Below are 576,716 nucleotides of genomic sequence, written 5' to 3' on the forward strand. Positions count from 1 at the left end.
TGGTGGAAAAATGAGAAGTTTCAGTTGCATTCTCATTCAACAGAAAAAGAAGACATTAAAAAAACTCTTCTTGGGAGGCATTAATGGCAATGCTCCATTCATTTCTCTACAGCTGTGTCAAAAAAACAAAAACACAGCACAAAGCAATAACTACCACTGCTCCAGCTTCTGGATGTCAGGTAAAGGCTGCAGAGACATAACATCTCACAAAGGACCGGGAACATGGCAGAAAGAACAGGATCTGTTGCATTGCAGATGGTGTGAGACCAAGGCCTCCAAATAGGTCAGAGGAGTTTGGACACGGACAAGGATGACCCTGTAAAAGGCATCACCATTACACGCCATTATCCAATCCCACTCTCCTACCTTGGAAGAGCCTTGATAGCATAAAGCATGATGAACTTTGCAGATTTGTTGGCTGTAAACCAAACATACAGAAAATCCAGCTCTCTCTCACTCCCTGCTCTTGTTTCTTTCAAATTACTTCTGTAACGCATGTTAAACCTGTAGTTAAAAATGTACATGTTCCAGCCTTCAGTTCCACCTTCTCCTAAGTGTCAATCCATCTCAGTCCCTGCCAATACAGGTTCTTCAGGGTCATGGTCCTACAGTTTTTATAGGTCTCTTTAAATCATCAAGTGCTTAGCAAATATGACTAAAGGTAAAACAATGCAGTCAGGTAAGTAATGGACCATTTATGCTCTTCAGACCACAGACCACCCAGCCAGCAGATGTAGCAGCAGCAGCAGGAGACCCATCTCATTTGCAGCTGTTCAATTCCAAACAAGGGGACGGACCTCCAAGTTCTGATCTTCAGCTCCACTTGGAAGGTCTTCAGAGAATACAGTGCCCTTTAAATGAAATGAGAGCAGATGAAGATCAGTTGTTTGTGCTTCCTCATTATTTTGCCTCTAAAAATAATAATTTGCCATTTTTATGAGTCCTTCAGGGGAAAAGTCCCTTGTCACCTGCGGCCTTCTCCACAGGGAGGCCAACAGGTCAACATCAGCCCCAGAGCAGCACCCCAGGGAATGATAGTGTTTGAATTTCTTGCTCAAGGACACTGCAGCAGGCTGGAGGGCAGCCAGTGCGGGGCTGGAAGGATCGCTAATATCTTGGCCACTCAGTGGACACATTTAGAGCTGCTACATGTTGCTTTGTGTGCATACGTGTGTCTGCATCGGCATCAGTCTGCATATCTCCTGCCCTTGAGTACAGCACAGTGCATCACCTACAAAGAGTTCTCCACTGAGGGAGTTGAGAGTTGCTCTTTGACCCTCCTCAGAAGAACCCTGGCCAATCGCTGTGGAGGTATAAGAAGAACACGAGAAATGCAGTGGAGATATGGCAGTCTAGTTCATGTGAAATGTGCTCAGGAAGCACCGAGTATCCAAACCACAAATTGGTGTTGGAAACATTTAAACCATGATGGGAATTAATTGCACTGCCCAAAGACTAGCTTCTTGTCATATTTCCCTGGAATGCACTCACTGGCCACTTTATTAGATACACTTGTTCATCTTTTGGCCAATGGCATGGCATCAACTCAGCGCATGACCTGCTGAACTTCAGACCTAGCATCAGAACGTGGAAGAAAGATGATAGAAGTGATTTTTAATGTAGCATGGATTAGCAAACATCTCCAGGATTTACAGTGAATGGTCTGAAGAAAAACAAATATCCACGGAGCAGCAGTTCTCTGAAAATACCTTGTCGATGTCAGATGTGCCGGTAACCATCTTTGAAGATATTCTGTTGAGATAAAATCTCATGAGGGGCTCTAACAGTGTTTTAGATGTAAGCAATTGTCCTAATTCTACCTCTTTGAGCATCACAAAGATTCATTTAATAGCAGTGAAACCACATCACACAGATATAATGATCATATGCCATATTCGCCATGTGAGACCTGTTTTTATGATGCTGACTTTTAGAGAGTGGAAGACCCAGTGGAATCAAAACTCACCGTCGAATGTCCAGTCAGGCCAGAATCAGCCAGTTTCGCATGACCTCCCTAATCACAGACTACATTCCCAGCTTTCATCTCCCGGTGGATTTTCCTCATAAAATTCAGATAGCACAGAATCTTCAAGGTTGATTTGAGGATGTAGACTATCTCATCCTCATGGCGCTGTGTAATGAAAACATACAAGGTTTATTTTTTCAGTGAATAAGATACTCCAAAATATCAGATGCTGAGAGGCTCCTCATGGAATAAAAAAGCAATTGGTTCAGTGCAATTTGGTTTGCAGTTATAGAGCAGCAGGTGCTGTCACTGGTGATCTGTCTTAATTTGAGAAGTTGTAAAACATGTGGAAGCAAGCAGTCATGTTTAAAAATCATTTCATCCATCACAGCCTGTTTTATTTTCAGAATTCAGAGATTGAGTTTGGAAAATGAAATGGCAGACTGTCTGCAGCCCCAGTGTCAGTACCTGAAAGTCCCTTCTTGAACGTGTCAGTGCAAATGATGGCTATTTTCTTAACTTAATCCGACTTGTTGTATGTTGACCACATATACACAGATTTGGTCCTTTTTTCCCCTCATAGTTCACTGCTCAGTGTCAGTCAACGTCTCAGCCTCCGAGCCTTTAACCAATTTTAAGCCACCTACTCCTACAATATGTCAGGCAGCCAGTTGCCCAGACTGTCAGCCAACCAGTTCAACAGTGGCAAACAAGTGCAAGGACATTTATGAATCAAACGTCCCCTGGCTGATGGTTCGGTGTTCAGGACATGAGTCACTCACACCAGAGTGGCAATGGCAGAGAGCAAGGCAAGTAGAGATGCATGGAAGAAGGGGAAATTCCCATTAAGGGGTGGCCAAGGAGCTGAACTCAGCCAAGCGCTCCAGCAGAATGTGCACTTCATTAGTGGGAAAGTGCCGGGGAGAACCAGCCTGGGCCAAGTTCTTTGAGGCACGGGAAAGGCTAATAAAAGTCCAAGCCAAGGAACCATACAACTTGAACCAGGAGACGGAGTAGTGCAGCAGGACAGCAGAGGTCTCATCAGAAAAATGACCAGAGAGGCATAAATGCTTGCCTTAATATTCCAGTGGTCTGTTTTGTCCGTGTACGTGACATCAGTTGTTGGATTTAACAGAAAGTCGGGGTTTGAGGGCAATGGGAAAATGTAACATACAAGCAGTTTTAAAGTTGTGATTCTCAGCAGAATAAGGAAAGTTCTGACGAAAGGGGTCCTGAGAGTCTACATTATCTGAAAGTCCAGATTTTGTTCATTGTTTTCTTGAACTGGACTAAAATTTCTGAGCTCGCCTTACACCACTTTACAGCTGGACCCCCGGTACTGCAGGTTAACACAGCTCCAGCAACCACCCAGCTGTCTGAGCCAGGAGAGCTCACATAAAACACAAGCTGTTTCATTGCCTTTACACAGAGAGCTACACTTACACCACCCAGAGCTGCTTTGAGAGAACTTATCAAACATTTATTTAAGAGAATTTCTGTTGCAGTATCACAAAAACCTTAAGATACAGACAAATGTCAACAAGCGGAAGAAACAATAAGAAGAAGCCATAAGAATGGACATCGTCCTCTGGCTGTAAAATGAACTATTGTTGTGAAGGCTCAAGATATTGAAGAAGAACTGAAACTGACACCATTAACTCCTCAAGGAAATGTTTACTGAGGTTATAATAAATCAAGTCAGAAGTAGGTGTAATTTTCTCATAGACTTCCAAACAAAGTTCTTTTTGCAGCCATAGACTGTGTATGATAAGTGGACATACAGTAGTCGACTTGTTCTCCCTAGGACACCAATGCAGAAATATAAAAATATACTGAGTTAGTACCATGGTTGCAAAAATAACTTTGTTTCAATGGGTAGGTCATCCTCAGTAAAACATGATGCCAATTATGTCAATTATAATCCCATTTACTGTAGACACACATAGACAATACAGTCCAATAGGTGCCTGGTTGCACGTCTGACAACTGCCAGTTGCAAAATCCCAACATAGCACTGGCCAGATAGCAATTCTAGTGGCTTTAAAAGTGCTTTTGAAGAGAGGATCAATGATGAAGGTGTGATCTCAGGTTAAAAACCTTGAAAACCCCGTACAAAAAAAGGCACCACCACTGAGTATTTATAGCAGTGAGAAGGCCTTGGCCAACATCCCAACAGTCCTCTTCAAATGCTTGGACTTACCATGCACCACTGGAGCCTGTTTCTCCCACACACACTCCAGCCACAGAGGAGTCCTCCACTTGCATCTCTCTGCATGCACTTAGTCCATGTTTATCCTCTGAAATAGTAACAAAAGGACGGGGCCGTCTTTTTTACAACGTGGTGACATCACTTGTAAAAGCAGCGAGGTAAACACATGAAGCTCAGACTCCCAGTGTTTCAGCTTTACAGTTCCCTGCCTGTCCATCCAATGGGGCCCAGTGTGGCCCCCTGTGACCCCCACGCTGCTGTCTGACTCCTGACTTGGGTCAGCAACACTGCTCACATTGCTTTCACGGCCGAATTAAATCACCTCAGTGGACACACTTGCACTGGACTATTATGCAGTCAGTAAGGAGGTGTTTTTTTAGTATACAGGGTGAGTGAAACTATAATTGAACAAATGAATAATATAATCAGCCAATTTAACATAATGAAAACAGGATGCAGCTGGAAACCTGAAGTAAGGGAAAACAAACTGTTTTTCTCCTTTAATGAACTGGATATGTTTATAAACGTGTTATTTGTGTTAGTGTATAATGCGTTTAGATGTATAAGGCTCCAAGGTATACACTGATCATATCGCTATGATTCAAAGACAAGTCATTTCTTTGACATATAGACTGTCTAGGCCAGTTGAGTCTGAACTTGCAGTTACAGAACCACTACTATGTCATTTAAATGGGATTTTTTGATATCTGATCATAAAGATCTGTTGAGGGGATTTCTGGTTACCCACACTTGGCCTGAACTTGTCTGTTATGCACCTCATGTGGTTGTATTTAGTTCATTTTCTTCATTTTCCTCCATCTCTTTATGTTTTTCAGATGAACAGTGTTACTGGACTGTGTCCAGGCAATGTGGGATTCGACTGACAATGAAATTTGACCGCTTCAGATGTGGTGTTGTTGTTTTTTTCACTGTTGGTGCGTTCACTGCTAAATTAAAAGAGCCCAGGACTGTCAGTCAGAAGACTCTGGCATGACTGGACAGTAACAGAATGTTTCAAAGCGTTCAGAGGAGGAAGAAAGTATAAGTCCACAGATAGGTTGAATTTAATTCGACTCTTTCTTGTGCTGGTGCGACATGGCTGCCACGGTGTGTTCATTTTCGTCTGGAGCGAAGACAAAGTGAATAGGACTTGACTGTAAGTCAAGCCAGTGAATATCAGCTGATCCCCAGCTGTTGAGTCATAGACATGGAGCTGGTTTCTGCTGGTTACTGGGCCACTGAGTTGCAGTCAGCACTATAATGAAGAGCATTTGTCTCTGCTTCCTCCCTGCGGTCACTTTTACAGCATCTGTTGACTGTTGCTGCATCCCCTCAGTCCATACCACTTCGACCCCCATCAACCAAAAGACCCAGATACACAACAGCTAAATAAAAACACACAAATTAGCCATGTGGACCACGGTAAACATTTCCAGCTCCTCGTTCCAAACCAGCTGCAGCTAGCTAAAGTTACATGTGCTGTACTCTGACTCCACAGCAAAAGCCCATTTTACGAGCTGTGTTCGTCTGAAAGGGGAATTATAGCATATAGTCTATCATGGATGAGCAACACAAAGATGGTTTCTTTCCAAGTTATTTCCATTCGTACAAGTTCTCTGTGTGGTTTTTCAAACCTGCGCTGGATGATTCATGTTTTTGTTGTGTTTGTTTTGGGGGGTTTTTGCAACCCGAGGGCAGCAGAAACAGGTTGCGCATAAACATTTCATTGGACTCACATTTCTGGTGATTTCTGGTGAACCTGTCTGCTGCAGCTGAAAACTAGAGAAATGAGATCATGTAGAAAGAAAAGAATGAAGAAAAAACAACAGAGAGACGCGAAAATGCCCCCTCAGAGTTGAGACGAAACGTCAGAGGACTGGTTATAGTATTTATGGATTTGTCACTGTGAGCTACAACTTTCACATTGACTGCAGCCTCTTACAAGCAAGGGCCTGTAAGTCTGGAAGACGAGCAATAGCAGCAACAAATTCCATCAGCCTTCTTGTCAAAGCTCTGCCCCAAAACACTGGAAGTCATTGTCTGGGTGTTGAACTGAGAATTTTGGCTGCACTTTCATTTTTCAATGACTCACTTGTTCATTTCTATCATCTCTGCTTCAGTAGTGTGTCTCTTTGGCTTGTTGTGAAGACTCCAGGGTGCACACAGGTAGGCACATCAGTTTGGGACAAACAGGTATGTTCGCTAATCATTCATGTGGTCGTATTAAATGATTGCTCAAGATTATTACAGTATTGTGAGGGGTACATACTCAGGCTTTTTTCCCACCAGATAACTTTATTTACTGAAGGAAAACCAGGCGTGTTTAACAAAAAAGCTATTTTTAAAAAAGTGTTTTACAGACCCCAGCTTTAAAGTCACCACTCGGTAGTAAACTAGTGAACAAGAAATGGCACGGACATCAGACATGAACTTAAAAGCCTTTAGAATGATTTTAATATCTCCACTGCACGAGTATTACGGTTCAATAAAACCGAGCACCAGCCATCTCGCAATCTTTTACAAACTGACCTTTACATGTCACTGTGTTCTACCCAATCCAGTGTGCCAGGATCTAATAAAAAATATGTTGCCTTTATGGGCTTATTTATAATTACCAAGTGCACTGTTACCAAGTGAGCGGCAATGAATTTCTATGTTTAAACCGCTAATATATCCACTGTGAGCATTAGCAGAGATTTACAAATCGAAAAAGTCTGAATAATTGTGGCTAAGGAACTTTTTATAGCATTTTTAACAGCTCCCAGAGCTTTGCGACCAGCTCCCGGACCCTTCGAGCCTCCAGCAAGCTCTCCATGAACATCCTAAGAACTACATTCCCCTTCCTCCTCTCCTGCATGAGCCCTTGTTGTTCTACTGCACGTGTGAAATCAATACCACATCTTTGTTGCCAATTCTCACTCGTACCATCAAAATCTGGAACATTTTGCCAACAATTATTAACAGTCTTCTTTAAAAGTAGGGTGGGAGATTATTTTCTGGAGCATTTTTTACTGTATTGCTTAATTCAGTCAACTGTGGAGCGGTCAGGTCTGTAAGAACACCATCCAATCATAGTTAATTAATTGGATCATGATGCATCAAACAACCTAAAATAAAACTTACTGCAAGAAATGAATGGGGGGGAATTTAGAAAGTGGACAACAAGTGGACAATATAATAGCTCATTTAAATGAAGACATTGATTCCTCTTTTTAAATAGTGTCAATGAATAATCCTGCAGTCACTTCTGCATGATTAGAAATAAATAGAAGCATTTCATTTCATGCCCAAATAGCAAAGCTGTGTGATGAGAGCCACCAGCGAGTGTTAATGTGGATGTGCAAGGTCATCCACCAGCTCTAGACCCTCTCTTAGGTGTTTAATAATAAAGTCTTGGTCTATTCACTCCCAGCACTTTGACTGAGATTATGTGCTTCACAGACCGACCCCAGGGCCCTTTAACTTTCATAAAACATAATCCTGGAACACACTTCCACCATACATCACTGTGACGCACACTGCACATGCGGAGGCACGTTTTTCATTACAGTGACATGTAAAATTCAAGGTCTTTAGTAAATATTAAATCTGCCGAAACTACATTCCACACAGACGGTTTTCTTCACCTGCGTCGTTCAGGACAGCGCTGTGAATGTTTTCACTGCACCAGCCGTTGGACTGGTACGGAGCGGGGAATGCCAGAGCCAGTGTTTGAACCTCGGCAGAGGTGAGAAAAATGTGATTTGTGAGTAGTTTCAACACTACATTACACCTCTCTCTGCGAGCCCCTTAACGTCCAATTACAGCGTTCAAACTCCAGTGACAGGAGTGTTTCCATCCAAAAGAGTAAGAAGGGGAATGTGGTTTTCTCTCCTCAGTGGCATTAAGAGTATTTTACCAGAACCTGGGCACCAATTTAAACTCTACATACAGACAGAGAGCCTGTTTTCCTTTTGCATTTCCACTCTGAACCGACACAGCAGCGCACAAAAACTCACATGGTCTTATTCGAGACGATTTTTTTTCCCCCAATTCACTTCAAAAGAATAGTGCAGTTGTGACTCGACTTCCCTTTGGTTTTATGACAAAGCACCAGTGTTGGTGTAAAACAGGTCACTGGGACCTCCCTATAGGACCAGTTTGGTGGTGGTGGTATGCAACCTGCCAACATCAACAGCAGCCCCGAGAGCCCCCCCCCCGACCAATAAGTCCACTCTCACTCATACGTCGTAAACAGCTTAAACCCAATTGAAAGCGCAAATAATTTCAGAGACTAAGTAGATGTTTATAAAACTATATTTCCTGTCTGTATGGAAGCAGAAGCTCTAATGTGTTCCTAGTGGTGGTCAAACCTTTCCCAGGCTACAAGCTGTGAACATGCATCCTTTAAAGGCATTAGTAAAAGACTGTGATTTACTGGGCTGGAGGCAAAGTGATTACAAGTGACTGATGAGAGAGTAAACGCGAACCCCCTAAAGACTGCACCTGTGCACATTAACGCTGACTTACTGTGCGTGAGCGCGTCTGTGCTCCATGTAATAATGTCTGAAGCCCCCCCCCCCCCCCTTTATTTTTTCTTTTTCTTTGCGTGTTTTTGTGTATGCATGCATAGGTCGACACATTAAATGCAACCACGCAGGCAACCGGAGCATTAATTCAGACCACATTTGAGGACAAATCCATCAATGACACAAGAGTCCATTAAAAAAAGATGTTATTTTGGTTCAAAGAGTGGGAGTAAAATGAGAGCGAGAGGAGCAACAAGGCTGGACTCTGGCCAGCAGCAATATTTTTAGCACTGTGAAAAACAATTGCCTTCTCAGCCCCTTATGCTTGTAATATCTCATTGGCAGAATAATGATAACACACTGAAGAAATATTTCTCTTTGTGGGCACATTTAATTACAGCGTCCTATAAATGCTCTTATGAGAATCCAAGACAAGTGCCTGTCTACAGAGTAGCTGTCCCAAAGGCCCTTCACAGCCAAAGGTCCTTCTTGTAATAGCATCAAGATCTGCTCTGTTTTTTTTTTTTTCTAAGTAGAAAGCCATTTCCTGACTCTTTGTAATGTGCATATGTCTGGCACATCACAAAGGGAGAGAAAGGCAGGGGAATAAAGAAATTATATGAAATCACACAGGATGAACATTATTGTTGTTGCTGTTGATGTGGGAAAATGACTGGGTCGACTGCATTATTCATTCCTCATTTGACAGAAATGTTTTCAAGAAGGCCTGGGCTGCACTAGATCATGACTCGCTGTCTGAATCAACAACTTTCTATAGCAGTTTGAACATCTCTCCATCTCACAGTTCAACCTTTTCTACCACCTATCTCGCTCTGTTTTTCCACCGCTTCTACATTTGTTGTTTGCCACTCCTCGCAGTGTGCCACTTTTCCTTTTATTGGTGGAGAACGGTCTTGGGGAATTGATTTCTCTCCTTTTCTGTAAGAATCTGAAGGTTTTTTTTTCAACCCTTATGTCCTCCCTTGGCATTTTTCTCCATTATTTTGGATTTGTTGGTCGTTTTGGCTTCCTTTACTCTTACATATCGTTAATACTCTAGTGATGCATTTATCCCCCTCTGGAAAAAATGTACACATACAAAAAGAACTGCTATTAAAATCATCATACAACAATATTCTATTTGGCTTTTTAAATCACTTAAATAACTTCAAAACTACCAAACATTGAAAAATGTTCAGGATTTTAATGCTTCAAATTTCAGTTTAATTATTTGAATTATGAATCACTTATTACAAATTTTTAATGTAAATATCCCAAACTTGAATCACTAATTAAAAATCAATTTTTTTGTAATAAACGATTAATATTTCAAATAATTAAACTGGCATTCAAAGGGTTAAAATTCTGAAAATGATCAAATATTTGATCATTTTGATCAGGGCTGAAGTTGATGACGTGATTTATGGAAAGAAAAGCCAAAACAAACATTGATGTATGATGATTTAATAGCAGTTTTTTTGTGCGTGTACATTTTTGCCATGAAGGTGCCTTGAGGGTAGTAAATTTGAGGAGGGCACAAGGGTTAAAAAACATCATATATATATATATATAGATGCTCTGACGTCTATACATATTTACTTTGTATTTGGATATTTGTGATTTTTTTTCCAGCTGTTGGACATGATCTGTCATGTGAACTGGACTGTCTGCAGTGACCATGTGACTGCCATTCTGATCACATGACCACTAGGTATAAGTGGTACAAGAACGGTCATTTTGCCCTAATGACGACCTTCATGTTTGACACATGTTGCCATGTGATATGATGCAATAACGATGACATTTTAATGGGTTTTTTTTTTTAACTCCCCACCCTCTTGATAGCCTCCGATTTGAAAGTTGTCCTTTTATTTATCTTTCAATCCATCCGTCCAAGCACTGTTCAATCTCTCCACTCTTTCTTTCCATCCTTCCATTCTCACCCCCAGCTACAGGGCAGATGCAGCAGTCGCTAGGACCTTTTAAAAACATCACTTCTGACAAACGGGATGAGACGCTCTATGCTCCGTTGCTTTATCCTTCCAGTGTGCTGTAGTAACTTTTTTAATGTCTCTCATCAGCCTATTAACAACACTCAAGCGTGGCCAGGAAACAGGTGTTGGAGAGTTGTGCTGTCCGTCAACTCACCGGCGGGAGCCCGATCTGCCACAGGAAGTGAGCAGCTCAGTCGTACCTTTAGCTCCAACAAAGTGAGCTCCAATGCACTGAGACAACGTATAAAAAAAAGGAGAATCTGGGAATGTAATGATTCAGACTGAGACAGACACAGCTGTTAGTGGACATTATCGGAAAATGTTACATTTAGCACAAATGCTCTCGTCTGTGTCTTTGTGCTGTATGTTTCTCACCGTCCTTATCTCCATTTGTCTCCATGTTTCTTCTAAAATATTGCAATCTATCTTTTACCGCAGACTGGGTCAGGAGGACACAGAGATATCAGGCCCCTGGATTCTTCTTTTTTTTTTTAAATAATTTTTTTTTTTTCTCGTACATGCAAAAATGAATGTTGTGACTCATTTTTATCACACACAGATGTCTTAGAAATAGCTTGGATTATCAATTTAAAATCATATTAGGGAATTACAGAAATGCCAGTGGAAATAGTCAGAAACCTTGCACAATATGTTCTTGTCAAGATTCAAGATTCAGGGTTAGAGTTAGGGTTAGTCACTCTAAGACTATATACAAGAATATAAACCGGAAAAAGGGGACTATATATTAAGAAACTATATTGAATACTCTAGTATGTACAGATTATACATATGTAAGTTTATATATACATATATATATATATACATGCTAAGTAATGAAAATCCAAGTCTAAACTTGGATACTTATTCAATTGACAATGTGATGATGAAAAACAACAAGTTCTCCTAAAATGTTCACAAAGACATAAAGTTAAACCTACCAGTCCAGTAGAAACAGAGCCACCATGTCATCACTTTGCAGCACTTCCTGGGCTTTCAGTTGTCGCCACCGTTCAAATGCAGCACTGATGTTCACTCTGGTCTTGGATCGCTCTGCATCAGCCTTTTTCTTGGAGGTAGTTTTCCAAAACAAACGTCTTTCGTTTGTGACCAACACCTGTTGTTGGCAACTTTTCTGCCATAATGTTGCTGCAACTGTCTCGTTACAGTTAGAGCATATAGGCTCTGGGGGCAGATGGCAGTTTGATTGATGCATCATCTTCCAATTAATTTATTCGGGCCGTTCAATATGATTGGGGGGTGTTTTTTACAGGCCTGTAAACGCGGGATTAGGGATTTCAGAAACACTGATTCAACTGCACCCCTCTTTCTTTTGCTTCCATTGTTTCACTCTGCTCATCTCCATTTAATTTCATGTACCTCACAGGCATAGAAAACTATTTGGCTTCTTTCTTCTACCTACAGATTCCCCCTGCATTTAACAGAATAAACCTCACGTGAAGCAGGTTAATTAAAAGCTATATTAACTAGACAGATGTGCATATGTAGATAAACACTGACGTGGTGTTGATCTTGAGGCCAACTGTCAGTTAAACAAGCTGCTGATTTAATGAGCATCAGATGTCTGATCAGGCATTTTTTGAGCCACACTTATGATCATACACAGATCCCTGTTTTCGCTCCGTCTCTTCTCCCCTGCTCGCCATCACGCCAGACAACAAATAACTGAAGATGTCATGCTAATGGCAGGGAGCTCTAGAGAAGTGCCTGGCCAGCACAGACAACTGAGAGGAAGCTATTTGCTGACAAATGGGATTTGGTGCCGGGCTTGAGCAGCATTAACTGGTGGGTTTTATTGGTTGAAGGAGCACGAGATGATCGTGGAGGGTTTTGCTTCTCGTTTGTGTCTCTCTGGCAACGTGGATGACGTCGCAGGGAGTGGAGGCATGTGGTCACGCAAAGGTGCTGAGCACTGTTAAACACATGGCAGGAGACCAGTGAAGAAAGTGGCAGCAGATGGAGAAGAAATCATGCAGGAGAGCAGAGGGATGCAGTGGATACTCTATATACAGTACACTGTATATCACATCACATCCTTGATCATCACACGCTCACACTAGATACAGTTCAGTGTAAGGAGTGAGATTTATGCATATACATAAAACTGTGCCCTCTCATTAATGAGTAAATGAGAACTGAATTACATTTTATTTCATATAGATCTCATAAATAGCCATAATATAGCCAAATAGCCATAAATGGCTATATATGTGCACAGTGTTCATGGAAACTGATGTTTTCATCAATAACCGTTAATTCCTCCCCTTTCTGACCTCTCATTTTGTGTTTGAACTCATCAATAATACATTCATCACTTCATAAAAACAGCTTGTGATCATGCGTCACACAGCACGTTGCAGCAAATCAGTTTGATTTTAGAACAACAGGGGGCAGTGTTGTACAGTGAAGCAGCTGCTGAGTTACAGCAGCGTGTGCTGCACTGACTGTCCTGGAGAGGAAGGTTCTGCAAAAACGACATCTAGTTCATCACTGCAGACAAAGACAATGAGACAGATTTTAATTTCATGGGTCACTTATTTTATTACTTCCTTGCTTTGTTGTTGTTTTTTTAAAACTCTCATACGTTATCTTCTTTAATCGGATTCAGACAAACAATGAGCCTCATGTCTCCACCAGTATCTCTCAGTAACAGTGCTTTAATTTCAAAACTAATATTTTCCTATATGAAACAATTTTATAACTGTTTTAAAATGTAGATATTTAAGCCCCCCCTACATAAATCCATTAACACAGAAAAATTGTCAAACAGAAATATTGCTGTTGTTATAGAACAGGCCCAAGATAAGTATTTAATCATCTATATTTGTATTTCTTTTCCCTCTCTAATGTTAAATTATTATCAGTCACTGTTGTGTTTGGCATAATATAACTGTAGGTTAAAAAAAGAGGCACTTGCACAAACAGCCTCTGAAGTGAGTGAGGTCCCCACACACACACACACACACACACACACACACCCTACGTTTTCTGAAAGTGCACTGTTTCGGGTAAAAGGAGTGTGATGTTGAGGAAAATATGACTAGAGAGGGTCTCTGAATAAAGAAAACCCATCCTGAGAGCTGCTGCATGCTGCCGGGACAGGATGAGAGAGATTGTGGGTGGGTATGTGGGGGCTTTGAAACCACAGCAGGTATAGGTACACACATGTCACACAGGTTTATTCAAACATCCCCCCTTCTCTGCTCTTACAGTATGGACCTGACATCCTGTCTGACAACATGCACAGAGACACAGCACAAAACCCAACAGCCAACAGAACAAGGTGAACTGACTGCTCCACACAAGGACCCTTCATGTGAGTACAGCAGGTGTAACGAGTAACATTTATATATTTCTTTTGAAATCAATATTATTGTATTATAATACCAGAGTGGCAAGATCAGCTCATAAGCTGCCAGAACACTATATATTGTATGTGCAATGCAATAAGCACATTAGCACCAGTCACTTTTCATTTTGACCCTTAAAATCCTTGATACTTATGTTTCCTATTATCTGGTTTGCCTTGTTACATCATATATTTTATGTTCTTAATAGCCTTTTGTGCTGCTCATCATTTATTGATCTTCTTGTTGCTATATCATCAGTATTGTTTCTTGTTTTTATCCTTTTTTTGTTACTTTTCAGTGTGTTTGTACTTGAGTATTTTCTCATATTCCATCAACTTGCCCTGGGACTGTAGATGTAAATTAGCCAGTGATTATAATCTGGTTTATTTATTTACAATTACAAAGGACCTGTTTGACACTGCTGCTGTCAGTGTACGTGTTACAACTTAACCTGTAGGTTTATCTACTTAAAATGATCCTTTCAGAGGTCATGAATGTGTCGCATATATATATTTTTTAGTTTTTAGTTTTCATAACCGGACTTTTGTGACCTTTCAGCATATCATTGAAAAAATGCTCCTTTAAAATGTTGTGAATGTGTCACAAATATTCTTTTTATTTTTTTTACTTATTATAACCGCACTTGTCTGCTCTGTGTCTGCAATTGTTGTATTTGACTTTGGTGAATCATTGTAGATTTGAATTCCAATTTAGGGCTTTAGATTCCCCTGAATAAACAAAGGGTTGATGATATCAGACCAAGACATAAATGACCAATTACACCCTTCTTCTTCTTCTTCTTTTAAATGTAAAATCATAATGATTAAATGTAATACATGTGGGCGTCAGAGTCTTTAGCACAAACCCATCAGAGCTGTTGAGTTCTTTATTAATAATGTAAGAGTCGTCTTCTGTGTCACTCTCGTGTTATTGGAAGAGGAGTGTCGGCCATTACAGGCTTGGCAGCTGCACTGAGCTGCAACACTGATACTCCGTGGGAGTTAGATTATCATAGAGAATGATGGCGGCTTCAGGGGGGACTCACAGCGGGGCCAAAGGGCAAGGCACTATAACTGCACGGCTCTGACGTCACTCTGACTATAAAGAATTCTGTTATGCTAGAGCGCAAAATGAAGTAAAAACCAGAGCCATACAAAATGACTAATACGTATATATATATATAATAGCTCAGGTCCCACTGAAAAGCAGAAATGATTCTGCATCTGTTTTCAGATTATAATGGATTTGGACAGTATGACTAAATTTAGCAATGACATTTCAGTCTAAATTGAAACATTGATGATTGGATTATAGACGAGGCCGAGAGAACATTCAAAAAAATAATAATTGCCGGTTGCTTTTACTGCATGGGACCAAAAATAAACACCGTTTACATTGTTACAAATATTCAGAGTGAAGGGGATATTATGCTGAGAAAGGCCCATCATTTTTTTTTTGTTTTTTATATGTCTTCTAATCTGCCTGCAATTGTTGAGTGTTTTGACAGTGAAAACGGAGGACTGGGTGATATGAAACCCAACGAAAACCACAAGCATGTTGTGTGCAGCGAGAAAAGAGAAGAGAGAAAAAAGAGACTGCAGCAGCGAGAAAATTGAAAATTAGGCTCCACGGGCTCTCAGTGAGAATAAACTTCAGTGACAAGCAGCTTTGGGTATAATCTCTCACATCATGAGCTGAGATATATAAAAACACATACATTAATAGATCTGGACTATTGTAATATTCAATACATTACATTTAAACTGTTCCATTTTATTAGCATGACTCTAAGTAACTGCTGTTATGGAAAGAAAAAAAAACATTTATTGTAAAGCATTAAATCCCCAAAGCTCTGCAGAGAACTTGCTGTAATCTTCATGTTCTGTCAGGGACGCAAGCGCCCGCCTTGAGGACAACTGCTACAGTTATGTCCTGAAGCTCCAATAGGCGGCGCTGCAGACTTGCTTTCTGCGCAGCAGCGACTCGGTGAGCCGCAGCCACAGAGAGCAGAGAGAGACCTGTCAGCCCTGCTGCTCTCCACATTTATCAATTACACATTCATGTAAAAAAACCCAGAGTCACGTCGTCATTCATATAAATTACGAGGATGTTAGAACCATAATTAAAATAAATAAATGCGTTTATGTATATACATACATATATATATCAAAAGAGATACACGAATGCACAGCACTGATTTAAAATAATATGTAACACTTTTATTTAAATGCAAATTAAATTAGGCTTTTTGTGGTTTGCAAACATGTTGGGAACATGTGGATGCGCAGTGTTTACACAAAGAGACGCACTTTCCATTTTCGTTGCGCTGCTGAAAGTCTTAATTACTTTACACGTAAATCTGTGACCAGCAGACACTATTATAACCACAGTGTCGTTAAAACGAGCGGGTCAATTACTTTCATGCAGTCTGTCACTGTGTATTAAATGAAATGACTGCTGCAGAGATGAGAAATAATTGTTTAGATCTGCTTCAGTTCAGTCTCACATACATGCATATATATATACAGTTTATATATATATATATGTCCTCATGTTACAGACAATTTTACTGCACACAAGTTTATCAAAGTGTAATAAAATGGCAGCGTGTTTTTGGAGCAAGGATTTGTTTTGCTTATATTTTTTATTTTGTTGTAAAACAGCAAAGGTGAAAAATGTGTGACGTTTTCACACATTATTTTACGTGTTTTAAAACAGTTTAAATATTAATACATATCAAAAAACTGAGCCGTCTCCCTTTTTTTCCAACATTAATGTGTGTTCAGGGTGATTTTTCTGTTTTAAATCTCATATTTTGTCCACCATGAACTGCTGCGATTAAACGTGTTAACTCTTGTTTGTTTGTTTTTTTACCTTCAATTTCAGCAAATGAGGTTAAAAATGTGTTTTAAAAAAAAAAAAAATCTTGTAAGCACCTCAAGTTCATCCGAACGTGGATGTGGAGGGAAAGAATGGTCAGGCTTTTCCTCCTGCGCTTCCAATCATGTCCCCAAAAGAAGGTATCAAAGTTGGCCATATGGTGCGTATGGAAGGTGTCAGTGGAGGCAGGTTTTTAACTGCACACGCTTCTCTACTACCCTAGTTGCTATCCAAACACAAATAAACAGAGGAGGAACATTGGAGTTAATGATAGAGGACGGGGGGTGGAGGCGTGTCGGAGGGCGGGCTGAGCAGTGCGGAGCCCCGGAGCCCTGAAAAGTGCAGGAGCGGAGCGCATTACGCACACTTGAAGCCCTCGCTCCGGAGGAGACTCCCACGCCGCCGCTGCCGCTGTCTCTCCTCCAAACTTTTCCCCTCGTCTCTTTTCCACAACTTGTCACATCTCTTGCAAAGGCTCGACACACCAACGTTTGGCTGCATGGCTATATGAAAGTTTCATGGACTTGGAAAACTTGGAAAACTTTCAGCGGGGCTTTATTGGAGCTCGTCGCCTCTGTAGTTACTGTGGATTACTGACATACCGCAGGACCTTTGGCAGCTATTTATTGGGGTAAGATTGTGTTTGGCAGAGTGTAAATGTTAGACTTTTTTGCAGGAACGCGCAATCCACTCACTTGTTGTAACTTTCTGTCTGAGGGGGAAACACTCATGCTTCATTCAGTGTGAGCCACAGAGCAGTGAAATCAAGCTGTCACTTAACATAAAGTCAAATCTTCAAGGACAAAAAAAAAACTCAAATCGAACCTCTGTGGCCTCTGCGGGTGATTATTGCTGCGTGATGATCACCAGCTTTGAGGTCACAGTTCACGCACGTTCTGACATCCACTCCACCACAGCAGACGCGAGACGCGCGGTGGCCTTTGCTTTTGCAGACTTGTCACGACTTATGGAAATGTAAGACCTTGTGCTAAAGAAAGCGGGTTTAAGGAGAACGACGGTGAAAGGCTGCTGTCAGAGAGAGAGAGAGAGTGAGTGAGTGCAAGTCCAAAGGTTACTGAGAGAAGAACACGCTGAGTTGTACAGGCGCGTAAAAGAGCAACAAGTGCCTGCATGGTGTTAAAAAAGTGATACTTCTGACATGTTCGCTACTGTGTGTGTGTGTGTGAGGGAGATAGAGCTGTAACAAACACAAGGACCTGCAGACTGAAAAGTGTCCTCCAGCCATGTGAGCTGCACTTTCATTCACATAACTGTGAATAATGCAACAAAATATACACAACACAAGGTTTCTGCCTTGTGGAACATTGTGTTAAAATATGATTATTTTTTTCAAATCTGCTTTAAAAAAGGACACATAAAACGTATTGTTTATTTGTTCAAAACAAAAAAAACAACCCTCTTTATTTTTCAGCCTTGACTCAAACTAAAAGTAAAGGTCAGCTCGCTGTTGCTCCACTGGCTCACTCCCAGTCCCGCTTTCACCATCCGGAGTCTTGAACTTACACGGTGGATTTTTTTTTTCCTGTGTGGGAAAACATAACATGTCATCCACACAAACATGGAACCTGTGGCTGTAATTTTTCGCACTGTCAGCTCAAATTATTTGCCTTAAATTGTGGAGATGGACAGTTTCCTGTTCTATTTACTGCAAACATTATAGAGTACAACAGATTAAAGTGACCTTATAGGTTTGTGGAGTTTGTTTAGGACGAGGGACACGCGTCCAATAAACATGCAGCATAAAATAAAACGTTTATATGTTTGTGTTTTTCTGGCTATAACCATTAAACTGGTTTAAAGCAAATATTAGATTACCTTTCTTGGGTTAAATTACCATAATTTTTACTCCTGCTGGCACACTCTCAAAGTTGTGTAAATCCTCACATAATTTATACTGAACACTTGTTTCACACTGAGAAACATCAGCAACAACAGTGTCCTCTATAATTGCATTATTACAGAGATGTAGTGTTTGATTCAGAGTGAACTGTGTGTGTGTGTTTACAATGTAAATTTAATCCATATATGAGTCACTGTACACCCACTTTATTAGGTTACTGTTTCGATCTACTTTGTGGCGAGTTTCTCGTGTTGTGGCGAGACTAACTGCTTTAAAGGTAGTGCGTAAAATACGCGTTAATATGATCCCAGTGTCCATTGCACCTAAACAGGGTGAACACTTTTAATTAACTTCAAAAAAAATTCCATCACAATATTATAACGTGTCATCCATTCTGGCACTAAATAACTGCATATGTAAATAATGTGAATGTGTGATTGCTCTTGTGTGTGAAGTTAAAGATACAAACATGTCTCTGTCTGGTGTAAAATCGTGGTAGAAACAGGTGGTTTAACTGTATCATGTTCACTAACTGAGGGTCACACGTTGCCTGCCTTTGTAACCACATAATTACCGACTCTAATGTGGCATTTACACACAACACTTATCATCTTTTTCTTTTTCCTTTCCTTCCTCCCCGCAGGGTTTTCCGTGTGTCCTTCGTCGAGGTTTGAGTCGAGATGGGGAGCAAAGCCCTGCACGCTCCGATCCCCCTGCACCCGGCGCTCCAGCTCACTAACTACTCCTTCCTGCAGGCCTTCAACACTTTCCCCGCTGACCAGCTGCAGGGGCTGTACGGCCTCAGCGCGGTGCAAACCATGCACATGAACCACTGGACTCTTGGTTACCCACACATTCAAGGACTGAGGTCGACGATCACGGAGATGGCAGCCGCGCAGGGTCTGGTCGACCCCAGGATCCCCTTCCCAGCGATTCCCTTCTCAGCCGCGGCGCAGCTCTTCCATCCAAAGCAAGCGGCCGCTGGGCACGGCATCCCCTCGCTGCACAAGGACAGGCCGCGGTTTGACTTCGCCAACCTGGCCCTCGCTGCCACACAGGAGGACCCGCCGAAAGCTGCGGATCTGGCCAAGTTGGCGTCAGGACTAGGGGGGACCATCTCCGAGCTGAGCAAGCTGTCCCCGGAAAGAAAACCCACGCGGGGCAGACTGCCGTCCAAAACTAAAAAGGAATTTATTTGCAAGTTCTGCGGCAGGCATTTCACCAAGTCCTACAACCTCCTCATCCACGAGAGGACCCACACAGACGAGCGGCCGTACACCTGTGACATTTGCCACAAGGCTTTCAGAAGACAAGACCATCTCAGAGACCACAGGTAAGACGCGTGTCAGATGATGGATGAATCATGCGCATGGTTTAGGAGAAAAGGGCTCTGAAATTCCCAGCAACATTCCTGACTGTGCGAGTGATTTAAGTGCAAATTGCCTGTATTTATTTCTCCAAATTCCCTCGTCACAACTGGCCATCAAAAACACATTATTCACTCTGAGCACAGGAACATGTCAGGCCTGTTCCCAGAGTTTTCTCCACGAGGGCGCCAAAGCACTTTCACGCGTAAAGTAGGACAGTCACAACTTGCTCAGAGGAGAATTTCTCGCCCTGTAACTCTGAGGTTTTTGTAAAAAAAAAAAAAAAAAGAAGAAGAAAAAAGTTACAGCCAAAATACATGCAACATCTGACAAAGTGTTATTTCTGCTCCACAGATACATCCACTCCAAGGAAAAACCTTTCAAATGTCAAGAGTGTGGGAAAGGATTCTGTCAGTCTCGAACTCTAGCCGTCCATAAAACCTTACATATGCAGGTAAGCTGGAAACCATGACATTATCCTCACGGATCTGTATGTGATGATCATAATTCACCTTTAATGCACGGTCTGCTTCACTGCATGCATGGGGACATTATTATTATTATTATTATTATTATTATTATTATTATTATTATTATTATTATTATTAATAATAAAAAACTCTCTTGGCCAGTTACCTCATTAAAGCAAAACAATACAAGCTTTATACAAATTAACATGTAAATCAGTGTGAGATATAGTTAATTTATTTCTCTTAGTGCCACATAATTAAAAGGAATAATTCTTTGCTTTAAATCTAAACAGGAGTCTCCCCACAAATGCCCCACATGCGGAAGAACCTTTAATCAAAGAAGTAACCTGAAAACTCACCTTCTCACCCATACAGACATCAAGCCCTACAGCTGTGGCCGCTGCGGAAAGGTGTTTCGGCGCAACTGTGACTTGCGACGGCACAGTTTGACGCACAGCCCACATCAGGACTACTAGGCTGGACAGACTAAAAAAAAATAACAAAGGACAAAACGCAGGAAGACAAGTCACGCCACCGTTCTTCCTATTCCTATCCCCCCAACCTCCACCTCCACCTCCACGTTTTACCCTTGTTGTTCAAAGACAGTCTCCAAATCATGGACACGTTTACTGACGCGCGTTTGGAGTTTGCTTGCACCTGAAGTGGGACAACAGCGGAGCCGAGACCACGTCCAGCTTCCAAAACCACCTGTAAATACCATGTACATAATGTCCTTGTTTTTTTGTTTTTCTTTTTTTTCTTTTCTGATCCTGAAATTATAAAAGTTGTCAAAACTGTCATAAGTTTAAAGTATGTTAAAGTGTATTTTAGAAAAAAATAAATATTTCCATGATACATTTGCGTTTGTTCTATTTTTTTAATTCCACAAGTTCAAACACGAGGCACCATTTCATATATATATATATATATATATATATATATATATATATATATATATATATATACATATATATATATATATATGTGTGTGTGTGTGTAAAGGCACATGCAATTCAATTTTGAGATGAAACCATTTACCATGACCGTCGAATTAATAGTCTATATGTTTATAGCCGGCGGACAGTGAGGGCTTAATGTGGCTGAAATGTTAGGCTTTTTATAGACGAGCACGATTTATCAGTTGGCAGGAGCATGAAGGAGAATGTGGGCAGAAAGATGTGTCAGTCTGAATGTTAACCAGTGATAGACAAAGAAAAATGAGAATTATGATCTTATAATAATTATCTCATGCACCTGCAGTGATTTTGAATGTCTCCGGATTATTATATTGATGCCATGTCAGTGCACTTTTTCTGATGAGATCGTTATGCGGAAGAAACTGTCGTCACATTTCCCCACACATTTTCAACAGATTATTGTTCAGTAAATTAACAATGCTCATTATTCTTTACATACACCATAAAGAAACAAAAACGGCTATTTTCCTCCTATTTTCTCCTCAATCGGAAACTCATATCTTTTATTATTATTATTATTATTAGTAATAATACTACTACTACTACTACTAATAATAATAACAATAATAATAACATAATGCTGATGATAATAATGATAATGATAATGATAATGATAATGATAATGATAATGATGATAATAATAATAATAATTATTATTATAATAATGAGGACCCACACTTTTTTTTAGCAGAGTGCATGTTTTTTCAGATTAAAATTCGGGCCTCTGTAAACTATACATTGGTCTTTGTTTAAATGCCTAATCTGCACATTGGGAATATTTCACAGCATAAATTGTGAGCGCTTTGAACTTCGTGTTTTAAACACTCCGGTTTATGAGTTTGTGTAAATTTATACATTTAAAGATTTGGCCATAAATCCAAACCAAAGCCATTATAACAATCAGAGCTGCGGCAAAAATACAGAACAAGGTGGTTTGTAATCTTTATTATTGTTGCAATTATTACTATTCGGTAACGACAAGGCAAACGCTATGTGTGTGTGTGTGTGTGTGTGAGGGAGAGAGAGAGAGAGAGAGAGAGAGAGAGAGAGAGAGTGTGTGTGTGTGTGTGAATTGGCCTAGAGGCCTGTTTTTTTCACGTTTTCAGCACCAGCAGCAGCAGCTACTGAAGAACCTTTTAAAGGCCTGATTTTGACCTGACAGGACATTTAAGTCAGCTGAAATAAATCGCGTTCATTGCATGAATTATTTGATGAAGTCGGAAACAAGTGGTTATAATAATAAGTGCGCACGTTGCTACTGAGAGAGAGGGGCCGTTAAAGGCCACGTTTATTACGCACTGAAGACTTGTTAGTGGTTTCCTCATTAGTTTCTCCGTTGAGAAGCAACGACAGTGCTAAGAGCGAGATCATATTTACACAACGAAGTTTATCCTCGAAAAAACAAAAAAAGAAGCAAAAAACGTTTTATCACCTCAACATATAAATGAAAACAAACAAATAATAAACGACGTTATCTGTATATAATATAATGTATGTTAAAATAATATAAATAACAACAACGTGTTTAGTCAGTATTTGTGTGTTTGTTTTCTTGGCTCTTGCTCAATTATTTTGCGATTAAATGGTGTGAATATGAAAAAAAAGGAAAATCCAGTCAGCTTATATTATAAATAACAATTATGACGCGTATGTCAAAGGTGATGAAAAATGTAGACTATGTAATATATACATATTAAAAATATATAGTATATTGATTAAATTAGTCCATTATGTGTATTTTTTAAAATTACATTTTTGAAGCTGTTTTGATATTATTTTAATTTTTACATTGTCGATGACAATGTCAGCACTTGGCTTTTTTTAACTATATACTTTAACTATATGTTCGTATTTTTGCCCTGTAATTAAATTATTGTAATGGAGTGTCAACGTTTTTTTAGTGACCATTATCATCATCATAACGTCCACTACCCAAATATCTTTTTTTAAAATGCACCACAGGAGTTTGTCAACAGATTTTGAACTGCATGGTTAATTACATATTATCATTATTGTGTTTCATTCAGTCCGGTCAGGAGACCTAATCTCCAGAGAAGGTGACAACATGATATGTGGGATGAATTAGTTTACTAGAGCGTGAAATGAACATGTTGATAGCTGATGCACACACAATAAACTTGACCAATTCCTCAGAAATCAGATTCTTCCTCATGAGGACCAGGTTTTGGACTCCATCAGGACTACTGATCCTGACAAGTGACAGTCTTTATGCCAGAAAATGTAACACATATGAGCGCGCACACACACACACACACACACACACACACACACACACAAGCACAGGGTAAAGAGTGGACAGTCACATGATGAATTTCAACCAACTGTGTCATCAGGAAGTTTTATCTGGCTGCCAAAAGGAGAGGCTGCACTGACAATAAACGTCACATTCTGCACTGGCCTATATGGTTAGGGTTCGAGTTAGGAGAAGCCTGGGTTCAGGATCAGCATGGATAGGGTTCAGGTTTGTTCCACATATCCAAGTGGACTCATAGGATGTGTATCTTCAAACCCACACTGTCTGCTGGCCCTTCTGCTCCACTGCACACTCCACATGACCTTTGACGCCTGTGGAAGACACCCACTCTCTTCACTTGAGCTCCACTGCCACTGCTATCCTTTTGTAAACTTTATTTTGGCTGTAATTATTTTGTAGGCGTTGACTCTGTTGTGTGCTCAACTACAATTCCAAAGCTGCCAAGTGATTATTAAAAAAAAACAAAACACGTAAGTGTCATCATTAAGACAGAAACAGAAAAGACACAGCGAGAGTTAGGTTTGACATAACCAAAGACCCTTGTTTATGTCAAATAAATTGTTTGATTGTGAAGTAAAGGTGGACTCACATACAAATTCAAATGTGTTTTTATTTTTGCATCAGTATATATTGTCTATGTGTATTGTTGTATTATTTGTAAGACATGGGCTTTTGCTGAAAAGAAATTAAATAAATAAAAATAAACACAGTGACACTGTTTGATGGCAGGCTGCCCAGTGTGAAGTTTATCCTCCTCTCCCTAAGCAAAGGTGAGCTTCCACGTCCAAATACGGGCTTGAGGCATGAGAAAGAAACCACTGTATGACGTTGAATGATACATTCAATAGCGTCTCGGAAATCTTAACTTACGTACGACCTGAATATATATATATTTTTAAAAAACAAGTAAATATTTGACTCTCACATTTATTACATTTCTTGTCACGAAAATTGACTCTAATCAATAAACCAACTGCTTTATCGCAGGGAAGGTGTATTGTGTGCCGCTCGCCGCCACTTTCGCTTCACATGAGTTGAAATTGGAAAATTCCTACCGAACATGAAGGCAACAACAAGCATACGGAAGCCGCGTTTGTGTTTACTCATGACGTTGTACCGGAGCCGTGGAGAAGATGTGGCTAACGTTCATAGGATGAATTTGACATGTTAAAACTTCGTGCTTGAGGAATTGCTGCAGTATACACACGGGAGTCAAGTAAGGACACTGTTTCGCTTTGTCCTACGTGGTCGCACGTGTTAGTCAGTGTGTCTGAACGAATTTAACACGACTTCTACTCGGTTAGCTTAGCCTCGTTGCTCTGCTGCTTTGCTTTGTACACTGTGTTTGCTACAATGACAGAAAAGTCCTGCTAGCTTCCCCGCCCCTACTCATCCACAGTAAGTTGTATTCCTTACTAACAAGTAAAATGCAGCTTCATTTAAGAACCGTCATTGAAGAAAGTCACTCTTTATCACATTGCTATGAAACGTGGAGAGGCTAATGCTATTGCTGTTGTCTTCACTTCACTGTCAAGCAGGAACAGTGAAGTCATATTAGCAATGCAAATAAAGACAGTGTGTGGCTTGAATTAAAAACAATTAATTATTAATTAAACCACTGGAATATATCAAGCTTTAGTCGTTAAATGCGTTTATCCACAACAGGATAAACAACATACAGTACGATACGTGTTCTGTATGTAGTGCTCGCTGAGTTAGAATTTGGTCAACAATAATGTGCACATATCCCTATAAAACTCACTATAAACTAAAAATTGTAATGCTGAATAGCAATGTGAACATGTTGTTGTTGAAATTTTACACTCAATTGACATATGGAGTCTTTATTACTACAACTATTAGTCTTTCGAACTGCTACAACATTTAGATGTTACAGTTGCACAGGTGTACATAATAACTGTAATTATTGCTTTGTCCCAATGAAATATGCATGTGTGCTGACAAACAGCCATCGTTAGTGTAATTGCTGTCACCTGTCCTGCCAGAAATATTTGCTTTGAGAAAAGTGGAGATAGTGTCGGTTTTATGTAAGGCAGTTAACCGCATAATGAAATTAAATAACGTGACATTGTTTCATCCAGTGTTCATTGTGTGTTCTTGTGTGCAGTAATTTGCATCATTATTGCATTTATTCTTTTCAAAATTCAATTTGACTATAATGCATGTTTAAATATTTATTTTGATGCATTTGTTTCAGCTCGTGTATAATATTCAGTCCTAACATAGTTAAATATTCCTATGTAATGCGTCGTAATGTACATGTTTTTTGTATTTTTTGTCATTCTCTTGGTCTATATACATTTATCTTCTTGGTTGAATTGGAATATGACCTAATTTCGTATGGATCAATAAATTATTTTCTGTTCTCATTCTGACAGGGGCAAGATGTTGGAGTCCTATGTCACGCCGCTCCTCATGAGCTATGTGAACAAGTACATCAAGAACCTGAAGCCATCAGATCTGCAGCTGTCTCTCTGGGGAGGAGATGTGGTGCTCAGCAAGTTGGACCTCAAACTGGATGTATTGGAACAGGTACCAATGTGTATTTTGATTATAACCTCTGATTTTTTTAACAGCACTAAAAGTATATTTACAGGGTGCTTAAAAAGTATGGAATTTTGAATGTTTTTCCGACCTTGAAAAGTCAGGAATTGTGTGTGCAAGGCTTGAAAAAGTTTTTAAAACATCAGTAAAACATTAATTACTATGATTTCTGCATTCATTCATTCATGCTTTTATTAAAATTAACCTCTCTACTAAACACAGGCATGCAAGTATAAAACTACATAAAGTCTTGAAGGTCTTGAAAAACATGTTTTCTGTTTTGAATAACGGATGTTAAAATCCCCTCAATGTGCACTGTTTATAGAATTAAAGCAGGAGGCTGTTGCATGCTGTTGGTTGTCAGGTAAGTCCTGTGCTTCCACTTTGAACAGTGTAGCAAATAAGTCCCCTTCCTTATGTTTACTTTTCATGTCCTGAAACCTCACACCAAAATCTTCAGAGTAGGAAATTGCAGTGTTACACCTTTTTATGTGCATGTATTGCTTGCATGCGCATATTTTTACTTTTTATTTTAAAGTGTTAACCATTAATTATTGTGACTATATTCTTAATTAGAGTTGCAACTAACGATTATTTTCATAATCGATTAATCTGTTGAATATTTTCTCGATTAATCGTTTTGTCCATAAAATATCAGAAAACCTTAAAAAATGTTGAAATGATTAATTTTGAATGATTTCTTTGTTATCCAGAGCAAAGAAATTAAGAAAATATTCACATTTAAGAAGCTTAAACAATCAGAAATCTTGTTTTAATCATGAAAAAAACGATTCATCGATTATCAAAATAGTTGTCAATTAATTTAGTAATCGATTAATAATCCATTCATCGATTAATTGTTTCAGCTCTAGTCTTAATCAGTCTTCATCTTCACTTAGACACAAACCATTAAGGTCTTTATGTTCATATTATATAGTATATACACGTTAGTGTCCTTGACTAGTATTATGAAATAATACAGCTGTGCACCCAGACATGTGAGTGTCATTTTGGAGGATGTTCGATAGATTTACTTGGATATTTTTGTCTGCAGTGTTATTTTGACACAGAGTTCCTTTTTTACACTTGTAATGTCTGGACTAGATCAACCTTCCATGAGTTAAAAGAATTTTTTTGATTGTGTTCCGACGGCTTCTGAAGAGCAGACCAAAACACAACCCAACCCAACAGTGATTGTGATGAAAGTTCTTATTGGAAGCAGCTTTAAACCAACCAACATAGGGGAATTTTAGGATTTTAATGTGTAACACTATATCAAAAACTTGGCAATTCCCCCTTTGCTTTTGGTTCATTGCATTTTGTTTGAAAGGTACCTTTTTAAAATGTGCAACTGGGCATCATCATCCAAACATAAAAAGTAAATTTTATTTATTGAGCAGAGGCACACTGAATCCCCGACAGTCTAGTCTCAGAAATATGTTTGGTTATTAGTTTTTTGGCTTAGACCTATAGAGGAGGCATGTGAAGTCTGTGTGTAGGCAGTCTGGTTTCATGGGACCCATTCTCACATAGAGTAGTTCAAGATGCAGAACATTGTTTTGTCTGTCTCTTAGAAAATCTGACTGATTTAGTTAAAAGCTTGACCTATATGTAATCTGTTTCAAAGTGCTATTTAGAAACTGGATGGCTGAAAAGTCCAAATAGTCTTAAATCTTCAACTTGAGTGTTCAGAATTGCTTTTAATGGTATAACGAATATTCTTCTCATTTGTATGTGCTTTTATCTTCTATTTGCATGTACATAGGAGTTGAAGCTACCCTTTACCTTCTTGAGTGGCCATATCCATGAACTGCGCATCCATGTACCTTGGACCAAGCTGGGCTCGGAGGCTGTCGTCATTACTATCAACACCATGGAGTGCATTCTCAAGCTGAGGGATGGAGCCCAGGTTAGTTCTTTACTGGTATGAGAAGCACTGTAAGGTTAAGTGTTAAAAGGCTAAAACAGGGCTGGCCAGCTCTTCTTGTTATTCATGTGAAAATCCTCCTTGTGTTGAAGGTGAGCTTTCTCATGCTTTTTGCTTTCGGTCTTTCAATGAAGCTTTTTAATGGATAATTTAAATAACTAATGTAATTTACATAAACAATGTTGAAGTGTAGCAAGCTTCATCTTACAGAAGTGATGCAACAAAAGCATATTCTGACCATGTGTAAAATCATATGTAGCAAAAACTATTGTTTGATTTTCAGTTAAATGCTAAATATGAAAATGTATGTAATTTTCCAGCTTGTGAATCTCTGTGTAATTTTGTGCTTGTGTCAGTCACCTGTAATCTAAATAAGTGCCACATGTTTGTCAAAAACAAAGGTATTTTTTTTTACTGTTTTGAAGTACAGTATAGCTGCAGCCAATACTTTTTTTATGACCTGCTCATGCAACCTTTTACTGCATGTGGGTTGGTGGGTGATTGAGTGGGGTGCAATCATTTGAATTGATATGACACCGTGTTTCAGTCTTGAGGCCCTGACATTTCATGCTTGTACACAAGCATGAAATTAAGAGTATGAGTCATAGTATTGTTTCCGATTTACTGTAGTTAGTGGGTGTGTGTAAAACGTGTTCATTTGACAAGCTTTAAGCCCTGCTTAAAGCAGGTCTTGCTTTTATTTATCTTATCCATACCTAATGAAAAAAATAGTAGCACAAAGAAAGAAACCAGAGGCAAATCAATTATTGCCTCATCCAGGCGAGGTGATGAATCTGTGCCAGTGATTTGGATTGTTATATACATTTTCAAAAGCTTCTGGAGAAAAAAAAGCACATTGGCAAGTGATGTAATCACTAGCTACAATGAGGAACACATTTTAGACTTTGGGGATGAACATGTTTTGTCATCCATACTACCAGAATGAAGTGTATTTGCAAAGGCTCTTTCAATTTATTTAGAGAAGCATCTGCCTTTCTTTTCTAAACAGATGGAATCCAGCACAAAACATATATCAACTATTGTTTCCCCACATCTTTTTGTCATTTAGAAATTGTTGATTCTACTTTGACTGTATGGTTTCCCTTAAGTCAAGCACTGTACACTAAACTCAGCAGAGGGACAGCTTCATTGACCACTAACCAGAAATATTCAGAGAAACTAAAAAGCCATAATGATGAATTTATTTAGTGCTATTTACTACTGCACCAATAACACGTCATTGTTTTGTTATATTCAAAAAGCAGTGAACGTGACATCTCCGTAAGAAAGATTTAGAACCACTTCATGAAAGAAAAGAGAATTAGGCTGCTTAGTAGGAGTTTATGTTGGGGTGTCCTTTTGTTTTGTCTCACGAGCAGTCTGCTAAAAAAAAAAAAAGTAGGGCACTGAAAGCTAATAAACATACACAGTTGTGCACAGTTTAATTTTAAAAACGTTTAAGATGAATCAGAGTTTATGAGTAAGAAAATGCTACTTCTCTTTGTTACCACCAAGAAATGTCACTTTGAGCCTGGACATGCATCATCGTAAGTCTAAACACACTTATTCAAAGTAATTCGTAATTGTTTCATTTTTGAAGTGTGGTCTATGAAAGACATTTTTTCCCAGAGAGATTTAATTTTACACAGGAGCTTGGCCCTACCTTTGCCACCCATGCAGTTTGCAAAATTGAAAGTGTAACTCAGCACTAGCCCTTTATAGAGAGGTTGAGGTTTCAAGACCAGATGTCGCTGAAGAAACACATTTCAAGGGAAGTCAATTACAGCTAATTACATAGACTGCAGCAAAAACATTTGTAACACTTGAGCTGCCCAGAACTAATGGTGAATATCAAACTATGCAGGTGGCTACTGCTCATGCGATCAGGTTTCTAGTGCAGTGGAAATGTATACTTCTTTTTCATGTTTCATACACAGCTTAGTAATAGTTTGGGTATCAGTGTATTGTGTCAAAAACGCTGTTTGTTACAAGGGATGAGCCAATACGATTCACAGTATCGGTTTGATACTGGTCGAAATCAGTGGAAAGAGAAAAATCCTGAATCTGATCAGCAAGAGCATTTTAGTCATGTTTTGGGCTTTTTATTTCTTCCTTATAAGAGCAGAATATGTGTAACAATTGGAGACTTGTCTTTGAAAATGGAGGGCACAAATATTTTATTAACAGTTTCATGGTCTAAAAAGTCTAAAATTACTGTATCAGACTGATATCAGTACATTCTTGAAGTTGTGATATCGATATTGGGCACGAAAGTGATATCATGCCATCCCTATTTTTGACAGGTGTTATTAAGGCCTCTCATCAAGAAAAGGTTTTTGGTGAATTGCAAATGACATTTGGACAAATAATTCAGTGGTATCTACACCCATGGGACATAATTTGGAGCAGAGCCTGGCTTTCAACAGAAGTCCTTAGCATGTGGAATTTAAATTAGCTTCTACACTTCTCTCCTTTGTGAGTAGGAAGGTAGAGGCCTGTGTTCTTTAGCCAAGAAACTTTTCCAATAGAGTTTTAGATTTGTGTTACTCTGTAACTTGTATTATTTATTTAATCTTTATTACACATTCTTCATTGTTAGAACATTATAAAAGCATCAGTATTTGCTCTGGCAGCTGTATGGGGGCAGTCTCTTACTGTACTTAAGCGCAGAGAGAATTTCCTTTACAGAAGGAAGGCCTTTGACATATTAGCTTCACAGAAACCGTTTTATATTTCTTTCATCTTTTCATCTTATCTTAGGTCCTGGTCCAGATATAACAAGAAACTGATAATGATTGAAAGAGATGCTGCAAAATGTTGGACTTCAGAGTCTGTGTAACCCCCAAAGCCCAATTTCCACCAAGTGCTATAGTTTGGTTCGGTTTGTTACATCAAACGATTATTTTGCATCAAAGGTTTTGAAGGGTACCCTTTTTTGCACCCTTCTGTTGGAGTACCTGGCCCAGCACTGAAAAGGTGGAGTTAGACACACTGCAGTAGTTGATTTATCGACGGAGAACTCTCACTTTTGGGCAACAACAGGAATTTTAAATATAATATTTATACCATGTATTATGACAGAGAGGGTATTCAAAGCTGTTTGTGTTTCTTTGTTGACGTATTTTTTATGTCAGCATGTAGCTGTGCTTACTGTGTCATGCTGTTCTTCTTTATTGAATTTAATGGCTGGCTACACTTTATCATGCTGTTATGATGTCATGCTATTTACATAACTGACTCAGCTATCACCATTTGGCCCATGCACCCCTCCGTAGAAACACAAGCCAGACCAGGATTTACCGCTTCAAACCGCACTATAGTGAGCTTAACCTGGGTGGAAAAGCAGCTCAAATGGCTAAAGGTTTGCCCCAAAGGATTTTAAAAGAGCTGTGTTTCTCTGCATGGAAAATGTTACATTTTAAGTCTTGTAGATAGACTATGAGTTTTTCTCATATCAGGTGGAGACAGGAACCTTGGGGTGGGCCTCATGTGACCAACGTGTGGAAATGATAAATGATATCATTAATATGGTTTGTTTTCATAATTACTGTTAAAGCTGGAGAGCTGGCCTGTAAAAACATCCGTATGTCTTTTGAAGTTCATTAAGGGTTGTGTAATTTGACCGGTATTATTTGGACCTTTTTAATGTTCGCGTTTCCCCCTGAGAGGAACTGGGTAATATTAGGGATATTGAGATTGCTCAACAGGGCCCATCTGCGAAACACCAAGGGCAGCTCACAATTATAGTTTCCACCAAATTTGGAAGTTAAGCAGCAGTCTGAGATAACAGCTCTTGCTGACAGTGTAATTGCTTCAAATGAGCTATAATGAAGACTTGAAGTGCAGAAAGTATGGTATTAGAAAAAAACAACGTTATCAAATTGTTTAGTAAGTTAAAAAATAGCATTTACAAATGTAAGATATTAGTTTTTATGTGTTGCTGATGCAAGCTTAGAAATGTTGTCTTATTGAGTTACTGTTGTTACTTGATAGTTTAAATGCTGTCTTTAATTTGCACCTCTGTTTTTAAAATATCACATTTATTTTTTAAATGTATTGTACTTTTAGATATCCTTTCCTCCTAAATTTGTGTTTACATCTTCATGTGAAATTAGACTAAGCCCTAGTTTATGTCTAAGAATTTTGAATAGATAGATAGTCTCCTTTTAGTATCTGATGTGCCCCATGGACGTTTACCAGCTTCACATTTTCTATATTTGCTGTTTTCTTCATTAGGTTGTGTTGTCACTTTTATCTTTTCTGCTCAGATGTGGTGGACTCGAGGAGATCGTTAAAACCTTTGGTCGGAGATTTAATTTATTGTGTGGCTGTTTTTGAGAAGTTTTGTTCTTGCATTTGTAGCAAGTTATATTAGTAAACACCTAGTTTTAGAAGCTGTGAAGGAAAAAAATTTGGCAAGACTAAACATGGGCTTTAATGAAAGACCTATCAGCTAACATTGATGTAATGTTGCAAAATTATGGGTACATTTTCTTTTCTTCTTGACATCTCGGTAAAACTGCTCCAGATGTTGAGGATGAGGTGTGATCAGCAAAGACACAGAGGAACTGGCTGGATAACCGTAACAGTGGATCATAACACTCTCAGGCACTCTTTATTTTTTATGAGACAAAGATAAGGGCTTTGGTTTGCAGAGGAGAGTGTTTCTGGTTTTGGCTCAGCTTGCTGCTTGATCTGGAAGTTTTATGGCCACTGAGTGCATTTGCCACTGATGTGGAGGTTCTGATTGATGCATTGCCTCAAGATGATTTGGGGAGGTGCCTCTGAGACTTGTTGGTTTGGCATATGGTCCAGTGAAGCCCTTTCTTCTGTTAGATTCCTTCCAAACTATTTTTAGGACTTTGCACCACAAAACCTCATTGCTCCCAAATAATGGGTAATACATGGGAATTAGAGATCCCTTCTTGAACACTTATCAAAAACCCACAAGTTGTTACTCCATCACTTAATCTACCACCTGCTTGCTTTGAAGATGCAAGTTAACAAATCTATAGATAGTAATACTTGCGTTTTCAATATCAAAAACCAGAGTATATTCAGTATGTTACATAATGACAGACACTTTCTGTGATATTGACTGTGACAGATTCATATTAGCAGTTCAAATGTACAGTTGATTCCCTGTTATACACTGGATGCTACTGCTTAAATATGTGGTTTTGCCATCTATCCATCCACAACCCACTAAAAAGCAAGCTGTTGCCAGTTTTTCTGTGCAGATGTTTGTAGTGGTCTATTATTGTTATGATTCATTTTCTGGTTTGATTTGGGATATGTAATTTTGTTCACACAGTGTGAACATTTTGTATTTAAAATTGAAACACTCAGTCATTGTTTGTGTTGGTATTGGATAAAACACCAAACGTGTCACTTCAATAGTAGTCTTCTTAGTGTCACTATTCTCTAACAAATGAGTGCCAATCTGTTTGTGCTTGTGCAGCTCTTCTTTCACAAGTCAGAAAACAGAGGAAAAAAGTTAAACAAGTGAAAGAACACAGCCTGTGGAAGTGTGCAATCAGATAGCACAAACTGGATAATCTCTGTCCCAGTGCCATCCGGAAATCTTGCCTTTGATTCCCAAGCTTGCAGGGAGTAAATGGCTTACAGAGATTGCACCATAAATCTGCCTGATCATCAGCTCAGCAGGGTCTTGTCTTCAAGACTGAGGAGACGGAGGGTGAAGACATGGAGCTTTGGCAAATCTATTTTCCTTGAACCCAACCCCTGAGGCAGTAACAAAACCCAAATCTGACAGTAAATAATAAAAGACAGAGTAATGTTGGCACAACATGGATTTCTTAGACAGGTTGAAAGCCAGAGCATATGTTCTGATGAGACAACGAGAGCTGCTGAGAGACAGAACTAGATTGGGCAATGGGGCCCATGCTGTAAAATGTCTGTTCCCTCATTCACAGTCTCAGGATATTCACCCATTGCACTGGTGCCTGGTTGGCATACCATACTGATTTAAAGCATCTGCAGACTTCTCTGCGCAAGTGTGTAATTCCAGTGGTATCTACACCCATATAAATGTACTATGGTGACCATGAATGACTCTGATGTGGACGCAAATGGTTCAGTCCCAAGATTCCTAAATCCTAATGCGTTTCCACTTGTTCCAATTGCTGCTGCTTGCACACAGTCACCATTGCTTGTGAGTCAGCTGAGGCTGTTTTGACTTTGAGGTTTGTGGAGGTTTGGCATCCTGGTGGAATGAAGTTACTTCAGGTCCTCAGACACAGGAAAGCAATCAGGGAGTAAAATCAAGCCCATCAGCTTCCTGCACCCATCGATTCAAGTCGTGATGAATACACTCAGCAGCCACTGCTGCTTCAGAGTTTAATCCCTGCTCTCAGACCATCCGGACTACACCAGTCCCTTAGTGGAACCTATTACATGCAGGCTGCTCCTGATGATGTTGCAATCTGTGAAAGAATTGCGTTGCACTTAAGGCTAGTGTTCAGTTTATTAGGGCCTTCTCCTGACAAATTCTAGGAAGTTCATTTGTTAGGAACACCCAAACACATTTGCCCATTATGTTGCTGTACTCCATGTTTTACTGAACTGTTCTTTCGTGGCTGCTCTATGAGCCCTTGATTGCTGCCTGGGGACAAATAATGTTTATTGAATTAAATAGAATTGAATATACTTTTATTTTCAATTTTAAATTGACAGTTTATGAGGCAAATGAGGTAAAAATATCTACCACATTGTTTTACAGTTATTATGGTTTTGATTGTTTTGATCAAGTTTGACACAACTGGCCCCTGTGCCATTTGTGTGCAATTTCTAACTGAAGAAGTACACACTTCTTACTTCATACTACACTACTTACACAGCTCTGTGTTTTATGTCCCAGATAAGTGTTTTCCATCCAGCAGCCCCTCCGCCTTTTGACCTATGAGTATTAATAATGCAACTGTTATTGTTGCAATGACATCATGGCCGGCAATATATGTTAAACATTAAACAGTAAATCACTTGTGCGGATCTAGTCATTAGCAAGCTCTTTGATGATGTGCCACTGTTCTGCTTTTAATTTTTTAGATTAGTATTACATATACTGTATGTTCATATAATTATCATTGTAAGCAAAACCTTTGACTTCAGAGTTTGTGAACATGACTTCCAGAGATATAACACACCACTCTTTAGAATTGAAATGTGCTCCCCTGGCCTATGCTCAGATTCCGAACTTAGTTCAAGTTGGGAAAAAAAATCTGAAACTGAAAGAGAAGTTAATCAGTCCAAACCAACTTGAGGAATAACACAGGTCTGTCTCAAGTGACCATTATGCAAACATAATTTCTGTTTGATAAGACCAAATGCATTTAATTTCATCCTTGTGTGTAGCTCTGCAAACCAAAGGCCTTCTGCATTCCACTTGCATGCTCATGCACTGCAATATGGTTATGGTATTTCTCAACACTGATGGAAAGTCCTCTCCTATTTCGCTCTATTTGATTTATTCTGTCTTGTTGGTTTCAGAACACTGATGCTCTCCAAGAACACTTACGCCTCTACAGTTAGTGCCGATCCAGCTGCACCTCACGTGTGCAATTAAGTTGTCAGAGTAGCTTCAGCCACTGCTTACAGTGTTCTTTGAGGATGGTGCTTACATCGTTCAAGGGGTGCTTATGTCTTGTATAATATGCCTAATATTGCGTATGACATAATGGACAATGCTCAGAAAAGGGATGTTTTAGTTTTTGACAAATCTCTGTCAGTCTAAAACCAGTTCCTGACCACTAGATGCTCATTTTCTTTATCATTTTATTAACATTAGTATTTCTTATTTGTTGTCATGATGGGGAGTTACATAGTGTGGTAATTAAAAATCATGAGCCACTTTGAAAGCCATCTCAGTGTTTGGGAATTCCCCACATACTGTATGTCTTATGTGACTTGAATTGTACGTGTGTGTGTGTGTGTGTTCAGGTTGTGTGTGGAATGTTTTATTGTAGCTAACACATTGCAGTTATTAGCATTAGGGGGTAGCTGTGCCAGTGTAAGCAGCATGCCTCACATGCTCAGCCCAGGCTTGTGGTTAGCTGATGGAGACATCTGAAGGACCAGAACCCCTCAGATCTAAATCAGGAACAATTCCTCCCACTTTCCCATTCTCTCGCTTGATTTTTTGGCTTTTTTTATTTTCTGTCTTGGCTTTTTTTTGTTATCTTAACAATTGTCACTCTCACTGTTTTTCACACTCATTGCTATCTTTCGTTTTCTTTACCTGTCTCTTTCTTTTATGTTTCCTTCTTCTCACCAGTGAGGCAACATTTGGGTATGTCAAGTGCAATAATACTAAAAGTGCCTGAGCAGGGACCAACAGGAACATAGTATGTTAATATCAAGAGGTCACTGGGCAGAATGTGAATAGGCGCCAATGAAAAGAAAATGGAGACAGCAACAGTGATCTGACTGTTCAGCCAGGTTCCAAATTCCATCACGGCACCTACATCAGGTCCCGTCATTTGCCTGTCTGCATTACTGATTCTTGGCTTTTATTCAAGTCTTAGGATTGAAGTTACTGTGACTTAACAGTCTTGGACAAAGCTGAATACCAGTAAAGAGGTTCCTAGGAGGGCACAAAGCCCTTTACATTTGAGCTTGTGTTACTGTGCGATGCTTTACATATCTTTGCTGTGCCTCAGTAAAAGAGATGCACCACAACTGCAGCCAGTTATAACATATCTGGTGAGGATAATGCAAGGACAATGGCAGAACAAGTTGTCCAAATAAAATATGTTAGAAGTCAGAAGTCTTTATATTGCTCCCCGTGGGTCTGGTCTGTAACAGGGATCTCTGTTTGTTGTTATTCTGGGCATGCTGGAGGCAGATATTTAACACAGCCAGTTTGACTTGGGTACAGTAGAGGCATTCTTGGCAGAGAACACCAGCATGACATCACCAGAGCTCTCGTTGTGATTCCTCTCTCCTTAGAGTGAAATAGTTTTGTAATTGGTCTCTTCTTTTGGCAGAAAACTCGAAAACCCTTTCCATGTCCTTTCTCGGAAAATTAACATATTGCCGTCATTGTTTGGCTGTAACAGATCTTGTAAATAGGCCACCCCCTTTTTCATATGAATCTAAAGAAATCCCACAAGCTTGTATATTCTCTATTGTGGTTTGTGTAATTACAGCTATTTAGAGTTTGAAAATCACAATCTACACTTAATTTATTTGAAGGTGAAGCAATATAAACTCCCCTTTGTTGGCAGTGTATGGTACTGTGGATTAGGAGTAGCATTCTTGAAGATTTCTTTTAAAATCCAAGTCTGTTGAAACATACTGTCTATTGCCAAATGAGTCAGCACGTTGGTTACTGAGCTATGGCTGATTGATGATGCTATGAGACACTGTAATATAGGAAGGTATAGTATATATGGGGAAAAAATGCTGTCTTAAATTGCTGCTTCGTGCAAACCAAATATAAACAGATATTTTCTTTATTATAAACTCCAATCACCATGAGAGTTATGCAGCAAGAAGAAGCAGCCACAGGTTGTTAGAGGAATATTACATCCACACGGCTACAGTTGTGTTTTAAAATGCATTGCAAAGTCCTTGGACATTTGGAACACCTAAAATAGCGAAGTGTATGAATGCTGCTGCCTCTATTTCAGTTTGGAAACTCCAGGGCAGCATTTTAGTTTGGATGGGCAGACTAAAGTTTGTTACACTGACTTTGTGATCGGGAAAACGTGTGCTTACAATTCCACCATTTCTGTATCATGATTTACTTAATTTCAAGTCTGTAAATTTCATTAATGCAATACAACCATTGTTTTCTTGCACGGTTGTGGATTTAATTACTCGAATACAAGGGAGAAAGAGAAAGATAGATGGATAGATAGGGAGAGGGAGAAATACCACGTTTTTGTAATGAGCTGTTTTCATTGAGATAATTATTCAGAATGTCACACAATGTGATAGTCATCTGGGTTCATTTTGTCCTTTAATCCCTCCAGTCTGCCATGGATCCCAGCTGCAGTATAGTATGGTCATTATTTAGGCTGTGCACCACCGTTTCTATTCCGCAGCTATTAGTGTGTAGTGCTGTATTCAAGCATTTGTTTTCAGTGCATGTATGTGTGTTAGTCTACAAGACACAGAGAATATAGTAAATACCTTTTGGGTCGTGTGTGAAACAGCTCTCTATGTCAGCAGCCTTCTTAAGACTACCTCCGTTTGAGAAGAAAATGAAACCTCTGTCTTTAATCATGGTGTAATGGGTTTCTACATTTGTTACAGTTTCATTAAAAACCCATTAGCAGCTAATTTTTTGTTGAGCTGATGGATGTGTTCGAAGCCGGGGGACATTAAAGAAAAGGTCATTTGAGTCAAATGCGATGAGCTCTGTTTTCCTCAGCTTACATTCCAGTGGGGTCGTCATCAGTGGGCTGAGCAGCTTAAGTGTAAAAGCGGTGGCTGCATACCATCTGACATTACTGGAACTATCCCAAACCATGACTCTGTGTTTGAAACACTGAGCCACTTCTCTTGTGTCATTACTCTTGGTGCCAGCTGGAAACCATTCTAATGAGAACGAGGGTCATCGCTGTTAAAACAAGCTTCTGACTACCTAGTTATAGATGGGTTGAGAAAGTCTCGAGGGATGAACATGATGATATTGACAAACTGGACTCAACTGTATGGAAAAGGTCATAGGCTAAAGAAGATAAAAAGAAGTGAAAATGAATGGGATGATGATGGAAACAATTAGGATAAGTGAAGGAACAAAAGTAAGAGCAAGAAGATATGCGAACATGGATATTGTTGAGGTTTTCTGTTTAGTCAAAGGAAAGGATGTTGCTCCTGGGGTTTCAAGATTGGGAATAGGATCTCTATTTGTCAGACCAAGTGTGTGTGTGTCTGTGTTTATATGTATATACATGGACGATTCAGAAGAGCAGGTCTGTCTGAGATAAGGAGCTATTGGGTTACCTCCATATATTTTCTCACTCTGTAGGCGTTTGCCTTCCACTGCCTGGCCTCTAGTCTCCAGTCCTGCTTCTTTGATGTCTGACTGAGTTTGCCAGTAACCTGCAGAGGAAAAAACAACAATAACAAAAAGGCTGTTTATTCAGCACTGGCCATGTGCATGCTCCCATTAATCTGTTGAAACTCTGTGCAATTGACCGTCTTTAAGACTGTTTAGGTTTCAAAGATCAGGCAGTAGCAAGCATTAGGCATGGTATTCTTCTGAAACTGAAATACGACTTTCATTCTCCTTTTCTTCTACACTTGACAGTGGTCAGTGTAATGTTTTTAGTTATCTAAAATGAAGTGTTTAGTTTATATTTGAATTGGGTCAAAGTCACTGCTCGAAATTATGTCTATATTGTTATCTATATATTAGATGTCCTCTCACCACACTGTTTACATTTGTGCTAGCTGTGACCTGTAATTATTCACATATTAAACGTTTTTCCTTTCACATCACAGTTTACATATGAATTACACTGCCAGTGGGGGTTAAGGTTGTGCTGGTGTTTGGTGTCGTTGAGTTATTGCTAGTTTGTTTTTGTAAAATTGTGACAGTATTAGCAGTGGTGCAGTTTCTAGTCGCCTGAGGTGGTAGTGGTGGTTCAGCTGATGTGTTGAGCAGCTCAGATTAGGGTCGGCCCTCCAGACAGGCACACACACTACCGCTGGTCCCCGACGTAGCCAGACGTGTAGGGGGACAGAGGTCAGACCTGGCTTTCCTGTGCCCTAACCCTCCATGGGTGCCCACTTACCCTCTAAGCAGGAGGTCTTCCCAACCTGTCACTCACAGTGCCACAACTTACTTTATTTCTGTGCCTCTCTTCTTGTCTCATTATTGTTTTCCTACTTATATCTTTGATTCTCATCTCTTTTCCTTTTTTTTGCTACCGTCAACTTTAGTCAACAGCTGAGTTGACATGCCTGCAGGGAAAGAACTCTCTCACCCCGGTCCTTTTGTCTTTCTCCTTCTCTAGCCTTTCATTCCTCCCTCCCCGTCCTGCACCCTGGTGTGGCATTGAAGGGATCAGTTTACCCGGCAGCAGCTGAGGCAGGCTTCATTTGTCCTAGGGCTTCCTTCTGAAAAGGCATTTTTTTGCCTCTAGAGGATTGCTCATTGCCCACGCTGACATTGAATGCTTAATTACACTACTTCCAAATTTGGCAATCTTGTGCTTTAGTGGCAGTTTGAGTTGTTGAACTGTTGAAATGTGGTCTTGGCCTGCAGGGCTAGGAATTCCTTTAGGTATAGATATGAGAGTCTACAGAGGAGAGTGACTGTTTTTATTATGTTTAAGTAGGATAGAGTGATGTAGTGACACCATTTCTTTTTATTGTTCGTTTTTGTTTTTGTATGTTTTGTGTTCAAGTTCAATGACAGCTTAACAAAATAAGATGTAAATTAATAATTTACATCAAATAATAAGATGCAAATTAATAATTTACATCTGTCTGTTTTATCTGGAACCTTAATGAAGTTTTTATAAAATTTTGAAAAATTGCTTGAATAATGCAGCTCCACCACAGAAGCCCTTACTGAAGTGAAGTCTAAATAGTTCTGCCTCTCTTCTCTTCTGGCAAATCCATGTTTATTTTATGTCTCAGGAAAATACAGCTGAAATTATGCAAAGTATGTTTAAAACCCTGCACGGTTGGTGTAGTGGTTAGTGCTCTTGCCTTTGCAGCAAAAAGACCCGGGTTCGAGCCCCGGTTGGAACAAGGGCCTTTCTGCATGTAGTTTGCATGTCTCCCTGTGTGTGTGCGTGGGTTTTCTCCGGGTTCTCCGGCTTCCTCCCACAGTCCAAAAACATGCAATATGGGGATTAGGTAAATTGGACACCCTAAATTGACCATAGATGTGAGTGAATGGTTGTTTGTCTCTATGTGTGTCCCCGCCTATCGACCTATGTCAGCTGAGATTGGCACAGCACCCCCCGCGACCCTCTGGTGGAGGATAAAGCGGTAGATGATGGATGGATGTTTAAAACCCAATCTTCATTACATAACCACCCAAAAAACCAGAGGGGCCTTTTTGTAACTAAACAGTGTTAGAACCAGAGAGTGTGTGTTCATTTATACAGTGTATATGCATAGACATTATGTACAGCATTTGTTTGGCCTAAAAGTGTGGCTCTTGGTTTGTATTTGATCATTTTAGTTTGAGTAAATTAAGTATGTGTTCAGGAGTCAGCAAATAAATTTGGATTCAACCTCAGTCTTAGTCAGTATAAGGGGTGACTTTTGCCATTCTGCCACTTTGATCCCCCATTTAGATGCCAAACATATGTGATTGCCTGTTCTTTTGAATTGTCTGACCAACTTATAGCCCAGGCTGACTGTGAAAAGGTTACTGTGCTACAATAAGCCCTAATCAATGCCATACTCTGAGTTCACACACTCAGCTCTGTACCTTTAACTCGACTACTCTATTTTTAGAGTGGTGCTAATATGTTTGGGTTCTTTTATTTTTTACCTTTTATGGAAGAGTTTTCTATTTTTCTGTTTTTCATTATGCCCTACGATTCTGTTTCAGGTTTATGTTTACTCTGCGTATGTACATGTGGTATTTGTTTAGTACTTTGCAGTTGTGGAAGAGTAAAACTTCAGCTATAGAAGCCATTGTATTTTGTGCTCTAATTTTATGTGGACTGTTTCTTTACAATGAGCAAATAATTTGTGTGTTTTTGTCCTGTTTAGCCTTTATGAAAACTTGGAAACATGATGAGCAAGATATGTAGTGACAAAAATAACAGTTGGTGAGGGCATAAGCATAGAGGTCCAGGATGTAGCAGCCTATTCACCCTACTCTTTAGTCATTTGTCATATTGCAGGATCTTGGTGTGTTTTGTTGATATCTGATAATACATTTTTAAGCCGATATTGTCCGATACTGATATTGAGCCAATAATATTGTGCATCCCTCAAGCTTTAGGAGAGTGTTTTAACATGTTGGGGAAAATCTGTGACATAATATTAGCACAAAAAACATTGGGACACATCTGTGAATTTGTGGATGCGTGAAAATAAACTTGTAGTTTTACATTAACGCTTAGCTTAGGTTACATCTTACACAAGTTTTGTCACATTTATGCCTGACTTCCACATTACATTGGAATTTTAAGTCCTTAATGCTGAGACTTTTGTAAACATTGATGCATTGATGCAGTATAGACATATTAGTCACAAATCCTTCCTTTGATTCGTCATGTTCCAATAATGTGATTGTTACTCAGAAGAAAACAGACAGGGGTGGGGGTGGAGTGGCTCAGTGGTTAAGACCCTACCTTGTGTACCAAAGACATCATGGTCGCAAGTTCGATTCCACCCCTGGCTAATTGTACTTGATCCATTGTAAGTCGCTTTGGATAAAAGCGTCTGCTAAATGACATGTAATGTAATGTAATGTAATGACAGTATCATCCTCTAACCCCGATGATAAATGCAACATGAATAAGTTGTTACTGACCTTGATGTCTTTGTTAATAGCTGCTGTTAAATATTTTATTTTTATATGTTATAATGCTACACAGGTGAGCTACTATTTGAACAATCAGCAAGAATTTCCTTTGCTTTGCTCATTAGCGGTGTAAATAAATGATAAACTATCACATGGCATACAGTTTTAGTCCTGTTGGTAATGATGATTGTTTCTGATACAGAGCTAAAACTCTTTTTTGACACCATTTTAGAATAAAAACATATAAATGTGGACATAGCCCTAGTAAAAGTCCTTGGCAGTCATTTGTTTCACCACATGCTCATTGTCCCACCAGCGTTTCTTTCCATGTCCCTGTTGTTTTAATTGCACCTCATGTCACAGAGCACCCACTAGGCTGAGGAACTCTACAAGCTGAACCAATAAATAACCTCCTCATCCAGAACCTTGGCCATTTTGTTTATCTCTAGGTTCATCTCTGAAGGGGAAGTCCATTTAATCGCCACATGCACGCGCACACGCATGCACACGCACATGCGCACACAGAGATCTTGGTAGACTTACATTCTTGGGCTTAAAAAGCTGATGGGGCTCTGAGTGCAGGTGATGTGGTGTTGTGGAGGAGAGTCTTGGCCTCCTCATCCAGGAACAGAAGTTTATTTGTAGAACCCTTGGAGATGTTTGTTAAATGGTGTGGGAGCAAGGTTAGTGGGGCGGTTTAGGGTGTGTGTGTGTGTGTGTGTGTGTGTGTGGGTGGGGGTGGGGGGGTTATATGGTTGGAGATCCCTAATCACATCAATTTATATTATTTTCAGGAATGGATAAAGTTTACAATTAAATGACATTGGTTACATTGATTCACATAGCTACAATTTAGTATTCACCATAAGATGTGTGTGAAGGTTACAATTTTTTTTTATAAATAAAAATGTGTCCTCTGTGGTGCACATACAGATAAAGGAAAGCTAACTTTATTATTCCAAAGATAGCTTTGATGCATGGAAGTTGCAATTGGAAGAAAACATTTAAATTCACCAGTAAAATAATTTTTTTTAGACGTTTCTTATTCACTAATGTACCTATTTGTTTTCTCATTAGGATGACCATGAGAGTGGCTCTAGCTCCACCAGTCGCAGTGCCTCGGACAGCTCCAAGGCTGTGGCTAAGCCTCGTCGCCTACAGCAGGCAGCCCCCAGCGACCCAGACCTGCCCCCAGGTAAATGATGGCTCTGGGGCCACTGAGGCTACTCTTCAGAGAATGACCACCTGGGCAGTTTGGCCTTGGTGGGGGAGGACAGGATGAACTGAGACTGCATTTAGGGTCCTCTCACACCACTGAGAAATCTTGGTTTTGTGTTAACCTCTAAGATGGGCCAAGGGCAGTTGGATTTAACTGGATTCTTAGCTTGTTAGCAGCCAAAAGCCTGCAGTGTCAGGGTCTCAAATGCATGTAGTACTTGCTTTCGGTGAGTATTATTTTTGGAATGATCTGTGTAGCACAGCATTTTTCAGTAGGATAAATCAGCCAGAGAGAGCATGGGGGATGTGTCTCTGATAAATCACATAGTGATGGCTCTTATCAACAAGGCCACTTGACCACATGCCTCCTACAGGGCCATGGATTCCATGCCTGCCTTAGTCCAGCACTTTACAACACCTCACAGAGAAGGGCTTGAGTGGTGCTGGATAACAACCTTTTAGAAATATTTATGACCTCTTTTTGTTGTCAATTTGTAACTTTCATTGAGAAGGAAACAGCCATATACGGAGCTAATATTGGTTATTAAATACACTCATTTATGTTGGCACAGACAATTTAATTGTATATAGAAGTGTAAAATGAGGCACAACTTCAATAATGTTATTGTTAAAAAAAAACAATGTCTATCAGACAATTTCATATCTAAAATATAATGCAAGGAAAAAAGCAAATCTGAGAAATCAATTAAAATGGGGAAAATATAGAAACAAGAAGTGGCTTTTAGAGAGAAAAATTAAGTAGATAGGTTAGGGGTTTGAGCTTAAAGATCCAGGTCACTGGCACCCACCCTTAAGGCTCACTCCCAGAGTACTATTATGCATGAGCGCATGAACCTTTCCTCCTATCTGGTTGTATCTGGGGAGGATCAATTTCCAGGCTTGACATGAGATAATATCTCCCCCCAGCTGTTAAAGCAGGGTGCCTCACACCCCAGCATCTCCCTTTGGACCTGCCTGCCTGTGTGTGTGTGTGTCTGTGTGTGTGTGTGTCTCTGTGTGTCTCTGTGTGTCTCTGTGTGTCTCTGTGTGTCTCTGTGTGTGTTTGTGTGTGTTTAGTGTATCCTTGTTAATTTGTGTGCACACCTCACTGCTCCAGCAGTGGACCTTGTTTCAATCCATTATAGGCTGTAAAGACAACTCTGGGGTCAGAGGTTGCAGCACCTCAATAACAGCGTGGAAGCAGATGAATGCTGTAATTCCAGCCTGTAGAGGTTAAAAGGTAGATGAAGTAAAACTAACCTGCTATGAGTCACGCAGAGGATATTTTGCTTAGAATAAGATACAAAACAAACCTGTCAGGAGTATTTAATGTAGTTAAGGATGAGGCCACAGCACAGCATTTTATAGTAGCAGACTTGAGTACTGTTGTAGACCTGCTATGAGCTGTTTACTGCCCAGTTTATTTCTGAAAAGTATTCTCAAGTTTTATGTTTTCACCCATATCTGTTTTTGTTTGTATGCTCATTTGTCAGCGGAATTATGCAAAGTGTGCTGAACCACTTTTCTCCAATTTGTAAGGAAATTTCAAATTTAAGGGGCAGATTCAGGATGTTTTTAATATTTTCCTTGATGCCAGGAGAAACCTGGTAATAGAATAATTAGGAAAAAAAAACAATATTATAAACCTGTTGGGATTGGAGGCAAAAACAGCCTTAGTTAGTTACATCTTAAAGGCCAATTCATTATCCGCTCAGGTCACTGTGATGTAAATGTTCGCAGACGTCTGCATGCACTCCAAAAATCTGTCACTGTTTGGACTGTGTGTGTGTGGACTGCACATGCTTGAGGTAGGACAGTTAATTGGAATGGAATATAATGTCAGATACCATCACAGGGAAATGGGCAGTCTAACCTCATTTTCGGCATTTAGGTTGACAAACCACTGTTTTGCATCTTGCCCCCTCCCCTTCAAAACAACCAAATCAAAACACAGCCAACAGTAAAAAGCAAGCCACCAGCAATTATCCACTCATTTGGCTCTAAGCCCTTACATACTGACTGAATTTATTCTCTCTGTACTCCCTGTGGTGGAAAAGTAAAGAAGTTAATTCATATGCCATTGGATTGGTAGTCTCACAAAGACCAAAAACCAAGTGCTTCCACCTTGAGCGATTCAGTGAGTCATTATGTTTACTGCTGCTTTGTGGGGGTCCAGTGGCCACCGTTTGTGAGAAGCACATTTTTTTGTTTCGGCGATTGCTGCTTTGGCCCTCATCACAGTGATGAAACCGAGCATTGTTTCATAGAAGTTCAAAGAGATTTAATGGTGGCAACCTCACTTTGAGTCTACGTTTAACCTGATACCAGTTAGTGTTGGATCAAAGCAGTTTTCAAGCTGAACTCTCAAAATGTAACCAGTGGGAGTCATGCCTCATCTGAGAATCATTGGATATTTCTTGCTAAATTCTTTATTGTCATGTGAATGCTATATTTTAGAAGTTTGAATGAAACATGAATGGGTACTGTAATTTACTTGTGTGCAATTTATCACCAGGGTTTTTAATATCCACCTATTCCACAGATGTAGCAGAGCATTTGGAAATTATTGTTTCTCCAGATTGAAAACACTGAACATAAAATGTATACGTCTCAACGTATGTGTCTCTGTGTCCTGCATTTGTGCACGTATGCATGATTGTTAAAGTATGTGTGTGATTTGAGGAGATTGAGATTTGCATAAAGTGAAAAGCAACCCACTCCTGAGATAAATCTATGGTCCAGTGCTACTAATGTCCTGGTACAGTGGCCTTTGCTCAGAGTCTGAACGCAGGAACTGTTCTGGCATTACTGGAAAGTGCTACTTATGTACAGAGAATATCCTATGCTGGTAAAGGCTGGAGCTTTCTCCAGCAAGAGCTTTCTTCTGCTCTGGAGACCTGCTGTACCATGCATTGCTGGGCTCTGTAAATCTATAGTTTATGTATTTTACTTTTGACAAAAAAAGATACTAAAAAAAAAAATAGAATAGAGAGATTTATAGAGTGACCTTGTGTATTCTCTACATATCCCACACTAGCTATTCTATGTACGTTTCAGAATGAGACCAAAGCACCAGTATACAGTGTATCTATTGTCTGATGAACTTGTCTGTCTCTCCCTCAATGTCTAATAACTGGCAACTCTAATAGCTGCTAATACTTTCCATACACATGAAAAATTGAGAGCATGGACACTATAGTGTTTCTTTCCTGTATTGCACAAAAGAGAGTACTTGGCCTGTTCTGAGATCACATAAAGGAGCTGGTTTTTCCAGTCATTTTATGGTTGAGCAGTTTTAAATGGGCTCCTTCCCTGTGGGCCGCAGCACAGGTGCTGGCTGTGTCAATTGTTTACAGAAGTTCAGAGCAGTGCGATGACTCGCAGAGAGACGGATTTGGGTTCTGGATGTGGTGCAAGGCAAAAATAGGTATAACAAGTGTAAGAGAGTGCCGGAGAGCGAGAAAGCCTTCCTGACGTGGGCAAATTAGATCCAGAGAGCAGAATAGCAGGGGGTAAAGTGCTGGTTTTACTGCCCAGGCTGCAGGTGCGACAGCAGCTTTCTTGGTGACCCCAGATCTAAAGGCACACACTCTCACACACACACACACACACACATTTATACACACACACATGCACATAGCCACATTCATGCATGCAAGAAAGCAACCAGGCACCTACTCCAACACACACAAGCACATGCATACATACATACGTGCATGCAAGTCCTTGTGCAGATGTCATGAACAGGCATTGCGTTTATGGGTTGAGTTTAATTATGTCATTCTCTCTTAATGCCACTCTGTTTAGTCAGGCAGCGAATTCATGACAGGTTTGTGAATTGGATTATGCTAATGCATAGTTGGGCATATGTGCAAGAGGCCAAACAGTTAACCAATTCATATAATATTTTCATCAACAGAGCATTTTAGTACTGCCTAATTATCGGTTCTGTTATGCCCTGGACCAGGCATGTAGATTCAGGAAGACAAACATTTGGTTTGGAAAATAAGGGAAAAGCTTTAAAGGTTTATATGTTTTAAGTTGTAGCGACTGTGTTTAACAGTACATGGGAGGAATGAATAATGCCATTGGTCCTGTGGTTAGGAGAATTTATTGCTGTATATTTTCATATTTTATGGTTGAAACTCCCCTGTCTACAATATTTTAAGTTCTCTCTTACTTTGTTGAGTAATAACCTTACCATGTATGTTTTTCCTGCAAAGCTTCTGTTTCTGGGCGTCACTTTGGCCACAGGAGGTACTGGTAACATTGCAGGATGGCTCCCACAGCTCTGCTGAAACCCAAGCTATCGAAGTGCTCTTTCTCTTGGTTACTACATCCATCTGCAGCTTCACCACAAAACCCACCGCCCTTCTATTTTTCATTTTAACCATAAAATCTATTTCATCATTCTCTAGTCTGTCTTACTTTACATTTGTGCAAATTATTTTATCGCTAGAATTCCAATTCCCTTACAATTTTTTTCCATATCCTTTAATGCATTATTATTTTCAAGGTGATGACATATCATCAACTTTAATGCAGTGTTTTTCACATAGATTATAAACACCCAAATGTTTTTGGTTTTTTTGTCCTCTTATTAATAGCAAAATCTGTCTGTCTTTTATATCGTCCATAAATGCCATAGCATGGCAGTTTCATTTGTCCCTTAATAACTATCTTGTATAAACAAGTTATTTGTACACATATATGTGCTCTGCTCAGACTTGCAAATGTTTATGTGAACATGCAGGCTCCTCGGTGGTTAACAGACTTAGGGGGGATATGTTTGAATCAACATGTGCATAGTTTTGGGTTAAACTTGACTTTACTTGTGAGTGTATAGCTCTTCAGAGATTCATAAATTCACCCAGGATTTGTAGTGCTGCTCAGGCAGAGTGAGGAGTAAAAATGTTTTCATATGGTTATTTAGCTCCTTTAACTGCACATGTCCAAGGGAGAGTTTGTGGCGAAAAATAACATGTCAGGACCTCCTCTAATTTATGAGCCCATGAGGATGGCATGGGTCGGTGGTACTTTTTGAGAATGCGGGTCTGGAATTTCTACTTTTATAGTGTGTCAACACTACATTAATGTGTCCTGATAATTCAGTTGGCAGTTGGGTACACCTGATGCACTGTTATTATACATAAGTTCTGCATCATATCATTCTTGTTGAATGTTATACAGTAGTGTGATGGTTTTATAGAAACTAAACCCAGCCAGGTGTACTTAATAAACTGCATGTTCAGTCTCCATCTCTGCCTCAATCTAATATCTATATCCTCCATTGTACATGTGTGTGTCTTTGAAATTAGGTCTGAGTATTTTTTCATGTGGACGTAATGTTCATTTTTAACATTCTTCCCATGTATGTGATGTTTGTTTGTAGGTTACGTGCAGAGTCTCATCAGACGTGTGGTGAACAACTTGAATGTTGTGGTGAACAACCTGATCCTGAAGTACGTGGAAGATGACATTGTGCTGTCGGTCAACATTACATCTGCAGAGTGCTACACTGTGGACGATATGTGGGAGAGGGCCTTCATGGACATCGCTGGTGAGCATTGAGCAACGGCTGCTTACATTCCTGGCTAGTGGGATTAACGAGTAAATCCACCAAGACAAGAATCTATATACTACATTAAGTGTGCAGTTAGTTCAAACTAAGGTCATTTATTGGTCATAAAGTTGAAGTGACCAATGGCTTCATTTTTTTCTCAGCAAATGCTGTCAAACAGATAAATGGCATATCTCTTATCATTAGGCCTGTGCAACACGGTTGTGCTAAAAAAAAAAGTACTTGTTGCAGAATATCATCATAACACTTACTGCGCATGGAGTGTCAGTCACAGAAACTAGCACAAACATTCACTTAAAGCACAGACAAATGTATTAATTTGCACCATCGGAGTCAATCGATCTGTTATTTTCAGGCAGCTGGCTGGCTGAAAAGTGTTTGCTCCCTGGCAGGCACAGCCACTGATCACTCTGATCGCTCTGTGGCTTTACAGAGATTAAATCATCCACAAATCCAAACCATGACTGTAGATCAGTATAAAAAGATATAAAAACTTCTTATGAACCATTTATAACATGAAATGAATGCCCTCTAATACATGTGATTTTTGTGATGTTAGTAATTGATATTGAAATTAAAGTAAAATTAAGATTAATTAGAATACTTTATTTATTTATTTACCTACTTTTTTATTTCTATGCAATACACTTGAAGCTTTCTTCAGCTGAATCCGAGTGTTTCTGAGGTTACTGGCAGAGAAATGCAGTTTCATAATACTGCCCTCATAATACAGTCTTACAAGCCTATATCAACAAAGTTTCTTGCCGTGGTCATTTTCAGTCATTGTTATCTCTGAGGAGAGGGGGGCGATTCCAATATGTGAGGTAAGTTGTGCCTACAATAATAGTTACTGGCAGGTTTTAGAAAATTAGATAATTCCCGGAATAATGACTTCTATTATCAGTTTGACAGGGTTGAGTGAGTCAGAGATAGTGGAGAATCTGATGGGGGATCATCTCACTCACTCATTCATTCACAGACAAAAAAGGGAGGAAATTAATCTAACTGTTACGACCAGGCTATCCACTCGCCCTTTGCTTCCCGTTAATACCTCACCTCCTTTTGTTCATCTCTAGTCTTTCTCTTTGCCTTTCTGTCTCTGGAAAGATTCTGGCACAATATAGACTCAACCTTCAAGATAAATGTTGTCCATTGAATATTGGCTGCTCATGCAATGTAGTAATGACCACTGAGTATTTCTTGGTGCAATCTCAACATGGTGATGGGCATCTTGACTGTTGTGATCCCAATGCAAGATGAAGTGTCTTCATTACAGCTAAGGACAAGTATATCACTTACTCTCCTGCACATGCAGCTTCAGTTAAGGTGTTGACAACACTGTCAGCCGGACATCGGAGCTGAGAGCACTGAAGCGGCCAGGAGAAATGAGTCGTGCAGCCATGTCAAAGGCTGCTCTCTGTTAGTGTTGCATTTGTTTGTGTAAAATGTGACTGATTTTTGACATGTTAAGTGTTAATCACGGCGGGTCAACCTCTGATGTGTTCTACGTGAAATGATCTACATTTGTTTTCTTTTTGCTTCTCTCTGCAGCGCCAGAGCTGGTCCTCAGGAAAGTGATCAACTTTGCAGACTGTACTGTCTGTTTAGACAAAAGAAATGCTAGTGGCAAGATCGAGTTTTACCAGGACCCACTGCTGTACAAATGCTCCTTCAGGACGCGCCTTCACTTTACCTACGACAACATTAATTCCAAGATCCCATCTGTTATCAAAGTGAGTAGCTCCAATTTTTAGAAGTAACTTTATAAGTTAAATTAGTTTCATGTAAAAGTTTAATGACTTTTTTTCGATTTTCGAGGAAGGCCGTTGTCAAATTGATGACAAGACATGTTATAATTTCTGTCCACTGGTCTTAAAAGGTGACATGCTATGGGAATGTTTTTTTTACTTCCTACATAAAACTGCAATCTAATGCTACAAATAATGGTCTGTCACTGATGTATCACCAGTGTTAAGTTTATGTATGTGTAAATCTCTTTCTAAAGAGATAAAGATGTCACATGAGTGAAACATCGCAATCCTATACAATAATACTTTATTCACTTCCTCTCATGAATTTATCAGTGTTTGTTCAAAACCTAGCTAATCATTTGGAAGTGCTTCACCAAGGTTGAGAACCAAACTCAAAGTGGCTTCATTTCAAGTTTTATTTTAAATAAAATCAATTATTTCACTTGAAGGTCATCACATACATCATTCTTTTACTTTTTGTCAGTGGAAGATGTTTGTGCATCGGAGAAGTCTTAGCTGCAGTGTGGTGTGTTTGTTCATGTTATAACATTTAAATGATTGCTGATGGAAAAACTCTTTCATTATTTTTATCTTTTAAAATAATGGGCTTTATATAAATGTTTAGGTTCAGGCAGTCTACTGTGGCTCTCTGTTGTTTCTGCGTATTATATTTTTCATCGGGCTGTACAGTTATTCAGTTACAATGTATCATGATATAACGTAACAAAAGACCAATGTATCTCGATTATGTTTATGCATTGCACAAACACACTTTAGGATGTAATGCATATCATTTCTCTGTATATTATAGCACATATTTTCTATTTTGTAAGCGTTTGTTTTCTTTTGCAGGAGCAACAATTTACGTCCAAACATACCATTTAATAAATAATTGAACAATTTAAGCTGTCTTTTATGCTTCTCTTTTCTGTGTTTCTGTAGATCCAGACCATGGTGGAGAGCCTGAAGTTGTCTCTTACTGATCAACAGCTGCCAATGTTTATCCGCATTTTACAGCTGATTATTGCTCTCTACTATGGGGAGATGGGAGGAAACAAAGAGGGTGAAGGAGAAGAGGGCAGTGGTCAAGTCAGAGAGTCTGGAGGAAGTGTACCTGGTGAGTCGATGGAGATTAGATTAGTTTGTCTCTGTTTTATTTCTAAGGCAGTCGTTGTTTTGTTTTGCTTTGAGTTCTCCTTTGTTGCTCTAACAGCTTAAATCAAACATTGATTGTCAAGTTGTTTTCTCACATCATTCTGTGCTAACAAAAATCTATTGAGGTCTGCGGTGAATGTATGGTGAGTGTATGTGTTAATATGGCTCATACGACAGTCATTGTTTCTCAGACAGGGCTCTGAAATGGTTAATGAGGCATCAGACTGTCCACAAAGCTTTGACGTTTTTCTTATTCAGCACATGACGCTCTGCATGTTGCATGTTGTGTTCAGGGGCTATGTCTGTCCATATGCAGCTTTTGTTCCTGAATGGGACATTTAACATCACTTTGACCATGGTGTGTGCTTCTCCCGTTTTTTCCACAAACAAAAGCCAGAGCGTGTAACTCAACACAGACTGTTGTCGTCAGGTCTGATCCTCTCCATGTGGATAGAGGCAGGATAGAGGAGGATGAAGGAAAGAAATAAGGATGAATCAAACACAGGCCCATCTCTGTCTTTCTGACTCCAGCACCACAGGAAATCACACGCCACATGTCCAGGAGCTGAGCAAAACACATATGGAGCTGGCTTCTCTCACATACCTCATACAGACACACTGTACACTCTTAGTCACCTGGAGCATTTGTGCACATCAAGTAGTAGGAAAGCACACACGTGCACACATGCATTATAGCCACCATTTAAAAAAAAAAACAACCTGCATTGTCCTTATATTTTTTTCTCTCAAAATGCTCATCCTCATCCTTGCCAAATAGAACAGGAACAAATCCCAAGTTCTGCTGGACCAAATCAGGCTCTGTAGCACCAGGAGCAAATTATGGTGGAGGGGAAGTGGTGGGCAGAGGGGAAGCAAGCAGCCCAACACAAAACAGCCCATTTGCTCACTCCCTCTAACTTGCTCCCTGTTGGCCAGGGACCTTTACTGCAAGTTGGCGCAGCTTCCATGTCGGTGTTCCATGCCAGATGTAAGAGTCAATGTCATGCTACTGCTATGTGCAGTCTCTGAGAATGAATTAATATTCCATCACAAAAATATACAAGAGGGGACCAGCTCTTGGAACCTGAGCAGCCACAGATCTTGTTATGTTGGAAGTAATCGACAGAGTGAAAAAGCCAAAGGGTGTGGGTCTGTGTGTATGTTTGTTGGGGAGAGGGTTGGGACGGGACTTGGCTTGGCCACAAACATATGGTTTTCACTGTATTTATTTCAGATTTGAGTAATAAACCTAGATTCATTGGATAATGTTTGCAGAATCACAGCTCAGCTGATTTATTGTTAAAAACAAAATGCAGTATAGTATGTATTTTTTAAGTGGTCCAGTCACTCTTGTATGTTGTCATTTACAGTGACTGGCTTGGCATGCATGCATTTTTATTTTTGCTCTGTTGTAGTTTGTAGGAAAGAGTCATTGTCAAAAGATAGTTGTAACAAGATCCTAGCAGTACACATAGCTCTTCATGACATTCATTTAATTCCCCATAGGTTTGTTGCAGCTATTCAACAATATAACAAGATGTTATCTATTCTGGCTCCATTCCTGTATGGATGTTTGTTTGTACAGTATATGGTATGTCTGTATTCTTACTTTGACCTGGTTCTGCTATTGGAACAAATGATCATATTTATTGGTGTGTGCGAATGTGTGTGGGCGTGTGAATATATGGACAAAAGATTGAAGCAAGAATAATGGAATCAGTCTGGATCCACTCTACGCTGTATTAATAAGCCATGACCTTCAATTGTAAGCGGTACTTTCGAGAACATTTCAAAGTGAATATTAATTTTTCCCCCATGTGGGAGTTTTTCTCCTTGCCAATTAACAAAGGGGGAAAAGCCTTGTAATGTGTTTATGTTCCCATGATTCACTGTGGCCGCATGTTCTTGTTTGAATCTTTCTCTTTTTGGTAAGAGCCAATGTCTCATTAAAGAAATGCACCAATAGATGACTTGTGCAGGACAGTGGTGGACAGCCAGGTCAGGAGTCTCTCAGGAGGACTGGGCCATTTCCCGTTGGCCTGAGTATAATTTTGGCTGTAAAAAAAATCAACCCGACTGTGATGTATAAGCACCTTTTGTATCAAGCACCACTCTTATGTTACCTGTGTATGACAGCTACCTCACTTAACTGTTGTGGCTTGCAGGCATGTCGTTTGCATGCTGACGCTGCAGTGTTGCTACTCCCTGTCATGTCTTTGAACATGAGTTTGTTGTGGTTTACCTTGGCTTGTGGCCATGAATAAAAAAAATAATCATCCATCTTTAACTAGCAGTCTGTGAAGAGCTGTAAATACAAAGTAGTCACATTATTTTATTTACTATTCTTCAGAGAGTGCATTAAAATCAGTGTGCACTGTGAAACTTTAATTACTGACAATTCAATTATAATGTACACTTCTGTTTTTCCTGTAACAACTCACTTGTTTAAACATATTTTAACCTAATTCTTCTATATTTACTCAGTCACATAATTTTTGTATTTTCTAATGTGGGTACATTTCTCCTAAATGAACACTGTGATCTGATTTATAAAATCACTAAAGAGGGTCCACCTGCAAAGTTTGCGGTTTGATGGTTTGCATGTGGATTACTTAGGATGGAGTCAAATTCCCGGGACTGCATTTATTGTTTCAGTCAGCCCCTGGTGTGGGATACCTGTGTGTTATTAACCAAAGCAACCTTTGAATCACAAATCCACTGCTGGTTTTCCGTTTGTCTCATATTCACTGAAGTCACTGAAATTTCAGCAGTTGAAATCATAGATGACTTACAGTCTTGAACAGAGCAGCTGGTCACAGCATTGAAAGCTGTACGGTTTCAACAAGTATGCGATGAACTATGATCTAAGGACTGTGAGTGGAGAAGGGACACAGGAAATGAGGATGTGTATGGATGCCTGATTATAGATGATGGGTAATAGATGCTTTTGATTGCTTTGTCGGAGCTCCACGGCGGATCATTTAATATTATTACACATGCATAAGCTAGACATTTCATCTCCCCTTATTAAATCTCATATGGCTGTCTTATGCTTGCGCAGTTATGTGACACAGCCTTTTTATTAAATAATCTCTATTAATATTGGTGTGATTATATGGAGGCCTTAGAATTGTACTTTGTATGCGTTTTTTTGCTTTAGTGAGAGACTTTTTGTATTGTATACACATATGTCTAGAGACACATGAACACTATGTAGGTGTTTGAGGTCAGGTAGCCAGTTTACCTCTCCCTCTTTAAACATGGAGGGACATCTACTGGCCTAAGAGGGCACTGCCTTTTTTTTTTTCAGTCATCTTCTTCCTACTATCTCTGTGTCACTCAGCTCTTGTCTAACTTGCACACTGACTTCCTCCCAAGCTTGGCCATACATTGCTGCCTGCAGACTTTGGACTCAAGGAAATCATCTTTGACCTTCACAGATCCTATTACATAGTGCTTCTGAGCTCTGTTTTGGACTTATACATGCAATGATAGTGTTAGTTGTCGTTGAAACACATCCAGTTTGTCTTTAATTGCTCTCATCTTGAAGCAAAGGACATATTTTTTTTGAATTTCACACCTGTATGGTTAGAGGTTTGCTCCAAAGATTATTTTATAGTGCGCACGTCACTCTCTGGGGATTTTTCAGTCACTTTGTTGGATTAATACTTCAAAGTCCCCTTAAGCCAGTCTGTTTTGATCACTTGATTGGTAATTGTGCTTTTGTTTTGATTGCCCTGCAACTCAAACGAATGCTTCGTCAGACTGTGATGTGAAGCGAGAACAGCTTAAGTTGTTGAACTGACACCTCAAAGGCTTCATGGAGTGAAAATGAAAAGGGGAAAAAAAGAGAAATGAGAGACAGACAGGACGGGGAGGTTGGGGGTGGCTGAAAAGCTATAACATGGGATTTCCATCTGCCAATTCGCAGAATGAAAGATTTTATTAAAATATGTCATAATTTTCACCGCCTTAGCCTCTGGGATTCCTAAGCTGTGACCTCACGGACAATATTGTTTTCTCACAGAGGACACAAGGCCACGAGGAATGGGATTGCGCATTCTTATGTATTGACATCAGTTTCCTTTTTCCCAGTGTGTATGGAAACAGACATGACGGGATGAGTTCAGAGGTGGGGATCAGGGAGTTGGGTGGCGCATGGTGGTTTGGGGAACCTATGAAACCCCAGATTGTTTGCTAAGAAACAGGAGACAGACCAGAGTGAATGTGTTTTACCTCCAGTCCTCTGACTTACATCCCATTGGTCATACAAGTATTTACTTCCTTAATTTGGCTTAAGTTTTCTGTTGCTGGCATTGCTACTGACCCATTGACAGTTGTTAGCTTCTGTTTATCTTTAACCCCATGTCTTTTTGATTTACTTTCAACTTTCTAAATTACCCTCTTCACTGATAGTCCTGCACCTTACAGTAGCAAATGCCTCAGTCAACCCCTTCTGCTCTGTCTAGGGATTGACACTTCACCTCACTTCCTTCACCTTAGTTTGTGCAGTCGACCATTCTCAGCCTTCACCCGCAGTCATAGCCAAGCTCAACTTGTCCTGGTGATCATAACAACCTAGCCTCCCTTTTGGCCTTCATTTCAGTCTGCTGGCTCTATACAAATATGTGACCCTTGCTGAATGCGTAAGTGGATGTGGTGCTGCTGGGTCCAGCTCAAACAGCCCAGACCACAATGATTCACTAGGCCCAGTCAAGGCTCACCTCTGTCAGGATGCTGGCTTACAGGCTGTACCTTCTGGCCTCCACTCAAACGGACTTCCCCTCCCTCTCCCAGTAGAGTTCATGCAGCACAAAAATAATGTTGCACACCTGCACATTGGAGGATTGGCAAACTACTGTTGAACTGCCTTGGTCTTAGCCATTTTTGTGCATTCAGTTGACAGCTGAAACAACTTTCTTGTATTAAACTCCCCTAAAGGCATGAATAAATTGGTTTATTGTGCTGCAGTGGGCATAGTCACTTCCATTATCAACACCTGTCTTGCCATTAAGCAGTTTTTTCTCAAAACATGTGTTTGACTTAAAGCAAACTGTGTGAAAAGTCTTTCATCTAATCCTTAATTTGAATGCAATATGAATTTACTGTTACTATTGGGTACAGATCTAACCCTGCTAATTCTCGCACAAAACATTACTATGTTTTAATTTTTCATTTATGGTAATTATACGTGTTGTGTGCACCAGGTTTTTTCAGTTTTTAGCAGACTTGAACTGTCCATGGACTTTTTTACCCATCACTATGAAAACTACAGTCAAATAATCTGTATATTTGCATTTTAACTTACTGTGACTTCTTTCCTCATCAGGGATGGATGTGGACATGGAAAGCCAGGAGCCTAATGTAGACATACAGCCTGGGAGTCCTGAAGATATGGACCAAGGCTGGATGTCCTGGGCATGGTCCTTTGTCCCAGCCATTGTAGGCGAAGATGACGAATTTGAGGAAGACCCCTATCAGCAGAGAGAGATGGGAAGCATCTCTAACAGGCCCCATCATCATGCTCATAAAGATCCCATTGTTTCCATAGGCTTCTACTGCACTAAAGCTTCTATTACTTTTAAGGTAAATCAACTGTATTATCATTTATTTAATTATAGAATGTCAAATATCAATAGGAAAACATGAGGCCAAACAAACATGGTCTAAGAGATGCAATAGTATACAGCATTAAATGTGGTATAAACAGTATTTAGACATGATTTTTAATTAATACATTCAGTTTCAGATACATTTACAGTTAAAGTTATACTGTATACAGTAGCAAAACATTTTTTTTTTTTACATCCAAACAAACATGAACATATGAATAGAAGGGGAAAATAAGAATGTCTTGTGTTAAAAAAAATTAGGCTTTCATGGTAAGTCAGTAAATTCTAGGTTTTTCCCCCTTATTTTCACCACGTTGTTTTTTACTTACTCCTGCTGTCCACCCCAACCTATATTTTGTGGTGATTAAGTTTGTGTCTTAAAGGACACCTTGATCCTCAGGAAGTTTAATTTCTCTTTGTCTCTGTGTGAGGTACATGGGAGAGTAGTTTATCTGCTAACCGGCGTCTCGGGTCACGTTAATGTCTTAAACATTATACTTGGTATGATGACTATTCAGAAATGTATCCCAAACTTAAATCCTGCCGGCTCACACTGAATAGTTGGAATTCATACGCGTTTCCCCTCAGGTTCAGGCACTTCAGATCACATTACTGCACTGGTGTGTATGTGTGTGGTTTAGGTTTTGTTTGTGTTTGTGTGTGTGTGTGTGTGTTTTAACTGAAGGGGAGGTATGTCTCAGGACAAGCAGACCTTGGTGCTTTTCTAATAATGTTTAAATTGTTCCTGCATTGTTTGAGTTCTTTTAATCAATTAATTGCCTCTCATCGAGAGTAATTGCAGACAGCTGAAAGGATGGTTTTTTAAACGGTCTTGCCTCTTTCCTACAAGGAAGTATTTAGTTTTAGGGAATTTCATGTCTTTGAACAGCCACTGCTTGAACCTGAGTTTGACATGCACGTGAAATCAGAGAGGTATTTTTAGACTGCTGACGCATTACTCCAGATCTGTTTGATCAGAGAAATTGGCAGTACGCTTTAATGACTTTTACACACATAATACATAGTTTAGCACTGACCATTTGTTCCCCTTTTCCATTTTTGCACACCTGCCAAACTCCCGTTGCATGCCAGACTTCATGCCATTTTTCATTTTAAGAAACATTGTTTCTTTATTTTTCATATTTTCATTTATTTAAACAATTGCAAATTTCCCAAAGCCTTTTAAAACTTTTCCATCAGATCTTTTCCACTATGTTACATTTCTGAGAAGTAGATATAAAGACTAAGTACCACAATATTCACATCCAACATTATAATGTTTTCAAGATGCTTCATAAAGAATCATTTCATTTGTATTGGAGTCCTAAACCCTTTAAACGGGTGGAAAAATAATAAAGAAGAGCTAGCAGAAAAAGTAACAGTAGCAGCAGCTCTTTTGTGTTACTGCTCATATGAAGCGTTGTGTTGATGCTCCAATGCTGCACTGCTTCACTGCTCTGTCTGTTGTGTTTTCAGGCCTCTGTACTGTTAATGCCCTCCCAGTCTAGTTTTGGTAATACTAATGTGGCCATATATGGTGTGGGTTACATGGGGTAACATGTGGGTAACATTAATGATGCTCGTCCCCATCTGATTGGCAGCTATTTATTGTCTGTGCCACTGTGCAGCGATGTTGTCCGAGAGAGCAATTCTTAAGTCGGATAATTCAGCATTCTTGCTCACTGCTGCTCCCAGAACAGACTGGTTTGGGTGGGGTGGTTGTTGCACGTGAGCAAACCATCAGGAAAGCAAGAGGGGAAGGGAGCTAGGGTGAGAGAGTCTGCTCCATCACCAGGGATAATAAGGCACAGCTGCCTCTTGCTCTGCACCTGCTTCCTGTGTTAAAGTTGAATGGGTTTGGGCCTGTACTGTTGCACTCTACACCCACAGTTTTTAGACAGGCCGACCTCAAAAGCATCAAATCTATGTACCCTTCTCACCCTAGCCAGCTACTTTTGACCAAGAAGTTTTTCACTCTCCAAGCCTCCATGCAAACGTCACACATGGAATGAATGCTCTGATTAACCATTCCTCTTATTTTATTAAGCTATACATACATTTAATTAACAAGTATAATTTTTCTTCTTGGCGTTGTGAGCGCTTTAGCCACTTTTGATTGCCATTTTCAATAAAGCCAGAGAGGGCCCCCATAAAATCAGAGAAGAGTGGCTGTCATATGTTTTGATGAATGTCTTTGGCCCTCATCCAAACTTGGAAGAGAAAACAACCAAAAAGTCCCAAGGCTGGTATCCAGTCTCTGATCTTAGAAAATGTCATCTGTCCTTGTTTGGATGTTATTGTTTCTGGTTTTAAGCATTATTTTTTGAGACCTCATTGCCCCTCACATCCAAAGACTTGTTCAGCTTTTGTTTATTTTTCAAATCATGTATCTGTTTCAGCAGTGAATTGTGGGTACTCACGCACACGCACACAATAAGGCATATGCTTTCCAGTTTTTGTTTTTTTATGACATCTGTATTTTGCTGCAACTGTTACTTATCCTGTCAAACAAAATTTAATTATTCTTCACTCTTTCCCAGTATTGTGATGTGACACAATTCTCTCTCCACTTACTGTTGTTGAAATTTTGTAGTTTAGATTTGGTTTATTGCCTTTTTTTAATTAGTTACAAAATTCAACTTAGCTTAAAGTTTAAATTGTTCTTGATCTTGCTATAATCACTGTTTAAAGCTTTTAAATTATTGAAATTTAAGTTGAGTGGTATTTTCTTTTCTTCTAAAGCATAAAAGCTTTGACGGTGGATATTTGTTTATATTAATTGATACAAATATTAAATTGATTCAGTCTCTTTTTTCTCTTGTAGCTGACAGAAACTCACTCAGAGAGCAGCTACTACAGTCCACAGAAGGTAAAGTCCAGAGAAGTCCTGTGCATGGAGCAACAGGGAATCACAATTGAGGTAAGACCTTTCTCAATACTTAACCTCTCTGTTGACATATGGTGATTGTAGTGAAGCAGATTTTTGTATTGTAGTCTTCATCAATTCTTCAATAAATCATCCGAATTCTTGTTATAAACCTATACTTTCTACAACAATAATCAATATTTTTTCTGAAAAATGTTTTGCATATTATCTTATTAGTAGTAGTAGTGGTAGTAGTAGTAGTTGTATTACTATTATCAGTAGTATTATTAGCATTATCAGTAGTATAGCAGTAGTAGCAGCAGTAGCAGCAGTAGTAGTATCTCCTTATCAACTCTTCGAGTGGAAACCAATAGTGGTTTCCACTCTAAGTTCATTTATGGAGCGAGTCCAGGTTACTAATCTGTGGCCTGTTGTAAACACAGTGGAATCTGTGTTTGAATCAAGCCCCAATGTAATCATTTCTGTATATCCCCCTCAGTGTAGAAAAGATTTAAAAACTTTTCTCTGATTACCTGGTTGGAGTAGGAAAGGGGTTTTCTTCTTCTAAGCTTTCTACCAGATGTAAGAAATCTGAGTGGTTTCCAATTCCAATTTCTGTAATTTATGCTTCTGCTGGAAGAGAGAGAAAGTAATCTGAACAGGGACCAAAAGAGAGGGCTTTGAAAGGCAATGGGATGGCTTGTAAAACAGAGAAATTGTAATTGTAATTATTTTGCGGTAAAACGTAATAGTTTATTGGGTTGCTCTCCATTTACTTAGCTGTTTACTTGGTGAAGCGAAAGCATAGTTTGTGAGGGTCAACCACACCTTGCTGGGTAGAGGGCCTGCTGGACTGCTACCACTAACACCCACTCGAACATGGAAGCTGTCTGACCTCTGCTCTTTATCACAATTAAATAAACCTACAAACCAATTTCGTGGTAAACCTTATTGAGAACCTTGATTGAGTCTTGCACTGTCTTGCACTGTCATTAACTGCACAGTAAATGTTTTATTGTGACGTAAAAAGATTAATCGTGGAAATTAGTTTGTCTGGCGCTCTGCATTTATTAACTACAGAAAGCACTCGGAGAGCACAGACCTCAGCCAAGGTCACTCAGTTTCTGTATTTGGATCACTGCCAAAACTATACTATAATAATGTAATAATTTATTCCTTGGGTCTTAAGCTACATCAAATTATGTTGTTTACTTTTTGAGTTATGCAGCTTACAGACAGACAGAAAAAGAAACTCCTCCTACTTTTAAATACACTGATAACTGTCACATCTTCAAGTCAAGTGAATTAAATGTTCAGCAAAGTTTAAGGATACATGTGTAACCCAGTTCATATTTTACTGTTTTATAATGGTTAGATTCTTCCTTTGCTCTTTACTCCAGGTGCTGATGATGGGGGAACCGTTTTTTGATTGTCAGATTGGCTTTGTTGGCTGTCGGGCCTTGTGTTCAAAAAGCATCATGGGAGTACGAGATTTTGAAGAAAACATAAACCGAAGTGAAGAGGTAAAAAAACAACAACCTCAAATATTAGATAAGAGTATAATTTGTGTGAGAAAGATTTATAGCCCAGGAAGTATTTGCAAATCCTGCCTCTTCTAAAGGTTTTTCGAGGGAGTAAGGATGTGGTCCCTTTTTTTTTATTTCGTCATAATGTTCAATATACTTGATACTTTATTTTAATTGATATTTTTAAAAGTAATTATTTTGTGTATCACCAATAGTACATACTTTTGGTTATGTAGAAAGGGCTGTATTGTTTTATTTAAGAGTGCTCTTCCTCATATCACCCCTCATTTTGCACTTTTGTTTACTCTTTGTCTCTTTAGGATGCTGTGTTCTTCAGCTGTGGGGACAGTCTCAGTAGTAAAGGAATGACTTACCTGACCAACTCTCTCTTTGACTACCGCAGCCCAGAGAACAACGGTGTCAGGGCTGAGTTCATCCTAGAGGCTACCAGTCACAAGGTCACACAATTACAATGCTGCACAAACCAAACATTATTCTGAAACGCACAGTATTTTTTTTTTCTTTTCATTTTTTATTATTGTATAAGATGTTGCATTTCAGAGCATTCAGAGAAGCTACACAGCTACTTCTGGAAAAAACAGTTTGCCTGTAGGTGACATTGTGGCATTAAATAGCAACCTTTTTCTAGACAGCACACCACAAAACATTTAAATACAACCACAAAAGTAGAAATTAGAGTAGAGACTAAACCTTATGGTTAAATTAAGTCGCTCAGATTCAAGTCAGGCCAACAGTCAACACACACCTCACAGCTGAGATGACATGCCTACACATCAACTCATGTGACCAACAAAAATACTACAAAGTGCATATTGAGGTAATTAAATGCACTAATGCATTGATTTAGCCGTTTACTTTAACAGCACCTGACACCTGACCATCTACACAGTGCTTACTAAAATAAAAGTCTGTAGTGCTCAGGTTGTCATCAAGCTGTTGAGATTAGCTTGGCTCATGAAAAAACAAATCTTCAGAAGAGAGATGCATGTTTGTACATATAGTATTAGGCTCATCACTGCCAAAAACATGTCATGTGTTGATATGATACACCAGTATAAGTGATTTGCTTAAAAAAGCACACCAACTACTTGCTAATAGTAGTTTATCTGGATCAGTTTTGTATAACTGCAGTACCTTTTTATGTTTCATCTGGAAAAAAACTGGGCAGTCTAGTGGTATGTGATTAATAATACATTTTGTCCTTTTTATTTTAAGTGTTTTCCTTCTAGATGAGTCACTCGCTATTTAAATCCCTCACACCTAAAACAATTCTGTCACGTCTGTCTGTAAACAACTCTATCACCCGGCTGCTGGCTGCAGCAAAGGATTGTTGCTGCTATCTGAGTAGTAGTATTAAAGCCATTATTCCTGATAAGTCAGCTCACTTCATCAGCCTCACAGCTCTAGTGTTTACTTAGCTAAGAAATGTTCATGACCCTCAATGAAGCAATTGTTTGGACATCCATCCATCCATCCATCTATTCATACTCGATAGCGGAGGAGTCAAAGGTTTAGTGGTACTTCATTAGTGGTTTTGAAAGAACTTGATGGCTTTGATCCAAAAGCATGCCAGAGCCATTAGATATCCTCTAATAAATATTACTCATTAACCTGCCTCTCTGATAAGGCTCCATTGAAATGTCTGTTTAAAGATCTAGCTGGTAAGTCTAGGGTGGAGGTGTTAACTGTGTGTTTCACGCAGTCCCTCTTGTTCTTTTCCTTCCATGCTTGGCAATTATCTTCTTTGTGGGTGGTTTCTTGTGCAGCAGGAAAATACTTGAATGTCCCATGTTCTAAAATGGTTTAGTAGCCTACAGTTGAAAAAAACAAAAAACCCTAACTAACTATAATGTAATGTTACACTGACATATTGTTTTTATAATAATATAAAAGTCTGCTCTTTTATTCATATCAGTTATTATCAGTTATGACTGTAGCAGGTTTTTGTTCATATTTTAATTCATTCACATAATGAGCTTTATTTAGAGCAAAAATATGGCAAAGAAAATCAGTTACAGTGTCACTAGCAAGCAAAGGCATTTAATAAGAAATGTACTCAGTCACTGTTGTGTTTCACCAGTTCTGTTAACCTAATTTCCTTAGGCATCTCATGTACTTTTCCGCTCCCACTGCAAATTCTCTGTCACTTGAAGTGTTCAGCTTTAAAAACTCTTAAAAAAAACCTGTTAAGCACACAGAGATGCTATAAAGAACTCCTCTAAAATCACTTCTTACAAGAAGGTTAAAAACAGGCATGATTTGAGTGCTTCTATTGAATCTTGTTTAAGCAGCAGTTGAGTTCTAGATAGTCATCACCGTTTAAACATTTGTGTGTTTTTGCTGAGGCAGCTGGAGATGCTGTTGCAATAGCTGAGGTGTGTGTAAAATGGTCACTGTGTCTTTGAAACACGAAATACATCTTATTTTGGAAATATTTCTAAGATAATGAAAACAAGACTGCACACGTTTCGCTGCGTGGTGCTCAAAGGTCAAGTTACTATCAAACCAAATGCCAAGATTCTTAGCAACAGGCTTGATATGTTCCAAAAAGGAACCAGCTGATGGAAGAATTTGTTTTGTTATGTGCTGGGAAGCATTTATGAGAAACACTGTTTTTCTTAAGATAAGCTGCAGAACATTTTGTGACGTCCAGTTTTTGACACTGTGTAGAAGTGCACTTACCAAGCCTGATCACTGGCTCTATCAGCATATCAATGAACACAATATCTATGAATAATACACTAAATTTCCCAGGGGACACATGCACAGAGATAATAAAATTGACCTTTTAGAGACACCATACAGTTTATTACAACAGCAAATTTTAAAGTATGGTTATTAAAAGACGCACAAACCTTAAATGTATTCAAAGAAGACAATTTCTAATCTTCGTTTGTTACAGAATGTAAGATTGTCTGTGTCGGACGCAGTGCCAAGGTCCAGAAGAACATAGACTAAACACATCTCATTATCAACCGGCATCATAAACTCATTAGTCACAGTGAGAAGGGTGGTATGTGGTAGCCCGGTCATAAACTGGTAGCCTGTTCATGGTCTACACTGGATCACATCTGATGGATGTTAGTGGTACATACAGTATATATTCATGCTTTTAAATGCTGTATCCTACCATCTTCGTAAATATATTCGCAACATTTAACAATTTTAAATTGAAGTATCAGCTAGACATAATCATTATTGATTGCTAATTAAAAAGTCCTGTCTTTTAGTGGACAAGATGCACATTTTCAGTAACACACATTACCGTGCAAAAGTCTCAGGGCACCACCAGCGTTGTTTTCATGTCTGTCAAATTCTGTCATCATTGGCATTTGGATTGGAATGATATGACTGAAAATTTGTCTTTTACATTAGCAAACTGTCAATGAGTTTAACTCATACAATGTGTGTATGTAACGCTCAAGCACGTCTTGAACAAACCTAATAGCCGTAATAGACCTTTTTCACAGCCGGTATTTTTCGATGTGAAACAGTAGGACAAGCAGGTTTTACAATAACATTAGTTAGGGTTCCACTCCAGTTTTAAGAGAGCCAGGGTTGTGCTGTTTTTTAAGTGTAATGGTAGGTCACACTTTTAACCTTGTAGAAGCTGTTTTCTTTTTCTTTTAAGACTGCATACCTTTTCCGTATTTTCTGGATAAGTTCCAATAAAGTGCCTGAGAAATAATTATACTCTATAGTCATTATAGCTTTGCTAAAACAACAAATCTAATGGTGGCCTAAGACACAGTAAGTCCACATGCACCATAAAGTTAGACAATGACAAATTATACTGATTCACGCACTTAATCTTTTTTTTTTTTATTGTATCCTGTGGCTCAGATGGTATTCTTTCATGTTTTTGCAAATACTATAGTTCTAAATTAATGATATTATTTAGTATTAGTGTTTTTTTTGTTTATCTAGTAAAAACCTATGTTCTACTAAGTAGATAGACCCCCTCATTAGCTCTTTTTTTAAGCTGTTGATTCGTCCACCTTTGCCATATCCACTATGACCCCAGTCACTGCCACTCTTGAAGGCTATCAGCTTGTTTGCTCCCTTACTGCTGAATGTTTACATAACTCTACTTTTGTTTGACAGGAGACCTACACTGAGATAGCGGGCATGCAGCGCTTTGGTGCCTTCTATATGGATTATCTCTACACAATGGAGAACAGCAGTGGCAAAGGTATTGTCTAATTCATTCCTCCTCACAGAGCTTGTTTGCTCACCCAGCCACCTCGCCTTTTTTATGTCTGTCTTCTCTCGCTCTCTCTCTGTTCTCCTTTTTTCTATCTATCTTATTCTCTGTCTCCCTTTCCATTTCTTTCTCTCCCGCTTCTCTCCTCCCTGTCAAACAAGCCCCCTGGAGACTCGAAGAAAGAGCTTGTCTTGTTTGAGTCACAGCCACCTGGTCCTTGACCCTTCCTGTCCTCACTCTCACCCCAAACTTACCTGGAGGGCAACTGTCAGAAGTGTTTAGTCTGTGCTGACACATATTTGAGTTTCTTTCTCCTCACTGCTTGTTGAAACACTGTTTCCCCCTGTCTCTTTTACCTGTAAGCTCTTGAGAAAGTGAATAGACTCCTCTTGCCTAATTAAGTGTCACTCTTCCTGGTAGAAGTCTTTAGACGGGTAGGATTTCTCAATCCAAACTGCAGCACTCAAGAATGTTTATTCAAGTGTGAAAGATCTTAAGTTCCCATTAAGAGATAAAGCATTCTCCCATCATTTTGAAATGTTGTCTGTGTATTTTCTTTATTTCTATGCTGCTGTAAAATAGTTCTCGGTTTGACAGTGACCTGACATTAACAACAAGAGTGGAAAGCTTGTAACATACGTAATGAAACCCCATGTGCCCAATGGCAGAAGTGTAATAGTATAGCTCATTAGCGCATAGCTCATGGTCTGTGAATTAGTAAATACAGTATGTAGTTCATGGTTCATACAGAGTAAATGACAGGCTACTGGGATGTATAACTTTATGATGAAATATCAGAGCAATTCACAGATCCACAGATAATGTTGGACCAATTCAATATCATGAACAGATGATTTAATTTATTAATAGTCAAGTCACCTGTGTTGTTTCACCTGCCTCTGTCTTTTTCATTTTACTTCTCTGTCTGAACTTTTTTTTGTGACTGGGCTATTGTTTCCTGCTTTCAGCTGCAGATAATAATCTAAATTAAAAATAACATTGATACTGTCATCCTGAGGTGTCAAAGCCATTTCTGACAGCAGGATAAGTGTCAGCCTCTTTTCCTGTGAGACGGTTGTGGTTAGACTTGACAAATGGAATGCTTGTCTCCTGTCAGGGTTTCTCTTCTTCTAGGATGTGGAATAGATCCAGTGTCAACTAAACAAACTGTTCTCAGTTGCCACAAATTTATAAACCAACTGTCACTTGGTCACTTTCAACACTGACTTCATATCAGATCAGCAACTGCTTTTTTTTCCTTTTTTTATCCTGGGAAATTGTTACTTAGTTCTAGCTAATTTGAACCTCTTTCCATCACGCCACTGATCATTCTAACTGCAGCCGTATGGTTGATATTAAGACTAATCCTTTACAGGCAAATCTCACTGAAGAATGGAAGGGGAAGTGGCATTGCCTGTTGCCCTTTATACATTTCTAAAAATCAAGAGGAGTTCGACCCCCATCCTGCAGCCCTTTCTGAGTTTTAAGAATGTTTAGTACAGTGGTGGAATGTAGTGGGAATAAAACAAGTTGTGACCCTTTGTCCTCTTCCTCCCTCACTGCAATTCATCCACCCCCTTCTTTTATTTTTAATTTCTCCTTTTTTTTATTGCTGGGGAGCTGAGTCTTTTAAGTGGACCTCGGGAACAGGGGCCTTCGATGAATGAAGGGACAGCTGTGTGAGCGAAGTGGACATTTGGAATATTCATCATTCCAGTGGTTCACAGCAATGTGAGCTGCTCCCTGCTGCTGCACTGCCATCTTTATTGCATTTTTGCCTAACAGATGAGGAGATTCTATACTCGAACAAAAAATGCCCCAAATATTCATGTAAAACCATGCATAATTTGTAGTTAATACGTGAAGGGTGGTGGGGGTTTACTGACTGACCTAAAGACTCTTCTCCAAGATTGTATAACACATACATGTCTTTACTGTGTGGCCATAGGCTCCCAGGACTTCTCAGTGGTTGGCATGGAGGAGACAGTGCCAGTTGTCAAAGAAACATCCATCAAGAGGCTGGTGGTGGGACCTTTGGATGTCAGGCTGCACAGCAGCGCTGTCCACCGCATCCTCAAGATGGTCACCTGTGCCATGGACCACGAGTATGAGCCATATTGCAAACCACAGCCAGGTCAGACAACTCAATGAAATATCTATTTTTACATGGCTGGTTTTAACAGGTCATTACCAGTAGTTCTCTGTGCTCTTTTTATGACTCGTCTCTTCTCATCTTTTTATTCTTCTGTCTCGTATGCTGTTCTGCGCAACTGTATTCTGTTATGCCCATGACCAGAAACTGCCACAGTCTGCACTTTACAGTATCCTCATCACATTGTTATTTCCTTGCACAACCCATCTTTCAACACACAGCTGTACGCTGTACATGAAAGTAGTGACCTTTTGGACCACATGAGGGAGGTTAAGCCAAACACCTTTGTTAGCGATCGTCCCTGCACAGCTATTAGTGAGCTCATTCCAGGATTGTTGTGAAATAACAAGGAATGTGTGTCTGTGTGTAATATATGTAGCCAATAACTCATATTTGCGAAATGATAACATCCGCAGGTTTCGGTTGTTTCAGCATCTGTGATAGATAAAAGATGATGGTGTAATTATGATAGAGCTTTTGACTAAAAATGGAAAGGTCAATGTGTTCTTTCATGTTTCTATATATGTCTGTGCTCTCTTGCATTTTCTGGAAAAGGGTCGGTTTAGTTAGACCCTAAGGGACGCCAAGAAATTGAGAGTGCATAAAAGAGGAAACCAAGGTAGCTGTTACAGATGGAGTGATAAAGTAGCGCACAGTTTGAATATTTTACTTTATGCTTTTAAAATAATACAAAATTTTACTAAAATGTATTTCAACTCTGCAATTGATTTTGGTGACAGCTGCTCTCTGCTTCATGTGTGCTTGCAAGGAGAGAGAAAAAAAAACGTACTCAGGAGGTTGATGTTAAAGTGCTCTGACTTTCTGACTTCACAGGAATATGCGCTACTAACCAAATTTATATGATGAAAAAAAAAGTGTTTAAAATTTAGGATTCAAATCAAGCAAACATGTAGAAAAGCTACATCTTCACCGTTTGGTCACAGTACTGGACACAAACACATCGCTGGTTTAGCTACACTCCTGCCCTCTCTTTCTCTGTGTCTCTTTCACGCTTCCTTTCTATCACTGGTACCTGCAGCCTCACAGCAGGAGTCTGCTCTTCTTTCTGTTCATCTTCTCTTATTAATTTCCTCATATGGAGGAATTTTGATTAAACACTTTCAGAACAAATACATCTCAGCTATCTAGCAAACCAAAGGCAGTAGTGCAGGAGCAGTTACTTATGAGTGAACAGGTAAACTGCTGATAAAACATGCTGAGGGTTTTTGTATCATTAGCATTTGAGGAGGAGTTATGCCAACTATGGTTCCAGAGCATCATTGAGCCATATTTTTAGACACATCTAAATGATTCTGAAGAGAAGGCTAGTCAAAAACTATGTTCATTCTTTACTCGTATATCACACAATTCTTTACCCTGCAGTTATTGTAATTTTTTTTACATGTTCACAGATGCTATTTTCTAACACATTTAATATGTGGAGGAAAAACTCTGTCTTTGCTTTATACACACTTTTGCTTAGATGAGCTGAAGAAGTAGTATAAAAAAACAAATTATGTTGTAAGCGTAGGCATAAATGTTAGCCAAAATGGTTTTATATCTTGCTTGATTTAGAGCAGAAGGTTAAAAACGTGCAAATAAATGGTGTGTTCATTAGTGTGAAAGAATTTTTGTGTACTGCATCAGAACAATAGAAGAAACAAATATCAGATTTGGCTCTGTAGAACAGGGAAATACAAGGTATGTTTTCGATGGCAACGCTTATATGCATTGTGTGTATGATTTCAAGCATATTTTTCTTGTTATTATACAATATTTTCATCTCATCTGTTCACTTTAAATGGGGAGTGTTTTTAATCAGGCCCCTGTGTACCATGTGAGTTGCATTTTAGTTGCAGTTTGAATGTTGACTGTAGATATTGACTCGAGCCCTGGTATATGTTTAGATTAGACATGGCAGTGCCAGATGAGCCTGATGCTGGCTGTGGCAAAAGGCCAAAATATCACAACAGCGTTGGGATCAGGTTCTCAGCCCACCTTAGAGCTGGGAATGAAGCCCAAAAGAACATTTACTGAGCCCGAATCAAGCCTTGTCATGGGATCAGAGCCATGGCCGTTTAGTAACAGCTCAGGCTTTGGTTTACCTCATGCCATGGACATGGTTCAGTGGTTCAGTGCTTTGGTCATTCCCTGCTTTAGTTAGCACTGACCTTGCTAGCCTCTATGGCATGTTGTTTTGGTTCACTTCATTTTCTGCCTCTCCGGATGTTTCTGGTTATTGATTAAATGAGTGGTTTTACAAGATGGTTCAAAATCAAAGCTACTGGGATACAGCCACTGTTATGAATTTATGTTGGAGATGCTAGCACTTTTATAGTGCTTGTTGAATTTATTTCTGTAAAATAATGAGGTGACATTTTTTGTTGGAAAATACCTTTTTTGTTGTTTTATTGCTGTAGACATGAATGAGAGACACCCACTCAAAGAAACTGGTGTGCCTTACAGCTAACCGCTTTCTCTGTAAAACAATCTTTAGGCTTTCACCTTTCTCTTAATTTCAAATAATGCACACCAGGACGCATACTTGTGGTTAGATTCACTTTTCTCTTTTTGTTATATGTATTGTGATGAATCTTACACGCTAACTAACTGCCTTCCCTATACCTCTGTAATATGTTAGGTTATACGTCATATGTATACTGTATACGTTGTGTTATAATATTTTTTCTAAACCTTACATTTCTTTTTTATTATTCTGTCAATATTGTAGAAACCATTGAAGAGAGCCATCATTCGACAAATTCAGAGGACATATCAAGCTTAGAGGAATTCATCCCAACCCGACTCACTTGTCTCACTCTGCTCCAAGTCTCAGTCACTGTCTTCATGGCAGAGTTCAACCTCCTTCAAGCACTAATGCCTGTCATCATGGGACACAAGGTAGTGCACACAGACTTGCAGTCCTAATATATTTGAGAGACTGTTTGATGAGTGATTTCATTGCTTAAGATGGAAGTGTAAAAATGTGATGTACAAACTAAAATGTCTATCTGTCTTTCTGAGGGAAAAAAGTTGGACATTTTAATTAATTAATTCCACTTCAATTTATATTATTCAGACATCTAATTCAGCCATTATACAACTCACACAAGTTTCTGGTGTTGACATGTTGGCTTTAGGCTACAACAGGAGAAGTATTAGTCTAATTTTCCATCAATTTCCTCCAATTTTTCTTCCATTCCCAATCTTCCAGGCTGCACCGGGACCAGTCTGTGCGCCAGTGTTTCAGCCAGTGCGCCCCCTACCTTCAGTGCAGTTCAAGGTGGAGAGAGTTAATGTCGAACACTCTGTGCCCATGTATGCTCCAGAGTTGGTCAGCACCATCAGTAGCCTCAACCAACCTTCTGACAACCTTCTTCATCACTGCTATGCCCACCTCTACCTAAAGGTAATTTCTTCTCTTTTAAAACATCCCTTTTATATCCCACTTTTTATTTTTCTGCAGTTTCCGGGCATTTATTTTACACATTATTTAGTTTGCTACTTAATGAGTAATTTCAAGATAGAGCTCTTGACTTGATTTTTCCTTAATGTCACTTACATCAACTCTTGTTCAATGTATAAAATTAAACCAATGTCAGGTGCTTCCAAAGGTTGTTTAAACCTTTACATTTTGTGTTCATTTCAGGTTTGCTGAATTATTAGTATTTAATCATGTTAATTCAAATGTAATGGCACTATAATGTTTATTTTATTAATTTTATTTTCCCTTAATATGTATACAGTTTCTGGTCTTGTTTTTTTTTGGCACCATCCAAAACAAATTCCTTGTTTTGTGAAAGCTCTACTTGGCAATAAACCTAATTCTGATTATGAAAAATGCAAAACCACACCCTAAATGTATACATAAATTATTTGTAAATAATTTTTTCTAATTTTATTGATCTATTTGACAGGGACAATATGTGTACACAATTTTGCACAGGTTTTCATGCTGTGTATAAGGTTTTCCCCACCTTTATAACACCTTCTACATTGTAAGTGTCTATTGTCACTTTATAAGTAGCACCCAAACTGAATGAGCAGTATAAACTATGCTGAAAGTTCTCTTCTGGTGTGAATGGAGAAGATACCACACACACACACACACACACACAGAAAAAACCATTGGTGTTAGGTGACCGTTTAGAATAATTCTTGTTTCATCAAAGTTACTTAATGCATAAAGAGTGATCACTCACCAAAATGTGATGGATCACCAGGACATACTGCATTGCTGAAAAACCCTGCTCTGTGTAAGGTGTTATACTATACTGTATAAGCTTTAGTCACTTATTATAATCCCATTATAATGGCCCAAAATTATGTGAAAAGAAATGTTTTCACAAAGCTTAAAAAAGCCCTGACTTAATTACCTTCCAAGGCCCAAATGCAGAGGTCAACCACATGGCCACAGTATTCACTCTAACTTTAAATAACCCTAATGACCCTTTTAATGACCTTGATGTCCCCCTTTTACCTGGTCATAAAAATCTCAGCACTGAGCTTCGTGATGAAAACCAGTCCATCTCTGGTCTACTTCATGGTTCTCACCAAACTGAACGAATACCACAGGCTTTGCATATTTTTAACCGGTGGTTTGGAGTACATGTAACAACATTCATTGCTATTGACCAAAACTTAACAAACTTAGACCAAATGGTTTAATAATGTCAAGTAAAGGCAGATCCAATAACTGCAGTATGTAACCCAATATGCTTTTCACATTACTGAAACTACAATTAAAGAGATTTAAACATCTGTTTGTATAGTTTACTTCTAATCCCAGAGGTCCAATAAAGTGTTATGGAGACTTAACCAATCTGAGTTTCAGCTAATCTACATTTTAGGAAGCCCAGATAACAAATCTGGAGTAATTTGTGTTTCGTTAAGGCAAGATGTTTGCTGGATGTCATGCTGGTAGTTCTTATCACAGGGTCACTGCAGGGTTAACAGTCAGTTGGTAAGCGGACAGGGATCATTCTGACCAGTCACCCAATCAGCAGCTGCATCTACCAAAGTACTAATTCTACTTCTGGATTTTGGCAAGTGGGACGATGACAGGGTGAAGGCCATTCCGGCCACAATTCACCCAATTCAGGAAGGGATTTAAAAGTGCTATAAACAAAGGCTTATCTTAATCTGTATTTTATTGGCACTGGTTGTCAGAGTTTAGGTGTCTGTCTTGCAGGTAGCAGTTGGTCATTGTTTTACTTGTTAAGATCTAGGACTGCAATGATTAATTGATTATTAATTAATGACTAAGTTAATTGTCAAATATTTCGATAATGTATTATTAAGTTTGAGTGTTATTTCAATAATTAAACATTCCTCTGCTTCTTAAATGTAAATATTGTCAGTTTTGTTTTTGCTCCATATAACAAAGAAATAATTAACACTGAATAATTTGAAGAGTACTAGGATTAAATAAGTTTATAAGTGATTAAGGTGAGAGAAAAAGGTTGGTTCTGTGGTTCTGTATTCTCTTTCAGAAACATAGTACAAACAGTACCTTTGATATACAGTACAAAATTCTGAAATCCCTCTCCTTTCTGACTTACCTTGCAGGTGTTTGGTTTCCAGGCAGGCTTGACATGCCAAAACAGTACAGGGGGTATGCTGCCTCTTATACCAATCATCCCTTCCTTTAGCACTGCTCTGTACGGGAAGCAGATTCAAATGCCTGCATACTGGTAAGTTTGTAGCTGTTGATGGGAATTTGAGTGGGTCCCTTTCTGAACTTAAATTAATAGATTTAAGTTTTTACTTTTTATTGTATTTATAGTGTAGAAAAATAATAAGACATGGAGGAAAAATGCAACATTTACCACATACATGAAAGTGCCTAAGCTCTTTGCTGTCTGTTGTTTTCCAGTCCAGTCTATTGTTGAGTCGCACTCCTCAATGTTTGTATTCATCCACTGCCTTCATACTATTCAACAATGGAATTGTTGTTTAACATAGTCAAAGACACTATAGAAATAGCTCATGGGTCTGTTGTGAGACCTGAGAAATGTCATACATTGTGTAACGTAACTATTTTGTCACATCCAGGGATAGTGATTCTTGATTAGGGTATTTTCCTTCTACACAGGGTGATTTCAGTCAACACAGTCACAACACTACTTTTTCATTTTCCTGATAATCATAATAATATAATGTGAAAAAAAACTACACTTACCAACAGTGTTTGTTGTACCAACGTCTAAGAGACAACAGATTAAATATTTTCTTTTTCAGATTTTGGAATTGGTTAGGTGCACTTTCTGTGTTTATGGGTGATTATGAATGTTGATATAGAGGTTTGGCTCTCTGAGTTCAAGGGTTTATGTGTGTGTCTTCAGGTCCGTGTACAGAATTACGGCCTCTTGAGGAGAATTTTCTAGCATTAAGTGGGGAAAACAGAGTCATGGGTCAATAATTGCAACAATATCACAATCAGCAATGTGTTTGTTGATACACATGGATATATTTTGTTAAAAAAGAGAAATAAACATCATATTGTATTTTTGCCCTTGTACGAAACAGGATGAGCCACTGGGGATGTCCTCTAGACATGTAAAGAGGGTTAAAGACTTAAGGACAGAGGAAGAAATCTGTTGGGACGTGGAACTGATTTGAGGATTTTAAAGTTTTTAGAGAAGAGGACATTGTAGGCAGTTGAATGTTTTCAAAATGGAGAGAAAAGAAAGGGGGAGAAAGGAGGAGCAGAAGAGATGAGAAGATGAAGGATTAGTAAATAGTTGATGTAAGATGATGGGAAAAAGATGTTAAAGGACAGTTTTGTGGGACTGCAGGGAGGAGAAATAAGAAAATGGGGAGGATGGGTTAAGATTCATAGACAAAAAATAGGAAACATTTATCAGATGATGAGGAATTATCTCACTGAAGAGTTTCTGTATGGCTTCACTTTTATCATTGACATTGTTGTCCATATGTACGTAAAGGCACCTGCGTATTAAATGGCCTCCTTGAGATCATTTGTTGTTTTAGTGAGGCCCTGTATAGTATGAATGAGTAGCTCATGTCCTGTCCTCAGGCTGCCCTCCACACACTGAAACAACTTAGTAGCACAGTAGGTAGGTAGTCTATGAAATCCAGAGATACACTGGAAAATATTTCTCTCCATCGTTACTCCCATCACTCACTAGGAAATGCCTTGATGTAAGCACATGCACACACAAGGCTCACTCACACTTTGCAAGTAGCACTAGTATGGGAATCTGGGTTCCACCTACTAGTTTAGATTTAAACATGTCTAATAGCTGCATATGGTTTGGACCTTTTCTGACATATTTTCCCTGCAAACATAGACTGTAGAGTGGTTAGCTGGCTGCATAGGGAAACATAAGACCTTCATTCAGAGTGGTATGTGAGTGTGTTTCCCTTTGTTCTCTGCTCCCAATAAGAGCCTGCTAGCTGCTTGTTTGATCCTAAGTCCCCCTTTTCTGCCCTACCTGCCTCATAAAGTAGATTTAGATGTCAAAAGGATGTTGTTTTCCTTTCTGACAATCTGTAGATATTTCTCCAGAGAGCATTTCAGAAAAGCACCTTTTCCTTTAGCCTGGTCCAGTGTTTGGAAATAATGCACACATCTCAAAGTCTTGTTGAAACATTAAGAAAATGATACTTTTTGTTGTAAATTTATTGGACTGTGTTTGGCACATGGCTGTTGACATCAAAGCGGGTGAATATGTTGTTACACAAGGGTTACGGGGAGCTCGACCCAATCCCAGTTGCATAGGGCAACTGGGATTGGGAAACAACTATTCACCCTCAAATTCACACCGACTGAGTGTCCAATTTACCTAATCTGCATGCTTTTGGAATGTGTGAGGAAGCTGGAGTATCCAGAGAAAACCCAATTCTGATAGGATAACCTCTACGTAATCTCAGTTTTTTCATCCATGTTTCACCTGACATTTCTGACACTTGGACAGGTTAGAACAACTTTTCACATTTTCTAACAGTTGTATATTTGTTTCACTGTCAGTCTCTTTCCTGTAGATGATAATGGGACAGGTTGTATTGCACAGCTTGTCATTTCAGACTTAAAGTGACTCGTATTTGACCCTCTCTGTCTAAGCGGGAGGTATGGCTACCTTGCTTCTCCTGACCTGTGTCTAGCTACACTCAAAATCTAATAAACACGACCTGACAAGTTACCTTCAGAAGAATGACGATGAGCAAGTTTGGCAGAGAAGCAGAGACAGTGCGTTTGGAGAAACACAAGTGAGAAAGAGAGAGAACTGAGTGACAGCCACCACTGGTAAGATAGTAATGAACAGATATCTTAACTATTGCACTGATGTTTACTGAGCTGTATGACTCTTAATTTCAACTTTTTTTCTGTGTATTTGCACACTGGGATTCCCATGTCGAACTCACACCACAAGTGTATTACAGAGTACATCTGATACACAGTTTGTGTGACAGACACACAGTGAGACGCACAGTTCCTGTCTGTTGAAACCTGAACCCAAGAGTCACACACTGGGTCACTGGAGCAGCCAAAAGATGAACTCCACCAGGTGGTAACATTTAATTTGACTGTACTGATGTTTTTTTTGGGTCTAGTTCTAAGTTCTGATGAAGCTGCAATAACAGCCCTTTCCATGATGTTCTGTTATTCAAGCAGACACCGAGCAGAGAGCTACAAGCTTTTGAAGTTTTAAGGAAATATGAAAGAACATAGGAAGTCTGAGACCTTAATGAGTGCGCAGGACGGAGAAGTCAGAGAGTGATCTGAAAGAAAGTGCTGTCTTCATTTGCTATGTCCCTCTTCAGTAGTTGTTGGCAGATTCTTAGTTCAGCTTTTCCATTACAGTATAAAAGGTAGCTTCAGATTTGTGTCACTCTGGACTTAATTAAGGGGGAATTGTGATTGACAGAAGAGAAGAGTGGCTTGGAGCTGGGGAGTGCAGAAGGTGATGTCATTTGCACACACTTTGCATCACTCTCTGGCCCCCCTCCCTTGTCTCTCTTTCTCTCTCACACACACTATTTTGAGTGCCAGGTGATCATGGTGAATTTGGATAGAGATGCACTGGGCGTCTGTGATGACCCAGCTCCTCTGCAGCTCATGTTTCCTTCAGTCACACCACTGAGACTTCTGATTCTCCCAGTGACAGCAAGGGGCCTTTGTCAGGGGAAGGGCGGTGCCTTGACATCTTCGCCCTGCCAGCCTTGTCTTTTGCTGGGCATTTTTGCTAACGTGTCTTTGGAATTGCAGGCAAGTGTTCACTCTTCACACAGTAAGCTTAGGTCCACTTGATTACCGCCAGTACATCTTTGTTTGGTTGAGAGGCAGATTCTTACAGTAGGCACCAGACACTGAGAAAAGGTTTCTTTAATCACCTACATAACTACATTCTAAATCACACTGTAGTATTGCAGTTAAAGTACAAAGTAAGACAGTTTACCAAATTATTTTTTAGTCATCTATGGATGCAGTCACAACATTTTTGCCTCCAACTACTATCCAAATTGTGCATATAAATATCTGTATATGATTTTGGGTTAAATAATGAAGACTAAAGAAGAGTGCTAGGGGAATAATAATTCACTGAAATAACTAAATCAATAAATAAACACTCCCTTCTACAGTAGGAATGTAAATATACATTATCATGAACTAACTGAGCAGTCATTTGTTTACCAAAAAGGCACATTTCCCAGAAATGTTCTTTCTCGTGAATTAAAGTGCAGCTGAGATGCATCAGGCTGCACTTATCGCTAATGAAAGGCAGTGTATGGGGTCACCAGCTTCACTGGGACTCTACAGAGACCCTCAGTTGGCCTGGCTGTTAAACGCGTTATCCAAGATAAAATCTGCCTGCAGAAAAGCAGGGAGAGGAAGGTGCCTTTAGTGTTAACAGTGCAACCTGCACCGATCACCCTAAAACCAAACCTCATGAGTGCGCTAGGACACATGAACACACATGCACTCACACCCTATTATATCGCTTATGCAGAACGACCACCTGATGGCTCAGGCCAAGGCTGGGTCTCGCCCGCAAACCAACAGCAGTCCAGTGTGGCTTGTTGCACTGCAGGCCATAATTTAGCCCCACACCAGCTTTTATGTGGCATGTTTAGCAGCCTCTGTTCCACACTTGGCTTTTTCTGAGGGGATAATTTCCTAAAGCATGTGGCATTACAGGTGCATGTTATGTAGCCACGAAAACCCGACTTGCCTCGTGAATGTGTCTGAAAAGAAAATAATGTTGGTTTTCCCTTGATATCTAATTATTGGCCTCACTCTAACTCTGTTACATTGTCAATGGTTAGTTCAGTCTTTAGCACCACCTATAGGATTTTCTAATGTGAATTTTGGAAGTCCATTACCATGTCTGGACCAGTAGTCTAGACTTTTGTGATTTATGAATGCTGCTTTAGGCATCCGAGGCATGAGGCTTCTGGTGTGATTGTAATGCCTCATTACTCCTGTTCATAGTTACTCATAGCAAGCTGCTCCTGGTCTATGTCTCCAAGCACAGCCAAGATCAGGAGGACAAATACTTTCTGTGTCCTTCAGTAGTGAGCCATGGAGGTCTAAGTCAAATTTACATGAAAAGCATGTCCATGTCCAGCATTCACTGGAGAGAGCATTGACTGAGACTGTTCCATTTATTTACTAGCCATTTTGGCAGGCAGTGTCATCAGCAAGTTGAACTGGCATAATGATTTTGGCTTATGGGAAGTGATTTGGAAGAGGCTGTTGGATGGAAACGTCAGTTTTGGTGTACATTTACATTGTGAGTGATGTTGCCCGCTTGCTTTGCATGCATCAGTTGATATGCCCATCAACCAAACTTAAATTTGTGGTGACTGTATAATGAAGTAATCATTTGCATTTCTCAGTCTATATCTGCCAGCTATGTGTAGCAGGGTTAAGGAAAGATGTTATAGTGAAAGATAACTGAATGGCCTGAAATCAGTTTGTGGTTACTATGGTCATGCTCAGCTGTGAGTTTGGGTTCAGAGGCCATAAAAGCAGTGGAGTATTTATTTTGTTGAACAAGGCATCGCATGACCAAGGTGTTTCGCTCTACTTAAAGAAACAAGGTATGTTTAGAGAATGAGAAAGTTAAGCTTAATGGATAGCCACACGCTGCAACAAGTGGGATTTATGTATTAACAGGTGTATATTAAAACTCTGGAATGGCATGATGTAATATTGTTCCACCTTTCACTCTGAGGCACAGGAGTGCAAAGGACTGAGAGCTGCAAGGTAAAACATCATCATTTTTGTGGTGCAGTATTTTGGCCAACTTTGTGGTAAAGATTTTTTTTCCCCTCTACATCTGGTGTCAGACATTTTTATTTGCTTTTATGGCTGACGGCGATCAATGGTCATATTGAAGAGCCTTATTATAAGAACATTGCATCAGCAAATGCAACACTCATACTTTCAGTGATTGACATCTCTATTTTAATGGAAACTTCCATGTCTTTTTTTTTTTCTTTTTTACCTTTTAACTGCTCTGTGCTACAGAAATCACAGTCACTCTGCTGCAAAAACTGTGTACTTGCCCTTATGATTACAACTGTCATTTGGTAGCTTAAATCAACATGGGTTTTAACTCACCCCTAAAGTGTATATTATAGGCTGTAATGTTTTCAAGAGGCAATATTTCTGCAGCCCAAGAATATCTTTTGAATTTTAACTGTGCCATAAGTTTTACTTGGATGGATTGGCCAAAGTCGAGGTGGAGTCACAAGCAGCTGTAGATGTTTTCAGTTGATTGAAAGACTGAATTAGTCATCTGAGGCACTGAAGCTTCAGAGATGGAAAACAGTGGGAAAAAGGGAAGGATTGATGGATTATCAGCTCTGAGTGGATTATCATCTACTGTGGTGTGCATTCCACTCTCCTCTCGTCTCCACCGGGCCTCGGCGCTTCCCAGAAGCACGATCATTCAATTTTTAACGCTTGGGGAAAAACCTGTGGTTTGTAATGAGGTACAGGAAACACTGTTGTCACCATGATTAAAAAAGTTTTATTCAACCAGGGAACTTGGAAGACCAAGAACGAATTACAGTCTTGAGTTCTAACGCTCAGTGACCATCTGCAGCTAAGGTCTGAGAGTATAAATGTGACATTGGGTCTGTAGTCTCTGGACAGAGATCTCCTATCTCTGTTTATCCTTATAAGGAACCGTGTAGTCTCCACAGCTGGACATGTTGGACAGAGGCAGGAAGCTGCATACACATACAGACACACCATCATACACACACACACACATTATAGACCCCTTGATGTGTTTTCCTTTAAGACCTGATGAACCACGTCATTGCCATTTTCTCGCCTTCCAGGCTGCAGCTGTCTGCACAACTTGATTAAAACATTTCTTTTAGTAATCCCTGTGTAATGAAGCCCTCTCCTGAGAATGGTATGTGTGTATGTGTGTGTGTGTGTGTGTGTGTGTGTGTGTGTGTGTGTGTGTGTGTGTGTGTGTGTGTGTGTGTGTGTGTGTGTGTGTGTGTGTGTGTGTGTGTGTGTGTGTGTGTGTGTGTGTGTGTGTGTGTGTGTGTGTGTGTGTGTGTGTGTGTGTGTGTGTGTGTGTGTGTGAGAGAGATTGTGCACAAGTATGTTTAGGTTCAGAGTTGCTCCAGATGGGAAGAAGAGGAGTACTCTGTGCGTGCGTGCGTGCGTGCGTGCGTGCGTGCGTGCGTGCGTGCCTGTGTGCCTGTTTGCATGCACGTGTGGGTGTGTGTGTGTGTGTGTGTGTGTGTGAGTGTGTGAAAGAGATCGAGTATGTGTGAAGTGTTTCTTTCTATGAAGAGTTCAGGATTGTGCAGAGCCGATGACTGAGAAATGCACACATGGAACACCTTTGACCCTGGGGAACCACAAACGTGTGAGCTGCGGCCAAATATCCAGTCCCTGCCACCCTCATACCCAGCTCCAGATCAGTGGTAGTAATGTTAGAGAATGGATGTCATTAAAGATTAGATTTGAGAGATAACATCAAATAACAAACATCAGAAGACACAATTACATGAAGAAAAATTCAGTTGGTAGATTGGATTGGAGAATAATGATTGAATCAGACAGTATATATTGCTCCAGTGGCTTCCATTTACAAATATTTTGTCTGTTTTGTCTGTGTGCTGAAAAAGGGTACTTTAGTATAACTTCAATTTTGGAAATTCCTTTTTATTGATATTTTTTTGTATTTAAATCAGATTTAAGATGTGGGGACAAGTCATAATGACAGGTGCAAGTTATTTATGGCCAGTCCTGAAAACGGCATACAATATGCTTTTAATATCCGCCTCAGCTGCAGCTTCAGTTAGTATATTTCGCATCAAGTATACGGATCACGTACAGCAATAAAACCCAGGATTTTGAAAGCAGGATCATTATAGCAGCTGTCAAAGACCAACATCATGAAGTGCTTCACATGTATGAAATAAAAACAAATTGCAGAAGAAAGACAATGCATACAGTTAAGTACAAACACCACAATGCACACAGTTGATAATTTCACAATTATGTTAATCACAGTAATGTGATCCATTTTTTTATTCTGGGTTTCTTGAAATCCTCATTTATTTCTTAATTTGCATGACAATGACAATTAGTTTGCTGACTAGACACAGAATTGAAAGATGTTGTCGAGCATTCTCTTTGGAGAGTTTGGATATTGAGGGATAAATGTGTTATCACTGCCAGTGAATTAAAGGATTACTCTGTACTGGACTCCTGGATGGGTGCACAGGTGGGAATATGTCATCTCATCTCTTATGGACCTTCCCCCCCCCCCCCCCCTCTTTTTGTTTTTGTTTAGATTTTTCTGTTCATGATTTTTTATTTTCTACTTCAATTCAACTGACATTCAGGTGGCAACTTTTCCAGTCGTCTGGTGTTAAGTTTTCGCATGATTTATAATGTTCATTTGGAGGATTTGCAAGAAATTGTAGTGAGTCTTTTGTAGTAAGATAAAAGAGGGGACTTGAGAGCAGCCCATAATTCACTCTGGTTATTTTCAAGAAGGGTCGGTGACCTTGGCTTGGAGAGATGGGAAATTCTGCAACACTTCAAATCAGGCTGCACCATAAGGAAAAAAAATACCTCAAGGTACAAGCTGTCAGTCTTTGCTTCCCTCCATTCTAAGAAAGTTTCCCTCCCAAGAAGCTCTGAAAAATTGGAAAACAATGGCAGTAAACGGTTTTGTTAATTTTTCAGTTGGGGAATGTTTGAATTGGTTACTTAAGCTTGGGTGTGACAGTAAATGATTTGTAGAAACTTGAGATAACTTATCAGTGGTCCCAAGACGGTGGCTATCTGTTGTATCTATTAGACAAATATGTCAGCCCTAATGAATTGCATTCATCTTGCTGTGGACTTTGCAAACAGACCCTGATAAGTTAAAGTCAAGAGAAAGTAGCACATTCTGAAGCACAAGTGTCTGACACGTTTGCTTTTGTACCTTCTACTATCTTGACTGTAATGTACATGATTTTATTAAAGTTTATTAGAGTTTATTAAAGTATCATGTCATATGGAGACAAAACCCACCTGCTTCAGTACATGGGGTTTTTGTGTTTGTTCCCCCCCTCCTCCTATTTTGTTCATCTATCGACCAGACGTCTTGTTCCTCATCTCCTGCTGATTCCACTGTGCTCACACTTGTTTCACTCCATGTTGAAAAGAGTAAGGGAACTGATTTTTGGTTCATTCACAGCATGATGCAGATCTTAATAAATAAATAAAAAAGATTCTCACCACTTTTAGTCCGACAGATTAGGCTGTCAGAGGATCTGAATGCATGACTGGGCCTCTACTTGTATGCACACATCCCTATAAGTCTTCTTTAATTAGACTACATTTATTTTTGTCTGTGGAAGTACAATGCAACAACCTACCATTTCTGCTATCCTTGTGTTTATTCTGGAGCTTTCCCAAATGGCTTTTTTATTCAAACTCCTTATGGGAAGTATTATTTTACCTACAGAATAACATATGACTTGTAAAGTTGCAGTATTTTTTCTTCTTCGACAGTTTTCCCTCATTTAATGTATATTTCTGCATGGTTTGGTTTTCTCTTGTTTTCTTTTTCTCTGTCAATTTTGCCCAGTTTTGTAGAACGTATATCATGTCACTATTGTACAGTAGATGTATCTAGTGTGGTTTTAAAACACACACAGAATTGGCAGGTAGTGTTATTATCGTTTCAGTTGCAGGTTGTAAGATCAGCCAACACCTTGTCAGCCCTGTCCTCATTACTGCTGTTGATCGGGGTCCGATTGATCAAGCGGCTGCTGCTTTGTTTGCATGGGTTAACAGGTGTGTATTCAGATATGCTTGTGTATATTTGAAAACCTAGAAAAATAATATATTAGTTTTAATATTTTGTGTTTGGGTGTATCCATGTTCCTCTGTGTGTGTTGTAGCCTTTGTTAAGCAGCAATCATAGCAATAGAGATGGAGCCACAAGCAACTTTTTCGAAGTAGTCCTGGTCTGACCACAGTCAGACCAGACAAGATTATAATGGCCTAATATCAGCCTTTAATGACATGAGCAGTTTATGTTTCAGATATGTGCTTATCCAGAGCCTTTTTTAAAGGGAAAGTTAGATATAATTTGAACTTCTCACAAGTTCAAGTTGAAGGTTGTGAGCTATGTTTGGAAGTAATGCAAACATATGTATGTGGGTGCTTTGTGAAGTCCATTGACTTATAGATTTCACACATTTATTTTAATTAAAAAAATGTTTTTGCTGTCCCTGCTAAATGTCCACATTTGAGTGTGTACACAGAGGAAACAGGCTAGAAAAAGAGGTCCACAGCTGGTACGGCAGTCATGACTCTGACTCATGCCCTCTGCTCAACACTGTTCACTGTTTTGCCTGGTTTTTGACAGGGACACTGGACACAGAAACACTTTTGTGCCAGCCTGCCAGCCATTTACCTAGCAAAGCAGTCACAAAGTTAGGCCAACTGGCCGGTCCCAGCACTGGTGTAGTTCTTCGTCACTCAGTCACTGCACCAACATGGGACAGGTCAGGAAATGAGGCCTAATGTTGTTGAAATACACCAGAGGAAAGCATATTTCATCCACTGAAAGTGAAACACTTAATTTTTCATAACTCTTGACTAATTTTGATTTCCTTTTAACATACTCCTGGTGGCCTCTGTGTTTTAATAAAAAAAAGGGTTATTGACTTAAATGACTACTGTGAAGTCACAGGCTGCCTTTTCAGTGAGGTACTGAAGTTCAAGCCAAGGACCTGATTTCTTAAATTATGAGTCAGGATTCAAAATGGGTTGTGGGCTCAATTCTGGTGGGTCTCCACTTTATAAGAGTAGAAGTATTCTTTAATGAGTTTAGCTGTGTAGCTTACAGGTTCTGTTTCTAATATGGATTCTACTCTGTAGTAGTATATTGCATTTTGTTGCCCCATGCATGTATACATTTTTCAGTGTCTAAGTCATAGTGGTGTTGTAATGTGTTAAAGCTGCAGGTGTTGTCCTGGGATATTTACTACTTGAACACACTTATTTTCTTCAAAGTCCATGGTAACAAAGAAAGAGATGCCTGCCAGGAAGATGTTTACCATGGTGCAACAACAAACACTGACTGTGCCATGTACTTAATAAAATCCAATGAATGTCTGGCTGTCCTCACATCCAGCATTCCCAAAACAGCCTAATGAGTGTTTCTGCTTCTCATTTAGCCTCGAGATTCAAGTTGCTGTTCGCAAGGAATTGGGCATAATATAATAAAAACAGGTGCATAATTAAAGTTTTAGACGACCACATGCACATGACAGCTCCCCTGAAACGCTATAAACACTCGAATAAGCCAACAAACTTTCATCCCTTGCCAGTCCTGCTATTGATGTGGCTTTGCAGGCACATTTGCTCTGCATGTGGGGACAGTGTTGTTGCTGAGCCCCTTCACTTTCTTTAGTTCAACAGTGAAATGTTTATACACACATATACACACACACACACACACACACGCACACACACTCACACACTCACACACTAATACAGGCATGCAGACAATTGAACACAGAAGAACACACATGAAAAACGGCTTGATTGATGTCTTGCTGTATAGCATGCAACAGTAGTAATTTTTAATAGGAGAGAAGCATGATATGGCATGGTTCACTGTGGTGCCAAATGCACCACATGTTGCCAGGGAATTCCAAATGTGTGCTATCAAGGTAAACTCATTCACCCTTTCAGGTTTGGAGTTTCTTTTTCTAACTTGAATCCTTTGATTTCCCCAAACACTGACATCCCTACCAAATCACTTTCTGTCGTTTAACAATCCCCTTCTCAGACAGCGAGCAGAACTATGGACCTGCCTGTGAGCAGCTAGCAGCTCATATCACCCCACTGAACCACCCAGGAACAGAAGAAAGGGAAAGATAAAGAGACATGGGGTGAAGAATGAAGCTGAGGAACTAAACGATTGCAGAGCTGCAGAAAAGAGGGAAATAACCTGTGATGTATCCCATACTCTGAACTGGGACTGGACTAAAATTTATGTGTGATTAAATTAACTGTGATGGTCATTCCTGACGCACTGCAGCCATCACTGGGCTTAGTCACGGTTCTATTTATTCAAAAGTAGCACTCCGAGGGCAGTGTCTCTTTGCTGCGATTACAGTATGTAGAGGATAAAATACACGTGTCAGCTACTGCAAAAACTGATCACAACACAGAAAAATACACATGTGGAACTGACACTTGTTTAGCTCAGGATCTTTTGTTTTGTGTTTTTAATACAAACACAGCCTGAGGGACAGACAAGTGGAGAAAGAAAAGTTCTTCATCACACTCAACACTGTGTACTATATAATGCCTTTGTTGTTGATTGTATATATATTGGGGAATCCCGTCTTCAGCTTGGGGTGATGTCATGGAGGGGATTTTAAGAACTGAGGAGCCGTGATTTCACAGTCTAGATAGAAACAGAGCTCCAAGACCTAATTCAGGGAGTTGAAAGACACTGTGTGTAAGTGTGTGCGTGCGTGTGTGTGTGTATCAGAGATTTTAAAGAACTGTGTTTGGATATGTTTGGAGTGTTTCGAGCAGGTAGTCAGGCAAACAGTAGAAAGTAGGAATGTAAGAGCAAATGCAATTAAGTATGCCTGTATGTTTGTGTATGTGTGTTAGATGATAGATGGGAACATGCTCCACTGAGGTTCTGATGGACAGGGGCCTGGAGGATTCCATTTGACTGTACTGTTACCTCATCCCCCTAAACACTCAACTCATCAGCTTGTCACACACACACACGTGCACATACTCACACAAACTGTCTCGGAGACAGATGATATGTGAAATACGTAAAGATTCTTTTTAGGGTCGGGTTTCTGGGCTGTACGCATCTTCACATAAATCATCATCACCGTTTAGACGGAGGGGTGGGGGGATAGAGGGGTTGGTGGCAAAGAGGCAATCTACGGCTACCTGCCAAGTAACTAAGGAAAGCCTGGCTCGCACTTACTGCTTCTCTATTTTTCTGTTGGAATGTAGTCCTACCTATTTGGCCCTTAATGCTATCGAGGATCTGTTTTATACTGCAATGTGATATTGATGGATTTGTGGAACTTGTGAAACATTTGTTTCCACTGGTGTCTGGTATACTCAGTGTACATTAGGGCTCAAGTACAACTCTCCATTCTTTTGTTAAGTAATATTGTACCCTGTCTCTGTATGTCCCTCCTTTACACTGTCCTTTATCTAACTACTTCTTTCTTCACCTGTTTTCCTTCTATTATAGGAGCAAAAGATCTTCGGTCCCCACCACAGAGTGTATATTTGAGCTCCCTCACTTCACTGTCCAGGCCACAAGGGCCCAGACGCTTTTGCTCCAAGTGATCTGTCAGAGCTGGACCCACAGCACGATCAGTGGAACCCCACCGACACTCAGCGAAAGCCTTCTCAATGAGGTGTACAGAGCACCAGGTAAATGACACACTATGTATACATACACCACATAGAGTCAAGTGAGCTCGCCCTGTCTTTGACAGCAAATCCCTTGTACACCATAATCAATTTTCTTTACCTGACCTAGTTAATAATCTGCTGATCTCCGAGTAGCTACAGCAGACAAATCATAGCTGAATGTTTGTCTAACAACTAACTCAAACAATAGTGAGACAGAGTGTTTCTCCATATCTTTACAGCATTTTAATATTGTGTGATTAATGTGTACGTTTGTGTGTGTATGTGATGGTGAAATGACCCCTGCCCTTTCCAGTGGCACCATGCTGTTTGGCTGTGCATTGGATTTCCTTCTAACAGACAAGTGATTATCGTACATAAGCTACATTCACATGTGCAAAATTTCTTTATTCCAAAAAGAAAAAGTTTAATTTCCGCAGCAAACAAGCGCTGCACGTGTCTTCTCGTCCCCTCGCTGTCCACAATCCGTCTCTTTTTCCTCCTCTTTCGCATGTGTCTGTGACGTTTGTGTCTGTTCATTATTCTTTTTTTCACAACATTTTAATATGTCAGACACTCATGTCACTCAGGTCATGATCGGATCGACTGTTTATATGAACACCGATCCGAATGACGATCGGCGCATGTACCATTTCTCTCTTCTCTCTTTGTTTTCCAAATGGGCTGTATCGGATCAGAGTTTTCAGATTGACATGTTTACATGACATATTTTTATTCAGATTACTTGTATCCATGTAAACATAGAGGACAGGAGAGAAAATGTTCGGGTTCATCACGGGCGAGCACAGGCTGTTATTCCAGTGCATGTGTTTGTAATTGCTTAGCATTGCAATAGGCCCTTTGTGTTTTTCAGTTGTTTTCATAATGCAGTCGTTATTGGAGGGAGGGTAGCTATTATAATTCTTCAATGACAAACCAGTCACTTGGCAAAAAAGAAAATACCCACACAGAAGATAAATGTGTGTGAATGTACGGTTTCTTCTGTTTTTAAACACGAATAGTCTCAAACCAGATCGCTTTACTCGTCTGATCTCTTTTGGACTATTGTAGTAGATACAAATAATAGTTTTAGATGATTTATTAAATCCAAACTTTTCTCATAAAATACATTTACTGCACTTTGTTTGTTCAGTTGTGTATGAAGTGAAGCTTGTTTCTTAGTAGCAGTAAATTGTCAAGAGAGATATATGGATCTGGCAAGAGTTTAAAGTAATCCACTTCTTAAAAGCTTCAGTTTCTTTCTTGGGGCTCAGCACATCATGTACCAGTGTACAAGTGTCCATCCCCAAAACAATTCAACTTGATAGTGTGCCAACAGCTCACCGGTGCTATACCAGGGGTGAAAGCACAACTAGAAAGCTCAAGTTCTCCAAATATATACAGATATTAATGTGAAATATTTTGGCATTAAGATTAACTTGTCTTGTGCTCAGTGTGGGGTATTTGACCTGCAGCCAAGGGTAAATTAACTTAGTTTTATGCTCCATGTCACTTAGGATGCTTTAATGGTCAAATAATAAATTATGCCCTCTTGTTAAAGAAAAGGGGGAGCCCAAATGTAATAAAACAGTAGCGTTTCTCATGACGGTAGCATCTGGACAGTCCTCTGGAGGGCCTGGGATTTTCCAACTCATTAGGATCACGTTGTTTGGTATGCCGTCAGCATTCTCCTTTGGCCAAGCCAGTTGAGCTACCTTTTTCACTGTTGTATGGCTGCCAAAATTTATGAAACTGTTCTCCCGTGGAGTGAAGTCAAATATTCCTCTCTCCTCACTCAGCCTCTCTCTTGGAATAGGGCTTGACTACGAGTAACGTAGAGAAACATTTGCACATCTGGTTCATGTGCTGGCAGATTAGAAAAAGTGGGGGAAAGAGTTTTAGTTTTGAAGGCAAGAGACTTATAGGGAATAGGTGCTGTGTTGTGTAAGTATATAATGTTAAGTTGGAAAAAATGCAGGAATAATTGCAGTGATATCATCAAAGAGGTCACGCATTGTAACGGTTTTTGAAACTGTGACACACGTAGGCCTTAAGTTAGATGTCCCACTCATTCTGTGCCATCTGTGTGACAACTTAATTGTGGGAGAAGAATGGAAAAAGAGGGGATTCGAGAGGAAAAAATGTAAAATGTGAATTGTTGTGTGAACTATATTTGCTGTGGCATATCTGCCCCACACTCGGTGCAACCTTGCTGAATAGTTTTGGTTCCTGTGGGTCCTGTGGTTGTGTTCACACTGTAACGTCATAGTGGGACATTGCTGGCTGTTCTCTGCTGGCTACCTGCCCTCCCACTCCTCTGCTCTGATTTGTTGCAAGTTGCTTCTTTAACCTTAAGATTTTCATCAAACATCTTAAACATAATTCCTTACTGTATGCAGTGCTGTTTATTATTATTATTATTATCATCATCATCATTATTATTATTATTATTATTATTATTACTATCATCATTATTATCATTATTATTATTATTATAATAATAATAATAATAATAATAATAATACTAATAATAATAATAATCCTTTTTTATATCCTATCTTATGACAAATAAAAAGGCAGGATTGTTAAGCTGCTGGCACTGTGCCACTTCTTTAAGTGTTGGCAGTCTAAGCAGTGTCTGCATTTGTCCTCTTGTTGTAACTGGCTGAAACTGTTTGTGGTAAAAGTGGTAGGTCTTTCATAAACCTCCCAAGAGTCAGAGTTGTGTTCACATCTAAAGTGGGTGTTTGTTCTTGTGTCTCCAGCCAGCAGTCATTGAGCCATTGCTAGGACATAGCTGACATACGCACACACGCACTGATCATGACAAACAAAAGCTGTTAGCTTTGAGCGTGTGCTTTTTTTCATTCCTCCAGGAATTCCTCCTCTCTTGGATCCCTTTGATGTCACACGGCCTTTCAATAGGAGAAGGTGTTTCATATTGGGTTGTAGTTGATAACGCAGATGTTGAGTGTCCTATGCATGGAAGACATTTAAAGACATTTAGAGACCCTCCCCCAAAATCGTCTATAATTCAGGAAGAAAATAAAGCTGCACTTTTAATTTCAAAGTACAGACAGACCGTAAAATGTTCTTCAAAATAATTGGTGGACTCAGATTAAAGCAATGTACTAGAGACATTAAATCATCACAGCTGACTGGAACGCAGCCGCTAGGATTTGTAAAACTTCAAGTTTGTGCTACTCACTGGCAGTTACATCAGCAGCCCAACAAGCAGCATATGCACTGTCGACTGGGTCTGGTCAGCAAGCTTAGAGGCAAATGAGTGAAATTTAGAAAACAAACCGTAAAATCCTATTTCCTTTGAAAAATCACATGTTGTCTGTCACCGTCTGTTGCATGACAGCTTGGTTTGTCAAACTTCTGTCTGCAGGATAGTGTTGATTTTGTTGTTTTCTGTGGTGACATATTATTCATGTCTTCTCCTTCTACATTCCAGAGAAGCCTACACCAGTGTTATATTTTATTGGAGAGCTCTGCAGAAAACAGTATATCAAATTTTATGTTTCTGGGTGTCTGGTAAAATGGAGAGGGGTTTACAGTGAGGTGTGTATTTTGCACACATTAGTGCATGGCATGCGTTCATACACCCCCATCGTCGGTCTCTGCCTCGCTGCAATCCCTTCTTCATTACTACTAATCTTTTGCTCATGTGCATTTATGTGTGACTAACATTATTTTACTTTCTCCATCTGTCACTCGTCTGCCTCTTTGCCCTTTTATCTATAATATTGTTTGAGTTTATTGTCTCATGTTATCCAAATCTTTTTGTAATCCATCCCCTCTTCTGCTTGTCAGTCCTGCCCATCTGATATAGTTTGTCTGTTTACACTGTTTACAAGGAAGATTTTGTGGTAGAGTAGGAATGGCTCGGTGCAACCTTGCTGAAGGGTTTAAACAAATTAGCTTGGAAATGCAGTTGTGAAAATGATGGTGTATCCCAGTGATTTTGAGTTTTGACCAAATGTAGTTCTGCAAATTTTCCTCACAGTATCTGCATGTTTTTTTCTTTATTTCAATCGTCATGTTTTCCCTGTTGATGATAGCTTTATTGGATTTTGATTCATGCATTTTTGTCCCCAATGGACATAAGTCTTTCACTTTCAACACATGTGTTTATAGCTCCGTATAGTGATGATTCACAGAGTGTACTTAATCTTGCAGATGGTACAACCTGGTTGGGGAATATGACCCAGTGATCCTTTGACGACATTTTGACTGTGTTTCATTTATACAGCTCCTATTCGAGTATTAATGACCACTCGAAATGCTCTACTCTTATCCTACAGTTTTGACCCGTTCACAGCCACATCCATACAGCACATCTTCACACAGTGCTATCACACATGGTTCGCTCCCATTCATATACTGCTGGCTCAGCTGTAAGGAGCAATTTAGAGTTAAGTGCCTTGCCCAGGGCCACATTGGCATGTAGACTAGAGGAGCTGGGATTGGACCGCAGATCTGAACACTGACCAGACATTCTCCTCTACCTGCTGAGCCACAGCCACTGTGTGGTTGTGAGAACAAGTTTGTTTACAACACACACATGTGTACTTCTGTTTTTACATATGGATTTTACTGTTTGCATGCATGCCTGAATGTGTTTGCCCTCTGCACTTTTCTGCACACTCATTGTCTGTCTGGAAGTGCAAGAGTTGGATGGTCCTCGCATTGATGACATGTACAGTGAATCCTTCAGATGACACAAAGAAAGATCTAGATGCTACAGACCAGATGTTTTATTATTAAAGACAAATAACTTTGCCTGTGTGAGGTTAAACCATTTCAATGTCTGTTTTAAAATCAAGTTTTACTTACTATACTTACTTATTTGTAATAATTATATTCTCCTTTTTTGTTTTTTAATAGAATTTCCTAAATAGAAAGTTGGTAGAACAAATCTAAATTCTTCCCTGCCAACTGGATGTTCTTAAGCCTGAATTAGGTCCTTATATTTTCTTCCCTGTTACAGTGTCTTGTGAAATGCTGTATTTAAAAAAAAAAAAAAAAAAAAGAAAATCAGCATAGATTTGGTAATTCCACCAACAGTAATGGATCTAGCTTTAATGCAGCTACCACAGCTGGTTTCCTGGCCACAGAGCTCTCTGGTGGTCCCAACCAGGTTTGAGGGGGGGAGGGGGGTCTGGGAGGAGTTGGTTGGAGGTGGTCACCAGACATGCTCTAGATGATTGCTGGCTGATATACGAGCTGTGACATAAAACTTAAAACATGACACATCTGGGGGAAAGAACAGAGTAAGGGAGAAGAGAAAGTGAATGATATAATGAGAAGAATGAAAAATGAAAAACTGAAGGAATATAAAGGGCCAGCGAAAGGAAACGGCATGAGGGAAATAAAGAAATAACGGTGCCCAGAAACAGAACTGACTTTTGGTTCTCCTTATTAAACCCAGCTTTGGCACGTAATTGAGTGTCAGGTTATAGACACACACACATACACACACTGAGGCATACCCCCCCTCAACAAATCCTATATGTTCTCCTGCACTCTCCGCATACGATCCCATTTAAGGCAAATGACGACAAGAATGTTTGGATACAGAGAGCTTATGCTCTCATTGCATAGTGACTAGAAGCATGTTAATAATAGAACAGGACGTATGCTCTCACTCATTATAGTATCATTATTAAAACAAGTCTTTTGTTTTTACAAGTTCCCCCTACACATACAGTGGGGATGGAGTGGTCAGGAGAAAAATAGAAAAAAGAGTGGAAAAAAGGCAGAGGACTTTTCAAGGTTACGTCAGGGAGACTTATTTATCCCTTTATTGACGCTGATATTTCCCCTTGCTTGAAACAAATGCAGTCTCTTAGAAGACCATGTCAACAACAGTTTTTACGCATTTTTGCACTGCATGAGAAAGGCTGCTCCTGTCATGGCTAGCAGTTCACATGCCTGTGATCTAACTGCCTTTAGGAGCATGGGTTTGACGCAAATCCCCCTGTGACGCTGTGGCATAATAAGTGTCTGTAATAGCTCTGTGTTATTGGAGGGGAAGAAAGTGTTAATTTTCATATCACTCTGTCACCTCCAAAAGCTGATGGCTGGTATTGTGTGCATTTAATTTTGTCTGGTTCTAGAACTTAACAGTCTGTCTTTTCTCTCTTCCCTGTTTGGTTGGCAGTTGCTGGTAAAAGTTGCCTTTCTGGAGATTCAGCAGGCGAGGTTGCACTTAGCTCAGTTTTCTCATGTTTTCCTGTGCACATTTTGACTGATGTGGTTTTCTTTCTCACAACCTTAATGTTTCCCCATTTATCAATCAAGACATGCTGGAGGAACATGCAGGTTTGCCCTGTCATTTAGTGGACCCTTACACTTAGCCCATCAAGAATTTCTCATTGTTCCACTATGAAAATGAAATGAGGAAGGACAAGAACCTTTTTTATGGTCTGTGGTTGTCACAAATGTCAGTAAAGCGATGGGAAGCTTAATGAAAACCCTGACATGTCTGTTTCTGCGTGGCCTGGCCCCTCACTGAAGTATCCATACTTCTTTGAAGAGGTAACTTATTGGTTTGGGAGAAATTTTTGCCTGTCTACTTGTCGGCTTCATGGATTGACATCAGAGCAGGAAGAAAGCAGGAGAGAAAGAAAAGAAAGAGGGCTTTTTTCATCCATACGCAACTGTATTTCTAACATTAAAAACACGTTGTGTCAGCATCAGAGAGCTGATAAATAAATCTTGGAAGGAATTTGAGACGGTTCTTGTCAATGAAAACTTCAATGAGCTTCAGACGGCCCTCACCCCACTCCTGGCAGATTGTGATGATGTTTTAAGTCAATCCAGACTCCGTCCTTCCTCTTTTCCTTTGTCTTCCTAAGGCTCTTTACTTCTTCTCTGTCCATTTCTGTTCCGAAGCTAGGGAGAGAAGCCAGAAAAGTCGATACAGAAGAGAAATTGTGCTGACCCTAGGTATTATTAAAGTTATTATATTGGATTACATGAATATTTATATGGTTAATGGGATGAGAGACACATGAGGTGCCTGCGTTCTGTTCCTTCATTTAAAAAAACAAAACAAAAAAAACATTGCACATGAACTTGCACTTAACACACACACTCCTCCCCTCATGGTAGTTACTTCAAACACTCATCGGGGGACATAAAGCTTGTCGGTTCTCTCCATGAATTTCCTTTCATCATTCCCCTTTTCTCACCGTCCGCCAGCTTCTGGGGAAAGATGATATTTGAAGGAGAGAGTACAAGAGAGTGTGCCAAGGATTTTCTCTCCCCTGTAGCCCACTTTTTTTTGTCATGGGAAATAAGATGTGATGTCAGGCATGTTGAAGAACATGGACGATCCCAGCACAGACTCTGGAAGCCTGTGTTTCACAAAAACATTTGATTTCTGCTCTCTGATTTGAATCATTAACGGTTTCTCAGAGGCATCTTTCCACTTACCATTAAATCCAATATACCATTGGCACAGTATAGTATATAAATGGTAGCTGAGATCATCATGATCATGCTTTTCAAAAACCTGGCTGGTGGTTGGTAGTCATAGGGCAGTTTACTTGGCTGGTACGCCTTGGGTTACGGTAAGGCTTCTGTCAATTTAATGATATGAAAAACCTCTGCAGCCATGGTGTATGAACACTTGAAGATGTGTCATCTTTAGATGGTAATAACGGATAAAAAAACCTAGGAAAAGTGTGTACAGTGCAAGGTACTGATGTATCAGGGCAAAGGTTTGTGGTGTAAGGCAGTGTCTCCCAAACGTTTTAAAGATAACTAAACCACTGAGACTCAATTCACATTAAACATTTTAACACAAGCAAATATTTTTTTAGCAGACTTATATTATTAAGAGTAGGTAAACCAGCAATTTCTAAGAGGTCTGATTGAAGGATTAAGCACAACTTAATTTTGCGTATGTGCCAGTTTCTTCCAGCCTGGAAAGGCTGGAAGAAATTATGCACATTTATTTTGTGACCAAACAATGGGTCTCAACCCAGTCTCTGAGAATGACTTGTGTAAGGCACTTGTGTATCACTGAGACATGAAACAAAGTTGAATGAAGATAGAGTGGGCTCTACAGCACCCAGCAGACTGTTTTGAATGCTACTAAAAGCTGAATCAATGACAGCCCCAAATAAATCTGTTTGTGTTTATGTCATGTGGTAGTGTCTGCAGAGCTGGCTCCCTGCTGTGAGTCAACTGTCCTATCTGAGCACAGTGACGAGTGCCAGCTAAGCGCATAGCTCCATGTCACATGGCCGTAAATATTCACTGTTACTCCCACTGAAGTGCCTCAGCAGAACCAAAACCCCAGTCACTTATTGGCTACCACCACACACAGACACATTCTGCCTCTATGATGCTGAGACCTAAATATTGATCTCAGCTGATTATTGATAAACAAGAATGCGCTGCTTGGTTTCCCTTCAATTCACTTCCATCGGGCAAGTGGAGAGAGGTTAGAAAGCCTGAGAAAAAGAGCAAGTGTGAGTTATAGAGACATAAAGATCTAGAGAGTCATAGAGAGGGAGAGCAGTAATCCAGTTACATTTTAGTGATGGAGGGGCTGGTTTAGCATCATTAGTTGTGGTCTGTAGTTTCAGGCATCTCTCTCATGGTGGAACCACAGTGGCATTCCATCCTGGCTGGTACTTCAAAGTCAGAATGCCCCTGTTTCTTATGCTAAACAGATTTGTCAGGGTAGCATTAGGCTGGGGATATGGGAGATTGAGAGGCAGGCCCTCTCATCCAGAACTGTGTTTTAATGGCCTATCTCACCACTGGCTAATTGTCTCCTTACAAGTAGCTCTATGTCACAGCACATGTTGATGCATGACTTTTTTGCACATCTGTCTCTCCCCTCTCCCTTTCCTCTCTCTCATCTTTCTCACTTGTTGCATACGTGACCCATCCCCCTCCACTGTCTTCCAAACCCCACTGCCTAGGCCCATTAGTGTTGGCCAAATTGCTTCCGCATGATGACTCCTTAATTGTGGTAATTCAGTGGCAGAGAGAACCACAGTTTGAATGTGCAGAGAACATGTGTCACTGTTTTAGTGGGCAGACAGAAAGACAGGCAGCACCTGGAGGGGATGATAATCATGAAAATTAGACCCCCAGCCTCTACTACCGCCAGTTCTTACACCCTATCACTGTCTTTACACCAAAACTATTATAGGCAGTGAGTACCACTTGCACACCCCACCATTCTAACCTCTGCCCAGTGTGCTGCAAACAGCTTGGTGGGGCTTTGACGTTGAGATTTAGCGCTCCCTCCCCGCCTATTTTTCTCTCTCGTGTTTCCCTTACTCCTCCAGCTGCAATGTGAGGGATTTTGTGTGAGAAATATGGAAGAATTTTGTTTTGATGGGGTTGCATGTTTGTGGTTATTCGGTGATGGAAGCCATCACTTCTCATATAAACTGCCCAGTCCCTGTTCCATTTATCTCAAAGCAGCTGTTCCTGCTACCTGAACGAAAGGAACATTTTCCTGCAATAAAGCATCGCAGCATTATGACACCACTTTATCTGCTTTCATTTATAGACCGTTTGCTGTTTGGTGAGTTGCTGAAAATAAGCACAATGGATCATTTTTCTATTAAAAATATCAGAAATAGTTATTTTTTTTAGTATGCTGTTCGAAGAATGAAGTTATGTTTGTATTAAGAGGAGATTTGGTGAACAGTGGTAAGTCTGGCTATAGGCTTGTTTGCCTGCTGCCAGAGCTGCTTTCTTCTCAGCTTTAACTGCAGGACAAACCACTCACCTTGTCTGTTTCCTGTCCCACTCTCTCTGCATGTGTCTGTATTTTTTCTGTGTGTCAGAACTGGGCAAGGTTCCAGCGGACCTCCTGCTCCTACTTACTGCTTCTACTTCAGCCCCTCCTGACTTGAGAGAGACAGTTATTGTTTCTACATCAGCACTTAATGGCTCAGCTGGCTGCTTTTGGTCTACCCAACATGTCAATGTCTACCTTTTTTTTTTTTTTTTTTATCAGCCCCATAGCTGCCGAGGGCGCATTGCCAGACTTTAAGCACTTAGGGTTCGCTTTCTTTCTCTTTCTGTCTTTGTCTGTCCATCTAACCATTAGGGTTTGGTGATAGTATACATCCTCTTGTCGTCCAATCATCATCACATGTAAAACTGATCCCCAATTCAGTAATATGTGCCAGGGATGGGTTTTCTGATGGGAACTCACTCATGTCTGTGATGTAGCTGCGTGGGGGGAGAGCGGAGGTAAAGAATCAAAACACAGATTTAATGGCTGTTTTAGCAGAAGCCACAAACTTCAGTTTTCATTAGCCTTTTTCCATCTTGTGCATTCATTTATTGCCAGACACCATTATTTACTTTTACACAGACCCTCTTCCTTCCTCCTCTTTATCTTATAACATTTCATGTTCCCATGTGAATGTCCAGGCTTATTCAATACAAAGGGGGGGGGGTCCCTTTTCATTTCTCAGGTGTGTTTTGGGAATGCAGTGATTGTAAATGTTGATGTGTCCAGTTTAGCATTACTGTATGACAACTTTTCCATACCTTTCTTCAAAGCACTGAGCAGAGGACATCAAGACGTATCGGAATGTGTAAAACATGGCTTTTAAGTCTGCAGATGTCTCACACACACGCTTGCATGCACACACACATTGAGACTTTCTTTCTTTCTTGCTTTCTTTCCTACTTTCTCTCTCTGAGTATTTCTCACTAAATTCACTCTCTTAGTGTTCAGGATGGCAAATCCAGCTGCCCACAGTTGCCCTCTCAGTGTTTGATGGAGTGCTGTAGCCTTTGGCCCCAAGCTGTGTGGTTATGAACTCCTTGCACCTGCCCTTACTTGACAAGTAACAGCACAACACACATTTACTCAGTCAGAAATGCATGGACGCACATGTCTGGCTGTAACACACACTGCAAAATAATTCACACAAACCTATCCATATAGCACTCTTCAAACCAACAAACTACCAACCCTTGTGTTTTTCCTCTTCCTGTGTACCCCACTTTTTTATAGTCCAACAGCTGGACAAAACATTGTCCAGAGTCCCACCCAGCAACCACCAACCCCTGGCAGGTGTTCCCTGCCCTTTTGGACATCTGTGTGGGCAAGAGGGATATGTTATAGTGATACCCCAAGTGCTATTTATCAAAGAGCAACCAGAGTAGAGGGAATGGCTGTCAAGCCAATCTTTCATGTTCCAGATTGGCTTGCAGTTTTTAACATTTCCATCTTTTGTACAGTTGGGAACAGTTGGTCTGTATGAAGGCCTACTCATCACTGTTGCAAACATTTCTCCCTTAGTGTAATGTAAAGGGCAAATGATCACTGGATCTGGTTATCCATCATCCATAAATGTAGATGGGTCATGTGTTTTTAGGTTCACTGAGGCACAGTCTATTATACTGCCAAATGTCTGGTGCCGTTCTTTAATGTCAAATGGATGCAAGTTATATTGTTTCCATTGGGAGAAGGGAGCTTAGTTTTATGTAGTGCCCTTGTCATTCTCTATCTTTCCCTCTGGTACTGGTTCGCATTAAATAACCCTGTGTCTGTTTGTACATATGTGTGTATCTGCATTCTGCATCAGTTTTTTTGCTCAGCAAAACTTATTAAAAGCTAAACTTATAAAAAATACTATGGAAACTTCCAGACATAAAGCTCCAAACTAAAACAGTATTGTGAAGCACTATGCTATGCATGGGCTTATGCCTGAATGGGGACATAAAGAAGAATATTTATGCATCTGATTCTTGAACTTTTATTTTTCCAAAATAAACAGCAATGAAAATGATAGTCAGTCATCTGCCTGATCTAAATGCTAAAAATAACACTAGTTATTGACAGGGCGTGCAGGCTATTTTGACATTGGGTATTAACAATTTAAATACATTCATATTTATGTTTGACATATACCATATAGCACTGTTATTATAATATGTTTCCAGGTGAGGCCATCAATTGCTTGTTTGGACTTGGTGAGGAAATACTGTAATTCACATGGAACTTTTGTCCTTTAGACAGAGGACGCTGGAAGAGAAGCCAGTAACTAAAGCCACAGAGAGACTACTCTGTTTGACCTGCAAATATATTAAATGGTAGATAGGGATACAGAATGAGGGTTATTAACATTCCCATCTTGCATTTGCGCTGATGGATGACCTTTCAGACAGCAGGTGAAGAAGTTGCTGGGTAATTTGTCTCTGAGAGGGAGAGGAGGGAAGTCGGTGGTTAGGGATTTTAGCAATTGCCGGTAATTCCCTTGGTTTAATGTGATGTGTAAATGTGTCTAGCTGAATTGCACCCTTTTCCCCACTGCCTTACGTTTAACATTAAAACTACTTTTAATTTGTCTTGTTGTTAAATGTGATGGCATGGTTTGAAACAGCCATGTTTATTTTTGCAAAATGTATACTTTTGGATGGCCTTAATCTGAGTTTATACATTTGACCCATTAAAGGAATTTGAACAGAATTGGTTTGACTGATCAGACAGAGAAAAGGATTTTGGGATAGGATTAGGTGAAAAGTTCCTAAGAGGTAGGAAATCATAGAACAGTTAAATGTAAGTAAATGTAAGAGAAAGAGAGTAGAGAGGATGTGGACGTAGAACAATAAAAACCTTTAGATGTGCAGACTAGTTTCAGGGACTGTTGCCAAATAATGTCCTGCTTTTATAGCTTCTCTGGTAGCCCCACTCACCTGTGCTTTATTAATGCAAAACCTTTTTCACTTACTGGTAAGCAATAAATCATTTGTTCTTTATCCCTTTTTTCTACGTTATGTTTATATAGTATTTTCTTTTGAGTTTGCCTTTGCTGTTTGTTTTCCGTGTATGAGTTACTTATCTTAGTGTCACTGGATCAGCTTTTGACAGGAAAGGCCACTCTCAGCTGCAAACTCTGTCAAAAAGTGCTGTGGACACTTTTCAGAAATGAAGTGCTATCACTGTATGAGTGGATTGTTCTGAGAAGTAAAGCCTTATTGGTACAGGTGATGTAAGAATTTAATATGATTCCCTCAGACAGTTCCAGCTCACTGGAAGAATGTAACTTGATGGATGGATCCTCCTCTTCTCTCTCAATGGGCGGTTTGGCACAGAACTCCCTTTGCTTCACAGTATCTTTTCTCCGTCCAGTGTATTTCTCCCTTTCTGTTCTGTTATGTGTTTCTCACCATAGAAATAACATCGTCATATCATAATGGCAAGTATGTAATCCCTCCCACCCCCCTCCATTTTGGAAAGATGGCAGACAAAGTGTTCCTTTACACTAGAATGCCATAAAGAGAAATAATCTTAGAGGCTCCTTGATGTAATGCTGGTGTTAGGTGAGTTGTTGTTGACACTAAGATTGATACAGACGGGACTGTATTGGATATTCTTTTGGAAAGATATACTCTTTATAATGGCCTGTTACTCATACTCCTAATAATCCTTGTTATTTAACCTAAAATATTTGATTTGTTCAGTTTAGTAGATTTACTGGGAACATAAAAAAAACATTTGGACAAGCACTTGAGAATTTGAGTTTTTTTTTTTATCTCTTTCAATTTCCTTCCTGTGCAGATTTTAACAGCAACATTGCAGTGATGTCGGGACTTTACTGTAGTGAATCCAAAATCCCCTCTGTAGATGCTAAGTGTTTTTATAGGAAAGTTTGTTAATCTGGAAGAATAAATATAAAATCAAAAGTTGCCTCATGAAGGGTTTTCAGACTGCATCAGCTTGTAGTTATTTTATCTGTAAACACATAAAATAGAACTAATAAAAATAATAGGCACATGATTAGATTTTAGCAAAGCCATTGTGAAGGTTGAATCCTGGTTCTGCTTTTCTGTTTCTGTGTGGATTTTTTCCCTCCCTCCCACAGTCCAACAACATGGGGTTTAGGTTAATTAGAGACTCTAAATTGACTGTAGGTGTGAAGGAGAGTGAATGCTGGACCTGCAAAGTGTTGGGGAAGTCTGTATTTAAGAGCACTTGGGTTTTTCTATGGGAGAGAATGAAATGGAAAGACAGGGGTCAAGAATAATTAAAGGCCAATCAAGTGCTTAACAAAGCCACAGCAGCAGTGTTTACACCTGCCGGACTGCACTTCATTTTCACTTTGGAGTTTTTTCTTTTTATTAGGTGTGAAACCTCTGGGCCCGTCACCGACTCTCGAGGGCTCGGTCCAAAACCTGGAGCTGAAGTTCTGCAGCCGTGCAACGGTGAAATGTGCCTCAGGAACCTTGGGAGCTGTAAAAGTGTGCGCCAGGACCCCAGGTGTGTGCAGCTGTGCCCTGTTAAAACTTTACTGCCTGTGTAGGAGGGAGAGAGTGAGACCGGCTAGACTCTTCTTTTACTTGCTATAATGTGCCCTTTTACACATTCAGTCTCTCTACGCCTTTTTTTAATATCCCCCTCAGTCTTAGTGTTGATTTCTTTACCACAATGTGATTCCGTTCTTGTTTTCTCCTGGGTCACTGTCACTGGGCTCCTACCACATGTTCAATGGCAAGGATGTTTTTTGGAGCTAGTGTCAACACGGAGTTCACAAGGTCAAGCATCACATGACATGAAGTCAGCCAGATGATGAGATGTATTACAGTGCTTCAGTATTGAAGCACTTTAAGGAAAGAGGAGGAAGAGACAGTAATGCAATGTTGCAGAAGAATTGCTGTAAAACACCAAAAAAGATATACATTAAAAGAGTTTCTAAGTACAACATATAATAATCTGCTGGGGGGATACAATAAGTAATGACATATTTGTTTACCCAATTTACTGTACATGTATATTGTATGTTCCTGCTGGTTAATTTAACCTCAGTGGCTCACAATTTTACAAGTTTCCCAGTTTAATATTCCAGTAAAATGGTAATGACTTATTATTTCTACATCAGTACTTCAAATGTGATTCAAATCAATAAGCTCTTGATTTTCAATTTTATTTATTCCCTGGTCCACTTTTAAGTCATATAAATGATAAATAACTTTTAATTCATGGAAAGTGCTTTTTTTTTAATTTACTACCAGTCTTTAATTGTTGTCTCCCAGGTTCAGGTGAAGGAGTGAAGGAGAAGTTGGTTCCTCTGATTCAGGGGCCTTCTGACACCAAAGAACTCCATATGAGCCGCTGGCTCAATGAGATCCGCAAGCCTGAGTCTTTGCTAGCCCCAGACCTGCTGGTGTTTTCTGTTCTGGTCCCTCAGCAAGGAGACAGTTGCAGGAACTCAGGTAGACTCTACTCTCATCTCCTCATTGCATTATTGCTCCACCCATCTTTTTTAAATCAATAGCCCCCGTTGATATACTCTTTTGTTGTGGTTCTCTTGTTTGGATTAATTACAGGCATTGATAATCCATGTCATAGCTCAGTTCTAATGCAAAAGTTTTGGTTTGTTTAGCTCATCATGTTTTCCTCCCTCCTTCATTGTCACACAGTGCCCCCCTCTCAGTTTTTTGTTTATTATAACTGATTGTTTAGTAAAGCCAATAAATGTTTTTCCGACCAGTATCCTTGAAGCAGGGTTTGCGGCTTGATTTCTCTTTTCAGGCAGCGTGAATTCTCTAAACAGCAGTTATTCTTTGTCAGCAATGGGTTGAGCTGGCTAACAACAGTTAACCACTGGAGGATTTCTGTTGAAGGCTGCACTGATGTCAGGTTGCAGTGTGTGATTGCGTCCTTAGACCACAGGTTATATTTCTGGTGTCAGTAGTAGAGTGTGTGGGTGTGTGAATGTGTGTTTTGAGTTGGAGAGTGGGATCATTCAGTAGCACTTTTGAAAGACTTAAAGTTGTATTCAGACAGGAAAGCTCAATGTGCTAATGTACTTGCTTGAGTAAGTTCCACTGTATCAACAGTCAGGTTTACCTTGATTCTTTCAATATGGTCTGTTGTGTTTTTCAAGCTGAAATTGTTCACGTATCGTGCTTTTTCCTGTAAACGAGGCCATAAAAATCATTAAACTCTCTTCCCCACCTGCAACTATAAGAGCAGGCAGCCCAGCTGGGCTCATTGTTAAGACTTCTTCATACCTTTATGTACTTAACAGTGTTTTATATGTCTTGGCCTGCGGCTCAAATTGGTCAACAATACATGACTCATTTTAGGTACTGACAAAGGCATCTTCCAGTCCACGTACAAATAACAAGCAATTCAAACACACACAAAATCACATATCACAACCGAATATTTGACATACATATATTTTTTTGGAGGATTTGTCTTTAATTTGTTTCTGTTCTATAGATTATGTACACTAGCCTAGATATGCATGTTTCAAAAACTAATGGATGAATCATTAAAAAATATAGGACAGCGCAGTGCACACATGTACATTTTCTACTTTTGTAAATCACACAATACATATTTGTGAGAATTTAGATTCAAATGTCTCTTCATACTATATGTCCAGCACATGCGAGTTTCTCAGTGTGCACCAGGGGCTTTTCCTCAACCCTTCCCTGCCCCGAAGCAGATACAGGAGAAGCCTGGGGTGACTGTGTAAAATAATACACCTCCACTACTTCCAGTTCTTGTTTTTTAGAGTTCAGAGTCACAACTGTACATCACTTTAAATACGGCGCTGTGGAGATTCATTGTATGGCCTTGACTCACGTAAACCCTCAAACTGGGCGCTGAATCATATCAGGCCTCTACACTTAAAATATGTCAGCGCTGAGATGGAGATAGATTTGGTCTCAGCTGGTTTCAGACTGTAAGAAGGTGATACAGCTGTAGCTTAGGGTGGAGTGAAGTAAAAAGAAAAGTACAGTTTAGAGACGGTGGATTTCGGAGGTCATCACTAACCAGGAATTCCGTTGCTGTTTGAATGTCATCCAGTCAATCATTGTCCCATTGCTAGTGAATGGTGTCAAGCCAACGCTATAAATCACAAATGTAAGGCAGGGAAAAGCTTAGATTTCATAGGCATCTCACAGTTTGGTAGTTGTGAGTACTCACAGAATACTTTTTGTGGAAATTACTGTGACATAGGAGAACATTCTAAAAGCAACATTGTACTTCTGACGAGTATTGTTCCACCTTTTATAGCCTCCAAAAACATTGAACGATATTCTTAGGAACACAGATGAATTCTTAAAAATGCACAGCCTCAGCCTCAAACAATAGCTCATAAAGAGACAGTATATACATTTTTGATTATTAAAGCCTGATCTGAACACAAACCAGAAGACCAAATAGAAGTTAAAAGAGGGTAAGAGAGAAAGAAGGAGAAGGTGAAAGGGAGGTGGGAGCTGACTCCCAGAAGCACTGGATATATCATCAGCAGATGTGGAGCAGAGGAAGCCTGTTCTCTTTCCCATCACTGCCTCACTAGTTCTTTCCTTTTGCATGTAATGTTCTTTGTTTCATCCAATTTAAAATCACAAATCAAGGTTCTCTACACATATTTCTACCCCATTATTCTTTTAATAACGCGACAGATTTATACATCACTGGGTGATTCATAGTTGCATTTGTATATCCAAAGGTGAAAAAAAACAACTTAATGAATGAAAGCAATGTTGTGCATTAATGTTATGTTGTATGTCTGTTTTATTTTGAACACAAAGCACTTCAGAACAGCTGACACAGACACACACACACTGCCAGAAATCTTTCTTTTATTTATAGCATACCTGTCAATGCAGTCAAAGCTGGAGACAACAGTGTGGCTTGACAAAAACAGTTTCACCAGAGAGAGTGTGTGTGTGTATGTGTGTGTGTCTGCACACAGACATTTTTTGGTGTCTACTTATAGGTCTGTGTTTTGTATGGTGGTCAGAGTGACATCAAAGCCTTTGGTCTGTCCACATGTCCCATGTCCCTGCTGTCAACCAGAGGGTGACTGGGAGCCTGTTAGAGCAGTGTTAATGGAATGATGGATGTATCACCTCATTTAGCCAAAGATGAAAAGTGGAGTAGCACCATTCTAGATGGCCTAAACCCTTTTGTCCCCTAAGACCAACTCAAGAGGCTCAGTGTTTTGTGATCATGACATTTCTGAATTGTTGCAGCTCTTGGACTTGACATCAAACACTTTTTGTTCGTCCCTTGTGGCACTATTGATTCCATTTAGAAAATGTGTAATGTGTGTTTATTCCACATTGAACAAAAGACTGAGCTTGGGGAGAAAAAGCAACTCCCGACACCATAGACATCCTGAAAACATTAAGATATAATGATCCACAATTAACTTTTATATTCTATTTTACATTTGATTTGTCACTTCTGGTTTTTGTAGGAAAGCAACGTAAAGCACACAACGCTGTGGGATCTGTCCACCCATTCCCCAAAGCAAAATGTTTACTTTAAGAATAAGCTTATTGGTCATCAACATCAAACTACCAGTTTGTTGTCAGTAAATTGTTTGACTATAACATATGTGTATATACTCGCATGCCTTTTGCATACATACAGCTTAACTAGTTTGTTCATGTTTTGGTGTGTGTGATTGACTGCTGTTGATGGTAAGTTCAGTTTTCACTGTTTCCTTCTGGTCGTGTGTGATTTCTGTATTGTCTCATTTCTCAGAGGATGTGACAGGTTCTGGAAATCACTAACCCTTTCTGTATGGCTTATTTTTTCCTTTAAAGAGCTTAGAAGTCACTTTTGCTTAAAGTTATGATTATTTTAGTAATTTGGTCAAATAGACAGTTAAATTCTATACTAATGTTTAATAACGCATCTCTCCCCGAAAGTCTACAGCACTTATGTCTGGGTCTCTTTCTATGACGCACTTGTCTGTCTGAAATATTTTTAGAAGAAACCTCAAAGCACATTTAGGAACGTTGTTTTTCTTTCTGTGCTGAAATTACTGTATTTTAAGTAATTAAATGCAACATTGGTCCAACAATTTAATGCAATTTTGACACATTATAATTTTCTCTCTCTCTCTCTCTCTCTTTCTATCTCTCACTCCTTCAAACCCTTTCATGCAACGTTCATTCACCAAGGAGATGAACTGCTTTCTAATATGGCCAGAGACATCTGTTTTCTGTCTAATTGTTTACCAGTGAATTAAAACAAAATTCCAATTTACTTAGAAAATAAAGAGAGGGTTGAGTGGCTAGGGGTGGCTTTGGAGAAAGTCCCTGTACACTTGTAGAACTTCTGCAGATCCAGGCTAATGTGTTTTCATTTAACACAGCTGAGGTTGGGACATTCTAATAAATTAAACACAATTAAAGGCGTGGGTTTTTACGCAGAAGAGCTGAGCAGCTCTGCTTTGAAATTTCCTCTTTTATAGATCCAAAGGCATATAGCAATTCCATATCTTGCCTGTTAACCCTTTGTGTTACAAGGCAACAGTCCCACATGATTTCCCCCTAATTAAGTAGTCCTTCCAAATGGACCCAACAATGAAATATCTTGGCAGTTGCAGAGCACCACGATAGCCAAATGTTCTCCCCCTTTTCTTTTCATTTTCTCCCCTTTTTATAAAAACCAAACACAGTTCACGTCTGTGCTTTGTTATGACACAGTGAATAATGAGAAATCAATGCCATTCTTAAATTGCATGAAAAAACAGAGTGAGGGATGGAGCAAAACATAGAAAGAAAGCAAGGCAGCTGTACGCTGAGTGAGTCTTTTTGGATCACAAAAAGTGAGGCAGCTGCTGCAATCCAGACCTCCTTGATCAGAAGGGCACAGGTTTGTCTTCCACGTTGGCCCAGCTGACAGCAACGAAGGGAGCATGTTATGGTCTGACTGGTATCTGATTTATAAATTATTTGTGAATTTAATCAGAGTAGAGTGGTTCCTTCATAATCAGTAGGACTAGAAGTCTGTGGTCATATCGTTCCACTGCATGTAAATTATCAGTGTTACTCAAGAGACAGCTTGATCATTTTGATCCCTGGACAGTGGCTGGCTGGCTGGCTGACTATCCTTATTGGCTTGGTCTTGTGCTTGTCACTGTTGATGGATGGGAAAGACTAAGGGGGCCTTGGACGGGGCCAGTGTGAGGGAATATAGGGCTAAAGGGGTGTGTGTGGAGCTGGGGTTGATTCTGTACTTCAGTGCAAGCAGCAGCAGCCTGCAGGTGTTCCTCTCACCCTCCACCATCAGGACTCACACCAAAGAAGGGGGATGGTGGGACCAACGGGTCGGGTGGGCTTTATGATCATAGCGAAGACGAAAAGAGCGGGCGAATAAGGGATAGCATGTGTTTTCCCCAGGCACGCCAGCAGCTGTGAGACAATGATTTATGCTTTTCTCAGAGCTCTGGGATCTCAAAATGTTACATTTAATCAAGCACACTGAGAGCAGAGCAAATGTTAAAGATGTTCCCTATAAAACTCTCCAGTTTTGATCTCTTTACCATACCATGGGAGCTGTGGGAATAGGGGAACAAAGTGATCTTTAATCTTAATTTAAACATATTGGAGGGAATTATGAAAGCTACATGAAATTAATCCTGGGTGAATTCCCTGGCATTGTAATACTGAAAATATGTAGTTCCTTAATAGATATCAAAGCTGTTTTCTCTTTAATTACAGTTTGTGTTTTAGAGAGATAAAAAATATGTTTGTCAGTGTTCTTGTAGAATTAACTCCAGTCCAGTATATCTATTTTACTTTAATAGTCACAATCACTCACTTTATTTTGATTCAAGATGTTGCTTACACTGCCATCAACACCAAAAATACAAAAACAACACCCAACAACTGTGCTGTATTCCTCTGCAAATGTGTCATGTGATTTCCTTTTGTCCAGTTGTAAAACATGTTAAGCAATCTGTTCTCTCAGGTCAGAAAGGCTTGAAACACTATTTTGCAACAAAATAGCAGCACTTTGATGTTTCACAGTAGACCTGTACAGTAGCATCTCATTTAATGTTGACTTTTATGTAACCTTTGAATGGGCTGCACTGACACTGTAGATGGGTGTGAATTTTGGGATCTCCCATGGTAGTCTCCTCCATTACAATCTTTCAAAGGCCTGCCGTACTTTCATACATCCATCTATCATGCTCTTTTTCCCCTCCTTTGCATGTGTTCACTCACTCCATTAAGTGTTAAATCAACAGTCTGGCTTTGTCACAGGCAGCAGCTTGAGGGCTTTAAGCTGCTGGCCCAAACTCTTTCTGGCTGATAGATACACAGTAGACTAAAAGGTACTTAAAATACATTTATAGTACATGCTTGTGAGAAAGTACAAGTGTGTCACGCAATTGGTGCTTTTAAAAACTCCAGGTTTTATGGCATACACATTAAAATGAATCCACACTTAATATTAGATTTAGTTCAGGTACATAAAACTACAACATTTGACGCTGTTCCATTTGTTTATTTGTCTAAGTGCCCTGTGACTTCCTCAATAATTTGTAAAATCTTCAGGACGACCACTCTCATCATGTCGTCTCAATCAGTGTGTGTGAAGCAGAGCAGGTAATGTGGAGATTAGACCCGAGGGAACCCACTCAGTATTGACTATTGGGGTCAATCACGGCCCATTACTGGAGTTGCTCATCTGGGAAGTACTGAGCTACTTAGGCCACTCTCACAGTGCTTAAAGCCTGACTGAAGTGTTAGGCTTAGGGGCAAGGGGCAGATATTTGGTGCAGGGGAATAAGGGCTAGGGTGAGAGATGGAGTGGAGTAGGAGTGTGACTCAGGCTATAGCTGTTGTCCATGATGTCACAGCTTCTTTGTGGCCATTTGGCACTTGCCATTATGCAAGACTTATTCAAATTATTTTAGTTGCAAACTCAAAATGGAACAAATGACACTCTAAAGATCCCTGTGTATAGTAACAAAAACAACGGACACAGACAGTGGACATTTCATTCGGAAAATGGATTATACATTTTTAATCATGCAAGCATTAAACAACCACCTAGCCATTTTAAACAAATCAATGAACAACATTTATAGGATATTTTAAGATGGTGGAAATTGAGTATGTACAGTATGTATCCTCTTGGATAAGAGGAGTAATGTCTTCAACTGAAATCAAGCAAACCATGTAGCCTATAGCTAACTCCTGGCCTTGTCAAGGCCAAAGCTGTCACACATTGTTCAGGGCAGTGTGTGAGTTATTGCTCTTCCATGTCTGAAAGGTGTGGTCTGGGTATGGCAGGATCAGAGCAAGACAGCGCATTTGCGCAAACACTTCCAAATGCCACACATGTTTAGAAAGTTTTCCACTTGGTTTGATGTTTTCATTCAAGCTGTTAAGGTTTTCCCGTTTGCATAGAAATACAAAAACAACTGAAAATCCCTAAATACCTTGTAAAATCATGGTATGCTAGCACATACCAGTACCAACACATGAAATGCGCATTTGGACTTTCTGTTTACACTGACACAAGTCACGTCTACCCAGGGCACTTCCATTATTCCTAATTATCTTGTTAAAGCTCTGAATACAACAACAGAAGCTACTTAGAGAAATGAAGGGATGGGGACAGTAAGAAGAGAGATAAGTGTAAGTTGTGCAGTTTGAGTAGGTTGTGTATGTGCTGTGAATAGGAGGCAGTTTACTGACTGTTTGCTAAAGTGGGCAGAAGTAATCCCTCATTCACTAGCTGTTTACACTTTATCCAATTCTTGGCTGAGTAGCAGAGGTAGACAAGGTCATTTAAGTTAACCTTATCTAATTGAATGTTGTCACTGGATCAAAGGTCGCCACATTCCACACACTCAGATCAAACATCACACAGCACAATCAAAACAATTGGCTTCCCCAGATCACCTAATCAGGGGCTTGGGGTTTTATTCTCTCAAATTAGAGGGATAATGTCCGCACTGACTAAAAGGCCAGACAGCCTTCGGTTATCTGCATTGGAATTAGTTAGTTATATTTAGTTGTACTGGCTGTATATACCAATATTCAATTTCAAGTAGATTTGAACGTGTCTTTATCTATTTTGTCTAACAGAATACTTAACATTTTTAAAGTTTGTTAACCAATTGTATGTTTTCAGTGGCTCGAAGTAACATTATCTGATGAAAAATTAATTAAAAACAGTTTTGTGTCACTGATTATATGTTTTAAACTTTGTCCTTTGAGGCTTCATGGTTAATGTAGATGAGTTGGTGTGATGAACTGTGGTTGAGCTGTCACGCCGTGATGAATTTCCCTTTCTAATGTCTTCCCATCGTTGCAGAGACAAACATTGATTTGTGGTGGCTCGCTCTACATTTTACCACTTAGTTTATCAGTGTCATTATGTGAGTGTCTGTGAGCCATGCTTCCTTCTTTCATGTCTCATTATTGCTGATCAAGCTATGAGTGAGATCAGTCACCACCTCCTAGTGATATTAGAGGTTGGTTACTGATTCATACATTGCCAGTCCCAGAGTCACATACAGGCTAACCAGAGTTCAGACAGATGATGAAATGTCCTAGCAAAGCAGTATTTAAGTGAGCTGGCTGGAGTTCCCTGCCAGTAGCCAAACCAATATCTGTCTCGCCGCTTGAGTGCCCATCAGAAAACACGCTGTGGGCGTGGGAAGGGGATGAGAGCCCATTAGCTTCTTCACAGCTCAGCTGCCATGCATCACCTCCTCCCACTATGCCCTCCCCTCATCTTCTCTGCTGTCCCCCCTACATTACACTCCACTACCCACTCCACACACACTTTCCCATGCTGCACTGTTGCCCAATTGAGTGCACACAATGACCAAATCGTCAATGAACTGCAGCAACACTAACTCCATCCAAAAAAGTGAAATATTAAAGGTCAGTGAGCTAAGTACAGTAATACATAAAGCAACTGTAGGGGTAGTAAATGTAAGACCTTGTGTTCTTAGACGTGTCTTTTGATACTGATGTGTGGAGTATTACTGGAGCACATCCCCAGCACTGTTTTGATATGCAATTAATTAAGCTAATTAAGCTAATGATAGTTGTGGGAGTTGTAATGTAGGGTTTGGCAGGACACTGATGGTGGTGGTGAGAGAGAGATTTCTCACAGCTCTGATCGAATGGAGAAAAAAAAGCAAAGTAATTAACACAATCAGCCGGTAGGAACCATGCCGGGAGTGGGGTGCTCACTGAGGCTGAGTCAAGAATGGAATGTGACACATCCCACACTAACATTGAATTCTCCCATATAACTGACATATTCTTTCATATTCTCATTTACACACTCAGGACATTCTCAAGAGGAACAATTACAAGGGACTATAAATTATTTTAGTGTTGGCTCATGTTCAAAAACACTGTCAGAGTCAGGAAAGAGTGCATTTTAGCATAATCTGTTTCTAAGAATGAACTATCAAAGATAAAGTTTGTTTGCCATATATCCTGGCCCTTTGTTGTTCAAAGTGTATTTTTTTAACCACTGTGATTTATACCAGTGACAGACAGACTGAAGAGTGCCCTCAGAGTCTTCACTCTCTCATCACATATTTATCCCCTAAATATGGAAGCAGTTCTCCTTCATAGTAGTTCTGTAATTCTTCTCGTCTTGTATGCAAAGCTCTCATTTGTCTTCAGAGTCCCTCAGAGACCACACAGGAACATCTTTGGCGAACCAAGAGTGTAGCTGCTGCAGGTTCAACCAGCTAAATTCTGTAGATTTAGTGGTCACAAGAAGAAAAACAGATTTAAACTTCTCTTATCTGCACGTTTAAAAACTCTACCAAAGACGACAAGAGCATGTTAGTGTTTCAGGTTGTTATAGTTCTCATATCGCTGACGGACCTGCTGGCTTGAAAAAAATACCTTTGTGAGAAATTTTAAAACTTAATGCAGGGCATCCACAGGCTCTGTAGGCAAATTAACACACACATGAACTAAACTGAACATGTTTAAATGACAACAAGGGGATTTATAGACTGTTTGTTGTCTAGCGAAACATGTCTTTTCAGAGATTAAGCTTAGGATCATGTCACTTGTCATTTGGCCTCAAAAGTTCAACTGAACAAGCTTTGATGTACAACATTGATACTAGCTTGCAGCCTACGGTACACCAGGCCTAATGCTTAGGTTGAATGAATGTTGCTATAATGTAATTAAGATAATTTGGAATGTACATGTCTATGTGCAGGCATATTTAAATCTTTATTAACTGTTAACAAAGGGAATTAATTGAACACAGGTCATGGGTGAGAAGAGCATCCTGCTCCCTTAACCCCTCAGTCACTTCTGGTAACCTGAGACTGAGTGTTTCTGGAGGGCTCATAAGGTCCTGTGGCTGGTCAATTTCAACTCAAGTTAAATTTTTATGGCTAGTTGTCAGCCTGACAGCATTGCACTTATTTTGTTGGATGTGCCTCTATTTCCCTTTTTTCTCCTCTCACATGATTTAAATTGTGAGATTTATCTTTCATTTTCGTCAATGTCGTTTTCTCATGACTCATGAAGAAAACGACATTGACGAAAATGTGTCCGAAAATGATCAATTTTCAAACTGCAGACTATTGGGCAGGGGCAGAGGTTTGACCCCTTTTAGGCTAGATACATCCTTGCTTCTGTGAGGCTGAGCTTTACAGCCAAGGTGCTGTCTTCTGGGACCTTGGAGCTTCCTTTCTGCTCAGTGGATGACTGCACTATTAGTAAAGGCATTCAAGGCCCCTGTCATAGAGTTCATACATCATAAATGTGTGGTTGTATTTGACACACTGGCCAGAACTAGCAGGCAATAATTTGCCTGATTGAAGTGTTGATGAAAGCAGGAGGTTTACTTGAACTGTATGCTAAAGTAGTTCAGATTGGTAGAGTTTTTGCAGTGCTCCTGTTAGTCAGTAACAGCCAGAGTTAAAAAGTCAAGTTTTTAGCCCAATAAAACACTCTCGTTGTTCCCATTGTGTGAAACATCTCTTTAAAAGATTTTGTGTTTATGGAAAACTTTTTAAGAATGAAAAAATATCTCATAAGGAAAGTTCTGTTTCCATGTGGATAAGGTGGATAAGGATCAAGTAAAACCAATTTTATGAAAATCTGATCATCATCTTTCATTCTTTAAATTTCTACCAATACTTGTCTCCTCCCAGTTTGACGTGCCAGGGATACCTCCCTAGAGAGGCACCCCATGACATTCTTACCAGATGCCCCCAGTCACCCTTCTGAGAAAACACCTTCTTTCAGACATGACCCATTGTTCATGACCCTCGGTGAGGGTAGGTACGAAGAGTGACCAGTAGATTGAGAGCTTTGACTGTTTGCTCAGCTCCATTGCAACAGCAAACGCAATATCACTCATTCTCATGATTCTCTAGCCAATCTTACGCTCCATTGTTCCTTAATTTGTGTACAAGACCCCGAGAAACTTCCACTCCTTCAGTTAGTTGTAAAGATTCATTCCCCACCCTACTGAGAACCATGGCCTTTGGTTGCTCATCCCTGCCGCCTCACGCTCACCTGCAAACTGATCCAGTGAGTGTTGAAGATCACAGACTTGAGGAATTGGATGGCCCTGAGAAGTGACCTCCTCACTTAATACTCCTGTAACATCTCCCACAGAACATCCCTTGGCGCTGGTCATATGCCTTCAGAGTAAAGAGCTGGTCAATCTAAGGTTCGACAATCGACCGAACCCTCCTTTCCATCACCTGAGAGTAAACTTTCCCAGGGAGGCTGAGTAGTGTGATGCCCCTGTAATTGACACACACCTCTCTTTCGGGCCTGCCAGTGCCCCAAAAGTGCCTCTTTAAATTTGTGTGCATTACATTTAAGATCTTAACAAATTATAATAATTAAATGTTAAGGAAATGAGAGATTTAATGTGTAACGATAAAAATAGTTTGGAGGTCGGTGATAGAAGCACTTGTAGAGGAAGTGATGATTGCTTATTGACTGCTGAATGAGTCTGCTCTGTTTTAGCTATGAGGTCTGGTTCCTAAAAAGGCAGAAGATCTTTGGCCAGGTGCAGACACTAAATCTAGACTGCTTCTCTGGAAAGAGAGATAGATGACTTGACTACATGTGTGGTGCATGTAGTAGTAGGCCAGAATACCTCACACAAAAAATGGGATATGACTGTGTGCTTACTCAGTAAATAGACATATGGATAATAGATATAAGTGGGGAACATAATTCAATATTCTACATCAGTATTTATGAATACAAACACATTGTAATTTTTATAAGCCACAAAAGCAACAGTAAGTTGACCCTCTTGTCAATCCTTACTTTTACTTTTTACCAAAGTGTATCTCCAATAAAGGTACACTCCTGTTTTATAAAAAAAATATTAATTTGTCCATTCCACAGTCACAGTTGTTCTTACAAAAATATGGTGTGGCTCAGCTCTGTTTGTAGTCATGTTTTGTTTTATCTATAAACCTTTTCACCAACAAATATTTTGCTTTACAATACAGTTTGAATATTTTAAGGGAAACAACACCCCTAGTGGCTTTAACAGTAATGTGTTAGTAATAGACTAACCGCTAGTTGACCCCCATTCTGGTCAGTATAACACTGAGGCATGGTTTAGAAATATTACTCTCTTTCTTTGTGTGTAAGTTATAGGCTTTTTGCTCCATTATCCCTGCTATATCAACACATTGATCTCATTCTCATTTTCTCTTTGATTAATCGCTGTGTTTTGTGACTGAACCATTGTCCTCTTAGTGCACTTTGCATATTTTTCATATGCCATCACTTTGGTGTTTGTTGTAAATCATTAGAATTCAACTGGAAAAGTCTTTTATCTATGTAGTCATGTGCTAATGCAGAGTTTTGTTGTGGTGAGACTCGTGGAGTGGAGCAGTCTGCACAAAACCTTTGTGCTTTGGCCCATTAGTGTCCCCATGTACACGTATTTTATGGCACAAACATGTTTGTTTGGGGTTGTCTGCCTTTTTGCCGCTGAGGTTGCTGGCTTTTGTTAATTTTTCTGACATTATAGGTTCACTAAGTCACTAAGCTCACCACGTTTCACCTTCATATGTGTCTGACAGACAGATGCCTTGCCTGAGTGAGAAAAGGGCTGAAACATGCAAGGAGGCAGAGTAATGTGTGACAGTCCTAAGAAGGTGGTGGGTACCTATAATGAACTAATAAACCAGGCTAATCTATAAGCCCTGTGATAGCCGACACTCTCCCACCACTTGTGCCACCTCCAAAGTGTTGGTGACTGCATTTCAGCGCCACTGCTTCTGGATCCCTCTTAGCCTCTGGGCCAGTCAGTCAGTCGCCCTGTCAGTCCAATCTTCCCATTTCATCAGTTTTGTTTAAGAGGCTCTTTAATGCCCATTGATTAAAGTGTCAAAGGTCATAATGTCATGCTTGTGCGCAACATGTCGGGGGTGTAAGGAGGGACCGTGGAGAGAAGAGGGGGTGCTGTGTGATAAGACACAGACGGGGGTAGAACCCTATCACCCAGTCACATGGTGGATTTATGACTTTTAGTTGAAGTGCTGCATCAAGTTTTATAATTCCAGTACTGTAGACCCACACAACTTAGGTTTAGTGTGCATGTAAGAGCATCACATGACAAACTCCATTGGGTCTTTAAAAATAAAATAGGTAGATCCTCCAATATGGATACATTTTATTACTTTTGATTTTATTACAAATAAATGTTTATGTCATGAAAGTGAATAGAAATCAACTAATTAGTTCATATTTGACTCATTTTACTTTTGTAAGGTAGACTGTTACATTCATTGTTGTAAACCATGGGCTTCTCCAAATGAGAAAATTAGTCATTTTTAATGCAGGACTCCTTGGCAGAAAAGCAGAACAAAATTACCATAAAAGACCTGCAAGAACGTTTGCAGAGTTAAGTGTGTTAGTGCACTCTTCACTGTGCACAACTGCATGCACAGACAATCTATATAGACGAGACATCAGAAGCAAAATCTTACTGTGGCCTAATCACAAAGATGTACACATTGTGCAAAGCAAAGATTGAAGAGAAAAAGGGTGTAACTGGAATGAAAATAAAATTGAGTGGCTGGCCATAAAGGTGTGTTTGGAGCAGCATTTGATGAAAAGAACACATCACCAAATGTTAAGCTTGAAGTAGATATATTCTGCTGTGTGGGGGTGTAGCCAATGACACAGGGAGGAAAAGGGGAGAAGTTATTCCTATAATATCATCAATTTCTGAGTGAAAATGTCATGCAGTCTGTCAAAGAAGTGAAACTGAAAAGAAGCAGGTATCATCAACTGGACAATGATCCAGTGAAAGCAGTACCTTAAAATCAAGGTCAAGAAACACAAGCTAAAGCTTTTAGAACAACCCTCACAGTCTGCTGAGTGGAAAATATTTATGTAGAAACATACAATGTGTAAGCATGGCAACCTAAAAACATCTCAGAGCTTCATCTGCAATAGAAGTGGGTGGAAATTCCTTTAGACAATAGCTGACTTTAGTTTGCACCAGTTTTCAAAGTGTGGAATACTAAGTACTAAGTATGGTTCACTTTTGTTCTACACATTTTTTAGCTTATGAATTAAATTTTTATCTGAAAGAAGGCACTCATTTTCAGTGTCTGTTTCCTTCAAGGAATGTTTTGAAATATGGAATTTACCCTGGTGCCCCCAACTGTTGCATACAACTGTATGACAACATAGAATATGCCAAGAGTCTCAAGGTCTGACCAGATAGTAATTTCAATGTAAACATTTAATTAACAAGCTGGAAATTAAAAGCTCATCTAACAATTTAAGCATGTTGTGGCCTATACCCACAATCCATCTCCATCCCCAGCCATCAGCATGAGCTCTGTAGCGCTCACACAGCCTGAGCTGTAGGAGAAAATGATACAATTACATGTCATTTGCTAAAGCTAGTCAGAAACAAAAACATGTTTTTGTGCCATTCTTTTCTCAGTAAGCAAATACTCTCCTGTCCTTGTATAACGGATGCTTTAGCAGCATCTACACTGACACTGACACTGATGCTATCCAGTCCTAAAATGTACAATTCTCTATCCTTGTAACCCTCTAACCCCTGATGGTCTGTCATTCTAGCCCCCTGCAGTGACAAGCTTACACTGCTGTTCACACCTCTCTTATCAGCCACCAATCAGTCTCTGCTATCAGAAACCTTCACAGAAGCTTCCTCTGTGGCCACAGAGCACAACAGCAAGAGATGGGGCTTATCTGTGAATTTACAACTACATGTTATGTTTCGCTGGTCAATACAAGTGTTGACCATGATTTTATTCCATATGCTTTAACCCAGCGTGTTCTAGTGTAATCCAGGGATCCCAGCTAAACGGTACATGTCAAAATAAAGCTTCCTTATTATGACATCTTACAGACATCCCATCAGCTGGTGTCCACACAGTAGGTGGTAAGGTGAACATGTGGGCACACAGCAGCCTGACAGAGAGCTACCGCAGTATCAGACGTGTAGAGGGTCATTTCAGAGACATTGTTGAACCCCTGCCCTTATCCCAGGTGTGAACATGGGGTCACCTATGCCTGTGGAGTGGAAGCAGCAGGGTACTGGAGACGGTGGTCAGACAGACAGTGATTAGATGGTCTCACTCCATTGGCTGGATGACACTCTGGATAATGTACCACAGCTTTATACTGGCTGATTACATAAATCTATATTGTGTAACTTTTCAATATGAGCAAATGTCCGTCATATTCAAACCACTGTCAATATAGTTCACACAGTACTGATTAAGCCTATCTGCACGACTTTCATGTCTCCATGTTTCTTAGTACAGCAGTGTTTTGTGTGTCTGTGGTGACATAGAGTGATGTGTTTTACATCACGTCTGACAGAAAGAAGGTGGAAGAATACCGGCTACACGAGTAAAGTGGGATGGCAGTGAACTTAACTTTAAGGTTCTCTGAAACATGAGTGAGCTGAAAAGAATGTTGAAAGAGAACGATTGGAATCTGGACCTGGAATCATCCTTTTTAGAAGTCTCTGCTGGCTTCCCTGAGGTGTGGGCTGAGTCTGGATTGGGTAGCAACAACAGCAGTGTTTCGGTGACACACTGGAGCTTTAAATACCTTCCTATTTATGAAAAATAAATGAATGTGTTTTTAAACACCGTTGACGGTCACCAAGAATGCGAAACTCTAAACACTTGTTGAGATCGCCTTTATGTTGCAGCTGCAGCTACAGTTGTTTAATTTCATTTAAACTCTCAGAGAGATTTTTGGCCATTCTGACTCACATTTGCTGAGATTCCAGTGGGCTTGCATGATTGTCCTGCACTGATTTATTTATTGCCCATGTTTTTTTGGAATGACACATCACTGGGTGTGGTGAGTGCATGCTAAGTTTGGTTGGAATTGTTTGTGGTTTACAAGAAAGTACAGTAATATTGCTAGATTTTATACGTGTGTGTGTGTGTGTGTGTGTGTGTGTCTGAGTTCTGCCACATATGTTGCACTGGTCACTGAGCCTTTCATCTTTGTAGTTTGCCCTTTGCAGACTGCCATTATGACAGGCAGGCAAAGAGAAAAACATTAGGAGGCGCGAAGAAATGTTAAGCATTGGGGAGTTCAATATGGGGTATCAAGGCAGAAAAACAAGCCAAGGCTCAAACATCTGGGCTGGCAAATTATCACACACAAACTGGAGAAGTTGAGAATTGGACAATGTACAGTACGTGTGTGGCATAAATGGTATGAACCAGTACAGAATGGAAACATATGCGCAGTAAACAGTGTAACAGGGGATATCTTTGTTGTCAAATATGAAATAAGATTTTAAGTATCCAATTAACATTTATTTTTTTGTCTTCGAGAAAGTTTTGTATTTAGTACAGCTGTTGTATTTTATGTCATGGCCAGGTGGCTGAGGCTTACAGTGGCAAAAGCAAGAATGTAGATAAAGAAGTAAGAGGGAAACACTCAACCTAAACACACTTAGAGAAGAGGTCATTCAAACTTGTGGTACGTGGAGCAGTCGTACAGACTTCTTCCTATCCGGTGCATGACCCCACAGCTTGCTGTATCAGTATCATCTCCAGGCTTGTTTAAGAAACTGGTCACTACAGAGACAACAGGGCGCCTCCCTCTGGGACCTGTGGTTTTACTGGAACTGGAGTCATGCTCTCTGTGAGTCCAGTGTACTCCAAGTATTGGCTGACACACTGTGACATTTTTATATTGCTGTCTAAATAAAGATTTGTTTGGTTTGTTTCCTAAAATCTAGTGTCATATTCAAAGTAATGACATGTTAGAGAGTCTGTATTCAACCAGATGATTTTAAATGATTAAACTGTTCATCTGTAACTTCTTGCAGTTTCACGATTCAAATTTGTTGGCTTTTCTTATCTTATTTAAGATGGCTGGTTTTGATAAATGCTCAGTTACCTTAATCCCCGTGTTGCCTCCTGTTCCAGTTGCAGTTGTACTATATACAGGATGTTTTAATCATTCAAAACTTTCTTCAGACGTTCTTTCCCATTTCCTCCTTCCTGTGTGTTTTCTTCCCGTCCTTCATACTTTGACTTTGTTCCTGCCTTATCCTTTTTTTCTCCACCTGTTCCACCTTAACTTCTCCCAAAATCAACCACCACACCATTTCTTTTCTCACTCCTCTGTAAGTTTGTAATGAATAAGCCTCTCTGACGTTTTCCTGGTCCTTGCTACATCACTGCCCCCTTGTGGTGTGTTTTTCATTAGGTCGACTCCCCCAACCCCCCACTGTCGAGTTGATGGAAAACCACAGTGTACACAGTGACCATATCAAGTTAATTATCTTGGGGCTGATTTTCCAGCTTGATAAAACAAAGCAAAGACTTCAAATAATATCTAGTGTTTATTTAATTAGATTATTATTGCCAAGTTTAGATGACACGTGCAGGTCCTTATGATCATGAAAGGTGGTCAGGAGTTCATGTGTTTTATGAAGACTTAGTGCCATGTCTTTTTAACATTAGAGTGTAGTTCTTAATCAGCTCATAATTACCACTTATCAGACACATTAGGACATCGCCTCAGGTGATTCTGAAAGTAAGTGACCCAACTGATAATCCAGGAATTTGGCCATGCGTAATTTCTGACTAGAACTGAGCCACACTATTGTCTATAAAGCATTCAAACATTATTATTTTTAGAAATGGTAAAGACACTGTCATAATCTGGAAGATGGAGTTCAGATTAAGAAAGTCAGGATCATGAGGGATCTTTTAGGAAATAGAATAAAAACATACATGCCTGCACACAAATAGGCTCTTAATAAATATGCAATTTGCACATTTGACTCTCTCTCTCTCTCTCTCTCTCTCTCTCTCGCTCTCACACACTCACACTCACTTTTTCTCTCTTTCTGAGCGCATGCATGAAGTTGTGTAAATGCTGGAAAGCAGAAAGGAATGTGGCCATTCAGAGGTCCTCTCCTCTACAAATAAATATTTGGTGATGACAATATTGGAAATATGTTAAACACGAGGAGGGTAATTTTCTATTCAAATAAACCTCCACTCTGGTGGTGGTGAGGGGAGGGGGCGCAGATGTGTCTGTGTTTCTGACATGCTGGAAAGAAAGGGAGAATGATGGCGATCTGATTGAGAAAGAGAGAAATGGGTGATGCACACTACCATTTAATGGTTTAGAACACCTCACCGCCAGCTTGTGTGCTCAAAAAAATTAAAGCATAGAAAGACAAATCTTAACAATGTTTGACTCATGCGGCAGCCAAACACTTGTGCTGTTCTTTCTACAACATTTTTGTAAAGTTTATCTAAACACTGCTGCATATATTAAATTAATAAATATAAAAATAAGTAGTTTTCACTGTCTGTTCAGTTTAAACAGCTCTTTTTTATCAAGGTATTTGTGATAATATAACAAAATACAATTGATGGAGCAAAAATCAACCATAATATGATAATTACTGACATTTTTATAGTGATAACCTCATATTAACAAAGCTAGTGTGGTTGAATGATGATCAGGCATCTGTATCAGACCACTAACACATCACCTGTGATGTCTCTCATTTTTATTTGTGTTAGGTTTTGCATTTTCTTTTTTAATTCTTTCCATACTTGGCTACACTCTCACCACCCACTGTGTTCCCGCAAAGTGCATAACTAGAACCTGGCACGACCTACAGAAAGAACTGTAGACTGCACACTGCCAACATAGGTATGTTAACAATACATACACTTTACAACTGCAATTTCATATAATCTTATAATGTACTATTAAATGCAGAAAAATATGTGTAGATGGTGAAGGAGAGAAAATAGTGGAGTTTTCATTTGTGTTCTTTTTATTTTTTAGTATAACGCTATGGACTCCAATGCAGATATCTCTCCGCTAATGCGTTGGTGTGTTATATATTTTAGAGTGAATGAGTTCATTCCTTTCCAGTAATGTTTCCAACAACATCATTTAATTAAATTGGTATTGGTCAAGAGATTTAAGATTAAAATGTGTTTTCTTCTCCTTTAAATTTTGTCAAAATGGTATGACTACTCCTATAGTTTAATCAAGTATAATCTCACTTGTTTGTGATTTATATGATTGCGTGTCTTCAAAATGATTTTGTTCACAAGGCTGTGTTTTTTTACATGTCCCTTGAAAACCCATGAACAATTTGAAATTATCACAACCTGAGATCACAGTCCAGAGTTCAAAGTGAAATTACAGCAGTATTTTACAAAAATCTGAACCAGACATGACTGTAAAATCTGGTACTTATGTTTTGCATTCCAGAGTGTTTTCTCAGTCTTGACCTTATTTAAGCAGTGATGTTTTCTAATGTCAGGTAAATTCTGTCATCCTTCATCCTGACCTTGTTGCCTTCACTCATCACCATGACTTATATTTGACATTTTCCCTGAAGAAATAAGATATTACTATTAAGCTTTATGTAATGTAATAATGCCATGTTATTTTAGTTTAAATAATATGTCATGATCACATCACGGCAAGCACCTTCCTCTGTGTCCTCTGAGTGTCTACCCAGTGTAGTCTCTGACCTTTGCGTGACCAAAGACTACCTATACAAAACTGGCTTGATGTAGAGTGAGAGCTATGTTTTTTAGGGCGCTTGTATCTGGGATGTCAGGCAAAATGCCAAAGAGGAGTCTCAGGGAAAGACTTGAGGCATTTCTTTGTTCCTTTGTTAACCGTGCTGCTTTACAACACACAGTATATGGTGTATTATGTAGGATTAAACTCAACCACAGCAGATTTTTTAGAGGTATCATGGGCTCCAAGGACATTTCCTGGGAGGTACTTAGTGGTTGGGGGCAGTAGATCTAATCAGACACAGTAAAACATTTGAGGCAGGTATAGTGGAGCGAGCCAGTAGTTTTACAGATTATGTCCACACTCCCTTGACTTGATGGGTGGTTGGAACAGGCTGTATATTTGGCATGTGAGGACCAAAGAAAATCCATAGTAACAATGGTAAAAGTCAGAAGGCTGGAAGTCAATAGTAGTCCTGAAGACTGCCTGATGGTTACACTGAATGCTGTTAAGTACAAATATAATAATTATTTGTAATAACGATGTCAACTTTTATGACAGAACTGATCAAAGCACTTCTTTGGTGGTTAAAGGTGGAGAAGCTCCTGTAGATCTCCAGTGAATGCGTTATTCATGACATTCAACAGGTTGTTCATCGGGTGTTTTTCGTGTCTGGTTCTCAGTGGTTGGAACATGAGGTGACATGCATTGTATGACTCAGGTTTTATCTGTGGACATCATTTATACATATTCACGTACACACACATCATGTTACATACTGTGCACTTAATGTATGTAACAGTATACAGTATGTCCACCCAAGAACAAGTCAGAGCCAGACCTTGCATTATAAATGGGTGTATGCAGCTGTAATTTTACTGCAATGAAGCATTTTTGAAAATGTTTAGTTCACATCATCGGTTTTGCGATGCAGACTCCGTCATTATGACCATTAATTATGACTCAGCGAGTGAGTAAAACATTTAAATGTGTCCTAGTTTAAATTTGTTTTTGTTCACAATGAATGAGCACCCCTTGTGCCCTGTCCAGATGCTCTCTGGCCCAGCAGCTGTCCTGCGCTGCTGCAGAGAGGTGGACCGATGATACAGCTGCACTGACACACACTGTATAGCTCAAGTGTTGGGTGTTTTTTATATACAGTCTGTGAGTGGATGTTTTACCAGTGGTCGTGGGAAATGTGTCAGATGACACGATAGCCTGCGTGCCTGAGGAGATGCCAGGGTTTATTTGAACAGCAATTCTACTTAACGTTTTTGAAAGAGTGAGTAGCAATTTATTGTTTTGCTGTGAGTCTGTCAGTGAGATTCTTATTTCATGACTTGTCTGATAGGTCCAAGAAAAATAAATCCACACCTGAGCTGCGTTTATAGGTCCGCCTGACGTCAGGCCCATTATCCGCTGCACTCACTGCACATTTTTATTCCACTACAATCTGGTATGTGTATGTGAGTGATTGTGTGCTTGTATTTGTTCCCTCTTTAGGACCTGGCTTACTGGCTTAAAGACTGACCTTGTCAGGACCAGTAGTACTCATGGGGACTAAAACCTGGTCCTAATGAGGCATAACATAATTTCTGACAAACTGGTTAAGTTCAGGGCTAACATATGAATTGTGTGTAGGTTAAGGTCAGGTTTTTGCATTAACTGTTAATGGTTAAGATTACAGATAATACTTTCAATGTAGTGTCCTAAGAAGAATAGCTGCACAAACCTTTGTGTGTACATACTTATATTTGTTACCTCTTTAGGACACTGACCTTGTCAGGACCAGTAGTCCACATGGAGACCAAAACCTGGACCAAAACCCAGAACCTCATTTCTAAGGAACTGGTTTAGTGTAGGACTAATATTTGAATTGTGGTTAGGTTAAGGTTAGGCATGAACTGGTTATGGTTAAGGTTATGGTTAATGCTTTGTTTGGGCTGTCAAAATGGATGTAAGTGAGCCTGATAGCTGATTGAACGTGTGTGTGTGTGAGCACACATATGCATTTTATCTGAGGTTATATGTAATGTATGTGTGTTTGTGTACTGCATGTGTATTTTAAGTCAGCAGCAGCAGTAGGAAAATCATGTGGCATTTAATAATGTGTCTAATGTGTTGTGAAGTTGAAGAATGTGTAAAATACAGAACATAATCCAGACTGAAAACTACCATCAATACTGTATCTGATACTGACAGATTCACCACACTGTATGACAGGAAGAAGCTGAATTTCTCAAACACTGGAAATGGTTTTGTCAATGCCCATGTATGCATGGACCATACAAGTACAATACTAAACTTTAAATCATGTGTGCTGTGCCAATATTCATTTCAACACATTTTGTAATGCATGCACAAATTATAATTGAAGAGTGTGTGCGTGTGTCTGTGTATGTTTAAGCTTAAGCCAGGTAAATGACATCATGCGGGTGAGTTCCATGTCTTGGATACTTTGCTGCGGCAGAGCTCACTATTTTGCAATACTATCTCCCCTCTGTTTCAACATTGTTTCAGGGTCTCGACCTCACAGCAACCAAAACACGCACTGAACACAATCTTTTAAAGTTAGGTAATGCTCAATAGACCCTTGTTGATCATCTCTTGGGCTTGGAATAAGAGATCAGTTCATTTCAGCCTGTTGTCTAGTCTTTATTAGTCAGCTCCTCTGGAGCTGAAAAAGATGACTGGCTGCACCCAGCCCAGGGCCTGGATTCCCAAAAGTATATCACCTCCAAGATCATATCAACCCAGTTTACTTTCAGTGAAAGTAAGACAATCCTAACACTCTAATCATCGTTTCCCCTGGTTCCGGAGAGGCCTGGGTAGTTAAGTTGCCAATTGACGCTGAACACAAATTCATGGATTGCCCAATGTAATGTTATACTTTCAATTTGAAACACTGGAACTTGATGCACTAAAAAGTGTGCCTGTTTCCAAAATTGCACATTCCCAACTGAAAATGTACTCTCAGAAAAATAATTTCTGGTTAATAATGATTATAATTGTTCTCTATGAGAGGTAGAATAAACTCCACACTGTCACATCGACTAACTGGTTTGACACTTCATCAGTAGTGGCTGGAGTTATGGGGCTTACGGTGTGCACTGTGTGAGTAATGGATTTGAAAGTGAGAGGTTGCGATGTGACTTGGAATGGAATGACTGAGATGGCTGTCTCAATCACGGTCTGACTCTGTGAGCATTTACAGTATGTTGTAGAGTTAACTGAAAGGGGGATATTGTCAAAAAGAAAGAAAAACAACATGAGTAAGGGATCAGTTTGTGGTCAGCTTGTATTTAGCAAATCATCTTCTCCTCTCCCTTCCCTCCCCATGCTAGTGAGTGATGCTTGGGCGGACAGAGGACTTGTAGACTCACAGGATAAAGGTTGATAACCACGTTCCACAAGTATAACTCCTTTGATGTAGATTGTTGTTGTTCCTGTGGGACTCTCTGCCTGGACGCATCCCCCATTCAGCAGCTGTGCACAGGGCTGCCAGCTTTAAGAGCACAGAGGGAGAAACATATCGAGGAGTGTCCTTGCACACACAAACACAATTATAATATTTCATAATGTATAATTGCGCTCAATTTCTGTCAAATCTCCCAAAAATATATGAGTAATTGAATACTACATTTCAAATTGGACATGGGGTTTGGTGGGCATGCATTACTAATGTGTCATTGGACCACAGTTTACATACTCGCATATAATGTCACAATACCCTCGTGCATTGAACCAAATCATGTTGTACTGACATTGATTGCATTTGGTATTGAGGGTTACTCTGTTCTATTCCTAAAGATGCCCCCAGAATTTCTGTATTTACACACAGGGGACTTAATGTTAATATATTGTATGTTTTGTAATACGGCTACAGCAGAAATAAGAAAAAGGAATTCAGTAAAAGGAATTTTTTCAGTTTTTTTTTTCAACAACAAAAGTTAATGTAGGCCAGATGTCATGTTATTTCAAAATAAAAGCAACAGAGTTCACCTGGCAGTTGAAGGGGAAAAAAAAAAGAAAATCAATAATGATATTTTCTCACTTACCACCTGTTACATTCACACATACACAGTTACACATTAGGGCAGCGGTGCATGTTGACCAGTCTCATTGTAATAGGCAGCTCCCTACACAGCTGAGATAGTGTGTATAGGCATAACAGTGAAGATGAAAGCAGGATGGAAAGAGATGGTATAAACATGCAGGGCATGGCAGTAGTTGAAAGGAAGGCTTGATGTTGTCATCTGTTTCATCCTGTAGCCATACAACTCATTAACCTTGAGGGGAAATAAAATACAGGGCATAGCAAAGGCCCAGATGGATGGCCCTGTATCTGAATGCCAGCCTGCTCACTTTCAATTTATTGTTCTACTTTAGTGGTTCAGCAGCTTAGATGAAGACAAATACTGGTTTATAACTTGGACCCATTTTGTTTTACAAAGGCAGGCAAATCACCACTTACAACTCATTTTCTCTTTCTTACCATCTCTTTCTCTCTCCAGCCCCCGCCTTTTCCTCTGCAGTTCTCCGTGCCTCAGGCAGTTGTGTTCATTAACCCTGGGTGTAATTATTTTTGTTTTAGTCTCATATTGCTGACATTTCAACTCTGGGGCTCCTCAATCAGGATTAACCCAAACCGCAAGAAATCACACTTCACAGCCTTTTCTACAGCAGCGTTTGTTGCCTCCAATTTCACTCAAATTAAAGGTTTATTTTATTTAGCTGTTTTTTTCACTCAGGCCCTGTGCCATGAAAAAACAAACCAGTCTGCTTGCCTTTGATTTGCTAGTTGCTCCTGGGTTTCCCAGTATCCCCAGTAAAAGATCACATAGGTGGTAGCAGTATGACCATCTGCTACGAAAGAATATTTTTTCAAGCCTGTTATATATACAGTGATATATATTTGATAATATATGTATGTAGTAATATACACTATACCATTAATGTGTTACTGGCTGGAAATTATATGTATTTCACTTCCAATGTGTAATGTAAATACAGCAGATGTAAAGTTACAACATAGTATATACATGCTCAGCCATCTCAAAGCTGTGTTTCTCTTTGTTTGCCTTGAGGGCCCTAAGGTCCACAGGAACCCTCAGCTTGTCTTCCTGCCCCTGGGGCACTTAGTCTCAACACAGTAGTAATAAACTCTCATCACTCTGAATCAGGGTTTTGTGTGTGTCAGCCAGTTACTACAAATGTGTGTGTGCAGCAGCAACAGTAGTCATAGACCAAGTCATAGTTGTAAAAATCAAATCACCTTGAGTGGTCCTCCTGGGGTCCTGGACTCCTCTCGCTGTGTGTGGTTTGACCTGCTGTGGCCCTTCAGCCACCCACATGCCTACTTAGATAAACAGGCAGTAAACACAGGCAGTCTTAGCACCTCTCTCTTCCCCTCTCAACATATACAAGGCCCACAGATGAAAGGACTCGTTCCCAACACTCATAGCCAAAGATTACCTTCCACCATCCTCCACTGGCCCTTAATTAAAAGTTCATCTACCGTGTTCATACACTGGCTACTTCTTCACGTATTATTTGTACCTGTGCTGCTGTAGTCCATCTGCTTCAAGGTTTGATGTGTTGTGGGTTTGGAGATGGTCCTCTTGTAATTCTCTTCTGACCTAAACCCTATAGATGGTTAAGTGTGAAAATCCCAGCGGTTTCTGAATAAGAATAATATAATAATAATAATACCAGCCCAACAGTCAGCAACGACCATGTCACATTCAAAATCACCTTTCTTCCCTTTTCTGATGTTTGAGCTGAACATCAACAGGTCATATTGACCATTTCTACATGTTGGTATGCTTTGAGTTGCTGCCATGAACCCAAACAAGTGATTGATGAGTGATAAGTAAGATATTAAACTTGCATCACTCATTCTAAGACACACAGATGCTGTGCCTATTGTGCGTCACCCATACCTGAAGTGTTTTTTTACAGCACAATTAAGCAATATTTTGGGTCCAATAGTTAGAATGGCATTTCCTTCAACTCACTGTTTGCTCGTAGGTTTAATTTTTCATATGGTGTGGGCCATTTGTGAGTTTCTCAAGTTCAAGATTGGATTTTGGATTACCTTGGGGTTTGTCCATCACCATTGCCAAATATGTCATCTTCACCTTTTCACTGGCCAAAAGACATCCGAAAGTAAAAAAGAAAAGATTTGGCTTGCTGGCCTTTACCATTCTCTATGTCTGTAGCGTCTCAACATCGCATTGAGAAGGAATGGTGCCAAGGTGTCATGAGATGAATAGTCTTCAGAGGACGTCTAGGGCTCTTGTTCTGTCTGACAAGTTGTATGTGTGCGCTGTCTCAATCAGTATAGTGTGCTTATGTCTTCATATGGACATTTTCATGAGAGCGTGTGTGCTTTCAAACACACTGTTTTTCTAGACGGCAAGAGGGAGATAATTGCACCAAGGGTGGGTCTTTGTCCCCCTAGACGTAGACTGTGTCCTGATGAAAACTCTGAGATTAGAGGTTGAAGGATAAGTGCAGCCTCTCTGGCAGGAGCAACAGCAGCTGCTGCTGCTTTTTACCTTCAAAGACTTGTCCTTCCTTTCTCCCTCCCCTTCTCCTGCTTGTCCTCACCATCCCAATATATCTCTCCTACCTTCCCTCCCTTTCTCTTTTCCCTTAACTTGCTTCTTTCCTCCCATCACTTCCTTTCCTTGTCCCTTCTCCTCCCTTGTCTTCATTCCTATCGACCAACAATCTCCCTCTCTCTCTCCTCCTTATCTGTCCTGTTTGTCTGCACTAAGTCAGTCTGTGGAGAATTTCAAGTGTGTTTAGAGTAGTTGAGTCATCACTGCTTTTGTGCTGTGATTTGTTAATGTAGGGCAGCTGATAGTACTTTGGATGTCCTGTGTTGCAGGTGGCCCAAGCATTCTTTATTTGTGTGTGTATGCACCAGTACATGTCTGTCTTTATGTTTGGTGTCTGGCTGTATTCACTACAACTTTAATGGGCATAAACACTTTGTCCTTATCATCAGCGTTTGTGCCGATAGGAGTGACATCAGCCAACAGCAAGACACGCACTTGGCCTTTACATCTCTGTCAGTGTAGCTTCATTCAACAGTAACTAATAACAGGCCATAGATACAAAGGAGTTTTCCCTCTGAAGGTTCGGGATGCACACACGCATGCATTCACACAAGCATGGACGTATGCAAAAGATTGCACCTCTATCTTTGTGAGGACACGCAGTGATGTGTTGCATTCCCAACCCAACCCCGCTAGCTAAGCCATGACCTTACTGTAACACGAGGCCTCTATGAATCTAAAACAGCCTGCTACCACCACTCAGAATATCTTTCTCCATCTTCAAACTTCTAATTGTTCTCTTGTAATCATCCTATCTCAGTTTGAGCTAATCCCCACCATTGACACTACAGTGACCCCCCCTTCCTGGATAAGGAAATCCAGCCAATCAGAACTAGTGTGTCATCATACTGTACACCCCTTCATCCCTCTATCCCTCAGTCCCTGCATTGCAGCTAAAATATCTCATCCTGAAACCATTAGACCAAATTGCTAAATGGTTCAAATGTGCAACCACTTAAGGCTATGTCTTTAAGAGGAGTAATCTTCAATCTACTGTGGCAAGCAAAAAGAGGATGAGGTGGATTGTGGGAGTGGGAACTGAGAGAGACCCACAGAGACTGGAACTCAGTAAAAAAAAGAGGGAGAGAGAGTCAGAAGGAGAACAGGTTAGGAGATATTAGCTATTTCACATTAAAGCACACAATCCCATTCATGGGAATGTGAGAGGATGATAGTTATTACAGTTAATAGATAAAGGATAAACACACATGCTCAGACTTATAGGATTTTATCTTACACGTGCAAATGATATACTGCAAGTATACAGTATGACCTGTATTTAATAACACACTAATGCTAATGATTTCAGATGAGGACTTATATACTGTATTTGGAACAATTAGAGTTGCTGACTGAAACTGTGTTATACAGACAAAGACATACTGACAGCCGAGCACCTGTAGAGAATACTTTGACAGTGACTAATTATCAGGGTGATTCTGATATCTGACTCTGATCCACTTGTTGAAATCATAACCGTTTACATTAATTCATTTTATTTTAATATACTTTCACTTGTTATAAGAAGATACTCATTCCTTCAATAGATCCTAAAGGATTTTACAAGAACTATTCTCAAATCTTTGTAATGTAGATTTTTCTCAGAAAAAAATCGTGTGGTGGACAAAGAAGGCTTTTTTTTCTCTTTCTTTCTTTCTCTCTCGCTCTCCCCCTCTCTCTCCTTCTGGCAGCAGTAACAACGTTTTCTTTGGAACAAATATAAGACCTCAGTAGCTAACATAGCAGTAATCAACTGCATATCCATGAAAAAAATGTTTAAATCCTGGCCATGTTCTTTTATGGATCTCTAAGGAGTGCAGTGCAATAATGCTTTATCAGTGACTACTTATCATCTCAGCCTTTGCCAAAATTATTTAAAATTAGCTTGGTTTCACTCATGGACCAAACAAGCAAGTTGCATGATGGAGGTACCCAGAGCAGTTGTTTGGGCGACAGCCACACCAGATACAGTGCAAAGACAGGCCGCCCAAAGCAGATTTGACACATGCATATTTCCATGCAAAGGTCATTTTCTTCAGTGCAGAATTTCCAGCTTCTTCAGTGACCCCAAATTTCATCCACAGCACTTTCATCTGTTCATGGGATCATTAGGAATTCTACTGAACTGACAAAAGGCCAAGCCGAAAGACTGAGGGCAAAGATTTTCAGTAGAGAGATGGAAAGACTTGATGGTAATTGAAGACAGGATCTTGTCCCTGATTGTCCTGTTTGCTTCCCATAAAGCTCAGGGCTGAGGAGAACATTGAAGAGAAGGTGGGGTTTTAAGGAAAGCATGTGTTGTGAAAGACTGCTGAATCAACTAGTCAGTTTCTGGTGGAACACTAGGAAAATAAATCAGGAGCTATAGACTACAGAATTATAAGTATTAAGTATTGGAAATAAATGAACTAGGGCTGTCAAACAATAAGTTCAGGTCAAGTTCAATAGTTAATTGCATCTGAAATCTTATTAATTTGCAATTCTCAACCATTGTAAGTCCATGTCAACAATGTACAGAAATGCTTACCAATGTATTTTGGGGCTAGATCCAATGAATGCGAAGAAAGTTACTTTTTGAACTTGACTTTTAGATTTATTTGATGATTTCAGATCAAAAGAAGTGCACTAAGCCCGAGGCAATACAATGTTTGAGTTTGGTTGCTGTCTGTTTTATGCACACTGTTTATTCGGGTTGGGCAGATGAACGAAACGTGCTGCATCATTAACATATGCAAACATTCTAAACTGAGTGTGGTGTGAGTGAGATGCCACAAGTGATTTTAAAAATTGAATTTAAAGATAAAGAAAGGGAGGTAAGTTAAATGATTCAACAAACCATAGCAAAAAGGCTTCCTAAAACAGGAACAAATATTGTTGAATATTTGTCTAATTTGATTGATTAGCCATAGTCAAGATGGTAAAAACCCTAAACACAGCCTCTCTGCATAGAAATTAACAACATGTCGTTTGTATGAGCCATACTTAATTGATGTTTAACAAACATTTTTAAACCACCTAAGCCACTCTTCTACTGCTACAATGAATCTGTTGTGGGATGTCACAAACTTCCCTAATTTTTCTATTAATTTATGTTTCAATCATTTATTTCGATTGGCCAAATCAACACAAATATACAAAATGTCACAATAAGAATAACCATTTACAGTCAGGCCTGGATTGTATATCTTAACTATCTTAACTCCCCCCCCCACCCACCAAAAAAAATGTTTACTTTTGCTTGTGCCTTGCAAAATACAGTTTGTGTAACACTTAGATCTGTTATTGCATGTAGAATATTCAACTCTTCCTTTTGTCTCTTTTGTGTGTCAGGGATGTAGAGCTTGGCCTATAACACCATGGTATGTCTCTCATCAAGCTGACAGATGCTTGTATTAATGGAAAGTGTTGGAATTTCTGAAAAACCGGCAGCAGCACTACAGTCAGTTTGCCTCAGTTCCTCCAAGAAAGGCCTCTTCCTGTATGTCTTCCTCTGATTCCAACCTTGGTTCACTTCTATCAACACAATAAAATCATTGTCGCCTGACTCAAATCCGATGATGTAAGACAACACCAAGTGCCGTCGAGCGGTCATTCTTTCACAAGAGCTTGCCAGTTACCTGCAGCAGTTAATCCATAAAATGCTGACTACATACAGGTGATATTTCATGTCTGACATAGTAACACAAAACATTACATCTGGTGAAATATTGCCATGGTCAGTTTTTCCGTTGCAGGTCCTGGCCAAGTGAATATAAAGTAAAGAAATTATCACATGTGGTGATGTGCCTCTGGAAACCTGCTGTCATGTCCAGGACCACACTCTTGGCCTGGTTCCTTTTTTTTGGGGCTCCACCAACAGGTTTGCTTGTTCACAGCTGCATTGGTGACCTCTGAAAGGAGCCAGACTTGATCCACCTTATAGTGTGAAGGCACTGCACCCACGTCACCCAAACCTCTCATATGAAATATGTGCAAATGACTTGGACCATGAAAAAAAATTCTGCTCTGCATGCCATAAATTATATGTGGAATCATTTCTCTTTATGCGCCAGACAAAATCACAAAAGTAATAATGTCTATTTGGTGTGGCGGGGGTTCACAGCAAATACAAGTAAGACGTGTGTGTGTGTACTTGGATTTGTTACCTTTAGGACATTTTCTGGCATTAACATTGACCTGGGTCTAATGAGGCAAAATCTTATTTCTGAGGAAGTGGTTAAGTGTAGGGCTAATATTTGAGTTGTGGTTAGGTTAAGGTTAGGCTTTGATTATGGTTATGGTTAACACGTTGTTTGGGCTGAAATGAATGGAAGTCAATGAGGGTCCTTAAAAGGATAGTTGTGTGAACATGTGTGTATGTATGTGTGTGTGCAGTTTACATAACATGGAATTAATTTATTTTATTCTAATATTTCATTCACTTAATCTTGTGGTTATCATGAAACTTTATCCATGCGACAAAAAGCCAGAAAATATATAAATTAACCCCGCAGCTAGGAGGGCTTCTGTTTTACATAACCTCTTTATGGACATGTTACCCTCAAGAGTATAAGAAACATTAATGCATTATTAAGTAGACTTCATTCAATTTTACCATCTACAATAAGTTCTTTCAACATTTACATCACATAACATTACTTGGAAGGCACACCAGTTAATGACAGACATTAAATTGCTGGACTCCCCTCCACTCATGACAAACTGAGGGAACTCGGCTTGAACTGTAGAGAAAGCCCATGAGTCAGCTGAATGATAGCAGTGATAAGGAGTTTTCAAGGTAACTATGCAAAACTGAAACTGCCTGTGGGAAAGCAGCAGCAGAAGCAGAAGTCTGTTTATTTTAATGAGCTCAGAAGTGTCTCTCCTGTTACCCTTGCGTTACATTTGGGCTCATTTGAAGTTCACACAGTGCACTGTATGTCCATGATGGATATGGCTAATGATACATTAATGCAATCATGACCAGGTCTGTTTTGTCTGTCATTAAGAAGTCCAGCTATCTAGCTGACAAGGACCAGGTCACATTTGGTTGTGACTTTAAGCGTTTTCCTTCTGTGTGATTTGAAGCAAGCAAAACAGGAAGATAGTGGGGGGAGGGGGGATATAGGGGGATAGGGAGAGAGATTGCAGCTGGAATAGTCCAAAATCAGGGGCCTGCTTGTGTTTCAGCAGGGGCACAGGCAGCAGTTGTGCAGTATCTGCTTGTCTTTTCAACACCATGGGAGACGATGTGGATTTATGAAGGTTAGAAATCAAATAGAAGGGAATATGTGTGGCTATACGAGCCTCTTATCAACGTCTGGAGCTCAACAGAGCTGATGCTCTGCTCCTTACAACCCCACATCTGGCCTTTCTACTGGTATACAGTACATGCTATGGATGCACTGTACATGGGTTCATTTTCCCATGGTCATATATTTAGTCTGTGGTCTGTTTTATGCAATTTAAGATATGTTTGTACAATCTATTCCGAATGGACAAAGACTGGCTTACACAGTAGACAAAACCCACTGGCCTAATCGTTATTCAGAGAAGGAGTCTATGAACACAAAATATTGCAGTTTTTTAGTGGCGTGATACTTTATTATTGTTTGAAGTGTCATTACATTTTATGTTGGCATGTCAACTCATGCTACAGCTCAGGAGCTTCAGGGTAATGTTTACATTAAATATCTCTATAATGTTGATTGTGCCATGCAGGCTTGAGTTTTGTCTGAAACAGATCATTTTCTGGGTATTCCAGGCTTTAACGGTTTTAGATGGACACACTTTATTGACAATGGCCAGAGTGGTTGGAAACAACACAAAGTAATGGTGTTGTGGTGAGCAGAATGCACAGTAAATGAGTTGGAGGAACTTTAACAGCAGATAGTCACTTTGGGCTTTACTCCTGTAATGCTGTTAACAGAAAACTGAGGCTGCAGTGGGCAGAGACTCTCCAGCATTGGTCGGCTGAAGACTAGAAAACATTGTCTGGTGTGATAAATCTGGTTTACAAAGTTTTGATGCTGACCATGCCCATCCACTTGTGACCACAATTTACATCTTCTCATGGAGACTTCCAGCATACTGCGCAGTGTCACATAGCAAAAGTCCTCTCAAGCTGTTTTTATGAACGTGACAGTGAGTTCAGTGAACTTCAGTGGCCTCCCCAGTCACCACAACTGAATCTAGTGGAACACCTGTGGGAGACCAGGATTTTGGCAGCAATATGCAGCTGATACTTTTACAGCAATTATGTGATGCAGTCATGTCAACATGCAGCAGAACTCTTAAGAGAAGTTTCCAACATCTTGTGAAATCCATATCTCAAAGAACCAAGTCTGTTTTGAAAGAAAGGGGAGTCTGTACTAGTATGGTGTTCCTGATAATGAATATACAGTTGTGAATTATGTGGTGGATGAATGTGTACATGGACCTTGCAACCATTAATTTAACGTAGAGACATGCATGGTAAAACTGCTTATCCAGACTTGGGTGTATGTGATGTATCCGGTTCACAAGACTTTTCATGTATAGAGACTTACTGGAGTCATCCCATAAATCATACAGATTCTTGGCCAAATTCTGAGGTCTACTCACTTATCATGTAGATTAGGAAAACAATTTAAATACTTTCTCATCATCCAATGCATTATAAGTTCCCTCTGTTTAAATACTGGATATGTTTTTCTTTTTCTCTCTCTGAATGTGTCTGTGACTCTATCACTTTTTTGTGTGTGTTGCACAGTACTGTTTCTGTCACTCCATCTAATTGTGTATGCATTTCACTTATCCCCAACCAGGCCAAATCACTCTCTTGCCTTCGTCCTGTATGTTACTTTTACAATACCCATAGTCACAGTCAACCTTTATATGTTGGGTCTAGACTGGCAGCTGAAGGCTACTGTCATTGGGCCGTGTTACCGTGTGCTTATGTTCTCTAAAAACCCCACACGTATGCTCAGACATGCATGTAAACTGGCTTCCATTGCAGAGAAATGTATTGGCTCAGAGTGAGAGCAGGCTTTCCGTAGACCGGGGTCTGTTTCCAGTCAAACCTGCCTGTGTCCTTCCTGAGTCCCTGGGCTCCTGTGTTGCAGCTCTACCCTCAGGGCTGCTCAGTTGACACAAGCATGAGAACAGTAGTGCAGTGAATGTGTGTCAGTGTTGCATGTATTACAGCTTGAAGGTGTGGAAGAATTAGTCTGTTATTTGTGTATGACCGTGAAACACTTCCCTATGAGCACACACACACACACACACACACACAGATTTGCGCAGCTATTATTTCTTACGACACTGAATTAACTTCCTTTCACTTGGACAGCCTAAACGAAGAGTTATTCCTAACATTAACCATAACTATTTAATGCCTAACCCAAACCTGAACCAAACCACAATTGAAATCTTAGCCCTAAACTTAACCAGTTCTTCAGAACTGAGGTTCTGCCTCATTAGGACCAGGTTTTGGTCTCCACGAGGACTTACTGGTCCTGACAAGGTCAGTGTTTATGCCAGAAAATGTCCTTAAGAGGTAACAAATTCAAGTACATACACACACGTACACACACACACACCAGCAGAACACCTGTCGGGCTGCATGGCTCACTCCAGGACACCTTTGAGTCATGAGCTCATCGGAAAAGCAATTAAAGGCAGTGTAGACCCTGCACGCTGGCGTAATGTTTTGTTTTGCTACTTGGCTTCGAAATTAACCAAACCTGTCAGAAGTCATCTGGCTGACACGGGCTGGGCTATATTTATTTATTTTCTGTTGGAGAAGCTGGACGCAGGGTCTCAGCACTGCCTCACGTCCAACAATGAAGTGATTTTGCGGGGGCGATTAGCTGGCTAGGACATGAATCCTCCCCCTATGTCTATCTGGGGGGTGGATGGTGAGCGACCCCCTCCTCTCTCTGCCCATCTGTTATTCTGATGGTGGGGTCATGGCCCTGTCGTTTAGAGGTTGCGCCCTCTGTAACCCCAATCAGGTCTTTGGTCTCTACTGTGGGACTTGATTTTGAACTTGCATTGACCTAACCGCTCCCAGTTTATTGAATTTCATGCATGCAGTGAATGAACTAAAGCAGGTTTTGCATTGAAAAATGTAATTGTGTAAACCGTGATATCTGATTTAAAAAAAAAAAAAAAAAGACAGTAACAAGACAGAAATAAACATGGCTGATAGATAATTGGCACTGTTGAACCACAAAAGAAGAGGGGAAAAAATGGACTTAAAGGTTAGATGTCTTCTCTCAGTCTAGTCTATTGCTCTACTGTAACCTGAAGACAGATGTCACACTGGCAGCTCATGTCCTCTTTTTACTCTATTGGTTTTAAGTGAAGAAAAAAAACACCTTTGACATTAATAGGTCCACTCTGGGTGCGAGTCAAGGTAAGTGTGTCCTTGCAGATGCATTCACATACATTCTGTAGTTGTGTGTATATTTACAGAATCTAGGCCACTGAGCAGTTTTCTGATGTTTTCTTGAGGAATCATTAAGGAAGTAAGAAAAACACCTTTGTTATCGTTGTCATCACTTTGTGTAATTACCCATATGCCGCCCAGCTATAGCAGAGAAAAACATCAGTTAACCTGCTGCCGAGGTCGCCCTCCGAGCATGCCAGGCCGTTTCATGGTGCTACGTGCTTCAAAGGAGGTGTCACTCTCTGCAGTTATGTCAACACAATGATGAAACAAGAACACACAGTGTGGATGGCAAAGCTTTGGTCTTCAAAGCCTCAAAAGCTAGGTCAACACATACTTTGTTTCTGTGTCACTGTCAAACTGGCAAAGAAGGCGAAGAAATGTTGTTTGCTCTGTTAATCTCAAAGCGGAGAGCTTTTTGAGTGCTGTTGTGATGTATCTACATGGTCATGGCTGTCACTGGGAGAAGCTAGACAGACGTGACACACAGCCACAATAAGAGGACAGCTGCTGACACGGCACTGAAAACACTACTGATATGCTTCCTGCTACTTTAGCTTACTTGGTTATTTAAGAACCCATTTATCAGGCTTAAAACAATTTAGTTGCTGTTACTTTGCCTTTTTTATTTCAACATCTTTGTGTGATGTCATAAGGTATAAGATGAAGTTAAGTGAAGTTTGTTATGTCTCTTTCAGTGGCCACAATCACATTCTTGCTGAGGGCAACATAGGCAGTAAACAGTACAGTGCTTTAAAGCTGCGTTGGCTTTAACTTATAATAATCCTATGCAATAACCACAGCACAGCTTCTCTGGTTGAGATCGTCTGCAATTAAGCATTTTATATTTTTTATTTCCTTATTTATCCCGTGATAACTGTTAGATAAACTATCCATCTACTAAGCTATACGATTTATTGCTCTATGACTCATTTCTGCAGAATGTGGTTTGTTATGCTCAGTGCATCCCATAGCCCACAATTTAGGGTCGTTTTATTGAATACATCTTCACTACATCTTCACTACTCAGCCCATTCCAGGAGTTTTGGGTCCTATATGGCTCATGCTGTTCTGGGCTATGATGAAACCACTTGAAGTTGGGCCCCAATGCTACAGCCACAGCCAAAGCCTATTAAGCAGCCACATTGTGGTACAAGAGTTCAAGCCACAGGGCTGAGGTTATGATTCCTTGTCAGGAGGAAAGGGAGAGAGGTGGAAGTAAAAGGCTGTTAGGGAGAGGTTGTTTCTCGGGGTGTATGAAGAGAGAAATGGTGAAGAGACACAGGAAGAGGAAAGCAGAAAGATAAATGGATGTTGGTGGATCACGTCATTTTAACTTGATCTAATGTGAATTTTCCTAGGGAATGCTGTTCAAAAAAAGTATTATGTTCCATTGATAAACCATTTAAGTGCACCTGGTGGTCCGACCAATGATCAGACCAAGTGGTAACTGGTCGTGATGTCTCAGAATGTGAACTCGCCAGATTGGCGATTTGACAGGAGCCATGTTGACGTTTTGTAAGTGGGAGTTCAGAGGCGTCACCTGCAACAAGGTTCCTATTGGATGATACCAACATATATTCTTACTTACTCAATGGACTTCACTGACTCAGTCAATTTTTTTAATGTCCAGTCTGTGGCTCAGACACACAGACAATAGGACTGATACATGCTCCCAATACCACACCCCGTAGCATAGATGCACATGCACTTTAGACCTTTTACCTAATATGCACACATATTTGACAGCACTGACAGACATATTTGTTATTGTTCATGCTTTCAGTCATACACATTTACAGCAAATGCACACAAGCTCACAGGCCACAAATCACTGAACACTGTAAAAGTGGAGCAAATTGGAGTCGTTTTATTTGCATTGTTCACCGGGAATAATTGAGGAGTGAGTAATTCCTGCCAAGCTGGAGAGCTTGTGTAACAAAAATGTGTGTCTTTGAGTGTGCTTTGGGTTTATAATTGTGCTTTGTCCACACTTTAGAGACACTTAAATGTTAGGCAAAGCAACAGGCTTTGTCATAGGTGAAATGCACACATACATGCACTCAAACACGCTCAGCTTTGCCTCAGGGCCTGAAACAGAAGAAAGGGTTCTTGTCCAAAGCTCCATTAAACTGCTGAAAGTCCTTCTAGAGCTGAAACATCCTCCTATCGTCATGCTGGGACATTCCACAGCACGCCAAAGACCCCATGCTAATCCTGCCGGCATGGGAATCATTATTGATAGGATCCTAATGCATTACCTCAGGGCCCTCGTATTGTTGGTAAAGATTATTATTTAAGAGTAAACCAAAACCCAAAGAAAGTCTAGAGTTTCACAGAAATTTATCAAAAGAAAATGTTATTCTTGGCTTAGCATGAGACCACTTTTGAATAGAGCAATTGAAACAAACAGTGTTCCTTGCTGCTTTCCAACAAGCAGGCTTGATACCCACCAGCAGGTCTTTAGGACACTGTCTAAACAGGAGTGTAAGAAGCCGACACCAGATTTGCCCCAAGTCACTTTCTCTAACTGGTTGTTATTACTCCGTGCAGATGCCCTTCATACTTTGCAAATAAATTTCAGCAGGGGCATCGGAAACATTTTTTTGTCTTTATGACTTGTAGTTTCCACTTAAGTCAGTAATTTGGTGCATCTTTTGAGCTGGGTCCTATTCAATTAGTTGTGTTGATCAAACAATTGGTTGCAAACAGTAATGTTTACTTTTTCAAAGGCAAGACAGATGTGCAGTATATCCTCTCTTATTAGTTTTTTTCAAAGAATTGCACAATTGACTGTCTGTTGTTGTTTTCCTCTCTTTCTCCTCTTCTCTATGTCTAGGTGCAGTACTGCTGGTCAGTATCCAAGGCATAGCCATCAACATGGATCCAGTCTTTTGCACATGGCTGCTGTACCAACCATACAGAGGAGGCAGTAGGCAAAAGGTATGTAATCATTTTGTGTTTTAAATAAGATATCTCAGCTTCTCTTCCTGGCCCTTTGTGTGGGTATTTAAACATGCAATGACAAAGTCCTTGCAGAATATTCTGCTCTTACATTCGGTCTTAAGTTGCCTAATTTAAATGTGTGTAACTGTGGCTCCCTCCTCTGCCTTGCCTCGTCTGCTGTTTCCCAGCTACCTTTTTCCATGTGCTTCGCCCCCTGTCTTCCATCCAGTCTCTCTCTATTTATTTGACAGGGGTCATGGTGATGGTTATGGACATTCAAAGCTCTGTGCCCACACTACACACACACACAGACTGCATAAGACATACACTCAGCAGACATTCTCAGTCTGATTGCTTTGGATATTGAACAGGTTCACCCCATAAAGGCACATAAATATATATATATATGTAGTACTTTAAGTATCATATTGTAATACTTTTATATTGGTTTTTTTTTTTCCTCTCTCAAAAAGATGCTGTGTTTCTTCACTCCTGCAATTTCGAAGTTGGCATGTGTGTGGGTGTGAGTGAGAGACAAAGAGAGAGGGAGTTCATTGCACCAACTCCTCAGTCTGGAGGTTATTGCTGTACGGGGTTAAACACATGTTGGGGGTTGGACAACAGCCAGTGTGAACGACACAGAATTGGCTGGTGTATGTGTGCGTGTGTGGACATGCTGCAGCAAACATGTGTGTGTGTGTGCGCCTGTGTTCATTGGTTTGTTTCTGTAAGGCCATATACCACAGCTGCCTGTCAAGGCCTTCTCAAGGCCTGGCTTAAACACGATTTCCAGCTGAAGGCCATTTAACAGCCTGTGAAGGACAGAGGAGAGGACACTGACTGGTTAGGGTCAGGATTGCAGGAAATAATGAGAATGAAGAAAAAGGGACAAAGAAACGGGCATTCAGAGGGAGGGATAAAGGGAGTACAAGCATTTCGAGATAACAAGATGACAGCACAAAGATAGAGAAAAGTAAAGTTGATGAGAAGTAAAAACTTCAATGAAAAGTTGAGGCGCAAACGACTGTGAGGTAATGGACAGAATTAAAACACCAGGAAATAGGACCGTTTTTTGAGTTAGGAGTTAGTTCAGATTATATTACCATCCAGTGATGGTCTCTGGGTGTGTGTAGGTCACCTTTCAGCATTGAGTATTTTAAGATGATAAACCAAATATTTACCACAAAGCATTGCCAAATGAATAACCAAAATGTAATTTGTAAATGTATACTCATTTGGTGGTAACATTTATACTCCATAAATGAGTCCTTAAGTCAGTAATTTCAAATACTAATTTAATTAAGGGGCTCATTTTTGATCTTACCACAACCAGTATTTGGGCTCTGACCCAGTCACCGAAAAACAACTGCATCTACGTGTGTGTGTGTGCCCGTGTGTGTGAACTACATGCTGGCCTGCAACTTTGTGCAGCTGCACCATAGCCAAGTGGTGCTGCTGGCTGATGCTAATGGGGGTTTCCTTATTTCAAACCAATCCTCAGTATTCTGTCTGTCAGCCACCTCTGTGTGGTGTGTGTGTGTGTGTGTGTGTGTGCATACATGCGTGTGTGTGTTTTGCCTGCCAGGAGCATGGGAGACTGCTCAAAAAAACAGGGAGCTGTCACTAGTCCCTGTTGGTCTTGGATATCTCAGTTGTGTTCCACTGCATTTTTCTTATTCTCTCTCTCTCCCTCTGCCCCTCTGCCTTTCTGTCTGTCTGTCTTGCTCTGCATTATACTTATATACTGCCTTGTGTTTCCTGATCAACTCAGATCTTAAACAGTGTTCACAAATTTCTTACTCATACCCATATGGCTTCATAGGTCCTCAGTGATTCTGTGATGTCATTACAGAATCATCCAGGTCCAGCTTCAATGGCCAAGAGGAGAGAGGATGAGATGTCAGTAGGGAGCACACCTTTGGCCAAACAGCCCTCCAATCAAGCCTCAGACTATGCCAGCAGCCCGGTCAAAAGCAAGACAGTCACAGGTAGGTTTCCCAAGCCCCAGCTATGCCATAGATAATCACTGTGACATTGCACATCATACAATTACAGAGGTTTACACACACATATAACAGGAATAGGATTGGCCCCAGTTGAAGTAAAATAGCGTCTGTGTTTTTATGTAAACATCAATATGTTTATCTTTTCAAACATATGGTTTTTCCAGTAGCGGAACAACTGTAATTGTTTCTATGCAATGTTACTATGTTGTTACATAACATAACGGCAGGTTGGACACCACATATATAAGCACGTCCTCCTCTGGTTTTCCTCCTCTGATGCTGTGTGGGCTATGGATGCCCAGAATCAGCAAGCTACTTGGCCGTGCTGTGTGGAGCTTTTCTCAGGGCCAGATTTCCACTTTCTGGAAGCCCCTCTGCTCAGAATAAACTTCAGTCATAGACACACACATGAACAATTCTAAAGAATATACCATATTATTATGCATTACATATTAACGAACATGCTCATACAAGCCGGTAAGATTATACATGTACATACTACATGCCACAGATGGTCACTCATGTGGTCATGTGGCATTACTTACTTAGATTCTTTCCAGCGTTTTCCAAATCGATGTGGTCTCTTAGTAGGAAAGTCTGAACTCTTTGGACGGAGATTGACAAATTAGAGAAACAGTGGAGAGGAGAGCAGAGAGCATGATGGATGTTGTTTCAAAACTTATGAAGGATGTGAGGGCTTTCTTTAGTGTCAGGAACACACAGCGAAGCATACCAGCAGCATCAGTAATCTTGTTAGTGTTACAGGGCAGGTTAATGCTCTGCATTTTATATTTCATACAACTGATAAAGTATACAAATGTGGTGTAAAAAATTCATTGGGTTGGTATTTCATCAGTGTGAGAAATCTGGTAACCATAGTAATCCTTAGGCACAGTGCAGTACATGTGTATTTGTAGACTCCTACCTGGGAGGATAGCAGGAGACATCATTGTTAAGGAGCTGTCCATGACACAATGCAGAGCCGTACTCACTGTGCAAATGGTTTTCATTTAATACTCATGTGGTTATTTATAAACTTAATAGCCCACATTGTTATGCAGCTTTATAGATATTTAATTAATGTGATCCACTAGATCGTATTGGCTTGCTTTATTTAACTGAACTAGTCACAAAGTTTGAAAAATGAATAAATAAATATGTTTAAAGGCCTGGCCAGCCTTTTGTTTGATCCTCTCAGTGTTTAGGTTCCAGGTTCTCCAAACACTATAACGGTTGAAACAATTTCTGCCAAAACGTTGCAGTGACGTGTCAGGGGAAATAGGCAAGTGGTGGTCCTTTTTCTTCCTTTTCAAGTTCCTGGGAAATGTGCTCCCAACAGGAGCGATAATTCCCTGTTTTGGATGACGCTATCCTGTAGCTGTAAATAACATTACATGTATGACGTTCCCCCATGTCAAATGTTTTGATAGGAAAAATGCTCCTTTGACATTTCAGAGTCTAAAAAAGTTCTTTCCTTGCCTTCTTTAAAAGCTCATAGTTAAATTGTCACACTGCTTTTTCCTCCTAGTTTTACCACTGTTCATTTTTCATCCAATATGCGCTGATGGCTTTTCCATACGGCAGCATCTTTGCTTACTCACATCTCAGCAGTATATTCTCTCATTACGGGTTGTCAGTAAACAGTCGCCTTGGCTCCAACATCAGGCTGTAGCTTGTCAGCAACACTCAGCTGACTGGAGTATTGTGACTTTTCTTTCTTAGCCATGCTGTTTGTATATTTTTCATTCTGTCTCACATGAGTGAAAACAAAGGTGGATAATCGAATTAATCAGTCACACACATTTAAATACATTAACACAGTACTGGCATAAAATGTTATGGGGACATTTGAGTGTTTAGAATTAGACGTATTTGTAAATGGCATTTCATTTTTTGGACGTATTAGTTAGTAAGAATCATCAGACCTAAACTCTTTATTACACAAATATTTCTCTTTGAGGTAAAAACAACATGCTAAGTGTATATTGTAAGAAATTCAGTGTTTCTTCTCCAACACTCTGGCACACTGGCAGAGAGCTTCCAAATAAATGAATAGCATCTTCTCTGCAAATGACTGCAGTGTTATAAGAGTAGATGTAATGAAACGTTACAAATTGTTTCCGTGAGCAATCTGAAAAAGAAAAGGGTAGAGGCATTTAACCCTTGTGGTTTTAATCATTGTGAAACAATAAGCCGCCTTGCAGTCAGAAGATCTTGATAAACTACAGCGAAACACCAGAGGAGATTACGGCATCTCAGGTACTGTTTTCATCATCTCCAGTTTCACCTCATCCATGTGACATAATAGTGTATCCTTCCTGCAGTTAACTATTTTGTTTTTCTGTATGCAAAGAAGATTTTAGAAAAAGATTTGAGAAAAATAGGAACTTTTTTTAGGTCTTGGATTGTTGGATTGTGTTGATACTTGATTCACTGTTTTAGATTCATAAATCCAAGTCCTATTCCACCTCATTATTCCTACTAATTCATTGTTCCTATGATTAATTGGGAGGGTAATGGATGAGAAGTTAATTCTTCATATTCTACAAGGTTTTTTTGTGGTGTTCAAACAGATACTTGATGTGAAGATGAATTAAAACTGATATTTAACCCCCCCTTTTAGTAATAGTTGTTCATTCTGATTAAGTACTATTTACAGAGGCAGTTAAGGTAAAAAGAAAAATCTCCCAAATAAAAACATTCCTCTATGGTGACATCATAACTGAACACTCTTTAAAAATGTGAAACAGAACCACGATTAACCACTGCTCCTAAATACTTCAAGGTCATGGGAATAACATATGTGTGGATTCTGTGGATTTTCCCTCATCGTCCCCCCCTCCACCCAGGCATTTCACGAGAAGAGCTGCTGACACCTAACATGTTATGAATAGAATTAAGCTATCTAAAGATGATTTATTAATTACTTTACCATGTGTGAAGCACACTGTGAATAAGAAGCGGGATGTTTAAACAGGATGGAGATGATTGGCTCTCTCTCTGGTTAAGCTGTTTTGTTAAAAAAAACAAAAAACGTGTTGTCCACACTCAGCTCTTAAAACCAACGTTTTTAGTGTATCATATTGTTTGTAATTTGTTGACTCCTGCTTTTTTTTTGCTTTTTTGTCAACACTAGGCATCGGATCTCTTATATCTATTTGTAATGGCCACATGTTTACCATAGGATATCTGATACAGCTATTAAGCTTGTGTTGAATCAATAAGCCATAATGTTTTGCAAAAAGGTGAAGCTGTCTAAAGGGTGTCCTGAGTCTACAACACTAAGATTTTGTGCTCCAGGATACTCACTGTGTTGGCCCCTGCTACTAAAAGACACTGAGGCCCACAATGTCTCAGCTAACCATGCATTCAAGTGGTAAATTTGAAAATATAAGTTAATAACTCATATGTCCAGCATATGGTTGTTTGAAATACTCTTATGAGATTAAATGACCTAATGTGTTGAATGTATGGAATATTCATGTGGAATGGTGTTATGTTCCACTTGATTATAACCTGGCAAGAGCAGTCAGTTTTCAGTGCCTATTGATTATCAAAGTTTTCCACTGGAGCTATTGATTTCCCCACAGAAATCACCTTGGGAATTAATAGAGTAAATCATGATCCACTCGAAGAAAATCATTTTCAGAGTTTTTAGCAGTTCAAAGCCTCCTCAGAACAATTGCACTCGCTAGAAGTTCCTGCTTCCAATTGGCAACTTGAACGCATGCCTGGCACTTTTATGATGTAAAGAGAGTGTTATGTTGTTTTGTTACCACATTCAGCCTAGCTACAGTTTCATAGTAATCAAGGGGGACTTTCCTGTAGGCTTTTGGAAGGTGCCTGTTAATGTGTAGGCAAATGTACAGAGACACACAGAACCAGTCCACTGCAGATCATTTCCCCAGAAAGCTCTGAGGGCATGGTGATATCATACTGTGGCGGTGGTGGGGCTGCCCAGCTTAACTCTCAAGGTCCACATCCACTCAACTCTGTTTGGCAATAAAACTGTGTCTCTTTTTTCTCTCGTTTTGGTCTTTGCACATGTTAAATAAACAGGGTCCATAAAATACTGTAAGGCACCACAGACTTTCAGAACCAGCTTTGGCTGAATTGGACCAATTCAATGCCAGTTGCAGGTGGTGACAGAGACCTCATATTTGAATGCTGCACATGATAAAAGCTATTTAAGATATCTAATGTTTTTTTTTTTGTTTTTTGTTTTTTTCAGACACAAAGCCTTCCTAGTAAGGACTAATGCTTGTTTTTGAGTTGTTCTTTTACACTATACTTATCTATAGGCCTGTCTATGTGTCCTGTGCAGTTTCTGCAAAATTCTCCCTCGTCATAGCTACATGATCCTGGTTTGTCTTTAGGATAGGTAATATTTTTTGTTATTCCATTGGGATTTTTGTTACTGGTCATAATGGTCTAACTAAATATTATAATGGATTGATGTTGAGGTTTTTGACTTCATTTTAACAAGTGAATACACAGCTTGTCGTTTAATTTACATCATAGATTTGGTTTGAATGTTGCTTTCTGACATCATCACAGAAGTGTTAACAGTTGTTTTTGTGTCATTATCCTGTTCAGGGAAAGCTGTGGACTGACGACTTTGAAAACAAGTCATTTCTTCTCAGTTTGAAGTCCATTTCTGTCTGCCCACACAATTACACCACAAATTGGTTCTCATAAAAGTAGCCTCTAAGTATTTTCTTTATTTCTCCCTAATGAATGTTCCTGTTGGCAGCAGCACCATGTTTCTGATTGAGAGCCTCCCAAGTCCAGAGCTTCTCATTGTTCTCTAACATCTACCAGAGTAATGATCTCATTGGCTTTGCTTTTCAGTTCTAAAATAAGCTGTTGGCGCTCTGAGAACATACCTCTTATGTTGAGAAACCTAACCTCTGATCTGGCAGTTGTTCTTGAAGGTTGGAATGAGAAACTTTTTCATGTTCCTGTCTGCTAGTGATATGGATGATTTTTGAGTGTGTCTGATAGGGAGAAATTGAGGAATTTGCGTTGCTCATGGTGTTAATCTGAAAGTTACAAGGCAATATCTGGTCGTTGTCAGGGCTGTGCTGCAAATACATTTTCCAAACTAATGGGTTTTCTGTGATCTCAACCGTGGTACGTCAGAAACAAATGGGACGCTGGATACAGGAAAGAAAGTCCAGGTTTCATGGTTGAGTGGCATACACCACATTCTGGTAAGACATAAATTAATATATTTGGAGAAAGTAACAGTAGAGAGAAACTAATATATACATGCTTATAAACACACATAAAAGAAAGAGAACTGATGAGAGGACTTCAGGCAGAACTATACAGTCATACATAACCATAACCCAAGCCCAAGTAGCCTGATGGAAGTCAGGCAGGTTTGTATTGGCTGCTGTGCTCTTTTCAGGAGGGGATAATATTTTCATTGTGGAGTTATTTATATAGTTTAATTTTTCTGGTAAAGTCAATAATTTATCAAGGTAATGATGGTTGGAACAGGGAAGGAAAACAAGGAAAGGAGGAATAATGAGATACAACCCCACCACCCCAACACCACCGCCATCCCCCTTGGAAAAGTGATTGTAGTCTAAAGGGGACTCTTCTTGTTAGATTAGAGTGGACTCTACACGCTGATGAGCCCATGCAAACCTCAATGATAATAGCTTTAGTCTTGTGAATGTTGGCTGTGGATGTTAAATGTTAAAGTGAGTGGTGGAGAGAGGGGTCGAACTGCAGTTCATCAGACGTAGCGTGGATTAGTCCACAGGCTCGAGGGGATTTAGTTCAGGAGACAGGAACGGGCGGGGACTGGAATCTGGTTTGAGATGATTGCACATGGGACATTTCAAAGGGTCTCTATGTCACTGAGAGAAGACTTTTCTTTTGCCTTTTTGTTTTCATTCTTGATGTGTTGTGTCATGGTCTGGTAGGCAGAACTTCCCTTCTCTACTGCTTTGCTTTTTTCGAAACTTTTACTCATCTCTTCCTCTTTCCTTGCTTTTGGTTCAGTATCATTTCGCATGGAATAGACAGAAGTGTGGTTAACCTCTAATAACAAAGATAATAGCCCACATTGTCATGAAAGAAAATGATAACAAGTGCAATTGCAAGTGTGTGTCTTGACATTAGAGGCTGTCTGTGCACAGATTGGATGATGTCCGAAAGCAAAGCTAGCGTAAAGAGACCATGCAGAGTGTATATGGATGCAGTCTGTGTTGAGAAATGGAAGTAAATATGTTAGATAAAACATTTCCCCTCCCCTCATCCTGATGTCTTACCCGTTCATGTCAGCCTGGCCTCACAATCTTCATGACGGCTTTGAAAACACTGAACAAATGGAGGCACGTAAATATTTAAATAAACACTTACTTGCATCCAAAAACAAATATGCAGGCAGGTTTATTAAAGACTTCTTTGCTGCCTCTGCACACAGCTGTAACAGAATATACAACACTTCAACTCACTGTAAACCATTTGAAATGGGGGAATATACCAGAAAAATAACAGGCAGTATGAGGAAATGCCCTAACATTGCTCTGTGAGGCTGTTCGTTTAGTTGAGTTGCTCAATCACTCAGGAAGGATATATGCGTGCATTTCACCATTGTTTTTAGTGGTGTGAGGGATTCTGGCTGAAGATAGTTGAACACAAAAGCAAAACTCTTCACTGCTGTATCAGAATCTTTGCCCCCCAGGTTCGTGAATGCTTATTCCCAAGGCAACAAAAACACTTGGACTAGCTCACCAGAAAGAAACATGATCAGATCCAGAGCATCTTACACGGCATGGAAGTCTGTCTCATAGCTGAAGCAAAACAAACATAATGTAAAATGTCATCAGAAAAACAAGAATATAATGGAATAGCATCTTGAACTGTGCATCAATACAAATAATTTCAATGTGCTAGCAGATTTTTTTTTGGTCTCTGTAGCTGAACGTTGCACGAACATGTTGTATTGTTATATAGAGTAAACAGTCAGACAGCTGTCTCTACAGTCTCAGCTGCAAAGCTGAAATGCGGTAGCAGATATCACTTACTGCCCTCATGCCTGGGCCACGTTGGATTTGTAAGCAGCACTTCTGCTGCCTGCATAAGATGCACATCTGAAGTACGCTGGTCGTCTAGAGAGAGGTAGTTTTGCCTTTGTTCCTCTGCTTGCTGTGTACAGTAAACAGAGCTTTTATTGCTTTTAAAGCTTTTATTGTCAAATATTTGCAGGACCATAGAGTCTCGTTTTGTTAGGTGTTTATTTACAACCTTAATATGGCTGTTTTCAAAAGCGAATCCTATGTAAAAAGAGCTGATGCAGAGTTGACACAGTTCCACCTCCACAGCAGGCATGTTACAACTTCAGGGATGTAGCGTCACACATGTCACACACATCCTGGTCCTAGTGTCACGCCAATACCATATACAGGAAGTAAATGTTTATGTGCAAAATATATTATCGACTAATTGAATTTGTGAATTATAACATTTCCCACTGGTAAAGCAGTAATAAAGCACCTTATACATCCACAAAGTTGGATTGACAGAACAAATCTGGTAGGTGGCCACATTGTTGGACCTGTGCACTGCCAAAAAAACCCATCACTTTTGTAAAGATTTAGTTGGACATATGTGTCTTTTTATCATCCCTCTATATGTGTCTGACATTAAGGGTTTGGGACAGTCCAATTGGATAAGTAAGGGGCTGAATTCCTAACCTTCCACTGTTGGAAAGCCTTGTCAGTGTTTCTGTTGAGGTGCATCACCTGTGGCTAGTAGAGTTTACATTCACAGTAGTGTTGCCATCAGTCTTTCATCAGCAGTCTCGATCACTCATACCATTCAAAACTCTGTATGTTCTGGCAGCAAAAGACAGGAGCATCTGCATGTCTCATATGATTTTTTTTTATGGTGAGATCTTACAACCGCTTGCCAATGTGGTTTTCTTCCACAAGTGGCAAATAAACTGACTCTGACTCGTTTCCATCCCCTGGTTATCTTTAAACTGGCACTGTTCATTTGGATGTGCTGTGTTTACTACCTCTCACTCCTGCTGCAGTTAGTTTCCCCTTTACTCTTTTTTCTTTTGTCTAATGAACGTGCTTGAATGCCAGATTGTTACTGATTTGCTGGAATAGTGACGTGTGGTTCTGTCTTTGTTTCCTAGAGCCTGGGTTGTGTAAGAACACCTTTTTGAATGTATACACAGAATTGACTGTAAAGTGAGATTCACAAGATTTGACAAAAAGCATATCAGATTAAAATCTCTTGTGGAAACATGATTTTAGTGTTGTATAACTGTGCTTTTGTGCGTGTTCATGCACTTCTTCAGTTGTCAGTTTCACATTCATATTATCTGTGATTTACATTCAAAACACACCCTCTCACATATTTTACAGCGACATTATAATGCAGTGATGGTGCTATTGTGTTGTACATAATACATTAAGGTAACACTGATTGTTTCTCACCTTAAAGTCAACATTGATAGTGGCCGGTCACTATACTTTTCTGTTCACTTGACTTTGGCCTCTCACTTGCTGGGAGATGTCATGGAGCTGTTGAAGAGGATAAATATCCACCATTAGAACTCTTTTGTTCTATACTTGCAGCTTCACATACCAGCTGCACAGTAAGGGAGAAATACAGAGGGAGTGGTTCTGGAGAGTGAGAACAAAACAGAAAAGGAAAAGAGAAGGGAGGAGTGTATGGTCAGAGTTTGGCCAATACGATATTAGCCTTATGGCCTCATGGAGGGTGAAAATGAGGACATGGCTGAGATGGCACGAGTCTGGGGGAATAACCCCACTTTAAAAGGACTCTCAGGACTTGTTAGGCCTGGGTAGGTTTAAGGGCTTTGGGCGCTCTTGACATACTTCTCTTTCATTTGAATTTAAACAGTTTGTGTTCTCTCTGTCTTTCTCATTCTGTGTCCCTGCCTTCCTGTCTTTCTCTCAACCCACTCCCTGCAGAAATGGCGGGCGCCAAGTCACTATAATCAGATATGGCAGTTTCATTCCAAATAATGACCCCAGGATTAACAAACAGAATCCTGGAATGGTATTTAAAATCAAACCAAGAGCTGCACACTGCCTGCTCTTGAATTGTTACTGCCTATTCTGTACTTAAGCGTACTTTTTGAGTGGCCTAGCAGACCTTCTCTGGGGAATGATATTCACACTCTGGCCTACCCCCAGTACCACCTTTGAGGCCTGGCCATAAAGTAATAATCTCGAGAAGGTAATAACAATCTCAAGAGGTTTCTCTTGAACAATACCTAAGAATATATTTTGAAGGTAGAATGAAGTTCATGTGAATAGTCAGTAGAAGGTCAGCATCCTAAGAATGTATGGGTTTCTCTTCTCCATTGTTCAATTTCAGGGACTGTGCTGACATGTGTATGTCCATATTAATGTTGTGCATAATGAAATTACATGCATGGGTGTGAATCATTTGCGATGGCTTTGGACTCCGTCACTTCTTGCTCATCTTATTGTGTTGAAGAATTAAGGTTAATTGATAAATTGACATTTTTACAGTTTGCATTCATTAACCAATAATGACTTAATAAAAACTTGTTTTTAAATAATCATAAAAGAACCTCTTCACAAACACAAGACATAAGACATAGACAGCAAGCTTTCAAAAGCCCTCTGCAGTCTTTCTTTGATTACAACATTTTTGGTCACCAGGGCCTCACTTGCACTCAGATTGGCCATACGGTCAACTCTAGAAAGCTTCCTGGTGGTTCCATACTTCTTCCATTTCACCATTATATGCACCCCTGTGCTCCTGGGAATGCTCAAAGCTATGGAGGTTATATTCTCTTGCTATTTTTATCACAATTTTATTGCAAAGGTTTACTCAGTGTTGCTTGAACTTCAAGGCTTGTTTTTTTTTTTTTTTTTTGCTGACATGCAGGTGTGAATTCAGTGCGGGGCCCCCTTTATAGAAGTGTGTACCTTTCTGAATTATGGCCGGTCAGTTCAACTTATCACATTCAGATTCTAGATACAAGCAGCATTAAAGCAATGAGGATGTATGTGCTGCTACCTGACACCGCAGCACTTTGAAATACATACACAGCAGCACTTAAGTGTACAAGTCAGAATACTTGTATGCTGTGTATGTTGTACAGATACTCACATTAGCTTCCATGATTCCAACTGTCATTTAAACTCAGACTGAATCATTTGTAATCAGTTGTAATTTTCAAATGCACCCACACAGCCAAGAATCTTGCAAACTCTAGCAATGCAAGGTCTCTGCTTTAAATGTGCCTTGGAGCTGGGCAACATGAGAGAGCAGCAATGACAGAGCTCTGTCATATCTGTGTAGATCTCCTACAGAGCTGGACAGGAAACTGCAGGAATAATCTAACAAATACTCAACCTTCGACAGAAAAACACTATTGACAACTCTCCACACATTACTCAATGAAAGACAGTCCATGAAACAAAATCTTTCCCGTCAAAGCCAATTGTTGCCATCTGTGACTTTGTGGATATAAGTGTATGAACAAAATAGTTTTGTACAAACCTCACAAAAGACTGTGGGAGAAGTTAGATGGAAAATATTTGTTGTCAGATGTACAAAATGTACCTCAGGGTTGAAGTTTTGAGCATACTATGTAATGATGCACTGATTTGTAGGCATTGTGACAAATATGGTATATTTTATAGTCCCTGAGTGCCACAGGCACCTGGATACAGAGTGTGAGAAAGTACTGAAAGAGAATTCAGACATGATGATCTCGGCCTTCAGTCTCCTTTTCTGCACGTACAAACCCATACGTATATGCACCTGTGAGTATTAGTCACTTAGCCATATAAACACACACACACACACACACACATGCTTTGACCCAAGGGTTTAAGGCTGGTTGCCACATTAACCACAAACCAGGGTAACTAACCGTCCTTGTAGTCAAAGTCCTTGGCAACACACTCTTGTTGCCATGTCAACCCATTTTGCTGTTGTAGTGGTGTTTGTGACTGTGGTATCTGAGAAGCTAATGGTGGTGCTGTGACATCACCACTGTTTCATGACAACTCTGGGATAGAGCTGCTGAGCAAGGCAGACTTTTAAATCATGGAATATGTCTTAATGTGTCTTCAGAGAGACCTCCCTTCCCTCACCTCTGACGCCGTGATGGCTTTAACATTCACTGGCCTTGGGCTAAACTGGTAGAATGTGTCTTATGTCCAGATGAGTCTGTTTATGTCACATCTGCACCTCTTATTTGCACCCAGTTTTCTCATTTACCAGTCCATCTGTTTTCTCTCACAATACATTTATCTCAAACAGTATTTTGACTCTCAGGTTCATATGGTGGTTGTTTCTTTGTGATGCATGTGTGTGTGGCTGTTGCTAGGTCTGTCAGCTTTGACATTCAGCTTTCGTCTGGACTGCAGCCGGCATACTAGGACATGTCATGTCTAGGTCTGTGATCTTATGGTTCCCTCTCCTACTGTTAGATGCAAGACACCTGCCAACATTACATCACCTCATTGAAGTGTCAGTTAAACGCCATATAACATGATACTGTACAACAAATGACAAAAACAGCGGATTAAGAAAAGAGTAAAATAAAGATTGATTGTTTATGAGAAGACCTTTAAAAACAGTGTATGAACCTGTGTTTTTATCACTTTCTTTCTCTTCCAGAATCCCGTCCACTGTCCATACCAATGAAGGTGATGCCTGACACCACAGCAGGAGAGTCGCAGACATCTTCAGAGGAGAGAATGAAGGAGCTCATTGCGCATGTCTGGGATGCTGTTAAACGCCTTACTCTACAGGTACTAAGCCTTCTTCCAAAATTTTACTATATTAACAGTGGTTTACCCATCAGTTATTGGTCCGTCTGTGGAGTCAGTGTGTCCCCGCTGGTGAAGTAGAAGTTTGCAGCTAACCGCTGACTCTAATTTTCCCTGATGGGTCAATGTAAGTGAGTTTGTTTGTTTGCATCTGGTGTCAGCTCTGTGATTGACCGGCTAGGTGCCCAAGGTGTCCTCTTGCTACAAGTGTCGGCTGGAAATGGTTACAGGTATAGCTAATGGATGGATGAATGAACTTGACCTTAAACAGTAGCCGAGGCACACATCTGTGAGCAGATTTACATTTCAATAGTCCCAAGTCTACTTTTAAGTCTATTAACCCCAGTCCACCTCTTTCTCTCCCCTGTTAGAGTAAAGTAGTGAGATTTAGCTCAACCCACCCTAGCCGACTTCTCTCTGTGGTTGTTGGCATGTGGCTTCCAGAGACCTCTGTAAGCTGTTAGCCTATTAGCCTGTTTTACATACAGATGCGTACGTAGTGTCTCATATCCCTTTTGTGGTGGACTGACATTCTGGTTGACTGTCTGGCTGGCTGGATGTCCCTTTCCATCTGTTCAAGCGTCTCACTGGATAGTTAAATGGCCCCATTGTGAGCCAGTTAGTAGAGCCCACATCACAACCAGCACCATCAGAAATGCATCAGGAAGCACTGACAACTTTGTGACAGGACTCCTCTTGATGCAGGAACTGGGCCACATGGTGCATGCACACGTGTGCGTACTTATTTGGGCCTCTTTGTGTTCATTGGTGTGTTAGGTTCATTTTTTAACTACTAGTCTACAATGTGCAAGCATTTACCCAGAGTATTAAACACTTATTTTCCTTACTTAAATATCCTGTTGTTTTTGGTAACCATTATAAACAGACTTGTGTTTAAATATTACAGTGAGGCTCCCATTCTTATGTTGAGAGACTACTGACTTTTTGTTGTTTTTGTTTATTAGCACATATCTATCATTACACGATTGAGGTGGACTGTTCATCGAAGGATGACAAAAGCTTTCTAGCAACAGAATGTGGACATACATTAGGTATATACATAGTTACAGGAAATCCAACAGTGGGCGAAGTCTTCACTTGGCTCATAAGTTAGTTTATTTGTGCATGCACACAGTAACCAGCGATTCACAAGTCCATCAAATGTTTCTTAATTAATTCAATTTTGCTGCTTGGCCACGTAAACTGATGCCAGTCAAACATGAAAAAGAGCATGTCACATGTAAATGGAAGTAATTCTCTTGGGCCCAGGTCCCATGTCAGCCCAAAGAGCTGTTTACAGTACTCGTACAAAAATTAACTCAACCCTCTAATAGTTTGCTAAGCCCGTCATTGCCTCCACTTTGCTCTGTCCCCTTCGGCTGTGCAACTGGGACCACACCATGTACTGCAGCAGTAATTAGGAAACAGTCTGTCCCGTTGACATGGGAGTGGGAGCGGACCAAACGGAACAACCTGACAGCTGGTACCCCGGGCCTTGGATATCCCCAAACTCCAACCACCCCATTTATTTTAGTGCGGTGTAAACAGAATACCTAATGGCTCACACTTCTGCTGCACACGTGTCCTGTTTGGCATACAGGGATCGCTCTATTTATTTTGCATAAGAAATTAGTGAAAAGGGGAGAAAAATCAAAAAAGTTAACAAAATTACTGTTGCTTGTAAATTTTGTTTGTGTGACATTTTTAAAAAGATCCTGCAGTGAATGTCCATGGTGCTTTGTCACTATGACAACTACTCATAATAACTGTGGTTTACATTTGCAGGTATTGTTGTTGGTCATTTATTCCATCACCATCATCCATGAAGCGTGTTATTTTTATTTCAGTATAATGTATCCATATCAACTTTTAATTCCTTTAATGCCCGATGCTCTTTGTTGCATCATCCAACACCAAGAACCTGCATATCCTCCAAAATCTGTATAAGCTATTCTGTCCCATTCCACTGTGTCACTCTGAATATAGCTTATGTCATGTCTTAGAAACATATCCCACACTCATACTCAGAGTCTAAAACCAGAATAGCTGCTGGAAAAAGTAGAATAAGCACTGTTTCTATTTGTAGCGTTCTGTTCTAAAAACACTCATATTGTTAAACTTCGATCATAGTCAACACTGACTGGAAATATTCTAGGACAACACCTAGCAGAGGTTATTATCTAAATCCAAGATTTATATCTGTGACTGAGTGCTTTAAACCCAATAATTGATTCTGAGCTATGGTTCTTAAATTAAAGATTAAAGATAACTAAATGCAGAGCATTCCTGTCTACTTTTGTAAGATCCTCCTCCCATTTTACCTCGCTAGGAATAAAAAGCAAATATGCACCTTGCAATGATAATGGCTGAAACATTATTCCAAACCTATTCAAAGCCATCAGACAAACTCAGGGAATCCCTTCAGAAAACTGTCAATGATGCAGACAAATGGCCAGGTGATGTTGGAAATAGAAAAGCCAACTGGCTCAAAAAGGAATTGTTCATTTTAACATATTCATATATGTAAAAAAAAATCACTGCAAATAGGGCTCACACATTCTTTAAAACGTTTTGATTAGTATAGATGCCCCTAGGAAAAATAGCAGTGAGAGAGAGATTTACTTTACAGCAAAGGAGCCAGTGTTTTTCTCAAACTATTGCAACAGGCATGGTGAGGTCAGAGGGACATAACATCCAAACTGAGGCATTTAGGCGCAAGGTGGTCAAGTCTCCATGACATTACATCCCGCACACTGAGGGTGTGTGCTTCCCTGAAGAGACAGCTAAGTTTTGTGGTCATGCAAAGCTATCATGTGTGTAGGTGGTGTTATTTTAGCAGTCACTTTACATTATGACTGATGGGCAGTGCACAGTTGTCACCCTGGCCAGAGTAGCCTGGCAGACCTCTACAAGGCCATTTGCCCTCAGCCTTGGAGTTTGGACCCACAGCTTTTAGTATTTTCTTATGCCCCAGATTATTGCTGTGTTTTTCTTTCATGCATTGCAACTCTTTTACTCATCACTTTGAATGGTGTGTTCTTTCCTCATATGTTTTTTGTATTTTACTAATTTCCTGCCTGCCCCTCTTCCCCAAAGCTCACCCGTACCATTTTTTAATCATGTCATCCCCCCTTCTGTAGCCCGTACCATGCGAGGACACTCGTGTTCTATCTGGGCCCAGATAATAATTGCAAGTGATCAGGTTGGTTATTCTATTTCAGGAATTTTGCAATAATTCCTTCTATTTAACACATGAATGTGTTCAGCATTGGCTACAGAAGTATGTTGCTACCAAAACTGAAAGGGGATCTGCTGAAACAGAGAGACCGTTGCCATGGAAAAATGAAGTAACACTGCTCCCTGCAGCTGCCATGCATTAATGAGTAGAACATTTTTTGAGAGAAAAAAGAGGAGAAAAAGCAGTGGGGTAGAAAAGGTAAAGTGATGGAAAGGAAAGGGTAGTTAGGAAGAGAGGAGGGCGAAAAATGCAGAGGGTGTTTGTGAAGGTGTGGGGGGGGGGGGGGGGAAGTGAGAGAGATAGAAAGGAGGATCATGTGCAGTGTATGTCTGGTGTGGCAGAATGAGCTGACCAGATGGTTTCCATGACTTTCAGCTGGAGCGCCTTCTGTAGGATTATTACTTCATTCTCTGCCCCCCTCAGTACATTCTAACTTACCCCATTCCACACCTTATCCTCTGCGTCTGTCCGATTCCACAATTCCCAAATGGTTTGTAATTACAGCCTTAATTTTGTGTCTCTCTTAAAACGCCATGTTTTAAAGAGGAATGCAAATAGAAGTTTGGATAATTGACTGTTAAGTTTCAAACCGGGCAAGTTCAGGGAAAACTGGGAATTTGATCAAAGCAAGTGTTGGTTTAATTAAACACACTTTAATAGGACCATTCAGCAGAATATCCTTTAAAGTAAATTGCTAAATTGTACACATTGTACTTTTAAACCATGCATGCTCCCATACACTGATATAAATCTGCCTAATAGCAAACCAAGATGTATATGGCCAAGACTCTTTCTGTCAGGCTGATACTGTGGATGAAATGACAGTGGTGAGTAGTATTATAGAGAATTCCAAGCTGTGGTGTGCATAAAAAAAATCACAGAGGTACACAAGGGTACTCAGGGAATATGAGAGACAGAGTGAGATTGAGACTGTACATTCTCTCTTGAATATGACTTCACCCTCCCTGGTGTTAAGGTCTAAATCATGACCCCACTGTAGATATGTCATTAGCTGTTTACCAGGGGAGAACACAGTGTGTTTTTGTGTGGCAGTGTTACTAGTTTTGAGGTAAATGTGTGTGTGGCCAGAATCACCTTCCACCATCTGCTGCTGTATGACCTCACAGTCACTATAGATGCTCACACATATTTGACCCCCGTTAGAGTCCTGCACTGGAAAAGTGCTCACTAAGTTCCTCCTGTGTCTCTAACATCTTGAACTTGAGACATAGAGATCTGGAACTGATTTTCAATAGGACATAAACTCTGAAACACTGCAGCATTTGTTAAGTACAAAGATGTCACAGCAGCTACAGTTTAAACATTGGCATGTTATATAAATTGATGGGGGGGGGGTGAAAGGATGTGTGATATTTCCCCCTCCCTGGTCTTCTGGAAATGTTTTGGAAAGCTTGTTTGGAGGTGATCGTGGTCGAATAGGTGCAGCCATGCATGGGACAAAGGAAGAGGCCACGTCAAACACAGGCCAAAACAGATCAGCTGAGGTTCAGAACAGCACGGTTACTCGTACTTGATTGTTTCACATCACATTAATGATGATGAAATTGTGCTTTAGCTAAGCAAACATTTGCATGTAATAGTCTACTGCTGTCTAATCCAACCTGACCTGAGTAGTACATACTGCATAACACAAACACCACCCTCTGCATTATTTTTCATTAGCCTGTAATTATCTGGTCACAAAGATAAACTAAGCCAGGCCTGCTTACTTTTTCTGACCAAACCCCAGTCCTTCTGGATTAGATTATCATGGTTTTTAGCTTTATTATAAAATTTGCAGAAACCCTTGATGATGAGCATCCACCAGCTTTTTAAGCTGGTTAAACTTAACCCTATCAGCAGCATCATCTTCTTTTGGCTGTCCATTACTGTCCAATCCACCCTTTCCAAAAAACAGACTCTTAAATCTAAATTAAGACACTGTCATTGGCTTTGCTACCCCAATTAGCAGTCGGTGATAGTCAGTAACAGTCATGCGTACCCTCTCTCAGATTACATCCATGTTTTCATTGGAAAACTGCATTTTCCAATAAAAAAATAAGCATTCAGGGACACTGGACATGGGTATCTCAAAGTAAACAGGAACCTGATCCTCTCTGCAGTCAGTTGCTTCATTTCAGACAATGACAAAATTGTGAAGTATTTATGTTATGACCGAGGCGAGATTGAAACTGTTGGTTTTACAACTGTACCCCAAAGTTTTTTTGTTTCTTAACTAAAACGAGGACAGCAGGACTTCAATCTTTCAAACTTTTCTGTTTTTGGGGCTCTAAAATGCCAGGGTAAGATGGACGGCAGCCGAATCTGTAGCAGTAAATGAAAAAAGGGAGTAATGTGTTTGTTGCCTTTGTGCATCCTCAGCTCTAGTGTGGTGTGGCCACCTCTTAGACCCCAGCTGTGTAGTGCTGAGGTTGTGGAGTGGGGGTGATTTTTGAGATCGGGGTGGGAGCAGGCAAGGCAAGCCAGGCCAGCCGTGCTCCTAAGGCCACTGTTGGATCAATAAACGCAGCGATCAAAGTCGCAATTAACCCACCGCGCTAACACAAACAGCCAGGCCAGCAGAAACAAACAAAGCCCTCATGTCACCTAAAGCGTTTATTTTTGCAGATTTCCACCTCGGCCAGAAAGACCTCCAGTGCTTGTCAGCTTCTGTAAGCAGTGTTATAGTAGAGGAATGCAGAGCCACAGGGATGGCTTAATGGCTGGATAGCTGGATGGCTGGCTGCCTGGCTGCGCTGCTCTGCCAGGCCACAAGCTTATTGCTTGTGGTGGCATGTGGGTGAGACCTAGCCTATCTGTTGTCAGGAGGCATCATGCATAGATGCCTTTCTCGTAGACATCAGGGAGAAAAGCTGCTTTCAGTTTTTGCAGGAAAAACTGAGGCTGTGTACATCCGTGCATCACAACACACACACATCTGCACAGTGTCATCCTCAGATACACACATTAATCATGTTCATTTACATGGAGACACTATTTACACTATTACACCCACTATTCCAAATGTTCTTTTGGACAGAGCCGAGAATGCAGGAGGATATGCAGAGGAAGGGGGAGCAGAAGGTTAGCAGTGGGTGGGGTATCCAGAGACATTAGAAGGGGGGGAGTTGCTCTGTGGACCTTCTGTTCGTTCAACTGGCCATTTACGAAACACAGTGTCCCGTTTGGTGCAGGCACAGGAAGATTACATTTGGAGAGGTATCAGGTTTTTAAAAACAAAGAAATGTGCTTTCCGCTTGCTGCCGATCTCTCCAGTGAGATTTCTCTGCTCCAGAGTCACAAATGTTTTCACCGGGGATGCTGGGAGGGTGTTTCTAATTTCCTCTCCTCTATCTCTGGATGATTTCCTGTGTGTCGTGGCTTGCTTGTTTTGTGTTGAGAAAATGATGGAAAAATGTGTTGGCGTGTGCGTGCGTGAATGTCCAAGTGTGTGTGCGTCACATGTTGTGGGGTCACTCCACAGCGAGGTGATCTTGGCCAACAAGGGTTTGTGCTGTGCTGAGGTCTGTACTGAGTTGGGGCCTCCAAGATTCTTTTTCTCTGCAGTGATACAAAAAAAGTAATACGCCTAACAGCGTCAGTGTCAGAGGTTGTGTTTAGTGCTGTCAGGATTATGTAGCAAGACAGCTGAAAAGTAATATTTAGGACAAGTGAGCTCTTGACATTTTGTCTTTATCATATTAAAAGAGTCATTGTGAAGACTTAGGTGTTTAAGTTTATCGGGTTAGTAGGACAAGTTAGTCAAAAGATGCAATAAATGGTTCTTCACACAGGAGAAAGATGGTTAATGTAGCACAAGCAAACATTTGTGTATACGGTGTGAAAATTCCTATCAGCCATTTGTGTGGTCTCGTATTGTTTAGTAATAATGGCAATTCAAGTCTGAAACATTTAACAGTAATTTAAATTACTGTCTGAGAATAATGAACTCTCAGCTAAAGTTGCTTTTCACAGTAGACAAGCTGTCCTCCATTTAACTCATTGTTCTGTCATTTACTGGTGAGGCCCAGCGGATCCTAAGAGCCTCCTGTGGTTATATAGGCCATTTCCACATGGCCCCAGACTTTTAAAACCTAAGTTTGTTTGGCCCTCAGCTTCCTCTCTAATAGAACCTGCTCTGTTGGAAGCAGATAAACCATCTTCAGAAAGAGGGGGAGAAAAGAAATGAGAAATGCTACTCAAGACGGGTCATACTCTCCCATTGCAGGAAGAGAAGAAGAACAGGAAGTAAGAGATGCCTTTTTAAGGGGTGTGCTGCATTATAAACACTATCTGATGGTGCAGGGAAGTGATGAGGTGTAAAACACCAGAACTTGGAACAGAAAATGGAACAAACTTCTGTGAAGTGATGCCAGTGAAGGATGAGCGTCAAAACCTGTTATTTTGGTCTTTTAACATATACATATACACAAAGTTCCCTCTAAATGGATGTGTTATTTAATAATTCAAGAATTTTTGTTCTTCTGTTCAAGTAGTAGTTATTTTCTCCTGACTGCATGCTGGCTTTCTGACCCAGGACCCAGATGAAATCAATGCCTGACTGATTGTTTATCAGTGTGTGAAAAGATCCTTGTTCATTAAGAGGCCTAAGAAGATAAGCACCTGACAAGCATAAAGCTTTTCATGCTCTTGTACATGTGCTGTTGACTATATTATTTTTAATTCCTATCCTCTAATGGCTGTGTATTGTCATATTTGAATGAGCCAACCAGATAATAGTTTCTGTTCATACCAAGCAATTCTTCATGAAAAGAATCGAAAAGCATGAAACATAGGACCATTCATACATACATAAACTTTGCTGGGTCTAAGATTCAGGGCCTAACTAAAGTAGCCTATACCCTCGCTGTAAAATTATGAAGGGAAGTTTCCAATCAAACCAGGGTTTTGGTGCATTTTGTAGTGGTGACAAATAAAAGAAAAGGAGAAATGCAGCGGCCAACTTATTATACTGAACTAATTCAGTTCATTGCTTTTGCATCTGCCATCGTTCAGAAGCAAGTGGTCAGCGCAGTGCCAAGTCTCAAGAGTGATGTTAGAAAGTGATGGCTCTCTGAGAGCAGTCGGGAGGGTTTTAATGCAGGTGTTTTTTGTTTGAGACCAAAGGGTTCAAGCATTATTTAATTATTTTTATAAGTCACATGGGCTCTTGATGACTGTGTGTCGTCAGGAGGAATGTGATCTGTGATTTCCTGTGCACTGTTCACTGTATGATTTTGTGTGTGTATGCGCACATGCCTTTGTAAAGTGTAAGTAAGTTATTTGAGCATGTTTTCTCAGAGGAAGCCCGGCACGTGCAGCCTCATAAGGAGTTGATTGGCTTCAATCCTTTTTTTAAAAACTGAGATTTCCTGGTTAAAATTGAAAAGCTTCTCCGCTGTTTTTGAAGTATATTAATAGGGTGTGCTGCAAATGACTGAAACACACTGATGTTGTACCTCTGCGTTTTTTCCTAAATGAGTGTGTCACTAGAGGCAGCGGGTAACTGAAGTGCAGTCCCAGGCTGCTGACAGTTAACTCCATTTGTTATGTTAATAGATTTAGTTTCACTTTGACAGGACATGATGTCATTGGACCTATGGAATGAAGAATCATGACTCTTTGACTCCACTTTTTCCCCACTGAGCCTTCTGTAATGACATTGTGTGTGGACACACCTGCTGTTCTTGATTTAGCTTTAAATGGAATTCATATCTTCTCTGTAATACCCACTCTTTCTGCTGTTGTACCTCAGTGAAATACCGTTCTACTAATTTGAAGTGGAAGTGAATTGTAAAAACAGGGATCGCACATTCTCAAGAGTGCCTCAAGAACCCTATGTTTTATTTTTTTCATTTTCAGAGGCCATCTATCTGTCATTCATTGCTGCAGTTGTATTGCGCATTAAACCCAACCCCCCCAAAGGGTAAAGTTGTGTAACAGTTCTTCCACATGGCAATTATACTTCTGGCTTTCAAATAATATTTGTGCCCATGTCTATTTTTATATTTAATCCTTTACTTGGAAAAGCTGCCTTTCCATGGGTTTACCCCTAACCAAAAATACATTTCCACTATCCTATTATGGATGAAAAATATAGTTGAGTTTGCTAAGCCTTGTTGTGAGTGGCTGCCAGTACAAAATATAACAAGCAGCACATGTGGCTGTTTACCTACCAAACATGTTGCAGAACAAACTTAGGTCAACCACACATACCTGTCATTTTCCTGTGCTGCATATGAACAGTGTGCTTGCTCTCTCTCAAACGCACATACGCACACACACACACACAAAATATACACTGCCCTCGCATGTCCATCAGCCTGTACTGTGGGGGGGGCATTGTCACACAGGCTAACTGCTTCCAGTGCTGTGTTTATTTGCCTGTTACATGGCTGTTAAACACAATTTTGTGGGATACCAAACACAACCTGAACTTTTAACACCTGAATTTGTGACGTTAAGCACACACACATACTCCTACTCTCTGCTTTGACAACTACAACTACAGTGTTCTTTTTGTTTGCTGTGTATGCAATCATGCCATTACCCTTAACACAAGTGCTAGGGCCTCTCCTCTCCTCTCCTCTCCTCTCCTCTCCTCTCCTCTCCTCTCCTCCGTGTATTATTGTGCACTGGAGTTGAGAGACGGAGCAGTTAGGCTCTAGCCGTGAGAGGGACAAAAGGACAGAAGCATTGGAGAGGAGGGTGATGGAGGGTGAGAGGGATAGAGTTGTTGTCAGTGGTTTTGGCAGAAAGGATGCATGTGGAATAAACTGACCTCAGGTTATTGCTCAGTTTGGATCTGTCACCACTTCATATTAGTGCCAGTGCTCCCTATTTTGCCTTTGTCTTTGTTTAGACACTGTGTGTGTGTGTGTGTGTGTGTGTGTGTGTGTCAGAGAAAGAGAGGGAGCGAGAGAGTGTGTAACAACTTAAACATTGGACCACAGAGGGGAAGCCTTGGATAATTCTCTGGGGTTAACCACAGTGACCCGCTGTTAGCGGTAGCACGGAGGATAACCAGTGGGTTCTGAGTTAATACTCTTAGCGGTGATGGAAATGTTCAGTCTATGTTTGACTAGTTTGACGACTTGAATATTTATGACTGATTGTCAAGAATGTCGTATATGCTGTCTTTAAATGAGCTACAGTTTCCTTTGACTGAGACAGCTAGGTGTTTCCATGGAGAAGCCAACATGCCAGTGCCAGTCACATTGAACTCTCCTGTATTCTTAGGCTCATCCAAAGTTCACTAAGGACCAGCTTTTCTTTGCACTCATGTAATAAAACTCGTACATGGCATGTACTGTATTCTGGGTGTAGCACAGGAAACTAATTCTATACACCAGATTGAGGTCCATACTTTCTTTCATTACCTCTTTTCGTTCCGCCCACAGAAAGTTATGCCGTAGTTCATGGAACAAGGATTCTACACTGTAATGTTTTTCAGAGATTACTCAACACTGTAGGAGAGCAGTTAAACATTTTCTGTTTTCCCAAGAAACTATTAAACTTATTTTAAAAAAATATTTGGCATGTTTTTGTTTTTTTCTCCACAATTTTCTGTCACACTGTGTATTTAGCTGCAGATCCAGATGTAGATTAAATATTCCAAAACATTTTCTATTATTAAAATAACAAATTTAGACAATTGTGCAGCCTTGGCAGCGGCATGCTCTCTCTTTCTGCTTTCAAGTTGTCACTATACTGTGATCATACTTGTTTACCATGTTTGTCTTGGATACATCAGCAGCCAGTAACTTTGCTGCCTCCTGGAGTAGGTATGTATTACGATAAGTTGTGTGTTCATGGACTTTGTGGCCACACAGACATTAGCATGATTTAATCCAGAACCTGGCAACACATTTAATGACCAATAAAGTTATTCATCTGTTTAGTGTAGCATTATTTCCCTTGCGCTCCTGTGCCGTCATCCTTATTTTAGCAACTCTGTGTTTTGGAGTCGGATATCCACCCGTGTCCACAGTGTCTGGCGTACAGTGTGTTGTATACCCGAACCATTACTGTCTTATCTCCGTCTTTGTGCCAAACTCTCTAACTTTATAGACAATAATGTTATGTTGACCTATACCTAACTCTTATTTTGCCATTGATTGATACTTGTATCACCCAGATTTAGCGCAGACATGTCGTTTTATTTTCCATTACATACTTGTGGCCCTTTGAATCATTAGGATCATTTGTGCCATGGTGTAAACACAAGAAACAGTGGTCGCTATGCCCAGTGAATGCCTTTCAATTTTTTTGTAAAGTTTTCCTCTCTCTGTTGTCATTTGTGCAATGTTTTCTGATTTATTGTCTGTTAGTGGTGTTGCCAGTCTTTAGCTGTCATACACTTGACATCATCTGATTTTGTGTTGTCATGAGAAACAACAGTAAAGCATCATTAAGTAGTATTACATTAGGTTTTATTTTACACACTCACTACAGCAGTTGTGGTGGTAACTTGTGCACTAAGTTCCCTTTTTTTTTTTTTTTAAATCTTCCATGTTGTAGTTCTGAATCTATCCTCTTATCATAGATTTAAAAAATGACGAACCGGACGTTCTGAATGTCACACTAAACCATTCCAATTAACAAAATTGTATATCTAATTTTACTAAAAACATCCCACTGTTGCCAACAAAAGGTTTAGCGTAAAATAAAATATGTGGTGAAAAAGGGAATTTTTCATCTGTGCTTTATCAAACACAGACAGAGCAGTTTCCTGTGTTATTTAAACACGGCGAACTTCCATCAGTGAACATTCATTTTAGTGCTATTATATATTTTCCTATGATTTTTGTGTAAAAGCCTGACTCTGAACGTTTGATGTATGATGACAGATGTAGTCAACCATCAGACACTGTGTAGGAACTAACATAATTAAGGTAATATAGTTTTTCTCAATGGTAGCAAAGTCATGCTCTGAAATGACCCATTTGAAACATGCTTGAGTATAAAATTACTTTCCATATTTATTTTAGTTGAATTTGAATATATATTTCTTCATCTCTGACAGTAATTGGGTTAAGCTTTCATTTACTGTATACACAGAGGTATACATCTTCATGTAGCATACCTTAAACCCAATGTTAAACTTGTTGTGTTTTCTTTGGTTAAACAATTATATTTTAATGTTGGTAGTTGAAGTCCATCATTTAAAACAATATAAATTGCCATTGCTTCTGGGTTTTCTTTAATGTGTCCTTATGTTTCACATATTGTGCGTATGCTCTTTTGAGAATCCACCTATTTTTCACGGTTGAGAAACAGCCCAAACAGAAGAAGAGGTGATGTGCAATAATGTGAAATAATGCATGACTGAACCAAGATGTCCAGCAGGAGAGCATTAGCCTCAGGCAGTGAGCTAAAGGTGCAGACCAGAGTCGCAGTGTTAAACTCAGCGGTTTCCGTGTGTCTGCCTGCTTTACAGCTTAACCCTTCTAAGATCAGCCGCAGAGCAGGCAGTGTCAATGGATTTTCTTCCTGCGTGCCAGCTCTTAAAAAGGCCAAAGCCCTATGTGTTAGTGTGCAAAAGTGTTCATATTTCAAAACCCTCTTTGAAGAGTAATCAAAAGAGGAAACCGCGTGAGATGAATGTGTAACCGTATCTCTCCCTCTCTCTTTTACTTTCTCACTCTCCTTCTCCCCCATCTCTCTTTCTCTGTTACTGCCTTTCTCTCTTGACTCCAATGAAAGCCAGTAGAACTGGGCTCCATGTACAGGCCCATCAGAGGAGTTCCAACATCTGTGTGCGTGATGTTAGCAGGAGGCTGCACAAAACTGTGTATGCAAATTTTGATTGAGGATGTGTTCCTGAGTGTGGGTGTGTATTGTAGACACGGTCTGACTTATACATACACACACGCAAATCCACAGAGTATCTGGCAGCACCTGCTGTCTGCCCTCTGGACCTTGTACTCCTGTCCTTTCGGTTAACTGGTCTTTTAAATCAACAAAACCCCAGTGTAATGGAAAAAGACAAAAAAAAGAAAGAAAGAAAATGCACTCAGACTCCGACAGCTTTAACACTGCTCATACACTTACTGACTGCTGGCTACTGGTTACTGACCTAATGGCTTGTAAATTTTGCATTTTGAAACTGAAATATGTGAACAGAAATGTGTGTGATACAACACACGGCACACAGCTGGAATGGGACTCAGTTCCCTTACAAAAGACCCCGAAAATGATTTAAGTTAAAGATTTAACTGTCAAAATTCCCAGAAGTTGTAAAAGGAATTGTATTACCGAGATATGGAATTTCACATTAGATTTAAATGGTCATTCAAAGTCTCAAATTATACTTTTAAAGGTTTTTGACTCTCCAAAGAAGTAATAAAACTAATATGCATATGAGAGGTTATAGAGCATTTGTTACCAAAGGAATAGTTCATCAAAATTAACAAGCATAAGAGCATGACATGTATTTCTGAATGTCGAATAACCTATTTTCAATTTTAAATCAAGGAAAGCTCTACTTTTTTCTAGCAACACCCACTGCTGTGCACACATTCTTTCTACGGTCCTTTCCTTGGCAACGCAAGTTGTCAAGTGTTGACTCAGACTTATGCCCCTTGAGTCCCTCAGCTCACTGAAAGTGATCTTGGGAGGCTGACACATGTGGCTGGTCAGTGATCACGTTACACTGAACTAGTTAACATGATTTCATATGCCTTTTATTTCTCTCTCTACTTTCCAGTTGGAGCTGCAGTCATGCTGCATGTTCCTGCCTAATGACAGCCTCCCCTCCCCGAGCACCATCATCAGTGGTGACATCCCCGGCACCGTCCGGAGCTGGTACCACAACCAGGCCTCCATGCCTGGGACTCTGGTAATCTGCCTGCCCCAAATCAGTGTCCTCAGCGCTGGCCATAAATACATGGAACCACTGCAGGAACTTCCTTTTGTGGTCAACAAACCTATCTTAGAAGAAGGTAGGTTTTCACTCTGTATCTGATGAAATATCAACTTTAATAACACCTATTAAATTGCTGTGAAAACACCAACGCCCCAGTATAAAGAGACAGATCTGAAAGTTATTTGTGAAAACAAAACATTACAACTATGGTGATAGGGTCATAGGGTAAAAAGGGGGGGAGTGGAGGAAAGTAAATTTTAAATGGGTGGGGAAAATCAGCCCGAGGTATTATTACTAATAAATTTGCTTTTGTTAATAATTGAATATGTGAATTCATCATCATTATGGCTTTTTCAACACTGAACAAACCTTTGACCCACTACTACTCATTTACCATGACAAAAGACAAACAAACTTAAGTAGAGCGACTTTGAGAAATAGATCTTGCACATGTGGTTTGCATACCTGGTAGAGTTAATATAAGCAACACTCAGATGGTTGAGCAGTGTTTTCTCTTCAGAAGAAGAAGGAAAAAAAATAGGCCACCCTCGTTTTTTCTCTCTCAACTCTTCAATGACATCAGCATTGGGCATAAAGATTTCAAAAACAGAGGCGAAAGAAAAACGACAGCAAAAACAGTGACATCAGCAGTCTTGTCAATGTTGCCATTAAAATTAACCACCCAAGTTTTTTAGTAATTCATTCCTACACTTTGAAAAGCTCTTCATCTCTCATTTTCAACACTCCGGATCAAAGCGTCCTACCCATGGTGCATGGGAAATGTACCCTTCATGGCCATGTACTAACACAAGTTTCCTTCTACGTGAGATGGCTCCTTTAGGATCAGCAAGTCAGCACTTTCAAGTGCTCCCAGGGAGGCATCTTGTCTTAAATACACAGTTTAAAACATACCAATACTTTACACTGTTTTGATGTCTGTTTATTTTGGGTGTAGAAAGTTTTAAAGACAGGAAACTATTCCACAGTTTTCCTTAATGTTTCCATTGAACGTTTTTATTCCACCTTCATGGCAGTTTGCCTTGATGTGGAAATAAAAATACACTTGACATGGTATTGATAATGTATATTTCTAACCCTCCTTCTGTTATTTTAAAGGTCCGGTGTGTAACATTAAAGAGGTTTTATTGGCGGACACAATATAGTACCCATAAGTTTGTATGAGTGTATAAAGGCCCTGGTATACTTCCATGCAAAATGCGTCATCAACATGCAAAGCACAGGCTGTAGCCCAGATTTAGGAACGCTCGCAAAGAGCATGTATGGTGCGCGTGGACAGTGCATGCGCAAATTGAATTTTCTCCCCACTTCACCAAGCAGAAAAAACATTTTGACAGTAATCCAAGCCCGACGGGCCTTTCAGCTGTGTGCCGCTCGAACCAGACGTGTCCGAGGGAGCTGTAGCATCGTTCGCTTATTCTTTGGTAGAATTGCGTCCTATTCCCTGCTTCCAGACTTGTACTGCCACCCGATGTTGAAGTGGGAAACTACAGGACCCTGACGTGTGAGTATACCAGGGTCAGCGTAATGCGAGACGAACTGTGGTGCGTACGGCATGTGCGTCGAAGTGTACCAGGGCCTGAATGCTTTAAAATAAAAATCATTACATTTTTCTTTAAAGAGTTAACGCTTTTTAATTTATTTATTTATTTATTTTTTTAAATGCACAATCATCTGAATAGATGGATTGTTGTTTTTCTGAACCTGGGGTAATGAAAAGAAAGGAAGCTTACCAGTATGTTTTTACATTAGCCCACAATGGATGGATTTAATTCTATTTAAAGGCCATATAGTTTCTCCAACACACTTGGAATTGTCCTGTTTTCTTGTGAATTTTTTTGCATGTTTTGTTTTTGCCTTACACACAGTGAATTATTTTCAGTTTCATCATTCTTCATTCACTAGTAGACAATTTCCCCACATGTTCTACCAGGTGATGCCTTCCCCTGGACAATCAGCCTGAGTCAGTTCAGTGTGTACACACTACTGGGCCAGCAGCGGAGCCTGAGCCTGCTGGAGCCTATGGGCTGTACCTCCACTCTGGCCGTCACGTCTCATAAGCCACAGACATGCTCTGAAGGAAGGCACTCGTTTGTGGTTTGTCTCCATGTTGACCTGCAGCCCGTCCACATCAAGTGCTCCAACCCTCAGGTCAGTCAGTCCTGAGGCTCTTCTGCCTTGTGATTACAATTATATGTGTATTTATACAAATCATCTCCTTGTAAACTTTTCTGAAATATGAACACGCAGACCCTGGCAGAAAGATCTTGCCTCTGCAGGATTCTCTGACATAGACTGACTCCAGTAAACAAAACGCCTCATCATCTTATCCCGTATAATTTTCATGAAAATTGAAGTGTAAACATGAGAGTGTTGCCTTGTTTGTTTTGGTGAAGCATTTTGAGGTTTGACTGAAGGAGAGAAGAGGTTTAAAACACTCATCATCATTACTTTTTACAGTGTGTTGTTATGTTCTGGTGAGAGCATGATGAATATGGACAGACTGGAAATGGAACATGTTTGTCTCCTGGTTAGGCCTCTGTGTAGTTTTGCATTGTGCTCTTACAGGGATATAATGACATCTACATGTACCATTACACATGTTTAGTTTTTTCCCCAGTGGAGTTAGCTGCATCAAATTAGGTTACTGTATAAACACTTAATTGGGGCGACCTTTTGAGTGGTCACACTGTTAAATGTCTTCAACCACAGTGATGGGCGAGGGTGATATTGAAGGGAATTGGTACCAGAAACAAGTTAATCTGTTAGTGGTGAAAACTTTACCACAGATGATGAAAGCAGGTCGTTTACTGAGGCAGAGTTTCTTCGCTTTCTTCTTCTCTGTTTCCCGTTTCAAATGTGTGCCTGTATCTGGCAAAGCTGTGAGGGCTTATTGCGATTATATGATGACTCATTATTAGGCTTTGGGTCCAATGAGAGTCTTCTCTTCTCTTCTCTTCTCTTCTCTTCTCTTCTCTTCTCTTCTCTTCTCTTCTCTTCTCTTCTCTTCTCTTCTCTTCTCTTCTCTTCTCTTCTCTTTGCATCCATCTGTTCACCTCCCCTCTTTCTTCCCTGTCTCTGTGTAAATTTCTGCCTGGGGGGTGGGGGGGGGGGTGGGGGGGTTATAAGTGAATACCAATTTAAGTCATGCAGCAGCTCTTTAAGAACTGCTGCCCGTGCAGCTCCACCCTCTGCAGAACAAAAGAGACCTCACACTTTGTCTTATTTCCAATTGGCATTGCCACTTGTGGGAACGTGCTGTATGTGGGATTGTCACAGCACAACACAGGCAACATCCACACTAATATGTTTTAGTTTTAAAACACATCACTGTTAAAAAGGATTCTGGCCCTGTTTTAGTTTCAATTCCCCATGGTTACATTTTAGTCTTGCTGAGCTGAAACTGGGACTTTAGAAAAAAAGAAATATGATGCTTATCAGTCATAACTTGACTATTAGCAGTGAATGCTAAGTGTTGTTAATGTTAACTGGGTCCAAAAAGAATCCCTGCTATCACTTGTCACCCTAGTTGTTTCTTGTTCGTAGCATTTTCTCCAACTAAACAACTGCAGAATAGACAATCTGCTTCCTATTTACATTTTTGCATGGCAAGCTTATGAATTGAAGTACAAATGGTCATTTGATGTGTGTTTTCAGATGTGTTTTATTAGTATAAGCAAATAATTCTTATACGGAGCCAATACGCATGTCTGGAGATGGAGATGGTTTCACAGGTCCACTTTGTAACGAATGAAAAGGCTTTACTTGCAAAAAATTAAATATACTACCATTTGTATATGTATATAATCACTAGAACTTGTGTGTTATGCAGCATCGTTGCAGCACTAGACTTGAGCTATATTTAGGTAATTCACATCTTTTAGTTGATCCCTGTTGAAGAAAATACAGAGGTGTGGCCAAAATATGTTTCCTTTGCCGTGACATTGCCCATCAGGCTCTGATTACCAAATGATTGTCACACACATTTTCAAACATGACTACACTTATAGTAAACAAATAAAACCCAAGAGTTTGGCAGCCTTTATCCACCTGTCTTCTATGCTTTTGTGACATTACATTTGATTTTCCATAATATGAGATGAATTACTTCATGGCATAAACAAAGGCATTTGAAGAAAATTGGTACATCCGTCCACTTTTTCTATTTTTTTTTTACAGATAAGAGGTCATTTGTTCCGTTAAAATCACAAAAAGCTCGTTCAAGTGCATCATTGTATCTGTAAATGCTAATTTTTGAGTTTTTAAATCAGGACGCAACTGTGTTAAATTGATGAGAAATACATTAACACTAAAATAAGGGATATGCTGAAGGAAAAAGTAATTAAAAATGATACCAGGGCACTTCGACACATATGTGGCACCCACATGCACTGAAACCACATTGACTCCTCAGCTCTGTTGCTTTCCAGCATATGTTTCTTTTATTTTAATACAGAACACCCACAGTGCACAGTCACATCTTGGAAGAGAGTGGGATAAACACACAAAAACACATAAAAAACACACACAAATCAGTGAAGGTCTAGTTACAGAATGTAGAGAGTTGTTTAATGTATGCCACTAATTGATAAACTCCCATTCCTCCTATTTCTATTCCTAGTATAATTTGAGAGCAAACTCACTTTTTAATTGAATGGTAATGACTTCAAAGCCTCTGTGTGTTGTTGTTGAACTTCACTAAATGTGTCTCAAATATATTTGTGTGTCTGTCATAAATTAATGTGTGTAAGAAGGATGTCAGAAGATGTCAGAGGGACGGAGTGAGTAGTTACAGTTCACAACCATATTGAATCAACATGCGCGCACACACACACACAGTTTGAGACGGAGAGAGCAAGCAACAGTTTTCTTTGATCTTGGACACATAGCTTCACTGGATTTCAGTGAACATTTGCAGAAGCACACACGTCGGTACGCAGCGCATTACCTCATACACTCAACAATATGTCATTTTTGTGAAGCTTTCATATAAACTATCCTTAGATAAAGACACATGAACACTCACAATTTGCACGATTCCCCATCTTTCATCTGTGTGTATTTATGAATGACTGTGGAAGCCTCTGTTCAGTCTCCAGTTTGTACTACTGCAGCCGAGCAGCCCCCCCCCGATCTGCAGATGACAGTTCTTTGGAGGATCCAGCCCTCCAAATGTTATGCTCACTTCCACCAAATCATGAATTGTGGCATCTGTATTGTGAGCTCATGTAAGTGTGAGCATCTGCGTGTGGCCCAATCTGCCCACCGTAGCTTGACAGCATTGGCTGATGTGAACCAACTGACCCCCCCTGACTAGTAGGCGTAGGTAGGGGGTCTAGAGAGTTTGGATGGAATGGAGCAAAACTGAGCAAGGATCAGGGGAAGGTAAGAGATGAAATAAGGATCACGTGTGGTCAGGATAGCAACAAAGTGAAATATAAGGACAAATGATGAAAGGGAGCACTGATCAGACTTTTCCGGTTCTAATGATGATCAGATGGCCTGGCTTTGAGTATAGACAAAATCAATTCTTTTTTTAGTGTTTGATGATGTTTAAAATTTCCAGCAAGCTCAACTGTTTCATTTAGCCAGTTGTCAGCAACAGCTTTTCAAGACATGTATATGCTTATAAAAGCCAGGTTTTTCCAGGTTGTAGGACTCATTTCTGCAGCCTTCTGTTAAGTTTATATTCAGTGCTATAGGAATGACCATTGCTACAGTGGAGGCAGCGAGTTTGCTAAGGATTAACTAACTAACCGCCTGGGCCGAATTGCTCCTGCTACAAGCTAATCTGGAGTAAAATAGACCATAAAAATTGGCACATGTAAGTAACTGAGTTGGACATACTATGCTCACATAGATGTAAACACAGAAAAACATAGATGTAAACACAGAAAAACAGATTTGACTTGAATAGTATGTAGCATCAGATCAATATCTAATGCAATAATCATGTTCTCACGTCACTTTCTCTTTTAGTCGGCATTCTTTACTCTCCCCCTCCACATCTGCTGCTCAGTGCAGTAGGCCTTGTTGTGCTTGGTTGGACTTCCACAAGCCAGACTCTCAGAAAAGCGAGCGAGGAGCCATATTTCTCCTGCCGGCAGTGCAGTTCAGTTGGGTATGGCAGACAGCTGTTGGCCCTGTCATTGGACGGCTGCTGGATTGGCGTTAGCAGCTCTTCCTGGACATATTTGAAATGGCCCAGCTGTAATGTATTTTACTGCTTTTTATTTGATTTATGCTTATTTATGGAAGGCCTCCCTGTAATGTGTGTGCTAAAAGGCTTGCATGTGTGTGAGCGAGCAATAACGAATCAAAATGTGTTTGCTATTTTGTGTGTGTGGCTCATGTGCTTGTGCACCTTTACTTTTGAGGGACCCACAGTGGTGGGGGTTTGGGGATTTCTTGGCTGCAGAAGCAAAACATCTGAAATCCGAAAATTATCTCACTGTGAAAGAGCGTTGCATTTCACCTTCTCTTTCCCCATTTCTTGGTTTTAAAAAAGACTGAGTGAATGCATGAATAACTGAAAGCATCACATCACATTCCCCTGCTTTCTTCTCATGTTTTCCACTCTTGTTTTTGGCTTTGTTGTTGTTTAAAGCCAAGGCCTCTTTTCATGTGAACACATGATAAATAGTTGAGAACACTTGACACTGAGCCTTCACTTTTTCCTAACTGTGGTGAGTTTTTCAGGGGAAATGGATGACACAACTTAACTTTCCTCTGTGGGTGTTTCTTTGGGAGTTTTGTTGTTATGGATAACAAATTTATACAGTGAAGCACATGTATGAGCATGCTATGCCTTTCAAATGATCACCCATCAAATGGAAAAATGCACACAGGATTTGCATTACGCTGGTGAAAGGTGGCTTTTCTGAATGACAAGTACAAAGTCTAAAATAGTGTTGGGTTAGAGAGCGAAAGAAATCGGAATGGATAGGGTTCCATTTATGGCAAATATTTCCTCCTCCTTTTTCTCCTTCTCTCTCTCAAATTTAACTAGGTTTAGTGTCACATAACTACAAAGCTGCCAAGCAAAATCATGCTAATGGTGTCTGAAGTCAGAACTACATGAGAAATCCCTAGTGCAGCTGTTTGAGTCAGACCTTGGCACAAAAGTACACTTGAATCTGCTTTTAAATATTAAGACTTCTTGTGGTGTGTTAGGTTTATCTTTTAAGGCACTCAATTGGCGTCAGAATTATATTCAACTATACTGCCATTGTCAGTTTTTTGTGCACATATCTGTCCAACAGTATATAAATGGAATAAGTGCCGTGCTTCACATGGAAATGTTGCATTTCAGTTTTTCCTTAAATTACACTATATTGATTACTCTTAATTTCAATCAACATCGAGTACATAATTCTTTCAACATACTATTGTATATTTAGCTTTGTGACCTAAAGTTTCCCCCTCTCTGTTTTCCCTCTTCTCCTGTCACTCACCAGGTTCAGCTGTTGTATGAACTCCTCCTGAGCTGGAGCTCTACGTGGGCTCGTCTCCAGAAGCATGGCATCTTACGTCAGACCTCCAACATTCCAGAACCGCCTGCTGGTGCTGCACCATCCTCACCAGTTCGCAGCAGTGCTGGCACCGCCCTTCCGGACACTAGCACCTGCAGCCCCTCTGCGGATTTTGGCTCCCCCACTGAGGTTAGTTTTTCTCACATAGCTACTATAGAGGTGTAACAGTGCATGTACTTTTTCTGTTCACATTGTGATCTGAATGCACTCGTTGCCCTATGCTATAGTACGCCATGGATGTTTTCTTCTTCTTCTGTATTTATCACAATTCATGTGAATCACAGTGTGAACAGAATCAGAGTCATACTCAACAAAACTGCACAAAAACATGTACATTTTCGTTTAGTCAGTTTCATGATCTTTATGAATTATGTCATCTGAACCTCTAAGAGACACCCTTTTCTCATTTTTTTTTTTTAAATCTTCCACGGCCATCATGGAACACACTTTATTTACCTAAGTGTAATTTACCTAGGTTTTATTTAATTTGTCTCCCAGATTGCAGAGAATTTAGCATCTGCTACTTTTGATCTCTTTTCCTTTCATGTTGCGCTACTTGATTAATTAAGAGACTACACTCTGCAAACACTTACCTATAAGTCCTTTTTAAAGTGCTGTGAGTCATTCAATTGCACATGCTGCCTAAGCCTTTGTTGTATACATAACTCTGAAGATGATTTATGATTTGTGAGTGTACTTTTTATTGTTATGAGTAACTGAGTCAGTGCTAACACATGCAATTGTGTTCTTTGATTTGTTTGGGAAGGATTTTCAAGGCTGGAAAAATCCCATCAGTGCTTGTGTTTTCTTTCAGTTTTTCTTACTCATGGCATAGAGGCCATGAGCTCTGTTTGATTCACATAAGCCGACACTTGATTGAGTATAAAGCTGCCCGATAATTTGGGGAAAACAATACCTGTATTTATATTTTCACTCATATAAAATATCAAAACCCCAGAGAGTGAAGTATAGTTGTATATGCAGGCACGCTCAAAGCCAATGGAAAAATTACAGTCCAGAGTTTTTAGGGTGCAAGAAAATGTTGAGTGTTATTTTTTCCTTTGCTCCCTAGATGATGATGCTTAACAAAATCCTATGTCATGTGGCAGGTGGTTTTATTTCATCTGTCTAGTAGTCCTACAGTAGCAGCAACAGTGACAAACTGTGGGTCCATGCCACTGGAGCCTAAGCCACTAGAGCCATGTGTAATATGTGTATGTCCGTGTGTTGTAGGAATGTGGGATACATTAAAATGATGGTGTTGATATGTGTTTATGTTGTTAAGCAGTGGTAACTAGCCCATGGAGTAATGCTCTTTGACCACCAGGGCCCTGTCTGCAATATGAGGCCCCCCTGGATGAAAACTCAAACGTCATGCAGCCCTCAGAGGCAATAAAGTGTGTATGTTTGAGTTCACATTCAAGTGTTTCATTTATCAGGGTTCATCTGTTCACATTTGAATCAGTGATCAACCTGTATATGTTGTCATGTGCTTGATTCGTGACCCCACCAAAGTGGCAGTAGTGGAAGTGAATGCCCGATGCTGTTGTGCATCTATAACAAGGCCACAGTGACCCCTGCCCACTTGTCACTGTTTAACTAAGTACAAACACAAGTAGAAGTGTTTAGTCCTTTGGGAGGGGAGTGATTGAGCAAGAACGTATGAGCTGCTTGATAAGTCTCAGCAGTAGTGGTAGCAGTCGCTCCTTAACAACGCTGCTCCCCCACCCCCTCCCCTCCTGCCCACTCCCTTCCCAAACACTTCCTCCATCCTCTTCTATTAAATCAAACCAATCTGTGACATTTTCCATATACATTTGTTTGCTAGTATTTATGAGTTGATGCAAGTCAGTGTTAGCCTTTTCTTTCTTTTTCTTTCGTCTGCCTCCTGTGCCTTTCATGTTACTCTCTTCATCATGGCTTTTATTTGTCTTTCCTCTCATGTGAATCCAATCCAAAAATATGTTATATCATAAATTTCAATCTAACTTTAACAAAAAAACTCTTCCCAGACTTGACTAAAACCTGACCACCACCACCACCAACTGCAACCTTTAAAACAAAGACTCCTCTAAACTCACTAAATAATCACAGTAATAACCAACTTTCTATAATCCCACTCACCATGGCACTCATCTCAGTAAATTAAATGTCCAAACTGTTAGGTTTTTGCATAGTTCCACTTTTTCTTTTTTGCTCCATCGTTTCCTTCATTGATCTTTTCTTTCTCCATGGCTCCCCTCTTTTGTACTCTCCAAACATCTCTCCATCGTAAACCATTCTTTCTTTCCCCTCTTCTTTCATATTGTGCCTCCCCCTCATCTTTCTTTGACACTTCCCAGCCTGCTGTTGTCTTTCAATGTTTGGGTCTCTCTGATGAGCAAAGACAAACTCTGCAGAGAAAATAAACCCGGATCCTCAGCCCGTTTATAGCGCAGAGGCCCAGGAATTAAATTGTATACTTTACAACTTGGCCTGTGGAGGTGTGGGAAAATAGCTCCCTCGTAGAATGTGTGTGTGCCTGTGTGTGTTTGGGGCCCCATTCTGGCAGCTCAGGAACGTGCCAGAGCCCACCTCTACCTACACCCCATCATCACATCTGTTCCTCAAGGCCTCACCTTGATGGGGGGCTGACTGTAACTTTTGCCGAGCTGCGTCAACAGCGGCCTCTGCAGCCACAACTGTTAATTACAGGATGTTGTCACATTAAATTCTGTTTTGCTCCCAGTCTGTGCGGTAAACGCTCATAGTAAAAACATCAAGCCTATCAATCACTCATGCAACAAACACAAAATCATTACCTCAGTGCAGACAAGTAATCACACTTTCCACCCATGTCAAGCCAGTATACGACTAATTTGATTACTGTGACCAAAAGAATCTGAACCCACAGCCGTTTTGTGCCAAGGCGTAATTTGTTGGAACTTGATTCACACTGACTGAGTTTCTAACAACAAGCAAGGGTCTTCTCCCCCACGGCAGTGGTGGCAACACAACTCATGGCAACAAGTTGTGATTGTTTTAATCAGCACATGCATATATTAGACACACAGTGGAATCCATGTACTCATAACATACCTCTGTCCTGTCTCTTAGCACTCTTGACAACACACTACAGTATAGTGTATATTAGTTATGTTGAAGATCTGCTAAGCTAAGAAAGGACTCAGTTACTGAGGGGATTTTTAGATGACAATAATTGTGATTAGTTTAAATAATATAAAATATTATGAAACTGCAATTTCAACACTGTAATCAGGGCATATTTTTAAAGTTACCACTTGGTGTAACATCCAAAAAATGGTTGTACCTGATACGTTGACAAAAAGTAGAATACACTTTGCTTGTTGCTTCAAAAATGTGACTTTTTATAATTTACTTTTTTCTCTCTTGTACAAACTTTCAGCTTACCTGTGAATGTATATCACACTGAAATTGTGTGATACATTTAAAAAAAAAAAAAAACAAGAAGAAAGGAAAGTTATTTTGGTTGTTTTTTGGGATTTTTGTTTGAAAGTGGCCTTCTGTTGACAAGTTTAACTTAAGTAGGGTTTTTCATTTGCCTTTCCGTAGTCTTGAAGGTTGTGCTTTGTGGTTTAAACCATTCACAACGGCAAGAGACTGAGAGTTTTAAAGTTCTGGATGGGATGTAGGAACAGTCACATGTTCGATGCTCCAATGTAACCACGTTATAGTACACAGTGGACTTCCCCACTGCGCCAGCGGCTGGCTTCTGTTTCCACACATGACATTACGGAGCCTAATCCCACCAAGTGGCCAGAACTGTTAACCAAATAGTCCAAACCACACACACTCATATATACATACACACACAGAGAGAGAGAAAGATGTTTTGACTCCAACTCAAGAACAATTAGCACTCAAATGGCAGTTGACACTAGAATATATATCTGATTGAGATTGACTGAACACTATTTGTACTTCGCTCATGTTACTTAGTGCCAGTCACAGTGACTTCACTGACACACACATACATCTTGACCGCTAGGAACATAATTGTAATACATTTTCATTCTGGAGTAATTAGGTGTTAATATTTTATGGTTTGTCTCTTCATCCGTACAGCATTTATGTTCACCATATTTTTCTTTGTTCTCAAGACTATAATTTAGCATTGCCTGCAGAACTTCCAAACCCCTGTCTTTGTGTTCTCCAGCCTGAGATCTGTATTTTTGCTCTCTGGTGTGTCTTTTTCTTGAAGTTTCTTTTATCTGATTGTTGGATTTTGAATCCTATATATATATATATATGTGTGTGTACATATATACATGTATATATATGTACACACATATATATATATACCCTACTGTTGTAAATGTACAGAATTAGCAGCAACAGACAAGTTTAACTCTTCAAGGGGTTATTGAAATGTGAATGACAGGGCAGTGATGATTCTGGCGACAGAGGTGGGGGCTGGGCTGCACTGGCGTGGCTGGTAAAAGCTGCCGTGGTAGTCAGTAGCAGTGGCAGGGATGCACATTTAACCAGAGGAAGCAGACATAGAAGATAATTGGTTGCAGGGAAGAAAAAACAGGGCAAGAATCTTCAAATTTAGCACAAGGAAAAACTGTTCTAAGTACTAAATGGTCTGATCAGCGTACCACTGTTGCAGACAAACGATCTGACGCTGAACACAGGAAGCTGCAAGTCTTAAATGCAGGAGTAGATGAACCAATAAGCAGCAGGTGTGTTGTAATTGTCCTATCACCATCCATGGATCAGAGAGGGAGAGAAGCCAGCAGACACACCCAGAGAGAGAGAGAGAGAGAGAAACAAAACCCTGATCACAGTGTGATCATCACACATACTGTAAACACTTAAATATTCTATATGTGAGAGCCTGTGCACTGATTATATTTATCTAATCAATATCCAGGGCTCCTTATACACTCTAAAGTGGACTCTGAATTGGCTTAGTTGTGTAATGTATTTATACTGTTTCCATTTATTGAGCTATCCTGTCAGCCATCTTCATCTACACAAATTAACTAAATTTGCAAAGTAGTGTGAGGTCCCTCATCACTCCCCCATTGTGGAGAGAGGACATCATTCCTTCATCTGGATCCTCTTTAAGACACTGTAATCAGCCCAGCAGCTGTGTGCTTTCTAATTGAGACAGTTGATAACCACCTCACCGACCACAGCCAGGCTCGATAACCATGACACAATCTATCATTACCACACTGCAGTGGGAGAAACTGCAGAAAAAGTGAAATCCTCCAACCTTGGAGCTGCAAATTGCCATATTGTCTGAGTCAGCCAGGAAGATATATATTTGGAAAACAGATTACCAGGAAGAGAGTGACAGAAATAATAAAATGTCCCTAGTTCTACGCCAAACCCCTAGTAATGAGATGAGAGCTCACAGAAGGCAGCCTCTTCTGCCGCATCCTGCTTGCCTCCACCTCACCACCCATCTTTGGTTTTAACTTCCCATTCTCTCCCAGGCTGCAAGGCGTTTGTGTCCTGGCACACTTGAGTGAAAGCGGGCCATGTGGATGCTGGTGGCTTAGATTGGGGTGAACATCAGCGACAGCCCCAGACAATAGTCCTTTCTCCCCGCACATTGCTCAGCTCTGAGTTGAGTTCTGCTCACCAGACACTGATGTCATTTACTCTCCAAAGGGCTTGATCACGGGTGGTTTTGTTATGGCTACATGCTATGCGACGACACTTTCAAACACAGACGAGCATTTGTAGAACACATGGTTGAGGAAATAATGAAATATGTGTGTTTTTCCAAACAAATCTTGAGTGTTGTTTGACTTAACACATTGACTTAACAGGTTAGACTACTGTAACACACTCCCACAATTCACACCTTTTTTTTTTTGTGTAGAAAGCAATACATAAAAGGACATACACCAAACTACAAATCTGGGCTCTTGGAAGATTAGCATTCAGCTAAAGGAGATCCAAATAAAATCAAATGTATAAAATCCTCAGATCATCTGACATAGTTGACACTACCCTACACTCTTAAAGCCCTGGAATTCTTTCAGAAGATCTGAAAAGTTGGAATATCTGTCATTCTTTGTTTAAATTTGATTTTGTTAAATGTTTTCTAAAATTTGGTTCGTTGGTTGAGTGAGTGAGTGATTGTTTAAAATGCTGAAGTTCTTTTTGGAGTTGTTATTGGAACAATTGAAATATTAAATATTTGAATTAAAAAAAACTGCTTCTGGTTTGTAAGCATCATACCAACTTAGACTAAACAGATCTTGTTTTGGCTTCCTAGGGTGACTCAGTGCCCGCTGCTGACAACAGTCCATTCGCCGACACAGTGACTTTGGAGCAGAAAACCAGCAATATTGGTGGTACCAGTGGGAAGGTCAGCCTTTGGATGCAGTGGATGTTACCCAAGGTCACGGTCAAACTGTTTGCTCCTGACCCAACTGCCAAAAAGACAGGTACATCACTGACACAATACTTTCTTTAATTTAAAATGTAAATACAACAAATATGAATTAGATTTCTAGTGTCCTATTCCAGTGTTGTGTTTGTGTGGATGTTTTCAAAACCACATATGAAACAATGAAAGAAAAAAAACCAGCGTACTTCAAATTATTTTAAAATCTGGACGTGTTTAAATACAAATTTGTCTTGTCATTCACAGCTTTTAATAATCATTCTATATCGGCACTTAAAGTGATCGTTCCCTGTCTTGTTTCTCATTCACTTATTAACCACTCAGGATGGAAAAGCAGCTGAGGAGTTGAGGGAATAGGGGAAAGAAAAATAAATAAATGGAAGGCTAGTTCTACCTTCAATTGGCGACTGTAATATTTAGCATATGTCATCCAGATCACCCAGCTTAAGGTCTTTAATGGTCAAAATGGAATGTTTTGGATGAACTCACAGAGATGGTTTGACTTTGACAACATCCTAAATAGGCATTACTTTGGATTTTGGCTTAATGTGCACCATCTGAGTTAAAAGATGAACTTAGCACTGGGTATTTTCTTTCCTCCCTCTCTCTCTCTCGAACACACGGAGCATGTCGTCAAAAATTGTATGAATGCATGCATAGATACCCCTTATCACAAATGCATTCCTTGATAAGTAAGCCACAGTTCAAGTATGAATGCAGGCAGTCTGCTATGATGTAATATGTTTTTCCACCACAAAGGAAGTAAGATTCTTGTCTTTTAGAAAAAAAGCCATTCCAGATTTATTAGTTTGAGGGTGTAATGTAATGTTATGCTATTATGTGTTGGAAGGTTAGAAGTAGAAACTCAAGCACGAGTCTCCACAGGCTTTGCTAAAAGCACAAATCAGTGGTGCTCGTTCCTCCTTTCAAGATGAGCCATTTAAGCTGAAGGGACTAAGGGTTTCCAATCCTCTTCAAGGGTGGGTTTAGAAAACTCATACATCAATATCAACACCATGTTGGAGACTGCGACTTTCAGAGTATCTAACAACTTGGGAGAGTTCTTTCCACACAGTATCCACAATAAAAAACTGACAGGACTTGTGTTTCAATATTAATAAGCCATTAGGAACCTCTGCGTTTCTCAGAATCACCACAAGGCAAAAGTACAACAACCATAGTTTGACACGCATGAAGTTCTTTTTCCCAAGCCTTTCTCAGTGGAAACAATGAGGGAGAACCATCAGTTAAGCTCACAGGCCTGGTTCAATGCAAAGTTAATCAGTTCTTTAAAACTTACTCACTGTGTCTGCAGTGGGTGGGTTTGTTTGCACAGAAGGCGCATAGAGACACACACTTACATTTTCTTGATTTGTGCGTGTGTGCCTGCATTTACACAGAATGATTCTGTATACACAGATTGTAACCGTAACCGTCACCTTAAATCACGGTTTCCAGGGTAGCTGGATGGACCTAGACAGAATTAGCTACAGAACACGTTTTTGCCTACAGAAATTAAATTCACACACACACACAAACAACACCTTCCACTCCAAGATTTAAGTTACATATCATGAATAAACTTCATGATATTAAAATGCAGAAAACATAATGTTCTGTTGTTGTTTTTTCCCTTGTCTCTGTCAGAAATTTGTGTCATCAGTGAACTAGAAGACCTGAGTGCCTCTGTAGATGTCCAAGATGTGTACACAAAGATCAAATGCAAAGTTGGCAGCTTCAACATCGATCACTACATACGCAGGTAGAGTCCGTCTACTGCATCAGTTAAAGTTAAATGTGTTTATGTCATATATATGATTGGTTTTAGTAATGATGTTGCACCTGAGCTATAGACAAGAACCCTTGACCTACAGCACTAAGCTCTCTTTGTAGTAATTATAATAATGACTCACACCTATCCTCACACTCACTTTGATTGAATGAAAATGCTGTGATGCCCCATTTGACCCACAGCAGCTCAATCTGTTCTTATACTGCATATGCCCCCACCACTATATTCACTATCCCTGTTAAACAAAGACAAAAGTCAAAGGCACACCATGTCCAAAGGTTTTAATTTTGAAAATAACATACACCAACATTTCCAAATTACTTCAGTAGTTCCCACGACAGTCGGTGTAACTGGATCATCATTTTGCTATGATGATACACACGCATACGCATTAAGGCTCATAGCTCAAACAATACCAGCCACACTGTTGTGGCTGCTAATTATACAGCACTAGCTGATGAATCCAACTTTTTATATCCATGCGGTGACCATACTGCCCCCATATGCTTCTGCTCTCACAGTCTCTCTAAAGTCTACATGCACACACACTTTTACCACCAATACCACCAACACTGTCTGTTTCCCCTTGGTCCTCATATGGGTGTGTTTTCAGATTATCACCTCAGTGTCATCGTCTTTCTCGCCAGCTGTTGTGGTGGTGACCACAGATTAACAGACAGATGGACCAACAGACTAGAGGGACGGATTGAATGGATTCTGTGCTGGCCCAACTCTGAGTCATAGAGCAGAGGAGTTCAGTCAGTCAGTCATTTTCTCTAAGTCTGCGGTGTCTGAATCAATTCACAGAAACATTAACACGTTGTTAGGGAAGGAAAACCACTGGGCGATGTTCCACTACATCCTTATGGTAATCTCTCCCCACGTCAAGTTCCAGTCAAAATGGTGTAATTTAGCTCTGGGTTCTGAAATTATGAAAGTACATCCCACCACTGTGAAACCCCTCACACACACACACGTTCTTGCCATTGATTACAGTGGCCTCGTTTTCAATATCAGAATCCCTTTTTTCCTCCCTGTATTTCTTTCTTTTTGTCTTGATCACATACATCTGTGATGGGGTAAGCAACTCCAAGTGTGTACTGTGTACGTGCCTGAGGTCTTGCTCTGTTGGGAAGAGACCACTTAGCGGGAGGCAATTCTCCATGTCTTAATCTGAGGAGATAATGAAACAGTGATCAAGCACCCCACCATGTTGCATCCAGTGGACCAGTGAGTGCTTCCCCGTGTTTTCAGGTCTGTGCCTGCATAGAACTGTTCCTATAAGTGCCTCCTCCTCTGATTTAGCCAGGCAGTGACAGTGAGATGGACCTTTTGGGCCCTGCCCCTGTATCGAACTCCCAACATTAGCAGATGACGGTCTGACCACTGATTTGATAATAGAAATTGATTCTGATTTGCCAGATTTTTAAATCACCTTATCTGGGTCCTCCAGGAATTTTAGTTCAGTTCAGAGTGGGAGTCGCCTTGGCTTTGAACTCAACTGTCGAGCAAACTTCTCACAGACCTCCCTGTTTCACTGTAGTCAGCTGATTTACAGTCTGTCAGGCCACATGTGTTTCATTCAGTATGGAGTACCAGCCCAAGCCAGGATAATATCAGTAATTAAACAATTTCAGGGTGTGAAGGTGTTGTGGGTCATATCATGCAACTCTGCTCTCACAGGTGTGTGACCAATTGCTTCTGAGACAGAGCCAACCTTAATCTCTTTAGTAGACCTCTATGCCTTCCTAAATAGATAATAGGTCAATTTTCCCATTTCTAGGTTATTTCAGTTTAATGTGCATTTAACAATGTGTTCTCAACACACTTCTAACCAACCAAAGTTTTGGCAGCGAGACACACTCCATCATCTGAGCCAGGTTACAGTCATGGCTGTTTAGGACACAGTGGAAGACCTCTGGGCTTGTGGCCTACTCTAATCTGTATCATCCACGTATACAAGAGAGTCCACAGAGGTTAGAGTCCATATTAATCATTCTGAACAGATAATTGTTAGGTATTTCATCACCCAGCCCAGGTTATTTGTGTGCAGTGGGTCAGATTAAAAACAAGCCTGACAGAGAAAGTGTTTCATCTGGCTCGAAGCTATCTTACTTTTGAAAAATGAATGGAAAGTTAGATAGGAGAAGCAAATATGGGAGGCACATATATAGCTGAAGGATGGTTGTATCAAAAAGAAAGGGTGGAGGTGCATTGGAAAATGAAAGAAAGGCCATTCTTAAGGAAAACATAATACTGTAATGGAGCAGTGGAAAGAAATTAAAGGAAGATTAAGATGCAAGGGAGTGATCCGATGATTGGATTTTAAAATTTAAATGCTGTTTCCTGTTATTCTGAGATTTCTGATCTTCATCCAACCACTTTGTCTCCTTATTTTGAGCAAGTCTTGACTTATAAAGGTGTTTCTTGACCACTTCTGAAATGCTGGGATGCTTCCCAGTGCCTGAGAGAAAGGGAAGCTGGTGACAGTTAGTTCACCCTTAGTCACTCCAAGGAGCATCTTACACAAATTGAAGCTGATGTCTTCCAGCTGTTTTGCAAATGGCTGGGAGCGAAGGGTGACTGGATGGGAGCAGAGCAAGAGAAGAGGGGAATGATGAGCTGTGGGGGGTCCATGTGTATTAGTCACTCTCACAGCCAAGTGGGGAGATTACCGAGATATTCACATAGACACACTCACGGAAAGAGCCGACACACACACATACGATAATGAAGCATGGAACACACACACACACACACATACAGTGTGTGCATGCCCACAACTAAGCCAATTCCTCACTCACCGAACTTGTAGTTCTCTGTCGGCGAGTAATTATGAGGGGTGAACACGCAGAGTGAGAGGGTGGTGATGAAGAAATGGCGCAGATGGTGTTGGAACATTTTCGGTGTGAAAGTTCTTTGTCATACATGATTTGCCAGGTGTAATGATGATGTGTGTGTATGTTATACACTGTATGTGTTGTGTTTCTATAGGATTGCACATTGAAAGTGATCATTTTGTCTGTCCCTATGTTAATGTCCTTTTATTTCTGCTTTACAGGTGTGTCTTTTGGATGCCCATATGAAAAACTAATATCACACCCTCCCTTAATCTCATTCTAGATCATTTTGTTGATGTTGTTACACGTTTCTATTTCTTTATCTTAGAGCATTATAACATTATCTTTGTTTATAAGAACATGTCATTTTACGCATGTTTCCTCCAGGCTGCTGGCAGTTTGATAAAAATGTCCATATCAGTCTGTGGTTCACTTATCTAAATGTATTTGTAAGTACTGTTGCCATTAAAGAGATATTATCAGGAAACTACCACAGCAGTGTGAGTAGTGCCAGATGCCCAATTTAAGTCTGGCCCTGTGTGTCTCTCCAGGCCAGGGCATGACTGGCACTCCGGCCACTATGAAGGACTCATTCTACAGTGCAAGGAGACAGCAGTGGTGAGGCTTTGCCTGTCCCACAGCAGCACTGGGACTCTCTATAATAAGCCTCTGTCATTCTGCTGCTGCGAATCAAAGTCCCTCATCTCTGCTGATGCTGGACAGACAGGAAAACAAACAAAAATATATATTTATTGATGTAACTCTGGGCATCAACTGGTGCGGTGTTTTGCTGCACCTTAAATTCTTTTCTAGAAAATATTGTGATTGAATCCCATTCCCCTGTCTGTCCAGTGGTCCTGATTGGTTGAGTATTCAAGCCAATAAAATCTGGTGACAGTCGTTCTTGTTTGTATAGGTGTATATTCAGTGGGATCCAAAGCTTTTCTGTATTGGGAAAGTGGTTGTCTCAGACATTTGGACCCTGCTGCATGTGTGGGAGGAGACTGTGAAATTAGTCTCCTTTCTCTTGTTGATTAAGTCTTATTCTGGTGATGGTCTTATACTAGTACCAAACAAATTAAGATGGAAGGTCATTTTAAATGATTTAAATACTTGAATTACAGTTACAAATTTGCACTTAACACAATTTTACACTCTTTATTACAAGTTAACAATTCTAAAAATATGAAACAGCTGTTATCATGTTATTATAATTGCTCCATAGTATAAGACCATTCCTTAGTATTTTAACTGGTTCAAGCTGGTGCAATGTCTTTGGTTTAATCAGTTTGTTCTTTAATTAATTTACCAAAAATCATTCTTAATTTCATGCTTATCCTTATCTTTTTCTTCTCTTCTCAATGATATCCTTTCCCCACCTTCCTGTGTCTTCCTGCCTTTTCTGTCCCTTTCTGCATCTGTTTTCACTCTCCTCACCTCCAGTATGGAGGATGGTGTTCGGAGCTCAGGCAACTGTGGAGGAGTGGTGCTCTCTTGCACTGACAAGCTGAACAGGCGCACTGTGTTGGTTCGACCCGTCAGCAAGCAAGACTCTTTCAGCCATTTCTCTGGCTTTTTCCCTTCTGTAAGAATCCAATTCTTTGTTTTTGTTGTTGTGTTTGGTTGTGTGTTATTTATTCTGCTTATCCTCCATTAACGGTGGCTTTATAGAAAAGTGACATTTGATCCTCAGAGATGTTTGAGAAAATACTATAAAAATATCAGGTAGTATTACAACTTTTTTTAAACATTTTAAAATAATTTCCCATTATTACAAAATGCCTCTCAATAGATTCAGTAGTTTTCTCTTTTTTCAGTTAAGTTCTTTATGTACAGCTAATAATTCCACTGTTACTGGATGTTTTTGCAGGTTTTACCTCAATGTCTCAAACTATTTAACTTACTTTCAATCATACAGTAACTGGAACTTTGAAGAACATTTAAGTGATTTTCGTCTCCTGAATTTCTTTTGCAAATCAGAAGATTTCAATTTTCTGCTAAATCAAAAGATAATTAAGCCTCAACTGAGGGCTACCCTCATTAACTGATTTTGTAATTGGGCTGAAATGAGGATTAAATATAATTACTGCACTGAATATGAATACATTTGCTCAAGCACCCTTTGTAGCAGGTAGTTCTTGCTTGGCTTTTGGGAGTTGTACACAGATTGTTTTTTTCTGTTTTGCCTGAGTTCTCAAGTTAAGCTTTGCTGAAATAATGATAAATATAAACCAGATTCCAGATTACAATTATTAAAGTGAGCATTGCTGAAGGCAAATTGTTACCATGTCCAAAAGAATGTGTCAGCTACTCTGCACTCATTCCTCAGCCACGCTTAACTCTCATCCAAGAAATCAGACCAAAACAAGAGAGAACAGTTGATTGTTTTTTTTGTTTTTTTGGCATTGCTCAGTGTGTTGATACTGATCACTGATGTGATTTGTCGTCCCCCCTCGGTCAGACTGCAGCCAAGGTCCTGGAGGGCTCTCACCAGCAGCATGGCTTCCTGTCAATCACCTACACCCAGGCTGTCACCAAAAATGTCCGTCACAAACTCACAACACGGTCTGAGCGACCCACACGTTGTAGTGCTGCGACCACAGATCCCCTAGCAGATGGCTCACCTCAGTACCTCAGAGAAATCCTGCTGACTGCACAACCCTTTGATGTGGTGCTGTCTTGTCCCTTGTTGGCCACCGTAGCAGGGGTGCTCCAGGTAGAAAAAGTTTGTCCTTTTAAAGAACACTGTGATTTGTTATGGTATAATCCACACTGTTTAATTAAAGTTTGCATGGGCTTGTGTCGTATGAATAACTACACTAAATTGTCCTTATTTGTTATTTGAACAATAAACAACTAAACTTATGATAATGCAACTTATGGATCTATTACCTTTGACTTGATGTCCTCTCAGGCAACTGTACCAAGACGCTACAGGGAGCGCGGGAAGTCAGCAGGCCAGCCAATGAGAAGCCACACACTGACCTCTCGCTGTTTGCCTCTCATGTACATCAACACCAGTGTGATCCGGGTCTTCTGTCCTGGAGTACAAGACAAGCAGCCAACATCAGGTCACAGATTCACTTGTCTCTTTTTAAAGTTCACTTGTGTACACATGGTAACACTTAACAACAATAAGACAGTGTTATGTCACAGGCTGTGTTTTGGAGTCTTCAGGTCTGTGGTGCCTGCATGAAAAGTCCCTGTCATGGTTGACAAGACATAACAGAGTCACCGCATTATTGTGGTATTATGCCGAGACATTTGCTAAAAAAATAAATTTGAGGCAGTGAAGAGCCAACCACAGTTATATATAAACCTACAGAATATAAATTCGTTGTTGGGGACGTCATAGATTCATGGAGTCTTGTTTTGTCTGCTGGTTGTGCTGTCATGACTAATAGTGGTAAGACAGTGCTTTTAAGTCTATTTAAGACTTTGTGACTGTGTGTCCCCGTCCATGTGCGTGTCCTCGTAGATCCCCATGTGAAACATGAAGACACCTTGGTATTAAAGATGGGCTCCCTCAGCATGGCTCCACAGGCTGATAACCCCCTGACCCGCACTGTGCTGCGTAAAGACATCTACCAGTAAGACGAGCTCTCTTCTCACTACAACCTTCTTCACTTAATTGATGTTTTGGTTTCTGCGGTTGACAAGGAAATGAATATTTACTGTTTTCAATGTAAAAGCATAATTAAAAACAGAGCTAAAAGTAGTTTTATGGTTTTGTTATAGGGAGACTTCTTTTTAGAATAATTTATACAAAACTTTTTTTTTCAAATGTGATTAAAAATACATTATAATAAGTCACACAGCAGTACATTTTAGTCAAATTCATTTCTGAATTTGTGTTCTCATTGTCATTCAAACCTTGTTCACAACTTATTCGTGTTTGTTTTAAGTGCAGGACATTTTTAACTTGGTCTGCCTCCCAGTTTCTCTCTCCTCTTCTTATGGGCTCCTGTTAATAAGTTTCATCACACTTTTCACCTGGTTTACTTGCAGTGTCTTTTGCCCGCACAATATTTTATATTTTATATAAGAGCCGTGTGTCAGTCGCGTGCACAAACAAGAATGATGCAGTTACCAGTTTTTCTGGGTGTGTTGGCGTCACTTTTAACACATCTTTTGATGCTTTGGCCAAAGAAGTTGGTCAAACTGTTTTTTGTCCAGTCTGAAATATACCCTCCATCATCCAGAGGAAACGCCTGAAACAGTTGGTGAAGGAGAGGAAGTTTTTTTCCGCACACAAATCTTTGTTGTGTGCTGTGAGGGAAAAGTAGAGCTGATAATCCATTGTGTTTGTTTTGTTTCATCTTAGTTTAATTCATTCATTCATTCATTGAGTGAGGTTGGTCATCTCTGCAGCTCCTAGGTTTTGGTTGCCTAGTAACAATGGACTTAGTAGTGAGACCAATCTTCAAGCTCTTCATGTGTTTTACACGCTGCATTTAAACAGCTCCTTACATACTGTGCTTTAATATCATACACACTGCTGCCCGGCAGAATTAGACCACCACAAAACTTGTTGGGTCAAACTGCCACTCAAACTTGTCTTGCCAAAAATCACACTCCATAAAACCTGTGACACTCCTTATTGGTGTGTATTTACCTGGACGTGGTGCATTTCCATGCCCTCATAATGTTTGCTGGAGTTTTTTTTTTTTTTTTCTTTTATGGTGCCGCAAATGACAACTCTGCATCGTGGTGAAGCTGACCCTGTAATGACAGAGAGCAATGAGTGACACCTCAGGGCACCGCTTGGTCCTACAGCTGAAACACAAAACTGTTGACACAAGCCTTCCATGCCATGTGGATCAAAGCTGCAAGGAAAGGAAAATGTGGACTTATGAGGGAAATAGCTCAGTGCAAAACACATTTCCCTACTATAGGCAACTAAGAGAATCTGGATTGTGTCATAACTGCCTCGAAACCGCAGCCCCACAGTGTGCGCGTGTGTGTGTGTGAGAGTGAGAGAGAGAGAGAGGGAACAGTTGTGCGAATGGCCAGATACGGAGCTGGCAAACACTTGTAATGAGGGAGATAAAAGTGGTGCCTAATGCTTTGTGCAGCTGCAAGTGAGCTGACACAAGATGTGAAATGCAGAAAAAAAGAACAGGAGGAGTGATAAGCTACTTTAGGCATCATTAGCGCCTACAGTTATGTCTATACTGTCACATAGAGCTGGGGGCAAATGGGGTTTAGGCCTATGGGCAGCGTGTACCCAAAAAGGCAGCACTGAGAGAAATACCACATTCTTTCCAACCTTGTCCAAATTTCTCCCAGAGACTTCGTCACAGTCTCTCATTTACTTGTTTGATGTTTTGGAGAAAGGAATGTATTGATTGGTAACCATAGCTACTGTCTGTTTTGCAGGGACTTTTCAGGGGTATTTTTTTAATCCCCACTAGTTTAGCACAGTGTATTGTGATCAACGGGTTGTTCTGGAACAAGTTGGGATCTAAGTTGCCATGGAAACCTTGACCGGATTCATTATGGCCATGTTGTTATCACGTCAGATAATGATGTTCTTGTGGGTATGGAAAATTAAGCAAGAGTTTTTCTCAGAATTCTGGACCAGTCATGCAGTTTCACTCCATACTGCCCAGTAATATCCTTCCTCTGCTAGTTACAGGATCGGTGGCTCTGCGGCTGTGGTGCCCACATAGATTCAATCGCACAATGCTCCAACTCCATTTTCAAAGGCATACAGTGTACACAATCAGGCACATGGATTACACAATAGCTTGCCTACACTCAGTCATGCATTCACACCCAAATTTGAAGTGCACACAATCATGTATTGTACACGCAGTACGCACACAGAATACACTTATGCATCTCTGTCACAAACACGAGCAGCGGGCATGGCTATGTGTACAAACACACCCACATTCATTCAGCCCCTTAACCTCTGCACACAGAAGCCAAAAGCCACTACTTCCCTCTCTGCAGTGAAACCCAGGAATTATGTCAGACCGCTCTCTGTGTTCATCCTTCCACTCCTAACCATGCATTATCCTCACCACCTTCCCTGTTCACATCTGCCCTCCAATTTAGGATGATCACACTTCTGAGTCACTTGATTGAAAGAGAGACTTGTTGCCATACTATTACTAAGCCTTGTCATGTGTTTCATCTATGCTGACTTCTACTGTGTGTGCTCTCCCAAGTTGTGTAGAGAAAACCATAGTGAGAGCCTGTAATCTTACAAACCAGTTTGTGTTTACAATCTACAACCAACTGTGCCTCTTGGAAGAAATCATGTCTTTGAGGTTTAGTAGCCATTTGGTGCAATTTTGCTTAAAGGTCATATGAGCAGCTTTTTTTTTCTACTGTACATAAAATGATTACCTCATAATGTCCAGGATTTACTGAAACAACACCTAGGGGAGAATGAAGGCTAAATAGCAATCGTATAAACATCCTGGTGGAGAATATCTTGATACTCCTATAACAAACACAGATTTTGACACTTCAAAACTCCTCAGCTTCCCTTTCAGCCTCAACATGTTTAGGGTACAGTGTGTATTTATATTTTAGGAGATATATTTCCTCAGAGAAGGTAAAATAAACAGTTTGACTGTAAAGCAATGGAGTTAAGTTGATATCCACCGCCAAATTCATTTGGTAACAATTACCAGTTTTATTTGCTCATTTGATGTTAAATTTTGTTCCCCTGGAGGAGTAGGTCTCCAGGGGCTTCTTACCATGCAGGAATTATGACGCAGAGCTGCAGGCTTCCCCTCCTTCCTCCTCTTCATCTTCAGCTACAAGGCCGCTGTCAATTTACACAGCTGAAATCATTTTCCTGTCTTGAAAAAGCTGCACATGAATGTCGGCCCGAGGAATGTCCAGCATCCATTCAGCCCTGACTTTCTTGTGGTTTGGGCCCTCTGCAAAATGTCACAGATCTTCTACTCCCAACTCCTATTTTCTTTCATTGTCTCTCTTTTTTCCCTGTGGGATTCTTTTTACTTATGGAACACTTAATTGAAAGCTTCTTGTGTACCATTGGCGATTGGGGACCACTTTTTCAGATATTCTTAGTACTTTGGGTTTCCCTTTTTACGGTCATAGAGACCTTAAAATGTCTCTCTGTGAGAGTTAAAACTGTTAATGTCTTTGCAGATATACTTGCCTAGACTGAACCTCATTAACATACTTACACACTCCCAGTACACAGCTGCTTATTATGGAGAAGAAAGTCCAGCTGCCTGTTTTACAGTTGACCAACAATATGCCCATTATTCTGCTGATGGAAAGAAAATGTAAAGCTGTAGTGTGTAACTTTTAGATATACATGAATGTATATACATTCAAATCATTTTCTGATGCATTCACAGAATGCTCACACCACTGAAAAACTATCAGAAAAATGTCTATGGTTTATGTGCAGTGTTTTGGCGACAGAAGTTACAGACTAAATATAAAAAAATGACATAATTTGTACACATGGCCCTTTATTTCTTTTGTCATTTGTGGCTCAATATTTACTGTTAATGTAGGATCATGTTAGAAGTATTCCTAAATTCCTTGGCAACTAAAACGTTCATTTGATGAACAAATTGTGAACTGAAAACAATTGTTTTTACATGCGTATTTCCATTTTTCCGTGTGTGCCTGCTTGCATTGATGTGTTTGCAAAGGTTTCTAAGTCTGCGTGTGTGTTTGTGTCTTAAAATATCCTGCACATTTCCCGACATCCCCACACCTCGATGACACAGCTCTAAATTCCATCACTTGCTCGGTTACCTCATGGTTTGTCCAAGGGAGAGCTGCGGAGCATCCCGCTGCTGCAAAATATGGGTTTTGGATTTTTGTTTTGATTAGCGCACATGCCTGCATTTCCATGGTAACTGCAGAGACGGCTGCTGTGTCAGTGGTGACGCAGCGCCAAGTCAACATGATGTGGCTGGATCAATAGTCTCGATTTCCCTCCCACCCCTTTTTTTTGTGGTGTTTTAACCCACTCTTTTATGTTAATTTCTTTCATCTTGACTTCCTTCCACCTTTTTAACGTTTAGCATGACTAAGTCTTCCAGTCATGCTCTTTTTTACCCCTCATTATATGACCTCTATTTCATGCGTCTATTAATGCCTTTTCATTCCTCAACAATTTTTTTTCCTCTGTGTCCATGTGTATTTGTTATTTCCTTCTCCTCTCTGTTTCCCTCATGTTGGTTAGACTGGTCGCAGTCCCAGCACACTATGGTCAGCAAGTCAGTCTCTTATTGCTGTTGAATAGTTGCCTGGTTGAACCCATATATATGTTGTAATAAGTGGTTGTGATGGGGATCTCCCTTCCACAGATAAACACAGCCTGCTGAAGCCAGGACCCAGCCTGTTCCTAATAAAATTCCCTGGCAGTATATTACATGCACCCTTCTCCCACAGTAGCATCCTTTCCGTAGCTAGGGAAGTGTGGATGGAGAAATAGAGGAATACAAGTCCCCAGAGAGATCGGAAAATAAGGGAGGTTAACAGTTGGCTAACAGTAGGAAAGAACATAAGTGATTTCACCTGGTCAGAAAAATTAAAAGTCTGCTTTTCTCTCTCTAAATCAACTCATATTATTATTATATCCATACACATAATGATACAAATTATGCAGTAAATGTTTTTGTAGCAAAGGCTGTACTGTAGGGAAAATGTAAACTCATACTTATAACATAAAACATATATAAATAATGTTTTTGTTTTGACGTACAAGGGGAACTTTGGGAACTAATTGAAAAATGTACACGATAATGTACGTAATTTGCAGTTGTGGCAAACGTTCACTCTGTAGTTAATGTCTTATTTGCAGTAAGTGTCATTTTGTACTAAATGATGCAAATTTCAGGAGTGATGATGAACATTTAATCCCAATTATGACTCTGCAGACACAGCTCGATCACAAACATTTTTAGAGAATGTTTTAAAACTGTTGGGTTGGCTTGGAGGAGCACTTGGCGGTAGTTATGGTTACTAGACATTCAATTTATCTTCTAATAAATACAGATTTCATGGATTTTGAGTTAGGTTTGTTTGCTCAGTAGAAGCCGTGGTAATGTTTCCATTTTTATTAATTTGAAGCAGTAGGAGTGATAGATGGGTGGAGGCAGGGTGTGGAACAAAGCTGCTTAGAGGCCTTCAGCACATCAGCTCAGTTCAAAGGTGCAAACCTGTCACTGCGTCAACAATCACCTCAGTAAATTCACCAGTGGTCACCGGGGTTCATATGCTGCTGCTGCTGTGCTAGTAGTAGGATTAGGAGACCCTGCAAATTTTATGCACTATAATCTCTTGTCCTCGCATTGGCGAAAAACTATAAATGATCCTCTCAGGAGTCTGTTTGACAGCTGCAGCTCTCTAACGTTCTTTGCTTTTCGTTCGTAGTGCCATTCGTTTCTGTATACTCTTCAGCTGGTCTCCTTCTGTCATGTCATTCTCCTCATCTTTCCTTTCCTCATAAAACCCAGAGTTCCCAGCAAATGATTCATTAGATGCTTCAGTGCACACTTGCCTCATCACTCACTTTAGTCGGCTGCCAAGTACCCCATTTCCCCGTTTGTTTACACCAGTGAAAAGTGTGCCGGCTTTGCTTCGCTGCCGCAGTGGAGGAGAAGAGCTGCCTGGGCCACACACAGTGACACCCAGGACCTACACTTATACTCTGATTTAGGAGGGGGTTTAAAAACTCCCCTGGCTCCTGAGCAGGTTTAATGATAAACTCCTCTTTGAGACAGTCAAAGCAATAATGCTATATCTATATTACTACAATAAATACAGTGTGATATATTTTTTAATGCTGCTACAGAATAGCCTGAATGATGAGCCACATTAAAAAGTTAATATTTTGGATATACCAGAAATAGGTGTTGTAATAGTATTTCTGAAAGGAGTTATGTTGGAAATCAATCCCTGCTCCTGTGCTACATTACTACACAATACTTTTATTTAGCTTGTAGAGTTAAAAAAATAGTGTCTGTGGGGGTTGCCCAGCCAGACATGGGCCTTTTGAAATAATGTTCTCTTTATCTATTTTTGTCGTTACTTTCAGGCTTTAAAAATATAATCAGAGGATCTTAATTCCCTCGTCTACCCTCTTGCTATTCTAAATTTTGTCTTTTTGTGAAAATATGCCCGTGTGTAATTAACACAAAACTGTGGGTAAAACCAAACCAACTGAGTAAATCTCTTTAATTGCATTGGTCCTCTTTTGGCCAACTAGCTCTTCTGATCTTTTAGTTGGTTTATGTGTGTATATTGATGCTATTACTGCCCATCTAACTCTGACTTAAATATATGTTTTTGCAAGAATTCCCCTTTTATACTGCCTGGTTGTCTTCTGGTGAGTTTAGTTGTAGTTAAAAGACAACTGTTCAATCATTATAATGTAATGTAGTTGTCAATCTAAGCTTTTAGGGCAGATTACATGGAAATGACACTGAGCCATGAGAGATAATCAAAAGTTGAATCAGAAGTTAGAGCTTCATCCTTGCTGTTCTCTGTTTGAGTCTGGGAAAAAGAAGAACATGTAGTTGAGAGCATAAGCACTAAACCTCTCTTGCTCAACTGCAAATCATTTTGCTTCACTTGCTTTTCTGCCTTTCTTTTAATTTTCTTCTCTCTCACTTAAGATGTGCACCCATATTCTCCCTCTTTTCTTGTGAGAAAGAAGATAAAATAAGCAAGCATTTGAGGGTCAGCCAGAATAAACATTGTCTTTTGTCAGTCCGGCAAATGAAACACCTGGTGCTAGTAAACGCGGCAGACATATTTCACATTGTCTTGACACTCAGGATTAATGCAACATCAAATTGTTTTAAAATGGGGACAGCAGCAACCCGGAGTAAATCATACACCCCTTTTTATTAAAGTTTGTATGAGAATTTATGTTTGAATTCAGACAGGATAGCCAGCACAGAGCTCACTGATGAGACTGGAATGGCTTCATAAAGACTCCTGTTGAAATGGTCCTCAGACAATGTGTCGTAATATGAACAGGAAGTTGAAAGAGAACCACTGCACACTGCTGCTCGAGGTGTGTTATCCTCTGCACCTTTTTTGTTAGGTAAAGCGATACCTTTCTTTCTTTTCTGTGGGAACCAGTGTGATTGATAGATTTTGCTGTGTCCCACATGACACAGTGAACATATCATGTAAGCTGATTTCCTGTCAAGGGAGAAAATGCCATTTCCCCCACTGCTATACGAGAGAGGGGAAGACATGGTGTGTGTTTGCAGAGCTAATGTTACCTGAACAAAGAGACGAATGGCAGTGGATGTGATCACTGATCTATAAACCTGGCCACAATGACAAGCCAACCACTCATTATGAGGCTATCAGTCTTCTTAAAGCTGTATTCCATACTGACCACCAGCCAAACCTCTTTCTGTCTGACTAGAGGCTTTTGAACAGATTACTCGAAGTAAAACTGAAATGAATACTGAGAATAATCTGTGATTTATAGCAGTATCTACAGTGGCTTCAGAATGTATTCAGAACCTTTCACTTTTTCACACTGCTGTCATAAAAAAAAAAAAAAATCTCTTACTTGTAATATTATTCTAACCAATAAATCAGTACATTGTAGAAGCTCCTTTGGCAGGTACATCAGTTTTCTTGAGTAATTCTATGCGCTTTGCACACCTGGATGTGGGCAGTCTCCAATTCTTCTTGGCAGATTTTCCCAAAATCCATCATATTAGGTGTCTTTGGACTGCCAGCCTCACATCTCTCCACAGATGTGTCATGTCTGGGCCTTGGATGGGCCAATTGAGCAGAATCAGACTTGCCCTGAAGCTCTGTCATTGTTGACTTGGCGCTGTGCCTTGTCATTGTTGACTTGGAAGGTGAACCAGTATTGTAGGCTCAGGTCATCTGGACTCTGGAGCAGGTTTACTTCATTATCTATTTTTGCTCTATTGATCCTTGCCTCAATTCTAGCCAGCTTCCATAAGAAGCATTCTTATAGCATGATGTACACACCACCATGCTTCACTATACGGATTATATTTGCCAGGTTAGGAGAAGTATCTCTTTGGTGTTTGTGGTTTTGCCAAAAGGATTACATTTCTCTAATCAGACTAGATTATCTTTTTTTCCTTATCTTCTTCTAAATGTAACTTGACAAGCTCCAAGCAGGCTGTCATGTGCCCTTTACTGAAACTGATTTCAATTTGACCACTCCACCATAAAGGTCTAAATAATGGTGTGCTACTGAGATGGTTTTCATTGGATTAATTGTTGGGTTCTTGGCCACTTTCCTCACTGAGGTCCTTCTTGCTTGGTCACTCATTTTTGCTGGGCTGCCAATTTCTACAAATAGTCCTGATAGTTCCAAATTTCTATCCTCGCCCTGATCTGTGCCATACCACATTTTTTTTTACTTCAAATGTCTACAGAGAGTTTCTTGGCCCTAATGTCACATTTTTCAGAGCTGTAATATATGAATTGTTGTTAGGGATTTGCGACAATTAAAACAAACAGGATGCATCTGACCACATTCTGAGCTTGAGGAAGGGAGTTTCATTCTCTGATTATTAGTTATTGAGTGTACATAGATATGCACATTAGCCTTTATTAATCAATTTAAAACTATAAGTGAGTCAAAAAAATAAGGAGGGGTTTGAATATTGTCTGGCTTCATCATCTCTATTTATTTACCTCTAATTCCACTTATCCATTCTTTGCATTTGACTTGATTTCTCCACCCAGGTTCTTCGTGTTGTGTTTGGCCACCGCTCTCTGTTACTGTATACGAGCAGGGAGCTGTATACAGCATCTTGTGTGCTGTGTTGTGGTGTCTGCTGACTTCTGTGTACAGCCTGTGGTTCATTCCATAAATATCTGTGGCCTCTGTGATGTTATTCTCAGGCGTTCTCCTCTGTGAGAAGATTGCACCACAACACTTGTATTCCTCTGCATGCAGTTAGAGGTTTAGGGGGATTTGGAAAGAGAAAACCTCAGCATGGGCCCTGCTATACATTTTTATGGCCATTTTTGTGCATATGACTCCATGTGGAGGAAGGGGAGAAGAGGGAGAGAAATGTGTATTAGGACTCACCGCAGGGGAATCAAACAAGTAAACCACAGCTTATTTTCCCCACTTTTTTGGCTCAAAGTGAAGTGGTTGTTGGGGTAGCAAAGTTGATCCGTTTGTCTTTGGCTTCACTTGTCCAACACTTTGGTCCAGCCTAAAATATCTTTATAATATTTTGGAGAGTTATCTATGAAATTTGATGTGGACATATTTCATCTAAACATGATGAATTGTAATCATTTTAAATATACCTAAATCTTTCCTGTGGTAAAATGATGACGTCATTGACATTCTTCCTTCCATTATCATAATCCAGTCCTCGGAGGATACATTTTTTTAAATTTATATAATGGTTGAACCCTTCATGTTGAATTACGTTTAGGATGATATATCCATTTGTATGGGAGATACGATCTCTGTGATTGTGGATTACACTCCAATGCTCCTCAAGTGGTAGGCATTGTGTATCATTGTTCATCAAGATAAACCATGGAGATGTGTTAATAATATGCCTCTTCATTTTGTGCCGCCTAATGTTTCACTTACCCTTTTACAGTTCATGTGTGAGCCATTTTTAATGCATAGCTAGCACACCCCCCACAATGAATTTCCAACAGCTGCCCTTTGTTTTCTGTTTTTTTTTTTTTGTATTTTGTTCTTTAACATCTGGCAGTTGTGCACCCCTCGTTCAGTGGCACTCAGGGTGACGGACCTTATTTGAGAGCTTCCCGGAAACTCTTCTCATGTTTTGGCATACTGCTGTCAGTCAAGCCAGAATGCATGCTGACAGAGGCGAGAGGGATCTCCCCTCAGCTGTCCGGCACTCATAAAAGAGTCTGATCCAGGGGTTAACCACCTGGTTACAGGACTTCGGCCTCAATAGGATAATAGCCTGTATGTGTGTGGGTGTAAATGTTTCATCCTGACGCAGGATACAAGGGTTCTAAGAATACACCCATACCACTAACCTAGGAAGCTCTGTGATCAGCTACTGCATGCAAAACACACATATACCAGTGTGTGTGTGTGTGTGTGTGTGTGAAATTGTAAGTGTTCTGTGTTTGGTTTATGTGCCTGTGCGTGTGTGTGTAGTCAGACCTCAGCCTTGTGCATTATGATGTTTTAGTTCCTTTTCTCCCTGCTCATGACATGTTGATGTTCTGGCATCCTGTTTAGTTGGTTTGAAGCTGACAGAGAGACTGACTGGCCGGCCACACTGCAGTATTGGAGGCCAGGTGGAGTGTAAGGGGAATTTAGGAATACTGTGAATAGTTCCTTGATAGTCAAGTGTGTCTCCTCTTTGTCTAATTTCTTTCTGTTTAGGATTTTCATGGAAGTAGAACTTGAGCTGTGTCGATGTGCACAGCAAAGTTTCAGACAATTCATTTGAAGTGAGATATTTTTTTGGCACTTTTGTGTATATATACATATATATATATATATAAATGTATATATACATATATATAAATGTATATATACATATATATATGTATATATATATGCTTAAAAGGGTAAATTTATGATTTGTATGTCCCTGTTTTTTGAATTAATGTCAGCGTATTTCTGTTTGTTGGTAGCCAGTCATCTGCTGCCAAGCTACACGTATCAGTTGGCTACACAGTAGAACACAGGACCAGAACATAAACAACTGGAAAATCAAGTGAAAGTATTAAAGAGAGAGAGAAAAAAAGGGAACCTTAAGAAAGAGAGATCATGCAATGCTTTAAACTGTCTGTGTGTGTGTGTGTGTGTGTGTGTGTGTGTGTGTGTGTGTGTGTGTGTGTGTGTGTGTGTGTGTGAAACCATAAGCTCTCCCATGGACATGGGCAGCCAATGAGAAAACAGCAGTGTAATTGCCTAATACTTGTGTAATAAGAGGCACATTACAACCCTAGGAGGTCCAAACAGACATGAAAGAACCAGATCCTGGCACTAAAGTGGGTCTTTCCCAGGTCTTTCCCAGTTTAATTTAATGCACATCGCTTAATGCTAAAAAAGCATGCATCATATTCGTGTTTGACTCGTTCAGTCTTATTCTGCCACTTTTATACACCCATGCTTAATAAAATATGTCATAATTAAACATAGTAGTGTGTGGAAAATGAATATCCTTTATCCTTTGTATACTGGTGTTGTAGTCTTGAAGCAGTTACTTCTTCCATCATCTGTTCCTTAGCTAATACAGAGCATTGTCAGGGGACTAGTCACCTCTTAACAAGTCACTTAACTAGTCACTTCTTATAGTATATACAGTATTAAATCTAAGATTCAAAACTGTATATACTATACAGTCCCACACTCAAGATTGATGCAGACCGTGTCCGTCCCTTTTTAAATGTCTGTATGACATGGTCATGCCAAGTGTGTGTGTATGTGTGTGTTTAGCTGTGGTGTTACTTCAGCTGCAGGTTTGAGAGAACCACAGGGGGAATGTGAAGCCACCGTGTAGACAACTCTACTGTGGTGGTCCCCTTTCTTCTCCCCATAACTTACCCCACACACACGTGCACACACACACACACACACACACAAACCTCCAGTCAAGATCTCAACCTTTCATCTTATCACTGCACGCATGCATGCAGCTAGTTGCGCTCACATAAGAGGGGCAAAAATTAATAATGCAAGCAAATGTTCTCTTTACCATACTGTATATAGCACTATATACTTTTGTTGAAATTAAATGTCCAACTGTTGGCAAGGCGTCCCTCCATTCCTCAGTGGTGACGAGGAACCAGTGTTAAAATAATCAGCGTTCTCTGCTTAATATGTTTCCATTAAATCTTGACATGAGAAGGCAAATCAAAAATTTCGAAAGGATCTTTTTTTCTCTCACTTTCATTTCAGGTCCCACATCATGTGTATCACAGAAATGGATTGATATTATTAATATTTTAAAGCCACATAAAAGTGTTTTTGAGGGGGGTTTGGGGGGGATTCTGCCTGTAGGCCCCAGAGGCAGAGATCCAGCTGACAGGCACATGTTGGAGTGGTAGTGGTATTGTCACACACACCATGTCACAGTGTGCAGACCTCACTGTCCGGCCTGTAGTTTCTCTGAAATACATACAGTATATTGTTGCAGTACTTTATGTAAAGTACACTAGAGATGGTTAATGAAAGGCCATTATTAAAATGGGCCCTGGGCCCGAATTATTTAACTCATTGTCAGTTGTCCTCGATCTACTGGAAAAAAACAAGTTTTCTGTTTGTTGTATTTTCACTGTCCCCAATAGAGAACAGAGACCTTTCTCTCTCAGCATGTGGGTGTGCGAGCAGTGGGACGGCTGTCGGTCACATGCTGCAACACACGCACATGTGCACAATGCTTTTAGTGACAATGGCAGAGAGAAACACATGCAACTGTGCAAACAGAATGACTCTGTGGAAAGGTCCAGTAAAAGTTTATCAAAGTTTATTTAAGATCTTTCAGAGCAGGAGTGGATTTTGTGACTTGTAAACATAAACATGTTCAAACCATGGCTGTTTCTTTCACTTTTTCTTTATCACATTATGATGATCTGCCCTTTAGTCTGCCCATATACAAAGAAGTTCTTAGATTTTCACTGTTTCAGTTTAGTTTAGATCTCTTCATTTATTAAATTTCATATTTACAAATGCTTAGCATATCTGTTATTGATTGATTCTTACTATTTTAAAACTTGTTCCCAATCTTCCCTCAAATCGTATAAAATAATTAATTAATTCCTAAATATGAAAAGCTGTGACATACCTCTATATATGATAAGATAAAGCAATTTTAAATACTTTGTTCTTGTAATACTGTAGCATTACCTACCCCTGCATAGCTCATTTGTCACTTCTGTTCTCTGTATTGTGTTTACTTCTTTTCACTTCAAACATCAACAAAATGTGTAACTTGTATATGAGAAGATGATGGAGGTGAGCTGACTTTTGCTGTGCTGGCAGGTTTCGGCTCTTTATCTTTAAAGCCCAATCAATACTTTGATTTGCTTTACTTAAAAGCCTTTTTGTCAAGAATTAATTTTTCTTCCAGACCCTTACATACAAGCAGATCAACTGATCATTTGATTTCTGCTACAGGGCGCTTCTCCTCTACCCCACCTCCCTGTCTTTTCCCTACCTTCTTAGCTTCTCTTTGCTTCTTACCCACTCCCCTCTTCTGAGCTCTGTTCCACCTCCCCTGTTAGGCAGACTTTTCTCTGTTCTTCTTCATTCCACTGTTTTCTCTTTCCATGTTCCACTACCCCCTGTCTGCCCATTAACCCCCTCTTCTCTGCAGGATGTTGTTGAACATTTTCTACATCTGCCCTCTTCTGTTCTTCACCTCCCACTCTATTTGGCCTCCTTGTTGCTCCCGCTCATCTGTCTCTCTCTGGTCAGCTCACAGGATGCTGCACAGCATTTCCTGCCACCAGGGCTGCAGGAAAGAGGCTGAATAGAGGCCCGTTTGATGTGCCATCTCCTCTAATTTTTTACACCTGGACTGTTTGCAATCCAGATTTTCTGTTCAACAGAAGCACTACTGTCTTTTTTCTTCCTTCCGTCCTTCCTTCTTTCCTTCCTTTCTTCCTTCCTTCCCTCCATGCTTCCTACGTCTCTCAGTTTCCCAGTATTTCTCTGCAGCCTTGTGCTTCACATCAGGCTTTTTTATTCAATGTGCTATAAGACCTAAATGGGTATAAACGTCATGTTTTCATCTCTCAGTTCCTTCTAATAAAACCAAGGCCCAGTCACCAGGGCATTGCAGACACTGCTGTAGCTCTGTTTTGCATGGTTTTTTAGTAGTATTATTATTTTAATTTTTTTTTTTGTACTTTTTTTTGTGTGTTTTGGTTTCTTCTCATTAAATGTTCTCAGGGCCTCCAGCTGTTTGGATGGTGGTCAGAACCTTTGGCATTGTGTTGTTTAAATGCCATATTTTCACAGCACTGACTGTTTAGAGTTGTGGTTTGTCAGGAGCCTGGCCCATGGCGGCCACTTCCTCCTCACTGTTCTGGAGTCAATGTACCAAAACACTGACTGGCAAGAGGGGAGGAAAAAAGAATAAGATAATAGGAAAGAGGGGAACAATGGAGGGAGAACATTAAGAGACGACTAGAAAGTTATTGTGCAGTTTTTTTTTTGAAGATGCTGCTCAGATATGGTATAATAAAAAGGGTGGAAAGCAAGGGACAGAGGTGAAGCATTGAGGGTCATCTTCCCCAGAAACAAGTGTTATTATGTTTATATTTATTTAGGTTTCTCTACACTGAACTATTTCCAAATTGCAACATAATCCTTCAACTAATTATGTGTGTCTCATTCAACAGTGTCCTCTGTCCACTCTTTGACTTCTTTTTTTAAAATCCCCCTCAGCTTCACTCTTGGATTTGTGTTTCTCACATTCTGCATGGCCTCCTTCATATTGACACAAGGTACACAGTGCCAGGAAACACACCAAACAGCCAGACCCTGGCTGATTCCTAGAGAACACTGTCATTCCACATGTAAAGTGTGACAGGCTCCAGATGAGGCTGATTAAACGCAGCCTTTATTCCAGCTCTCGGCTGATGAAGCTCTCTGATATGCGGTCATTTCAGAAACCTGTTAGAGAGTTGTAAGGGATTCCAGTTACACCTAACCTCTTTTCATGTGACATTTATGTCTGTGGCTAATAATCCTCGGTCCCTTTCTTTCTTACTGTATTTGCATACAGGAAGTGAGCAGCGCTTCTTCTTCACTTAAACCACAGAGGTCTCTTATTTGACGTGCAATTTAATCAGTGAAACTCGTGGAATGACACTTTTTTTCAATGACACAACAGAGAGTAATGAAAGCCAGTCATAGCGAGTTTGGTGGTGACTTGTGTTCACATAATTTAGTGCTATTGTAAGGGTTTGTTTGCTTCTTTGCTGTTGATTGTTATTTCAAGTGTAGTTGCTTTGATGTGCTTTATCTACCATGAATTCATTGAGAGAAATAATCACACATAAAAACACATCATTTTTGTCACATCTTGTCACAGTAGTAAAAGCACTTAACAGTTGGTTTTAAAAGTTTTCAAATATTCCATTTCTTTACATTTTCTCCATTATTTACTTCCTCTGCTTCTCAAATAAACATCATCACCAGTGGAATTAAATAAGTCAAGACTCATGTCAAGTATAACATTTACATTTGATTTCCTGTTGATTTTAAATGTAGTTACAGTGTTTTGTTGAAATCGTTTTAGTTCCGATTTCTTCACCTTTCCTCCATTCTTTCCCCTTTCTCCTCCTCAAAACAATGTCATCACCAGTGGATTTGGATAAGTACAGAGGGTTTACACCCCCTCCCCCCCAGAAATGTCACTTTGTGTAAACACACTCGTCGGCATGGATGGATGCAAGATCCGCTTCAGAATTATAAACATTCGCTCTGCATTCATTCACAGAGGAAGAATTAGCTGATGTAGGAAGCATGTGTGCGACAGATTATTGTAATTATTTTATGCTGTTTTCCCTTGCTGACATAAAAGCATTTGGGCACTATCTCATGAGAAATGAGTTGTAGCTGTGCAGTCTTGGGCAGCACCATGGGTTTTTTAATCTGCTCTCGTATTCCATAAGTCCAACCTGACTCCCCTTAAAGCTTGTGATTTGGACATAAGTTTTTAATTCTATTATGTGGGAGCTTCCAGCAGCAAGTCATTGTATTTTGTTTCACTCTGGCTTTTGTTTGCTGGAGGGAAATTTGAATTAGAACAAAATGTTGTTTAAGGTCAAGGCAAACGTGAACAAGAAGGACCTACTGTTTGAGCTATCTGATTACATGTTTGTTCAGCCTGTCTGCTAAACCTGTAGCATACATTAACCTAATCAGATATGGCCATCATTTCTCTGACTTTGTTTAGGAAAATTTTCATCCTTTTGCCAAAGAAGGAAAGACCTTGATATGTAATTGTGTTGCTTCAAACATTTGTCAGAATTCAATAATTGTTGTAAACAATGTGTAATCAACTTCAAAGTGCAGTGCCAAAGAGCCCCATTTCACAGATAAAAAAGGGGAATCTTCAAAATACACACAACATGTCCGTGTGTATACTAATGTGAACCAGACTGGCAACATTGAATCACTTAATCAATATCAAGTGCAAAAAAAACAGTAGTGGTTCTTGCTGTTGGTTCCATAAAGTGAGTCTAATTTTACAGCACCATAAAACTCCCCCCTCGCTAGAGCATGAACTGAGCAATTTATGTGTGCAAGTAAATCACAAGGAATGCTCTGAAGACTCTAACCATCTTGGTTACAGACTTGAATTTTTATTGCGTGAGCCTATACATGTGAGCATTATGTTTTAATGCCCATTGCATTTATAGGTTTGGTATTTGCATGTCCCTTTTTGACTGTTTGTAATAATCAGAGAAATATTTACTGGCAGAGGTATTAGTTGATCATATAAAGTTCATACAGTCATTATAGTGATAAAACGTATAATGGTGGTGTTCAAAAAGGTATTTTACACATACTAAAATAATTTCATGTTTACTATTTTTATCATTGTTACTGTTACACAAATATTATTGTTGGGCAATATTCTCCAAGACTTTTTCAAAGCGCAATAATCAAACCTGGTAAACACAACACAGTCAAAACTATCCATCTGGAATAGTACTCTAGTTTACAGTGAGACCAGGAACCATTTTCATCCCCAATCTGGACAATGTATCTGATGCGGTGTGAGGTGCAGCTGTTTCAGTGTTGCTTGGTTTTGGTCCTGGGTGATTCTGACAGCTTCATGTTTGATTCACGTCATACATTTTTCAGTCACAAAGTGCTTTTTCAGAAATCAGTGACGGCGCATAGATTTAGATTCTTCCTCCAGCAAAAAGGATTATTTTCCCTTAAGTATAAAAGTAGCATGTAGCTATGTGTCTGTTCTACTTAAACTTGATGAAAATGACTACATATAAAGGCAAGCAGATCCTTGACCTCCCCTGCCATGTCCCCTACTGCAGCCAGTTATGAATAATCCCTTCCACTCATGTGTTTTGTGATTAATTAAAGATAAGGCCTCCCAAATTAAAATGGCAGTGTGATTACATCATTGTGAAATTGCTTGGTGGGGACAAAAATCTGGTTTCAATCAGGGGTCAGAGGAAGTCAGCGAGGCATTCCCTTCACACCTCTGCATCAGGGACTTGCTGCTAAAGCTCTGCCTGACATGTTTTATAAAAGCAGCATTATGCTCATTTTCACAGCAGGGAGGAAGCATCTCAAATCTGTTAGAGCAAACACAGGAGGTGATTTCACAACCATTGACCCATCCATTTTCATGGCGGAAAATGGTAGCTTTGTCCTGCGGTGACGCACACTCCAAGAGATGACTCTCAGTAATGCTCTGTTACGACTTCTATTGTAGAAGATCCAAGGCAGACGAGTGTGCACGTGTGCGCACCCACACACTCGCGCACACACAAACCTGTCAGTGATTTTCAGCAGCAGCCACAGCTCCAGTTTTTCACAAATGAGGATCCAAGGTGCCTTTGTGAGTAGATACATTGCAGATGTACCTACTGTATGAAGGAATCCTGTGAGAAGCCAGTGCTCTTAAAACGACAGAATTACTGTCCCTGTTACCCAGGAATGTTCCACGCTCAGAGCTACATGCAGGCAGAAGCAGGAGCAGAGCACAGTTAAGACAGAACAGACCAGAGTCCAGACCTGTGTGTGTGTGTGTGTCTTGTGTGTGAATGCACACGTTTGGCTCAGCAGAACAGAAGCAGTGAGGATGAGGATGACATCTGTACTGTGAGTGTGATGCAGAGTACTTGAGACTGAATCCTAACTTTGGTATTGCATCAACACTCTTGACTGATGTACAGCCAATTATGTGTGACATTATATGGCTTGAAAAATAGTTTTTGATATAATGTGTTAATAAACGAGTCAGTATCCACCATGTGATTTTAGTAGACTGTATGTTTTAACTGCACAATGAATCACGGAGTATGATGAAAGATTAGCAGTTTAATTTGTATAGTCACGGGCATGTGTGAATTCCATGAAATACACAGTGGAAGCCAAAGGAAATATCTGTACAATCTTCACACATGGCTTCTTTGCAACAGTGATGCAAGAAGCAGATTTTAAATTGGTGCATGATGAGCCCATTAATTACACCGGCCAGACATCTTTAACAGGCCATCATGGAGAGCACATGTTAGCCCGTGTCTACAGAGCAACATGTCTTATAACAACATAACTTTTCTGACACGTAAACTGCATGGGAGATAAATGCTTCCCATAATCAATATCAAAAAGCAAACTGACTTTTCAGTATACCATGTTGTTGAAAACAATGGACTTATTTTTTACTATCATGTACGACTGTCATGGTGGTAGGAGCTTGAGCTAAGCGCTTCTTGTTTTGTTTACAGACACAAGAGTTTCCTCCCACGATCTTTTGTTCATATGATAAAAATGGTAGAGTACGAGTGTCCTTTAGTACGATCAGCCTAATGAAGAACAGGCTTCTGTTGGGAGCAGCATTGGAGATGAGTAATGCCGTTGGGCTACAAAAGAAAAGATATTGTCATGGGAATAGGTTAGTGCATCACAGCTGAGGCACTAAGTAGGAAAGTGGTTATTTCTGTTTGTGTATTATGCTAGTGAGAAAAATAGATTAGAATTGTTGTACTTGCCTTTAAGTATCCACAAGATGTGGGGTTTTTTTTATGGTCAAGTGACAATGTATTGGCTTTTTTACACCATAGTTGTTTTTTTTTTAACCATTTGACTTCTGTCACCAAAGCTCCAGTCACCAAAACTTCTTTTACTTGCAGCAACAGCAGCAGCTTGCAGAGCGACTGTGTCTTATTCTGCTGACTTGCCTTGTTCCACAACATCATTTCCCTCTCTCACTTCAAGGGCTGCTAATTCAGAGCCTTAATTACTGTAATTGGTAGATGCAAATTAACAGCAATTGGACTTGACTCGGGTCATAAATCCTCATCTGAGAAGTTGCCGAATTTCTGGCAATTCAGAGCGGACCACCGTAGGCCAGGGTGCTTAACTTACTAAGTAATTGCAAGTTTCATGAATCATATTGCTTATGAATTCCCCCTCGGCACACACACAGGCCCAGTGGGACTCCTCTTTAAGCCACTGGGAGTCATGCTAAGCTGATTGAGAAGCCACTGTGCAGCTTTGGCCTATCCACAACAGAAATACCACAAAGGGGGGGTTTGGTTTATAACATTAGCCACAGAGAAAGAATATTAAAACGCTTTATTATTTAGAATGTACAATGTATATGATAAAAAATGTTTATGTTTATGTTGTAGGTTTTTTTTTTTTATTTGTAGACGCATAACTAATTAAATGGCTCAGCAATTACACACACATTAGCATTTTATTGAGAGTTTGTTCTTTTGGGTTCAATATAACTGAATTGGTCCGCTCAAAAGATGGAACAGTCTCCTGAAAAATAGCACTTGTGTGTACAAACCTAATTTAGCTTGACTTGGCCAAATTCAGATCTATAAGATCTCAATGGAGTTTTGTCACTGCGTGTATGTTCAACCAGGAGGGCAACGGCAGCGGGCCTCATCTCTCTGACACCACACACACATACAGGTTCACGCAGCTATTTCATTCATTTGGACAACCTAACCAAAGTGTTATCCCTATCCTTAACCATAACCAGTTAATGGCTAACCTTAACCTAACCCCAAATCAAATCAACCAGTTCCTCAGTAATGAGGTTCTGCATTATTAGGACCAGCTTTTGGTCTCCATGAAGTCCATTGGTCTAAACAAGGTAACAAATACAAGAACACACATTTGCACATGCACTCCTGCCTCTGTTGAACGTGTAACCAGACATATATTGCATGTGATTGTTGAGGAAATGAAGTGAAAAACAGGTCTGGGGTTACAGGTTCAGGTTGCGGGTTTCAGAGTGACGAGATCCAGAAGCCAGCGGTTCTCGGTATTACCCCGGTGCTTCCTGCCCCACTGGCCTGGGCCGGGGGATGTGGAGGGTGTGGTTGAGAGAGAGGGAGGTGGGAGGCCATTGCAAGCCAAGAGCCATGATACACCCTGCCCCACAGGATCCTCTAGGCAAGAGGCTTTAATACAGCCCACTGCTCTCACACTCCTACCATCAAGCCCTGAACCTCAACCAGATCCCTTTGTGGTTTGTTTTACAACCTTGAACCACTGTTAGCCTTCAAAACCTCAGCATGGTAATCAGGCTCTCCCAAGGTTCCACTTTCACTCTTTTTCAACAAACTTTTTCTTATTTACTCACTGGCTCTGTTCAGTGTGATATTATATTTTACTTTTATTTAATTATTTTGTCACAATTCATTCTCTCCTATCATTCCATTTCTATAATGTCTAAGTCTAGGCGTTATTTCAGTGCAGATGTATGCAACCGCAAAGTAAATCCCTCTCTGGTTACACCTAATACCACTGTGGCATAGAGCAGCTGTGTAACTCTACTTGAGCTTACTTGTTATTTATCTTTATTAGCTAATTATCAGCTTACTATTAAGTGATGCGTTATGCATCTGCCATAGAAGGTTCCCCCTCTAATCCTGTGACCACCTCACCAAACAATCCCATTCTACCACGCGTTAAGCACTTAGTCTTCCCTACAAGTTGAATAACTTATAACACAAATCATGACTGATGATCTGCCTGAAACATCCACAAACCCAAACAATGCAAAACAGAAGAATATGACTTGCAATAAATCGCAAATTTGTGCATTTGTAGAGAAATTTAAGACATCATTACTTTTTCAACAATGAAGTACCACTGAATCGCACATTTTCAAAGTCCAGCATTTTAGATCCATAACCACCACCATGTCTTCAGTGTTTTGTGAGCCGTTTTCCCACTGGAGGGTTTGAATTAGATAGAGGCTTTGACACTGGGCCATAATAATGTTGGACTGCAGCCCTCATATTTCAGCTCTGATGTGAAATCGGCCTAGTGGCTTTTCAGAGTCAAATTGGATTTAAATTGTGTCAGAAGAGGGAGAAATGTTTTTTAAAATAATAGCCGTGAATGCCATGAAACAGAGCGTTCTTGCTCCTGACCTTTTGATCCATTTTTATAAATAGCAGAATTTTGTCATAAAAAATAATGTTTCTGCGGTCTTTTCCTGCAATTAAAATAAGTTTGGCTCCGGAACAAGGGCAAAACTAAGTACTCGTGTTTGAGAAAAAATTTGTTCCCTCTCCAAACCTCGATCCAAGCTTCACCCCACCACCACCGCCTAGCCTTCCTCAGCTGCAAAAGCATGTCATGTACCATGTCAGCACATGGCAGCGGCAGGCAGATGTCTGATGGCAGATCCAGAGAGACGGCAGAAGGGTGTGTTCCACCTGCCTTGCTCGTTCATTTTTGAGAGGTTGTCCTTGTGTATGGCAGGCAGAGTGAGTGCCATGTAGTCCGATTCTAATTCTTATGGTCAAATGGTGTGGTCTTTCACATGACCGATCAGATACGTCAAACAACGAGTAGTGTTTTTCCCCCCACATGTACAACAAGAAAATCTGGCTTCGATTATTATTGCACCCTAAGGGGAACTTCCAAAATTCCTCCCTTCCTCATTTGTCAGAAATGAAGCTCTCGTTTCCTGTGATTGGCTGAAATATGTCTTTTGATATTAAATCACATTGCTTTCCACTGGCTGCATGACCAAGACAAATGTTTATCATATTTATTTATGTCATTGGAGATGACCCTGCAGCTCAGCAATGTAGAGACTTGGCTGCAGACTCCCATGTTATGTTGATTGTGAGTAAGAGAGTCTCCTAAATAAGCTGAAGTTAAGAGATAATTTGGAAAGCACATGAGGTAACTGTGGTTTGTTTAATGTGAAAAATACAGTTTGGGGTTGGGAAGGGTGATGGAGGTACTGTTACAAAAGCCCTAATGAATCTAGACTGACACATCCCACCCAAAACTTACAGGGCTCTTGGTTTGATTTATATTATACTCTGTTGATAAATGTGGTTCCAAATGTTGATTAAGGGTCTGTTTCACTTGTTTGTATGTCAACAAATCCAGCTAAATCTAGTTATGCACCTCTGATCTCCCATTGCCATTGTTTTTGTACTTGGTGCTTATTGTCATAACATCACGCTCTGGTAGAAGCCTTTCCAATGTGGCTATGGAGAGGAAACGCTATATGAAAATTACCATTGACATTGCAGAAACAAATAAGACTACTCATGCTGCCACTACATCTGTAGCCATTTTAAGCCCTTATTTATACCATTTAAGCTCTCATTTGAATTCACTAGCACAAATAAACATATCATAATGGACCGAAAGCCCTGATGTCATATGCAGATGTTGAATTTTGATTATTCTTGTTGCCTTGTGAATTTGTCAGGATCTTGTCTCTCAAAGGCAAAATAGATGACATCAGTTTTTCTTGGCACTGCTGGGACAGTTTTACTCACTTGACTGTTATAGTTTAGAGACTGTGCTGCCCGCTCCACACTTATCTCTACATCTCTCCTACCATGTTTTAGTTTGTGTGTACTGTGGAATTCCTGTGTTTCTGGAGACTGGAACAGCAGAGTAGAGAGGCAGTAAGCTTCTCCACACTCCAGACTACTGTGGCATCATGCCAGGGATTTGAACAATGTTTACTGCTAATGATAAGCTGGCATGGATCAGAACTTTATAAGAGGCAAATTATTTCACCTGAGGCCTGAGGGATTATTTATCTGAGGTCTGGCTGTACAAGTACCGTAGACTTTGATATAGTCATAAATCATCTTGTAAGAAACGTGTGCTACTAAACCACTGAGCAGGCAGAGGGAAGAAAGAAGTCAGTAGTGGTTAGGGCCCAGTGCCAGAGACTCTTTACTGACTTTACTGGCTGTAATAGACTACCTGGTCTACTCCTGAGGGCATGTGCTTCATTGTAACAACATCCTTATCCAATGGAAAACATGAAACAATAAATAAAAGTTAGTCGTTTTTTTAACATTTAACTAATTTGGACTTGGACACCTGCTTGTTGAATGTGATGGTACTACCCCATGCATTGTGTAGTTAACAAGACACACAAAGATCTGAGTCTCACCATGACCTGAGGTTTCAAGAATTCTTCGTAAGCTGCATGATCTGTAAAGTTACCTAAACTAAATAGCCTTTTTACCCTCTCTATCACCCAGACGTGCGCTGAACCTCGGCATCCTGCGAGACCCAGGTTCAGAAGTGGAGGACCGTCAATACCAGATTGATCTCCAGTCTATTACCATTGGAACAGCTCAGTGGGAGCAGCTCAAGCCAGAGAAGGAGGGAATCAAAGGGGGTGTGTCCACAGAGAATGAGAGGAACTCCCAGAACCCAGCCCTGGAGTGGAACATGGCCAGCAGGTCAGGAGTCACAGTATTTGCTTGTTTAAACTGATGGCAAAATGTTTTTGAAGAATAATTTGTTCATGTTATACATAGGTTATAATGGACCAGCGCTAATCTATTTTCTCTCTCTTTTTTCTTTTCTGCGGTGTCTCAGCAGCCCACAAACCTCATACTATAATTTCTAACGAGATATTCAGACTTTTTGCGAATTGTGCCATTATGTGTAAATCAAGGTAGAATCACTGAAAACAAATCCGATCACAAGTACCTACATTAGTCAGCTGACGAGACACTTGTTCATTGTAAGTGGCAGCTCAAGTTATGCATTTGAAATGCAGGGAAATGTTATTCTTGCTAAAAAAAAAAAAAAAGTGCCAAAATATGACTATTGCTATCACTCGACTCCACTTGGAAGACCCTGTTCTTCTGTCATCAGCCTCAGGCTTTTAGGAGGCTGTTGGTTGCTGTCGAAGCTGTTAGTCATTTGACCTTCACAATCTAAATGCTCACTCATGTGTTTTTGCAGCATTATACTGAATAGAAAGTGTGATCATTTGAAGCCATGGTTGCTTGGCTCATATAACCTCATGTTATGATGTCATCAGCAGGTCAAACCATGCATCTTTTCTGCATTTTGTGCATATGGTTCCCAGTCACTGTATTCCGATCATTTATGAGTACAGCATGTCATCTTAGGCAAGTGTATGGTTGTTATTATCATGATTTTCAATTGTCGTTGGACAACAGTTGAGTTTTACGAACTTGAATAACATTGCTGCTAGTATAAATCATAGCACCTCTTGTCAGGTGCTGTTTGTGTGATCCGCTGTGTATATACCATAATTTATCTCATCAGTCTTAATGTGGGAGCAACATGCAGTTATTGAGTTAGCTCCCTATCATGGAGCCTTCATGCACAGTCATAATTACAAACCCTGTCATTTTTTTTTATAGACTCGGGAGCTAAAACAAGCATGAGTGTAACAGCCTGTTTGGCCCCACATCCTTTTTTCCCACTCATGTTTTGGGAGGGAACAGGCCCAAAACTCACAGAATCACAGGCAAAGAGTCCAGATTTGTTCCCTGTCAACTAAAAATAAGCCTTGTGGAAGAATGTTGTACAAAATCAACATGGGCCTGATTGAGACTGAGAGCTTTCAGGTCATCGGAGCTTAGAGGCTGGCTGAGATACTCACACCTTTCACACACACAGAGCCACACTCAAGTGCACTGTAAGGTACATGCACACAAAACCATTCATATTCATTATGAACACTATTTTCTTGTTGTACACACACACACACACACACACGCATACACACACTTGCACACACTGATAGTGTTTGGAGTGCTGCCAGGAAAACAGACTGCTGCTGCTGGTGATACTAATGCTGAGCCCTCAGCTCTCGGACTGCAATAAGATCCTTTATTGTGACAACCACTCAAGATTTATTTAAAGGAGACTCCATTCTTTCAGTAATTTTTTTCTGGTTGGGGGTCTAGCTACTGTGGACTTTTTAGTAAAGACAAACAAAGTAACCAAAAAAATGCAAGTTGGTTTGCCTCCTTTGGATCATGCAAATATTAAAGTGTTGAAGTGATTGTACACTACATTAAAAAAAATGGAACACAATTTACATTTACAAGTGCTTCAGAAGTTGAGAGAAAATAGGAAATGCTTTCTTAAATCAAAGTTTTCATAATTAGATCTTTTAAAATGACGAAGACAAAGGAGTAGTTTTGATAATCTGGTCTTCACTTGTCTTGACCTTCTCCAACAATGGCAGCCCATGTCTGTTGTTAAATGGCCTTTCTAAGTAGCTCACATGGACCTTAGGTTGGTTCTAAGCTCTTCCTGCTGTCCAGCAAGTCTGACAAGCATGTATGACTTAAGGGCTACTGCGGCTTTAAACCTCTTTCATCATTTCTTTTTTGCTGTCAGTTTATCTCTGTCGTTGAGAACATGGCCGCCCAGGCCTAGTGCCAAGGCCGTAAGGTCACACTCACGGCTTCAGAACATTCTGAATTGCTTTTCAGAAGAACCAACCCTTCATTAATAGATTTTAATATCTGTTTAGAATGTGATTTTAGGATGACTTCCACAGGTACTCAAATGGTCAATACAATATTATACTGGAAAGGTCACTTTAAATGAGACTTGTTGTGGACTATGTATAGTGATTCATTATATAATATCAGAAATATGTCTTTAGACACAATCAATTAATCACTTTATATCCAAATAATGATATTTATCCACACCTTTCAGCAAGTAAATTATCTGTTGGTGAGGTTTGTGATTTTATCCCCAAAGCTTAGTTTTAGCTTACAAAAACTAATTGAATGTGACTGTCATTGACTCTCTGTGCCATGAACAGCACTGGAGGCCCTGTTGGAAAATGTGCTTCGCTGTAGTACTGTATGCTGCACTCTATACCCCAGCCTCAGTCACCACCAACCTAGTCACAAATGAATATGTGATTTAGAATGTTCCAACACACGGAGGAAAGCCGAGTCAAGTTCACAGCTTTACTTGTCGGTTGCAATCACCAGCAGAAATACACCACCTTGGTTGCAATTAGTTTTGACATGCACCACTTCCAAAGTTCGCACCTTTCCCTCATTCCCTACATTGATACCTCCTATCCGCCCCCACCCCCCTTGGCCCAGCTTTGAATTTGAGGCATGTTCACGCTGCAGTTTTTTGGGATCATTTCCAGTAGTTGCGGATCTGCAGTGGCCTCAGTTGGCTTCCTGAGGTTTTGCGAGGAAATTCCTGCATCGTGGATCCACTGACAGGATCTGTCCTCGTCACAGTGTGTAGTTGCCGGTGAGGAAAGACCCTGTGTCAGGGAGCTGTGAACTCTCTCATCTTTTCTCCGGTCAGCTACGTGGTGCAGCCTCTCTCTTCTTTATCTGCGCCCCTGATATTTCCACTCACTGCACACACTGTAGCTTTACATGAAAGAGAAATCATTCTTTCCATCTTCTGTTTTTTTTTTTTGTTCCACGCCCGTTCAAAGGTGCATGCACACAGGCACACAGAGTTCTGCGGCCTAGTCAGAGGCCCCCATGTTACTGGTAAACCGAGACTCACACCTCTGAGCCTTGCTGGTGAATGATAGCACCTGTCCGCTGCAACAAGACACTTGTTGTTTCACTTCATGTCTGAGGAGAGATTAGCCAACACCAATTGGCCTCACAGATCATTTAACCTCAGAATTAGGCCTCCTTCAAGCACTCTACGTAAAGAAATGTGTCAGAAAATAATCCCTTAAGGGCATTGGTAATGCACATTTGTGTAGCAGAAGTGAATATGATATTGGCTCTGGTTAAGTACTGTACTTTAGGCCACCTAGAAACAGGGCTTTTTTATAATCGTAGCCAACTATAAATATTGGAAGCTGTACCCCTTGATTGTTTTAATAGCAGCAGATGTGGCAATTAACACCACCTTATAAAGCCCACTTGTATATTTGTTTTACTGCTAACAAATGTTCCCACAAATATGACCTGATTGTGGGAATGAACATTAGTGAAATGGAGAAAGTTGATGTGAGAAGGTTTCAGTGTGATCTTATGTTTACAATTTAGGGGTGTTCCCAAATGAAAGTTGTCAAATAACGTCTCACTCGCTCTAAACCCTGTTCAAGCATGCACCTAAGATGTGATAGACCAGAAATTCAAAAAACAAAACAAAAAAATACAAGAAATGTTGCAAACAATGTCTTAATTTGAGTTCAGCTTGTCATTTTACAGCTTTGAATTTGAAAAGCCAGAACAAGTTTTAAATATCTGCTTGTCAGCTAAGGGCATAACAATTGCTCAGTTGTGAGCATTTTGTGGTTTTGTCTGTACTGTGTTGACTTGTCATTCTTTGACAGAGGGAAACGTCTTAGAAAGATTTTACAACCAGTAATCAAAACTGCGTATTAGTAAATAAAAATGGGTCGTTTATAGTTGCAGAGTTTTATAGTGTAATGCTACATTGAGTGCAACATGAAGATTATAGACTTTAAAATTAAAATGTAATGACACATTTAATAACTTTTTGAACAAAAATGGCTTCAAGACCTGCATAATCTTTGTTGTTTGTATAATGTTCTCCAGATGTTGAAGAACTAGTCCTTTAGTATTTATTTGATTTTTAAGAAAATGAACGTCATCATACTAGTGTTCAAATCAAACTGGAGAAGAAACAATTAACAATTCAACCGTTTATCTTTCTCTGACAGTATTAAGAGGCACCAGGAGCGCCGGGCTATCCTGACACCAATCCTGACCGAATTTTCTGTTCGAGTGACGGCAGCCCCAGCCATCATCTTCAGCAAGAACCTCTCTCCCGACAGCGGACAGACAGAGGTCAGTATCAGCACAGCTTTTTATCCTACATTTCATTGTCTTCAAATTGTCCAAGATAATTTAATGCACTGTTGCAAAATTAATGTTCCACATGAGAAGGATTTTAGAAATTCTCTCTCAAAGGTTGAATATTTCCTTCATGTGTTTTATAGAAATCTCTATAAACTACTTGCACTGAAATGTTCAACCCTTCGACCATAACCTGCTGGTTGTGATTGCAATCATTAAATAATAATCCATCACTCATATGAAACTAGACATCGATTGGATGTCAGAAGTAAATATGTTTTGGTTCTGAGCATACAGTAACTTTCTCATTAGGAATCCCTCAGCCAGTTTGCCATGTAACAGAGGCTTTTGACCTGCAGAGTTCAAACCTTTCTGCTTGTACAGCTGATGTTTTCTGGCACAGCTGTCGGAGACTTCCTGCCTCTTTGATGCTTTGTCCGACCACGCTAAAGTGCCCCTTGACAATGCATAACAGCTAATCCATAGTTTGCACTAACACACGTACCCACACACACAGGTCTGTGTAGCTATTCTTCTCAGGACACTGCGTTTACTTCTGTTCATCCGGACAGCCTAAACATAGCATTATTATGGTTTAACCTAAACCATAACTAGTTAATGCCTAACCTCAACCACTATTCAAATATCAGCCTGAAACGTAATTATTTATTAAATGTCAAACGCCCTGCCCTAACATATTCCTATAACAAATTTGAATGTTTTTGTTATATTTTGATGTCAGTGATGATCTACACAGAAGGAAAAGAGAAAGAATGGAACAACTGAGTTAAACGTAGCAAGAGAGTTAGAAAGTAAATAGACTAATTAAATGCATACAAGTAAAAAGTAAGCGGTGCATGAGTTCAAAAACAAAATCCTGATGTGTCACTGAATGCTTTTCTTGCTTCCTCCACCCCCCTCTCTTTTCCATCTCTCCCTGCACTATCTCCTTCATCTCTCTAGGAGGTGGTGGTGTGTGGTCACTCTCTGGAGGTGAACGTGACCAGCAGCCTAGACTTCTACCTCAGCGTTGGCCAGGTGAAGCTCTTACAGCAGCTTCTGAAAGACAACATGGTGGGGATGGATACAACCGAGAAAAGTGCTGAGGTAAATACTGCAGTAAATAAATAAAAGAACATGTGTAGTATGACGTGTGTTATAAAACAAACTTTTTGCTTCCTTTGCATCAAAGTAGTTATACATAAACATGAAGAAGAAACAGTCCAGCACGTGAGTCCACTTCTTGGCCCTAAAACCACCTAGAACCGCCGTACTGATATGAATAATTTGAATAATCGCTTGTTGAATTTTTGCCCAAAAATCCACCAGGACTCTGTTCTGTAAACACTGCCCCTAACTATGGCCCCTGACTATTTTGGGGTGAATGTAACATTTAAATATTTACTCACTCAGAGCTAATGTAGCCTTAGTTTACTGCTCTGTGCTCAGCTGCAGCTTTCAGGACCTTTCCTATATTGTTTACAGGGACAGGCGCCATTTGCTCCGTCTCATCACTTAATAAAGCTTTCTAATGGAACACAATATAAAAATATTTACCATCTGTGGTGAGGATAGGCGTCATAGAGGAGTGAAGGGGACAGAAGGAGAGGAGAGGAGAGGAGGGTGAATGGAGTGAAATTAAGAGAGTTACTGGTGAATTTACTGTTATCTCTGCTTGGGATTCTTCACTGAAGCATGTGTGCACTGACGTATAATGGCCACATCAGATGACTCAGATCCCGTGAAGCAGTGGCAGGCAAACAGTGGCCTCTGGGCCTCAACTGGCCCTGCAAAAAAAAGAAGTTCACCTCAGTGAAAGCTTAAATTTCCTTTTCTAGTTTGCAATTAAAGACAGCAATTTGCACCTCAAACACAAAGACTGAGAGTCTGGTAAAAACAGCCTGTTCCTTTTTTTTTCTAAAGCCACAGCATAAGTTGCTTAGCTCTCACTTTGAAATCAAACTTAAAATTCTCTACAGAAACTTTAGAACTTGTACACTTCTAAAGTCATGGAGACCTATATGTTCTGATAGTTTGATGATTTCTTTTATTCATTCATTTATAAAGTCAGTCTTAAGGAGGTGGCTGTGGTGCATCTGGTCTTGATTTTCAGCGATCTCTGAGCCCTCACCCTGACTTGTAATGATTCATGGCTTGATTCTGTTGAGGTGCAGCTAACGGCTGCAGAGGGTTCATCCAGGTTTAAGGCAGGATGAGAAACTTCATCAGTTATTCTGGGAGGTCCACTGGCAATGGTGTTTTTAAAACGGGTTTTTACTCCATTTAAGAAAGATCATACCGATTGGACTGAGTTGTTTTTTGTAGAGAGTGCACTTTTCCATTCTTCCAAGCAAAAGGTAGTTCACATAATGCAGTTCTGTGTGGAGGGTGAAGGGTATTGCTCAAAGGCACTGTGACAGTCACTCTGGACTTCAGCCTTGTCTCACAGGGAATAGGTATTATGAATTTTTTTGCTAAACATATCTGCATCTCACCACCATGTTGACGCTTCAGTGAGATTAAATGAAAGTGGAATGACCTCAGATCTTATCATCCATCCACAGTTGGTGGTAGAGCTGGCCACAGTTGGTGGGAACGCTCTTGTTTCACTTTTTAACTTTTATTATTTCATATTAGTTTCAGGTGCATTATACCATGTCCATTCAGTTTTATAGTAGTGCCATAAGAGAGTGTAACAGAATCATTAATGCTGAGGTCAGCCAGTATGTGTCCTCACCTCGGCACAGCTGCACAGCACAGAGGTTATGCAGAATAAGTGTGGCTTGGCTTTTGAATTTTTAGGCTCTGTGTATAACTGTGTGTACCTCTATCTATCCCAGTGTCGTAAGTCTCTTGGCGACTGCATCTGTCCGGCAGTAGTGAGGTCAGTGTGAGTTAGACATGATTGGGTCTAGTGCATTCTGCTCTGCAGAAGCTTATTCTTCAAGCTGCAGAGCCCTCTAGTGGTGATTTTAACTACAGCATTGAGTGGTTAGATGGTTAGACACAGCTCCTGCGGGCAGCTTGCCTCACTGTCTGTCTTGCCAGCAGCCGGTTGTACCCCCTGCTAACACATTTGACACATTGCCTTCAAGTAGTACAGTATGTTTGCTGAGTTTGAGTTTGAGGTAGGGACAGGTTGCAAATGATAATCCTAATGTTCAGATGTATTTCCATAGACAGTTCCCACAGTCTTACGATCTGGATGCGAAACATGTGTCTGTTTTTGTTTGTTTTTTCTTATACTTATAGCATTTGACAGTTTTGTTTGTACTTCCTTTATACACCCTGTTCAAAGGATTCAATTTAAAACAGGTCCCGGATCTTAACCATCTGGTGCAGAGGAATTGTTTTTGTTGTTGTGCTTCAATAAAGTATCTCAGCTCTCACACTCAGCACTGTCCCCAGTTAAAGTTTAAAAATTAAACCATGCCCCTTGCTCACTCTCTCTTAATTCCAAATCTTTTCTTCTCTTTTCTAAACTTTTTTTCCTAGAGATTTTGAGAACATTCTGCGGGCCTTGAACAGATTCTGTGCAGATTTCATTGCCCCTCACAGCTGTGTTTTATTGTCTGGGTTAATGAATTTGTTTTGTAGGGACTTTTGGGTTCCCTGGCAGTGGTGAGGCAAGCCAGGCGCGTGGGCAATGTGTGCAAGATGTGTGTGATTTCAGTCATTTCTAGTCACTGAGCTGTACTTTATGAGGAATCCGTAGTCACACACACACATTCATGACCCTGCCATATAGTATATATACAGCACTCCATTGTTGTTTTCCCACAATCCATTACATTCTGTTATTATTCATTGTAGCCAGTTGTCCACAGTTTATATGCACGTTTCCACTGAATGCATGACTGAGATGCAAAGTAAATGATTTCTGAGCAGTCCATGAGCTGATTTGTTGCTCTCTAAATCATTGCATTATTAGGATGTTTATCACAGCATTAGCCACAGTCTGTCAAAGTCTGACTTGATTTCTGTAGGTTTTGGTCGGTGTTAATGGTGATAAGGTGAAGCAGGGTTTGAGATCAGGCAGCTTTCAGCAGCAGGAGGTCCCTCAGTCTGGGAGTTATGAATAGATGATAGAGCAGCTTCTTGGAGTCACTGTTCTTTCAATGGCACTGTCACCTGGCAACACAGTGTGTATACGCGCTTACACACATGTCCACACACACTTTCACATGCATACACGTTGTCCCCACATTCCCCGCATGGTAACAGTCTGCAGTCCTTTATTTGAGAGCCAGCCCTGTAATACTGCTTTATGACTGAACAGCTGACGCGAGTGCCTGGTTGTGCGTTTGCATGCTGTGTCTCAGATCTGCTATGACGTTATTTGTTCTTCAGAAAGAGTGAAAAAGAAATTACGGATTAAAAGCAGCTTCTCATTGCCTGGCTCTCATCTCTCTAATCACTAAACACTTCTTCCTCTACAAATATATCATTCTCTTATTTACCAGCTCAGTGCCAGCCGTCTCTTCATGTAGATTTACAGTGAAAGTTTTTATTGTTGGCACCAATATCTGCTTGTTATTCAGTTGCCATAATGACAAGCTCCCACAGTATTTTAGTAAACTGGTAAGGAGCAGGAAGAGAGATTTTTTTTTTTAAATGTTTTCCTCATCTCTTTCTCTCTCTCCCTCTGTCCTTACACACACACACACACACACACACACACACACACACAGAGGCAGCTCGGGTCAGCCATGTGCTAGTACCACAGTGTGAGAGGAAAATACCCTCTGGTTGCAGGGGAAGTCCCGCTCTGCTTCATCCTCCACCTCATCCTGGGATGATTACACGCATGGGAAACAGGGCTTTAGACTTCCTCCAACTCTCATGCACACACTCACGATGCCAGTGCACACACAAACACACACTGAGTTTGTACCCAGGTCCGTGATAAAGTATCTGGCATCACAGGAAACTCTGAATTAAAGTTTTTAGTAAACACAAACGGTTAAAGAACACTCACCCTCACCTGCCTTGTATCTAGTTTTCTTACCTTGAATTTCTTTCCTTTTTGCATCACCAGTAACACCAGTTGACATTATCTGGTAACGTGAAACGCTGTCTGAAGCCACTTTTTCTTTTCTTCTCAACGCACTGCATATGTTGCTTTCATCCATCTCATCATTCACTCCTTTCTTTGTCTTCTTTCATTTATCTGTTTTTGACAAAACTCCTGGTTGGAAAAGTTTTGATTCATCCAGAGCTGACCAGTAATGTATACAGTGGAGAGGCTTCCTCCCCTGGAGACAGATATAGTTTGACAGCGTGTGGGTTATGATATAATTGCACTAATATATCTTTGACTGCTCTTTGTCCTGCTCTAAGGAGGCACACAGGGTGCACGCTCATGCAAAGCTGGTGTAACACAACATTTAGACTTAGCGGGTGAGTGCTAGCCAAGATGATCTACTGTGAGAAGTGAATTTACAGTAGGCACAACAAATCTGGTCAGTAGCTGATTTGGTTTGTAAGTGGGTTTGGACGGCAGTTTTTAAGTTATTAGTGGGGCGGAGGCAGTGTTTTACTGATGCATGTCTTTTTTGTGTATAACATTCACACAACCACAATGAGCTGCAGTTTAATGTGTTTGGACAGTAAAGGCTTTTTTTTTAAGTGTTCTTGTTTGCTGTGTTTTAAAGCTATCTTTAACAGAAAATGATGAGAAACCACAGCTTAGCAGATAAAAAAAAAAAAAAGCAATACTGTCAGTAAAGAGGCCACATATGGCCCTGGCTTAACCCTTCTGGATTACTGCTAAATAAAATAATAATACAAACTTCTCCACCTCAGTCTGTCATCCAAATGCTACTAATTGTTAACATTGTGGGAGCTTACTGACCTGTTCTGCTCTTTCGTATTACAATATAGCTCTCATTTGTGTAGACGCTTCAGCCAGAATGCTGTAGCACATAAAATAGCTTATCTAAGCCTCAGTGTTTTTGACAAGCTTGGCTCAGTTAAGGCAAAAATCCTCAACATTTTACAGTATATTTAAAGAAAACCCTTTCCAAGGCCGCTCCTCTTTGTGATGAGTGTTTTATATTGTTTTATAGTCGTTGAGCTTTGAGAACTGAAGTTTCTCTCTTGACTTCTGATCTTTTCAGGACAGTGAGGTGTCAGAGGAGCACTTATGCACTCTGCTGGCCAACAGAAATAGGGAGACATTAGATGAGAGTGAAAAGGGCAGACAGACTCGAGAGACAGCTTGTGAAAGGATGGACAATTGACAGAATGCAAAAGGGTAAAGCAGTGGAGAAATGTGAAGAGATGAGACGTGACACAGTGAGAAAGAGAAATTCTGAATTTGGGGTTTGCTTTGATTTCTGGCTCTGTGTAAAGTATTTGTCCATAAATGAGGGAGCTGACATTCCAGAAGGGTCAGCTCTTAACCAGTCGGCCTGGCTATTAACCCTCTCTAAGGGCCAGATCCCTTTCACCCTGACCTCTTTCCATCCTGTGGAGCAGTATTTTCATTTGCCCTGTTGCTGTTAAGAGTAATAATAAATAAGGCTCCTTGCGTAGACATCTCCTTTTCCATTTTGGCTGCCTCACATTGGTTAAGTAAGCGTTGTTGTCTCAGCTTATCTTAAACATACATATTTTCATAGCCAATGTTCATCTCACTGCCCTTCTTTTGTTATGAAACCGTATCTTTTTTTTTTCTTTCTTTTTCTGTTCATGTCTCACTGACCCTCCTGTGTGAATCAATTGCTAATTGACAGCCAGTCATAACAACTCACCTTCCCAACGTTTATTCGCTGCACCACAACCAGGTTTCTCCTCAAAGCATAACCGTGGCACATTCTTAAAGTGGCCCCTTGGAAACTCTGTCTATTTGAGATCAGTAGCAGCTGAATTTGCTCTGTCCTCAATCAGTTTTGGCAAAATTGGCGTGAAAACTCCAGATAAAATCACAAAGGTTGGAATTCTATTAGAGACGTGAAACAAACGGCGCCTTTGAGGAGAGGGAGGAGGCCCCCAACATGAACCCTGGGATCGGGTGTCGACTCAGGTGAGGAGTCAGGAGTGCTCGCTTCTTCCCTCCCTCTCTCTCTCTCTCTCTCCCTCTCTCTCTGCCTGCAAAGGAAACAAGGTCACACACTCCAGGGACTAGTAAAAGCAGGTCACACCAGGCCAGCTTGTACAGTCACTTATGTATACACACCATAGTAGGCTGGTTCAGTTAAAAAGCCCAGAATGTTTGTCTGAAGAGGTGAAAAGAGGAAACTGATTTATTTTACTACACCTTACACCTGTATAAGCAAGCGCCCACCTAGAATAACAGGTGATGTAGAGTATTGGGTTTTCGCTCTTAAACTTGGATAGTGTAGTAAAAGTGTGCATGTGCATTAGTAAAGGCCTGCATGTACTGTACCCGTGTGACGATGCCAGTGAACAGTAGCTATACTTTTCCCTCTAAATGATTTTCTCCTGAGTTTCTGCTCTCATTAAAAATAAAATAAAAAATAATAAACATTGTAAGTTTCCACATGCCATCTCAATTGGAGCCACTGAGATTTAATTAAGTGCAAAACTAATCCTATATTCAGAACTCAACAGAAGTTCTGTATTATTATCAGCTATTTTGATATATTCATCAAACAACAGAGCAAAGTTTGCACTCTGAATGTTGTGATCAGTATTTTATAAACCAAAATATTTTATTTGAAATAATCAAGAGATCAATCAAATGACGATTAGAACTGACTATGACGTGTTTTTAAGTGAGTGTTTGAAAAACTAAAGCTATCTATGAACAGATTGGTGCTCGTAACTGGCCCTAAAACCAGACAGGTAGCATGTATCCATATGATATCCAATTCAAAAACATAACGCAGATGTTTTGGATGGTTAAGGAATGGGTTTGATTTTCTACAGTTTGTCAGTTTGGAGCCACTCTAATAGTGCAGGTGTTGATATAAAAGATCACTCGAGGACACTTGACATATTCCAACACTAAATTAGTTCTGTTTTTAAAGTAAATTCTTGTTTAAATTTCAGTATTTTGAAATTCTAGTACTCCAGCCATAACTTTTTTACACACCTGAAATTGTTCCATCTCCCACAATCTTGTCTTCTTGGACAGTTTTTGTCCATGCACAGGTTCTTGTGGACAATGTTACAGGATTGAATTCTGCTTTTTGCATTGATTTATCCTTCCCCCTTGTCCTCTGTGTCCCCTTATCAAGGCCCTCCCTGTTAGCCCAGATGAGAGGACAGGGGGTCTTACATCATTCTCCTTTGAGAATTGAACGTACAGCAAATGAGGGCCTTTGTTTCACTCAGTACTGGGAACACATCCAGACAGAAATTAAAGGAAGATTACTTCAGTCCTCCTCTTCTAATTTCACCTCTCTAAATAGACACACCAAGCCAGGATTGTTCTTGTCTCCACACTGCTCTCTGAATTTGTGTGCAATCTTTTGCACATTTGTGTGTGCACATGTTCTCTTAGTGGTGAGTGTGCACATGCTCACAGTTGTTTATGTGTTCATGCCTACACAGGCTGGTATGCCTCCAAGGATATCTTTTTTGAGCCACACAACACGAGTGTGTGCGTGTGCGCATGCGCACAGGCTCCCTGGAGTGTGGGCTGATCACAGCAACATCACTCACAATCCTTACTTAGACCACCTGGGGTTCATCTGCACATCTCAACCATGCACCTCCCAACCCTGCACCTCCCACCCTGTCCTCCTCCAAACAGCCTCATCTCACCTCAGGTCACCATTGTTTACCCTGCTGTTGCTGTTTCCCCATGACCTTGTTACTAAAGCAGAGAAAACAGACATGGCCGCCAGGCAGCGCAGGCGCTTTCAGAAGACTCTCCATGACCTAATGAAATGCATCTCTGCAGCTTTTTGAAGTCTCTCAGACGTCTGCTTTGGTGAACTGCCGAGTCCATGCTGAAGACAATGCAGTTTGAAGTCTCTTTTGTTGTTTGTTTTTTCGAAGCATTATGCCAAAGCTAATGATGTTAAGTTGAAAGCTTGGATGAGTGATGTTGAGGGACAGGCAGAAACATGATGATTATGCTGATGCGCAGCCCTTTTGCCATAATATGTGTTTTCACTGTGAGCATGTTTGTGAGTTGCGATGTTGCCAAAACTCTCAAGCAAGTTTGCTTTTAGTTAGCCATGGCACAAAACCACTTTTTTATGTCTGATACTGATACCGATATCACAGCCTTGAGTATCTACCGATATGATATCTCCCTGAAACAGACTTTTTACAAAATGATACCCATCTGTTTCGCTTTTTTCTTCTTTTTTCTCAAAATAACTCCACATATCTCACATGATCATTGCAGCATGGCAGGCATGCACATCCCCTCATTCATAGTATGTTTACTTGATGTTGATGGCTCAAGTCTCCCCCTATAGCTTGTGCTTAGTGATGCCCTTGCGTGATATTTAGTGTTTTATGTTATGTTTTTCTGATAGGGTATTTTGACCAATATTGAATCAGCTCATCCCTATGTTTTAATTAAAACCAGTGATTCAAGTTAAAAGAAATCACATCGATTTAGTTCATTCATGTTTTTAATCAAAGACACAAAGTCATGGTGCAGATACAAATGTTCCTCTGAAGCATAACCAGTATCAGAATACACAGACTTTTCCACACCAACACTTTATGGATGTCATTGTTCAAAATCAAGCCCACCTCACACTTGGCATGAGTAAACACTGAATCCTGACTATCAGATTAGAAAATCACCTCCACACAAATCTCAGAACAGAGTAGAGGTAGTGTCAGTTAATGAAAGCCAGTTGTTCTTTGTCACATACACTTGGAAAGAAAGAAGATTGGATAAAGTTTGATGATGACTCTGCTGCTGTGGAAGCCAGGATCACTGTAATAAAGACAGACCCCAGGCTGCTCCTGTCTCTCATTCACTTTTTTTCTTGAGTGTCTTTTAATTTCACCATCTGGCTTTCATCTTAATTTAATCAGGTTGCAGGTGTCCAGTTATGTATGATAGGACATCTTTATCATCATATTCTTCCAAGTTTGCCGTCTGAAGTTAACTTTTTTTTTATAAAGTGTTATTTATCTTTTCACCCTGCTTTATTTACCATATGGCCAATATCTTGTTTATCATTAATGATGGAAGTATTTGGTGAGAAAGTCCATTCAGCGGCATCCTCGTCCAGCCAAAAGATTATGTCGGTCGAGAAGTGTAAGTCTGTGTATCATTTCTGAATAGTTACATCATGGTGGTCAGGACACTTTTCCCCTGTGTTTGTTTTCACTAACACGGTCATGGTATTAATCTAGGAATTGTCTTCTGGCATTTTTAAACACTTCCTTCAATGAGTAATACAACTACATTGCATCCTGCTTATACAAACAGCCAGTGTTTTTCTAGTGATAAGGGGTAATTCCTATGTGTCCTCACTGTGACCCCCCTAACTGAACTGCTGGATTTAACCGATGGATCAGAATCAGGGTTTTGGTCTAGATTGGTGGATCTGTTGACGACAACTGATGCAATACATCTCCCATTGAGCTGAAAGGGTGGTGTCTCTCATAACTTTTAAATCATTCTTGATTGCCAGAGATTAGGAGTGGGGCATAGTGGGTTTGGCACGGCTCTCCAAGGGCCTATAGAGTCGTACTGGGAAGGTCTCTGTGTCAAATGCAATGTGTTGAGCACAACACTACAGCCTGCTAAATGTCAGAGCTCTGGATACAATTCTGTTCTACTAAGCAAAGGCAATCTGCATTTTCGTTGTGCCAAAATATTTGTAAGTAAACTAATGTCGTGTGCAGGCGTACGGGAAAACAGGTTTGAAGTTCAATCAATTATAAAGTCTTTGGCCTCCACGTCTTCCAGAGCCAGGTTTTTGTTGAGCGGAATCCTGTAGTTCCCCATATGGACAACATTAACTCACTCTTTTTACAATTTTTCTTTTCATTCTCCAGCCTTTATCATTTTGCATCTTTGTGTTTGAGCCAGGGCTTTTCCAAACCATAAAGCAGCCGAAAACGGAAGATCATCATCTCTGCATTCATGATCTTGTTTGTTCTTCTGTTCTTTGTTTTTTTGAGGTGTTTTACAGGCGTTCCTCTATTCACACCAGCCATGTCATTCTCAGTCTTCTCCTCTCTTCTCTTCTTCATTAAGTGTTTCCGGAAAGGAAAGGATTCAAACTGACCCAATGCTTTAGGAATGTAAACATGCATAAATTATTATTGTCACCGGGATGTTTGCTTTCCCACCGTATGTCATGTGGCATCAGGGGAATAAAAATTTCTGACATGTTAGGCAACATATTCTCACATTGTTATTTCTCTTATCCTGTCCAAATCACAAATAGGAGGAGGAGGGCACAAGGGAGAGATGTTTGGGGGCCCAGAGAGGTCAAGATATTTTGGATATTGCCTCTTATGCTTATTTGAGAAACACCCAGAAGCAGTAAACCAACCAACCAGTAGTATTGCATGGAAGGAGTCTGTTAAAATGGCCCCACTTGGCACCCAGAGTACACTGTGTTTAAAATACAGTTGACAGTCACTCTGAAGCACTTGACATCCATTTGCAAGCGCAGGTCACGACCTGCCATTGCGTCTTTGTTGTGGTTCATCTGAAGTGCATCGCAGGTTGCCTTTGTTATTGAAACAAAGTTGCAAGTATTAAATGGCTGCCTTTGATGTCCCTTTTTGTGACCGCTGTTGTGGCATACAAAGAGCAGTGACTTTGTATTATGAATGTCTTCCCCCCTCTGTTCTCTACAACCGAATGAGAGAATAAATTGTGGCCTTTATGTGGCTGTTTGGTTATTATTATTGGGTTTTTTTTGTTTTGTTTTTTTTTGCTTAACATGAGGTATTGCTGCATTGAGGTTTTCCTCCATCAGCACAAAGGCACAGAGGCCTGTTATCAGCTGTTTGGTTCTGGTAAACAATAATGGGTAGCACAGTGGAGGCCTAATCTGCCAACCTTGATGTTGTTAAGATACAGAAGTCCATTCAGGCATCCTGCAAGCGAGAAGCTCAACTGAATAGTTCTGTCAAATATATTGAGTAATCTGACCTACCATATTTTTCAATGGGAATTCTAGAGAGAACTTCGGAAATGTGCAGAAGGTGCAGCTTACTTCACTGCCACTGCTTTCATGTAATGCTAATAACTGCAGTTTGATTTCTCTCTATTGAAACTGTCATATTATCTCTTCAAGCAGAAAACAAGCATATATTTTTCCCACGAGGGGGACATTTTATGAGTTGACACCCAGAGATAGAAATGTACTACATGTGCTTAGCTTTTCTATTCAGAAGAAAATATAACAAAGTTAAAAATTCTGTCTGTAATTTGTTTCTGGCTCTCAGTGACAACTCTGTCCCCACATGCATCAGTTTCTTTGAACAACTCTTTAATTCTCTAATCCTGTCAAGTCAGCAAACTTTAACAGTCATAGTAAGTCTAGTTTATTTCTGCCTTGACCCATTTCTCACAATTAGTAAATATACCGTATGTCACACAGCCAACTTTTCCTTCCACCAGTTTATTATATCATTATATTATTTATTCTGAGTCTGCATCTGTTTCTCCGATGATTTTTTTCTATGCTAATTTGTATTTTGTCATGCAAATGATTATTTTCTTCTTTATTGACATACCAAGTGAGCAGCACACATATGTTGTAAGGTTCTTATTCTGCGCTACCTTCAACATAGTGACTAGTCCTTTTAATTTATATTATTTGATCTATTTTGTGCTCCTAAACCTGGCAGACTGGAAATGTTAATTATATGATTTAGCAGCATTCAAGGTTCACTGGGGATATGTGGTTTTCTAAATGGACTCTTTTGAAAGGAATAATAGTCACCTTTGCTACTTTGTGTTTATTATAGTCCTCTCTACCGACTACCATGGATTTCCCTACCATCTTAAAACATTCAAATGTTCATGTTTCCTGATAACTAAACCTGAATTGCAACCTACTTTTCATTCATCTGGAAACAATCAGCTGCATATGTGGTATTCAGATGTAAAAGCTATGTTGTCATATTCAACTAGCTAGCCAGCACTGTAAACGGGTGGCATTTGGATGATGTGACATTTGCTTCCACATATTAGCTTCCTCTCGCCAAGCAGTTCTGAGTAACACTGACAGAAATAGGGGTCAGAAGTCATACAGATGCGCTCTGATATGATTGGCACTTGGGAGCTGCATGGTTTTACACTTTGGGGATTATCCTCCATTTTCCAGAATTTTCTGCCTAGAGACTCTGAGGGGATGACTTCATGACTGGCCGACTGGGGCAGGGGGGTTTTGTGTGTCTGTGTGTGTGTGTAGTCGCACGTTCATGATCACAATCTACTAAGTCCAGAGACAGATTGCATTGGGATCTGGAAACAGCGCTTCAGTGCAACCATTATATAATATAATAGAAAGTAATGGTAGGAAAAGGGGGATTTCTGCTGGGACTATGCCTGTAGTTGGAGTAAATGTTTGTATTCTAAATTTATTGCCCTCTGTCAGTGAATAAATTGGCAAAAGGTTAAAGCAGACTGTATAGACCATGGAGCCATAGGTTTATGGTTTTTTTTTTTCCCTGTATATTCTTATTCTCTTATTCAAAGTGTAAGCACAGTGGAGTTTTAACTAAGTCCAGGAACACAGGGAATGATGCAGTTGTGTGCTTTAAAACTCTAGCCGAGATCAAACCCTGGGAATCCAACTGACTTCATGTGTGTTTATGTGTCCATGAATGTATTGATTGCATGTGTTGATTTAAACTATAAGAACTGTGCACTTGGGTATGCTTTTTCATTGTCTCTTTTCCTCTATACCCCCATTTGTGCTCCCCATTATCCCTTATTCCACTTGTAAGCACATCTATATATAGAACAAGAATTTGCTTAGGGGGCACTCTCTTAGTAGTGGTGGTTAAAAAGAAGACCGGGTATTTGCTGTAATTGTAAATGCATGTGTACAGCCTAAGCTTGGGAAGAGGGACAGAGAAGCTTCAAGAGTATCTGGCAGTTTCTTCTGGCGCTTGCCCTTTCCCAGCTGCTGTGCAGCTTATTTGTCCCTTTCAACGTGGGGCGCTCCTCAGAGTGGACATTTTTCCTTTGCCAAGTACCTTTTTGAAATACCTCCTTACCTCAATACAAGTTTTACCCGCTTAACACAACACACATGGAGACAGGTCCAAGCCCTTTTCTGCCTTCTCTCCCCTCCCCATTGCTTGGAAAATCTTACATTTCTACAGAAAAGGAGTGCACACATCCTGTCCTCATTAGGAGGCAATTCTATAGAAGCCCCACACATGAGCCAGGCCGAACAGAACAGGCGGGCGGGCGGGCATGCCGCGATGTTTTATATGGCTCTTGTTCTTAGCCTTTGATGACACTGTTTAGAATAGGAAATATCTAATAAGTCAAGTATTCTGTCTAATGTCCTGCCAGTGGGTTTAGTATTTGCCTGGAGGTCTTGAAACACTATCTCCACCACTGCAATAATATACATTTAAAATTCTCATGGAGAGGGCGGGCTGCACGATGTAGAGAGAGAGAGGGGGCATCTGAGAGAACATGTTATAATAGCTACCATGTGCATGTTGGGGAAGACAAGGGTGGGATATGATGGTACACACCTCTGTTCTTTTGAAAACTCTCTGTGTGATTTTTAATCTTTTCATTTATCATAATTGTGTTTCCAAAGGCAGCAGTAGCTAATTGGAACTGACATTGAATCCTTTAAGACAGACAAGAAACATGGGGTAAAGCCCATAATAGTAGGGCAACAATCTTGTAATAGGTATTGGAAAAGGATAATGACAACGATGATGTACTAACGTGTTTTTTTATGATAGACTTATCAAGCATGATGGAGCAATTATATGACTGCTCATTTCATTGAAGCAGCAGTTGGATAAACAGAATCTTTTTTCATGTCAACACATGACTTCTTCCTCCTCTGCTTTTTCTTCCTCTTCTTCTTCTTTTAATCTTGCGTCCTCTCCCTCCTTCACTACTTTTGTGGTGTTGTTTTGAAGTGGCTGTTTCTTAGCATTGACAAAATAATTCCCATGTATTGGGAAACTTTTTGGAAATTAAAAGCTTCTGTTTATCATTTTGTGCAAATGTGTCAGTTCTACATAAACACACAGCAATGAATATTAGCAATTTAAATGTCTGTTTCCAGTCCCATGGGAATCAGTGGCAGCTTCTTTATAGTTTCGACAATGGCGTGCTTCAGTAGCCGATTAAAGAGTTCTATTTTGATAGTTGAAACTAAGCAACCCACTCACATTGATTTATAGCATCTGTCCCTAAAAGCCTTTTATTGCCACAATGGCTGGAAGTCTCCTGATATCTGTTAGTTGGAGCCAAGCATAAAATCTCAGCTGCTTTATACACAATACCACAGTCAGTGGATGAAACAATTCGATTTGCTGGGGTGAGGCCCTTTTGTAAAGACGTTTCCAATATTGCAAGAAGTGCAAAATGATTTTTAGACCACAGAAAAAGTCCCAGAGCATGCCTTTAATGTCTCTGCGGTTATGTGATGCTCTCCTTCTTTGGTCAATTTGTCCATGGTCTCAATCAAACAAGTTATTTGGTTTGTCCTCTTGTAAAGCCTAAATCCAAACTAGAAACATTTTTCCTCTCAAAGAAGAGGAAGAAATGCTTTCATCCATTTTCATTTTATACTCCTTACCCCCTTCTGTAATCCAGACAAAACATATTGGTTTGATTTGAGACAAAGCAGTTTGTTTTAATGCAAATTGAATTCCTATGTTTGTCTTCGAGATGTTGCTTTTCTTTAGTCACACAGGTAGCAGGTCTTTGTGCACGTGTGCGCATATGTTCACATGTGTTTTGTAAACACACAAATTATCTTATTGATGAGTATGAATAATTGTCACATATATTAGCCATATTCTGCCTACTTTTTCACTTGTTGTCATTGATTAACATCTTAAGCTTACTAGCATGGAAACTTAACTCTGTCTCTATAGACAGCAAGCAAAGCACTGCTGACTCCAATGCCCCAGTGAACATATCCTCACCTTTTGTTGTTTCTGTGAACAGGTGCGGCGACATGAGCAGAAGCATGGTAGTCGTGACCGAGCAACGGGTGTTGACTCCTCGTCACGTCACAGTGGAACTGGGCAGGACAGCGGCTTTGGCAGCGACAGCGCTCGCATCCGCATCGTTCAAATAGAGCAGCAGAGTGGAGCCAGCCACCACTGCATTGCTCGGCCCTCCTACAAGTCCACTATCACCAAGAACCTCAACTTCATCCCTTTCGACATTTTTCTCACTGCTAGCAGGCTGTCTGTCATGACCTATGCCTGCTCCAGTTCCTCAAAGACCCTTTCATCATCTTCTGACATCTCCTGCACACTGGAGAAGGAGGCTGGGGATAAGGTAAACTAAAAAAGATGTTCACATAGAAGCTCTCACATGTGTTAAAATATTTCATTCCATAAACAGTAGCAATCCGTGTCATTCATGAGAGCAAAACTTTCACGTCTCCAAATGCACCTTGGAATTTTCCAATCAATGTCATAAATTACAGTTACATAATGTGGCCTGAGGACTGAGGGTGTTTTCATACAATCTGAACTCTGAAATACTGACATTTTATTCCATTTAAAAAAAAAAAAGACTTCCCCCTCAGCTTGAATATAAAACTTTAAATACTTATAAAGGATCTTTATAATACTGGCAGGTTACAGTGGTCCAAGGGTCCCTAATAATGTTTCCTTTATCTTAGTGAATCTATACAAAACAAGGTTTTGTGCAAGGTAAGGTTTGGCTCATTATCACTGTTGCATCTTCATTGCATCAGGTGGGAAAAGGTGCCCTCAACCAGCCTGAAACCCTGCCTGAGTCTTCTCCAGCCCCTGCCTCTTCAACCCCAGAATCTGCTCCAGCTGCACAGGATTCCCTCGCTGGCCTGACAGCTGAGGACATCTTTAACAGCAACACATCCCAGCCAGCTTCCCCGCTACTGAGAGGTAGCCTGCTCTCCCTGAATGGACTCCCAACCCCCAGTCGCTCCTCAGCTCGCCAAGCACTGGGTGTGACCATAGTGAGGCAGCCGGGGAGAAGAGGGGCCGGGGACCAGGTGTTGGAACCCCTCCTTTATCTCCAGGTGATGCAACCATCTGCTCTGCTCAGCTGCCACCATCGCAAGCAGAGGATGGAGTTGTCTGTATTTGATGTGGCCTTAAGGGGAGTAACATCTGACTACAAGTGTCTAGGTATGTACCTTATTCTCTTGAATGAAAATTAACATGAGATATATCAGCATATTTGCTTGCTCTGTGTTTGTTCCTTTTTGTTTGAATCTCTTCATTTGTCAAATGTTTTCTAGACCCAGGAAAGACTCTGCCAGAATCTCTTGACTACAATGTGCTTTGGCTGCAGACAGTAGCAGGAGAGGTAGACAGTAAAACGGGCATTCCTCCCCCTCTGCTTTGCCTCCAGATCAAAGATTTCCTCAACGGGCCAGGTGACGCTCAAACACACGCACACCCACACCCCAGTGTTTCATGCAACTTCTGTACACTCATGCTAACATGCCCGTTTACAACACAGAGCATTTGCTTCTCATTAAATCATACTTCAGAGGGTACTGCTGTGTTCACTGCTGTGAAAGAGCAAGGGTAGAGTTCACACATTGGACAAACACACACCATAGGCAAACACGAAGGTTTTCTTCTTCTTTTTACTTTGTAATCATTAAAGGCATTTTAATGGCATAAGAAATGTTTTCTTTAGGAGGCCAATGATATGGCTAATATTAGTCACTTTCAACAGCCTTTGTTGATTTACGTGTGTGTGTGTGTGTAACACCATGTTCCCGAGGATTTTTCCTTTCACAGGGTGGGGTTTTCTATTTTTAGACTGATATCATATCCATATGAGTAGCTTTAAGCTAAGGTTAGTGACCTACAGGAGTGGCTGACATTTTACCCAAACAGATCTGCAATGAATAAAAGTGTGAGTGGGCTGCAATGAGAATACACAATCTTCTTATTCATATGAGGTTTCGTGGAGTGTGTAGGTACAAGACATCCTTCAGAGTTCAGCTCCCTGAATCTAGCAGGCCAGATGTTGCAGAGGCATATACACCGACACTCAACAACGGATATACTCTGACATAAAGTCCATTTTTCCCTCCACATGCATCCAATCATGAACACATATTGCAAATGTATACACGTAAGAGCTCCAGGCTGGACACGAGTAACCCCCTCGCCTGCATGCTTCCCTGTTGTCAGCAGAGAGCCCTCAGCTGCTCTGTCCTTGTCTAATCACGCAACACAACCCAGCTCTTTGTACAACGCAGCAATCACACAATTCAACCTCACACCTCACAGCAATGTCAATCTACTCGTCATTCCAGAGGACAGTGGCAAGCACAATCTTTCTATGAGACATGCTTCACAACTGAATTTAAGTCAGGTTTTTATTTTATATGGCATATCTCTGATTGGTATTTGTTGTTAACATATAGTACATATTGGTAAGATAAGGGAAGGAGGCCGTCCATCAATATAATGAGGTTCTACTGACCTCTGATCTCCAAACAGCACTGGATCTACTATTTCCTGATATTCAAAAATGTTTTTTTTTCCACTCAGTTTATTTATTTGTTAGAATTTAATGTTGATTTTGTAACATCATATCATTTATTAATCAGAAGAATCAGTACCTGTCATGTCTCCAAGGATAATTTGAGTCACGTTGTTGTCACATCTGATCCTGGTATGCAGTTCAAGTACAGATGCAATTACAGTCAGGTGTTTCCCTTGAACTCGTAAAGAGCAGAGCTACCCCTGTCTGTATGATAACTTCCCTTATAATCACACTCATTCATTCTCCCCACATGTTCACGGAATACACACCCAATACACACACACACAATACATAGTCCTCCTCCCACTCTCCCCCTCCCCAAATGACTCACACACAGAACCCAGACACAGTGTGAGGTTGCCCCAGGTCAGGCTGTGGTGGAAATATGTAGGACTGACCACACATGCTACTGGTCCCCCATCACCCACACACACACAGTGACACATACACACATGCAACTGTCTTGTGTTGTTGTTGTTTAGTTTGAAAACTGCCTGTAGGGAATAATTTCCCCCCTCTGAGATTAAGAGGGAAAGGAAGAAATTACAAAGCTCAGGAGGAATCGGTACAGTGATGCTCACTGTGATGGAATATACTAAATTGCTATTGTTTACACAGTTTCATGGAGATAAACGGGAATCACTTTCAAGCGTGAAACTTTAATGAGACTTAAATGAGGCTTCACTTTCAGCAGAAATATAAAATAAAAAGTATAAAAAGTTCAATCCTGAGCTAGAGAGACACGGTTTGATTCCTCTGCCGAGTGGAGTCAACATGGATTTGCCTGTTTTGAATATTAAAGAAAAAGGGCAAGGATGAAAACAGAAGGGACAAAAAAAATTTAGGAAGAAAAAGTATAATAGATATTTTTATTTGTTACATGTTATTTACTGATTTACTGAGATGATCGCTCACTGTCTGTTCGTGCTGCGATGTGTATGTATAAAGTCTGGCTGTGCTTCATATTTGATTTATTTCTTTGAGGTGCAAACAGAGAGCAGACATGAGCCATGAGGCCATGTCTTGTTGTGTGTTTACAGCAATGTGCTGACAATTTCAGCAGCATTTGCTCTGCAAGACCAATCAAACTTGCCCTCCCAAGGATGCTGAGTGGGAAACATTTTTAACATGTGTACAGTACTGTAAAGTGGATGGTGTTTCAGCACTGACCATAGCAACTGCTCATCACACACACATAACATATCTACTGCTAATGCAGATACAGACAGGAGGCCAGATCTTTTTTATTATCCAGAGCCATGAGGGGTTCAAGGCTTGTCCAGCAAACACATGCATGAGGCCAGGCTGGGTTTGTTTTTTCCAACATGAGCAGGATTCACTGATTGACCAGTGCAAACACACGAAAACATACACACTTCATTCTCATCTTTCTTACTCAGTTCCAGTCTGGAACAGGGTCAGTGAACAAGTCCAGAGGTAACTGCTACCACTTGGAGATGAGAGCTCATCCAAGCCCTCCGCAGAGAAGCAGCAGGTGATAGATTAGCTAGAACAAATTGGAACCATTACTCTCCCCTGTCCCTGGCTCCCATCAAGCTATGATTTTGTAGAAATGTTGTCAGTTACTGTATACAAGCGTGTACCCCTCCGAACCTGACCAGAACCACTCTAATTTGAGTCAGATGGCATCTGAGGTGCATGTCACTGGCCTTTAGTTGGAATGAGGCTTTTTTGTAACAGTGGGATTCTACAGATTTTCCTCAAATAATTATTGGCACTTACAAACACAGACATCCACACATACACATGAGCCCTGTGTAATCGGAGTCATTGCCACCTGTGTCTGACACAGACTCGCTGCCATCAAGAGTCAAGCGTAAAAAGTCAGCTCAAGAAATCAAGTGGATTTGGAATAAAAACAACACAACACACACACACACATTCCTGACACCAGGTTCAAAGTGGGGTTGGCTTCATATATGACCTTGCCAAAAAGGCACATTAACCTGGGTTATAAGCATAGTTGATCCCCCCCCACCAGATATATTTGTATATGTGTGTGTGGTGTGCCTCTGTCAGACCTTGATCTCCCACTTTCTCCAGTGCTAATAGAGGCTGACACCTGAGAAGGGCCAGTCTCTGATTCCGCCAGCCTGTTCACATTAGGAACCTGTTCTGTAAGCTATATGAACATCAACACTACCTCTCAACCTCCAGGCTTCATACTTGCTCCTTGGATAGGCCTTTCACTGGCAGGCTTCTTAAAACCCCCAAAGTCTTACAACTGAAGCTTAAGTTTTCCAATAAAAACAGTCGCGTGTGTGAGTGCCACTGTTTGAAAATATCTCTTTTAAATGCACATTCTTGGCAATAAACGTAGCGCATGTTTTCCTATTTAAAAAAAAACAAACAACAAAACAACCTCAACTCTTTGCCCTTTTAAAGAATAGCAGTATAATATGTTTGGACATGTTTTACTTTTAGTTGTATTTTTCCTATTGTTTTTCAGTTATACAGTGTTAAAGATGTGTAGTAGTGTACCTGAGTCTTTGCTGAACAGCTATGTTTCACTTAAATAAACGCCACATTATGCATTTTGAAAGAAAAAGTCCATTATGACTTGTAAAAACCTTTTTTTTTTTCCTCTTGTGAGGTTTTGGTTTCCTATTTTAATGTGTCCTTTGCCTGGATAGTGAAACCACATGAAACATATACTTACATCAGCTCTAGAGACGCCGAAAGACATGATTGCATTTGAATTCTACAAAGATTCACTTTTTGTCTTCGCTCCAGTGCAGTAAAAATGAGGCTGATACAGTCAGAGTGAAGCTGTCTGGCTGCTTCTTCCTCTCCACTTCCTCCATGGAGAGTTCACACAACTTGAAATCCATAAACAATTTAACCCATCATTTAACGATGCAAAGGTGAAAACAGTTTCCTTTGAACGTATTTGTTAATATCTTGGGGAATTCCTGTAATATAAAGTAGTAAGTGTGTCAATCATTTCAAATGCAGCATGTAACATGTCTGTGGTCAAGTCATTGGAAACAGTATGATTTTTATGATTTAATGAAGCCACAATGTAATGTGCTTAATTCTTTTTCCTATTCATTATAAATAATGTCAGTGAAATGGTTTTAGGAAACAGACAAACCATTTTGATGGAAATTGCAATATCCTTCCTTGCACCATGTGTAGTTAACAAGCAGTTAACCACAACATCTTGATGCATCGTTTTCTATTGTGCTCCAAGAATATAAAAGCTAGTGGTGTATTTCTTACCCATTAAAAGCCTGACACAAATACAGAAAAAAAATACAGATAAGAGACAACTCCTAACGTGTCTGTCTGTATATCTGTGAATTTACTTTATCTGTATTTTATAATAATTCTTATAAATTCTACATTTGAATCTGTTTTTAACATCAAAAAATATGTAAGATGTAGCAGGAATGATTCCATATTGTGCAGAACATACTTTTGTTTATGTTCCACTTTAACACAGGGCCATTGTTCTGATGTAAAATAAAATAAAATTAAAACTTTATTAGATATTTGTGTTGCACACGTTGGCTTCATCACAGTTAGAACCAATCAAGCAAGCGTGTGGTGATAGTCATGTGGAGGATTACTAGAATTAGTGAAACTTGCTTAGGTACAATGATTATTCAAGGTTTTTTTTTTCCAAATGCTCAATTGGACACAATTGCAAGGTAATGCAGAATTCATTGTGGTTGTCTAAATTTAGTGTTGATTATTGATCATGACATTCTGAAAGGATTAAGTGAAAGTGAAAGGTTGATGAAGTCTGTAAAAAATTGATTGAAATGGAAAGCTTGCTGTGATTAATCAGGCCAAATGAACGTCTGATAGACAATATTGCCACTCCTGAACAACCTAGGTCTTAGTGTTAGCATAGGTTTTTTGAGTTGGGGGGCAAAAAGAGACTCAGAGAAGAAGGGCAGTCAATACCCAGAGCCAGGTCTCTCTGTGCAGAGAGATAGACAAGGTCTGTTATAGAACAGGGAAGGGATGATGAGTTCAGGGAATGGAGGAAAAGAACAAGAAAGAAAAAACAGAAACATGGGTGGAATGAAAAATAGAGGTAGTGGATGAAAGACATTTTGGATGGCGAACAGGAACCTGAATGAAAAACTGCATGCATGGTATTTATTCCACCGCTGGAACATTTCCTGGTGATAAGTCAAGTGGAAATGATAAGCTACATTGCACAGTGAAATCCACCTTTGCTTTCCTTATTTACACTGGTTTAAATGAGAAACAGTCAGTGTTTGTGTGTGCTTGTGTGTTTGTGTGGTCCAGAATTAGCTGATGAACAAGATTTGCTTATGCAGTCAAAGGGCATTTTGGTGACAAATACTTCCTTATCATGTAAATCATTAAATTAATTAAGATCAAGATATGCTATGTGATTAGTTTAATGAGAACGGAAGACAGAATGGAGACAGAAAATATTTGTGTGTGTGTTTGTACCTGCAAACCTGCCTGCTGCTCTCTTGGCAGCGTTCCTGGTTATGTCATCCAAGGCTTCTATCTATGGAGACAGACAGACAGGAGGCCCCAAACCATGAAAAAGCCTCTAAACACCAGTGCTTTGATGAGACCATGAAAAACAACTGCTGTTTTTGACTTCCTTCTCCCATCATCATGACCAAGTGGAAAAATGTGACAATGGAAGTGGTGTAAAACGGCATTGAGTTAAGTCATGTGTCTCTGCGAATTCCAGTCAAGTGTTTGAAGGCTGCAGAGCATCAGAAAGTAAGGGAGAGGTAGAACAGGGGATGCCGAGGAGTCTTGGAATTATGTGGCTGGATCAGGAAAGGTTTTTCTCCTGCTATTTCGCAGTGAGTTCACAGCAAGACAGCCAGCAGTTGTGCCTGTACATAGTACATCGTAGAAGTGATTGAGACTGGACCCAGCTGTTATTTACCAGGTCCTTGCATGCAAGCTGAGTCATTAGAAGCGGAGAGGAGTTCAAAGTTTTATTTACAAGACATTACTTTGCAGCTTTTCATGGCACCAGAGTGGTGCAATGATGAAGACAGATGGATTGTGTCCAGTTTATAGTAAATTTCCACTGGACAAAGTAGGTTTTAAGCAAGAACAAGGTCCCAGCCAACAGTGCATTTATTAAATTTTCACTTGGGTTTAACATAGTTCAAGGCATCTCGCTTTAGTACTGTCGAAGACTAAACAGTTTGTTACTAGTTTTGCTAAACATCAGAAATTGGGTTTTTTCTGATTCCTCAAACATAAGGCACACACGGAACCTCAGAGATCCAGGAAAATGCCATGTACTGTTCTGTGTACCTCTGTCTAGCAATATTGCTCTTTTTTTCCTCCTGCTGTTTTCATGATTGTTCAACACGTCATAAGCAGATTGACACAAGAGATACTCTTCTGATTTTAGCTACAGCTCAAAAACTGCATGATTTAATGCAAAACATTTGTAATGTTGTTCAGTTGTGTCTGTTGTTGTCACCGTCCTTAGTCTAATTCTTTATCTTACTGTCCGTCTCTCCCCACAGCTGAGCTAAACCTAGAACTATCACGGCCCCTGAAAATCAGTCCTACCCTGGTGAAGCTGGAGCAGGCCAAAGCCTACCTCAAGAAAGTGGTGCCAAACTATGTGTGGGATACCTCCAGTAAATCATCGTCTGCTGCTTCCACACCTCACTGTTCCCCGACAAAGACACTGCCCAGACCTTTGCTTATTCGTTCAGACCCCCACCGTCAGACCTCTGCTCTGAGTAAAACCAGCAACATCCAGGCACTGGCAATGTACTTCCATAAGGTCTCTCTGCACACTGCTCAAATAGTAGTCGTCATGGAGACTGAGGCTCATCCAATGATGCCAAGTGTGACAGTGTCAGTGTCAGCCATGACCGGAAATCTCAACATGAAGTCGGGGCCAAAGATTGAAGGTGAGTAAAAAAAAATCATCTTTCATCCATTCATCCATCTTCTACTGCTTTATCCTCCACATGAGGGTGCACCCTGGACAGTTCACCAGTCCATCACAGGGCCACATATAGAGACAAACAACTACCCACTCTCACACCTATGGTCAATTTAGAGTGTCCAAGAGAGCCCACGTGCACATGGGGAGAACATACAAACACCATGCAGAAAGGCCCTTGTACTGACCGGTCCAGGACCTGGGTCTTCTTGCTGCAAAGTCAATAGTGCTAACCACTACACCAACCGTGTGGCTGTGTCACAGCATAAAGCATTAAAACACATTTTAATTTCACGTGAACACCAAAGCAAGCAACAGAATGAATAACATCCAGCCATTACTTGCTAAGGCCAGAGGGTGAATTTAATTGTCAAAGAAATGACTTGCTTAAACAGCAAGCATATTGTAGAATGACTTGTTGATTATATGTTGTGAAGTTGTAATTTGTTCTATTCACCTTCAGCTTCCCCTGCCTTATACTTCAGAGCTCAGTAAATGAGCATGTTGAATCACTTCAAAGTAACAAGGATCTGGACCTTAATTGACTCCCTTACTGTGTATGTAACAAAGTGAAAAAAAAAAAAAAATCAAACATCAAACGCACTGATGTAATCCACAGTATTCTGCTATATTTCAAAAATATTGCCACTTGTTTCAGGGACATTTTTGAAACAGGTGTAGCTGCATTGGAAACAACTGCTATGACGTCACCCAGTTTGGCAGATTTTATTCTACGTACATTAAAGAAACCACAGTTGTTAACCTGCGTAGTACACAACACCAAGCATACAAGCTTTTGTTGGTGGTGTGTCATTTGTCTAGTGCCCTAGCTCACCGTGTGAGCCAACAGGATAATGAAGTACAGTTACACAAAGCCCCAAGTATCCAATAAAAACGTAGTGAAGAACAAATTGTTCTGTTTCTTTTCATTATGTTATGTAAGCAAACAAATATTTGATGTGGGCAAATGCTAATGGGCAGGACCCAGTGCACCAAACTCTTCTATTTGTTATTCTTTCAGTTTAAAATTTGTTTGGAATGTAGCTGGAATGTTGAAACATATTCCAACAGGAATGTGTTTAATTATATACCACGGTTCTATTAAGAAGGGTATGCATCTTTTGGAGCTTACGTCAGATAATACATTTATCTACTGTAAATAGTACAGTAAAGTTTTTTTAATGTTTATTGATCAGTTTCGCACTGTGAAGTGCTTAGTCAAACTTTCCACTTTCCACCCTTGTTTGTTGAAGAGAGTGTGATTCCTCAGCCTTATTGGAAGATCTGACACTGTCTCACTCATACTGGGAAATTTTGGGAAATATATAACAGTATTGCTTTCACGATTATTTGGAATATAGCTGTTATTTTACGCATGCTAGCAAGGCCCCCATCTGCCAAAAACAAGGTTTGTCAGTAAACTGTAAAGTGAGATGTTTGTGTTAGTCTTGGATCTTGCATTTGTGTGAGACTGTGTGTGTGTGTGTGTTTTATTGCATGGCTATGTGTGTATTAGGGTCTGAGCGAGACTGATATTTTCATACACTAACGTATGAGTGTGAGTGAAAGTGAGATGTTTGTTTTCATGTTAGGACCAAACCCTGCCTTCATCAACACTGACTGTAATCCAGAGGCACCACAGTGTTTCCATTATGACAATCTGATCTGCTAATACTAATATAAATTAAAAAGCTTCCAGCAAGCGCTAACAGATGATCAGGGATTATAGGTTTGTTTTGTGTTTTTGCTATTCTTTGGCATGTCCTCCAAACTGGACACCAGATGGAAACAGAGGGATAAAAGATAGTGTGGGGCTAATGTGCCACATGCACAAAAATGACCAGAAACAAACTGACTCAATATTAGCAGGTAGATGGTTTGTGTCTCAGAGCTTCTGAGCGCCATTTCCCTTGCATTGTGGGTGCAAAGGGACAAGGACGGAGCTGGAGCTGGGCTCCCTGTGTGCCTGCATCTGTTCTGCAGATGCTGTTGTATAGGGTTTCTTCAGATAAAATGATTGTCAAAAATGTTAATTAAAACCTCAAACAATTTGCACTTTGTTTACTCAAATCTGCATAACTGCATGGTGACGCAATACACGGCCCTCCTGCCCTGCCCTGAGTTTCACCAGCTTTTCAGCTTTCATCCATACTTCAATAAACACAGGCAAAACTGCATGTGCAGTGCATCGGAAAAAGAAATGGAATCAAAGGCGATATCAAAACAAGTCGCCTCCCACTCATTTTCCATTCAAATTATTCTAGTATTTATGGTTACGGCTCTTCCAATGCACACAATTTTCAGGAGATTTGATAAAAGTGGTTATTTGATGCATTTACAGTAAACACAGAAAATAGAAATCACTGTACTCTTTCTTGGATATTATTTTCTCCACCTGTACCAACATAGCTTTCAAGACGGTCTCATTTTAATTGGACACTAATATGAATTGAGAGATCGAGATAAATGGTGTTTATTGGCATTCATCAGATCGCTCTTCTCCAGTTTGTTGTTAAGGCTCAGAAAATGTAATGTTCTGAATAAGACATTATAAAAACTGCTCATAAAACTAATCCTGTCATCATGTGTAGTAAAGATTTTCATTCAGCTCCTCATATATCATATCTGAGTTCCCTCTAAAATACCATAGAGGTTTTAAGATCCTCTGTGTGTATCTAGTTTTAGAATGTTGCACAGTTTACTACTGCATCTCCATGTGTCGTTAAACACAATTCCATGGTATTAGCTGTCACATGTTATTCTACCAAATAACATGTTTTTCTCACTCTGTTGTTTTTTCCCTCTTGATAACTTAAGCACCCTTATGGATCTTTGTCACAAAACACGTGGTTATTTTCCCAGGGGGCTTCTTCAAATAGTGCTGCCAGATTTGTTGACATTGAAAGGAGACAAACTGTCTCACATTACGCAGACTGATCACTGGTGACAATGGATGTATCTGCTGACTCTTTGCCTTAGTTGCACCACTTCCATCACTCGCAACCGCGCGGCCTTTCCAGTCAGCTTCATACCTCAGAAAAAGGATACCTTGGAATTTTACGAAGATGAAGGGTAGAATTCCCGCTCTGTAAGGTTGAGCGTTTGAGCTGCCACAATAAGTCAGCGGGAATGGCCCCCCTGGGAGAAGCTGTACATGAGAGATGTAAGACAGAAGAATGTAGTCTTACTACCGCTACAGTATATGTACCACTACTGTTGCTGCTTTTGTTGCACTGTTGCTTTTCAGTGGCAGACTGAGATTGATGAAGCACATCCTGAGCAGACTTCAGGATGATGCCAGTTTGTAAGGAGAACCAGGAGCGGAAAGAGAAGAAGGGAAAGACTTATGAAAGAAAGGAAGCAGGGAGGCGATGGAGATAGAGAAGCAGAGGGAGAGGGGAAAAAAATAAGGTGCTGAGAGAAAAGTGAGGAAAAGTCGCAGAACAGCAAAAGATTAGGCACAAGGAAAGAAGAGTCATTGGTTAACTGAAGAAGACATGGATGAGGAGAATGGTTGATTAAAAAACAATACTGGAGAAAGGAAGTAAAGGACGCAAAAGGAGACATAATGCAAGACAGAGGGGGGAAGAGAAGACAAATTACAGGCAGATTACTTTGTGTGAGCAGTAACGGGAGTCTCTTCAGTACATGTCTTTACCCTCACCCCACCCCACCCTGTCTTCATTAACATATGTCCATAGCTGCAGTGGGGTGAAGATCCTGTCATCCCACATCCCCCCCTCACCTTCATTTCCCTCCCACCCCTCATCCATGGAACATCTGGGGTTGTGTACCTGGTCATGGCAGCCCCCCTCTGCCAGGGGACAAGATGGAGAGAGAGGGGATTAGGTTGACAGTGAGGTGTGTTACCAGATCCTGTGTTAATGAAAAGCAAGTGGAAGCCCCACATTCCTCCCTCCGTCCACGACTTACCCCTCCCTAAGGTAGGGGGGCATTTGTAGTTCAATAAGAGAAAGGTTGGGAGGTGGGCAAGAGAGAGAGAACAGATGTCTTAAGGTCCATGAAACAAGACCCTCCCTAATCTTTCAGCTCTCTGTCAGACTGCCCCCGATTTCCAAGGAGCATGAGCACATGCACACACACTCTCACAACACGAGACTCTGTTACTAATGCACACTTTTTCACAACAGACACACATGCACCTCAAGCTCTCCCCGTGGTCCTTTGCCTCTGTGGAACCCCTGCTTTTTCATGGTGATTTACTCCAGCACACTTGCAAAGGAAAACATATGTTCTTTGAATTAAGTTGAATTAAGTAGAAACAACCTTTTATTTATTTATTTATTTTCGTGTCCCGATTTTATTTTGTTTACCCTGTTTATGCTCATGTCGGCCCTGATTTTCCATTTATCATATTATTTGTGTTTCAATCGTCAAGGGGAAGCAGAGCTGTGCGAGGCCAAACCTAAAAGAGATCGACATTTGGAAATACACCCTGCTGTGATTTGGCATTGAAACCCACTCAATAAATTGCCTTCACCACATTAATAGTAGAAATGTGTTAGAGAGAAGACATTGGACACACACACGCATATTTTGGGTGGAGATTTTAACTGGAATGAAAATAATTCTTTAGATTAACAAATTATCTGTCTTGGCTATTATTAAATGATTAATGGATAAATAGTTTGGTCAGGAGAAATGTCAAAATGTGATAAATATCCATCGCGACTTCAAAAAACCAACATAACCTCAACAGATTACGTGTTATGATTAACCGTCCTTCCAAAACCTAATGATACTGAAATGTACTACGCACAAAAAGCGAGAAAATGTTCTGTATCCATCTTTAGATGGTGCAACATAACAGAAGATTCTGTAATTTTACTTGAAAAAGGTTAATGTAAGTAAATTGTGTTTCTATATTTTTACATTTGAGATTCAATTTACTGATTGTTTTAGCTCCATCATAGCTTTATGTGCTACAAGCAGAAGGACCACATGGCTTTTGTTATTCACACAATTTTTCGAGGGGATCAGCACTTTCAGAAACTGGCCCATGTACTAGCAACAATCACGCCACTGTCAAAGTTCCCGAAATCACATTTTCCCCTATGTTTGAAATGAACATCAAGTGAAGCTCCTGACCTGTATTTACAGAATTTTACGCATTGTACTGCTACCATATGATTCGCTGATTCTATAATTGCACAAATAAACAGGTGTACAGATGTTTTTTATAACGCACTTAGTTTGTGTTTATCTTGATACACCAGGAACTGAAGGTTAACACAGGCCAGTGAACAGCTGTCAGTAAATTACAGCACAGATCTGCAGCACCACAACTTCTCTGGAACAACACAAATATGCATGTACAGTTGCAGTTGAAACCCTTTGTTTCACCTCTTGGTCCACACCATGGTCATGATCAATCACATCATGATTAATCAGATCAGAATCAGGGGTTATTTAAGGCAAATAAGTCAACAGTAAACTGAAGATCCCCCTTAGAAACATTATTCTTTCTTTATTATTTCACTGACCAATAGTCTCAAAGGCTAATACCACAAGTAACCGTAACCAAGTCCTGCTGTTTTCTTTTACTTTCCCTACTTGCATGTACATGCAACTCTCTTTAGCTCTCTCTCTCTCTCTCTCTCTCTCTCTCTCTCACACACACACACACACACACACACACACACACACACACACACACACACACACACACACACACACACACACACACACACACGCCAGTATTTCATTTGAAAAAAAAAACCAAGCTTAGCCTGAAGCTGTTTGAATCAAGTTGGCCCGAACTTGACCTAAAACCCGATAATTTGTCAGAACCCATCAGGCTTACATTGAGTAACAGAACGGCATAAAGTGAAAATTCTAAATGTGGGAATAAGATCTCTCTATTTGACCATATCATCATAAATATCACTCCACAAAAAAAAATCTAATGTAGAGTTGAATATTAAGAAATGAATACAGATCTACCCTATGTAATTTGCTTATGCGTCGCAGCTGTTATTGAACCCATATGTAACTCATCAACACTCATCAGTTGCTGTATTTGTAACAGCTTGGATGACACACAGCTCCCTGCACTGTGCCATTTTGGCTGACAGAATCCCCTGCTACGAAACCAGTTTCCTCTAGTGTCCTATAGTGGTCTTGTGGTGAGTGAATAGTGTATATCTGTGGTGAGTGACAGTATATTGCTTCTATTACTCTTACCATCCCAGACAGTCTTTGGGGGCCTCTGCTAGTTAGGTAATGACTCCTTTAGGTTTCTTCTAATTGATACCAGTATGTCCCAGGGTATAAATCAGCCAGGCAGTGGTCAGATAGCGGCTGCCAGGCAAAAACCGACACGGTAAATCAGTCTTAGATCCTATCTAATCTTACCCAAGTGTTTGCCAGAGATGTATTTCACTTTAGGAAGATTTCCATCCACCCTTTTCCACCACCCACTCTGTTCCTCTGGTGTCAGAGGATGTGCATTATCCTGCAGGGGACGTGCTTTTGTGTACTGGTGAGTTTTTGAAGGTGTGCGGTGTACAGGTCTTAGTTGGTTGTTTAATTCTGTGTTTGATCAAAGTTCTGAAATAAGTTTGTCATTATTAGGACAGCTAATTTTCTTTTCAAGTCACCCGTGTAAGAGCAAACAAATCCTATAATAGTGTGTATGGAGTTTTTACATTTGTGGGTCTCTTTGTCTTATTCGTTGTGGAAGTGTGTTAAAAGAATTTGTTCCTCTAGTTGGTGCTATTTCACAGCCTGGTTACATGTACAGACTGTTTGTTACCAGTAAGGTCCATTGGTTTTGGTAATGTCATGTCACTTGAGATTGTGACGCCGTTATCTTGGCCAGGGTTTGCTTGTGAAAGAAATCCTTGAACTCAATTGGACTAATGGTCTAAACACTATCATGTAAAACATACCGTTTCAAGAGTTATGTCATGGCCATAGGTCATAGCCGCTCCAATAGAATAATGACCCCAAACATCTGTCTAAAACAAAGAACTTCAGAAGAAGAACTGATCTTAATCCAGTCTAGATAAAGAGCAGAGACACATAGATGGTAGAGTAGTGCAGGGCTGGTGTTAAATCAAGGTCTGCCTGCCTGCTGAGAGCTGGACACTTGTGGTGTGAACACACAAAGCAGAAGCAGTATCTACCAACTTTTTTGCTGGCCTGCCAAGTATAGTAAAAATTGAATGTATGTTTTAAATGGGTGTTGCCATGACTCCTATAGTTTGGTCAGTGTTTGAAAAGAAAGAGACAGAGACAAAGACAGACAATGCTGTACAATGAAGCAACCAGAGATCATTTTGTTGTGTGTGTGTGTGTCGGGGGGGTTTGATAAGGTCACAAAATCGAATTGACTATTTTGTTGAGTAAGAAATAGAGAATTTTTAATGGCTTTTCTTAGTTTCAGACAATTTTTTTTTATGTGGAAAGGTACACTTGGCTATGCCTGTATGTGCAAAATATAATACCACCTGCATCATCCCTCAATACTTTCCCAGTTCAGTCTTTTCCTTAACATTCCTTCCTTCTAATAGCAGTACTTCACAGCTCAGCGGTGTAATATCTTTGGGCCGTCTGCTGACACATCTCTGGAGACAGACTTTCACAGCAGTTATATGGACATTCATGACAAAAGCAGGGAGGGAGACAGGATGGAGAAATGTGCCTGTGACTGTTATTCAGCCTGGATGGAAGAATGGAGTTAGGGATGAAGAAGGAGAGGGATTCCCCCTTGTTAAAACCACTCCCAATCAGGGTGATATTTGGAGTGCTGGCTGCTGCTGCTGGCTTTAACACCAGGAGGCTGTGGTCTACTGGGCTTTAAATGACGCGTGGTGAGACAGGAGAGAATGCTTACATATGTATGTTTGCAGGCCTTTGGATGTACTTTCCTGTATATAATGTACTCATGGTCTTTATGTGTGTCTGCAACCGCAATGCGCTTTTGTCTCCGTTTATATGTGTTTGAATGAAAGATTCTCCATTTAACAAGCCAGTCTGGGAGTTTCCGTGCACTGTCTAATAAATCCTGGCCATGAAAATAAACCTGATGTCCACAGTTCTGTAAGTAATCTCTAACGGCTCTCCCTGCACTGCAGCACCAGAAGATGTTAGCAGGTAAACTGCCAATTTGTACCAAGAATGTCTATCCTGAGAGATATGAGTCATACAAGTATAATATTTCCCACAGACATATTTATACAAGAGAAGCCCACTTTCTTAGATCAACCCCCCGGCCTTGTTGCATTTTGAGTAAGATGTTTTTTAGTCAGTTGCTCAAGCCTAAATAGACACAAGTGATCTTGCACTTATTTCTGTTGTGCTGTTTGCACATCACTATGTCTCTCACACCTCGTGGTTCTGTCAGACTGTACATTTGTGCTTACATTCAGAACATCATGGATTTATACACAGATGTCCATGCAGAGAAATCACAAAAGTGCAGATGCTAAGAGATAAACACACAGCCTTGTTTGTATCTTAAACAGACCAGATAATCAAAAAATCCTTAATTTTGTTACTATTTGTTATATTTTAATGCAGTGCAGAAACAGTGGTTGTTAGAGAGTTTACTGAAAACTGCTTACCACATTTATGTGTTGTTGTTATTATTGTTTTGAACATCACAATCATTTAAGACTTAGAGCGTTCGGAACAGGGTTACTGCTTTGCTGTGTGCGTCTCTAAAAAGGCCTGTTTAAAGCACTGCTGTTCATGCTCAGGGCATTATTAGTCATTCAGTGGTGAGGTTTCCAAGTGGCCTGCCACTACTGTAATTTTAGGTGACCAGATCAACCCTCCCATGTCAACAACTGGTGGAAGAGGATTGAGTCCAAGGACAAGTTCAGGGCAGCCTACAAGGACCATGGCACATGAGTATTTTAATGGAAAGGACAGTGGACGGTTAAATTTCCTTTATTGAATTGACGGTTTTGCTACTTTTGTTTCCTTCAGGATGAGTGGGTGTTTGGCTCCACTGTTTGGAACACTTCAGGGTTTTCTCACTGTCATCGAGTTTGCTACATCTTTTTTTTCACCAGATCACAGAAACACCAGTAACACTAATCTGGGCAGGTTCACATGAGTATAACCATGTCCCAAAATACCTCTGTCCTAAGAGAAGAGCCTGATGAATGGTGATGCATGTTGCAGTTGTCTAAGGTTGTTACACGCCGTTAGATAATATTAGTTCAAAAACATACTGTCATGATATTGATGATGAGAAAGCCTTCAAAGGTTTTACTTGTGAGATTCCTCTGCCTGACCTGTCCTCATTTGAACCCATCAAAAGCAGGGAGTGTTGTCATGCCTGCTGTTTCACCCACCTCATGAATTGCACCTTGTCTGCACTAAAAACATTTGAACTTTATTATAGAGGTGCTGCTTAGCCTGGGTGAGGATGATTTGACAGTTTAGAAAGAGTCTTTTTTGGCATTCTATATATACACATGTAAATGTTCTTAACAGTTTTTATGATTTGTAATGAATTGCTTGTTAAAGAAGCTCAGCTTAACTTAAAACAGCAGTATTTTATTGTATTAGTGGTTTGTTTTGTGCTATTATTTGACTTTTATGTAGTCTTCGTCAACAGAAACAGTGTAACATTATTTGTATGCTGCTTCCTGTGGCGTTTACCCCCACCAAACTGTTGAAAGACAAGGTTTTTTGAGCAGTAGAATTCACTTCTGAAACTTTAGGCTGTTTCCAGTCATGCTCCATACTTATTGCAGCCACCTCACTTTACTGCTGTAATGTTGCTGTTGCCCCCATCTGTCTCTCTTGACATAAAACAAATGACTTATTGTGTGCAACAGGACATGAGATCTAAACACCAACATACCGAGAAGGCTATGTGGAGCGGATCAATGGCTTAATCAGCATTTTGTGAACTAATTTGATAATGTTTTGAATGTAACAGATATTTATTTATATTACAAAGTTATGCGCTACTGTTTTAAACTCCTGAAACTCGAGCAATTGCATTTTGACAGTAGACTGTCGACACATTTATATCTGGTCAAGTTGTAAATGTCTCCACAAACTGTTTGTTCTGTTTAACTAGTGGTGTGAATATTTGACCACATTTTTTACAGAGGGTAAGAACAACATTTTTCTCTTCATTTATCAGATTTTCATGTTGACATACTGTGCTATATCAGTCAACCTTCTGTTTTCTTTCTGATGTGCTGTACATGTTATTCATTTGCTACTTCTCTCGTCCTCCTAGATTCAGTCCAGGCTTCCTCTGTGCAGCTGAAGCTACAGGATGTGTTGGTGAGAACAGGCCTGAAGGACCGAAGCCATCTCTTGCTAGGGCCGTTCTCTTGCAGCAGCTCTCTGGAGGCCCGGTGGTGTCGGCACAGCGGCAGCCCTGGACCTGAACCCGGTCCCCCTAAACTGCTGCTGGATCTGAATGGAGGCCTGTTGCAGGTTTGACCATAAATCCAGCATATAATTTATCAACCAGCATAGCTACAGGTTCTAGAGGTCAGAATCAGATCAGCACCTCTGCACCTGGTTAGAATTGAGCGTCTTCCTCAAGGACACTTAACCCTCAGGGCATAAGTGAGGCTCTATAGCTTAAAAATACAGCCTCTAATCATGAGGCAGTGTTATTTTCTACTAAAACATCATCTCAGTTCTGAGTGCTTCTGGTTTCCATATTAATCTTACAGGATTTATAAGCAGAAACCCACAGATACAGGTCATCACACTTTTAACGGGTTTCTCAGATTTGCTGAATTCTGTTCAGTTCTGCCATGGCTTCTGTCCTCTTTACAGCTAAAGTGATGACAGAAAGAACTACATGCTGTAATTCCACTGTAGATTTGAGTCACATCTGCTGGATAAGTGGTGGAATATTATAAGGCTATTTTGCGGGGTGGAGTGGGGGGGATATATCTAATGTGTGCCTTTTTTCCCCAAAGAAGTTACATAATCTGTACTCTGAAAATGTGACTAAGTGAACACATTATTATTACTAACGTATTATTCCACATCATTTCTTCAGGGGTAACCCCCTTTCCCATTGAATGTTTCCCTTAATGTTTTTATTGCGTGTCTATTAACCGAAAACATCAATTGCAACTCAACATTTAATACGTAATCTTACATTTCCATTTGTAAATATTGGCGTTTGTGGCATTTTAATCAAGTGCTGTACAAAACCACTGGAATTCCCACCGATTCCCTCCTCTCATGATTTCTTTCCAAAAACTTTTTTAAAAAATCCCCCAATTTTCCTGTTGTTAGAGTTTAGTCATAACCGTCCCTAACAAGCTAGCGAGTAGCGGGCAAGCAGGCAGGCAGGCAGGCAGCTCCATGTGTGAAGAGTTTTTGACTCACAGATTCCTCATCCTTAGTCCAAACCCCAGACAGACCTGCTTTGATGGAGCATGGTAAGGGGAATGCCATGGGTAAGTACGATGGCTATAAGGTTATGTTAGGTAATGCTTGTAAAGATGTGAAGGGGTGATGATGAGGGTAACCCTGACTACTTCTCTTTTTTGCTTTGGAAAAGTACATTTCTGTATAGATCAGCATAAAGTCTCTGAATCTAAATCTGAATCAGCTGTGGGTCTGTGTCTCTGTGTAGTTTTTTTATTGTTTGTTTTAGATTCCTGCATCATGTCCTGGTTGACCTCACCATTTTTCTTTGTCCCTTTCTGTCTCCACAGGTCTTTTGGGGCCAAGAGCATCTGAACTGCCTGAAGCTGGTGGAAGAGCACCTGTGGGCGTACCTTCACCTCCAGAAAGCCAATTCAGACGACAGCTCGTCCAAGGGCAAACCCTGCCACACACAGCCACCTCCCTCACCTGGCTCTCCCTCTCCTCAGACAGAGCACAGCTCAGATGACCTGCGCACAGGGCATTTTCACTACATCCAGGACTCAGGTAAATGTTGAACAGTGCATACTGGTCTCATGCAGCCATGATGATATGTGCCAGGCCTTTAAAGAATTGCTTGCAATCCTCTAAATCCAGTTTCATCTCACAGAAAAGATGTTCCAAACTCCAAAAGAGTGATTGCTCATGGTGGTTGTTTTATCAGCAGGCATTCATATCAGTAATTGCAAACAGACAAAAAGTGCTCTTTAAAGAGATGTATATCAAAGACTCGATGTAAATTGATATTACATGGACATGCAGTACATTCTCCCGCTTATTTCTTGACAAGGGTTCCAAAATTGATTGAACAGTGGTAAGAGCTTGTCCCAAAAACCATAGGATGAACATCATTCAAATACTCAAAAGAACTTTTTATGACAAAGTGAGATGTCACTTAAGATACACACAGACTTAAATGAGAGTGAGATCAAAGCCTTCTGTGGAAAGAAGTTTCATCAGACACGTCTGCCTGGTTCCACTCTGAGTAGCATGCTGTTTATTCTTCCTCTTTGTGCTCTGCGTGTGTGTGTTGTCATCTGTGCGTGCGCGCGCACACACACACACACACACACACACACACACACACACACTTGCAGGAACATTATACACAGAGGATCAAACTTCTCACTGGCTGTAGACCAGCCGTCCACTCTGTCAGCTGTGGTTGAGTCTTTGTTTGTTGCACCGTTCCACTGGTCTTTGATGCATTTAATCTGCTGACTGAAGCAGGAGAATGTACAGTAGTGAACTAGAACAGAGGGGACAATCTGTCGGCAACATGTTGTCAGTGGTCAGGGAGGACCGGCCCCTGGGTACGCAGAACAGTGAGTGGCCCCTCGAGGGCCTGACACAGGGATGGATGGTCAGAGTAGCAGATGAAAGACAGATGGGAAGAAGGGTGGAAGAACTTTCTCTCTGTGTGTCTTACTTTCTACCAAGTTCAAGCAAATGCAAATGAAAACAGAACCTCATGAAAGTGTCTGTTTTTCCTTTTCATCCATCCTTTCTGCAAGAGAACAATACACTGTCCACCTTTAAGTGGGCCGCTCACTGTTTAACATCAAGGGTCAAATGAGCCACAGACAGATTTTGCTGCCTCTTGAAATGTGTTTTCTACAAAGAGAGTTTCATTGTTTGTATCCCCAGGGGCCAAACAAAGCAGCAGTTCTCTGCTTCACTGTTTTTTTCAAATAAACATTTTTCCAAAGGACTTGAATCACAAACAGCAGCCAGGACTGAAGTCAAACACCACTCAGAAGTTTAGATCCACTGTTGTCCAGCTGTTGCAGGTGCAAGGCATGGTTCAATCAATGGTTGTTTATAGGCAATAGCAAAATGTTTACTCAGCCACCTTGTTTATGTATGGCCTTTTACACATATAAACACTCTGAAAGCGTGGAAACATCCACGGTGTTCTTTGATGAGTTATTGTTTGGGGGTGTGGTTCAGAATCCATAGTAGAAATAATCATATGATTTTATTTAAAAGGTGAATTTCGTACCATGGAAAGAATGATGGCATAAGAGTCTTCATCCCATTTTAAACCTGTTTGTGTCTGTCTACCACATGGATTAAAAATACTCCAGGAAGCCAGTTAGGTTCTTAAACAGGCTCTTTGTTACAGAAGTCTTCAGGGAAATGTTTTTTAACTACTTGATAGAAGCAGCGCTCTGCTGTACATTAAAATATTAAATCCATCCAAATTCCTTCTAGTTCAAACTCTGCTTGTTTTATTTGGTTGTTCCACTATCATGTTTCATCTTCTCCTCTTTTTTTGAGTTAGATTCATCCTCATGTCTTTTATATATTGTCCAATGTGTTTACATGTTTTCCATCTGTATTTCCCCTTGAATTGTTCTGACTGCTTTTAAAGCACAGTATAAGCTTTACTTTTCGGTTTTTGACAGATTAAAGTGAAGCTATTCTTATCCCATTGTTAATTCCTTGCAGCAGCCCAAAGATTGCCAGGACCCCATGAGGTGGTGTTCTACAGCGAAACAGAAGACAGCCCTGGGGTGATGCTGTGGAGATACCCTGAACCCCGTGTCCTTACCTACGTCAGGATCACTCCTGTCCCTTTCAACACCACAGAAGACCCTGAGATCAGCACAGCTGACCTGGGGGATGTCCTGCAGGTAGGGCAAATTACTGAAGTGTTATATTCCAGAATATACAAAGCAAAGACTAGTCATGTGTTAAAGCTGCTGTGCGTAACTTGTGGTCAAACTACTGATTTACCAGGGTTTTATTAAGCACTACATTTCCCTTCTGAGACATTTTATTGCCGCTTCTTTGTGTTTTCAGTCATACTCCAGCCTATGTGCAGTTGTTTCACTTTAGAGCAATGTTGCTGTTGCTTCAGTCCGTCTTGACATAGAACAAATCACTTCCTGTGGGCAACACAAGATTTAAACTGTGCTATAGTGACAAACACAGAGAGAGAGAGTTATGTAGAGCTGATGGGCTTAATCAGCATTGTGTAAACCTATTTGACAAGGGACCAAACATTTGTTAATATTTAAGTTATTCAATATAGTTTTAAGCTATCCTGTATCTGACTGTGTAGCGTTTTGCTACAAGGGACAGAGACTAAAAGAAAAGAGACTGCACTCATCTCACTCACTGCTCCCTGCCTAACATCACCTGCAATGAAAGAGAAATAAACTGTCTTGGAACTGGGCTATGTTCCATAATGGTTCCCATGACATGAGTCATGAGAACTCCCATACCCTACATGTTATTGAATGACAGAGACCCCTGCTGTTCCTCCAAACATGTAATACATGATTAGGCAGCTGTGGAAGTCATTTTGCCTGCTCTGGTGTGAATAGCCAGGTGTCTCCATCCCAGATGAGGTTATATTTTGGCAGGCTGTAGCAGCTACCGAGTCTTCAGGGCCTCACTGGGGGAGAGGACATCCCACTTTTCCTCCTATCACTCATCCCCTGCCTTTCTTTCTCCTGCCTTTCTGTCCAGCTTTTCATCCACAAAGGAAAACCAGGTCCCAAATCACGTTCTTCTGCATCCTCCCCAGGATTCTTATCTTTTAGCTTGAGTTAAACTCATTCATGTTTCTCAACCAAACATTTTGTGTGTGTTGTTTTTATTCTTGTATTATTTAAATGTCCATAATATAACATATATACAATAACAATACTTCTACGTATACAATCATCGAGTTGTATGAACTGTTATTTTTCATTGCCCCAGAATGAGCTTTTCATATTTTATCACGAGCCAGGTCAGTTGTACAAAGTTTGAGTTTTTGATGTGAACTGAAGTGTAAGGTGTAGTACGTATATTCAGCTGCAACATGCAACTTTACTAAGGATGGGTAAAAAAGAATGAACAGACATCAGCTGGTGTAATTGTTTCACAGATGTTGCATCATTACAATCTCCAATCAGCATTAAGTCATGATATAAACAAATGAAAATATTTAGTGTAACAAAAGAAAATCCCAACAGAGTTTTGTAAAATATGGCTCATTCCTAATGAAAAGTAGTGTTTATTAAAGGTTAATGTTATTATCCTGAAATCCATCTCAATTACACGCTTTACTACATCTCAGCCCTTTTTAAGGACTTTTTAATTACATTTGTAGGCCTCAGGGTTGGCTTCTTTTTTTCCCCCCTTTTTCTCAGCTTCTTTCTTCCATCTGCAGCAGAAGTTTCTCATCTTTCCATATCCTCCCTTTATCTCACATATTCTTTCCTGGACTCCCACAATCATTTCACCTACAGTGCAGATGTTTTCTTCAGTCTGTTTATGTGTGCCGGCCCAGGAGAGGCAAGATATTGGAAGGTTCTGCAGATGCCGGTGTTCCCAGTGAGAGCCCACAGCTGTTAAGACTGTAATGAGTGAAACACCAAATCTTGTAGCTGATTGGCTGCATATTGAGTTACAGCAGGGAACAGATAGAGCTGATGTGTATAATGGAGGGAAGGCTACGGGAAGAAGCAGTGACAGACACAGTTGATAGGGAGAGGTTGTTTCATGGGAGTAGATTGACAGCAAGGCAGAGTGGAAATACAGTACAGAGATGGAGTAGGTCGATGGTCATTTATATACAGTAGGTGTGTGTATGTGTCCGCCTCCAGCAACGGACATATTCTTATCTGCATGAGAGTATATTACACAGCAGGAGATGTGGAAGCAGTGGCTGATGAACATGTGGTTTCCACATCTTTCACTCCACTCCTTCTGTCATCTGGCATGGTTCTTTCTCTTTTGATGAGTCTGTTAAAGGGAATCAGGTGATGGGACTTCAGCAGGGGAAGTGATGAAAACATGCAGCTGAGAATTGCACAAGAGAATTGTCAAAACAGTTGTACAACATTAGTTAAGATCTAATTCAAAGAGAAATGCAGCTCATACTGTGCACATGTGTGAGTACATCGGGAGGAGGTCTCCTAATTGTGTTGCCTGTGTGTTTGTGACATCCATATAAATATAAATTTACATTCTGGATAGGTACTACAGCAGATACTGTTTGTCTACAGTGGGAAATGTTGGCAGCTACAGCAATGGGCATGTTTAACAAAGGTACTGCTGATCAAATTAATGAAAAACATCACTTACAAAGTGTATATGTTAGCTGTTTAAATCCTTGTTGAAAGCTTCTCTGATGCATTTTGTCAACACTGCTAAAAACAGTGTCATGTATCATGGGCTTTTTGAAAGAAGTGATTGTAAAGTCATTATAAGACATTGGATCCATTTGCGGATATATTACACAGCTCTACTTACCTCATATTTTAGTCCAAACATTCACATAGCGTTAAGCCAGTTGTGTGTCAGACTGGATGGGGACTGGATTTGCGTGGGTTATTTTAACCGGACCTCTTGGTCATGAGCCACAAGTCATTGTGATTCCAGATTTAATTGTTGTCGGCCTCTGTGAGACAATAATTATGCTTGCCTTTCTACAAAACTTCAAAAGTCACAGTTAACACATTCGTTTTAATCGTTTTTTCTCACAAGACCTGAATGTCGTAATGCTGCCATACAAAAAAAACAAAAAACATGGCTCAGTTTGTGTTCCAAAGGAATTTCATTTACTTTACGTTGAAGACTGTGCAGAGAGAAAGAGAGAGAGGAACAGAACGGCAGACATAATTTCTCAGGCCTCTAAAATTACCATGTGGCCATGCAGAGATGGAGGCTGATAGATTTTGATAAATGGAAAGTGAGAGTCATAGAGAAAGGAGAAAAAAAGACAAGAAAAGAGTGTGATATTTAGTAATGAGCCTTGTTGTCATTTGCAACTATTAGCTCAGGATGTTTTTGCCATTTTACCAGCAGGTGGAAGGTGGAACAAGATTGTAGATGAAAAGAAATGAAAGTTTTACTTCTCCACATTTTCGTCTTTCACTCACTCTGCTCCTCCTGCTCTCCACTCCCCCAGCCCCCTTTGCTCCCTCTCTTCAAGCGAGCACGCTGACTAGATGAAGGGGGGGTGGAGGGTTTGCCTGTCCCCAGAGTATATCATATTAACATTTTATAAAATCAAGATTTCCTGCATTTAAATAGTTGTGGTTTCCCAACTGGTTCCAGCATCTCAGAGGGGGAATTCAAACATCCTTCCATTACTCTAAGTCAAATTGGTGCCTGCATTATTTTTACATACAGTACAATGGGAGTGCCAGAGTGATGTTAGGGGAACTAAAAAGTGACAGATTTCTGACGAAGCACCCTCAGGTTCTCACCTGCAGAGGGCCCAAGTGATGAAGGGATAGAAGGAGAGAGGAAGGTGACTCATTCTCACCTTCTTACCGCAGTGTGGTCCAATTCTGTGAATCATAAGCAGGTGTCCTTCTACTCTTTTTCCCTCCTTCAGCCTCTCTGTGGGGTTCTTGAGTCTGAGAAGCAGGGAGTAAACACAGGAGCTATGATTCAGTCTGACCCCAGGCCGGGGGGGGGGGGGATACAGAATGTAAAATAGAAAACAACAACTTGAGTTCAGCCTCAGCATATACTAAATCGCGTCAAACACATTCTGTTTTTATACATTTTCACATTTCCTTTGTGCTCATGCAAGCTTTTCTTAACATACAGATGTTTAAATTTCATCAATCACTTGCTTTTTGAGGCAGTTGCCCATATTTCCCTGACTTTTACAGACAAACATCACACCATCTGTTCCCCTGCTGTTGCCTTTGTGCATGGCACTGCGGGATAGCCTTTCATGTCTCAGCGGGGTCCAGTACTGCCATCATAGCCTTGCTGGCCTGCAACCCATACCATAAAAAGCTCTGTGGCCTGAGATGAACAAGCAACCTTCAGCCAAAACCACTGCTACAGCTGTTGTTTCTGTCGTTGTTGTTATTATGAGAAACATTGGTCCACCTTCATCTTTTTCTCCAATTAGCAGAAATACAAAACCTTCTGTTGTGAGTTGGAAACAGAGGGGTGTCAGTGGTTTATTTCGCTTTAGTGCGACACAGTGAAGCAGAAAGAGTAACGGGTTATTTTAGCCAAGAAAACTATTATTTTATTGGAATGGCGTTCAAGCAGACCTGCATTAGTCACAGCTAATGCACTATAAAAATAAAAGACTGTCCGTGTGGTTAATTTGATCTTGAGTTCTTACAACTCACTCACCAAAATTCCAGTCCCTAATTAAAAGTTTGGCATTACATGGGAAAAATAAAAAAAAGGATGAGCGCAACAATCTCAGCACGGGCCTGTTCTTTTCCATTTTCCACACTGATTAATGTTAACGTATATTAGCCCATCTGAGACAGCACTGCAGGAGTCATTTTCGGAGCAATTTTCATTACATCTGCTGAATAAACATTTGCTCAAGCTGATGTCAATTCAATTTGTCTGCTGGCTGATAAGAAGTTGATAGCGTTGGGATTTTTAGACATATAAGGATCAGTGAAACAACAGAAGGCCTAATGGCAGTGTTGATTTTGTTAATAAAAGTAATGGCAGACAAGGCTCTGGATGTCAAGCGCCACAGCCTCAGAGGGAGCTCAGGGAGTCTTCAGTTGCAAAGACATATTTGACCTTCAGCAGTGATCACACCTGGGCTCATCATGGAAATTGAAATCACTTCTAAATGTCGAGTGTTTGCTTTAGTTTTCCTGCCTTTACTTAATATTTTCTGGAGCCCATAATTGGTCAGGTATGACCAGTAAAGTAAACCTAATGATTGACTGATATGTAATTTGGTTCATTTTCAATAGTCAAAAAAATATGCAAAGACCAAAACTTCTAAATTCTCACTGATAAACCGGAAAGGGTGCAAATTGTGCAACACATTGTGCAACAAACTACCCGTCTGACCTCACAAAATCACACTTATTACAAAAACATGATTTTGGCGACAGCAACATCCAATCAAATGTAGCTTAGCTTTAGCAGATTGTACGGCTGCAAATACCGATTGTTTTAATAATCAATTACTCTGTTGATTAGTTGTTTCAGTCCAGAAAATGTTGAAAAATGTTTTTAAAAATCAGTTTTTAACCATACAATTATGATTTTCTCAAATGTCTTGTTTTATCCACTAACCAAAATGGTTCAGTTTTCATGATTTCTTTATGTGGAGCAAAGGAACCAGAGAATATTCACATGTAAGAAGCATACAAGCTTGTTTTAATTATATAAAAAAAAACCTGATTAATCTATAATCAAAATAATTCATTTAGTAATCAATTAATAATTGACTAATTGATTAATTATTGCAGCAACCTGGATACATAATATGTATTCAAAATTATGCATAGTATTTGGTTATTACACTGATTAAGCCTCTTATTTGCTTGAATGTACATATATTTGTTAACAGTTTTATTTGTGAATAGTCAACTGTTTGGAATCTGAACCACCTTCAAAAATTGAACCTTGACTCATAAATTTGGATATTTCAGCTTACATTTTATCCAGGGTTCTTCCTGCCAGGCCTGCTGTGCTGAGTGTGTAAGGAAAGCTCAGTTTGGGCCCATCCAGCCAAGGGAATGTCAGCTATTCATGGTTACAGGTTGTTTATCAGATAAGGTACACACATAATCAAGCAGCGGAAACTGACACTGCCCAGACTGTATCATGCATTCTCATACATAAGCATACCTGTGTATGCATATGTATACATGCGTATTGTCTTTCATATGTGCAATTACACACATTCATCCTCTCACACTTATAAACAATACATCTGACATATATACAGGTCCCTTCTCCTTCCTAAAGCCTGACGTCCAGCTCAGTATAGCGAAAACATTCATTTCAATCTTCTTCTTTTTTTTTCTTTTTCCGTCATCCCTACAACATTTGATGAACTGGTTATTGATTTCATGTCTGCTCTCCTCCAAGGCTAAGCAGCACAAGTCAGAGGGAGCATGACGCAAATTCAACCATGCAAATGTATTCCACTGCACCATATAGTATGTACCTCACATATTCATTTCTGTATGTTGTCATATGTATAGAATAGAATATCACACAAAAAAAACTTTGGTTTTAGCAGTCCAGGTTTCGGGTATGCGCTGTGGAGATTTCCTCTTCAGTGGCTCAGTGTGGGGGTTGCGGGTGCACAACTCTGTCAGGTACAATTATGAGAAGCTGATTCCAGGAAAACCCATGTGACATTATGTACATGATGTAAGCCACAGTTACTTCAACCAGCAGGTCCACAAGTATAAATGTATGGACACATACTTGCACTCGTTGTTCACAGTGCTCCCCCTCATACTGTATATGCATACACAAGAGCTTGTTGTTACTTCCGTGATTTTAGTAATTGTCCAGGAAGCCCCATGCCTCTGGTTAACTGTTAGGCTGTCACAGACACATGTGCACCGCCAAATGTGCTCGCTCACCACACACACACACACACACACCTACAGCCATGCACACACATGCAAACACACACTCTCTCTCCCTCCTCTCTCTTTCTCTCTCTCTCACGGCCTGGCATCCTTCAGGTGTGCTCCAGAGACACCCTGCCACTACTGATCCATCAGTAGCTGAGTTTTGCCGGTGGTTGAGGGGACCTGAGCACCTGGTTTAGTTCACACAGGAGCACCAGACACTTTTATGCTAATCTCAGAGGAACCAATGGAGCCCGAGCAGTCAGCACATAATGTGAGAACACTGGCACAACCTGATTGTTATTCAGTGTGAGAAACGGCTTCGGGACTTCAATGTTAATGGCCGCCTCGTAGCATAAATTTGCCGGGTGTTTAGTTATGCTGTAGTCATGCAGTGGTATGGGGAGTTGTCATCTGTCTGTGTTGGTGGTCCGCGGCAAAAGTGTCATTTTTTCCGACTAGATGAGAAATTTGAGTTTGAAGTCAAAGTCAAGGTTATAAAAAAAACATTAAAATATGTTGCTCCATCCTTTTCCATGACAGATGTTCCCTGAGTTTTAAAACTGGTCATTTAAGTATCATTGCTTGATGATTCGCAGACTGTCGTAGTTGCCTAATACTTTATGTGTAACTAGGACTGAAGTAGTAGTTGTTGTGCAATAACAAAGCCTTACAGTAATCCTTTGATGAGTAATCAGGGTTACACCGAGGAGGTTGCAATAGTCTGTTTGGACCGGAATCTTAACTTGAAGTGATGGAACAACTGAGGAATATCCTCTGCTGTCCATCTGAACAGGAGACTAAGTGGGGGATCTACTGTAAAACCTTTAGTAAAATATTGTCATATGATGGAGCAAAGTAGCAGATTAAGAACGTAAGGATTGTGAGATCAAGGATCGAAAACTGAATAAAGAAGCATCATATTCAGAAATGTTCAACAGCACCAATGATCACTTTAGTGGTTTCGGCAGAAGTTTCTAATGTTATTATGTAAAGGATAACATTTAAAGATTTTTGCTATTTGGGATCCTCCGTTATTTTTAATGAAGTTGTCCCAAGAAAATCAGCAACAGGCAAGCAACCTCTTTCTTAAGGACAACACAGGACAGTCATTTGCCATTGGGAACATTTATTTTAGATTCAAGGACATTATGATAATATGTTTGCTGGCCGTAAGCGGTGCGAGATTCAAACAGTGTTTGTGGTTTATGTAAGAGTTTTAATTATGTCTTTCCCTCCAGGTACCATGCAGCCTTGAGTATTGGGATGAACTCCAGCAAGCCTTTGTTTCATACCGGGACTTCAGCCTGTCGGAGAGCAGTGCCTGCCAGCTGCAGCTCCCCAGCCTCAGCCTCACTGACCAACAGAAAGAGCTGGTGGCTTCAGACCTTTGGAGGATTGTACTCAATAATAACGGAGAGGGAGGAGATGAGCAAAGGTGAGGGAAAATTCACCATTTTACCTTGTGGTCTTCACTTAGGCCTGTAGGTATTTCTATTGGTGTTTAGTTCCTGCCTGTGCTCTTGACCTTGAATATTGGAGAGCGTGCACGTGTATAGTGACACATGAATATGTGTTTGGATCTATAGTGCATATCCCGTCCAATGTGAGGGAAAGCAGAGAGAGAGAAAGTGCACCCAGGCCGCTGAGCACAAAGCTAGTAATGTGTCCCTCGCCCCACATCTGGTGTGCAGGAGCAGGGAGCAGGCTTGGAAGGCGTTCAGATTGGCCTAATGAGATTTCCCAGCACACCAAGTGCCTGTCAGGGCCCATCCGGATTCCTTCCTGCTTACCTTGAGTGTATCTAATCGAGGAGAATCACACGGGAAGCAAGAGGAGTAAAGCCTCTTTAGTATGCCCCAGCCAGGCTAGGACTGGGTTGGTTCGGGTTGGGTTAGATTGGGGTGGGTTTGACTGGGCTATGAGCCATCTTAACACTTCAAAGAATGTGCTTTTACTCCCCGTTTCTCAATACCACTGCTTCCTCTCTTCATCTCTCAAATGTCTCACCCAGCTTTCTGTTACGTCTTCTGTGCTTCACCCATCTTTCATTTACTAATTTATTTAATTTAGTCTTTTTTTCCCTCATTCTTTCCTCATTTTAATCTACTCCCTTCCTTTTTACTTCCTTGTGGGATTTAGGAAACTTTTAGTGGAAGGGAATTGCCAAGCCCACATTCTGTGTGGCTAAGGAAAGCTCCAGAGGAACAGAGAGGGAAGAATAAGAAAACATGTAAGAGAAGAAACAGGGGGAAAAAAAAAACTCTACAGAGCCAGATACAGTGTAAAGCTAAATATACATCTGTGCTTCATTACAATCATACTCCAAACACTACATTTCCTTTATGTTTAAATTATTTGTCTTTTTTGATCAAAATTGATTCGCCTTTCCTTAGTCACTCGTTTCATCTGCCTTACTTTAGTTTCCACCAGAAAAATAACTTGGCTTCCCTGCCAACTGGAAGTAATGAAAATTGTCAACATATGATGCTTATCTTTTTAAGCAGCACTCTGCTACACCAGCATTTTTCAGGTCTTGAGCGTTTCCCGCTGGAGTTTTTATAGTGGATCATGGTAGCAGCAAATTACAGAGCAAATGGTCATTCACTTCAATTACCTTCCATTCAACATCATAAGCCATGACATGCAATTAATGTCTACCGAGAGATTCTTCTGGAAACTGTGTCAGAAATAAAGTACCTAAACTCATAGACTCGGACAGCGAAGAGGCCCCCCTTCACTGGAGAATAATTGGAGCATTTGACTTACTTCAGGTTTCTGACAAGGATGCCACACAATTTGTGACTCGCTGGGCAAGAGACAAAAACATTCAGCTACTAATAACAATCAGACTTTTTTTAATAAGGGGAGCCATTATTCCACAGCTGTGCCCGTGGTTTGGATGTCACATAACAAAGTTTGAGAAAATCAATAACCGGAAACTGTCAAATGCTGAATTGCAGTCCTGTGTTACTCATTTTCTCTATTATTATTTCCATATGAAATAATTTCACATTAGTATTGTTCCCTCAGTTAATATCCATGTCGTTATGTCTTTCCACTTTCAACATTAGAGAAATGCCTCTTCTGTAAATATTACCAGCTGTCTGCTGTATTTTCTCTTCCCGTCCAGTTTGGACAGTGAGTCTGGGTCCCAGGTTCCCTGCGATCAGTTGGTATCTCCAATTGCACTGGCAGCCTGCACCCGTGTGGACTCCTGCTTTGCACCTTGGTTTGTCTCCTCCATGGGCGTGTCACTACAACTGGCACAGCTGGAAGTTCACCTCTGCCATCACCTGGAAAAACTGGGTACAGGTAGGATACATAGTACACTGTCACAAACTCTCCCCCTAATTGTGGATTGTAGATTAATATTTTTGTATTTCTAAGCATATTTTTACCTTCTCATGTTACTTGGGCTGGATTGTGGTTGCAGCAAATTATAACGCAAATGCTCACTTTTCATTTACCTCAAATTTGTAATTACTGTAATAGCAGTTAATGATTAATGGCTTAGTTCATCTGACAACCATGACAGATGTTGTCAATGCCCATAGCCCTGCATACATGAAATAATGGCTTGGATTCATGTATGATATATTTATTTTTTGTATAAAAATGCTCTGCTCTGCTGCCGTACTAAATAAAAGTAATATGGATCTCTCTTTCAGTTCCGTCACGGCAACTTCGTCCCTTCCTGCCAGACAGGAAGTTACCACAGGAGCAGGAGTTCATGGTGATTGGTGCTCGGGAGCCGAGGGTCTTTTTACGGCAGTGGAGCTATGGACCATGTCATTGTCAGGAGGTTAATTTTTCCACGCAGTTGGACTGCAAGCTGCTAGAATACCGAAACGTAACACACCTTCAGCTTCTCCAGCCTTGTGTGCTGCAGGTAGAGCAAAATACACATTCAGTGTTTAGTGTCTATGCAGATATTTAAAGTTGGCTTTGACATGGACATGTGATTCTTGATTCTTTCAGGGACAGGCTGCTGCTACTTTTTCTCCTGAGAACACCACACTGGACGTGAATGTGTTTGTGGACCCAGTTTTCCTTAATATCAGCCAGTATGGTATCCACACTGTGGACACTGCCCTGCACAGCTGGCAACAGGTGAGCAGAGATTCAGTCAGTTGAGAAAGCCACACACTTTACATTGACACACTCTACAATTAATTTAGTACAGTATAAGCTTCATGAGCTGACATGGAAATCATGTTAAATCATGAATCATGTTAAACGGCCCTGAAGCTGTTGTCCTTTTTTAAAAAAGGTATCCAAAGGCAAAGTTAAGTGTTAAGTGTTCACCGCTGCAAAAGTAACTCTTATCAAGGAGCAGTCATTGGTGATATGGTGAATTACGTTGCAAAGTATTGGAGGAGGATGTGTTCACTTTTTAAGGGTGAGATGCACTCAGACATGTGAAGGAAAAAGGTATTTTGTGTGTGCTAAGGAAATCATTTGAAATGTACGTACATTTAGAAAACATATGGAAACACGACCATTTGTCCCAGATGGAGTATCAGCTAAACAAACTCACAACAAAGTGGGTTTTATGAGAGTAGTTTTGGTTTTATGCCAGCGGTAATGCAGGATGGACCTGCCTTTCACTGTGCTGTAAACTCTGACTCAGAGACTACAGTGTCTCTGTTCTTGGGCGTCTATGGTCCTCGTCATCTCTCAGTTCTCAGCTCTCAGCACTGCCTCTGGTAGCCAGGATATTTGTCTGTGATGTGATGCCCATAAAAACACGGTAAACTTGAGTGGTTACACCTGCCAAGATTTCATCCGGCCCCTTGTCCTCCACCCACTTGTCTACTGCACTCATAAACACATTCATATACATGCACACAGACACACACACTGGCCTCTCCAGTTTTGTATGCCCTATCATGGCTCTGCTCAGTTCAGCTGTGGCTGTGCTGAGTCATATATTGGCCTCTGGAGATATGAGCTATACTCTCATGGTTTCACATGCATTCAGACATTCTCTGCCAGGTGAGAGAAATAATAGCCGATGTTTTTGTAGAAACAGCTGTGCTCTGTTACCTGTGTGAAATAAAATTAAACAAGCTGTGTAGAAAATCTATTATAAAATGATTGCTCTGGCTGGAGGATTAATGCCTTTGTTTTCCTTCAATGGCACTGACTCATCAAATGCTCTTAACCGACCATATTGGATGATGGGTCATACTTGACCCTTAGCTCCATCATTGCATCATTTAGCATGTGAATATTCCCTATTTCTGCTGGTTAATTTAGCCATAAATAAGACTTCAGGGCATGTGTGGTGTTGTCATGAAAGGTCATATTGAAGCACAACCAAAATGTTTTGGAAACGCTGTGTACACCAGTTTCCCATGGTGGGCTTTACGCAAGTGCAGTATGATTGGTTAAGTTAATAATAACTATACAGTCTGTAAATGTCCATTGCCTTGTGATACAAATCGCACACATGGAAATCAACACAGAATACCATCCTTCATTTGTACACATCTTATCTCTAAAACAGATACGCAGGCATAAACTCAGATGGGTGGATCTACATGTTCACTGGCATGGCATTTTCTGGATTTACCTGCACAGCTGCAGCCTCATCTCTTATCCAAAAGCTTAAATCTGCCACCAGCCTTTACCACTTTGCTGAACACATGGGAAAAAGACACCATACTTGTCAGGCAAATGTGCTGCATGTGGCTATGGTAGTTTTACAATAAGGGTTAGAGAAAGGTTAAGTTTTATGAAATGCTCGGCTTAAATATTTGGACCTTTTTAAAGAAAGTTGTGAGCCTTTAATTTGTGGAAAATATTGTTTCCCTTTTTGGGGTTTTCACTGAAACAAGATCTTGTATGTGGTGAAGCTTGTATGGGTGCAATTAAACACAAATGTCTGGTGGTATGGGGTGGTTGTGAAGGCCAGCACCATTAAGCTAAAACATATCTTTGATCTGATTGGGCCTTACATTCCAGACACTCATGCACAAACTGTGCATGCATAGAACATTTGATCCTAATTGAAAACGTAATAAGAAATGTTCACAGGCTCTGTCCTCCTGGAACAGAAGGATGTATCCCTACACGTGTAATTGTGTTAGTGATTTTCATGTTTCCTGGTGTCATGGCTGGCAGACAGGCTGGTTGTGATGTGGCCTGCAGGGTCAGCATTCAACCGTGGAGAAGAATCCTCAACTACCACACAATTGAAGCCTTGCAACCCAGGCATGGTCATACCAGACCACCACAACCAGAGCAGCTGGAGCACTTTCAGAAGAATGACAATAAATAGAAATAAAAGACACTATTTGGTGTATATGGTTGTAATTTATACGCATATTGTCATAATCTGAGAAATGAGAACATCATTAAGACCCTATAAGTTCTCATGCCTCATGGTTTCTCATGAAGAAGTTGCCATGATAATATATCTTCCATCGATTATAACACCAAGTTTGCAGCCAACATCGTCCTCACCAACTGTAGCACTAACCTTCAAACAACAACTCACTGTTAAACGTCAGCTTTGCTGTTGTTTGTAAAACTGAAATAAGTTAGAATTACTACTATGCTTTGCATTTTATGTTGGGTTTTTTGTTTTGAAGAAGAAAGACAAATTAGTGTAGAATATAATTTTGTTTTATATTTTCTTTGGTTCTCTTTGCACTCAATAGCCCCATATGGCCACAACCTCAGCCCCCACCACTTTAACCTCAGGGCCTATGCTTCCATTTTCAGTTCTTGGTCCCCAGACCCACTTTCGATCCTTCCCCCCCTCCAGCTACTAACCCCAGGGAAGTGGCTTTGGTGGAAAGCCACACAAAAGCCCAGTAGTATTTACACACTGCTTTCTCACAGGCTGAAATTTTCCTCCTGTTATTTTTTTTTTCTGTTCTTCCCATGCCTAAATGATTCTCTACTTCCCTTTCAAACTGCAAGTAAAATGATAGAGAGCTCATGTTCCTGGTTGGAGCAGATGTGTGCACATGGGTCATCTGTAGAGGAATGTATAGGTGAATTTAGATCTGGTTAGTCACTTTATTCTCTCCTTTTTTACAAGTTTCATCATTGCCTTCATGGTGTCTTGTTTCATGTATATTTCTCATGTGTGGGTGTCATTATTTACACTCCATTTCAAGACATTTTACTGCACCTTATCATATGTATGTCTGTGCAAACCACGGTAGACTCCCATGAAAACTAAAGCAACCGTATCTGGAAAGATTAGAGAAATGGATACTTTTAGTCCTAGAAGGACTGTGACTAGCAATGAAGTGTCATCCTCTGCTCTTTAACAAGGAATACATGTTGACTTTTAAATATCTTTGTCTTAATATTTGTCCATTTAAAGTCACAGTATAAACACAGCGTGATCAAGATTACTGCAGGAAGCTTTCCTGATGTGTGTATCATGTTGCCTCATGAATTGGTGCAGAAAGACGATATCATCAAAGAGTGGGCTTAGCAACGGAATCTTAAGATGACAGCAGGAAGTTTGTAAATCGTAGTGTTGAATTCGGAAGGGAGCTGAGATAGTGTTCCACTATAAAACTGGAAATGAATTTCAACCCATTGTCACAGCTGTCCCATCTATATTTTGCACCCTACCTCTCTCGCACACATCTACCATCAAGTTTTTAATAGTGTAAACTATACCGTCCGTTTTCACTAGCATCAACAACCTCTGGACCCTGAACGTGCTTGGCAGTCAAACTCTAGGATTTTACTGCCAGCCTCTTTTAACAATCAAACCATCCACCCACCCCTGCCATTTAGAAGTATACATCAGGCTGGGGGCCCTTTTTGTTGGGATAGTTGAGTGTTCACTGGGAAGCTGTCTGAACCTCAGTCATGTGTGTCGGGAGTGAGGGAGGGTTGTGCAGGAGAGATCCCATCAAGTCCCAAGAGCTTTTGGAAAGAGGTCAAGTCAAACTTAAACATGCACTTGCATTCATGCACACTTTATTTCTCACATTCACACTATGTGCTGTTTTTAAATTGTGTATGTGACATCTTGTATCCCAGTCTAATGCTTTAAAACCAGTGTTTTCTATAGTGGGCCAGTGAGCTTTTCTCTCATGCATGCAAGGTGACGTATGAGGGAACAATTCACATGATGTGAGTTTTCTCTGAGGCTTTCTCATTCACCCGTTTTTGTAGGTGGGCCAGACTCTATCATACAGTTTTCTTTTAACAAGCCACATTATTTTGGTGACTTTTAGTAACAGGAATGCAGTCATAGATGCCCACGTTATTTCAAGCAAAGCAATAATGAAGAAATGGAATTACCAACAGAAATCTTTTAGCATTCTTATCTCACTCTCTAAACAACGGATATATGGCATAACTGCAAAAAGAAGTATGTGAAAAAGTTCGGTTTGGCCCCAAAGCCCAGTCCAAGCTGCTTCAGCCTGTTTAACTGTCACACTGTGATATGATTCACTCCCCTGCTGAGGTTTTATTACTCCAGCAGATGATATCATTCATTTCATTCTTCTACTGGCTGACAGCTGCAATACCAAGATCTCCATTTTTAATACGAAGAACAAATATGTTGCTGACACCTCTATATGTGCTCATACCCATACCACATGTATAGTGTATGTTGTGCAGGCACCCTAATCATACACACCTGTAAGTTTTTGTTTGTATTTGGTGTTTTATGGCACTTGGCATCATTAATGTTGCATAACTGCCCCCTTCTCTTTCCTTTGTTTCTTCTTCCAAATATCCCAAATACTTATACACAAGCTACTTTCCTCATATAATGTTCTTGCTCTTCCTCCACCCACATCTTCTACCCTTTCTCCATTTTTCCCCAGAATGGGAACCCAGAAGCTGAGGAGCTGATCTACAGCCACTATGTGATCTGTAATGACACCCATGAAACTCTGCGTTTTGGCCAGGTGGACACAGATGAGAATGTGCTGCTGGTCAGCCTCCACAGCCACCAGTACAGCTGGAGATCTCACAAGTCCCCTCAGGTAGTGCACTCTCACAAAGACTATGTAGCCCATGGCATGGAAAATATATGATGGCTCTCATTCCTGTGGTTCCGGCTGAATTTGGTTTGAGTAGATCGACGCGATTATGCGTGACTAAACACACACAGCTTTATTTTCTGCTATGTATTCATGTAAATTATATTCGGAAAGCACTCTTAATATATGTGCATAGAACACATGCACAGACATAAACACACACCCGCATATGTGTAGTGTGTTAACATGACAGAAGATTAAAACACGCAGCACAGGAACATATGGTACCTACATAAACTTACACACACACACACGCACAATGCTCCACACTGATGTCTACATACAAGTGCAATGCACACCCACTCATACCAATGTGTAAAGAATTACTTCCACAATCTACCCTCAAATTCTGTCCACAGGCTCACAAAGGTACGCACTCTTATCAGACACACTGTCCTCGGTGTGTGCAGCCACCTTCTCTGGGTTTCTGCTAGCACTCTCAGACAGTGCCCTGACAGCACTGTTAGAGAAGATTGATTATATTTAACCCTTTGTGGTTTTGAGGTTGAATGGAGGGTGGGCTGGCGATCTGTGGCATATGTGCATGTGTGTTTGCTTCACACATGTTTCAGAACCCCCATGTGTTCCACGGAGAGTGAGATAGTCAAGCTTGAGAAAAGACATGGCCATAATTGCACGCAGTAAGTCAGTAAGTCAAGTTGTATTAATCATCGACTATGGTTAATCTCTGCTCTTACCTCACTCCCACTTACACATGCACGCGCAAACACAAACACACACACACACACTTGGATAGTGGCATTCTGGCATATAGGCATAGCAAATACCACATCTCATTTTAGCAGTAAGTCAAAATGACCTGTGTATTTTTGGGGATGTTTTGGAAGAAAGATTGTCCGAATGAGCCAAATATCATCATAGATGAAGAATGTGATTCCAGGATGATTTTGTCATATGTTATTGCATTATGTGTTTGTGGTATATGAAATATGTGTTCTCAAGATGACCGTGATTTGTGAAACTAGATAAATAAGAACTCGTGCAACTTTGCCAAAAACACTTCGCTAACGTGCTGAACTTGATGATAAAATGTCTGCCAATGTGTCCGCCTCAGTAAATTGTAGCACGCACTTTTAATTACATTTTGAGGTTATGAAAATAGTGACACTGATAAGAGAAAGGGTTGTATTTCTTTAATGGTTTCTTGGTCCACAAATGTGTTTTTGTAGCTTTTACAAACCAGTTTCTAGGTGGAATCCAAAGTGGCTCTGCTGTTTTGCTAATGTCCCATGATGCCTTGGAGTGTCTAAAACAACTACGATCGTCACGGGTCATCATTTCCCAGATCTCCCCACTTTGCCAAGCACCTTTTTTTCCCCCTATTTTGTGTTTGTGTGCCTGTTCTCCACCTCTGAGGCAAAACCTTTCTCTTAACCCCTGATCTCTTGTTTACTTTTCAGTTTTATTGCCAATTTCATATAATATCATACACTTGAGACTTGCCTCTGTCAGGCTTCTGTTACTGCATATAAATACACTTTTTATAGCAAAGCTGTGAACTTAGAACAGATAACATCTCCTACCACCCAGTCCTCCCCTCACCTCCAAACCCTGTCCTATCATCTCCTCTTTTCTCCTGAGTTAGTATTTCTTTTTGTAAAATATTATACAGCATTGTAGTGGTCCTTTTGACTCTTCTTCAGTCAAGAACAGAAAAATACTGTAGATGTGGGCTCTTATACTTACACTTACTCAGATGAAATTGTCAAACAATATGTTTTTAAAGGCATGCAAGTCAGTGAATCTCATTTGCAGAAACATACAAGAAAAGATCTTGAATGAGGACAACTCTCTTCACCAGAGTTTTCTTGGGCCACAAGTAGTTCTGTGGAGCGGGAAAACCCCCAAAATGAGAGTTTGTGAAGGTGCATTGAAGCTGCCAAAGAGTTGAATTATAAAGTTGTGCATTTTCCTAATCTTTAAACACTAAAACCTGCTATGACATACTGGTATACTGGTGAGATTTCCAAGCTCCAGTAGTCATTTAGTGAGATGTTTCAGGACCTGAAACATAAAGAACTGAACATATGTGTTTAAGTCTTTAGAATCCGCTGAATTGGCTGACAAACTTGAACATAAAATCATTGAGCTGCAAAACAAGGATGATCTTAAATCTCAGGACCACATCCTCCCTTTGCTCAATTTTAATAAACTGTGACTTGTCAGTGACACAAGACACCCTGCCGAAGGCAGCCCCAGCCAACTTATCATAGAGGTTAGTGGAATATACGTGTTCAGTTATTTGGTATGGCCCTCGAAGGATGTTATAAAAATTGAAATGACCCTCGATAGGAAAAAGGTTCCCCACCCCTGCCCTAAGCAATAGTTAAGAAAACAACCGTGCAGCATTTCTTTGTCATCAGCTCATTCCAGGTCTTTCTTTATTCCTGATGCCTCACCCCCATCAGCCCGATGAGATCAGTAGACCTGGACAATCTCTGGCCTACACATGGTTCTGGGACATTTGTGCCTTTTTTTTTTTTAACACTCTCCAACAACAGAATACACAATATCCGAGCACTGTCCTTGTCTCTTTTCAATACCCCTTAGCATAGCCATGTGTTCTGGTGTTCGCAGAAATTCTGGCTCAGCTCATTATTTCATGTCTGGCTTGTCCTGGTGCTGGCATCCACCTGCATACACTGCTTTGTCTTGGACTTTAATTACATGCTGATCTTGGGTTACCCCTAATGTCTTGTTTTCTACATCTGACCCCAGCACAAACCCCTGTCTTCTTGATTCAAACATTCATACAGTTTTTGTGTACATTTTGCCTTCCTTCTCCCTCGTACCTCACCAAATGTTTCTAGCCGGCTCCTAGCTTTCACCAAGCCACCTTTAGTTTCGTCACTCTGTCCAGGGTTAATTTGTCTCTACCTCACAACCTTGTCCATATTCCCCAGTTTATTAATCACAATCCTCCTCATGCTCTGGTATGATGTGTTTCTCCAAGCTGGCTTTTCCTCTGTAGACACACACATATACTGCATACACAATACAAACACATGTAATATGGGGAAATAATGCATAGGGGAATTGCAATAGGAGAATTATACATACCTTTCAAGGGGGATACATGCGTTGCTATGTGCTTAACATTTGAAGTCAGGCTTATTGGACTCTTAAGCCAAAAACGTGTCTGCTGCTATCTTTCTGTTCCTCCCACCTTCCCCAGTTCTCTCTGCTCATGATGAACAAAGAACAAGTAAATCATGCTTTATTGTCATACATCATAAATCATAAATCCTTTAATCCAGTCTTAATCTCCTTATTGTCTGTCCATGGACATTGACAGAATGTGTGAGTGTAGTAAGAAGGTAACTTGTTTCATGAACAAGCCTCCCATTCTTGCAGCTTGAACCAAAATAGGGAGGCATGCTTACAATTCTACAATCTCTTGTGTGTACAGTTGCGTGTCTCTGTGTAAGAGAGTAGTGCTTAATATATGTGATCCTGAGCAGTCTGACCAGTGTATACTTCCCACAGTGTTGACATACCTCTGAATATCTGTCACTTTTCTCAGATGAACACTCAAACAGTGTGTTTTTGCAGGGAAACATGAACCTTGGCTCAGGTCACACTCCCTCTCACTGCTTCTCTGTTTCTGCCTGTCTCACTTCCACCCTCTCTACCCTCCTGTTTCTGCTGTCAATTATGACCGTAAGATGCATTAAAAGGGCTGATTGAGGCAGTCACGTCCTTAGAGCCCACTGTCATCTTACCCATGATCAAATTCATGGCCATAAGTGCACACCCCAGACCCACATATACACACTGTGATAAAATATTTCCTCAGGCCTGGAGTCTGTCAGGCCTCTCAGAGTAGTTACTCTTGAGCACAGCATGCCTTCACACCCAAGCATTTACCAGCCAAAGTGAAGAAGTTTATAAACACACACAATCTGCTCTAGAGAGAGCAATAAATAGAGCGATGGATTAACACAAAGAGGTTAAAACTGCCAGGACGATCATGCCTATATCTGCCAGTTACCGATTGCTGTTAATTAGTAGAATTTACACGTACAACGTGTACACACGCACAGATGCTGTCCTCACCCTTCTGTTTTCAGGGCTCTGGTGTGTGGTGTGATGTGAATGGTTGAAATTTCTGGCTGCTCTGTACAGGATGCAGCCTGGCTGATGGAAATCCCTGTGGTTTGTGTGGTTAGCAAGGAGAGGGGTGTAAAACGCCCCCTGGATTTGGGAAGGACTTTTTAAGTGCCTACAAGGAATATTCACAATTTGAATAAATTATCATTTACCGAAGCAACAGGCTTCTACAGTATAGAGCCCTACCACTCGCCTCCTAGATGTGTGACTCTGCGTGTTGGTATGGGCGTGTGCGTGTGTGTGGTATTGGTCCATGTGCATCTGTGCGTCAGCGTTGTGTTGGTGTTTGTGTGTGGTTCCCAGGAGTAATGTGCTGGAGATAGCAGCCCAGGACTATTAGTTTGCGGTTAAATTGGGCGAGCTGTTGGAAGCATGCATGACAGGGAGGTATTTGGTATGAGTGTATGAGGGAGGAGAGAGGAAAAAACATGTCTGATATCAATGTACTGAATGTGCTTGTTTATATGTGTATGTTTTTGTCTGTAAGTGTTGCATTTATGTGCGAGAAGGATCTTTGAATTCACCCAGTTGCTTTGCTGTGTCAGTTTACTACAGGACCATGTTCATCTTTTACACCTTATTGTTCAAAATTGCACTGTGTATGAATGTATATATATGTATATATATATATATATATATATATATATATATATATATATATATATATATATACATATACATATATATGTGTACACATATAAAATATAACAGGTTATTTTCAAGTAGTATTTCATATTGCTTCATGAACCATTGTTTAAGAAACACTGCCCTCAAGCGAAGTGGTTTGTTTGTGCTCTTTATCCAAGACTGTGGCTCTTACTGCAGTAGATTAGGATGACCCTTTGGGAATATTAGTTCCAGTCAGGTTTACCCACGCATTGACTGATCAGACAGAGAACAGGAAGCTAGTGAAAAGGACTGCTGTCCAGTTTAATCTCTGGAGAAAACCTACATTTTCCTGTTGCATATCCTCTGAATTTGATCTGGTTCAGGAGGAAGACATGTTCTCACAGCCATTATCTCAGGTTTAAAGAAAACTTTAGAAAGATGTTGAGAGTTTAAACACTGGTGATCAGACTGCCATCAGGTCATTCATTAAACGTTGCCTTTAACCTTTGATGATGGTTCGTGTCTGCTTGTGTGGCGTAACATGAACTACTGATGCGTTGAAAAAAACAGACTGAGTCATCAATAATAGCCTGTCAGTGTGTAACAGTACATTGATTCATCGTGTCCTGTACTTTATCTTGTCCAGGCATTCCTGCTTGAAACAACATTTGATTCACCATAATGCTTCTTAAGGCACAAATTCTGTCAAAACTGTCAGATCTATCAGCCGAATGATCAAATTTGAGGAGGTATCATGTTCTGGTTATTGTAACATTTTGTGTCTATGGCAACAAGATACAAATTGTGTGTGAGTCAATGTGTCAGAAGCAAAGTTGGTCCTCCGAGACGGGGGATCATAATCATCACGGCTTCCTTGGCTGAATAACAGCAGTGATCAGTTACAGCTTTATTTGGCTACGTGGGATTCACATTCCTTGCACTGGTTATATGGTTCATGTCTATGCAACACATCAGCACAGCTCAAATAACTCGACAATAAGAATAAAGCAATGGAAAAAGATTATACCAAACTTAAGGTCAGCTTGGTCATCACCTAAGAATGTCCTAAGCCCCCTGGCTTATTCACTGATTGATTAATAAAACCCACAATAATGGCTGAGAGCTACCATGAAAGATAGCAAGTTAGCATGCGTCATGGCCACTCCATATGAGTTAATAAGACATCACACATTTCTATACTGCACGTGTACATGCAAAAATATAGACAAAAACACAGGCATTTAATTGAAGAAACACTGAAGAAAATAGAGTGAATACTAATTTAATAATCCATCATACCTACAGTATTTTGCTTTTATCGATATTGACTTTCTGTAATCATCAAAGTCTGTGCCGTATGTCTGTCGCTCTCTTGAATATCTTGAAATTTGCCAGTTTCAATACCTAGCTGCACGCATCAGAAGCACTGTGGCTTCAACACATGTGCAGTGGAGGAAGTAAACCAAAGTGTTCCCACTGACTTGAATGTGCCTCAAGTGCAGCAATCTCACAGTCATTATCCATCTTGAATTAATTAAATGAGCCTAACTTTTACTGCTGCTGTAATCACTTGATCTTGATCGAGCTTAATTAGTCACATTAAGGAAGACAATAAAAAAGGTGTAACGTATAATACTTCCAGGATATATACAACTTTCCTGACAATTCTGTGATGTTTTTAATGTTATCTGTAAAATGAAAAGGATTTTTGTGACATTCTTAAAGCATAGTGTCAGTGCCCAGACACAGCATTCTGCACAGCAATCTTTATTTTGACCAAAAATGCCAATTCACTTTCAAACAATTTCTATCAAAGTTAAAGAAAACAGTTCCTTTTTTTAAGTAAACTTTACAACAAAACATACTAGCCACATTTTTTTGTGTGTCTTTGATGCCAATCCTGATCATCTCAGCATCTTAATGATGGAAGCTTTAAATTTCATTTGTAAGTGATTGTTACGGTTAAAGTACAGGACACATAAAGGTTAAAGGAGGAGATAATGCAACTTTACGGATGCCAACTGCCATAAAAACAGCAAATAAGCTGTTTTTGTTGGGAGCAAGCTTGGTTAGTCATTAATAGGACATGTCTCATGAGGCTCTGAACCCCAAATTAACATTTTGTTACCATTCATTTAGAAATCAGTGACTCATCAATATTCTAGGCAGCCATTCCTATCTTTCTGCAACCCACCATTTGGTTTGTAGCCAAACTTACTAAAAGAATGTACTAAGTTCCCCAGCTCCCCACTACAACCCTGCTCCACAGAGTGATTTTTGTGAAAAGAACATTGAAGACAGTCAATCTTCACCTTCGCCACCAACTTTTTTTTTCCTGTGCACTTAATTCTTGCTCTAATCCTCCTTTTTTCACTCATTGACATGCCATGGGATTTTTTTTGACTCAGTGGTGTGTATTTGATGATGAGCCATTGGTCTGTCAAGACTGTGTGTACATTGAGTAATTCCACTCCCTTTGTAGTTTGTCCCAGAGGAAGCTCTTCCCCTGAATTGAGATTAATTTAATTATCATGTTGACAAGAGCTAAGCTGCTAGAATGTTATATTTGTTTTTCTTTGTACATGCCAGTGTGTTAGCAGTTTAAAAAATATGTTTTCATCCTCTCAATCAAACCCTTGGCCTTGAATAGTTTGCAACTTAGTTTGGCCTTCAGAACAGGCCACATAGCAATCAATGCCTTGTGACAGCAGATTTATTAAATCAAAATCCCCAGTCTTATGAAGTTAAGCAATCCATATTTCACCATGACATCAGTTACAGAATGACGTCTCTCTCACTATGGCAGATGTCTTCAGTTTTGACATAATGAATATATTTACCCACCTTTCAAGGAATAAAATAAATCTGTCAGAGGAAACAGTCTCCCACACAAAATAACCTTTTTTATTTTACTACCTGCAGTCTAAAAAATTGAGCTATAACAGTCAAGAATATTTGACATGTTGAGCACTATCACTTCCCAAACCATGTACCCACGTGAAGAGAATAATAGTTGTTTTTTTCTTCCCAAAAACATCCCATATCCTACAGCGTCCCAAAAATAACCTTAAAGAACTTACACGTTTTTGGCTTTGTCCTTTGTTTCCATTTTACAGACGGTTAAGAAGACACATACAGTTGAGATACAGACCACGATTGAATAAGTGCATATTGAGTTCCTTTAATGATGATTGAAGATATCAGTCATCCAATTGGTGCTGCCCAGAGTTCAGCACCATGGACAGCACTGCGGTGCGTCATCCTCAATCCCACAGGAATTGCACTGAGCTTGGTGGCAGTTCTGGCTTAGTGGCAACAGTGGGAACTGCAGATCACATGAAACCGTAGTACTTTAGTACTGTACCCATGAAGGCCTTTAAACTGACATGACATTTTTCCAAGCATTACACATGATGAAAACAAATTCAAATATATACATCCAACAAATGCTTTAGAGCCACCAAGAGTTTTAGTAAAGTTCTATTGTGTTGGACTTTGCATACAAGAAGGAATGTAATTTTGTGTTGTAACCTTCCGCCTTATAATGAAATCTGTCCAGTTTGCCTTCTAAAGAAAGACTCTTGTTTAAGTCCATGAAAAAAGTTTTTTGGGGATATGGAAATTAAAACCTTTTTATTTTAAAGCAATTATACTCTAAATGAAACCTTGCATTAATTGATGCAGGGTGTCATAACCCCAGCTGACCACAGTCTAATAATCACACTCCATCCACAGCCACTTTCACATCAAGGTGATCCATGGTGCTTCACATCTGCTGCCACTGGCATAGCTTTGCCACCACCACAGGCTAAGAAGTTTAAAATGGTAGTTAAAGTCTTGCTTGAGCTCACTCTTGTGCATGAGTCTCTGTATTGCGCTCCCTGTTTGGCTTACCATTCAGATTGGTCAACCCAAACTTTAATTAGTTCTTAGATTGGCAAAGTTTAAGAATAGCACAAATTCACATATTTGATTGCAACTCAAGTAGTAAGCAAGAGAAACCTGTGAATGTACAGTAATGTGGTTAAATGTTTTCTATGATTCCCTGGGTCTCACTCTCATTAAACAAACTTCCACTCTGTTATAGGTCGCTTTAAAGGGTAACCGATACTGCAAGTTTGTTTATTTAACAGCCGTTGTGGTTTTGTTGTCATGAAGCAAACCACTCTGTAGTGAAGTGCTACATCGCACTGTGTGCTTTGCATTTTCAAACCAGTGGAGACATCAATTGCATTTATGCAGTCTGAGTTAAACTGCAGTCACCCTCGAGTCGCTGGTATTTAAGAGGCACTCGGCTGTGGTTATGCTATGTGTAACTGTTTGCCTAGTCGTTTTGTGATCCAGGATATGCCACTTTTTCAACTTGTATATACAGAATAGTTCTTAAATGTTTGGTCTTTTACTGTACTGTACAGTGTGAAGACCTACTCATGTACTGTTTTCCCGTCATTTTCCCAGTGTAAACTGAGATCATTTACAATGTCAATGTCATGTTGCCTTAAACAGGTAAGAATGGGTGTTATGGCGATATAGTAGTTGGTAAAATTGTACTTGCAATCTACAATATACATGCATCATGTTCCAATCATTTTCCTCTTGTCATGCTTCATGAGCCCAGGGCAAGTTTTGATTTTTTTCTGAAACTGCAACGAGGTCTCTGTCCTTCCAAGGTTTCTAGACTGGCGACCTCTTCATCCCCCCGCCGTGTGGTTTTCAAACGTCTCTCCTCTCAGACAGTATTCCTTTTGTTATCTCTCTACATATAGTGCAAACACTTGCCGCATCTGCAGCTCCTGCAACTTTTGAGGCCTTAAGATGCCTTGGAAGAAACCAGAAGGAGAACTATGGAACGATGTTAGTCAAGCATAAACCTCTTAACGTCTCCTCTGTCAACCACGGATCCACACAATGCCTTCCCTCTGTACCTTTTCCCAGCTCTCAAACCGCTTCTTAGACTTGCAAATCTTGGCTTTGATGTTGCGCTGCCTTGCTTCTTTTGTCAGGGAGAGGGAGCCAAGGAGGAGCGAAGCATTGCAGACAGCTGTTAAAACCACCATAATTCATTCATGTTATATGGCTTAGCCCTCACTGCCCTGGCAAAGATGCTGTTGTGTCTCTCTGTTCTATCTTTAACTAATTTATGTTCTCTGCAGTTCAGCGTTTTTTACTTCTTTATTTTCCTTTTCATACCCATGGTTTTTGCAGGAAGGAGTCCAACTCCATATATTTTTGTTTTGTGTCTGACAGTAAACCTGTTCCTCATTTACGAGAGAGGTGTCAAACTACTTCTGTGATCCTGTAGAAATTCACGAGGCAAGACAGACTTCTGTTCCACATCCTCCTCCTGTTATCTTCTATGCCCAGATAAAATTAAGTATGATGGGCAGTACAGAGACTTGTCAAATGATTTGTAAATATGTTTGAAGTATTGAATTCAGATAAGTTAAGATTTTTAAATATTTTAGAAAGTTAAATTTCCTTGAAAACTCAGTCTTGTCACAGCCTCTTTGAACCTGTTTGTGGGCAAAGCTACTGGTGTAGTTCAAAACTCTCCTCCATGTCTCAAATTCCCTATTATAGTCTGAGTGAGATGGAATGAAGGAATGGTTGTAATGGGTAGACAACCAACAACCACTGTGGATTTGTGAGCCTGTCTGTGCAGCATCCAGGAATTTTGATCACATCTCCTTTGCAGACAGACACTTCATTTGTTTTGTGTGTGCCCAAGCACATTCCAGTGAGAGGACAGAGGACGGGTAGCGTTTACAGTTGCAGGGGTGACTCTTTTTGTCTCCACAGGGGGCAAGGGTCGCTGTGTGTTCATGTACATGGATGTAAAAAAGGGGATTTTTTTGTTTTTGTCCACATTTGTCCTGATGCTAGCATTATTTGGGCAGAAACCTAACCTTTGTCTGTAGTCATTGTTTTTTACTTTTGACTGATAACCAGGACACTTTCTCCTGGATTCAGGGAGCAGATCAGACACTAAACATGATATCGCTATCTAGAGGTCAGGCGAGTAACGTGGCTTATTTTCAGAAGATCACCATTTCTGAATGTGTCAGTCGAATGTTTGGGTTTTACATTTCAATTCCATAGCAACTGGCACATTTTGTGGTGGGGGTTTTTAGAAAGTTCATGTGGTCTTGATCTTGTGATAAGACCAAACATGGTCTTCATGATATGTGTGGATTTGAATGTTGTCATTCTGACCATCTCATATTTGGTTTAATAGACAGGTGTTTCTTGTTATGTCTTGGTTGGTCACTGTTGGTCGTTATGTCTGACCTTTACAAGGCGGGTACACTACAAGTAACCTCTGTGATGATGTGGCTCTGAAGAGTGACTGGAATTTACAACAGTGTTTATCCATTTCAAGCAGGACTAGACATTCCCATTTCAAATCAATCTGATGATTCATCTCCATGGAACTGGGGTGAATCATCTGTAGCTTAGTTATATGAGTGTATTTGGACAAACATGTCATAGTAAGCCTTCATGATGATACATGGCAGGGAAATATTGTCCAACCAAAAGCCATATCAGTGACTTGAAGTCAGTTTATTCCTAAAGAATTAAGATGAACAATTGTAGTTTGATTATATTAATGGGTGGAAATATGTTTGACTCAAGCATTTTATTAGTTTTGTTGGTCAGGTTTCATCCAAATACTTTGGATGAATGCAAGTGTTTGTCAGTGATTGTCAGGGCTTATGGCCGGAGTTGTTATTGGAAAAGCAACAGTATGACATGATCGCGGCCAAATCCAGTTCTCTATCAGTAAAATAGATAACAGATAAAATACAGTACATTTTAGTCACAGAATGGAAATGCTCAGCACAGTTAAATCAGTTTAATAATTCCTGAATAGATCACTCTGGTACCAAAATTGGAGTCTAGTGTAGTGTCCACTCTCAGCCACATACAATGATAATCACAGGCTCTCCATGGGGATTTAAAGGAAACAGAGTGAGATTGAGATTTAAATTTCACATTTCTGTCACACTCACTATACTATGATAGATGGGCTCTTATTTGCTTTTGGACAAAATGTATTTAACTCAGTGCCAGTTGCTTAGGGTGAGTAGGAGTTCTTAAGATGATTTATTTGGAAGTGAGATTTAAAAAAATGCAGCTGAAATTACAATATGTGGACTAGTTTTGTTCAAAATGTTTTATTGTCAAGACATAAGTAGAGTCAGAGGATCAGTTTTACAGAGTTGATCATAAATATTAGAGATGAATAAATTCCTCCATGTTTATCAAAGCTTAGTCTCAGAAGTTGCTTCTTCTTCTTTTTTTTTACTTAGCTCATGTACATTTGTTATTCTTACTCTGTTTTCTTCTTATTTTGATCCATTTCTGTTAGGTCACTTTAGAAACTTAGACTTGACTCTCATCTAAAACCCTAGGGGAATGTTATTGTCTATGTAGAAAGCAGATGTGATTGCAGTATCTTAAACGTCGGACACAAAAAGAAAACATTTTAAAAAGGTATAAATAATGTTAATCCTTTTTTATGATGCATTTCCCCTCTCCACTTACACGTTGACAAAATAAACAATATACAATAAAATCCCAATAATTAAATAGATTGGTCATTATATTGCTCTTATAAAATTATTTATTGACCAATTGAAATTGAGTCTAATCTGTGAATTTGTGTTTTAGGTCATGCCTCGTTGTCTTATAAATATTTCTACTGATGAAGTTCTACATTTAGTTAAAAGCTCAGAGGCAAAGGCTTAATCGCTGTGCATAAAACTACCACATGTGGCTGACTGGGTTTTCTCAGTGCCATAGTCTGATAAAATCGCAAAGAGGCAAAGCAGCTTCTTATTTTTCATTCTTGTCGTCCTACGTGTCTAGTTCATCTGTGTCACTGCTGTTTTTCTCCCTTTTTTCCTCCCATTGCCTGAGTCAGAACTATGATGATTTAAAACAAGAGCAGCAGTTGCTGTTTGAAGTTTGATGAGAGGCATTATTATGACTTGTTACTTAAAGGTCAAGTTAGCCACAGGCATGATAAAGTAGATGGAGAAAAGGGGAAGGATGGAGGGTTAAAGGAGAGAGTGAAGTGTTGAAATAACTGCAGATGGTGCTGGGGCACGGCACAGAGATCCAGTGGGTTCAAACTGCCACAAGAACATAAAGCCTTAAAGACTGGGACCGATATTAAGAAACTGGGTTTAAGTTATCTGCATATTAACAGGTTTCTTTTTAATCACTTATAGAGAATTTTTGGGAAATTTTCCTCAAACCACCATGATCTTACTTGGTCTTCATTATTAAGTTGTGCTATATTGGTGTGTCATACAGTGGTTTCCCAGCCTTAGACTTAACTCTACTCTTGACTTACTCCACTGAGCAAAAGAATAATGTCATTCTTACTCAAATGACAGATAGGAAGGGTGATCTTTGTAACAAAAAAAAAAAAGAGGGGGGGCAGTGGGGTTCAGGCTTTGATTAGGAATGTTATTGTAAAGGAATCTGTCTTCAAACAGTGTGGAAATACTGCAGTGGAGAGAAACATCGAGAGTCTTGACCAGGGTCCCCCTGTGCTCTTTGACCTCAGGAGTAATTTATTTTTCTTTAAACAGATTGGCTAAACGTTTGGTGTAGAGAACCGAAAAGTCAAAGTGTAAATCTTCAAAAATGCTTTTCTGTGTTTCAATGTTGTCACTGCTCCTCTGGGAGAAGACTGAATCTGTCCTTCCCCTGACCCCCTTATGGCTCCCCCATCTCTCACTCACATACGTTGCCTCTTGGTGTTTTGCCCATTTTCTCCTTTCCTTTCCTTTCTTTGTGCTGCAAGTTTGAAGTTGTGTTGACAGTGGGGCTGACATCGTAAGTTCATCAAGGTGGAAGGTCAGCCACATTGACCTGTGAGGGGAGAAAGCTTTAGATCCCTCTATGTATTTATAATTCTGCTCGTATTGTGTCCATAATCTAATAACAGCAGTCACATTGTTTGACAAATTAGTTTCCTCGTCATGTAGCACTCAACATACTCCGAATGACTTCATTGTTGAGCTGTAAGTGCTGTATGCATTTTTCTTTTGCCCTGCATATCTTTTAAGTGGATGTAGATTGAGCGGGTTTTGTAGAAATATGTAATAAATGACGCTTCCTTTAAAGCTAAGTCGTTGTAATGTGTTGTGCCCACTGACTGCCTGCAGATACAGATGTCGAATTTAGAAATTGTGCTTCTCTGCATAGATCCTTTGCCTCAGTGTGGCTCCCAGTACATGGAATTATATGGTAAATGGTCAGTAAATTGTCACCACTGTAAACTTGTTTGAATGTCAACAGACAGGACGGAGTGTGTTTATTGCTGTCCTTCTAAATCTGTGTGTATTTAGCCACACACATGGATGTGATGGATGTAAAGCTGAAAAAGGTTGAGAGCCAAACTATCTGCCTCTTATTTAGTCATGTGGAGAACAGAGCCTTTCACATCCAACCACACGAGTACACACACACACACATGCAGCCATAATGAGCTTCCACATCAGCTGTTTTCCACCAGTGACTTTATTGTGTGCAACCTTCCATTTCTTCATCCAGCAGCAGCAGGCCTGTTCAGCACCAGTAAACAGGAACTTTGTTGTTCTTCCAAACAAAGAGCTCTGTTGTTTACTTGCCTTTTGCTTGGGGATAAATAAAAGCCAAGAAGACTAACCTTTGAGGTATCCTCTGTCTCTCTCTCTGTTTTTGTGTGCATGTCCTTCAGCTGCTGCACATCTGCATTGAGGGATGGGGAAACTGGCGCTGGTCAGAGGCCTTCAGTGTGGACAATGTAGGGACGCTGCTGAGGACCATTCAGTACAAAGGACGCACTGCCTCACTCATCATCAAGGTGGTGCAGGTTAGCGGTGTCCAGAAACAGGTACTGTAAATTTGTTCTTTGATATTGTTTATTTGGTCAGTGTGTCTTTGTAAATGTACATAAGTCTATAAATATAGGCTGTGAGAAAATACACAAAACCACACTACCATTTTTTATGTTTAATAATAGTATTACATTCCTTCATACATTTTTTGTATGAGCTCTTTTTAATATAATTTCTATATTAGGATTTTGTAGTTGACCAGCTAACAACAGTGTACATTGTGCTTATGACCGTTTTTATAAATTTCCCCGCAACGGCTTATGCCATTGAACAACACAGTGTGCCTCATAAGTTCACAAAGAGGATCACAGGACACCAAAAACCAGCCCAAACCAACTCATAAAAAAAGAGGATGATGTAGTTGTTTTCCTGGAGATAATAGAGATGCCATCACATTGTAACGGTGACACTTTATTATGCAAACAATGTCAAATGTGGTGCATGTCACCCTGCCTTCCTCTAGACATAACAGACCCAGCCTCTCACATTTCCTCCTCTGCCCCTGACTCTGTCCCTGACTTTGCTTATGTTCCCGTTGGAACCAGTGATAGGATATGAGTGTTGGTCACATCCTCATTTTAGAGGTTTAGACAGAGGCTGATGGTACAGAAACTTGGCTTCTGTCCTGAACATACCTCATCTTGTGTTTTTTTGGGCAAAGGGTTCAGTGTCACATGCTGCTTCCTCTCTGGTGGCCTCTTTATCATTCAACTTAATGTTCTCCACTATTAAATAAAATATTTCTTATATAAATCTCCACACTATAAACACAATGTACACACAATGATAAAGAACAGATAAAAAAAAGAAGCAAGAAACACGAAAAGCATCACTACTGCTCAACGAAAGACTTAAAAGATAAATAAGTTATCAAAACACTAACTGATTTATTACTTAGAGATTAATATTTTTCTGTCTTTGCACATCTGTGTGTCAAGAAAAAGGGGGGAAAAAAGGAACAGTCAAGGATGAACAGTGCACTGGTGTTGTGCGGGTACATTACAGCAAGCTGCTGATGCGAGATTTCCCACATTAGAGGCCAAGATCTTTATCAGTGCCATAACCCTTTGAGCACAGACAGCCACATGTGCACACACAAAGGCATAAAACAATCATGCACAGATGATAATGGAAACACTTCTGAGCAGAATTAGAACTGTCACTACCAGATGACAGCTCACTGGTGGCTGTGACTTGGCTGTGCTCTGTGCATTGGGCCTCATATTCATATGAACAGATTCATTTTAAGCAGTACATATGAGCGATCTGTGAGGTCCAGTGCTGTCATACTTTTTATTCTTTCTTTTTTTTTTTTCTTTTTTTTTTAATGACTGGCCAAAATATTTTCAACTTATTTATATTTATAAAAAAAATTGCATGTGTAATTTAGATTATGTTCATTACTTTCTAGTTTACTGACAGGTTTTCTAATATTTTAGTATTTTTATTGGCAGCTGAAACATTTAAGTTGTCAGCAGATAAATGATGTCACTCTTACAGCTTCCTCAGGGTATTTCAGGTTACTGTCCTGTATCTTGTTCTCTTTCAAACAATAGTGTAACATCACATACTGTAGGCTGTAAAGGTTAAGTGGTTAGAACTGTTGCCTCATAGCAAGACTTGAGTTCAAACTGGTCTGTTCCAGGTCCTTACTGTGTTGAGTTTGCATGTCACAGTGTTGCATGGGTTTTCTCTGAGTACTCCAGTTTCCTCTTACCATCAAACAGGGTAATGCTTCTGTCATTGCCCAGTATCAATGCACTGATATTCAATCTAGAGTTGATCCCGGGACACTGCTTAGTGGTTGCCCACTGCTTCTAGTTTTAGGAAGGTTCCTCTTAGAGGATGAATTTCCCCACATGAGTTGATAGTTACCTTAACCTTAACCAGCCTCACATAGGACAACAATACTAACATGCTGTGGTATGAGGCCAGTTGTCTGAATACCTGTGAAACATGATAAGACCAATGGTATTTGTGCACTGTACTCACATACATGGTTTCAGGTTAGAGGTTAACCCTTGTTATGTTATGCACAATGCTGAATAGAATATCTAAGTTAATCCACTGCTCAAGACATTATACTGTAAGGTCACAATTTCCCTCTTTTGTCCTCTTTTCTTTTTTAATTTTACTCCAGGTAATAATCTGTGGGCGTCAGGTCATGTGTAGCTACCTGACTCAGGACATTGAGTTGCGGGTGGTGCAGCACTATGTGGGTCCTGACAGTCAGACGGTGGTTAAGGAACACTGTGATTGCTTGGAGGCTGGGGCCAAGATGCCTTCCTATGTGCTGGAGGACACCGAGATGACAGAGCTGTGTGTGAGGGCCCGAGGAGACGAAGACTGGTCCCAGGACGTTCAGTTGGAGAGGAGGAACAGAGGAAGCAACAGCTATGTTGTACAGGTATACAAACATACAAAGACTTCTTTTCTGAGGATGCTGCACCGTGGTGACTCTGACAACAGTTTGGCATTGGAACTCATTTCTAAACTGAGCTGGTATACACTTTTCTGTTCATTAGTTATTAATTATAACTCTGTACAAGCCTCGCTGTCATTACAGGGTGAATTCAGCCAGTTTGACAGGTCCTAACAATAAGCACATGTGTACAGTCTGTAGTGGCCCCAAGGTTGATTGTCCAAATAGAAGCTCTATGTGGTACCCAGATGAACACAGGTAGATGCACACATAGCACACAACACCACATCAAGCCAGTACTCCATCCTCACACAGACACACACGTTTGGAACTGGCGACTAGACCACCAACTGTGACCGGATCCTTTTCTCCTGGGTGGCCATAGTGGCAGAGCTTTCATGCTGCTACTCTCTTTTAGAGAGCAGATTGAGATCTTTCCCTCAGATAGGCTTACAAAGGCCATAACGCAACCATGTTGAGAGGGAGAAAATACAGTTTATGCTCTCTCATAACAACGCTAACCATAACCAAACACTGATATGTGGGCACAAGGAGACGCTTTGAAGGCATTTTCACACCGCTGGATTTGTGCCAGTGGATCACATCTCCTCTCAATCCCTGCTGTTTTTTGCTCTTTCTTTCTTTTTTTTTTTTTTACTTGCTCTCCGTCTCTGTCCATCTTTCTTTGTTTCTTCCTTTACAAGCCCAAAGTTGTTAACGGCTAGCCATTTTACAGCTCCGGCTTCTGTGTGGGTCTGAACATCTCTGACTCTACTCCAACCTCTGCTTCTATCTCCTCTCCTCAAATCAGCCATTCATTACACATATGGAGCCTTGGCTTCAAATGAGAGAACTGCCTGGACTAGTAGCTGGGTCCTCAGATCTGTCTATCTCAGTCTGCTTCCTATTTCGCTTTCTTGTTTTCTCTCCTTCTTTTACTCTCTCGCCCACACACTGGCTCACTCATCTATCTTGTAGTTGTTAACTCATCCTCTTTATTTGTTTCATCCTCTGGCATCCAGCTTGTCCACCTGTTCCAGCCTCTAACTGTATCCTCAGTCTGTCACTTTTTTCTTTTGGCTCCAGTTTTTTTGTGTCTGTAATCCATTTTAAGTAACCCCCCCCCCCCCCCCCCCCATACCTCACCATCCTCCTCCCTATCTCATATTCTCACTATTTTTCTTGCTTTTATCCTGTTTTACTGACAGAGCACAGACGGTAATTGTGACCTTATACCAACCATTAGTGTTTGGATCAGTGTTATAGAGTATTTTTTTCCAAAGTATCACTCCCTCATCCTAAAAGGCTGCTTTGCAAAGGACTGCATGTTCACTCAGTCTCTTGTCTCCACTATGTTGTCCCCACCAGAAAATGAAGTCACTGGTGTCTCATAAACGAGACCACTTGTTACATGCTTTGGCAGTACAAGGCCTAAATGAGGAAAGCGCAGTAAATGGGACAAACACCAGTGACAGATTAAAAGCGCCCAGCCTTCAGTGGGCACTTTTTCAGTTTCTAAATGGTGCTAAGATTGAACTGCTTGTAATGGTCCGTTATCTAGCACCAACAGCTGTCAGATGCTGAAGCCATTATATTTTGTTATAGGCTGTCGGAGAAACTTAAATTGTAACGACTAGTGGAATCAAGAAAATAAGTTTTATAGGACTAAACATGATAATGTGTCACTGATGGAGGTAATAAACGTCCTGTCTGTTAGTGAGAGGCAGAATCCCATATCCATGTTTTACATTCAAACCACAAACAAATAATGTGCCCATTAGAGTCCTTGTCTGTTAACCCTTTGTTTTATTTTATTTATTTTTTTTGTTTGTTTTTTTGTTTTTTTGTTTTTTTTAAACCTGTCCTGCTCAGTACTTAGGACATAAAATATCCTTTGTTTAAATTGATCAATGACTGACCACTTGTCTCCTTTCAGGTGCCGTGTTCCAGTGGTTCTTTACTCTTTGTGTGGTGTGCACTCATCACCATTGAACCTGATTCTCACTTGCAGCAGAGAGTAGTGAGTGTCTTGTTTACGCACATATTTTTATTGGCTGATAAATTATTTGTTTTATTTTTAACCCCAGTTTGTTTTATTGAATATCTTGAATGAATTAGTTGAACCAAAAAATGAAGCTCTAAGGACTAGTGGCATCAGATTTATTAAATATCTGATATCATTACCCACTATCCCTGTCAGTATAATTCTGTACACACACACACTGATGATTGTTCTGATTGAATTTCAGGTGGTTTTCAGTCCTCTGTTTGTCATGACGAGCCACCTGCCAGACCCAGTAATCATCCATATAGAGAAGAGGAGTCTAGGACTGAGAGAGAGCCAGCTGATTCATGGACATGGCCACCAGGAGCCCCTGTTAAACACAGAGGCTGACCTCACCCACCATCTCACCTTCCAGGCCAGGTAAAAAAGTCATTATGTTGCCCAAATAATTTGAAGGCAATTTAAAATAATGAGATAGTTGTCTCCCATGAAAAACCAAGTGCACACATCTACACGATCCAAGATAATTAACCCTTTAACTCACAACCCATAATCTCTTTCCTTCTTTCCATCCTTGCTCTTTGATGGATAATGTTATGTCACGATACTGCTGCAGTGGACAGAGTCTGACTCTGCCCCTCTGCTGTGAAGTTTTTTTATGCCTTAGTTTTAATGTGATGGAGAGACACCTACTTAAGATTCTCCCACACCACATTCTGGTTTTCTGTGAGCCAACATGAAGACATGATCCAGTGGGAGCCAGGCACATTTCAGTGGAACAGGAAGCCAGCTTGGCAGCAGTTGAGACACAGCTCCATTTCCAGCATGTCAGGCTGGACCATAATTACACCTCATTTAGATACGGCCCTAACAGAGAGCAGGTTTTTGGCCCTATATTGGCTCCATATTTTTCCGTGTGTGGAGAGCATTGTACATGTGTATGCACACATGTTTGTGTGGGTGGATGGGTAGTGAATGCACACATGTGTGATTGGATCTGTGTGTGGTCTGTGTCTGTCATTGTCTTGGTTAGCTATGTGCCATCATAAGTGTGACAGTCGCCACTTCATCATGGGCAGAGTCTGTCACATACATCACTACTGCGCCTGCTACTCTGTCCCAGTTTGTCAGTGTGTGTTCTCACTGTATCATTTTATTCACATCATCTTGTATGAGACAGCTTTGTTATACAAGTCATCATAGCAGACTCCACTCTTCTGCATTCATTGTCAAAATGTTTGGTTGGATCATTAGACAAATGCATAAGGTGTTATAGTCTAATAATATCACAACTAAACTCCATGTGTCTTGTCTCATTCATACAGTAGAAATGACAGATGTTATGGTCCAAAGTGTCTTTCAGTAACCTGAGTGTTTATGTTTCAATATGGATTGCCCCAAGGAAACAACTACCACATGTATGTTCTGTATTGTTGTTGCTTCTGGTGTATTTGTTATCTATAATTTTTGTTGTTAAATGCAAATCCGTGGAAGGAAAATCATCCCTTTGGTAGCAACTCGTGGTGATCTGAATAAACAGAGTAAACGTGTAATTGGCTGCCCCAAGATAATTTTTTGCTGTAACTGTTGTGTGTTTAGATATCTGGTCACAAAGTTTGTTTTGATTTCAGCTGCCATAACGAAACCACAGTGGCCATACAGTGACTGGGAATATGTTTAGCCCCTTTATTCGCGCAAAATACAAGCTCAGAAACAACTATGTGTCTTGTCTTTCTGGACTGTAACCACAGTGCTCCTTGTGTTTACAATCTGTCCCATGCCTTAACCGTCTCTCACCGCACAAACTTGCATTCTGCCCTTGTGTAGCCGCCCAACTCAATCCATCCCTCATCCCGCTCTGTCCTCATAAGCACACACTAAACCACATTTGTAAACGTACCTTTACACATTTTTCGTAAACACACATATGCATACAATTCCCCTCTCCAGTCTGGGATGGAGCCAATCCTGAGTGTTCACTGGTCAGCAGCTCATCTTTCCTTCCTGCAATTTCACATAGTTGTGGGCTCTAATGGATGAGGTAGAGAGCTTAGCTGTGGTCTGCGACACAAGAGACACAGACAAGACATAACCAGAACTGTAATGTCCTGCTCTCCTCATATTGGCCACCACATAAGAGAACTGAGGGTTACAATCAGAAGCCTCTTCCAGTTTCCCCCCTCAGGAACTGCTTTGGATGAAAAGCTTCCTGTCAGCGCCTTGTCCCTCTCCTCTGTCTTGCCCCAGATCCATAAGCAACAGCCTCTGTGTTCCTATTATAGCACAATGGGCTCTATTAATAAACTACTTCTCTGGGGTAAGGAGGCTGCTTTGCTTTAGCCAAGTGGAAGTGGATGCTGTCTGGAGAAATAGTAGAACCCGTTACAGTGTTTGGATTTAGTTTTGTTTTTTTTCCTCCTTGTTGTAAGGGCATAATTGACCAATGTCTGGGCTAAAGTATCCAATAGGATTATTTACCTTTTCTTATGATCTTTATGAATTACCATTTGTAAGGCAAGACAGCATCTCAGGAAAAAAAAAACTCCAAAACAAAGGCATATTCAAACCTCTCAGGGTTTCAGGGTAAACGCAGAGTTTAGCCGGAGGTCATGTTAATTGGTCTTAACAGAACAATGGGAATAGTCAGTTGCTGTCAAGAGATGTCTTGTTCTATAGTGAAATAAAAGGATGTTTGAATTGTTTCTGGCGTAGAATAAGTAAACAATGCTTCCAAGTCAGATTTGCGGACAATACACACAGCAGGGGCTCAAACCCTGTGCCTTTATAACCCTATATGTGTGGAGGTTTTCATTTCATGCAATCACAAACTTACCATCCGCCAGAGCAGATAATCAAAGTGAAATCAGCTTACATAGTGCACACTTGGCAAGAGGATCTGCACATTGTTGGGTTAAGATGGCCCGTTGTTTTCAGTCAATAAAGCTATTTATATTTTTGGGGAAATAAAACTCCTGCAAGATGTCTATTCCAAATGGAAAGTTTTCACTTTTTTCCCACAGAGACAGATGCAAACATGCTGTAATGATTTTGTGATTGCGTTCTGTCCTTCAGTGATGATGAAGACGCCTCCCACTGTGCTGTGCCAATCTCCACCAACCTCATCAAGCAAATCGTGAATAAGAGTGGAAGTGAGGAAAACCTGAAAGACATCCTGGCTGACTTCTATGGTCCCAAGACTTCAACTGAGCTTCCATGGCCTTACATCACCAAAGATACCGACAGGTACTGCCCTGTAAATTTTAAGATGTACCAGAGAATGTTCTAAATGTCCATGAGGTTAAGTCGAATTGTAGTCAACTTTAAGTATTTCGTATCAGGACTATTATTCAACATCTGCTTGACAACAAATAAAAGAAAAAAATGAGGCAAGGCAGATTACAGAGGTTAATGGCCATAATAACGAGCCAAGTTGACACTCAAAACACCATGTGTGCATGAGCCGTAACCCAAAAAAATCTCATGACACCTCTTGATCATTTATAACAACTCAACATTCATAATTCTTCTCTGTCTTTATTGCAGCACTCCTGTTGAAAGTACTGCATCTGGCTGTTAGGATTTTATAACATTCATTCCATCAAGACCCACCAGTGGTTGTTTTTAAATTAAAATTGTAGTCTTCTTACGCCATCTCTCCTCAAAGCACAGAGTTGTGCAAGCAAGCCTTTCATGAGGAAGGCTTCTCTTTATTGCTTAGTCTTTGTTCACATAATAAAAGAGTTTACTGCCAAGACAATGCAGGGCCATGCATCAGACATTAGCAGCAATCCCTCTGCGGTCCCCACAGACGGGAGATTTGGGCTGTCATTCTGTCACAGTCCCACTTTCTCACACAAGTCACTGGGCCTTGCATTCAGTTAAAACTTGGCACAGGTTTACAGGATGTACAGTGTTTATATAGTATATTTGCATATCTGTGCAAGTGTATATACAGTATGTGAGCCATGCATGAGTTTACGTATACTATCAGGCAGCGCACACATGTGAATCCCTCCACATCTGTCACTCCGGGACTCATCTCTTGTCACAAAGCAGTCACATCTTGATAACAGCGGTGGAAGACGTAGCCACATGCTCTCCCAGAGGCTCAGAGTTACAAAGAGAGCCACATGCCTGCCTGTGGTTGCCTGGGTTTCTGTGCTCTCTATACATACACAAACAGACAACACAGGGACTGCTGCCCTGCACATGTGTACACACTCACAACATTGTATAACATACGCACGCTACCATATGCATTGTCCTCCTTTAAATGTGACACACGCAAGGTGTCATTTCAGGGCTTCTATCTGCTATTTGGTGTTGGTTTTCTCTGTCAGTCTGGCTTCACTCTTCCCTGTTATCCATCCATGAGACAAAAGCTCCAGGCCAAGGAGCAAGGGGGGGAAAAAAAGTGTTATTAAAGGATTAACACGTGTAGCACTGATCACTATCTCTAAACACACTCAGAAGTGGGACAGCAATATTGTATATTGTTCTTTAATGTTGATAGCAGTGACACAGTTTGCTGTTTGGAGTTTGCTCAGTCTTAGTTGGAACAGCAGAGCAACCAAAGCAAATGAACACCTTGGCAAAGAGTGTGTAAATATTGTGACTTACAAGGACAGAGGAAGTTGAAAGTGGTAAATGTTATTTTTCTTCCTTTGGTGGATTTTTTTTTTTGCAGCAAGGCACCTCCACAATCATTAAACAAACATCTTCTAATGGTGGGGGTTAAGGTAAGCTTAAGCCAGAGGCTGTGTGCTTTCAGAGCGTGTGCCTCTCAAACGTCACACTTCTAAAACGTTCAATTCCACAGTTGGCAGGTTTTGACAGAAGCACATTTCTTTCAGTTACCTTTTGTCTGAGCTCTGTAATGTGATTACCCCACACACACACACACACACACACACACACACACACACACACACACACACACACTCACGTTTGTGCAGCTATTCTTCTGAGGACACTGTATTGACTTCCATTAATTTGGACAGCCTAAACAAAGTGTTAGCCCAAACAAATAGCTAACTCTAATCATAACTAGATGAGGTTCTGCCTCATTAGGACCAGATTTTGGTCCCCATGAGGACTATTGGTCCAGACAAGATCAGGGTTTATGCCAGAAAAGGTCCTGAAGAGGTAACAAATACACCCATGCATGGATGCACATTGAGAGAGGGAGAGAGAGAGACAGAGGGAGCAGTAAATGACTAAGAAAAACCTTCCCCAGTGCTGTTTTGGTCCTGTTTCTCAGCAAGAAGTCTTTGTGTATGTGACAAGTCTGAGGTGGCAGGTTGGTAGGTTGAGCAGAGTTGAAACAGCCTTAGGGGAATGAGAAGACTGGGTCACATTTGATAGCTTTGAACTTCAGAGTTAGTCTGAGAGAACTGTTTGTTTGGCTCTTTTCTGGCACTCAGCACTGTTTGGGACTCACAAGACCATGATTACCGTGAAATGACTGCTGTGTCAGTAGTTTGGTGGAAAAATGGTTCTGTGTTTCTGTCTGTTTGCCTGTTTGTCTCGACATGCCCATGTGTGTTCCTAGGTGGTTTGTCAAATTGTGCCTCAGTTTGTATTACATAACCATATGACAGTTTCTTTCTATGTATTTGTTTAGCTTGTGTGACTGTTGTCGGCATGAAAAATGGTCTGCTTATTGTAACAGTTTATATATGGCACATTTATATACCTGTGTATTGCAGTGTGCCGCTGGGTATTTGGCAGTGTGTGAAACATGTCCACGGCCAAAGTACAAGAACAGGAAATGGCATGAAACCTGGTGATTGAGCAGAAAAAAGTTCATTAACAAGCTGATTTTGCAATAACAGTTGTTTATCAATAATGCATTACAGGTAGCTTTATGTCTGTCTGTATGTATGTATGTATATGTCATTATAGCCATATGTCTGGAATGTCACTTAGTGCTGTACTGCCACAACTTATATTTGAAACAAGCTCAACACAGCACAAGTTTGTCCAGAATGTCTGTAGTCTTGTTGAAACCACAGTTGCAGTAAATGACTTAATGGCTCAGTTTTTCTAACTAACTGTTTACTGATTACTGATTTGTTTGTATTTCATGTTCGAGAATATCTCTAGGTTATTTAATGTAATTTTAACATTCTTGTTGATTTGAAAATCAAAAGAAATGTCAGATATCTTGAGCTTGGGATCTTCCCTTATACAGTGGAACAAAGTTATTAGTAACAGCATACCTGTTACTATATAATATTTAGTTGCTCTCAAGGTGATTCTATAGTAATGTCTTTTCACACCCAGGTCTTTGCTGGAGCCGTTAGCTCAGTGGGATAGTCCCATGCAGGTGAAGTTATCCTGTTGGAAGTCTGGCCTGAACACTCTGCTCGTGGAACTGCTGCCCTGGGCTCTGCTCGCCAACTACTCCCAATGGGACCTCTGGCTTTTTGAGGGAGAAACCATTGTGCTCCAGATACCAGCTGGCAAAGTCATCGTACCACCCAACTTCAAGGTAGGATGTCATCTAATCTACATTTATCCTGCAAGTGATATACAAGACCAAAACTACTAAGTATACAAACTTTCTCCAAAAAATCTATAATTCCTTAAAATGCAATAATATTTATCAGTACCATGTTTTTTTTTTGGGGGGGGCCACACGGTGGTGTAGTGGTTAGCACTCTCGCCTTGCAGCGAGAAGACCCAGGTTCGAGCCCCGGTTGGAACAAGGGCCTTTCTGCATGGAGTTTGCATGTTCTCCCCGTGTGTGCGTGGGTTCTCTCCGGGTTCTCCGGCTTCCTCCCACAGTCCAAAAACATGCAATGTGGGGATAGGTAAATTGAACACTCTAAATTGACCATAGGAGTGAGTGTGAGAGTGAATGGTTGTTTGTCTCTATCTGTGTGTGTGGCCCTGCGATGGACTGGCGAACTGTCCAGGGTGTACCCCGCCTATCGCCCGATGTAGCTGAGATTGGCACAGCACCCCCCGCGACCCTCTGGTGGAGGATAAAGCGGTAGATGATGACTGAGTACCATGTTTTTTTGCACTTGAAATTGTTATCAATGTCTTACAATCTCTATGCTTTTAACAGTATAGTAAGATCTGTAGTACAAATTTGTTTCGTCCTTTTTGTTTCTTACACTTCAGAAGTCTTTGTACTGTAAAATGTATAAACTAATCTTGTTTTGTACGGACAAACCTATTTTCTGTTCTTAATTTCCCTTATTTCCCTAAAACAATTAGATTTGTAATCTTTGCTACATGAAAGGACCCATGTTGTATTAATGTTTATCTTCAAAATGTTCCAATCAGGTCACAATTTGACGAGTGAAATTAATTCTGATTCTGGAAGACATTCATACGCTGTGCACCGTCCAAATCTAATTAGCTTTTTGATCCACAGAGATCTTCGTATTATAGTTTGTACTAATTATACTTTTTTTTTAAGAACAAGATCTGAAAGTCTTTATTTTCGTGGCATGACGGCTTTCATGAAACCAGTTCTTTTCTCCGTTCAATCTTGACTAATAAAAACAAAACCTGAGATCACTCACCAGAGCTGCATTACACCAATATTCCCTGCCTGCCTAATAATTTATCTGCTGCCAAGCACTGTTAGCATATACTGCGCACATTTCTTCTCACTGGTTTGTGAGATCAGAAGAGGAGGCCTGCAGATGGTTTTCCCCCTGTGGAACATAACACACACACTCACACACACACATAAACACATTTCTCTGCCACTAATCCAGAACTAAGACTGAAGGCACCATTTCACAGAACAACTGCTGATATGGGTCGGCACAAAGAATCAAAATAAAAACTGGTACATTTGAAATAGCCTGTGAAACAGAAACAAATAAACCTCTGTTTCCATAGCAACCTGTTATGTATCATGCAACAAGTGAAGTGGCGAGTGGGTCTCTGCTGTGTTCATCAGGTTGGGGTGGAGCACCTATGATGCTTAATCAGATGTCACTCAAGCATCTTCATATACAGTATAGCCAGTGATGGATTTTATATACTCTTACTTGCCAGGACTGTTTGAAAACTTTTGCTGGGAACATGGACATTGTCAGAATAATTTGGGCTGAGTTGCTGGCAATGCAGCTACAGTTGACCCCAGCATGTGACTCTTTCCAAAATGCAATCACAATACAGGCAGATTTAATAGAAACGTTTATCTAACACGACTGATGGTGGTTTGACCCCTGAGTTCTTCCCCCCTTCTCTCATTCTCTCCCCTCACATATTTCCTTCTGCCCCCTTTCTATGCTGCCACGTACCAATCTTCCAGGAGGCTTTCCAGATTGGCATCTACTGGCCCCACACTAACACTGTCCACAAGTCCGCAGCACTGAAACTGGTCCATGAATTAACTTCTCCTCGATGGAAAGAGGGCTCAGGCTCTGAGATGGTCACTTTGGATGAGGAGGGAAATGTAGAGGCAGACATCACTCTGGGAGCCTTCCCTGGAAGGCAGAAGGTGAGGGAAACAAAATCCAAACTAAAGTTTATGAAACATGCTGTCAGTCTAAAAAGTGGATTTCAGGTAACTTAGTAGTAGTTTTCATGACATGTTAGGCTTTTAATGGTGGACTCAGTAATAATATGTCAGAATGTATTTTACATGTTTTGTTGTGTTTATTGAATTTCATGGTGGTTTCCCATTTGTTTTTATTCATTAGCTGTTTTTATGCCGCAAGCCAATTGTAATAAAAAACAAACTGTTTACTAGTTTTAAGATAATATGATATGCTACAAAGTAAAATGGAAAAAAATCTATTTGTTTTGAGATGGAACAAAAATTGTTGCTTTTCAAGCCATTGAATAGTGAACATGGTCGTAGTACAGCATGATAATGTTGCTAACTCAAAGTAGATTTTGTACAGATAACAAATGAGTGGAATTTTTCCCAAACTGTTTTGGATGCATAGTTAATTACTCTGTTATTTATTAGCTCTTCATCTCACCATCTGAAAATTAAACCCAGATCTCTCAAGTGACTCTAAGTCTTTTTGATATCAATCGTAGACGACAGCCAAATGACTATTGTTTCCCTGTAGATGTGTCAGTTTTGCGTGTCATCTACGGTGAGACATGGTATCCAGATCCTGCAAATAGAGGACAGGACCATTCTGGTCAACAACACACCTTACACGATCCAGTGCCGGCCTCTGCTGACTCACCACGCGCTGGGAAGTGATGATCAGGTGATATACTGCATATAGTAAATGCTCACATGAATACTTGCTTTCTGCCATTGTTCCATATCTCAAACTAAGTTATTCAAATGACTTTTCAATTATTATCTTATGTCAATCATACCAAATCTGGTTTATTGATTTTGCAAGAACATTTTAGAATTTAAGGCACTAGTTGGAAAATATTTCACACATCACAACATCTGCCCAGTCTTCAATTCTCTGCCAGCTTAACCTTTTGTTCCAGCTCTCTAAAAACAATGTGAATTCAAACAAATCCTGGGCCTGCAGCTTCCATCCCATATTGCTGTGTATGTGTCCTGCATCATGTCTGCCTTGTTCTGCTGAAGCTGTATATTCCCCACACACATTACGCACACACATCCAAACCCACCACCACTACCACACATACTCATTGCAGGGATGGATGTAGCAAGCCCTTTTCCATCAGATCATCTCTCCTTCCAGCATTCTCACAATGTGGCAATGGCACTTCACACGGACATTAGACAAACACCCAGAATTGAAAGCAGGTTTCCCATCTCTCTTTCATCTGCCGCTTGTCCCCAAAGAGAGCAACAATGTACTGATGTCATGTAACGAGCCTTCAGATCCTCTTAAAGAAGGATGGCAGAGCTTGCCAGTTGCCACTAATTGACTGAAAAACTCTTAAAAAAGAAAAAAGCCTAAAAACTAAATAGCGGGCGCTGGGCTTAACAATAACACAGACCACAAACAAGGCTAGGAATGCCTTTTTAGTTGTTCTATTCATCATGCTTATGGTCTAATCCACATAGTCCCCAACTACCCACTGCTCACTGGCTGCTAAACCAGCACAGCAGGGCTTCTCTGCTACCAATTTAGTGCTCAGCTCAGTTGGAGAAAGAGGACAATAACATTGCGGTTTTACCATGTATCTTGTGAATAATATCTTTGGTCTTCTGTGTCTCTTTTCTTCTTTGCCTTTATGTCCCATCCCATATTCCTTTCTAACGCAATATTTATCCACCCCATCATTTGCTCTCCTCACCTCTGTGTTTTCGTTTTTTGTTTGCTTTTTCCTTTTCATTTATTTTTCTTTTTCATCTCTGTCTTCTTTTCGGATTATTTTATCTTCCTCTATTTTCTCTGCTCCACTGCTTTGTCAACATGTTTATATTATGTCCTTTCCCCAGGCCTGCAAGATACCAGAGACAGCCCTGTTCAGCCTGGCTCCCTCTGAAAATTCGTCCCTGGCCAAGCCCGGCTCAGTGCCGTGCTGGGACCTCCTCCAAACCAGTGTCCTGGGAAAGGTGGTGTACCCTCTACCACTCAGACACATGCTCTTCAGCTTGTTTCCCAGGCCTGATGCTGGAGTTGGATCTGCAGCATGGAGCCTCCCCACTCCCATTCGACCAGACTTCCCCAGGCAGAGTTTGTCTGTTCCTGGGGAACTGTGCTCTGAGGTTGGCCTTAGCAGCAGGTGGGTGAAGTGGAGCGTTTTTGGGTTGCTGGCTGTGACAGTCCATTTAGAGCAGGGTTTTGAACCACAGCTGGCACAAGACATCAAGCAGGGAGGCTCTGTAGCTAGTCACAGCTTGTTAAACACTGGAGATGGAGCAAAAGGAGAAATGCCCTCAACATTTCCACCGTCAATCTTTCAGCTTGTCTTGTGCAATTGATAGTCCTTTTTAATGTCTTACTTTTTTCAATTTCTTTTACTTTTGTTGTTTTTTCCCCCTGACATTTTCACTACTTCCCATCACCTATGTTAGTCTTATTAGGTGTCTTTTTCAATGATTTTCCAAACAGAGTGATATCTAGTAATTTCCCTCAAACTTTTCTGTTTTGGTGTTTTGTTTAGCTTTAGTTTTTGTTTATCCATTTACTGCGTGACTGTGCACTAATACAGTGTGTGATGTCTTAAACAGTCACAAACACACACAGAGTTACTGTGTGACTCATTTCTGTCCGTTCTCTGACTCTCTGGCAGTGAATACAAACAGACCAAACGTAATGTTAAACATGTCACTGGATTCTATCTGTATTTGATTAGAAAGCATTGGAATATAAGCTTCCTATGAAATTTATTTGCAGGTTTGATTATTTTTTTTGTGCCTTGCAGACCTTTAGTTTTGACATATCACGAACACCTTGGTGTCACGTACATCACCCTGAATGAGGATCCCTGTCCTCGCTTGCTGATCCACAACAAATGCCCTATCCCACTGCTGTTGAAGGAAACTGTTAAAGGTAAGAAGATCGAGCTTTAACTGGAGTCAACCTCTTCTCTGACAAGTATTTTTCACTCATAATATTTTGCTTATGTGTCACAGAAACTCCAAGGACTGAGGTATTCTGCCGTCCTCTGCCTGCTAATTGTTCCCTGCACCACGAGCTCTACCACCACTTGTCCAGTTTCCCAGAATGCAATCAAAGAGAGATGCTTCCCTCACTTCTGCTGAAAACCACCACAAGCCACAACACCACCGACTGGACTGACCCCATAGATATCAACTGCCTCGGCACTCAGGTACAACAAATGTGCACATGTACAGGGTACAGCATAACTCAGTACACTGTGGATCATTATCAATGAATGATTGTTTATTCCACATTCATTAGTAAGATTCAATTAGTTGTTTTTTTAATTATATTTTGTGTGGTCAATTTTATCACTGATGACAGGTTGGATCCTTGTGAACACAGAGCAAATACTGCCAGTATTCATCTTGCTCTTTTACAAATTGTAACAGACGCTGTTGATTTTATGCCGGGTCATTCACAGTGGTGTAATTTCTTGAGGACAGTCACTTGTGTACCTTCTGTTTTTGGCAGTATTCCTCTTCCTTTTAATTTGAAGCCAGTCCTGCTACTGTGTGTCGGCTTATGTATGGCAGCCCGGTGATGCTCTTGTACCCTCTCCGATCTCTGCGAAGCCTCACACTCCAGTTGCACTTCAGACAACGCCTCACCATGTGGAGTCTTGTTAAATACAGCAAGACAAAACTAAGCAAGCTGTGGTGTTACAGCTTTTTTTTATAACCTTGTTCGTGTAGATCATCATGGATGTAATCACTTCTGTTCCTGTGATCACAGATGTCCACATTTTTTTTGTCCCTCTAAAGTTGTCTTTGGGCATTGTTTTCTGTGTATTCTTTCCAACAAGTTTGTTTTTAATCTTACTTAGATAGTGAATGCATGCCCACTGGGGGTGAGTGCTGAGCTAACCTAAGTATTTCCCTTTGGTCAGTGTAATAGTGTGAGGTAAGCAAGATGTGAAAGAGTAGCGTGTCTAATGTTTGATGTTGTGTCTAGCCAACTGCAGGTTGAGGTTGAGGTGGAGGCTGTGTATCTCTGGTTACTGCGAGGTATGAGTCTGACCTTTGTAGCAGGGGTAAGAGGTGAGAGGTCAGACTTGTTATGACTGCTCAGCAAAGTGTTCAGTGGGGATCTGTTTCCCATCGTAACCTGAGGGTCTGATGATTCTGGACCTGGAGTGGTGGAGGTTAAAGTCAGACACATGTATGCTTTAAAAATAATAAAATAAAACACTTGAAATGTGAAGAGCCCTGAGCTGAGCTATGATTTTGTGAATGGATTCATTACCTCCTCAAACGTTTCTGTGTCTGTCAGAGGCTGTTTGAAAGTGTCTTAAACTGCCTTTGTAATCTATTGCTGTGCAGGTGGTGTTCCTGCCAGGCTTTGGGTGTCTCTATGTAGATGTGGTGCATGAGAGAGGCACCCTGGTTTTATATCTGGCACCAGAGGGCAGTGTGGACACTATAACCAGCAGCAGGTATGTGTTGGGTTCATGCTTCCTACATGTTTGAACCATAAAAAAAATCTGTGCATGTTTTTGATCATAACATTAGGATTTACCACTTTCCCTTTTACTGACTTCATGTCAAGTTGCTTTATAATTATTATGAGCAGTTAACTTTTCTTGCAGCAGCCGTCACATGAAGAAAAAGTCCTAATTTCCACCACAGGAGGGCACTAAAACCTACTTATGTGGTCTTGAATGACATGAGAAGGAGATTAAAGTGACATGAGTAGACAATTGTATTCCTCTTTACAACCACATAAACATGACTGTACACAAACCACTACGAAATCATCTTCACCAATTTGACAACACGTGTGCAGCCAGGGTGAGAAATATGTAATTAGGTAAATGTGTTAAAACGCAGTAGATATTCTGAAATAAACTCAGTCATGTGATCAAATATTTTAAGAAAAGAAAGCAAAACATAGATGTATAAGTGTGTCTCAGCTCTGCAACTCTTCATTAGTCTCTGGGCAACGTTTCTTTTTTCATCTTTTCAGTGCTTGGTTGTGTTTTCTCACTTTGAGATGTTTTGATTTGTTTACTTAGGTTTTGTAAATGTGCATGTGTTCTTAAGTTGCAGTGTGTTTAACTCTCGGGGGGCCACCATATTACAGTTTTGTTCCATTACATCAAAACAAAGCAGCATTTTGGCAAAACTTTAAATTAAGATAATCACAAATGAGGGAAATGTAAACAAAAGACATCGGATCTTTGTTAAAGTTCTCCGCTGGTGGTGGGTAAGTCATGAAACATCATCAGCACAAGACGTACAGTAATTAATGCTTGGCCTGGTATATTATTGTTCTTCAAAAATAATCACAATCATGCACATAATCTTTAAACTTAAATTCAGTTTCAGATGATTTAGATTGTTTTTGTTGTTGTTTTTAAACAGGAGAGTTACACATGAACAACATATCATACAGTACCTTTATATTATTCATTTCTGATTTGTTTTTAGGACCCCCAAGTTGTCCTTCACAGTCCTGTTGAGTGAGACCAGTGTGGCATTGTGTGATGACATCACAAGCCCCTCTGGTTCTGTGGAGCTGCTGAGACTCACGTTAACTAAGCTGCTCTTCAGCCTAACTCCTGCACCTGCCTCCCTTCCCCTGGAGCAGGCAGTCGACACTGACATGGACATCGCTCCTATCTCAGCTCTGATGGCTGAACGCTCTCTTATTGAGGTCTGCTGCTCCAGTCTGCAAGTGGACAACCAGCTTTATAACCGAGCAAGTTTCCACTTCCCCGTGCTGCTGTGCCAGGATCAGAGAGTGGCTGATCCCGGCGGTCTGTGGAGCAGAGATGCCAACCCAGCACCTGAAGCCCTGGAGGAGTTCAAACGCTCTTGTTTCTTGCAGATCAGGATGACGCTGGCTGGAGACAAACGCACTTTGGAGGAGGTTGGATTTCATTCGCTTGTTGTTGTTTTTTTGCATTTCCTTTGTCTGACACTGCTGCTGTCTGTTGTGCTACCTTTGCACATTTGCTACTGTAAGTGTCACACTACACTGTCACACCATATCCCCTCTGAACTAGTATGAATCTGTGTATTACATTACTAGTCGATTTTTTTCCCTTATTAACCATCACAAATATGCAGCTATCTCATTATCGCTTTGTGTACACTCTCTTTAGGTCACCTTCCAGCTCCAGCCTGCCAGAGTCTACCTTGAAGACACCTTTGTTTACTACATCAGGACCCTGTTCTACACTTACATCCCTGACAGAGCTATGGCTCCAGCTATAGCAGAGAGACGGAGGAGCAAAGATCCTCTATCAGCCCCCATCATACCTGAGCAGGTGAACTATTCATAATCTCTTGTCTTCATTTAGCTATGATGAGGCTGACTAGACCCTGGTTCAGACATACAAGGAAGCACCAACCCTCACATTTAGTCAAGAGTGTCATGTAATTATGGTACTTTCCTCATGATGTAATGATGAAATTGGTAAATATCTAAAACATCTTTCCTCTGAGTAATGTTGTGGGGTTGTCGTCATCCAGGTGCTTCAGGCGATGCAGGCGTTGGTCACCCCTGTGCAGCTACATCGGCTGACCCTCCAGCCGATCAACCTGCTGGTCAGCATCCATGCCTCCCTTAAGCTCTACATCGCATCAGATCACACTCCTCTCTCCTTCTCTCTGTTCGAGAGAGGGCCGCTGTTCACCACAGCCAGGCAGCTGGTCCACGCTCTGGCCATGCACTACGCTGCTGGAGCCCTTTTCAGAGCTGGTAGGTCATGGACAAAGGGAGACGTGCAGCATTTTCTTCTTTCCAAAAACTGACAAATTCACATGTTGACACATACTTTATCCTGCACAGCAAATAATTCTATCAAGCAGAGTGTGTTGTTATACATATATTCTCAATAGTTACAAAATGCTTGATATACACTTTTTGCAGAGGAATATCATGATTTGTGCTTTAGTGAGAAATTCTATAATTTATTCTTTCTATGTCCAGTGTTGAGCTTTTAAAATGATTGCTCCCATGAGGGGGAGCTCCCGTTGCTTTGTGGCAGGAAGTGCAGTAAAACAATTGAGCTGCAAAACCAAAAACACCTGACTGACTGGAAGCCCCAGAAAGATTTAGATTTTCATATTGTCATAATTTAGTGTGCTCTCATAAAGTTTCTCATGCTTCACATACTGTGTGTGTAGGTTGGATGATAGAGTTAATCCGTGAATAGCCACTAGGTCCTAAGCCTGACTTATCAGGCCCATACCTCTCTCCTGCATTGTCCTCCAGTCTAGTCAAAGACTCCACACATGGTCTGATTTAAGTGAGACATTTCCATAGCAGAATTCACAGTTGTGGCCAGATGCTTCCTTCCCGCTGTCTCTCGTTAGAGCCCTCATTTCTGCTCGTATTTCAACACATCACCTCACCATGTTCTCATCTTCCTGAGTCATCAAGGAGAGAGGGACTCCTGGAAGAACTGCATGCTGGGACTGATTAGCAATAGGATGTACGGTGCTACAGTCACACATACACCCACAGGCATACATCAATGGTCTGCACATGCAAAGACTTACGGACATATGGATATTAAAAGGCGTACACTCCAGTGTGTGTGTGTGTGTTTAAAAGCATGACTCAGGCCTGTAAACATCAGCTCCTGTCAGGACTTTATGCTTTATCCAAACCACAACTGGGAGACCATGTAAAACAGAAATGACCACTTGTCCTCACTGGAGTTGGTTACCTACCATTAGGCTCCATCACTCAAGAGCAGATTGACAGCGAATAAGAACAGTGTGTTGAGAAATGGCCATCTGATTTTTGTGATACAATTTTCAGTGCATAAATATCAATGATCCTTATTATCTGGAGACTCCATGGATGCATTAGAGAGGTGACATTGCAGAAGGGAAAGTGGAGACTGTAAATCTTGCTGTGCCACGTGGTGTGATTTTGTAGAGGAGTGTGTAGAGTATGCATGTGTCGGTGCACTAGTGAGGGAGTCTTTGTTTTATTATATTATTACAATGTATTATTTCTTACAGAAATAACACAGTGTGAAACACCATAATGTCAAACATTGCTGTTATTCTGTTGTTTAGATTGGGAGAACCCTACACTCTAAGCTGTTTTTGGCACGTAGAAGATAATGACAGTGAGTTTACTCGAGGGGCTTGAATGTTGAATGGTCTCCTAAGGGTTCTTTAACTCTTTTATTTCTCTTCATTGCAGAACTGGTTTGTACAGTATGTTGTATACATTATGTTTTACATCACGGCTATCTCCAAAGACAATACAGTCACAGCTGATTTATTTAAACATTTGTTTCCAGTCCAATTTTCTCTTGTGAAGCCAAATTGAAAGAGAAAAGTTTCTCCAGACAACAGAAAGAAGACAAAGAAGCCACTGTGGGCCAAAAGTCCTATAGCGTTGATGAAATGTAGACCCAAATGTAGTTTAGGCTTGTCAGTATGAAAAGGTAAATTAATATAAAATCAAGCTCTCAGCTTTAGACTATCAAACAAATTTAATGTTCCAACTTCAGAACATAATCGGCCATGTGAATGAGCTTTCAGGCTGCAGCACTGTGGTGTTATTATTCACAGATGTCACATCCTGTGCTGTTCCTTTGTCTCAGGTTGGGTGGTGGGTTCACTGGAGATCCTTGGCAGTCCTGCCAGTCTGGTGCGGAGCATCGGTAATGGTGTGTCTGACTTCTTCCGCCTGCCATATGAAGGTCTGACCCGAGGACCTGGAGCCTTTGTGAGTGGAGTTTCTAGAGGGACAACCTCTTTTGTCAAACACATCTCAAAAGGTAACATCAGTGTTCACAATCATTCTTTTAAAATTTTGAAATTTGTCTTGAGCTCAACAAGGCTGGACCCATTAGCCTGCAGCACCAGACACATGTGCTACAAACATAAACGAAGGAAAACATCATAAAACCAGAGGAATTAAAGCATCATACAAAACAAATAGAATAAAATCAACAATTCCAATAGGGGATAAATAAAAAGAGGAGTCAGTCTAAATGCAATCTTCATGTGATTATCTCTGTTACTGTTAAAAGATGTGATAGACACTGGGAAAAATAAACTGATTACATTTACAGCACTTAACTCAGAACTCAGAGTAGTACAGACTGGTCAAAGATAGACTGAAGACCAATTATCTTTCTGAAAAATTATTTTCATTGCAGTCTGGACCAATGAATTCACCATATCCTTATGTCTGACTCGCACCTCCATGGCACTTGATTGTCTGCATAAACTTTGAGCTGTGCATGTACAACCATCAACATATCCTGCAAATATCCAAATGATTTAATTCTGAAAACAATGAACTTACAGTATAGTTCCCCTTGTCTAACACTGAATTTTGTGTTCAGGTACACTGACATCCATCACCAACTTGGCAACAAGTCTGGCCAGGAACATGGACCGTCTGTCTCTGGATGAAGAACATTACACTCGGCAGGAGGAATGGAGGCGACAGCTGCCAGAGAGCCTTGGGGACGGACTGAGGCAGGGACTGTCACGACTCGGCATCAGCTTGTTAGGTATGTGCAGGCACACAGTCTGTCATACTGTATTGTTTACATCAATAATCCAAAAGAAATGTTTTGATGAGAAATGGCACAAATGAAAACAGAAACAGTGGAGACAGTTAACACTCATTGGCTGCCATTGACTGCTATAGACGTCAATTCGACCACTGCTCTGAAAATGGCTGGCAGCCAATGAGTTAAGCCATTTTGTTCCAAGCAGCACAAAGTGGTTGGAGATATTTGGAAAACATGATGCGATCACACTGTTGGCTTTCATCCAAAAGAATAAAACATGTACAAGTAATACTTGAATTTCTAAGAAATGCTTATGTTTAAAATTGAGCAATAAATATGCCGGTCTTTGTGTGTTATTACCTTTATTGTTTTGAAGCCTGATATATAATCCTCTGGCTTCAAAATCACGTTGCTCAATAGGTATTGAAATATGTTCTGCCCACACACATTTCACCTGCAGTCCAAAGGCCATGACACACACACACACACACACACACACACACACACACACTGTGGTGTGCAGTGTTCCAGAGATCTTTTGAGAGGGAGTAGTGGAGACAGCATAGCAGGGACTCAATAAACACCCAGAGGGCTGTTAAATTCAAGTCTGAGCATATTGTCACTGAAACCAAACAGCTGCTCACATCTCTGGGTTACAGTGGATTATAATTTCGCCGATGCGCAGTAAATCACAACATCTGTGTCGTAAATTGCATGAATGTTCACATATTTTTCTGTAGGGCAAAAAAGGGATGAGACAACATGCGATATTATTCCGCATCACAATAAAAAGCACCCACAGTGACTTGAGACAATTGTGAATAAGGATAATTGTAATATTTTATTTGAGAGACTTGAAAATGTCATCAACCTCGTCAACATACAGTCCTTGTATTTTTGGTTTGAAGTGCCACAAGGGGGAGTCTGCATCTTCTTGTTTCTCATTTTAAAATGGTCAGTTTTAAAAAACATTTTTCTGTAACATTGCAAAATACTGTAACATTTGCCAGTAAGGTTTTTGCTACATTGGTAACTTTCATCTTGCTAAGATTTCATCTGTTTCCACAAAACATTTTCTGTAAGCATACAGATACAAACCAAATGAAGGTTGTGTGCAGACAGAAGACTCCGCCTGTTGTCATTTAAGAATCTATAAAAGTAAAATGTATATTTAAGCATATTTTTTTACAATCATTGCAATATGTTATGGTAATCATTTTGGGGAAATGTTCATATCTACCCATGCTTAGGGCAAGATAATGACAGCACTCTTGTGACTCTCCACAAAAGACTTTCTGTTTGCTAAAAAGTACATCAGCAGGGTAAAGAAGTCGTCCTGTGTCTTTCAGGGGCGATTGCTGGCATTGTGGACCAGCCCATGCAGAACTTCCAGAGGAGCTGGGAGGTGCAGAGTTCAGCTGGTAGCAAAGCCAAAGGAGTCATCTCTGGAGTGGGGAAAGGCATTGTGGGAGTTTTCACCAAGCCCATTGGAGGAGCGGCTGAACTGGTGTCCCAGACTGGATATGGTGAGTTAAGCATGAATCAAAAATGTTGAATAAAGTGGACTGTTTTAGAGCATAATCTCCATTCTAAACAAAACAAACTGATAAGTTCATTATACAAACCAACTCTTTGGACCGCAGAAAGATGAAAGTTCCTCTGTGTGAGATTCTTTTGTAGTTATGTCTGGCAGGAAGCTACATGGTTTAGTGGGGAAATATCAAACATATAATTCTGTATGCACATTATAAACTGTCATTATGTATAAGCTCACATGGAAAGATGTGAATAATAGTCCAATAACCACATGTGTGATTTTGGGAGAGTATGTCATGAAAATCAGAAATGGAAAGACGATCTTTTCCTTCTCTACTCTTGGCCTCAGACAGGAGCCACATGTTTATCAGACCAGGCCTGTACACTTATTACATGCACACTCACAGGTTTGTGCAGCTATCCGTTTAAGGACAGCAATTCATTCATTTGACAGCCTAAACAAAGTGTTATATCTCACCTTAACCATCAGCAGTTAATGCCTAACCCTAATCCTAACGAACCACAATTCAAATCTTGGCCCTGAATGTAACCAGTTCCTCAGAAATTCAGACATCTTGAACCTGTTTGTGCCGTATTTTAATAAACTGAACCAACCTACAACCAGAAAGCTGAGTGAATCAGTCCGATAGTGGCTCGCATTCAGCGACATTGACTTGACTTTCTTAAAAACTGAAAAGAACAGAGGATTTACTCCGTTAAACAGTAGGAACACATGTTCATGATGCACTAAAGGGCTTTTCTGCAAACAGTGTCAACCTGAAACTCAAACGACAGCTTGTTGTCAGTAACAGTACCCAGATATTTGAACTGTTCCACCTGCTGAACATTCTGATCATGCACATGTGGGCAGTTAAGGCTGTAGAGTTAGTGTTTTATTGGGGAAAGAAGGTATGGCGGGGGGGGGGGTGAGTCTTTGCTACAACACATAAATTACCAAAGAGGTGAGAAATTCTTTATAAGAGAGTCCCTGAGGAAACTGCCTCTGAACAACTCGCACACAAACACAGAAGCTGCGGCTCAGTGGGCCCTTTGCACAGTTTTACATGTTTTAGCAGGAAAAGCACATCATTCATTTGATTATTTGCACCTGTGATTTTTCCCACTAGTCAAAATGGCTGCTGTGCAAAGGGCCCATTCAGGGGCTGCAGATTAGACTTAAAAGTTAAATTACAAACATTAACATTACTAACGTAACTCAATGGAAAACATGGATGGTCACTTGCTTTATTTAGCCACTCAAATGTGATACCAAAAAGGCCATTGCTGAATTTTTTTTAATCAATCTCCTTTCACATGTAAATTGGAACTGAACACATTTTTACACTTTCTAGCCTCCATATACTATGCTTTTACAAAGTTTGAGACAAATTTACATTTTTGTTAAACAAATTAACATAAGTTGAAACTAATTTACAAATCTGAAACAACTATATAAGACTGTATGACTGACTGTTGTGTATGAAGAATGCTGGTTTGTGTCTCTTTTGTTTATAGCAGAACAGCATCCGTGAAATTTGTTTTGGGAATTTTAAGTTTCGCATTATGTAGATTTGTTTTTCGAATAAGGAACTTTCCCTTTCCGTAAGAATTGGGTCTTTTGTTTGGGATTTGTAAAAGTGTTTCATGTTTTGTCATAATGGTTTGCACTTCCTTCCAGGCGAAAGGAGAAAAGCAGGAACACTCGCACATAAAAACACTTTCTCTAACACATAAACACAAAAAGATAAACCTGTCAGAAATAAGTGGATGTATCTAAATCCACACACACACGCACACACACACTCTGTTCTAACTGTGTAACGACTTCAGTGGAGCAAAGTAAAAGTGACTGCACACACGCTACAGGCTGTGAACTCACTCTGACATGTGCACACAAAATCATCATAGTATGATTTTAGTGTATGAGATTTATTTTGAAATGTCAGAATTTGAGAATTTAGAATGGCACCAGTTAGTTGACTTTAGTAAAAGCATGAATGTAATCCAGAACACTGTGAAACATCAAACTGATACTGACTGTGACTCACAGGGATCCTTCATGGAGCAGGACTGTGTACGCTTCCTAAACAACTCTACTTGCCTGCAGAGGGGAAGTCGGCTCAGGCGCCAAACAGCCACCTTAAATATGTCTGGTAAGAGCTCAGAGCTTCGAATAGTTCTTCATGCTCCGTCTTTCACTTTTATTCATAAAATGGGCCATTGTGTTTTTTCCTTTGCTTTGGTTGGACTTTCTCCAGATTCTGTTGCTCCACCTCATCATCTCTGCTGTCTTGTTTAAAATAACCTTGAAGAGTTTATTACCCACTTTCCAAAAAAAAAAAGGAAAAGATGGGGAAAGATATTTGACCTTGATCCCACACATGGTAGCCAGCCTGCCCTTCCTTGTTCTCATCGAGCCATGTTAAAAGGTTTTTATAAGCATTCTGCCAAAGCCGCTGGCTAGAAATTGTTCTTGTTATTTAACTGTGAGTCTGTCCAGGTATGTTTCCCTGTGCCATCGGTTGGAGGAGGAACACCTTTCCCTGGATGTTGTAATGGTTTGGAGAGACTCAGTTTACAAAGGTCACATGTTTGCCAAGCTGAAGGTTAAGTTTCAGTTGCTGCGTTGTAAAATATCTCCAGCACTGCGGCAGATCTGCATGATTTAAAGATTCCACTCTGCTCTCACACTGAAACACTTAATGCTAACATGCGGTTGGTGTCTTCAAACGAGGGTCATCGGGAGATTTAGAAAAGGTATTTGTGGTATTTTATAACGGTTTTTTCCTGCACTTTGTTTTCCAAAACTATCAAACATTTTCCTCTAGTAGAAGTTAAGAGTTGTCTATCACCTGCGATGAGGAAGAAGGCCAACTTTTTAAATGCATTATTTCTTCGGCACATTCCTCTTTGGGAGTCGTTACCTGATGGGTTAACAGTATGTTGCGCTAATGTTTGTGGAAAAAATACATGAATGGTGAGATAATGCTCCCCCGTGGTTTGATTCATGCTGCACTGCATTCAAACTGGTTTCCATCAGACATCCATCAGTTATTTTAACTACTGCAGGTAGCCCACACACTGGAGGGGTCAGGCAGTCTAAGCACAATAACACTGAACAGAACCAAAGAGTCCCTACTGGTGCTGCTTCAACATCTGCTCTGCAATGCACCTGCCCTCCAAAGTAAACACAGTGTCAGAGAAACATGACCGAACACTGCACTTCCTACACACACACACGTGTGTGTAATAGGAACCACCAGAGAACATGCAAAAATGTAAATTACAGGATGTATGCACACACATGCTGGTGTTATTTGGACTCTTTGTGTACAATACACAGAAACATTCCCCATTTTTCATTGTACTTCTCTACCTTATTCAGCAGTAAGGCTAAGGTTTGGCTCAAATTTGGCGACAGTTCTTCCCCTAGTATCTCACCCTTCTGGGCCAATATCTTCTCCCTTTACACTTTTAGACCATTAGATCCTGATTGCCATCTCGCCATTTTTGGTTGCTCCAGCTATTCCTTGAAACTCCCTTCTGCTTTTGGTACGGTGGTTACTAGACGTGTGATTTTAAAGGAGTGGAAGTCGGCCTCACCCCCCAGCTTTAAGAATTGGTTAAATGATATATTTACATTTAGAGGAAAATCGATATATTCTGTCAAATAACACATCTAAATTGAGGGGACCCTTTATTGCACATTTCCAAAATACAAGCAGCCAATTCACAAATTGACACATGCTGTTGTTATGGACTGTGAACCATTATATCGCTCAGGCTGTTTTTTCTTCCCTGACTTCGGAACTGACTTATTCTTAAAAAGTGATGTGATCTCTGCACGTTATATTATTTTTTACTTTATCATTGTGTTTGTTCTTGTAATGTTTTAATCAGTTGTGTACAGGAAACTGGCTGTTTGTGGTATTTGTGTTATGTTCTTTGTGTATTATTATTATTATCATCATCATTATTATTATTATTATTATTATTATTATTATTATTTCTTCATATTTTATTTAATAAGTTATATTAAATAAAATATTAAGAAATAATAATAATTTGGCGACATGATATATATATATATATATATATATATATATATATATACAACACCAACACCAACACAGTGGTGATGATATGGCATATTGCAATATAATGAGTTTCCATAAGCAAGGACAAATATTGCAATTTCTTCCCAAAAAATAATCTACTCCAACAAAAGTGTTTATAATTAGTGCTGTATCAACATTCTGTTTAGTTTTCTTTGTACATAAAGAAAGGTGGAAGGAGCAAAAAACTGTCAAATGGCTGTAAGCCTGCTGCCAACTAGTGGTCAGAGGATTCAAAAGTTTAGTGTATTGATAGATTCTAACATCTCTATTCATCAAGCTGTTATTCTCGCAAAGGTTTCGTTCCTTAACCCACTCCCGTCTCTGACCACAGGAAGATGCTTCAGTCTCTGGGACGACCGGAGCTCCACATGGCACTGGAGGTGACCATCGTGAGTGGCTCTGGTCAGGAGCATGCTGGCTGTCTGCTGCTCACCTCCGAGGTGCTGTTTGTGGTCAGTCTCAGTGAGGACACGCAGCAGCAGGCTTTCCCCATCACAGAGGTATTTAACCGTGGACATATCAAGAGTCTCAGCATCGGTTGCAGACACCGGAGTGAGTGTTAAATATGGTGTTTTGTGCAGGTGGAGTGTCAACAGATGCCAGGACATGAAGGTCAGCTCGTCCTCACTCTGCAGCAGCAGACAGTGACCAGTGACACAGAGGTAAGACTGACACTCACACTCAGGTGTTGATGTGGAGGTAATTTATACACAGCTGCTTGCAAAAAGCCTTCAAACATCTTCAGTCAGAAACAACAACCCACGTTTGCTGCCTTAATTAAAGACTAATTAATGTGTGTGAGATACATACTCATAATGTTAATATTTATTGTGCATCATTTCAATTTTAAGAATTACTGTTTCTTCTTTAAGCCGAACATATGCAAGTAGTTATTTGACAGACATTTACCCAAACATGGTTGTCCATGACACCAGCACTGTTTTATCTGTATTTTTCAAACCAAACGTTTAGTTTAAAAGTTGTCAATTCTAGCAACAGAATCTATCTGAATCAGATCAAATAAACTCTGAATTTCCTTTTTTCTTTGAAAAGATGAGCAAATAATTTAAGATCAGATATGTTAAATCATTTGCCGGGCCAGATACTGATGCTGGCGGGCCAGTTTTTTCATGAATATGAAAATGTCTTGAGCAGAATAATAATCACTAAAACGTCATAGGTCATCCAAAATGTGACAAAAAAATCATCGGTTCATATATCGTCCAGAAATCTGACAAAAAAGTCATAGGTTAGTATGTCGTCCAAAATTTGACAAAAAAGTCATAGGTTAGTATGTCGTCCAAAATGTGACGAAAAAGTCATAGGTTAGGATGTTGTACAAATATTGACAAAAATTCGTATATTAGTATGTTGTCCAAAATTCGACAAATAAGTCATAGGTTAGTATGTGGTCCAAAATGTGACAAAAAAGTCATAGTTTAGTATGTCTTCCAACATTTGGAAAAAAAAGTCATAGGTTAGTATGTAGTCCAAATTTTGAAAAAAAAGTCATACTTTAGTATGTCGTCCAATATTTGACAAAAAAGTCATACTATAGCATGTCGTCCAACTTTTGACAAAAAAGTCATACTATAGCATGTCGTCCAATATTTGACAAAAAAGTCACACTATAGCATGTCGTCCAACTTTGACAAAAAAGTCATACTATAGCACGTCGTCCAAAATGTGACAAAAAAGTCATAGGTTAGTATGTCGTCCAAAATGTGACAAAAAAGTCATAGGTTAGCATGTCGTCCAAATTTTTTACAAAAAAGTCATAGGTTAGTATGTCGTCCAAAATGTAAAAAAAAAGTCATACTAAAGCATGTCGTCCAAATTTTGACAAAAAAGTCATAGGTTAGTATGTCGTCCAAAATGTGACAAAAAAGTCGTAGGTTAGTATGTCGTCCAAAATGTGACAAAAAAAGTCGTAGGTTAGTATGTCGTCCAAAATGTGACAAAAAAGTCATAGGTTAGTACGTCGTCCAAATTTTGACGAAAAAGTCATACTATAGCATGTCGTCCAAAATTTGACAAAAAAAGACATACAATAGTATGTCGTCCAAAATGTGACAAAAAAGTCATAGGTTAGTATGTCGTCCAAATTTTGACAAAAAAGTCATACTATAGCATGTCGTCCAACTTTGACAAAAAAGTCATGCTATAGCATGTCGTCCAAAATGTGACAAAAAAGTCATACTATAGCATGTCGTCCAAAATGTGACAAAAAAGTCATAGGTTAGTATGTCGTCCATAATGTGACAAAAAAGTCATAGGTTAGCATGTCGTCCAAATTTTTTACAAAAAAGTCATAGGTTTGTATGTCGTCCAAATTTTTTACAAAAAAGTCATAGGTTTGTATGTCGTCCAAATTTTTTACAAAAAAGTCATAGGTTTGTATGTCGTCCAAAATGTGACAAAAAAGTCATACTATAGCATGTCGTCCAAATTTTGTCAAAAAGTCATAGGTTAGTATGTCGTCCAAATTTTGAAAAAAAAGTCATACTATAGCATGTCTTCCAACTTTTGACAAAAAAGTCATACTATAGCATGTCGTCCAATATTTGACAAAAAAGTCATACTATAGCATGTCGTCCAACTTTTGACAAAAAAGTCATACTATAGCATGTCCTCCAAATTTTGACAAAAAAGTCATACTATAGCATGTCGTCCAATATTTGACAAAAAAGACATACTATAGCATGTCGTCCAAATTTCGACAAAAAAAGTCATACTATAGCATGTCGTCCAAATTTTGTCAAAAAGTCATCGGTTAGTATGTCGTCCAAAATGTGACAAAAAAGTCATACTATAGCATGTCGTCCAAATTTTGTCAAAAAGTCATAGGTTAGTATGTCGTCCAAATTTTGACAAAAAAGTCATACTATAGCATGTCGTCCATATTTTGACGAAAAAGTCATAGGTTAGCATGTCGTCCAAATTTTGACAAAAAAGTCATACTATAGCATGTCGTCCAAATTTTGACAAAAAAGTCATAGGTTAGTATGTCGTCCAAATTTTGATGAAAAAGTCATACTATAGCATGTTGTCCAACCTTTGACAAAAAAGTCATACTATAGCATGTCGTCCAATATTTGACAAAAAAGTCATACTATAGCATGTCGTCCAATATTTGACAAAAAAGTCATACTATAGTATGTCGTCCAAATTTTGACGAAAAAGTCATACTATAGCATGTCGTCCAACTTTTGGCAAAAAAGTCATACTATAGCATGTCCTCCAAATTTCGACAAAAAAGTCATACTATAGCATGTCGTCCAAAATGTCACAAAAAAGTCATAGGTTAGTATGTTGTCCAAATTTTGATGAAAAAGTCATACTATAGCATGTCGTCCAATATTTGACAAAAAAGTCATACTATAGCATGTGTCCAAATTTCGACAAAAAAGTCATAGGTTAGTATGTCGTCCAAATTTTGACAAAAAAGACATACTATAGCATGTCGTCCAAATTTTGACAAAAAAGTCATACTATAGCATGTCGTCCAAATTTTGACAAAAAAGTCATACTATAGCATGTCGTCCAAATTTTGACAAAAAAGTCATACTATAGCATGTCGTCCAAATTTTGACAAAAAAGTCATACTATAATCATGTCGTCCAATATTTGACGAAAAAAGTCATACTATAGCATGTCGTCCAAAATGTGACAAAAAAGTCATAGGTTAGCATGTCGTCCAAATTTTGACAAAAAAGTAATAGGTTAGTATGTCGTCCAAATTTTGACAAAAAAGTCATACTATAGCATGTCGTCCAAAATGTGACAAAAAAGTCATACTATAGCATGTCGTCCAATATTTGACAAAAAAGTCATACTATAGCATGTCGTCCAAATTTTGACGAAAAAGTCATACTATAGCATGTCGTCCAACTTTTGACAAAAAAGTCATACTATAGCATGTCCTCCAAATTTTGACAAAAAAGTCATACTATAGCATGTCCTCCAAATTTTGACAAAAAAGTCATAGGTTAGTATGTCGTCCAAATTTTGATGAAAAAGTCATACTATAGCATGTCGTCCAACTTTTGACAAAAAAGTCATACTATAGCATGTCGTCCAACTTTTGACAAAAAAAGTCATACTATAGTATGTCGTCCAAATTTTGACGAAAAAGTCATACTATAGCATGTCGTCCAACTTTTGACAAAAAAGTCATACTATAGCATGTCGTCCAATATTTGACAAAAAAGTCATACTATAGCATGTTGTCCAATATTTGACAAAAAAGTCATACTATAGTATGTCGTCCAAATTTTGACGAAAAAGTCATACTATAGCATGTCGTCCAATATTTGACAAAAAAGTCATACTTTAGCATGTCCTCCAAATTTTGACAAAAAAGTCATACTTTAGCATGTCGTCCAAATTTTGACGAAAAAGTCATACTATAGCATGTCGTCCAACTTTTGACAAAAAAGTCATACTATAGCATGTCCTCCAAATTTCGACAAAAAATTCATACTATAGCATGTCGTCCAAAATGTCACAAAAAAGTCATAGGTTAGTATGTCGTCCAAATTTTGACGAAAAAGTCATACTATAGCATGTCGTCCAAATTTTGACAAAAAAGACATACTATAGCATGTCGTCCAATATTTGACAAAAAAGTCATACTATAGCATGTCGTCCAACTTTTGACAAAAAAGTCATACTATAGCATGTCGTCCAACTTTGACAAAAAAGTCATAGGTTAGCATGTCGTCCAAATTTTTTACAAAAGTCATAGGTTAGCATGTCGTCCAAAATGTGACAAAAAAGTAATCGGTTAGTATGTTTTCCAAATTTTGACAAAAAAGTCATACTATAGCATGTCGTCCAATATTTGACAAAAAAGTCATACTATAGCATGTCGTCCAATATTTGACAAAAAAAGTCATACTATAGCATGACGTCCAACTTTTGACAAAAAAGACATACTATAGCATGTGTCCAAATTTCGACAAAAAAGTCATAGGTTAGTATGTCGTCCAAATTTTGACAAAAAAGACATACTATAGCATGTCGTCCAAATTTTGAAAAAAGTCATACTATAGCATGTCGTCCAACTTTTGACAAAAAAGTCATACTATAGCATGTCGTCCAAATTTTGACAAAAAAGTCATACTATAGCATGTCCTCCAAATTTTGACAAAAAAGTCATACTATAGCATGTCGTCCAAATTTTGACAAAAAAGTCATACTATAGCATGTCGTCCAATATTTGACAAAAAAGTCATACTATAGCATGTCGTCCAACTTTTGACAAAAAAGTCATACTATAGCATGTCGTCCAAATTTTGACAAAAAAGTCATACTATAGCATTTCCTCCAAATTTTGACAAAAAAGTCATACTATAGCATGTCGTCCAAATTTTGACAAAAAAGACATACTATAGCATGTCGTCCAAATTTCGACAAAAAAGTCATACTATAGCATGTCGTCCAAATTTTGTCAAAAAGTCATAGGTTAGTATGTCGTCCAAAATGTGACAAAAAAGTCATACTATAGCATGTCGTCCAAATTTTGTCAAAAAGTCATAGGTTAGTATGTCGTCCAAATTTTGACAAAAAAGTCATACTATAGCATGTCGTCCATATTTTGACGAAAAAGTCATACTATAGCATGTCGTCCAACTTTTGACAAAAAAGTCATAGGTTAGTATGTCGTCCAAATTTTGATGAAAAAGTCATACTATAGCATGTTGTCCAACCTTTGACAAAAAAGTCATACTATAGCATGTTGTCCAATATTTGACAAAAAAGTCATACTATAGCATGTCGTCCAATATTTGACAAAAAAGTCATACTATAGTATGTCGTCCAAATTTTGACGAAAAAGTCATACTATAGCATGTCGTCCAACTTTTGGCAAAAAAGTCATACTATAGCATGTCCTCCAAATTTCGACAAAAAAGTCATACTATAGCATGTCGTCCAAAATGTCACAAAAAAGTCATAGGTTAGTATGTTGTCCAAATTTTGATGAAAAAGTCATACTATAGCATGTCGTCCAATATTTGACAAAAAAGTCATACTATAGCATGTGTCCAAATTTCGACAAAAAAGTCATAGGTTAGTATGTCGTCCAAATTTTGACAAAAAAGACATACTATAGCATGTCGTCCAAATTTTGACAAAAAAGTCATACTATAGCATGTCGTCCAAATTTTGACAAAAAAGTCATACTATAGCATGTCGTCCAAATTTTGACAAAAAAGTCATACTATAGCATGTCGTCCAAATTTTGACAAAAAAGTCATACTATAATCATGTCGTCCAATATTTGACGAAAAAAGTCATACTATAGCATGTCGTCCAAAATGTGACAAAAAAGTCATAGGTTAGCATGTCGTCCAAATTTTGACAAAAAAGTAATAGGTTAGTATGTCGTCCAAATTTTGACAAAAAAGTCATACTATAGCATGTCGTCCAAAATGTGACAAAAAAGTCATACTATAGCATGTCGTCCAATATTTGACAAAAAAGTCATACTATAGCATGTCGTCCAAATTTTGACGAAAAAGTCATACTATAGCATGTCGTCCAACTTTTGACAAAAAAGTCATACTATAGCATGTCCTCCAAATTTTGACAAAAAAGTCATACTATAGCATGTCCTCCAAATTTTGACAAAAAAGTCATAGGTTAGTATGTCGTCCAAATTTTGATGAAAAAGTCATACTATAGCATGTCGTCCAACTTTTGACAAAAAAGTCATACTATAGCATGTCGTCCAACTTTTGACAAAAAAGTCATACTATAGCATGTCGTCCAAAATGTGACAAAAAAGTCATACTATAGCATGTCGTCCAATATTTGACAAAAAAGTCATACTATAGCATGTCGTCCAACTTTTGACAAAAAAGTCATACTATAGTATGTCGTCCAAATTTTGACGAAAAAGTCATACTATAGCATGTCGTCCAATATTTGACAAAAAAGTCATACTTTAGCATGTCGTCCAAATTTTGACAAAAAGTCATACTATAGCATGTCGTCCAACTTTTGACAAAAAAGTCATACTATAGCATGTCCTCCAAATTTCGACAAAAAATTCATACTATAGCATGTCGTCCAAAATGTCACAAAAAAGTCATAGGTTAGTATGTCGTCCAAATTTTTTACAAAAAAGTCATAGATTTGTATGTCGTCCAAATTTTTTACAAAAAAGTCATAGGTTTGTATGTCGTCCAAAATGTGACAAAAAAGTCATACTATAGCATGTCGTCCAAATTTTGTCAAAAAGTCATAGGTTAGTATGTCGTCCAAATTTTGAAAAAAAAGTCATACTATAGCATGTCTTCCAACTTTTGACAAAAAAGTCATACTATAGCATGTCGTCCAATATTTGACAAAAAAGTCATACTATAGCATGTCGTCCAACTTTTGACAAAAAAGTCATACTATAGCATGTCCTCCAAATTTTGACAAAAAAGTCATACTATAGCATGTCGTCCAATATTTGACAAAAAAGTCATACTATAGCATGTCGTCCAACTTTTGACAAAAAAGTCATACTATAGCATGTCGTCCAAATTTTGTCAAAAAGTCATAGGTTAGTATGTCATCCAAAATGTGACAAAAAAGTGATACTATAGCATGACGTCCAACTTTTGACAAAAAAGACATACTATAGCATGTGTCCAAATTTCGACAAAAAAGTCATAGGTTAGTATGTCGTCCAACTTTTGACAAAAAAGTCATACTATAGCATGTCGTCCAATATTTGACAAAAAAGTCATACTATAGCATGTCGTCCAACTTTTGACAAAAAAGTCATACTATAGCATTTCCTCAAAATTTTGACAAAAAAGTCATACTATAGCATGTCGTCCAAATTTTGACAAAAAAGACATACTATAGCATGTCGTCCAAATTTCGACAAAAAAGTCATAGGTTAGTATGTCGTCCAAAATGTGACAAAAAAGTCATACTATAGCATGTCGTCCAAATTTTTTCAAAAAGTCATAGGTTAGTATGTCGTCCAAATTTTGACAAAAAAGTCATAGGTTAGTATGTCGTCCAAATTTTGATGAAAAAGTCATACTATAGCATGTCGTCCAACTTTTGACAAAAAAGTCATACTATAGCATGTCGTCCAATATTTGACAAAAAAGTCATACTATAGCATGTCGTCCAAATTTTGACGAAAAAGTCATACTAAAGCATGTCGTCCAACTTTTGACAAAAAAGTCATACTATAGCATGTCCTCCAAATTTCGACAAAAAAGTCATACTATAGCATGTCGTCCAAAATGTCACAAAGAAGTCATAGGTTAGCATGTCGTCCAAATTTCGGCAAAAAAGTCATAGGTTAGTATGTCGTCCAATATTTGAAAAAAAAGTCATACTATAGCATGTGTCCAAATTTCGACAAAAAAGTCATAGGTTAGTATGTCGTCCATATTTTGACAAAAAAGACATACTATAGCATGTCGTCCAAATTTTGACAAAAAAGTCATACTATAGCATGTCGTCCAAATTTTGACAAAAAAGTCATACTATAGCATGTCGTCCAAATTTTGACAAAAAAGACATACTATAGCATGTCGTCCAAATTTCGACAAAAAAAGTCATACTATAGCATGTCGTCCAAATTTTGTCAAAAAGTCATAGGTTAGTATGTCGTCCAAAATGTGACAAAAAAGTCATACTATAGCATGTCGTCCAAATTTTGTCAAAAAGTCATAGGTTAGTATGTCGTCCAAATTTTGACAAAAAAGTCATACTATAGCATGTCGTCCATATTTTGACGAAAAAGTCATACTATAGCATGTCGTCCAACTTTTGACAAAAAAGTCATACTATAGCATGTCGTCCAAATTTTGACAAAAAAGTCATAGGTTAGTATGTCGTCCAAATTTTGATGAAAAAGTCATACTATAGCATGTTGTCCAATATTTGACAAAAAAGTCATACTATAGCATGTCGTCCAATATTTGACAAAAAAGTCATACTATAGTATGTCGTCCAAATTTTGACGAAAAAGTCATACTATAGCATGTCGTCCAACTTTTGGCAAAAAAGTCATACTATAGCATGTCCTCCAAATTTCGACAAAAAAGTCATACTATAGCATGTCGTCCAAAATGTCACAAAAAAGTCATAGGTTAGTATGTTGTCCAAATTTTGATGAAAAAGTCATACTATAGCATGTCGTCCAATATTTGACAAAAAAGTCATACTATAGCATGTGTCCAAATTTCGACAAAAAAGTCATAGGTTAGTATGTCGTCCAAATTTTGACAAAAAAGACATACTATAGCATGTCGTCCAAATTTTGACAAAAAAGTCATACTATAGCATGTCGTCCAAATTTTGACAAAAAAGTCATACTATAGCATGTCGTCCAAATTTTGACAAAAAAGTCATACTATAGCATGTCGTCCAAATTTTGACAAAAAAGTCATACTATAATCATGTCGTCCAATATTTGACGAAAAAAGTCATACTATAGCATGTCGTCCAAAATGTGACAAAAAAGTCATAGGTTAGCATGTCGTCCAAATTTTGACAAAAAAGTAATAGGTTAGTATGTCGTCCAAATTTTGACAAAAAAGTCATACTATAGCATGTCGTCCAAAATGTGACAAAAAAGTCATACTATAGCATGTCGTCCAATATTTGACAAAAAAGTCATACTATAGCATGTCGTCCAAATTTTGACGAAAAAGTCATACTATAGCATGTCGTCCAACTTTTGACAAAAAAGTCATACTATAGCATGTCGTCCAAATTTTGACAAAAAAGTCATACTATAGCATGTCGTCCAATATTTGACAAAAAAAGTCATACTATAGCATGACGTCCAACTTTTGACAAAAAAGACATACTATAGCATGTGTCCAAATTTCGACAAAAATGTCATAGGTTAGTATGTCGTCCAAATTTTGACAAAAAAGACATACTATAGCATGTCGTCCAAATTTTGAAAAAAGTCATACTATAGCATGTCGTCCAACTTTCGACAAAAAGTCATACTATAGCATGTCGTCCAAATTTTGTCACAAAGTCATAGGTTAGTATGTCGTCCAAAATGTGACAAAAAAGTCATACTATAGCATGTCGTCCAAATTTTGTCAAAAAGTTATAGGTTAGTATGTCGTCCAAATTTTGACAAAAAAGTCATAGGTTAGTATGTCGTCCAAATTTTGACAAAAAAGTCATAGGTTAGTATGTCGTCCAAATTTTGACAAAAAAGTCATACTATAGCATGTCGTCCAAATTTTGACGAAAAAGTCATACTATAGCATGTCGTCCAACTTTTGACAAAAAAGTCATACTATAGCATGTCGTCCAATATTTGACAAAAAAGTCATACTATAGCATGTCGTCCAATATTTGACAAAAAAGTCATACTATAGCATGTCGTCCAACTTTTGACAAAAAAGTCATACTATAGCATGTCGTCCAAATTTTGACAAAAGGTCATACTATAGCATGTCGTCCAAATTTTGACAAAAAAGTCATACTATAGCATGTCGTCCAAAATGTCACAAAGAAGTCATAGGTTAGCATGTCGTCCAAATTTCGACAAAAAAGTCATAGGTTAGTATGTCGTCCAATATTTGAAAAAAAAGTCATACTATAGCATGTGTCCAAATTTCGACAAAAAAGTCATAGGTTAGTATGTCGTCCAAATTTTGACAAAAAAGACATACTATAGCATGTCGTCATAATTTTGTCAAAAAAGTCATACTATAGCATGTCCTCCAAATTTCGACAAAAAGGTCATACTATAGCACGTCGCCCAAATTTTGACGAAAAAGTCATAGGTTAGTATGTTGTCCAAATTTTGACGAAAAAGTCATACTATAGCATGTCGTCCAACTTTTGACAAAAAAGTCATACTATAGCATGTCGTCCAATATTTGACAAAAAAGTCATACTATAGCATGTCGTCCAACTTTTGACAAAAAAGTCATACTATAGCATGTCGTCCAAATTTTGACAAAAGGTCATACTATAGCATGTCGTCCAAATTTTGACAAAAAAGTCATACTATAGCATGTCGTCCAAAATGTCACAAAGAAGTCATAGGTTAGCATGTCGTCCAAATTTCGACCAAAAAGTCATAGGTTAGTATGTCGTCCAATATTTGAAAAAAAAGTCATACTATAGCATGTGTCCAAATTTCGACAAAAAAGTCATAGGTTAGTATGTCGTCCAAATTTTGACAAAAAAGACATACTATAGCATGTCGTCATAATTTTGTCAAAAAAGTCATACTATAGCATGTCCTCCAAATTTCGACAAAAAGGTCATACTATAGCACGTCGTCCAAAATGTCACAAAAAAGTCATAGGTTAGTATGTTGTCCAAATTTTGACGAAAAAGTCATACTATAGCATGTCGTCCAACTTTTGACAAAAAAAGTCATACTATAGCATGTCGTCCAAAATGTGACAAAAAAGTCATAGGTTAGCATGTCGTCCAAATTTTGACAAAAAAGTAATAGGTTAGTATGTCGTCCAAATTTTGACAAAAAAGTCATACTATAGCATGTCGTCCAAAATGTGACAAAAAAGTCATACTATAGCATGTCGTCCAATATTTGACAAAAAAGTCATACTATAGCATGTCGTCCAAATTTTGACGAAAAAATCATACTATAGCATGTCGTCCAACTTTTGACAAAAAAGTCATACTATAGCATGTCCTCCAAATTTTGACAAAAAAGTCATACTATAGCATGTCCTCCAAATTTTGACAAAAAAGTCATACTAAAGCATGTCGTCCAATATTTGACAAAAAAGTCATACTATAGTATGTCGTCCAAATTTTGACGAAAAAGTCATACTATAGCATGTCGTCCAATATTTGACAAAAAAGTCATACTTTAGCATGTCGTCCAAATTTTGACAAAAAAGTCATACTTTAGCATGTCGTCCAAATTTTGACGAAAAAGTCATACTATAGCATGTCGTCCAACTTTTGACAAAAAAGTCATACTATAGCATGTCCTCCAAATTTCGACAAAAAATTCATACTATAGCATGTCGTCCAAAATGTCACAAAAAAGTCATAGGTTAGTATGTCGTCCAAATTTTGATGAAAAAGTCATACTATAGCATGTCGTCCAATATTTGACAAAAAAGTCATACTATAGCATGTCCTCCAAATTTTGACAAAAAAGTCATACTATAGCATGTCCTCCAAATTTTGACAAAAAAGACATACTATAGCATGTCGTCCAATATTTGACAAAAAAGTCATACTATAGCATGTCGTCCAACTTTTGACAAAAAAGTCATACTATAGCATGTCGTCCAACTTTGACAAAAAAGTCATAGGTTAGCATGTCGTCCAAATTTTTTACAAAAGTCATAGGTTTGTATGTCGTCCAAAATGTGACAAAAAAGTAATCGGTTAGTATGTCGTCCAAATTTTGACAAAAAAGTCATACTATAGCATGTCGTCCAATATTTGACAAAAAAGTCATACTATAGCATGTCGTCCAATATTTGACAAAAAAAGTCATACTATAGCATGTCGTCCAAATTTTGAAAAAAGTCATACTATAGCATGTCGTCCAACTTTTGACAAAAAAGTCATACTATAGCATGTCGTCCAATATTTGACAAAAAAGTCATACTATAGCATGTCGTCCAACTTTTGACAAAAAAGTCATACTATAGCATGTCGTCCAAATTTTGACAAAAAAGTCATACTATAGCATGTCGTCCAAATTTTGACAAAAAAGACATACTATAGCATGTCGTCCAAATTTTGTCAAAAAGTCATAGGTTAGTATGTCGTCCAAAATGTGACAAAAAAGTCATACTATAGCATGTCGTCCAAATTTTGACAAAAAAGTCATACTATAGAATGTCGTCCAAATTTTGTCAAAAAGTCATAGGTTAGTATGTCGTCCAAATTTTGACAAAAAAGTCATACTATAGTATGTCGTCCAAATTTTGACAAAAAAGTCATACTATAGCATGTCGTCCAAATTTTGACGAAAAAGTCATACTATAGCATGTCGTCCAACTTTTGACAAAAAAGTCATACTATAGCATGTCGTCCAACTTTTGACAAAAAAGTCATACTATAGCATGTCGTCCAAATTTTGACAAAAAAGTCATACTATAGCATGTCGTCCAAAATGTTACAAAAAAGTCATAGGTTAGTATGTTGTCCAAATTTTGACAAAAAAGTCATACTATAGCATGTTGTCCAACTTTGACAAAAAAGTCATAGGTTAGCATGTCGTCCAAATTTTTTACAAAAGTCATAGGTTTGTATGTCGTCCAAAATGTGACAAAAAAGTAATCGGTTAGTATGTCGTCCAAATTTTGACAAAAAAGTCATACTATAGCATGTCGTCCAATATTTGACAAAAAAGTCATACTATAGCATGTCGTCCAATATTTGACAAAAAAAGTCATACTATAGCATGACGTCCAACTTTTGACAAAAAAGACATACTATAGCATGTGTCCAAATTTCGACAAAAATGTCATAGGTTAGTATGTCGTCCAATATTTGACAAAAAAGTCATACTATAGCATGTCGTCCAACTTTTGACAAAAAAGTCATACTATAGCATGTCGTCCAAATTTTGACAAAAAAGTCATACTATAGCATGTCGTCCAATATTTGACAAAAAAAGTCATACTATAGCATGACGTCCAACTTTTGACAAAAAAGACATACTATAGCATGTGTCCAAATTTCGACAAAAATGTCATAGGTTAGTATGTCGTCCAAATTTTGACAAAAAAGACATACTATAGCATGTCGTCCAAATTTTGAAAAAAGTCATACTATAGCATGTCGTCCAACTTTTGACAAAAAAGTCATACTATAGCATGTCGTCCAATATTTGACAAAAAAGTCATACTATAGCATGTCGTCCAACTTTTGACAAAAAAGTCATACTATAGCATGTCGTCCAAATTTTGACAAAAAAGACATACTATAGCATGTCGTCCAACTTTTGACAAAAAAGTCATACTATAGCATGTCGTCCAAATTTTGACAAAAAAGACATACTATAGCATGTCGTCCAACTTTTGACAAAAAAGACATACTATAGCATGTGTCCAAATTTCGACAAAAATGTCATAGGTTAGTATGTCGTCCAAATTTTGACAAAAAAGACATACTATAGCATGTCGTCCAAATTTTGTCAAAAAGTCATAGGTTAGTATGTCGTCCAAAATGTGACAAAAAAGACATACTATAGCATGTCGTCCAAATTTTGTCAAAAAGTCATAGGTTAGTATGTCGTCCAAAATGTGACAAAAAAGTCATACTATAGCATGTCGTCCAAATTTTGTCAAAAAGTCATAGGTTAGTATGTCGTCCAAATTTTGTCAAAAAGTCATAGGTTAGTATGTCGTCCAAATTTTGACAAAGAGTCATACTATAGTATGTCGTCCAAATTTTGATGAAAAAGTCATACTATAGCATGTCGTCCAACTTTTGACAAAAAAGTCATACTATAGCATGTCGTCCAATATTTGACAAAAAAGTCATACTATAGCATGTCGTCCAATTTTTGACAAAAAAGTCATACTATAGCATGTCGTCCAACTTTGACAAAAAAGTCAGGTTAGCATGTCGTCCAAATTTTTTATAAAAGTCATAGGTTTGTATGTCGTCCAAATTTTGACAAAAAAGTCATACTATAGCATGTCGTCCAATATTTGACAAAAAAGTCATACTATAGCATGTCGTCCAATATTTGACAAAAAAAGTCATACTATAGCATGTCGTCCAAATTTTGACAAAAAAGTCATACTATAGCATGTCGTCCAAAATGTTACAAAAAAGTCATAGGTTAGTATGTTGTCCAAATTTTGACAAAAAAGACATACTATTGCATGTTGTCCAAAATGTGACAAAAAAGTCATACTATAGCATGTCGTCCAACTTTTGACAAAAAAGTCATACTATAGCATGTCGTCCAAAATGTGACAAAAAAGTCATACTATAGCATGTCGTCCAAATTTTGACAAAAAAGTCATACTTTAGTATGTCGTCCAAAATGTGACAAAAAAGTCATACTATAGCATGTCGTCCAAATTTTGTCAAAAAGTCATAGGTTAGTATGTCATCCAACTTTTGACAAAAAAGTCATACTATAGCATGTCGTCCAAAATGTGACAAAAAAGTCGTAGGTTAGTATGTTGTCCAAAATTTGACAAAAAAGTCATACTTAAGTATGTCGTCCAAATTTTGACAAAAAAGTCATACTAAAGCATGTCGTCCAAAATGTTACAAAAAAGTCATACTATAGCATGTCGTCCAACTTTTGACAAAAAAGACATACTATTGCATGTTGTCCAAAATGTGACAAAAAAGTCATAGGTTAGTATGTCGTCCAAATTTTGATGAAAAAGTCATACTATAGCATGTCGTCCAACTTTTGACAAAAAAGTCATACTATAGCATGTCGTCCAATATTTGACAAAAAAGTCATACTATAGCATGTCGTCCAATTTTTGACAAAAAAGTCATACTATAGCATGTCGTCCAACTTTGACAAAAAAGTCAGGTTAGCATGTCGTCCAAATTTTTTATAAAAGTCATAGGTTTGTATGTCGTCCAAATTTTGACAAAAAAGTCATACTATAGCATGTCGTCCAATATTTGACAAAAAAGTCATACTATAGCATGTCGTCCAATATTTGACAAAAAAAGTCATACTATAGCATGTCGTCCAAATTTTGACAAAAAAGTCATACTATAGCATGTCGTCCAAAATGTTACAAAAAAGTCATAGGTTAGTATGTTGTCCAAATTTTGACAAAAAAGACATACTATTGCATGTTGTCCAAAATGTGACAAAAAAGTCATACTATAGCATGTCGTCCAACTTTTGACAAAAAAGTCATACTATAGCATGTCGTCCAAAATGTGACAAAAAAGTCATACTATAGCATGTCGTCCAAATTTTGACAAAAAAGTCATACTTTAGTATGTCGTCCAAAATGTGACAAAAAAGTCATACTATAGCATGTCGTCCAAATTTTGTCAAAAAGTCATAGGTTAGTATGTCATCCAACTTTTGACAAAAAAGTCATACTATAGCATGTCGTCCAAAATGTGACAAAAAAGTCGTAGGTTAGTATGTTGTCCAAAATTTGACAAAAAAGTCATACTTAAGTATGTCGTCCAAATTTTGACAAAAAAGTCATACTAAAGCATGTCGTCCAAAATGTTACAAAAAAGTCATACTATAGCATGTCGTCCAACTTTTGACAAAAAAGACATACTATTGCATGTTGTCCAAAATGTGACAAAAAAGTCATAGGTTAGTATGTCGTCCAAATTTTGAAAAAAAAGTCATACTATAGCATGTCGTCCAACTTTTGACAAAAAAGTCATACTAAAGCATGTCGTCCAAATTTTGACAAAAAAGTCATACTTTAGTATGTCGTCCAAAATGTGACAAAAAAGTCATACTATAGCATGTCGTCCAAATTTTGTCAAAAAGTCATAGGTTAGTATGTCGTCCAAATTTTGAAAAAAAAGTCATACTATAGCATGTTGTCCAACTTTTGACAAAAAAGTCATACTATAGCATGTCGTCCAAAATGTGACAAAAAAGTCATAGGTTAGTATGTCGTCCAAATTTTGACAAAGAAATCATACCATAGCATGTCGTCCAAATTTTGTCAAAAAAGTCATAGGTTTGTATGTCGTCCAAATTTTGACAAAAAAATCATACTATAGCATGTCGTTCAAATTTTGACAAAAAAGTCATACTATAGCATGTCGTCCAAATTTTGACAAAAAAGTCGTGGGTTAGTATGTTGTCCAAAATTTGAAAAAAAAGTCATACTATTGCATGTTGTCCAAAATGTGACAAAAAAGTCATACTATAGCATGTCGTCCAAATTTTGACAAAAAAGTCATACTAAAGCATGTCGTCCAAAATGTTACAAAAAAGTCATAGGTTAGTATGTTGTCCAAATTTTGACAAAAAAGTCATACTTTAGTATGTCGTCCAAAATGTGACAAAAAAGTCATACTATAGCATGTCGTCCAACTTTTGACAAAAAAGTCATACTATAGCATGTCGTCCAAAATGTGACAAAAAAGTCATACTATAGCATGTCGTCCAAATTTTGACAAAAAAGTCATACTTTAGTATGTCGTCCAAAATGTGACAAAAAAGTCATAGGTTAGTATGTTGTCCAAATTTTGACAAAAAAGTCATAGGTTAGCATGTCGTCCAACTTTTGACAAAAAAGTCATACTATAGCATGTCGTCCAATATTTGACAAAAAAGTCATACTATAGCATGTTGTCCGGATTTTGACAAAAAAATCATACTATAGCATGTCGTCCAAATTTTGACAAAGAAATCATACCATAGCATGTCGTCCAAATTTTGTCAAAAAAGTCATAGGTTTGTATGTCGTCCAAATTTTGACAAAAAAATCATACTATAGCATGTCGTTCAAATTTTAACAAAAAAGTCATACTATAGCATGTCGTCCAAATTTTGACAAAAAAGTCGTGGGTTAGTATGTTGTCCAAAATTTGAAAAAAAAGTCATACTATTGCATGTTGTCCAAAATGTGACAAAAAAGTCATACTATAGCATGTCGTCCAAAATGTTACAAAAAAGTCATACTATAGCATGTCGTCCAAAATGTTACAAAAAAGTCATACTATAGCATGTCGTCCAACTTTTGACAAAAAAGTCATACGTTAGCATGTCGTAGAGCACATTATTATTTGTTGATTAAGATTTTGAACTTATAGTTATTTACTTACATTCCTGAACAGTGAAACTGAATCAGTTTCAGTGGTCGAATGTTACGCTTGTTTAATTTCTGACTTCTCAGAGAAGTGAGTTGGCTTAAATGTCGTGAATTCAGTTTATTTTTTGCGGTCTAATAAATTTGTTGAGCACTGTATATAATTAAAATAAAAATAAATGACAGGTTCAGAGAGTGTAGACAGTCACCAGGAATCGTTCTGACAAACAATCTTCTTCCATGTCAGTAAAACAGCTCCTTTCACCAACTTAACTGTCTGGGTCGAAGGTTAAATTAGATGGTGTAGTGTTTGGTTGCCCTGGCAACCTGCTTTTTTTTTTTTTAATGCAGCAGTCAATCAGGTTGTTCTTGATTACACATGAATGGACACCACCTGCAGCAGAACTAACACAGTTATGCACAGTTCTAGCAGTAATCATGTGCGTGTCGTCCCTCAGGGAGACGGCGTTCGTGAGCGTTTGTCGGAGCAGCAGTACCGGCGGCTGGTGGATTACGTGACCAGGGCCTCCCAGTTCCTTTCCCCCTCCGCCTTGTGTCTCCAGCTGCAGCCACCGGTGACGCTTGCTGAGCCGCCGCCCTCTGTCACCAAGTCTTACCGCTACCTGGTGGATCCAGCTTTCTCCAAGGTGTTTGTCAGCAAGTTCAACATGGTAAAGAATAAAGCCCTGCGCATTGGATTCCACTGACACCTGAGAGTTATTTAAGATCAGACATTTGTTTCTACTTAAACTAAGCCTTAAACAAAGTGGGGGGGTGCACTTTTTTTTATATATATAGAAAAACAATTTATGCAAAATAAAGTTAAAATATATATATTTAACTGTATGTCCACATTATTCTTCTAAATTAATTGCCTTTTGAAATATATTTTTACTAATGCAACAGGAAGACTGTAAATCTGTTTTAATCACAGCAACTCTTAAGTTAAGACTGTTTAACTTAAATGAACTCTATAAAGTCAGATTTGTGTCAATGTGAATGAAACCTCTGCAGTGTTGCAGATAGAAAAGAACGTTTCAGTCTGTAAAGCTCCTGCTGTTTACCGTCTCCTTCAGCTACTGTTAAGTGCAATAGTAACAAAGAGAAAAAAAGGTGGTGGACACTAAAGCAACCAGCTGTCAACCAAAATGTTTTTATTAATGATGTAACATACTTGTTTAAACAATGTTCTGTTTAAGTTAACATTGTTGCCAACATGTTACTGTTGCACTACTGAGTCCTATGTAAAAAGTCTAATGATGCCTTCGATGTTTATAAATGGATATTAAGACAATAAAAAAGAAAAATGAGAATAATGTGAAAGTCATTGTGTACAAGGTCAGCTTCATTTGTCTTCATGTCAGTGGAAGCAGTCGTCACACAGAAGCTGTGAAACAGAAGTAAAAGTTGGTCGGTGTGTTTCTTCTACTGGGTTTGAAAAAAATATTCTTACATCACAAACCCAGCAGCTCCGTTTTCACTTGTTCTCCGATAACGGCCTCAGTCTGTGTCTCACCTCTGCCACAGGAAGTCGACGCTTACGCTTTGGTTTCACCTTGTGTGAAACCCGAACGTCTCACATCTCCTGCAGCAAACAACGGACGGCTTGTATGTTTTCAGAGGTCAAACGAGCAGCTTTCACCTCCTGTTATGCATGTTACACTGTTTACTGTCTGCTCTGGACGAGCGATGTGACCGCCTGACATCACTCTCCGCTGACCTCGCGCTGTAGAAAGACGAGTCGTCTGAGGGGAGACATGGAGACGTGGGTTAATAACACCAACACCCTACACGTGCTTACAGGCCTTCGCTATGGAACACTCATGACCTCCATCTGTGTTTCTAACGCGATTTCTCCTCCGTACCTTCCCATTAAAACATGATTTGCACTTCGCTTCATTACCCATCGTCCTCATTTATCACAGACTGGAACTAAGTCCTGCGCGAGCACCACGCCTCATTTACATGTCCACACAGTGTGGATTCTGACTAACTTCTGCACAGAACATTGACACTTAATGGACAGGCTGAAGTGGCTGCTTTGGCTGGAGGTACACATAATGAGACAGGTCTAAAATGTGAAGGGGATGGGGGTCCGTTTTAAAAATGCTTTGGCTTCAAATATCTAGTAATATCACAGACGTGGAAAGTTTGCTCAAATTTTAGCGTGGGAACGGCTAAGTGTCATTTTGGTGTTTCCTTAGTTCACTACTTACTCGACAGCGAGAGAGAGAGAAGTGCTGGACATGGGAATTTCACTAAACCTTGAGAGCAACAAGTGTACGTACCTGAGATTGTGGAGAAAGAGGTTTCTGGTGGAGTCTTACTCAGCTGCACCTCCTCTTGCTTCAGAGCTGCCACATACTTGGAGTAGGACCACGAAAGCTGAGGAAAAATGTCCACAAATGTAGTCAACTGTAATGTGATTAGAAAAGTCAGAGGACAGTGAAATGACGAGGCCCTGTTTGGACGTGATGCTGTCAGCTTTTTTCACACATTACATTAACAGGAAGAATAACCGTGTGCTCCTCACCGGCTGTTTGGGCGCCATCAGCTGTTTGCTCCACGTCTTCCAGTCACTTTTGGCTTCTCCCGTGTCCGAGTCACTGCCTGAGTTGTCAGATTCTTGTTTCTCCCACTCTTCCTGCACAAAAGACGCCAGGTAACACCGAGTTTACACACAACAGATTTTAACTGTACGTTAACCACGTTGTCCTCACATGGGCTTTTCTCCTCCTCTCCTCCTCTTCCTCCTCCTGTTCCTCCTCCTCCTCTTTTCTCCTTTGTCGTCGTAATCTGTTTTTGTGTTTGGCCCGCTTCGCCTGCAGTAGAGGAAGGAGCTGCTCCTCTCGGACAGTTTTGCTCAACTCTTGGAATTTGGGCCAAAACTTGAGTAGTTCATTGAACACTGACAGCTGTGGGAGAACAACACAGAAAACAAGGACACGCAGGTTTGCACAAATATTCCTCTTAGCCCAAAACTTAACCAGTTCCTCAGAAATCAGGTATCAGAAGACGGGAGCTTTGCAGCTGCGGCTCTGGGTGTGAGGACATCGGTTCTCACAGCGGAACTGTTCAGACAGAGAGTCTGGCTCCTGTGTAACGTCACACACAACAAGGTGTAGGTCTCAGAGATAGGATGCATCATCTACCTCATTAGGAACAGGGTTTGGTCTCCCTGAGGTCTACTGGTCCTGACAAGGTCAGTGGTTATGCCAGAAAATACCCCAGAGAGGTAACAAATACAAGAACACACACACACACACATACACAACCTGTGCTTCTCTGAAGATGTAAGGGCCGATCTCATGGCGTTTCTCCAGAATGTACTGGGCCTGTTCAGGACTAATGTCTATGCGCAGCTTGGGGTTCATGGATGAGTTGATAAAACAGCTGATGATGGTGGTGATCTTCTGCTGGATGGTGGTTTCTTCACTGTGAGAATGAGAAAGGTCCTTCATGCAGGACGAGAGGTCACAGAGAATACGTTAAAACAAAGGTACAGTACGTGATTAGTCCCCCCCCTGCTCCTGAAATGACTTGTTAAAAAGATCCAAACCAACTGTAAAGTTTTACTTTATATCTCTGGACCTCCAACCAAAAGAGCAGGTCATTTTCCAGGAAGTCTCCCTTCAGGGACACGTAGTGCTGGAACTGTGTACAAGTGACGGGGTTGAGTAAGAACTGTCGAAACTGGAGAATCTCTTTGGAGGAACTCATCCAGCTGTCGACCTGCAGGAGGACAACAAAGACGACACTGTGAGCCGTTTGCCAGAAGACATGGCAAAGTTTATAAGAAGGAATTAATTATTCTTCAATAAATCTCTCCGTTAATTCAAAGAATGTCTGTCAGTCAAATAACTGTCACTTTACAGGCTCCTTCCTCCTCACCTAAAGACATACACAAGGCCCGAGATGCGGGTACTGCACTTATTATAAAAATGAGAAAAAACATTGAGAGAAAAGTGAGGCCGGACATCCGCAGATCTGTGATCTCTGACCTACAATCTTAGCTCAAAGAAAACTTGCTCTCTGCCAATAATGAGATAATAATCGTAAAGATGAGAGTCACAACCATGCAGGAAAACTCCTTCCTGTAATCATGAGAAATGCTCATGTTTAATATCTAACATCTACTGTAGCAGCCTGCAGAGCTGACTGTGAGGCGAAGGTTCGTAATGCTGATGCTTTAATCTCATTTATCCTGGATCCAATTTGGGAAAAACCAACCACAGGGCCAAAATTGGTATTTGACAAAGCCAGTGCATGAAGCCAAGTCATGAACTAAATCGCACACATGCTTTCAGGGCAGGAAATGCCTTATTTATCTCCTTTCACAATATCCAGCTTCCCTGTGAGGATTTCTCCTTACCTTCCAGTGTTTTCTCCTCCTCCTGCTTCGACGGGGGACGTACTGAGAGCGCTTGCCTGTTGATGATCGGAGCTGCCACACACAGAAACACACACACACACACACACAAGGTCCAAAGTCAGAGATTGGATTAAGACAGACACTGAAAACCTCTCTCTGTTCGACACAAACTGACAGTAACTGAAGCTCGCTCTGCTTTTTTACCCTTAACCTGTGATCTCACTCCTCCACTCTGCTGTCAGAGAGATCTTTACCTCTCTGGTGTCATGTTTATCTCACCGTCCCAACCACCTCTGTCCTCCTCTGTCCTCCTCTTCACCACCTTTTCCACTTAGCTCATCATGCAGAGTGTAATGCTAAACTGCTTCTACCTCTCATTTCTTAATGACAAGAACAAATATGGCCAACGTGAAAACAGAGCAGCAGATTGTGCGGCGCTTGTGTTGACACTTGAGGAGGGAACCTGAGAGAGAGGCAGTGTTCAGTGGTTTCTCACATAGCAGAGCTGCAGCTGCTAATGTGTGTCTGACTTATTATCTGTGTTCACTCTCAGGGTCAATACACACACTAACATCAATGCTAACGAGAGCATTTACTGTAACTACAGCTTATACAAGGCAGTTCTTCTACTTTTATGTTACATTTTCAGCCATTTGTCAGTTTGTTTGTCCAGTTAACATCAGTGTGAATTTAAAAAAAAGAGAAAATAATCTGTTTTTTGACAGACAGACAGACAGACAGACAGACAGACAACCATAGCCAAAAACATAACCTCTTAAGTGGAGGTAACCACTAGGGGCGGCTCAATACCACAGTTTTTAGAGTCTACCAGTACTGATATCAGTCGTTTTTCCTGGTCTTTTTAACAACCAAGTTAAGATCACATTTGTGCTGATGCATTTATCACCTGTCCAAAATATGATACTCCAACTGTGTAACAAATATTCTGCTCCTATAAAGAAGAAATTTTAAGTTTTCCTTTCTCTGGTATCTGATCCAGTGAGAGTATTGTATCGGCTCATCACCAGTGATCACATCTAGGGCTGCAACTAACGATTATTTTCATAACTGATTAATCTGTCCATTACTTTCTCGGTTTGTCAAGTCTGTAAAATGTCAGAAAAAGTTGACCGTGTATGAAAATATTCACATTAAGAAGCTGAAAAATCTGAAAACTTGTTTTAATAATTCCAAAAAACACACTCTGATAATCAGCGATTAACTGATTATCACAAAGCTGCAGCCCTAATTACATCATACAGTAAATTAACAGGCAAACTCTCCATGACTGGAGCTGCCAGTTAACTGTTACAGCCAAATTCTATGAAGACAGTGATCGTGTTAAAATGTCTACCTGTGGTTTTTGTCTCTGTCGCTCTACGAACTCTCCTGTGGACAGAAACTTGGGCAGCCATGTTTTCTCAAGGTGATTCTTGACAATGTCCTGGATTTCTGCGATGACGAGGTCTGAGAGACACTCAGGCTTCAGATTGTCCATTCCACCTACCATATGAAAAATCTACAGAGAGAGAGAGAGAGACAGCAAACAAGGACAGTGAACGTCTCAGCAGATACACATGGTTGCATTTTTGTTCACATGAATTGTCACAGATTTGTGTGTAAGGCTGAGGAGCATACATGTCGACATTTTCTATAAAACCACATGAGGGACATAAGAGTTGTTGAATGAACTCAGTAAAAACTGCCCACAGTGGGAAACTGGGCAGAAAACTGCCCTCCTCCTCCCTGATTCCTGCTGTTCTCTTCATCTTCTATGTCTGCTTTCTATCCTCATACATTGCTCTGGTCTCCTTTCCCCTTCTTCTTTTTCCTTCATATTTTTTCGCTCATTTCATTCTGCGCGCACACACACTCGCACGTATGCCCACACTCAGTCGTACGCAGGCCTCACAAATGAGAAGCAGTCGTGCCACTGGAGCGAGACTCGGCAGATGAAAGGAGGCCAATCTCTGACTGATGATGGAATGATTGAAAGAGTGAAGGGTCAAAGCAGTAAAGCTGTCAGTCTCTACACTCACACTCACGCAGACGACAACCAACGCTGAGACGCAAGAGCAGCAGCCAAAACACAGAAGCAGCAGAGCAGCTGCACAGGTACAGTCATTTTACAGGGTATTCATGAGAGAAGGATAATAAATGCCAAATGCCGTACGGCAGAGATGACTCCTTCTGAAGCTATATTTATACTCTGTTCCTGGGCACTTTTAGTAATTGTAGCCCAACACAACTTGACTTGAAAAGTCACAAGAAGTTTTAAATGCATTCCAAGGGAAAAAAAAAGGTGTCTCCATGGCAACCACATATTATCCTTCTGTCATCCCTATATATCCTTCTAACATACTACAGTGTCAGTGAAGCGGCACCTGACTTCATCTGAAGTGTCTGTTTGACATCTTGTAACGTTTTCATCACTTTTTAAAAAAAATAAAAATAAATTGAGACACTGACTAATAATTGCTGTTAGCAGCCATCTGTGGTGACAGATTAAAATGACTATTTCATGTACCGTCTACTTTACACACTGTGTCCTCTTACTGTGACCCCACAATCAAGAACCCCAGTCTCAAGACTATACATGTCAGTAGATTCCAAACCTACTGTCACTGTAACTGCAGCTGATCTTCCCCCATTCTCCCTCCATCTGAAATCACACTCCACCCCCCTCTTCCCTCTCATTTTAATTCTAACCATGTCTTCTCATCTCCCCCGTCCTCCAGCGACAGCCTGCTGTCAGAACTGTCAGCATGGAGCAAGCAGGGGGCCAGAGTTGGGAAACTGTCTGACCTCTGTTCATCACATGTGATTGTTGAGACTCAGCTGGAGCTCAAATCACATCTAAAGGACTGTCATGTCATTGGTACCATGTGTCCTTCCCCTCTGTCTCTAAAAATGCAACTTGACACTCGAAGAGAAGAGAAAAGAAGAGCAGAGGGCAATAATGAAACATTGCAGATGCAAGACCAACAAATCTCTCTCTTCACTGCAGTGTTTTTAACCTTTTCACTAAAAGGGAAACTGAATGAACATCTTGTGTTTTTAAATTGTATCCCTCACATACCTCGTCCTGTTGTTCTGTTGAGGCAGGGCTTTCAGGGCCAAAGAAATACTTCCTGTTGAGGTATTTGGCTGCGATGTGGGACGACCTCTCTCGATTGACAGTCTTGTCCTTTGGACGAGTCCTCTTGTACCGCTCCAGATCCAGCCAACATGTCAGGTGAACACTGTGCAGAAACGTGTTAATGTTATTGTATATAGTGTGTGTTCATTTATTTCTTTTCACACTTTGGTGATTTTTTGTTGCCGTTAATATTCGGTCTTTGTTTGGATTCACAAACAGACACGATGTTAACATTTTTCCACAGATTTCCATTCAAATAAAGTGCTTTTGGGAACCAGCAGAGTTGCCCCCTGGTGGCCACTCACTATATTATTGCCTCCTGATTAGCTTCACCCACTAAACCGGTCGGTAGAGGTGATATGTGTTAATTCTGTTAAGATGCTGAAATATTAGTTTGTTTGTTTTTAGACTTAAAACAAATCACTTCCTGTGTGCAGCAGTGTCACTGGGCAACACGAGATGTAAACACAGCCTTACTGAGAAACACAGAGAGAGTCAGATGGAGCTGATAATCAGCAACGTGTAAACTCATTTGACAATGGTTTGAATGTACCATTACATTTACAAATTAGGCAACTTTTAAATGTTAAATATTTAGTGTGAGTGTTGGTGGGGAGACATGTTGTAAGTGTGGAGTGTGCGTCGCACAGCCTACCTGGCGTCTTGATCATCGAGGAAAGACATAAAGTGCCCAATCTCATGGCGGAGACGAAGCAAGGACGCCAGACCATAACCTTGGTAATTTGGAGATACTTTGGACCAGGAGTCGGACAAGTCATCCTTTGAGTGGTTGGCAGAAGCAGCAGAATTGCACTGTTGCAACACAACAGGAGAACAGAGTCAACAAGAGAATAAAAAGGAAAATAAATCTGGTGCGACTTAAAACTGTCAACTGATTTTTCCACATCCTAACGTGGCAAATAAGGCCTCATATACGAGTCACAAACTGGATATTATTCCTAGTCATTAAAAAGGTACAGTATCGATCCGTTTATTACATGTTAGCCTATCAGCATAAGAGCAACAGTTCTGCATCTCCTAATCGTTCATTTTTCTGGTGATCCAGCTTTAAGTCCAGGCCCATCAGCAGCACAAAGCCATTTTACATGTTTATTTGTGGTTAACTGAGACACATTTATAGTGACATAGACATATACAGTAACTGACTGACCTGTTTAAGACGCTCGGATTCCTTCAACATACTCTGCAGCTCCCTGTACTCCTGACTGTCCACCGTGTGCACCCGCTCATGCATACGCACCTGCACAGACACAAAGCCAGTTCGAGCTGCAGTCGCCAAGATTATTTATTTTATCGCCTTATAACAACCGACGTATAAAATAAATCAGGCATAAAAATGCGGGTCTTGTCTACAAAAAAATGCACAAAATGGCCTCCACCCCTCCACAAAGATTTTGTGAGCATAAGAACAAACCCACATCCTCGAGGAGACTGCAATGTTCCATTTAGAAAAACTGCTTTTTTAGTCAATCAGTGTTTTTCTATCAGAGGAACACCAGCCCAACAATTATTAGAGAGCTCAACACTTAGCAGTCGTTTAGCTGCCAGTTGAAACAGTGTGGCTCATTGACAAGCAAACCTGCCAGCACTGAAACTGACTCCTCCGGCTGTCAATAAACTCTGTGTTCTCGTAACCTAGTGTACTCGTCTATTGCCCACTGTGTTATGGTCGACTGTAGCTCACGGAAATTTTAATGGTGTATGCATGTTTTATACTTGCTCTGAATCCATTGGTTTAGATTTTGTTGCTCTATTCTATGAGTGTGTTGGAGCAAGGAAACATCTATAACATGCAGGACAGTGGGTCCCCAGGATCAGGATTGAGAAACACTGATCTAATTGGTGCCTGGTTGTAGAGAACGTCTGTGAATGGTGAGGACCCGAATTACAAATCTTGCAGCTTCATCGCAGGATTTCACATTCATATTATGGTTGATGTTACTAAACAGAATGGAAGTGAATGAAGCTGTGACTGTGCCGTGTTCACCTGCTGGAAGGACTCTTTGTCCCTGCTGACCAACAACATCCACGGCTGCAGCAGAATGTCCAGTATGTGCTCCTCAGCTTTGTCAAACAGCTCCTCATAAGCAGGTATCAGTCGCTCATACACCTCCTTTCTGATCTCCTCGTCCACGCCGACACTCCTCTTAGCAGAAGTGGACAGATATGTGGAGTATAGGAGCTGGAGAGGAGAGGAGAGTAATGTCAGCACCTCAGAGCACCTCTCACAACCGCAGTCACTTTCATCATCACCATTGTTCAGCGCTCTCATTCTCTGCATTCACTCATTGCTCACCACGGCTGCCATCACACCACATAAACATCGGTCTTTAACCCCGTTGGCTACAACCCCGTGGAAAGATCATGTCAGTATCATTCCTCTGGCAAAACAAAGGTTAACTGAAGGAAAATAGATTTTGTGCTGTGAGGTATTCTGGACCATACCACTCTGTTTTCCTCTCCTGGTCCAGCTGTAACCAGACTGAGCGGTTCTGGCTGACTACACTGGCGCAAACCCTGGGGGGGATCTGACTCACTTGTTTTTATGGGGTTTAAATCTTTTTGCTTAGTGAGGGGTAAAGAGGGTAGAAAGAATCACTGGGGAGAACAGGAGTGGCGACGGAGCATGTAGTAAAAAGGCAGGTGTGTAGGAGCGCGGGTGCAAAAGGAGGGTAACAAAGTTTTTTTTGGTTACTTTTAAGGCCATTGTTCTGTGCAACATGAATTTATTGTGATTCATGATGTTTCCAGGTTTCTTTTCTAAAATGTGCCTTTCTAAAAAAGCTCTGGATATTGTTTTCCTTGGTATTAATCATCATAATCTGAGTTTTAAATTGGCAATAACTTATTTTCCACAAAAACATGATTTCACATGAACGTGCCTCTTTTTTATTACTCGAAATTAGTTTGACATTGTTCAGTTGGCTTTAGCGAGACTTCAGGAAACTTTAAAATATCATTAAATCACGAACAGTTTATCATCTGAAGTAATGCACTTTGATTATTTTTGGCTAAATAAACATGACGTTATTATAAAAAGGAGTAGCCCGGACTCCGCTTTCGATTGGAGACGACGTCATAGCAAACACACTCAAAACAGAAAACACATAAAGATATATTTAAAAAATAAAAAATAAAAATAAAAACAGTGATTTGTAGTGAAAAAATAGACATTTATAAAACCGGGAAAATTCTTTTATTTACATGTTTTATTGCTTGTGCTCACTGGACGCAAGGCTGGTGAGTGTAAAACATCACCTCATTGCATGACCTTAACATTTGATACCGTGTGTGTGTGTGTGTGTGTGTGTACTGACCTGGGCCTGTCTCCGTACTCTGTAGGGGTCCAGACCATCCTGGTAGAAAAGTTCATGGTAGTGCTGCAGGTCAGTCCAGAAGTAAACTGCATTCTCCCACAGCTGCGGCAGGACAAACAATCAAACAGTGACTCCCTCTGTTGTAACTGCGACGCTCCACATTGTGATTTCTAAACATATCGACCCTCCTGATGTTGTCGTTGTACCTGGTTTTGCGATTGTTCACAAAAGTGTGTGAAGTAGGAGCCAGCGCGTGAGTCCACACAGAGAGCCTGCAACATGTTCTCCAGTCTTTTCTCTTCCAGTATCTGATGACGTACAGCACAGTCAACAACAGGACAAGTTTTTACAATTGTGCTTTGGTCACATTTAGTTTGAAGTTGAATAATGCATACAAAATTTAAATATAGAGCCTTAGGTTTAATTTGAGTGGGGTTAACGTCTGCTAAAGACCTTTGACTTCGACCATTTAAACACATAACACTGAAAAACTGAATTAGGTCCACATGAAGTTAAACAAATCATCATGTGTAAAATCCTTCTGATGTCTGCAGATGTTGACTGATGATTCTCTCTCACAGCTTCACTGCAGCCTCCTACAGTTCCTGCTCATTGTGAGGTCATTTTGTTGGTTTACGGTTTACGGCTTTTAGTCGTTATTAGCTCGGACTGCTGAGTCTGCATTTCCAACTATTGTTTTCCTGTTTTCTGTATTATTCTTGGCTGACTGTGGTCTTCAGCTGTGTCTACATGCTTTGTCCAATATGTTTGAAATATTCACCCCCCCCACCCCCCATACTCAAAATTAATAGAGACACACACTGTGCTTGTCTGCCTTTAATATGTATGTGAGTTGCCATGGCAACAACGGGTAAGGAATTTCATATGCCTTTCTTCTTTGCAGTGCAGATTGAGAGCAGCAGCGTGAGGACTCATTATGACCGGTTGCATTTTTCGGCTGGAAAAGCACTTTTTCTAGTTAACTGAGAATGTTGAGCTCCTGTGCAACAAATGCTTGAAGATCAAAGGCTTATGATGGTCGGTGTTGTACAGCTGTGGGCCGTCCAGAGAACATTTTAGCCCTGATGTTCTTTCTTCTTTTCATCAAAACTGCACATCAGGTGACCACGTTGTTTGATGTTTTTATATTGTTTTTCTGTGTTTTACGGTGTACCAAAATATTTTGACAAACTAAATCTCCAACATTCTAAACCTTCTTCCATCTTGTTCTCTTTACATTGCTGTAAACCCACTCAAATTCAACATTTACATGATTTACTCAGCACCTCTGAGTAAAATCTTGTGCTGAAGTTCCACACACTCCTCCTACCTGTGTAGGGTCAGTTGTGGAGGACTGGGGCACAGAGGCGTCAGGGTGGGAAAAGGATTCAGTCAAGGAATCACTCTGAGGCCGTCTGTCTTGTAAAGGGCAATTCCACCACTCTGTCCACAGATCGTCATCATGGTCATCCTGAACTTCCTGAGACCTCCAGAACCGCGGAGCCCTGTGGGGAAGACGAGAGAGAAATATTAATTAATTGTCTCGCTTTAAAATGGTCTGTGTAAATTGTTAGTGTAATTACTGTACATGTATTATATTCAGCTAATGCAGGACACATTCTCAGTTATTGCCTCATTCTATTTCTACAAATAGTGACATAATAGGAAGCCAAGTATTCACCAATAGTAGAGCAGGGCCTCAGTGAGGCAGGGCTGGACTAAACGCAGATTCTCTTCTGACCAGCAGGGGGAGGTAATCAGCCCCAGTCTAGAGAGCAGCTCTGTGTTCAGGCTGCTGTGACTGCTGCTCAGCAGGTATCGACACCTCATCAGGACCAAGTACCTGAAACAAAATACCACATTACATCACAGTTCCAACTTGTATTTCCATTTGATTGTTTGAGGATTGTATCTTATGTTTTAGTAGTTGTATGACAACAAACCATGGTTGTTAAAAGTTATTAAAAGGATTGATGTTCACCTGTTCTTCCGTTCTCCGTGCTGCAGAGCTTTCAGTTTTTCTATGTCCATCCAGAGACTAAGCAGCTTTTCTCCTGGTGTTCCTTGTAAAAACTCCTTGAACTCATCCAATCCTGGTTTATTGTCATGGCAACAGGTACCAGGGCAACATATATCACAGACATTTTCTTGATCGGTATCCCAACACCTCTCCTCCGTGTTCTCATCCCATTCTGTGTTCTTCTCCGCTCCACTCCCCCACTTGTCTGCCTCAACTTCCTCTCTGTTCCTCTTCAGTCTTTCTTTACATTCACACCGTTTCTCTTTGCTGGTGCAGCTTGTCTGTTCTCCAGGCTTGTTGAAACAGTCAGAGATGTTTCCCTCGCTCTGATCATCCATTATGTTGAGAGCATTGTTGAGCATTTGTTTAACCTCTCTGTCAGACACGTTCTCCAGCTGCAATTCAGAGGATTCACAGCTCTGGCTCATGGACTCCTCGAGATAATGCATCTCTGAACTGCCAGCTGGTGGCTCTGTAAAGCTGACATGCAACCCCATTTGTGGGCTCTGGAGTTCCTGAGTTTCATCACGTTTATGGTTGGAGAAGGAGGAACATGGCACAGACTGAGAGGATAAGGAACGTGAGTTGTCTGCCTCAGAGCAGCTGGAGATACATCTGGAAGACTTCCTGTATTTTGTATGTTCTTTGTGGTCAGAGAGCAAATATGTAACGTTGTTCTTCGTCATCGTTTCTTTGACAGAAAGGAACAGATAAAATATTAAACATTAACTTCAAGACTGCTCTTCAGTAAGCCCATAAACAGGAAATTCATTATTAAGAAATAAAATAACTATGATGTGTCATTATAGAGATTAAGGAATCATGTTGAATTGAAATATTGGATGGCGCACCCAGGATATTAGCAAAATAAATGTTCATTTATGGACTGCAAAGTGTTTTTATGTTTTGGTTTGGTGCCATCCCTTCTAATAATGCAGTTAGTAGCACTAACATGTGGTGCCAGCAGAGTGAGCAGAGAGCAGCTACTACTGCTAAGCAGTGGAAATACTAAACAATCCCGGACCCAAAAGGCCTTGGTACTTCACTCAAAAACATCTCAATCAGAGGAGAAGGAAATTAGGAAATTTAGGGTTTACATTGGAAATGCATTAAAATGTTTCATTCGTTATCATGCTGTCATCTCCAGACACACTTTAAGTTTCAACCTCCATCTGATACTACAATTAACCAAATAGGTTAAATGTTTATAAAACAAAACAGACAGTGGTTACATAATGTTTTTGCATGAACACAGTGAGATGCCATCATTTTGGCAACTCTACCTCTGCAATTGCAGTTACTGTTTTAAACACTAAAGGTTGAAATTGTACATTTTTTTTTCATCACATTTGAATAGAGAACTCACTGGTGTGTGTACCTTGTTTTGATGAAATGTTCTCCAGGGAGTGTGAGCTGCTTTTCATTCTCTGGACACAGAGGGTTGGCTCCCACTGACACAACAACTTTGCAAGTCTGGAAAAAAACAGGAGCCAACTCTGTTATAAATCAATAAAATGAACTTGTGTGTTATTCCCCTGTCATTGCTTGCGTGTATGGGCCGCAAGTTAGCATGAGGCAGTCAGTCACCTGATCTGGACTGAGATGTGAGAAGTAGGGCAACTTTAAAGCCACACAATAGGACGGCGGAGTACGGTGAGAGGTTTACACACACAAACAGAAACATTATTTGAAACCAATTATCATAATATGATACAATTTTTATTTTACCTTTTTTTTAAAGGCCAGCTGTCTTTAAAATGTTAGTCACAGTTGCTGCAGTGCTGAAGTGATAATAGTTTGGAAAGTCACTCAAAGACACTGACAAGCACCTGCATTACCTGTATTCAGTGTAGCAGTCACTCTTAAGGAAGAAGGGCAATCTTTCCCTCATGATCCACTCAATTCCTTGCTTTACATCCAAGCACTGCAAAAGGTCACAGAGACAGATTCCTTCAGTAAATCTGCTACAACTAGAGCAGTGGTTCTCACACTTTTTAACCTGAGAAAATATTGAATTCTCGTAACACCATCATCACCAACGTTAAAATACAGTTGTACAAATAGACCGAGCAAAGTCAGCTATAGACTTTTCACAGGAAGCAGATTTATTTGCAATAAGATAATTTGCTCTTTCATCATCCTCCTCTTCCTCACATATACTTCACACACTGTTATAGTGAGATTAGATTAAGATGAGTTGACTAATTATCATTATTTTTGTTATTCGTTTAATTTTCTACACAGTGGTCAACATTTCTCGGCTCAGCTCGAATCACATGACACAGTAGACACAGTATTCCAGATTTTCCACCAGAGGAAGCTCAAGTACCGGTTTGAGAACCATGGAGCTAGAGCATGGAGTTCTGCTCCTCTTCATAACCACATTAAACGTTTGATTTTCACATGAATTATTGTGCTCTTACACAGACTGTGTACTCGTTGTCAACAGGAGTTATGGTCAGCATTGAGGGGTCACCAGTGAGGAGTTGTGATTTGCTGTGTTGAAGAACTGATCGGATTCGTCTTGAGATCGTCTCCGCTGCTCCACTCACCACCTCAAACAGTCCAGTCTCCTGGTTGTGCAGCAGAGCCTCTGAAAAGCACTGATGAAATATACAAGAGTGTAAGGATGGTTTTTGAAGTGTTGCAAATATTGTGTTCATACATTAGGACTACTTTACCGGCATGCTTAAGAAATCATTGAAGAAGTGATCCAGTATGTCATCGGACACCAGTGTGTGTTCCTGTATGAAAAACAACAAAAGAGTTTTTTGATTAAATTAATCAAAATTATGACATTATGAAAATTTGAGAGAGAAAAATTTTACTCACAAAATTATCATCTGTGAGGATTGGAAACTCTTCAAAGAAAAAGAAAAGAGTTAAGATTGGTATCAGTTGAAAACATTAATGCATTGACGTGTCTTACTTGTCCTCTTACCCTTTGAAACTGCTCCACACATGATTATGATCATTTAGTTTGTTTTGTTCTCTGGAATCCGTAATGTTACATGACTTCCTTCTTCTCCTACTCCTTGCTCTACTTCTTAGCCCATGTACCCAAAACGTACACTTGTTTCTTATGGCACTTGGCGTCCATAATGCTGCATTCTGTGCATTCCTCTAGAGTTCACTTCTTTCTGCCTTTTCTTCTATTGCTTTGATTTAAAAAAAAAAAAAAAAACACATTCCTTTCATCTTGGTGGTGTAAGCGCTTTGCCTTATAAATGAGGTTCTGCCACCAAAGGCCCAGGCTGAGAAAGTGTCCTGAAGAGAAAACAGATGAGTGCACACAAAAACTACTGTCGGGGATGAGCATAGCTTTACAACCTACTTAACCATTATAGCAAACTGACATTTCCACTTCCCCCCCCCTTGAAACTCCACAGATCAAAGAGCTCCAGGTTTGGCCACAGCACCGTCATGGTAAGATTTGTCATAAATTTTGCTTATGAAATGTGATTTTAAGATAATGTACAGTTATTAGTTTAAAGAGAAAAAAAAACCCATTAGAGTGACTCTAAGAATTTTGTATAAAACCTAAACTTGTTAGGCTTTTAAGTTTAAGATAACTGGAACCGACAGAATTGTGGCAATGAGGTGTGGCAACTCTTTAAAGAAAAATAAAAGATCAATATCAGTTTAAATGTATGAGTATAATAGCATTTCTTAGGAGTGCTCTTACCTTTTTGAAACTAGTCCACCTCAGACCGAACCCGAGGGCCAGAGTGTCAAGTCACACGGTTTGATATGGACACACTGAACCAGCAGCTCTCAGTGTAATTACAGACACATTGCACGTTGCTATGGAAGTGGACTCTTTTTCAAAACACAGGGGTGGTAAAAGTTTAACTAGACAAGGACAGACATACTAATGCAACCATGCAGTTCTCCTAGTTTCAAGTCTAAACCTCACTTGACTTTCAATTAGACACAAAAGATACATTACTAGGACAATACTATTACTATCATTCACATTTAATTAAAAAAAGGGAATGAAACTAAATACAACGTAGTAAAGACAAGATGCCACTAGATGGCGACAAACACTGACATTTGTTTATACAGCTTACAAACGGGAGACCCTCTCAAAAATGAGACGAGTTACAGAGGTGTAAAAAATAAAATCACCAAATTTATTTTAAAACGGTTTTGAAAAGGCATTTGCAAAAGTAAAAAATCTCAGGAGCTTCAAAAAAACAATTGCACACACACTTCAACACGGCATTTAGAATAATTACATCAACAGCAAAATTCAAACAAGATGCTGGGAAGGGGGATTCCTTCAAATTCATGATTAAAAACACAGAAAAGAACAGAACTGGAAAAAAGGCTAATACAGTACAGATACACAAAGACAAAAATGATGAGAACAAAACGTGTTCCCATGTAAAAAGAAAACAAACCAGTCTCCTGGTTGCCAAGTCATTAGGCAGAAAAAATGCATAACAGACTTTGGCACAGCAAGAAGGAATAGCAGACTATTGTTTTTATAGTCTTCTTACATTTCGCCGACTTTGAGCACTTCCTGGAAGAATAATGTCACTTTTGCGTCGGCTCACAGACTGACTGCCACATTCTCTGGAGCCGTGAAAAGCACACAAACAGGACGTGCAGAACTGGAAACCACAGTCATCGCTGCTGCACACACCTTCCCCCTTCACTGAGTGACATCTCGCTGGATGCTGACACCGAGGGCATGGCTTGAGGCATTCATCATTGAAGAGGGTTTTAGCAATCTGAGAAATAATAAAAAAAAATTAAAATTAAATAAATGCTTAATGTAAACATATACGGTGCGTAACTCATTTGTTAGACCCCCTGCCATAAAATGAGAAAAATATTTTAGAAATCTTTCAAAAACTAAAAATGTTATTGTTATTTATTTGGCAAATAAACTGAATTCACCTTTTTTATACCCAAATTTGAGCCGGCTCACTAGACTTCTGAAAAGTCAGAAATTAATCAAGCACTAAAACAAATTTTTCCAGGAAGCGAATAACTATAATTTGACATCTTAATCAAGAAATAATAATGTGCTTTACTTTTTTTTTTTCCAGTGTTTTGGTAAAAAAGTAAATTTCATAATTCATGGTCAACAATAATTATATTTTAGCATCAAAAATATAATTTCAGTTAAAAAGCTTCCACATACTGGTGTATTAACCATTATTATGACAAAAAAAAGGTGTTTGTCCCACTGAAACAAACACCTCCCTGCAAACTACAGAAAAACTCTTCAAATATGAAGATCTAAGGGTAAACATTGAGAGAATGTGGTGCATGAAGGCCACTACAATACCAGTGGTAACAGGTTCTCAGTCTAGTCAAGAAAGAGATGGAAAATTACTACAAAGTCCATGGTAACGGAAAAGATCGTTAGTCCCCTCTGCACTTTATCCACCATCACACTCTGATGGTAGCCTTACATTCAACGGATGGACTCTGTTTTGTGAGCAAACAGAAATGACTTCAAGGGAAAAACTGGGTCTAAAAAGGAAATCTTTATACAAACGACATGGAAGTTCTTTAAAATTCAAGTTTGCATTCATTTCAACAACAAATTTCCACTTGGATTTAATGTGAATCCAAACACGAACCTGTCCGCTGCCTGTGTGCAGCTGGTTTGTTTGTGCTCTGTCGGGCAGGTGGTATAGATGATTTATTAACAAGCATCACAGATCTTTTGAATGGGCAGAACATAATTTATGAGTGTTAATTCTCTGCAAAGCAAGTCAGTGTTTCCCAAAGTTTGAGGACCCACTTTTTGAAAGATGACAAAGTAAACCATATCAACCCAGTTCACCATATTATGCATATTTGACAAGATAAACCAGCCAAGAGATAAACATTTAATAAATGAATGGCAACTTAATTTTCATTTACTAAATCTTAAGTGAAAGGCTGGAAACTGTGGGTCCTGACCCAGGATAATGATTTTAAAACTCACTTCAAGAAACTTATCCCGTTTGCTGCTGCTGCCGCCGCCGCTGCCACCTGAGTATGAGGCACTGTGCTGTAGTTGGACTAAAGTGCTACTTCCTGATTGTGGGGTGCAGAAACTCGAGTTCCTGGACTGGACCTGGACCGTCTTGAGGGCTGATCTCTTCAGCAGATTCAGTCTGGTCTCTGCGTCCGGGACATGGGCAGCACCACTGAGCTTCAAGACAAAAAATAAAAAAGTTGTGAGGTCACTTAAAATATTAGTCACAATATACTGTACATAAACATGTTAATATGATGTTTTTCTCTAAGTAACTTAAGCAGATCTATCATTGATCAGCCAGTAATTTACTGATGTGTTAAATCACCTACCTCAAAAGAAGCCTTCACTTCACTCAGGTAGTTTCGCCTCCTGAATGCAGCTCGCTTGTCCTGCTGGATTATTTTATCCCAGTTTTTGCACACCGCACCACACCTGTCAAACAAATGCAGACATGAGACTGACATTTGCCCTGGCATATCGATTCTCATATTGCACAAAGAAGCATATATCACCAAATCAATATCGTGTCATGAAGCACATTTTGTCAAACCTTTAAATGGGAGTTGTGTGGAGTTAGACAGTAGACGACATTATTGGTCCTCACCTGTAGATGCTCTCATGTGTCAGGTGACCAAGTATGACAGTGAGAATGTGCCCGAGGTTCCTCTTCTTCAACTCTGTGAGTATGTCGACCTTCCCCAGGCCCATCTTCCTGCCAATCAGTCCAGCCAGTGGCATCGCTGTCCTGAACGTCGATGGGGTCTCGGCAAGTGCTGCTGTGGATTTCAGCTGCTCCTTCAGACTTGGACTCTGCCCAGCAAACATCTGAGCTTTCTGCTGGCACATGGCATGAACCAGCTGCAGAGCTGGAGTCAGAGAGAGATTGACTGGGGTTGTGCTGCGAGGAGTCAAGTCTGGATTAGCAGGAGCTGTGCTTGAAGGTGTTGAGTTTTCTGACTTGGCTACGGTGGCTCTCAGAGGGGTGGTGTAATCTTGTTTTGCAAGGGCCAAACCATCAGAGCTCATGCTATTACCACATTTAATAGAAAGAACCCCGCGAGGGGTGGTATAATCAGCAGAGACATCTTTAGAATAGCTGTTGCTCTGATGAAGACGCCCATGCTTTCTGTCGGAACGGTCTTCCTCAGACTGAGAGCCCCCTTCTTTAAGTGTTGAGAGTCTGTGCTGTCGCTGCAAACGGGAGCGCCGCTTTGCCTCCGCCTGACTTGGGGTTTCACTGGATTTTCTGGACGACGAGAGCAGCAACTCCTGAAACGAGCCATCGTGGTCTACTGAGGAATATTGGGATTTATCCAGGGTCAGGGAACTGAACCCACTGTCTTCACACACAGACCTGTCACAGGGTTAGAGAGGATTTAAAAACAACAACATTGTAAAGAGTTGCTTCTCCAAACCATTTTGTCAAAAATGCACATACCTGGTACATTGTGGTGTGTGTGCGGAGGATGGCGTGCAAAAGACATCATTTAGGTCAGTGGTCAAAAGACTGACTGGTGATCGAGAGTTTTCCTTGGATGAGGCGGGCAGGAATTTCATGGATTGTGGAGTGTCAATATTAATTTGATCAGAGGCAGAAAGGTTATTACTGAAGAGTGAATCTCCTTTCTCAAAATCAGTGGGGTGACCAGAGTTGATTTTACCATCTTCACGAGTGGAAGTCCTCATCTGCGAGAAAAAGAGACGACGTTCCCTGGTGGATAATGGCAGGTCCTGATCCAGGCTTAAAGTGCTTGGTGCCAAAGTTCCCATCATTGTGTCTAGAGAGTCGAGCGATGCACTGAGCCATTTTTCAGACTTGGCGCTGCAGGAGGATTCAGTCCTTCTGGTGCAGGGTGATCTTGGTTTGTCGGTTTTGACATCTGTGTTGGGTTTGCACATGAGGAGTCTGTGTCGCAGTGAGGCTTTTTTTTTATATACTTTAGGAGTTTCACACCAGCTGACTGCCGGAGGCTGCTGTGCTCCTCTGGAGTCCCTGTCCAAAAACCTGAGTGATTCTTTGTTCCTCTTTTTGGGTGTGACAGAAAGCCTGAGATTTTCTTTAGGCGTTTCATTAAATTCTACAGCCGACAAAGACCTGCACAGGTCAACGCCACTGATGCTCTGTGGACTGTGGAATAAACCCGAGTACCCACTGTCACAACAATCATCATAACAGTGCTGGCCTTTGCAGCCATCAGGGTAAACACTGGACTTAGGCGTATACTCCATGTTCCTCACTGTGAGCGAGCTTTGCCCAAAACACAGAAATATCCAAGAGGTGGTGTGACCTGTAAAAGCAAATAAAAACACTAAATTAATAAACATCACTCCAGTAATTTAATGCCTAGCCTTTAAAATGATTACTGTGTGATATCTGTGCAGATCTGTGAGAAACTAAGATGTTCTCTTCATTTTGTAGAACATGTGTATAGTTCAAAGACAATAATTCATCTAAAATGGTATTTTTTTTAAAAATCTTGAGGACTAATAGGCTGTATTGTGATTTAGATAGAATTTTGATTAATTGTTGAGCCCTATTCTTGATGTATCGCTATGAGATTGTCTTGCAATACATTGATAATCACAGAATCACTATATCAGGATATTATTGGTATTGTTGACCATGCATTGCAAATCGTATCACGGGGTACCCTGTGATGTCCACCAACCAAAATTATTCTGTTTTAATGATTTGTTTGGACCAAAGAAACCAAAGAATAGTCACATTTAAGAATATGAATAATCTGAGAAAAAAAACTATTAAAAACCAATAAATCAATTATCAAAATAGTAATAATATAATATAATAATAATCGAGTTCTATAATGAAAAAATCTGAGCTCAGCTTCCTCTGCGTTGCTAGGAGACCGTGCTCCTTGTGATGCCGCTATTAGGTGAACTGTAGCCGCCAACATTTCGCGACTGCTGCCACACAAACCCCTGGGACTCATGACAACAAACAATACAGATCAATAAACACGTTTAAATCCTACTTCAAACATTGACTTAACGTCAATAAACGCAGTAAAAAAAAAAAAAAAAACAGCGGTCACTTCATCTCTGCGTCAAAAGTTACGTTTCCACAAACTAGAGGAGGAAGTGGTTATGGTTAATTAGCTACTTTCAGGGTTTAATTTAACGTGGACTCATTTGGACAACATTATGCAACAAACATAATTGACTACAAACATGCGTGCGAAAAAGAGTTGCCAGAGTAATTAAGCACAACGTGAAACACCTGCGTCTCGACTCGGTTTGGCGAGTTGGTTCTGTGTAGTTTTATTTCATCAGCTTTACTTCTTCAGACATTGACTTCCATTAATTTAGACCAAAGCCGAATCGCTATCCTTAAACATTACCAGTGAATGCCAAAACCTTTACCTCAACCTAACTGCAAACCGCATCTTAATCCTAAATTTAACCTCAGAAATTAGGTTTTCGCGACCAGGTTTTAGCAAGACTACGGGTACTGTGTGAGTGCCAGGAAATGGCCTAAAACGAGTATACACACTAACACACACCACCCAAAAGCTATTAAATGTTCCACTATGTTTTAATTTATGACTCATTTTATAACAAATGTGAACACTAAAGTCACCGACAAGCTTCATGGAGTCACGGTTTCATTTCCGTCGCTGTGTCTGTCGCACACAGATTTTTTAAACGTGTGTACAAACGTTAACTTACTTGTTGGTAAAAACTGAGGCGAGTGTAAAGACTGTGTTGTTTCCCCGGCTTCAGTCTCGGGCCTCAGTGTTTTGTATCTTTCACCTCCTGTCGTCGTCTCTGTCCGCTACATGTTTTGTCCAAACAAACAGCGACGACAAATCGGCCACCTTTTCAAATTTGGAGCTCACCGACTGACCGCGTCACGTGTTTCCGCTTTTGAGAGGCGCAGCTGCAGTCCTGCCCTGCGGGGTTGCCATAGCAACAGGACCCACGCGACAAACTGCAGCAGCACCGAAGGATATCACCTTTTCTTTTTTACAAAAGTGTGGTTTTACGTCTTTCGTGTTTAGCTGAACGTCGAGTTGTTGCGGACAGTTCAGTGAAGAGGAGACATTTTTTGTCAACAGCAAGTACGTGTTTTATTTCAAATTTAAATCAACGTATCTGTGATGTCACCGCTGGTTTAATGTTCCACTGAGCTGCAGCACTGAGATATTCTACTAAAAGTACCACTTTGATAACATTTTACTTAAGTACAAGTAGAAGTACTGGTCTAAAAATGTACTCAAGTTAAAGTAAAAAAAGTAGTGTGTTTAAAATGTACTCAGAGTAAAAGTTACTCAGTTACTTTTTCATCAAGGTTGGGGTTCTTTCTTGTGTTGTGCAAAAAGGACAAGGGGACACAAATCACAAATGTCAACCTTTACCTTTTTATCAAACCTTTACAAATTAAAGTGCTGGCAAAACAAATATGTAAAAACATAATGTGTCAGTCAAAATGGGTCAAAGGTCACAAACGCTTGAACTTTCCTCATTCACTCAGAGGCCTTAATTATTTCATCTGTCATCATTCACAAAAATGGGAATAGTGATACTTGCAGAAGTCACAAAATATAACTTTTTTATATTATTTTTGTTTATAAAAACAAGCCAAGCAAACTTTGAAATGTGACATATTTCCAAATTTGATTTTAAATTAAAAAGTATTTTTTGCTCAGGTGTGTTTATATAGTAAAAAAAAATCATCAAATTCCCAATAGGTTGTGCTGAAAAAAAGGATACAAGACACTCTATATTGCATATTCTTATAACCTCTGTTTATACATTTTAACATAGTAATGAGGAAAAAAGCAGCATAAATTCTTTTTATCCTGATTGACTGATTGAAGGCTCCTATTAACAGAACTTATAGTAACAGAAGACATTTTTTGCAGGCATGATGGATGTTTTTGAAAACTGTCCCACCACTGCTGACTACAGGGAGTCGTTATCAAAGTCACTGGACGTCCCTGTTGAGTGCCTGGACTATGGTTACATTGAGAAATGCAAAGATGTGAAATACCTGGAGAAGATCCTGAAAGTTCTGAGGTAAAATCCACTGAATATGTGAAGAGGCACAACTCACATTGTATGTTGTTAACTGCCTGATAGAACAAACTAATGTTAAGAAATCTATAAATGTATTGTGTTCTTTTGTGTAAAGGTCTGGCGACGAGGGCTATTACCCTCATCTGATTGAGTTCTGTGAGAGTCACTTGGAGAAACTGAACCCTAAGAGCCGAGTGCTCAGGAAGGCAAACCCTGTGGCAACATCTGCGAGCCTGGGTAAAGATGAATGGAACCAGATTGTTGATGAGTTAATGGTACGTTCCACGTTTTCAGTTTTAAATACAATTTCCTATACACTTGTCTCCCTTCTTATGAAATATAATAACAAAAATGTTTTCTTTTCTGCAGACATGGCAAGAAGAAACCAAAAACACTGAAATGTCACTACAACAGCAGTCAACACATGATCTAATGAAGGAGATACCATCTATAAGAGGTTCCACTTCCTCCATTTCACTTAGTAAGGTAACCAGTGTCCTAATTCATGCTCCTGACATGCACATGTATAAGTATAGATATATATAATATATAAAAAAAAAGTTTAAATGAAGTCATATGTCCTCACAGACTTCAACTGCAAAGGAGAAAAGGAATTCTTCAAAACGTGTTCTTCCTCGTGATTATCAAGAATGGGACAAGTGAGTAATTTCTTTTCTCTTCTTGCTGCCATAGCAGCTGTTACAATAGTGACACAGTTCTAGGTAATCATTTTGCAAAATAATAATAATTGGAAAATAATTTTGTTTCCGCCAGGTTTGATGCGGAGAAGGAATGTGAGCGGGTTGATGGGGATGTGCTCCAAAGTGATCATTCACCAGCCGTGAAAATCAAAGGACACTCTAAAATCAAGACAGAAGTGGATGTCTCATGTAATGTGTTTTGAATAACATTTCATATTTACTTTGTGGCAATTGCAAAGCACTGTGTGTTACGGAAGAGTATTAGGGCCACATGTGAAAGAATGTTTTGAAAGAAAGTAAAAAAAACAGCATGAATTCTGAGATTAAAGTCAGAATTCTAAATCAAAAGTCAATTTTAATCTCAGAATTATAATTCTCAGACTTTTTTTTCTCAATTCTGATTTTTTTTTCCTCATAATTCTGACTTTATTCTCAGAATTTATGCTGGTTTTTTGTTTTGTTTTTCTCTTTTTTTTTTTTTTTTAAAATGGCCCTAATATTCTACTTGTATTTGTTTAAAAAAAAGTGCTGACTCAGCAGGAGAGGCTCCTCTTAGCAAACCGTGAGAAGGACAAAGGCAACGAAGCTTTCAGAGCCAATGACCATGAGGAGGCAGTCGCTTACTATTCCAGGTCAGTTTTTTAAAATATTCATCTAGTACAGGGGTCTGCAACCTGTCAAAGTGAACACCTCTTATTTCGAGATCAAGGTGATAAATAGAAGTGTTTTAATATTTTGTGCATCACATCCAATGTCTACATCAAATGCAATATTAAAAAGCCTTGACAAACTTGTGTCTGAAATATGGGAAGCCATTCCCGACACTTAAATGAAATAATGTGTACATGAAGAAGTACACATTTGGAATCCTGTCCATCTTTGGATCCACATACCTATTTATGCCAGACAGGTTTTCTCAAGCATGAACTATGTGTATGTAGTTGTGAAGGCCACGTACTGTATGTGAAGGCTGTTACGGTGGCCTTCACATACCAGAAAGGATGTTGTTCTTCTTCATTTGCGTATTATTCTTACTGCTTCTTCAGTCTGCTGTAGAAACATATCAATGCAAGAGGGCAGCCTCTGTAAAGTTGGGTCATTGCCTTTTCTAAAGCTTTAAAAAAAAAAAAAACCCTCTTAAATGTTACACACTGGACATTTAAAAACTTTAGGAAAAGCTATGTCTTAAGAAGGGACTGAAAAAATTTTACTGACTTGGCTTGGATTTAAATTCTTATTTTTTTGGCCTTGGTAGGAGCCTCTGTTTTTCACCAACAGTGGCTGCATACAACAACAGAGCCCAGGCACAGATCAAGCTCGACCAGTGGCACAATGCCATGACAGACTGCCAAAGTGTCCTTGAGCTGGAACCACGCAACGTGAAAGGTACAATTCTGCAGAAAGATCGCAGGCCATATTTATGACATTTAAGACGGCACTGTTGTCACTCACGTGATGTTTGTTTTTAAATGTCAGCCCTGCTACGTCGCGCCACTGTGCACAAGCACATGGGGCAACTCCACCTGGCCACTGATGACCTGAGGGAGGTTCTTATGGAGGAGCCTCAAAATGCTGCAGCCATAGTAAGTGGTAGGAGTGAGGCCTGCTGCTGATTACTTTGATTTACTTTGCTGCTGAAGTAGTCCTTTATCCACTAGATGTCACCGTATAAGCGTGTTAGAAAACACTGGAGCTGCTGCAATGCATTCAAAAACACACACTAGCATTTTCATTTCAATGCAGTACACTGAAGTGCATTTTCACAAAAGAGTACTGAAATATTCTACTCAGGTAAAAGTACTTTTTTACTTAAGTACAAGTAAAAGTACTGGTCTAAAAATGTACTCAAGTTAAAGTAAAAAAAAGTAGCTTGTTTAAAATTTACTCAGAGTAAATGTATGCAGTTACTTAGTTACTTCTTTAACATGGTTCTTTCTTGTGTTACTGTTGATAAATTATTTACATATATATATATATATATATATATATATATATATATTTTTTGTAGGCGCTTCTGTCTGAAATTGAGACGCTGGAGGAAAATCAACCAGAGCAGCAAAGAAAGGGCAAAAGAATCCTCATCCAAGAAGAAGAGGAGGAAAATGACGATAGTAACAATGATATGCAAGCGCAAGGTAACATTTTTGAAAGTCACCATATTCAACATTTATATCCCTGATTTATACAGCATTCATATTTTCCCTAGACCCACCAAGAAATACATTTCTAGCCAAATGATTAATGAATTATCGGAATGTTCCTGACTTCTTTATAGACAATTAGACATTAGGTTTTTAGGCTATTAGACAATTAATGGCCTTGCGATATGAAAATGAATATATGTGCCTTGTTACACAGTTGAATCTGATCAATACATTTATCAAAGCCTAAATTAGTAAAAGAAAAAAGTATTTTTCAAAAAGTGGAAAAAGTCATTATTTTATAGATTATCCTCCAGTTAGGCTGAGGGTTAAAGTTACTGTAAATGCCCCCCCCCCCCCACACACACACACACTTTATGTTATTATTTATTTATGTTAACAAGCATCAGCTAACGTCTGATTTACTACTTTAAGATAGTCTGCATAACAAAATCAATTAATACTAATGTTCATGGTAGTTTGTAGAATCTAAATATTATCAAATGATGATGATGTTCAGTGATAACATGGTAATTATTGTTATGGAAATAATGAATAATGTTCTGCCATCTTATTTCTAATGTAATGTCCATGTAACAGCTTGGTAACATTGTAATAGTGTGGTGAAGCCAAACTGAAAGCACTTTTCTCAACAAATGTTACAAATGTGCTTTTGTGTCTATCATAGTTCAAAGTTGAGGCATAAATCTTAATGAGACCATGCTTTAGCACCTGGAATTTGGAATGACCAGCCTGAGGAGACAGAGAGAGAGAGAGAGAGAGAGAGAGAGAGAGAGAGAGAGAAACAGACAGACAGACAGATAGATAGATAGACAGACGGACAGATAGACAGATAAATAGACAGACAGACATACTTGTAGGAAACATTTGAGGAAGCTTGAGTATTTCTGGTAATAGCATGACAGTCTTATTCCTATCAAACTCCCTTTGTCCCAGTGAGTCACATGACACAGCCTACTACACATGCGTGCTGTTCTCCACCCCACCTCCACCCATCATTACTAAGCTGCTTCCTGGAACACCCTCTTTGAAGTGGCCAACCCTCCCCCACTGTGCTCTGATGTAACCACTGACTTCTTCCGGTGGGTGTGCTCACCCCTCCTTCCTCTCCTCTTCTCTTCCTTACAGCCTTTCTGGCTGAACCTAGCCAGCCTGTGGGAGGGGAGGAGAGCTCAGCTGCTCCTGGCGAAAGAGGAGACATGGGTAATGCTCAGAAGAAGCCCCACAGCAGAGGGGACAGGGGTCCACACGGCGACGCCAGCAGCTCTCACGCGGGACAATGGAGGAGCAAAGGAGCCAGCTCAGACAAGTACAAAGTCACACCGCATGAGTCCAAGGAGAAGGTGGCCAATGGAACAAGCAAGAGGGACTCCACAGCTTCATCCCAGACTGATCAGAGCGGCAGTGGGAAGACAACTCAAGGTGGAGAAACTGTCAACCTTGATGCCCCATGTGGAGCCCTGCCCCCACCTCTGGCCAGACTAAAAAATGAAGGAAACCTGCTGTTTAAAAATGGACAGTTCGCCGATGCACTGGAGAAATACTCACAAGCCATTCAAGGCTACACCGACTCAGGTAGGGCTGAGAAAATGGTGTTGGTTAATGTTGTCCTTAATGTTGACTGTTCTTTAGTGTGAAGACATAAACACACAGTGTGGCAAGTTTTGTTGTAAACATGTTGTGACAAGAAAAAACAAACCGCCTGTGGTGTAACTGAACTGACTGCTGTTTCCTCACCTGTCTAACCTTTGATTATGTGCTGCTTTATGGTTTTACAGTCAACAGATTCATCAATATCAAAGTTCATTACTTTGCCACTATAATGCATGTACCTTTATTTACCTTTTTCCCCCCTTTAATCACACTATCTATCCTGCAACAACAATATTCTGCACATGACTATATACTATCCACTCGTGAAAATGTTCTAAAAGAGCTACAGAATAGTTAAGATGTCTGGCTGCTCGTCGATGTGAACAGTGTTTCAGTTTTAGCTTCATCCTGGTGTTAAGCCTCTCAGCTCAGGTCGGCCCCAGTCACATGACCACAAAACCACTCTCTGTGAAATTGAGTCTGTGGGAACACAGCCATAATTTTCACAGAGAGGGAGAGAGAGAGTGATCGATGGACGTGGAGAAGCTGCTGCTCTCCAGCCATCAAACATACTGTCTCATGTCTCAGTGGACTGCCACGATATTACTCACTGGTCAACTATGCAAGTGGAAATGAAAGTGATAGATCACTGACATTATCATCAACATCATCATCTGCCTGATATAGTGCAGATTAAAAAAGCAACACATGGACAGTCTGCCACTTTATTAGATGTCCAGTGTCCTAATTAAGTGGCAGGTGTATAAACTAGTGACACCTGGCGTAGTCTTCTTCTGCTCTAGCCCATCTGCTTCAAGGTTTGACAGGTTGTGTGTTCAGAGATGGTTGTAACGAGTGGTTAATTGCATTATTGTTGCCTTTTTATCCCTTCAAACCAGTCTGGCCCTTCTCCTCTGACGTTGGTATTTGTCTCTTTTTGAGACCAGTCTCTGTAGATTTTAGAGAGGGTTGTGGGTGAAAAATCCCAGTAGATCAGCAGTTTGTGAAGCAATTAGAACCATGCCATGTTCAAAGTGACTTTAAACACCAAAAGGTCTACAATGCTTTATAATGTAATTCCAGAATTGCTCCCTTTTTAACGGCTCTTTCATTAGTTTCTCCCCTTGCATTGGACACTTTTGTCGATACCAATACATTTAAGGGAGGTTGCTGAGCCGTGGTTTGTTTTCCATGTAATGTCTCGCAGTGGCATAACCTTAAATCCCTTACATAACCTTTCATCCCTATTCTAATTCTTGGTTTGAACTTCAGCAGGTCGTCACAGCCATGTCTACGTGCCGCTGCCATCATTGTCATCGTCATCACCGCCACACTGTCATATACATAATCTGATGACATGACATTCTTAGCTGATATGTTTAGTAAACATAATGAAAAACAATGTTGCTCAGTCTGCGTTGTACAGACTGAGCCTACAGCGATGGAGAATGTGTGAACACATGGTGCCACAAACTGCTCAAACTGTGTGTTTGAAGTCAAACCAAACAAGTAGCATTTATATAGCTGAAAACATGCACAGCACTCATCACACAAATGTATGACTGCATTTATCCGTCGGACATGCAAGGACAGGTTAATTCATGCGTCAGGCAATGGTGCAAACAAAGGCGTTATTTCAGCATTACAGGAACACATCAATAACAGAAACAACATAATCTAGGTCAAAATATTTACAACACAACGCCCATGTTTCTATAGATCTTTGGTGTCAGGTGATGAAACTGACCACATCATACCTTATTAATTATTAATACACACATATAAGCTATTTTAGACTATGACTTTGAGACACAGTTCCAGAGGGAAATGAGTTTCCTACTCATTTTGTGTTTACATTTGTCTCACTGTGTGCAGGGATTGACAGTCCGCAGGATCTATGTGTCCTGTATTCTAACAGAGCAGCGTGCTCCCTGAAGAACGGCAGCAGTCATGACTGCATTCAGGACGCCACAACGTGAGACCTTTTCTTTTTTCTTATTTCCTACATGCAGCAAAAACAAGTGACTAGTCATGTTTGCTGTGGGCGTCGACTCAGATTTCACAACACTGTGTGTCTCACATTGAAAATCCCTATCATTAACTCTCATGTTACCAGGAGATTTGTGCTGTTGGGGTGTGTTGTCAGGGATTTCAACTCAACTCCTTTTAAATTCAGTTTCTAAGTCAAACAGGGATAGATAGATAGATAGATAGATAGATAGATAGATAGCTATTAAGCATAGATAGATTGTTAGTTATTTATTTATTTAGCATAGATAAATTGTTAGTTAGCTGGCTAGTTAGCGTAGATAGAAAGATAGATAGTTAGCATAGCTAGATTGTTAGTTAGCTGGCTAGTTAGCTGTTAAGCATAGATAGTTTGCTATTTAGCAGATAGATAGATAGAAGTGTAGATAGATTCTTCTATCAGCAGTCAGCAGTAACAAAAAGGGTGGTAAGAACAAAGATAAAGCAATAAAGAAATAAAGAAAAGCTATAAAATGTGTACACATGACAATCATACAATTAAATTACTATAAAAATAGAATTGAAGCACCCTTATACATACTGCAGTATTTTTCGGGAATGTATTTTACAGTTATAGTGCACATATATTGGCAGTACTATCACACACAAACATCAGCAGTGGAAGCTGCAGACTTGATCTTTTGCTCATGTCACTCACCCTGTCTATTTATACCAACCAGAGCTCTGGAGCTGCAGCCATTCTCACTTAAGCCCCTCCTCCGCCGGGCCATGGCTTATGAGTCCCTGGAGCGCTACCGAAAGGCCTACGTGGATTACAAAACTGTCCTGCAGATAGACACCAGTGTGCAGGCAGCAAACGACAGTGTCAACAGGTATTAGCCTTATTCACGTCTCTGCAGAGGACAGGGAGACTGAAAGTGCCTTGTCTTTTCTTGTCTTGAGTGAAAGCTGACTGACACAGCCAGCTTTTGGCTAAATGTTACAGAATTAGTGATCAGTTACTGCAATGATTGTGACCACAGCCTATGTCTTTGTTGTCCATATCACATTTCAATTGGGTAACACTTAACATGAAGTGTCTCAGATAAGGCATTAACAAGATAAGGAGATGTTATTGCTCTATTTGCCTTCATTGTATTGTTTTAAGCTTTTCTTTTAATGTATCGCATACATGTAAGATACATAAATAGAAATCAAAATCACCAACCCATTGAGGACTGGATTCAAAATCTCACAGAAAATACAACCTCTAATGATTAAGTGCTTTAATGATTAGGTGGTTTATCAACAAAACTGAACACTGCTTGTGTTAGTCCTTTATACCTTTTAATCCTTGTTTTCTCTGCATCATTCAGGATGGTGTGTTGTATATTGTGTTTGTATAAATGTTGTATGTAGTAAACTGTAGTAAACTGACCTGTGACCTCATCCAGGATCTCTCGGCTACTGGTTGAGCAGGATGGACCAGAGTGGAGAGAGAAACTCTCGGAGATTCCGCTGGTGCCTCTGTCAGCTCAGCAGCACCGCAGAGAGGAGCAACCCAGTGCAGAAGTTCTCCAGGCTCGTGCAGAGAAAGCTGCCAGGGATGCAGGTGTGTGTTCAAGGGGGGAAAAAACTTTAATCCTGTTCTGCATTATCCACAGAAACACAGGATTACACATAGCTCTTACACTTAATTGTCGAGTCACATGTGAATCTTGATCTCTTAAACTCTGGATTAATGCACACAAGTGTGACATAAGGGGAAAGAAGCCTCGTCCTTGTCTGAAGTATTTGTGTATTGTGAAATACATGAATGAGAGCCTGTATTCCTTCATTAGCCACATCTGATTATCCCTGAATGTCACATGAGCCTCGTTTTCACCAAGCCTGACTTGTTTTTTCACAAGTCAGACGTGTGGAAGACGAATGCGTGAAATGATGTGGCTATTTACACCGACAGCCGCGTCACCTACATAAATAGGCATTCCAGCATGACTCAGTGTAGCTGGCCAATAAATGTCACAAAGGAAAAATAAAGAGCAACCCTGAAGGACATCCAGCATTCCATGCTGTTCCTTTGTGCAACGTGGCTCTTTATCAAGGGGACAAGCTTTGTAAAAGTAAATGTGATTTCACTGATCGAGAGAGTTTGGTCAGTTTCCCACATTACTCTATCCAATCATGAACCCTAACTCCACAAAGAGGTGGTCCTCTCCTCTACTCTGCTGGTGACAGTAGACTATTTGTAGATAATCAAGATAGTGTAGCATAAGGATGTTAAGAAAACATTACTATGCAGTTTCTTAATTCCCAAGGTTGCAGCAATTATTCTGAAAATGTAATGAAAGAATGGACCTGCTGGCACAGTTTTTCTCCCTGAAGACACTCACTCGCAGCAGATTGATTAGTCCTCGCTGTGATTGATCGCCGACTCGACTATCATTCCTGCAGCAGCTCTAGCTGGCACAGCATTATTTTTGAAGGGTTTAAACCCTCAAGTTGAACAGCACAGAGGGCTGGTGTATTTCCTCATGTCAGGTTTTCTAAGAAGTTAAAGGGAGGGCCTGTTCAGGGGGGTGTCTGCATTTCAAGCAACAATGCTATAAGAATATTAAATGGGATTATTCACCAGATATTTGAGAATTCTTAACTCCAGCACATGAGAGCAGAAGTAAATAATGCAGGGGTTTACGGCATTTTGAGCTTAGAGGAGAAACTAAAAAGATGCATTCAGGAAATCTCTTAAATGACAGGTTTCACATCACAAATTAAATGATGCTTTTCCACTACATGGTCCCAGCACGACTTGACTCACCTGGTACTGTTTCCAAGCAAGCTGAGCAAATACTATGCGTGACGTTATCAGACTGCTGTGCACTGATTGGTCAGAGTGCCGTCACAGGAAGAGGCATGAGCAAAAAGGCTGTTAAAAATCTCAATATTTAACAGAGGAGCCTGATGTATTTAGCAACAGCACTGCTGAAAGCTGGCAATCGAATCACAAGCCCTGCCACTGTATTTCAGTTTAGTGACTTTGTCAGATGGCGTCTGTGCTCTGGTCATGCCGGAAGTACTGAACTAATCTTTTTAGTTAACGGATTATAATGACAAAACTGTCCACGGTGTACTCTGCCTATCACCCTATGTCAGCTGAGATTGGCACATCACCCCCTGTGACCCTCCTGTGGAGGATAAAGCGGTAGAAATTGGATGAATGGATGATTCTAATGATTCAGGACATCGGAAATAACTTAGCTTTACTAGTTACTAGTTTTAGTGTATTGCATGTAAAACAGCAGTTTCATGCAGCTGTGCTGTGACGACTCCGCCCACGTTGAGGAGGTACTATATTGTAATGGATAACCACCCAAACTGTGATGCTGAGTCAAGGCGAGGCAAGGCGGGAATACATAGTGGAAAAGCACCAAAATGCTTGCTGCTGCTGCCACCTTGTGATAAGGGATGCAACACAACAAAAGAGCAAGGTTGTGAGGTTCAATCCCTGGCTCTGCTTGTCTATACATGTCCTTGAGCAAGACACATAACTTGTGAATGGGTGAATGGCAAAAGGGTAGTGTAAAGCAGCTCATCAAGATTAGAAAAACTCTGTATAAATACAGACCATTACCAAAGTTGCTAGTTAAATAAATAACAAAGTAAAGTACCGATACGTGAATTTTGTACTTAAGTACAGTAACAAAGTAGTTGTGCTTTGTTCCATTACAACGCTGTGAACAAGCAATAATAAACAATCACCACTTAACTTGTTCTTTCAGAAAGGAAAGCAGAAGTTCGTTTCTCAGCTCTGAAGCAAGAGGGGAATGAATTTGTGAAGAAGGGCCAACACCAGGAAGCAGTGGGAAAGTACAGTGAATGCCTTAAACTCAAGCCAGAGGAGTGTGCTGTCTACACCAACAGGTTTGTGGTTTCTTTCACTTTCTGTTCCGCTTTCGTGCTGCTCTTCTTCCTCTCGTGATTTGTCTCCTTGTGAGTCAGAGATGTTAGAAAACACTCAGTATGGAGTTGTTGTTTTTTTTTTAATTGAATTGCATCAGACCGATAAAGTGTCCGCAGCTGTCCTCTGTCAGGAGATGCATTCAGCTCAGTAGCAAATCCCAGCCAGTCGTCAGTCTGTCACTGGTAGTAAATTAGGATCTATTGTTGGTAAGGACAGAACGACCAGGGCTCAGGAAACAGCTGCCTACCTCAGCTCTTTGTCTCTCACAACTTCTCCTGTTGCCACTATCACACGTGTTATCATACAGCGAGGTTCATGCAGGCGTCAGGTCTGACTGCATTCTTTGTCACCCGCTGCTCACACGCTCCATCCATCTTCTGAGCGATTGAATAGAATGTTGATCATATCGCCGAGGAAACTGTGACGATGATGAAATGTTTCCTATTGTGTTGTTTGTGTTTGAGTGTGTATGTCAGGTCGCACCAGAGCTACCAGCTGTTTGCTACATCTACCAGTACCAGTAAAGCAATACTTGAGTAAAAGTATCTTCACAGAAAATGACTTTGGTAGAAGTTTTAAGTCACTTTTTATAATATCACACAAGTAAAAGACTCTACCTAAGTTTTAGAAGTAAAAGTAGGAAAAAAGTGAGGAGTAAGTTTGAGCCATGGTGGCTCAGTGGTATGGTGAGTTGTCTTTCAACGGAAGGCAACTCACCAGAACCAAATACAAAGTATTGAGAGACAAATACAAAGAGACAACAAGCATCTGTCAGAGCTAATTTCACAAATATGTAGTTTGTCTTTATGTAGTCAAATGTATCAACATTCTGTGTGTGTGTGTGTGTGTGTGTGTTCATGCAGAGCCCTCTGCTACTTGAAGCTGGACAAGTTTACTGAGGCCAAACTGGACTGTGACGCAGCACTGAAACTGGAACCAACCAATAAGAAAGCCTTCTACAGACGAGCTCTGGCCTTTAAAGGCCTTAAGGTGAACAGAGTTGTATGTTATTTTAACGACAAAACGCCACAAGGGAATGTGTTCATTTAAATGTGTGAGAATTACTGACGTCAGATAGTGAGGACTCCTTCGCTCACCCCTCTCTTTTCCAAGTGTGCCAGGAAACTATGGTGGCCTTTGCATACCAAAAAGGATGTAGACACTCTCCATTCCTTTTTCTAATGTTTTGAAGTATGTGAAGGACATCGGTTTGAACAAAATGTTTATTATGTTAAAGTGGGAAAACATTTTTGCTAGTGCCTCAGATTCTCTTAAAAAAACATATATATTTTTTTACTGTGCCCTACATCCATTTGTGCTGGTTTTAAATTTGCCATCATCAGCTCCTTACTGGCTGTGGAAAATGTCTGGCCCAGCTAAATTTCTCGGTTTGAAAAACTGTGTTTGTAATTGAATAGCCCTGCTCTACTCTGAGGCTATGATAACTTAACACATTCTATTTTAAGGCAATTGAAATACTTATGCCAATAAACACCTTAAAGGTGACATGGCCCTTTTAAAATGGCAGCTGATGATGCATCTGTATGCCATCAAGGGTGTGTTTAAGTGCCATATAAATTACTTTTAAAATAATTGGCGCTGTGTTTCCTCCGCATCTTACAGGACTACCTTGCGTGCAGCACTGATCTGCAGGAGGTGCTGCAGCAGGACCCCAATGTGCAGGAGGCCGAGAAGGAGCTTGAGGAGGTCACAGTGCTACTCAGAGAGAGTCTGGCTAATGACTCACGAAGCAAGCCCAGGAAGACGGTTCCCATCACAGAGGTAGTGTGTGTGTGTTGAACTGGAGTTTGTTGTTCACGTACAAAAGGTGCAGCAGGAGATTGTACGATATGATACTTGGTATCAGTATTGGTCCGATACCAGCTGAAAAACGCTGGATCTGATTTTGTCTGTCAAAAGAGAAACGTAAAAACTGATATGACCCTAAATATGACATATTTCACTAAACTCTGGAAACGTGAGTGATAGCTGCCAATGTCTGCCATGTAGTTGGAGCATTGTTTGAGTTTGAGAAAATAAATAATTATAAAGAGGCAAAAGATTCTATTGGGATAACATCGATATCTGTGAGACTCTGTAGGTATTGTGATGTCAGTATCATATCAGACACAAACCTGAGGTAACTGCTGGATTTCCACACGTGCTTGCTGTCTTCATTTTGATGCTGCATGAACGTGTCCCTCTTTAAAACCCCTTTGCTGATCTTCCTCAGGTTGATGATGATGAAGAGCCCGTGGCTGTTCCTAACTCAGCAGGCAGCTGCAGAGGACAGGACACCACCATCAACTTCCATCCAACTTGCAGTTTGGAGTTCGGCCAGGCTCTGAACGCAGCTTTTGTTACCGGAAACACGGCGGCCTGCTCCAACCTGCTGGCCTCCACGGCCCCAGAGATGCTTCCACAGTACCTGAGCACCCAGCTGGACGGACACACCTTAAGCTTCATCGTGCAGGCGCTGGACTCCCACCTCCTGGAAAAAGACACCAACCTGGTCTACCAGCACCTCAACCACCTGCATACGGCTGACAGGTTCTCGGTAAGACAATGTTTTACTTCCCATCCAAACATTTATGTTTGTTCCCAGCAGCTGGGGCTTTTGTCATAAATAACAATGTGCCGTTTTCTGCAGATTGCACTAATGCTGATGGAGAAGGACAAGCGTCGACACATGACTCATCTGTTTGAGCATCTGTCTAGCGTCGAGAGCACAGAGTTCACCAAGAACGATGTTCAGAACCTCGCCAACAAATACAAGTGACCCAGCTGGCCCTGTTCCCTGTTGCATGAGCTGCTGCACCACTACAACTCTTGGATCTATGCAAACCACTGCACAAGAACTGAGTAAACAAAGGCAGGAAGCTTTACATGTCCCAGAACAATACAATGGAACTGGGACAACATTCGCTCTACTGATCTGTACTGTAAATTATCACCATGTATTTAAATGACAGGATAAGTTTTTTTGTCTCTGGAACATTTTGCTATGTAGATTTCCCTTTGTACCACAGGCAGTCCGCTGGAGACTGTGGACCCTTCACTCACGTGATAAATGGGGTCAAGCGTACAAAGTTATGTAAGATGACACACTGTAGTGTTTGCTCAGGACAAGTTCATGTTCCCAGAACTTTGCTCAAATGTAATCTAGTCCTTGACCCCATCAGCTCAGAAATACCAAGCACTGGAACAAGTTGCTACTAAGATACAGGACATGGTCCGTACAGCAGCAACAAAACTATTAGATAAAGTAACTTAAAACGGTTTTATCGTGACCATATGTAGCAAATTACTTCTGAAAAAGAAATAGGTTTACATGACAAAATACTTGTGTCACATAGAATCTGCATCTGCTGACAACATTTTACAAGAAAATACTATGTGGAAAAATGGAAAACAAAATACCATGTGGAACCTTGTGACTCGGATGCTCCTGTTTGTTTTTATACACGTACCATATCTTGGTTACTAATGTGAGAAAACTGCACATTCATCTTTGCAGCAGGTCAGCCATGCACAAGAATTCACAGTAGAGAAAGAGCATCTTAATGAGGTGTGTGCCTTGGTTGCTTACATTTTGGAGAGCGTGCAGATATCCCTGATGAGACATTCATTCGGTTTTGATCTACTCATTGAATGACCAAGAAATATGCATATTAATTTAAACCAGGTGCATATACTATGTTTTCTTCATGTTAGGTTAGACGTCAACCAATTTCAATATTTGTGTCATAAAAACTGAAGACTACCTGATTTCTGTTTAATTTGTACTGCATTAATTAAACATCTCAGTTCAGGCTAACATGTCAGTGGCCAAAAGGCAATAATTACACATTCCAGATGCTCCTCCTTATGGTTTTTAAATTATATTTTAGTAGATATGTAAAAATGTGTACAATATTAACAGAGGGCTATTCAATAAACCTGAAAAAAATGATTTGCTTCTTAATGTTTTAATGAATTTGAATATTTGTCAATGTTATATGAACAGACTATTAAAGATGGAATACCCAAAATATCAGAAGCATTGTTTTGACCTGAAAAACAGGATGAAATCTCATATATACAGCGTATTGTATACATCTTTTTTTATTTTTGCTGATATGCATTTACACGCATTTAGTAAAGCAAATTACCAAACAAATATACAAATACCTTATGCCATTCTGCACAAATTACAAATTATATCTGGCACTAGTGTTCAAATTAGGATCAAGAACAGGGAGTTATGCTGAATAATGAGAAACAGAACCAGGCTTGGAATAACAAAACAGAACATATTAAGTCAATGCAAGGAGGACTGCAGCATGTAGACTCTTACACCAAACCAAATTAAGTGTCCATTCAGTAACAGACCTGGGTGAGAATGCCATTCAAGACAATTTGACCTGCCTGGCAGAGGTTCACCTGAGCAGACTCAAGAGACTTCAGCAAAGCTGACCACTGATGAGTAAAAACGGGCTTCAGGTAACACTCCACCAGAAAGAGCTGAAAACACAATTTGACTTCCGCTCAGTCCGCTCAGCAACAACAACAACAACAACAGAAAACCGGGATTAACAGAAAAATCAATAGGGAAGGTAAACCCATAACTAACCTAGGAGATCCCTATTAACCTTGTGCATTGCAGAACAGCAATGTAATAAGAAATACAGTTAACAGTGCAGGTGCCTTTGGCCATTGTGCGGCCTCAGTTATTTGCGTAGCATTAGTGAAAGCGTGTATGACACAGCAGGTCTGCATCAAGTGTGTTATCCTGGGTTTTGTCTTCATTCACCGCCTTGATGTAAAAGCTTACGCCTCACTGTGAATACATCTGACAAGTCAAAGGTACAAGATTTAACAAGAGCCTGAGTGCTGTCTTTGGTAGGCAATTGAAAAAGTCTTCATTTACCAATGTCTACCACAATGTTATGTATGTAAAAGAGCACACACCCTAACATAGCCAAGAGTCTGTGACCTATAGTAAGCTGCTGTTTGGGAGTCTTGAAGACACAGTGGAGAGAGTGAGACAAACAACACAAACAGCTTGTTAAAAGGCACCATGAGTCAACAAAGAAAGTTATCAAAGCTCTCTCTTACTCAGTGAGGCGAGAAGATCAGTCTGAGTAACCTTTGACGTTAACCTAAGACAGTTCCATTACACAATTTCACAGAATTGACCAACCCATTGGTTAATGTTCTTATAATGACTCTCAGCATTATCTTGACAACTGTGGCCTTCCAGAGACCCTTTTTCTTTAAAATAAAAACAAAAAACAACCCCTCAAACCCACATACTGTACATACTAATCGAAAGCTTTCCACAGAATGAAGCCTGAGCTTCCAGAGTTATCTTAGCACTAAAAGCACATACAAAGGGTTTAGGCTACAGGTCAACACCCAGGACACCAGGCTGCTAAGACCCATTTCCCACAATGGAACTATAGCGGTCAGTTCATCCATATAAACATAACAGTGGTTGTGTTACAAGTCAGCTTTAGTGCTAAAATGCTTCACAATGTCACACTGAGGCTTTGTCATTATACATTAGATGTTTGATTTAACGTCAAGAGGAGAAAACAAAAACAAAGGAGAACACAAAGGCTCCTCTGTGTCCAACACATTTTAAGGAAAAAAGAAGAGGGAAAGAATGAATCGTATTGCCTGGTCCCTGTTTGAGTTAACTTCTAGAAAGCATTAAGATTCTTGTGAGGTGTTGCATCTCCATTACAGAGCCAGAATCAGATTTGCAAAACTGGCACAGTGGTTTTATTCCTACTCTGATTTAAATGTCAGATGGTTACACTGCTATGAGTGGCTCGAGAGTGAACTGCGCGTTGCACGCCGAGAATCACCAGAATTCACAACCTTAACACCTCTCAGATGGCTGCACTTTGGTAACCTTTTATTACTCCCAACTAGCCTTCTGACAGTCAGTGGACACAATCCTGTTTTCCATGAAGAGCATACATCTCAATATAACATGTTCCCTTTACAAGGGAGTAACAAAAAATACAGGCTGAAATGTAAGCTGATTGTTAACGTAGTGGAGGAAAGGATGTTGATTAAACTGTGCAGCACTTAAGGTATTTAGATTTCAGATTTCAGTTTGTATACAGGAGTTCTTGGTCTGCTGCTGAGTTTGGGATGGATGTTGGTGGTGGTTATTGTTGTTGGTTTCTTTAAGCTGCTCTCCGGTGTTGTCATCCAGCTCAGCGGGACACACCAGGTTGACATTCTCCTCTGTGATGAAGCAGAGGGGCGAGAGCTCTGCGCTGTGGCTCAGGGAGGAGGTGGGGGAGTGGGGAGTGATCACAGTTCCGTGCGCCTGGGATGAGGACGACAGAGGTGAAGAACTGGGGCACGTCTCTAGACGGTCATTCTCCACCTCAGGTAATGGGCTGACAGTGGCAAAGCGTGTGTGGTAGTCACCTGTGCCAGAGCCATGGCTACAGGATGTCTTCATGCTTTCCAGATCAGAGCAGCTGAACTCAGAGAAATGGCTACAGTGGGACTCGGCCACAGAGGGCAGACTGCCACTTAGCGAAGGAGAGTCGAACTCGGAGGAGTTGGTGCTGCGCTGCTCCAGCAGCTGAGCGTCCATGTCCTCCCGTGTCTCGTTGATCTTGGTGCCTCCGCAGGCTTTCTTGCGTAGCTTGCCTTTGCTCTTTTTGCCCCCAGAGCCAGAAGTGGAGCAGCAGGAGGGCTCTTTGGCCCACTTGGTGGAGGTTCCTTTACCTTCCGAGGAGGTGCAGCCATTAGCAGAGCAGGTCCAGCCGCAGCGGCCAACATGACTACCGTCATCTACACTGCTACTGCCACTGTGGTGCCGTAATTTGCAAGGTTTGGATTCAATGTCAACCTGGACCTCAACACTGTTCCCATCTCTGGAACAGCAAGAGATAAATGAGTAATACACAAAAGTAATACATGTGCACTATGTAGGTTTGCAAGAGTGAACATATTAGAATGTAAACCACTGAACAAATAATGGATGTTGGTCATTCTACCTGATGCTGAAACATGTTTTTGTCAAAATGTGATAAGAAAAATAAAAATGATGTATTGTACGATGAATATATGTATTCTGTGGGTAATGGGGGCGGGACTAGATAAGCTTTTGCTTCTCCCGCTTTCCCTTTCGGTCATGTGTATTGTGTGAACTACACTAAGATTATGTGTGATGATGTGATCTAACTGACATGACCAAAATAAACATATAAATAAATTCTCAACCGATATTTTATAATCAAACATAAACAATTGAATCACACACTAGAGTGTTCACTCTGAGGCAGAGCAAGGAAAAATGCTGTCTCCTTTCAACCTCACCATGTCAGGGTAGAAATACCAACCATAATGAAAGTGGACAGCACTGGATATTAATAAACATTTTTCTTACATGAGTCTTGATTATGTGCCTTCTCTAGATAAACAGAAAATAATGCTCACCTGTCAAGGGGTATGTAGGCGTTAAGAATGGATCCAGCCATTGCTTTGGTGCTAGCATTGTCGCTGATTGTACCCAGGCTGACGGTGCCAGACTCACCACTGAGACTGCAGCGCTCCTTCTGCACATCAGCCTGCACCTCCAGCCTGAAGAAAGGTCAAGTTGGGAGTTTAGACAATGTAAAAAAAAAACCACACAAAATCAAAGATTTCAAACATTTAAAAGTGATGTGCATTTCTGTTAAAGCACCTGTTTAGGTAGTTGACCATGGCACTGCCAGAGAGGCTGCCAGTGATGCTGGCTCCAGCCAGGGCCATGGTGGAGGCCGTCTCACTCAGGTTGTCCCTGATGGCCCCAAGACGGTCCATATGGCTGCCACTGGCACTCAGGCTGCCCGTCAACCCCCCAACACTGCCCTCACCTATACTTGGGTTGTTCCTTGTGTCTACCACTGATGTCGTGTCTACAGAGAGATACAGTCATCAATGAAAACAGAGAAATACACAAATATTGTGTAGAAACCTAAGTGGTCTTTTATTTATTCATTTGGTGAAACTGTGATGTACCTGTAACATTCTGGACTGTTTTCTTCAAACAGTTTAAATTATAAATAAGTGGGAAAGAAGCAAACAGTCCGCTAACTAGAACTGGAACACAAAAAGTTGGGAATGCAGTGGCGCTAAAGCCTACCTGTGGCAGCTGCTCCAGTGCCAACATTCATGTCATTTTCGTCATCGAACTCTATGCGAACTCCTTTGCCATTCCCAGCCGAGACGCCACAGCCTCCGCTTCGGCACAGAGAGATGGGCACAACGCCATAGACGTACGCAAGCATGATGGGAACACCAATGCCTTAGGGGGTGTAAAAGAGAGTCAGGGACGGGTTAGACCACAGAACAGAGGCTGATGCACAGTATTCATAACAGGCTGAACCTCCTTTCAAATGTCCCATCCTCTCGAGAAACTCATGAGAAAACTGACTTTTAAAGCAAACATTTACATGATGTAAACAACAAAGACTAACAAGACTAGAGTAGAGACTGACCAACAGTGACAGCAGCTACCACTGGAGACACAATGACGGAGAGTGTCACACCACCAGCGATCACTAGGTTCCTCTTGTGGTTGGAGATATCTTTGCCCTCGTAGCGGTTGTGGATCTGACAGCAAAAAGGGAACCAATGACAATGCTTACTTTACTTCTCACAACAAACATTCAAACAAACAGAGGCCTAAGAGGTCCATGCTTTTAGGAAAGCATTAAAGATGTCTGTGTAGTCTCATTCACCAAGGTCATAATTATCCGAAAGCCACTGAATCAGTAGCAACTAGACTTGTACATTTCATTGTGTTAGTGATGGTTAGATTACACCCATTGGTTTATTGTTACACAGACTACTGCCTCCAGATTGTTCCTGTTTGGATCTGGCATCAGAAAATAAGCTGATCTCTGTTGCTGCCCCACAGCCAACCAAACTAGTTTCTTCCACACTCTCTCTCGTGTCAGTAATGTCTATTCTGTTGGTAAAAATATATTACATTTGGTTTAGTAGAACATGTTTTAGAGGGATCTTCTTAATGTAGAAACCAATTACTATAATTATTGGTTGTGTTTGTTAGTTGTGTGATTATAATACTTTAGGTTCCTGAGTTTTATGAAGGTGAATAACGGCCATATTTTCATAGTTCAATTTTTTTAACATTATTTCTGCAATTATGGCCACAATGTGTTCAGTGAAGTCACAGTGACCTTGAACTTAAATTGTTGACCACGTCAATCGTTTAATAATAATGATTATCTTAAATCATATAGAGAAAAATAATGGAAACTTCCCAAAAAGATGATGCATAATAAAAACTATTATAACAATTCCAGAATAACTTTCATGTGCATCTTTGGCCATGTTGGAATATGCATCACCCTACACCAGACTAGATTTATACGAGACAAAGCATATTATCTACCATGAAACAGAAGAGAATATACTTTGACCATACAGCCAGAACATGGCCCTGGTTTTGGTGTATGAAGATTCATGACCATGACTGAACAGTGACATTTAGTCAGTGCAAGAGGAATGTTGATGATTCATGTTCAGATGTTTCACGAGTCATGTGATCACTGCTGAATGTGGTCGAGTTTAGGGAAAGAGGTCTGTTGGCTCCTCCTTATTCTTGGCAATTTAAAAGGGGAATTCTGGACTCAGAATTTTATTCTGAGTCATAACACAGACTACAATAAACACAAATGTGTTTGTATGTTGTGTGTAAACACAACATACAAAATGTATCGTGTAAACACAGATGCACAAGTTATTAACTAATGTCCTCATATGGCTTTATGTCACTTTCATAGCTTAGCAATGTTGCAACATTAATGATAAGTGTGATATGTGTCAATATTTTGCTTTAGAGGAATGTGGTGTAAGAAAGTTGAGCTTCACAAAAAGGGAACACAAATGTGAAACCTTATTCTGACTAATAATCCACATAGCTCAGAACAGTTTAGGCAGCACTGTCATCTTTTGGCTAAATGAGCCTGCAGCAGAGCAGCCATTTTAACATTTGACACAGTTCATGAAAGTCAGGGCAGTGTAAGAGTGAACCAGCATATACCCTGAAACTGGGGAATCTAAATGGAACACCGCCATCATTGATTTGATTATTTACATGCGATGTTTATCCACTGTGACCTGTGTCAAAATGGCTGCTGTACAAAGGACCCATACCTGTCCATTGCTGCCTTTAGCATTCCCCTTCCACCTCCCTAGGTCACTGCATGAACACATTTGGTGAGGGTGGTGTATTTTTCAAACAGCTGAACTTTACGAGCCAAAATTACTTTTGTGGAGCACTGACTTGTAGATAAAATGTTGTAGGATACTAGTTTCGCCTTGATTTACTGTCAGACCTCTGAGACTGAAATACCTATGTCACTGAGCAAAAACTCTACATCAATGATAGCTGTCAAAATACAGAGCTATTCAACACATACTTTATAAGTGTTTCTCTGACAGTAGCTAACGGTGTTACAACAGTAAATCTCAAATGCAACTCACCTTCCTCCCCACATATACAGGGATGCCAATAATCATTGCGGGAATAGCTATACCAGCGATGAGTGCAATGCCGACTGGGGCACCCACAAGTGTTCCCAGTTGCCACAGGATCTTCTTCTTCCTGCTCCATGGCTTCTTCCCCCAGAAGGTACAGCCTGATGGACTGAAATAGGCAGATGAGGGGAAATTAAGCAAAAGATTGCAATTTTCAGTTGTCCATAACGTTGTGTGAATACTGCAGTTGTTTTTAGCTTGTACATTCCTTGTCACACTACGAGACAAAAGTCAGCTCCACACTAGAGCACAACTGCAGGGAGGAGATTCCAGGGATTTGGGACCTTACAGAAACTTGCATGATTTCACATAACAATAATAGCTGTTGTGTGTGATTTTTTTGTGCTGAGAAATGCAAAAAAAACTATGGATGAAGTAATGGCTGAGAAGACGGAATCAACTTGGCCTGTACAAGTTATGGTTCTAAACTAAAGTACCAAGTCCATTTTGGGGTCAACTCGCTCTCATTGGTTATTGCGGGGTTCTGCACCCCAATTGCTGTTCAGTTGTAAATATCAAACATGTTTAATACATAATATTTAAAATCGAGAAGACTCTGATGCATCACATGACGTTAAAGTCATGTCTATCTAAATTTAACCGTGCAGATCAAAACCATATGAAGTAGAACTTGGTGGAGAGATTCTTTATTTTGGGCACTACTCAAACACTGCATCAACCCACGGTGGCAACACACACGTATATCATAACGTTATATGTGGTAAATTGACACCAATTAAAATGAAGTGAAGTGAAGAGAGACAACATATTTTTGATTTGAACATAAAATAAGGATGGATATTGTGTGCTCATCTGTCCACATGATAAACTGTGTCATAGCATATGTGTGCATATTATTCCCACTATGTGCATGTGTGTGGACATACTGACCTCAGGTAGTGCAGGTCTGAGATTTCCTTCATACAAAGCCAACAGAACTCACAGCCACAGACAGCACAGGTCATGTGGTTACAGCTCCCGTCATTCATCTTGATGATGTAAGCAGCACAACGTGGACACGGCTTGATGTCATCAGCTGCGAGAAAGAATGAGTGATCATAATGTAGCTTCAACTGACTGGCCTCTGTATAATGCCACTGCTATCAGCAAATGAAGTCTGGTCAGAAACACAGTCGGCGAGCTAACCTGCAGCTCCGCTTTCTTGGCTGTAGCTGAGAGAGGACGATCGGACGGTCCTCAGGCGAAGGCTCTGGGCTCTCTGCTGCCGTGCTGCATCACAGGTTTGGTTCGGATGCCACAGCTGCTTACAGTGATAACAGAACTCCGTACCACAGCCTTCTCTGCCACATGTGATCTTAGGACAACTGGCACACCCAAAGGCTATCACTGCATATCTAGTAGAGCACAAACAAAAAGATACAAACACAATACTTCATCACCGGTATTTCATCTGTTTTCAGTGATTGTATATGGTTTGCTTCACTTTATCACAAGATAAGACAAGATCCGATAAAGGTGTTGTTACTACAGGTCTAAAATTATTGGCCAAAAAAGACAGTATCATTGCCATTTGGTTTAGCTCCTCCTTCACAAAAGCCAAACCATTTTTAGTTCTCATTTGTTCTCAGTTTACGGTGATGCCTTTTGCATGCTTAGAAGCTTAAGCTGCTTTAAGACATGCACCAAACCCTGGAAATTGTCTGGGGGTCAATGTCAAAGTGAAAGCAAAGCAGGCGAAACCCCCAGAGAATTCACAGCAAGTCAATGGTCATCCTGTACTCTGCAGATTATTCTGCAGTTGTGAATGTGTCTCGCTCAGACAATCTCCTAAAGCATTTGTCAGATGTAAACATCTGGACATCAACCAAAAGACCAAAAGAAGAAAAAAAGCAGATGTCAATTAGAAACCACATGATTTAGACCAAAGAAGTTATTCTAAAGTCTTCTGGTATCAACATCAAATATTATGAGTTGGAGCAAGCTGTTTATTTTATAAAAATATCAAACATTACACCTTTTATTGTCTTCTAACTGCATGCGTTACATGACAATCATGATCATGTAATCACTTCTGCAGTAAAGCTTTGGTTAAATGAATTAGTTCAAGATAAATAATAACCTTTAGATTGCTGAGGCACAGTGAAGTCAAACTTCAATCTTTGTCCTTGGGTGTAATGATACCCACTAAATCACCCTGGGTTAATCAACGGTGTTTGTTAAAGCCAATCTACGGCTAGAACAGAAAACAAAGCAAAGCTTGTATTCAGTTATTAACACAGTGTCCCCTTCTCTATTGTTTACCACTTGAGCTCTAAGATTCCTTAGCAGGACTACAGTGTTCTCAGGCTGTAGACTCTGCAGAAACCATGCTAGCTGTTAGATAGTGAGATTCTAAAATGATAACTACATTAGCTGCTTTTTATTCTGGCCTAATGATCAATCAAAAGGTTATGAGTATGTCTGACATGATGTTAATGCTATGTCTATCATCAATCACTCTGCAGACTACAGTATTTACTTGAGATTGTATCATCTTAAAAAGTGGAGGGGAAAAGTTTAAACTACAGCTGTAAGCAGTCTGAAGAGACAAAATTTCCCTGCCAGACAAAACCACCCACAACAGTATGAAACTCTCCACTGACAAAATTCCCTTTCAAGAACTAGATCAGTTTTTACAGTAGACTCAATCACCACTGAAGTACCAGATCAGTTTAGTTAACAGCAATTTTGGCATCGCCACAAGCACAGAAAACAAGTGCTAAAATCCCCCAACATGTATTGTGCTATTTTTGTGCACTACTTTACACAACATTATATTTCCTCCTACCAGCTTGAGCTCAAGACAAAAGCATTTAGCCCTTAAATTTGTACTATGCTGGTACTTTAGTTCTTATGTACAAATCACAACTCCATTATCTCTCTCTCCCTCTTTATTTGGGCTCATAAAACCCCCCAAAATAAATTACGTTAGTGGTGGCAGCAAATGTATCAGCTATATAACCAATACCAGTAGTGTATTCTATTCACTAAAACTAGATTAAAATAACTGCAGCAGTTGATGGGTGTTCTGAGAAAATCTAGACAGCCATGTATATTAATAATTACTAAAATAATTACTAGGAGGAAAAGCTGCAGAGCAATTGAATGATTAAAACACAAGTGCAGTTAAAACAACATATATTACATATTACAAAAAATACTTTTCAGAGATGCACACTTCTCTCGACTCTGGCAAACGTGAAGTAAATTATATTAAAATACTGCAAAGTACTGCAAAGGCTACAACTGACCACCACAATACATAATGTGTCTATCAGAGAGGAAATAGCTCTTTAATCTCTATACAACCTGGGAATGCTTAAGTTTGCGACTGTCAAGTTCTTTTTTTCTGTCCTAGACATTTTCAACCACTCATTCGGTGCTTGTCAGAACCTGTTCAGACAGACCGGCTATTAACATTTGTCAAAAGTCAGCAAGTCCCCATTCTACAAAGATCAAAAATAAACTGCTTTAGGTACATCAGTTCAGACATTTCAATGCATCTGCAAAGGTTTCTCCAGTGACCACTTGTGTGTTTCTGTTTAAAGGGAGGAATATGGAGAGGAGCCACAGTTTTCAGTAGATGAATGTTGTGGTCAACAAAAGCTAAACTGAAGAAAATTGCAAATTGGCAAACATTCTGGACTAAACATCATCCTTTCCAGTATGAGTAGTTTGATACTATTTATAATACCGTGCGAAAGTCTTAGATTTTTTGTTTTTTAAGCAATGCTATAATGAAAATACACTATAACTATTCCTTTATCACTTTATTGGAACACATCCAGTAAACATGAACAAAAACAGCTTCTCCATATTGAAGAGTCAAATATTTAGTGTGACCTACCCTTACACTTGAACAATAACACAATCCTGGCTCTCTTGAACCTAAAATAGTAACCCAAATTAATATTACTCGTAAAACTGGGTTTGTCCAACTATTTAATGCCGAGAAGTATCTGCTATGAATAAGGTCTATGATGCCAGGTTTATTCAAGACATGCTTGAGTATTACATGTTGTATGAGTCATTGACAGCTTGCTAAAATATATAAGACCAACGTTCAGTCCAATCATTCCAATCCAATGCCAATGATCATGGAATTTGACAGACCTGGAAACAACAAAGCTGGTGGTATCCTGAGAGTTTTGCACAGTACTGTTTGTATTTAAATTTACAGCTTACCCGCAGTCCGGCGCAGGACACCAGCGGCAGTCGGGGTCAGCCACCAGCCACCTCCTTAGCATGAACTCCTCATATTTCTCCATCAGTGCCCGGTCACTCAAGATCATGCGAATGTCATGGGGGTTGAAGCGCTCCGAGCACTCTGGACAGCTGATGTTGACACGTGACTCTGAGATCTCAATTCGCAGGTACTGGCGCAGGCAGTCGATGCAGGAGCGGTGGTGACAGGTCATGATGTCAGGGAAGTTCTCCCTGGAGTGGCGCAGAAGGCACAGCGGGCACTCCAGCAGCTCAGGCCCTACCCCTTCCCCGGCCTTGGAGAAGGACGAGGAGGAAGGTCCTGAGGCAGATGATGTGGTGGCAGCAGAAGTAGCTCCAGTCCCAGCCACAGAAAGGAAGGCAGAATTCTTGTCATTACACATTTCAGAGTGGATGCTCTCAATGCTGGCAATGCCATCCACCCCTCCCAGGTTTCCAGGTCCAGGTTGCTGGAGGTCTCTGGACCTTTGGCGTACTGATTTGGGCTCCCGTCCTTGCCGTCTGAAAAGAGAAGTAAGGGAGAAGCGCCTCTTCTTAGGGGCCTTTTTCACAGAGGGTAGTGAGATAGAGGAGGCAGTGGATTGTAGGTCCCGATCAGAGCCCATGACCACACCACTGCCACCACCCAGCTGCTGGTGCTTCTGCAGGCTCATCTCTCCAAAGGGAGGGGAAATGTGTGCCAGTGGGGAGCCAGGATTAGGTAGCCTGTCCCTCACATGTGCAGATAGGTCTGGGAGAGGGATGGGGATTGGGGAAGGGGTAAGGTGGTGGATGAGGGAGGGGGAAGAGGGGCCAGGGTGGGGAGATAGGGCTCCAGAGGGCCCGTCTGTGTTTAAGACATGATGGCTTCTCCTAATCAACCTCGTGGTCACATCTAATAGCCGGATTTTGGCGAAGGGGTGGGGCTCTCTTGCTGTAAAACTGAAGCAACAGAACCTGGAGAGAGGAAGAGAAGAAGTTTGGAAAAATATAAGAAAATAGGAGAAAAGGAGGAGATGGAGAAAGAGAGATATATTTTATATATATTCCAACAATTCATTCACAACGATAAAGCACTGAAAATGAAAAACCAGTCATTTTGATACATGGGCATTTTCATTGTTGACGCTGAAAGCTTTGCATTTCTTTTCAAACCCAAACCCAAGACAATAAATCAAAACTTAAAACTCACTCATCAAAGAAAAAGGGCCATTATTCTGTGTGATACATGGTATAACCTTCTCTTAATGACAGGAACAGGCAAATAAGAGAATATGAGAAAATACCCTTTTAAGCAGCAGGCAGTCAATAGCTGCACCACTTTATCAAGAACAGGTTTGCGTATAGCTGACTTTATAATGGCCAGTCAATCAGCCACTCTTGAGGATATGGATGTGTGTGCCCAACCCACCACCCCTCCATATGGTTTCATCAGTCACCCAACATGGGGGAGCAAAGATCAACTAATAATGTATAGCAGTGTTGTAAATCAAAGTTAATTTTAAAACGCTGCACAATTTATGAAGCCTCTTTTCATTTGGATAAACAACTGCAGAGGAACAATGATTATATGCCAAAACATTTTTTTAAATAAATTAAGAGCTCTGAAATACCACCACGTCAGTATCAGAGCTGAGAGGGTGTTGGTTTGCATTAGTGATTAGAGTGCCTGTCACACATGGGTGAGATGAGAGGACAGAGTCAACAACCTTCAACAGTGTTGACGCAAAGATATGGTGATCTGATCTGATGGTAAGATCAACGGCAAGGCCAGAGCTCAGACTGTCCTCTGCTGATAATGACAAAAGATAAAGCACTGCAATGTCAGAGCTAGGGTTTGTCAGGAAAGACTGGTTTCTGATTCACCAGCAATTCAGGCAAAGAAAACTGATATGTTTGCAAAGCCAGATGAAGGCCCTGTTCAGACGAGGTATTAACATCCATCCTGTGAGATCTATACTGCTCTAAGTATATCTGCGTACATCATTTCTGTCACCAAAGTCCAAATTGTGTGTTTATCCTGTCTGAATGACTGTATAGATGGGTCTGCCACTCACAAAAACTGAGCACTTTTGAGCCCCCAAAACTGAAAAGTAAAAAAAAAAAAAAAACCTGCTGGCTCTGGGTTTGTTTGAAAAATCAAGGCTTTGTGTTTTAAGGTGTATTTACACAAGCCTTGTTTAGTCCAGTTGAACCAAACCCTGGAGCATTAAGGCCCCTGGTGCGGTTTACTTAATTTGGTGTGGTGTGAACAAAGTCTGGGGCCTTCGATGCCAACGTAGGAAGCTGACTCTGGTGACGTCCATTTAAAAGCGGTAGTCTCAGACGTCCCAAGTGAACTCTAGCGCACTTCATCACTGGTATGAGCTCTATACCAGATGAGAGAACCAGGAGGAGACTGGCTGACAGACAGGACAGGGAACTGCACATCCATGGGAAGTCCCAACTCTCCAGTGCCTCTAATGTGTTTAATTAGAAATGTGCTTTCTACTTTTAACTGCCTTTCTTTCACTTTCTAGTTAGCTCTGTTACCACCATAGACTGAATTAATTATGTGTGACAAACTACATAAAACAGTGAATATCAGAGATCAGATGCAGGTATAAATTTCTACACTTCGGTCAATTAAAATTCCTGAAAAGAATAAACTTGAGAGTAAGGCTGCTCTGACAGTGGTTTGCAAGGGTGCACCATTTATTTAAAGCACCATTTGTAACTGCAATGTACTGTGTGTGATTTAACATCTGTGTTTAACACAACCACCCCATGATGAGGAAGGAGGTGGAAAAAGAATGTCTGTTATTTTAGGATGGTGTTGCTACCGAGTGTGTATGCAAGTTTTAGGTTACACCTTTGCAACAAACCACACACTGGAGACACATGCAGTCATATACCTTAACAGACTCGCACAAACTACAGAGACCTACAGTGCACACAACCACATGTGCGTTGATGTTGGTAGGTACGGACCCTCCGTCTCTGGTGTATTCAAATCCAAAAGGACACATCAAACTCACTGTCCACGTGTCCCACGGATGCGCCTAATTTTTCCATGATCGCAACACATTGCGCAGAATTTCCTTAACATACATTCTATCGTGGCAGCCTGTTGAACATGACACAAGGTGAACTAACTGGTGAGGTGTCTGAACTGACAGCGTATTACAATGCCTCATTTTGATACACTAAAATAAAACACAATACATTAATATATCTGAAAATTATACCCATAACATACCATATGAGCATCAAACAGAAGTTTAAAACTACAATTTATCAAGAAAGAATGATTTCATTGGGGACACGTTGAATGTCCCATACTCACCGCCTGTGGGTCACGGGACTACACTGCACACCTTTGAACATCAGTGCATGTGCATACTTTGTAAAAGTTTACTGCAACTGCAATAAAACACTATCTCGGCAAATATTTTCCATTGCACTACACTGAAAAGATTAAAAGCGTCTCGCAGCCCTGATTGCAACCGTTCTGCAGCTGCAACGAAACCTCTGAAAGGATTAGCACCACACGACTGTCTCTCTGATGCACACACTATTTTTCTCTTCTTTCCCCCCAGACAAACACACACTTGGAAATGTAACAAAATGTAAATGACGTCAGAATGAAAACAAAGGTCAGAATGAAGACAATGGTAAACAAGTTTTAGAACAGAGCAAACAACCTACAAACAAGTATTACAACATAATTCAGTCAAAAGAGATGATCTTCAGCAACACAACCTGATTAATTGATTAAGGGAATCAGAGTCCTGTATTCAGCTTAGACAGCACAATAGAGTTAGGATTGTCACAGTTGTGTCACCTGGAAAGGAATATCAATTTATCTTTAAAAATTAATGGTTTTGCCAAATGGAAAAGCCAAAAAGTTGCACATTTAAGTACATTTTTCAAATAAAAATCAAAGACATGGTTTTGGTTTTCTCATTAAAAAAAAACACAAACACAGATATGTGGAAATGTCACAAATAATGAGTAGAACATAAAAACATAAAGAAAATTGCAGTGAATGACAAACAGCAAACTGAGAAAGCAGACAGAAAGATGAGAGCGGCTTGATGTACCAGAGCCGTCCTTGGGGACAGAGTTCATTAGGCATTCCAGAGAGAGACCACATCCAGTACTGACCTCAGCTGACACACTGCAGCCTGGGGGAGTACAACTATCATTCAACAAAAACTGAGAACCACTCAACTTTTAAATGCCACACAGACTTCCTGTTGCAGATTCATAGTTCATGATGTCACCCTAAAATACATGGGGAGAATTATTCAAGAACAATACAGAACCATTTGTAATTATCTGTTTTTCTGTAATGATCTGTCTTCCAGTATGGTCAGGTCTTCATGACAAAAAAACTTAGCCAACATAGCCAAGCAGAAAGAGAACTTGGCCTTTGATTGAAGGGTTGCTGGTTTGAGTCAATGCCAGGTCAAGGGTTGGGGTACCCTTGAGAAAGGTACCCAATCCCCATTGCTCAATGTTAATCGGATACTCTAAATTGACCACAGCCACATGTAGGCCTTGTGCCAGCCCTAAACGTGGAAAATGGGAGGTTGCGTCAGGAAGGGCATCCAGCTCTGCCAATCTCTGCCCAATCAAATATGCGAATCACCATCCACTGTGGTGAAACTGTGGAGAAGCCGAAAGACTAAACAAATGTATGGAAGGCTATCCTGAAACTGAGCTTTAGCGCTCATCTCGCTGATGAGAACCAATCAATTTGTTAACACCAGCAAGGAGAGGAGTGTGACTGGGCAGTCCACTCAGTTAATAATTAATTAGTGATTCTACTTGATCTAATGTTAATCAAGAGAGACTCACTAGTCAGGCAGTCTTACAAGACTGGAGCAAAGGAAAAAGCTAAATAAAACAAAGCTCTTAAAACAAGTTCTTTCATCATGCCATTGCAGTGGTCAATTGTGAAATTAGACAGCCTACTACATTTCACACAGCTGTAACACTTATGGAAGAGGCAAAAATTAAACACAAGGATAAAGACAGAAAAGGGAGACAGACATGCCACTATAGGGACAAATGAAGGCCCAAAAGACCTAAGGAAGCACTGGTAGGTGGACAGGTGCATACACAGGGAGACAGTGGCGAATCTGGCGATGACAGGTACACAGACAAACAGTGAAACATGCAGCAGCTGAGCTGTTGTAGCCAGCAAGTCCAAGTCATATTAGCTGCATTCCAGACCAGCCTCCTGTGTAATGTGGCCTTTATGTTCATTCTTGGGCTTCTATGGGGCTAGGGAGTGGGGACAGCCACTACACTATGACCAGGCACAGAAAAACCACCTGCTAGGCAATTTGAACAGCTACAGACTCATTTGGAAGTACTTTGGTACATCTTTTAATTGTCATCCGTTCAAATAAAATATCCTTATTTCTAATAAGCCAGTGTGTTTTCTTCAAACTAGGATTTTTTTGTTATTGTTAGGACTGAGAGACCACTGGTGGCAGAAATTACATACTATGCATTCAACTGCATATTTAAAATGATAGACACATGGATAAAGGATTAAAAGCAGTGCCAACAACAACCACAAGTTCAGTATTAACAGGGAAGACTGTTTACAACAATGTGCAAAAAAGGCAAGGCAGGTTGTCAGGGGGAAGAAAAAGGAAAAGTTTCCAACCCCAACAAAGCCAGTATAGTCTTCCAGACTTCCCCTCCTTCCTCCCTCGCTGCATTCAAGAGGAGAGGAAATGAGGTAACCTTCCTGGAATTTCTGCTCAGCTGAGAGAACTAGAAGCTCAGGAAGAGGGTGTGAAAAATAATTAAATTAACTGGTTAATTGGGAATATGTGATACAATTCCCCTTCAATGCTGAAGAAAGAGACAATGTTATTTGTATATAAAAAAGTTTATCAGCATATGTTCACTGGTAGAATCTGGTAGAATACTAAATCTTTCAGTATCTGAGCCAGAGGCAGGCACTAGAAATGCTACTAACCACCTTTATAATGCCCTATACTCAAAACAAACATAATCTCACTACAGCAATGTAATGCCTGGACCATAGTGAATGCATGAACAGTGCATGGTGGCAATATTGCCACTCCACAGTGGCTCATGCACCTCTGTTGTTGACTCATGGAGTGTGTCTGCTAAGACATTAAGATAGGATAGGGGGTAGAAAGAAACACAGAAAAGGACCTGGGCTCGACTCTAACTTGGGTCACAGCAGAGATCCTCGGCCAACAGGGTGCCAGCTCTACCAAGCCAGCTGTATTTGGCACACCAATCATGTTCTTAACATCTTAAACATACAGTATACAAACAAGTCTTCCAGAAGGCTGTACACCTTCCAACATCCTCACTTCAATATACTTAATCTTTAATTACAGTTTCCTCAATTTTTTTTTCAGAAATGTACCAGACACAGGAACAGTTCAGACCAAATCTAAATTCTTCTCTAAATGGGTCGAGATCAATGTCTTTGATTCTTGTGTCAATTTGGCCCATTATCAAAGTGGATCTGAATGAACCAGACTGTATGCTTCAATAATGTGAATTACTACAGTAGAAAACATCATAACACAGGGTTTTTCCTATTGCGCCATTGAGAAGCAGCTCATACAGATTTTGTGCAAAGCTTAACAAATGAACGCAAAAAATACGAGGATTTTCTCTAAACAGTTAATCTGCTCAAATTGACATCCTTCATCAAAATATCAAAAAAATATCAACAAACATTGAGGGCTGTCTTGGAAATCAGTGTATAAGAAAAGCCTAACATTTTAAAATGAAAATCACTATTTGAAGCTCTACATTCAGTGCCCATGTTATTAAAAGTTAAAGGTTTAATTTTATTGATCCCCTTAGGGAAAGTATTCCTCTGCATTGACCCATCCTAGAATTAGGAGCAGTGGGCTGCCACACTGAGTAGTGCCCGGGGAGCATTGGGAGATGGGTACCTTGCTCAGGGGTACCCCAGCCCTTTTTGGCCGGGTGGGGATTTGAACTGGCGACCCTACGGTTACAAGTCAAGTTGCCTTTCCACTTGGCCCGGGCTGCCCATTCCCGATTCAATCATACTGTCCACAACAGACATTCGGCTGATCTGCCAGATATCACTGCATGGTCTCTTTTCACCCTCTGGTCTGTTTTCTGCATGGTTGGCCTAAAAACAGATTCAAATCTGTTACAGCTGTGCATGATAAATTACAATTAAAATACATAAATTGTGATAAATTATAGATGTGTGTACCTCATGATTTGCTCCTCTTGAATGTGATGATTATAACCACAATTGAAAATATGAAAATAACCCATGATGTTCTTGTCTGCATTTTTGTTGTTTTTTTTAATACATATTCAATTTACTTTGACAGTTTGCACACATATGTCATTTATAGCAAGGAAGAGATGAGCAAACAAGCACCAGGACTGTAGACAGATGTGGCAATATATGGGCAGAGCAATGCAGGGAAATAGCCCTTCTGTATGGACAGGCTCATGCACAATTCTGGCTATTGCAGTGCTTCACAAAGTGTCCATGTACAGAATGGCTAGCTTTGGCATTACAAATTATAGACCGTACAGACCATATCTTGCCCACCAGGTCCACTGTCAATTTCATTTACTACAGACATAAAACCCATACACATATTGGCTGTAGCCCACACTACAAAACACTAGTTATCAATAATAAGTCAGACATTAAAATTATAGTAAAAATAGACATACCTGTGCAGCAGCAGAGTAGAACAACATTAAAAGAGTAAAATTGGCAGATAAGGTGAAGGCTTTGGTGTCAAAGCAAAACGCACCTATTAGCAACAGTTTGAAGTGCAACTTAATGCCAAGAGAAACCTGGTAACATTGATGAGGTCTGATGAGGGTAGCTGCATCAGTAGGTTATGATTCAAATGTTATGGAACAAACGGTTACCCGATTCATCAAGAAAATGATTGATACATTTAAACCATCCTTGGCACGCATAACAAAAAGTGCCTGATCATCGATGATGCACACAAGCATTGTTGTAATCAATGACAGCACATCATGCGTTAGCCATTCCATGCCACCTAACCTTGCAGCTGTGTTTACTATAGAGCAAGATAGGGAGGTCACACACAGGTTCTTCTGACAAACACACACACAAAGAGCACAGGTTGCTATGTTGGCCTGATGACCTATCTTTAGAAGAGCACACAGGTCTGGAAAACATGCCGTTAAGCCTAGAGAGAGACTTTTGACACCCAAACACTGATGGCTCTGGAGGGTTACCTTTAGCATTAAAAGGCACAGTGTATTCAGTCTCCTTTGAATAAGTGAATGTGGAGTCTATGATAGAAATCTGTGCTGTGGATTACAAGGTTATATATAAACACACAACAGAATTACAGTTTCTGACTATTTCCAAAAGGTAAAAAAAAACAGGTTAATGGTATATGCCTTGCAACTTTTTTGTGTCAAGGGTGGGGCAGAAAGAAAATGAATGACCAACACCCATGTTGCAAAATCCTTAACATTTCCTGATATACTCCATCACCAACTGAATGATGGCAGGACAACTACAGTGCATGTCAAAAGCACAGCCGACATTCATCTGCGTATCATTAAGATTGCAACATGGTCAAGTGAATATCCAAATTGTAGGAGAGGTAATTATTTAGTGAAGGTAAAATGGGTCAAAACATACCTTTTCAAATAATGCATTGAGTTAAAGTGATGACCCCGTCTGTATACCATACTGTCCAGGTGTAAGAGAACAACATTTTCAATGAAAATAAAAGGACAACCTTGCATTCTTCATAAAATCATGGTAACATATGGTAATATAATCAGCCCAATTAAGATGAAGTGTTCTTACAATAATAGCAGAGACAGCAATAACACGAGCATAGCCAATTATGACCAACAAAAGCACACAAAGAGCTTGTGTAATTGTAATAATAATAATAATAATAATAATAATAATAATAATGTATAATAATACACAAAAAAATTGACATAATATATTATCCATTATAATATAAAAATAATTATTGTTATTATTACCATTATTATTATCATCATCATTATTATTATTATTATTATTATTATTATTAAAACACAGACACCACAGAAAGACAACTTTAGTGTCATACACATTGACTTGCTTGTAAAAACAAGGCTAGCTAAAGATTTGGCTTAGTTGATTCATGAGCAAAGTTGCCAACTATGTATTATATTTTATCAGACAGAGAGGGGAATTGTCAAACACATCAGCCAAAAAAATTGACATCATATATTATCCATTGGTATTGGCCAAAGAAAAACACCAACCAGTCTGCAATTTACCTTTTTTTTCCCCTCTTTTCTTTTTTAAACTTTAAATCATATACATACATTAAACCTGGTTAACCTGTGTCTAGTGAACTATAAATCAATGTTTATATAATTTGTTGAATTTTAAAGTGAGCATGTTCATCTTGGATTGGTTGTGTGATTATTATTATTATTATTTTTTTTTTTTAAACACAAAACCTAAAAATGTACATTCAGAATGTAGTCGTACACACGGCATTTCTCGTAAACTACCTATAAAACCCCAAACAGAAATTTAGGTCGACATCAAAATGTAACAAAACCGTCTGAAATCACAACTTTTCTCTCTTGCTGTTTTATGGTGTCATGGCAGTCATTTACAAACCAGCCCTGTTGTCCCAACTTGAACACACTGTCCTCAACTACAGCACGGATAGTTACAGAGCTTTCTGCCTTAATTTCGTTATTTAATTTTACAGATTTTGGTCTGGTAAATTAGGCTATCTGTAGGTAATCATCTCTTGTGATTTAAAAAGTTGTGATAGTGCCAAGGGTTACGTCTTAAGACTGCTTCTACTGCAATAATGTGAGACTGATGTGATAGCTAGGTTAGCTTCACGTTTAATTGTGTTTAATGTCAAGTCACGTCACATCACACACTGTCGGTACCTGCTCCATGTAGCGATATCGGGGCAAATGACGTTAGCACATGTGGGCCAAAGTCTCAGTTTACCTAATTGAAGATAGCCAGAATATCCGCTAACGACTACACAGCCAGCGTTAGCAGCTGGCTAGCAATGTTAGCCTGAACCGATAAGAACGTACCGTCTGTTGCTGGTGACACTTGTTCCGAAGACGGCAACGACGTAGAAAGGAAACGTTCTGCGTTCCAAGAGCGATTTAGAGTTCGGGTATCGCTTGTGAATTCCGTCCACTCTGTTACTAACACTTCTTTCCCTCTGACTTAGGTCCCACCTATCTGTTCCGTTTCGATACAACAGCTACTCGCTCTGTTGTTCAATGTTCTCGTTGTATCTCAGAAATTCAAATCGTATCGCGAGATTTAGACCATTTGGAAGAACACATTATTCACATCACACATTATTCAAAATGACAGTCTTCACATCCACTATCCACAATTGTCACGTCGGATATCGACAACTTAAATCTTCCTGCAACTGATTTATGCCTCTCCACAATTACAGTTTGAGCCATTTACAAAGTATTATCATGATATCTTTAATTACCCCTGAAATTGTGACTAGAAAAAATTAAATTGTAGATATCTCAACCTGGAAGTTTAGTCATAATGTATTTGCAAATATCTGCAACTCAAAAACATATAATACTCATTAATTGAAAAAGTGGTGTCATTTGTTCAAAGAAGAATAAGGTTGTGGTCATCTAAAATGTTAATTTTGACTAGGAAGCAGTGAATTAATGATGATGAATTGTAAAAGGACGTGATTCCCATTTCTCAATTATAGACAAAAAGTGGAAAATAATGAAATTGTTTAAATCTATGTGAAATGACAATAAGTGACTCTTTATTCAGAAACAGATTCATTTATTCACTTGTTTTAAGGTAAAAACCTGTTGATGGATATCCAACATGCTTCAAGTCTAGTCCTGTATTTCATCTATATGGGGTGTGTGTAAATGCATGGCTATGGTTTACATCATAGAGCATATTATTACAATGTGTCTTAGAGAGGCTTTTGAGTGGGTCAATACATTAGTATTACTCAAGTCGTATTTCTAACTAGAGAAAGCACTCGGAGAGCACAAACTTCTTTGAAGGCTGTGCAGTTAGCTGTACTGATTCATACTGACAAACCAGTGTCAAACATTTAAGCACTGGAAATTGAAATTGTTTGGCCGACATCAGCTTAATCAGGTTTTCTGACTCTTTTACTTGCTTCACCTTCTCAGTGTAGCTCCATAGCTCTCTGGTGATGTCCCAACCTAAACTGGAGATCACCCTTATCCTGCAACAGAATTAAGTTCAAAAAGTGAGCACAAGTGGACTTCCAAACCAAACTCTCTCTCCTTTTGAGGATGAATGACTTAACTTATCAGAGGCTGAACTTTTGCTGTTTTAGTCCCAGGTTCCAGTCCCATGATATAATTTATTACCCCTTTAAATATCAGATTCCATGCATCCAAACAGCAGAGACACAAAACATTCAGCAGTCAGGATGTTGAGTCAGCCATAATATAAAAACAAAGTTCCAAAAGTAGTGCTGCTGAAATGTGTCCTGACTCTTCCTTTTGAAGGTGTTCAGTTCCTCAGTTCACTGTGCAGAGTAACCATCTGAGTGACACTGACACCATGTGGACAAGGTAGTGTTTTCCCTAAGACTGTCATGCTTTATGTTGCAACCTTTAAGACCAACACACTAACAGTTAATTTGGCAGCTGTTTGAGTTTAAATACCCAGGGGTCAAACATCCAAATGGACAGTGCACAGGAGAAGTGAGGAAGACTGAACAGGTAGGGTGGCATGTCAGGGGTGATGGGTGACAGAAGGATAGGAACAAAAGTGAAAGTCGGCGAGGCCGTATGAGACCTGCTATGATGTGTGGCTTGCTTAGATAAGATGGCGGCAGATGATCCACTGTGGCGACCCCTAAAGGGAGAAGCAAAAGTATAAAATTGTTTTCACTGAACAGTAACCCTTGCAGCAAGGTGCAGTGTGTAAAATATTTGGTGAAGTTGCGTGTTGCAGCTAAAATTTCCTTACTTCTCCCCTCCCTTCTAAATGTATTGGAGAACCTATACAGCATTTACTTGGCATCAAACCCCAAAATGTTAAACTGTGGGTAATTGTAAAAACATGGTAGTCCCAAAATGGCAGCCTCTGTAGAGCTGACTCAGTTCCTTCTACATTATAAATCTGAAAGGCACTTCAACATTAAGTGTTATTTCATCTTCATTCTGCCAAATTATTTCATAGAAATTTTACACAAATTACGTCACAGAATTAAGTGTACAATCACACCGAGTCAAATAATTTGAATGAGAATTTATTACAGCCAGTAGTTCACGATACAAATCACCTCTCCAAACGCTCAGCTACCACCTTCTTGATCATGGCTGATATTCTGAGCACAGACACAGTAAAATGACATAAAACAGAGGAATGCATTCAAATTCATTAATTCACTTTTCTCTATTTTGCTTTTTTTTTTATACAAATTTTTGTTTATGATCAAGGTCTAGTCAAACCATCCCTAGACCTGGCAGAGTCAATTGTTTTCTTTTTTTAAGAAATAATTTATCATTTTGCGATGTTTTCAGAGTTTTAGGTTTTTCAATGTTTAATTTTTTTTTTCTTTTTCCATCGGTGAAGCAGGTTTCAAAATGCTCGATCTGTAAGAAAGAGAAAAATGTTGATACATACACAGAAATCCATACGTTTCTAAAATCTCAACCATAATTATCATGAGAACACAACTCCTTTGATGTACACACACCTTAAACATTAGGAACAACTGCAGGGGTGGTCGACTTCTGAGCAGCCTCCTTGGCCTGGTGGGCCTGAAGCACAGCAACAGCCTCATCAACCTGAAACAACATGGAATGCATCACTGCTTGTGATTCCTTCTCAGGCTTCATATAATTTCAAATTGAAGCTACACTGTTCAATTACAGCCACTGCTTTGTGAAGATGCTACAAAGCAACCAGAAACAGACATTTAAAAGACAATGATTTTAAAATTGAGCAAATTCAAAATGCATGATGGCTAATCCAAACAGTTATTTTAGTATTTAGCTATCAACCTTTGAGCGCAGTGACTCAGGTGACTCAAGCATGTGAAGAAGCTCAGAGTTGTCGATCTCCAGAAGCATTCCAGTAATCTTGCCCGCCAGGCTGGGGTGCATGTTCTGGATAAGGGGGAAGAGACGCTCACCTGAAAAAGAACAATTAAAACAATCATATCATATACAATACCCTTTGAGTTAAAATGTACAAAACCAGAACAAAGTTTGCAAGTTTTCCCAAAACAACAGTGTTGGTTTAAGGTCCTTGAATTGAGGTTTAGTACTAACCCAGCATCTGCTTCTGTTCCTGAGGAGGGGCAGCAGCCAGCATGGAGGCAGTCAGAGGCTCCTGTCCTTGAACATGGACAGCAGGCTAAAGATAGAGAAACAAGGATGAGGAGTTAAGAGATATTCTAGCCAAGTATGTAGTAAGTAAGATTAACTTGACGTTCTCCTCACATAAAATGAATATTCAAGTTGACTTGTTGAGTAAATAAAGAGTAATGTATTCCTATACTAGCAACTGGTTGTGCCAGTTCCAGCCAACCACACTTAACATAAGATACAGATCATGTTCCATTACTTTGCAGACAGAAACCTAGATATTTTTGGGGAAGATAAATGGGATGGGATTCTCACCTGCTGCATGGGGACTTGTGGTTGCGAGGGCATGTGCTGCTGAGGGTTGCGCACACCGGCAGCATATTTGTACTGGGGCATGGTACGCACTGGGGCAGCAGTGGCTGAAGCACTGGCAGGGCGCTGGCTCATGGCCTGCGTGGCTATGGAGAGGAAAGAGAAAATGGCACTGTTAACCATTTTGTAAAACTATAAAATGGTAAACGGGAAGTCGCAGAGAACAATATAACAGATTCTTGTGTTGTGAAATACTTACGCATTCTCTGGGAAGCCATCATACGTGGCACCTGGGTGTTGGTGGTGGCGGTGGGACGGATGGTGTTGAAAGCCTGGGGCCTGGGAGCTGATGGGCGCACTGCATTGGGCATGTTTTGGAAGTCTGAACAAAGAGATCCACAATAAAAAGTTACATTGACGTTCTTTTGATACAAGTGGGAGACGGCTAAATGGTCACACTTCAATTTGTTATTATCACACAGAATTTATGTCAGGAGGTTCAAGAATGAGTAATTCCTAGAATTGGTAAAATCCTATTTATACATCAAGTATTTCAAGTCATGGGAAGTGTTATGTACATATAAAAATGCAACTCTGGAAAACAAAGCTGTGAAAATAAACACTTTGTGTTGATTTTGAATAATCTTTAAGCCAGCAAACACTAACTCTTATGTCCGACTTTGGGTTCATGACCAAATCAAATGTGCCTCAAACCGACTAAGACTACTCTGACACATTCTTTGATGTGCAGACTGCAATTTGGTGTACACCAAGTGACGCAAACATCAAGTTCAGTGCAGAAAAAGATGTGGGTGAAATTTTTTTTTTGAGGAAATTATTTTACACCATGCCAATAGAGCGTTGTATTTGCGCTATACAAGGAAAGTATTGGTTTTAACACGACAAAGAAGTGAACCAATAGGAAAGTAGAGGCAAGACCTAGCTGGCATTTCCATTATTCTCAGATATTTCATGCTGAAAGTCCTAAAATATGCAAGACCTGTTTCAAGTGATAGCACCACTACCAGATTGTTACTTATTTAGATTGGGACTTTTCACTGTCAGTGAGCTCTGCTACACAGTCAAGCCAGGCAAGACACGGGCAGCTTGAGACTTTACCATTTCTCAAATCTACAACATCCATACAAATATGTGATCACTTACGTTGAGGACGCACTCCTTGAGTAGCCCAGCGTGGGCTTGGGCGGAGCTGTGCCAGCTGGTTTGCAGAGTAGTAAGCAGCACGGTTCTGAGCCTGACAAGGAGGAAAGCGAAACATGTATCACTGATGGTGAGACTCAGTTTAGCATTTTCTATATCATCCATGAATTTATTCATACAAAGATGACTCACCTGAGGTATAGCTGCCATGAAATAGCCTGAGGGTGGGGCAGGCTGGTATGGGTTGATGACAGGATTGGGCACAGCGCGGACAGTGGCCATCCTCTGCATGTACTGGTTTGTGAGATGGGCTTGACGCTCCTCCTTGCGCTGGGCAAGGGCCACATACAGTGGCTTTGTAGCAACAATACGCCCATTCATCTCTGTTACAGCTTTAGTGGCCTCTTCTGGGGAAGAGAAGCACACAAAGCCAAAGCCTTTGCTGCGGCCACCCTCCATCATCACCTATCAAGAGGAAAGCATTTATTTTCAATATTTGTCTTTTTAACAGCCATAAATGTATGTCAAATCAAAGAAATTTGATGCGAGTGCATTCAACATCAAAAATTCATCTTGAAATGTTTACCTTTGCACTTGTTATGGTTCCAAATGGAGAGAATTCTTTTCGCAGGCGCTCGTCATCCAGCCCATCATCCAGGTTTTTTACATATAGATTGACTCCCTGGTGTTTCAAAAGTGACAATGAGACTTGGGCTGCTAAAAATGAGCCCTGTAACATCTTCTGCAGAATAGAGGTGATGAAGGCCAACAAACCTGGTATCTGGTCATGCGGTCTTGTTTCATCTGCTCGAATTTGCGCTTGAGCTCATTCTGGCGCTCCCCTTTCTTTTGTGCTCGACCCACATACACCTGTCTCCCATTCATTTCTTTACCGTTCATGTCATCTACGGCCTACAATGAAATTAGCAATGTTAGCAGACTTCCAATGAAAGAAGCTAAAGCAAGAGCAATTTTTCTATTGAACCAAAAACATCAAGTTACAGAAACACCCCAGGATGTGTTTGATACCTTCTGTGCATCTTCGTGTCTCTCGAAGCTCACAAAGCCAAATCCCTTGGATTTGCCACTCTCGTCAGTCATTACCCGGATGCTGAGTGTAGGCCCTAAAACAAATAGCAGCTTAGTTAACTTTTTTATTAGGCCAAAGTAAGATGGAAACATACATGTTATACTGTCTCATCAGCTTACCATATTGGTTAAACAACTCTCTCAGTTTCTCGTCATCCATGTCCTCCCCGAAGTTCTTGATGTAAACATTGGTAAACTCTTTGGCACGTGCTCCAAGCTCAGCTTCCCTCTCTTTGCGCGATTTAAATCGTCCAACAAATCTGTTGGTCAAGTTATGAGAATTTTAGCACAAGTCACAGATGGTGTAACAAAAGTTTTGAATCTGCCAATTAATACCAAATCAATACACACTAGCTGAATTATCCACTGGCAACTATAAGGTGCTGATCATGTGTGAAAGGATAACGACATCAAACTGTATTAGAATGAAGTTATGATTCACAATTGTGAAGTGGGACAGTTTTTAAAGCGTCTTAAAAATTGCAGTGACTTCAGATTTTGAAATGGTCAAAAAAAACTTTTAATCAGATCCTGATAGGAACAGAAACTATTTTCAGAGGCAGCAATGATCATAGGTTTTCCCTGGTTTAAGCTGCAAATATTGAGTTCTTGCAGTGGCTTTGGTGTCATTGCGAAGTTAATCAGCTCATCCTGCAGGTTAAGAAGGTATATGGAAAGAAGGGACATTAAATAACCCTTATCTTGACATCTAGAAATCTTCTGACCTTGAACATCTGCTAAAGGCAGTCACTCAATTGTGACTTGTCCTTCAGTATATTTCTGCTACCAAACATGACCTTGATCAATCTTAATTGGCAGGGCTACAGACTTTTATTTAGGTGCACCCACATTTTTCAACACGTCTTCAGCCTTTTTGTCATTTCCCATATACATTAAAATTTGTGTTAATTGTATGGTGTTGCACAGATACAGTGTTGTGTGGTCTAGTGTAGCAAATATAGTCCCCACCCTGCTGTCACAAAAAAAAGATACAGTGGCATGGAATTTCAGACAACCAGAAACAAATAACTCATGTGTAAGTTCTGTCAAAAAAAACAAACAGTGACACCATGGCTGTCTTAGACTGGTTTTGACCGTGATGCTATCCTTCCGTGAGTGCAAGACAGGATAAAATCAAAGGTGTAGCTATACCAAATGTTAGGTGCACTAGTGCTCACTCATAACATTTATGGTGACATTTGCAAACCAAATGTCACACTTTAGAGTCCTGACAGGATTTAATATAAATCTCAAATGACTTTGGCAAGGGTGGAAGGCGAGTTTGTGGTCAAGATGCAGTTAAACACAAGACACAAATTTTTGATTAGATGTAAAATTCATGTTAATCAAACACTCCCTAAAATTAAACAATGAGGATAAATGTAGTCCCACTTACACTTTTCTGTCATTGAGCAACATGCCATTCATTTTCTCAATGGCCCGTTCAGCAGCTTCGTGGGTCTCAAAGTGCACAAAGCCGTAACCCTTTGAGCCATTTTCATCACAAACCACCTTGGAAAAGGAAGATTTGATCATGTCAACAACAACCCTGAACATCATGCAATGCAGAAACAGTCAGCTTGAACTCACCACAATCTTTAGACATGCAAAGTAGTGGCCTACAGCACTCGCAAACATATGCAGAGAAAATGAATACTGCCTTGCCTACCTTGCAGGAAAGGATGTTTCCAAAGGCAGAGAAGGTGTCATAGAGAGCCTTGTTATCAATAGACTTGTCCAGGTTCTTGATGAAGATGTTGCCCACTCCACTCTTCCTCAATGAGGGGTCACGCTGAGACCACATGATGCGTAGGGGCCTGCCTTTGATCACATCGAAATTCATAGTGTCCAGGGCTCGCTCAGCTGAAAAAAAAAAAAAGATAAAACATCTGACACTTGTTCTCTCCTGGAATATTCAATAATTCAGACATGACACCATACAAAAAGACAATTTGTGGATGTAAATGTCAGAAATAGTTAGATTGATTTTAGCATAAAGTAAAGGTTTTAGGGCACATTCACACCAGCCTGTTTAGCGCAGTTATACCGAAACCTGCCTCAGTACTGTTTGTTTGGGTCAGTGTGAGTGTAGTCAGAGACCTCTGACCTGGACCTAGCAACCAAACTCTGGTCAGCTGGAGAGGTGGTCTCCGACCACTTGCAAGTGAACTCTGGAGCTGTTCCCTGATGTAAACTCTATCCACACCTTTCACACAAAGCCTAGTATTTACGGCTACTGCCTCAGTGTTCTCATCAACAGCTGCAAGTGAGGAGAAGGGAGAACCGGGAAGAGCCACAGACATGAGAACATTGCTTCCATCCTTTGTCTAGAAGGTCCCATCTCTTCCTCCACCTCAGGACCCGTGTGCCCACAGATTAGAAACTGTGGTTTTGCAGAACTCCAGACCGACAGTGGTAACTCAGCATCGTCCAGATGAAACTTCTTACGTGTTACACACAATTTTAAGTTGATGCAGTGACAGACTGTGGTAACTGACAGTGATTTACCACATTTCCACCCTGGGCCTTTAATGCACCAAGTAGAACAATTATCTTTCCAAGTGTGGTACAAAGTGGTGAGCCAAAACACTATCCTTCTATACCCACTTTACATAACCTCTCCTGGGATGCAATAATCAGTGACAACTAATGGTTAGAGTGAAGATTGTAACAAACACTAGACTGCTCTGCTCTCCCCTCCATTTACCACGGAGGGCCTATGGAAGCCTTTGCAGCTCAATGGCGGCCTACATAAAACCCCTCATGTGGCTTTGAAAACCATTGACTAAACTATTGACAATGTAAAGTAATAATACACTTAACATCCTTACATTTCTAAAAAATGTAATTATTGCAGATAATACCTTTGACACATTTTTTTGGAAGCAAAACAACTAACTAACATTTATAAGACTGAGAAACATTTTACACATTCATAGTTGTGTGCTTTCAGTTTGTTTGCAAATTACTTAAATATATATTGAAGTATGTATATTTAATTATATATAAATGCTGCAATAATTGTTCCAACTCCAGTCTGCTATTTCACATTTCATAAGACATTAGCCGTTCTATTATTTTATAAAACACGTTTTCTCGACGGTCACGTTATCCTGGTGCAAGTTCTGAAGATCTCTATATATTGTTTCATGGAAAACATCATGAAATATGTACGACATAGTCTAGATGGCATACATACAGACTAAACGTCATCAGTGTCACATTGAACAGATGTTAGCATGTCATGCATGATGATGAGTGATATGGAAGTGAGATGGTGCCACGTGCAGCCTGTCTCTCGTCTAATATCTGCAATATACCTACCGTCTGCAGGCTGCTGAAAGTTGACGTAGGCATAGCCCAGGGATCGGCGGGTGATCATATCTCTGCACACTCTGATGGAAAGAATGGGTCCCGCCGGGCTGAATTTCTCGTAGAGCATGGCCTCGGTAACGTCCGGGTGCAGGTCTCCCACATAGAGGGAGGCCATGGGGTAGCTAGGCGCGCTGGGATTCATGGTGAACGACGCTTGATCTCGGGTAATACAGTTGTAACTCTACTATAGATCGGCGTGTCTTGTTTAAAAGCTTAGCCAATACACGTCGTATGTATTGTGGCTTTTTTCGCGTTCACTTGCGAAAAACCAAGCACAGAACCCAATGCTAATAGTTAGCAACGTGGGCTAGTTAGCTTGATTGGCAAGATGTCGGAACGTGGCCTAATCGATGTAGCTCACACGCTTCAGTTTAAATGTTTACTCTTTCGTGGCGAGTAAGATGAATCGCCGACAGTAAACGAAGCAAATACCCTCGTCAATAACGATAACTAGAATGGCAAAGCCCTAAAAGGGAAAAATAAATTCAAATTAGAAGTGGCTGGCGCTAACACACACGCTTTCGACAATGACGCTAACTAACGTGCTACCGTTCCTCTGGTCCCGTCTTTCGTTTTATCTTCGTCGCGTTGCTAGGTTTGGCAAATTTAAATCCTGCTTCACCGATTTTTTTTTTTTTTTCTTATAAAAATATGTCTGCGTGTGCGCTCTAGCTTTTGGTTTGTTTCATAATAATAAAATGTGTGCCGAGACTAGCTCCGGAGCACACCCTACGCAGACGGATTACGGGAATGAAAGGAAGGTCGGTAGAGGTTGTTCCCGATTGCAGTCGAAAACTGTTGCGCGTTTGCCACGAAGGTTGACGTCATACATCTCGCGATATTATATATTAGCGGAAACAGCTGAGGAAAGCATCACACAACTGGTGTTACACATCTCGGTGTACAGCCGGTGTAAAATAAAAGTATGATTATTATGAGAATATGAATTGGTGGTCTTTCTTTGCACCTTTTTTGCAGTATTTCCCCAGAAAATGCTGAATCCTCCTGTCGTGTGTGTGTGTCTTTACATTCACTACTCGTGCTGTTACCTTTGATCTGTGTATGATTTTTAACCTTTCCTGCCTTTGATCTGTCTTCTCAATTCGTTTAAATTATTTCCATTATTTCCCAGTATTTTAAAAAAAATGTGTTGTAATCTATGGCTTATTGATTATTCAAGTAACTGAGCACATCCTGGTGTCTACAACACAGAACATGCGAGTCAACTTATCACCGCTAGATGCTAGTAGTTGCATACACGCGTTATGTCTAATGCAGCTCAAACTTGCGGTCCATGGGTCACAAGCGGCCCTCTAGTCGATTTCCTATGGCCCACCACTCAATATGACGTTACAATGAGTTATTGCTGTATTATTATTTTTGCAAAGATTAATTTTACACCATACATACATTTTTCTTGAGTTATATATTGTTCCATATCAACACTTATGTTTTGACATTTTGTGGCATCAAACCAGTGGTGATTGCTCTAAGACAAGGGAAGCTCAGCTTCCTCTAAAATGTTGTCAAATAGTACTGTGTTGTATTTACATTTCAATACTAAATGTGCACTAGAATGCAATTGAATGTGTCATTAGTTTGTTCAGAATCAGCTGTTTATCGCAGATGACGTCTTACGTGATTTTCATATCCCTGTAGCAGCTTTAACTGTCTATGGGACAACACAGAATAGATTTGTTTTCACGGTGGTGAGTTCGATTTGGACAAATGCAACAAAAACGTCATTTCCACGGAATCTCAGCTTCTCTTGGGGTCAATGAAGCAATGGGCGGGTGTTCAGACACTGGGCTTCTGCATGATGATTGGAGGAACTGTCTGAGAAGCAGAAGCATCTTTTTATTGATAGCTCTGCAGAAACATACATGACAGCGGAGCTGCCTCAATCCTGTGTGGATTTTGCAAGGCAAGTCCGTCGTTATTTTATTTCGGCAATATAGACTATTTTCATTTGTACATATACAGTATAAATAAAAACAATATTATAGCATCTCAGTTTTACATAATTTTCTTGTTCTAGTTCATTTGCAGAATTTATGTATCAGTAACTAGGCCAGAAATAAGCTTCCCATTTCAAAGACCAGCAACTGCCACTGGGAACTACTTATGTAAATTAGCCTAATCATTCCTCTCCTATCCTCAGGCAACACAGGAGCCTAAACTTTGTGAAAGAAAAATGTCAGGCTGTGACACCACTTGAGACTACCAGTCCATCAATTTAACACAAGACAACTTGATTTTTTCTTTTTTAAATTTTATTCCACTTGGATGAAAGTACACATTTCTCCCAAATTAGCAGTTCTGTATGAAAATTCCAAAGACACCAACAAAGCTAGCCAGCCAGACAAAAAATCCACCATATGTCTCCAAGACCTGTCTGTTTAGACAAGTAATGACAGAGGAAAACAGACTAACAAAATCTTAATTTGAAAAAAAAAAAACCTGATTAAGCATGTTTGATTTCCTTACTGCTGAACTTATAAAAAACAGCAATAACAAGTTTGTGTGCACTTTTAATCAAAAATGTCGAAACGAACAACAAAATTAAAAAAAAAAGCACATCACCCAAAAACATAACCAGATGATCAAGAAAACTGAACTGAAGTTAATGGAATGTAAACTGTGTTCCAACAAAATCTTTTCCTTTGTCCAGCTGTCCCCATCACTTCTTCCACTGTCTTTACCTCCGCTGTCATTCATGTCATTCTTCTTGCCAAGCACACCAAGTGCTGCTGTTTGCTCAGGTGTGACATGCCAACTTGTGATTTTGTGAAAGAACAGGTTTGTCATCAAAAATGGTGCTAATAAAGAAAAATACAGTTAATATGAATAGATTACATACAGTATAACAATTTGTCTGACTCCAGAAACTCAACCTGCTGCATGATTCATGAGTCAAACACCTTTCTCCCAAACCTTTATACTACAATGTCACTATTGCTCCCACGCACAAAATAATAGCTCAGCAGACAGGCAAGCAACCCTGAATACTAACCCCTTCCACATGGACCCCACCCGACAATAAACTAACCGTCTTTCTCCACAGTTACTACAAAAGAGGAAACAGATAGGAGAAAGATGAGTGTTGAGACTCCTAAATTAAACAAAAGATGGAAAGAGACAACACTGCTGCAGGTGAGGTGGTCTCAGTGTTGATGTTTATGATATAGATGAGCTGGGACGACGGCAGGCAGACTGGGATGCCAATAGAGGTCAGGCTCATTCTTGATCTCTTTGATCTCCTTGATCTCTGGCCTCCTCTGTATCGTCTCCTTCACCCTGGCCTTCAGAGGTCCAAAGCTGAGGACACACAACATGCGGAGTCAGAGCAGGACATGGCACAAAATAATCTTTTATATTTTAAAGGATAGTTACGGGTCAGTTTGGGTTATGTTTTCTAAAACAAAGTGAGCAGACACTAGTTCTGGACGCTATGATCAAAAATCTATGTCGATATTTTTGAAAATGTTACGAGCTCGACCTTTGAAAGCAAAGGTGGTATCGAAGATTTAACCCCAATGCCAGAGGGGGAAAAACCAGGTTGTGGTCACTGTAGCACAACACGTTAACTTCTCTTGCTAACCTGAAGTTGCTTCCAACTAATATTAACCACGGCAACTGCCGATTGGGGACCCCCTGCTGCTTCCCTGAAATCACTGTCGTGGAAATATTTTGTGTTCCGAGTTTTGTTGACAATGACAAGAAAACCATGGCGTATAAGCCTGTTATGTGTGTGTGGCAAAGCACAGGACATCTCATCTCCTGCATCATAAAAAGTAACTACGAAAACAACTCTGTTAACACAGGCAACTCATCCATCCTCCTTTGGAGCGAAACTAGCATCAGACATGTCACCTTATTCATGTCTGATGAACTCCTTAAGACCTTCTATGACTCGGTAGTGGCATCAGACATTATTTATGGAGTGGTCTGCTGGGGCAGTAGTATCACAGCTGCGGACAGGAAGAGGCTGTACAGACTGATTAAAAAAGCCAGCTCTGTCCTTGGATGTCCCCTTGACCCAGTGGAGGTGGTGGGAGAGAGGAGAATGGCTACCAAGCTATCATCTCTGATGGACAATCTCTCCCACCCCTGCAGGACACCATCACAGAGCTGGGCAGCTCCTCCAGTAACAGACTGAAACATCCTAAATGTCTGAAGGAGCGGTCTCGCAGGTCGTTCCTTCCTGCAGCTGTTAGACTGTACAACAAGCACTGCTCGCAGTAGACCACACATTACCAGGCTCCTCATTCCTCCCTTCCATGTGCAATACACTGTAAATTACATGTGCAATATACTGTACATTTTTCACAAGTGCAATATACCTTTACATACTACCTATACATATTTATACTGTAAATTTCAAGTCCATACTGTGTATATTCTGCTGTCTATAATGTACATTCAACATTCTATCTTTAACTAAGATTTATAGCCTAAGTGTTAATATCTTAGTATATTGTAATTTTCTTTTTGTAATGCATGTTTATTACTTACTATCTTTATCTTTACTGTCTTGCTGCTGTAACAATGCAAATTTCCCCACTGCGGGACAAATAAAGGACTATCTCTTATTCAGTGGTGGAAAACCCTGGATTCAAGAATTTAATTAGCGTACTGGAACTATGCTACGAAAGGTGGTGCCTTCCATGTCAGTGCTGGATCTTCAGAGCAACACAGAGACTCTCTGTGACTTCTATTCCTTTTACAGTTAGTTTCCAATTGACTGGTTATTGTTACATTCATATGGTTATTAAATTATTCAAATTTGACAATGAGGCCTTAGTGTGGTACAAATAATGGACATTATTACTCAAGACACCATGTAGGTTATCGAAATGGGAATTAAAAAATTAAATTGTTATCATGACCTAGACCTGATCCTAGACTAAACGAGAGTAGTCTAAAAATGGCAGACCCACCTGAGCTAAAAGACAGAAAAAAAGATTGAGAATCAAATCAAGGATTTGGAGAATTGTGAATCCCCTAATTTTAAACGGTTTCACAAAATACAACAGTATTTCTGTTTTTCATGCAAGAGCATGAGTTAGAGGTCAAGTGAGAGAGAGGAGGCAGTGCAGTTGTGTATTCCAAGATTAGTGTTTTAAACCCAAACAACAGACGCGACTCGACTCTCAGAGCAGAGTGACATCTCTCTGGTGGAGAGCAGAAATACAAATTCTGTTACATCCTTAGCTACAACTTAAGTATCACCCCAATAGCACTAGTATGAACTCTTAAAACCCATAGGGGTAAACGGAATATCCTGGGGTTCAGTACAGAAAATAACAAGGATTCTGAGAAGCTACAGATCTGTAAGACATGGTGGAGTCCACATTTTGAAGTGTTATTGACCAGTATATTTAAACCTCTGGTTGCCCCTGGTGGCTGTGCCATTGCTGGGTCAATGTACAGTATATGTGAAAGAGAGGCAAGAGAGAGAAGTGCTGAAATGGAACCAATTAACCATCACATATTATACAATATAAGGCCATTCAGAAGAAAATAACTGGTTGCAGTCAAAACTAAACTTACTGTCAAGTTGTCTCTCAGTAGCTGCATGATTAGTGTACTGTCTTTGTATGTATCCTCAGGCAATTTGTCGAGCGCTGCAATAGCTTCATCAAAAGCCTACAAGAATAAAAAACACATTTTAACTGCAGTTCTGTGGCAGAAGAACGAAGATGTGTTTTTAGGTTAGTCCTCTTGCAAAAATGAATGCAAGATATAAAATATTAGCATTAAACATTATACAGTTACAGTATGTGGTGTGAATACATTACCTCTTTGGCCAGTTTACAGGCTTTTTGTGTTTCTCCACAGATCTCATAGTAGAAAACTGAGAAATTGAGGGCAAGACCAAGTCGAATTGGGTGTGTTGGTGCCATTTCTTTGCAACTCTCAAAGGCCGCCTTGTAGGCCTCCTCTGAAGAATTCATTGTGTCTGAAAGAAAAATATAGCATTAATATGACGGAATCTAAATACAGCCTCTTCTTCTGTTTTTTGGTGTAACGTTACACCACAACTACAGTGCTTGCATATGTACTGTAGCTTTTTGAGTCGTTTTAGAGGGTTCAGTGTGGACGGAGATACCTCCTGAAACAAAGATAAAGATTGTTTTTGGCTTTTTGCTGTTTCCGTGTAGATGTGGCCTTAGAAGGAAGATAAGTAAAAATGCCTTGAAGTGAAGCTACATGAAGTGGCCTCTGAGCTGCACCTTTACGAGATCAAAACGCAGGCACTGTGCTTTAATATCCACTATTAATCTTGAGCAATAGTGTAATGATTGATCATGTTTCAGTATTGCAAGGGCTACAGACACCAACTTTTTTCTTTCACTCCAGACTCTATTGACTATCAGAATGGCTATCAAGATTTTACAGAATAAGATAACATGCATCTCTGACAACGACAAACCCCTTTCTTTAAATTAAATAAACCACCACCAAAAACAGAAATATGAAAGAAGTTTAAAAAAAAATGCCCACCTTCCTTATTCTTCTGCATCTCAGCCAAGTAGCGATAGTAATCTCCTTTCATTTTCAAGTAGAAGACTTTGCTTTGTGTGTCAGCGGCATTTTTAATGAGAATGTCATCCAAGAGTTTCTGTGGCAGAAAACAAACAAGACTGTTAGAATAACAACAATTTTAAGATTACATTCCAATATATAAAAATGTACTGTGCACAATGTGCGTAAAAATAAATAAAATAATACATAATTCACTGATGAAGGAAAATAGAAAAGTGGATATTAATGAAGTGACTGAACCTAACAATGCTAGGGCCAACCATTAAAAAACTTAAGAAATTTTGACCAGGTGTCCAAACTACGTATAATGACAAAGATATTGCCTTAACAGATAAAGCCAGTTGTGGTATTTGCAATCTCACCAGCACTTCGTTGCAGATCTTTTCCAGCTCATTCTCAATCTTTTCCTGGTATTCTTTGGCAATATTCTTCTTTTCTTCATTGAGGCTTAAGTTGGACACCACACGCCATGAAGACCGACGAGCACCCACCACATTTTTGTAGGCCACTGACAGGAGGTTACGCTCATCATCTACCAGGCATAGTTTTTTTTCCGTTACCGTCTTCATAATGTCCGCCATGTCATCATAGCGCTCAGCCTGTTCAGCCACCCTGGCCTTTGCCACCAAGAGAGTTAAGTCGTCTTCCATGGCTGATAACTGGATGAAGTAGAGAAAATACACCAGTTAAGGTCAAGTGAGTAGCAAGGGCTGCATTTTAATTTGCACTGCATGTGTTGAGCAAAAGCGAGTGGAAACTATTTTTCAACATGTAAAGAGAGGGAAATTAATAAATTATTGCAACAAAATAATTCTTCTATACACATACACTATTCATTCATAGTACACATACACTATTCATTCATTCATTTATAACATGAACTATTCAATTGACTTGAAGTGTGATACATACAAAGTTTGTTTTTGGGTTATTTCGTTATAGTTGGCCACCATTATCCTCTTTCATTTCATTCGTCGGCTTTTCCCTTTAGGGATCACTACAGTGGCTCATCTACCTCCATCTTGCCCTATCCCTTGTGTCCTCTGTTACACCAACAGTCCTCATTCACAACATCATGGAACAATGAATCCTATAATACTTGGGCCAAAAAGGATTGATTGGACTCTCTGAAGTAGCTTGCTGCCCTCCATAAAGTTACAAGGAAATGATGGAGCGCAAGTGAATACAAAAATGACGTGTCTTCCAGTTACAAAACGAACTGCCATTGTGAAGCCGTGAGATTCACACTTTGAAAGGCGCAACGACAGGCCCAGAATAATCATTGCTCAGGGTGCACTATGTGGCGTTCACCTGTTCTCGCGAGAGTCAAGTGAGTTTTCGTTTAACAATAATTATAAGGCAGATGACCCGCGGCCACCCCTAAAGGGAGGAAGGAAAGAGAAGAACAATGTCTATTAATAAAAAATTAATTAAAAATGTTCACTAATGTTTAGTTCACCAACTTCTCTCCATATTTGTGTCCTGGAGGATAGCATAATAACAGGACACCAAATTAAATGTTAAGGATAATATAAATATACAAGTTGGCAAAATATGAAAAATATGTCCAAAGTAACTGGATTGGATATCCGACAGATTAAAATGTAAAATCCAAGCATGTTGCATGCTTCACTGCACATATTATAAAAATGTTAATAAAAATCAGCAATCAGCATTTTAGCTGAGTCACGTTTGGGCTGTTCATTTCAAATTTTGGGAGAAAAATATTTGTTACACAGCTGGAGACTTATGTCTTTGAAATGTAACAGCATCGTGGGTCATAAATGGAGTTTTGTGGTATCAGACACAAAAATATAGACTAAATATTTACATAAATAGATGTTCTCCCAGTGTCCTTTATTTAGTGGAAATGTTCACAATTTAGTGTTTAATGATATTGAAATACTGATGGACATACACGCCTCAAATGGATAAGGGAAGTAATGGCACTTATTTTTAGATTTTAAGATTAACTGTGAACTATATATTGTTCCACATCAATACAGACACGTGCTGTGAAAATGTAATCACAATAATTGTTATTGTATTAACAGAACATGGTGATACAACTTTCATATCACCCACCCTTATTAAACAGTTGTTTTTTTCACTCAATGCCAGTGTTACTGTACTTAAGTAAAAAAACAAAATCACGTATACTGTACTTTACTTTGTTATATATATTTTTTAGCAACTTTCACTTTTATTCCACTACATTTCCTAAATGAATGATGCACTTTTACTCCACTACATATCATCTTACTATCTTTGTTATTACCAAATAAAATCAGAGGATGGTGGTAATGGTCTGTATTTATATAGCGCTTTATAGTCTTGGTGAGCTGCTTTACATTACAGTTTCGCGATTTACCCAGCTTTCACACCCATTCACACGCTGCAGCATGAGATTAAGTGTCTTGCTCAAGGACACATATAGTCTTGCAGAGCCAGGAATTGAACCCAATGCTCAGTGGTCGCCAGGTCATTTGAGTTTGAGACCCCTGGTATACAGCGTCAACCCCACATTCTTTCAACAGCCGCCGAAATGAATCTTCCTTCGGGGCAAACTCGAGCACACCCCTCCCTCCCTCCCTCCCGTGAGCGCAGGACACCACACCCATCTCTCTACCTGTGTCTCTCCCAACAAGCGGAAACGTGAGCGACTGGCGAGCGTTAAATGTCGGCATTCTGTGATAAATATCGCTACATTTCAACGAAAAGGCCAGATAGTTCCGTTGTCCGAGTTCGCCCTGACTGAGACGACGACTTTCTCATGGGCCCTCGTGACTCGTTTCCAATATGGCGTCGACTATTTCCTGAAATAAGAGCATTCCCGTTCAGTACGCAGAACTCAGAAAAAATAAAATAAATCGACTTACTTATCGTTTATTTTAACTCAAGGGCCACGCTTACGGGGTGTAAGCTTGGAGTTACCTAAAACCGAACAATAACGTAATTAGTCGATTAGCAAGACATTAAAACTTTGATATGGGAAACATCTAGCATGAGTCGCCAGCTCGGTAGCAGATTGCCTCCTCTAGCTACTTTTGCCAACAAACCACCTGGCCCAAAACAGACGACACATGACTTAAATTATTAAGCGTTGAAATAACATTCCCTCAGAAATTACATGATAAACCACAACCCACCGCACTCGTGCCCCTGGGAGAATCCGTTCCCGTCACATTTGCTTAATGCGCTGCTTTTACATCGGTTAGCACACGTCTGACAAAATGGCATAACAAGGAATTACTTAAGTCACCAAGCTCGTAGTTTATAGACAATATAGCAGAGCGACAACCTTCGACCTGACACTCCTTGACTATCTGACGTCCCGATTCGAAACCAGCAATTACACGTATCCCAAAATGTAGTAACGCTAGCCATTGTTCATCCGATAGCAGTCGCTCGTCGTCAAGTTCGGAGAAACACTCCTTCAATATCTCTATTTTTTTTTTACTATCTGTACACGTTTAGAAAGACCGAATAGTTATGTAAGCAAAGATAAAGGTGCATATAAAAAGCTGTAAGTTCTTCCGTACCCGATTCTAGCAGGAGGCAGTGATGCTGGCGTCTGGAGCTTCAGCTGAGTGCAGTCCACAGGGGCTTCCTCCAATGACACAAGTCCAAGGCACGGCCCGTAGGCGGTGGGGGTGGTGGGTGGTGGGTGACGTCAAACGTAACCCAGGCAACCGAGCACGGAGTTTATGGGAGTTGTAGTGAACTTGCCGCAACATTCCAGCATCTAGCTTAGCACATTCTAATTTATTCCATCTATCCTGAATACATACTCATATCATCAGCCACTTTATTAGGTACACCTACTCAATTTATTTGTTAGCACATATACCTCATCAGAGATCATATGGCAGTACCTCCATGCATTTAGGCTCGTAGATATGGTCAAGACAAGCTGCTGAAGCTTATCTGAGCATCAACATGGGTGTAGATAGGTGAGTCAGTTGACTCCAAACTTGTCAGACAGGTTCTACAGAGAATGGTCCGACATTAGAAAGGCAACAGTAACTCAAATAAACGCTCACTACAACCATGGTATACACAAGACCATCTCTGAACACAGACTACATCAAACCATGAAACAGAAGCAGAAGAACAAAGCCCGTGACACTTCTCTCACTTATGTTAAACCTGTTCCTCTTCATGGCTGAAAAAGCGACTATAAACTCAAATGCTTTTCACCGTGGGTGCCTTAGGAAAAGGCAGATTATCAATGTCTTATGCCACTAAGAGGGTGGAGTGGACTGACTAGACACCTATGATTTCCTCTGTAGTAAGAGACATTACCTTTAATACGTGCATCATCACTGGAAAGTTCAGACACTGTTAAACTACAGATTACAGGTTTTCGTCCAAACAAAGGAAAAAACCCACCGCCTACTTTAACATGAATACAGTAGGCAATTCTGATGTTTTAAGTGACATCTCTGATTTGGGTTCCATGACACACATCGCAGTAGTACATCTCATTTTGTCCAATTGCAGTTTTCTGCACAGTTGTGGAACTGGGTCTACAAACAGCAAAATAGGGCACGGAAGTACAATACACCTTTCCTAACAGACCTCATTTTCTATATGTGCATTGTAGCTGTTTGGTTTGCAAAAGGATAGGGAATGGGATTATGGTGCACACATTTCAAGTGTGTTACAAATGTAAGAGCAGATTAGATAGTACTGACAAATCAAAGCCTCCTTTCACTTGTCAAGGTGTGGTCTGTAAGGGGTGTAGTACCAGTAGAGAAACAGAGGAAGTTAATAAAACCCTAAACCAGTGTAACCAGTTTATCCACTTCTTGTATACACAAGCCAATGTTTCCCAGCAACATTCATCAGTGATAATCATTTGTCATTCATGTGTCTCTAAGATCCACCCAGTTTCTGGCACCAGTCAAAATCTGAAGGGACATACTAGATACAGATCATGATGTTCTTCTCGTTCTGAACAAAACAAAGAAGGGAGGACCACACAGCAATCCGTTTAAGGAGCTAAAATTATTGGAAAACTAAACACAAAAAATGTCAATATGCAAAGTCAACAATCAGTGGTGAGGTGTAAGTGTTGGGTGCATATAACATGTGATTTGCAACTTAAAGCCACTACAACTAAAAGCAACATGTCAAATAAACAACCAAACCCAAAACAAAAGTCTTGCTGAGTGCCTGAAATGCAATAGACATCCAGACAGGAGACTGAGGGACGAGTGAGAGCCATCTTCCTGATACCAGGTTTAAATGGACTTCCCACAGCTGAAGCCAACTGCTTGACCAAGTGGGAGGAGACAGGCTGCCAGAGTCACAAACCTGTAAAAAGCAGGCCAGGGACAGACCAAAACAGGTATCAGACACCCAGTGCTTTAAAGGATATGATAGATTTGCTAAGCCCCATCCCTTTTCAAAGATAGTTTGTGTGATGACAGCCCATGTTTTTTTTTCTAACTGATCATGCTCATATCAGGGTTCCCACACCTTGGTTAACATTAGATTCAAGGGCATTTTAATGACTTTCCAGGACCAGTTCCCTCAAATTCAAGGACCAAAAGTGCTGACAAAGCTTAAAATGGGAGGGCAACCTGTAAGAACCGCTTCGCCCATGGCGTCCACCTTTATTGATTTGCAGCACATCCTGCATCTGGACAAGTGATTGTCCTTGAGATCTTGGTCAAAGTCAGTCTTTGTAATTTTCTTTGGTGAGCCAGAGAAATTTGCATTTACCAGGCATCACATCATTTGCTCGCTCTTGCTTTTGCATGGAATCTCACGTCAACAACGGGGAGAGACAGTGGACAGTGTCCACAACACTGCTAGTAATTGCGACTCCACGTTGTCTCTGTGTAGGCCTAGTCTACGTGCATCAAGCAAACAAGGGCACATCGACGGCAAAATACATTTACATAAATATCAACTTACCTTTTTTGTTGCACAAAATTCAAGCACTCTAAATTACCAATGTCTATCACAAGGTGTTTTTAAAAAACCTTCAAGGGTCATGGCATTTCTGTTCTTCAATTCAAGCACTCTAAATTACCAATGTCTATCACAAGGTGTTTTCAAAAACCTTCAAGGGTCATGGCATTTCTTTTCTTCAATTTCAAAATATTTCAAGGACAAATGGGAACCCCGTCATATTTATTTAATAGAAATGTGCCCACAAACCAAGTTTGGCCAAAATCCAAATGTCCCATCCCCCTTTTCTTCCTATTAAGTTTGAGTTTAATCTGAATTTGTTTCAAAATGAATTTTAATCTTTAATGCCAGATTGAGGTTGCCTTGGATCAAAATTAGAGTGGGTCTTCAAACCACAAGGTTCAAGTTCGATTACTGGCTACACTAGTGTACATGGGCAAATGTCCCTGGACAAGACCCTCAACCTTCATTAGTCGAGAACATGACGAACAGAGGGTGTAGCGACCCAGCACAGCCTGTAAAAAGCAAATATGAGTGTTAAATGTAATCTGATAAGAGATTGCAGGAGTGTAACAATAGTGTATTTAGAAAAAAATTACAACAATAATTTTAAACAGGCAGGATCGGAGAAGGCCTTGGTGTTACAGCACAAGATTCTGATTCTGCCTTATGGGCCTTTCTCATGACACACATAATTGAATTGAATTGAACACCTGCATTTTTCCTACCAAAAATGTGTGCTGTATGGTGAATACAATAGATGGAAGCACAGTAGCTGACATTTTCTACAAAATGTTAATCTATCCAAGAATAAAGAAAAAAATGACAAACAACATAGTGACTGTTAATTTATAAGTAACACCTTTATTAAAAGGCTATAGAGGACATTGCATGGACATAGGTAAGATTATTACAAAGTAGGCTGATTGTTTGTCTAGACTTAAACACAGTGATTCATGTCAGTGGTTAATAGCCAGAACCAAATGTATTTGAAATAATTACTATCTATAAATGAAATCATTACAACAATTATATTATTACAACAATTATAGGATATTTGATATGTATTTTAGACTTAAAATGTAGTTTCAGAGTAGAAAAACCTTTGAACCAAACTGATAAGGCATCACACCAATTCACAACAGTACACTATTAACACAACACTTATAAAACATCATTATATATATACTGTATAGAAACTCTATCTGAATGTAGAGTTCAGCATGTGCCTGTCCTGAATCATCCAAATAGTCTTACTGAAACAGAGAAGAAGCGAGAAAAGTTACACCTTTATATTGGCCAACCCCGGGGGCCTCCTGATGCTTTCAAAGTGCGGCTTAACGGTCCTCGGGTCAGACATTCGTGTCTGAGAATGTGTGGGGAAGAAAAAGTCAATAATTAGAAATACAGTACACAAATACTGCAGTATGCATTTGAACTATCACTCCAGAGAGTAAGGACTCCAAAGGCTTCTCAACTAGCTCTCTGAAAAGAGATGTTCTCGAGAGTGTCCACTACAAGACCAAAATCAAGTATCCAGATTAGATTACAGGTCCCTAAAGATGGCACAGACAAGGACTGCGGGTCAGCTATGGTTCATCTCTCCATCTTTGACACAACTTAAATATTTCTTTTAAATATTATGATCCTTAATTTGACTTTATCGTATTATTGTGGCAGCAAGAAGACCCAGATTTTTGACTGGGCCTATCTGCATGGAGTTTGCATTTTCTCCCCATGTGTGCGTGGGGTTTCCTTTGAGTTCTCCATTTTCCTCCCACAGTCCAAAAACATAGAATATGGGGGATTAGGTAAAAATGGACACGTTAAATTGACTGCAGGTGTGGGTGTGAGAGTAGATGGTTGTCTTCCGCTGTTGGCCCAATGTCAGCTGAGATTGGCCCTAGTGCACTAGAGACCCTCATGTGGAGGATAAAGTGGTAGAAGATGGATGGATGGTATTACTGTGAAAAAGAGGAGCTGCCACAGCACTCTCTCTGAAATACCTAGCAGTTATAGAACGCCTGGTGCTCACGGTCCATATTATTGGCTAGACCTGAAGAAATTATACAGGAATTTGATCAGCACCAAACCGTAAAGAAGGTGATGGGCATGAGAGACTTGGGTCCTGTTCATCTTGAGGATGAATTTAAATTCACATTATGCTCAAGAATGTGGTTACATAAACTTGCAAGTGTTTTGGATGCATTGGGCGTGTTTAGACCTGCACTTAGCTCTGTCCACTTTTGATAGGCTCATTCAGGATCATGAATGTTAATATCAGGTCTGAACCTGACTTTGAGGAAAAGTAGGGCACCAGGAGACTGAAAGTTGCACCTTGTGGATTATGCAAAGCTGTTAGACCAAGTGAGGCTTCAGATACAACAGCCTTTCTGAGTAAAGAAAGCTGTCTGAATGAACTCAACAAAGACACAGCACCAGTGAAACATCTGTGAGATCTGGGTTAATGTGGGTGCTTTTTGGGTCGCAGGGAAAGTCAATTAAGTTCCATTTCCCCAAAGACAATCAGACCACAGTACTTAGGGTTATTACAGTCAGTACACTGCAACTAGGTCAGATTAGAATCATCCTTGTAACACGACCTTGAGTGTTTAAAAGGAATGACCTCTGCACTTATATGGTTCTTGTACTGAAGCTGACAACAGTCAGTCAATCATAAACAATGCTATCAAAGCTGACAATAATTACTACTGTTTTAATCAAGAGAGAGTTCATACAGTATAAGGTCAAACTACAAATAAGACTGCAACACTCTGATGTTGAAGAATATAAAAATCCTATATTTCTTCATGGATATCTTTTAGGTCAATATTCAACATGCTTTGACTTCAAAGTAGGGTAGCAACAGTGACTCGGTTAATCTCTAAATTAATTTGAGTATTTGGTTTCTCAAGTTTTTGAAATAATTAAAACAAGCTTTCTGATTTTTCAGCTTCTTAAATGTGAATATTTCTGGTTCCATTGCTCCATTTGACAAAGACAACGTTGAAACTGAAACATTTTGCATTGTGGACAAAACGGGACACCTGAGAACATGACAACGTCGAAGTTTGGGAGACGCTTATCAACATTTTCTAAAATTTTATGGACCAAGCAATTATTATAAAAATAATCGTTAGTTCTAGTTTAAAATCTTCATTGGGGCAGACAATAAGAACAAGCTTCAGCAGTCTCAAGCTGTCTTGCTTGATCCCTTAGGAGATTTTTAAATTATTTTAACATTTAAGCATTCAGCATATGCTTTTATCCAAAGCAACTTACAAGAGAGGAATACGCTACATAGAAGAAGTCATGGAAAGAACTCCATTCGATAGGAACAGTGGGCTGATAGAGGGTGAGAGTCCCGAGGTGGATGCAAGTGCAGAAGGCGATAGTGCAGGGGAGGGGGTAGTAGTGAAGATGCTCTTGGAAGAGCTGGGTTTTCAAAAGATTCTTGACGATAGACAGGGAACTTGCTGCTGCTCCTTGTATTTTAATGTGTCTATTCACTTGACATTTTGCACATTTTCTTTATTGTCTGTCTTTAACTCTGTGTTGTACTGTTGTGATTATCCTTGACAGGTCTCACTTGAAAATGAGACCCCATGTCTCAATGGGATGACCTGTAAAAATGAAGGTTAACTAAACAAATAAAAATGTTTACTAGCCCTAACCCTAAGAAAGGGTGTACCTAATAAAGTGAACAGTGTGTGTATACTTCAAGTGCCTCCGGACAATCATTACTGTCAATTTTGTCTAAGACTATTCCCTTGTCCTCGATGAACATCACGTTTTTATTGACATTTACTGAAGCAAACGTAGACTCTCTGATGATGATAACTTTTACATACTTTAACCGCATCTGGCAACGTCGATCAAGCAACAACGTTAGCCAACTGTAGCTAACCGCTGTGAGTTCAGTTAAAGTTCGACGGTTGAACATAAAAACGCAGCGTGGTCTTAGTAGAGTTAAAAATAATCGACCATCATTTTCCTGCATTTGACACAGTTCGTACACAGCATGCATTTTATACTACGAACGTTCACGCTAGCCGGTTGCTATCATTGAGGCTATGTTAGCAATGTATAGCGGTATGGCTGGAGAACAAATAGAGAAAACATCCCGAAAGCATTCCGAAACGAATTATATACTTAGTCAAATCCTTACCGGTGGAAAATATATGTATTTACAACGACAACAACCTCTTTCTTCTTTGTATTTGCTGATGGATACAGAAAGCAGCTTTGGCGTTGCATAGCGCCACCTACTGTGTCAGGTAGAGTATGACCATGACATTAGATAATAATGAATAAAAAAAATACTTGTGTGTATACAAGTTTGACTATCTGGAATTACCCTTACAGATATCAGTGACTACATTTTGACTGAATTGAATTGTGATGTCATTCTTACTAGTCAAAACTACAGTTTCAGACATCTGCAATTCAGTTTTTACTCATCAAAATGACACCACTGTTGCCATTCATGTGTATGGGGTTTGTCATTATGGATCTCTCTATATCTCTAATTTCTCTGTTATTATCTCTAATAACAGAGAAAACAAAAAAAGCTTTTTATTACATTTAAATTTAGAGCTGATGTGTTTAGTTAAAGCCATTCAGCCAGTGTCTTGCTCAAGGACACACATAGACTAGCAGCCTGCTAGCAGCCATGTGTCTACTGGAAGGTTGTGGGCCCGCCAGGAATTGAACCCACAACCTTCCAGTTGAGAGGCAACTCGCAACTCTCACTTTTACTTCTAAAACTTAAGTACATTTTATATCAGAAAATTACTTTTGATAGTGAAGTACATTAAATGTCATATAATTTTACGTAAGTAATATAGATATTTTTAAAATATTTTAAGTCTTAAAAAAGATAAGTTTTAACACTTAAAACTTGTCTTTTTACTCTAGCTTTCAACTTGCTCTTTTTTCCCCACCCTGTGTTGTGTTTTATTTGAATTTATAGTTTATTTTAAAGTGAAAACAGGGTTTTAACCCCTTTGACTCTAGCCTTTTCCTATTTTATTCCACCTTGTGTTGTATTTTACTGTTCTATTTGCATCTTTTGTTTTATCTCAAAGTTAAAACAGGGGTTTTAATTTTTTACTTTAGACTTCTCATTTTCATTCCACCCTGTATTGTGTCTTATTGTAATCCTGGAATGAAAGGTGCTATACAAATAAAGTTTATTCATCATCATCATTATAATGATAATAATAATAATAATAATAATAATAATAAAAACTTCTACCAAAGTAATTTTCTGTGAAGATACTTGAACTTTTGCTATACAGGACTGATAAAGAGCATAATAAAAGATGGCAAAAGTAAAATAGTGTGTCTTTTTATAATAATCTTGTTTGCTATTGGTGTGTCCACCTGTCCATCAACTTAGGCCACACCCACTCCACCTGTGATCCACCAATAGGGAAACGATTGTACCACCTGTGTAGAAACACTCAATCACCTTCCTTGTTTGTCCTGTGCTGCTCTCTCTAGTAGTTCCATTTAGCAGACCCTGGACGCATTTGACGTGACGGCGGAGGTACTTTGTGTAGATGTAGTTATGCAATATTACAGGTGACTTTATTGGCTGTCTTCACTGAGGGGTTAAATAGGACCCGCCCTCGCGAGGGCCTGTTTTCCTCAGTGTCCCCCACACACGCACAGATACACACACTCACACTCACACTCACTTACCTACCTGCACCAACGAGAAAGTCCAGTTTGTGTTTGTGCTGCAGCAGCAGAAACAGCAGCAGCAGCAGCAGCAGAGTGAGTCCCACAGGCAGCAGCATGGACCTGGACAGGTAGGAAACAACAAATACTGACGTTAGAGTTTGTCCTAGAGCTTAACTCCAGCTGTTTGTTACAGTAGTTCAATTTCTCTGTTCAACAGAAGCGTTCTTATTTATTAAAGAACACACACGTGTATGTATTTCTAATGTGTTATCCCGTTTGCCTTACTTAAGTTTCTTGTCTTATGTTTTCATCAATAAATGTATAATTCCTTCTTTTACGTGTTATTCCTTGGGAAAAGTTTTTATACTAAATAAAGTGTTATTGAAATAAGAAAAGCCCTGAATGCATCACAGAAACAGACATGCCTCAGTATAATAATTCCCATTGAATGAATATCATTAACTATATTATATAATATTTAAAAAAAAATGGATAATTGTAGTCATGTACTAAATGTGTTACTAAAGATTGGACTGTAACGTGAATAATAGTTTAGTCCCGGCTCTCCCTCACCATGTTATCTGAATGAAATTATTTGTTAAATTATTAATTATTACTAAAACCTTTTATTTTACCAGGGAAGTCTCATTGAGATTAGAAATGTTATTTAACAAGTGAGACTTGGCAGCAACATCTGCATAAATGACATATATAAACAATAACTTTGACATTTTAAAAACAGTCTCAGAACTTTTGTCATTTAAATATTGTATATGCAAACAGTTGTTTCTTAAGTGCCTTAAATAAACACTTTACATGGGGCGAGGCTTTACAATTAGATTTGGTGAGAAACAGCCTGGGGCAAATGTTGTGTCTTGGCTGCGGCTTCAGTTAATGACAGATTTGGCTTTGTGGGAACAGCGCGGGTCATTGTCTCTTCCATTGTTCTGTCGTTGTCCCAGTAAACGGCTGGTGGTGGTGGTTCCAAATGAAGCGTCGGCGCCCCCGGGCAGGGTGTTCTACAGCGAGGATGAGGCGTGGCGGAGTTACCTGGAGAACCCACTGACTGCTGCCACTAATGCCATGATGAGCATCAATGGAGATGAGGACAGTGCTGCAGCTCTGGGACTGCTGTACGACTACTACAAGGTGTGGACATAACAGCCAAAGCAAAAGTGAGAAAATCTTAACATATTTCATTCTAATTTCGCTTATTTTTGGTATCAGGTTCCCAGAGAGAGGAGAGGACAGGCCACCAGTGGAGTTAAACCCACAGACCCCTCTGTCCTCAGCTCCAATAACTGTGGGAGCTTGGAAATACTAGACCACCATCTTCAGGCTCTCAGATGCTTGCCTGTCAACCTCTCCCTAAACAACAGCTCCACTGCAGAACACCAGGGCTCCAAGTATGGAGCTACTGTTCTTGCAGGGGGCAACAGGAGAGGAGATGGGAAAACTGAAGGCGAGGTGGCTCTTGCTCTGGTCAAGACGGAGGCCCAGGCGTCTATGGGAGCGTCCTCCTGTGGAGGGTCTTATCAAGGAGACACCAGAGACCAGATAAGGATGGTTTATGATCAGAGCTGTTATGATTTGTCCCTGTCCGGGTATTTAAAAGATGAACAGAGAAGCACACCAGACAGCACATACGAAGATCCGGAGGAAGGAGATGTGAGTGAGCCGGGGGCGGTGACATAATGTCCTGCATCACATTATCTAATGTGTCCTTGTCCTATATTTCTTTGTTCTGAAACAGTGTATATCCTCTTTCACAGATTTATCGCAGGAGCCCTTCCTCAGGAGCTGAGGAATTCCACCACAGCACATCAGTCAGGTACGAACAGAAGCACTGAACACCCTGACACTGCAAATTTAAATTCCACACAGAATGTTCTGATGTTGGACACAGCTGTTTAAGTATTGAATTAAGGTGTTTAAATCGGGCTTCGGGCTCTGACCCTTATCTCCAATGAAGGACAATCTTAACTCTTCAGCATACCAAGACATTTTGGACAATGCTATGCTTCCAAATTTGAGGCAACTATTCCAACACGACTGTCTCAGTGCACAATGCAAGGACTATAAAGACATGGTTTGCCAAGTTTGGTGTGGAAGAACTTGACTGGGCCACACAGAGTCCTGACCTTTGGGATGAACGGGAACAGAGAATGTGAACCAGGCCTTCTTATCCAACATCAGTGCGTGACCTCATAAATGAATGAATGAATGAATGAATGAATGGACGCAAATTCCTATAGAAACACTTCACACAATCTTGAAGAAAAGTCTTCCAAGAAGTGTGGAAGCTGTTATAGCTGCAAAAGGGGGGGGGGGCTCTATATTAAAGTACTGTATATGTGTTTAAATATGTCAATACAGTCCCTGTTGGTGCCATCTTGTGCCGCCATGTTCCTACAACAGCCTGAATAGACATGCATTCTGTAACTACATAAACATGATTCATAATCCCACAATAAGAAGAGGGAAACCACAGAGAGAGTGGGAGAGTTGAGAGTTTTGGGTATGTGCAAAGGCCACAGTAGTTCCCTGACACACTATCCTCTGTTTTTTTGTTTGTTTTTTTGCACTCTGTCTCACCATAAGGTGTCATTATAATTCTTACACACTAGCTGTTAAAGTTTCAACAAATAACACCAAGTGTTGTAGAAACAAATAATGGAAGAGCAGAAGTAAAAATTTAGCAAAGTGGAGAAAGTCTCCTTTCCAAGGAATACTTCACCGATGTGCATTTAGCTTTGTATTACTACTGTAGAATAGGGGTAGTATTTTTGAAAAATTGTGCTTCCCAACCTCAGTTTTCCCTGAGTTGACAAATATCTTTGTTACGTGCCCACATGTGACACTTGGTCCTGTTAGCATAACTGTTAGCAAAGATGGCGGACAACGTTTACATTCTGGGAATGGGGTCCCATCCCACTACGAGTGGGTCTAAAATGTGCAGAATTTAGCGTTGCAGTTTCAAGCCTCGGACCAAGTGTCACTGGTGGGCACGCAATAAAAAAAAGAATGAAGATATTTCTCAACTCAGGGGAAACTGAGGTTGGGAAGCACACTTTTTCCAAAATACTACCCCTATTCTAGTAATACAAAGCTAAATGCAAATTGGTGAAGTATTCCTTTAACACACATGTAGTACTGCAGTGAATATTTACATTTATACCACAGCGTGTGTGTGTGTGTGTGTGTGTGTGTTCATCAGTGTGTATTTCCTGATGTGATGGCTAGAAAAAATACAGAATATTTTTGTTTCTACTTTTATTTCCTTTGATTTAATTTTGACAGGACTTGTGGTTTATTCTTGTATCATATAAGATGCCCCCCCCCCCGCCTCTGTCCCCACAGTGACAGTATCCAGTACAGTCTGGAGGCCAGCATGTCGCTGCGGCCGGGAGAAGGACCCATGGCGTATCTGAACCGCGGCCAGTTCTACGCTATGACGCTGTCTCAGACCAACTCCAGCTCATCCCTACATCAGCCCAGAGGCAAAGTGCGGGTGAGTGGACTGATGCCATCACAGGGGCCTGGTGGGAGCCCATCCAGTAATGAGCAATGCACCTTGGGAGTCTCTGAGCTGCAGCGTGACAGTATTGTACAGGTGAGGGAGGGGAGAGTGTAGCAGTAGAGGTTAACATTTCTGTCATTAACTTATTAATGGGTAGCGCAAAACCTTATCGCACTTTGTTCAGTGTTTAATGTTTTTTTTTTGATTTTGTTTTTTTAAATCCCGTTTTTTTGTTGTTGTCTTGTTTTGGCCTGATGACACTGTAAATCGCACTGCAGAGTGTTATCATGGTTGTTTTCGGGGAGGACAAGTGCAGAGATGAGCAGTTGAAGAATTGGAAATACTGGCACTCGCGTCAGCACACCGCAAAACAGAGAGTGCTTGATATTGGTAAGTTTTAAGTTTGTTAATGTTTGTTAAAGTGTCTCAGGCTTGTCTCACATCAGTTGGGTGGAATGTTTACACCGTAAGCGAACACTGAGACTTTCTTACACCGTTCTTCATGAGCTGAAATGTTTTGGTGTATGTATTTTAATGTAACCTTTTCAACACATTTGTGGAAGCGTACTCTGCATTGCCGTAATTACGCGACGGCTTGTACTATGGGAAAAATTCCAACGGTTTCTGAAGCTAAGAATTTGAACTTCAACTTCCAACATGTGGTCATTACGGTAATGTCACTCGCGCTGTTGCGGGAAGCCGGCGAATCAGCCTTTTTGTCACCAGAGCGGAGACAAACACTCCAACAAATGTTATTTTAAATATGCTTTATGCTGTTCAAATTTCAGATTTAACACGCAAAATCTGGCGTTCGTGTACAATTTGAGTGTTTTTTTCCTCAATAAAGCTTTTTGTTTTTCTTCATTTTAAATTGTTAATACACTATTTCAACACGCTCCAACAAGATATTGAAAGTTATTCTGGAAAACCGGGCAAAAGCACTTACTCACAGGAGACTTTCTGGCCCTTTTTATGGTTAAAATCAGCATAAAAGGTCCAGATGGACATTTTGAGGCTTAGGTGTTATAGGGTTGACTTGGATTTAAGCAGAAAACTCTTTGGATAAAGTCTCTGTTCATATTTTCAGACTGAAGTGACTCTTTTCAGGGCTGTGACAACAGACAATTCATCGCAAGTCAGATTATATGGTCCTAGATCAGGTATCATTCGAGAGGGCGGTCACGTTCACATGCAGGAAACGGGCACCGTAAAAAAAGAAAGCACTCCGATTTTAATCAGATTTGAATAATGTGGCTGTCCTGCCTGCAAACCTCTCTTTTACAGTATATGACGTGGTTGACTGCACAGTCCAAATCTGAGAAGGCTGGAAGAGAAAGAATAATGGCATTCAGTATTAGGTCCTCATGGAAACAGGCCTAGAATTCAGTACCAAGTATCAATAGATAATGCCCAGAACCGTGTCGGTAAAGAGACAGTAAAGCAGGTAGTAAACTCCAGGAATCCTCCAAGAGAATCCTGTCACATATCCTGAAGTGACAGCTCGCTGGATTTGAATAACTGTCAGTCCTCAAGTGGATTCTCACAGTGAGGAGCGAGCCAGTGGGCTGACATTTGCATAGATGTGAACAGAAGAAGTAGGTTGGGGCGTGGACTAAGGCCACATCCTGAATGATTACGAGACAAGCCTCAACCTGTGCGTTCACACTTGGAGGAATGAGCCGAGTGATTTCAGGCTGACACACTCTCTCTCTTTCTCTGTCTGTCGAAAAACCCATGGCGGTTGGAAATGATCCGGCATAATTCTTTCAATCTCCCGTTTGTTTGTCAAAATTAATCTGTGAAAAGATTCCGTGTTATATTTGTAATGATACCTCCATCCATCCATCGTCAACCGCTGTATCCTCCACATGAGGGTCACAGGGGCTGCTGGTACCAATCCCAGCTGACATGGGGTAAAAGGTGGAGTCACACCCTGGACGGGTCACTGTCGATACCTATAGATTTAAATGATACTGATTATACAGAGAAACACAACTTCAAGTGTCAGAACAGTGGTGGAAATTAACAGGTACTAATATTCAAGTACTGTACAGAAGTACAGCTTTTAGGTATTTCAAATTTAACACATTTGAAGGAAATTAAATCAACTTGATAACTACAGTTTCTTCACTGCTACATTGGGAACACATTGTGAATATTTAAAAATGTAATTAAATCTAATTAATGGGGCCCTGTGTCATATTGAATATTCATCACCAACTGTATTTAACACTGCATCACCCCGTATCAATGTAGTCAAACAGCTTCAGTACAAACTGTTTCCTCTGATCTCCACATGCAGCCGACTACAAGGAGAGCTTCAGCACCATCGGGAATGTGGAGGAAATTGCTTACAATGCTGTGTCTTTCACGTGGGACATCAGTGAAGAAGCCAAGGTAAAAAAACAACCACAACAAAACAAAAGAATAGAGCACTGTCCACCTCTCAAGCCTTTGTCCTCTTGGTTTGAGGTGGGTTTTTATTTGGATTTGCTTAAAATCTTAGTGAGAACACATCATTGATAGGCTGCATTCTTTTGCCCAGGGGTCTGCAAAGAGCCATTTTTGATCCATAAAATGAACATAACATCATGGTTTGTTGCATTTATGAAATCTAAAAAGTAGAAAACTTTTTTGTGTGTTTTGGATCATATATAGTTCATGCTTGAGAAAAGGATGCTGGCATAATTATGTGGCTCCAAAGACGGACAGGACTCTTAATGTGTACGTCCTTGTGTACAAATGACTTCATTTAAGCGCGGGGAATGTCTCTCCACATTTCAAACACAAGTCTGTCTGGTTCTGGGATGTTTTCAATAACGCGTGTGACGCATATTTCAGGGGACGAAACATTAAACCACTGTCATTTATTGCCTTGATCTGTAAAATATGAATCGAAGAAATAATGAAAGAAGATACAGGGAGCCACTGCAGAGGCGCTGGAGAGCCACAGGTTGCAGACCCCTGAAGGTTAAGACCCAGTTTTAAGGTTAGGATAAGGTGCTTGGACCTTATCCTAACCTTAAAACTGGGTCTTAACCTTGAAAAATCACTTTACACTTTACAGTCCAGGCAAAGTGTCCCCACAAAGTTAGGTTATTACATTTTTTTCTGGACCTCACGAAGATATAAATACAAGTACGCACAAACACACAGAGATGGGAAGAGATTGTATGATTGTGTGGAGGTGTGTAGTGTAGGAGGCTCGTTTGTGCTTCAGGCCTTCCCAGCAATCAGCCCTCACCTCTGCAGGTCCAAACACGACACTGTTGATGCTTTTGTAGTGGGAAAATGATGGTTGAGCCATGGAGAGGAATCTTTACCGTTATCTGTCTCCGCCGACCTGTTGCTCAGGCTGTTGGTCTCGTTCGACAGGAACATTCATTGAGAATTAGTGCCGGATTAAATGCCTTGGGATTAAACAAAACATCACAGCTCACAGGAATATGTAGTATTGTTTACTAGCTTACACTTTATAGTTTGACATGTTTTCTTTAAAAAAAAAAAAAAAAATTCTCTACTAACCACACATCCACTCGGCTACTGTATTTAGAACTTGTGTGTTTCTGATAAAGTGAGGCAGAATATATGACCTCTGGCAATTGAATGTTTCAGTATTGAAGCCACACATGAGGTAACACTTCCTCAGCTGAAGTCATTTTACACTTCTCCGAGCCCATATGTTCATTTATTCCTTCTGTCTGTAAATAAAAATATAAACACTGATAACAATGAAACATTTTTTCATTTTCAAATGAGCAAGTAGTGCTTTGATCTTGTACTTGTAAATGAAAATATTTCATTATACATTAGCGTGAACCTCACAAAATATCAGACCATTCTGATGTGGCATTCCAAAATAAATTGACCTTTGTTGAATATAATTATAGGTCAATTCTGCAGTCTGTCGTAAAACAAAGTGGTGGTGGCTTTACTGCAGTATTTTAAATGTGTGTTCCCTTCTGCACTTCTACATACATACTTATGTGCTTTGTTTCCCAGGTCTTCATCTCAGTGAACTGTCTGAGCACAGACTTCTCCTCGCAGAAGGGCGTGAAGGGCATGCCTCTGATAATCCAGATCGACACCTACAGCTATAACAGCGGCAGCAGAAGACCCATCCACAGAGCCTTCTCTCAGATCAAGGTTTTCTGCGACAAGGTGATGAAACGCTGCTCACACATCTCGCTCTCTGGTCTTTTGCCAACTTCGCGATTTCGCACCAATGATATTTGAACAAACTTGTACTAGAGCTTTTGTGCAATCAAACTTGTTATTATCGTTATCCATGAATTTTCAAATGTACTGTTTTACAAAAAAAACCACACGATTATTTCTTGATTAAGATGTCAAATTATAGTTATTTACTTGCATTCCTGAACAGAAAAAATAGAGAAGCCCAGTGAGCCGGCTCAAATTTAGGTATAAAAAGGTGAATAAATTACAATAATATAATAAAATATTTATGTTATCTCGTTTTTATGACAGGCGATCTAATAAATGTGTTAAGCATTGTAAATAGGTGGGAGCTTGAGAACCATGTGACCATGACTCTCTCTGTCTCATCAACCCCCTTTATGTTTCTGCAGGGTGCCGAGCGTAAGCTTCGTGATGAGGAGAAGAAGCATCTCAGGAGGAGAGTAAAAGGTAAAACAAAAAACCAGAACATACTCCTCCTTTTTTTAATTCAGGGTTCATTTAGTTGGCACTCTGCCGAGACAAGGTTACAAAGCACTTTCCAGGAAATAATGAGATTGAATGGAGCGGTGACGACTGCAGGTGTAATCAGACCTTGCCGTGACTGTACTTGGAGTGGTTACCTGGCAACAGATGCTGAGCTCTCTGTCTATCTGTCTATCTGTCCGTGTGTCTGGTCCAGGGAAAAATGGCAGCTCGGGGCCAGGCTCTCCTCTTAAGAAGACTGACGGCATGCTGTTCAAAACCATGACAGACCTGGACGCCCAGCCTGTCCTCTTCATTCCTGATGTCCACTTTGGAAACCTACAGAGAGCAGGACAGGTAAGAGACCAGCATCTAATATTAAGTAGGATATTTGCGATGATATTTAATGGAATTTCAAAATAAAAGTGTTTGTTTTGATATGGGACGATAATTAGTTTACAACAAAAAAATATTTATGACGCAAATTAATCTGTAAATAAGAAAACTGACAGAAATCATAATAATTCCGACTTTATATCAGAATCAGAATCCTTTTATTATCCCGAAGGAAATTGTTTTGTTACTTCATATTCGGGGAAGGGCCACATGAAATTGATTTTGGGGGACCCCGAGTGAACCAAAGACCGTGGGTTTGAGACCTCTTCCCTAACCTTAACCATCACAGCTAAATTCAACCCTTAAACCAGGTCTTGACCCCCAAAAAGCCCCTTTATAGAAGTGAGAACCAGCCAAAATGAACACCCTGGTTCAGTGTGATTCATTATTTTACTCATTTGCAGGTGTTTGCTTTAAACACAGAGGAGGTTGACAGAAATGGGTGAGTATCACACTGTTCACTTCACACCACTGCTGTTTTTCCTCTGAACGCACATGTTTCACTTGACTGCGTCATGTGTGCAGCGGTGTAACCACTCTTTAGTCCATGTTCAGCAGACTGCAGGCACACCACCACAGCACCACCAGGCAGACTGGTCACACTGTGACTTGCAAATGATTCAATAGTGTGTTCACTTGTGTTAAAAACAAACAAACAAATTATTTTCCAATTCAAATCAATCTTCAATTGAGCCCTAGCCCGATTTTAAACCTGACATTTTTTTGAACAAGTGGGCCGTTAATAACAAGGGCATAGGTATTTGGAGAAAGCCAGATTGACAGTATAAAAAAGGTTTAAACCGCTGGTTTATCTGTATCTATATCTGTGTGTCAGGAGTGTTACGGTGAAGAGGTTGTCATGTGTCGCCGAGGAAGATTTGTGTCCACCTCAGTCCAAGAAGTCCAAGTTAGAGTATGAGAGAAAAGGTTTGTTGCATTTGAGTAAAACATTGCGTCTTTATATTCTTCATATACATCTTTTAATCACAATAACCATACATCTGTTTTGTCTTGTTTCTCCATCAGTTCTTCTCTATGTGAGGAAGGAGTGTGATGAAGTGTTTGATGCCTTGATGCTGCAGAGCCCCACCCTCAAAGCACTGATGGAAGCAGTGAGTACTGACTGATTTGGCCACTCCTAATGTTTTTGCTTATTCTCTGATGGTTCATTTTGTTTTCTCAGCCCAATGATGGTCTTATTCACTTGTCTTTGGACCTCATGTTGAAAATGACAGCTTTATGCTTATAATACCTCAGAGGTTAATGCAATGCTTTTGTTCAATCCCTCAAATTAAAGCGAAGAGTCCACACTTTAATCACAACATGATTGTTTCATTTCAAATTCATCGTGGTGGTGTACAGAAGCAAAATGGAAGTTTTAGCCGTTTTTGTCCAATCACTGTCGAGCTCACTGCAGTGAAAACAAAGCTATTCTATGTTGTCTCATAGAGAACACTTGAAGCTGAGCTTATAATGTGCTTATAATGCGGAGGCTTCCCTTGTTGTCTTAGAGCAATCACCACTGATGTACCTAACTGTATACACATATATATATAAATAAAGGTATAAACTTGTAGTACACTGTTAAGTACATGTAAAATACGCTGTTCTTCCACAGATCTCAGAGAAATATGCACTGCCTGTTGATAAGATGGCCAAAGTTTACCAGAAAAGCAAAAAAGGGTGAGTTGACTTCTTAATCATAGGTCGTTAGATTAGAATTATTAGATTATCTTTTTAATTAATTGATTCTAATGATTCAGTTACACCGAACCAACTGCTTTACAAGTCTCTAGTCACTAGTTTGTGTGCCGTGCCAGGACTGTGTAGTGGAAAAGCGCCATAAGTCGCCCTCTAGTGGCCGACAGTGACTTCTATCCTACTTCCCAGTCTTAACATTTTGTTTACTTTCTACCAAGTTACAGAGCAGATGAGGTTTTGTTTGAATAATTTCATGTACTTCATTGTCGTCGTCATCATCAGGGTTCTGGTGAACATGGATGACAACATCGTCCAGCACTATTCCAACGAGGACACCTTCACACTGTCCATCGAGAGCTCGGCCGACTCCTTACGTGTGACTCTGTCAGAGCTCTGACGTCATCGGCCGCAGCCGTGTGTAAAATAATTGTGAATATTAGCAGTATTTGACGACACCAACTGCCGGAGGACGCGTGGACCACACAACCTCAGGCACCAAGAAGACGGGTTGAATGTTGAAAATGTATGGATTTTTTGTGTGTGTGTGTTGTCTTTCTTGGATGATGATTACTTTGCGAGTCTTTTTTTTGGCTCATAGTATTCACTTCCTGACACAAGGTCACCTCAAAGCAGCCTGCTGTGGTTTTACTGGAGGAAGATGGAATATGACTCACTCAGAGCAGAGACGTCCGTCTGGTTCCTCCTTCATTCTTGTCGTTTCATCTTTCAGGAGCTTTTGATCAGATCCGCTCTTTCGCACTCTGTCGCTCAGCAGTTCAGGGTACAGTTACTTTTAAACTGGCGTTAAAACAGGTTAATCGTCTTTTTGTTGTCTCACGATCTTTAATTACACGTGGAGTCATGATGGGTAAATGGTTGCAGGATACTGCCAAGCTGTTGTGCTTCCACAGTGCCTTATCTCTGTTCCTGTTCACTGACAGCTGTCTTCACGCTTCATGCACAACAATGTACAATTGTATTTTTTGTTTTTTGTTTTTAAATGAGCCAATAAATATAGTTTTATGTATGTTTTAACATCAGTTTATTTGTGTTTAAGTTTAATCAGAACCTTTTGGTTTTTGCATCCAAGGTCAAATTTACAGCTACTTCCTTGTCGGGTTTTTTTCATTTTTAAATGAAATGCTACGCTTGTAAATGATAAAAGCCCACACACAAAACAGTCATTAACATTAAAACTATTTTAATATTGACATGAATGCTGAAAACTGTTAATTAAGGATTGTTTGGGCATTATCAATAATTAATAATGAACTTGTAAAGTTGGGCATATACTGTGTGGTTATTTTTTCATGTACAACATGCGATTCCTCCCGATCCCAAAAAATATGTCGCATGAGTGAAGAAAATCAGCTTAAAATGGGGCCAAAGATCGCAGTGTCTGGAAATCTTAAATCAAGTTACCTGTGAGAGAATCTGGCCAATGACAGGAGATGGACGGTTCAGTTAGCGCCCCCTACTGGTTGTTTCACTGCAACTCCTCCGCCTGCAGGTCCTTTCAGTGGAAAGACGGCAAATCCAGCGCCTGAAACGACTGCCTATGCTGCACAAATAGTACAAAAAAAACGAATAAAATAAGACAGTAAGAGAGAAGTGTAAGAGTGTAAAACTAGGGTACGTGAACCACCAGTGGTAAATCTTCCTCTGGTGGTACCAGGATATGTGATCAGAGTGGAGGTGAGGAAGTTTAACCGGAGTGTGTAGAAAAAGAAACAAAAAACAAAAAATAATAATTAATCACCTTATCTCTCGCTCCATCTTCATCTAAATTGTCGATACCAAAACTCAAACTGATGACTAATGAAATGTCTACAAACCAATATTATTCTGCTTTAATCATTTCCTATTCATATGCAGGAAGAAAAAGAGTAAATATTCACATTTAAGCAGCTGAAAAATCAATCAATCAATAATCAAAATAAAAAGAGTATTTTAGCAGCATAACTATTATTCTTTGCTTTTCTGTATTGCAGCTGAAATGGGTGATTTTTTTTATCACAATCAAGTAGACACCACATGAATGCTTGCACACAATAATTTGTAAATTTAATCTTTGCCTTTTTAAAGTTGATCCAAAAAAAAGAAAAAAAAAAAGAATCCTGTTTTCACAAAATACAGAACACCATACAAAACCTACAAAATGCAACAATTACAAACATTTTTGTTCAACAGATAACAATCGTATAGTATAAATTTACACAATACTGTTTTTGTTTTTATTTGGCACAAGATGCTATTTTTTGTGTTTTTTTTAACAGAGATGTTTTTTTTAACCGACACAGCTTAAAAAAGAAAAGAAAAGAAGTCAATGCTAACGTTTCAGTAAAAGCGGCGCGTTGTGTATCATCAGTGTGAGTGCGGTGTAGTCATGATTCTCGGTGTGTTTGTCTTTTATTCTTCTCTTTACAAAATAACAGCAGTTACTTAATTAAAAAAAAACATTCAAATCTGCTCTACTTAGCAATCAATACAGTAAGTGACGCGGCTTTGCTGAGTCATGGTGAAGGACACAGCTGCACTCCCTGCTCCTGCTTCCTTTACACTATGTTTACATGGACTCCAATAATCTGATTACTGATCCCCCCCCCCCCCACACACACACACACAGTTTCTGTGCTCACTCCGCAGGTTACTACTGTTATTATCATTATTATAAATGATATTGTCAAATACAGGTACAGTGTGTAGAATTTAGCAGCATTTATTTAAAGTTGCATGTTGTGGCTGAAAATCCTCACCTCCTGCTTCTTCTCCTGGGTACTAAGTGTGACCAGGTTTGTCTCTGTGTGTTTACCCTGCGATGGACTGGTGACCCGTCCAGGCACGTGACCCTTCGCCCTGTGTCAGCTGGTTTTGGCTCCGGATCCCCGCGACCCTCATGCGGAGGATAAAGCTGTAGACGATGAGTTCACCTAACTTACACACTGGACCTTTAAATAATAAAAAGGATAACTTGTTTGACAGTATTTAAATACAACTGGATTTGCTCCTGCTTTCTCTCTTCTCTTTCCACCTCTCCCCCCACCTCTACTCTGTCCCCCATTTTGTTTTTGGTTTGGTGCTATGCATATAAAAAGTGATTTGATTATATTCCGTTTATGACGTTATGAGTTAACATCTACTGTGCACCCACTGCTGTGGGACCTCAAATTGGAAGCTATAATCTGATTAAGACATATGTTGGCCACTTTATTAGGTACACCTGCTCAAGTAAGACATGGTCAAGCTGCCGAGATTCAAACAGACCATAAGAATGAGGGGAGGAAAAAAAAAAAAGGTGATTTAAGCGACTTTGAACGTGAACTGATGTTGGTGCCAGACAAACAACTCTAATCTGTTAGGATTTTCATGCACAGCCATCTCAGTTTAGAGAGACAAGAGAGCGTGAGCGAGAAAATCCAGGGAGTTGCAGAAATGCCAGACTGGTTCAAGACGATAGAAAGACGACAAGGTATGAAGAAGACCATCTCTGGACACCTCAAACCTTGATTCAAATGAGCTACAGCAGGCAGGGGGAAGACCACACACTGGACACTTCATTATGTAACACATGATACCCTAAAGAAGTGGCCAGTGAGTGTAAAAATGTCCATAAAATTACTAGATTTTCAGATCACGGTACTCTGTGTCTTCATCAGATTAATATCAGATGTTGTAGTCCATGTAAACACAGTGTCTTGCTGCAGTTGCAGAGTGGAGAAAGAAGGAGATGTGAGAACTTAATATTCTAAACTATCAATATATATATGTGTATGTGTATGTGTGTATATATATATATATATATATATATATATATATATATATATATATATACACATATATATGCCGTTTTGTTCAAAACACACTCAGGATTGAGACTTTTTTTGACCGAGCTCTGATTTAATGGCGTGTCTTCATATTGTCGGCGATCGTCATCAACCGCCGTCCACACTCGTCCCCTAACGCCGACGTTCTGGTTCTCATGACAACACACAGAGTTGAGCACACAGCTGGACACGAGCCAAGAACACACACATGCGCACGAGTCACATGCATATGTAATATTTAGTCTACAGACCGCTGTACCCAACTGTCCCGAAGACGGATTCAACATGCAGCATTTCAACACACCTGAAAGTGAAGACGTGTGTTTGTTCTTCACATGTAAAAAAAAAAAAAAAGCCTGCTTAATAAAAAAAAAAACGCATGCTTGATATCCCGCAACAGCTAAAATACACCGACAGGTTTTTCTTTTCATCTATTATTATTATCATTATTATTTCACATTTCTTATTAACTAAGCATTCTGGACAATGTGAATTTACAAATGACAGTTGCACTTTAAAATATCTACACTACTCAAAACACTTTTAAAAGACTAGTTTTTTTTTTTCCTAAAGGATCGAGGGGCAGGTGACACCGCATCTCTAAACCGCTCTGACACTTAACCAAACCAAACTACTGATGAGGGTGAATATGCATAGTCGCATAAATATGACATGTCATCGTCGTCGTCGTCATTCCAGCACAAAAATAACAAACAACCCAAGAATCTACCGAGTTTGCAAAAATACACAAACATGCGTACACATTCACACAGTAGAAAAAGAGAAAACTAGAAGCGGTACTCGTTCCGAGTGAAGTCCTCTCTGTAGATTAAATGATCGCACCTACAGTGCGACCTGTAACTACACAACATCATCTCTCTCCTGTCGTCTCATGCACACACTGTGTCTATGATACACGTTAGAGTGACAGAGGCTTGAGGTCGCCCCGGGAGCTGCGGCCTGCGAGGGCACAGCGAGCCAAGCAAAGACACGAGACTACAGTCTACACTGTGTATATATATATATACACACACACACATATATATACACAACATACTTTGGACCTTCTTTATACTCGGAACATGCCTATAGGAGAACTGAGGGGGTCCGTTACAATCAGTGGGGTGAGAAGAAAACCTGATGTGGGTTAGGGAAAGTCTTCATGTTCTGTCTCTGTGAGGGTTTGGAAGTTTTAATTAAACAGCTTGTGGTGGGGAAAAAAAGCTCCTGTGCCCGTCTTTGAAGACCTCAGTGCAAATTGAAAGGCCCGTCTTCTTCATCATCATCATCATCATCAGCGTCATCATCCTTCATCATCAGTCTGCTCCGTGGTGGAGAGTAAAGGGCATTTAGAGTCACCTAAACAAGCACTGCAAAGAGGATAAGGAGAGGATGGAGAGTCAGATCATGCTTGTTATTTCTTTATACCTCTAAAAGTCCAGTGTTTTTTACATTTTAGGATGGTTTACAGGCAGAAATTAAATATGCGACTCATAAATATGTATATATTATGTAAGGTAGTGTATAACTCGCTTTAAGTAAGGGCTTTGCTTTGTGGAGGCCATGATCTTGCGTTGCCACGTTTTAACAGCAGCCTGGACAGACAAATCAGCCACAATGTGTAATTTTTTATTTTTTTTTACATTATGAAGCTGATTGACATCTTTATTGTGATGCTAAATCACAGGTTAATGGGATTGTTGAGTGGAGGAGTCCTGCGTTTGTTAAAATCTGCAGTTTAACTATTGAACGTTATAAAATTTACAAATCTTTCAGTATTTCAATGAAAGAGTTTTTTTTTTACAGATCTCACAATGTTCCGTATGTTTGTGTATAGCTATACAGTATATATATATATATATATAGAGATATACACACATACACTGCAAATCACATTATCCTCTTTATACTTGGTGTTTTGTGAATAACAGGTTAATTCAGATTATGTTAAGAGGGTGACATCTGTTGGTCTCACAGAGAAATACAACAATTACAAACCAGTGGATGATGAATCATCAGAATGGCTGCTGATCTACAGCATAATTTTATTTTATCATAACTTGAATTAATGTATTTAACTGATGATTAATGCTCTTTTAATTGACTGTCCATCATCAGTGCTTGACCTAATTAAATCCACAGCATATGACACACACATATTAAACACGTAATGAGCAGTTTCCTTCAAATCAGTGCCGACAATGTGTCAGTACCACACAGAGAATTTGGTGCAATAGTTTTGTATTACAGTATAGTTGTTGACTGTGAAACCTACAGGTTTTGAAGGTGCCTCAGGTTTAGAACTGTCCTGCACTGCTGGGGTCACACTGCAACAGGCGGACGATGGATGGGTCACTCTTGGCTCCTTTGATGAACTCCTCCAGAGACAGTTTGCCTGAAACACAAATGACGGTTTGTAATGTGTGAACTTGCTCATCAACAGCTGAGTGCAAAGACACGGAAAAAAAAGAGAGAGAAGTTAGTTAAAGGTAAATATAAGACTGCAACATTTTTGACAGAAATCGATCTTTATTCTCATTCGGAAAAACCTATTTTAAAGGATTACCGTGTGATATTTGTGCAGCTCTGTGAGAAACAAATATTTTCTCTTCAAATTGCAGGAGGTGCAATATTTTTAAAGCCAAAATGTGTGTCAACATATCAACATATCATTTTAGATGAATTATTGTCTTGATCTATACACACCTTATTCTACAGTCTGAAGAGAACATCTTTGTTTCTCACAGATCTGCACAAATATCACACAGTAATCCTTTTGAATAGGTTTTTTGAATGAAAATGAGAATGACAGAAAAAAAAATCTCCATTCCCTCTGATATCGCGAATCATATATAATCACAATTAGATATGTATTCAAAATTGTTCAGCCCTAAATGTCAAGTAGGGGGGTTCCAGTCAACCTTAAACAATGGGAGGAACAATGATTCCAACGCCTACCTTGGTTTTCGGAGTGGTTTGAACAATTGACAATGTATTACCTTGCATCAATAATTGGTAGGGTACACACAGTACTCAGTTATCGCAAACCTCAGTGTCCCCAACTGATGTCCTATTTCTGACCAACAGGTGGCAGTGTTGAGAGGGTTTGTCTCTCTGGAGCTGTTGCTCTTGCTTACAGTGCCTCACTGCTAGTGGTTTAATTAGACGGAAGAGAGACATGACATTTCCAAGTCCAGGTGAACACAATCCTTCTTACTTTGTGTTCCTGTTCCTTTTACTCTTTTCATTTACCTCCCATGAATTACTCCGTCTCCAACCCACTCCTCCTCCTCCTCCTGCTACATTAGTCACTAATCTCAGTCTCATTGTACATCTTTCTTTATTCCATCTAGTTTCTGAGTTTCCTCTGCTCAGGAACAAAACAGGAGTGTGTGTGTGTGTGTGTGTTCTGTATGAAAGTGCTTTTTGAGCACACACTGTACGGTTGTGTGTGTGTGTGTGTGTGACTAGAATCACACATCAAGTGTGAATTGTGGTGACAGGGAACAGCTGCTTCAGACTGGAGATTTCCTCTGTGATTATAAATCAGGCTGCTTCATACAGAGACAAGAATTACAGACCTGCTGACCACGTGACGGTAATCAACTGTTCAAAACATTCACATTTCATTCACTTTCCCTCAATCAATCAATGATGTCTTCCACATTATTTCAACATTATTTCAATCACCGCTAGTAATTACGACTCTACGTTTTTTTTTTGCGTCGGCCTAGTCTATGTACATCAAGCGACGAGACATTTACCTAAATATCAACTTAACTTCTTTCTTAGACAAAAAAGTAGTTTTAAAGACCTAAGAGGGATTTTCAAGGGGCCTAGAAAGCATCAGATATGACACACTGTGTGTAAATGATATTTCTCCTGTACCATCATTTCATCACAGTACATAACGTCTAAAAATATAATCAGTAGATGACGTTGTGCACTGACCATCCCTGTTGGTGTCCATCTGCCTGAAGATCTTCTCTGTCCTCTTCTCTGGTGTCGACTCATCCTCGGGCATCTTCATCACAGAGGACACCATCTTATAGATTGCCTACATGAGGAAAAAAAGTGATACATGTTATACACTCACCCTAACATACTGTGCATGCATACACATTACAGTGTTTCTATAATCAGGTGGTGCTGGTGTACCACTCACCTTTGGATCTCACACATTCTTTTTAAATTGTATGATTGGACAGAAATTAAATACAGATTAGGATTTATCAGTACCAGTCCAGTGTTACCACTTTTCCTATAGCTTCCATACTGTTAGAAAGACCAAACATCAGTAACCTGCGTTGGAATAATGTACAGGATTGTTGTGAGTCTCTTATCTGATCAAATGTCTCTTTCTTCCAAAGATTATGTTTGGAGGTTCCCCTCCATCAGCCGAAATCTTTGGTAAATGTAAAGACTTCCAGAACAGAGTAAACAGTACAATATCTCTGAAACCTCAGAAGAAGCACATGATACACAGAAGATTTATAGTATGGAGTTATATATATATATATATGCAAAACATTCACCATGGGCTCTTTAAAGCACAACCTGCTTAAGCACAGAAGACACAACTGCCCCTCATATATCTGATTTAACATCGCTGTGATCATGAATCGCCTCGGTGACATTTATTCTGCATTTTCACGCAGGTGAGTCGATATACAGTCTCCCTGCATGCACTCACTTAGCACAGACAAGAATATATTCCAATAGGTCGACCTGTAGCACTGCTGCGCCGCTCTGTGATTCCATTCTCACACGTTAGGTAAAGAGGGGTGGAGACACGATGTGTGCACATGCCGTACACAATCCTTCACAGACTATTTATCAGTGTTGTGTCTCCTCTGCTCTCTGTGCATTGCAAGCTGTTTGGCAGTAAACAGTGAAATCACAACCCACTCCCTCTGTCTCTAATAAGGAGGCGGATTGGAAGGGAATGGGAGCTGACATGTGAACAGAGGATGTTTGATTGTAATTACAGTAAGGTGGAAGCTTTAAATACATGCTGGATATGCTCCACACAAGCTCAGATACTGGTTTAAAGTAGAACTGAGGGACAAGCAGCAGCCATCGCTGATATCAGCCTTCACTTCAGAGCTTTTGGTCGTCATTATTCAAAATCCTACAAACCTGTTTAAATATGTTCATTACATTTACCATATATGACATAGTGGGGATTTAGCTACTGGTCGAATCTAGAGCTATGCAGTGGTACAATCTTTAACTGCCAAATTTAAAAATGACAACATTTCAACCCAATTACATTGAGTGGATGTTTATTAAAATAGATCCTTATCTTTTCTTTTGTGTGAATCAAGTCATTACTCTGTGCCACAGAGCTCAACTGCAGTCCAAAAACGAATAAGGCATCAAGTCATGGCAGTGTACTGGTATCTTGAATGCACTCAAACCCACTGCAATTTATTTAGACTCAATCCCACGCATGACAACCTAGTGGTCTGGGGGTTTACAGCACCAACCCAACTGTTTTAATCTGTGGCTGATACAGTCCTAACAGGAAGTCACTCTTTGGACACATATACAAGACAAATTTGATCTTTTATAAGAGTATGTTGGTACTGTTCTGACTTGTCTCCACACTCCAGATCAGGTGTATAACACTGGTAAAGCACCTGAAAACTTAGGAAGAAAAAAAAACTCAGACTATAGTGCAGTGATTGAGGGCAACGGTGAACGAAAAAAGCAATCACAGGTGTGGTTACACTTTTCAAACTAATATGCACGCTACAATAGGTGTCCAAAAAACACATCAGGAGAGCCTAAGATAGATAAACAGCAGCTACAGGCTGACATTAGCACCTAAGCATGTCTGCAGGTACTGTAGCAATAACAGCTCTGAAGTCTCTGTGCATCATGAAACATTATGTCCTTCTCTTTATTTGTCTGTAATCCACATACACATTTTCAGACTTAGCCCAGCTGCATCCAAAAGAAAAGGTCCAGTCATGACCTTTCAGTTGAGAGCTTCCTGACGGGAACAAAACAAAACATCTATCTCCTGCTGAGCCACATTTAAGTGAGGACAGAGAGAGAAAGAACACAACAACGGAAGCTTTGGACTAATACCTGGCTGCTTATGATTGAAAGACAAAAAAACAAAGTGTCATCGCATAAATCCTGTGGTCATTACCTTCTCTTAAAAGAGAAAGAGAGAGAGGGAGGACGGGTGGTTGCCGATTATTTTGACCTAATTGCACGTGCAGAGCCAGCTGAGCACACAAACACGTCTCACCTCACTCTCACACTAAATATTAAACTGTTTTAAGCATTCATTCAGGATGCTCAGACAACGAACTTCCCCTCGGACTCATCTGCTCTGTTTCAGACTAAAAGCAGACAGAGGTTAGCCATAAACTACCAGATGCAACCGTTTTCTCTTTCTACCTGCATTCACTTTTAGTCATTATCAGAACTGGATGAGCCAGGCTGGCCGCGATCCATCTCACTTAATGACTCCCACAGCGAGGCTAATTATGAGCATCGCCAGCATTTACACACACTCTGCAGGTGAACATTAGCTAGCATGAAGTCACTACAGCGAAATGGAGGCGAGTGTGAATCGAGAACATGGGAGAGCACTGAGAGAGGATCGACGGGGCCCTTTGGGGCGAAGCAGTGGAAAGTGCTGGCCACAATAATACTCGGTGACGGATAGTGTCCTTTACAGACAGAATGGACTCTATAGACGGCTGCCAGCTGAGAATAGAACAGTTATTTCTGTTCTATTCTATTTCACGGTGTAAACTAATAACTAGACAAAGAGTCTAAAGCCATGATTTAGACTGTGGGCGTGTAATTTGAGACACAACACCGTTTTCTGCAGAGTGCCAAACTTAGCATGCTAACACAATAGCAATTACTTAATTTACATGCATATAATATATAATATATTCTTTTTGTGCGAGTCCGACACAATAAAAATTTTGCTACATTCTCCCAAAATGTATTGCTGTATAGGCGAAAAAAAAAGTAAATAAAATACTCACTTGTACTCTTTACATATTGCACTTTACACACATTGCACCCGTCTCCCCCCATATGTACCTAATATACTGCACTTTACATAGACTACATTACCCCCACACAGTTGAGTAAAAGATGCAGTTTCTATGTATGTTCATTTCTAACAACCGAGTCAATATAATCATTTTATTGTATTTTTGCAATCTTATTTTTTCCGCCTGAGCAGAACCAACCCCCCCCCCGTCATCATTCTACCTTTACATTTCACTGTGTCTCCGTTGCTACGATACACAGGACTCACAGTGAACCCAAATAAAAGGTGCCCATTTTCTGTTGGATAGTAATGAATGACAGACAGATCGAGAGGGTCTGATGGCAGGAGGAGGATTTTATTTTCTTCATTAAGGGACTAAGGTGTAGGTTTTCGTTGTCATGGTTTTGCACTAACTTAATTATCCTTAGGAACATTAATAATATAACATATTAAGGAACAAAGTGTGTTCTTTATATGTGCAATACGGAGCATGTCTTTTATCTTTCAAATACGGAGCAGATCCTTATTTCACGGAACTGTTGGCAACCCTTCCTCCTCCATAAAACGGCATCATGGCATACTGTATATATCCTTTAGCTACATGCTGTGCAGACGTGCAAAAAACCTGTTGGTATCCAAGTCACGTTTAAAAAATGTTTGTTTCTCCGTCTCTCCAGTCACATAGATTTCCCCTACAGGAAAAAATTGTCGTGTTGTTGTTTAGTGTGAGATGCAAAGAGCTGAAACCGTAAACACATGAGGAGCATTTGTACCATAAACCTCTGTTAAAAACCCTCAACTGAGACATTTTTAATCTGCTGTAAATATGACTGAAACAATGCTCAGAAAGGCCAGAATAATATCCTTTATCAGAAAATGCTTTATAAGGAACAAGACTGATTCTAAATAGCCAAAAGGAAAATCTTGTTTATTGGACCAATACCAGAAAATGTTTTTACGAATAATAGTGCGAAATTTCTTCACATGCAAACACACCAACGTTCACACCTAACACCTAAAGTTTTTCTGTCATACATAAAATACAACAAAACTTTGACCTAAATGTGAATATAAGGATTTATTACTCCTGATTTTTAATAGGTTTTGAGTTTAGCAAAGGAAATAAAAAAAAAAAGAAACAAATACTGTATTTGGATGTATATAATGCTGAATTTACCCTCACTCTCCCATTTCCATTGCAGCTTTTTTGTAAGCTGTGCCAGTATACAAACTTTAAGCATTTTTGCTGAATGCTACAAATCTTTTCATCTTCAGTCTGAACAACCAGGATTTGTCAAATTTAGTCGAATTCCATTTCAAACAGGAATTCAAATATGTTTGAAAGCCTGCTTCACATTTTCGTTGACATTTACATTTATTAATCTTTATGACTAAAAGGTTTATGTGCAGGGCTGGGGTTGCATATAAATGCCCTCAATAATCTTTCTAGCATTCAACTGTAATTAGCACCTAAAAAGCAGCTAACTGATGTACTAGATGGAACATGCACAAGCCTTCCTTCAAAATTGTCAAATGGAGCAGATTATATAAATAGTAGGCGGCTGGGCAGACACGGATTAGAGTAAGATTTAGTTCCATTTGTATGTGTAAAAGGTTTCAGGACAAATAGAAAATCTACTGCATCTTTTTCCTTTCTTGATGAGGCTAAAAGCCACTTTTAAGAGAATTAATGAAACATAAAGCTGCAGGAGAGAGGATCGCAGGGAACATGATTAATTGTTGAGTTCTTCTACAGGTTATTAAAATAATGTTGTGAGCTCCTCTTATCAGATGAGCACGGACAGACACACTGATATGACACAATTTTATTGCTTCAGTTTTCCGAATCTCTTTTCGACTTTCCTTTTTTAATATCTTTTACAAGACAGGAAGTGTTTGCTGGTGCATCCTCTACTGGAAATGCCCTGTATGCAGAGTATGTGTGATGGAACAGTCAACAGGAGCACCCACTCCCTGTGGCTGGTCAAAGTCTCCTGTCACTGTCTGAACTGATCTAATTGGTTTGCCTGTGACGAGGAAGATTTAGTTTTGAGGCTGTAAACAGAGCACAGAGGCGGGTCAGAAGTGTCATTCTGTCTCTGTCTCTTCTCCCATGACCGTCTGATGTCCTCCTGTTCTTAAAATGTCACTACTGTGTCTTAGATACTTTCTCCCCCTGATATTAGAATTGTCTTTCTTGCTTTTGCATTTTAGACACTGACATTTTTGCTACCTATATTCTGCTAAAAGGCTGTATTTGTGTTTGCAGACATGCTAAGATTGATGCACCTGTCCTTTTCCATACGCACTCACCTGTACAATCTCCAGCATCTCAGCTTTACTGATGTATCCATTCCCGTCAAGGTCATACATACTGAACGCCCATTTCAGCTTCTGCTCCAGCTTCCCACGTGACGTCACACTGAGTGCGATGATAAACTCCCTGAAGTCTATTGTCCCATCGCCATTAGCGTCAAATGTGCGAAAGACGTGCTCTGCAAACTTTGAGGCATCCCCGTAAGGAAAGAAGTTGCCGTAGATCTTTTTGAACTCCTCCATGGACAGGTTTCCACTGGGGCAGTCCCTCAGGAAGCCCTTGTACCATTCCTGGATCTCATGCTCGGTGAAGTCGGTGCTCTCAAGCAGGTCCTGCATCAGCTCAGGACGGAGCTTGCTGTTCTGCTTCCCCATGTCTGTCAGTCCTGTTGATCACTCTGTACACAGCTGGAGGGGACAGAGAAAGGAGAGGACGGTGATTTATGACACATATTTACAAAATGCAAGAAAACAAACCAGAATGACAAAGACCTTTTGAGCACATCCACAACATTGCTACTGCCAAGAATGAATAAACTCTGTCTTTTTTGTCTTTTGGAGCAGACTCAACGGGACTCAGATCACCCTCTTTAAAAAAAAAAAAAAGAAAAAAACAGCTAATGAAATTTTCCATGGAAAACAGCTAAGTGTACTCGGAGTACTGACATTGCCATATGCCCAACATGGGTTTAATTAGTCTATAAAATCTCGGCACACACATTAAACCCAGTTTTAATGCACAGGGACGAAAAGGTAGTGCAATAACATGAGATTTAAACTGAACTGCTCTACAAACACCATTCAGATTTATAATCTCTTGAGCAAAAGTTTCTAAATCCCCTTCCTGGAAGTATTTGTAGTGCCATCATGAAGCTGAACAGTCTGTATTTGCAGGCAATTAAAATGCCCATTTTAAAAGAGAAATCTGACATTTGCTCAAAATAGACACAACGATGAGTCATAATCTACATGCAGTTGAGGCAGTCACAGTGAAAACTTGCAGCAACTGTTTGCTGTCTGTCATGTTAAGTGATGAATGACTCACAGCTTTGCTGGATATTAAGGTCATAAAACACCTTGCGGAACGGACATTCAATTGTGTTGCCTTCTTATCAAGACACATGATGGTATAACACTATGTATCATCAGGCCTCGGTTGTCTCAACACTGATTTTTTTTTTCCATCCTGCGAACATTTGTACAGCCATTGTTATCATTATCATTATTGATATTGAGCGCCATGCAGTTAATATAAGGTGCACTGAGTTTCCCTGACGTGGCTGACTTGCATAGTTGCTGCTTCTTTTCTCTGATTTCAGGCATGTGAAGTGCAAATAAGCATTGGATATAAAATAAAAAGACTGGTCAATGTGACAAAAAGGACCAATAACTGATTTTCTATCTTTTAAAGCTATTTCAGTCTGTGATCAGGTGTACTGTATTGCAATAACAAGTTGCTGTAAAAAGAGATACAAATACATTACATGTTTTAATACCACCAAGTTAAGCATAAAACCTTGATTGGAGTGCCAAAGTTAATTAAATGATATCGTCTATTTACTTTTAAGATGATACAGTATGTTTCTTGGTGTCCTCCCTTGATTTGTTATTGATTTAATTTACAAATATCTGATACAAAACAGACAGATGGAAGGATGGAGAGTTAAAGTCAGAAAAAAGTGACAAGAAACCCAGTCTATTATTTGTTTTTTTATCTGCCTTTTTTGGAAAAAGACAAACAGGAAGTGCCTACTTCTGGCCTCAGTGAGATTGTGCTCCAAATATAGTAACTAAGTTCTTTGCTTTTTAAGGACAGCTTATTAATTAATATTCTATCTATTGAGCCTCTATGTAATAAATGAGCGAACACAACAGCACAGAGTCGTTCATTAACGTGTTTTTAGTTTGTTTCTGTGTGTTCAGGACACACTAACATCCAGTACATATACAGCTCTGTGCATCGCCCAGTTTGCCTTGACCTTCACTATGACAACTCTCAGGAAATGAGTGACTTGTGTACTCAAACAGAGCACAGTCTTTATACAAGCTCACAATAGGAAATCATAGGAAGTGACAACGCCGTGAGAAAACGGCAAAACCGCAGAAAGTTTCTTTTTCCATATTAAAGTACGGTGTCTGGGTGGAGTTTTTTCAGTCTGAATCAAGGAAACATGATGTTTGTCACAATGACACAAACCTAAATGCAGATGGAATGTTACAACTCTCTACACCAAGAGGAGGATGTGCATTACTATTATCTTCTCTTCGACAGCTCAGACTCTGACGAGACATTAAACATGCATGAAAACACACCAGGATGTCGCCATAACAGCTCTGTTGTGCATTTAAAAACATTTATTGCAGGCAATGGACCAATTTCGCCATTTTACTCACTCTCTCTGTCACTCGACTCGAGTGCAGTGACTCAGTGTGTATGAAGGGGGGGATGATAGAATGGGCAGAGAAACTCAATAAAGACACACACACAAAAATGAGATAAAAAAGTGCTGCAACAAATGAATGGCAAGGGAAACACTGAGCCCATTGAGATTAATGATTGTGGATAACTTGAATGAATGTAGGGGAAACATGACTGTATCAGACTAGAGACAAAAGTACCAGTGCCGATTTGGTGATACATCATAGTCCTACCTCATGAAATATGATAATCGATATCCCAGGGCAAATATCAATATTTTAATGAAGGCGCTCTTAAGTCAACAGTCCCTGCCATTTTCATTTGCCGGGCGTCGCTACTTGATGTCTCGTCGTGGTGGTGCTGCTCAAATAAATGAGGGAAACTTTCTAACTTCAGAGATGTCCCATAGACTTTCAATACATAAACTGCACTTTTAACTTTTCACAGATGTTTTGTTTTGTTTTCTTCAGTTAGACAGATATCGTGATGTATCGCTATATGATTGTCTTGCAATATAGTGATTATCACAGAATTGCTGTATCGTGATATTATTGGTATTGTGGACCATGCATCGTATTGTATCGCATCGTGAGGTACCCAGTGATTCCCATCCCTATGTACTCTAAAGTGTGTCCAGTTCATCAGCATTCCATTTATTACCAACGCAAGCAGACAAAAAACCAAACAGTCTTAAAAATGTAATAAATGACCAAAAATATTTTTAAAAAGGTGAGTAAAAACACTTTTGGATAAGAGTTCTCATATTGCAAAAGGTTTTATTGCTTCACTACCACTGTAAGTTGAAAAGCGCAATTTCAGGGTTCAGCCAGTTATTGTATTCTTTGTAGTGTTGCTACAGCGACTGACCCTCACGAGTTATTAAACACCAGTGTGTTGCCAAGTCTTCACTAATGGAATCCACAGCATGGATGACCCTGTCCACTGCTGTAACACACTCAGACACACACAAAGCCTTAATTACTGACCCACTGTGCTCTGTTGCCTGGTATGATGCACTATTTTCAGTCAACTCACACAACCACAGTGATGAAACACTCTTGCCTCTCCTGATGACATGCTCAGCTAACCGAGGAAGCTGCCCACTCAAGACAACATATTTATACTTCACCTTTTCAGTTAAATATATAATATGAAGCATTTCTGCATTAAAATATCGAATATAGAAATCTATAATCTATATTAGGGCTGCCGCGTTTAACCGATCAACTACTTTGGTAATCGATTTATCCGTTTGAGTGTTTTGTTTTGTTATTTTCAGCTTCTATAATGTGGATACTTTCTGGTTTATTTGCTCCCTAAATGTATTAGGTATTCATATTCACAGACTGTTTCATTTTGGTCACCTTTTAATGACATCATCAGTTTTTTTTGCATCTTATTGTGTGTATTTATCACTAATGGATAACAACTCATTGCCGTTAAGCACAAATGCACCAGGGAACCAAACAAGACGACAACAATTAACAGGAAACTGACAAACTGGCTCTTTTGTTACTGTTTTGATGAAGAGACCCATAGCAGCAGAAATGACATACTGTGCCTTTAAACAGTTAAACCACTGGAATAACTACATTCTGATAACCAGATTATTTTACCATTAGCATCTGGATTTAGGTTGACATGCTACAGCATAGGGATAAATGGAGGTAACATCAATAACAAAGTCGCTGCAAGTGTGCAGATGATGTGAAAAGTGAAGAGCTTGCGAATGCAGTGTATATGCAACACATTTGAGATTGACACCAGCCGATATTGGAAAGGGCCTTGGCGAGTGACAGGCTGCTGCATGCTTCACTGTGAATGCAAGCATTGGAAAGCTGCCTTCTCACATTTGGGCTGGGGGTGGTATATCTGAACATTTTTGTAATTTTTCCAAAAACAGCCAATCTGACAGTCTACGCCTACTTAACAACAGCAAAGGGCCAGGTGTGCTCCGATAAGATAATAGAGCGGTTCTGTTTGAGCCACAAATTCATTTTTCGCTTCCAAACGCTTTCAATCCACAAGTTTTATTTTAAGAAAGTAGCGGCGGAAATCAAACTGGCATGACAGCGACTGCTTTGTTACACAAGCCACTAAATAACGTTTGTTTAAAAGACAGGTTTTCAAGTGTGTGACTATCTTGACAGTTCACTGCCACAACACAATACTAAGACAGCTCAGAGAAGGTATGACCAACTCGCCATGTGATTGGCTGACATGTTCAAGCAGGCAGAAGCTTCCACCCCCGCCGTCTCTCATCAAGTCACATTTCCTCTCATGACGCCAACTGACATCGCTTATGATCACTGCAGCCAAATGGATTAAATTCGAGTGGGCAGACAGGAGAAGATAGCGATTTAGATTGAAATAAAGAGTCTCTACAGAAATGATTCCGTGCCCCACATTCACAGTCACATGAGAGCAATATGACCACTTTTAGCAGACAGTGTTAAGCTGTAGATATTTTCTAACAACCTCCACTCTGGACAAAAGCACTTCTATGAAAACCACAAGGCTTCTCCGTGATACACAGATAGGAAGCAACACAAAAACAAACACACACTGTATTATAAATTATGAGTATGTACACACAGACAGGCACTTTGCGCTCCACCTTGCCAACACCTTATACTCATGCTCGTCATCCTCAGATGACCAATTCACTCTCTAATGATTTTTCCAGTTACTATAGCAACACACAGCAAAATCTCTCAGTCATTGATGAGCTTTCTGGCTGAGTGCATTGCATACACATAGGCATGGGTGCGTGTTTGGGACCCTCAGTCACACACAGACATAATTCATTCCCCAGCCTGTTACCCTAAACTTAAATAGAGCTGCAACTAATGATTATTTTCATAACCGATTAATCTGTTGATTATTTATTCGATTAATTGTTTGGTCCATAAAATATCAGAAAACCTTAAACAATGTTGATGTTCTCAAAAGTCTTGTTTTGTGCACAAACCAAAATGATTCACTTTTAATGATTTCTTAATCATTATTAATCATGAAAAAAGCTTTAAACATTGTTTCAGCTCTAAACTTAACCATCACAACTCAAAAAGCCATTTTAAGGGGTGACAGAACGTGAACAATGTTCTCATTCCCTATGGTTTACACGTGTTTTGGTCCTCACAAAGATACAAGAACACACACACACACACACAGAGCACAAGAGAGACACTAGTCACTATCTGTGGGATGTGCGTGTCAGTGTGTAGGTGTCCGGGTGGTTGTGTGGGTGCAGCTGCAGTATGTGAGTGAGTTAAGTAAAAAAAAGCAGTCCACTGTGATCAACAATTGTACAAATTCAGGAAGCTTATAAAATACCCTCAGTATAAAGCAGAGAGTCAAATATTATTCTCACCGACACAAAAAGGTACCACCACTACAAAATCTTTCAAATTGGTCCACAGGTAATTATCACAATAAATGTCACACAATTAAAGATAGGGTTTTCAAACAGTTATTTGTTGTTGTGGGCTGAAAACAACATTCGTTTAAACATTAAAAGCAGTTGCGTTATATCTCAAGTGTGTTCATAAATTTGCTACTGAAGAAATTTATATCATGTCTTCCTATACAATGTTTTAAGTCATTTCGCTCTTCTCCTTAGAATCAAAACTGTAATCCGGCTGAGAGGCAATATATGCTTATCTAAGGCACAAGTAAAAAGTTTTCCCCTAACTTGCTTTGGCTCATTATGTTACCTCTTTGCAAATGTTCCTTACAGGAAATCTAAGCAGAGGTGCTACATTTGCAACAGAAATCAAAGTGGTTTGAGATGAAACATCGAATTGATAAAAGGCTGTGACTGGCAACCATGAACAGTTTTGGTTTGTGGATCATAAATGAGAAGGAAAAGAGCAAAATAAATAAATATATAAACAGATAAATTAATTAATTACGCAAAACACAGGTGTCCTAGGAAACAGATTTTTTTAAACACTACATTTTTCTTAATGAAAGGCAACAGCTTGAGATTTCTGAACAACTGACAGCTGGCACAACAGGAGTGGGAGTGTAGAGGTGAGAAAGAGAGGATGCAAATTGAGAGACGCGCACAAATCAGAGATTAAGAAAGAAAATGCTGGTGAATGGATGATTACTTTGTCTGCCTAAATCCCACAAGTCCCTCACAGACAAACATCTGTTCACTATTTTCCTGTTCCAGCAGGAGAACCTAAAGACAGTTTAAACTATTTAATAGTACTTAATCACTCAAGTCATGCTGATCATGTTGGTTAATTAGCCATCAATGTGTTTATTCAATTATTCTCTTTTAGGGGAAACATTCTGATAACATCTAGGTGCATCACAATATAAGCTATGGTCAGTCGTTCCAAAGAGTCCTTCAAAACGAGAAACCTCGCCCTACAAACTTCCCAACAATGCTCTGGCTCTAAGAAGGCGAGGTAGGAAAACACAGAGACAGGCACTGGCAGACAGCCAGGCAGTAGCTGGATAAAAAGTGACCCGAGAGAAGGGCAGATGAGTTTACACTACTTGGACTGAAGCCAACATTTCTAGGATCTGCCTTATTGATGCTTTCCCTGTCTTAACAAAGCTGACCTTACTGTCATATACCTCTCTCCCAACAAATCTACACCAAACCCAAGACACACTGTGTGGTGGTGGTGGTGGTGGTGGGGGGGGGCTACCCGGTTAGCTCGAAGCTGCCTATAGTTGTTATTTTCAGCTCTTTAAATGGCCTCCTTACCCTTCATTAAGTTGCTATGGTAATAGACCTGACAGGAGGAGGCAGTGACGGCGGCAACCACACTTTGTGCCAATTGATTCATTATGTAATTTCATGTATGAAGCCACAGTGCAGACAGAGATGTATGGTCACTGTGCAGCTACTATTTAGTAATTAACCAAGGGTTGTATGACCGGGTTACATTTATATTGGCTTGTTTACGGGCATTAGATATATTAGATAGATAACACAAAATGACCACAGTCTTGTACACAAAGAACATGACTACTTTGTTTGGCTCCATCGTGGCACTCTGATAGTAGCTTTCTGTCTGCCAGGCTCTGAATCTTGATAAGAGAATATCTAACTCCAGGGTTCTAAAACAGGGAAACAGGATCGATTGTCTTCCGCCAAACAATCCAAACAATATCCTCACTATTACAAGATGCAGTGCTGCACTAGATAGTTTGTCCTGGGATTAAATGTAGGAAATCTTTAGCTCATATACTTTGGTTTTAGAAAGAATAAAAAAAGAAAAGAAAGAAAAAGAACCCAAGATTTAAATGTTTTACACTTGCAATGCGTCGTTAAACTTAATGAGCTGTGGGTAGCAGTTGAACAGGATAGTCCCTATCCTGTTCAACTGCAATCAAACACATTGTTTGTGTTTCATTGTTCAAGCTTACACATATTTACTTCCACATAGGTAAAAAATCCCCCAAACAGGATAAAGAATATTTCCATTAAAATTGTATAAAATTGACAATGGATGATAAAAAACGATGTGGCTCACCCCTGTGGGTCACGAACATCCATTAGCACTGTGAAGCTGAAGTGAGAAGGCTTTAAGATGTGCTACTGCTGATGTATGGCTGATAAATAACATTTTCTGAGCTGGAAAATGTCTGGCTGTTAGAGAATGACTGCAAGATCTAATGGTGGCAGTTTTATATGAGAAAAAGAAACAGGGAAATAGACAGAGAAAACGTGACTCAGGGAAAAGCCTGAGCCTGGAGATGGTTGCTGATTGAAGAATGCCCCTGAGGACAAAACAAGCTCATTCAGTTTCCTGTGGTCGAGGAAAATTATAGAAACAGGATATAACATCATGGAAAAGATCATAAAGAACACAAGTTACTTTACAGTGGAGGTCGGGGGTTACGATGAACCCAGGGAACAGGGACATGATGAACTGTACCATGTTACCAAGTGTTTGAACTGTGCAGACTCTACTGCCTTTTGCACTTTGTGTCCTGCCAGCCTTGCACCATGAAGAAAAAGTGGTGATGTGCCTACAATACAATCTCATATTTTCAACATACAATGAACTCTGAACATGTTTTAGAGCATAGAGATTAGCAAAATACATAGTGCACAGCTCCATAAAGCAATTTACAAGCAAATATTGCATACATATCAAGTGACTAAAATGATAATTCAGTGATAGCACTCCCCCCCCCAATATAGCCCCAACCAGGCATGCATTCTGACTGCCAAAGATCACTGAAAGCACTGAGGAATTCCAAGTAGCTGAGTATCAGAGATTCATCACCTCCTAGCTGCCACATGGTCATTTGCAAAACTCACTATGGGAAGATATTCACAAACGATGACGACAGTTATTTCATGAAATTTTTTCCATAGTGGTTGAGTGTTGTTCTGTGCACCATGTGAAAAGTACAAAAAACAGCCAGGTTCAAAATAATGTCAACAATAACATATTAAAACCTATTAACACCCTAATATCTGATTTGTATTCAATGACTGAGCACCAGATGTTCCTTCATTCAGTGGACAATGATCATGAACCAGGCGTTGAACAACCATGAAGCACATTACGGCCCAGCGACCAAATACAGTAAAATATGCCTTCAACAAATGGCTGTATAAATTAATTTTATGATGAGAACAGATGGGAAGAGCCACACACATGCAGGGTATTTATGTATTTATCTAAAAAAGCTCCAACTATTGCTGCAATGTAATGCAATATTGTAAATTGTAAATAAAACATGCTGAAAAGTGACTGTGAAAGACACAACATTTTCCTTACATTTGTTATTCTTTTCAGTTTCACTTCAAATCAGTGTCTTGTTTCTGCCAAATGGGTTATTTTTAATCATGATCTGTTGCCATTGTCATTATACTTTTCATTTAACTTTATTGTACTTTGTACAAAGATACCCTAAAAAGTAGACATTTGCTGGGTGAAGCTAATCAGGAAGTAAAATGAGAAAGCATGGCACATATGAGTAACTGACAGCTGGTACTTTCCAATAGCCTGGTTGTAGGTGACGTCTGCAAAAATGCAAAACCTCAACATGACACAACTGTCAAATCAAATGTCTCAAGGCCTCAAACAGGAAGTTTCTTATGGGTGATGTCATGACTGACAGCCAGAAGTTAGCAAGCTAGTCAAAGAACAATGGCAAACTAGGTTCAGCCAAAATTCCCAGTTTCACCACAGGCAACAACTTCAAGTGTTTCGGGGTGGAGCTTTGACAGGACTGACGTATCTGGATGTGTCGGTTGTATTTTTGTGTAGCCTGATATTGCTGCTCTTCCTAGTCATACAGATGCTACTTTTAATTGTATCAGCTCAAAACTGCAGCTTCTCTAACTAGCATTACATAAATGCCATTTGACTTGAACATACAACATGATGGTTCTTACACAAAGTTTTGGCGGCTAATATCTGTACAGCCCTTTTGCTGATGCTGGTCCATTGCAAAGCACCTTTTACCTCAGAGGCGACCACCACTAGGCCATCAGGGTGGTTGTACCATACTAAAATATGCTCCTATGTACTAAAGGGTTGACAGTGAAATCTGATGTCTTTGTGCTTCCTCTCAAACATTTATAAATTGCTCCACCTATCCCAACACACTTACAAATGAATCACTATCAAATGAACAACCAGCAGACACTTCCAAAACATACAGACTACCCAGCTCACAGGGAAATAACTCTTTTTTCTTCTTTCGTGTCCATGACACATCAGATTGTTTGTGTGTGTCTGAGAAAGAGAATTCCTCTCTGTGCCTAAAAATAGAACATATGTTTCCTATAGTTAGCCTAAACCAATACACAGCAGCCTATGGGGTGAGACTTTCCTATAAAACCAATCTATGTCAGCAAGTGACCTGTGTGTGAGACCTTTTAACTGCAGGCAGTCCATGGGAGCATTCTGGAGCCCATTGAGCCTGGATTTCAGTTGGACGACCTATGACCTCTTCATATAGAAACCCATGGGAGAATGACAGAGCACGGCTGACCAGCTGTCCCTTGAAACAAGCATTCATGTGTCTGTCTACAAGCACTCACTCAACTTGTTTATAATACATATTACAGCTTTCACAGGGGTGGAGAGTGCAGCTATTTATACTTTTATCTATACATTTCCCAGTCCTTAAATACATTCCAGGCACTATACTTTTTAAATGTGAACCATCAGTGTTGAATTGTAGTTTTTTTTCCCCGAACATGACAATTTTCCATAACAAGAAAAAAACCCAACTGCGGAAAACGTCTGAACTTTGGTCAGGCTGAAGACCAATGCAACAGAGCAGTCAAATATCTAGTGAACATATTAAATATTTCCATAAGGGTGACTGATGTGATTTTTCTAAAAGGTGTTTTTTTCCTCTCCTTACAATCCCTGATGAGTCCCAGGACACGTCTGCTCAGAGGCTGGAGGCTACCCATACTTGTATCCTTCCTGAGCCAATGTTATTGAGATATAATTACAACAAAATTAAAATTCATGTTTGGATCACAATGCAAACAGAACCTAATGTACCTATTACGCCCTGTAATGATCAAAATGGTACAAATTACACCGCTAGTGCACAGCCTGACAACAAAAGGTCAAAACCTATAAAGTAATCAGTGATGGATATATTGATGAGGAGGTCTCAGAGTTATTAAGCTCAATGTCTGAAGAAACTGTTAACTGCTTATGACATCTAAGTCCAGTCTGGGTTTTGTTCCCCAACTGACAGCAGAGGCAGCGACAGTAAGTAAGCTCTTACAGAGTGGGAGTTTATGAGAGAGGGGCTATATTTAAAAATGTTCCACTGATTAAACTGAATGCTACACAAGTCATCCCTGAGTTATACCATTAAACCCTTTGGTAAATGCTGTGCAACAGTGTTTATCATTTGTATGTATGTGGGTACACATGCATGAAATGTGCCACAAGTGGTTGACAGCAAAATAGACGGTAAAAATGATGTTTCACTGCAGTTTCAATATCTATATTTGTTGAATCCTATGAGTAACACAAGCCTTTCTGTAAACATTTCACAGTAATAGCACTCCAGTGTTTCAGTTCCCTTGAGCCATTCATGTTTTCACCAATGTTATAGTGAAATATTAGCAGGGCTGGCAGATGAAAGGTTTCAGACGTAAGAGTCTGACATTAAGTTGATTACAAACACATTTAAAAGCATTTTATTTATGGGAAGGCAAACAGCAGCAGGTCATCAGCACAGACGTCAGGCATGGCACTGGCTTACGACTGAGCCCTGCACTCTGTGATACAATTTCCTGGTTTTAAAAATGCTCCATCACTGAGCTAAGCTGACATTATTTAGATTAAAATGGAAAAAAAAAAGTTCTAACTGCTTCCTGAAGAATCTGTCTTGTCTCTTATCTCTGAGCATATTCCTCACTTAAACTTTTTGTTTCCCTCTCTGTCTCCGACTCTGACTCCGGTCATAAATCAGCAGTTACGTGAATGGCCTTAAGTGTTACATGAGACATCCTTAAGTACAAAACAGGATGTCATAGAACCCTGGCTCATATGGTTCTGCTGAGAGAGAGGGAGAGGGAGAGAGAGAGAAGCAGAATCAAAATGTTTTCACCAAGTTTTTAAATAGATATGGGCATAAACACATTGCAGCTTGTGTGTATGGTCTCTGTTGCAGTGGAGGCCTTGGAGAGAGACATGTTATATTTTCCATTATATTTTCCATTGCTATATGAAATTGAGGGCAGCTCTCGCTATAGTTCCAGTTGATTTATAGATTCAGATACACTCTTGTGGATAAGCAACACTTTGAATAAAACACATACACGGCCAGTGATATGCACATACTGTAACTAACTGCCATTCTACTTTCACCAACCTGCAAAAACCACATAAAACTCCACATTAAGGCTCAGCGATAAAACAATCTCGAAATTGGGATTGCGACACAATTCAGGTTGATGATGGTGATTTGCTTTCGGCATATACTCGAAACACAGTAGAAACATACATATAATACATACAGTTAACACTGGTAACCAACCATCAAATATGTCACATGGCAGAAAAATATCCTTATGTTAACAATGCACCAGTGACAGCGATGAATCACCATGCAAATACATTTTTCAATGAACCTTTTTTTCTGCAGTGGGATGAAAGCAGTTGTGTACATTGTTTAAAAAGTTCAGAGGCTGTAGCTGCATGAATAAATACTGTGTCTCCTAAAACAGCCAATGACAAAAATCTAAATGGAGTAGCTGGTGGGGGAGAAGGTAAACTTATTTTTATCACAATATATATATATATAATTATAATACTTTACAGTGAAGATTTGCACCTAGATCATCAAATAGCATTACTAGATAGTAGGGCTGGGAATCTGTATCGGTCAGTATCGGTATAATACTGGAAAAAAATCACTGGATCGGATATCAGACAGATACAAATGAAAAAAACAATACAATCTAAAAATCCTAATATTGCATGCTTCACTATGCACAGACTGTAAAAATGTAAACATTACCAAAAGCATTTCAGCTGATTCATTTCTTCATTTTTGGAGAACAATATTTGGAGAACTAGGTCTTTGTAACGACTCAGCACAAATGTGTTGTTAGCAGCTTCAGATGTTCATAAATGGTCTAAAATTACTGTATCGGACTAATATTGATATTGAGTTTGTGATATCGGTATCAAACACAAATAGTGGAATCATCCCATCCCTACTAGATAGCCATATACACTGATTTTCACATGGACTAAGCAGTTTAGGGTTTTTATTTTGTTAAAAAAAATCCAATGCTAAATGAAATCAATAAACTGTTTGGTCTCTAGGGCACGTGAAGTCATCTACCACTTACTCAGCTTATAAATGCAGTCTTAAAAGCTGTTTCAATGCTCATCTTTAACAGGGCCAAAGCTATAAAATCATTTATTTAAAAAGTACTAACTGAGGATGCTTGCTGGGAAAAAAAAAACATGCACGCACACACTGCTGCAGGATGTCAGATAAAGCCACTAGCTGTATGCTTAAGGCATGTGTGTATTTGAGTGTGTGGGTGCCATTGTTTCGTTTGTCAAAGTAAGTACAGTAGTGCCAAAATAGCCAATTTATAACACATATCAACCAAAACAAGATTAGAAATACAAATTTGGATGTGACATGAATCTTGTTTCCTTAGTCAAAATGTCTCAGCTCATTTCACAACAGAAAGACAGTTATGAAATCTCCTCTGATCACCACTGCAGATGCTGGTCTATGTCCTATAGTGATCGTCGACATGCTACAAATAAACACTTTAGACAGACTTGTTATAAGCAGGTATTTTGTGTCCAATACCAATGCCACAACCTTGAGTATATACCAATAAAAACATCAGTCCAATACAGTCGTTATATATTTTTAAACTATAAGACCGTGAACAAATTTTTAAACTATAAGACCGTGAACAATTCAAGCCATCTCAAGCAATTTCAAAGACATAATTATCCAACTTTGTAACAAATATTCTTCTCCTATAAAGAAGAAATAAGCAGACACAGCATGACTCAGCTAAAATGCAGTTACTGATCTTTATTTACATTTTAACATAGTAGGTGGGCAAGATATACCGTCTAACACAGTGGTTCTCAAACTTTTTACACCAAGTACCACCTGAGAAAATATTGAGCTCTCAAAGTAACACCATTATTGCCAACTGTAAATTACAGTGGTGCAAATAAGCCGAGCAAAGTCAGCTACAGACTTTTGCTGTGGAAGCTCCACTCTGATCACATACCCTGGTATATACAGTAGAACAGTATTTCTGATGTTCCTCCAAGTACCACCAGAGGAATGTCACATACCACAGTTTAATAACCATGGGTCTAAGATAACATGGGTGCAAACTGATATGATTGAGTATTTAAGTACTAGAAAAAAAATCATGAAACACTCACTAAAATAGTGGGCCCACATGACCTCTCACTAGCATCCTCCCTGCCGCACAGGTTAGCTGTGCATAATTATGCTAAAACATGGAGACGCCAATGTTTCTACACTGTAGTTCAATTATTAGTCCTGTAAGTTTTTCTGGAATGCTAAAGTTTAAAGAAATCAAGTTGTTTTCCTTAACAATGTGTCCATTAATATAATCTGTAAGCAACATTTAAAATTTGTAAAGGATATCAACTAAATATCATGATCACGATAGTAAAGTGTGTGATATTAAGGATGTTTTGATTGCATCACATTTTTATCCTTACGATATCCGATCCCGTAATTTTGACCAGTATCAGACTGATACTGATACAGAGTATCTTACCAGCTCATGGCTCATTACAAGTCCACAACGACATGTTACATGCTCTTGGCTTGTCTGTACTGCAATTACAGGTCTAAAATGTCACCTCCTTTGGCCAACACATCATCAAAAACACAGCTGACTGGCTGCTCGCACCAACCTGGAAGAACAGGGATCATTCTACACATTGCTGCGCACAACCAGAGTGATTCCTGCACTGTATTCGATGAGTCATTAAAAACAGCTCATACCTTAGGGCACAGTATGACAGAACATCTTCACAGCAGATAAAGAAATACTTCGAGTGAAACAGGAAGGGGAGCATTCAAATCAATTGACCTCCACAATTATTCTTCTTTGCACCCTATTAGAGTAAAAGGGGGCTAGTATGCCTTTGTTTGAGGCACACAGGGAGTTGAGGGTGTGTGTGAGGGTAATTCACAGTGTGGAGGGGTGGGGTGCAAGGAGAAATATATATGTATGTATATATATATATATATATACATATATACATACATATAGATATATACACATGCATACATATACATATATACATTTATTTATATATATATTTATGTATTTATACAAATAAATAAATAAATATCCTTTGGTCTACAAAATCAAAATTGACCTTCAGCACATACCTCTGAGATTTCCCATCCACTCTGACACTTTGAGAGGGGTGGTGGTGGCAGCTGCTCTGCCCCTCTCCCTGCCTCTAACTCTCTGACAGACAGAGCCGGCAGCACAAACCACCGCCTCTAACATTAGTAACACTTCGGGGGTAAAAACCCATGTGGAGCTGCCGATCACATCCAGTTACAAAACGCACGACACACTCAACCCCCATAACGATCACACTCCCTTTCTCTCTGTTCTATCATCACTCATTTCCTGCAGGGTGGGGGGGGGGGGGGGGGGTGAGGGTGGTGGTAGCTGAAAACAGATCTGGCTGTGTTTGCTGAGAAAGAAAGCAGCGAGCATTCTTCACGTTGCTCTGAAAAACATCACATTACATGTCTGCAAAGTATTACAGAGTGTTAAAAAAGAACTGCCCAACATTAAATGTCTGACTGAGGATGCAACTAAACGACTACGTCCCTTCTGCACAACAATGCGACTCAAAAACACAAGCTGCCCGTTATCCAGCGTTTACTTGCTGCATTGAAGACACCCACTGGTTACTACAGCACACACAGTATTTACCCAAAAAGAAAAAACACACAGGAAGCTTACCTCACACTGTAGCAACGTAAAAGCCGCTCAGCAGTCCATCACCCAGCACTTTCTCCCTAAACTAAGTTTGTGTCAGCAGCAGCTGCAGAGGAAGCAACAGAAGCAACAGGCAAGAATAAAGGAGTGCAGCAAAAGGAAACAAAGATGAGAGCGGGAGAGAAGGAGATCAGTGAGCAGTGGAGGGGGGGAGGGAGGAGAAGAGTTATGAGTGAATCAGAAAGACGGAGCTCATCGACACTGACAGACTCTCAGAGACTCCTAGTTTGAGCAGGAGGTTTGTTAAAAGCCCACAAACCAACTCGCTCCTCTGCCTGCCTGCCCAGCTTGACGTCAGAGCAGTCACGTGACCTCAGTCTGGTGTGGAGGGGAAATGAAAGAGGAGGGGAGAGACAGAGAGAAAGAGAGCGAGGAAGAGAAAGAGAGAGTGAGACAGAGAAACCTGCGTTGCCATAGTAACAGGCACACTGCACCGCTATGATTTCAATAGGTCATCTGACAACACACAGACACACTGTGGTAAATGCAAAGCTCAGATCTGCACAGACATGATAAACAGAGAGTCTGAAGAAAAAAACCCAAGATAACTAGACATTGATACAAAATGTTTAAAAGTTCACATGTTACGTTTTCATGGTTCACAGAAACAGTTGCAATCAAAAAGAGGAAATTAACAGACAAGCTGCACTTTTGAACTTGTGCTTGGAGTTCTGCTCCTTGTTTGATTATTATTCATTACCTTTTTTTTTTTTTTTTGAGATTTTATTAGACATTAAAGGCTTTGTGTGTGTGTTCATTTTTAATAAATTATCTTTTAATAAGATTCTCTACGTTTGCTAAGACGTCATTCAAAGGATAGAAGGCCTCATGGGAATTTGGTCATTATTGATTATTGTTGCACTATATGTTTGTTGTTAATAGGGACACATATTGTAATGTACATTTTATGTAATCGGTGTAATCTAGGCATCTTGTCTTCTATATAGTTCAGTGGCATTCTGTATTTAGCTGGAGGCTTTTACGGACTTTGTGTCTGTCGATTTTATTATCTTTGCCATTTATGTGTATTTTATTGTGGAAATAAATCAAATCAAATGAAAACATGATGGTAGAATTGGACTTTCCCACAATGTTGCCAATACTGCTTTCAGTGATTCACTACACTACATGTGTAAAAAGGAGTAATGAGAAAGCTCAACTTAAAATAAACCAATTAAATGTCATCGCTTCAGCGAGGACGAAAACACGGCTGCTGTAGTTTTACTTGCTTTTTATTTTATTCATTTATGTGTAATATTGTGACATCAAGAAGGAGCAAACCTTAACACACACAAATGACTCTCCACGTATGCCAATATGATTAACATCGAATCAGGAAAAACATGATAATCAACAAATGTGACAAATTAGAGTGGGAATGGGCTAATAAGGCATCCTGACTCTATAAGGTGATGGTATGACACAGAGACTAGACAAAGAATGAGGGTGTGCCTTGTGAGAAAAATAAAAAAATTCAGGGTCAACCAACTCCCTCCTTGTCCCACCCTCCACAAAGCTGCAAGTATGAACAGCTTTGGTCTGATTATATTCATTTGGATAGCATCTGCTGGCCTGTTGAATGGAGTGTTGAGGGGCCCAGAGCACGGTGGGGTTGAGGGCAGGGTGGGGTTGAGGTCAGTCAAGTATAAAGCAACCCCCCCCACCCCACCCCACCCCACCCCCGGACTACTATGAGTAACGGCATGTATCACGAAGTAAGAGGCACATGGAAGATGAAATGCCACACAGAGCAAAGAAAATTAGCAGAGTACTGGGAGAAGTAATTTAATGAGGCCTGTGGCTGGGATGGATATGACTGTAATGGGGCTGTCACTTTCAAATTCATTTATAAAAACCCGTAATTTGCTTAAATAAATTTGAACATCCCCTTGCACATGCTGCCATTGCCGCTGCCCTAATACACCATAAGAGTCAGTTTGTATTACTTCAATAACAATTTTAATAATGTTTGCTTTATTAACAGTGTCTGAACAGCAAATCACTGACAACAGGAGGAGCTCCAACAGCTTTCAAAGTGTGAACTATGCAGGATTTTCACCCTAATTTAACAGATTCATTGTTATTGTGATGGTTAAGTGGCTTATGGTGGGGAGATTGGGGATTGTCTCCGTCCCCCCCCTGTCTTTTAGTGGAAAACCAGTCCGGCAATATCAGGGTTGGTGGCTCAGATTCCTCAAAATCAGGAGGTCTGGCGAAGTCTCAGATCTCGCAAGAAACACAAATTGCGTCACGGCACTAAACACACACACACACACATCATAGCCAGGTACCAGCTATAAGATCAAGAGTTTTTATAAACATGAGGATAAAGCGGTAGACAATCGATGGATGGAAGTTTACACTGGTGTTGTTAAAATATGTAATCCGAAAATGTAGGGGGAGCAAACAATGAGAAAACAAAGCGACCAGACTTGCAAAGTTCCACACTAACTAAAATCTAATAAAGTTAGTGTTGGTTCTAAAGGCAAGCGGCCCACCTTAATTTCAAATATTATTGGCTCCAGTGACCCTCATGTGGAGGATAAAGTGGTAGACAATGGATGAATGAGTGAATAAATAAAAAGTGACAGCCCTAGACTGTAACTATTCCGATGAGGAGAAATGCAAGAGACACAAAGGGCTCAGATCATGTAATGAGAGTCTGAGTGTCAGGTGGGCTAATCTGTAGAGAGATGAATTAGTTTGATTAAAACCTGAGTCCTGGGATTAGTAAGCCGACGTCTGATGCCTGAACACAAAATGTACTCTTTCACTTTATGCTTTAATCCTTTTTCCACAAATCAAATCCCGCTAACCTAGGACTTTTGTCTGCAATGGAAATGAATAAAATCTGCATTCACTCAGTCTACACCTTTTCAAATTTCAAGCATGCACACTCAGCAACAATCAAAGATCATTAAGTTGCTGTTGAGTTTGACAGAGAAATTGAAGTGAATAGAACATTGTCACTGGTCCACATATATCTTACTTTGTCCTGTTGTATATTGTGTTTCCTGCTTCCTCCACTTTGTTTTATGATGCATTTTGTTATTTACAGCAAAAACTCCTCTATTGTCAACTGAAAGGGACTCAATCACCTATTTTCTGGCAGGTTTAAGTGTGGTGTAAAGTGTGGTATAGTAGAGAAGCTGTGTTTGTCATGTTACCAGAGCACCCACATTAAAGGCTTTGGTACAAACACTTTTTATTCACTTAAGTGACTTAAAAGCCTTCTGTTATTTAATCTTGACTGTTGTCACGTTGCTTTACATGAAGTAAAATATTTTACAAAGCTTCATCCAGGTCATCATTATCCAAAACATTGAGTCGGTAGCAAATGGACTTGAAGACCTTTTACCTCTCATGGATAAAAGGTGAAACATCTTCAAGAAAAACAGTGAATGTGTTCACCTGGCTGTGGAGTTAATTTTCAGTATAATTGCCTTTAGCACTATATTGGCAGCTAGCAACACATGCAGTATATTCAGTAAAAACAAGGCAAGCTGTATTTACTGTGAGAGCTACAGGTTGAGACACTAATGAAAAAAATGGGGAATGATAAAGGCCCTTGGTATGGGAACACGCTGTGGAATGTGACTGTAACACTCACCACTATACTGCACGTCTAATCTTAACCTGGCCACATTAAAATAATGACTGTCCAGTTGATTTTCAATTTAAAAAACAAACAAAATACAAAATGTAGTAACTGTGGACCACCGTTTTCTGATTTTTTGAAAAGCGTGTTACAATGATTTCTGACTCTGGACATAACTTGTGCATAAGCATGCGATCAGCTTCTCTCTCTCTCTCTCTCTCTGTGTGTGTGTGTGTGTGTTAGGATGTAGGGTGGGTTCACAGGCACTAGAGGGAATTCCTTCCTCCAGAATTCTCAGGAAGCAACAGCATGAGAGGAAGAGAAAACAACTTCTCTTTCCAAGGCAAACCCTTCAGAACGTGTTCCTTTGGAAGAGGAAACACTCCCTGTGCTGTGTCAATGTTAGAAACTCACCCCTAAATAACTGCAACATTGTCTGCAGCGTGTTACTAAAATCAGCTCAGGTTACAAAAAATGGTAAATGCACCCAAAAAACAGGCAGTTCATTGTGAGACCTTGAACCTAACCGTTGCGTTAATCCCAGCTGCTATTAGATTAGATACCAACAGATTATAATAGATATCACATTACATCATTACATTTTCACAGATGGATTAGGAGTGCTGCTGCTGGACTGCTATGTTTTTTCTATGATTTGAGTTAAAGCTCAACATGGCATGATACAATGCAGCTCTGAGCTTGCCTCTTATACACAACTCAGACAAATAAGACTATGGTGGGGCAAAATAATATTATAACATACATTGATAAAATGTATCATGATTGTGATGCTACATCAGCACTATCAAATACAGTGAACAAAAGGTAAATGGAGCATGTGATAGGGCCATGTTTGATCCTCACACTGATTGTTGCAGCTCTGTGACATAAACCACAGACATTCTTCTTGAAGGCAATGGTCTTTCCTGTGTTTTGTGTTGTCTGAGAGTAGATTGTGTGAGTTTCCAGGAATGAATGTCCACAGGAGTCGGGTTAGTGAATCAGGAAGTATAATAACAACAATTGCTGGATGTTCTGAAGAGAAACTAATTTATGATACCGCATTTGCCACTTTATTTGCTGTGATGCCAACATCATAGCAAGGAACAAGGAACAGTTCAAACTTTCCTTTTGCTCATGAGGACCAAAACAAGCTTAATATTGTTCATTGTATACAAACACACTGCTCAAACTCAACATTAACAGACATGTCTCACCTCTGCTATGTGGGTCAACAAGTGGGGATGTAGGTGTCTGATGTATTGTCACTCCATCTGTACAAGGAACTGTCCACACAGGACAAAAGCAGCATGCAGGAGCCACAGTGATAATGGGAATGTAGCGTTTCCCTATTGTTGTCACCTCTCAATGCAACTGCCAATAACAACACATCCAGGAACCAGGAGAATCCTGGTCAGTGGAGCGGGGAAGTTAAATAATGTCCAAAATACACCATACGGTTATGATGTGTACATGTGCAGCGATGAATAAACTCAAATACAGATGGAAACCACACACAACTACTCATCTGGCAGTATTCTGCAGCAGTCATATTCAGGGTCTTGAATACAGCAGCTGCTGTAATGGCTTTATGTGTAGCTCACTAAAATTTGTAGCCGAGATAGTTTGAAAACAAATCTCATGTTACATAACTGCAGTACATGTGGTGGGCGAGCCAATGCAACTTGCTCAACAGGATAATCTTATTTACCACGCCAGTTTCCAATACAAGAAAGCCTCTCATTGATGCAGGTTTTGTGTTAAAAGACTGAAGATAAAGCCTTCATTTTACAGTTTTCCAAAGTCAGAACGACATATCATAAAGTTTTAAACTAATTCCACTGTTCTAACCCAACACCTAAAGTCAAGCTAGCGCAGGGGTTCCCAACTTTTTTTGACCAGTGGGAAAGGAGTTTACGACAGGCTTCCTGTTTACAGCCCAGGACTCATCACAAATCGCATCAATAATCATCATCCTTAATTAATCACTGTTGATGTTGATGATCATATGATCAATCATCCTGCAGTTTTTTTTTTTGGGGGGGGGGGGGTACATTTATTTACAGTCCTCTCACATATGATAGGGACAGTCCAAACTCCATCTGTAAAAATCAAACTTTTTTAGAAAAAAAACAAAAAAAACACAAACCTGAACAACAAACAAAATCATTTTCTTCCTTCGGGAAGTGTAAGCACCACCATGACTCATCTCTCTTGATAGTCATAGCAATTATTAGTGTGCTCACTCAACCTTTCATGTGCCTATATTTCTTCATAATCCAGAGTGGCAAGAAGCACATCATTTATTTATTCCAGCAGTTATACAATCTGCAGTGTCACAAGAGCTTCTCAAAGGTATTGCAACCCACTCCATCAGTGGTGATTCACTAGCTATAAACAGAAGCCAGAAGAAAAGCCTGGTGACCAGTCTGTCCCACCTGTTTTTCTTTACAGCAGAGAGGACTGACCAGAGCCCACTGTCTCAGTCTCTCTCTTATCGTGGAGCAGCAGGTTTGGAGTTAGGAGTGGGAAATAGACACGTCACCATCTCTCATATGAGTCATGCTCTGGCTCCATGTTCACTATAGTGATACACATACACATACTCTGCACATTTATCAATAATATTTATACCGAAATAAAGCAGTTGTCTCTACATATTAATGAATTTCTACTGGCATGGAATGAGTAGACAGATGTAACCAGCCTGTCAGACACAGCCAGGTTCATCAATAAGATCATAGCAGCAGCCATGGCACTTTTATTTGTATTAGCCAGGGTCTTCTAGTGAGTCACCTTTCACCCCTAGGTTTGGACAAACTGAGAATGTAGAAGAGTAACTTGTCTTTATTAATTTTTCTCTATGACATTTTCAAAGTTCTTTCCATAAGTTCATGAGAATTCCTGCTCCACATTTGCTTGGTCTGTCAAAACCTGTGCACTGACAATTATTGTAGTGTGAATTTACATGTCTTTCTTAGCTACTCAGCCATAGTGCTACCTCATCGGCAATGCCAATTAACACCAACTAATTTGAGAGTAGCTGGGAGATAGATGGGGCTGCATCTGATGAGTCAGAATGACTGTGTGAATGCAGTCTCATCAGGGCGTGGCCATATCAGTCTAAAAGTAAGATCCAAAGCTCTAGTTTTTGAGATACTCAAAGCTCAAAATGTTGTTTATATTTTCTAAAGTCTCCCATTAATGTTATTCTATAAAAGCTAGCACTAGCAGCCTTCACTAAAGCCCCTTTTCCACCTATGGTCCCAGCTTGCCTCGCCTAGGCATGGCACAGCAAGGTGACTTGCTGAAGCTATTAATCAATCAACATGTAGTTTTGGTTTAGCAGGGTTTAATTTTAATTTTAAGTTTTAGTTTAAAACTTAGCCAACATTATTAAATAGGGCATTAATAAAAAGTATGCCTCGCCTGTCCTTGTATGTCCCCAGCACTATTTATGATCAACAATTTTGTCCCCACCACTATTTATCAATTTATCATTAATGAAAAAAAAAAGTTCGGGAGGGGGGTCGCTGTAAAGCAGACGGCCGCCTGCCACCTTCGCCCTGAGCTTTTCCAAGCTGACCTAGAGCCGGTCGCGGCACACCACTGGCTGAAGGAAAGGCGCCCGGCGGGGATGATTTGGATTGTTGGATTGGAAATTTCCGATCCATGAATTACGTTTGTATCGGAACCCGATACCGATACTGGATCGGATCGGCCCCATCCCTATTTGTGATGCCGCTCACCAGTCGCAATCAGCAGTGCTGTTGCTAAATACACCAGACTCCTCTGTCAAATTTTGAGACTTTAGACATTCCCTGGTAATTGTTGGAGATTAACCCACGTTTTTAGCATTGTTAAGTCTTTTTAACTGCTCTACAGTTCGGCATTGTTTGGCTCGATTCTTGTGTCGGATGGCACTCTGACCAATCAGTGGTTGGCAGTCTGGCGATGTCATGCATAATATCGCCTCAGCATGCTTGGAACCTTGCCAGAGCAGGTACTAAAAGAACTACCTTGTACCAGGTACTATCGCTCGTGGAAATGCAAAATAACCGTGCTGTGCTGAGGCGAGTCGAGTCTAGTCGACCTGGTGGAAATACGCCATAACACACAACATTAACAATAGATGCCTTCTCACTGTCACACAGTACAACGTTTCCTGTCAGGCAGCTTTTAATAAGCTCACTGTGTGTTTGTTTAGAAAATACATAAGAATGATGAACTTGCAGTTTAGGCATGTTGATACATGAACCATATTGGAATTTCTAGTATATAGAAGTTGTGTATAATTACTTGAGGTTATGGCAGCAAGTATGGCTGCCACGAGAACCCTGATGATTCACATCAATGTCAGGGGGGCCACAAGTTTTTCCTTGCATATTTTATGAATCCCATTACGATTATAATCCTGGGTATTGAGGGGATTGGAAATCCATTGGTTCATATACAAAGTCAAATCAAAACATTTATTGCTCATATTAATGCAAAACTTTATAGACATTGAATCAGATACTCAAATGTTTTCATTAAAAGAATAATGGTATTATGTTGAAATATGTCAGCAATGATAGGAAGCTGTAAAGACAAGTATAAACATTTTATAGCTCTAATAGATACCCATTTCACTTTGTCCAGATCGACTTTTAACATACAGTTGGGTTCAAAACAATAGCAGTGTGTTTAAAAACGTGAATAAAGCACAAAATATTTGTAATAATTTTTATTTGATGCATTGGGAACACTGCACATTATATTCTAAATCAAAACACAAAAATGTATACATTTTTTCAACTACTTTACAGAAAATGAAGAAAAATGAATAATAGGCTGTTCAAAAATAGCCGATTATTTATTATTTTTATTATTTATTATTTAAATAGGCCCGATACCATAGTATAGTAGTATTTATCGCATACCGGGGATCATGGATCAGTTTGCATACATCAAAATACTTGAAGAGGTCATATTGCCTTATGCTGAAGAAGAAATGCCCTTGAAATGGGTGTTTCAGCAAGACAACGACCACAAACACACCAGCAAGCGAGCAACATCTTGGTTCCAGACCAACAAAATTAAAGTTATGGAGTGGCCAGCCCAATCCCCAGACCTTAATCCGATAGAAAACTTGTGGGGTGACATCAAAAATGCTGTTTCTGAGGCAAAACCAAGAAATGCAAAGGAATTGTGGAATGTCGTCAAATCATCCTGGGCTGGAATACCTGTTCACAGGTGCAAGAAGTTGGTCGACTCCATGCAACACAGATGTGAAGTACTTCTCAGAAACAGAGGTTATACAACTAAATATTAGTTAAGGGATTCACAGGAATGCTAAATCCTAAAGTACAGTTTCATTATGTACAATAAATATTTCAGTTTGTGAAGAAAAATGCATACACTGCTATTTGTTCATTTTCTGTAAAGTAGTTAAAAAATTGATACATTTTTCTTCATGTTTTGATTTAGAATATAATGTGCAAATAAAAATTATTATCAGGATTTTGTGCTTTATTCAGGTTTTTAAACACACTGCTATTATTCTGAACACAGAATAATAGGTTTAGGTTCAAGTAAACTTTAGTAGTAGGCTCAACTAGACTTTGGCTGTTAATCCATGTTGGCTCCTTCGAGTAATGGCAATTATCTTTAATCACTGTGGGTTTTTCCCAAGTTGGTGCATCAGTCTAAAAATACCATATCATAGTAACAGTCTACATTAGTGTTTTCCCCACCATCTCCAGCAGGGCATCTCATTAAGAGCTAAAATAACACCAGCTGCTCATACTGCTGTAACTGCGAAGAGAGCTGTCAGAGAATGTGAGGTTATCCTTCTAAACACAATGTTAGTTATACCTCGTCTGATCAGAGGCACAATCTGGAAGTCAAAACACCTCGAATAAGACATTCTTTCTTTTCTGTCAATTTGCAGAGAGCAGCAGCTTACAGTCAGACAGACACACACTCACACATACCTAACACCTTTACCTCAAATCAAAATTCAGTAGGTGTCGAATCCAAAATATTCACAACTGTGGCCATTAACAGAAGACAGTCTAATACATACTATGCAGAAGTCACATCATCTTATCACTCATTTTGCAGCAGTTGCCAGATACTTCAGTTCTACCATTGTTTTAAGGGTTTAAATTTGATGAGAAGATGAATATCACACTTGCAGTTATCTTAGCTTGGAATTAAGATGTGAAGCAGCAGCAGCAGCAGCCACTTTCTAGTTTTAACTGAACACTTCATCTATCATTTCAGAACTACAGTGAGTGAAGCTTTCATATCTGAATAAAACCACTTAGACAAGTGGTTGTCATCTTCAAGAAGTTCAGAGGTTACAGTGACCTGACAGTTGCAGTTGACCCTTGTAAAGCAGTGGGCCTCTTCAATGGACAAGCTGCAGCTGTCTCTTAGTCTGAGAGCCCCCTCAGGCTGATGTCTGTGCGTCTGTGTGTGTGTGTGTGTATACACACTTGTATTTGCTTCCTCTTTGGGACCTTCTCTGGCATGAGCACTGACCTTATCAGGTCTAGTAGTCCTCATTGGGACCAAACCCTGGAACTAATAGGGCAGAACCTAATTTCTGAGGAACTAAGATTTTAATTGTGGGGTTAGGGATACCTTAGTTAAGATGGCTAAATGAATGGACGTCAATGCAGTGTCCCAAGAACAACAGCTGTGCAAACCTACATCTGTGTATCTGTGTGCATCTATAGTTGGCTGCAAGGACACATTTTGATTTAAACATGTTTGTGAAGACATTTTGGATGGGCCTCACAACTTTAATGGGCATTTTGAGGGTTAAGACTTGGTTTAGGGGTTATGGTTAGGTATTGAGTACGAGTGTCCTCACAAAGAATGCTATAGAAGAATGTGTGACCAAAAGTGTGTGTGCATGTGTGACTGTGTGTAAAGGCTTGCGTTTCGAGGGATTTGAGGGCCTGGGAACTGTGTGGAAATCACATCGGTCTCCCTCTGGCTCATCTCTGAGTCATGGGAAACAACAGTTACCAAAAACAACAGAGCTCGGGCACAATGCAGCTGGACCACCGAACACTGTGCTGTTTGACCTCAAAAGGTCAATGACTACAACACTATCATTTACTATGAAAAAATTTGAGCTATAATTATCAGGAAGACCTCCTTGAACTTATGTTTGTCCCCAATGAATCAACTGGTTTGATATGTTTTACCAGAACAAAATCTCAAAATAGAACATGAAAGCCTTAAATCTATCAAATCCACATTGTGATCTGAGGTAAGCAGAGAAGATTCTCACTTGTCACATTCTTCTCTTGCTTTGTATCTTTTCTCATTGTGTCATTTTTTTCAAACATATAATTCTTTGAACCAACACATCAAGCGAGTGGCATGTCCCAATGATTTCTACATCCACAGAAAACCCTCAATAAAAAGCACAACATGGTTGCGAGTCAACCCTGGATGACTAGAAGACTATATTTCAGAATACACTGATAAAACACTAATTCAAATCTTTTGTACATACTTTTCTGGCCTTTGTTGAGGTTCAAAGGGTGATTTCAGTCTACTCAGTCAGATCTGTAGAAGCAAACGTAATATGTATGGTTAAACAAAACAAAAAGCCTATTAAATTAGATACTGCACTCAAAATGTTGAATTTTGTTATTGTTAAAAATGATGATTAGAACAATAATAATAATAATAATAATAATAATAATAATAATGATCTACACATATTCAGCATTTAATAAAATGCATCTAAAAGGTGAAGACTTATTTTTTTGTCAACAGACTACAGGTGACATAATTTGTACTGAAGAGCAGAGGTGAACAGCAGATAGAACTGCTGTAAACACCTGAAAAGGTGTGTGACAGAATTGAATTTTGTCCCATGAGATTCTGTACAATATAAGGACATGAAATAATGTTTGACAAGAATAGAATAGGTTATTCGGTACGAGAAACACACTACATTGATTAATAAACCGACAAATTTCTGCCTGCCAGGACTTCTGTGGTGAGAATCTATGGTCTTGGATGTGGAATAGCTCCTCTCTGAGCTGGTGGTCACCTTGTTCTGTGAAGCTTGCCGTCACCTTGTTCTGTGAAGCTGGCTCAAGCTGGAGCATGACTCTTTATCTGATTAAAGAGAAAGAAATGTCTCTGGTGCTATATATACACACATTCTAAGGATCTACTTTAATAATTCATTAAAAATAATTCAAACTCAGGGTCAGTGATAAGCTAAGGTCTGGCTGATGCACAGCAACACTCTTTTTAGTGGCAATTTTGAGGTACAATCTAGCAATAAGTAAGTAATATATGATTACAATCATTTTCAGCAGCTGCATTTTTTAAAGGCTAATCAGGCATACACCAGGATTGGGTGTAGTGTGCACGTTTCATGAATCACACGTGAGACTTGACATGTGGTGATATTTGCACCTAAATCTGCGCCAGTTTATATGCAAGTGTATTTAAATATGAGGATGAATGTGATCATTTTCACACTTTCTTCTGGAATGCATTATTGCACTCATTTTCATTTTCATTTTCATATAACCTTTGCTGTATATGACTATTACCATTCATCTTTTGTTTGTGGAGAACAATAGAACAATGTATAAAGCAACATATCCTTTAAAGAGAGATTTCTTCTTTTAAACTTTTTATCCAGGCAAAAGTCCCACAAAACGCAGCCACAATTGACTAAATTGTTATTTTTATTTTCAGTCATTTCATCGGAATTAACCATTGGTTTTCATTTTAAATACCAGGCTTCATGACCTGGTATGAGCCAATGCCATTAAAGCCTTTTCCTGTTGGGTGCCTGGAGGAGGGAAAACTATGAGAAAAGCTACCTTCCGTCGTGTTACAGCGGATGAGGAACAGAATAACTCCTGGGGTTCCTGTCCTCTCACTTCCCCACGCGCTCTCTCTAACAACACAACTCAGCAGGCAAACTGACAACTCTGCTTGTGTGTGCGTGTGAGAGGGAGGGTGTTTCCGTGTGTGCAAGTGTAATGACTTTATTATACAAGCTATTTTAAAGCTGTTACAGTGGATTAAAAACAATGTACAAAACACAACGCTGTTGCTGATTTGATTACATACTCCCAAGATTGCATTTGTGTATTTCCATTTTTCAATTTAAAGTAAACTGATATCCATTTTGCTAATTGATAAAACACTTTAACATTTTAACTGTTTTTTTTTTTTTTATCATTATCTATGTTCATGTATATCTTTAGAGGAGCTGTTGCTCATTGTAGTTTGATTTTTGGGTTTTGATTCCTTCATGTTATAGAAGGTTTTTAGTGGAAGCCAAATTATTAGCCAAGATCTCCACCCTCTAAAACAACTGATTGCTTCATTTTAACAGTCACCGTTTCTCTTATGTTCTTTCTTGGGCAGATCAAGGACATCTGGAGGGACTTGAGCTCAGCTTGTTTCTCTGATGGCTTCATTTTCAGATAGCCAATGACTGAGGTAATCTGTTGGAAAACTGGAAACTTTAAATGTGAGGTGTTGCCACAGCAACCCTAAACAGTACACCGTACCCTAAAAAGTTGGTCGGTTGTAAGGTTTTGCACTTACACACGTATTGCACAAAAAAAATATGCATGCTTCATTAAGTGATTAAAAAAAATATGTAACATTTATGTGGCTTATAACCAAGCAACACACCATTGGTTTTTAAATCACCTTTTACTTTTTCTACTGTTTTGAATAACAAAGTTTCAAACTAAGGTTGGTGAATGTAAAATTGTATAATTTGCAGGTACTTAATGTTAGATTCATTCCCCTCTCCAACAATGAAATGTTCCCAGTATCACTGGCCACAAAGTCATCTCAAAACATTATGGATCCACCCCCATGCTTCAAAACTAGAGAAGTGTATGTTTCATGAAATTCAGCACCTTTTATCTCCAAAAACACCTTTGCTCATTCCAGTCAAAGATATGGCAGTATAAGGCATGATTCACCTGGACCCTGTGCGAACTGGTTTGGCTCAGGGCAGATTTTATTGTCCCACGAGTGAGAGCAGAACCACTGGTGTTTAAACACATTCAAGCGCCCATTCACAGACACACAAACACAAGCACGCACCACAGATTGACCAGGTCTTGTGCATATTTCACACACCATTTGTGAAACTACACAAACACTGGCAAGGTAAAAGTTAGTCTGACTTATGACCGTATATGGAATGCAACTTCTAACTTTTTCATAACTTTGACCGTTTGACGTAACACTACAGGAGCTAAAACCAAACTAAAAATAGACATGACTTGTGTTAAAAAAAAAAGAAGAAAATCCATGACGGAGATCATGCTTTGCTTTGTTTTCAATGCCATTACTTACATTACAAGTACCAATTAAACAGAATAAGGTGATCGTGTGGGATTACAATGCTTTATTATTGTAATAAATAATGAGATTATGACACAATGCAATGGAAAAAAACAGACATAATGAGAATATATGACAGAATCAGAGTTCAAATAAAAGCCATAGCATGTCTCAGATCTGATAGTTGGCTTTTATTTTGCCTGGAAAATGCTAATATATTGCTAAAGCTGAAGCTTTTTTCTCCCTCGTTCTTTGATTTTCATTATTCCTTACCCAACTAATTATCTTTTGTTAGGTTTTTCTTTTAAGGATTTGCTACTTTTCTTTCATAAGGTTCTGGTCATATAGTGTAAATCTACTGTAAATGTAACATGTTTTATACATTAGCTGTTGAGTGTCACCTTCAGCTGGTCATTCAAACTGATTTAGTGACACTGATCAACAGGGTTTAAAAACCTATCTTGGCTTTTTAATGAATGTTCTCCTTTTGTTTTGCTCAACATTGTATGATTTTACTCTCTAAAAATGTCTGAGGCAGTTGTTAGTTCCCCCATGGAGACACATTGTCTCTCTGTAAAAAGGAGAGGGAAAAAAATTAATAAAAAAGCACAAAAAAAATTAAATAAATAAAATTAGAGTGTCTGGAAATGTAATGTTTTTTGTGGCTAGGGAAATGTCATCCTTTTTACTGATGCCATGGCAACATGTTTCATGCATTACAGGTGAGAAAAAGCATCTAGTATAAAGGTGGGTCAATAAAAATGAGGAAATTTCAACTCCAATAAAGATATCATACATTGAAGACCCTCTCTCTCTCTCTTTGTCTGTCTGTGTGCGCGCGCACACATATGCATTGGTGTTAACATCACCAGCATCAGTGTAAATGAGCAGGAAGCATGTCATTCAAAGGATTAACATTGTATTAGCTGGATGCAAATGGGATCTATTTCCGTTACATTCAGGAAAACATATCCCAATTAAGGACACAAAATGATAGCTCACCAAGCACATTAAGTAATCTAAGGTCTGAAAAATGACAGTACGGTAATCACCTACCGTAAAGATGTGTGCAGATCATCTGTTATTATTTCTCTCTGTTTTCTTACATTTACAGATTCATTTTGCATTTTAAATGTGTTGTTTTGTGATATAAAGGCACTGTTAAGTAAGTACTAAAACCAAAATTACTTATACATGATCTAGAAAATATAGTATTAATGAAAGTAAATCAGCTTCTTAATAGCCCTCACTGGTCAGTAGGCTTGATCATCTTGACTGACATGGATTTAAACTGAGCCTTATGTGTGAGCTATTTAATGTCAACAATCATTCCTCTGTTACTAAGATCTGGGATTATTCTTGAGGTAACATACCTCTTGGAATAGATGACACACACTGCACCCACCCTCCCAAGCTGTGTTGGGTACACCAAATGTATCTGGGGCACTAGTCATAATGAATGACTCTAAAGGATGTGGTGGGGGTCACATAGAAGAAAAGACTTTTCATGCTCCATTATAAAACCCTCATGGATGTATACTGTAATAGCATTGGTATTAAAAACATCATAAAAAGGACAGGGTGGAAATGGAGAAAGCTTAACAATGTACTGCCAATCCCCTCGGACACCAGCCCAGGCAGTGTGGGTGTCTGGACGAGACACGCTTTATCACCCATTCGTTCATCTGCGCAGTAAAACTGGGCTTCGGCTGGAACGGGTTGTCAGCCTACTGTATTCGCCGAGGTATACTCCTACATATAACCCCTCCTCTTATTCACTCACTCTCTCCTTCTCTCGCTCTCTTGCGCCGCATCTTGCGGCAGACCAGCTGTCACGCTTTCCAGCCCACTCATTACCATTCCTCTCTCATGTAACTGTCGCTTCGAGAAGCTTTCATCCCACCTCTCCTCCACTGCACGCTGGGTGGCACACTGGAGCATTACATAAAGAGGATGTGGGCACAACTCATGTGTGTGTGTGTGTTTCAGTGAGGATGTGGATTCTCACCTGCGTTGATCAAAAAGGTTTGTGGATGTGGATCTGTCATATGACAGATGATAAAGAAAAAGAAAAACTAATAGCGATTTTTCTGACAAAAACAACACGGATAATAGCCACGTGAAATATTGCCACAACGTTAACTAATATACTCTAATGCAAGTAGAGCCTGTGCAATGTGCGAATTGGGATGTTTTAATTGTATGATTTGGATTTTAAAACAATTATGGTTGTTTAATTTGACATTAAATGGACAGTTACATTCTTCATCTGTTCACATTTACCAAGGATATTATGTTCTGGCAAAACTTTTTTATGGCAAAGGGCTCAAAAGTTTTTCACTATATTTGCAGATACTATGATATAAACCTCACCTCACGCAAAGTTTTAAGCTTAAAAATATTTCCTTATAACAAAGGTTTATTTTACTTTATGTGGGAGAAATTAAGATCAATAGTATTGACAAATTACCATTTCACCATCCACCATATTGTTGACATTCTCTGAATTAATTATAATGTTAATTTTAAAGCTATTTTAATGCGTATGCACAATGCTAATTATTGATTTCATTTGTGCAGCATTAAACAAACACTTCCCCATGAAACTACATACATAACTGGCATTCTAAGTCGCTAAAATAATCCCTGTGAAGTCATATCCAGGTTTAAACACTTGTTGAGGGTGACAGGCATTCCGCGCACCATAACATTCACACAGTGGGAAAGCCCTGTGCTAATTCAGGGCATCCCCGTGGACTCTTGGCCAGTCAGGGTGTGAAACCAAAGCCTGTCAGTGAAGCTCAACAACTCCTCACAGCCCTCCCAACATAACTGTGCAGCTAGTAATGCCACCACTTCTGACAAACACCACTGGCTGTGGTGGAGGGGAGTCACTGTGCAGCTGGTGAGGTAATGGAGTGTGTGCTTTAAGGGTGTCATAGTGCATACACTTTTTAGCACTTCAGATTTAAAAAAAACATACACTTGTCAGGATCTGTATGACTCCACTTGTCTGAATGCCCATCTACTGTGCAGTATGTCTTTGTTTGGTTTTCCCTCTATAAAAGGTTATGAGGTCTACATACCATGTGTGCATTTGGTCCTTTCTTCACTCTACATACATCAGTCAGTCATACAAAGTGAAGCAGCTGTTGTGCAAAACTATATACACACACACACACACACACACACACACACGTAAAAACAACCGTTCTTCTTTAATCTTTATAACTAAGTTCCAAAACTTCCCTTAAAAAGATACATACAAAAAGAGTCCTCATTTGCATGGTTCGAGGCTCCATAACACCGGACACAGATGTTTCTTTTTTGGCTACTTAAGAATAAGCTATATAGGACAGTTTATGGTCTCTCATAGCTAGTTACATTACAGTAAATCTAAAAAAAAAAAAAAAATGTGCATAGATGTGTTCCCAATGGTCACACTGGAAGTCAAAGTGGAAAACCAGCAAACAAAGAAAGTGATTGTCAGAAAGTAGTGGTGTGACATAAGAAATAAATAGAGCACAACATTGTTTAAACCCTTGCTCTCCTCTCACCTCTGCATCACTTCCCAGTCATGGCATGAAGCGAGTTCAAATGCAAGATTGATGGTTTACAGAAAATTAAAGTAAAGTAATGGTTGCACACAGACCCTCACTATCCAACACACTATGGCTGAACAATTTTGGAAAAATATGTTACTGAGATTAATCCTGACCGATATTGCAATTGCAATTTGATATGCAATATATTTACTTGACGTTAATATTCACGGAGTAATAGAAATCAAATGTGACGGAGCATGAACACACATTGCCATCAAAAATATAACTAACAAAATACTCTGTTGCCTTCTCATGGATGAGAACTTGAAAATATGAACCATATCCAACATGAGCTACAACTTTTAATTTGCATAGGATTAGGTGATAGATTGATCAAATGCTTGTTTGATTTGTAAACGATTCACTGTGTGGGGGTAGAACGCTATCCAACTATCAAACAGGCCGATCGCTAAAATCATACACCCTGCTTTACTCAGACATGACATTTATAGAATAGGATTCTTTCACATCAAGCAACTAGGAACAACATGCCATAACTTCATAGACACAGATATGAAGCTGGGTCTTCCTTATATAGTGAAATAACATTGAACGTGCAACATGAAAGGCTATGATTCGACAGTCTGTTTAGAATGGGAACCCCACACTGTGCTGCGCTGTGGATAAGTTTGAAGCCACACAAGGAGCAGGCAGAAAAGCATATAAAAAGAGAGATGACAGTGTGACATGTCACAGCTGCTGTTTAGACTGCTTATGTTGCCCACTAGGTTGACCTTGATCACCTGGGTGACATTGAAGAACCACAAGGACTTCACTATTTGCATTTGGAAATGGAGCCATTTGCCTCTGAGCATATGCATTGTGTATATTCAGGATATTTTTGTGGCATGTTTGCAAAGGCAATTTGCCAGGACAACTTACAAACAGATTGCAAATGGTTCCTGTGTCTGGTTTCAAATATAATTCATGCTTTCAGAATGCTGATAATAGAATACAAGACCAGTCTGACACTCCTCTTAGCCAAATGAACATTTCAGAGGGAGTAGAGGGGCTTTTATGTGAAAAGAGCTACCTGCTGTGCCCTCAGATTCATACACTGAATGGGCATCAATTGTAAAAACGACTCAGACTTCATTACAAAGTTACTTTCCAACTGTCTAAGAAGGAACATAATTATTTTGCTTAAGTAAGCATCAGGCCGGCCACAAAAATACATAACAAGGGCCTTTCTGCACAAAGTTTACATGTTCTACCTATGTGTGTGTGTTTGTGTGTGTGTGTGGGGGGGGTTTCTGTTTCCTAGTTCTCCGGATTCCTCCCACAGTCCAAAAACATCCAGAGGTTAATTGTACACTCTAAGGGATGTGGAACACCCCAGCAATAGACAATGAATTGAGTGAGTGATTGAATGAATGAATGAATGAATGAATGAATGAATGAAGGCCCTGAAGCTCTTCCCCAGAATTTCTTTTAGACATGGGTAGTTGGTCTCTACCAATCTGCCTGACCTTAATTTAGGACAGTAATGCCAGACAAACAGATGGACAGACAGACATGTACAGACACACATACAGAGTTTAGTGTAACAGCCAGCTGGAGTGCGTGCAGCTTACATTTGAATGAGAGGGATGTGGTTTTCTGTGCATACCAACAGAGGTTAGCATAAGGCAGCATAAGGCAGAGAGAACAAACCATCAAAATAAATATAATCAAATATGAGAAGGGAAAATATTGGTCACAATGTACTGATGATTTTATATCATGAATAAGAACAATTTTATAATATTTATATTTACACTGCTGTTAACTCATCATTGTGTCGTACTACACTTTTGACCTCCACAGTGCAGACAATTAAATTAGCATTAGCAACTGTATATATATTTAAACGTATATACAAAAAGGTGTATGGTTTACAAAATAATCTTTGTCTTTAAATGTAAATATTGTCGACTATATGCTCTCATCACATCAACTGACCTGGTTTCTGTTGTTATTCAACACAGCAGACAAGCCGGCAAATAAGGGTCAATCAGAAGCATCAGTCAATCTGAGCCTGCAGTCGTCAATGGACTCGATTGCCATCCAATATTTACCAAATTCAAACAATTTCCTGTGTTAGCACTTCGGCTCAATAGCAGACTTTGGGTCTTTAATACAGCCCAACTGATTCAGGATGACAAAACCAGTGTTTCCACATCCATATGCAGAAACTTCTACTTTCTTTCCTAATGCACTCTGACCTTGACCACACTATATTCACGCTAAAATGTGTTGGTTTTAAAACACACTGCTTTTGCTTTATTTACGTATACACTTTATTTACGTATGTGCAGCAACTAGTTCTGTAATTGTATCACTCACCTAGTGGAATATGAAGATAGCAGCAGTCCAGGGGAGGGATTTCAGACTGGTGGTTCAGTCCTGGTATTTAGGTCCTTCCTTATCCACCTTATGACTTTAACTGATAGTTAACAACACCTGAGGAAAGAGGTAGAAAAACAAACAAACATACTTTTTAATTCCCCAGTAAAACAGATGGTGTGTTTATGCATTTGGCACATACAGTATTTACTCTAGAGGTGTAAGTGTTTGGTTTGTATCAGTAATGTATACACACACACATGCACATTAAGTTACTGAGTGGGTCAGTGGGTAATTGTACATGACTGACTGAGATCCAGACAATCAGCTGCATTGTTCTGTGTCTCTAACCCACAGGCTCAACAGAGGCCTTAGATCCTAGTTTTAAATCAGACTACATACACAGGATCAGAAGAAACTGTGATTCACAATAAACCACGGGCGGTGATACTGTGCAAGTGGCTATTATCACAGCCTGGGAAAGTCACAGGTCATCCGTCCTGGAGCCACATCATTAAAGCTGCTCAAGCTCTGACTGACTTTTCTATGCCACACTGGTAAGGTTATTAAAACATGGCTGGGAAAAAAAGAAGAAATAAAATATATACAAATACACAAGCTAAGACAAAGACATACAGGTATGTATGGGTAGTCACCTTTAATACTTTTGTGGTATTGAATATCAAAAAATGTAATGTCCTTCGATACCTTTAATTTAATCTCATTAAATCTCCCAAAGGAGAAGAGGAAGACTGGGCTTGTGTGAGTGTTTTGTGAGACTGGTGCACAAGGTATGTTAGGAAGATCTAAAGTGTTACTACAAATTTAACAAAAACTCTTGATAGTGCATACATAGGACTGAAGAGATTTCCTAAAATTGATATCGAAAAAATGATTTTAAAACAAGGTTTTGACAGAATCCACCATCCAGCTTTAACAGCAGCAGTGAGATGCCTTCTTGCTGAGCCGGTTGATCCTGATTGCAGCTGTGAGGACAATCACACTGGCTGGTGATGTGTAACCTGCCCCAGATGTCGGCTCATCTGTCTCTTTCTGTGTATGTAACAGACTCTCGGAGATGAAGTGAGAAATTAACATATCCAGAAAGGATGCTACCACTGTTCCAACGAACACCTCCGACACTCCTCATGACACTAATGCTGCTGCCAGATGTTCCACTCCTCTGTAACAACATTTAACACAAATCATATTCATACTACCTAAGAATTAACAGTGTCAAATTATAACAGAAGATTTTAAAACAAATTAAACTGAATATTTCCTTTTGTCTCTGGTAGTGCTAGTAGTGCAACCCCAGGGTCACATTTTCTTTTTCTTGTCTTAAGCTTTTGGACATTGTGCAGTGATACTGAATAACAGACAGCTAAGTCCTGACAGTCTTGCTGAAATATTGGGCTGCTCCTGTCATTCTTTGACTTTGCCCTGAGGTTTGGAATGTTTCTTGCAAAAATAGTTATTCTAAGATGGTGGAAATCAGCTTCTCCTCCCCGTTATAAAAACTGGTTAAATGACATAGTTTCCTGCTTTTACATCAACGAGATTCCGTACAAAATGTCCAACCCCCAAATTTCTAAAGATTTGTGAACCGTTTTTATAGTATATTAAGAAGGAGAGATGGAAATCTTGGAATTGATTGTAATGGATTTATTTCTGTATCGATCTATTTTTGTTAGTGTCTTGTCATGAATTTTGTTTCGATGCTTGTATTATCTGCGCTCTATATCAGTAACCTGTATCAATTAATATTTTATTGTTATGGACTACGTTCCTGACCTCAAATTTGGTTAATCTGGTTATACGTTTTAAGAAAGTGTTGAAAAACTTGTGAGGTCCTGGGAGGTGAAACAATGGTCACAGTACAATGGTTAAGGGTAATCAGAATAAATAAACAAACAAAAAAGAGAATGTGTTCATCCCTTAACGTATGAAAGCATTCAATATGTAACTATTTGGCCTGTATAATATATTGAAAAATTACAACCAGTCACCCCCATAGCAACCCGATATTGCTGCTGGCAGCGTGTGAATGCGTATGAAAGATGTGTGATGGAAATGCTCTGCACATCGATGCACTGCTTTTCATCAAGACTAGAAAAGTGTTACTTGAAATACAGACCATGTTATGAATATGTTTTGAATTGTTAAAAAAAAAAAAAAAAAAAAAAAAAAAAAAGATGTTTAGGGATGGCAATCGGTATCAGTATCGGACCGATTCTGGTCAAAATCACTGGATCAGATATCGGACAGATAAAAATATAAAATCTGATTCAATCCAAACTCCGATAAATCACATGCTTCAGTAGACACATTCTGAGCAAAAGCCCTTCAGCTGAGTCATGTTTGGGCTGTTTATTTCTTCTTTTTGGGAGAACAATATTTGTTACACACTTGAAAAATGAGGTGTTTGAAATGACAGTATCAGACTAATATCAGCAGATACTCAGGTTTCTGATATCGGACACCGAATGGAAATAAAAGATGCATTATTTGGATTTTTCAGAGTCTACATAAGCCACACACTGCCTGTTAGCAAAATGAAATTAAAACCAATTGACTACAGGTATTTGTTTATGTATTTAAGTCACATCGAAATCGCAATATTAAACATTGTCTTCACATATTGAAATGTGTTGCGAAAACCGTGCAGCCCTGACAACAACCCAACAAAACCTATGTGACTCTGTGTTCTCTAAACATTAAGCCCACAGCTGAATCAGTCAGGTACAGGTGAAGCCTAGTCGATTAATCGTGTATGCACGTGCGAATATAACCGGGGGAAATCATAAATACATTAGTAAAATCACAAAAATGGAGGCAAATGACAACACAACTGACACTTGACAACAGAGACGTAACAAAGGAAGGCGAAAAGCCCGCGGAACATTGAAATCCCTGTAGCATCAAAACAGTCAGAGCCCACTTTTATCCTACAACGCTCTGCTAGCATAACAAGCTACATGCTACAGTGAAGCCACACACACTTTTACTGCATGTTTACGCAATGAAACTGTCCACACACACACACAGAAGAGAGTCGCTAACAAACGTCTAATAAACAAAAGTCAAGTGTCGACTGAAAGAGCATTCACCTCAGCGTCCACCACAACGTAACACAGCTAAACGCTGAGTCTGAACGAATAGCTTATAAGAGGAAGAGGTGTCAAAGATGGTGTGAGCAGCCAAGCAAAATCTAGAAACGTACCATATATTTTAAAATTGTCAGCCGACGTCAGTCGTAGTTTCCTCATCTGCCGGTAATTCAGTAAATTGATGCTCACACTCAGGAATAAATACATCCCAACAAGTGTCAGTAGTGTAGTTAGTTAACTCAAAGATCGCATATAAACACGACGCGTGATTCGTGAGTGGAAAACTGTCCCAATAATCGCTCTGAAAAGTTGTCACTGTCACGACGCATGCGCCCTTGGGAAATACCTATGAAATATATTTTTTATTATTTTGAGTCGTGAAACAATAAAGTATTATTATTTGTGTTGTTTGTGTAAGTTTATTTTACCGAGTTAAAGTCATACCTGTCTGGATGTGTGGTCCCCAGAGCAGAGCAGAGTGAGACCTCTGTTTTCGCCCTGCCACCACCACCACTGCTGAAGCGCTGCATCCTTTTGTATGTAAGCCTCTGGCGCCATCTATTGACTGACCAGGAAACACAGGCTCTTTCTCCAGGTTTCTATGGCTGCGTTCATTTATCGCCTTCAGTTTCAGGCTTCATTATTAGTGTTATCAACAACAGCTGTGCTTTTCCTGCTAAAATATGCCAACATTTCTGCTGCGAATAACATATATCTATGTAAGGTTAAGAGCACAAGTTATTATGCAGTGTTATTGAGGGTCTGTTGCGTTAACAATGGAATTGTCTGACACGGCCTCAGTAAAACAAGGCCCTTGCCTAGAGTACATGTAAAAATGTTATAAAAATGTTATAAAAACTATTTTAGCTATTTTAAAGTGATTATACACTTATACAGACATGCTATGAGTATGTACAATATATATGTAATTTCTGACAACAAACAGTTCTGGGTGTTACACATCTAACAGATAATCAAGTGCACTGGATTAACAGGGAGCACAAAGAGACCTGAGAGAAAATACTTAAAAAAAGACGCTATGAACACTTGGATTAACTAATGTAGTGACTTTGATCCATAAACAAAAGGTCACATCGAGGCCGAGTCAGCTTTTGTCCAAGAAATACGAGAGCCTAGAGAGAGCTCACCCTGTTTGTTCCACCCAAACTAAATGAACAGCTCATACAAATGAAACCATGACCCAGAGTTACCAATTACACCTCAATTCACTCAGAACAAAACATTATTTTGGCTCCCTACAACTACATTCTGTGACTTTCCAACAAATTATGACTAGTCACCTTACACAGAGGTGCTGACCTCTAACAACTGTTTAGTTTAGTGATTCATCCGTGTGCAGCAGAGGTTTCCAAACTGAACTCAACCAAAGCCAGTTCAATGTCTGTTATTTACATCATTTTATTGAATGTTACAACCAAGGCTGCAGTCACATTTCACTCAAAGACCAGCAGGTGGCATCCAAGTGCTTTACCCCACAGTTATCCCAGTTTTGTGTGTCTCACCTCATCTCATACAAGTTCAGGTACAAACATTAGATTCATTTTTGTGGTCTGATGTTCATCCGGTTCAGTGCTTGAACATACAGGTGTGCTTATTACATATTTCTCTCAACAAATAGCAAATTAAATGAACGAATCAATATGTCATAAAACACATCCAAAATAGGAAACATCGGTAAGGTCATGTATCGCCACCTTTGCCTGCTTTTGGTACAACAAGATAAGAAATGTATAGAATCTAAATTATCATTCTCACAGTCTGTGGCACTTAAATATATGTCAGACGTGCCTATGAATCTGCACTGCGATACGTGGAGATATAATAAACAAAAAGTGAAATTCTGCAGGAATACTAATTGGGGTTTGGTAGGGTCAGAGGACGGCGCCTATAACATAAACCACGCTGTCACTTGCTTCTGATTTTGTGTTTCTCACATTTATGTTTGTTCCATTCAAACTTTGGATAATTTAGAGGCGAATACAATAGATTTTATTCTCACAATATATTTGGATACAATGCAATTAAAGTGTTCTGGGATTTGCGTGTGATATTCACCTTTATGAGCTGATCCTGTCTGAAACAAGTTATCACAGAACATATCTAAGCTGCTTATTGTTTGACTTAATTGAATTAAATAGTTTCAGGAGAAAATGTGGGCATGGAAAGAATTTATCGTTTAAAAATGTCTCATTGTCCAGAAGCAAAACAAATATACCCTTTGTTCAGCTGAATCTTAATTACTGTTAATCACAATTAAACTGGGCAATAGAATAGACATAATTAAAGGAGACATTGAGGCCAAAATGATGAGTGTTTCCCTGCAAGAAAACCAACTGAAAGAAGGAGAAAATGTCCTCTGTAATAAGTCAAGCTTGGCGATCAGAGGAGAGCGTAGAAATAGTCTTAAAAACAAAGGAATCTGTCCAGAGGGGAGGATTACATTTATCAGGATTGCAGAGCTGCCATGCACACAGGGACAGGGATCAGAATGGGATAACTCACAGAAAGCAGGCTTAGTGGAAAGGGAAAGAAAAGCACAAGGAATCCGAATAACAAAATGTATGAAATAGGACAAAGAAAAGGTTTTCAAATGTTTCACTTGCATTTTGCAACACGGAAATGCTAATTATGTCAATAATAATTTTGTAAAATTGTACCCCCCCCCTGAAAAAAAAAAAGATTTGTTCACGCCTTTTATGCCATGCAGCATTTTTAAATGAATTAATTAGGCGATCACAGTAATTACTGTTTATATTGTTGTTAATGAGCCCAAAGGCAAGCAAGCTGCACTCATCCAAATTACAGTCATGAGGCACGGAGCCAAGAAAAGGTCCCAACCAGAGTGTCACATGTTAAACATTCCCCCAGTCTTCCTGGTGAGGAGACAACCACGAGCATAATGAATTACACTTGAACGTTTAATTTCCCTTTGACCACACATCTGCACCCCCCCCTCCACACACCTCCCCCCACATGACATAATTTAGAAGCGAGCCTTATAGAGATGACTGTTAACCTTTGTGTAAAAAATGTTGTCAGGCTCAAAAAAGGCATTAGTGATCTGACAGCAGCTGCAGTTTATGCGCACGGGAAACAGACACATCTGATCACCGTCAGTGAGACGGGTTCATCAGGTGACTATCAAGTTATTTTTGTCAGCTCTTGTCTCACATTTGCTGGCAGCACCTTCTCCATATTGTATTTCATGAAGCCCTGCAGCTACACAGCGACACACAAGAGCTGAGCTTTATGACGGAAACAAAATGTAAATAATCAAAGCTCTGTAGACACAAATGTGCTGTTTAATCGGTGAAAATGTTCTTTCTTTCTTTCTTTCTTTGAGACGCAATCGTAGCTACTTTAAGAGACATAGGCTACAGGTTTGTTGTTCATTAAATGTGTTAAAGTGTACACATTAAGGGCAATTATTGTAAAAAACATTTGTAATATATATTAGGAATGAGCCGTCTGATACTGGTCAAAATCACTGGATTGGATATTGGATGGTTCAAAATATAAAATCCAAAAATCCCGCAATAGAGAGAGCAAAAAAGACTGCAAAAATGTAAATAAAACCGGCACCAACGGCATTTTAGCTGAGTCATGCTGTGGGCTGATAATATTTGTTACAGAGTTGGAGAATGATGTCTTTGAAATGACTCAGCACAAATGTGTTTATAGTTTGAAAGGTCTGAAATGACTGTATCTGACTAATATGGATATCGGACATGAAAAAGTGGTATTGTGCCATTCCTTATATTAATCAACAAAGAAAAAGGCGGAAATATAATTAAATATAATTATACAATTAAACAAACAAAAAAAATGCTTCTTGCAACATCTTCAAACAGTCTGTCTGGCTCAGACATCACTCCACATCCCAAACACTCAGATCACATTAGAAACAAAAAAGCCAAAATCTCATGAGGGAGAAACACAGAGAATGTCTGACAAAAAAAAAAAAAAGAAATATCGACCAGTTGATGAATCCATTCAGCTCTGTACGTAAAAGTGTGTGTCCGTGTGTGTTTGGGTGTGGTACGTGCTGTTGAGTGAACAGCAGACATTGTGAGAACGACGAAGCCAGAGGGAGAAAAGGAAGATGTTGCACCTGTGTTTCTGGAGGGGGGTCATCCAGAGTTGATGAAGCCTTCCTGCTTCCTGCTGTACAAGAACAGAACGGGGAAGAAATGTTTCTGTTTCCTTGGTAACCTTCAAGCCTGCCTCCCGACTCACAAACAAACACGAACAAAAAAAAACCAACTTGTCTGCATTAAAGCAATTATTATGAATAACACAACGGTGTTACAATGAAAGACTATGAGGGGAATGATAAACATAAACGTGGGATCTAGAGCAGAGTCTGTGACAAATATGGCAATAAAAGAACAAACTTATGCACCTGCTACATGAAAAAAAAAACACAAAATACCCTCAAATTTTAATATAGGAGCAGATCTAACATGAAGCGAAAAAAATGATTTTCAATGTCAAAAACAGAAGAAATTGAATGTGTGTCTCAGCTTTTGTAGCTTAACTGTCTAATAGAAATGTTGTTTTTGCCCCTTTATGCATCCTGTAAAGAAACCCACAACCATCAGCAGGGGATGGTTATTTCAAAAATAATCAATGAACACATAGAAAAAAAGGCAAAATGACACATGCTGTTTCCTTCTGAGAACAAAAGGCGTGTGAGCAGAGCTGAGTTCAGTCTGAGCGGCGAGCTGCTGCAGCACACGAGGACAACACCAGTCAACAGCTCCAGTCGAGATGCTGCCTCAGACTGTTGTGACTGAGAGCAGGTGGAGCGTGGAACTTTGTTTACAACACACACACACACACACACACACACACTCACGTAAGAGCTCCTGCAGAGGCACAAAAAAGAAGAAGTCACATATTTTTAACTGTTCAGAAGCACACACACAAAAAAAATCCCAAACATGCATAACATGTTCCCATGGACTCCTACAGAGATATATACGCAGGGGCGTAGCAGGGTAGGACTGGGACCGTGAGCTGAGAGGGGGCCCCCTGAGAATAGCTGATAACCACGTACTGTATGTAATTTCTGCTGCGATTAGTCTCTCAATGAAATGATTGTTGTGAAGCAGCGTGGACTCATGGTAGAACACACTGTCTTCATCCATTAGTGACAAATACACACAGGAGACAGCGAACTGGATACATAGTATTTCTGAATATTTCCCTCCTCACTCTGGTGTTTGCCCCAGAAGAAGCTGTCTTACATGGTAGAGGGCAAATGTGTGCTTTATGATACGACCAGTACATCTGTGTAATGCATAGAAGACTCATAGGACAGTATGTAGCAGAGTGGAGTGTGTTTACTCTGTATGTGCGGTTGACAAATATTGTTATCATTAAATTCATTAAAGTCTTTATGATCATTATACAAAACCAGAGATATAGGTAAAGAGGATGACGTCATTGACACCACCACATTTAAAGGGCCACTTCACCCCAAAAAATATATACAGTTTTATACTCATTTCCAGAGATAAACGTGTTATTCGATCCAGACAGTGGATCTGAGATACAAGTCGCATTCTCACAAATACTGAGGAAGTTGTGATTGAAATAAATAAAATTGACAAAATGTCAACGTCAAAGTGTCTGTCAAGTTTTATGAGTAAAAGATCTGAAAAAAATTAAATGGTCAAATTAAACAAACACAGCAGCATCATAATGAAGTTTAAGTTTATTCTTGATTTGACCGAGTTAAATAAAAATGGGTGAAACCGCCCTTTAAATATGAATTATTATATCTAAAGGGTTGGAAAGTATATGGCTACAGTAAAAACATTTAGAACTCTTGTTTCTATATATTCTAAGGGAGAAATGTTACATATTACATTTTTAAATTCTGTCACTTTTCTCCCTTTGACCCACTGTATTTATTTTATATATTTATTAAATCCTGGTGAAAATAGTGTTTCACGCTGTTCCAGTGACTGACAGAGCAAAATGCTACGCTGCGCTGCAAGCTTGATTTTAAATCACAGGAAATGCTCCGGGGCAGCCAAAAACAGTATGACAATAACCAAATATAAATCTGCTGTGTCAATAACATACAGACAGAATAAAGACAAACCTTACGTTTTATTCCCTTACAAAAGAAATACGCACACACATTTGACGATTACACCGGGAAAATACATGAACCCAAAAGCAGAGGTGCCGTTTCCACATATTAAGAAAAATTAGGTGTGATTATTTTCATATTGCATATTAATAACTTGCCTTGAATTCCCTCCTCTCTCTCTCTCTGTGTGTGTGTGTGTGTCTCTCTCAGACGTTTATCTAAATAGATGCTCTCTAATTAATGTGTCTGGCGGCCTTATTATTCTTTGAGGGTGATATTTTCCTGTGATGAAAGGCAGAGAAGGTCAATTTTAACAGAGACCCATGGGAGAGAGCAGGACGGGTGGAGAGACTCTGTTTGTGTGTCTACCTGTGTGCACGTGCACTACACTGATTGCTTTTCATATGTGAATAAATTAATCGAGCAGTGTGTGTGTGTGTGTGTGTGTTTGTGTGTTTGTGGTAATGTTGCATTTTATAATCAGGATCCTTTAGTTTTTTATTTTTTATTTTAACCTTTATTTAAGCAGGTAACCCCCCCCCCCCCCGAAATCTCTTCTCCAAGGGGGACCCAGCCAAGAGGTCAGCATCAATATTAGATTTGATTTTTTGACAAAAACAGTAATGGAACAGTGTACAATGTTTGCCTAACATTTAAAGTGCAGGAGTCGAGGTCACAGTGATAAATTAAAAAACCCATTCAGGCACCGTTTACCGGTTCCTCTTTGTCTGACTATTAAGTTCGAAGGAAACGCTCGGAGTGAAACGAGTTCAGACATTTTCAGTTCACTGGCTCTTTTCCCTACTTCTGTTTTTACACACAAAGATGGAGAACTTCACAAGAACGAAGAGAATATTGACTTTCAGTTCTCTGAAGAGAGTGCAGATACAGTATGGAGGAACTAAGCCAAGGAGAGCCTCATAGATGAATAACAGCCAGTGTGTATGTCTGCGTACACTCAGCTCAAGGGAAATAATAAACAAAACACCACTTGTACTTAAATCCAAATTAAAATAATATCTAGTAACATGCATTTAATATGCAGTGGCATCAATACAAAATGTCTAGATCTGAAACATGACAATCTCTTATTGTTCTTCAGTCATTTATTCCTTCGTGTTATATTTTCTTACAGTTTAAATTAATTAATTAAAAAAGTGATTTATTATATTTATTTAGGGCCATTAATCGATAAAAACTAAAAGAATCAGGAAAGTGTTTCGTATATTCATGACACAACAGTTTGTCTCAAGGGTAGAGATAATTTACATGAATAACTTCTCTGAGTCCATCATCGTCTACGATGCTAATTCAAAACAAGATTCTCACTTACATTTTTCACTATTCGAGCTTCACCGCGGGAGTTTTGCATCACACGATAGATTTGTCAAGACAACTTGTTAAGCGAGCAGTTTCTTCTTCTTTGGATGCATTTGGGGTCACATGTCAGCCGCCACAGGAAGTAAACAAAATGCAGCGGCATTAATTGCCTCAACTTTTAACAACGCATTAATCATTTGACAACATTCTCATCAATTAATGCAGCAATTTTTGACAGCACAGTTTTAATTACTAAATTTCCAGCTCTGCGTTGCTTTTACCCGGAGACCACGGTGAAACATTTCAGAGTTTATTTAATTGCCTTTGATATTATACACTCAGGCACTCACACACGCAGCAGGCAGCTTTTTACATTAGAACCCAACTAATATAGGCCTAATTAGAAGAAGCCGATCTCTATTGTTTTGCTGCCAAAGAACATTGTTGCTGCAAAAAACATCTTTTTATTTTACCCAGTAAACATTGCAACATGGTACCTAATTAATGTTAATGTAAAATTTTTACAAATATGCTTCTGCTATCACGTACAAAAAGGGTTTGGCCACAATAGTGTCATGTAAATGCATGTGTTGAATTTGAGCAGTTCTTGCTATATGAACGATAAGAAATACCATCTGTACCATCTATTATTAGCCTTAAGTGCATGAAGTGCATATTCAAGTATCACATATTTATGTTTACAATTAAATACCGAAGCAACGCCAGAAAAATTAAATGCTAATCACGGCAAAAAAGCTCTTGCATTTTAAGGTCAGAGGAGAATAGAAACCATTTGATGTTAAGAGTAGATTAAATTTAAGACTGCCACTGAAAAACAGCAACAATTTAAAACATGGCATGGGCAGAGTAGAACACGCAGAAGAGTAGAAAACTCCACTAAATGTGGTGAAAACTGAGGAGATATCAACATGATTTAAACATGTAATAGACGAGAAAAATATCAAAAACCTCAACTCTTGACCGAGTTGAGGTTGTAACAATAGTTAGTCAAAAGTCTATAGTCACAGAAAAGGAGGAGCGATATCTACATTCGGACACTGGCTCCTGTTGCAATCTAAATGCGACTGTTGTGTTATTGTTTGTCACTAGTCACCTGAATAGAGATAACATATGAATGCATTTATACACTGACACACTAACCAATAAGCTCAGAGGCTGGTCAGTATCAAATGAAATACATTTTATTCACCAAACGCCAAAGTAAAGTGAAGATGCTGCAGAGACACTCAAGATTTTGACAAATTAAAACACAAACATCATTTACACTTATGTCAAGACACTGGCAGATAACTAAATGAGCAGGTACAGAAATGGAGTAAGACCCTAATTAAATGAGATAATAAATGGCTACCTTTTAATGCTAAATTGAACGAAGCACAGTTTTTTATTCATTATCATTGCTCTCACAGGTTTGTCAGTTTCAAAAAGATACTGTCCATTGTACGCAGGGCCGACCCAAGCCTCTATTGGGCCCTAAGCTTAATTAGATTTGGGGCCCCCCTCCCACCACCTCAAAGTAGCCAGTGCTTGACTATTACTGATATCAATGTAACACTATAATGTACATTTATTATAGTTGTGTTATTTGCAACAAATCAGTGTCAAATCTTTTTTTGTTGTAACAGTAGAGGGCAGTAAAATCACAAAAGTGGTCGTAAAAGTCAAAGTGAAGCACAAAGTGCGGTGATACTGAAGTTGATTTAAACAAGTAAACCAGTTTAATGACTTTGATTCTTTAAATGTAGAAGAGTGCGTAATGTACATTAAATTAGCAATCGTCTACTCCAAAATAAAACCAAATTACTTAAGCTAAACACTGTTTAGATGGCTTAATATATCCAAATAAATTTCAAATTATTTAATATGTTAAAATGTTTTTTTTTCCACAAACACTACTGGGCCCCCCCCCATCACAGGGGGCCCCCTAAGCAGCTGCTTAGTTTGCTGATGCCTTGGGTCACCACTGCTTGTAAGTGCAAACCCATGGCTTTCACATGAGTCATAATTAACACGTCTATTCAATCGTCTGGCTCTTTTGTCAGGAGATATAGAATGAGGTATTGTCTACGGTTTTTCTTTTACTTATGATTCGATGTCATTTTTTTTTGTCCAATACAACAAACTGGAGTGTTTGCCAATACCGATATCAGTCCGATAGATGTCATTTTATTACTGACCTTTCAAACTATAAACACATTTGTGCCAGGTCATTTCAAACAGACATAATTCTCCAACTGTTTAACTGTATATTCTTCTCCAATAAAGCAGAAATACACAGCCGACAACATGACTCAGCTAAAATGCAATTGGTGATTATTATTTACATTTTTTACAGCTTGTGCATAGTGAAGCATACGATATATACAATACAATATATAATGTATATTACTTATTCAGATTAGCTTACCCCACATGATGATCCTGTCCATTTTATTTCATCTTAACTTTTTAATTTGTCGTGTTTTATTTTATCTTAACATTTTGATCTCTTCAATATCCGATCCACTGATTCTGACCAGGTTTAATTGACGAGTCTACATTTTATGATAACTGATAGATCACTCGTATGCTGCTGCCATTCATGCTATAGCGTCTACGCTACATTTTCAACTCATATTTTACCTCTGACCTCAGCTGCTGCTGTGATGGCAACTGGCTGAAACCTGCAATAATGAGACCTGCAATTAGCACCGGCCAATCAATGGGGTAATTGCAGAGCAAGACTGATGGACTGTGAGCAGAGAGGAGGGGTTTGCTGCTGGCACCATATCGATTTCCTTCAAACCAATTAGTTGGTTTCCACCACTTTGGAGTGTTGGTCCCCAGCCATCTGCTTCTCTGATACAGGGAGGAGAAAACATACTGTTGTATAGATTGTATCCCGCACTCGTCCACGTCCTATACTGTATCTGTCTGTGTGTGTCTGTGTGTGTGTGTGTGGCTGCAGAGGGAATCTAAATGAGGAGCTTTGTCCAAAAAACACACAGTTGCATATGTTTTAAGAGAGGCACAGACACACAGACACACACACGGGTTTATATGACAGGCATTACATCAGAGGACATGACATTGACTAAAATTAACTTACTCTAACCTGAACCATGCGTACAACTGGCCTAATCCTAACCTTAATCTCATCCTAACATTAAAACATTAATTTACATTATGGGGACTTGCTTTTTGTCCCCATAAGGAAGACAAGTCCTCATAATATGACAATGTAAACAGATTTATGTCCCCACAACATAAGGAAAACTGGGTAAACATACGATGCCTTTTAGATGAATGTGCAATAAATATATATATTTTATGAAATTCTGGATAATGTCTATTACTTGCTAAGTGACATCCTCACAAACCCGACATTAAACAAAGAAACAATACAATTAAAATGTGTCTCCAGTGTCCACACTGAGATCCTTGTTCTGTCCTATACTCCTCCATCTTCTTATTTGAAAAGGTCCAAAGAAATTAAACAAACAAACAAACAAACAAACCAACCAACCAACAAGCAAGCAAACAAACAAACAAAACTGTGGTGCCTTTCCCTATGTCTAATTACAGTATGGCATTGTATAAAAAAATTATGCTAAAGATAGACAGTGTTTTAAGATTAGATTAGATTAGATTAGATTAGACTTTATTGATCCCACACTGGGGAAAAGGACAGGTCAAAAGAACAGACGTGTAGTGCAGACTAAAATTAGTATAGTAATATAGAATAAAATATACTAAAAATAAAATAAATGATGAGCTGATAATCAGTGTAGATGACATGGATATGAAAAATGAAATATTCCAGTATTGCATTGCTGAGGTGGTTTGGTTACATTAGTTTTGGCTGCTGATGCATGATCTCACTTTTATGGTGGAAGAGAAGAAGTAGTGTCTATATCCATATAATTGCTTTAGTTAAGGTCAAAAAAGGCAATCCCAGCTAACCTAGACTTGTTCAAGCATCGATTCAATTGCTCTGAAATCCTTTTGTTTCTCCGATTTCAGACGGGCTTAAGTCCAGCAAACTTCCAATTCCAATGAAGTCTCCCCTTCTTATTATCCTCTCTTTGCAGAGGTGAACACACAGACACACACACAGGCCTGGTATTGATTTAGTTCCGAGACGTCTTTCTCCATCCATGCGCTGGTAATGTGCAAAAAGGCCAATCTCCCCCCAAAGTGAAGTCATTAATGCATGCAACCTGTCCACCCAACCAAAATAATAGAGCCACTTGAGATCAGCACTGCAGCTTTTTCTCTCCTGCTCTTCGTCTTCGTCTTATAGTCGGCTTCTTCCGGGGGACCACAATCAGAAAAAATTATTTTGTGCTTTTCACAGAAAAGCTAAATGGATCTCTAATTATAATGACCTTCTCTGAAAAGGTTGAGCCATAATTGGAAAACAGCCCTAGAGTACAGGCCATCTCCTGGAGAAGTGGCTAGGATGGAGGAGAGAGAGAGAGAGAGAGAGAGAGAGAGAGAGAGAGAGGGAGGGAGGGTTGGGGAGGCAGAGAGATGAGGGGATTTGGAAGCTGGATCAATTCAGGTTTCAAAATGGCAGGATGATGAAAAAAAAATGACAGGTTTTTCCCTTCCTGTGTCTCTTCAGTCCCTCTCTGAGGATAGAAACGAGGAGTTTGTTCTAAAATTCTATAAAAGGCACAGAACCAAAGCTGTGAATTAAAGATGATGATGATAAATGATTGATTTCATGATAAAGATTCCGCTTTGCCCCTCAATCTACTTTTCAAAAATACAAAATAAAACCTATTACTCACATTTGAGTGTGGGCGACGTCGTCCACAACTGATGCTGTAAGTGTGCATGTCTTGTCTTATGAGTCTGTCTGCCGCCTTTTCAGATGAATCCAAATTAAAGTGTGCCTGTTCAGCAACAGAGAGAGAAACTGAACTAGAATAATCTCCAAGGGAAGAGATTACATATATAGAAGAGAGTAATTTGTGCTGAAAATTAAAAAGAGGTCTTTCAGACGAGCATTAATCTCAACTCATTCTCCCTCAGATATTGGATTTATAGGGACTTCTGCAGCTATAATGACGACATCCCTCATTTTCATTAGGAGACTTATAGATTTGAATCTATTGTTCTTTGCATTCATTTGTGAGTCATCAGGGAGTGACACACACACATACATACATTATTCTGCATTGAATCCCATTCATTTGGACAGCATGAACAAAGCATAATCCCCGTTTGCACCAACCCCTCAAAATGTCAGGACTTTTTTTTGGTGCTTATTTTAAGAACCAGAAAATGTTTATTTAGAAAAACAATGCAGATTTTGCATGTTAAATTTGAAATTTGAACAGTACAAAACATATTTACAATAACATTTTTTGAGCCTCTCAACGTGTCTATGTCTCAATGTTCCAATGCACTCCTCTCTGGACAAAGATGCCGATTCGCCAGCTTCCTGCAACAGCGTGTGTAAAATTACTGTAATGACCACATATTGGTTTTGACTTGCACCTTTTCAGCTCTCGGAAACCGCTGGATTTTAGCCGATAGCACAAACCATCACTATGCGTTGCCTGCGATACGCTCGGTGTCGAAGGGTTTAATGGCAAACTTTAACCTAACCATAATTCAAATCTCAGCCCTAAACTGAACCAGTTCCATAGAAATGAGATTCTGAGGCACTGACAAGGTCAGTGTTTATGCCCCAAAGGTCCTAAAGAGGTAACACATACAAACACACACACACACACACACACACACACACAGAGTGCGTGTCTGTCTCTCTCTCTCTTCGCACTGCCACTTTCAGAATCTGTCACAATGGAGCTGCAAGCAAGAGAAAACTGCCTCCTCAAGCATACTCTCCCCTTCCCTTTATTGTCTTGAACAAAGCCAGTTTATTAATCCAAAGGGGAAAGAGAGAGGGAGAAAAAAAAAGGGAAAAAGATGGGGGTGTGGAGAGAGAGAGAGAGAGAGAGAGAGAACAGAGCGGGGTGAACAGAAAAGCAAGTCAAAGCAGTTTTGAGTTTCATCTCATTTTTCTTTGAGAACTGAGGAGTGGGGAAAAAAAGAAATCAATTATGGAACACACCTGAATATTATTTCGAGCACCCAGCCACCCACTCGCTAACCGTCCCCTAGAAAACCAAATTACTCAGCAAACTTATCGCTTGCTGTAGCAGGTCTGGTATTAAAGAAAACAATCAAGCAGGCCTGGATTAATCTCTGACAGGCACCTTATCTTTAACTTGCACCTTTGTTATTTTCTGATGAGCTGCTCTTTTTTTTCCCGCCACATTGTACTATACCTCACTGCCCCCTTTCATTTTCTCTATGGGCCACGGCAGAGGACCTTTCAGTTTATTAAAAAACCCTTTATTTGTGAAGAACAAAGAGGTGGCGAAGGCAAACAATAAGGTCAGGCAATCTCCTTTCTGCCAGCAGTCGCTCACCTGTTATTTGGAGTGTTATCAGTGCAGGGGAGGGATTTGCTGTAGGTGAGAGAGACGGACAGGATGGCAGATGCTGCCTCTGCTGCTGCTGTTGCTGTGAGAGGAAAAAAAAAAGGAAAAGAAAAAAGAAGTGCTGATTGACATATATCACCCTCCAGCCAAGACCTTTTGGCTGCTATTCATATCAAAGAAAAAAAGAGGTCTCTGGCCACTGGACATCTTTGCTGAATTGTTATACAGGAAGTAGAGATTCAGAGGGCAAGGCTCCAGAGCATGAGTGTGTGCACACAAACCTATGCAAACGTGGGCTACATCCACACTGCTACGCTTTCATCTGAGGTGTTTTCATGATCCGCATCCAGACGAGCGTTTCAGCTCCTGTATCAGAAGTATCGATACAACCTCACATAAAAAATGCATCAGGTTCACTGAGCGATGCACGCTGTTAATCATTTGCAACTTGTTTTCAGAAATAACTATTGCAAATCACGCTTTTCCAGCACGGCTCAACTCTACCCGGTTTAGTATTGTTTTCCATTACTACTGTACCTCCTCAACGTGGGCGGAGTCATCATATGACGGCTGCACGAGTCTGCTGTGACGTCGTTTTATGTGTTTAGTGACTTGTGAAGCAGTTGTTTACGGTGTAACTGAATTCATTAGAATCAGCTAATTAAAAAGATCAGTCCATTACTTCCTGCATGACCAGTGCACACACGGTGAACTGTACTGAAATACGGCTGAACAGGTTGTGGCTTTCAGCGGTGCTGTCACTAAATACACCAGACTCCTCTGTGAAATACTGAGATTTTAGACATTTCCTTGCTAATTGTTGGAGATTAACGCATGTTTTTTTAAGTCTTTTTAAATGATCTACAGTTCGGCATTGTTGGGTTTGATTTCTGTGTCAGATGTCGCGCTGATGCCTCATCCAGTGACCAATCACAAGTCTATTACGCACAACATGTGCATAATAGACCTTTTTCACAACAGATTTTTTTTTTTTTTGACACACAATCACAGGACAAAAACGATTTTTAGCATTAACATTAATTGGGTTCCACACTTAAAAAAGCCGTGGGTCCTGGTATTGTTCAAATGTAAGGTTATCCTGCAGTTTTGATGATTCACATAGCTCCAATAAGATTAAGTATACAGTGCAGTGGTTCTGGTCACAATTTCCAAACAACATGAGACTCTCTTTAGATTGTTGCAGCCCAGAATAGTGCTGCTTCGCACTCAGCCTGTCCAAAATCCTGCCTTTAATCCATTAAATTCCATCTGTACCAATCTGAAGCAGCATCAGCTTGTAACAAGTGTTGCTATTCAACCTTTTCCATCTTATCTCCCTCCTTCCACAGAGCTGTCGCACCTTCTTTCTTCCCGGGGCCCTCATATCACCCGCCTTCGCTTCCTGAACTAATGAAGAGGACAAATATTAAGGCTAAAACAAAACACCCCACGCTCGAGCACATGTATGTATTTATGCAGATCGCACACAAATGTGCATGGCAATAAATCCCGGAGAAGATGTTTATTTCCAGAGTCATGTGAGACGGCTGCATATATTTGTGCTGAGTGAACGTGTGCGTGTATGTGAACGGGTAAATGGCAAAACACCAGCGTAAAAACAACCTCGAGTGGTCATTAAACTAGAAAAGTGTAATATAAATCCAGACCATTTAGCATCTAAAAATAAGCCCAAAAGCACATCACTATCATCAGTCGTGTATCGTTCACAGGCAACTGGGACCGAAATATGCGTCTTTAGCTTGACAGTAATGGCACTGACTGACTGTGCCTGCAGTTAAAATGTGTGAGCTGCACATTAGCATTAGCAGCCACAGTCGTCACACAGGGATGAATAAAGCGAGGATGGGTAACATATTTTGTTTTTATTTAACCCTTAGAACACAGAGCATTTAGGCTGCTTTTATTTCCATTACTATTTTAAAACGTATATACAGAGACTATAAGAGTGTCTCATATCTTTTTTCTCAGTACAATCTATAGTTAATCTGAAGAAATTGTTATTGATTTTTTCCATTTTCACCAACTATGTAAACACACCTGAACAAAAACTACTCAAAATGTTTCAAATTGCATTGAATTTGTGAAATTTGGAAATACGTCACACTTCAAAGTTCGCTTTGGCTCGTTTTTATGAACAAAAACAAAATAAAAATGGTCTATTTTGTGACTTCACAAAAAAAGCGATTCAACAACACATTGAGATGACCTATAAACACACCCCCAGGATGTACTGTAAGGAGTTGTGTATTATTCCCATTCCCAGGGTGCGCATCCGGCACAGATCCATGCCACGTAAGCACTAAGGGTTAAAAAAAATTCAAAATAACCTTTCGGCTTGTTGTAAATTTCTTGATCTGAGACTACAATTTCTGCTAATTTCTGTTTACAGCATTAGAGAAAACGGACGTGTGATTGAAGACTTTGACCAATGAGGGAGCCGTACAGTGAGAGAGAGAGGCTGTGCCTGTTCTACTGAGCAGCCGTGCAAACATTTTCCTTGAGTAAAAAGATCGCCATTCATGCATTGACATTTTAAAGCTAAAAAAAAAGAAGGCAAATGAATATAAAAGAGAGTTGAGAAAGTTTGGTCTGTGTACTTGACGGCAAACGGTTTTCTAAAATCATTAAATAAGGAAAAAAACAGAATGACCAGTTGTCTGCATGTGCAGATAAAAAATAAATATGTGAAAACAAATGAAAATTGGAAAATAAAATGAAACCCGGAAACTATCACTCGCTGAATGGACAATTATCAGATTTTGCCTACAGTCTAATCAGTCTACAGTAAAAAAAGCATGAAACTCAACATGATTATAGCCAGAATCACTGTGAACAAGACTGAAACTATTATATAACCCTACACAGATGTTTTTGTTATATTATACAAATCACATCATAGAATTTATATTCTATCTGTGCAAATCTTTCCTATATTTTAATATTCACAAATATACAGTAAAAACAGGTTTGTATGAAGTAAATGGTCTGTGTTTATAAAGTCTTGATGGCCACTGAAAGCTGCACCCATTTACTCACACTTTCATACGGCACGTTTTATGTGTCGCGCTTTTTTTGTCACTCATCTTTCAAACCCTTTCACAGCCAGCAGCGGGTTAAGTGTCTTGCCCAAGGACACATCGTCATGTAGACTAGCAGAGCCAGGGATCAAACCAACAACCTTCGATTCAAAAGACGACTCGCTCTACCACTGAGCTACCGTGTTCCATCGAAGTGTGTGTGTGTGTGTGTGTGTGTAAGGTTTGTGCTCATTTGGTGGGAGGAGCTCAGGACAAAGAGCCTCTCTCCCAAAAGGTCATTATTTGATTGAACCTTAAAAGGGACTCAATAATCAAATATTTCTGCATGTTACCCATTGTTTTGCAAATACTTGGAGCCTCGTCGTTACATAACGAACACAGACTAATCATAAAAAATAAATAAATACACATTTTGATTGAGTTTTCCTGCAAATTGTGGAGCCAAGCCGTTCCATGTCATGTGCCAGCTGGATTAATGAAGATGTATGAGCATACAGTATCTGAATCATCAGACAGACGTGCCGCGACTGAAAATTACAGCTCCAACACCTTGTTGACATGCCCTTGTAAATTTTGAACACATGGAAAACAAGTAAAGTAATGGCTCTCCCCAACAACAGATGTAGGTCTTCTGCCGTGCTGCAGTTGCTCCTGCAGCACATGACACGGGGAAGTCTATTGTTTTTACATACAAATGAATCAGAAGCAATCGGCGAGAAATCATATTAGCACTTTACTCGCACGTAAACCTGAGCTTTTTCATTTTATTTAGAGAAAGAATGGTGCAGAATGGTCACTGACAGTGAACTTAGATGTTTTGAACTGCAAACTGAGAACTTCGCACAGTGGAAGAAGAAGAAGAAGAAGACTCTGCACAGTACTTCTTATTCACAGCATTCATACATTCCACACGGATAGAGAAGAAGCCCTCCTCCACTTTGCTTCTCCTCCTCCTCCTCCCCTGCTTCCACCCCTACCCATCATCCTCCGACGTCATTGGCCATTGTGGCCCTGTGTGTGCATTGTTTGATTGTGTTATAGAAGTAAATAGATGCAGCAGACACTTGACACAGTTGTTAAACAGAGAGCGTCTAAATGTCTCCTAACTCGACATCAAACACTATGCTAATGTCTGCTGCATTAGTGATAGCGAGTGTTTGGGCAGAGAGGAGGGAAGTGTACACACAATCATCACAGCTCGGGCGCAACGCGGCACAGTGCGGTGCCCGAAACAGCACCCGGCACAACAACACGCCTTGTGCGCCGTAGAAGAAGATAATGAATACAGAGGAGTGGTGTGAAGAGGCTCCTTCTCGATGCTTGCTGGGTGTTGAAGAGGTTCGGCCCTCTCTGAAACACAAGAGCGGGGACACACTAGAAAACGCGGCGAGTGCCGACGGCGACACGGGATCATCAGATACACGTCTGAAATGAGACGGTGTGATGATTAGACTTGTATGTGACAGAAATGTTTGCCTGCAACTGTTTCACTCACACCATGTGTGTGTGTTTTGTGTTGCTGTGTGTCCATCAACCTCTGTTGACCTCAGTGTTTTCTAATCCATTCACATGTGTTCTCCTCGGACAGGTTCCACCGGGCTGGCTGCTTTTATGTGTGTGTGTGTGTGTGTGTGTGTGTGAGAAAGAGTCTTTATGACAGCCTGAGTGATGATCTGACATAAGGTATGATCCTCTCAGAAGGCTTCAGCTTTCACAGCCTGCTGACATCTCCCCAGTCGTCCTTTCTTTCCTTTTCCCCCCTCAGAGGAAAAAAGAAGAGTGGCGCCCCTTCCATCTTCTCTGTCATGTGTACTTTCTTCTTCACCTCTCATTTCTCGCTATCTCACTGTCTCTTTTCTTTTCTGCCTCCTTCCGCTCTGCTCTTTGCTCTATTCCTCTTTTTTCTTCAGTGGCAAGAACATTCTGTCAAAGTGACATCATTCTCTGAAGGATCAACAACCACTTCTCCCTATTCTCTCCATGTTATTCAACAAGAAAAAGACAATGACAAGCTGCACCAGAGGTGAAAATGAAATGTCTTTGAGCCAATTAAAGCTCCAGTGTGTAACTTTTAGTGATTTTGTTTAGGGCTGCAACGGCTATTAGATTATTAATCGATTACAAAACTGTTTTCATAATCTATTAATCTGATTTTAATTTTTTCAATAATTAAAACAAGCTTTCTGATTTTACAGCTTATTAAATTTTTTTTTTGCTACATATCATTAAAACTTTTGCAGACAAAACAAGACATTTGAGAACATCATCGTTTCCAGTGAAGTAGTGACACCTGGTGAGGGAAAATGTCAGGGACTGTTTACTTTAGAGCGCCTTCATTTATTAATTAAAATTTCGACATTTGCCCTGGAGTATCAATTATCATATTGCACGAGGAAGGCTTGACAATATATCACCAAATCTCTATTTTGACCCACTCCTAGAATACACAGACACACACCCACACTGCATAGAATGGCCGTAAATTAAAAAGGTTTTTTAATTATTTTTCACTCCAGGCACAGTGTGAGCTTAAAACAGGCTGTTAAAAGCAACAATAACGACATCCTGCAGTACACAACCCACCAAACAGTTTTGTTGGCAACATAAAATACATTCATTTGTGTACAAGTGTATTACTATACCTCTCTGACCTACTCCAGCTGTACCGTCCCTAAGGTCATCTGCTCTCTGCTGAGGGGTGAACGGGCCTTTGCAGGAGCAGCTCCTGAATTTAAGTCTCTCTTAAAAACTCATCTCTTCTCCTTAGTGTTCGACTCAGTGTAGGTTTGTGCTGTGTACGTCCTATGTTTTTGCCTCCTACTCGTTTATTTTGCATGTTTTTAAATGTTTGGAATGGATTGGAAAAATGGATTTGAAAGAGATAAAGTTATAAAATGATGCTGAATTATTAAGAAACTGACAGAGGAACAGAAGATTCCTGAAGTTTTTCTGCAAATAACAAAACTTACACGTGAAGTGTGATACCAAGAAAAAAAATCACCCACACTTGATTGTGACCATGATCAGTTATTTTAAGTATAAACAAGATCCAACTACCCAGAGAGGAAAAGCATGTAAAATAACATTAAAAAAAAAACCACACTACAATAAAGTGCACATTTCCATCCTACAATCACAGAAACACATTCATCTTAAATACAAGACTATCCAGATTTCACTGTTTTATCAGCTTCATCAACTATGTATCCAACCACCACAAAGTGACATTTATCAGCTTCTGCTGCGGTGTTTTTCTTGCTAGCTTCGTCACACAAAAAAAAAAAAAACAGTGATGCCATTCTTTCATATTCTCTAATAAAAATGTATGACTCCAGCGTGGGTATTTATAGATATATTCAAATGTATTCAAGCTTCCATATTCTGCAAACAAAGTCGATATTGCTTCATTAACTCAGCTGCTGCCACCGTACTCCATCACTGCCATGGGTGTTTAAGTTTCTGCTGTATCATCTCTGCTGCCGACTTTGCACAGGAGAGAAAAGACAGCACTATTTTTGCAGGAATATAAAAAAAATAGGCGGCTCAATCTTGACACTAAGCAAAGCTGAGTAAGACGTGTTTTGTGCACTAACAATAAGACGTGGCGCGTATGCATTGTTTCTTATGGTTCTTACATTTCCATGTATGGCATCTTTTCCTCTGGTAAGTTTTGTCTTGAGGGAACGGATACAATGGACGATGACAGTGCAATGACATAAGACTCACAGGTTTTTATCATCTGTGGCTTCCATCAAGGGTGAACACACACATCTTTTCTTCTACTTTATATTGACAGTCTAGACACTGACACGACACCTTCTCTGGCATGATGTTCCATCACTGCTGAGGTTGTATGAGGGACTGAAGTGAAAGACATAAAAGTGTTACCAATGTAACGTTGTCTGTCTTTGCCTCTGTTGTGTTTTGTGTGTCACTTCTGAACACACTAGGACAGAAGTCTCAGCCCTCCAATCAATTTCAGGCGGCCCGCCACTTAACATCTCTATTTTTTTCTTATTAATAGATTAATTTTGCATCATATATACCAGGGGTGTCAAACTCATACAGCACAATTTGATCTCAAGTGGGCCAGACCACTCAAATAATAGCATAATAACCTATTAACAACAAAGTTTGCCTTGGTTTTTGCATTAAGATTAGAATCTAATCATATTGTGAAATATTATAGTTTTATTTTTTATTTTTAAATTTTCACAAATCCATTCTGGGGGCCGGATTGGACCCACTGGTGGGCCAGTTCTGGCACGTGGGCTGTACGTTTGATAGCCCAGAAACAGTATATGCATTTATATTTCGAACTATTTATTGTTCCATATCAATATGGAAAGTATGTGAAATATCATCATAAATATTATTATTTCAATGTCTTTTTCTCAAAAAGTCGGATCATTCATTTTCACTTGATTGGCCCCCTATTGACCAAACTACACACTTAGTGGCCCCCAGGTCACAGAGCTTGTCTACACCTACAATAATGCCTCTACTGTCATGGTGACATCATGTTGTATAGAAGAAAACCAGAAACTAGTTATTAAGACCATAAACTTGTTACAAATCAACCAAGAAGTAGGTGCCAGATTTTCTTCTTTTTTTTTAATTTCCAGTAGCTAATTTAGCTTGCTCCCAAAATTCTTATTTCCTGCCTTATCCTGTTTTTGTTTCCCGTGCTCTCTTCAGCAAAGACTGCTCCATCTGGCTGTTATAATAACCTTTCAGCATAATGTAAATGAAGTGATTAAAGAGAGCTAAGACTTCCGCACCTTCTCTGCGCTCTGTTTACAACCTTTGAGAAATCAGACTCATGACCAAAAAGAATGCGATGATAAATATAAGTGGTGGAGAGATTGCCTTAGGTCATATGAAGCCGGTGGGAGGAGCTCAAGACAGAGAGCATCCATCCCAAAATGTTAATATATTAACAACATGTTAATGAGACTCAACAGTCAATTGTCTCCCTTGTCATCCTGCCTACAGCGGCTTTAAGTCTCCAGAGTTTCTCTTCTCAAAATTGATGTGATCACACATTTTACCCTGCTTGCTCAGATCCGAGACACAACATGATGACTAAAAATATCATCCTCCGTTTTTAGGATGGACAGAATTTGACAAACAAGAAAACAAATGCGGCCGACGGATGGGGGCCTTTTCTGAGTGACAAACCGGTTGACAGAGGGAAGAGAGTTGAAAAAGACAGACAAAGCAGGGTGAAAGGAGAGTGGCAGCTGGTGGGAGAGGCCATGCAGACACACAGAGAGAGAGGAGAGAGGCAGAGACTTATTACAGTCACACACTAATTACAATGCACTCACCAGCAATAACAGGCACACGTCTCGGCCACAACACTCACACCTGAGACCTGCGATTGGCCGAAAGGACGCCTAATTTCAGCCAGCAGGGGGTCTGCAGAGATCCTTTAATAAATAACGATGCCCCTGGATTCAGACACATGCACCTGCGCCAATTAACAGGTTACTAATTGGCCAGAACAAAGTAGGATGTAACAAAAAAATGTCTGTTCATCTCAACACATTGATTGATCCACAGGGGAGGGCGAGTGCTGTTACTGTGTGTTATCACAGAAGGTTACCAATTAGTCATTTTTGCAATTTAGAGCAAAGCTTGCTAAATTAAGAAGGAAGCTTTTTTTTCTGAAAAGAATAGAGAGTGATGAATAGAGACGATGTTAATGTTCACATGTTGTTTGTTTGGGAGGTAGCATGGAGACAGAGGCCTGGCCTGGTTATATGGAGGACAAATAAACAGAGTGAGGAAAATCATGCTGTACCAGTTTAAAACTCATTATGGCAACTAAAGAACAGACTGTAAATTGATATACAGTGATGAATAAAAATAAGAGAATGATATGTTTGTAGAAGAAGAAGAAGAAGAAAAAGAAGAGGTGGAGAATTAAAGACAAGATTAAAATAATGATTTTTTTTTTTCTATTTTGTCAATGCTGAAAATTGCTCAAGGGCCACACGGTTGGTGTAGTGGTTAGCACCCTTGCCTTTATAGCAAGAAGACCCGGGTGTGTGGGTTTTCTCCAGGTTCTCCAGTTTCCTCCAACAGTCCAAAGACATGCAGATTTGGGGATTAGGCAAATTAGGCACTCTAAAATGACCGTAGGTGTCAGAGTGGATGGTTGTCGTCTCTATGTGGCCCTGCGATGCACTGGCGATCTATCCAGGGAGTACCCGTCTATCCTATCCTACCCTATGTCAGCTGAGATTGACACAGTGCCCCCCCGCGACCCTCATGTGGAGGATAAAGCGGTAGAAGATGGATGGATGAATACTGAATGAATACTGCTCATTACCACTGTTTTTTTTGATTCACAAATGCATATTTTATGACTTGTTGAAATCCTTTCACATCCCAGTAGCCATCATTAAATAAAGTTGGGGAAAAAAAAGCTGGCATCTGCAGCCCCTCGCGATTTGCGTTATAGACACGACCAGACATTTTATGCAGATCACATGGAATGACTGGTTGCTTTATCTGTCACTAATCAAACTATAACAACCTGATAACCTGCACCGCTTGTGACTACAGTCTTCACACCACACGGTGTGTACACCACTGAAGGAAAGACGATAGCCAGACATTAGTGAGCAAATCACAGAAAAATGGCAGAGAAAGTGCAGCCAAATACCCTAGTTCCACTACGGACAGCGGCTTCCAGTGTTAAGAGGATGATGCTTTGACGAGGGGGCGGACAGGAGGGGGAAGGGATGACTCAAGCTTCTCTAGACTTACAGACCCTAGCTTTGAGAAATACTCCTCCCTGTAAAAACTTTGCTAATAAGTGATCTATAGTAACTGGTTATGGATAATGCTGTGGCTGCAGTGTCCTTTCCTTTCTGTCTCCATCCCCAGTCCTTCTCTATATATGCCTCCTGTCCATATATCATTTGTCCCATCTTTATCCTCATATCACCATCCACTTAGGCTGCGCCCTCCCTCTCTTTCACTCTCCCTGTCCTCTCTTTTTTGCTCACTGTCACATCACACGCTCTCTCTCTCTCTTTCCCTCTCCCTCTCTACATTGCTCTAACCCTCTCTTGCTCTTGTCTTTCTCTCTGCAGCTGCACACTTAAAGACCCTTGCTGCATTATCCTTTTAATAAAGGTCTGGGCAGGAAGCAGAGAGGCTGAGGACGAAGACAAAGACAAGGCCGCCGCTGCCACAGCAGCCTTCAAACCTCATTAACTTTTGTCTTGTTGCAGCAGGCACACGCACATGTGCGTGCACGCACACACACACATACACACACACACACACACACACAAAGCCCTGCCACCCACTCTGATCTACTGTACGAGCAATTACACTAACATTCATTGTGTATGTCATCCTCTCTTTCTCTGGCTCTCTCTTTGTCACACACACTGCTCATTTAATCCAAGATTTTGAAGAATTTATGACAATCAATATTGAAGCCTTCAATGTTTGCTTGGATTCCAATCATGATAATCATTGTTTGCGAAAGTGGTGCACGAGTATATCAATGTTGTTATCAAATAAAAGTAAGGGAATTAACCCTTTAACACCAAACCCGCAAAAATGTCCGTCTGTACTTTTTTGCTTAATTTAACCAAAGGACCACAAAATGTCCTGTAACTAATCGCTCTTGCCCATTTTTATGAGAATAACTTCAAAAATATGTCAGTTATTTACAATTTACTGCATGTTAAATAAAGTTTGAACAATTTAAAAGAGTCTTTGTCTCTCAACGTGCAAAAAAGTGCCTTCTGAAACGAGTAGCACAAACCGTCGTGTAACTACAGTAATGCAAAGTGCATTTGTGCAAACATGTCATCAGCGGTATGCTCAGCGTTAAAGGGTTAAATCATACCAACAATTCAGTCATTCAGTGTGAGTGTGTGACACAGCCGAAGGTCATTTCTTTTTGTAAACACACATTTCCAGGCTCTGCTATTTTACACAGTGCACGAGTGCATTAGTGCACACTCACGTGATTAAATCAAAGGACTAAATCTCTCTGGATATTTCCAAGAAATCTCATTTAATATGTAAAGTTATATAAAAAAAAACTAATAAGTAAATAATTATAACAATAATAATGAATGAATGAATGAATGAATGAATGAATTAACTAATAATAGTAATGATGACATTCTCAAAAGTTGTCGACAAAGCAAACGCAATCAGTTTACTACAGAGGAACAAAAAGAAAAGTTCACATCAAAGAAGCAGAAATTACAGTATTTGTTTTATAATACGACCAAAACAACTCAAACCAATTAATCAGTTCTCAAAATAATGAATTAATAATTGATTCATTTGCAGTGGTGTGTTGAATGTGCGAGGTGTATCGGTGTGGTGCGTTCCGCTCTTCTGTGCCAGGGTGTTCGTACTGTAGCCAAAAGCAATTACAAGTACATACTGTAAAAAAAAGAAATAACACAGGAGGGGAATTTAAAGGGGGTGTCAGAGTTGTTTGTGCCACTCAGTCACCCACTAATGAGTAATCAACTTTCACAGCTTGAGTGTTGGGGTGGTAATTCGGGTTGCACACCATGTTCCCGAACCATGGAGTAGTGATTCATTATCATGGAGATCTGTATAATCAAACAATTAGTGAATTTCTTCTCATCAACAAGGCCTGCTCCCTGTCTGATGTGCTCGTCGGTGACGGGTGGGGGGGGCGGGGGGGTTTGTGGGTGGAAGGGAATGATAGTCACTGACAACTGGCTGCCTCCGTGACGTTCCCTGGCTGTTTTCCAGTTCGGGGCAGAGTGAGGGTTAAACAGCTCTGATGAATGCTCACACACTCTGTGGACCGAGGAGGTAAACCGCAGGGACAATAACTGACAAGATGAGCGGGAGAGACATGGAGGGACAGAGGGGGAGGGAGAGAGAGAGAGAGTGAGAGAGAGAGAGAGAGAGGGGCACCTGAGAGGTATGTGGTAAATGTGTCAGCCCTTGTTTGCAGACCTACTTCTGAAACAAGTTATTTTAAATCCTTACAGTGGTGGCAAATTCAAACAGAGCAACATATGCCGTGTTTCCATGACAGTTTTAATTGAAGGGTGTTTTGCGCATGATTCTCCTAAAGTGTTCTTGCTGTTGTCTTCTTCTTCCATGTACACTATTTTGCAGGGCCTCTTCATGGAGTTGCTTGTTCTCCATCCAAAAAAAACTCCATCCATTCATTCATTCATCTTCATTTTATCCTCCACATGATCGTAGCTGGTGCCAATCCCAGCTGACATAGAGCAAAAAGTGGAGTGACACCCTGGACAGGTCACCAGTCCATCACAAGGCCACATTGAGACAAACAACCATACTCTCACACTTACACCTATGGTCAATTTAGAGTGTCCAATTGGCCTGATACACACATCTGCATGTTTTTGGACAATGGGAAGAAAACCGGAGAACCTGGAGAAAACACCTGCACACACACGGGGAGAACATGCAAACTCCACGAAAGGCCTCGCAAAGGCAAGAGTGCAATGAACATGTCACCCATAATTAATAGAAAAAGTCTTTACATACATCTCGTGGGACCAGATTTTTATGCGAAAAATGGGATGTCTCCTTCACAATAAGGTCCTAATATACCACTGTGTGTGCTCAGACCATAATTATAGAAAATACAATTACAAATAAATTCAACTCATAAACACAGTTTAAATGGTGACCGACGACTGGAAGAATAAATACAAACAAATCACCAAAAACAATGCTCGGAGCCAAGAACAAGAAAGGAAATGCTCACACACCCGTGCTCCCCTCTCAACTACATTCTCTCTACAGTTTACAAATGCATGCATGCATGCATGGTGTATGAAAGGCAGCGGAGCAGAGTGTGGCTGAGTGGTTAATCAGATTTCTCTGTAGTGTCCAAAGGTAGGTGTGCCAGGCAGCAGGTAGTCATTAGACCAACACACAGCGTCTCTCATGTGCTCACTTGGCATCAGATCTGCGTCTGTGTGTATATGTGTGTGAGAGAGCGAGAGAGAGAGAGCGAGAGAGAGATTGAGAGTGTGTGTACACATTCACTACTGTGTTTTTAAGTGGTATTCTGTGTGTTCTTCACTTCACTCGCTTCAGCGGCTTCTCTGGTGCAAAGCGGTTTTAATTTGGCTTTGCTGAAGTGTTTGAATCATTCATGTCATCCTCCACAAAACAGAGACAACAGCTCCGTGTGAACATGAATGACACAAAATGCTCCACTCTTTTACTTCAATCTCTGAAAAACATTGTCTCAGGTGATGGCCTCAGTGATGAGCGTCCACAAACACACACACTGGTTTTACATTCCTTGTGTGGACACACATAGCCATAATGTATTCCCTAGCCCCTAACTTTAACCATCACAACTACTGTAACTACCTAACCCTAAAACCAAAATGTCCTCACAAGGTCAAAATGTCCTCAAAAAGATAGGTTTACACACACATGCTGGTTTTTGCAATCTTTATGTGGACACTATAGACATAACTACGGAGCCCCGGACATGACATGGTAACACTATAACACACTATAACGTACGCACAAAATACTAATTTGTGGCCACGAAATAGTAATTAAAAATATTAACATTCCTGGACACCTGGGTAAGCAAATCGAGCGGTGTTGTGTTGTTATTGTCGTACCTGCGCCAGTAAAGAAACCTGCCTCTCAATATTCTGTTTAAATGCCTCTCGGTAAAATAAAACTATCTTGCTATCTCTGTCCATCGTGTAGCTTTAGCCACTCTACTGCCTCTACCTTTGACCTTAGACAAGGTGCGCACGATTTGCTTACCCAACTGTCCAGGAATGATGATATTATTAATTAGTATTTCGTGCGCACCTTATACCTACTTAGTGGCCACGAAATAGTATTTTGTGCGCACGTTATAGCTATTTCGTGGGCACAATTTCTTTTTCTTTTTTACCATGTCATGTCCGGGGCTCCGTACATAACACATTGTCTAGCCTCTTGTACTTACCTTAACCATTACAACTATGCTTAACCTTAACCCTAACCTTAAAACCAGGTCTTAATCCTGAAAAAGCCTGTTAGAGTTGTGTGGACCAGCCAAAATGTCCTCACAAAGATAGGTTTGCACGCCCACACTCACACACACACACAAACACTTATGTCATGCATGTAAATTGGTATAATTATCACAGTTTAATGGAATATTTATTTCACAAACATGAGAAAGGCTAATGGAAATGATCAGCGCTACTTTTATCATTCATCTGTAGAACAGATAAAACCTCTGTTCTCCTGCAGTGCCATCTCAGTGTCATGTCTCAAGCTGTGCCAAGCTGTTCTCACTCATCTCTGCTTATTCAGACAGCATCATTAAAGCCCCTACACTTAGCACACCTCTGCTAATGTAGCGAGTCTTTAGGGCACAGCAGTGGTGTGGTTCTGGATGTTAAAATCCCATTCATTTTCTGCATGGAGATTCTGACTATCAGCCCTAATATTGTGACGATCAAAGGTCAACTCACCACAAGCTACAAGATTGTGGACCAGGAGAAGCCACAAATCCAAATGTTATCAAATGCATTTTAATAAAAACGTATAAAATAATAAAAAATAATAATAATAAAATAAAAACTTTTTCCTGTACAGTGACCTTGGGTTCGAGAAAGGCTCTTTAGAAATCAAAGTTATTATTATTATTATTATTATTATTACTATAGCTTGTTTCAGCATTGACTGGATTGTTTTTCCCAGGTTTTTCCTATTTTAACATGCTGTAATCTCACATACATATTAGCGACACAATACTGTATTTGTATTTGTATATATTGTATCAACAACTAGCTTAAATACAAAGTGAAATAGTTGGAAAGAGATTTGCATGTATAGTTGTGTGTACAGTCTTTAATTTCTTTCCACTGTGTTTATCGTGCAGGTTCCATGCCTTGAACTGTTATTGTGAAGATTTTCTGAATTGTGAATGGAGAAAATAATAAAATAATAGATTTACTTTTCAAATTTAGTCCGTGTGGAAAGTGACAGCATGTGCACCAACAGCTGTGGTTTTATTAAAGTACAATGCATGCATGCATTACAGTTACATACTATTCTCTACATCTGTTTTTTTAAACAATGCACCTCTTACCTACCACCTGGAATGCAATAAAACCTGGCATCACAGCATGACGGTGTGCAGAAATGCTGATAGGTTAAGCTTGTTTAAGGTGCCATTATTTAGTTACTCCCATAATCCCACATGATTAAAAAGGCCTGAGGAATGTATCATGCCCTATTTGCATTCAGTCATAAGGCGGGAGAAACGGTATTATTTGTAGAGCGGATAATGTAATCAAAACAGCCACATGATGCCTCCTCACTGGTTTAGCATGAAAACAATATCAGTCTCTGCCAGTGAATAATCCACCGCTGAAATGGATTCTGTTTGTCTCCGTTTGTGATAAATAGTGTTTCATGAAGTGAACAAACCTCCCCATTATTCCTTCTGCACTGTGTCCCAGTGACATTACACTGTATATTACTTATCTGTGGAAAATAGGCTAACGGGGAGACGTTGTGCATGTGATAAATAATGAAAAGGGTTAGCCATGAGAGACACAGAGAGAGAGAGAGAAAGAGAGCTATTGGAAACAGATGTATGCATGTATTGATTTACAGGTGAAAACTTGTGTATGTAGATGATTTGTATGTGACATTATAAAAGCTAAAATTCCATCATAACACATTTATCAGCCTTCTTATCCTTTGAGGGTTGTACGTGTATCCAGACAATCTCAACTGACATCACAAAGCCATACAACATTCACTCTCACACAGTGGTGGTCAGGTCAGGCCCAGATATTAATACATACATTCTGCAAAGGAACAACTAGAACTGAAACTGAAATGCTACAATAGTGTTTGTATTTACAGTGTATATGTACAAATGAAAATGGTCTCTGTCGCCGAGCAAATAACACACAATGAGCAGCTATTTGTCTGCAAACCTCTCGCAAAATCCACACAGGACTGAGGCAGAAAAGGCTCCACTGTCATGTATGTTTCACAATCAAAAACCGGTTCTGCCTTTCATACAGTTCCTCCAATCATCATGCAGAAGCCCTAGGCGCCCACTGCTCCACTGACGGATCTTTTGCTGCATTTGTTCAATCACTGTCAAGCCACACTACGGTCATGTGCGATCCAATTGCAAACTGATCACAGAAAACACATTTAATGCTAGGTGTGAAGGGGGCATATGAAACAACATACATCCTTGTCGTAATATTTGTTTTATAGGATCAGTTTTATAGGCATGTAGGCTTGGTCAACATGTCTCAACACCAAATAATGCACTATCCAAGCCTGTAGACTGAAGCTGTTAGAACTTGCCTTCAGGTCCACTGTCACTGACAGCTGCATCAGGCCATTCACCACAGATGCAGGCAGAATGAAAGAAAGATATTGAATACCCAGCTAAATAAGAACAAAACATGAGGGAAGTCTTTACTTGGATACTTTCCTAATGTTCCTAATGGCCTTCAATGGGCTGTTTGTGGCAAATAAAGTTAAAGTCTTTGCTGCACCAACCTGTGAGGAGGATATGTAGAATTAAAAAGGACATGGTCCTGGTTCTTTAGCAGCAACCTCTGCAACAACAACTGGGTCATAATAAGCTGCTGACAAAGATGACATATGAGCTTCTTGTATTTTAACCTCATTTCACTGTAAAATAGGTTGTACAATGTTTACTTTTTTGTGCGTAAAAGTTGAAAACGTTTAAACTTTTTCAAAATTTAACACATTGGTGAAATGACTATAGCACCCCAGCTTTAAGAATAGTGTCTTTTAATACACACCTACACAGCTCTGCAGCAGACTCAAGGAGACATCTTCAATGTTCCAGCGGTGTCCGTGTGTGTGTGTGTGTGTGTGTGTCTGTGTGCATGTGTGTTTTATCTACTTCCCCCTTGTCTCAATAAAAGTTTTGGTTGTATCAGCACAAATTAGCATTGATGGTACCTAGCTAATCTCACACAGCTGCAGAATGGAGCATTAGGGAAAGGGTGCAGGGCCCCGGCCCATCTGTGGAGGGACCGACTTGCAGTCCCCTGAAACCAACATCACTTTGGCCTTGTCATATGGTCCCTGCAGTGCGTGCACACACACACACACACGCGCGCGCACAAACACACACCACACGCACACAGACAGAGGTGTGCTGCTGTGCGTGCATGTACTTGTTTGCTGGTGTTGCAGTAACTTACAGAAAACCTTGCGTGTGAAGTAGTGAACTTGGACATAGTACGTTGCTGTAATGGCGGATAAGCAGTTCTCTGAAGATGCGTTCCCCTACAGACCTACACAGCTGTGATCAAGGTACTTTGAACAGAGATGACAAATTATTTCTCACTACATTTCTCTGAATTATAGCTTTTGTAATCGTATTGGCTCCCGTGTTGTCACCGTTCTCCCCGTCGGTCCCTTTGTACTAAATGTTGTTCTTGTCAGCTCCCTTCCTCCCCCATTCATCTCTGCCGTTACCCTCTTGCTTTTTCACCAAGTGGCAGTCTGATGTATGTAGAATAGTGTGCGGTCTGTCATGTGTCTCATTCTTCAGTGTGTCTGTCTGTCTCTTTCAGTGGCCTGTGCCCTGTCATGCTGCAAATCAGCAGCTGTTTGCATTTTCAGCCCAGAGCAGAGAGTTAGAATATGAAGAATGATCTCTCCATCCAAGCTCATATTACTGAATGGCTGTTTTACACGCTACACTCACTTGACACCTCTGATTAATAGTGGCATGGAAATGCATTTTGAATACAGACATGTGGTGTTACCATGGCAAGAGAAGCCCTTCACTGGGTCTTTGTCACTGACTATTTAGAGAGTGGGAAACCAGTTCAGAAGTGCCTGAAACATACATTGATAAGTTAAGTTTTTATGCAAGTCTATTTCTACTTCTCTCTTGATTTAAAGCATCAGCAAACATTTTTAAATAACAACAATATGGCACCACTTTAAAGCATTCAACATCATATTGGGTTGCCACTTTGTAGGTCTTTGTAAAGCCTTTCCTACACTATGATTGGCCAGATTTCTGTCCCAATCTGGACCTACTGACAATCGTAGATGCCATCCGGTTTTAGGCTGATTTGAACAGATTATCTGGCAAAAATAATTCTGTAGTATGATGAGGTAAACCGACGCGATTCTAACGTCATCGGATGCTTCTGGATTTCAAATCATAAGAATGACTAAACAGTGATTGGGGCATGAGCAGAACTCCACAATAACCATTGAGAGCGAGTTGACCCAGGAAACACATGTTTCTTTGCATTTCTCAGCACAAAAACATTGCCCACACAACAGCTATTAACGGACAACCATGTCAGTCCACCTCCATGTCTGTTTATATTCTAAAGTAACGTCAAATCAAGTTTCTGCGAGATCACAAATCAAGTCAGATTTCAAAATCCTCTAGTGTGGAGCAGGCTTAAGTCTGATTCCCATCACACACAATAATGACATTCGGCTAAAAGCACAGTACCAGGAAGTGGCCTCTCTGTCCACTCTCTGTCTATATTTCCATTCATGAGTGTCCTTGTCAGACCTGAGGTGCTGCAGAGGCTCCTCTAAGTGCGGCGCCATGTGGCTGGACAGTTTGTTGATAGCTGCATACACCCCGTCAACACTGATGGTCGTGTCCCCGGCACAGAAGACGTTTGAGTGCTGCTGTGGCTCACTGATGAAAACAAGCACGTGTCCATCTGTGACGACGAGACAGATACATAAAGAAGATGAGCTGAAATAGTCTATGAAAGTCAAATATTGACTAGTCTAAAGGAAGTTTGCTTTGAACATCTAAAAAGAAACAATTATTAAGGATCTAATTTGACCAAAAGAATCTTTGCTTATGGACATAACTGCTAATTAAATTACTGATAGAGAGTTATACACTTGTCAAGAAAACACTTCTTCTCACAAATCACTTCTGTCTGGCTGTGAATACCTTTTTACCGTATTTTGGGTCTAGAATGAAAAACTACAACATTATAATGTAGAAAAGCAAAAATCAGAACAGGCTACATACCGTGGTGCAGCGGGAGCAAACGACACACAGGTGAAAACAATCAGGCCACAGGCAGCTAATCAGGGAGACAAAAGGGCAGGAAGTATGACAGGAAACAGGGGGGCAAAACTTCAAAATAAAACAGAAAATAATCAACACAAGATACTCAAAGAAATGTCCTACAAAATAAGACAGGAAACACACAAATACAGAACAATAGAAAAAATGACAGAGTCATTAAATATTTCCTTACTTGCACACGTTTCTTGCTGCTGAACAAAACACTTTCAAGCCCAGGCTTTGTTTTCAACTCACATTTGTTATGCGGCAGCTTCAAATACACCAGAATTACTTTTTTGCCATGTTTTGATTTGATATTGGGATGCATAAATAAGGACCAGTGGTGCAGGAGCAAGAATATGATATGTGATTTTTCTGTGTGCAGAGCATTTTTCTGCCTCCTGTGAGCAAATTGCAAGAGATAGAATAAATAATATTTTGTGTTCTGTGCAATTTATTTGCTAAATTTGCATTGTATATTTCAGGTTTGTGTACACTGCACTCTAACAGTATCTCTCCATTTCTGCTGGCCTGGATTGTTTTGTTTTAATTCTACTTATTTATTTTACAGTTTTTGTCTTTAATGATAGCATGGTGTTTAAAATGCATCATGGTGTGAACACTCTGCTCTGCTCTCCTCTCCTCTCCTCTCCTCCTCCAGTTGCCCTCCATCCTTGCTCAGCCCTTCACCCTCCACAGAGACCATTAAGTTAATGAGACCTGAGGTAGGAGCTGCAGCAGCAGCAGGCTGCTCCCACTCTGTCCTCCCCCTCCTACCATCCCATGTCTCTCACAACCTCTGTTGTATTCTTTCAGTCCTTCTCGTGCCATTTCCCCTCATCCTCTCCTCTCTCTCTCTCTTTCCCTCTATTTGTGTGTGTACGTTTTATTATTTGATGCCCATTGTAGTCACAAAACTTCTGCTACAGCAGCAAAGCTCAGCTTCTCGGGGGCGACTCAGGGGAGAGACATTTCATTTCCGCCTTCTTAATGAGTTAGTGCTGAGCGTGTGTTAATATGAGTGTGTGTGTGTGTGAGTACAGGAGTGATGAGGGGAGCTGGTTGATGGGGGGTGGGGAAGGCAGACTTTGTCGTTGTCCTCCTCCTCCTCCTCCTCCTCCTCTTCCACACTCTCAGACAGAGATAATGGGGGAGCTGATAGCAGCCTTGGAGACTGCTGTGGCTCCGAGCACAGATATGGGCCGATAACGCCTCTGCCACTTCTCCTGCTGCTGCTGCTGCTGCATGTGTGTGTGTGTGTCTTTATGTTTGTAAGCAGGTGTAACTGTGTAAAGTGGTGTTAAACGTACAGGTGTGTGTGAATGTGGGTGTGTCTCTGCATGACTTTTTTATTTTGTGTGTGTGTGCTTTTGTGTTCATTTTTTTTTGTGTGCTTCCTACATCTGCTTCTCTAAAGCGAGTGTGTGTCTCTGCAGCCTCCTTCATCCCACCAGACATTCCTGCCTCCTTTTTATGGGCACAGGAACAGCTGGCCACCCCAGTAGGGCATTTTCACAATGAGACAATCACAATATATGAGCCTGGTGCCACACACACGCACACGTGTGCACACACACACACACACACACACACAGAGACACAAACTTATGCACAGGAAAGCATATACAGTATGCAGAGGCACACACTCTCCTGGCTTTTGATAATATGCTTCCTGTTGTGCTGTTGTGTTACAGCACCATCAGGATCTAACAGCCGGAGTGTGTTACCGCTGCAAATGCATTCATCATAGTCCCTTTCTCTTTCACTCCTTCTCATTGTTGTAGCTCAGACCAGACACGTTGCTGCGGCTTTAGCCTTGATTTCTCTTCTGACGTTTAATTTATTATCTTTTTTTATTTTTTTTATTTTTAATGAATGGCAAAAGGCAAATCTTTTTTTTTGCGCGCGTGCTTCACAGAATGTCCTCGTACAACAATCACATCCTGACAGTTCAAATGAGAAAATGATTAATAGGCCTTGTGATTAACATAATGAGTTATTATCCAGGACAGGTAGAGAAATTATTTCATCAAGCCAGGATATATTTATCTTTGTTCACCTATGCACCTGTTCATTTCACAGCATTTTATTTCGTGTGAGATTGGAGTGCCTTTCCATTCGTGGCCATGTGCTGATTACTTTTGAACACTGGGAATGTGATTGGGGATAAATTGTTTCCTTTTGTGCATGAAAATACATATTTATGAGTCTCTGTGCTCAGCTTGAAGTTTTTATTCCTCTGTCTCCACATACTGGAAATGTACTGTATATGAACAGATAAATCAATAAATATGTTGTATTATGTATGTATAAAAAGGTGGTGAAATGGTTTTATTTGATTTGTTGAAAGTGTCTACATTCTCTCACATTAGATAAGTGCATGTATGTTAAAAGTCCAATTTTAGTCATTCTAAACGACACTTTATCTCTTGTGGAAACATCTGCAGAGAAACAACCATTGTTGTTGTTGTGTTTGGCTCAGCATAGTATGTTGTAAAAACACACAAGACAACATTTTTTTTGTTTGTTTGATTGGCAGCTCACTCCTGGGTCAAATTACTCTGCAATGTACGCAGGCTTTTATTGGCTTTGGCTCCCAATCGGCATCAGTAGTTTTGAAAACTTTGGACAGCACTCAGTATCATTTATTTTATCAGTCAGGTCATCTAAATGATTGATTTAAAGATAAAAAGGCACAATAGTTACCACCATGGTCACTGAGGACTATGGAGGTGCTTTTTGTTTATCATGACGTCACGCAGAGGTGATGCAGAGGTTAAAAAACCCCAACAGGTTACAACGACCCCTGACAATGGGAATGGTGTTAAAATCCCAGCTATACCCATTCATTTTAATGTGGAATATGAAATATACAGAGACTGGTGGATGCCTCCCCGTCATATCGCAGACCCCAATCTTGATTCCAACATGTGGGAAACACAATCTGAGTCTAAATCACCTCAGCCAATCAGAGGCCAGGATGGAGCGCAGCACAGGAAATGTTTCATCAGAGGGAGGGAGAAGGAAAAGGAAAGAGATTGATGCAATATCCAAAAAAATGTGACAGAAATCACGAGAGCACTGCACCAATAAAAGCTCAGCAGTCGACCTGTTGACATGAAAGAGAGTTTAATTCATCCTGTGGTGTCGCACATCAATTCCACTGTCACTTCTCATGAAGTGTGTGTTTTCATGACGCCTGCGTCTATAATCGGAGAGAAAATCACATTTCTGAAACATACGTGTTGTCATTTTCTGATCACTATAGACTTCAGACTGTGTGTAGATCCATTGTTACTGATAGATATTTTGGACGACATCTTTTTTTAAACTTTGACCTTGGGTAGCGCTATCGCAGGTCGTTCCTTCCTGCAGCTGTTAGACTGTACAACAAACACTGCTCGCAGTAGACCACACATAACCAGGCTCCTCATTCCTTCCTTCTACGTGCAATACTGTATATACTGTACACAAGTGCAATATACTTATTTATGCTGTAAATATCAAGTCCATACTGGGTATATTCTGCTGTCTATAGTGTACATTCTACATTCTATTTGAACTAATTTGTTTTATAGTCTAAGTGTTAATATCTTTTTACATTGTAATTTTCTTTTTTGGTAATGCATGTTTATTATTTATTATCTTTATCTTTACTGTCTTGTTGCTGTAACAATGTAAATTTCCCCACTGCGGGACGAATAAAGGACTATCTTATCTTATCTTATATGCACACAAACACACCGTCTACTAAATGGGCCTTGGGGAGTGACTGTTTGGTTAAAAAAAAAAAAAAACCATCTACGTTCTGGTAAAAAGTATCCTGAGTCACACTGTGAGAGAAAATACATCTGTTCACACTGGCAGCCTCTTGTAGTCCACCAACAGCATCCCACTGTGAGTAAAATTCTGAACAATAAACTGATATTAATAAAAAAAAAGTATTGAAAGCAGAAACTGGAATCTGTTTTCATGCACTTTATTTAGAAGTGCATCAGAAATTCAGCATCACATCATCTACGACCTAAACTAAAATATACGTATGTTAAAAAGAATCATTTTTATTTCCTTACTCTGTGGATATGACATCTATTATCTATTTTCTCTCTTTGTGTGTGTGTGTGTGTGTGTGTGCACCATATTCATGCCTGAATCCGTTCATTAGTTGCTTACAGACTCACAAATCTAAGATAGACAGTGGCAGTACCCAGAATGCCTTGTTCTGGGGAGCCATACACACTTGTGTTTTGCTAATGAGCACATCCAGGGGACGTTTCGTGCTGAGGCACACTCACACACCCGTACACACACACACACACACACACACACACACTCACACATGCACACACCACTATACACAAAACTGACATTCTCCTCACACAACTGCAGAGAAAGTCTCCTGAGAAGGATTGCTGCCAGGCACAAAAATGGAGAGAGAGGAGAAAGTGCAGAAACAGAAAGAGCAGCAATAGCAAGAGGTGAGGGAGACGTGTGGTGGTGGTGGAGGAGGAGGTGGAGGTGGAGGAGGTGGAGGAGGATGAACATGCTGTTTTCTTTCTCACTTTTCTCTCCACATGCTACAACTGCTTCCTCCTCAGTGCTCGCACCTTCACTCCTGCACTCACTCTGCATTGACAGGTTTCATAGCACTCGACTGTATTGACCACGGTCTTGGCAGAGACGAGGACAAATCAATTAAGAGCATCATCTGATACAGTGTCTGACTCCCCCCCCCCCACACACACACACAGCCCCACCCCCTGTCCCCTCCCTGTTCTCTATGGCACACAATTAAAAGCTGGCCGTAGCACATGATGTGACAGTAATGACCATAATGGATCGTCGCCAAGGTTCAGATGCCAGATAATGTTGTTTATCTAGATGATTGTTGTTGTTTATTCATAAGCTCGGGAGCCCCACCCCCTGCACACATACACGACTCTGTGACACGAGCAGACGTCTGTGATATTGAAATGTGGCCATCTGGCCAATCAGGGAATCAAGTCAATAAGGGGAACCAGTTAGGGGGCGAGACCTGATTTGGAAGACATTAGCATGTGAATTTGTTGTTGACTTGGTGCCAAAACCAGCAGCCTAATCGCTGCCAACTAGATGACAGCGTTGCCATAATCGATGGTTTAACATCTATATGGAAACATATGGAGGGATCAGGAGCACAGGCTGCATTTTCTTCATTCTGATCCTGTTTCGCGCCGAACGTCAGCTCAGCCCTGGGACAACTTCTCCAACTGTGGTGCACCGCAGAGCCTTAAAAATAAAGTGACATTGCGAGAGAAATGTGGAGTTTTATTCCAGACGAACCTCAACTCTGAAACATTTAAGAACTGGGGTTTGTTTGTACAAGGTTAAAGTTTAAAGTTCCCACACTGTATGATGCAAAAACATGCACCTCTGCTAAAAATGTGTTTTTTTTATCTTAATTATACCATCAGAGGTACAAACTTTTATTGGATTTTATTTACTATGCATTCTTTCTGTGGAATCACATCAATTATTCTACTTTTCTAATATGATGAAGCCAAAACACTTCACACATCTCAGGACCAAACACGGTGACGCCTTGTTTTCCACTGTTTTGTTTTGTGTTCATTATTTAACTGCATATACAGACTTGCTGCTTCATGGAAATGTGTTGCTATTACGAGTGGATGGAGACATAACTGTTGCTGTGGGGGGAATATGTGGCCAGTTTTGTGGAGTATGTGCTGGATAAAATTGCTCTGTTGTTTTGCTCTAAGATTAGTGGTTAAAGCATGTTGTTTATGCCAAGTATTGTTTTCAGTATCAGTTGTATGAACAGTATTTGTATGCTCACAGTTTTTGTACAGTGCTCTGCAGTGAGTGAGGTGTAGAGGGTATTTAAGTCATTTTTAAATGAATGTTGTTGCATCACAGTATCTTTACGAGTAAAACAAAGTTTGTGGGATCTTGAAAGCAGTTCATTCAGCTCTTGTGTCTTTGCTGTCTGTCTGCAGTCAGATCACACAAATACACAACGCTGCAAATGGGAGCAAATCACATTCTTTGCTATTGAAATTGAAAAGGATGTAGATCAAAATGCATATCTGACACTGGCTGCCAATTGGTACGTAACTGAAACATTGCACTGCAGAGAAATTAATTTTTTTTCCATTTCCAAATACAATCGCACTAATGCAGTTATTCAAGCTCTCTATTCGTCATCTCAGACTCCAATGTGATTTCTGCTTAGTGTGATGTAGTGTGGCCTCAGGCAGTCACTGAAATAAAATCCCCATTTTGAAATGGGATTCCCACTCCGGGATGAGAAAAATCTGTCTGTATGTCTGTCTGTCTGTTTTAAATAATCTCTATAAACAGATACTGTATGTGAATCTGAATGAAAAGATTTCAGTTTCTGTTTCTCATTTTACCAAACACATTAAAGCAGAGGTTCCAAACGTGTGGCCCGTGGGTCACATACAGAACCCCAGTTGATTTCATATGGCCCAGCACTCAATGTTAATTTATAATTATTTTTGTATGTTTTGTATGGATATTTTTTTATCGTTCCATTTCAAAATAAACACTTTTACTTTAAAATTCCATGAAATATTGTCACAAATGTTATTTTTGCAATGTCATGATGGGATATCGTGATGTAGTTTTGAGCACATATTACCCACCCTGACTGCTTTTTTCCCAAAACATCACCGGTGCCCTCTTCTCCTGATAATAGACATTTAACGCCCCCCGATCACCTGAGTTTGAGACCCCTGCATTAAAGCAGGCTTAAACTGGTTGTACATTCTGTCTCTCAACTGCAAAGGCTGTTGCCCCCACAGGCCAAACAGTGATATATACAGTAAGTTGGGAAATTGCTTGAGGGCCAGACAATGTTGTCCTGAGATTTGTAGTAAATAGTTATCTTGAGCTGCATGAGAACTAGATTTAAAAGAGACATTTGTGTTGCTAACTGCAAATAAAAGAACATGCTAATTCAAAAAGAACAGTCAATACTATATGTGGCTGTATTTACACTATTCTTTCCTCCTTTTGTCCATATCTGAACTCTTTAATACTCAGGTCAGGACACTGGGACGACGAGAGTGGCAGTGATACAATATGCGGCTCCTTATCACTTATTATTCATGACCATAATATATTAGATTATTTATTATCCTGGGACTGCACTCTTATTGCCTCTATCCATCTCCCTATTTTTTTTAGATCGCTGTCATAAAAATTATGAAAAAAATAGCAGGTTATTTTATTGGACACTGCTCATAATTCATGTGTCATTCAATCACACTTTCAAATCATATTGGTGATCTATTGAGTGAGGAATGGATTTGGGTCTCCAGCTCTGTCCTTGACCTCTCTGATTTACAACCTCCTCAAATATCAAGTACACAAATGAACACATGTAAAATTAACTATGCATATTATTATTATATTTTTTTAAAGGTGGTCACTGTGGCTCATGTCTGTTTTTAATGTGACATAATTGGTGAAATTGGGAGGTTAGTGTACCATTAAAGCAACACTATGCAACTTTTACACAAAGGTTCAGGTTACAAGTCAATCCATCCAGGTTCTCTCCTGTGTTTATCCTGTGTTGTGACCATGCATATATAGATATGTATGCTAAATTTGCACAAATGATCACTAATGCACTTTAGCACTTTAACATCTTGGTCACTGTTAGACTTTGTTCTTCTGCTTTCAAATATAAATTGCAAACACAATTGCACAAAAATGCAACAACACCGCAGTGACATCCTGTTTGAGTCGGCACATATGCATTTAAATTAAACAAAGCAGTAATTGGATTAAAAGGTCTATTGTCCCTGGGGGGCAGTTTGATTTGCAGCATCATTTAACACATAAATGCAAATAACATTGGCAGTGTCAAAAAAAATAGTAAAATATGAAACTTAACATAACTCCGCTTCAACCACATCACAATATCTACATGCATTAGCAATTTCTAAAATATTGTTTGAGATCAAATTAACTCAGCTAAATGAGTTAAATCGTCTTTTTACTTTGGTTAATATAGTTGGACTTAAGCAGCTGAAGGCCTCTTACTGATACGCGTCTGCGTCGGGGAGGAAGTGTAATGATTGGTAGGCTAAATGTGGCACATTGTTCCCTCTTTTGGAGCAAAGCAGCGTAAACTAAGCCTCATTAATTAAGCTCATTAGGTGAACAGAAACCTGTTTGATTGGAGGCAGTTGGAGCCCTTCCGCTCTGATGCAGCAGCGGTATTTAACTCGCCATATTGGCTGTCTGATGGCTGCACCTCAGGGTCGTGTTCTGTGACATGGCTGTTGTCCCAGTGCCATCCCTACACACACACGTACACAGGCTCACACAGATCCTTTAAGGGGCTTGGCAGACCCCCGGCTCCCCCCTCCATAATCACTGTGTTCTCCGGGGAGGGGGGTGCAGCCATTCTCGCTGCTCTTTGGAAAAGCTTGGCATTTGTGTGAGATCTCATTTCTGTAATTCATCGCACGTCTCCCGGGAGCCGCAGTTGGCACCGGCGATGCCAAGTCCTCCCTCCTCCTTCCATCTCCTCCACACTGTCTATCCATATTCCTCCTCCCTCACTGTGTGTCTACCTCTTTCTCCTCTCTTCCATCCCGTCAGTATTTGTTATTGTCCTGCAAGAGGCCCTGACTGAAGCTAAACTGACGCATACTCCATATCTCCTGGATAATCCTTTGGTGACACCTCATATTTTTTTTTTTTTGGCTTGATATTTTCCTCTCTTATAAATATGAAGTGTCAAATCATTAATTCACACAAATGAAGAAATAATTATGCATAAGTTATAACTGTGGAGAAGATAATTGTGATTAATTAGGCATCAGTAAAAATGTACATCTGCTCAACATCAAAAGGGGGGGAAAAAAAAGAAAGGCGATTAATTTTTCAGTGCATTTTAAAAACAAAACAACACAAAGAGTCACATACTTAATTTCAAAGTTCAAACATGTTTTATGGATGTGTTTACATGGTATAATATGTGCTCTGTGATGTCTGGCTGCAGCGCGGGGGCTTCCTGTGAATCGGCAAGTCTTGTTTTCCAGTCGGTGCAGCGGCACAGGTGAACTGCTGCATCTTACATTTTGTTTATGAGTAAATGGCTGTTGGTGGCAGGCGTTTTAAGCTAATAGCTGCTTTAAATAGCTGCAATTACGGAGAAGCATGAGATATTTAATCACTCTAGACCAATTAGTCTGTAATCAAGTAGTGTCCAAGAGTGAGCACGTTTTTGTTCTCCACTGTTCCTCTGCAAGCGCCCGCCATATATTTCTCGCTACGCCGGGAAAAGCAGTGATTAACACGCAGGGATATAGGCCCCCGTGGAACACCGTAATGTGCAGTTAAATCAGGGAGAGAGGGAGGTGACACACCACTGCTGAACCTGTTGTTGCAGTTTAACATATGCAGAAGGTTAATTCAAAGCAGAGACAACGGCAAGCATCCTTGTTGTATGTGTTTGTGTGTCACAAAGTCTTTATAGGTTTATGGGAAATAGAAGCTGCTGTTGTTTCCTGTGTGTGTGTGTGTGTGTGTGTGTGGAAGTGCAGTAGAAACAAAATGAGTATTGATCGACATTCAGTGATGGTGCTTTCGAGCAGTGCATGAGGACAAAGGAGTGTGAGCCGGTTCAAATTATTTCAAATTCAGTTTTATCTTCTGATGCAAAAGACTCGTAGGGAAAACGTACCCTTATATTACACACACACACACACACACACACACACGCACACACACACACACACACACACACACACACACACTCAAATAAGAGCCATGCATGAACACACACTGGCCCCTGTGCAAACAAGTGACTCTTATCCAATCATTTCCGATAGTGTGATAATGTTATAATGACGTTTTTTTGTGAACGGCCACAGGGCCAGTGCATCCACTCCCATGTCCTCAGCTTGAGGGTGTGAAACAGGTCGATGTAAGTGGAAATAGATGGTGAATAAGATGGTTTCTCAAGATTAAGGGTAGGAATTCAGCCTGTGAGTGTTTGTCTTTTCCTTTTTTAAAAGCAAGAGGATGAAAAAAATAAAACGATCAAACCTTCACACACAATCCCTGTGTGCTCTTCAGACTAACTCAAGTGCACAACAGGCATTATTTGATCAATCCGGCAGCGTTAATGTTGTGCAGAGACAGGACGGAGCAACACTGTGGCCGCTAATAAAGAGACAGTGGGAACTTTAGTCAACACAGAGCAGCAAACTATAACAGGAGCACAGACGAATGGTGAATCTGGGGATTCTCAGTGCTGAGTAACGTACAAAATCCCAGGGTAATATATCCCATACCTTATGTCGTGTGCTGTGTTACTGTAACACTGCAGCCTGTATGCGTAGATACAGGTTACAGCCAGAAAAATGCTTATTATATTACGTGGAAATGGATTTTCTCGTGGAATATCAAATTTAATTTCTGTATTTTCAGCCGTTGTAAGAGTGCAGGTGCACGGCGGCTACCACAGTTTGATCGTGTGACTGAAAAGATCACGACATGAGCCACAGGAAATACAGCCTTACGAAAAGGAAATAAAAGTTGATCATGGTGACATCCCACTTCATCCCACACCTGCACATTTGTTGTGTTACCTCTCACTTACTTACTTTTGGCTGATATGTGATGAATTGAGTGGCATTAAGGAAAGGAGTATAGAAAAAGTATTATGCAAATAAACGAGGGGGTCAGCAGGGGTTGACTGAGTTCGAGGTTTCGACCTGGATTATTTACGACTACATTTACTGTGAGAACAGGTCTTAACACTGAGACCCAGAATATCTTTATCAGGAGGGTCTGACTGTCAAGCTACACAGACACACCTTTACATCACAAGGTCACAGCACAGCGCTCTCTCACTGTGGACTATAAACACACACACACACACACACACACACACACACACACACACAGACACACAGGTGGCCTGTGTGGCCCGCCCATCCTCAGACGGCCACAGTGGAGCAGGGTGTTTGTGTCTGTGGGGCCCACATGACTCCTCTGCTGCTGCTTTAAACCCACATCCAGCAGGTTGATGTGGGGACAACTAAACATGGGTCAGCGCGTCTGTGAGAAAACGCTGCAGCTCTGTGGGAAAAGAAGAAGACAAGACAGGAAGGACACACACACACACACACACACACACACACGCCACTAACAACTGTGAGATACTGCAGATGCAGGTGTTTGCCTGTGTTTTGTGACAGCTGTCATGAACGGTGTTTTGGACAAAATTAGTTGTTGCAGAATTAATCTACAAAATCCTTGAAAAAAAAACAACGCCTAATTCATTTGAGACACTTGACACTTGAAAAACATCGATTACAGACATTATAATCCAAATCCATCTCATCTTTTTCCCTGTCATGAATAACACATATTGCTCTATCCGGTAATGAGGCCTTGTGCTAAAACACTTTCTGTCAGTAATGATGGTGAATAGGATATTTTAACCTCACACTTCACCAACATATTTTTATTTAACTTCATTTTCACGTTTTCTGTGTATCCCTTATTTTGTAAACTAATCTTCTTTTCAAACGTACTTTTGATCTGAATGTTTTTCTGTGTCACGGGTAAATACTCGTACTTTTATTCATAACCATGGACGGTAAAAGTAAACGAAGGTGATGACTCAGTGCACGCGACAGTACAGTATCATGGAAAACCAGAATACTTATTGACCTGTGTCTTGTTTGTTTTTACTCATTATATTAACACTTATTATTATTTTTTTTTTTGAAAGTTCTATTTAAGGCCTATAGTGTCTATTTTTGTGAAAACAAACTTCAGTCCTTTTGGCTGAAAGAAAATAACCCCCAAAATTAAGGATTTAACCGTAGCTTCTTAAAAAATAGAATTCTGTGGACGGGATATGTTGCTCGACATTATCAGCATCGATTATTGTAGGTGAGAATGTATATATGGCATTTTTATATATAAAACACCAACCTCACCTCTCAGCTGAGGCAGTGACCGTGTGTGTGTGTGAGATGGCATTAATAAAAATAAAACCCTTCATCCCTGAATCCAGTAAAACCGGTTTGAGTAGCGACAGTAGATGACATCTTCAGCAACACACTTAATACTCCTTTGTGCGCCTTTTCTTCTCCATAAAGCTAAGTACACACACGTTACCCAGCACCTCCCTCCCTCCCTCCCTTTTTCCTAACTCTCCCTCATTATTTCACATGACAGTTGCTGGCATTGAGAGCGATAAACCTTGACGCGCCTTGAGACAAAACTTGAGACGACACAATTCTTCCTGGAAACTTTAATTGTTTTGACAACTCCTCACGAGCCAGTGAAGGTCAAGTCCAACAGTGCAGCTAACAGTAATGTACAAGTGCCCTCTCACACTGGCAGGAGGGTGGTGAGGTAAATTCGGCATTCAATGTCATGAAAAATAAAGGCGTTTCTTTTCTTTCTTTGTTTTTTTTTTTCTTTTTCTGTCCTTTACAATAACAATGGCGACTGACTTCCAACAGGGAAATCAGTGTGTACCAACTCAAGCATATTGGCTGAATACATTAATAGACTGTTGCCCAATAGAAAGAGTCTGTCAATGTTCACAGATTTCATCAGTTCATTACAAGAAAGAAAAACAACAAAGTTGAATTGATTTCATGGTGTTAATCATTAACTTCCCAAGCAGCAACTTTGACAGCACAAATATAACATGGTGTATTATTTCTTTCTTTCTTTCTTTCTTTTTTTTCCACAAGGATCAAATATCAAGCCGACGCTTCCCCTCCAGCTCGTCAAAGCTGCCGCGGTTAATGAATAAGAAACAATTCAAGGAGAAAGCTGAGCAGGCCAAATCATAGTTGTGTTGAACTTCACCACATTATCTACACACACACACACACACACACGGAGGTCTGCTGCTTCAGTGCACATTCAAACATCTCTGCAACGAGCCGCACATGCTACGTATTAAACTATCCCAAAAAACACTGCAAAGAGTTAACTGATACCGTCGTGTGAGGACGTCACCGTCAGAGCATAACGTGGAAACACAATATTTACATAACGACAACAAAAAAAAGAACAGAAAAGGTTTTAATAAAAATATCTTATAATTACAATAGTCTATTTTAAACATAGAAGTCTTCCTTTCACATACTTTTATAGAACATTTGCGTCTCTTTATGTACAATCTTAATTGACTCGAATCAGAATTGTTCTTCTTTACAATATGAAACATTGTAAGATTCCAGGGATGAGATTCCCTGTTCAACACAAATCATCTATTTTAAACAATAGATGTAAAAAAAAAAACATACTGTGTACAATAATTTTCGCAGTTTAGTAAAGCTTTAAACTGGAGTCGGTTTTTAGCTATTCTTTAAGCACAATTCACAAACAGTTTTCAGAGCTGTTGACAGACGACTTCTCAGCATGGGGGGGTTCCATCTTTTCACTCTTTTAGAGACATTTTTAAAAGTGGGAAGAAGTAAAGTTAGATCAACTTAAAAAGGAGTCAGGAGAGGGAAGCGTCTACACAGTGATTCTTTGTCCGGTGGAACAAAAAAGCTTATGTGAATGATGACTTTATTTGGGTTTAATTCCTCCCAGCGGTTTCTGAAATCCCCTTGTGATTGTGCCTCCAGTTGGGTGCGAGTCCCTGGCGAAGCTTTGCTGGCTTTGGAGCAGCTCTGCTGCACAGCCTGCACACCTGTGGAGGGGAATGGAAGGGTGAGGTGAGGGGAGGGTGAACTGCACAACTCCCAGACTGACTGGCGCCACCAACAAAACACAGGCCACGCTTGATCAACAACCCAAAACAAACCAGGTCAAACAACAACCACACAGCACCTCAGGCTGTTGGGAAAGGCTGACGAGAGACAGAGGGAATATGAGTGTGTCTTTTTCTTTTTTTTTTTTTTTTTAAATACACAGGCAGTTTATAATTTATCCAGGTGTGTTTAAATTCTGTGCCATAAATCTGACACTAAAGCCTACAACAGCAGCCTGACTGTAACAGAAGGAGACTCTGTGTCTCTTCTTGTATTTGTTACCGCTTTAGGACATTTTCTGGCATAAACACTGACCTTGTCAGGACCAGTTGTCCTCGTGGAGACCAATAACCTGGTCCTAAAAAAGGCAGAAACTAATTTCTAAGGAACTGGCTAAGTTGTGAATCATGGTTATGGTTTGAGATAACACTGTTTAGGCTGCCCAAATGAATGGGAGTCAGAGGAGTGTCCTCAAAAGGATGGCTGCTGAACCCATATGTGTGTGTGTGTGTGTGTGTGTGTGTGTGTGTGTGTGTGTGTGTGTGTGTGTGTGTATGTGTATGTGTGTGTGTGTGTGTGTAAGAATGAAAGAGAGGACAAGCTGTGGTTTTAACCCCCTCTTCTTTGTAGATTGCTACACCAGTGACAGTTATTGCACAAAGCACAGCTGCCTCTGAGGCCGGTGCCAATTTCATGTTCCTCAATTATTATTTCCCTGACATCTACTGGCCTCCCCGGAGCTCTCCACACACAGACTGTCCATTTACGCCACACACACACACACACACACACACACTACAGTAATCAAGTAAATGGAAATACTCCAACCAAGGACCCACTTTGGTCTGTAGTGGTTTATACTGTGGCCACATGTGTCTAATTAAACAAATAATATAAGGAAAAACATGACTAATATTATTTTAAATCAACTTACCAATGCAGGGCTCAGGTCTCAGCGGCATAAAAGCGAATCATCAGGCTTTTTCACTATTGATGTCCTCTACAAAGAAAAAAAGAAAGAAAAGAAAACATGAGAAACGGTTTAATTCACTTGGATAAGGAGACAGAAATAAAGATAAGGCCTTAGAAATAAATGATATACAGTAGAACATAAGAAAATTAGCCGACTATATCATCCATAATGAATTTTCTATTGAATCACAGATTGCTCTTATTGTGCAGTGGAGTGGACTGGAGGCTGAAGTACTTCATCCACCCTGGAATAAGGTAGGGCCTCTGAACACTGCCATTATCATGCAAATCAGCGAGCCCGCAATCAAGTGCGCAATCTATCCCACGCCAAATAATGCATTTTTAACGCATGTGGATTTTCCCCAAGGCCGTGGTAATAACAACAAAACAAAACACGTGAATGGCATCATATGATCGTCTGTGTTCTGTCACAGGGGAAGGACAATGACACGTAACGGGCATGACGCGCTTTGTCTGGGGTAAACAGGGAGGCAGAGCGGGCTTCAGGGGTAAATAAAGTCCCCTGCTAAGTTCGGCTGGACGCACGAAATGTGGAAAAAAGCAGAGTGGTGACGGTTTGTTGGAGCTCACCTGACAGTGGTCAGTGTTGAGCACCGTCAGCGGTGTCCGGCTCGGGTTGGAGGAGGCTGGAGGAGGGCAGGTGCCGCTGCTCCGCTGCTGTGGCTGCTGTGGCTGTGGCTGCTGCTGCTGCTGCTGTTTGTTGAGGGATGGGTGCGTCTCCAGGGCCAGCTGCAGGTCCAGGATGTAGTCTATGACATGCTGGAGGATCTCCACTTTGCTCACTTTCTTATCCTGCGGAATGGTGGGCACCAGGCGCTTCAGTCGGCTGTAGCAGTCGTTCATGTCGTACTGCAGGCAGAACAGGTCCTCCTCCTCCATCCTGAACCGGGCGATGTTGAGGCTCTGCTTCGACAGATAGTGCATGTAGAGGTGGTTGCTGCTGGAGGAGGAGTCCTGGGGGTGGACTGGAGTAACAGCCTTCATCTTTAATAACCAACGGCTCGGCGAGAGGAAGAAAGGAAACGCGAACAATGACACACGACTGGCTGGAATTCAGTAATGAGACGCGGCGCTGTAAACACGATACGAGCTATATATATATATATATATATATAAAAAAGAATACCGAGGATACGATCTTAACCAAAGGGCGAAAATCTAATCAGTCATGACGTCCCGCGGAGCTTCGCAGTTCCTCTCAATTCAGCACGCTCGATGTGAAAGGAATGAAGTGATTTCCCACATTTATAGAGGAGAGGGGAGGCGCCAAGGCAGCCGGCTGACAGATGAGGGAGAGGAGCTGGTCAATCACATGAGCGGCAGCAGCCCCGCTGCCCACAGAGCCGACAACAGAGCCGAGAAAAAGGCGTGTCTCTTTCTCTGTGCGCGCTGCTGCGGTGCGTGTGTGTGTGTGTGTGTGTGTAACGATGAAGGTGAAGGATCTCTGATTGATCCAGTCAGAGGTGATTGTACTGTATATTTGCGCAATTCACCGCCGCTGATAAGCGCCTGATTGCCTGATTGCATCTTTAGTGCCGTAGTCGTCGGTGCGTAATTGCGCACAGCCTCGCTCGTGCTGATCACTCCAGTGACAGACGATCCCGAACCGAAACACCTGCGCGGAGGGAAAGGCAGAAAGAAAGCCTGCCTTAACCTCACTTTGGAGAATGAAATTCAAAACGTGACTCACGTTTATCCAAGTGCTCACAAACACAGGGAGCACGAGTGTGATATGATATTTCGTAGAAACCCAGTATTTACGCACAGTCCATGCAGTGGTGAGGTCACTGTTTTATACTTTTTGTTTTTTCCTCCGCATTTACTCGCACTTCATTAGTAAGAAAGACATTTATTCAACGATTTAGAGTTAGACCATGCAATGAATGTCTCCAGTGACACAGAATAAAGTGACATAAAAACACAATTTAGAATATAATTTAAACTAAAAGTGTAAGTGCAGTACTATAAACAACAAACAATAAAATACAGGTTAGGCAATTCAGAAAATGACTAGGAGGGCAATTCTGTAAAACAAAGTAAAGAAGTTTATTTTGAATGTGTCACCTTATAACTACCACCATCTAACTGTCATATGTTCATATAACAAACATGTTTTAGTTCCTTGCTCCTGACTGCGGGACTGCAGCTCTAGGGGAGCCGGGATGGGCCAATTTGGCAATGGCCTCCCTGCCATTCCTTCCCCCCGCTGTGTGTTATTATGCCTCATACATTCCTCCGTTCCTCCGGCCGCGGTGCCGCTCTGCTCCCTCCCTCACAGCCGCTCTGTGAGCCGCCCCACCGGGCAGACTGCCTGGCGCCACACATCGGGAGCTCATCCATTCACACCCAACTACTTATCTCTCCCTTCTTTCCTCTCCCCCTTTCTTTCTTTCTTTCTCTCTTTCTTTCTTTCTTTCTTTCTTTCTTTCTTTGCACGTTGCCAAGACAACACGGACGCCACTCTCAGTCTAAGTGTTTTCCATCCACGCTGTACTTGGGGCCCAAAGGTCTGCGTGCAGTGGGGATGACACCCACCTCTCAGTGTCTCTTTGGAGGTTTAATGTCCCACAGTTTATGGGAACCACCACAGTCTCCTCTGTAATGAAACCTGAAAGACTTAAAAAGCTGTTAATGGGTATTTTCCTCTCCTGTCTCTCCGTCTCAGTGTCTCCCTGTTTTGTGTTGCCATGGGAAGTCACTGTTCTGCTCAATAATGTGTGCAGCAATGTTTGGTTCTGGGACAACTTCAAAGAGGTCAGTGGTATGAATCTTTGATGGTCGCCTTTCCACAAGCAACATGGTGCATGAACTCTCGCCCGTGACAGGCAGATGACGGATGAGGTCTGAGAGAGAAACACTGTCCATTTTGCCTCGGCAATGACTCACAAATGCTACCACGTTGACCATTTATGTCCATAACAAAACTAAATGTTGGAGACACCCCCTCACACACACACACTCACTGAAAGCTAGAGGGTTGAAAAACAAACCACTGCCGAGAATAGTTTTTCAGATTACAGTTTCAACCGAAATGTTGATGATGAATTTGTGACGATGCAAAAGCAAAGACTCAGCTGTGAGGCATTCAAACACCTTCTTCTGCTTAAATTGTATTCCTCTTTGAACGGTTAGTTCACTTACTGACGCCATCTTAAGTTTTATAATGTCACAACATTCAGTGCGATGACTGGGATTTGACATGTGATCTGTTGTGTACCCCTCATTCTAATAGTGCGGACCTGTTTATTGTGCTGTCATTGCATGATGCCAATTTTTCAAGTTACTGAAGCAAGCGGCGGGAATTTGCAATGTCGTGACATGTTGTGACATTCATGGCAATCACGTGGACATCTGTGTTTGTAATCTCAAGGTGCAAAAAACAAATGTGTGACTGCACCAAAAGCCAATTATGAGAAAGTATGAAAAGGGAGATGAAGCTTTTCAAGTTAATAATACACTGATGTCCTCTGACTTGCCAAAGATTCATAAAAGATTAATGACCAAAGATTCATAATCAACCAAAAATACTTTGTTTCATTTGATGATATCGCCTCCGATTTATATGCGGCCGTCGCCAACAATATTAACACTGACCTCCACGTATTGATTTTCCATTTCTTTTCAAATGGTTAAATCTTATTTCAATTGTAAAGCTGTATGCAGTGTATTGATCCACTCAGCCCCTCCTGGCTTCACTGTCTCGTGCTCCCTGTAAGTACAACGACACATTGGGTGAAATCACAAAATGTACTTCCACTGTGGCTCTTTCTGGTGACGCTGATATAATCTATTTTTCTTCTTTTGTAAAATATGTTTAGGTCGTATTGATATACTGATTACAGTTGAAGGACTCACTCTCTTGGTGTTGTGAGCGACTAATGTATGTAGACTGTGCGTTCACATACTCTACTGCTGTAGTCTCTTCTCCTCTGCCTTGGTTAATGATCCGTAGCTTTTGTTTAAAGTTGCTTAAAACAAAGAAGGTTATTATGTGCTTTATCTGTTTGGCCTTCTGTCTTTGAGTTTGCTTTCTCATGCTTCCTCTGCATGTACTTCTCTAATTGTGGCCCTTTAGGTTCAACTTCCCCAAAGATTTACAACAGTGCTGACTGGGGACTGAAGCTTGGTAACAAGAGACTCATTAGAACACTAGAATAAGCCTGATAGGTGAAGCTTAGTGTTTGTTGTGACTACACAGTAAGGAGACAGAGAACAACTATACTAACTTGACTAGACATATTTTTTATAGTTACATATGTGTGGTTCAAAAAAAAACAACATTTCTCAAGTATTTTTAGCTAAATTCTCTTGTGGTGGGCTGACAGGACTGTAACCATGCACAACGTGGAAATTGCATACAGGTCACATCTGTGCAAGAGGTTTCCCTGGGATGTGGTGAAGTTGTGATAGGTAGACACACACACACACACACACACACGCACAGGCTAATATTAACTCAGTGGGCATCTGTTGACGGTAACTAACAACAAATGCTAAAATCATCCAGAGGTAAAATTAATCCACACAGGAAGGAAATGGTATTTTTTAGAATGTGATATCAAACATAGAAGAAGAATAATAATCCAGTTTTATGCAAAAGCGTCAAGATACAAATGAAAACAAAAAACACGGACAGTGTGACATCTTCCCAAAATTTAAGTTAAAACATAGCAATAATAACGTTGCTGTCAGTTGAAATCTGTGAAACCATTTTGCTTTGTGTAAATCCATAGATGTTTATACTAATAAACATATATACCAGGCAACAATTTTGTATTCATAAAAAGTGAAGATAGTCGATAGCTGCTGTGCCCTGCGTATCGCAGCTGTGGAAAAGCAAAGGTATAGAGCATTTTACTAGGTCACCAAAGATCCTGAGAGTTGACAGAGTTGCCATAAACCACGCTCAAAGTGAGCATAAAAGGCAGAGAGATGGGAATTCAGAGGTGACAGAATCCGCTAGCAACATTTATTTGACGTGCGATGTCTAAGAGTTCTCTACAGTGAGGTGAGGGAAAGTTTATCAGAACACTGAAGATGTCAGAATAATCTCCACTCTGGCTGTTTTACATGCTCGTGAAAAGCACCTGGCGACATCCGTCTGTCAGGTTTTGTGAACTACCGCTCTTTCTCTGTGGATTTAAAGTGGGCAGTGAACTGTGACGACTTGAATCAGCCACTGGCACAGTTCATCTTTGTAGAATCTCTTCCTGCTAGCATAGCAATGTCAACATTGTTACATGTGGAGCTCTATATTAGGACTTCTGTATGTTCTGCCATCACATTAAAAAGCCATTGCCTGTCCATCGTCTCCGAGTAGAAAACATTTTTAAATAAAAGCGAGCACAGCACTCTGTACTCGCTCAAACTATACAGCATCTTACTTATGTGCATGCAAAGTTTGTAGCCATCAGGTGTGGGAGAGCTGCTGGTATCTTCTGAGCCCAGATCTGTCTCAAATTGCTTGGCTCAGCTGCGGTTTTGATGGGCGGTGTTGAATTTTTTTTTTTCCCTTCTCTCCAGGTGACACATTTTGCACAACATGCCTTATTCCCTGACGGCCTCCCAGCTAAACTCAACAGCCCTCTCTGTGTGTCATTTACACAGGTGCACTCACTGTTTACATTGTGCAACCTGAGTAACCACACACACACACACACACACACACACACACTCACACACACCTACTTGCCAACACTCATACAAATGCATCATGTGAAATATGACTTACATTTACAGTATAAAGGCAAGAATTAAAGCTGCACAACACCTGAGATCACGCTCACCTCTATAGCACATGTCCGTGTTTAATATCCACAATTTATTTCACAATCTGTGACAAATGTAGAATTGCTGGCTCTCTTTATAAATGTAGATCACGCGCAGAAAAGTCAACGGTTGTCCACCGAGTTTCTTGTTTTGGCCCAAATAATAATGCTCGCACCTGCTACTTTTCACTTCCACATTTCCCACAGTGGTCACAACAAATACTCCTGACCTGCTGTTTTGGATGCTCACTCGGTTTTGCCCCGTCCTGTTTGTACTCCAAACTGTCGAGTGACCCAACAACATGTAGGTGTAGAGGGTGTGTATGAGGTGACAGGTGCACCTTTGTTGCATCTAGCTGTACAGCTGCTGCCCTCATTGTTGTCTCATTGGCAAGCATCAGATCCTGCAGCTCTTTCAGGTCAGGCTTTGTTAGAATTATATGTTGTATCCTGCTTTCCTTAAAGAAACAAAGTATGTGGCTTGTACATGGAACACACGTGAGCAGACAATCGACAGCACACTTGCTTCCTTGTTTGATCACAGAGGGTTTGGGAAGAAATGTGGAGGTGAATCAAACAAAAAAGACAAAGGACACAAGGACACAAGGACACGGGAGGACAGGAGTTTGGCGGCCTTGTTCCGTTTAGCTATTTAGCTTTTACGCAGGTTAAAAGAAGGAAGGAGGAGATTAGGAGGAGAAGAGCCAGAAGAAAGAAGAATGCAACATTACAGATGCCAACTACCATTAAACACCACTACCAACCAACCAACCAACCAACCAACCAACCAACCAACCAACCAACCAACCAATCAATCAACCAACCATTAATCTTGGTTAAAAAACAAGAAAATATGAGCTGCATTTAGATTTCTGTGTTATTTGTATCTTAAAAAAAATAATTTGCTGTTTAAATGTAAAGTCTTACAACCTGTGGCTTCTCTCAAGCTAAACCCAGACAGTGAACATTAGTGAACAAGTGAGTGAACCCAGCTTGTTAATGAGCCGCTCCTCTGCAGTGTAGAGAAGAGGCAGCTGTGGCAGTGCTGGGTGAACAGCAGTGACAGAGAGTTTGGAGGTTCTAACTTGATTAACCGAGGAGAGTCAGTCTGTTGCATTACTGCAGAGTGCCAGTGCGTCTTTCCCCACAAACACGATAGACCAGAGGAAAATGTTACTTACAAAATCTAGAGACGAGGAGCAGCTAAGTCTATGTTTCAGTCTCATTTAACATCGATTGGCTTTTGCAACATTCAAGTTCAAGTTTGTTCGAGCAAGTGAAGCAAATGACGCAAATTTTGCGTCATTTGTGTAATTTCTGTTGCCAAGTGAGAGTCTTTGCTTTGACTTTTGTTTTGCCCAAAAAAAAAATGCAATGTTTTTTTCAACAATTGATACCTGCATCCGCCCGCCATCCGATCATCATTCATCGTAGTAGCAGTCGGCTAAACACATGGAACACAGCGGCTGCGCAGATTGTCTAGGTCAACTCATTTCTGCCTGATGAAAAATAAGGTTTTTAGAATGTTCACATTTCAGATCTAGTCAATATGTTAACCTACGTATTATTTATTTATTTATTTGTTTATTTCTTTCAACCGCGATCTGCCCGCAATTAATCCAATTATCTTTTTTTTTTTCACACAATCCACCCGCCCCGACTACGGACAACAACGGAGGACATCCAGCAGCTCTTTATTTTCTACTTGGTTTGTGGCTGTTTGTCCCAACAGGACGTCAAGCTTTGTGTGAGAACAGACTTGCGGACTGACTGTCGTAGGTTTAGCTCCACCCAATGGTACTGTACCATTACTTGGAAAATTGAATGGTTGGGTCCAGTTATTTTGGTAGTACTCTTAATGGAAACGCAAAAAAAAAAGGTACCAAACGCATATTTAATTTTTTTTTAAAAGTAGGCTTTTATTTTGGTGGCGCCGGAGTAGTGGTGAGGTCACCGGCTAGCGGGGATTGGCTCCGGCCTCCAAACTTAGGTTTCATGACCAATGGGCATAATGATGATGTGACATTAAACATATATACAAGTTAGAAAATGGGCAGCTAGAAGTTTCTCAGATCTTCAAACTGAGTGACAGATTTAAGTTTTAGCTCTCCTCACTTCTTCTGTGTTTGCTGCATCCAGGTATTTCTCTTTTTTCTTTTCTTTATAATCAGTAAAATGACTGAGCACCAGCTCATCATCACTAGATGCTAATTGCACCAGTTTGTTTCTGTGATGTGCTTTTTTTCCCCTGGACCTTTTTCCTTACTCTCATTCTGCTTAATGTGAATAGAGAGGATGTGTTGAAATTCACTCCTGAATTATTCACAAGTTCGTGCAATTGGAATGCCGTCGGTGTGCAAAGACCTTAACGTTTATAATTGCAAGTGGCTGAGAATCTACAGCTCAAGCATCATTTGAAACTGTGACACACAAGTTATTAAGTGTGCATAATAACTAATTGTCAATACAGGTGAATTTACTGAGTGTACGGTGTCTGACTGATTAAAAAAAAATCTCAGTTTTTTGAGTCTGTTTTTGTTTCCTGCAAACAGGAAGTCAGACAGAAATAGTTTTGCTTTTTAAATTCGCTTTGTTGTCCAGTAAATGACCAACATGCAAGTCTGGAAATATTTAACTCTTCTAAAAATATTGTTTAAACCACTTTCAACTACAACACAAGTGCCATTCTTTCTTCACACAAAAGCAACAACACATTCAACAATGTATTGATTTAACAACAATACACAGAGTGTTTCACAAAGTGTGTTAAGTACACTGTTTATACTGCAGAGGACCTTGAGTCATCTCAGCAGGCTTCACTGAGACCAGATTAATGACACAGTAAACAGAAAGGCATGTTCCACCAGCCGTCACCACGGAGGGAAAATAGGAACAAGAGTCTAAATGCCCAGAAAAGGATGCAGAGAAAAGAACAAATGATGAACATTGTGTCAGTGCTAATGAGGAACTCGACCCTGTGACCTACAGGGTCATTAGAAGGTCTATGAGGTGACACCTTAAAGGGCTCATCTTACTGAGACAGAGTGATTGATTGATTGTTATGCTGACTGATTATTTTGAACAGGTAATTAGTTGACATACAGCGTGTCACCGTATCTACAAGTATTGTGATTGACAAATGCAATTCCCCTTTTTCCCCTGTAACCAAAATTCGTCATATTTCTAACTATACTCAGCAGTATGGCAACATTAAATGTCCCTGCTAATAATGCAATAAAATACAAATACACTGGGTCAAAATGTACAGAGCTTCTCAGAACGGAAAACGGCACAAGATGTGATCCTTCAAAATTCACATGCTTCAAATTAAACTGAAAAAAATGTCCTTTCAAAAACTGGTGAACAGAATGTCCAATGCCAAAGCAAGTGGAATAGAAATGATATCATGATTTGATAGAGAGTTCACAAAAGTTCACTAAATTGATCATGAAACTATTTGTAGGCTACTTTTGCAAAAAGACATGGAGCAAGTCTGCATTAGAAGACGGTTAACAGCACGTGACAATAAAACCTCACCAGAAATCCAGATTCATCAGACCAAGCAGAAAATCCAGTCCCCATTTTGATTTTCTTTTTTGGCCGTCAAGAGCGGAAACTAGTTTGATGTTGTCTGTCCTCTTTCATCAACAAGGCTATTCCCACTGTAGAAGTTCATGCACACTGAATGTTTCATGTTTTTCATGCTTCACATGGATACAACTCTGATCTGTACTTTCAAAAATACTCAGATCAGCCCTCCTGACACAACACTCTCACATTTTCTTTCAGGAGAACATTAACTGAAGCTCTTGACCTGTATCTAGAGGATCATGTGTTGATCATTAAATGTTTAGTGAGAGCATTTCCAGTCTTCATCTCACTACAGATGGGCAATTTTCTTTTTCTGTATCATATGGTCAGTATATCTCGGTATAAAACATGTTTTCCTGTTTAGTTTTGCTCTGGAATGTGGAAATTCCAATGTGGACCTTTGGCCCCTTTTCATTAAGAAAAGTTCCCATGCACAGCCTCATGTTTTACACACGCTTTTCTTGCCTGGATAAAATCCCTCCCTTTCTTTTTCAGCCTGTTCTTCCTGGAAGCCTCCACCCTCCCTCACCCTCTCAACCTTTTTTTTTCTTGGAGGGACTTTAAGGAGGAATGTCATTCAACCATGTGCCCCCAAATCTCTGCTGCAAACATGTTCTCACTGATTCTCTCAAAGAATTAATTGCTCCAAATAATCTCACCATCTGGTTGCTGAGGTCCATACGTATGAGGCTGCTTGCATTGCACAGGCTGGGACACCATTCAGATGCCCAGAGTGCTGCTGTGGCACACAGAGAGAGGGAGGGAGGGAAGGAGGGAGGGAGGGGGGGGGAGAAAGGGAGAGTGAGGCGGTGAGGCTTGCCAGGAGGCTGAGAAGAGGAGGGAATGACAAAGACCACCATCTGCTCCTTGTCTTTTTTGTCATCGACCCTGGACGCCAGTAGAGACCCTGCATCGCTATGATCCAACCACGTATCACTGACTGGAATGTTATTGAAAGAGGGGAATGGAGGGAAGGTGCAAGAAAGAAAGAAAGAAAGAAAGAAAGAAAGAAAGAAAGAAAGAAAGAAAGAATCTTGCCTATCATAAAATTTTTATTTTTTATCTTCACTCTTGTCTCTCCTTCATGTTTGTGTTACATTAAACTGACTAATGTGAAACAAACTTATGAAATGTTACAAAAGATTTAAAGCAGGACATACAAGTTAAAAATATGTTTTATCTCTCTTAATGTCAGCCAAATAAACACCAAGATACAGAACGACAGGACAATACTTTAAGCTGATGTAGTGATCCCAACTCAACATTATAATTTGCTTAATCACATGTAAAAGCCATTTATTTTGTGTTGGGAACCTCCCATTTCGGCGAAAGTATAGCACAGCTGTGTTGTTTCTGATTGAGATTATTGAAATGGTTATTTAGTTAATTAAAAATACTTTGAGGGATTGATTAGTTTCTTCAACATTGTGGGGCTGCAAGAAAATAAATCATCTTTTTATTTTGAACAACATTGCTCAATCAACCGTTTTTTTATCAAAGGAGGAAAAAAACGATCGAATAACATTCCAAAACCAGTTAAAACAAGAGTCCTATCCTAGGAAGGGTGTTTCCAGTGTATACATCCATATTATGGAAATATTACGAATAAGTAATGACAGGATTTCATAGACTTTGCCAGTCTGACATGTTTCAATCAGAACTACACTGATCCAGAGCCCACCTGTGGAGGCAGTAGATGGGATTATGTCGTGCTTGTTCTCATGATGAGAACACGGAACTCATGCAGTCCTTCAAAATCATTGCTTTTTACCAGAGCTTGACTGTACACAAGATAATTCATCAATTTCCCCCGTTAAATATCTAAATTATAACATCCGATGTTTTTATTTCCCACGTACACTTGTTCCAGAAATATGCTCTACTTGTGGTGTTAGAGTGTGTTTTGTAAATGCGTTGCCTTTAGTACTACTTCACACCTTTCTCGTCTTGATAACCAGTCAAAGCTAATTTAGACTACAGTTTTGGCAGTTATCCATTCACACCCCTTCACTCACACATTCATGCAGCACAGTTATGTGCATCCATGTGTTGTAAGCGTGGATGCTTGTTTGAGGTTAATGTGAGAGTGGATCCACCCACACCTGTGCAACTAAATTACAAGGACCTGTTAATGATTTATAAACTGCGGAGAACTTATTTACTCTCCTGAAGTGTATGTATGCACGCCTATATGTTATATACATATGTGTTTATGTAGGTATTTACACATGTAATCGCACATGCATCGTCTGTTTGTCTCCTTTTCTATCCTATAGACTTATAACCTTCTGTAGTGAATACAGAAGATGAGCGGGATGACTGAGAACCTTCTCAGACATATAGATTTATAAGCACTTGTCGGTCTTGTATAAAGTAGCTAAAAGGGATACTTGAGTACCTTACCAGAAAATGACTTTAGTAAAAGTTGAAGTAACTTTTTTTTTATAATATTACTTATGTAAAAGTCTATAAAAGTATATGACATTTACTGGACGTCATTTTCTGATATAAATGCACTTAAATTTCAGAAGTAAAATTTGTAAAAAAAAGAGTAAGGATTGAGCCATGGTAGCTCAGTGGTAGGGCAAGTTGTCTTTCAACTGGAAGATTGTAGGTTCATCTGTCTGTGAATGGGTGAATTGCAAAAATATAGTGCAAAGCAGCTCATCAAGACTAGAAATTGCTGTATAAATAAAGACCATTACCAACTTCTTCTGATTTTATTTGGTAGTAAAAATAACAAAGATAGTTATGGGAAATGTAGTGGAGTAAAAGTACACAATTTATTTCAGAAATGTAGTGGACAAAGTATTTGTACTTTACATTCCAACACTGGCAGTTGTTAAACATCAAGAATGCCAATTAAAAAAAAAGAAAGAAAGAAATACAAGGACATACAAATGCCACTATTGGAATGGAATGTAAAATCAAGTAAGAATGGAACTGTGGCCATGAAGTGAAATGCGTAACGGCTCTCTGTGGTTTCAGAACATGGAAAACATGATCACCAGCACCACCAGCACCACCACCACCACCACCACCACCAGTCATTTTGAGAAAAAATCCAAAGAATGTGGTTGCTAATTTCTTCATTAACATGACAATTGCACAGGCAGATCTCACACATACAACGGAGGAACTCATCCATCCATTAGCTTTACTGCTTATTCAGTCCCAAATGACACTGAATGAGGGACAGGAAACACCCTGAACAGGTTGCCAGTCTATCACAGGGGCCAACATATAGCTCGTCAACACGGAAATTAGCAAGTATAAGTGGGCTTTTAAAAAGAAAAACACAGGAAAACCCTCTCTGTCTTTTTTCTCCAATGAGTCGAGTTCAACATCACAAAGATTCTGTTGACAAACCAACATGCAACACAGTAAAAAGGAGAGCATGACACTCACTCAGTATGTTCACATGCATGTTAAAAGTCTGATTTTAGTCAGACTAAGACAATAATTCAGTTTTATTAATGTCATGTAAACAATTTAGTCCTACTAAAATCGAGATAGTCTTAGTCTGACTAACAAACCTGGATAATGTGATTCATAGTCTGGTTACTCCTTAGTCAGACTGGAGTCAGACTTGGCGTTCTGTGCATGAACCATAATTTCCTCCCCTGTCTTTGACACGGATGTAGAAGGAGACAATGTATAAAGTGCAGTACTGTTGCCAGAATTCACACAGCGACGGCCTCTTTCTTCAGACGACACATCAACCACAAGAGTCATGAGCGATCTAATCTGTATCACGATTAACATGTACAGCAGGTACGTACCATACAGAACCACAGCACCATCCATCTTAACATTCACCGTTTGTTTTTCTGTGACGTAAAGGTCTACAGGAAACTGATTCAACACGCACTAGCTTATAGAGGGATACAGCGCCACCTACGGAGGCGGAGTCAGACGTACACGGCCAAAAAATCAATCTTTGCCTATCTTAGTCGGACTACGGCCTTAGCTTGATTAAACTGTGCATGTAAACGTAGAGTGAGGTTACATTTGATATCATTCGATTCAGTGCTTCTATGAACTGAGTGGAAACATAGTCAGTTTAGATTGCTGCTTGAACTTCTGTCACCTTTTTTATGTACAAAGATCAACACCAAGGAAAAACTGCATTAAAATATGATTTTTACCAATATTTCTTGCCCTTTTGTACAACCATTTTCAGCCATCTACTCCAGACAATGTCCAGACATTTGGGCCTGTACATTCCCTGGAGATTATTGTTTACATATGAGGAAGCAGAAGGAGATTGTCTGGCACAGATCATTCACAACAGCATGAGAATATCTGGAGCATCCAGGTGAGGGGTGGCATGATCCACTCGCTGTGAATGATCTGGGGTCTTTCCTGTTATGTTCTCACATAGACATATTCTATAAATCACAGGGAGAAGTTCTGGAGTGACTATTGTAGCCAATTACGTTCTTACTTAGAGCCCTTATGTACAATTTTCAGAGAATGTGTGGATTTAGTGCGTGTCTGGGAACAGCGACAGATGACCCACTTTACAAGCGACTGTAAAATGTGTCCACTGCAAAAACGGTTTGGACAACACTTCAAACTCACTCTGTTTTGAGACTTTATTGTCAGTTACATTTTCTGAGGGTTTCCAATAACTTTAAGTCTTAAAAACGATGCAGCTCCAAAGATATAGCTTTACTGAGCATTTTCTAAATGATGGAAGAACAACCACAAGCAGACTTTCCAGAAACTACCTTAATGTGTAAGAGTAACGTAACTGCCAGGTGAAAAATTTGCTGTCATTTCACCGTAACAGTCTTGTGTCTTAATATTCCATTTGCTCTGGCACACATCACATTCTAACCCAGAGATTTAAAAACATTGCCTTCTTGATCTCAAATCCAAACAGCTTTATTTTGATGGAGAAAAAGAAACGGGGGCCTGTCTGTCTTTGCGCAACTAGAGAGGCTTATTTTCAGAGGCAGGGCTCAAAGTATGTGGTGTCAGTATCCTGAGCTCGGGGTGGCTCCTGAAGTTGTGTTTGCAGTGTGAGGAGAGAAGCCAGCACAGATGGTTAGGTACCAAAGGCAGCAGCCTTTTTTTCTCATGCCTTTAAATGGGAGCACTCTCTTTCTTAGCTAATATTTAGCTCCTTCAAATGCAAATGGGGTGGCTTCGCTCTCCAAGGTTAGCATAACAACTATGGGAACGCTTTCAGATCTCAGACATTTGTTTACCAGATGAAAGAGCCTGCACATGCTAAAAGCAGTGAGGGAGAGTCAGGCCTCGCAGCACTATATCTCCTGAAATACCCTCAATCAATTCAAGTTACAGGCTAAACACTTATTTTCCCTCTATAGTTTGGAAAGGAAATTGCTGTTATGCTTCAACGTGACGTCAGAGTGTGAGTGTGTGTGTGGGAAGAAGGACGCAATAGCATAATAAATAGAGATGGTAGCATCAAGTGAGTGATGTGTTATGATCCCTAAAATGTTGGGGAAATAAATATGTGATGCCTTGTGTGTTTTTATGTTACTTCTTTAGACCACATCACAGATTATTTGTTCATGAACAGGAAATGATGTACTCGATTTTGAGTCTTTCTTCTTAACTGCTATAAAAGACGCCTGCATTTAAAGAGCTATCTGGAGACGTTGGGCTCTCGATGTTTTCTGTTGTGTTGTTGCATCCACAGGCTGCTTTGATTCTGTTTTAGCTTCATTTGATCCATCGTTCAGTTGGAGAAAAGTGATTTATATCACCATGGAAACAACATTAGCCAGCATAACATATTCAGAAAGAAAACCAAATTGTAAAATCCCCCCAAAAATAAACCAAGCACTTTTGAGGCTGAACAGAGTTTGATTGAAGTTCTATGGCTTAAAAACAAGGCTTGAGTGTGTGCTGGCATGTGTGTGTGTGTGTGTTTTAACCCAAATTATTAAATATGTATCAAAAGAAAGGAAGAAAAAAGAATGGCCCAAAAAAAGGGGGTCTACAATAAGTAGCAGTATTTTCCCTGCTGAACGGTTTCAGAGGCAAACAGCTCATATTATACTTCAAAACTGTAATAAAGCACTATCTTTCCTGCATCTTTGAGATGCATTATTCACGTCCAGTTGCCAAAAGGAGGCTCCAGAGGATGGTTAAGAAGCCACTGCAATATTTATGTAGTATGCTGCAGTGCTGCCACACACACACACACACACACACACTTGTGAGGATGCTCTTTATATCTCAAGCCCCCCCCAATTTTTTTTTTAAAATTATATGCATTTTTCAAAATTGCAACCAAATTGTATGTTTCTCTCATGTATTGGGTATAGTGTATTATAATTTACACATATCACAAATATGGTGTGTTATTATTGAACTTTTTACTTAAAATGGTAAAATCTACCTGTTGTGATGATGTTAGGTGCTCAAAAGACTTGGCTAAGGTTTGAGGAAGATTAATGTCTGGTTTAACGAAGAAAACAGTGTCATTTAACCAAAACTGAAAAACTGTAAAAAGGTACTTAATATGTTAAGGTCATATCATACAATCTTAAGGTATTATAGAGAAACGGAAACTGTTAGAAAACTATTTTCTTGGTTAACTGATGATCGTCATCACGGATAAGAGCTGATCAGGAAGTGAATGAGGGTAACAAACCTGTAGTTTTCAAGCTAAAACAGACAAAGCAGTGTTTTCTCTGTTTGGGGTAGCTCTAAAAATGCTGAGGTGGTGCATATCGCAGGCATAATTGATGCAATTTCAAACAAAAACAATAGTATGTACACTCAAACCTGGACTGTGGTGTAACACATTTTCCAGGAAACGTGGTTGCTCTGCTCTGTGCATTAACATCAGCGTAAAACTCAACACATGAACACAACAAGCATACGAACAGAAACTGTTGGTAACAGAGGAAATTGTTGTGTCTTGAGGATTATTCCCCTTTTATGCCACACAATCATTTACTCCCGTGCACTGGCCCACATACTGTGGATTGTTTGTCTGTTTTAAGATCCAGGCCAGCCATGACTTTTTTCACTTGGGACTTCTATACTGGGAGAATTCTCAACGATGATGGATTTGAAAATGGGAGCTAAAAAACACATTCCTTAGAGATGCTAAATATATTTGTGAAGAGGCTCAGAAAGCATGTTTGATTAAAGAGCACAGCCCCGTAGCCCGTGCAGTGCATCAACTGCTCAAAGTAGCAGAGCGGAGCTTAACTTTGCAGATCATTTATGATAATGATGTATGGTAATGATTGCAGGCCATCAGGTGATCATGATGGCGGTTGCTCTGCTTGTTTAATGCGACAGAAAGCGCAGGATTCGGTAGCTGTGTGGAAGAAGGTCTTTACGTTCAATACTGTTTCTCTGCTGTAGAGTTTTCTTCCTGGGTAATATCCTCCCGGACACCTGAAGTGCATCCTAGGGTGTTTTTTCTCTTCTCTGATATAAAATAATTCATCAAAGAATTTAAAAAGCATAACGTGAAATATACTAGTACTACTAAGACCTTGCAAACTTCTTTGGTGGCCTACAACTGGTCAATTTGTATTAAGTGAAGCTTAAATTTGTCCCCATTTGTACGTTTACATGATGTCAGAAAAAAACAACAACGGCAAAAAAGCAAGTTTTGTTTCAGTCTGACTTAAAACAGAGTGAAACAGACTAAAAACACATGCGAACATGTCTGAATGAAATTGTACTCAATGGAATTTCTAAAAGTCAGACTAATGCAGCTGGGGGTCAAATTATGAATGCATGTACACGTTCAACTGGATCCAAACTGGCCTGGGTGCTCTGTGCATGCTCCACAGTACCCTCCCCCACCGGGCTCTGACCCAGAAATAATCTGAAGCTGGTACATGGAAGAAGATGACAAGAGCGAGAAAAACATCCAGACTGGTTTGAAATTATGCTTTCAGCTTAAAATTTAATATTTTGAAGCTATTGGACGATAGAAGGACACACATTGTTGCTGGACATGGTACCAAGGAGACTCCTGTTCAGGTTTCAGTCTGACTTAATAGGAAAATCAGAAAAGGCCTAAAACCACCGAGCTGTAAATAGGCGTATCGCCACCAATTGGAGGACAGACACACTGACTACATTATTTTCTTGGCTAGTGTAAGTTTGTTTACCTTGACGGTTTCAACTGCACTTGCAATCTTCCACAGAAGTGTCACGTGCGGTTGCTGTGACCTCCGGTGTTATACCTGTGCAACGTTTTGGCGCCCACCAACCATCCAGACACCCCTCCCCCGGGTGGCTGGAAGATCTTGCAGATTGCAGGAAGTAGAGCTAGAATGAAGCTTTTTGGACCAAGACAGACAAACTACATGGAATAAATTCACTCCCTGCTCGTGCTTGAACACTGAGAAAAGGACAGTTTTCTGATCAAGCTACAAAGTTAACTTGACCTACTGTAACGCTGCATGGAAACATACCGAGTACAGAATAAAGGTGTGTTTGATGAAGATCTAATGAGATATTTTTCCTTATTTTTGCAGGTTCTTCCATCTCTGCCGTGGAGAGATGGCAGTGGTTACTCAGTTTGGCTGAATGGGCAACTTGGACATGGACCTTATATACTGTACACACATGTGTGATTTTCTAAACTTGGTCCTACTTTAAAAGGGTTCCCGTTTCTTCACACAGCTTAATTAGTTGCCATGCAGTGTACAAGTGACACACAGCATTTTAGGTGCAGTATTTCACTCAGATGTGTCAATTAGGAGAGTGAATGAGCTCCAAAATCAGTGTGCAATATGAAAATAAATATGTTAGCGGTTCATACTTTGAAATGAAAACGTGTGATCAACTAACAGCTTTAATTACATAATTACATAAAACATAAATATTGACAGTGAAACCAAACGTGAGATATAACACGTTTGGTTTCACTGTCAATATTACACACAATAATACACTTTAATGGCATGGAATATAAAATATCTCTAAATTTTGTTATGTAAACTAAAACAGTTTTGCACACAACCACTGTGTTTTGTCATATAGCAGTATAATGTTGAATAATTACTGTTTTAAAGGTATATATCAAAATAATCGTTTCTTATTTTAATATTTAAAATATGTATCATTGCTTGCTCTAAAGTCTGTTTTCAATCTTTCAATCTTAAAGATGATTTGAATATTTTTGTGTGTGCTTCCTCCTTTTTACTTTTATTATGCCATTTTTCTTGTTTTAATATTTTAAAGCACATTAAATGACCACTGTGTATGATAACGTGCTGTACAAATAAATTAGCCTTGCCTACTGTTGTTATACTAAGTATTGTGTCCGTGTTAGAATAACATAAGCAACACACAGACAGACCACCATAGATCAGCATGAAAACATTATAAGTAAAAGTGTTTTTCATGCTGGGATCATTTGTAGATAACTGATTAAATAAAAAACACACAAACGGATAATGAAGAAAACATCTCTGTTGAATTTGAAAATCGAATTTCAGAGACACTAATGCAAGGATAAAACAAAGCTTGAAATAGGGTGAAGAAAACCCGATTCCTTGTTTTAATCCATCGTGTTCTTGAAGAGGATACATGAGATGAAGGTTCTGTCTGTGCTACTGCTGCTGCTGCTGCTGCTGTGTCTCTATATCTCACATCTCTCTCCACTCTCCACACTCTCAGATAACAAGAAGCTCTGAGTTACTGAGTCCAAATTGAGAGGACTGGTATTTCATATTCAGGGAGGCTATTGTGGCTATTTCAGCGTATTTTGAGGTCAGGGCATTCAAGGAGCTGTCTGCTCGGTGCTTGTAGAGAAAATGAATAAGAGAGAGTGACTGCAGCAGAGATAGTGTGCGTGTGTGTGTGTGTGTGTGTGTGTGCAAGTGAGAGAGCGAGAGAGAGAGAGACAGAGAGGCCGGGAGATAGACAGATACAGAGAGTACACACTTTCACACATGGGCAGAGAGCGGGAGATAGAGCTCTTTGTGCTGATGTGTTCGGTGACCTTGTGCTCTCAGTGATGGGCTTCTATCTCCACTTACACAATAGAACAGCAAAATAGGATTCTTAGATACATCAGCACACAGTGGATCTCACTGATGCAATGGGCCCCAATACCAAGGGGTCCAGCCACGAGAAGGTGTGTGTGTCTGTCTACGTGTGTGTGTGTGTGTGTGTGTGTACACATTATGTGCTAGTGGGAAAAAAAAGAAGCAGAAACAGAGAAAAGGTGTGTGTGGGCGAGCTGTAGCACATGTTTGCCTGGTAACAGAGCTCATACTGCAGATTTAGTGCAAAGGTGTCACACTCCAGTCAAGCAAATCCCATTAAACAAGCAATATTTTAAGATTGTTCCAGAATTTCACGTGTAGAGATGACATGAGAGCACATACAGTTCTTGGCCCTGATCTTGTTCTTCGTGTTCTTTGGTTCATCTATTCTGGTGTGAAATATGCGGCTTTGTTCAACTTTGTACTTTTTTAAAGGTTGGTTTTTCTTTACTTTATCATGATGGCAAGACTTGTGTTGCAAAATTAGACGTTCTATCGTTGCCTCTGTCTTTACTTACTACTTTACATTCTCTTGATTCTTTTAAAAAGCAGCTAAAGACTCTTTCATTCAAGCAGTCTTTTAGTTAGGCTAGGTGGTGTTTTTGTGTCTATTGGTTTTATCCACTATTATTTTTTATCTGTGAAAGGTGCTATATAAATAAACATAACTTGTGTGTACTGACTTACTCAAAAGTTTTAAAATAAATGTTTTATCTTTCCTCATTATCAGCGTTATCGTGCTCAAAACCAACCAGACAAAAAGGCTCTTTTACTACTGAAGAGGCAAAAAAACCTCATTGGTCTTTTTCAGTGACACTTGTGCAGACATCCTGTCATCCCTGTGTGTTTTTTCTTGTACATATTTCAATAGTAAACCGAAATCAACCCTTGACACAGTGGCCCCCAGTGGAAAAAAGATTACTGTTAATCCAGCTCCTCCCCGGAGAACCCGGGAAATTAAACAATTAAAAAGAACAATTAAAAGAACCTGCCGAACAGCAGAAAGGAGATGGAGGAAGAATAAATTAACAGTTGATTATTAAACGCTCTGTGAACAGTTGACTACTTACAATAAAGCAATTATACATGCAAGAATAGATCACTTCTCATAAAAGATAGCTGACAACCAGGACGACCCCAAAATTCTCCTCTCTCGTGAAAACCATGAATTCTGCCAACTACAAACACAGAGATATAAAAACAATTTGACAAATTGTTTCATTGGCTCCCAGTGTGTTACAGAATAGGTTTTAAAATCACTTTTATTTGTGTACATAATGTCTAAATGGTCTGAAGCTCAGAGGGGATCGGGCTTTGGCAGTTGTTATGGAATGGATTCAGATTTAAACATCTTTTCAGGACTCACCTGTTCTCCTTTGCATTTGAGACAGTGTGAGTCTGTTGTTCTGCATTTTCTGGGTGAGATGTCGTGTCTACTCATGTGTTTTATGTCTTTTATAATTTATTTGTTTGTCTGTTTTTTTAATAATATGGTACAGCACTTTGGACAACTACTGCTGTTGTTTTTTAATGTGCTTAATAATAACTACATTTGATTGAAAATTGGGTTAAAAAACACCCCAGGAATTTTGTGACCTCCACCTCGGTTCTTGTCGGATCAATCTGAATAAATGAAATAAATATAATCCTTATATTTTATCTCCTATGGGACCTTATCGGATTTTAATGAAGTTTAGTCTGTTTATGCAGGATTAGACACTCTACCATCACTAAATTTCATCCAAATCTGATCCATATTACAGATTTGGCATTGACATGCAAGTCCTATTTAATAAGGTCAGATTCCACACTGTATATCTCAGTGACATCTTAACAAATGAGGATGAATTTTATCAAGTTTATGTAAGATGATAATAGCTACAGTATAAGCAGGTAGAGTTCCATACAGATCCAGTGGACGAAAATGTAAAAGAGAGTGTTTAAGGTATGTTTTTATGTGACTTAGTTAATTATGAAAAAAATAAAGCTTGTTTTTTGTTTTTTTTTGCAAATTTTGGGTTTTTGGGCAGCTACATGACTCCTCTATAAACCTATCCTCCGTACAACATGAGTTGGCAATTAGGTGCAATTAGTTATTTGTTGGATTAGTTCTATGTCCTGAATGTCTAATGTACATATGCCGTATATTAATAATTGGTTTGAATTATATGTCTTCAGCCTTCATACTGTACGTGTTGAAAAAACCTTCAATGGTGACCAGATGCGCTACAACATAATTTTACATTAAAAAACTGTCTATAACCATTCATTCAGTTGTATATGTAACACTCTGTAGTCATCTATATTTGAAGATTTCTGCATTCTATCTCACATTAGGACAAGTAATACATGTCTTTTCTTTTTTTCTTTAAATTCCTTAACATTATTATTATAAGAAAAGGACAACCAGGAATAATTTAAAAAAGAAAAAAAAAGAAAAAAAAAGAAAAAAAAGTCTTATCTATCTTAAATAAAACACTACACACAACATAAAAATTCCATCTTTCCACTGCTGTTCAATTTGTCTGAAACACAAGCAGCACAGCTCTGTCCAACCCCCCGTCCTCTCCACCCCCTGCTCTCCCTCTTCCTCGCATCATCTGTCCGTTTAGCCATGATTCGATAAGACAGGTATGGCTACCCCCCCATCCCCCCCCCATGCCAGATACATCTTGATACATCACTGGCTCTGTGGTACGTAAACCCCAAAGTCTTTGCACAAATCAATCTTCTTGACAGGTTCCCAGGAGGAACAAAGTGCTTTACAGCTGAGACGCCATTGTCCCTCAGCAGCAGCAGCAGCAGCAGCAGCAGCAGCAGCAGCAGAGAGAGAGACAGAGAGAGAGACAGTGGCAGGGAGAAAGCAACAATGAAGGAAAGGAGGGAGGTGATAAACTGAGGGTGCAGGGGATTAAGTCTTTTCTTCCAGGATAAGGACCTGTCTCTTGAAATAGGAGAAAGTTTGATCCCTCATTCTTTCCCTCCTCTTCACTCCGCCTTTCCATCTCATGTTTTCTCCTTATTTTCCTGTCATTTAACCCGTGTGCGTGTGTGAATGTCTACGTGTACGTCTATATGCGTACCTTCTGTTACTCCCCCCTATATACACACATGGGACCAACCAAGACGGCCAACATATCAAACATGCGTGGCTTTGATGTGAGTCACAGGACAGAGATAATGTGACATATGTATATACGGCACTGAGCCACTACTGTGTAAGTGCTGTGGGATTCGGCTTTGAAACAATAGATTTCTTTGGAGGCAGGGAAGAAGAAACCGGGCTGACACTTTGACGGATGGATGCAGAGTGGTGTGTTTGAGAGGAAGGGCCTCCTGTGCCATCTCACCATGGTAATGGCATCCCAGAGGAAAGGCCTATTTGACTATATGTCTTATCCCATACATCCACTCCAAGTCTCAGATCTCTTCCCCCTCATACCTGAGTAGGCGCCGCTCCCTGATTGATCCTGAAGGTAAAAAAAAAAACAGAGCTCTTTCGTATGGTAATCACAAAATATACAGCAAATTAGACAGATGCTACATTAGCAACATATACAACAAAGCCAATACAAAGGGATCAAGTCATAATCCGGAATATGCTAATGAATATGATAATATTCTTGAATAACAAAACTTTTAGGCAGAATATCTCAGTAATGCTCCAGGGATGAAGACAAGATTATTTGTAATTATACGTCCGCATGAGCTGTAGCAGGGGTTCTCAACCCCCGGGGCAGGGACACATCCTGTGCCTTGAGCTGGATGAAACTGGACTGCAAAAACCAGTATGAAGCAAACCTGCTGCTTTGTGTGTTGTATGGGTTTTTTTCTACAAATGTCAAACTATTATTATTATTACAAGAAAATGCATTGTGACTGGTCTACAAGAAATATGACTATGACTACGTCTAGCTTAGAGGGGTCAAAATTGCGGCCCGTGGGCCACACGAGGCCCTCCAAGCGATTTAATGTGGCCCGCCACTTAGTGTTGAGTTATAATGAGGTATTTATGTATGTTTTTTTAAATGAAAAGATTAATTCTGCATAGGAAATATGATCTTATCGTCAACAATATATCATTCCATATCAAGACAAATGTATACAAATTGACCTGACCAGACTACATGCTCAGTGGCCCCCCAGGTCATTTGAGTTTGAGACCCCTGGTCTAGTCCCTGGGTTCCAGGTTTATGACACAAAGAGAGAGAGAAAAGGCTATTTTAAAAACATGTCCTGGCCACGGAGTGGAAAAACAGTCAAGTGCAACGGCCAGTAGGAAAAGTAAAGGTCACCGGCAGCCGAAAAAAGTGACCGCATTATTGAATCAACACGTCTGTGACAAATTCTCAACAAATACTGAACTTTGGGAGAAGCACAAAGCTGGTATTTGTAGCGGAGCTGCTACTTGGAGCATGTTCTATTCTGAGTAGACGACTCAGACTGCACTTCTACATTGCTGCAAACATTTGTGAGTGTCTTTTTCATTTGAATGTGTCCCAACATCCACTTTGGGGTGGACTTACATTGGGACGAAGCAATATTACTAAAATCTCACGACGGAAGTGTTGTCATATTACCACAGCTGACCAGACACTTTACATCACTTTTGCTGTTTTCCTGTGAAGAAACTACAAGGTTCCTTCATTTCATAATCTTAATTGGCTTTAATCTACAGTATATATTGTGTTGGTGCTCTTTGAGGCTGTTTTGGCACAGGGTCTGTGACAAGTTTTCTACACAAACCGTGTCCCTGAAGATGTATTAGCTGCTCTTTTAGGTGGGAGCTCCTCATTTTGTGTTCCGTCTGTTCCAAAAGACTACATTTTATGTCATATTCATTCTCCTTTTTGTTCTCTTTGGTTGCTTTCACGTTTCACGGCTGAATTCGAGCCATTTTTGGAGCTTTTCCACTATACAGTTCTAGTAAAAATCAGCTTGACTCTACTCATTTTTTTTTGCTTTTATATTACGGAGTCAACAGACTGCTGGTCACTGATTTGGGTGATCTGAGTGTCGTCATTGGAAGAGTCATGAGCACGACGTCCGACACAGGAATCAAACGAACTGTAGATCATTTAAAAAGACTTAAAAATCCGTTAATCTCCAACATTTACCAAGGAAATGTCTAAAATCTCAATATTTAACAGAGGAGTCTGGTGTATTTAGTGACAGCACTGTTGAAAGCCGACGATAGTGAGCCAAATCACAACCCGTTCCGCTGTATTTCAGTTCAGTGACCGTGTCAGACGGAGTCTGTGCTCCGGTCATGCAGGAAGTACTGAGCTAATCTCTTTAATTAACTGATTCTAATGATTCGGTTACACCGAAAAACAACTGCTTTCCTCGTCACTAGTTTGTGTGTTTGTGTCGTGTATTAAACGGCGTCACGGCAGTTTCGTGCAGCCGTGCTGTGATGACCCCGCCCACATTGAGGAGGTGCCAGGTGACGTCTGCCTGGCACCCAAACCATGTATCATATCAATTATATAAAAACATAAAGTAAAGTCTGCGCATAAGAAATCATTGTACCAGATACAAACCAGATAAAAAACTTCTTTTTTTCCCCCAACTTCAAAAGTGTTAAAAATCGTTCACACACACTTTTGAAGAACGGTGCACGGGATTCATTAAATACTGTCTGCCATAAAGGTTTCATTCTCCATTGATTAACACACTCTTGCAGTTTATCGGCTGGGGAGAAAACCTCTTGGTGAAGGTGAGATTTACAAATTCAGTGAAGGATAATGAGGAAAGAAAGTGAGTGAGAAAGAAAGAAAGAGTGAAAAGAAAAAAGCTCACTGACACAATCATGTGAACTTTTGTGCAGAGTGTGTGTGCGTGTTGTGTTTCTGCATGCAATTTAAGTCCATGTATTTTATGTGTGTGTGTGTGTGAGTGACACCCAGGCGTGGGGTGTTGTCTGCCCTCTTGTTGACTGCTAGCGTATCCCAGAATCCTATTAGGAGCAAGTCACACTTGGGTGGCGCATTCATCATGGGCCCTGCACATTCAGATTGCTGTTATGAATATAATTAGAGAGGAGCACAGAGCACACACACACACACAGAAAAATCATATGTGAGTGCGCAAACACATATGTCATCACACACACAACTGTGTGTCGCCAATATACATTGTTGTGCTGAAAAAACACGACGCACAAACACAAGCTATACATACATACATATACATGCACACACGTCCCTTTCACACACTTTGCACGCGACTTGTATCACTCTCTTCTCCTGACACACAAACAGGATAACACACACACACACGTGCACACACATGTCAAACACTTCATTTTCACCCCGGAGCTCAGAGCGCCTCACCTCACCTCACTAATACAAGTACAGGCCCAGCCAGCTCACTTGGGATGAGTCTGAACCGCTGTGACACTGTTGGATCAGCGTGTGCGTGTTCACTACTCTGACATTAGAGCAGAAGTAGACCTACAACCCCCGACCTTTACAGAGAACTATAATTAAAAAAAACATTTAAAGCTGACCAGTGCCACGCAAGAACAACCATCATCAGTGTGGACACATGTCCTCCTCTATCATATATTCACATTCACTTATGTCCATGTGTCTTTACACAAGGAGACAGAAATAAACCAGTTATTTAATTGCATTGATAACTTTTAGTTCTTTTTAAAACGATAAGCCCATTGTATCCTAAACTAAAACAACTCAAATGTGTAGCATTTTGCATTACACTTCCCTTGTTCATGCGACAACCAGTACACACGTGTACATACAATGTGTACACATGATATATGGTTATGTACGTATATTATGTAACTCCATAAAATGAATTGCTGGTTTCAGTGTTATGGCGGGTTGCTGTAATTACATGTTTATTGTTAATTGCTTTTGCGCATCCACAATAGTTGCTAATTTTCCTGGGCTTCACTTAAAATACAAATACAATTCACAAACGAGGACTTTACAGTTATTGTCCTTCACTGGTAAGCTGATATCACAACAGCATCACAAACAACATCATCTCGCTTTCAAACCGCGTTTGAAATCACAGAACTGTGATTTACAGGTTTATATAATTATAATTTATATAATAAAACTCTATGACTATAATGACTATACAGCATAAAAAAATGGACATAGTCAATTAGTTTCCTTGCTGAAGCCAACCTGGAAGTAATAATATATTGATAAGCCACCAGGGGCCAAATGTTTACTGACATTTTTATAAAACATTTATGGCATCATTCAGGTCTTCTTCAGTAGAGCGTGATCTCAGTTTTGTGAATTCTTTTTTTGTCCCATTTGGTGAAAAATAAACAATATGACATGAACACCAGCGTGAATGACAACTGGTATCGTCCAACAGCAGCCTGGTCGCTGGAGGCGCCTCTGAATTTCCAGTGGCCAAATGTCAACATGGAACTGTCCATATTTAAATTCTGGAGGCTTCAACAAACACAGGGGTTCAAACATCACTTTGAACAGCAGCCACATCTGCGTCGGCTTTACACTGAGAGGCTGAATTCATTCATTAATCCTTTGAGATTTAGTTCAAAACCTTCTGCCTGTTTTGTGTCTTCTTTAATACTACTTTCATATAAAACCACGTGTCTCTACATCTTAGTAGATGTTCATTAAGTGGCCTGAATACTAACACATCTAACACATTTGGGTTGACATCCAAACATGCAAGGGCAAAAAACTTCATTTCTCCACCTTTGAATTTCCTCATGAGGCCGATAATTAACTGTCTGACAGAAGGCTGCATGGTTGTGTACATGTACACAGTAAGCATTTAATTTACACTTCTCTCTCTTCCTCTGTGTATCAGTGATCTCTCTCTCATCCCTCTGCTGAGCACTACCAGGAATCTGGCCAAGACTCTTGGAGAGCCAGCATGCGTTTACCACCCTTTGAATGCGCGCCACGTCGAGGGCTCTGCCTGCCATCTGAATGCTCTGTAATATCAATAATTGATGCTCTTGAGGAGTAGTAATTAAATTAGTTAATTATGGCGGTAAAATTACATGTAATTATGAGACTGGAGGGTATGTTTAGTAAATTAGTCTCATCCATGCTCACTGTGTGTACTGCTGCCAAATTGTATTCCTTGATGATTAGGTAATTTGGATACCCTCTCTGTTTTTTGGAACAAACACAGTACATGGTTTACACACCGATGCGGTCTGATGCAGATCACACAGCTTTGTCACCAGAGGCATTTCTCCTTTTTATTCCAAAAAAATGCTGATTGATAACAACGTGATGAGTGTTTTGGCAACAATTTCAACAGCACTAACAGCATACATTATATTCAAGTATTAAATGTTTTAGGATGAATTGTGTTGTGTGTAAAAAAATGCTCTCACATGAATTCAGATTAAACGGTCACAAAAAGGAAGTTAGTGATTTAGAAAATATATATTTTGAAGGATGGATGAAGAAGAATCTTGCTGCCACATAATTATTTAATTGTCTGTGCAATTATAGTGCAATTTTGGGATATTTTATTTTCTATATGACTAATAGCTGAAGCTAATTTTTCTGTTATAGCTAAAAATGTTCAACATTTAAAAACATATTGATTGTTAAATTGTCAGGGCAGGTTAACCCTTCTGTTTCCATCCTGTCATCACAGACAGGATTTGGCATGCGTATACTTCTCATTACCATAACTCCTAGACCGTTTGTGACATCTAGAAAATTAAAAAACTACAATCTGTCCAGGGTGTGACCCCCGCCTTTCGCCCTACGTCAGCTGAGATTGGCACAGCAACCCCCCCCGCAATCCTAGAGGATGAAGTGCTGGATGGTTGGATGGATACCGGAAAGAAGAGAAACAGAGCCTTGCTCCCATATACTCCACGGAACGACCGTCCAATCACAGAAAATATTAACCAGCGCGTCAGTACCGTCATTTTCTAAACGGTTGAATAACTGCCAGATATTGAAAGTGAAAGTTATCTTGAAGAAAGGGGCAGAAGCACTCAGCCTGAATATCGTGATGGTCGTAAGAGGGTTCATTCATTCATTTATAGTCTTGGTTGACTTAGCGATTAACTGTGTCACCCAAATGTCAGAAAATAAAACCACATGTCTCTCTTGTGTCAATAACTCCAGTGAACACCTGCAGGCTGTGGACCAACTCTCTCTTGTTTGGCTTTGTGCGAGGGAAGGAGGCTTCTCTGTAAACCCTGCCGTATTGCAGCCTCGCATTTCCCTCAAGATCTCGTCAACAGCTTGTTGTGCTGCTACTTGTTGTGAAATAGGAAGCATATTGTCTAGACCGGCTGAACGCAGAGACAAAAAGCACATCTTATTAAAATAGTCTGCACTGTAGTTTAAGAGATTACACTCGCTGCCATTAATTGCCTGGATTAGAAGGACAGTTGCACCAACATCATCTCAGACTACTGTACTGAAGGGATTTTTTCTTTTTTTCAGGGCTGTGTAGAGACAGAAGTAAGATCATTGATGCTGATTCTCTAATCAGATTCAGTATTAGGATCTAGATTGTTTATATATATATATATATATATATATATACATATACATATACATATATACATATACACATATATATATATATATATATATATATATATATACATATATACATATATATATATATATATATATATATCTCCAATATGTAGATGGCGGACAGGGTGCACATGCTGTTTTCAGTCACATTTATATCATTCCCACTTTTAAGTGTGCACTGTCTGATCTACACACGTCACTGACTCAGAATTGAACAGTACGAAAATGGACGTATCCATAAGCCTCATTTCTGGTTGTGACTTGATTTTAAAGAAACGTGATGTTTTTGTGAGTTCCGGAGTTTTCAAATGTGCCACCGGATTGAATGAGATATGTGATTTTAAATGAGAAATGTATACAAGTATTAATGTATAATATCCATATTAATGACAGAATGGCAGAGTTGCTCATCCACTCTTCCCTCCTGTGGCACGATGAGAAGGTTGTGGAGACGGTGTCTAACTTTGCCTCAGGCTGGTTCCTTTTAATTTATGTTGGTGAAGAATCTCAAAGTGCTGTTGTCTCTCGAGAGGTTCTTTTGTGCGCTGGCACATCAACCGCTTTCTTACATTTATACCGACTGGCATTCACACACATACATCATTTATAGCCCCAATGAACACAAAGCAAATTGAGTGAAATGACTAGTTTACTTTGTACACCGAATATTTTATGTGAACTTTTCCACTTCCTTCTATTTATCCATCTACCTGATTTAAAGCCATTGTCTTTTTGCTGTTGTTTTTTTTACTTTGGGCTTCAACATGTTTTCTCTGCTGTTGCCTTTCACAACAAAACAATGCCGCTATCATGGTTCTCCCTTCTCCCTCTAAAAATTGAAAACTGAACTACTTATCAATATATATACCCCACTAAACTAAGCCTTTAATGGTTTATGTGCCACATATAGAGTCAGAAAAATACTAAGAAATAAATGAATGCACTGATGCTGTTGCTGCCATTAAAAGCAAAAACACCAGCCATATTTTTTTTGTCCGAGACAGTATGTCAGTCTTTCCTACATAAATTGAATGACAGCTCTTATTATGCTCCTAAAGTAAGATGCTGCTGCTGCTGCTGCTGCTGGCTTTAATAAAAAGAGCTTTACAAGCTCTAGTAATTATTCAAAATTGACCAATAAAAATCATGACATGTGGCTTAAATGTTCGCATATTTGGTTTATTAGATCCTTCTCTCTGTGTGTCCTAGTGTGTCTGGTGTGTGTGTGTGTGTGTGTGTGTAATGTGCTGTGGCTATCGTCTCTAGTCCGCCATTTAATGAAGACACTCCACTCTTAAATGGCAGCAAACATTAAATATCCCCTTTAATTGCATCCCATAATCCATACATAATCCACTCTCATGGGTCTTATTGTGAGGCTTGATGTAAACCCTCACATCTCCAGTTTTGCCATTGCATGTCCTGTTTTCTTTTCTTATCATCATCTGAAAACTGATGTTGGGTATTATCATTTCATAACTACCCAAAGGGGAAAACACGCCTCCTCTTTTTGTTTGTTTAGGTGTATCTTTAACTTCATGACACTGTGGCCTTTTTTCATATCCAGATTATATGACGTATGAGTATTAAAGCCAAACTGAAAAATGTTTTTTTTTTTTTTTAAATCTTTTGAGAATAAAGTCATAGTTATTATTGCAACCTGCGTCAAGATGAGACACGCGGAGCATTTCGTGAAGCTCCATTGTGATTGGGTCTTCACAAATACAGAAATACTTCTTTTCTTAAGCATCAGGACTTGATTTGTGAAGAGTGTTCGGAAGAAAGAACCACACCGACTTGGAGGAAATCATCTCTTTTATGAACTGGAGGAGGAAATGGCTGGTAGTGGTCAACAGCACACTATTGCTGGTAACAACAATAACAATACATTATTATTAATAATAATAATAATAATAATAATAATAATAATACACAAGATAATGATAAAAAGACTTTATTCTCGTAATATAATGGTTTCATTCTCATAATATTATGACTTTATTCTTGAAAGATTACAGTTTTAATAGTCCTAATACTCGGTCGTAAGATTAAATCCAGATTGTTTTTGGAAAAATCTGATCAAATCAGATTCGAACCACATTTGTAGGTGGTTTTTAAAAAAAAAACAAAACTCAAAGCAGTTTCTACAGATTTCTACCCTGGCTACACAAATCAGATTTCAAATCATCTTTTGCATCACTCACACAATAATAAAGACAAAGACAATCGAAAACCAGTGACTGTGCTGCACCGACACTGCGACTACAGCAATATAAACCACTCTCTTCTGTCACTGAGGTTTTCCTATGTGATGAGAGAAATCTGCACTGTGACTCGACAGGGCGATTGTTTCAAGAGCGAGACGGTGCACCTTCATTTCTCCTGCATCAGTGAAAGCAAAGCAGTGTCTGTGCCAAAGCAACCCACACACAAATAGTCTGGTGCTGTCTAGACACATAAATACAGTTTGGTCACTTGCAATCAACAGTTCCTGAAAAAAAATACTTCACATCATGCTTCATCGCAGTAGGACACAGATAAACACGTTTGCTTTCGACACAGAGAAATTAATCTCTAATTAATCATTAATAATTTTAGTGTACAGCTGCTGCAACCCGTAAGAAAGAAATTATCTGGAAAACATCGTATTACTGCTGGACAGATGCCGTGTGTGTGCGTGTGTGTGTGTGTGTGTATGTGTGTGTTAGCAGAGTAACAGCTGAGTATTATGGGAGAATATTATGGGAAGTTAGAGTTACACAAAACAAAGGTCCTGCAACTGTACAATCAAATGTGCATCTTGTTGAAAATGGGAGGAAACCTGTCAGACTAGGGAGGAGTTTATGTCTAAAAGAGAGAAGAAAATCGGAAAACTGAGAGAAAAATATGATGCACAGAGATGAAAGATTTTCTGAAAAAAGCAGTGATGCAACTAAGAAAAAAGGGCAAAAGAAGGAGAGACTTTTAAGCACTTAATACTTGTAAGAAAAGAAAAGAATAAAACACCAGAGCTCACCAGGGGAAAAAGACGCAGAAACAAAAGCGCTTTGATGGAGAAACAACATGTATCAAGTGTGATGATGTAAAACTGAGAAATATGTGTTTAAAGTCGGCGAAATCCCACAGAGAACTGTGATGGGGTTAAATGGAGCGTTGTATATAGTAGGGCTTATTTTTGCTTTATATAAGGAAAAAAAAAAAATCAACCTTGTGTCTTATAAACGATGTGCAAACACAATAAAAATGAGATCCCAGACAAAGATATGAATTTCTGACTGAACTAACTTTAACTTTAGGTTAAGGAATTATCCACAGTTAGAATATGGACCAAATTAATTTTTTTATTACACAAATTTATGTCCAGGTTCTCAGAACATCCAGTTGAGATCAGGAAGAGTTTCAAATCTGGATTAAAACAATACACACTTTCATCTGTTACTTACATTGAACAAAAAAACATTATTATTTGCACAAATCTAACCAGAGATGCGACTGTGGCTGTAAACACTTGCTCTGTTCTTTCCACACATCCATCATAACCACCTGCTGACAACATTACTGCCATTCATAAATGTACTGCTTCATTTATAGCAGAAATGTGGAGCCTTATTTACCATTGCAACATATTTATATAAACCCTAAATGTCATTTCTGGCAGACAAGGTTGAAATAAATTCTCTCTCCTCTTTTACTGTAAGCTGTGTCAGTGACTGCTGCATCTCTCCACAACAGACATTCTGCAGTGCACACAAGAAGAGTTATGGCCTGAGAGATGTGCTAATGTTGCATTCCCTATTGAAATTAATGTGCCATGAGGTAGATAAATAGTTTATTAATGGGGATGCATGGACCATACATGCATGGAGACAGAGAGATGAAGGAGAGGATGCTGCTGCAGCTGCCTTCGTACAGCAGACATCATTACCTGAAGCTGCCACAGTCGTAACAGGCATTGTGAATGCATACAATGGAATTATGTGTGATTTGAAGTTGAAATTGTAAAATGTACTTTAGAAACTTTTGGTGTCTGAATTATGAGATGAGTAATGTCGTCACAACTCTTTTTTGCACCTTAACGCTGTACAGTAATGTTTCACTTATGTGTGGTTTCTGTTGATTTCATTTGAGACATTAAGTCTGGACATCATTAGTGTTTTAAGATAAAAAAATATTCACAGGGACCTAAAATGTGACAAGAAATGTCATAATTTAAATTTACTTCTACTTTAAACTACATGTCAAATGACTTTCCCATTACACTTCACAAATCTGTTAATCATATCCCTTCTCAATAAAATGTATCCTCCTATGTGCTGCAAGATTCAAGAGATGAGAAGTTAATTGTCATATTCAGGTTTAGACTAAACAAAGAAACTCCAACTTTGCCAGTTTCCCTTTACATACAAAATTTGCATAAATAATAGAGGGAGGTGGGATAATATTTATTTTTCCTTTTTCCAACATGGAAAAAATAAGATTCAAGAGACTAAGATCAGAATCATAATAAAGGTGACAAACATGTAGATAGGTCTAGTAATTTCACAGAAATATTTACTTCAGTTTTGAATGCTTTAGCCTTTAATTCCACACACTGCCCAAACTCCTGCCTGCTGCTGGTAAAATGTGGGAGTGGAGGAAACATCTCCTGAGAAATAAAATGTATTGCTTAACTAGTTTTGCTGCTGTGTGTTCTATAATCACCCAAACCCACCAAACTGTGTGTGTGTGTGTGTGTGTGTGTGTTGAGTGTGTGCCAGTGTGACCACGAGTGTGTTCCTCCTTCCCTCTGGTCTCGCTATGAAGCCAAACCTTAAGTTTAACAGTTAAATGCCCACCTTTTGCTGCTGTCCAACCGGTGTTCTGTGGTGAGTAATCACCTTCCCACCTGCAGATGGGCTCGCTGTATGGAAAGGGTGTGTGAGTGAGTGTGCATGTGAGACTGTGTGTGTTTGTTCTCTATCCTGCATACTTGCGTGTGTGCGCGCGTGTGTGTGTGATTGTGTGTGATTTATGAGCGCAGACTTTAGAATGAGCTGTTTTTCTACCTCACAGGCGGTCGCTTACCCAGACTCCACTCAGAGTCTTTAACCACGATGCCCACGGTCATGGTACTGTACAGACAAACAGGGGCTTGTGGTGATAAAACAGTGGCTGTACACACAAGCAGCCACATAACCCTTGTTATTATGATGATCTCTTACACGTCTAATTCTAATTAATATACAGCAGACTCAAAAAAACTGCCTCCATCGTTCTGTGTGAAGGCAGCTCCACAAAGAATAGTTCCCCAGTTTGGTGTAGTGTACTTAAACTCAACTATATTATCAGTATTGGTAGAGGAGCAGTAGTTTTGGATAAATTAGAACACTGACTTATCAGGAAAAATCAGTGTTTAACCTCACTGATACTCACATACAGTGACGTTTCACACACTGGAGAAAAGCCCCAAGGCTGTTATAGCAGCTGATTAATACCTATGGTGTTGGAATAAGATTTATATACAGCTATATGGTCGGAATGCTTAGATGACATAAGAACTAGTAAGTCGTTTTGTAGTATTTGAAAATGTCCTTGTCTTTTTGTAAAACATCTAATCAACTGTCATTGTAATTAACAAATTAAAGCAAATATCGGAATATCATAGTGGCAATACTATGGCTCCAGTATGAAATGTTGCACATACATGGACATACAGTAGTTGTCATGCCATCCATCTTCTACCACTTTAGCCTCCACATGAGGGTCTCAGGATGAGCTGTGCCAATCTCAGCTGACATAGGGAGAAAGGCGGGGTCACACCCTGGACAGTTCACCAGTCCATCACAGAGTCACATAGAGTCAAACAACCATCCACTCTCACACCCAATTTAGAGTGTCCAATTTGCCCATATTGCATGTTTTTGGACTGTGGGAGGAAACCGGAGAACCCGGAGAAAATCCACACATGGGGAGAACATGCAAACTCCATGCAGGAAGAGCCTTTTTCTTCTTGCTGCAAAGGCAGAGTGCTAACCACTACACCGACCATGTGGCCCTCAGAGTTCTCATGTAATAGTAAAAAAAATCCCATATAACTAACAGATTGATTAACTGGCTGATTGCAATGCTCGATAAATACTTCCTGTGTTAGCCAGGTTCAGTTGGCTGCTTAACGACCACAAACACACACACACACACACACACACACACACTCGTGAGGATGCTCTTTTCCCTGCAGTCTGTAACACACACATCTGTGATGTCAGGACAAGTGATGTGTTGTGACAGTGCTGTCATGGAGGGTATTGACACCCAGTGTCACCCAACACCAAGTGTAAATAACACACACACACACTCACACTCACACACACACAACAGTGTGAGAATCATCCAGAAAAAAAACCTACTGCTGCTCTTAACTTACACAAACATCTGTTTCATCATTTACATCTGTTACTTAAATGTGTTTTTGGTTAAAGGTTGAGTCCGACATTTGTTTATATAAAATACCGTACGTTAACGTAATTCTCACCAATGAGCAGATAGTCATCAATAAATAGAGTTATCAGGAATGTAAATAAATTAATTAATTAAAATCACGTGTTTGCAGGTAGGGGTGTCACCTTCTCCCAAATTCCTAAATATCCAAATTCTAGATAAAAAAAAGGGGCTGACTCACCTGAAAAGAAAAAAACTAAATATTATCGTCACAAGTGCATCATCAAATGAATGTTGACAACTTAACCCTTTAACACCTAAGCCTCAAAATGTCCGTCTGGACTTTTTTACTTATTTTAATCATAAAAGGGCCAGAAACACATTTACATTTGAACAGTATAAAACATTTTTAACATTAAAAAAAAAAAATGTAATGTTTGTCTCAATGTACAGAAACAGCCCAAAAAACTGGAAACTATGTACAGTTTTTCCAACTTTTACCCTTTCTGGCGACGAATAAGCTGATTTGCCGGCTTCTTGCAACAGTGCAAGTGAAGTTACCATAAGAACCTCAGCTTTCATACACGCGCGTAATTACGGTAATGCAAATTGTTAATTTATTGGTGGCTATCAGGATGCTCTTTGACAACCTGTGTGGTTTTATAATAAACTCAGATTGTACTGGAGACAAAAGTACAGCTGTGAATACAAGACACACTGAATCCCAAACCACCACCATTTCTGTAAGGAAAACAATTGTGATCACAATGAACACCAGTGTAAAGACACACACAACCTCTACAGCGACATCATGGGTGGAATGAACTGTGTGTGACTGTAGCAGCACGGAGGTTAGCAACCGTCGGCAAGTAAACTCATGCCTATTGGCAGAGCATGAGTAAATTCTGAGGGTAGTGTTGTCTCATATCAAACACAGCTGTTGTGTATTTGATTGACGCCCAACAAAATCTGCCAGCTTGTTTTCTCATTTAACAAAACATGAATTAAGCCAAGACGTAAAGGCTGGTTAAACTGCAGAGTTTGCATTTCTTCTTCTAAGTCTTTGCTATTTCAGTAAAAAGACATGCAGATGAGGATAAACAAACAATAAGCAGCAAACTGCTGAGAAATAGTTAATTGTTTAATCTCATCCACAGGTTGGTGTACATACTGTATATATATTCTTTATTTAAGCCTCACTGAGATTAAAAATCTCTTTTCAAGAGTGACCTGACCAAGAAGGCAGCACAACACAGCACAAACAGGATCAAGGACAAAACCAATTATGATACAGGTGCAGTTTCTAAAAATGATCTTGCAAAGAATTTAGAAGCAGTCACATCCACCAAGGGAGTTTCCCTCACGATCCCCTCAAAATCAACTGCAGCATCTTTTAAAGCCTTTTTTCCAAGTCCTGTTCTTACTCTCGGGACCATCGTCTTCAGAACAGAATGAGAGCGAAGGCCATATTGATTTTGGTTTCTACCCAAGTAGGTAGACAGATAGGGAGGCACTAGACCAAGAATAGTTTTATATACAAAGATCGACCAATGCGAGAGCCACACAGTGGAACCCAGTGTCTATTTTCTTTAGACACTGTTCAGGGGCATTCATGAACAACATAATCCAGCAGAGGTAAAAATGCTATTAAACAGCTCCTTGTCTTGAGGGGGAAATTTGATTTGTCCTTCAGCTTGGAGACAACGTTTTCAGTGTGTGTTCTAAAAGACAAATTCTGACCTATAATGATATCTATAGTGTGGAACAGTTCGGTTTGGTACATATTTTTTGGTGCTTCCATTAGGAATAGTACCAAAATAACATTTTTCAGTACCCTTCCCTTAGGGCAACAGAGTAATGGTACAGTATGTTATGGGAGGAGCTAGACCCACGACAGTCAGCTGATTGGGCAACAGAAAAGTGTCACTCCCTTGCAACTGGTGTTCCTCCAATTGTCTATTCTGATACAAAGTTTGACGTCTTGTTGAGACAAACTGAGCAAAGAAAAACGAGCTGCTGGACGTCCTCCATTGTTGTCCGTTGTGTCGTTGTTCGTGGTCGGTGCACCAGTACAACATCATGACACACAGCCATCGGGTACAGCGCACACTCTCCGTTAACCCAACTGCACCATGAAGGAAACACGCCACACGATGTGAAAGATGCCCAGAGGAAATCTCTCCATCTCTGAAAACCCACACATACTTCACTGTCTTCACGGTCTTCACTGTCCTACTCCATGTCGGTTTTTCTTAGGTTGCTTTGTGCAGTTGTTCTACATAGCGATCTTTCCAGATAAGGCATGTTTACAGATATATACTTAATTAAACAGCCAATAGCGGTCATGTGATTGATCAAAGTCTTTACATTTCCCCAAGGCTGGAGTCTTGAGCACTCTTGGATCACTGGAATTACAATATGCTGAAAGGTTATTGTAGAATTATTGTTCAATAATGCCAAAATATCCTGCCTAACCCAGTTTTTTGGCGACTAAATGTTCTGTATGTGGTTGTGACCAATAGGTCAACCATATCATGGACTATAGACCTACCCCTCTTACCATAAGCTAGTATTGGCTCCAGCAGCCTTCAAAAGAGCATACAGACATACATTAAACATACATACAAGAGTTCTCATGGCAAATTGATTTATGTTAAAAAGGATCAAGCCTTGTCATTGTTGGGGACCCTTTAACTGCCCTAATTACATCAAGCTATCACACATGGAAGGTTGGCAAAATCACACCAGAGGAGGCATTTTGCGAGTGAAGAGGGTTGAAATGCAAAAGGATTACGTCAAACTGTTGCAAATCTGGGATTAGAGAAGCTTAGAGTCAGGAGAAAACCCAGCTATGCCTTCTCCTGGTCTGTGTATGAGAAGTCTGCTCACTATAGGTGCCATAGTTTACTGTGCAAAGAACTCCTACCATATGTGCTACAGTGTGTGTAACTGAGTGTTACTGAGGTGAGAATAGGCTGTGGATCTGCCCAGTGTTGTCTCCAACTGGCTTAAAAGCAAAATGACCTGCAGGGTCAAACCCATTCTCTCTGACGTGTCCCTTATTGTTGAAAGCATTTTGGAGGCTCATCCACAGTCAAGCCCAGTTAAAGCGTGAAGGATCTGGGGGCCATCAGACAGTGTGGCCATCACATCACATCTGTGTCTATCTCAGTGAGGCTGACAGGGGCGGCGGACACGTTTCAGACAGAGAGAGAAAGAGAGCAAGAGAGAGAGAGGGAAGGAAAAGAGCCCAGTGGCTGACAGACACGTACAGTGTAAATGACAGGCTGGAGGACGGACAGGTCGACAGAACCTCAGATACAGAGACACACTAATCGACTGATTAATGTACACACACACACACACACACACACGTTTACCAGGCCAACAGGGTACTGTCATTCTACACCAACCAACAGTGGACTTGTGTTTCTGGTCATTTTAAACAATAAAAATAGAATAAAAACATTTATGTTAAGTTCTTTTAACATAATATTACTAAAAACTGTGCTTTTTTGCAAATATAGGAATGCAATGTGCTTTTGTGTGCACAGTCTCATGTCCTTTTTGACTAACCCTTTTATGCGCTGCATGAAAACAATAGAGTTTGAAGTGGAAGCCATTACACTGAATAAGATGCTGCTCTCTGTCAAAAGTGAGTCTGCATTATAAAAACATTTTTTTGCGTATGTTGCGTACCTCCCATGTGCAAATGCACAATCTCTATTCCTGTAAATACGGACTAGAGTCAGATTGTATTCTTCCAGCAGGGATGAAAAATATTTTCTCTCTGAAACTAGTTTTTGCAGTTTTCCCTGCTTCTCCTTCCAGAGTAATGATGTCGATTCATTTCGGGTGGCTGCTGGTAAAAAAGCATCTGAGCTGAAGCATTAGTTTTCCCAAAGCCTTCACTGATAGAGACAGATGGTGTCCATTTAAAAGGTCCCATGGAAGTGTGTTATTTCTGGTGCTTACAACCCACACAGATACTAAGACACTTTGGGAAACACACACTCGCGCAGATGTAGACGAGCAGCGGCGTCTACGTCTGTGTGTCTGTGTGTGTGTGTGTGTGTGTGTGTGTGTCAACATGTGCAATTTACACAAATCCATACACACGCGACATGCAGAAAATAGATGCAGAACATAGAGTATATCTGTCCCTGTGAGCACAAACAGATGGAGAGAGGCAGCAGAGTACAGGGGGGAATCCATCTACCTTCTATCTGCCATGTGTGAAAGTACAATGTCACACCTATCACGCTGGCCCATTTCAAAAAGCCAGGCATAAATATCAGCGTTTATAGCCACCGACACACACCCCCCCAACACACACACACACCCCTTGCCCCACCCCTCCCGCTTTCTAGCATTTGGGCTATGAAAATAAAGGCAAACAAAATTCTGCTGATGCATAAAATGAGGATGGGAAACGCACACAGTAGCACCTGGTGGCACAGTATCAATCGGTGGCTGTTAAAGAGCTCCCTGCTTGTGCCAGCTGCTGCATTGTTGGACTGAGACAATATGATAGTTCCAGCACCAGGGCTTACCACTGGTTCATTTGTATATGCGTGTGTGTGTGTGTGTGTGTGTGTGTTTATATACATGCTTGTAGTGGGCTGTGAGGACACATTTGAGTTCAAACCTGTTTGTGGGGACATTTTGACCTTGTGAGGACCTTTTGGTTAAAAGGGCTTTTTGAGGGCTAACCCTTTAACACCTAAGCCTCAAAATGTCTCTCTGGACTTTTTTTTTTTTGCTAATTTTAACCATTAAAAAGGGCCAGAAAATGTCCTGTAACGTGTAAAGTGTTTTTGCCAATTTTTCCAGAATAGCTTTCAATATCTGGCAGTTATTTACAATTTACTGCGTGTTAAAAATAATTAAAAAAAAATCAATAAAAACTAAAAGTTTAATTGAGAAAAAAAAACCTGTAGCTGTACACAAACACCAGATTTTGAGTGGTCATTTTTTTTAATTTGAACAGTATAAAACATATTTAAAATAACATTTGTAAAGTAAAATGTACAGGTGTCTTTCCAACTCTCTCCTCTCTGGTGACAAAGATGCTGATTTGCCAGCTTTCTGCATCAGCGTAAGTGATATTCCCATCATAACCACATGTTGGCTTTAGTTCATTTTTCCGAAAGCACAAACTATCGCGTAATTACGATAATGCAAAGTGTGCTTGTGCAAATGTGTAGTGTGGGATACGCTCAGTGTTAAAGGTTTTTTTTAGGTTAGGTATTGAGTTATGAAGTTAAAGTTAGAGTAAGGGGCTAGTGTCCTCAATAAGAATGCTGTACAACAATTTACCACACTTTTAACTGGTGTGGAAAAAAGACACAACAATTACATTTGAATTCAAATGCTTCATTCAAAACAAGTTTGGTTTTTAACCTCCAGAGTGAACATCAGGTGGCTGGACCGAGCACAACTCACTGTGGATCAGTAGCTGCTGGTTAATTCATGATGCTGCTTATAGCTCATAGACGCAGGCACGGCGGACGCGGTGGTAAATGTGTGGAGTTTCTCTCTGCAGGGGCTGTGGGGAGGAAACGGTAATTGCTTGTTTGGTGCTGCACGCTTTCACGCTCCATTGGTTTGTCATTTTTCAAAGTGTGATATTTTTCCCTTTCATGACGGGATCCACATGAGAGCTTCCTCCGCAGACGCCGTTTGTCTCAGACTCGTTTCTCCACAGTGTCACTGATGATGACGACTTTGATGGAAGTGACAAATGTGGTGCCGTTTGGGTCTTTCACACCGCTGTTAGCAGAGTGGATATTTAAGAATTGTGTAGTGGATTAAAAGAAACTTCATGTCCATTGTATGGGAGAGAAATCTACACAGAAATACACTCCCTTTGTTAGGAATGCCACATCACTACCGGCGATATTAGTCTGATAAAGTCATATTAGACTATTTATGAACTATTTGTGCTGAGTAATTTCAAGAACATTATTCTCCAACTGTGTAACAAATATTGTTCTCCCAAAAACAAGACATAAACAGCTTAAACATGACTCAGCTAAAATGCTTTTGTTGATTTTTATTTACATTTTTACAGTCTGTGCATGTGAAAAAAGGAGTATATCATGGTCCAGTAAAAACACCGGCTATAGAAAAAGACGACGATAGCATTTATGTCACGTTGGTCTCAATAGGGTTATTTAAATGTAAGGCTCAATCTGCACAACACACTTTCATTTTAAAAAAAACACAGTCATGAACTCTGCATCTCGTATGTGTGCTGTTCACACAGTGTTGAAGTGGTTCTTATCTGCTGTGAACAAAGACTACTGTTAACAGTTTGAGTTTCACCTCAGCGTCACTCTCATTAAACAAATCCCTGCCCTTGCGCTTCGCCATTGTTGTTTATTCATTAACTTTCTGAAAAGAAGCAAACAACTGCTCCCTTGCATATACATGTTCAGAGTACATGAACGGTCACGTGATTTAGGCTCTCAGGTGTGTTGGAAAATTACGTTTTCAAGTGAAATGTTCTCGGATAGAGGGAGTTTTAGCAAAAAGTATTAAAATAAAATACAAAATATTATATATATTTTGTGTTTAAATACAAATATGACTTTAAATATGACTGCCTCATTTTTTTGTTGTTGAATTTACATTAATAGAATATTTGCAACTGCGACTACATTTTTGGAAACTTAATTTAAGAAGAATTACATTACAGCGTTTATGTGGACAAAGGGTTATATTGGGATGTCTCTAAGGGGGGTGGGGGGGTCAACATGTTTAATCTGTTGACTAATTATGGATTATGTCATTTGCTCTCAGACATCATCCTCCAACAAAGCCAGTGTTCAAGAGAGGGGAGAGAGGAAAAAGGCTAATAGAGGACGAGAAGGTTGCCTCTAAAAACTGCCTCGGGCTGGGAAAGTACCACATTTTATTTCTATACATTTATAAATTGGGAATTTGGTATTTTATTTTAAAATAAATGACGGATTTTTGGATATGCGTCATCACTGCACACAAACATATTCATATGAATGTTCTTGCATGGGCCAAATGGTTTAAATGACTACACAGACATGTATGACATAAAGATAAATTCACATCTTCTCAAGCTAAGATATGAGCAAACGGCTGCTGGTTTGCAGACGAGAGGCAACACAGGATCTGCAGAGTCGAGTCATAATTCATTCAGCTTATTTGCTTCAAGTGAACCAACTAAAATTTGACCCATTTTAAATGTAAACATTAATTTTTAGTGTCCTGGACCTGCAGTACCTGCAGACGCCTGCAAATGATGTTCTATTAATGTATAAAATCCCAACCCCACTTTCATGTCACCCTTCCACTTTCCTAATGAAGCTGCCCCCAGCGCCCCAATACCCCCCCCCCCCCCCCCCCCCACACACACACACACACTGTCTCATTAGTGCCCACCGTCAACCCTCTAACAACACAGACTCTTCCTCTGCCTGCTATTAATGAGGGAACTGAGGATTCCTAATAAGCAGTTTTTCTTTTAATTAAAAAGTCTCCATAAATAAGCACCGCATAATCCATCTGTCAGATTCCATCCAGCTCCTACTTAGTTTGACTCCAAGATTAGAGACCAGGGCAGAGGATGAGCTGTGGAGAAAATATATATCTTTCTATCCATCATTCACCCATTCACCCATCCATCCATCCATCCATCCTGCAGCTGAGATGAATATGCTAATAATGTTAGTGCATGTTAATAATTGATGGTTGTATAAGACCTGGCTCTGCTTTGCTGGTTCGGCAGTATTGGTGAAGGCGGCCAGTCGTGCTAAATGATTTATTGTGGCCAATATTCCTCCAGCGGGGATTCTGAATTCATAATAAGGAAATATTCCTCCTGTGCCAGTGTGTATTTATCAAAAGAAGTAAGCTGTTTTCTGATAGGCTCAGCAGGTCTCTTGGTTTCCGCAGCAGAGACAATATGCACTTATACAGTCGATGCTTACTCAATATTTCTGGGAGTCATTTTCCTTTAAAACCAATTTTCTCTGATCCCTTTTACATGTTTTTTTTTTTTCTGCAAACAGAGACCATTTACCAGCTGCTGGGCTTTTTTATGCATATATCATCAGAGTAAACAGTTTTAACTGAACCTGGTGCTGTCCTGTAACCTCATACCAGCCCTGAAACCTGAAAGGAAAAAAAAACAGGGACACAAATCTTACTTTTTACTATTTAACCATAATTTTTTTTATCCCCAATCAACTGGCATATTGATTAATATCAGTTTGACAGAAACTGCACTCGTTTTCCCATATTAAGTGACAGAGATAAATGTTGCCAACATCTTCAGACTCTCTCCTCCTCTTGGAAAATGCCTACCATTTTTTTACGATACACCTTTTGTCTCCACTGCTTAACATCACTGCAACACAATCTCATCATATTTAGGGCTTGAGCACTCACACAGTGGTGCGAGGATCTATTGTAATCCCTGGAATCATTTTTTCTTCTTCTAAAATGATCAGATATTGGAGGCACTTTATGTTGGTGAAAAAAGACACAGGGAAAATTGTCATGCAAATCAGAACTGGAGAAAAAAAAAGATAAAGTAAGGGGAAGTAAGGGCCATTATGCAAAATGGCTCAGTAGCACCCCCAAAGGTGAAACCCGGTAGGACAAAGCAGACACTAAGTTGCAGCTAAATTCACGGAACTTGGTGGAAACAGCATGACGAACAGAAAAGTCTATCGTGACCATGGTCTCAACTCAGCAGGAAGATGGCCATTTTGAATTTGGCATCCATCCAGCGATATGTGAGTTTGTAAATGAACAAACTCATCTGAGCAGGTTAATCGTACCAACATAAAGAAAACAGGTCAATTTGTACTATCCATCCATCCATCATCTACCACTTTATCCTCCACTGGAGGGTCGCGGTGGGTGCTGAGCCAATCGCAGCTGACACAGGGCGACAGGCGGGGTACACCGCGGACAGCTCGCCAGTTCAATTTGTACCAGACACATCAAAAATGAAAAGTTATCAAAAAGGTCTCACACATTCAAAATGGCACGGCCACGGCAACCATTGGAATTTTGGTGCATTGCGACCATTCGCCACGATACATGACAGTCATGAGGGGTCTGTGACTTCGCCGTACACTGACCGATCTGCCACACATGAAACAAGAGACGCGGCCTGAAAACATCAGCATGTGAAAAGTAAGTCAAGGGTATAGTGCCACCTGCCAGCAGCACGGCAGCTGCAAGGGCCCGCACGAGGCTGCTGGCTTGTATTGTGATTCGTTCTAAAATGCTCCACAGTTTTTGGCACAGTACCTCACAGTCCTCTCATTCATTACATACCTTCTCTTTACTGCTCTGTTTCAGTGGCTTGTTACACACCCAGAGAGCCTGACTTCACATAGATATGTCAGGCAAAAGATGAAGTAGCAGCTATGTTTTCAGGACACAGGTGCTGCATTCACAATCGTAATTGTCTACTTTAATGTTTTTAAACCCACTGACTTAAGTTGTTCTCGGTTGTTTTTGATGGTGCTTTCTCATGTGGGAGGCCTGGTGCCTGGTGCCTGGTGCCTGGTGCCGTCCAGATCTCCAGACACTTTCTTAAATTGTCACTGCATCTTGTTCTGAAAGATTGTTGTGGCCTGCTCTCAGATCGACTCGCCGCCTTAGCATAGGTGTGGCCTCAGTCCCTCATATAACTTATGTGTAATGTGACAAGATGCATTGAGAACAATGTTGGGTCTTAAAAACACAACATTACTAATAGGGTGCTGGTCCTCGAGGACCTGCCCTGGAAAAGTCAGTAATTTGGAGTTTGTCCATAAAGCCCTCCTGAACAATTGAACAATGTGCAGGTGTAGTGTGTGTGTGTGTGTGTGTGTGTGTGTATTCTCAGGACAGGTTCTCCATTCATCAACCCCGTCAAAGCAGAACAACAAGCAGGTGTGTGGTGGGTCGGTCGTGTTTGTTCACATGGGAGGGAGGAAAGGAGGAAAAAGACGAAGCGCAATATAAATAAAAATTCCTCTGAAAAGAAAGTAAGACTATGCGAGTCATCATTTTCCCATTGCCTGCCACCACACTGGGCTCTGCTAGTTTGAGATAAGCTTATTTGCTCAGAGAACAAAAGCATTGGAGTGATATTTAATGTTCATAAAAAAAAAAGAAATGTTTGGTCAGCCACAGCTTCAAGAATCTGTCCTGTGTTCTGTGTTTTTCCATCTCTTAAAAACAATTGTTTGCCAAAGGTGAAGTCCCACACTGCCTTTGACATTAATATATGAGCTGGTCTCACCCTTGAGTCACACTGGGCACAATGAAGCTAGTGACACTTTACTTTGTTGACATATAGGATTAAAAGATTCTATGGTATGTGGTTGGAAATAAACTGGCTCAAACAGTGGTTGACATAAGAAAGTGATTGATGTCACAATCAGGATGTATCCTATTACAGAGTGCTTTTAATCTACACGACAAACTTTCAACCACTACCTCACAATCATTAAATATAGCCAAAACTTAGGGCATTTAATGTATGTTTTAAACTAGGACGTCTAATATGATGCATTTGCTGCTAACAAGTTCATTAAGATTAAAAAAAAAGCCTTTTATTTTACCTGCAAGTTGATCTCAGCTGGAGCTGGTAGGCAAAGCCTGTTTCACATTCAGGGGAAATTCATTCAAATTAAAATAAAGGTTTGATTTGTTTTATAAAAAGGGCTTTTTCACTTGCACTATGGGAGGTGAAAGACTTATTTTCTGGCACTTTGGCATACCTTTTTTTTTTTTTTTTTTTTTAATGGCCCTTGTGGATGATTGGAGTGTGAAACATTGCTTGAGTAGATGTTTTAAAAGATTATTGGCGTTAAATTGGCAACTTTCTTTTGGAACTGATGAACAAGTGAATCAAGACATTTCTTTATCTGCACATCAATAACCATAATTGTAATATAATCTCTTTTTACAATTATCTGTACATGGTCTTATTACTACAGTGTTTAATCATTATATATATATATATATATATATATATATATATATATATATATATATACATATATATATATATACATACATATATATATATATATATATATATATATACACA

General features: G+C 39.9%; 11 protein-coding genes across 24 annotated transcripts; 4 read left to right on the forward strand and 7 right to left on the reverse strand.

The window, feature by feature from the left end:
* Positions 1–17,280: 17,280 nt before the first annotated feature.
* Positions 17,281–21,478, forward strand: osr2 (odd-skipped related transciption factor 2). 2 transcript variants are annotated; one of them, XM_058646727.1, is made up of 4 exons: positions 17,281–17,556; positions 19,430–20,119; positions 20,508–20,607; positions 20,917–21,478. In XM_058646727.1, exons 2-4 carry the CDS (start codon positions 19,467–19,469, stop codon positions 21,097–21,099), a joined length of 936 nt encoding a protein of 311 aa, XP_058502710.1. In that variant the 5' UTR covers positions 17,281–17,556; positions 19,430–19,466; the 3' UTR covers positions 21,100–21,478. The 2 variants fall into 2 exon arrangements, with proteins under 2 accessions (XP_058502710.1, XP_058502711.1); XM_058646728.1 differs by having other exon boundaries at positions 20,999–21,478.
* Positions 21,479–24,989: 3,511 nt separating this feature from the next.
* LOC131471017 (intermembrane lipid transfer protein VPS13B-like) lies at positions 24,990–334,906 on the forward strand. 4 transcript variants are annotated; one of them, XM_058647216.1, is made up of 68 exons: positions 24,990–25,091; positions 26,275–26,428; positions 28,206–28,349; positions 43,912–44,029; positions 49,445–49,612; positions 51,185–51,366; positions 52,327–52,501; positions 57,869–58,125; positions 60,976–61,071; positions 62,418–62,540; positions 62,864–63,001; positions 66,669–66,756; positions 68,717–68,902; positions 71,652–71,821; positions 72,135–72,329; positions 74,489–74,613; positions 87,673–87,857; positions 101,965–102,099; positions 102,873–103,052; positions 140,494–140,597; positions 142,453–142,588; positions 154,268–154,401; positions 168,366–168,600; positions 170,476–170,693; positions 176,000–176,203; positions 182,334–182,505; positions 184,113–184,227; positions 187,649–187,715; positions 189,559–189,813; positions 190,012–190,168; positions 190,576–190,687; positions 214,281–214,484; positions 218,705–218,831; positions 219,804–219,947; positions 234,907–235,245; positions 235,670–236,084; positions 236,198–236,335; positions 242,976–243,371; positions 253,635–253,837; positions 255,085–255,301; positions 257,246–257,430; positions 265,356–265,552; positions 267,248–267,429; positions 267,786–268,006; positions 268,096–268,227; positions 272,931–273,092; positions 287,623–287,778; positions 289,923–290,189; positions 292,141–292,224; positions 292,454–292,629; positions 295,282–295,452; positions 298,495–298,702; positions 300,491–300,679; positions 301,260–301,406; positions 302,573–302,859; positions 303,502–303,629; positions 303,713–303,909; positions 305,063–305,175; positions 306,170–306,611; positions 306,847–307,011; positions 307,217–307,445; positions 309,313–309,489; positions 310,063–310,233; positions 311,586–311,762; positions 313,823–313,925; positions 316,222–316,390; positions 316,472–316,552; positions 334,066–334,906. In XM_058647216.1, the coding sequence occupies exons 2-68, from the start codon at positions 26,282–26,284 to the stop codon at positions 334,312–334,314; spliced, it is 12,069 nt and encodes a 4,022-aa protein (XP_058503199.1). In that variant the 5' UTR covers positions 24,990–25,091; positions 26,275–26,281; the 3' UTR covers positions 334,315–334,906. The 4 variants fall into 4 exon arrangements, with proteins under 4 accessions (XP_058503199.1, XP_058503196.1, XP_058503198.1 ...); XM_058647213.1 differs by lacking the exon at positions 187,649–187,715 and adding an exon at positions 188,541–188,682; XM_058647215.1 differs by lacking the exon at positions 187,649–187,715 and adding an exon at positions 188,541–188,682 and having other exon boundaries at positions 257,249–257,430.
* A 319-nt stretch (positions 334,907–335,225) lies between these two features.
* LOC131471018 (regulator of G-protein signaling 22) lies at positions 335,226–350,243 on the reverse strand. 2 transcript variants are annotated; one of them, XM_058647217.1, is made up of 24 exons: positions 350,162–350,243; positions 349,418–349,743; positions 349,309–349,337; positions 349,158–349,220; positions 348,900–349,079; positions 348,315–348,400; positions 347,855–347,949; positions 346,438–347,167; positions 346,138–346,299; positions 345,787–345,961; positions 344,663–344,764; positions 344,457–344,558; positions 343,127–343,321; positions 342,290–342,379; positions 341,774–341,931; positions 341,059–341,221; positions 339,334–339,498; positions 337,980–338,051; positions 337,184–337,339; positions 336,883–337,062; positions 336,328–336,522; positions 336,141–336,251; positions 335,896–335,992; positions 335,226–335,352 (listed from the first exon to the last, which is right to left on the reverse strand). In XM_058647217.1, exons 2-24 carry the CDS (start codon positions 349,449–349,451, stop codon positions 335,246–335,248), a joined length of 3,447 nt encoding a protein of 1,148 aa, XP_058503200.1. In that variant the 5' UTR covers positions 349,452–349,743; positions 350,162–350,243; the 3' UTR covers positions 335,226–335,245. The 2 variants fall into 2 exon arrangements, with proteins under 2 accessions (XP_058503200.1, XP_058503201.1); XM_058647218.1 differs by lacking the exon at positions 350,162–350,243 and having other exon boundaries at positions 349,418–349,794.
* A 348-nt stretch (positions 350,244–350,591) lies between these two features.
* Positions 350,592–356,330, reverse strand: fbxo43 (F-box protein 43). Its single transcript, XM_058648659.1, has 6 exons — positions 356,150–356,330; positions 353,901–354,750; positions 353,067–353,816; positions 352,792–352,894; positions 352,427–352,636; positions 350,592–351,215 (listed from the first exon to the last, which is right to left on the reverse strand). Exons 2-6 carry the CDS (start codon positions 354,689–354,691, stop codon positions 350,967–350,969), a joined length of 2,103 nt encoding a protein of 700 aa, XP_058504642.1. The 5' UTR covers positions 354,692–354,750; positions 356,150–356,330; the 3' UTR covers positions 350,592–350,966.
* Positions 356,331–357,345: 1,015 nt separating this feature from the next.
* On the forward strand, positions 357,346–371,836 carry LOC131471869 (sperm-associated antigen 1-like). Of its 2 annotated transcripts, none has more exons than XM_058648656.1 (18): positions 357,346–357,499; positions 357,615–357,774; positions 357,869–357,985; positions 358,088–358,158; positions 358,274–358,389; positions 358,727–358,832; positions 359,456–359,586; positions 359,677–359,783; positions 360,209–360,335; positions 361,491–361,937; positions 363,831–363,930; positions 364,664–364,816; positions 365,378–365,535; positions 367,703–367,844; positions 368,748–368,874; positions 369,508–369,669; positions 370,118–370,441; positions 370,535–371,836. In XM_058648656.1, the coding sequence occupies exons 1-18, from the start codon at positions 357,348–357,350 to the stop codon at positions 370,661–370,663; spliced, it is 2,829 nt and encodes a 942-aa protein (XP_058504639.1). In that variant the 5' UTR covers positions 357,346–357,347; the 3' UTR covers positions 370,664–371,836. The 2 variants fall into 2 exon arrangements, with proteins under 2 accessions (XP_058504639.1, XP_058504640.1); XM_058648657.1 differs by having other exon boundaries at positions 369,508–369,666.
* Positions 371,837–371,970: 134 nt separating this feature from the next.
* rnf19a (ring finger protein 19A, RBR E3 ubiquitin protein ligase) lies at positions 371,971–392,924 on the reverse strand. The gene is made up of 10 exons (XM_058648658.1): positions 392,755–392,924; positions 382,630–383,604; positions 379,591–379,799; positions 379,336–379,480; positions 378,391–378,553; positions 376,377–376,491; positions 376,022–376,183; positions 375,581–375,794; positions 375,334–375,477; positions 371,971–374,768 (listed from the first exon to the last, which is right to left on the reverse strand). The coding sequence occupies exons 2-10, from the start codon at positions 383,319–383,321 to the stop codon at positions 373,979–373,981; spliced, it is 2,634 nt and encodes an 877-aa protein (XP_058504641.1). The 5' UTR covers positions 383,322–383,604; positions 392,755–392,924; the 3' UTR covers positions 371,971–373,978.
* A 2,015-nt stretch (positions 392,925–394,939) lies between these two features.
* On the reverse strand, positions 394,940–402,719 carry LOC131471537 (polyadenylate-binding protein 1A). The gene is made up of 15 exons (XM_058648139.1): positions 401,905–402,719; positions 400,250–400,443; positions 399,977–400,092; positions 398,701–398,840; positions 398,521–398,615; positions 398,266–398,403; positions 398,078–398,173; positions 397,684–397,956; positions 397,495–397,585; positions 396,590–396,712; positions 396,334–396,476; positions 395,983–396,067; positions 395,713–395,843; positions 395,406–395,496; positions 394,940–395,301 (listed from the first exon to the last, which is right to left on the reverse strand). Exons 1-14 carry the CDS (start codon positions 402,095–402,097, stop codon positions 395,407–395,409), a joined length of 1,908 nt encoding a protein of 635 aa, XP_058504122.1. The 5' UTR covers positions 402,098–402,719; the 3' UTR covers positions 394,940–395,301; position 395,406.
* Positions 402,720–404,252: 1,533 nt separating this feature from the next.
* On the reverse strand, positions 404,253–412,176 carry LOC131471289 (14-3-3 protein beta/alpha-like). 3 transcript variants are annotated; one of them, XM_058647785.1, is made up of 7 exons: positions 412,047–412,098; positions 411,384–411,438; positions 408,867–409,163; positions 408,463–408,580; positions 407,757–407,917; positions 407,509–407,604; positions 404,253–405,273 (listed from the first exon to the last, which is right to left on the reverse strand). In XM_058647785.1, the coding sequence occupies exons 3-7, from the start codon at positions 409,152–409,154 to the stop codon at positions 405,193–405,195; spliced, it is 744 nt and encodes a 247-aa protein (XP_058503768.1). In that variant the 5' UTR covers positions 409,155–409,163; positions 411,384–411,438; positions 412,047–412,098; the 3' UTR covers positions 404,253–405,192. The 3 variants fall into 3 exon arrangements, with proteins under 3 accessions (XP_058503768.1, XP_058503767.1, XP_058503769.1); XM_058647784.1 differs by lacking the exon at positions 411,384–411,438 and having other exon boundaries at positions 412,047–412,176; XM_058647786.1 differs by lacking the exons at positions 411,384–411,438; positions 412,047–412,098 and adding an exon at positions 411,654–411,677.
* A 7,755-nt stretch (positions 412,177–419,931) lies between these two features.
* Positions 419,932–431,428, forward strand: LOC131471796 (grainyhead-like protein 2 homolog). Of its 3 annotated transcripts, none has more exons than XM_058648554.1 (15): positions 419,932–420,242; positions 421,077–421,263; positions 421,342–421,782; positions 421,887–421,945; positions 423,475–423,727; positions 423,913–424,024; positions 425,937–426,031; positions 427,637–427,795; positions 428,224–428,281; positions 428,514–428,653; positions 429,097–429,134; positions 429,528–429,619; positions 429,719–429,804; positions 430,311–430,375; positions 430,676–431,428. In XM_058648554.1, exons 1-15 carry the CDS (start codon positions 420,229–420,231, stop codon positions 430,788–430,790), a joined length of 1,914 nt encoding a protein of 637 aa, XP_058504537.1. In that variant the 5' UTR covers positions 419,932–420,228; the 3' UTR covers positions 430,791–431,428. The 3 variants fall into 3 exon arrangements, 2 of the variants coding, with proteins under 2 accessions (XP_058504537.1, XP_058504538.1); XM_058648555.1 differs by having other exon boundaries at positions 423,475–423,625; XR_009242025.1 differs by lacking the exons at positions 429,097–429,134; positions 430,676–431,428 and having other exon boundaries at positions 430,311–430,329.
* A 2,092-nt stretch (positions 431,429–433,520) lies between these two features.
* LOC131471696 (neurocalcin-delta A) lies at positions 433,521–482,731 on the reverse strand. Of its 4 annotated transcripts, XR_009242015.1 has the most exons (8): positions 482,588–482,731; positions 479,365–479,481; positions 459,457–459,810; positions 443,558–443,968; positions 438,169–438,274; positions 436,493–436,612; positions 433,947–435,587; positions 433,521–433,888 (listed from the first exon to the last, which is right to left on the reverse strand). XR_009242015.1 is itself a non-coding variant. In XM_058648390.1 (7 exons), exons 4-6 carry the CDS (start codon positions 443,933–443,935, stop codon positions 436,515–436,517), a joined length of 582 nt encoding a protein of 193 aa, XP_058504373.1. In that variant the 5' UTR covers positions 443,936–443,968; positions 459,457–459,810; positions 479,365–479,481; positions 482,588–482,731; the 3' UTR covers positions 433,521–435,587; positions 436,493–436,514. The 4 variants fall into 4 exon arrangements, 3 of the variants coding, with proteins under 3 accessions (XP_058504373.1, XP_058504375.1, XP_058504374.1); XM_058648390.1 differs by having other exon boundaries at positions 433,521–435,587; XM_058648392.1 differs by lacking the exon at positions 459,457–459,810 and adding an exon at positions 470,607–470,659 and having other exon boundaries at positions 433,521–435,587.
* Positions 482,732–527,832: 45,101 nt separating this feature from the next.
* On the reverse strand, positions 527,833–531,538 carry id4 (inhibitor of DNA binding 4). Its single transcript, XM_058648620.1, has 3 exons — positions 530,876–531,538; positions 530,247–530,312; positions 527,833–529,251 (listed from the first exon to the last, which is right to left on the reverse strand). The coding sequence occupies exons 1-2, from the start codon at positions 531,287–531,289 to the stop codon at positions 530,265–530,267; spliced, it is 462 nt and encodes a 153-aa protein (XP_058504603.1). The 5' UTR covers positions 531,290–531,538; the 3' UTR covers positions 527,833–529,251; positions 530,247–530,264.
* Positions 531,539–576,716: the final 45,178 nt, after the last annotated feature.

The sequence above is a fragment of the Solea solea genome, chromosome 13 (genome assembly GCF_958295425.1).
Source record: "Solea solea chromosome 13, fSolSol10.1, whole genome shotgun sequence".
NCBI lineage: Eukaryota > Metazoa > Chordata > Actinopteri > Pleuronectiformes > Soleidae > Solea > Solea solea.

Excerpts from the sequence above, each read along its gene's own strand:
- LOC131471289 (XM_058647784.1), bottom strand. The coding sequence starts at position 409,154 with ATGGAAGACGACTTAACTCTCTTGGTGGCAAAGGCCAGGGTGGCTGAA. Across the intron at positions 407,918-408,462 it reads GATGCAGAAGAATAAGGAAG|ACACAATGAATTCTTCAGAG; the intron begins GTGGGCATTTTT and ends TTTTTCTTTCAG. Across the intron at positions 407,605-407,756 it reads CCTGTAAACTGGCCAAAGAG|GCTTTTGATGAAGCTATTGC; the intron begins GTAATGTATTCA and ends TTATTCTTGTAG.
- LOC131471796 (XM_058648554.1), top strand. Across the intron at positions 421,264-421,341 it reads TGCTGTACGACTACTACAAG|GTTCCCAGAGAGAGGAGAGG; the intron begins GTGTGGACATAA and ends TTTTGGTATCAG. Across the intron at positions 428,654-429,096 it reads ACCTACAGAGAGCAGGACAG|GTGTTTGCTTTAAACACAGA; the intron begins GTAAGAGACCAG and ends ACTCATTTGCAG.
- LOC131471017 (XM_058647213.1), top strand. The coding sequence starts at position 26,282 with ATGTTGGAGTCCTATGTCACGCCGCTCCTCATGAGCTATGTGAACAAG. Across the intron at positions 44,030-49,444 it reads CGACCCAGACCTGCCCCCAG|GTTACGTGCAGAGTCTCATC; the intron begins GTAAATGATGGC and ends GTTTGTTTGTAG. Across the intron at positions 168,601-170,475 it reads CAAACCTATCTTAGAAGAAG|GTGATGCCTTCCCCTGGACA; the intron begins GTAGGTTTTCAC and ends ATGTTCTACCAG.
- LOC131471537 (XM_058648139.1), bottom strand. The coding sequence starts at position 402,097 with ATGAATCCCAGCGCGCCTAGCTACCCCATGGCCTCCCTCTATGTGGGA. Across the intron at positions 400,093-400,249 it reads GAAACATCCTTTCCTGCAAG|GTGGTTTGTGATGAAAATGG; the intron begins GTAGGCAAGGCA and ends TCCTTTTCCAAG. Across the intron at positions 396,068-396,333 it reads CACAAGTCCCCATGCAGCAG|CCTGCTGTCCATGTTCAAGG; the intron begins GTGAGAATCCCA and ends CTCTATCTTTAG.
- rnf19a (XM_058648658.1), bottom strand. The coding sequence starts at position 383,321 with ATGAGCCTGCAGAAGCACCAGCAGCTGGGTGGTGGCAGTGGTGTGGTC. Across the intron at positions 376,492-378,390 it reads CTGTATATGTGGGGAGGAAG|ATCCACAACCGCTACGAGGG; the intron begins GTGAGTTGCATT and ends TTTTGCTGTCAG. Across the intron at positions 374,769-375,333 it reads GCCTACATACCCCTTGACAG|AGATGGGAACAGTGTTGAGG; the intron begins GTGAGCATTATT and ends TTGCTGTTCCAG.
- LOC131471696 (XM_058648391.1), bottom strand. The coding sequence starts at position 443,935 with ATGGGGAAGCAGAACAGCAAGCTCCGTCCTGAGCTGATGCAGGACCTG. Across the intron at positions 438,275-443,557 it reads AGATGCTGGAGATTGTACAG|GCAATCTATAAGATGGTGTC; the intron begins GTGAGTGCGTAT and ends TTCCTCATGTAG. Across the intron at positions 436,613-438,168 it reads GATGGACACCAACAGGGATG|GCAAACTGTCTCTGGAGGAG; the intron begins GTCAGTGCACAA and ends TTTGTGTTTCAG.
- LOC131471869 (XM_058648656.1), top strand. The coding sequence starts at position 357,348 with ATGATGGATGTTTTTGAAAACTGTCCCACCACTGCTGACTACAGGGAG. Across the intron at positions 361,938-363,830 it reads TCAAGGCTACACCGACTCAG|GGATTGACAGTCCGCAGGAT; the intron begins GTAGGGCTGAGA and ends CACTGTGTGCAG. Across the intron at positions 370,442-370,534 it reads ATACGGCTGACAGGTTCTCG|ATTGCACTAATGCTGATGGA; the intron begins GTAAGACAATGT and ends CGTTTTCTGCAG.
- fbxo43 (XM_058648659.1), bottom strand. The coding sequence starts at position 354,691 with ATGGAGTATACGCCTAAGTCCAGTGTTTACCCTGATGGCTGCAAAGGC. Across the intron at positions 353,817-353,900 it reads CACACACCACAATGTACCAG|GTCTGTGTGTGAAGACAGTG; the intron begins GTATGTGCATTT and ends ACCCTGTGACAG. Across the intron at positions 352,895-353,066 it reads ACACATGAGAGCATCTACAG|GTGTGGTGCGGTGTGCAAAA; the intron begins GTGAGGACCAAT and ends TTTGTTTGACAG.
- id4 (XM_058648620.1), bottom strand. The coding sequence starts at position 531,289 with ATGAAGGCTGTTACTCCAGTCCACCCCCAGGACTCCTCCTCCAGCAGC. Across the intron at positions 530,313-530,875 it reads TCAACACTGACCACTGTCAG|AGGACATCAATAGTGAAAAA; the intron begins GTGAGCTCCAAC and ends TTTTCTTTGTAG.
- osr2 (XM_058646727.1), top strand. The coding sequence starts at position 19,467 with ATGGGGAGCAAAGCCCTGCACGCTCCGATCCCCCTGCACCCGGCGCTC. Across the intron at positions 20,120-20,507 it reads GACCATCTCAGAGACCACAG|ATACATCCACTCCAAGGAAA; the intron begins GTAAGACGCGTG and ends TCTGCTCCACAG. Across the intron at positions 20,608-20,916 it reads ATAAAACCTTACATATGCAG|GAGTCTCCCCACAAATGCCC; the intron begins GTAAGCTGGAAA and ends AAATCTAAACAG.
- LOC131471018 (XM_058647217.1), bottom strand. The coding sequence starts at position 349,451 with ATGATCATAATCATGTGTGGAGCAGTTTCAAAGG. Across the intron at positions 347,950-348,314 it reads GACTGCTACACTGAATACAG|ACTTGCAAAGTTGTTGTGTC; the intron begins GTAATGCAGGTG and ends GTTTTTTTCCAG. Across the intron at positions 347,168-347,854 it reads GAACATTTCATCAAAACAAG|AAACGATGACGAAGAACAAC; the intron begins GTACACACACCA and ends TTTCTGTCAAAG.